This window comes from Pan paniscus, chromosome 14 (genome assembly GCF_029289425.2).
Source record: "Pan paniscus chromosome 14, NHGRI_mPanPan1-v2.0_pri, whole genome shotgun sequence".
Classification (NCBI taxonomy): Eukaryota; Metazoa; Chordata; class Mammalia; order Primates; family Hominidae; genus Pan; species Pan paniscus.
The window spans coordinates 50,651,499-51,137,742 of record NC_073263.2 but is presented as its reverse complement, the minus strand read 5'-3'; the positions used below and the strand labels follow the sequence as shown (position 1 = coordinate 51,137,742).

The 486,244-nt window shown below is 41.0% G+C and overlaps 8 protein-coding genes and 1 non-coding gene across 43 annotated transcripts; 4 read left to right on the top strand and 5 right to left on the bottom strand.

Annotated features, from left to right (window-relative positions):
* The first annotated feature begins 7,384 nt into the window (after window positions 1-7,384).
* On the top strand, window positions 7,385-63,516 carry EBPL (EBP like). Of its 2 annotated transcripts, XM_003809815.5 has the most exons (7): window positions 7,410-7,814; window positions 29,245-29,314; window positions 35,725-35,863; window positions 37,720-40,445; window positions 59,013-59,068; window positions 61,859-61,987; window positions 62,297-63,516. In XM_003809815.5, the coding sequence occupies exons 1-4, from the start codon at window positions 7,644-7,646 to the stop codon at window positions 37,958-37,960; spliced, it is 621 nt and encodes a 206-aa protein (XP_003809863.4). In that variant the 5' UTR covers window positions 7,410-7,643; the 3' UTR covers window positions 37,961-40,445; window positions 59,013-59,068; window positions 61,859-61,987; window positions 62,297-63,516. The 2 variants fall into 2 exon arrangements, with proteins under 2 accessions (XP_063452035.1, XP_003809863.4); XM_063595965.1 differs by lacking the exons at window positions 29,245-29,314; window positions 35,725-35,863; window positions 59,013-59,068; window positions 61,859-61,987; window positions 62,297-63,516 and having other exon boundaries at window positions 7,385-7,814; window positions 37,720-40,999.
* A 3,198-nt stretch (window positions 63,517-66,714) lies between these two features.
* Window positions 66,715-70,672, bottom strand: ARL11 (ADP ribosylation factor like GTPase 11). Of its 2 annotated transcripts, XM_008962104.5 has the most exons (3): window positions 70,402-70,538; window positions 68,928-68,993; window positions 66,715-68,597 (listed from the first exon to the last, which is right to left on the bottom strand). In XM_008962104.5, the coding sequence occupies exon 3, from the start codon at window positions 68,577-68,579 to the stop codon at window positions 67,989-67,991; it is 591 nt and encodes a 196-aa protein (XP_008960352.2). In that variant the 5' UTR covers window positions 68,580-68,597; window positions 68,928-68,993; window positions 70,402-70,538; the 3' UTR covers window positions 66,715-67,988. The 2 variants fall into 2 exon arrangements, with proteins under 2 accessions (XP_008960352.2, XP_003809864.3); XM_003809816.5 differs by lacking the exon at window positions 68,928-68,993 and having other exon boundaries at window positions 70,402-70,672.
* A 38,698-nt stretch (window positions 70,673-109,370) lies between these two features.
* Window positions 109,371-164,845, top strand: RCBTB1 (RCC1 and BTB domain containing protein 1). Of its 5 annotated transcripts, XM_034936726.3 has the most exons (14): window positions 109,371-109,394; window positions 110,163-110,805; window positions 116,033-116,112; window positions 129,302-129,468; window positions 129,854-130,004; window positions 136,696-136,862; window positions 141,109-141,267; window positions 144,498-144,605; window positions 145,313-145,455; window positions 147,162-147,352; window positions 151,921-152,047; window positions 154,954-155,105; window positions 155,779-155,909; window positions 162,525-164,845. In XM_034936726.3, exons 4-14 carry the CDS (start codon window positions 129,343-129,345, stop codon window positions 162,663-162,665), a joined length of 1,596 nt encoding a protein of 531 aa, XP_034792617.1. In that variant the 5' UTR covers window positions 109,371-109,394; window positions 110,163-110,805; window positions 116,033-116,112; window positions 129,302-129,342; the 3' UTR covers window positions 162,666-164,845. The 5 variants fall into 5 exon arrangements, with proteins under 5 accessions (XP_034792617.1, XP_054952761.1, XP_003809865.1 ...); XM_055096786.2 differs by lacking the exon at window positions 109,371-109,394 and having other exon boundaries at window positions 110,607-110,805; window positions 129,299-129,468; XM_003809817.5 differs by lacking the exons at window positions 109,371-109,394; window positions 110,163-110,805 and adding an exon at window positions 110,987-111,165.
* Window positions 164,846-167,825: 2,980 nt separating this feature from the next.
* Window positions 167,826-202,553, bottom strand: PHF11 (PHD finger protein 11). Of its 7 annotated transcripts, none has more exons than XM_063595963.1 (11): window positions 201,099-201,556; window positions 200,483-200,644; window positions 191,453-191,563; window positions 183,342-183,449; window positions 178,385-178,518; window positions 175,874-175,920; window positions 174,703-174,767; window positions 173,571-173,637; window positions 172,597-172,728; window positions 170,359-170,430; window positions 167,826-168,288 (listed from the first exon to the last, which is right to left on the bottom strand). In XM_063595963.1, the coding sequence occupies exons 2-11, from the start codon at window positions 200,492-200,494 to the stop codon at window positions 168,134-168,136; spliced, it is 903 nt and encodes a 300-aa protein (XP_063452033.1). In that variant the 5' UTR covers window positions 200,495-200,644; window positions 201,099-201,556; the 3' UTR covers window positions 167,826-168,133. The 7 variants fall into 7 exon arrangements, with proteins under 7 accessions (XP_063452033.1, XP_063452032.1, XP_003809870.1 ...); XM_063595962.1 differs by having other exon boundaries at window positions 201,217-201,556; XM_003809822.6 differs by lacking the exons at window positions 200,483-200,644; window positions 201,099-201,556 and adding an exon at window positions 201,596-202,553 and having other exon boundaries at window positions 191,453-191,574.
* A 153-nt stretch (window positions 202,554-202,706) lies between these two features.
* On the bottom strand, window positions 202,707-253,668 carry SETDB2 (SET domain bifurcated histone lysine methyltransferase 2). 7 transcript variants are annotated; one of them, XM_055096772.2, is made up of 15 exons: window positions 253,494-253,561; window positions 245,735-246,091; window positions 237,409-237,534; window positions 236,478-236,543; window positions 233,589-233,624; window positions 229,687-229,783; window positions 220,627-221,190; window positions 217,333-217,449; window positions 216,555-216,724; window positions 214,713-214,938; window positions 214,111-214,210; window positions 211,969-212,062; window positions 209,066-209,406; window positions 206,800-206,888; window positions 202,707-205,974 (listed from the first exon to the last, which is right to left on the bottom strand). In XM_055096772.2, exons 2-15 carry the CDS (start codon window positions 245,748-245,750, stop codon window positions 205,857-205,859), a joined length of 2,160 nt encoding a protein of 719 aa, XP_054952747.1. In that variant the 5' UTR covers window positions 245,751-246,091; window positions 253,494-253,561; the 3' UTR covers window positions 202,707-205,856. The 7 variants fall into 7 exon arrangements, with proteins under 7 accessions (XP_054952747.1, XP_054952748.1, XP_003809866.1 ...); XM_055096773.2 differs by having other exon boundaries at window positions 253,377-253,515; XM_003809818.6 differs by lacking the exon at window positions 253,494-253,561 and adding an exon at window positions 252,771-253,482.
* CAB39L (calcium binding protein 39 like) lies at window positions 253,505-391,456 on the top strand. 17 transcript variants are annotated; one of them, XR_008620632.2, is made up of 14 exons: window positions 253,505-253,642; window positions 267,884-268,021; window positions 268,717-268,789; window positions 300,522-300,715; window positions 300,840-300,977; window positions 319,165-319,306; window positions 322,525-322,689; window positions 339,871-339,989; window positions 348,783-348,951; window positions 356,105-356,164; window positions 360,598-360,663; window positions 368,251-368,394; window positions 389,124-389,400; window positions 389,568-391,456. XR_008620632.2 is itself a non-coding variant. In XM_055096779.2 (13 exons), exons 6-13 carry the CDS (start codon window positions 319,196-319,198, stop codon window positions 389,301-389,303), a joined length of 1,014 nt encoding a protein of 337 aa, XP_054952754.1. In that variant the 5' UTR covers window positions 253,505-253,642; window positions 267,884-268,021; window positions 268,717-268,789; window positions 300,522-300,715; window positions 300,840-300,977; window positions 319,165-319,195; the 3' UTR covers window positions 389,304-391,456. The 17 variants fall into 17 exon arrangements, 11 of the variants coding, with proteins under 11 accessions (XP_054952754.1, XP_008960365.1, XP_054952757.1 ...); XR_008620631.2 differs by lacking the exon at window positions 300,840-300,977 and having other exon boundaries at window positions 268,714-268,789; XR_008620628.2 differs by having other exon boundaries at window positions 268,714-268,789; window positions 300,522-300,977.
* Window positions 256,731-256,840, top strand: LOC112436973 (U6 spliceosomal RNA). The gene has a single exon (XR_003025636.1). It is a non-coding gene; the product is annotated as a U6 spliceosomal RNA (small nuclear RNA).
* An 11,667-nt stretch (window positions 391,457-403,123) lies between the features above and the next one.
* On the bottom strand, window positions 403,124-451,332 carry CDADC1 (cytidine and dCMP deaminase domain containing 1). Its single transcript, XM_003809824.5, has 10 exons — window positions 451,195-451,332; window positions 450,349-450,443; window positions 443,405-443,479; window positions 439,814-439,991; window positions 431,278-431,847; window positions 425,069-425,118; window positions 420,938-421,107; window positions 418,760-418,949; window positions 413,182-413,242; window positions 403,124-407,793 (listed from the first exon to the last, which is right to left on the bottom strand). The coding sequence occupies exons 1-10, from the start codon at window positions 451,274-451,276 to the stop codon at window positions 407,720-407,722; spliced, it is 1,545 nt and encodes a 514-aa protein (XP_003809872.1). The 5' UTR covers window positions 451,277-451,332; the 3' UTR covers window positions 403,124-407,719.
* A 25,438-nt stretch (window positions 451,333-476,770) lies between these two features.
* Window positions 476,771-479,978, bottom strand: MLNR (motilin receptor). The gene is made up of 2 exons (XM_003809831.5): window positions 479,040-479,978; window positions 476,771-478,239 (listed from the first exon to the last, which is right to left on the bottom strand). Exons 1-2 carry the CDS (start codon window positions 479,938-479,940, stop codon window positions 477,902-477,904), a joined length of 1,239 nt encoding a protein of 412 aa, XP_003809879.2. The 5' UTR covers window positions 479,941-479,978; the 3' UTR covers window positions 476,771-477,901.
* Between the last annotated feature and the right edge of the window lie 6,266 nt (window positions 479,979-486,244).

Below are 486,244 nucleotides of genomic sequence, written 5' to 3'. Positions count from 1 at the left end.
TTATCTGCAGGCAGGGCGCCAAACAAGAAAAATGAGGCAGCTCACACTTAAGACCCAACTTCCCTCATGGCTTTACAAGCAAGGGTTTTTAAAGGCAGGGGTGAATTTCAGGAAAGCATAAATTACAGGCAGAATTGTACATCAATACACAATGGTTTGGCCTAGAAAGGTGGGCTGTCTTGAAGCCGAGGGTGGGAGGGGGTGACTTATAGGTCATAGGTGAATTCACAGATTTTCTTATTTGCAGTTGATTAAGGAATCAAAGCTTTGTCAAAAAACTTGGGGTCAGCAGAAAAGAATGCTAAGTCTGCCCCATGGGCGTGACTTCCTATAGGCCCCTCAGGAAGACATTTAGAACAAAGAATGGCAGTCAGAGCTCAGTCCTCAGTTCCCCCTTCCCTGGCCAGTGGACCATTTGGTGGGGGTCCAGGTGTCTGAAGAACAACTCAGGGACATATGTTAAGATGTTATCTTTAGTTTCTATAAGGAACCAAACATCCTGTGACTTCCTTGGCTGTTGTTTTAAGCTACTATTACTCTCTTGCTTATCAAGTTGCTTATTTATTCATAGGGCTAGCTAGGTGCCTGGAATTTCCCTTGAAGGAACTCAAAATTTTCCTTTATTTCCATGCTTGGGGGGGCACCTGGCAGGCCCTTAAGAGGGGTTCCTGTTCCATCTCAACTCTAACAAACCAGGATGATCGATAATAATGCTAGATTTGAGACTATTCTGTGACAAGTAAGAATTGCCAAAATCTATATTAGTTTCCTAAGCTGCCATTACAAAGTACCACAAACCAGGTGGTTTCAGACAATAGAAATATATTGTCATCCACTTCTGGAGACCAGAAGTCTGAAATCAAGGTGATGACTGAGCCATGCTCTGTCTGGGGACTTTGATGGGGATGATCCTTCCTTGCCTCTTCCTAGCTTCTGGTGGTTTCTGGCAATCCTTGGCATTCCTTGGCTTGTAGCTGCATCACTCCAGTCTCTGCCTCCGTCATCACATGGCATTCTCCCTATGTGTCTCAGGTTTAAATACTATAACTTAGAAAAAGTCCATTTATTTGAGATGATGGTATGATTGTGACTTTGATGAAACAAAAACTCAAACTTTAAGACCTGGCTACCCCTTGAAAACATGTAACTATGGAAAATAGTAATCAGAGCAAACCTAAAAGTTTTAACCTGTTAGGTAAAGGTTATGGCACTAAATGAAATCTTGCATTAACTAAAAGAACAAAGGAGCAGCCAAACTTTTGAGTATAGAAATGTTTACTTTTGTATAACGCCACTGCAAATTACTTTTAAAAGAAGTTGGTGTATAAGTAAATGTGATAGTACTCATACAATCTTGCCATCATTTCTTTCAGAAGGGTCATCCTGAAGGGCGTGGTTGGTGGCAGACACCTGTAGCTCCAGCTACTTGGGAGGCTGAGTCAGGAGGATCACTTGAGCCCAGGAGTTTGGGAGCAGCCTGGGCAACATAGCAAGACCCCATCTTTAAAAAAATTATATTTTTATATGAAAAGAAAATTTTTTAAGAAGCGTCATTCCTCCTTTTCAGGGGATTAGTTAATGCAGATAAGTAAACAAGAGCACCTGACATTCATGAATGTCCGTTGTCTTACAGTGATGGTTAATTTTTTAAACCCTAGTTAAACTGGGAAAGTTTACTTAACTCTTTTTGGGGGACAGGAAATACAATTTCTGTATATGAAGCTGTGAGTATAAATGTTGTTTAGATGGCTAAAAAACAGTGATAGAATGATTCTCCAAAAGTGCTATATACAATGTGTGGGAAAAGGGATGTGGGAATGCAACCTAATGCCACTGTTTGCCCATAAAATCCCTCAACTAACTTAGGCCTAAATTGTTTTTTTGTTTTTTGAGATGGAGTTTCGCTCTTTAGCCCAGGTTGGAGTGCAGTGGCATGACCCACTGCAACCTCTGCCTTCCAGTTTCAAGCGATTTTCCTGCCTCAGCCTCCCGAGTAGCTAGGATTACAGGCGCCTGCCACCACACCTAATTTTTGTATTTTTAGTAGAGACAAGTTTCACTATGTTGGCCAGGCTGGTCTCAAACTCTTGACCTCAAGTGATCCGCCTGCCTCGGCCTCCCAAAATGCTAGGATTACAGGCGGGAGCCACAGCGCCTGGCCTAAATTGGGGTTTTTTAAACCCTGCACTATTGACATTTTTGGCTGGATAATTCTTTGTTGTGTGTCATCTGCCCTGTGCAATGTAGGATGTTTAGTAGTATCCCTGGGCTCTACTCACTAGATAGCAGTAGCACCTCTCTCCTCTCCCCAAGTTAAGACAACCAAAAATGTCTCCAGACATTGCCAAACATCTGGGGGCCCAAAACCATCCCTGATTGTAAACCACTGTCCTAAATCAATTCCTATAGAAAACTCCACTCAAATGAGACAGCCTAAATCATGACTTTTTTGTTGTATGAACAGTCCCAGGCTTTCCTCAGATGCATAAGATGAAAAAAGGAGACACAAATGTGCCTTTTCTTCATTCTGAGTTTTAGGAAAAATTGAAGGCAGGCCTAACCTAATTTCCCAAATCATCTGTAGGAAACTCCAGGTAGTACTGAACATCTATTTCAAGGGACTTGGGATAAAGAAATAGAAATATGGAGCAACTAGTTACCTCTTAAATTTATCCTGTGGCTAAAAAACAGGGTTGTAAAACAATCAAATGTGTTAATTGCCCAAATCTCAACACCCTATGGCAGTGTTTTTCAAACACTTCTAGTTGAAAATCTTTAAGTTATCTAGGGAAAATTGGAGTTGTACTAGAAAATCATAGCATAGTTTGAAGATCACTTGAAGCATTGTTGAGAGATTGGCCCCATCAGAAAACTTACAATCATCTATTAAATTATTAAAAACAGAAACTATGGCCGAGCCATGCCATAAAGAAAGTATTCTCTGCAGGGAATTTCTTCTACAGCATCCCCCTTCCCTACCCTAGCAAATTGCCATACACCTTGAGGAATTCCCTTAAACTGTGGTACCCAAAGATGCATGGGGCCTTGTGCCAAATAGTGTGAGAAACCATAAGATAAGGAACACTTTCGTGGGACAGCAACTTTACTAGGTGGTAAGTAAAAGTTTTATTGGTAATACAAGCCAAAGTGTTATAAAGTATACATTTTACATATTTTAAACATAAAATCTGATTTTTGAGGCAGGGTATTTTATGGAAACATTCCTGCCAGGAGTAAGTTAGAAGAGCTTGAGAAACAAGGTACTCATTTTGAGGGAGCTTGTATTTATTGGCTAGCTTTGCTTGCTACAAGATCCTTTCTTAACCTGGGTGCAGTGGCCCACACCTGTAATGCCAGCACTTTGGGAGGCCAAGGTCAGTGGATCACTTGAGTCCAGGAGTTTGACACCAGCCTGGACAATATAGTGAGACTTCATCTCTACAAAAAAAATAAATAAATAAAATAGCTGGGCCTGGCGGTACATGCCTGTAGTCCCAGCTACTTTGGAGGCTGAGGCTGCCATACACTGGACCCGAGATCGTGCCACTGCACTTCAGCCTGGGCCACAGAGTTGAGACCCTGTCTCAGAAAGAAACTTAAATTTCCATCATTGTAAATTAACTGTTTTTGATTGGGAGTAGACTTTGTTATTTCCAGATAGCAGAGGAGACTCATCCATTTTTTAAATCAGCTTTCTTTTATTCGAACACCCCTTGCATTTCATCCATTCTCATTATAAAGTCATTGCTGGACCTGGTTCCTGTCAGCGTGATGTACTCCAAGGATTCCAACAATAAGGAGTGTGGTGTGACTGGTTTCTGAGTACTTTGGAATGAATGGGAACATTCCATTATCTGGACTTTTGATTCTATTAATGTGGGGGGATTCTTTCAGTTATTTTACCAGCTTCATCATAATTAGATTTGTGATCAACTCACACCCTCTTTATCATCAGCTCTCTTTAACCCAAATCGTTGGGCATCTACCCTTTTCAACTCTAAACATAAGAATAAATTTCATATTTACTTCAGCCTAGTTTTTCTCATGAGATCACATTCTACATATGTATCCTTTTGATGTCTTCAGTCTTATATAAATAAGAATTCTGACAGCCTTTAGAAACATTTGAATACTGAATACTCTGTCCCGTGCCAGGTACTGTGCTATGGCACAGGATACTTGTAAAAATAACAGGAATTAAAAAAAAGACAAGTTTTGACAAATGTTAGAAAAAAAGAGGTATACAATGATACACATAGTAGAGGAAATTGGCTACTGAGAAAGGTGATAACCAGGCTAATGTTGAGCCCTTAAAAAGTGCCAGCCAAAATTTCACTGATCGTGGTGAAAAGGCAGGAGTTTATTGGGCAGATTGACTGGAAAAGCTTTCCAGCAGTGGGAAGAGTCTGTACAAAGCCTTGTGGGAAGCACCATGGGGCATTTGAGGAAGTGAAAGAAAGCAGGTATAGCTAGATGAAAGATTATAATGGAGAGGAGGATTAATAGGGGAATGGGAAAGGGCTAAAGAGATAGGGAGGGGCCAGACCCCACAGTCTAGTAAGTCATAAAAAGGATTTTGGTATTCTATATGGAAGATCATCATTAAGCAAGAGGGATAATAGATTAATAAAGACCACTAGTTGGTAAGGCTAAGGACAGAAAATGTCCTTTGGATTTAGTGATGTAGAGGTCGCTGGTCACATTAGTGAGTGAAGCACAGACGAGATGGTGAACAGGTCCATGAAATGCATGGAATCAAGAAATACTTGGCTGCTGAGGAGGAGTTGGTGATGCCTTAGATGCCAAGTTTGGGGAGAGAGAAGTATCGGGGATGATTTCTAGGTTTCCGGGTTGTAGTAACTGATGAGTGGAAGTAACATGAGATAGGAAGGAGAATCAGACATTGGGGTGGAAAGTGATGAGCTCAGTTTGGGTTATATTGAGACATCCAAGTGACTGTCAAGTAGGGCAGTTGGAAATACTGATCTGGAGTCCAGAGAATAGGACCAGGCTAGAGATTTGAGTTCTCTGCGGGTTTTGCTGGTCATTAAAGCAGAGGGTAAGGATGAGACTGCCTGGATCTGGGGTCTGGAGTGAGAACAGGGCCGAGGACTGGGTTGTGGAGCTGCAGCATTCACTAGGCATTTGTAGTGGAAGATGCACTTGCAAAGGAAACAGAATGGCTAAGGAGGCTGTATTCTCAGAAAACCAAAGGAAAAATATTTCAGTGCTGGGATGCTGCTGAGAAGTAAACTACACACTAAGAAAACGAACTGCTCTTGGGGTTCAGTGATGTGGAGGCCAGTAGTCACCTTAGTGAGAGCTATATCAGTGTGATAAGGCAGGAACCAGAGTAGAAAGGACTGAGGAGCAGGGTCAAGACATGAAGACAGGGGATCTGATCAGTTTTTTCATTAAGTTTCTATTTTGCTCTGAAGGGGAGGTGGGCAGAATGGTCCCTAAAGGATGATAAGTTAGTTACAGGACAGGATCCAGAGCATAGGTGGCTAGATTGGCCATACTCAGTCGCCAGTTATTTAACTGAGCAGCTAATATATGCCAAACTCTGTAATAGGTGCCAGGGATACAGCAATAAAAAAGCTAGCCACAACCCCTGGCCTTGAAGACTTACATTATAGTGGCAGGAGATTAGCAATAAGTGTGTAAACAAGGATCATTCTATCTGGTGTTAACTGCTATAAAAAATGGTATAGGAAGTGACTAGGGGAAAAATTTCTTGTGTTCAGTGCCAGCATTTTTTTTTATAATTGTAAAATACACATAAAATTTGCCATCTTAACCATTTTTAAGTGTGCAGCTCAGTAAAGTATGTTCACGTTGTTGTGCAACCAATCTCCAGAACATCATCTTGCAAATCAAACTATCCGAATAAATAACACTCCACTTTTCCCCGCGCCCCCCCGCCCCCACTCCCGCCCCACCCCGCCCCTGGTAACCATCATTCTATTTTGTTTCTGCAAATTGATTATTTTAGATATTTCCTGTAAGTGGAATCATAAGTATGTTTTTGTGACTAGCTTATTTCACCGACCTCATAGGGTTGTTGTGAAGTTAAATAATGTAGGTTTGTTCCCGGACCAAACTGGGGGTTGGGCAGCCCAATAACGAGGTGCAGATGAACTGGGGAAGAAGAGTTTTTATTTCTGCAACCGGTTACAGGGAGAAGGTCTGGAAATTATTGCCAGACCAACTCATAATTACAAAGTTTTTCCAGAGCCTATATACCTTCTAAGCTATATGTCTACGTGTAAGAGTGCATTCATCTAAAGACGTAAGTGATTAACAACTTCTAGTCCTGAAGACCTTCCTCTGGAGCCTCAGTAAATTTACTTCATCTAAATAGGTCTGGGTGCTGGGATGATTACCCTTATTTTGTCTCCTGCTAAATCATGGAGGCTTGTGGAATTCCTCCAGACTCCCAATAAACTTGTTTTTGGAGGCCTGGGGAGTTTCTTCAGACCCCCAGTAAAACTTGTTTAATCCTAAACGGGTCCTGTTAAAAATTCCTTAGTTATCTTGTCATGCTTCAAGGCCCAAGAAAGGCCTAAGAAAACTCCTGGTGGGCTTTTGTTACATTCCAGACTTTGGTATATGGGCACTGACTCTTTCAGCTTTTAATTTTTTTGTTTTTTGTTTTTTGAGACGGAGTCTCGCTCTGTTGCCCAGGCTGGAGTGCAGTGGCACGATCTCGGCTCACTGCAAGCTCCGCCTCCCGGGTTCACGCCATTCTCCTGCCTCAGCCTCCCGAGTAGCTGGGACTACAGGCGCCCGTCACCACGCCCGGCTAATTTTTTGTATTTTTAGTAGAGACGTGGTTTCGCCGTGTTAGCCAGGATGGTCTCGATCTCCTGACCTCGTGATCCGCCCGCCTCAGCCTCCCAAAGTGCTGGGATTACAGGCGTGAGCCACCGCGCCCGGCCTCAGCTTTTAATATTTAATTTAACCACTCAGTGCTGGAACAGTTGTGATGGAGGCCTGCGATAGTGAAACCTGGCCTGCCGCAGGTTAAACGCATCTATCGCCAAGCCAATAGGACTTACCGCTCCTCTCACCCACCCTTCTACTTTTCTGGATTTTTAAGAAATGGAAAGATTGTCAGAGTAGGCCATAAAGGCTTTAAGCCGGCTGGTGGCTGAAAACTCCCTTGGCCCCCAACCTCCCTGGTAAGGCTTGCTGCAGCCTAATTAAAACCTTTTGCCCCTAAAATTCTGCCCCGGTCTACTGGCAAAATTTCCACTACCTAGGCTTCACTTTGTGGCTTAAAGTTTGAGCCTTGTTAAAAGTAAAACAACATCAAAAGGTGTGGCCCTATTACCAATCCTTTGGGCTCGGTTTGGGAACAGGTTTGGTCGAGGCGGTTGCGCAAGTTGGTGAGCACGTTCCTTCTACGGAACCTCCATGCGCGGCACCTGGCAAAACCACCGGACTCAGCAGGCTGGCCAGGGTGCGAGGCGGGCAGGGAATCCTCGCTCTGGCCCCGACCCGGCCGGGGAGCCCCGTCCCTCCCCGGACCGCCTTGGCCATCCGGCTCCGCCCCTTCCCGGCCAGCCCCGCCCCGTCGTTTCTCTCCCTGCTTTCCTCTGCCGCATGGTCCTGGGCCGTTGGCGTCGGAAGCCTGAAGCATGGGCGCTGAGTGGGAGCTGGGGGCCGAGGCTGGCGGTTCGCTGCTGCTGTGCGCCGCGCTGCTGGCGGCGGGCTGCGCCCTGGGCCTGCGCCTGGGCCGCAGGCGGGGGGCGGCGGACCGCGGGGCGCTCATCTGGCTCTGCTACGACGCGCTGGTGCACTTCGCGCTGGTAAGTGCCATCGCCTAGACCCTTCACTCCCCATCCCAGAGAGTGGGAGCGGGGGCGGCAAGGCGGGGTGAGGGGGTCCTGCGGCTTTTTGCAGCGAGCTGGCCGCCCCTCCCCCTGCTGCAGGAAGTCTGTTAGCTGAGAGGCGCCTGGAGGCCGCGGCGGCCAGAGTTCTGATTCCCAGGTCTGTGAACAGAGCGCCGCTTACCTTGTGCTGCCGATTCCTCCACCAAACTTTAAAAAAATTCTGTACGTGCTATGTTAGTTTAGAAGATACCTCAGCTTCCTCGGCTTTGTAACCTGCACGTAACTGTTGAACTGGACATAATTGAGAGTAGAATTGAGGTCATTTTTAAATGCCCCACAGGGGGCAAGGAGAGATGCTTGCTCCGGAGGCAGCAAGGCTATTGTCGCAAAACCCGAAGCCTTTGCCAAGACAAACGAAACACCCGTGTCTAATGTGTGCCAGGCGCATTACTGAGTTTAAAATTTCAGATCTTTACAGCATCCATAAATTAGTTATTATTGTTCCCCATTTTACAGAGGTGAAGGTAGGCGCTGCAAAATTAGGTGACTTTCCAGTGCCACACAGCTGGCATGATTCTGAGGCAGTCTAGTCTGGCTCCCAAGTTTGCACTTTGTGTATCAGTCGAGGTCTTAGGAAATATGTGTCCTTAGAGATTCAACCCATTTTATAAAATAGCCAGGAAGGTTGTGTTTAAGGCATTTATATTGAAATGCCCCGCCCCCCACCACACACGCGCAGGCACACACACACACTTTTAAGTTTTTTTTAAACTATGCCCAAGTATCAGTTTTTTTTTTTTTTTTTTTTGTAAAGTTGACCTTGTTTAACTCTAGACACACCTGTGGCTAATGTGAAGCCAAAGTCAGTAGTATTGAGAAAGCAAGCCGAGTTTTGGGTAATCATCGAGTTCTGTAAATGTTTACGGGTTGGCTTTGTGCCCATGACTGATGTTGCTGGAATTCTTTTTATTCTGATAATCAGCATGTAGAGATAAGGGACGGTGAATGTTTCTCTCAACTCCTTTATTTATAGAATTCTTTTTTTTTTTTTTTTTTTTTGTCTTTTTGTTTTTTTGTTCTTGAGACAGAGTCTAACTGTTGCCCAGGCTGGAGTGTAGTGGCACTATCTCGGCTCACTGCAACCTCCGCCCCCTGGGTTAAAGCGATTCTCCTGCCTCAGCCTCCCGAGTAGCTGGGATTACGGGCGCCCGTCACCACGCCCAGCTAATTTTTGTGTTTTTAGTAGAGATGAGGTTTCACTATGTTGGCCAGACTGGTCTCAAACCCCTAACATCAGATGATCTGCCCGCCTTGGCCTCCCAAAGTGCTGGGTTGACAGGTGTGAGCCACCGCCACCGCCACCAGCCGAGAATTGATTTTTAAGCTATCACTTGAACACAAGATTTCCCACAGAACAGGGGAGATAAAGCAGATTGCTAGGCCCGGTTAGAAAAAATGTATAACAAAATGTATAACATAACAAAAATGTTGCTAGGCCCAGTGAGAGAAAACTGTGTAACATATTGGCCGGGTATAACTGTATATAGCATATCAGAATGTATATGTATAAAAATGTATAACATATCGGACACAGTGGCTCATGCCTGTAATCCCAGCATTTTGGGAGGCGGAGGCGGGTGGATCACGAGGTCAGGAGTTCAAGACCAGCCTGGCCAACATGGTGAAACCCCGTCTGTACTAAATATACAAAAATTAGCCAGGTGTGGTGACGGTGCCCGTAATCTCAGCTACCCGGGCGGCTGAGGCAGGAGAATTGCTTGAACCTGGAAGGTGGAGGTTGTAGTGAGCCATGATCAAGCCACTGCACTCCAGCCTGGGCAACAGAGCAAGACTCTATCTTGGGAAAAAAAAGAAAAATGTTTAACATATCTTAGACAAACAAAAAGCTGTAAAAATACTTAAACTATATGCGTGTGTTCACCACTTGGTTTAAGACTGTTTACTTTTCAAGCTCAGGTTGTTACAGGTAACACGACACACACCTCCTTTTGTGCCATTACCTACCCCAGCTGCAAAGTAGTCCACTGTGTGAATACCCCATACTTTAGTTCTCCAAGTCTAAGACCCACATTTTTTCACATATTAGAAGAATCAACTACATCATGTAACTACTGTAGGCCATTTGATTGATATTTTAATGTCTCTAAATTGGGATGTATCTTACATTTGATGAATACGATCACTTAACCAGCCCATATTAGTGGACACATTTTTCTGTCATTACAAACAATGCATCTACCAACGTCTTTGTACATGTGTCTCAGAGATCAGTGGGGAGAGCACTTGAATTAAGCAGTTGAGGCTGCAAGAAAATACATGCCCATGTTGTCTTTGCTTGGGAGTTTATTGCAAGAATACCCAGAAGTGTGGGACAAGCCAAGACTAAGATGTAGAGCTTAGGGGAGAACCAAAATTAAAACTCACTTGTTCACTAGAAGATGAGTTGCCTCTCCTTAACCCGACACTTCTTTTTTTTTTTTTTTGAGACGGAGTCTCGCTCTATTACCCAGACTGCAGTGCAGTGGCGCGATCTCGGCTCACTGCAAGCTCCGCCTCTCGGATTCACGCCATTCTCCTGCCTCAGCCTCCTGAGTAGCTGGGACTACAGGCACCCGCCACCACGCCCGGCTAATTTTTTGTATTTTTAGTAGAGACGGGGTTTCACCATATTAGCCAGGATGGTCTCAATCTCCTGACCTCGTGATCTACCTGCCTCGGCCTCCCAAAGTGCTGGGATTACAGGCGTGAGCCACTGTGCCTGGCCACCCCCTGACACTTCTTAAAGAGAGGAGCTCTGTAGGTTTTTTGGCTGCCATCAAATTGAAAGCTATCCTGTTGGACAGTTTCAAGCCAAGCATTCCCAGGGGCAGTTCATTTCCCAGATGTCCAACCAGAGTGCAGTCACCTTGGGCCCCAGCACTGGTCATCAGTTCAGCTCGTTATGACTACAGCAGAGGGCAGGCTGACTTCCCATCAGCCTACCTGGAAGGAGCCATGGCAACATACTAGAAGAAGGAAATGGTGGGGTCACCATTCTGAGGTCGCTGTGGGCAGCCTAGGCACTGGTGCTTCATGGATAAAATTTTATCTCTTCTGCAATCTAAGTATAGCATTCAGGCATGGCCAGAAACATGAGGCAAGATATGAATGCCTGTGTATGGAACACATCCTGTAGTCCAGATTGACAGGAGCACAGGGTTTACAGAAGAAGTGGGAGGACCAGCTGGAAAGGTGACAGATAAGAATTGTATTCTGTAGTGGGAAGCCACTGAAGGATTTCAAGCAGGGAAGTCACGTGGCCAAAGCAGATCTTCATAAAGATAATTTAGTGGTGATGTGTTAAGTCAGAAACTCTAGCGTCCGAGATTTTACCCAACTTAGAAGTTAACAAGGTAGTCCAGTTTGATTCCCCAAGGCCCAAACCCCACAGGACAACATAATGAAGGCCAGATGTTACTGCCTGTACATGCAGTGGGATGCGTTACAAGAAAGGAACTCCAGAACTACGCGTCCATCTTATTGTGAGCTGGTGGTGGCCTGTCCATACTTCTCTCTGGAGAGACCTTATCTTAGGAATGTAAACCTCTGAGGAGGAGAAGGTGAGGTCTTGATCTTTACCACCCTAGAACCTCTCTGGAGGGAGCTGTCTCCCAGGTTTACTACTCTGGAAAGGCTCATTATAGAAACATTCTTAAAATTGATATAAATGTCTTTGCTCAGAGACCCAGACAGTGCAGGATGTGAGATATTCATGGAGAATTGTCTCTCAACATGGTGCAGGTTGGATTGGAAAGGATGGAGTTGAGGGGCAAGAAGAGCAACAAAAAGCAACTGCTGTAGTGTGGGGAGTCATTTAAAAAAAAGAGAGAGGCAAGCCGAGGTGGTGTTGGAACTTAAAATGGGAAGGAAAGCTAACTGTAAGAGACTTTCCAGGGGAGAATGTGGTAAGTCAAAGTGGCCACTTGTAGATTGGGGGTGGACATGATCTTGGGGCTTAGGGCTTGAGCAACATGGGTAATGGTGATCATGTTAACTAAGACAGCAAAATCTGGCTTTAGAACTATGAGTCAGGGGTCCTAGTGTGCAGTTAAGAGAGAATAGTGCTGGGCAGTGGCTCACACCTGTAATAAGCACTTTGGGAGGCCGAGGCAGGATTGCTTGAGGCTAGGAGTTGCGAGACCAGCCTTGCTAACATAGTGAGGCCTTGCTAACATAGTGAAGCCTCATCTCTACGAAAAATTAGCTGGGTGTGGTGCTGCATGCCTGTGATCCCAGCTACTCAGAAGGCTGAAGTGGGAGGATCACTTGAACCCAGGAGATTGAGGCTGCAGTGAGATATGATTACGCCACTGCACTCCAGCCTAGGTGACAGAGTGAGACCCCATCTCAAAAAGAAGAGAGAGAGAATGGCCAGAAGGCAATTGAAAAATGTGAATTGAGTTGGAGAGACAGAGTCAGGGCAGAAGAGAGAGTGCTGGGAATTCTTTTCTGAGTTGGGAGAGATAGCACGAAGCCCCAGGTATGACTGCTTTTGCTGAGCTAGAGAGAACAGAAGGGTAAAAGAGCTGAGGAATAAGAGCAGGATCTTTTAAAATATCTATCCTAGGAGAGAGTGGGCAAGACCACGAACCAGGAGAGTGCTGGGGTCCTGGGATCCACAGAATGGAATTTCAAGAACACTGATAAATTGCTGTAGCACCATTAAAAAAAAAAAAAAGAAAATAAAAGGTGAGGCACCTGGCAACCAGGAAGTCAATGGTGAGAGTGGGATTGATGGGAGGGAGGCTCCAGAAGCCAAAGGCTTATAGGCCAGGTAGAGGAGAAGCTGGGCAGTAGATGAAAGCCCTGCAGGAGGTTTGGTGGTGGGAGTAGGAAGAGCAGGAGGGTAGCTCCAGAGGCACCTCGGGGCAGGCTGGGGGCTCTTGGTTCTTTTGAAGATGAAGGTCTGGGCGAGAGGATGGCCGAAGAAGGGTAAAAGTGCAGACGCGGCAGGCAGCTCTCGCTGTCTGATGTGTGCTTGGCCATGGAGGTTGACCTGTTTCCTAATAAACCTCTGCCTGGTTGTTGCTTCCACACTTTTGTCATGGTGTAGTCTGCTTAGCCTTGTCCTGCAGGGTGAAGCACAGCTGTCACAGAAAACCTGGGCCTTGGCTGGCTCTCCATGCATCCCACCTAACACCTGTGAATGGTTTTTCGTTGAGAAATCTTGAGGCCCAGTGGCTGTGCCACGCCCTCTCTGAAGCTGGGCATTACCCTTCTCCAGTTCACATCACCGTGTGTTCCTCACTGCCCACTGCCACAATTCCAGTCTCTAATTCTTGTCCCTTTTTTTTTTTCTCTCTCTCTCGCCCAGGCTGGAGTGCAGTAGCGTGATCTTGGCTCACTGCAACCTCTGCCTCCCAGATTCAAGCAATTCTTCTGCTTCAGCCTCCCGAGTAGCTGGTACTACAGGCACGTGCCACCATGCCCAGCTAATTTTTGTATTTTTAGTAGAGACATGGTTTCACCATGTTGGTCAGGCTGGTTTCGAACTCCTGACCTCATGATCCGCCTGTCTCAGCCTCCCAAAGTGCTGAGATTACAGGCGTGAGCTACCATGACCAGCTGCCTTCAGTTTTCTTGAAGGAGGACTGCTTTGCTGTTTTGGTGCTAGGCTTTGGGACGAGATTCTGGGGCGTAGATCTTGGGATCCTCCTTCTATAGCCTGTTTTTCAATGGGGATGTTTGTCTTTTCCTTAATGATCTATAAAAGGTGTTCATATATTAGTACAAACAATTTCACCCACACTTTATTACGCTTTTGGGGAGAAAGGGCAAGAAAGTGTTGTCAGCCCCATTTATTGACTAATCCATTCTTTCCCCACTTATTTGAGATGCCAGCTTTATCATATACTAAAGTATTTTATATGTATGGATATGTTTGGGGATTTTTGAATTTAGTTCTGTTTCAGGAATCTTTTGGTTCCAGTTCTAGCCACTGTTTTAATAATTTCAGCACTATAATGTAGTTCAATATCTGATAAAGCAAACTTCTCCCCACTATTCTTTTTCAAACACTTTAAAATTATGATCTGTCCTTCCAGATGTACTTTTAAATTCACTTTGCTGACCAGGTGCGTACAAAAATTAGCCAGGCGTGGTAGCATGCACCTGCAGTCCCAGCTATTCAGGAGGCTGAGGCAGGAGAATCGTTTGAGCCCCGGAGGCAGAGTTTGCAGTGAGCTGAGATCACGCCACTGCACTCCAGCCTGGGCGACAGAGCAAGATCCTGTCTCAAAAATAAAAAATAATTTCACTTTGCCAAGTTCTAATACTCGGTATTTTGATTGTGGTTTTCTTAACTTTATAGATTAGTTTGAGATTAAATGATATCTTTATGATACAGTCTGCCTTCTAAGAACTGGGTAGGTCTCAATTTGTTTAAATCTTCTGTTATAGTCTCTTAAAGTTTATTTCAAAACATTTTATATTTTCATTGCTACTGTATTTCTCCTTTGTATTTTGTTTAATTTAATTTTATTTTTTGAGACAGTCTCACTCTGTTCGCCCAGGCTGGAGTGCAGTGGCGCGATCTCAGCTCGCCGCAGCCTCTGCCTCCTGGGTTCAAGCAGTTCTCCTGCCTCAGCCTCCCAAATAGCTGGGATGACAGGCACGTGCCACCGTGCTCAGCTATTTTTAGTGTGTGTTTCTAGTAGAGATGGGGTTTTACCATGTTGCCCAGGCTGGTCTCAAACTCCTGGCCTCAAGTGATCCAGCTGCCTCGGCCTCCCGGAGTGCTGGGATTACAGGCATGAGCCACTACGCCTGGCCTCTCTCCTTTGTATTTGGACTGATTATTGTTATTATAGTGAAAGCTGTTGAGATATACCTATATTTGTATGGTTACCAGCCACTTTTCTAAATTCCCCTTTTCCTCTCTCCAGCTTTATTGTTATAATTTATGTATAATAAAACCCATTCTGTGTACAGTTTGGTGAATTTGGGTGATTGTGTAGAGTTGTGTAACCACCCTTGCAATCGTAGTACAGAACGTTTCCATCACGCTTCTAGTAAAAGTTTTCTCATGTCCCTTTGAAGATGATCCCAGTGCCCATCACCAGCCCCAACAAATACCCGTCTGCCTTCTGTCTTTAAAGTTTTGCTGTCCTATAATTTCATAAAAATGAAATCATACATACATAGTCTTCATTTAATGTAAATTGCTGAGTAGTATTCCAGTCATGGATGTATTTCAATTCATTTATCCATTTATCAGTTAATGAACAAATGGGTTATTCCTAGTTTTTTACTATTACAAATAATGCTGCTAATAGATATCTGCATCCAAGTCTGTGTGGGCATATTTTTCTTTCTCCTAGGCCAAGGCCTTGGAGTGGGATTCTTTCAGTTTAGTAGAAACTGCCATCCTGCTTTCCACGGTGGCCATACTGTTGTGCATTCCCACTAGCATTGTGTGCGAGTTCCTGTTGCCCCACAGCCTCACCAAAACTTAGCATTTTTGTGTTTTTTACTTTTGTTTTTAGTCATTCTGATAGATGTATATGACTAAAACTTGTCACCCTCATACATGCCACAGGTTGCATTTTCAAATGCAGTACCAGACCGGGTGCAGTGGCTCAGGCTTGTTTTTTGTTTTTGTTTTTGTTTTTTGTTTGTTTGTTTGTTTTTGAGACAGAGTCTCGCTCTCTGGTCCAGGCTGGAGTGCAGTGGCGCGATCGGCTCACTGCAAGCTCCGCCTCCCGGGTTCACACCATTCTCCTGCCTCAGCCTCCCAAGTAGCTGGGACTATACAAGTGCCTGCCACCATGCCCAGCTAATTTTTTTTGTATTTTTAGTAGAGACGAGGTTTCACCGTGTTAGCCAGGGATGGTCTCCATCTCCTGACCTCATGATCTGCCCGCCTCGGCCTCCCAAGGTGCTGGGATTACAAGCGTGAGCTCAGGCTTGTAATCTCAGCACTTTGGGAGGCTGAGGCGGGCGGATCACCTGAGGTTGGGAGTTCGAGACCAGCCTGGCCAACATGATGAAACCCCATCTCTACTAAAAATACAAAAAATTAGCCAGGCGTGGCAGTGCACACCTGTAATCCCAGCTACTTGGGAGGCTGAGGCGTGAGAATAGCTTGAACCTGGGAGGTGGAGGTTGCAGTGAGCCAAGATGGCGCCACTGCACTCCAGCCTGGGTGACAGAGGGAGACTCTAGCTCAATAAATTAATGGATGAATGAATGAAAGAATGAATGCAGTATCAGTTCCTAAACACGGTTCTAGGTGGAGTCTGACCATCATTCAAGGAGCCTGGGGCGGTGGGGGAAGGTGGAAAGAGCAAGGGCCTTTGGGATGCAGCAGATGCACCCTTGAATGCCAGCTTTCCCAATGACCAGCTCAGAAACTTGGGCATGCCCCTTTCCCCTGCAAATCCTTTCTATAATGAGGAGGAAAAGAAGGAAGGAAATTTTCTTAGTTTTCTTACCTGTGAAGTATGGAAATAATGTTTTCTTCAAACGGCTGTGAGAATTAAATAAAGCCTTATAACTTAGCGCAGTGCTTCTCAAGCTTGGCCATGCACACAAATCATCCAGGGATCATCCAAGATTCTGTATTGGTAACCAGCTCCCAAGTGAGTGCCAGGCTGTGGTTCATGAACCGTGTTTGAATGGCAAAGATGTAAGGCACCTGGCAGTTGCCAGAGTTCAGTAAATGTAATTCTCTTCTCCTCTGTCCTCTTAGTGTGAATCCTCCTTGCCATATTCCATACCCGGATTAGCATTTGTCATCCCATCCCTGTATACTAAAGTGACGATGTATATGTCCAATTAAGATGAGCCTTGGAAGGTTTCCTTTCACATCTTTAATCTGAGAAGTAACAACCTTCTGGCAGAGAAGGGTATATTCTTAAAAAGGGAGAAATATGATTCAAGTCCTAAATCAAACAGTATACTGCCATGTTGTAGGAACCATAGAACTCGTGTGACTGTTTGATCCTGGTAGTTCTGAAAGAGACCAGTGTGGTCTCCTGTGAATGTTAGGTGACAACTGGCTGCTGGGCAGGTTCAATCAAGTGGAAATCATCGTCTCATTAAGCGGGCAGCAGCTGGGCAGCAGACATTTATGGAGTCATTAAAGCCTTGTCACCAAAGGACAGTAGGAGGCTGCCGCAGCTGATCCCTCCAGAAACAATGATGTATGCTGTTGTCAAGACGTGCAAAAATCCAGTCTGATGAGGCTGAGGTTTTGTGAGTCAGATTTGCAAATGCTAATAAATGTTGACAGGATTTATGTACCGATTCTATTCCTGCTCCACTTCATTCTCCCACTCTTGAAAGTGAATGTTGCCATGTTTTCTCTAGGTCTTCATTCAAACATACAACAAAAAAACAGATACATTCAAATATAAACTCAGCCTCAGTATGTGTTCTTTTTATTTCTGTAAGGACTTTTTCTGCTAAATTTTTCTTTAAGGATTAAAATGAGTAAATTGAGCATGCTCTTTAAATTGGATATTTAATTATCAATGGAAATAGCTGGCATAACTTAATCATTTGTTTGATCTGAGCTTTGACTTATAGCTGTCTTTAAGTCTATAAAATATGTTGTTAAAACCCTTATATGCCTGGGCTGGGTGTGGTGGCTCACGCCTGTAATCCCTGCATTTTGGGAGGCTGAGGTGAGCAGATCACCTGAGGTCAGGAGTTCAAGACCAGCCTGGCCAACATGGTGAAAACCTGTCTCTACTAAAAATACCAAAATTAGCCAGGCGTGGTGGCGTGTGCCTGTAATCTCAGCTACTCGGGAGGCTGAGGCAGAAGAATTGCTTGAACCTGGGAGGCAGAGGTTGTTGTGAGCCGAGATCGCACCACTGCATTCCAGCCTGAGCGACAGAGCGAGACCATCTTAAAAAAAGAAAAAAAATTGCATGCCTGGGACATCTTAAGAGAAAAATGAGACTGGCCTTTCTTTATTTGCTATAATACATTTTAATTTTTAAGCTGATTTTGTTAGCAGCTCAATTAAATATAGTTCAGTTATGTTTTATAACATATGTCCAGTAGGAACTTTACTGTATTTTTTAAACCAAATTTTTTGATATACAGAACTTAAATAAGTATTATGAAATTTTCCTCATCACCCTCTGGGTTAATAATAGAAAAATTCATAGCAGGGAGAAAATATTTTAAATATTTATAACTGCTTATTAATATAAACCTGAAAAATTCTTGAAGGCTACCATGGAACTTAACAGTGGTCATCTCTGGGAAACGTGATTGGGAGTCAGGAGGGAGAGAGGCTTTTATCCTTTGCTTTGTACCTTTTTATAATTTTTTTTTAACTTTAACATGTGTCACATATATTTTTTTGTTTGTTTTGTATTTTGTTTTGTTTTGTTTTGTTTTTTGAGACGGAATCTCGCTCTGTCACCAGGCTGGAGTGCAATGGCACAATCTTGGCACACTGCAACCTCCGCCTCCCTGGTTCAAGCAATTCTCCTGCCTCAGCCTCCTGAGTAGCTGGGACTACAGTCGCGTGCCACCACGCGCAGCTAATTTTTGTATTTTTAGTAGAGTGGGGGTTTCACCATGATGGCCAGGATGGTCTCGATCTCCTGACATTGTGATCTGTCCACCTCGGCCTCCCAAAGTGCTGGGATTACAGGCATAAGCCTATGTATCTTTTTAAAATTAAGTTTTACAGTGAACAATTTCAAACATTCACAAATGTAGAGAGACTAGTACAGTATCAGTGAGCAGATTCAGCATTTTCAAGTTTTGCTGCACTTGCCCATCTGTCACTTTTTCTTCTGTTTTTGTCCTTCTCTCCCTCCCTTTTTCATTGTTACTGCTGAAGTACTGGAAAGTGATCTGGACCTCATGTCACTTTACGTTTATGTACTGAGTAAGTCTGTCTCTAAAAAGTCAGGTCTTCTTCAGGGACAGGTGCCTGCCTTTCCTGTTATCATAGAAATGACAGTACAGGAGTCCTCGAAGACCTCATCATGTCCAGTCAGGGATCTACCCTGGTGGTCGCTGTGAGCTTGACTTCCCTGTGGCTCGTGGGTCTTGGCAGGTGTAGAACTCATGGCCCATGCCCACTGGAAGTGCTGGCGCTGAAGCAGGCCCCTCCCACCAACCTGGCCCTCTGCTGACAGACACTACCTGGGCCTCCGCTTAGGGTCCTCACCATCCTCTCAGTAAGCAACATGCATCTTCCAAGTGCTGTGCTCAAGGCTGGAAATTGGTGAGCGACTCTGTCAAAAGGTGGAGATGCAGATCCAGCCTGCCTCTCCTTATTACTTATTCATTCACTAGACATATATTGACTAATATATATATAGCTTGACTCTATTTTTTTCTTGGTTAGGAAATTTAAGCCCGGAGAGGTGAAAGTAGCCATGAATGTCAGAAATACGATCTCGGCCAGGCATGGTGGCTCACACCTGTAATCCTAGCACTTTGGGAAGCTGAGGGAGGAGGCGCTTGAGCCGAGGAGTTCTAGACCAACCTCAACCACATAACGAGACCCCGTCTCTACAATTAAAAAAAGAAAAATCAGCCTGGCATGATGGTGCACACCTATGGTCCCAGCTACTTTGGAGGCTGAGACAGGAGGATTGCTTGAACCCAGGAGTCTGAGAGGCTGCAGTGAGCCGTGATAACACCACTGGATTCCAGCCTGCGTGACAGAACAAGAAAAAAAGAAAGAAATATAATCTGTTGTACTTGCTTTTGCTCAAGCTTAACCATATCACGCCTGACACCTAGTGGAGCCCTGCCTTCCCAATTACAGCAACATCCTGCATGTGGCCCTTTGCTGTTGACCAGGCACCTTTCATCTGATCCTTAGATCCTCAGTGCTTGTTGAGCTCAAACATGAATCTTAGTTCCAGATGGCTGGATCTCTATCATACGTTGTGGTTAAAGACTTTGGAGCTGATAACCTTCCATGTTTATTTGGTTATTTAACATAAACTTCATGCCCCAGAGTCTAAAAACAATTTTAAGGGAGAAGAAAGAAAGCACTGTACAGTTCATTTAATATAAAGCATGAATTCACAGGAGGAACTATAACTGTCTCCATTCTCTACAATTCCACAGATAATTTTGGTGCCTGGCAAATAGTAAGTAGTGTTTTCAGTGGCTTTGATCTTCGGTCTTTGTGTGGTTAGAGCAGATTTTATTCAAAAGCCCCTGAATAGTCTTTTTTTTTTTTTTTTTTTTTTTTTTTTCAGACGGAGTCTCACTCTGTCACCCAGGCACAGACACACACGATCTTGACTCACTGCAACCTCTGCCTGCCAGGTTCAGGCGATTCTTGTGCCTCAGCCTCCTGAGTAGCTGGGAATACAGGCGCGTGCCACCCATGCCTGACTAATTTTTATTTTTTTGTATTTTTTAATATTAAGAGGTGACAACGTGCTAACAGGCCTCGCTCGCTCTCGGTGCCTCCTCAGCCTCGGCATCCACTCTGGCCATGCTTGAGGAGCCCTTCAGCCCGCGGCTGCACTGTGGGAGCCCCTTTCTGGGCTGGCCGCGGCCAGAGCAGCTCCCTTTGCTTGTGGAGAGGTGTGGAGGGAGAGGCGCCCGCGAGAACCCGGGCTGCGCACGGCGCTCCCGGGCAGAGTTCCGGGTAGGCGCGGGCTTGGTGGGTGCTGCCGGCCCCAGTTAAGAAGGGGCTTAGCACCCGGGCCAGCAGCTGTGGAGGGTGAGCTGGGTTCCCCATCACTGCTGGCCTGTCTGCGCTGCGCTCGAATTCTCGCCGGGCCTGAGCCGCTTCCCCACGGGGCAGGGCTCGGAACTTGCAGCCCGCCATGCCCGAGCTGGCACCACCCCCGCTCCTGAAGGGCGCTGCCCCCTGCTCCGCAGCGACCTGTCCGATTGACCGCCCAAGGGCTGAGGAGTGCCGGCGCGCGGTGCAGGACTGGCGGGTAGCTCTGCCCGCGGCCCTGGTGCGGGATCCACTAGGGGACGCCAGCTGGGCTTCTGAGTCCAGTGGGGACTTGGAGAACTGTTGTGTCTAGCTAAAGGATTGTAAATGTACTAATCAGCATTCTGTGTCTAGCTCAAGGTTCGTAAACGCACCAAACAGCACCCTGTCAAAACGGACCAATCAGCTCTCTGTAAAATGGACCAATCAGCAGGATGTGGGTGGGGTCAGAGAAGGGAATAAAAGCAGGCTGCCCGAGCCAGCCCCGGCAACCGGCTCGGGTCCCCTTCCACGCTGTGGAGTCTTTGTTCTTTAGCTCTTTGCAATAAATTTTGCTGCTGCTCAGTCTTTGGGTCCGCATTGCCTTTGTGAGCTGTAACACTGCGAAGGTCTGCAGCTTCACTCCTGAGGCCAGTGAGACCACGAACCCACCAGAAGGAACAAACTTCTGACACACCATCTTTAAGAACTGACACTCACCGCGAGGGTCCACGGCTTCATTCTTGAAGTCGTTGAGACCAAGAACCCACCAATTCCAGACACAATATTTGTATTTTGTGTTTTTAGTAGAGAAGGAGTTTCACTGTTGGCCAGGCTGATCTTGAACTCCTGACCTCAGGTGATCTGCTTGCCTCAGCCTCCCAAAGTGCTGGGATTACAGGCGTGAGCCATCACGTCCAGCCCTTACAATCTTTAAAACCATAATAGCAGGTCTCATTCTGAAGCTGGGGCCTCTGCCTCCCACACCTAGTTTGTTTGTTTTTGCATGGCGTCTTTATTGATGAGAATCAGCTGTGGATGGTGCAGCCTAAAGTGGTGGGCCTGTGTTTGCTGATTTATATTTGTGAGTTCTGTTAGGGTAAGAGCCAGCCAGTCTCAGAATCACAGACTGTTCAGAGATGTCACCTGGAACTCTTGATATTGGCAGGCTCACCTCCTTTTCACCATGTGCTTTTTCTGACTTTCATCTGAATGACCTTCCTGGGGTGGGATGCAGCAGGATTGACGTGGGCTGCAGTGGGAGTGGACAAGTGTGATGATACAGGGAAGGGATACCAGCTCTTAGCATTGTTTCAGGGAAGAATCAGGGAGTTGCTACTGGTGTATTACCTACTTCATGAAGAAAAGACAAGTGTTTGTTGGTCTATTTGGCTTCCTTTTTACATAAAACACAAGGGCAGTGTCCTCATGTAGAACCACTGCCCCTTCCCAGAAAAGGATGACCTGCTATTTAGACAGTGCCAGTGCACACTGACCCACCAGACCTGCCCATGTCTGCAGTGGTCCTATTTTTTAAATCACACGAGAGCATTTTTTTAATATACTGAATGTTTCAACAAAGGACTTTTGCAAGTCACACCTCTGGACCCATGTCATCTCTGCTATCACTAAAAAAAAATTAGGAAGGACTAAGGAATTAGGTGGCCCGGCTAATACCACATGATTCAGGGATAGCTGTGGAAAGTCTGGAGAATCAGCCTGGGATTATCTATAAAATCTCACTGTATGTGTATTTGGTGTTTATTGCATGTAATCAACCTTGCCCCGCCCTTAAGGAGCTTTAATAGTAGGGAAAGCAGAGAGGGAAACAAATCATTGTCATGCAGTCTGGTGAGTGATAAGACTCTGTCCAGGCCTAGAGGTGGCACCGAGGAAGGAAGGATTCACCGGGGTTTCTTTCTTATTTATTTATTTATTTATTTAATTTTTTTTGAGACATAGTCTTGCTCTGTCGCCCAGGCTGGAGTGCAGTGGTATGATCTGGGCTCACTGGAAGCTCCGCCTCCCGGGTTCACACCATTCTCCGGCCTCAGCCTCCCCAGCAGCTGGGACTACAGGTGCCCGCCACCACGCCCGGCTAATTTTTTTGTATTTTTAGTAGAGACGGGGTTTCGCCATGTTAACCAGGATGGTCTCGATCTCCTGACCTTGTGGTCCGTCCGCCTCAGCCTCCCAAAGTGCTGGGATTACAGGCGTGAGCCACCGCACCCAGCCTCACTAGGGTTTTAAAGACCGAAGAGGAGGTTACCAGGCAGCAGGGGAGGGGGGACTCAAGATTCACTGCAGACCCCTTGCCCTCATGATGAGTGGGCAGATCTTGTTCTCAGATTCTTATGAAAATGGCCCCTGCTCTGCTTTACCAAATGCTTTGAGAATTATTGGTTCATCTTGCCCATGGGGCAGTCTAGCCCAGTGGTTTCAAATTCCAAGTGATGATATCTCCATTATAAAACTTGCATTCTTAACAATTAAAAAAAACCTCAAAGGTAGGCAAAGGATTTGAATAGAAATTCCTCCAAAGAGCTCAATATGTACATGAAAATATGTTCAGCATCACTAGTCAGTCATTAGGGGAAATGCAAATCAAAACCACAGTGAGATACTCCTTCACACCCGTTAGGATGAGTACTATTAAAAAAAAAAAAAAACAATAACAACAAAGGAAAATAACAAGTGTTGGCCAAGAATGTGGAGAAGTTTTAACTGTGGTGCACTGTTGGTGGGAATGCAAAATGGTGCCAGCGCTGCAGAAAGCAGTGTGGGAACTCCTCAGAAAGCTAAACATTTACCTTAAGATCCAGCAATTCCACTTCTACATATACACCCAAAGGAATTGAAACCAGGCACTCCAACAGATCCTTGCAAACCAGTGTTCATAGCAGCAGACTTATGAGCCACAATAACCCCAAAATGGAAACAACATAAATGTCCACCAGCAAATGAATAAACAAAATGCAGTGCCTGCATACAGTGGAATATTATTCAGCCTTAAAAAGAAACGAAATTCTGACACATGCTACAACATGGATGAACCTAGAAGACACTATCCTAAGTGAAATAACCCAGACATGAAAGGACAAATACAGTCATCACTGCATAAGGACATTTCAGTCAATAAGGGACTGAATATACCATGGTTGTCCCATAAGATTATGATGGAGCTGAAAAATTCCTATTGTCTAGAGACATCATAGCTGTCATAATGTTGTAGTGCAGTGCATTACCTTTTCTGTGTTTAGATGCACAAATACCATTGTGTTATAATTTCCTACAGTATTCAGTACAGTAATGCCGTACAGGTTTGTAACGCAGGAGCAAAAGGCTATCCATATAGCCTACGTGTGAGGTAAGTGTTACACAACCTAGGTTTGTGTGAATACACTCTATGATGTCCACACAATGACAAAACTGTCTAATGATGCATTTCTCAGAGCATATCACCGTTGTGAGGCTTAGCATGACTGGTCTCATGTCACTTACACGAGGTACCTAAAATAGATTCATAGATGCACAAAATAGAGTGCTGGGTGTTGGGCTGAGAGAGGGAAGAAATGGAGAATTAGTGTTTAGTGGGCACATTGTTTTAGTTTTAGAAGATGAAGAGTTCTGGAAATGGATGGTGGTGATGGTTGCACACATTGTTAATGTACCCAGTACCCCTGAGCACTACTGTTTGTGCCACAGGGCTGAGCAGGGCAAAAGCTGGACCCACGGGCCTCACACCATCCTCTGGGCTCCATCCCTGTCCTCCTACCTCTCAGCCTGCCTCCCTCTGAAATTTTTCCTCACTGTCTCAGCTACAGCTCCCTCATCTTCCTCCATCCTTTATTGAATTGGAAGTCATTGTTATCCAACTAGACAATAAGCTCTCTGAGGCCAGAGCCTGGCCTATTCTAAATTTTTTTTTTTTAAGTCCCGACAGTTGCCAAAAAAAAAAAAAAGCCCATTCACTTAGTCATGGTACTCTTTCTCCCATGTCTTTCTCTGTTTCTTTAATTAACTTTTTATTTTGAGGTAATTGTAGATTCACATACAGTTGTAAGAAATAATACAGAGGTCCCTTGTTTACTTCTCCCAGGTTTCCACGATGCTAACATTTTGGTGGGTTTTTAAAAAATTATTTTCAGCCAGGTGCAGTGGCTCACACTTGTAATCCCAGCACTTTGGGAGGCCAAGGCAAGTGGATCACCTGAGGTCAGGAGTTCAAGACCAGCCTGGCCAACATGGCGAAACCCCATCTCTACTAAAAATACAAAAAATTAGCCAGGCATGGTGGCGGGCACCTGTAACCCCCAGCTACTTGGGAGGCTGAGGCAGGAGAATTGCTTGAACCCAGGAGGCGGAGGTTGAATGAGCCAAGGTCGCACCACTGCACTCCTGCCTGGGGAGCAAGACTCTGTCTAAAAAAAGAAAAAGTTATTTTCTATTTTGATAATTTTGGTACCAAAAATTTTGTAAAACTATAGTATAATATAACCATCATATGGACATTGATACAGTCCACTGATCTTTTTCAGACTGTCAGTTTCTTTGTGTGGTGTGTGTGTGTGTGTGTGTGTGTGTGTGTGTGTGTGTGTATTAAGTTCCATATAATTGTATCAACTGGGTAGATTCACATATCGACCACAACAGTCCAGGTATTGAATAGTTCCAGCACTAACAAGGATCCCTAGTGTTTTCCTTTTATAACTACACATGCCCCCACCCCACACCTCCATCCCTTAACCCCTGGCAACCACTAACAATGTCCTCCATTTCTAAAATCTATCATTTCAGAAAAATGTTATATAAATGTAACCACAGGGTCAGCCATGGTGGCTCAAGCCTGTAATCCCAGCACTTGGGGAGGCTGAGGCGGGTGGATCGCTTGAGGTCAGGAGTTCAAGACCAGCCTGGCCAACATGGTGAAACCCCATCTCTACTAAAAATACAAAAATTAGGTGGGCGTGGTGGTGCATTCCTGTAATCCCAGCTACTTGGGAGGCTAAGGCAAGAGAATCCCTTAACATGGGAGGTGGAGGTTGCAGTGAGCCAAGATCGAGCCACTGCACTCCTGCCTGGGCAACAGAGCGAAACTGTGTCTCAAAAAATAAATACAGAAATAAAAATAAATGTAACCATTATGTAATCTTTTGGGATTGGCTTTTTGAAGGACATCAGTTTTTAGTTACCACAAATAAAACTGCTATGAACATTCGTGTAGTTGTTTTTGTATAAACATAAGTTTTTATTTTTCTGGGAGAAATACTCAACTGTGGAATTGCTGGGTCGTATGGTCATCGCATATTTAGTTTTAGAAGAAACTGCCAAACTCTGGTTTTTTTTAGTGGCTGTATCGCTTCTATCCCTTCAGAAATCTGTGTTTGTTTCAGTTTTTCCACATCCTCACCAGTATTCAATGTTGCCACTATTTTTTTTATGTTGCCACTATTTTTTATTTTAGCCTTTCTTTTCCTTTCCTTTCCTTTTCTTTCTTTTTGAGACACAGTTTCACTCTGTCGCCAAGGTTGGAGTGCAGTGGCACAATCACGGCTCACTGCAACCTCTGCCTCCCGGTTCAAGCGATTCTCCTGCCTCAGCCTCCTAAGTAGCTGGGGCTACAGGCACACACCACCACACCCGGCTAATTGTTTTGTATTATTAGTAGAGGTGGGGTTTCACCATGTTGGCCAGGCTGGTCTCAAACTCCTGACCTCGTGATTCGCCCGCCCAGGCCTCCCAAAGTGCTGGGATTACAGGCGTGAACCACCACACCCAACCTTATTTTAGCCATTCTGATAGTTTATACAGTCATACCTCACTGTGGCTTGAAGATGTGTTTCCTTGGTGGCTAATGAGGTTGAACATCTTTCCATGTGCTTATTTGCCATCTTTATGTACTTTCCGGTGAGATGTCTATTCATTTCTTTTGCCCATTTTCTAACCAGATTATTATTATTATTGTTATTATTATTTTTAACTGTCTTGTTTTCTATTATCCCTTTTATTTCTTACTCTTTTAGGAAACGCTTATTAGCATGTACTATGTGTTAGCCATTTGCAATACAGAGATAAAAGACAAAGAATTGGCCCTCAGAGAACTGGCAGTTTTGGGAAGAGACAAGTGAGCAAGTTTCTGTGTAGGAGGGCACTGACCTCCCAGCAGGAGAATAGTAAAATCTTGCTTCCTGGAGGAGGTGACACCTGATCAGCGTTTGAAGGCATGAATATTCGTTACACTTGATATGTATTATACTATCTTTACATTTAGGACATTAATACAGTAAGAGATAGGGCAGTCTAAAAGCCTCTTCAGGGCATCCTTCTTTATAAGTAATTTGTTGTATGAACTTAATTCAAGGTTAGCAAACACGGAACACAAATGTCATGTTTCTTGGGGATTCTAAGGTAGAGATGACAGTATTCCAGATCCCAATGATGTGTGATCCAATGGGAGCTGGGGGTCCATAGCGAGCAGATAGCTGCTGGTTACAGAAACAAACTTAGTCACATGGGATATTTAGGAGAGTGAGATATTAATTCTCACTAGGAGGTCAAAGAAGGTTTCTTGAAGAAGGGGATTAGGGCTGGGATTTGAAAAATGAGTAGAGCTTCAACAAGTAGATGTAAAAGGAAACGGATTTGTTATAGACTCATAGGTTCCTGCATGTTACTGATTTCCAGTTCCCCATCTTGCTCTTACCCAGAGTTGCTTCTGTGGAAAGGTCTGCAACCTGGTGTCAGACTCCACATCTTACTAATGGGTCCAGTGAAAGAGGTCGCCAGTGGAGGTTGCATTTCGTTTTAGGATGAGATTTACAATCTATAGGAAGGAAGTCCTTCATCTTACAGATAGATGGCCTGAGGCCTAGAGAGGGTCAAATCCAGTCCAGCCCCATTGCCCCACTGGCCAGCCCAGTGGATGTGCTTTGTGTAGAAAGTTCTCAGGCCAGAGCAAGGAAGTGGTATGGATTTCACCCTATGGCTCTGCTAAAAATAAAAAATTGGCTGGTAAAAATAAAGTGTTGCAAAGTAAGTGGACTGGGGAGTACTTATTTGTTAAAAACACAGCTATTTGTCTCATATGATTTTTTAAATGTCCTTTAAGGGATATGATTTTTGGAGCCTGGCATGGTGACTCACACCTGTAATCCCAGCACTTTGGGAGGCCGAGGTGGGGAAATCACTTGAGGCCAGGAGTTTGAGACCAGGCTGGCCCACATGGTGAAATCCTGTCTCTACTAAAAATAACAAAAATTAGCTGAGTGTGGTGTCACACGCCTGTGGTCCCAGCTACTTGAGAGGCTGAGGCACTGGAATTGCTTGAACCCGGGAGGCGTAGGTTGCAGTGAGCTGAGGTTGCACCACCACACTCCAGCCTATCTTCAGCTTCAGAGTGAGACTATCTCAGAAAAAGAAAACAAAGGATATTTCATTTGCAGCATTATCCTTAAATGACACAGGAGTCAGGATACGGGATCCCTAAGGAAAGAAATTGTGGCCCATTACAGTGAACGCTGTTTCCATAATCACAACATTGTAAATGCTGTTAATTGGCTTTTCAGCTTTTAGAATCCAGTTACAGGGAAAACAAATATGTTTAGAGAACAAGAAAGGACATGTAATCAGTCTCAACAATGCACAAGCAAACTGGACAGAAATTGAGAGTTGGGAAAAGGGTGCGGGGAGCCTGGTAGAGGCTGTCATACTCTTTCGTGGTTTAGAAGCCCAGAGACTGCACAACATTGATGAGTGAGTGAGCTGAGGTTTTCAGTTTTTTTACTTAAGTTACAAATTTGGGTAAGTAATAGAATAATATATCAGAAACTCGAAGGACTGGAAACGGGAGGGGAAGGAGTATCAATCAAACAATAGCTTTTCCTGCTAGTAGTCAAAGGAAATAGCAGTGTAAGTATATTATGAAATCACCGCGGGAACTGCAAAGAGATGTGATTGAGAGTGGTGACCTCTGGGGTGGCAGGACCCAGTTTTAATGTCATACAAATGATTGTTTAAAAGGAATGAGAAAAAAGTTTTATTGACCAGCAGCAAAATTTGTTCGAAGGAGCAACATGACAATTACATATCCCAGTGGCTTCTAGCTGTTTAGTTTTAGAAATCTTAGGCAAAGAAGCACTTCAGTGATGGGAAAATACTAACTGTAATTGCAGATATTTTATTACCTGAATGTTAAATGTAGCCTGTAACTGTTTTAAATCTTCCTAAACTTGCCCTTATATAGGAGAAGGGGGGAGGATTGCTCAATGCTGGTATAAACTTGATTGCCTTTCTCTTTAAGATCTTAAGATTTTTTTGAGTTAAAAAAAAGTGAACTTCTGTGGGGTTCTCCGCAAAGACTTAAGATCCCTGGAATAATCTAGAGCTTACTCTATTTAATACAGTAGTTAAACTCTTATGCAAAAATTTCACTTTTTCCACGTAAGAACACATCTCTGCTTTTACAGTGCCAATCATTGAAAAACAACATTAATTGTACATTAGGGTGAGACATACCCATTTCCAAGGTCCAGGTAACCAGGTCCCAAGATTGTATCCCACAAGGTTGTGTGGATGTTTCCAGGCTGTGGCCAGGATGTGAGCCATGGAGAAGGGTGGGGGATGGAGCCAGGCAATGCCATGTGTCTACGGTGCCATCCTGTGGTTGTGATGCTGTATTAGAGCATGTCTTCATTTTCTCCTCTCTAGGAAGGCCCTTTTGTCTACTTGTCTTTAGTAGGAAACGTTGCAAATTCCGATGGCTTGATTGCTTCTTTATGTAAGTAATTAAAAACGTTTGCGTTTGAAATGTTGGAGGAGGTTTATTGCAAGTGTGACTGTCAAACGCCTCTATTATATACTGTATGATTTCATTTATATGAAATGTCCAGAATAGGTGAGTCTGTAGAGATACTGTAGATTACTGGTTGCCTGGGAATGAGGGTAGGGGTGGGGGTGTTGGGGGGAAATGAGGAGTGACTGCTAATGGGCACGGATTTCTTTTTGGGGTAATGAAATGTTCTAAAATTAGATTGTGGTGATTCAAACCTGTGATTCTACTAAAACCAATTATTTAAATAGGTAGATTGTGTGGCATGTGAATTACATCTTAATAAAGCTATTATGTTAAACAATATTTGAGCCTGGGCAACATAGCAAGACCCTATCTTTAAAAAAAGTTTTTTAAATGAGCCAGGTGTGGTGGTGCACACCTGTAGTCCCAGCTACTCAGGAGGCTGAGGCGGGAGAATCTTTTGAGCCCAGGAGTTCAAGGCTGCATTGAGTCACAGTTGCACCACTGCACTCCAGCCCGGGCGACAGAGCAAGAGTCCATCTCTAAAAAACAATACATAAAATAAAAAATGTTGGTAGTGAGTGGCCGGGCGTGGTGGCTCACGCCTGTAATCCCAGCACTTTGGGAGGCTGAGGCAGGTAGATCACGAGGTCAGGAGATGGAGACTATCCTGGCTAACACGGTGAAACCCTGTCTGTGCTAAAAATATAAAAAATTAGCTGGGCGTGGTGGCGGGCCCCTGTAGTCCCAGGTACTTGGGAGGCTGAGGCAAGAGAATGGCGTGAACCCAGGAGGTGGAGCTTGCAGTGAGCCGAGATCACGCCACTGCACTCCAGTCTGGGTGACAGAGCAAGACTCCCTCTCAAAAAAAAAAAAAAAAAAATGTTGGTAGTGAGTGCAGATGGAAGAGCTTGTGGGGTTTAAACTGGGTGGTTTTCCCATACTTTTAATATCAACTTTCTTTTTATTGTACATATATATTTGTGGTCTTGTAGATCCTTTCCAAAAGTCTTCATGCTCATTGTCAGTCAATATTCAATTAGCATTGATATTCTACCATGTACTGTGTCAATACCAACAGGTATTTTTTTTTTACCACTTTATAAAACTGCCTTTCTCAGGATAACTGCTTTCAGGTTTTGCTTCTGAAACTTTGCATCATTTATCTCATTTCTTTTTTTTCTTTTTTTTTTGAGGCGAGTCTCGCTCTGTCCCCCAGGCTGGAGCACAGTGGCACCATCTCGGCTCACTGCAAGCTCCGCCTCCCAGGTTCACGCCATTCTCCTGCCTCAGCCTCCTGAGTAGCTGGGACTACAGGCGCCCACCACCAGGCCTAGCTAATTTTTTTGTATTTTTAGTAGAAACGGGGTTTCACCATGTTAGCCAGGATGGTCTCGATCTCCTGACCTCGTGATCTGCCCACCTCGGCCTCCCAAAGTGCTGGGGTTATAGGCGTGAGCCACCGCGCCTGGCCCATATATCTCATTTCTTTTGTGACTCTAAAATCATCTCCAGCTAGGATCTGTGTGGGGGACTCCTGTTTACCACTAGTGTTAGGAAACATCTAGAGAATTGAGTAGGCTCATTAGTACTTCCCAAAGGAAAAGGTGTCATCTTTGATGCCTCAAGTCCTAGCCAAGGAGTTTGAGCCCCCTTGACCAGAGTAGAGCCACTTCAGATCCAGGGCTCAGCTGAATGCAGCTATGCACTTTTGATTGGCTGCATTAAACTCTGCCTGGGGATTGCTGGTGAAGCCCAGAGGCTGACGGACCCCAGCCTGAGTCATGGCTCCTCCCTGCTGAGTGTCCTCTTCTCCCCTTTGCCAGATGCCGTGCTGACACCTCCTCCCCTGGCTGCCCTGCCTGGCATGAGAGAAAGCAAACAGCCCAGATTTGGCTCAATCCCATGAAATGCAAATGTCTAACACAGGCTTTCTCTATCATCTTCACGTTTATATTATGCACCTTAAAGAAGTGAAAACTAGCTGGGTGCAGTGGCACGAGCCTGGAGCCCCAGCTACTTGGGAGGCTGAGGCAGGAGGATTATTTGAGCCCAGGAGTTTGAATTTAGCCAGGGCAACACAGTAAGACCGTATTTCTAAAAACCAAAACGCAGTAAAAACTCATTTAATGAAGGTGTCCTTTATTTTCATGAAAGTAAAAATCCAGTAGATAATGTAAAGCAAGTAGTACTTCCCAGACTCCAAAGTGCCCCAGATCACCTTGGAATCTTACTCAAATGCAGATTCTGATACCGTGTGTCTAGGGCAGGACCTTCTGATGATGACCTGTGTTCTGACCTTGGCTTCACTGGGATGCAGGGCCAGCCATAAACCTCATGAATACTCAGCGTCTCCTGGTCTCCACTGTCTGGTTGAGGACACAACAATGGCTCTGGTTGAGGAAATCTACCCTGACCCTTAGTTTGCATCTTTTCCTTGTAAACCTCACCTAAGCCCAGTTATCAGTCACAGAATCAATGGAAATGATCACATCGTCAGGCTTTTTAATGCTCCTGTTTGCCTTTTTATTGTTTCAGTGTTTAATAAGCAAAGAGATGGTTAAAGTTTAGCAGTAGAGGAGATGCCAGAGGGACTGCCAGAGGGAGATGCCACAGGGAGATGCGCTGGGACTGGTGGATTCCAGGGCCCCTTATTATCCGTCCCCTACCTTCCTCTCACGCATTAACCTTCCCCCACCATCAGCTCTGCTAAACTGTCTGTAGATTCATACACGCTACATCTCAGCTCCAGGCCTTTGCACATGCTCCTCCCTGAAACACCCTTATTTTCCACTCAGATTTGGAGTCACCTCTTGTGGTATAAGGCCTGAAATTAGGATTCAGTATTATGTCTGCCTTTTTTTTTTTTTTTTTTTTTTTAACAGAGTCTCGCTCTGTCTCCCAGGCTGGAGTGCAGTGGCGCAATGTCGGTTCACTGCAACCTCTGCCTCCCAGTTCAAGTGATGCTCTTGCCTCAGCCTCCCAAGTAGCTGGAACTACAGGTGTGCACCACCATGCCCGGCTAATTTTTGTATTTTTAATAGAGACAGGGTTTCACCATGTTAGCCAAGCTGGTCTCAAACTCCTGACCTCAACTGATCCACCCGCCTCGGCCTCTCAAAATGCTGGGATTACAGGTGTGAGCCACCCTCCCTGGCCAGGATTCAGTATTATGTCTGCTTTGATACCTGGTAAGATCCAGGGGGGCCTCAGATGGCCAAACTGCAAGTCTCCCCCACTCTGCTTCCACATATAAGGTTCCCTAACCAGATAGCTCTCCCTATCAAGGGGAGCAGGCACAGATTTGGAGGGGACAAATGCTTGTCCCCTCAGTAGCAGGCTTCAGTTCCCACCAGTCTGCCCGTGGAATTATCCAGACAAGCCAATCACATCCTCTGTCGGGAACCAGGGCTCATCCCACCCCCTCCTCTTGTTACTGCAAAGCCTGCCTGCGTGGCCCCTGCCCGAACACTGTTCCCAGGTGCAACCCCTATGTGGCCCTGCATGGCAAGATGTCCTCCTTTCCCGGGCCACAAGTGTATGCAACTAATAAACCTCCTCCATCTCATCTGCCCAGTGTTGGGTCTTGTGTGTTCAGCCATCACCATAGCCCTCAGGCAGAAGTCCATCCCTCACCAACAGGGAAGAGAGGCAGTGATCAAAACACCTCCTCCAGGAAGTCTTCCCTGAAGTTCGTAGTCTGGCTTCAGTGCCACTTCTTCCCTGCCCTCATATTCGCTAACCGCCACTTACTGCCTGGTTTTCAGCCTCACTAGAATGTGGGCCACTAAGGGCCAACATGGTCCTACTTGCAGCTGCATTATCAGGGCCTACCATAACACCTTCCAAATGCTTAAAAAAAAAAAAAAAAAAAAAGACTTGTTGAAGGCTGGACACGGTGGCCCACGCCTGTAATCCCAGCATTTGGGGAAGCCAAAACAGATGGATCACTTGAGGTTAAGTTTGAGACCAGCCTCGCCAACATTGTGAAACCCTGTCTCTACCAAAAATACAAAAATTAGGCCAGGTGCAGTGACTCAAGCCTGTAATCCCAGCACTTTAGGAGGCCAAAGCAGGTGGATCACCTGAGATCAGGAGTTCAAGACCAGCCTGACCAACATGGTGAAACCCCATCTCTATTAAAAATACAAAATTAGCCGGGCATGGTGGTGAGTGCCTATAATCCTAGCTACTTGGGAGGCTGAGGCAGGAGAATTGCTTGAACACGGGAGGCGGAGGTTGCAGTGAGCCAAGATCTGGCCATTGCACTCCAGCCTGGGTGACAAAGTGAGACTCCGTCTCAGTCAATCAGTATTAGCTGGGTGTGGTGGTGGGTGCCTGTAGTCCCAGCTATTTGGGAGGCTGAGGCTGGAGAATCACTTGAACCTGGGAGGCAGAGGTTGCAGTGAGCCGAGATCATGCCATTGCACTCCAGGCTGGGTAACAGTGAGACTCCTTCTCAAAAAAAAAAAAAGACTTGGTCAATATCTCTTTTTGTTCCTAAAGAACTAACATTTTACTTAGGTGATATTTTATTAGATTTTAGGTGCACTAACTGGTACATTTCATCTATTGTATGTATATTTAAATTTAGAGGAGAAACATTTCAATATGACATTGTTTTCCAGTTAGTTATTAGAGGGCACAGGAGACTGCAGACAGTCAGCTAAGGACAGGCTGATGACTCTCGGTGGCCTCTCACAGAACATTCCCTCAGCATGTGCCTTGTGTGTTATCCCAGTAAATAGCTAATCCTCTTATTGTCCTTTCTCTTAGGACAGCCTTTTGTTAGAAACCTTTGTCCCAGTCCCTGAGGGATCCTTCCTCTGGTCTTTATGAGACAAGAGCTGTGTGCTGCTCAGTAGCAGATCACAGGCTCCTCTGTGGACTTCACACCTTTTCTGAATAATGCGAGGCAGTATTAAAGGGGGAGACGAGGTGTGATCACTTCCATTTTTTCACTGTAATCATTTGAGATCTTAGGACCAGCATGTATTACTTTTACAAATTAAGAAAGTAATTAAATAATTTTTAATGGCCTCCATAATACCTGGCCATCATTCCAGCCCTGAAAAGACTTTCTGAGTCATGGTGTTCCCGAGAAGAAACCACTCTGATAATGGGTCTGGATGGAACTCTGAGAGCACACTGGCTCCCCAAGCAGCACAGCTGAGACTGTGTGAGAGCCATTGTGAGTTCCCTGTCCCTGTGGGCGGAGATGCCCCTCTGCCCACTCCGATTCATTCTGCAGTCTGGGCTCTCTCCTCCCCTCCCTGCCCACTGTCCCTTCAGCACCTAGTTTCTCTTCTGTTATTAATAAACGTGTTGTTGTATCGAGATAGAGTCTAGCTCTTGTTGCCCAGGCTGGAGTGCAGTGGTGCGATCTCGGTTCACTGCAACCTCCGCCTCCTGGGTTCAAGCGATTCTCTTGCCTCAGCCTCCCAAGTAGCTGAGATTACAGGCATGCGCCACCACGCCCAGCTACTTTTTGTATTTTCAGTAGAGACACGGTTTCGCCATGTTGGCTGAGCTGGTCCCAAACTCCTGACTTCAAGTGATCCGCCCACCTTGGCCTCCCAAAGTGCTGGGATTACAGGCGTGAGCCACCGTGCCTGGCCAAGAAACAAGTTTTTGGTTGTTCTTTTTTTTTTTTTTTTTTTTTTTTTGAGACGGAGTCTCGCTCTGTCGCCCAGGCTGGAGTGCAGTGGCGCAATCTCGGCTCACTGCAAGCTCTGCCTCCTGGGTTCATGCCGTTCTCCTGCCTCAGCTGGGACTGCAGGTGCCCGCCACCATGCCTGGCTAATTTTTTGTATTTTTAGTAGAGACAGGGTTTCACCATGTTGGCCAGGATGGTCTCGATCTCCTGACCTCGTGATCTGCCTGCCTTGGCCTCCCAAAGTGTTGGGATTACAGGCATGAGCCACCGTGCCTGGCCATAAACGTGTTTTTTATAAACATGTCCTTCATAACAAATTTCCCACATCTCCATTATACTTACAGAATTTATATGGAAATTTTGAAGTAAGGAATTACAATGTATTTACCAAGATCATGACTGGAGATTGTCTTTGCAAAATCTGACCATGTTGAATTCTTTTAAAATTCTGCTACTTATGTTGAAGAGGGTGGGGCTGAGGAGGGCGTGTATGTGAAAGCATGCTGGAAACTGAATAATTGAACACCTGTAAACCTGCTGCTGTTCTCAGTGCTTGTGTCAGGTGGTAAACGCATTTTGGTCCCAGGGCTTCTCCTGCCTTCCACTAAGGCATCGTGAAGAATGCAGAGAGAGTGGCGATTACTCATTTTATCTCCACCTTAAAGGAAAGAAAGGTCATTTCCATGAACTGTCATAAAAATTGTTGCCATTTGAGTAACAACATGGATTTTGTCTTTAGGGAAAGAATATGGCAAAGCTGATGCAAGATGGGTTTATTTTGATCCAACCATTGTGTCTGTGGAAATTCTGACCGTCGCCCTGGATGGGTCTCTGGCATTGTTCCTCATTTATGCCATAGTCAAAGAAAAATATTACCGGTAGGTGCCCTTCTTCTGTCCTGCTGGAAGGAGGGGAGACATTACATGTCCCAACACTTAGGTGACCTTTGGAGTAGGTTGTGACCACATATATTTGTTAGATAAAAGGTGGAAGAATAGAGGCTGGGTGCGGTGGCTCCCACCTGTAATCCCAGCACTTTGGGAGGCTGAGGCGGGAGGATCACCTGATCCCAGGAGTTTGAGACCAGCCTAGGCAATACAATGAGACCCTGTCTCTACAAGGAATAAAAAAATTTAAAAATTAGGCGTGGTGGCACACGCCTGTAGTCCCAGATACTTAAGAGGCAGAGGTGGGAGGATCACTTGGGCTTAGGAGGTCAAGGCTGCAGTAAGCCATGATCACGCCACTGCACTCCAACCTGGGTGACATAGACCCTGTCTCCAAAAAAAAAAAGCAGAAGAGAAATGAAAATTATTTTATGTGAGATAAGGGTGATGGTGCTACTAGGATCATTTCAGACTTTTCAGAATCAAAAATATGAGAAATATTATTTTAATAACAACCTAGACTCTGTAGAGGCAAGAATGGTGCTAACGCTCTTGGATGATTTGCCACCAATACTTTGGAGAATAAAACCATAATACATCCATCCTTTTCCCCCCAAATCATTCAAGAAAACTCCTGTCCCACTTGACAAAAAGTAAATTATCTTATATAATTTGGAGTCAGACTTGCAAGATAAATAGGAAATCTTCTCAGAAGCAGATTGTGAAGGATATGGGGCAGGTGGAGTGCAGAGAGACCAGGTGCGGTGGCTCATGCCTATAATCCCAGCACTTTGGGAGGCCGAGGCAGGTGGATCACGAGATCAGAAGTTCAGGACCAGCTGGGCCAACATGGTGAAACCCCGTCTCTACTCAAAATACAAAAATTAGCTAGCCAGGCATGGTGGCGGGTGCCTGTAAGTCCCAGCTATCGGGAGGCTGAGGCAGGAGAATTGCTTGAACCTGGGAGGTGGAGGTTGCAGTGAGCCACGTTCGTGCCACCGCACTCCAGCCTGGGTGACAGAGCGAGACTCTGTCTCAAAAAAAAAAAAAAAAATGAAAAAATTATCCATCCTATCAGACTCTGAGAGACTATAAACTCTCCTCCCTTCCTTCCTTTTCTTTCCTTAGGGACAGAGTGGCCTGGAGTGAATAGATTGCTATCCTGAGATGAATCCCTAAAACAATTTCAAGTAGGCACAGCTGCATTCCATTTTCCACCATCTTGTAATGAAGAAGTCTTATTTAAAGCTTCCTTCCCCACCCAATTTTAGAGAGATAGTTGGCAATAAAAATTAAATTTTTCCATGGTACCTTGACATATTTTTCACTCCATGACGCTGGTTGCAAACTTACTACATGTGCCCATGTGTTTATTATTTTAAACATTTGTGATATTTGCATTATTGAGCCTTTTACTTGCCCATTGCTTGGCCCTTTATCCTCATATCTCATTTAGTCTGCACTACACTGTTTGAGGAAGGGGTTATTACTCACTCTCCCCTTTTATAATGGCTCATGGTGAGATTCAGAGTCAGGCCTCTCTGTGTTAAGTCAGGTGTGATCTCACCAGATTTCCCTAAGAATGGGTCAGGATCCCTGAGGGTCCTTACTTAACTCTGAGAATAATCTAGAAAGGGCAGTGTTGCTCCTCGAAGGAAAGAATGAGCCTTCATTAATTAGATTGACTTGCCCCCATCAAAATAGCACCACCCAACATCTGAGGCCCAACTTAGGGAGGTTTTCATAGCGAAGACTGTTGATGCCGCCATTACAGACAAGATGTCATGACTCTGATGCCAAACTGTGCCAAGCTGGTGGTTCATCCCGGGCTTCTTTCTCTCCAACAGGCATTTCCTGCAGATCACCCTGTGTGTGTGCGAGCTGTATGGCTGCTGGATGACCTTCCTCCCAGAGTGGCTCACCAGAAGCCCCAACCTCAACACCAGCAACTGGCTGTACTGTTGGCTTTACCTGTTTTTTTTTAACGGTGTGTGGGTTCTGATCCCAGGACTGCTACTGTGGCAGTCATGGGTAGAACTCAAGAAAATGCATCAGAAAGAAACCAGTTCAGTGAAGAAGTTTCAGTGAACTTTCAAAACCATAAACACCATTATCTAACTTCATGAGCCAGAATGAATCAAATCTTTTTGTTTGGCCAAAATGTAATACATTCCAGTCTACACTTTGTTTTTGTATTGTTGCTCGTGAACAACCTGTTTCAAATTGGTTTTAAGGCGACCAGTTTTCGTTGTGTTGTTGTTCAATTAAATGGTGATATAGGGAAAAGAGAACAAATTTGAATTTTATTATTAATAAAAACATTTTATTAATAATAAAATGTTTAATTATACATTTTATGGCTGGCATTAATTGTTCCACATTAGTAAAACCAATTATCTTAGAATACTGCAGTGTTCTATTAATTTTTTATTCCAAAGGAAATGTTCTTGCCTCATCTTTTAATCTTCTCACCAGTCTTTTTTGGTTACCAATGTGAAACCAGAAATGAATTGAAAGCTTCTGTTTTTATATTTATACTATTTAAAGTTTGTGAACCCAAATAGGAGCTGGTGAGTGAGCTGACTCCTCCTGAGTAAATGGGTAAACACTGGGGCCCCATGCAGAGAGATGATTGATTTATATTTGTCCTTTTTCAAGGAGGAAGATTGGAGATGCCTTGCAGAAATACATAATACATTATGATGAAAAGTAAATCAGGAAATAGGAACACAGGGAGAGTGAGAGAGAAATAAGATGAGCATGAAATAAATATGCAAAATGCATGCCCTAACCTTCTACAGAATTGAGAGAAGGAAAGCACCAATTTGGCACTTACCCTCAGCACCAAGAGGGACTCGTGATTACATTGCGTTTCAGAAAACACTCGTCTGGGAGATGAATTAGCAGTTCTGTGGTGGCTGGGGAGCAGGTACTTACATTAACTTGTTCAGCGCTTGCCTTTCTTACTAGACTCTTGAGCTCACAGATCTGATCTCTGCCTTGCCCAGCACATAGACCAGGCCCTTGGTATGTTGTGGCGGATGCTGTAGCTCTGATAGCTCAGTCTGTGTTCCACTCTCCTTCTAGGTTGGCTTCCTACCCTGCAGAGGCTGCAGGCCCTGGTCCCAGATGCCAAATTGGTTTTACCTTTCAGAAGTACTTGAGAGATTTGGAGGGTGAAAATATAGAGGCCATTTTCTACTGTTTCTCTCTCTCTCTCTCTCTCTCTCTCTGTCTCCTGTCTTCTTCCCTCCCTCTATCTCTGTCTCTCTCCCTCTTTTCTGTTTTGTGCAGACAAGTAAGGTCATGGAAATGTGAGAGTTTGGCATTACTATACCAAGTGTCCAACTCCCTGGGTATCAAGAGGCAGTCATGGCTGGAGCAGCAGGTCTGTGGTCTGAGTAGCCCCAGTGGTGGCCTCACTGGTAGTGCTGCCCTTGGGGGTGGTCCATTCTGTGGTCATCCCGTAGTCACCCCCAGAGCTTAGCCAAGCATCTATATCCTGTAACCCAGCAGTTTGACTCCTAGGTATGTACCTCACAGAAATGCTTAATATATGCACCAGAATGGCAGCATTATTCATAATAATCCCAAATTGGAAACAATCTAAATGAATAAGTTATACGTAAATGGATTACTGTACAGCAATGAAAACCAACAACCAGCTAGGCATGATGGCTCATGCCTGTAATCCCAATACTTTGGGAGGCCAAGGCGGGAGGATCACTTGAGCCCAGGAGTTCAAGACTAGCCTTGAGCAGCATAGTGAGACCCTCACTCCACAAATGAAAAAAAAAAAAATAGCTAGGTTTGGTGGCGCCTCTAGTCCCAGCTACTCAGGACGCTGAGTGGGGAGGATTGCCTGAGCCTGGGAAGTCAAGGCTGCAGTGAGCCGTGATTACCCCACTGCACTCCAGCCTGGGCGACAGAGCAAGATCCTGTCTCAAAAAATGAACAACCTTCTGCTACTCATAACAACATGGAGAAATTTTGCAGACATAATGAGGAGCAAAAGGAGCCAGACCAGAAGAATACATGTTCGGTGATCCTATTGATGTAAAGTTTAAAAATATAAAACTAATCGATGGTGTTAGAAATCAGGATGGCCAGGCACAATGGCTCACACTTGTAATCCCAGCACTTTGGGAGGTTGAGGAGGGAGGATTGCTTGAGTCCAGGAGTTCAAGGCCAGCCTGGGCAATATAGTGAGACCTTTCTGTATAAAAAACCAAAAATTAAAAATGAAAAATCAAGAAATCCGGATGGAAATTGCCTTTGGGGGACAAGATGGGTGCAGTGATGGGGAGAAGTCATAGGGGCTTCTGGTAATGTCCTATTTTTTTCATTTGGGGTAGTTATAATTTGTGATATTTGGCTGTACATTTATAAATTATGTACTTTTCTGTATATATGTTATACTTTTTTATTTATATTGAGACAGGGTTTCACTCTATCACTGGAGTGCAGTGGCAAGATCATGGCTCACTGCAGCCTCAACCTCTCAGGCTCAAGCTCTCCTCCCACCTCAGCCTCTCAAGCAGCTGGGACTATAGGCATGTGCTACCACGCCCAGGTAATTTAAATTTTTAATAGAAACAAGGTATCACTATGTTGCTCAAGGTGTGTTTTATTTTTGTTCATAATATCATTTTATTTGGTAATTTATTCAGTCAGATTTCCTGGTTCATTATCAGTAGTTATTCTTTACTTCCCCATGGGCCAAACTCAGGCTGATGTGTTTTAACCATAGTCAGAAACCTTTGTAAGGAAGTGAATTTTACATCACCTAATGTGGTTCTGTGTCCCCACCCAGATCCCATGTTGAATTGTAATTCCCAGTGTTGGAAGAGGGGCCTGGTGGGAGGTGATTAGATCATGGGGGTGGTTTCTCATGGTTTAGCACCATCCCCCTAATGCTGTCCCATGATAGAGCTCTCACGAGATCTGTTGTAAAGTGTGTAGCAATGTCCCTTTCGCGCTCTCTTCCTCTTGCTCCGGCCATGTAGGAAGTGCCGGCTTCACCTTGCCTTCCGCCATGATTGTAAGTTTCCTGAGGCTTCCCCTAGCCATGCCTCCTATACAGCCTGCAGAACCCTGAGCCAATTAAACCTCTTTTCTTATAAATTACCCAGTCTCGGGTAGTTACTTGTAGCAATGTGACAGTGGACTAATACATCATCCATGCACAACTTTTCATGATTATAACAACTGCATTAAGAAAAACACCTTCATATTTATTTAATTTGTGCACATTTATGGGATACATGAGAAAATTTGCTGCATGTATGTAATGCGTAGTGATCATATCCTCCATTTCTTAAAATTTTATTTATTTTTTTAAATTTCTGGTATGAAGACGTGAAAAATGTCTCCAGTGGTCCTCATGAAGACCCATTGCTGTGTCCTTGACAGCAAATTCAGGACAACTCGGGCTGTTTCTAACAGCCTCCCTGGCGTGGGCCAACAGCCCGCCAGCAGGAGCGTCTGCGCAGGCCTTCCCATGAGGGATTACCCAGCGTGGTTCCAGGGCTTTGCTCTCTGCTGATCTGGCTCAATCCAAGGGTAAACAGAGTAGAGCAAAATGGATGGGCTGCCAATCCTGCCGGCAGTACTGCAAGCATGATTTCTCTCCATTGAGTTTTTGCTGAGTATCAAATGGGAGAGAAATGGGGATTATACTCTGACAGGAACTTGGAGTACAGACCCACTCTACTGCCAAGTAAGGACACGTCTAAATGCCTTCACAGTGAAGTGAGCTGGGAGGAGGGTTGGTGTCCCCGTGTAGCAGTTAAGGAGCCACAGGCACTGTGAGTAGAATCCCGTCACACCCTGACAAGGAGGTGGGAGCAAGCAGACTGAGGGAATGCTGTAGTTCATTGATCCAAGGTGGTACTTTCCCCCACATTTTAACATTTTTAAAATTAGGATGCATTTTGCAGTTTATATGTCATAATTTAGTTGGCAGTGGTTCTTTTTTTTTTTTTTTTTTTCTTTTGAGACAGGGTCTCGCTCTGTTGCCCAGGCTTGAGGGCAGTGGCTTGATCTTGGCTCACTGGAGTGCTGTGGCCTGATCTTGGCTTACTGCAATCTTTGCCTCCCAGGCTCAAGTGATCCTCCCTCCTCAGCCTCCAGAGTTGCTGGGACCACAGGTATGCACCACTATGCCCAGCTAATTTTTGTCATTTTGGGTTTTTGTTTGTTTGTTTGTTTGTTTTGAAGAGACAGGGTTTTGCCATGTTGCCCAGGCTGGTCTTGAACTCCTGGGCAAGCAATCTGCCTGCCTCAGCCTCCCAAAGTGTGGGATTACAGGTGTGAGCCACCACACCCTACCAGTTTTTTCTGTCCAAAGTACAGTACATCTTACGCTTGACGGCCTCTTAGATTCAATGAACAAGGCACTGCCTCAATATTGCTTCCCTCTTCAAGCCTCAATATCTCCAACTACTTGATAAACAGTTGGAATTTATTTTCCTTCTTTTTTTTTTCTTTTGAGACAGGGTCTCTCTCTGTCACCTCAGGCTGGAGTGCAGTGGCACAATCACAACTCATTGCAGCTTCGACTTCCAGGCTCAAGCAATCCTCCCACCTCAGCTTCCCAAGTAGCTGGAACCACAGGCACAGCCACCACACCTGGCTTTTTTTTTTTTTTTTTTGGTAGAAATGGGGTCTAATTTTGCCCAAGCTGGTCTCAAACTTGTGGGTTCTGGCAGTCTTCCCGCTTTGGCCTCCCAAAGTGCTGGAATTACAGGCATGAGCCACTGCACCTGGTAGAGTTTATTTTAAAAGTCTACATTTTGCCTTCGACATTTAGAGATCTGTTACTCTGGTACCTTCTATCCTCTGCCCATCACATTTGTTGCCAGGGAGCCAGCCATAGAAGGCATGCTTTCATGAATATATAAAATGATTCGCAATGGGTTTTGAATAGCTTATATCGTAGGGAGTGATTCATGCAAAGAATCCATCCTTCCTGCTGTGGTTTGAATGTGTCTCCCAAAAAAGATGTATCGGACACTTAATCCCTGGTGCAACAGTGTTGAGAGGTAGGACCTTTAAGAGGTGATTAGGTCATGAGGGCTGTGCTCTCATGAATGGATTAATGCCATTATTGCTGAGTGGGTTAGTTATCACAGCAGAGCAACTTCCTGATAAAAGGATGAGTTTGGCTCCCTCTTTCTGTCTCTCTTTCAGTCTCTCTCGCTCTCTCTCTCATGCTTGTGCCCTTTTGCCTTTCCACCCTTCTGCCATGAGATGACAGCAGAACTCCCTCACCAGACAGAGTCCCTCAATCTTGAACTTCCAGCCTTGAGAACCATGAGCCAGATAAATCTATGTTTTATAAATTATCCAGACCCAGGTTTTCTGTTACAGCAGCACAAAATGGACTAAGATACCTCCCCAGTGTTGTTTATACTGTAAATTTCCTTTGCAAACTCTTCCTTTCTAGAAAATATTGGGGCAAAAGTCCGCATAACCTATTTAAAAGTGTTTAAATGGTGATGTTTGCTTGTATTTAATTATGCGAGCTCTATAATTCCTGAAGTATTTATACTGGAGCTTCAAGAAAAGTCTATAGATTCCAATATGGAAATTGTAAAAGAAAACCTTCTCAAAGTTTTGATGGAAATCAAAATGAAAAAGTTTGGAGAAGAATCATTTGTTTTTCATTATTTTAAAATTATTAAAATCGATGTGCTGTTTTTCTTGTTTGTTATGAACACTTGAGTTTGACTCTAAAGAGAAGTTATTTATAAAGAGAATAATTGGGCAAAGCCTTGCATGAGAAAAGGTTAACTGTTATTATCCTTAATTGTTATTAAATGCCCTCTGTTCAGGAGCAGTGGTTCACACCTGTTATCCCAGCACTTTGGGAGGCCAAGGCAGGAGGATCACATGAGGCTGGAAGTTCAAGACCAGCCTGGGCAACACAGTGGGACCCCATTGCTACAAAAACTAAAAATAAATAATTTTTAAAATAAAAATAAATAAATGCCCTCAAGGTTACAGGCAGCTGCTGGCGGGCCTAAGGTGTGAGCCAACCTTCTCCACCCACTCCCCTTTTGAGGGCTCTCCACCTTCTCTCTTCCCTTTCTACTGCCTCAAGTGCCACCTTGAGATCTGCAGACCCCAGACCTAACAAAATCCACTTCTTACCAGTGTAGGAAACAAATCACACCCATTCACTAACATCAAGGAGTTAGTAACGGATAATGATTTGATGTATTACCCTTCCTGCATGTATTTGCATTAAAAAAAATTATTACGCAAATTGACATGTTCATTGCTGAAAAATGAAAAATTCAGATAAGCAAAAAATAATAATGATTACCTCCAGTATCATCAGACAGAACTACAGTTACCTGTTACAAAGTTAGTTTCTTTTTTTTCTTTTGCTTTTTTTTTTTTTTTTTTGAGACAGGGTCTCACTCTGTCACCCAGGCTGGAGTGCAGTGGCATGGTATCGGCTCACTGCCACCTCAACCTCCTGGGCTTAAGAGACCCTCCCACCTCAGCCTCCCAAGTACCTGGGACGACAGGCAAGCACCATCAAGCCCGGCTAATTTTTGTATTTTTTTATATAGACAGGGCTTCATCATGTTGCCCAAGCTGGTCTCAAACCCCTGGGTTCAAGCAATAGGCCTCCCAAAGTGCTGGGATGACAGGTGTGAGCCACTGCTCCTAGCCATTGTTTCTATTTTTCAAACTTTTTTCTGTGCATATATTAACATTTTGGGGAGACTCCTGAAGAAAGACTTTCTCCCCCTTCCTTCTTCCCCTCTCTCTTCCTTGCCCTAAACTTATCGTTCAGGAAGCAGCAGTTCTACGTGTACACACAAAACCAGCTGTGAAGAGTATTACAGAAAAGGCCCCATTCTTGAGAATTTCATGTGCTTACAGAGGTTTATAGATAGCAGTGATCATTTGTTTTTGGAAACAAAATGTTTCTTTAGATGCTGATGATGATACAGATCAAGTTGACATCTTAAAATATCTGACTGGCCACCTCCCAACTCTTAAAAAGAGATCAAGTATTTTGATCATGCTACAGCATTAGGTCATAGGGGTGTAATCCCTTGTCTTCCAGAAGCCTTCCGTGGGTCCCCGAGGAGTTGGGAGGGAGGCATTCTGAATTCTCAGTCTTTGTCTATGTTACTGAAGTGGCCCTGGGTGGCATTCCATTGGAATTTTTGTACATTCACCTTCCCAGCTCCACAGGAACCTCTCAAAGTCACACTTAGAATCCTAGAATCTTACATTACTTAAAGGGGCTTTGGAGAGGTCCAGTTTATAGACATAGAAAGTGAGGCACATGGGTCAGATTACCTCCCCAAGGTCACATAGCTTTTTTTTTGAGACAGGATCTCACTATGTTGCCCAGGCTGAAGGGCAGTGGTGCAATCACAGCTCACTGCAGCCTCAATCCCAGGCTCAAGGGATCCTCCCACCACAGCCTCCTGAGTAGTTGAGACATATGCCACCATATCTGGCTAATTTTTTAATTTTATGTAGAGATGGGGTCTCCCTATGTTGTGTAAGCTGGTCTCAAACTCCTAGACTCAAGCGATCCACCCACCTTAGCCTCCCAAATTTTTGGATTTTTTAATGCTCTAAAACAATCAACGTAAACACATTTCTGATCATTTGGGTCTATTCATTATACTTGAGTGGCCACTGAATTTTATTCTTCACTTTTTTTGTCTATGAATGGTCCTGTTTGTATTTTTCACTGGTTGGACCAAGTCACTTACAATGCAGTGCTTTTTCTAGAGAGAGAGGTAACAAAACAAAGGAGACTCTCAGGGGTCGCTGCTTTTTCACATTTGAGCAACACTACACTACAACACATTGCTTCGTGTTCCCCACTATGGTGTGTTTGTTGATGATGCATTTTAATAATAAGTAAATTAGAAATTCTGCCTTTGCCTCTCATTTCTGATACATGGTATTGTGCTGAGAGTGAAGATGAACAGATCTTTGGCATTTTGTGGTTACCTTTTGGGAGTTGGACTGATTTCAGTCCCTGGGGGTAGGATCTAATTGCTAAGAACTGGAAGCAGGAAACCGATTTCACAGGTTTGCCCCTGAGCGCCCCTGGTTTGAACAGTCTCCATACATTCAGTCCCTGTCCTGACATCTGATCACCAATATCTATGCTCCCTTTAACACTGACATCTGGTGGCCCTGGAGTAGTAGGACAGTAGTTGGGCGGCTCAGCTGTGGTTTTGATGAGATGACCTTATTCTATATAATAAAGCAGGTGGCTGTCACGGCACAGGGGCCACCGCCCTTTCCCCAGGACCCCCTCCAGTGACTCACTCCCTTCCACTTACCCCACACCCACTTAGCACTTCTGGCCCCAGAAGCCTCCAAGCAGGTCCTGTGTCCTCTGAACACACTCCCTCGCTCCCCTGCCCCGCCCTCCCCCACCCCCAGCAGCAGGCAGGCTCTTGATGGTGGCCTGGGTGGGAGGAAGGGAACTGACCCCTTGGGTCTGTGTCCGCTGCCATGTTGGCCCGGATTCTGGTGCTAGATGGCCAATGATTTATTGCCTCCCAGGGCAGCAGGTGGCTGGGGTATTTTTAGTGTCTAAAGCCTTTAGGGGAAGGGTTGGGAGGGGGTGGGGGCAGCCATGAGGTCTGAGAGAGTTCACTCTTCCAAGATTTCAGTTCAAAGCCTCTAGACGGTGCGTCTCCACCCTTACCTCCTTCATGCCTTCCAGCTCTGGGTAAAGGGGTACCCACTTTCAAAATCACACTTCTGTCTTCTTGCGTCTACGTGCCTTTTTCTAGTCAGCTCATAAACACGCGCTAGAGAGGGTGATCCCTTTGGGATGCCAAATTGTTGGGTATCTAGGAAAAGGACTGGCTGTGATTGGCACCCCATGTGTGTATTCACTCCACTCCAAAGCACTTTTCTGCTCATTGCATTATCTGATCCTCGCTATAATCTCATGAACCCCATGGACAGGGATTATCGAAGAGCCTGGCAACAACAAAAGGTGAGCGGCCTGCCCAGTGCCATGGGGAACAGTGGCAGCCAGGCCACCTGCGAAGGGTGGGGGGGGGGGAGCCCAGAGCCCAGGCTGTGCCACCAGGAAGTGCTGAGTTACAACTGCCCCTTGCCAGGGGGAGACTTGACAAGATATGTAACTGCCCTCATCCTCAGCCTCCGCACCCCAAAAACTGCGACTCCTAGTGCTTAGCACTTAACGTTGTGAGGACGAGCATGTAGTAAACACTCAATATAACTGTTCTTGTCTATTCCAGCTCACACATTTAGTGGCTTTGCATCTGTCCATGGTACAGGCCCTGAATATAGGACAGTCTCAGAACTGTAAAACATGCCAGGGTGCTCAGGACTAGAGCAGAACAACTGGCCGAAACCTGCGGCTCCTGAGCTGGGCACATCACAGAGAATAAAATATAAAAATGTAAAAGCCGTGCATCCAGAAGCTTCGTCAATCAGACAGCCTGAGACTGGATTTGCGTTCCTTTCACTCTGGAATGACTTGGTGGTGTTAAGTCTGTGATGCCTTGGCCTTAGCAACCCTGTGTTTTCTTTCTTTCTGTCTGTCTGTCTGTCTGTCTGTCTTTCTTTTTTGAGATGGAATCTCCCTGTGTCACCCAGGCTGGAGTACAGTGGCGCAACCTCGGCTCACTGCAATCCCCACCTCCCGGGTTCAAGTGATTCTCCTGCCTCAGCCTCCCGAGTAGCTGGGATTATAGGTGCACGCCATGATGCCTGGCTAATTTTTGTATTTTTAGTAGAGATGGGGTTTCACCATGTTGGCCAGGCTGGTCTTGGACTCCCGATATCAGGTGATCCACCCATCTCAGCCTCCCAAAGTGTTGGGATTACAGGCGTGAGCCACCATGCCCGGCCCCCTGGCTTCCTTTCTAAGGATACATTCTGCCTGTGCTTCAGAGAAGAGGGGTTTTCATCAGCTCCTGGATGGAATGGTGTCGGCACCAGGGAACCCCCACTAGAGACCTGGAGAAATCAGGGAAATGAAATGACTGAGCCCTCTGTAGCAGGTGAGTGGGGACAGGCTGTGATTGTAAGTTGTCAGCTTCTGCATTTGCCCCAAACAAGCTGGGCCAGAACCCCTGGGGTTCACCTTCCCACAGCAGCTGCCTCTACCATTTCCAGAGCCTGACCAAGGAATGTGACTCAGGGTGCTGGGCTGATGGAGAAGGGCTGCTGTAGGTTTGATCTTGGCTTTGCCTGGGCCTGTCAGCATGCTACAGGTCTGGGGGCCACTGAGTCCCGCCCCTGCTGGGTGCCTCTGTACCTTATAACTGGGCCTCTGCCTACATTTCTGTCTTGTTAACACTTCAGTTTTTCATGAGAGCAGAGCCTGTCTCAAACCTCAGTTCATTTGCCTGTTGGCCCCGAAACCCTAATTAGACCTAGCCAGTGGAAAGGGGTTGGCAGTGGTGGTAAAGATGTGAAGATACAAGGAACCAGGTGCTTTTCCTGTTAGTGCCAGCCCTGACTGACGCCGACCCCTACTCTGGAAAGGGTTGTCAGTAGTTCTCTAGTCCAGTGTTAAGTTCTGCATAGAAAGGGTTCCATGGTCATGATCAAACACTCTGTCACCATCTCCCCCACATGCCATGCCTTAGAGATTGGATATTCCCATAATCATATGAAGGGTTTTGAGATGTCCTGCACTGGAGAAACTTGTTTAGTGTCATTGAATCCAGCATTTCTCAAGCATGTTGGACCAAGGAACCCTCTTTTCAGGTCAGTTCTTTACATCCTTCAGAAGTAGTGTTTCACAGAACCTACCTTGAAAACAAGGCCCAAACCAGGCCACAGCCACCTCGTGACAGCTATCAGCTGCTTTGACTTGTGGCTGCACTCCACCCTAGATGGCATCTCCTTAGATACTGAACCCTGCTGAAATAGAACCTGAGGTCATTGCATCATGAGCCAGCACAGCCTGGCCCATCTTCCTAGCCCTAATCCCACTCAGCCTTGGCTTCCTTCCACTAGCCACCAGTTTGCCTAGGACAGCAGAAGAGAGGATTCCCCTGTGTGTTCACGTCTGCCACACCACCCTCACTATTCCCACCCAGATAATGATACCTAAAAGGTGCAGCTTGCCTTGGGGCTGGGAGCCCATTGGACAGAGATTTTCTTGCTTCTCACCTTTGAAAACAAGAATTTAATTCTTATCCCTATACTCCACTCACACACATATTTCCCTTCTTCCCTCCTCCCAATATAAATATTTAGTTAAATGAGTATTTGGTATTTACATTATCGTGACTATGGAAAAATTATCCACAAGTGAGTCATTTAGGATACTATGATTACTTTTCTTTTCCGGACAACATTTTGTTTTCCCAAGAGCTGATCATTGTCTTTTTTTTTTTTTCTGTTTGCTTAGTTTTCTGCATACTTATCAATAATTCAATCCCACACTCTGCCAAAAAGGAAAACTTCCCCGATATAATCAAATAGTTAGGTAAACTGTTGGTGGTGATTGGTTGGTTGGCAACATCCTTCCTCTAGGAACAATTAGTCCCCTTGCTCCCATCTATACTGGTTGTTCTGGAAGCCTCTGCTTAGCCATAGTTCTGGAAATTCCTTTGCTTCCCTCTAGTGTTGAATTCCACGTTGCCTAGATGCCATGTCTGCATCTTGGTTCATTCTTTTAAGGGAGCAAAACTATAGTCACTTCCTAACAGAAAGTGAATGAGCCCTTGCATGTCCGAGAAATGTCATTATGCTATGCTCACAATTGATTTATAGTTTAGGTATAAAATTCTAGGTTGGAAATAATTCCTCCTCTGAATTTTTACTTTCTATTTTTAAATAATTTTGGACTTACAGAAAAGCTGCAAAGACACTGCAGAGTTCTATGTAATGTCTTTATGCAGCTCACATAGCCATAGTACAATGATCAAAACTAAGAAAATAACTTTGGTACACTACTACTTACTAAACTACAGACTTCAGATATAACCAGTGTTTCCAATGTCGTTTGATTTTCCCATGATCCAATCTGAGATTCCACTTTGCTTTGGTTGCTAAGTCTTCTCAGTCTCTTCTGTCCTAGGCAGTCTTTCTTTGTCTTTCATGACTTTGACAGTTTTGAAAAAGACTGGTCAGTTATTTTTTTGGAATGTCCCTCAATTTGGATTTGTTTGATGTTTTCCTCATGATTAGACAGTTATGGGTTTGGAGCAAGAATACCATGGAGGTAACGTGCCCTTCTCAGTACATCGTGTTGGGTGCTTGATGTTGATCAGACTTATTACTGGTGATGCTAACCTTGATCATGTGGTGAAAGTGGTTTCTGCTAGTTTCTCCATCATAAAGTTTTTTCCTTTTGCAGATAATAAATATATTAGTGGACATACTTTGAGACTATGTAAATATCCTATTAATCCTCAAACTTTTACCAACTAATTATAGCATTCATTGATGAATCTTGCCTGCAACAATTATTACTGTAGTGTTCTAATAGTGATTTTCTTTTTTCCTCATTTCTTTTACATTTATTAATTGGAATTCTCTTGTAGGGTAGAGCTATTTCTTCTCCATTTATTTAGTCATTCAATTATTTATTTTTATTGGCACTGACTCATATTTATTTTATCCTATGGGTCACTGGACAATTTTGTTGTTCAAATTGCCCTCGGAAATTAGAAGGCTTTGCTCCATTATCATTTATTTATTTATTTATTTATTTTTATTTTTTATTTTTTATTTTTTGAGACAGAGTCTCGCTCTGTCGCCCAGGCTGGAGTGCAGTGGTGCAATCTCGGCTCACTGCAAGCTCCACCTCCCAGGTTCACGCCATTCTCCTGACTCAGCCTCCAGAGTAGCTGGGACTACAGGCACCCGCCACCACGCCCGGCTACTTTTTTGTATTTTTAGTAGGGACGGGGTTTCACTGTGTTAGCCAGGATGGTCTCGATCTCCTGACCTCATGATCCGCCCGCCTTGGCCTCCCAAAGTGCTGGGATTACAGGCGTGAGCCACTGCACTCGGCCCCATTTATTTATTGTTTTAGAGATAGGGTCTCACTCTGTCACCCAGTTTGGAGTGCAGTGGCACCATCATAGTTCACTGCAGCCTCAAACTCCTGAGCTCAAGCCATCCTCCTGCCTCAGCCTCCCAAGTAGCTGTGACTACGTAGGTGCATGAAACCAGGCCTGGCTAATTATTTTATTTTTTGTAGAGACAAGGTCTCACTTTGTTGCCCAAGTTGGTCCCAAACTCCTGGCCTCGAGTGTTCCTTCTGCCTCAGCCTCCCAAAGTGCTGTGATTACAGGTGTGAGCCATGGCACCTGGCTCCATTATCCTCTTTTTTTTTTTTTTTTGAGGCGGAGTCTTGCTCTGTTGCCCAGCCTGGAGTGCAATGGTGCAATCTCAGCTCACTGCGACCTCTGCCTCTTGGGTTCAAGCCGATTCTCCTGCCTCAGCCTCCCAAGTAGCTGGGATTACAAGCATGTGCCACCACACCTGGCTGATTTTTGTATTTTGGGTAAGAATGGGGTTTTACCATGTTGGCCAGGCTAGTCTCCATCTCCTGACCTCAGGTGATCCACCTACCTCGGCCTCCCAAAGTGCTGGAATTACAGGCATGAGCCACTGCGCCCGGCCCTGGCTCCATTATCCTTTAGATTTTAGTGTGGCTATTAAAAAGTTTAATGCCATTCTGATTCCTGATCTTTTGTATGTGAACTGTTTTCCTCTTTTATGATGTTCAGAAAGTTCACAATATTGTGCTTTTGTGTTTGTTTTTTAAAAGGTATTTTTTAAATTGTATGTAATTTTATATTTAAATATACCGTATATTCAAGTACACAAAATAATATTTTGATATACTTATCTTGATGTATATAGTGAACTGATTACTAGAGTCACGCAAATTAACATACCCATCATCTCATATACTATAGTTTCATTCTTTCTTTATTTCTTCCTCTTTTTTTTTTTTTTTTTTTTTTGTGAGACAGAGTCTCACTCTGTCACCCAGGCTGGAGTGCAGTGGCATGAACATGGCTGGCTCACTGCAGCCTCCACCTCCTAGCCTCCTGAATTGCTGGGACTACAAGCACAAGCCACCATGCCCAGCTAATTTTGCTTTTTTATTTTTGGTAGAAATGGGGTCTCACTATGTTGCCCAGGCTAGTCTCAAACTCCTAGGATCAAGTGATCCGCTCCCTGCCAGCTTCCCAAAGTGCTGGAATTACAGGCATGAGCCACAGCACCTGGCCTGTTCTTGCTTTATTTCTCTGATAATTCACGCTCTCTACTTTTTCTCTTTTGTCTTTCTGGAACTGCCATGATTCTGATGCTAAACTTTTGGACTAATTGTTTAGTTTTCCTGTGTTTTCAGTTTCTATTTTTCTTTCTTTTCTTTTTCTTTTTTTTTTTTTTAGATGGTGTTTTGCTCTTTCACCCAGGCTAGAGTGCAGTGGCACAATCTCGGCTCACTGCAACCTCCGCCTTCCAGTTTCAAGCAATTCTCATGCCTCAGCCTCCCAAGTAGCTGGGATTACAGGCTCGTGCCACCACACCCAGCTAATTTTTGTATTTTTAGTAGAGATGAGGTTTCACCATGTTGGCCAGGCTGGTCTTGAACTCCTGACCTCATGATCCGCTTGCCTTGGCCTCCCAAAATGCTGGGATTACAGGTGTGAGCCACTGCACCTGGCCTCAGTTTCTATTTTTCATCTTTTTGTTCTACTTTATAAGAAATTTTTGTTTGTACTTTACCTTCCAGTTTTGCAGTGGATTTTTCAGTGTGGAGCCCAAGAGCACTATCTTCTTTTTGAAATTTTTTTTTGGCCAGGTGCAGTGGCTCATACCTGTAATTCCAGCACTTTGGGAGACTGAGGTGGGAGAATCACTTGAGGCCAGGAATTCAAGACCAACCTGGGCAACACAGCGAGAGCCCATCTCTACAAAAAAAATTTTTTTTAATTAGCTGGGTGTGGTGATGCACACCTGTAGTTCCAGCTACTTGGGAGGCCGAGGCAGGAGGATTGCTTGAGCCCAGGCACTTAAGGCTGCAGTGAGCCATGATCATGCCACTGCACTCCCCTGGGTGACAGAGCAAGACCTTGTCTCAAAATAAATAAATAAATATTTTTTTCATAGCAATCTTGTCAATTATGAATGTAATATATATTCTCACTTTTAAGGCTATTTATTGTTTAGGGGAAGTTTTCTTTTGCTTCCTGCGATGGTCTCTCTTTCCTCTGAGTCAGCTTTTTCCTGTTTGTTTCTGTCTCCCTCTTTCATGTTGAAAGCTTTTTCCTGTTTGTTTCTGTCTCCCTCTTTCATGTTGAAAGCTTTTTCCTGTTTGTTTCTGTCTCCCTCTTTCATGTTGAAAGCTTTTTCTCCGTTTCCTGTCATCCTTTATTGTCCATATCTGAGTAAGGCATTGCGCAGGATATTCACACTGTGCCCGGGTGTGTTACCCGAAGGTCATTGGCGAAGGGAAACGTGTGCCTTTACAGTGGAAAGATCCAGCAGTCACTGCCTCCACCAAGTGATCAAACTTCACTTCACTGCTAGTGACCTATGCAGACGCTGTCTCCAGATACGATGTGACATGAAGGATAGAACTTCAGCTCTGTGTCAGCCGGGCGCAGTGGCTCATGCCTGTAATCCCAGCACTTTGGGAGGCTGAGGCAGGCAGATCACAAGGTCAGGAGATCGAGACCATCCTGGCTAACACGGTGAAACCCCGCCTCTACTAAAAATACAAAAAATTAACCAGGCGTGGTGGCACGCGCCTGTAGTCCCAGCTACTTGGGAGGCTGAGGCAGAAGAATTGCTTGAACCCGGGAGGCGGAGCTTGCAGTGAGCTGAGATAGCACCACTGCACTCCAGCCTAGGTGACAGAGGGAGACTCCATCTCAAAAAAAAAAGAAAACAAAAACTTGAGCTCTGTGTCTTGTCAAAGGTGTCTGATCTGAATCTAGTCAAGCCTTTAGATCTCACTTCCAGTTTATGGGATTTACAAGATATAGAGGTACAAGTTAAATGACGGTACAAGGAAACAATCAGACAAATCAGATATGAGATGCTCCTTCCACTAAATGGCCTGGCCTACTCAAAAAGTCAGCATTGTGGGGAAAACAAGAGGTTGGGAATATTCTAGTAAGGAGAATAAAGAGACATAAGAGCCAAATGCAATGTGTGCACATGGAAAAGACATTCTAGGGCCAATGCAGGAGGCTAGAATATGGATTCAACATGAGACAACATTAGAAAATTGTTTAAATTTTCTTAGGTGTGTCATGGATTTAGTTATGTGTGATAATGTCCTTATTCTTTGAAGATAGATACTGAAATATGTACGGGAAAATATTATTATGGCTGCAGCTCATTTTCAAATGGTTCAGAAAAACAATATACACAGCTGCGCGTGGTGGCTCATGCCTATAATCCCAGCACTTTGAGAGACCAAGGCAGGTGAATCACCTGAGGTTGGGAGTTCGAGACTAGCCTGGCCAACATGGCAAAACCCCATCTCTACCAAAAATACAAAAATCAGCCGGGCCTGGTAGTGCATGCCTGTAATCCCAGCTACTCAGGAGGCTGAGGCAGGAGAATCACTTGAACCCAGGAGGTGCAGGTTGTGGTGACTCGAGATTGTGCCACTGCTCTCCAGCCTGGGCAACAGAGTGAGACTATGTCTCAAAAAAAAAAAAAAAAAAGGAAAAGAAAAACAACATACACAACACACACATATCTAAAGATAAATATGGTAAGGTGCTAACAACTGCAGAACAGAGGGAGTGGGCACATTGTACTGTTTGTGTTGTTTTTCTGTATGTTTACATTTTTCCATAATAAAAATGTAGGAAAAAAGGGGGAGGTAACAAAAAGCTGATAGAAGGTTGTGTGAGCCCCGTGTATGTGGCCAGGACTCGTCAGTTGGTGAACCAGCAATTCCAGCAGGGACCTTCGGATGCTAGTGCCGTCAGTCTTCTCCCCAGCCAATCAGCACTCCTGGAGAGGAGCTCCCAGCCCCTGCCTGGGGTGTGTGGGCCTCACTGCCAACACATGGGAGCTGAATTCAGATTTTCACTGAATTCTCTTGTTTTCTTTCTTTTTTTTTTTTAGACAGTATCTGGCTCTGTCACCTAGGCTGGAGTGCAGTGGCGTGATCTCGGCTCACTGCAGCCTCAACCTCCCAGGCTCAAGTGATCCTCCCTACCTAAGCCCCAGCCCCAAGTAGCTGGGACCACAGGTGCCCGCCACCACACTCAGCCAATTTTATTTTTTTTTTAGAGACAGGGTCTCCCTATGTTGCCAGACTGGTCACAAACTCCGGGCTCAAATGATTCTCCCGCCTCAGCCTCCCAAAGTGCTGGGATTACAGGCATGAGCCACCACGTCCGGCCTAAATTCTCTTGTTTTAATAGGTGTCTCACCCCATCCTCAACTGGGGGAAGCCTCCTAAAGAAACCCACAGCCTTCTGCCCGGGAGCAGAGGGCAGCTGCCTGCCTAATAAAATGGGAAGGATTCCGAGGGTCTCTTTTCCTCCAGACTTTCCCCCAGTCCTGTTTCCAGGCCCACTTCGGTGCTCCTGATCTGCCAGCCTGAGGTCTCCTGGGGTTTGGTGCCTAAGGGCTTGCTCATGACTGTGAGGCTGTGTCAAGCGTGGTCTCTAGAGCCGAACCTCGGAGAGGTTCAGATTCTGCTGTGTAACCTGGGGCAAATTAAACCTTTCTGTGCCTAGTCTCCAATATTAGGGTACAAATCCTGCTAGCATTTTTGGGGGATCGCAAAAGTGAATATACCTTCAACCCTTAGACCAGTGGCTGGCACGGAGTAAATCCTTGAGGCTACACAGACACACACACCCCAACCCCCAGCAGATGTAGGTTTCTGATTTCTCTGGTCTGTGCGGTCACTTCCCATTTTCTGTAATTATATTGCTATCTCCAGTCTGGTACTCTTTCTTCTGCTTTGCCTTTGTAGGTTTTGGCTTTTTTTTTTTTTTTAATCCCTTTCTCTCTCTGGTGAGACATACATATACATACAGTTATATATACAGTTAAACATACATATACATTCACAACATTAAGCCACAAGTCTCAATGACTCTCTTTTTCTTCCTTTCTTTTTCTTTCTTTCTTCTTTTTCCTCTTTCTCTCTTCTTTCTTTTTTTTTTTTTTTTTTTTTTTGAGATGAAGTCTCGCCCTGTCGCCCAGGATGGAGTGCAGTAGCGCGAGCTTGGCTCACCACAACCTCCGCCTCCCGGGTTCAGGCCATTCTCTGGCCTCAGCTTCCCAAGTAAGTGGAATTATAGGCATCTGCCACCACGCCCAGCTAATTTCATTTTTTTAGTAGACACAGGGTTTCGCCATGTAGACCAGGCTGGTCTCGAATTCCTGACTGCAGGTGATCCACCTGCCTCGGCCTCCCAAAGTGCTGGGATTGCAGACATGAGCCACCACGTCCGGCCAGCTCCCTCCCTCCCTCCCTTCCTTCCTTCCTTCCTTCCTTCTTTCCTCCCTTCCTTCCATTCTCTCTTTCTTTCTTTCTCTTTTTCTTTCCTTTTCTTGCTTTCTCTATTTCTTTCTTTCTTCTTTCTCTCTCCTTCTTTCCTTCCTCACTCTCTCCTTCCCTCTTTCTCTTTCCCTCCCTCCCTTCCTTCCTTCCTGCCTTCCCTCCTTCCCTCCTCTCCTCTCTTCTCCTTCTCCTTCTCCTTCCTAAAGATCTGCTTTAGGTAATGTATTCCTGAACTCACAGGGCACTGATGACCAAGCCTGGGGAGTGAATGTCCATACTTCTGAGTCCTGTCCGGAACCAGCCCCTAATGTTATCTAGAAAATGCATCAGAAGTGCCGTAAGCTGAGCCTGCTGCTTAGTGTTCCCTGAGCTCCTTCCCAAAACCTCTTGAGTCATCACTGACTGAGGGGAAGGAAGGGTGTGGGGTGGGGCCACCCCAAAGCTTGTGTAAGAACCTTGTGACCTACAGCTGTGGGGGAACAAAACAACCCTCAGGCTTCTGCCCCAACTTCACAGGGTTCTTGGTTCCTAGGGCTCATCCAGTTGTCCTAGGGAACATAATCCTATCTTTAAAATGGTAGAAGCGGTACCTTTGCAGATGACTTGCTTGAAGAGTTTTAAACCCTGGCTTAAAAGAATGGATTCCCTCCCCCACTAGGGTTAGGCCCATGGAATTTTGCAATCATACTTTCTCAGCCTGGGTCATGATGCTGTCCTTCTGCATTTGGAGAAGCCTCACTCGAAGTGAGGATACAACTGAGGAAAATGTGGCTTTTCCAGTGAAAGGCTGAAGCAACCCTCTGGCTGGTTGTGCCTTGGACCTCAGCATTCTCTGAATGACAATAAAGAGTTTGTGCTGCCTTTTTTCCATTTGCCATTCCCCACCCCATCCCAGATCCATTCTCCAAACTTGTCCGCCCTGTTTTACACTCTAGGAGGCTAATCTCTAATGGAGACTTGGCCGAAATCTCAGGGTCAGAGGAAGGAGAAGCCAGATTATTATTCCTTCCCTAGCCTAAAGGGGTGCTCCTGGGCCAGCTATAATATTTAGTTCTGTGGCTCCACAGCTGGAGGCCACCCTTCCAAGTGCCTGGAAAAGGTGGCAGCCCCCTACCCAGGAGGTCCTGCCTGTGTGGATGATAATACCTATTTGGTCCAAATTCATAATGGCCTTAGGCAAAGCTGTGAAGGTCCCACCCTTTCTCTTTTTGGCAGCGTCAGTCCATCATTCTTTCAGGCTCTTCTCAACATTTAGCTTTGCTGCCTCACAAACGCTGTCCTGAAAAGGGCTGGATAATTCATTCTCATTAAAAGGTAAATGACCATCCCTGCTGTCCTTCTTCTAGGGATGTTTTCTTTGAAAAGCTGAAGTCCAAGGAATGAAGCACTCATTGTAGAGTTTCAAAGAGGACCTGAGTGTGGGATTCAATTTCCAGTCTTCTGAAATCCTTCCTGTCTTTTCAACTTACCAGCCTTTGCTGGAGGAGGGTGCATTCGAAGTGCGTGGAGAGGCTCATGCTGGGCTTTCCAGTACTCAGACTGCAAGAGCTTTGGTCTAAGGAGGGGGAGAGGAGAAGTCCTGGGATAGAAGTGTTCATTGTGGTAGAGAGGAGGCTGGGAGCTAAATGTCCAGCAGCCTCCAGAATGCTTAAGAACAACAGTCTTAGGCCCTGCACTTCCTTCGGCCCCCACCCCCACACTTTCCATCAGCCAAGGGACCCTCCTTCCCCCAAAACAAGTCTCGTTCTGGAGAGTTCCAAGGATGGTGGAAGGGAACATCAAGAAGAGCCTAGGCCCTAAGAACTCTATGCTTCATTTACATTTTAACATCCATCAGTGGGACTTAATATTAATAGCTCTCCCTTATTGAAAGTTCGGCTGTAAGTTAAGGGCAGGGACTGGGTTTATATCTCCTTCATCTGTGTATCTCTTAAACATAGCTCAGTGATTTGCTCAAGAAACACAAGTCAAGGCCTGGCACAGTGGCTCATGCCTGTAATCCTAGCACTTTGGGAGGCCGATGCAGGAGGATCACTTGAGCCCAGGAGGTGGAGACCAACCTGGGCAAGATGGTGAGACCCCCATTTCTATTTTTTAAAAATCTTAATTATCCAGGCATGGTGGCCCATACCTGTTGTCCCAGCTACTCAGGAGGCTGAGGCCAGAGGATCCCTTGGGCCCAAGAGTTTGAGAATACAGTGAACTGTGATCACACCACTGCACTCCAACCAGGACAACAGAGCAAGACCCCCATCTCTAAAAATATATAATACAATTAAAAATAAAGAAATACAAGTTGACTAGATGAACACAGGAGCTCACTTAATTCTCACAAGAACCTTGTCAGGTACTTCCTAGCATCATTTCCGTTCTGCGGATGAGGTAGTTATGGCTTAGAAGGGTTAAATAATTGGCCCAAGGGTACCCTATTGGTGAGGGGTAGGGCTGGTGTTCTAGTCAGTTCTGACTGACTTCAAGCCCAGACTCTAAGGCAAGACACTCAACTGCATTTAGACAATGCCAGTTTGGACAAAGGGTGGTCTTGCATCTCCCTTTTTGTAGCAATTCTCTCACAGAAGTATTTTTATAACTCTGAGAAATCTTTATATACATTTCTTTATATCCTTTATATTTTCTCTCCAGGTTAAGCCAGCACTTAACACCACATGAAATTGAAGTTCACGGAATTCAAAGACGAGGTAAAATAAAAATTGCAAGAGATGTAGTGTGTGATGTTTCTAATCCAGAGATTATTTATAATTAGGCTGCCTCCTTTTATTTGAAGGATTGGAAGTGCTTTTATGAGAACCAGTTTGTTTAGGTTTGCAATTTCATGCTTGAAGGAACCTGCAAAAATATCAGTGTGCCCCAGATCAGGGGCAAGCAGGAGGACTCATTGTCAGGTTCTAGCTCGAGATCTAAGGCAGAATAATGCCATTTCTCAAGGAGAATTTAAAAATACTTATCATCTATAGCTACATAGCCAAGTTTCCTGGGGGTGAATGTCTCAGAGGAGTGGAAATCAAGACAATTAAGTGAAAATAAAAGGCTTTTTTCTTTTCTAAAATTGTTTTGTGGCCAGGCATGGTGGCTCACCCCTGTAATCCCAGCACTTTGGGAGGCCAAGGCAGGAGGATCACTTGAGCCCAGGAGTTCAAAAGCAGCCTGGGCAAAAAGCAAGAACTTGTCTCTAATAAAAACATTTTTTTTCTAAGATGGAGTTCTGTTCTTGTTGCCCAGGCTAGAGTGCAATGGCACTATCTCGGCTCACCACAACCTCCACCTCCCAGGTTCAAACAATTCTCCTACCTCAGCCTCCCGAGTAGCTAGGATTACAGGCATGCACCACCATGCCCAGCTAATATTTTTTTTTTCTTTAGTAGAGACGAGGTGTCTCCATGTTGATCAGGCTGGTCTCAAACTCCCGACCTCAGGTGATCCTCCCACCTTGGCCTCCCAAAGTGCTAGGATTACATGCGTGAGCCACCAGGCCCGGTGATCTGCCTGCCTCAGCCTCCCAAAGTGCTGGGATTACATGCGGGAGCCACCACGCCTGGCCTTCTAATAAAAATTTTTAAAAAATAACCAGACATGGGGGGCATGCCTGTAGTCCCAGCCAGTCAGAAGGCTGACATGGGAAGATCACTGGTGCCCACGAAGTTGAGGCTGCAGTGAGCCATGATTGTGCCACTGCACTCCAGCCTGGGTGACAGAGTGAGAACCCGTCTCTAAAAATAAATAAATAAATAAATAGATACTTGTTTTGTTTTTCCTGAGCTGCTGCTCTTATGAGCCATGTGGGAAGGAAACTCCAGGTCACCCTTCACACACTGTAAAAGACTTTCCTTAGTGAGTTCAGGAACAGTCACAGGTGTTCATACTCTTGCCCATGGGGAGGGCCGCAAGTCATGTTGAACTGTGTTCATCATTTCCTAACTAAGCGCCCTCCAAAAACCGCCTTGACTTTTCCCTTGCTCACTAGGATGCCTTTGAGTTGAGCAGTTGATCTGACTGATCCTGGGTGTGGCTGAAAGCTCACAGAGTCAGGGGACGATGGGCCTGTGGAGAAAATATTATTAAAAGTAAACCTCTGCCAACCCAGGAAATCTCTCCACAAAGGGAGTGGAGAAAGAAAACTGTTTCATTAGTGAATAAGCATTCAACTAAAATGTAATGCACATCCCACACAATCCCCTAAGAGACTACAAAGACAGAAAGAGACCTCACCCTTTTATAGAGTCATGCAGAGGTGACCTATTCCAGACAGGTTCTCCACATAGACAATAGCTAGTCAGTCCTCAAGTAAGAGGACTTGACAGCCCCATTTGTTGCACAGAGTTTACCACAGATTCACCTGGTAACTGATGTCACCATCTATGTTAGCTAATTGGCTTTATCCAAAGGAAAAACAAACCTCTCATAGCTTTAGGACAGGAGGTAGTTTTGCAACTTAGAGCGAGGCACCTGCCAGGTCAGGCTCCTACCCTCCCATTGAAACTCTTGATGATTACGTTTCAAAAGGTTGGTTCCTTGGTCCTTGAAAAAGATATTTCTAAGTCCTAAAGCTGCCAAGAGGCTTATTTAGCTTCTTAAATTTATTATTTATTATTATTTTAAAGCACAGGGCCCCTGTTGCTGCCCAGCTGGAGTGCAGTGACGCAATCATGGCTCACTGTAACTTTGAACTCCTGGCCTCAAACAGTCCTCCTACCCCAGCCTCCAAAAGCGCTGGGGATAACAAGCGTGAGCCCCCTCACCTGGCCCTTATTTAGCTTTTTAAAAGATTTACATACATCTCAAAGAGACAGAGGAAAGAACTTAAAAGTTGAAGTTTCCTAAAGTAAAATCTCTAAGAAAAGGGAGGGAGGTGAAGTCTCTTCCCTTATTTTCCACAAGGAGAATTAAAACTCTTATTTTTTTAGTTGATACATAATAGATGTATATACTTTTGAAGTATATGTAATAATTTGGTAACATTAATATAATCAAATCAGGGCAACTGGAATATCCATCACCTTAAACACTTATCCTTTCTTTATGCTAGGAACATTCAAATTATTCTCTTGTAGCTTTTTTGAAACGCATATTAGATTAATGTTAATTATAGTCACCCTACTGATCTATCAAACAGGCCTCTTCTTTCAATGTGAATTTGCAGACTAGGCGCAGTGGCTCATGCCTGTTATCCCCACACTTTGGGAGGCCAGGGCAGGAGGATTCGTTGAGGCCAAGAGTCTGAGACCAGCCTGGGCAACATGGCAAAACCATGTCTCTACAAAAGATTAAAAATGAGCCGAGTGGGGTGGCTACTCCACGTAGTCTCAGTTACTCAGGAGGCTCAGGTGGGAGGATCATTTGAGCCCAGGAGGTGAATGCTGCAGTGAGCCGAGATCGCACCACTGCACTCCAGCCTGAGTGACAGAGAGAGACCCTGTCTCAAAAAAAAATTTAAAAAAAAATTTTTTTTTTAATTGTATTTGCTCTTACAGGCCCAAGAGGCAGCAGCAAAGGTCAGCATCTCCACCACCCCATCAGGTCTTGCCCATGTTGACCCAGGTGCTGGGACAGGAGGCACACACTGAACTTACTGCTCCCGTTGACTTCTCATCTGGTTCCAGGTCTCCACTTTCCACCCTTTTCCTCCATAGACTAAAAGCTAAGTCATTCTGGGTGTGACGTGTGTCTAGAAAGAGTGTGTCTGGCTTCTTGTTTTTACCACAAAGTGTGCCTGAGATATAGGTCTGTGCCGCCATTTTGGCTCTCAAGCCAGGGAACCTCTTGGTGTTCTCATTTTGGAATTTTATTCTGGACAGTTCGGAGGACCCAGGGACTCCTTACTGTGATACCCGATTCTCTGGCTTTAATCAATTATTCATTATTCACTCAGGTACTTAATGAACAACTCTCAATATCTAATTTTGTTCCAGGCTTTGAAGAGGGTCAGAAGGATGGAAGACTTGGCCCCTCCTCTCTAGGAGTGTACACCATGCCTGAGGAGACCACATATCAACATGGAACAGCCCCGGTTAGGGCACAAGGGCGCTGGAGCCTGGACAGTCATGCCATGGGAGCTCAGTGGGAGGCTGGACTTAGGCTGAGGTGTGTGGGGAGAGCTTCCTGGACAGCTGGGATCTAAGGATGCTTAAATCATGGACAGGAAAGCAGCTGCAGCCTAACGAAGAGCAAGGGTGTTAGGAGGCTTCCCTAAAGTTCTGTGACCCTGTAGAACTGTTGCCACTGCTATGGTCACTACTGCAACTATAAGCACTGCACCTGGCATGGGAGCTTGATGGGCCAGAGCACATGCAAAGAGGGCATCGGAAATCCCAGAAGGGTATGTGGGACCTTGTACCCTGTGGGATTCCCATGCTTACTTCAGGCAAACAGTAAGCCAGTAAGTGGATGGCTGGCAGAGCTTCCCCCAGACTCTGAGGCTCTCAAACCCATCTTTCGTGCAGAGAGAATTGTGTGGTTATCATCCCCAGAACTCACCTGCTGAGTAATTCGATGCGAGTGATTTGATGTTCAGTCCCTCCTAGCAGGAGGCAGACCAGCAGGGAGTTACAGTTAACACTAACTGGGCATGGCTATTGAGGCAGGAGAGTAGGGTCTGGAGGCAGGGAACCTAAGGCTGATTCGCACCGAATTCCTAGAACTGAATCAAAAAGAAAAGCCCACCTCTCCACACCCAAATAACAAAAGGATCAGAGGCTACTCCCTTTGCAACACCCCAACTTCCCCGGCATTGCAGATGAAAACTGAAAGTACCTCTGATTGGTCCCCTCCTGCAACCAGTCAGGCTGGTCACAGGCCAAGTCTTCATTTGCAGAGGAGTATAACTTGGTAAGTTCACTTCAGCCTCTGATTGGTCACTTTCTGCAATCAATCAGACATTTGCATAGGGTGTAACTTTGTATCTTCACTTCAGCCTCTGATTAGTTGCTTTCTGCAATCAATCAGACTGATCGTGGGCCACTATTTCATTTACATAGGGTGTAAACCAAGTAACCAATGGAAAACCTCTAGAGGGTATTTAAACCCCAGAAAATTCTGTAACCAAAGCTCTTGAGCTGCTTGCTCGAGCCCACTCCCACTCTGTGTAGCGTACTTTTGTTTCAATAAATCTGTGCTTTTCTTTTGTTGCTTTGTTTGTGCTTTTTGTCCAATTCTTTGTTCAAAATGCAAAGAACCTAGACAGTTATGACTTTTTGTTTTCATTGTCCTTTTTCCAAAATTGTATCTGAGGGGAGACTTCCTGGGCTCTGTTAAGATCAAGCACATCTGCCTTCAGGGATGATGGGCTTGAGGCAAATACTCAAAGCCACCTGAGGGTCCTCTTGTCCACTGTGTCTATTCCATCAAGGAGCACACATTTGGAGCTGGGGAAGAGCATGGTCCATCTTGGTGTCAGAGAGGAGGCTTCTGTCCTGGCTGAACCAGAGGGATTGCCAAGAGAACAGGAAAAATCGAGCCTATGGCATGAAAGGGCAGCTGTGGTGAACTGTTTGCGCAGACCAATGTGTCAGTAGTGTCTACCTGGGTCAAAAGACACCTCTGGTCTTTCTTTAACCTGTCTCCTTGCCTTCAGGATGCTACCTCTACCCAAATGCTGCTGCCCAGGATATCTTCCTAAGAACAGATCTAATCATGTCACCATCCTGCCAGCACCCCGGGAAGGCTCAGGGTCACATATCAAAACCAGTTCAGGACGTCTAGCATTATGGCAGATGGCCTTCCCATGGAAAAAAACATAGAAATGTTGGGTAAACGATAACAAAAAAAGTTTTTTTTAATGCGTGCTGTCTTTAAACAAAATAAAAGGAAATCCTCACGTGGTAGAAATGGAAGAGAGAACCCACAGCCAAAGCAGTAAGTATAAGCTGGAAACCTAGAGCCCATGGAAATTGTAGAGGAGCCAAATTTAGGCTCTAGAGACTGGGCTGAAATTAAAACCTGTGTGAGAATAGGACATGTGGCCTTAGGCTTGCTTGGAGGAGAGAAAATGGTTTTTTTATTTGTTTGTTTGTTTGTTTTAAGACGGAGTCTCGCACTGTTGCCCAGGCTGGAGTGCAGTGGTGCAATCTTGGCTCACTGCAACCTCCGCCTCCCAAGTTCAAGCAATTCTCCTGCTTCAGCCTCCCGAGTAGCTGAGATTACAGGCGCCCGCCACCAGTCCTGGCTAATTTTTTTGTATTTTTAGTAGAGACAGGGTTTCACTATGCTGGTCAGGCTGGTCTCGATCTCCTGACCTCATGATCCGCCCGCCTCGGCCTCCCAAAGTGCTGGGATTACAGGCATGAGCCACTGCACCCAGGTAGAAAATGTTAATCTGAGCTCAGCAAAAAAGAAGAGCATCAGAGAGATGACCCCTCCTTAAAAGAGGGTTCAAAAAATGCTGCCCACCAGCTCAGGGAAGTTTGAGGAGGCAGGCTGTCTGTCTTACAACATAAAGGCAAGGAAAAAAAGTCACCTGTCACATATGGAATCCCTAGGGCCTGTGCATTGAATGGGTACACAGTTCAGATGTATACTACCTCTGAGGTCCAGTAGCCCCAGGCAGAGAAACTGACATAATATTTGGTCTAAAATAATTGAAATCCCCAGGATCCTAGTAGATACCACTCTGTAGAAATGTTGTTACAGACCAGGGCACATGGGAGTCACACAGGATAAACAACTCCTACTGCAGATGAGCTCACAATCAAAAGTGACAAATCATGCAAGGAAATGAGCCTCCGTGAGTGAAAGCCAACAAATATATCCGGCAGGGTTGTTGGGAGTACAGATAATGAAACAATCTGAAAGCAGCTATAACCAAACATGTACCCACCCTTCAAAAGCTGAACCCAGCTGTTCCAGCCCCGTCCCATCCTGGTTCTTCAGCACTCACCTTCTCCAGTTCATGGCATTCCAGTCCTTCTGTCATGTGGACTCAAAATCTTGAGCCCTCTTCAAATTCTTCCTCTCTCAACTGTTTTTCTTAATAATAGCTCTCAATTTTCTCATCTCTCTTCCACTCCCTCCTTTGCTGTGTGATGGTCATCTAGCCGGTTTCCTGCCTTCCCAGCTCCAAGGTTCCCTTTTCTCTTTATTTCACCTCCACACTACCACAAAATTATCCTCCTAAATGGCAAGTCCCATGATTTTTCTTCCTTGACCCAAACCCCTGATTATTGAAATTCAAACAACCTTGCCCAAATTGGACCTAAACTCCCATTCCAGTTTTGTTTTCTATCGTGATGTCAACTTCACCCACCCCTCATCCCAAGCCTCTGTTGCAAGTACACTGACTTATCTTTCTTACACCTCCCTTCATGCTTCCAAGCAGTCTCTTCCCTCTTATTAGAAGGCTCTCCCCATCATGTCTCCTGGCTGAAAGCCTACCTAGCTTAAACCTTCTAGAAGCATGATGTTGTAGAAAAATGCAGCATTAGCCCTAAACAGATCTGATTTCAAATTCCAGATACGTTACTTTATAACTCTGTGCCTCAAGCAACAAGAGGTCACACCTTCTCTGAGCCTCAGTTTGTAGTTTTATAAAATGGGAATATATATATTTTGCAGAGTTGTGAGAATTAGAGACAGTCTATGTAAAACACCAAGACCACAGCGCTTGGTCCAAGTAAGTGCTCAATAAACAGAATAAACAGTTGCTGAACTGAGTCTCTCTCCTCACATTTTTATGGGAGTAATGTCTTTACTGTCTCACCTTCCATGAGGCCTGAGGCCTTATCTCATTCATCTTTGCATCCCTAGTGTCTAACACAGCGTCTTGAAACATGTTGACTGACAAGTACTGGAAATAACCAAGCATGCCTAACCTGGTGTTAGAAGAGGGGCCTGGCAGATCTCAGATTTTAGGAGGGTACTGATGGCCAATTTATACTGCATTACTCCAGAGAGAGAGAGAACCAGTCCAGGATAAGAAAGAATATCTAACATTCAGAGCTGTTTAACATGAGAACAGGTGCTAAATATAGGCCACTTGCCATTAAAAAACTCAGATTACAGAAAGTGTTCTGGGGTTGGATGAGGGATACAACAACCACATCAGTGATTGTTAACTTTTGGGAGTCACAGATGTCTTTGAAAATCTGGTAAAAAGTTCTGGATCTCCTTCCCCGGAAAAATGGTCCAAAGTGTAACATTTTGCAAATAATTTCAGGTGCTTCATGGATGCTAGGTAATGATCACCTGATGAACCTTCTAGGATGCTATGGTCAACCGTCCTTTTCCCTGTCAATCATGAGACAGAAGGCATTCATCACTGTCATCTGTATCTTCAGAATTCACAACTCCCACCTAAAGCACATGATTCATATTCGAAAGCTCAGTGTTTTTGCCACAAACTAAATGCTCTGTTTTTTTTGTTAAATTAATGAATAAATAAAATATTTTATTGATCTGATCTTTAAGGAAAGATATGTGCTACAAGAAGGAGAAAAGAGAAGGAAAAAAAAGAAAATGAGTTTTTGAAAAAGATCAACACAAGATGTCATAAAATCGGGAGAGGCTAATTAGCATCAGAAAAAAAACAAGGATAAATTTTGGATGGTGTGAACTTCCAGCCTCTTGCCCAGGGGTGAGCGTCCCAGGGCAGGGAACGTCTAACCTGCAGACCCCTGCTGTTGTATGGGCCCTGCCTAGCTTGCCTTCTGAGTGACAGTGGCACATCCCCAGGGGCCACTGGGGAAAATCACTCATAAGGATCACTCATAAGTGATCCATTGTGACATGTCCAGATGATATTTGAATTTGACTTTTTTTTTTCTTTTTGGAGACACAGCCTGTCTTTTTCACCCAGGCTGGAGTGCAGCAGCACAATCTCGGCTCACCGCAACCTCCACTTCCTGGGTTCAAGCGATTCTTCTGCCTCAACCTCCTGAGTAGCTGGGACTGCAGGCATGCACCACCATGCCTAATTTTTGTATTTTCAGTAGAGATGGGGTTTCACCATGTTGGCCAGGCTGGTCTTGAACTCCTAGCCTCAAGTAATCTGCCCTCCTCCGCCACCCAAAGTGCTGGGATTACAGGCATGAGCCACTGCACCTGGCCTCAAATTTGATTTTAAAACCTCTTTCCCTATTTGAGAATTTAGGTCTCTATTATTATGCAACCGGTGGCTACTCTATTATGACATATTGCTTCATTAACACTTGGTAACAAGCTATTAAATGAAGTATGTTGAGATTTTTTTCTTAGAGTATCATCATTATTATTATTATTATTATTATTATTATTATTATTATTATTGAGATAGAGTCTCACTCTGTTGCCCAGACTGGAGTGCAGTGGCGTGATCTTGGCTCATTGCAACCTCTACCTACTGGGCTCAAGCGATTCTCCTGCCTCAGCCTCCCAAGTAGCTGGGACTACAGGCACATGCCACCATGCCCGGCCAATTTTTTGATTATTAGTAGAAATGGGGTGTTGTGATGTTGCTATCCAACTCCTGGGCTCAAGGGATTCCCCCACCGTGGTCTCCCACAGTGCTGGGATTACAGGCATGAGCCACCGGGCCAAGCCAGCATTTCTTGTTTGATAGACTGAGTGTAAATTTCTCAAGGATCAGCTGGTTCTTCTAGTTTGTATGAGCAAAGATATGCTGCTCTGTCTGGATCAAGATCTCTTGCTGTCTCCGCGCTCAGCCCCATGGGCTCTCACCTGCAGACACATGCAGCTGCGAGATTTCAGGAGGCTCCACAGGCTCTGCAGGGCCTCGGGCAGCCCCTCCCCAGTGAGGGCACTGCAGCCCCGGAGCTCCCAGCAGTGGTCCTGGAATCTCTCTAGACTCAGCCTGTTTCTGATCTTAAGCAGCGGAAGTGCATCAGGTGCCTCCTGCTTGTTGGCCAGCACCAAGAAGGGGACGCCAGCCATGTTGGGGTCGTTCAGGACTTCTGTGAGCTCAGCCGCCGACTCGGGTAAGCGGGCCTCATCTGTGCTGTCCAGCACGTACACGAGGATATCTGTGCCTTCCAGATAGTCCTTCCAGCTGGCTCTGAGCGGTGCCTGCCCCCCAACGTCCCAGAGAGTCAGTGACACGTGCCCAGGAGCTTTCAGAGGCACCACGTTGAAACCAACAGTGGGCAGTGTCTCCACCAGCTGGTGGCCCTTCAGCTTGTAAAGCAGCGTGGTCTTGCCCGCCGAGTCCAGGCCCATCATCACCACCTGGGCTTCCGCCTTGTGACCTCTGGAATTCACAGAACCCATGGTGGCCACTGCTGAATCCTAGGGGAGAAAGGCCAGGGCACACATCAGCTACTGTCTTCTGAAGGAAGACAAATCCATCCTGGTGCAGTGGCTCACACCTGTAATCCCAGCACTGTGGGAGGCCAAGGCAGGAGGATCACTTGAGCCCAGGAGTTTCAAACCAGCCGAGGCAACAAAGCAAGGACCCGCCTTCTCTACAAAAATTGAAATTAAAAATGGAGCACAAATCTGTGCAGGCAAACAACAGAAGAGCTTTTCCAAAACAGGAAAAGTCTTCACAGGGTCAGATTTTAAACAGATGCCTGGGCTTTGAAGGAAGTGAGGGTGTGTGAGTCACCATCAGCTAACCTGTCTCTGGGTCAGATAAGAGTGGTCCCTGAGCAGAGAAGATCAGGGGCCTCCTGGAAGACATTCCTGAGGAGTTAAAGCAAAGAGGCAAAATGAGGTTCCAGTCAGACAGACCTGGTTCAGTAGAAATTACAGAACGATGTCTTCAATTCTTGCTGGTCTGTGGCTTCTAACCTGTTCTCCTCCTATAAGCCTAAATGCTGAAATGGAAGCTAAGCTGGGTTCCATGCACAGAGTGAGAAGGATGGTTCAGCTCACGGTGACCTCTCTTTAGAGCTTCCCAAGGACCAGTACTATGTCTTGGAAACACAGTGAGGTGTCACTTAATGACAGGGACACATTCTGAGAAATGCTTCATTAGGCAATTTCATCATTTTACAAAATCATAGATTGTAATTACACAAACGTGGATGGTCTAGTCTACTGCACACCTAGGCTATATGGTATGGCCCATTGCTCCTGGGCTACACACCGGTACAGCATTCCTGTAATGGGTACTGTAGGCTATTGTAACACAGTGCTAAGTATTCGTGTATCTAAACATAGAAAAGGTAGTGGTTGCGCCACAACACTAAGCTGAAAAATATGAATTTTTCAGCTCTGTTATAATCTTATGGGACCACCGTTGTATACGTGGTCTGTCATTGACTGAAATGTCTTCATGCAGTGCCTGACTGGGGCTATTAATAAATACTGTTTACTGGGGGCAAATTTATGAGTCAGAGCAAAGCAGTTTCCTCCACTGTCTTACCAAGGTCAATGACTTCTACAACACTCCACATGTGCTTTTTTGTTTGTTTTTGGTTTTTTTTGTTTTGTTTTTTTTCGAGACAGGGTCTCACTCTGTCGCCCAGGCTGGACTGCAGTGGCATGATCACAGCTCACTGCAGCCTCGACTTCCCAGGCTCAAGCCATCCTCCCACCTCAGCCTCCCCAGTAGCTGGGACTATAGGCATGTGCCATCACACATTTTTGTTGTTGTTTTGAGACAGGGTCTCACTCTGTCACCCAGACTGGAGTGCAGTGGTGCAATCTTGGCTCATCACAACCTCTGCCTCCCTGCAACCTCCGCCTCCTAGGTTCAAGGGATTCTCCTGCCTCAGCCTCCCAAGTACCTGGGATTACAGCTACTACTACCACCCAGCTACTTTTTGTATTTATATTAGAGACGAGGTTTCACCATGTTGGCCTGGCTGGTATTGAACTCCTGACCTCAAATTATCCACCTGCCCGGCCTCCCAAAGTGCTGGGATTACAGGCGTGAGCCACTGTGCCCGGCCACATATGTTTTTAAAGAATCCCAAATTTTAAGACATAAGACCTGTTCCCAACTTAGACGATGCCTGCGTGGAACAGAGAAGAGATATCTCAACTTCCGGGAATGGGGGTGGGGGGATATGAGCTGCCTCTGGAAGGAGGTAAGCCTCTACTCATCCCTACTCCCAAGGGTAGAAAAGTAAAAAGTTAAAATTACCTCTGTGTTACTATTAGACTGCAGCTGTGAGATCCTCCGTGGCTCTCCTCCCCTATGGAGCTGCTTTCTGCTGGCCAGGCATGACCCAAGAGCGAGATGGGAAGGAAGCAGAGCAGCCGTTGCTGCTTCTCTTTTTTCTGCTTCCTTTTCCCAGGTGGCTGGGGGGCGGGGCGGTGTCACGGCCCCTCCCTCAGCACTAGGGCGCCTCAGAGCAGTCATCCTGCTGGGCTTGCCACAGAGAGGTCCCCGGCTCTGCAGGTCCTGGCAGAGCAAGGCCCAGTGACAGCTCCATTTTTTAGCAACTCAGACTTGGGTGCCTGAAGGAGGGAGCACGAGCTCGGAGCTGTGTCCAAGCGCAGCTGCCTTCTCTCTTCCCTCAGAATCCTCTGAGCTCCTCGCAGAGAATTCTGACCTCTTCCTTTCAGTACAAGCCTCAAGGTTTTTCTGGTGGCTAGAGATTCTCTGATTTGCTTGGAATCACACATGGCTGTTTGTTGTTGTTGTTGTTGTTGTTGTTGTTTTGTTTTGTTTTCTATTTGAGACCGAGTCTTGCTCTGTCGCCCAGGCTGGACAGCAGCCTCCGCCTCCAGGGCTCAAGTGATCCTCCCTCCTCAACCTCCTAAGCAAGTGGGGTTACAGGCAGGTGCCACCATGCCCAGCTGATTTTTGTATTTTTCGTAAAGACAGGTTTCGCCATGATGGCCAGGCTGCACATGTGTTCTTTTAAAAGCTGCCTATGGCCAGGCGTGGTGGCTCAGGCCTGTAATCCCAACACTTTGGGGGGCTGAGGTGGGTGGATCACGAGGTCAGGAGTTCGAGACCAGCCTGACCAACATGGTGAAACCCCGTCTCTACTAAAAATACAAAAATTAGCTGGGCGTGATGGCACCTACCTGTAGTCCCAGCTATTTGGGAGGCTGAGGCAGGAGAATGGTGTGAACCCGGGAGGCGGAGGTTGCAGTGAGCCCAGATCACACCACTGCACTCCAGCCTTGGTGACAGAGCGAGACTCTGCCTCAAAACAAAAACAAAAACAAAAAACAAAAAAAGCTGTCTACATATGATGAAAACATTCTTTAAAAGGTATGTATGATGCAGATCAACCTTTAAAATTGTGTTAATGTAGTGATTAAAGTTACCATTCAATTTTTTCTTGAATGGTGTCACTGTGTTTTTCCCAGTAAAAATGACACCTCTAGAAAATGTAATTTTTAAAAAATTGGCTAGTCGCCGGGCATGGTGGCTCATGCCTGTAATCCCAGCACTTTGGGAGGCCAAGGCAGGAGGATCGCTCAAGCTCAGGAGTTCAAGACCAGCCTGGCCAATATGGCAAAACCGTGTCTCTACAAAAAATAATAAATTAACCAGGCATGGTGATGTGTGCCTGTAGTTCCAGGTACTTGGGAGGTTGAGGCCCAAGAACTGCATGAGCCCAGGAGGTGGAGGCTGCAGTGAGCTGAGATCACAGCACTGCACTCCAGCCTAGAAGACAGAGTGAGACTCTGTCTGTCTCTCTCCTATTTTTTTTTTTAATTGAGATGGAGTCTCACTCTGGCGCCCAGGCTGGAGTGCAATGGCAGTCTCGGCTCACTGCAACCTCCGCCTCCTAGGTTCAAGCAATTCTCCCACCTCAGCCTCCCAAGTACCTGGGATTACAGGCACGTGCTACCATGCCTGGCTAATTTTTTTATTTTCAGTAGAGACAGGGTTTTGCCATGTTGGCCAGGCTGGTCTCCAGCTTCTAATCTCGAGTGATCTGCCCGCCTCGGCCTCCCAAAGAGCTGGGATTACAGGTGTGAGCCACTGCACCCAGCCGAGACTCTGTCTCAAAAAAAAAAGAAAAAAAGAAAAAAAATTGACTAGTCAGAAACCACTGATTCAGTAGGTATTGAATTTGGATCTGGAGTCACAGTGATTTAGCTCTTATAACCAGTAATCTTTGTGCTGTTTTCTGCTTTCCCATGCATTATTTCATTAAAATGTCAAGACTCAAGTTGGATGTTATGACTCTTCCATTTTACAAGCAAAGAAGCAGGCTCGGTTGGAAGGCCGAGGCGGGCAGATCACAAGGTCAAGAGATCGAGACCATCCTGGCCAACATGGTGAAACCCCGTCTCTACTAAAAATACAAAAATTAGCTGGGCATGGTGGCGCACACTTGTAGTCCCAGCTACTCGGGTGGCTGAGGCAGGAGAATCGCTTGAACCCGGAAGGCGGAGGTTGCAGTGAGCTGAGATCGCGCCACTGCACTCCAGCCTGGTGACAGAGCAAGACTCTGTCTCAAAAAAAAAAAAAAAAAAAAAAAAGAAGCAGGCTGGGACAGGGTGAATCATTGACTCATGATCTTGCTGCGTTTTATAATTCATCTCTTTCTCTTTTACCATGTCATGCTACTCACACAGAAAGTGCCTTGTAAATGGCAAACACCAGATTGTTGTTGTCATTGTTTTTGTTAAGCTACTGTATTTTAGCAGGAAGAACTGATTAGGAAAAGTCAGAAACTCAAAGTGTGTTATGTGCACCACCGTGTGAGGGTATTGATGCTGCTCTTGGTTTGCTCTTTTCAGTGCCTGTGGTCGGTGATCATCCTTTTTCAAGGCCAGGGGGTGTGTGGGGAGGAGACAGAAACAGATAGAGTGCTCCTGGGGGTGGAATTATCCCAGGGAAGTCTCAGAGCAATAAAGAATCGTCTGGTGGAGGGCTTGTCATTCTCGCCCACACTGCAGCGGGATCGGCTCACGCTGGGACTAAGTCCTGTCCAGGCCCAGCTGCTGAGTCAGCAGGAATCCTGCAAGGGCCCAATTTGCAGGAAGATTGGGGCCGGACGAGGATGACAGCAGGCCAAGGTTGAGGGGCTCCTGGGGGTGGGGGAGCTGGGGTGCTGCTCTGACCCAGTTCCCAGAGCAACACCAGGGCTAGGTTTGGGCCCCATGGAGGCAGGGAGGGAGCAGAAGCTGTAGAAGCATTAGCACAGTGGCTTGGAGGCATCATGCCAGGCTGCCTGGGTGACCTATGCCCTGGGTGACACACAGAGAGAAGGGACACTCCCCTTGGCCTCTAGCCTGGAGCTTGGGGCCACATGGCCAGGCTGCAGGCTGCCTCTGGAGGTAGCTGCGTGGCACTGACCACAGAATCTGAGACAGGCACCGCCATCAAGGGGCCGGCTGGCAGTCAGGGGTGGATCTGTGAGCACTGCTGGGGGGCACAGGCTCCCCCAGACATCAAGGAGCCTTGCCTGAGGGCCAAAGTCTTGTGTTTGCTGGGAAACCATGATTACTTTGTGACCCCAGTTCTGCCCAAAGGCCCTTGTGGCCTGAGTTTCTCTGTACACCCCCGACCCTGACCCCTTCAGCTCAACCAGCAGGGAAGCTTTTCATTAGACACCCCAACGTGGGGAGGCTCATGAGGGCTACTGCCCCGGGAGGCTGCGCAGAGCAGAAGGTAACAGTGTGGCTTTGATTTGGGTCCACCTGGGGGCACACTTGGCCTCCACTGCTTATTTGCTGTGAACCTCAACCTGAATTTCTCTGCACCTCAGTTTCCTTCTCTATAAAATGGGGTTGATGACGATAATAATGGTACCTAACTTGAAGGGTTATTGGAAGGATTAAATAAGTGAAGACACATCAAGTACTTAGCCCAAAGCCTGGCGTCTAGTCCCAGACTAGTTCTGTTAGAGAAGGACAGGAGAGCCCTCAAACGTAGTGGTGTGGCTGGAGAAAGTGACGCTGGTGAATGTGCAAGCCCCAGCACCTTTGTGTGTCTGTGACTGCAGCTTCCAGACCTGGAATAAGGAAAAGGGGCTACACGGGGCTCACTGATACCAGGAGAGACAAAGGTCTTAGGCCCCATCTCTACTGCCCTAAGAGTGTGAGTTTAGAAATGTCCTCCTGCCAACTCTCATACAGGTGGTCAGGCCTGGAGGAGCACGGCACGCCCATTGCACTCACCAAAAAACAACTTGTAAGCCAGGATGCTTCTTCTGATGTTTCTTATGGGATCTGTTTGACCCAAGAGCTGGGGCGGTTTTCTGTGCAGCACAGCTAAGGGAAGGCAGGGGGCCAGGGGCACGCAGAGGACGCACACAGGGACTGAAGGAGTCAACTGTAGGGACGACATCCAAATGGGTTGCTGGAAGACCATGGAAAGTTGGTGGTTTTTAAGGGGTTGTTTATCATGCAACAGAGCCTCGTGGTCACTTTTCTGCTCTCTACAGATAGGTCCAAAGGAGGAGAGTGCTAGAACAAGAGCTTTATTCTCCTGGAAAGTGCTAGAGAAACATGGACGGAGTCTCTTGTCCAGCCCTCCTTTCCCTGGGCTCCATAACGGCCCCCACCTTTTTATCTTGTTGTGACCTCCTCTTGCTCTGGTCTCTCACTTTCTCAACTTGCAATATGCAAATTAATAACTTTTTTCCAGGGACTGCCTCTTTTAAAAATCAAATTCTATTTCTTTCTATTTTCAAGCCATCCATACAAAATTCTGAAGGTACAAAAGAGTAGAGCATCAAGGACGTTCTCCTTTCACCGCAGTGCTCCAGCCATGCCAGACCCTCCCTGGGAAACAGCTCACACCATTGGTTTCTTAGACATTTTCCCAGAGATATTCTATGCACATATAAGCAAGTAGGGTGCATTGGGGTTTTGTTCATGGTTTTCCTTTTTTTTTTCCCTCAATAATCACTTACTTTGAGGAATGCAATTTCTTGTATAAATCTCTCAATCAGAAGTTCTCAGCCATGAGCTGTGTTGAGGATCAGTGGGAGACAAAGGGGAGGAGAGACAGCCAGGAACCCTAGGAACCATCCACCTTTCCTACCCACCACCAAGTCCCCAGTGAGTGATGTATAAGATGGGGCTGGGTGGGGTACAAGTTACCTTTGTGGGTACTGTGGTGAGAACCAATGCTCCAATCATGCTGAAGGTTGAATGAAATTCTCCGAGAAATTTCCTCCCTCTATGACCATCATGTATTAGGCAACCCATGGGGCCCTAAGCTATATATCTGAATTTGGGGTGGTTGCTACAGGTGTAACATGTGTATCAGTGACTGTTTACAGGTACTTATGCCCATGATTCAGCTTTCCCCAGATGTGGAGAAAAGTGGACAGAGAGTACAAGGTCTACTCATATACAGGAAAGAGTAGTTCTCAATGACCACTCTTGGAGAGTTTGATTAGAGCATGTGCCTGACATTCAGTGAGTGGGGACTAGAGATGCTAGACATCCTATAACACCCAAGAATATTTTGTGCAAGAAAAAAATGTTTCTTAAATTTGTATTTCACTTTTGAATGTCCCAAACATTTATGTAGTAGTTTAAAGAAAAAAAACACCATTTAAAAACTATCTGGGCTGGGCGCGGTGGCTCAAGCCTATAATCCCAGCACTTTGGGAGGCCAAGGCAGGCGGATCACGTGGTCAGGAGTTCAAGACCAGCCTGGCCAATATAGTGAAACCCCGTCTCTACTAAAAATACAAAAATTAGCCGGGCATAGTGGAGCGTGCCTGTAGTCCCAGCTACTTGGGAGGCTGAGGCAGGAGATTCACTTGAACCTGGGAGGCAGAGGTTGTGGTGAGCCAAGATTGTGCCACTGCACTCCAGGCTGGGAAACAGAGGGAGACTCTGTCTCAAAAATAAAATAAAATAAAATAAAATAAAATAAAATAAAATAAAAACTATCTGATCCTAGAACCTAATTTTGTTTTATATGTAAACGCAGACTATTTTCATGTGGTTTTCATATACACTACACTTTCCAGAAACACAACTACTGTGTGCATTGAGGAAAGTTTGCACTTTGTTTTGTTTGGAGCTTTTCCAAGAGCTGCCCATTATTTTGGAAAATCACATCACTGACAGCAGCGCTTTGAATAACAGCGTGGCATTTAAGTTGCTGATAAGACGCACCAAAACGGCGATCCACTGCCGTGGTGCTCATGTGGATTCTATATTTAGATGCAAGAACGTGACAACTTCATTAATGTGATTGTCCTGAGCACTTATGTATGGGAACATATATTATTTTATTTCAAATTACCTTCCGTTGGGCAGAGTGGCTCACATCTGTAATTGAAGCACTCTGGGAGGCTGAGGCAGGAGGATCACTTGCCCCGCCCAGCCCCATACCGGACATCACTCATTGGGGACTTGCTGGTGGGTAGGGAAGGTGGGTAGTGCCAAGGGCTCCTCACTGTCTCTCCTCCCTTTCATCTCCCACTGATCCTCAACAAGGAGTTCAAGACCAGCCTGGGCAACATAGCAAGACCCAGTCTCTACAAAAAAGTTAAAAATTAGCTAGGCATAGTGGTGCACACCTGTAGTCCCAGCTACTCAGAAGGCTGAGGCAGGAGGATCATTTGAGCCCAGGAGTTCGAGGCTGCACCACTTGCACCACTGCACTTCAGCCTGGGCTATAGAGCAAGACTCTGTCTCTAAAAATAAATAAATAAATAAATAAATAAATAAATAAATAAATAAATACCTTCATTTATTTCTTACATTATAGTTACAGCATTATACTGATTGTTTTTCAAGATTGTGTGGCTAGGTAGATGCTATTGTGTATTATTTTCATTTCTAGACTTTACAAATGAATATTGTAAAATATTTGTTACATTAAAAAAGAGGCCACTTGCTCTGTTTCAGGGCTTATCAGTAGAGGAGGACATAGCTGGGTAGAGGAAACTGAAGAGAAGGGACCAGAAGTGGTGGTGCCAGGTGGGATGACCAAGAAAGACCTTAAATCAGCAGTCATCCATGGTGACAGCCAGAGGGGCCAGCATCTTGCCTCTGAATCAGTGAGCTCCGTTGCTTCGTGGTACATGTGGTCTCCTTCCTAGATGGCATCTGCTTCCGCCTGTGAACTATGGTCTGCCCTGGAGCCCAACACTGCCTTGCCAACGTGGGCAGTGGTTGCATAGGGGGCAAAGGAGCTTGCATGAAAAAGTGTGAGTCCACCACCAGAAAGTACTCCAAATTCATAATAGGGTTGGGATTTTTATGGGTGAAGATCTTAATTAGTTATAGGACACAGTAGATAATGATTGCAAACACATTTTATTTATATCTATAACACATAGATATATTTATTAACTCTATTTTTTTTTTTTTTTTGAGACAGAGTCTCGCTCTGTTGCCCAGGCTGGAGTGCAGTGGCGTGATCTCGGCTCACTGCAAGCTCCACCTCCCGGGTTCACACCATTCTCCTGCCTCAGCCTCCCCAGCAGCTGGGACTACAGGTGCCCGCCACCGCGCCTGGCTAATTTTTGTATTTTTAGTAGAGACGGGGTTTCACCGTGTTAGCCAGAATGGTCTCGATCTCCTGACCTAGTGATCCACCCGCCTCGGCCTCCCAAAGTGGTGGGATTAAAGGCGTGAGCCACCGCGCCCAGCCAACTCCATTTTTATATGTTTTTTAAAATATACATTTTGGCCAGGCACGGTGGTTCATGCCTGTAATCTCAGCACTTTGGGAGGCCAGGGCAGGAGGATTGCTTGAGCCCAGGAGTTCAAGATCAGCTTGGGCAACATAGAGAGAACCCATGTCTACAACTATATAATTTAAAAATTAGTCGGGTGTGATGGCATGCAGCTGTAGTCCCAGCTACTCAGGAGGCTGAGGCAGGAGGATTACCTGCACCTGGGAGGTTGAGGCTGCAGTAAGCCATGATTGCGCCACTGCACTCCAGCCTAGATGACGGAGCAAGACCCTGTCTCAAAAAATAAATATAATATAATATAATATAGTATAATATAATATAATATAATAATTTGTGATTTCTGTGTGTCCTTCCATGCTTTTCCTAGGTATTTGGTTTCAGTGGAATATTGCTGATCTGTAACCCTCCACAGAACTCCCTAGAACAGAAATCTGTCTGCCTCTGCTTTCCTAGGACGCTGACCACAAATAAAGCTTTCATGATAGAGAATGAATCCATAGGAAACATCCTGCAAGAAATATTTATTCAGCAAATGGCATGTGGAAGCTGTTTCCCTGTGTTCCTAAGTCCCAGACTGCGAGCACCAGTCGCCTCCCTCGCGGTGTCTGGACAGCGGGATGTCTTCCAGGTTCGTCTCCTCACTGTTGGCGCCGGGTCCTGGGTGTGGGCCTCCTGCCACGGACTCCTCCTCGGGGTGCAGCCACAGTGGGGATCCTTTGCATCTTTGCCGCCCCCAACGCCTCTGCACTTGGCTGCCTGGACTATTTTGGCCCCACCCAGCAGCCTTAGTGGAGAGAAAACAACGCACCTGCGTGCCACACGATGAGCACCGTTAGCTTCTCTCCTCTTTGTTCCGTTTTCTGGCCAGTTTCTTCAACAACCCGCAGCCCCCTTATTTCCTGTGTTCGCTGCACTTATTTAACAATCAGTGTGCCAAGTATAGCCCGCTTTAATTATAGCTGTGCTCCACGTGGTTGTAAGCAGAGCACACATACACTTTTGTATTCTGATTTTGTTTTCATTTAATTTATATTAAGAATTACATTGCCTTATTCCTACATAGTTTCTTTTTTTTTTTTTTTTTTTTTGAGACGGAGTCTCGCTGTGTTGTCCAGGCTGGAGTGCAGTGGCGCAATCTAGGCTCACTGCAAACACTGCCTCCCGGGTTCATGCCATTCTCCTGCCTCAGCCTCCCGAGTCGCTGGGACTACAGCTACCATGCCTGGCTAATTTTTTGTATTTTTTTAGTAGAGACAGGGTTTCACCGTGTTAGCCAGGATGGTCTCGATCTCCTGACCTCGTGATCCGCCCGCCTCGGCCTCCCAAAGTGCTGGGATTACAGGCGTGAGCCACCGCGCCGGGCCACCCCTACATAGTTTCTAATAAACATTACTGTGTTGGCTTCATAATTATATTATATCAAGGGGATATATTATTATTTACGTCTAAAGGCTGCAAAAAAATCTGAATTAAAGATTTGGTGAGTAAAATTTCTCTCTTCATTTGGATTATTTCTATGGGCTAGATTGCCAGAGTTGGGACTTCTGGGACATAAGAAATGAACACTTGGCCGGGCGCGGTGGCTCATGCTTGTAATCCCAGCACTTTGGGAGGCTGAGGCGGGCGGATCACGAGGTCAGGAGTTCAAGACCAGCCTAGCCAACATGGTGAAACCCCGTCTCTACTAAAAATACAAAAAATTAGCTAGGTGCAGTGGCAGGCACCTGTAATCCCAGTTACTGAGGAGGTTGAGGCAGGAGAATTGCTTGAACCCGGGAGGGGGAGGTTGCAGTGAGCTGAGATCATGCCACTGCATTCCAGCCTGGGCAACAGAGAGAGACTCCGTCCCAAAAAAATAAATAAATAAAAAATAAAGAACACTTTGTGGCTTGCTAAGATTATTCAATATGTTATTATGATTTTACATGCTTGCTTTTCATTTTTATTGTTTTCCTTTACAGACTGGACTCCCTACCTCCCCGGCCCAAAGCTCCCAGGCCCAAAGCTCCCATGCCTGATCTCCTCAGCACTTGGAGAAGAGGTGGCAGCGGGGCAAACTGTCTCCAGACCACCACTGTAGGGAGAAGCAACCCGATGCCATGACACTGGCGGAGTGGAGAAAACATTCCCACCACTGAGGATTTTGCTATGAGGGTTATCATGATTATGATATGACTAGCTACAATTTACTGAGTTCCTTTATGTTAGGCATTGTATTATACCATTTCCTCCTACGACCTGCTGGGTAAGTAGTGTTATCGCCATTTTCTAAAGGAAAAAACTGAGGCTCAGAGAGGTAACTATGCTTTCAGCTGCAAGTTATAAAACACCCACTGCAAGTGGCTGAAACAGTGAGATTGTCTTATTCTCTCTCATGACAATACATCTGGAAGGAGGTCATTCCAGGTCAGTTTCGCAGCTCAAGTGTCATCAAAGAGCCGGTCTCTTTCCATGTTTCTGCTTCGGCACTGTCAACTTAGGTGTGATGACTCCCCAGCAATGTTGTGCAGCAACATCAAATATCTTATTCTCACAAAACTGAATTGAAAGGCAGGAAGAGGCCAGGTGCAGTGGCTCAGGCCTGTAATCCCAACACTTTGGGAGGCCAAAGTGGGTGGATCACTTGAGGTCAGGAGTTCGAGACCAGCCTGGCCAACATGGTGAAACCACGTCTCTAGTGAAAATACAAAAAAATCAACTGGCCATGGTGGTATACACCGGTAATCCCAGCTACTTGGGAGGCTAAGGCAGGAGAATTACTTGAACCCGGGAGGCAGAGGTTGCAGTAAGCCAAGATTGCACCATTGCTCTCCAGCCTGGGCAACAAAAGCAAAACTCCATCTCAAAGAAAAAAAAAAGGCAGGAAGAAAGGGAAAGGTGTAAGTGTTTTTGGCTGCTTGTGTGCATGTGTGTGCATTTGTGTAATAAAAAATGAAATGTTTTCCTAAAGCCTACCAGCCAATTTCTCCATACATCTTCCTGACCAGGAGAATAAAATTACTTGGCTTGGCCAGGCTGGGTCTACCTTCTCTGAGCGCATCGCCCCCACCCCGTCTGCCCCCACTCCATGCTATCTGAATAAAATTATGCTACTTGTAGCAAGAAGAAAGTGGGAAAGGTGTTGGGTGAGCGAAAACGTCTGTCACACTTCCTTCCCAGACATTCCATAGCAGAAGATTATCTTTTCAGAAGACAATGCTGTCTTCCAAGATCTTTGTCTCAGTATCTGTTAACAGTATGTGTGTGCGTCTCTGTGTGTGCACATGCGTGTGGTTGTGTCTTGGGTGCTCATAGTTTTGTTACTGGTGTAGCATATTCAAGTCAGAAATTAAGAAATCAGAAGGAATGCTGCAGTAGTCATTCTCGGCTGCTATCTTGCACATGGGACAGGGCAAGACAGTGTGAGGCTCCACATAAATTAGGAAGAATGCAGGCTGAAGATTTAGATCTGGATTCTAGCCCCCAGCTCTGCTACTTTCCATCTGTGTTGCCTGGGTTAAGTTATTTAATCTTTATGTTATTATTAATTAGATACAGGGTCGGGCTCTGTTGCCCAGGCTGGAGTACAGTGGTGCAATCATAGCTCACTGCAGGCTCAAATTCCTGGGCTCAAACAGTCCTCCTGCCTCAGCCTCCCAAGTAGCTAGGGCTAGGGCTACAGGCACATGCCACCACACCTCGCTAATTTAAATATTTTTTTTGTAGAGATTGGGGGGGTCTGTCTGTTTTGCTCAGGCTGGTCTTGAACTCCTGGCTTCAAACAATCCTCCTGCCTTGGCCTCCCAGAGGGCTGGGATTACAGACATTTGCCACTGTGCTTGGCCATTACTTAGACTTTCTAAGCCTCAATTTTCTAATCTGTAAAGCAAGAAGTTTGCACTAGGTAATGTCTAAAGCTCTAATATTCTATAATATATATATATTTTTGAGATGGAGTCTCACTCTGTCACCCAGGCTGGAGTGCAGTGGCATGATCTCAGCTCACTGCAGCCTCTGCCTCCCAAACTCAGTCTCCTGCCTCCCAAGCTCAGCCTCCTGCTTCAGCCTCCCGGGTAGCTGGAACTATAGGCATGCACCACCACGCCCAGCTAATTTTTGTATTTTTAGTAGAGATAGTGTTTCACCATGTTGGCCAGGCCGGTCTCGAACTCCTGGCCTCAAGTGATCTGCCTGCCAGCCTCTCAAAGGGTTGGGATTACAGGCATGAGTGCCCAGCCAGTCTATCACATTATTAAACCCAAAAAACCCTGCTCAAATGCATCTGCATGTCATATGAATGAGGGAGGTCAACATTTTTTCTTGTATAAGAGGAATAAAACATACTATAACAATTAGATACAGAATGTAATGTAAGCAGATTATGGGCTCTTTTGAAATGTCTTTATTTTCATTACAAACTGTACTTTGAATGATTATGCGTTAAGTGGCTTGTGTTTTACATTTACAGCACAGCTCATCTTTCAGAATTTTCCTGCTATTTCTGTTTTCTATTTTATTGGCAATGCGTTTCTTTATAACTGAGTGAAGAATGTGGCAAGGCTGGGGAAAATGTTTCTGCCTGTCTCTTTTTGCTCTCTCTCCCCCTCTGAACAGAAATAGTATCGTGGCAGTGCATCTCTTTGTCTCTTAGGAAAAAAAAAAAGCCAGGAAAAGGAAATAACAGTGGGTGATCTACTTTCCGAACAGCGTGAGAAAGATCCAGAGAATGTTAGTTTTGCACTGAAGCCGCTTCAACTTCTACTTTTCCAATATTACAGGAAGTTTCCTAGCATTGAGAGGAAAAAGAAACAGTGGCCAGATACTTTCTCCTAAAAATATACAGGAAGGACAATGTGGAGGCCAAGACTAATCTGGGTGATGAGCTCCAGGCCTGCCTCAAAACAGGAGCTGATGGGAGTGAGTTTCTGATCTTCTTCCAAGGTTGTTTCAATATCCAAAGTAGGTCCTCCATGGCAGCTGCTATTCAATCAGCCACATTTCCTGAACTGGATATTTTTAGTTGGCAGGAAAAAGAAAAACAAACCAAAAAAACCTAACTTGATTAGGAAGGAGGTTGGAAGGTCACTTCATAGTTAGAAACTAAGATTAGTGCTTGTGACTTGGCTGTATTTCCCAGATGACTTACCATTACCCTGTGCATCAATGAGCAAAGTATTTATTTTGCATGAAGGGGAAGGGAGAAACTTCATCAGCACAGGATCCAGGCCCTACAGCCACAACCAGCTAAGGATTCTCCCTTCAACCCACAAGACGTATTCTGATTTGCTCACTCATGAGACTGGAGCTGTGTCTTGAAGTAGATCGCGCACAGTAGTTCATTCCCAAGGCCATATTCCTGCTGGACGACAGAGCTGGGCCTGCACTAAAGGTCTGTCAATATTGCCCCAATATGCTGAGGCCTATCCTTCCTAAGATATGGCTTTGTCCACGGTCCTTCCCAGAAGGGGCTCTTGTAAGGCTCCCAAGGGAGTGAAATTCAGACTCTGACCCAGAGACTCTCTTCAACTCATCATCTTCTCCTGGGAGTCTTCATCCAATAGTAGCAATGTCATTCTTCCCTTCTAGAAAGAGTTGTGCTGGCTGGGTGTGGTGGCTCACACCTGTAATCGCAGCACTTTAGGAGGCCAAGGTGGGCGGATCACTTGAGGTCAGGTGTCCGAGACCAGCCTGGGCAACATAGTGAAACACCAACTGTACTAAAAATACAAAAATTAGTTGGGCGTGGTGGCAGGCGCCTGTAATCCCAGCTACTCAGGAGGCTGAGGTAGGAGAATCACTTGAACCCGGGAGGCGGGGGTTGCAGTGACCTGAGATCGTGCCACTGTACTCCAGCCTAGGCAACAGAGCAAGACTACATCTCAAAATAAATAAATAAATAAATAAATAAATAAATAAATAAAAATAGAGTTGTGCTTGCTTCTTTCTTAGCTTTTGTATTGATCCCTTTTCACATATATAAAAGTAGTTGTTGGCAAAATGATGTAATATTTAGAAGTGAAAAGAAAAAAACTAAGCTGGTTGGTGTGGTGACTTATGTCTATAGTCTCAGCACTTTGGGAGACTGAGGCAGGAGGATCGCTTAAGGCCAGAAGTTTGAGACCAATCCTGGTGACTTAGCAAGACTCTGTGTCTATTTATTAAAAAAACAAAAACAACAAAACTAGTCTGAGGCAAGGCACTTAATCTTATGTAGCCTCAGTTTCCACATCTATAAATGGGGACAAAAAAATTACCTCTCAGAGGTGTTGGGAGGAGTAAATAAATTAATGTAGATATAATGTATAATGTGCTTAATCAGTAATAGCTTTTTTGCTCTGTCACCCAGGCTGGTGTACAGTGGCATGATCAAGCTCACTGCAACCTCTGCCTCCTGGGTTCAAGCAATTCTCCTGCCTCAGCGTCCTGAGTAGCTGGGACTACAGGTATGCTCCACCACACGGGGCTAATTTTTGTATTTTTAGTACAGTTGGGGTTTCACCATGTTGCCCAGGCTGGTCTCGAACTTCTGACCTCAGGTGATCCACCATCCTCGGCCTCCCAAAGTGCTGGGATTATAGATGTGAGCCATCACACCTGGCCTCCACTCCATTTTTAATGTTCTCTTTTTCTGGAACTCCTATTATTTGATTGTTGCATTCTGCTTAGTCTCTAATTTTAAAAATATTTTCTTTCCTTTCTTACACCTTTGCCTTTTCACTCTACTTTCTGGATTTCTTCAACATTATCTTCCGATCCTTCCATCACAATATTTACTTCTGCTGTTATATTTTAAATGTCCAAGGGCTCATTTTTGTTCTCCTGGGTTCAAGTGATTTTCCGGCCTCAGCCTCCTGAGTAGCTGGGATTATAGGCACGTGCTACCACATCTGGCTAATTTTTGCATTTTTGGTAGAGACAGTGTTTCACTGTGTTGGCCAGGCTGGTCTCGAACTCTTAACCTCGTGATCTGCCCACCTCGGCCTCCCAAAGTGCTGGGATTACAAGCGCGAGCCACTGCACTTGGCATATTCAGCTTTAAAAAAGAAGAAAACCCAGGGCTGGGCGTGGTGGCTTATGCTTGTAATCCCAGCACTTTGGGAGGCCGAGGCTGGTGGATCACCTGAGGTCAGGAGTTCGAGACCAGCCTAATATGGTGAAACCCAGTCTCTCCTAAAAGCACAAAAATTAGCCAGGCGTGGTGGCGCATGCCTATAATCCCAGCTACTTGGGAGGCTGAGACACTCCAGCTTGGGTGACAGAGCAAGACTCCATCTAAAAAAAAAAAAAAAAAAGAAGGAAACCCTATCATTTGTGATAACATGAATGGACTTGGAAGACATTATACTAAGTGAAGTAAGTCTGTCACGGAAGAACAAATACTACATCATTCCCCTTATGTGAGACATCGAAAATAGTTGAAGGTGTAGAAGTAGACAACAGAATGGTGGTTACCAGAGGATCGGGGGAGAGGGACATGGGAAGTACTTTAAAAGTATAAAGTTGCATTTATTCAAGCTGAGTAAGTCCACATATCTGCTGTACACATATTGCCTATAGTTAACAATAAGATACTGCATACTTAGGATTGTGTTAAAAGGGTGGATCTCAAATTTAGTGTTCTTACCACAGAAAAACAAAAAACATAAACAAAGGGACACAAGGAAACTTTTGGAGGTGATGAAGTGATGGATATATTTATTACCTGGATTGTGGTTATGGTAACATGAGTGGATATATATGTCCAAACTCACCAAATTGTATACATGAATCATGTACAGTTTATACCTCAGTAAAGCTGGAGAAAAGCTGACAAGGAGGATATTATAGAAAACTTTATGCCGATATAACAAACAACTTAGATGAATTTAATAAGCATTATTTATTAAATGAGCTATCTTTTTTTCTGGCTTGAAGTATCGCTGTTATTGTACACTAAATTCATATATTTATATGTATGTGTGGGTTTGGATGTTTCTGCCTTCTATATTCCATTCCACAATTCTATTTGTGGATCTTTTGCTAATATCACATTAGTTTAATGAATATCTTTAATGTTATTGTATTTGATAGGAAAAGTCTCCTGCCCTCTACATTTTACCTACAAAATCTTGTGGTCATTTTAATGTACTTTTTTTTTTTTTTTTTTGAGACAGTCTCACTCTGTTGCCCAGGCTGGAGTGCAGTGGCACAATCTCGGCTCACTGCAAGCTCCACCTCCCGGGTTCAAGTGATTCTCCTGCCTTAGCCTCCCTAGTAGCTGGGATTACAGGTGCACGCCATCACACTGAGCTAATTTTTGTATTTTTAGTAGAGATGGAGTTTTGCCGTGTTGGCCAGGCTGGTCTCAAGCTCCTGACCTTAGATGATCCTCCACCTTGGCCTCCCAAAGTGCTGGGATTACAGGCGTGAGCCACCACACCCAGTCTGTACTCTCTTTTTCATATGAACATTAAGATCATGTTTTCAAATGTCATTAAACACTTTGGTGGAAAAATAATGTTGGAATTCTAATTGGGGTAGCTTTTAATAGATTGATTTGTGGAGAATTGACATCATTACACAATTGAGACTTCTCATCTAGAAATATGTGTTGCCTTTCCATTTATGCAAGTCTTCCTTTGTATTCTTCATGGAACTTTCAGCTATTATACTTTTCAGCTTGAGAATTTCTACTTGATTCATTTTTAGAATTTTCATTTCTCTATTAATATTTCCTACATGTTCACTCAGTAATGCCATACTTTCCTTATGTTCTTTAAACATGTGCCTTACTAACTCTTGAACATATTTACAATAGCTGCTCTGAAGTCTTTGTCTGTTGAATCCAACATTTGAGCCCACTATGATTCAGTTGCTATGGACTGATTTTGTTTTTCCTGAGAGTAGTAACACTTTCCTGATTCTTTGCATGTCTAGTAATTTTTGGTTTAAAACTGGACATTGTAGGCTGGGTGCAGTGGCTCATGCCTGTAATCCCAGCACTTTGGGAAGGCCGAGGCGGGTGAATCATGAGGTCAGGAGATCAAGACCATCCTGGCTAACATGGTAAAACCCTGTCTCTACTAAAAAAATACAAAAAATTAGCCGGGCACCTGTAGTCCCAGCTACCTGGGAGACTGAGGCAGGAGAATGCCGTGAACCCAGGAGGCGGAGCTTGCAGTGAGCCAAGATCACGCCACTGCACACCAGCCTGGGCGACAGAACGAGACTCCGTCTCAAAAAAAAAAAAACAAAAAAACAAAAAACAAAAAACACTGGACATTGTAGTAATGTTATACCCACTCAAGATTCTGTTTTGTTCTTCTGAGGGTTGTTGCCATATTGTTCTAGTAGGCAGTTAACCTGCCTGCATTTAAACTGAAAAATCTGTCCCCAGCAATTTATAGTAGTTGATGTATTGTTCTGCACAGTTTTCTCAGGATCCAGTTGCTTCTTTTTTGGCCTAGTGCCTGGGAGTCTTTCCTGAGCCTGTGTAGTTTAGGGTCAGCCACAGATTTGGAAAGAATTTATATTCAGGTTTTGAAGCTTACCTACTGTACAGCTCCCTTGCTTTCTTCCTAAATATCCAGTTGCTCTGCCAGCCCCAAGTTCTGCCCAATGGCACCTCAAGCCAATAAGGTTTTTGCTTTCTGCAAGACCTGAGCTTTGTGCATGTTAAGTCAACAGTGCAGCAAACTCACAAACCTCACCAGGAGCAGTTCTGTCTCACAGGGGTAGATGCCTCTCTAGTCTCTGCTTGCTTTTTCACTGGGCTGCCTGGGGTCTCTTGTGTGTCTCAGCAGTTTAGCAGGCAGGCAGGGATTTGAGCGGAGCTTATACTCAGCTTTTCAATTCAGTCCTTCTGTGGCTCTGGCTCTCATTTTTACAGGATTTCCCCCTTGAATATCCAGTTGTCTGCTGCCTTAAACTTTATTATCTGACACCTCAAGCTGGTATGGCTGTGGTTTTCTGCCACTAGAGCTGGAGGGTGTTGGGGAGTGACCCCCTGCTTAGGGGTCACAAACTCTTAGTTTTTACCTGATGCAGTATCCGTCATTCAAGAGTAAACCCTTCTCAAGAGTCATCTAACAAAAACACCAACAAATAGTTGTTTTTAATAAATTTGTCCAGTTTTTTATAATCATTATCTATGGAAGAAATTGCCCAATGTCTTCTATGATACTGTTCCTAGAAATTCTGCCCTTTAGTGAACTTTAGACATTTTCTCCATATAGCCTTTATGTATTTTTAAACTTTATTACTAAGTATTTTAGGGTTTTTACTGTTATTGGTAATGGCGCTTTTGTCTAAATACATTTTCTAATTAGTTATTAATTTTTATATGTCTTTCTTATATTAAATTAAACTTATACTGAACTCTTCTTTGTTCTAATTTTTTTTTAGTGGATTCTCTTGACTTGTCTATGGAGACAATCATTGTCTGCAAACGATGGTCGTGTTTAATTCCTTCCAACATTAGGCCTCCCATTTCATTTACTTATTGGTCCATAAGTTCTAGTTGAATATTAAATAACAGCAGTGACAGAGGGCATACTTTCCTAATCCTTGTCTGTTTTTGTTACTATTGCTGTGAAGCAAATTACCTCAAAACTTAGTGGCTTAAAACAATTATTTTGTTTTGCTTATGATTTTGAGGGTCAGGATTTCAAGAAGGGCTAGATCACATTGTTCTCACTTAGGGTATCTCAAGCAGCTGCAGTCAGATGTCAGCTGGGGATGAAGTCACCTGACGGTTCACCTAGGCTGGATGTCCAGAATGGCTCACTCACATGGCTGACAGTTGATGCTGCTGTCAGCTGGGGGCTCAGTGAGACTATCAACTGGAGTGCTTACAGATGGCCTCTACATGTTAGTTGGCCTCTTTCCAACATGGCATTCTCAGGGTAGTCAGACCACTTATGTGAAGGCTCAGGGATCTGAGACCAAGTGTTCCAGTGAACAAGTAGGAAGCTGTGTCACCTTTTCTGACCCAGCCTGAGAAGCCACACTTCTCAGTGTGTACCACTTATTCTGCATTTTATTGGTTGCAAGCAAATCGTTAAGTCTACCCGAATTCAAAGGGAGGGTACAAAGATGCCACCTCTCAATGGGTGGGGTGCCAAAGAATTTGTGACCATATTTTGTAAAAATCCATACATCACTTCAGTGGTGATGTTTCTAATGTTTTACCATTAAATGTAATATTTTCTCTAGGTTCTTGACAGATATCCTTTATAAGTTTGAGGACCCCTTAAATTCAATTATGAGCACATACAAAGAAACAGCAGTTGCCATTTGTTTTTCTTCATATACAAAGGAATATAATTCATGGAGAAGACTTGGGGAAAATTTATATTGTAAGATTTGTGAAATCTGGCTACATAGGTAAAGGTTAGTATACAATAGCAAATAATATTTAAGGATGTTATATTTTAGTCTGGAATATTTTAGAACATAAGTGGGATATTATTTTTTATCAATTGTAATTCAGTTAATATTTAGCAATAACTTGGCCAGGCACAGTGACTCACACCTGTAGTCCCAGCACTCTGGGAAGCCAAGACAGGAGAATTGCTTGAAGCCAGGAGTTTGAGACCAGCCTGGGCAACATAGTGAGATCCTGTCTCTACAAAAACAATTTTTTTTTTAATTAGTCAGGCATGGTGGCACACACCTGTAGTCCCAGGTAGGCTGTAGTCTCAGCTAGGCTGAGGTGGGAGGATCACTTGAGCCCAGGAGGTAGAGGCCACCATGAGCTATGATCATGCGAGCAAGACCTTGCCTCTTAAAAAAAAAAAAAGCAATATCCATCACATATTGCAAAGAGATGATTAGAGAAAAGAATGTAAGAAATTTCTTACAGAAACAATACATTTATTTTATATGGAAAGGAGCCATTTTTACTTTAAATAGGGAATCTAGACAATATTCATCTAAATAGCACATTTAATTTCGCTAAAACCTCAGATCCCACTATAGAATCCTGCTGAGCTAGTTTAGATTAGACCATATGGTGAGCTCTTTAAGAAAAAGGAAGTGATCTCTTTCCTAAGCCCACACATACTACTTCAATGATAAGGAAGGCTGATTTGTAACACATAGGCCAAAGAGAAGAAGGAACAAGAACCAGAGATGTGTCCCAGTCTCTAGAGCTGGGCTGAGTCAGGCCATCTGCACCTGACCTTTCTAGAACAAGGAGTGATGAGGCTTCTAGGGAAGCTATCACTGGGCCCATCATATCTGGTTACATGGTGATCAGAATGGAGATGATAAATGCTCTAAATGGAAGGCACAGCATGTCCTAAAAGATGAAAGGTTTACATAATATAGGCTTATTCATATACTTTTGGCCCCTGGGAACCACAGCCTTGGGACATATATACCCATGCTTGCAAAAATATAGAAGCTGGGGAGGTGAGAAGGTAGTGAAAAAGCTGGAGTGTGAAGAAGTTTGGGTTTCCATAGACACCCCCTCTTTTCAAACCTTTTTTCAATTTAACCACAGTCACTGGATTAAATGAATCAATTTAGTTAGGTGGAAATAACAAGTTTATATATCAGTGTAAAAAAGGAACATAAAGAAAAGGATGATGTGGGGGTTTTTTTTCACCCTCAAGTAAATACAATTTTTCCCTTTTAATTGCTTTCTACAGTGAAATCAGGTGAGTTATAGTTGACATTTTACATGTAATAGATATTTCAGAGTTTGCAGTGGTAGAAAAAGAAAGAAGTAGTAACAGGACCAAAGAAAAAAAGGAACATTTAATAACTGTATCAGAATATGAGTACTGCTGCCTCCACCCACCAATCATTAGAAGCAAGTGTTAGAAGCAGCAGCTATACCAAGGCCAGGCACAGTGGCTTATGCCTGTAATCCCAGCTCTTTGGGAGGCTGAGGTGGGCAGATCTCTTGAGGCCAAGAGTTCGACACCAACCTGGCCAACATGGTAAAACCCCTCTATTAAAAATACAAAATTAGCCAGGCGTGGTGGCACGCACCTGTAATCTCAGCTACTCGGGAGGGTGAGGCAGGAGAATTGCTTGAACCTGGGAGGTGGTCAGGAGGCTGAGGTGGGAGAATTGCTTGAACCCAGGAGGTGGAGGTTGCAGTGAGCTGAGATTGCACCACTGCACTCCTGGCTGGGCAACAGAGTGAGACTTCGTCTTAAAAAATAAATGAATAAATACATAAAAATAGACGCAGCAGCAATACCAGACTTCCTCTTAGCCACCTGCTAGACCTATAGTCTTGCAAACAACTTCCGATGTCATTCCTGTCTTGATAAATGTAGAGAGAGTTCTGGGAAACGTCAGCCTGGCATGCTAGAACATAGTGAGCTTATACGGTGTTAAAACTCTAGGAAACTGTTAAGTTCTGACTCTCCTTCCATGAGGGTTTTTCATCCATTTTTGGCAGTCCTTCACACTACCTGTTTCCATTCCAAGGAATTCTGCCTCTTATTTTTTTATTTTTTATAGCGACAAGGTCTCACCCTGTTGCCCAGGCTGGTCTCAAATTCCTGGGCTCAAGCAATCCTCCCACCTCACCTTCCCAAAGCACTGTGATTACAGGCATGACCCACCACACCTGGCCGGAATTCTGCCTTCTAATCTGGCTCATTGACCAACTTTTGAGTGAACTGAGATAAATCCTACAAATTGCTGAGTTTGTTTCCATGTTTGTGACGCACTGAAGTAGTCCTCTTGTGAATGTGCCTGGATCATATTATAAATGTTGTGGTCACTCCTGTAGCCAGTTTGGAAATATTGCAATAATTTCAGAATTGAAGAAATGTATCTTGAAATTAAAAACTACTTAAACTTATAGAATACACCTGGGTATTAATTTCTTATTAGACAGCATTAAATCTAGATTGGTTAGTAAGTGAACCAGAGGCAACAAAGTAAATGAGAATGAACCTTTAACTGATGCTAGGTTTGGGCCCGCGCCACATGGTGGCAGGCTTGCTCTGTGAAGTACTTCCTCTTCAGGACCAACAAACAATAGTGTTCCTAAACGCCATAAAGCTTTCCTCCAAGCCGTGACTCAGGGACCAAGGCTCCTTTCATTCTGTGGCCCCGCCATCTTCAACAAGCGGTTTCCAGGGTCTTTGCAGAAGGAGAAAGAACAAGAAGGACCACCGTGGGAGATCTGTGTGTGATCCCAGGAAAACAAACTTCATCAAGAAACAAGTTTCTGCTTTTCTTTTCTTTTCTTTTTTTTTCTTTTTTTTTTTTGACAGAGTCTCTGTAGCCCAGGCTGGAGTGCAGTGGTGCGATATCGGCTCACTACAACCTCCATCTCCTGGGCTCAAGCAATTCTCGTGCCTCAGCCTCCCGAGCAGCTGGGATTACAGGCATGCACCACCAAACCCAGCTAATTTTTGTATTTTAACTAGAGATGGGTTTTCGCCATGTTAGCCAGGCTGGTCTCGAACTCCTGACTTCAGGCGATCTGCCCTCCTCAGCCTCCCAAAATGCTGGGATTACAGGTGTGAGCCACTGCGCCCTTCAAGAAACAAGTTTTAATGCTAGTATTTAACTACATTAAATCACATTAAACTACATGGTTTAGGAAATTAATTTTTAGAAAGAATAACATAAGTTATTAAGTTGTGAAGATTGTATTTTCTTTTTTTTATTTTTATTTTTGAGACAGAGTCTTGCTCTGTCCCCCAGGCTGGAGTGCAGTGGTGTGATCTCGGCTCACTGAAGCCTCTACCTCCTGGTTTCAAGTGATTTTCCTGTCTCAGCCTCCCGAGTAGCTGGTATTACAGGAGCCCACCACCACGCCTGGCTAATTTTTTTTTTTTTGAGACGGAGTTTCACTCTTGTTGCCCAGGCTGGAGTGCAATGGCATGATCTTGGCTCACTGCAACCTCCGCCTCCCAGGTTCAAGTGATTCTCCTGCCTCAGCCTCCCAAGTAGCCGGGATTACAGGCATGTGCCACCACACCTGGCTAATTTTTTTTTTGTATTTTTAGTAGAGACGGGGTTTCTCCATGTTGGCCAGGCCGGTCTTGAACTCCTGACCTCAGGTGATCCACCCGCCTTGACCTTCCAAAGTGCTGGGATTACAGGTGTGAGCCACCGTGCCTGGCCTAATTTTTGTATTTTTAGTAGAGACGGGGTTTCACCATATTGGCCAGGCTGGTCTTGAACTCCTGACCTCAAGTGGTCCGCCCACCTCGGCCTCTCAAAGTGCTGGGATTACAGGCCCACTGCGCTCGGCCAAGATTGCGTTCTCTTTAAAATATGTTACTTTACATCATATGGTACATAGGCAGCAATGATTTAACCTTCAGTAGAACATTCCGCCTCTAAATCTCAGTATCATCTTCTCCAAAATGATGGGTTTGTATTTACTTAAAGTTCCATAATTATCATACCCCTCTTACAACTAAAAAAGGCTTAAATATTCTTCTTCAGTAAAAGGAATATCAGTCATGTTACAGTAGCTTTTTAAAGAATATGGTTTCTGGAGTTGGACTGCCTAGGTTTGAGTTTGAGTTCTGCCATTTATTAACTGTGAGGTATTAGGTATGGTACTCAGCCTATCAAAATTTCAGTTTCTTTCCAGGCATGGTGGCTCACACCTGTAATCTCAGCACTTTGGGAGACCCAGGTGGGCAGATGGTTTGAGCTTAGGAGTTAGAGACCAGCCTATGCAACATGGTGAAACTCCGTCTTTACAAAAAATAAAAAAATTAGCTAGGCACAGTGGCATGCACTTATAGTCCTAGCTACCAGGGAAGCTGAGATAGGAGGATTGCTGAAGCCTGGGAGGTCAAGGCTGCAGTGAGCCATGAGCAAGACCCTGTCTCAAAAAAAAGAAAAAACAAACAAAAAAAATGCAAAACAAAAAAAACGAGACTTGATTAGTCCACATTATATACATGTAACTAAATTTCACATGTACCCCATAAATTTGTACACGTAAAAAAGATTTCAATTTCCTCATCCATAAAGTGGGATAAGTTACTGCACATATCTTATAGAGTTGTTAGGATTAAATGGGAAAAACGTATGTATGGCAGAGACTGGCCAACTGTTTACTAAACTGTTTCTTTTTCTTCCTGAGCAAACAGTTAAACCACATTTTCCATCTTCACTTAAGTTAGCTGTGGCCATGCAACTGAGTCCTGATCAGTGGAATGTGAAAGTGTTAGCAGCAGTGAATCTGTACAGGTCTGCAGCAGCCTCAATTCTTGCCACCTCAGAAGAAAGAACTTGACTGAGGGGCATAAGGCAGAGGGAGAGACTGAGGCAAGTTTTAGAGCAGGAGTGAAAGTCTTTAAAAAGTTTTAGAGCAGGAATTTTTAAAAAGTACACTTGGAAGAGGGCCAAGCAGGTAACGTGAAAGATTCAAGTGTACAGTTTGACCTTTGACTCGGGGCTTTATACACTGGCATGCTTCCAGCGGGTAACATCTCTTCTCCCAGTTCTTCGTTTGGGGTGGGCTGTCTGCATTCGCACCGGCCTGCCAGCACTTGGGAGGAGCCGCATGTGCAGTGTGTTTACTGAAGCTGTGCACATGCTCACTTGAGGCGTTTTTCCCTTACCTGTTGAGTGTTCTAGAGGAAGGTCATATACTGGTTAAACTCTGCCATTTTGCCTTAGTTTTCATGCTTGAGCCCACTCACCCAACTCCTGAGATCTTACCAGGAAGCTGCTGATCACCAGTTTCGGGTGTTTTCTATTTATTGAGAGCCTGCCTTTCTCTGGCGCTGGCTGCAACCAATTATTATTTTAGAGAGACAGTTAACAACCGCCTGACCATTACCTGATGGTTTCCTGACATTCCTGGTTGTGGTAGGGGGGTGCTTTCCTGCCCTGCTCATGTCTGCCTACTACCTACTGTAACAAAAGGAAGAGAAGCGTGCTATTTCCAGGCTAAGCTCACACGCAGCTCTCCCACGGTGGTCCTCCTTGTTCTTTCCCCTTCTGCAAAGACCCTGGAAACCACTTGTTGAAGATGGCAGGGCCACAAAATGAAAGGAGCCTTGGTCCGAGAGTCATGGTTTGGAGGAAAGCTTTATGCCTTTAGGAATACTATTAATAGCATTTCTCTCAGTATTGCAAACCAGAAGCCTACAGCCCTGAACTTAAAACACAAGCAATATAATGGTGATCTTGTCTGCAGGATTTTTTTAAGCTAGAGAAAGTCTAGGAAACAAAGTTGCATGTAGAAGCAGTAAAACTGTAAGCTATTCATATATGTAACTCACAGAAAGTCAACATCTTGTATTTATATTTGCTACATTTTTTGTAAATTTTAATGGCATATACAAGAAGGGAAATGAGATAAAATACTGAAGTTGGTGTCATATTGAAAACAGTATTTTCAATTATTTCATCCTTGTGTTTACTTCAGTCCATATTATGATTCATTAAATGATTTCTCTCAGTATTTCACATAATGATTACCCCCCCCTTTTTTTTTAACTCTAATCCCATGACAGATTAGGATATGTCCTTTTTTTTTTTTTTTTTTTTTTAAATTAAAGACTGGGTCTGCTACATTGCCCAGGCTGGAGTACAGCAGCTATTCACAGCCACCATGATAGTGCACTACAGCCCGAATTCCTGGACTCAAGTGAAGCCTCAGCCTCCTGAGTAGCTCGGGCTGAAACTGCCTTTGCAAAATTACAACAGTAAAAGAAATCTGACATGGCTGACTCCATCTTGCTTCCAGTCTCACAGGCTGGCTGTCTTCACTCATTCCTGGATGTGGGCCAAGGTAACTTTGGGGCAAATTTAGTTTATAGTTTAAACCATAATAGCCCTCCCCCAAAACTAAACTGCCCTTGTAAACCTAATGGAAGGTCAAGTTAGGAGGATGGGAGGGGCCTGGATTCTATTAAGATACAGGCTTAGCTAAAATATTACCAACCATTATTGTGGAGGCCACAAGATTAGCAACTTCCTCAATTATTCTTGCAGATAACATCACTATTGTAGAACCTAAGACTGGCCTTTTGAGATGTCTTTTCAGGTTTTTGCCTTTTTTTTTTTTTTTTTTTTTTTTTTGAAACGAAGTCTCGCTTTGTCGCCCAGGCTGGAGTGCAGTGGCATGATTTCAGCTCACTGCAAGCTCCGCCTCCTGGGTTCACGCCATTCTCCTGTCTCAGCCTCCTGAGCAGCTGGGTCTACAGGTGCACGTCGCCATGCCCGGCTAATTTTTTTTTTTTTTCAGTAGAAACGGGGTTTCACCATGTTGGCCAGGATGGTCACGATCTCCTGACCTTGTGATCCACCCACATCGGCCTCCCAAAGTGCTGGGATTACAGGCATGAGTGACCTCGCCCGGCCTGGGTTTTTGCATTTCTGATGAACAATGGGTCCACCTGGACTCATCAACCAGTCCTGTGGGCCCCACCTAGAAACCAATTCAGCTCAGGACAGCTTTGACTCCCTATGATTTCATCTCTGATCCAACCAATCAGCACTCCCGACTCACTGGCCCTGTACCCACCAAACTGTCTTTAAAAAACCCTAGTCTCTAAATCTTTGAAGAGACTGATTTGAGTAATAATAAAACTCTGGTCTCCTGTCAGCCAGCTCTGTGTGAGTTAAACTCTGTATCATGACTCCCCTGTCTGGATAAATCAGCTCTATCTGGGCAGCGAGGAAAACGAACCCACTGGGCAGTTACAAGACTACAGAAATGTGCCACCACACCCAGCTACCCTTCTTTTTTGAAAATATCTTCTGTCTTGGCTCTAACACCTTTTGCTGTTTTAGTGCTTTATGCTTATGCCAGTCCCCAGTTTTCTCTAACGAAATTCTACCTCTCTTAAAGCTCAAATTTCATGTATTGAGTCAAAGCCTTCCAAGATATGTAAGGGTTATACCAATTGCAGCCTTTTACTATTTGCTGTCTTCTATCCCAGGTTTTATTTCCAGGTGAGTTTATACAGCTTGCGTCTGCCAAATCAGATTTTAAGCTCCTTCATGGGAGGGACTGTCCTGTTTTCTTTGTATTGCTCAGAGAAAAGAGTAAAGTTTTGTGCAAATAGCTGTTGATGACTGACTCATTCATTGAAAAGCCAAGTTTATGAGATTTCTGCAAACATTTTAATGTCTGTCTTTCATGGAGTTTTATAAGAATAAAGTGCAATAGCTCTCATAAAGCTTCCTTCACAGATGAAAAATAACTTGTATTTGTGGGACAATTATGGCAGAGGTGGTATTTTATAGCCAGTGGTTTGGGTTAGAGGAGTTTTACAAAAAATAAATTAGTAGGCCGGGTGCGGTGGCTCACACCTGTAATCCCAGCACTTTGGGAGTCCGAGGCGGGCAGATCACGAGGTCAGGAGATCAAGACCATCCTGGCTAACATGGTGAACCCCCGTCTCTACTAAAAGTACAAAAAATTAGCCGGGCATGGTGGCGGGCGCCTGTAGTTCCAGCTACTCGGGAGGCTGAGGCAGGAGAATGGTGTGAACCCGGGAGGCGGAGCTTGCAGTGAGCCGAGATTGTGCCACTGCACTCCAGCCTGGGCGACAGAGCAAGACTCCGTCTTAAAAAAAAAATTAGTGCCTTTTCTCATATTGAAATGAGGACTATTTTATATGTACTAACAACTAAACTTGTTTTGCTTTTTTGGGGGAGGGGGTCTTTCATCCTAACTATTCACTTCTTTTCTTTCTTTTTGCATATTTGCTTAACATAGTTACTTTAAAAATATTAAAATTTATAGCTGAGACCCAGTAAGGTGGCTCACATCTGTAGTCCTAGCACTTTGGGAGGCCAAGGCAGAAGGATTGCTTGAGGCCAGCAGTTCAAGACCAGCCTGGTGAACATAGTGAGACCCCGTCATCTCCACACACAAAAAAATAAAAAATTCGTGAAGCATTCCATATTTTTTTTCTGAGATTAAAAAAAACTAAAAAGTTATAGCTGAAAAAGTTTAAATTGTATACCTTACATCATAAAGATCTTAGACTGTTTTAACTGTGAATCTTGCCTCTCACCTTTCACTTGATTGCTAGGTACTAGTCTAGTTCCACTCTGTGCTTATCCTCTAAAAATCAGTCATTTCTTTGCTCATCATGAAGCCTCACATACTGATCCTTTCTGCTGGATTTATTTTTCCTCTTTCTAAACTACATCCTGGCCAGGCGCGGTGGCTCATGCCTATAATCCTAGCACTTTGGGAGGCCGAGGCGGGCAGATCACTTGAGGTCAGGAGTTCGAGACCAGCCTGGCCAACATGGTGAAACCCCGTCCCTACTAAAAATACGAAAAAATTAGCCAGGCATGGTGGTGCATACCTAGTCGCAGCTACTCTGGAGGCTGAGGCAGAAGAATTGCTTGAACCCAGGAGGCGGAGTTTGCAGTAAGCCAAGGCTGCACCACTGCACTTCAGCCTGGGTGACAGAGCAAGACTCTGTCTCAAAATAAATAAATAAACTACATCTTTCAGGACTTCTTCCAGCAAGGGTCTGTGAGTGGGAAATTCTCTTAGTCTTGGTTTGATAATGTCTTTATTTTATCCTCACTTTTGAATACCAGTTTAACTAGACAGGAAATTCTAAACCGACAGAAATTTTCCCCTTCATTTTGAAGATACTGCATTATCCTCTGTGCATTATCTACTGTTTGAAATAAGAAACCAGCTTTCGGTCTCTTGTTGTTTCTTTATAGATAACGTGACTTTCGGGGCTATCCTGAACATCTGTAGCACCCAGTGCAAAATTACAAATGGGGGATACCATATGTCTAAAAGTTTTTAAGTCAGAAATCAAGCGAATAACTTGTTAAATAAAATATGTTCTATCCTCCTTTTTTTTTTTTTTTTTTTTTAAGACACAGTCTCATTCTGTCATCCATCAGGTTGGAGTGCAGTGGCACAATCACAGTTCACTGCAGCCTCAACTTCCCAGGCTCAAGCAATCCTCTTGCCTCAGCCTCCTGAGTAGCTGGGACTACAGGCATGCACCACTACACCTGGCTAATTATTTTTTTTATTCTCTTAGAGATGGGGGTCTCGCTATGTAACTCAGGCTGGTCTTAAACTCCTGGGCTCAAATGATCCTCCAGCCTCAGCCTCCCAAAGCATCGGAATTACATGTGTGAGTTACCACACCCAGCCTATCCTCCTATCTTGACAGATACAGCTTTTTAGTGACTTGGATGGCCATACCTTGAATTTAGAAATCCTAAGGGTTCCATATTGGAACTTGGCAGTGTAGGGAGTGATTACTGAAGGGGTGGGTTGCCCCTCCACACCTGTGGGTGTTTCTCGTAAGGTGGAACGAGAGACTTGGAAAAGAAAAGGACACAAATTATAGAGAAAGAAATAAGGGGACCCGGGTGACCAGCGTTCAGCATATGGAGGATCCCGCCAGCCTCTGAGTTCCCTTAGTATTTGTTGATCATTCGTGGGTGTTTCTCCGAGAGGGGGATATGTCAGGGTCACAAGACAATTGTGGGGAGAGGGTCAGCAGACAAACACGTAAACAAAGGTCTTTGCATCATAGACAATGTAAAGGATTAAGTGCTGTGCTTTTAGATGTGCATCCACATAACATCTCAATGCTTTACAAAGCAGTGTTGCTGCCCGCATGTCCCACCTCCAGCCCTAAGGCGGTTTTTCCCTCTCTCAGTAGATGGAACGTACAATCGGGTTTTATACCGAGACATTCCATTGCCCAGGGACAGGCAGGAGACAGATGCCTTCCTCTTGTCTCAACAGCAAGAGGCATGCCTTCCTCGTATACTAATCCTCCTCAGCACAGACCCTTTACGGGTGTCGGGCTCGGGGACGGTCAGGTCTTTCCCTTCCCACGAGGCCATATTTCAGACTATCACATGGGGAGAAACCTTGGACAATACCTGGCTTTCCTAGGCAGAGGTCCCTGTGGCCTTCCGCAGTGTTCGTGTCCCTGGGTACTTGAGATTAGGGAGTGGTGATGACTCTTAACGAGCATGCTGCCTTCAAGCATCTGTTTAACAAAGCACATCTTGCACCGCCCTTAATCCATTTAACTCTGAGTTTGACACAGCACATGTTTCAGAGAGCACGGGGTTGGGAGTAAGGTCATAGATTAACAGAATCTCAAGGCAGAAGAATTTGTCTTAGTACAGAATGAAATGGAGTCTCCTATGTCTACTTCTTTCTACACAGACACAGTAACAATCTGATCTCTCTTGCTTTTCCCCACAATTACCACCCTGGCCCCTTTCCCCTCACCTCATCCCCCTCCATTCCAATCTTGGCTTCATCTGGCACTGCAAGGGGCTTCACCCACATGCTTGTGGATACTTCTCTTCCAAACTCTGTCCACATTCCCCACAAACAGACAGGCCACCCCATGGCTCTAGGTGTGTGGAGTCTGCTGTTGAGGAGAAGGACCTAGGGAAGAGGCCCATGCAAATCTTGGAAGTGGGTTGGAGTTGTCTGGGCATGGAATTCCAAGGTCTTGGGCATTTGGACTATGGTTTAGTGCAAAGGGACAGACTTTGGGTGGGCATCTTTCCTTGATACTGCAATAACATTTTTATTTTATTTTAATTTCTATTTCTTTTTTGAGATGGAGTCCTGCTCTGTCGCCCAGGCTGGAGTGCAGTGGCACAATCTTGGCTCACTGCAACCTCCACCTCCTGGATTCAAGTGAGCCTCCTGCCTCAGCCTCCTGAATAGCTGGGACTATAGGCACACACAACCACGCCTGGCTGATTTTTGTATTTTTAGTAGAGACAGGGTTTCACCATATTGGCCAGGATGGTCTCGATCTCCTGACCTCGTGATCCACCCACCTTGGCCTCCCAAAGTGCTGGGATTACAGGTGTGAACCACCACACCCCACCCTGCAAATAACCTTCTTAATGGTTCCCCCCATCCAATCTGTTTTCCACACTGTATCCAGACAGAATTTTTTAAAAATGTAAATCATAGCATGTTACTCTCTTGTCTTAAAACCCTTTGAAGGCTTTCCATTGCATTTGAAATAAAATCCTTTAGGCTATGCATGGTGGCTCACATCTGTAATCCTAGCACTTTGGGAGGCCAGGGTGGATGGATTGCTTGAGCCCAGAAGTTTGAGACCAACCTGGACAATATGGTGAAACCGTCTCTACAAAAAAACTAGTGGGGCATGGTGGCATATGCCTGTAGTCCCAGTTACTTGGGAGGCTGAGGTGGGAGATCGCCTGAACCTGGGGAGGTCAAAGCAGCAGTGAGATGTGATCACACCACTGGAGTGCAGTTGCGTGATCTTGGCTCACTCCAACCTCCACCTCCCAGGTTCAGGCGATTCTCGTGCCTCAGATTTCTGAGTAGCTGGAATTACAGGCATGCACCACCATGCCCGACTAATTTTTATATTTTTAGTAGAGACAGGGTTTTGCCATGTTGGTCTCAAACTCCTGACCTCAGGTGATCTACTGGCCTTGGCCTCCCAAGGCGCTGGGATTACAGGTGTGAGCCACCGTGCCTGGCCACAGAAAAACTTTTAAAAAGATTACAAAGCTCTGGGTGGTACTTAAACATGCCTGACTCTTTGCGATCGGCTTTTATCAGAACTGTTTCTCTTTCTGGGACACACTCTCCTACCTGCTTTTCACATGGCTGGCATCTATCTGTTTATAGTTCTTGGCTTAAGTGTCACCTCTTCCAGGTACACCTCCCTGTTATCTGCTATCATTGCATCTTGTTCATTTCCTTCAGTGTACAAATCACAAATCTCCTTTGCTTGTTTGCTGTCTTCTGCAAACTGTAATCTACACTGGAGAGACTGTCACAGATAAGATGTTCCCCAGAAGCCAACTGCGAGATGGAGATTAGCACATAGGAAGTTTACGAGGGGGCACTCTAATCAACACCCATTGAACAACAGGAAATAGGATTGGGCATCACTCAGTCGCCGTACACTAGCTGTTTGGCACAGGCCTTACGCTGAGGCAGCTCTCTTCAGCTAAAGCCATCCCCAGAGGGATGACAGCTATAACCCAGGCAAGGCAGTCCACAGCACGTGATAGCATAGGGATATTTGTCCCCACCCAAATCTCAGGTTGAAATGTAATCCCCAATGTTGGAAGGTGGAGCCTGGTGAGAGGTGTTGGGATCACAGGGGAGGGTGCGGTGGGTCCTTCATGAATGGCTTGCGCCATCCTCTTGGTGATAAGTGAGCTCTTGCTCTGAGTTCACATGAGATCTGGCAGTTTTAAAAGTGTGTGGCATCTACCCCATTCCCTTCACTTGCTCCTGCTTTCACCATGTGACTTGCCTGTTTCTCCTTCACCTTCCACCATAACGGAAAAACAGCGCTATGCTTCCTGTAAAGCCTGCAGAACCGTGAACCAACAAAACCTCTTTTCTTTATAAATTACCCAGTCTCAGATATTTCTTTATAGCAATGTGAGAACAGCCTAATACAGCAAGTGTCACTCAGATCTACTTTCTTTACAAGAATTCTGGGAGTGGCTCCTTTGGGACACTGGTGGGCCTCTCTTCCTGGGGATGACTTGTAAAAGGAGGGTTGGTAGGATGAACTACAGCCTCCCTGCAGCTGCAGCTGGTCTTGAGGCTATAGCTGATATTCATCCCCCCACCCCTTTGCTGTGAATTCTAGATTCTCCTCACCATCGACAAGTCCCTGTGAAGGTTTAGGTGACTTTTCTAGTGAGGTGACTCAGACTCTCAAAACTGAGGCATTCTGTCCCATTTGCCGTACCTTCTCAGGGTGTAGCTGCTGCACTTGTCCATTTGCCATCAAAATTGGCCAAGCTGGTACTAACAGATGTCCAAGTCAATGATCTGGGTATCAAACATATGCCTACTGCCTCCATTGTGTAACAACAGCTGGACTGCCTCTTGATGATAAGAGTCAATCACCCCAACCGGGATCCTTTCCTTGCCTGCTGGCCCTTGGCATGAAAGGCCCAAAGTGCCTGCATGATGAGGTAGCTTAAAGTTCAATGAAGACTCTTGCTGTGTTCCCTGGTGGAAATGTTTCCCTGTTGGAAACCAAGACCTTCGACCCTGTGGGCTACATTTGTGAGGATGAAAACATAAATTCTTTAAGTGGGTCACTGGGACTGATAGCAAGTGGGGACACTGCTGCTCCCACACCATGGATTCATCTCCCAGGTATTCTCTTGGGGATACAGCACTATATAATGGTGACTGACTTCAGGCATTACTGCATCCTGGAGGGTAGTGCTTTTTAAAAAAAAATTTTTTTTTTAATTTTAAGTTCTGGAATACATGTGCAGAATGTGCAGGTTTGTGACATAGGTAAACATGTGCCATGGTGGTTTGCTGCACTCATCAACCTGTCATCTAGGTTTTAAGCCCCACATGTATTAGGTATTTGTCCTAATGCTCTCCCTCCCCTTGCCCCTCACCCCCCGACAGGCCCTGGTGTGTGATGTTCCCCTCCCTGTGTCCATGTGTTCTCATTGTTCGACTCCCACTTATGAGTGAGAACTGTGATATTTGGTTTTCTGTTCCTGTGCTAGTTTGCTGAGAATGATGGCTTCCAGTTTCATCCATGACCCTGCAAAGGACATGATCCCATGCTTTTTTATGGCTGCATAGTATTCCATGGTGTGTATGTGCCACATTTTCTTTATCCAGCCTATCATTGATGGACATTTGGGTTGGTTCCAAGTCCTTGCTATTGTAAATAGTGCTGCAGTAAACAGGTGTGCATGTGTCTTTACAGTAGAATGATTTATAATCTTTTGGGTATATACCCAGTAATGGGATTGCTGGGTCAAATGGTATTTCTGGTTCTAGATCTTTGAGGAATCACCACACTGTCTTCCACAGTGGTCGAACTAATTTACACTCCCACCAACAGTGTAAAAGCATTCCAAGCTTTATCCTCACAGGGTATCATTTCCAAGCTGGCACTTTAGCCAAGCTTTCAACAGGCTGTTCCATTGCTTATTAGGCCAGTAGCTTGGGTGGTGTGCCATATGATAGGTCCAGTGGATTCCATGGTCATGTGACCACTGCTATATGTCCTTTGTTGTAAAGCTGGTCCCTTGGTCTGCTGCAATGATATGTGGAATGCCACCTTGGTGGATCAAATACAGCTAAGCCCTTGGATGGTCATGTTTGACGAGACTGCAGGCAGGAAAGGCAAACCCATACACAGAATACCTGCCTATTCCTGTGAAAATGAATGGCTGCTCCTTTCATTATGGAAAGAGTTCAATAGGGTCAACTTGCCATCAAGTGGCTGGTTGGTATCTTCAAGGGATATTGTTGTAGTGAGTTTCAGCAACAGTTTCTGTTGGTGTCAGGGTGATTATTTGGCTGTGACAGTAGCTAGATTAACAATGGTAAGTGGGACATCATGCAGTTGGGCCCATGGATAGCCTCCTTTGCTTCCATGTCTCCTCTATGAATCCATTGTGCCAGGACTAGGGTGGCTGATGAAAAAGCTGGCTGACATCAACTGGCTGAGTCATTCCACTTGGTTATTTAATGCCTTTTCAATGGTAGATGCTCTTGGGACCTGTGGAGGAAAAGGATGGAAGCAAAACTGGCAGAAAGAGAAAGTGGGCTGCAGTGTAGTCACAACCAGCCCTCAGCCAACCCCGTGGGGAGTTCTAAAGCTGGGATGACTCTTCAGACATGTTCCCTGAGGAGGTGAAAGGGACAGGTATTTTTTTCTTTTCTTTTTTTTTTTTTTTTTGAGATGGAATCTTGCTCTGTGGCCCAGGCTGGAGTGCAGTGGTGCAGTCTTGGCTCACTGCAACCTCTGCCTCCTGGGTTCAAGCGATTCTCCTGCCTCAGCCTCCCAAGTAGCTGGGATTACAGGCACCAGCCACCACACCCAGCTAATTTTTCATATTTTTAGTAGAGATGGGGTTTCACCATGTTGGCCAGGCTGGTCTCGAACTCTTGGCCTCAAGTGATCACCAGCTTCGGCCTCCCAAAGTGCTGGGATTACAGGCATGAACCACCGTGGATCAGGTCTTAACATTCCGACACTGACTAGTCATTTGTTGCAGGCTGCCCCTAGAAGGTGACTGGACCTTGAATAAGGCAGCTTTCTTTAGCAAGACAGTCACTGAAGAAGGCTGTCAGCATACAAGCTTCCCAAAAGCTGGGGGAATAAATCCTTCAGTCTTAAAGGAGAGATTGGGTAATGCAGCATAACATTTATAAAAGAAAACATTACTGTTTTAATCACCAAGGTACACCCAGACCTTATTACAGTGCCTAGCACATGGCAGGCATTCAAAAGATCTTTATGAATAAATAAATTACTGAAATATCCTGCTTTCTTAGTTTGAAATATAAAGGGCACATCTCATCCCACCTTACAACATTTTGCTATGAAAATTTCAAAGTTTAGCCGGATGTGGTGGCTCTCATCTGTAATCCCAGCACTTTGGGAGGTCAAAGTGGGTGGATCTCACATGGTGAAACCCCATCTCTACTAAAAATACAAAAATTAGCCAGACGTGATGGTGCACACCTGTAATCCTAGCTACTGGGGAGGCTGAGGCACGAGAGTCACTTGAACCTCAGAGGTGGAGGTTGCAGTGAGCTGAGATCACGCCACTGCAGTCCAACCTGGGCAAGAGAGCGAGACGCCATATCAAAAAAAAAAAAAAAGAAAGAAAATTTCAAAGTTTAAATAAGAGTATAAAGAATAGCTCCTCGATTTAACAATTGCAAACATTTTGCCATATTTTCTCTTTCTTTATGGACATGGATATATACAGTATTAATTTTTTGTGTGAACCATTTGCAGACCTCATTACACTCTGTCCTTAATTATTCTGGTACACATCTCATAAAAATAGGGACATTCTTTCTTTGGTTTTTTTGTTTGTTTGTTTGTTTTTTTGAGACAAGGTCTTGCTCTGTTGCCCAGACTGGAGTGCAGCGGTGCAATCATAGCTCACTGCAGCCTTGACCTCCTGGACTCAAGCAATCCTCCCACCACAGCTTCCCGAGTAGCTGGGATCACAGCTGTGTGCCATCTTGCCTGGCTAATTTTTGGTAGAGATAGGGTTTCGTCATGTTGCCCAGGCTAGTCTCAGACTCCTGGGCTCAAGCAATCCTCCCGCCTTAGCCTCCCAAAGGGCTGGGATTACAGGCATAAGCCACCATGCCCAGCCAGGATATTCTTAATATTACTATTACCACATCTAAAAAACCCAGTAATCTCCTAATACTATCTAATATCCAGTCCATATTAAATTTCTGATTCTTTACAAAATATTATTTATAGCTTAAAAAAATTGGAACCAAGGGGCTGGGCGTGGTGACTCACACCTGTAATCCCAACCTTTTAGGAGGCCAAGGCCAGAGGATCTTTTGAGCCCAGGAGTTTGAGGCTGCAGTGGGCTGTGATGGTGCCACTGCACTCCAGGCTGGGTGACAGAGTGAGACCCCCATCTCTTAAAAAATAAAATTGGAACCAGGATTCTACCTAAGGTTCATGCACTGCATTTGAATTTCATGTTTCTTTAGTCTCTTTTAATCTAGAACAGTCCCCCTCTTTTTTTTAACCCCCTAATTTTTCAATTTTAATTTTTTTTTGATATGGAGTTTTGCTCATGTTGCCCAGGGTTGAGTGCAATGGCGCGATCTCAGCTCACTGCAACCTTCGCCTCTGGGTTCAAGTGTTTCTCCTGACCGAGCCTCCCAAGTAGCTGGGATTACAGGTGCCTGCCACCCACGCTGGGCTAACGTTTTAAAACATTTTTAGTAGAGATGGAGTTTCACCATGTTGGCCAGCCTAGTTTCGAACTCCTGACCTCAAGTGATCTGCCTGCCTTGGCCTCCCAAAGTGTTATGATTACAGGTGTGAGCCACCGTGCCTGGCCTTCCCCCTAAATTTAACTTTTTGAGGAAACCAAGGCTAGAAAGGTTCTTGTCCGCCATTATGTATTTCTCTGATTGTTTCCTCATAAAGTCACTGAGTTTGTCCCAGGTAACTTCACCTTTAATATTCCAAATGAGTGAGTCAAGCCCCATCTGAGAATATTCTTATTACCTCCATCATCATCCCAGGGTCACTCTAAGAAGTCTTCAAGATGCATGTTAACATTCAGAGGACCAGTCCTGCTTCATAGTCAATTGCAGTCAGAACTTCTATGTCTCAGAAGACTAGAGACTGCGTATCTCCCACCAGAAGTTGGTGACCTCCTAATAAGCCATGGTGCTACCACAGCTAAATGCAGGTGGAACAAGGACCACTGCTAATGAATAAAAAATAAACATTTCACCATCAGCTGACATGGACAGGGAAGAAATTCCATAATTAAGAAGCTCTCTTGGGCTGGGTACAGTGGCTCACACCTGTAATCCCAGCACTTTGGGATGCTGAGGTGGGAGGATCTGTTGGGTTCAGGAGTTCAAGACCAGCCTGGACAAAATAGTGAGATCCTGTGTCTACAAACAATAAACAGAAGTAGCCAGGTGTGGTGGTATGCATCTGTAGTCCTAGCTACTCGGGAGGCTGAGGTGGGAAGGTGGCTTAAGTCCAGGAGGTGGAGACTGCAGTGAGCTGAGATCATGACACTGCACTCCAGCCTGGGTGACAGGGCGAGACCCTGTGTCAAAAAATAAAAAAGCTATTTTGCCTGCCAAAGGACAAAGAAGCAATTTTATTCATTTTTTATTTTTATTTTATTTTTGAGATGGACTCTTACTCTGTTGCCCAGGCTGGAGTGCAGTGGCATGATCTCGACTCACTGCAATCTCTGCTTCCAGGGTTCAAGTGATTCTCCCACCTCAGCCTCCTGAGTAGCTGGGATTACAGGTGCCCACCACCACACCCAGCTAACTTTCATATTTTTAGTAGAGACAGGGTTTCACCAGGTTGGCCAGGCTGGTTTCAAACTCCTGACCTCAAGTGATCTACCTGCCTTGGCCTCCCAAAGTGCTGGGATTACAGGCGTGAGCCACCATGTCCGGACAAACCTTATGATATTTTATTAGGTTCTTGACAGGTACTTTTCCCAACGTAATCATGTGTTAGCATTAAGTGGAGTGGTTCTCCCTTTTCACATGCTGGAGGTTAAGCCCAGTTTCTGTCTTAAAGTACTACCTGTTAATTGAATTATTTTGCTCTATAGGAAAGGTTTGGAGTGCTCTAAAATAATCTTCTTTGGGGCCAGGCATGGTGGCTCACACCTGTAATCTTGGCACTTTGAGAGACTGAGGTAGGCAAACTGCTTGAGCTCAGGAGTTCGAGACCAGGCTGGCCAACATGGCAAACCCCGTCTCCGCAGAAAATATAAATTAGCCCAGCCTGATGGCCCTCACCTGTGGTCCTAGCTACTCAGGAGGCTGAGGTGCTGAGGTGGGAAGATCACTTGAGCCCATGGAGGTTGAAGCTGCAGTGAGTTATGATCATGCCACTGCAGTACAGCTTGAGCAACAGAGCAAGACACTGTCTCAAAAAATAAAAAAAATCATCTTCTTTGGAACAAGTAATTTTGGTATTTTTACATAATAATCATAGAAAGCTTTTGAGGCTGGAAAAAAAGGTAAAAAATCACCTCGCGTTAGTCCAAGCCAGTTTTATTCTTATTTATTTATAGGGACAGCGTCTTGCTATGTTGTCCAGGCTGGTCTTGAACTCCTGGGCTCAAGCAATCCACCTACCTTGGCCTCCCAAAGCATTGGGATTATAGGCGTGAGCCACTGTGCCTGGCCTAGGCCAATTTTAGATGCAGAGCCTATGATGTGCCTGATAGAAAGTTATTCAATACAATAAATAACACCAATACCAGTAAATATGTCATTCTTTCAAGTATATTAAAATTAACCTAATTTGGTTTCCTTTATCCTAGATGTGAATGAAGTCATCAAGGCATCAATATAGGGTTACTTGTTTTTGTTTTTTTGAGACAGAGTCTCACTCTGTCACCCAGGCTGGAATGCAGTGATGCGATCTTGGCTCACTACAACCTCTGCCTCCTGGGTTCAAGTGATTTTTGTGCCTCAGCCTCTCAAGTAGCTGGGATTACAGGCACATGCCACCACAGCTGGCTAATTTTTGTATTTCTAGTAGAGACAGGGTTTTCCAAAGTTGGCCAGGCTGGTCTTGAACTCTTGACCTCAAGTGATTTGCCTGCCTTGGCCTGGGATTACAGGTGTGAGCCACTGCACCTACCTGTTTGTTTTTTCCTAAACAAATAGTACTGTTTCATGTGTCACTACTTTTGAACACATTGCTCTCTCCTGGAATGTCTTTTTCTTTCTTCTTATCTACTTCCTGTCCAACTGACCTTCTCACAAAGTTTCTCCCTGACTCCCTGATTTGTGGTCCCTGGTTTGTGTTCACTTAGCACCTTGTATCATAATACTTTTCACCCTGTACTGGAATAATGAACCAGACTACACATTCCTTATCAGCAACCATGTCTCATTCAGCTTTTAATCCTCCAAGATGCTCCAAGTATGGCATCTGACACATAAGCAGTGAGGGCTCAGGACATATTTGATTACTCACACCCCATGCCCTCGTTTTTCTCTCAGACATGTTTACACAAGTTCTTTTGATCGGGTTGCAACCAAAAGAAACTGATTTTAATTTCTCTGAGCAAAACAGGCCTCTTCTAGTAAATTCACTCAACTGCCACTACTTTGGGCAAGCCACTTCATTCAGTGAGTATTAAGGGTCTATCACATACCAGGCGCTGTTCTAAACCCAGAAGAATCCTGTTTCAAAGAGTTTATAATCTAAGGGAGAAGACAGCAATAGACAATTCACCTTTTACAGCAAATGTGCAGTCTATTTCTGGGCAGTGTGAGGTGTATCAGAATATATATAGTATTCTGGAAATCAGGGAAGAAGTTGCAGCTGACACTGTCTCGATGAACTTCAGTTGCTAAAAAATCAGGGAAGAGGATGCTGGGAAGACAAGAGTAGGCGGTATTTGACCTGGATTTTGAAAGATGAGTAGGAAACTGATGTGTACTTTGGAGGCTGTTGAAGAAAACCAGAGCCAAACAGTAGTTGAAGTGGTAAAAACATTTTATTCAGGAACTAGTGCAACAGGAGCGAGACCTCAGAATAGATACAGAACTAAGCTCAATTCTCTTATTGCATTAGTTTCTTAATACCTTTTTTTTTTTTTTAATCATTGGCCCTGGTTTTCTTTAAGTGGGGGAGGTGGTGATTCAGGACATTTCAGATACAGACAAAAGAATGAACAAAGCAAAAAGGAGTAAAGAAACTTAGAGAAAAAGTAAATAATCCAAAGAAAGTTGAGTAGTCAAGGAAAACAAATTATTTGTAGCCAGAGCCTCGAGTAATGTTGGGGAAGTGGCAAGAGATGAGGGACGGTAGGACTTTTTTAATAATTCAAGTTACCAAAAGTGAAGTTATCTGGTGATATTTAGAAAATGAAATGTTTTTCTGTTTATTCCTAGGAGCTCAAATGGGAAAGGTAAGTGAAAAAGTGGCTGGAATGCTATGCCAACAAGTTTGGATTTTATCCTGCAGCGCCAACTGGGAGTTCTCCGAGAGCTGTATGGTATTTTACAAAGGGACTGTAGTCTTTATAGGTGATAGGCTGGAGCAGCTCGTAGCAGTCCCTCTCCTGGCCTCAGTTTACTCGCTGGTAACACGAATCCGGTTGGACCAGATGCCCTCTTAGGTCCGGTCTAACCTCTATGGCATGCTTCCGAGGTACCTCTGCCTCTCTCCAATACCAGGACCTGTGCCTCATCTCGTCCTTCCTTCATACCTTTGTCCAGCTGCCACCTTCCCTAGTCCCTGGCCTGCCTCAGGTACTTTCTATCAGGAAGTGAGGGGCGGGGAGGGAGGGAGGCGCGTCTCCAGTAAAAACAAACTAGTCCCAGCTCCGCCGCCTTTCCTCCCAGGCAGCACCACCTGGGTGGTGCCCCGGGGCCAGACGCGCTCTAGAGTGGGCAGGGAGCCAAGTTTCTCGGTCGCTTTTCCGTCCTAGGTCTCTGCGGTGGTAGGCCGACCCTACCCACAGCCAAGCCATCTCGGGGAGCAGAGCAGGAGCCCGTGCCTCGCGCGTTCCTGGTTCCTCAGACACAAAAGCCTGTAAGTCCCGGCAGCAGCCACCGGATTTCATGGGGACATTCCAGTGGCAGGGCCTCGGGGCGGGCCTCAGACGGCCAATAGGCTTCTAAAGAAGTCGGGTTCTAGGGCCCGAAGAGCAGGGTTTCGGCCGGGGCCGGGGCCGGGGCGGTGCGGGATGCTCGGCTGGGTAGCGTCCCGGGCGCGCGCTGCACCGGGTCACGTGAGGCGGCCGGGGCCACGTGACCCGGCGGGCCCGGCGCCCTGGCGCTCCTCCTCTTCGCTGCCTGTGGGCACCGCCGCTCGCTCGCACTTCTGCGCCCATCGGAGCTTCGGAGATCCCTGCGGTCCCGCGGGACGGCGCGGCAGCAGCTAACCTCGCAGGTAGCGTGTGGGCGCGGGGTCGAGCTCGCGGAGGCCTCTTCCCCCTCGGCCCTGCCCCTGCTTCCCTTCCCCGCAGGCCGGGCCGGGTGTGCCCCGTTACTCCTGTACCTCCCGCCTCCCTCGCTCGGGCTCCCGGGCAGTCCCTGCGGGCGCTGCGTCCGGGGCGAGGGATGGGGTCCCCGGCCCGGCCCCGCCAGCACCTCAGCTAATGTGCTCTCCTGCGAGGAGGAGGGAAGGATGGGGAGAGGCGAGGGAAAGTTTTCCCTGCCTCCCTCTCTTTTTTGAGGTGCACGGACTCGATTTTGCTCGTAGCTGAAGTCTGACTGCTGTGGGTGCCGTTTTACTGAGAGATCTCCCCTCCGACTCTTCCTGCTCTCTCTCCTTCCCAAGATCTTAGCATCTCTCCTTCGTCTCCTGAGAGTAGTGCTGTCACAAACCGTATTCTTTATCGTTTCCCTTTCCGACACAGAATCCACAAAGGCAGGGATTTTGTTAGTGAGGACCTTTATCCAGGCGTGCGGTGAACTCTAAATAAGTGACGTTTCCCTTGTCTGCCTCTGATAAAGTACCTACCTGCTCGGTTTAAGATGACTATCGAGCACGCTGTGTTCTGCTCGCATAAGTGGCCTTTTGTTTTTATTTATTTGCATGTAAGACACTTTCAAGCCATCTGCGGAACTCTGCAGCTGGGGATTACAATTTTATAAAGCAGTCTTGTAATAATGCTTTTAGAAAACCAGATTCATGATCTTCCTTGCTTTTGCCCTATTCTTTTTTTGGGAGGACTAAAAGCCCTTAGAGGACAAAAACTGAGTTTCTGAAACTGGTGTGTATTGTGGGCTAATAACATTAAAACATCAAAGTATATAATGCCGGAAGGAATGGAAAAATGATTGAATCCTGAGGGCAGTTTATAGGTGCTTTAAACTTTAGAGTACTCATTTCAAGTGAGCACTGGGTGAATTTCACCCGTTTAAACTGCTTTCAGGGTCGAGGATGTAACTGTATATTTGGATTCTATTAATATAACAGTTCATCTGTGGGATGGACTTTAATCCATTTAATCCATTGTGTGAATATCAGTCTATTTATTAATACTCTAGACGGGTCCTTTTTCTTCTACCCGCTAGTCTGTTTCTCTTGAAGAGGAAGCATATTCATCTTTAAAGAGAATTTTTGCAAGTGATTTTTTTAAGTGTGTGATCCAAATGATAAAGTTCTGTGAACTTCAGAAAACAAGTAGCCATAAAAACCCAAAGCTGTCAAGCTTGTAGCTTTTAAAAAATTATTTGAAAATTTTAAAGCGTGCCCGTATGCTGCAGCAAGAACTTGGCTCCACCTAATACACGGGAGCTGGGAAGTCTGAAAGAGTACCCTCCTTTTCCTGGGAGTCATTGTGGGGTAGATGAAACTGTGAAGGAAAGTGAGGACCTTTATTATGATGATGATATTCCTTCTGTGTGTACTACATTAAACAGTAAGTCATGCATAGGAAAGGAGGCTGGGGCCTCACAGAGTCTAGAATCTAGGCAGGGCATTCGGACACATTTCAAAATATTCTCTGGTTTTACAAAAAGTTAAAAATGTTACATATTGGCCAGGCGCAGTGGCTTACATCTGTAATCCCAGCATTTTGGGAGATTGAGGCGACAGATTACACGAGGCCAGGAGTTCAAGACCAGCTTGGCCAACATGGTGAAACCCCGTTTCTACTAAAAATACAAAAAATTAGCTGGGCGTGGTGGTGTGCGCCTGTAGTCCCAGCTACTCAGGAGGCTGAGGTACGAGAATTACCTGACCTGGGGAGGCAGAGGTTGCAGTGAGCCGAGATTGTGCCACTGCACTCCAGCCTGGGCGACACAGTGAGACTCCATCTCAAAAAAAAAAAGTACATGTTGTGTACGTGCTGAAGAATGCACAAGAGGGGTATGATGAGTGTTGTCTGAATTTAGCCAGAATAGACTTAGTAGAGGAGATCAGTTAATGAAATAATTATATAAGTCAACTGTGTGTTAGATCACATTTAAAACACACACACACACACACACACACACACACACACACACACACAAAAGCACACTTCTTTCCTGGGGTAGAAAAGCTCACAGAGGAGACCAGATGGGTACCTCTAAAGACTTACGGTCTCCAGCTTTCTCTGGGCTTGGTCTTACCATCCTGCTAGGTTTCTCTGCTCAGTGCTCTTTCCCATCCTCCCTGGTGACTGCTTCAGACTTCACCATTTTACCCCCAATTGCTCCACTCCACTTTTTTTTTTTTTGAGACAGGGTCTCACTATGTCACCCAGTCTGGAGTACAGTGTGCCATGTGATCATAGCTCACTGCAGCCTCAAACTCCCAGGCTCAAGTGATCCTCCCCACTCCCAAGTAGCTGGGACCACAGGTGCGCACCACCACATTCGACTAATTTTTTTATTTTTTGTAGAGACAGGGTCTCCCTATGTTGCCCAGGCTGGTCTTGAACACCTAGCCTCAAGCAGTCCTCCCGCCTTGGCCTCCCAAAATGTTGGGATTACAGGCGTGAGCAACCACACCCGGCCTCCACTCCACTGTTTATTGCTACCTCCCCTCTTACTCTTAGCAAAAAGCCTAACTCTTTCTTCATAGGGAAAAATAGGTGACCTCAGAAGAGAATGGTCTCCAAATGCCAATCAAAACCACGAGATACCACCTCCCATCCACTAGGATGGGTATAATACAAAAGACAGTAAATACTGGAGAAAGCAGCACTGTTGTACATTGCCGGTGGGCATGTAAAATGGAGACTCAGCGGGGAGAGAGAATGAGAATGAGAGAATGAGTATGTCTCCAGCATCTGGATTCCTAACCTTTAAACTGGCTTTCATTCACATTCACCCTTTCCTCCTCCTCTTGTGGAAGGAAGAAAAGGAAGACTTGCTCCTTTCTACAGTTTCTCTTGCATTTATTTATTTATTTATTTATTTAGAGACAGAATTTTGCTTTTGTTGCCCGGGCTGGAGTGCAGTGGTGTGATCTTGGCTCACTGCAACCTCCGTCTCCCGAGTTCAAGCGATTCTCCTGCCTCAGGGTCCTGAGTAGCTGCGATTACAGGCACCCACCACTATGCCCAGCTAATTTTTGTATTTTTAATAGAGATGGGGTTTCACCATGTTGGCCAGGCCGGTCTCGAACTCCTGACATCAGATGATCCACCTGCCTCGGCCTCCCAAAGTGCTGGGATTACAGGCATGAGCCACTGCGCCCGGCGCTTCTGTTGCACTTCTGCTTCAGATCCCATTCCCTGCTACTTTCTTAAGGCCCATTGAGTTGTTATATCCTCTCCTCTTTGATGTTTCTACTGGCTCCTTCCCATTAACTCAAACATGTTCAAGCCTCTAACAATGTTTACATTAAAAAGGTTAACAGAAAACGTCCTGCAACTCCATCACATTCTGTGATTACTATGCGATTTCTCATTTTTCCTTCAGAGTGAAATTTCTTGAGCAAGTTGTTTATACTCATGGTTTCCTTTTCTTCACCTTTCACATATACCTCAACCTGCTGCAACCTGGCCTCTTCCACCCACAACCTCAGTGAAACTGTTCTTGTTAAGGTCACTGATAATTCTCCTTGTTAAATCCAATGGAAGTTTCTCCACCCTTCCCTCGTTTGGTGTCTCAGCAGCATTCGACACTAGCATGCCTCTTGCCTGTGATGCTCAAGTCCCCAGATCTCTGTGACACTCTGTCTCCTGGTTTTCCTCTTGGTCTACCTCTTCCTTCACAGTCCCTTCTAGGGGGTACTCCCTGTCCCTTTCCCGTTGGAGTTTCTTAGAGTTCTTCTTAAGGTACTCTGCTCTCCTTATTCCACTTGCTTTTTTCCTGGGTGATTTCATGCCAGATTTCCAAATCTCCAATCCAGACCTTTCTTGAGCTTCAGATTTCTAAATCCATCTGTTGGGACTTGTCCGCTTTAATATCCCACAGGTACCTGGCACAAATGTCCATAGTAGGACTCATCACCCCTGAGGCCTGCTGTGCTTTCTGCTGTAGTGAGTGGCAGCACAGTTCTCTCTCACTCAAGCTCAGCGTCTGCCTGTGATCTTCGGCTCTGCCTTTCTGCTTATCCAGTGCTCCTTGTCCCATTCAGCCAGTTGCAGAATCTTCTTGATTTTCCTTCTTGTTCAGTTTTCTCCATTTCCCTGGCGTGGGCTTCAATCCCTTCTTTTCTGGCTTACCATAGCCATCTGGACTTCCTCTAAGCACTCCTTTGTCGTCTCATGTCTCTGTGGTCAGCCAAAGTAATCTTTCATAGACCTACATCTGTTTATGCCACTTCCCTGCTTAAGACCCTTCAGGGATTACCTGGTGCTCTTAGGATAAAGCCTGAGTTGTTTGGCTGCAGCCATGCTGACTTTCTTTCAGTTCCTCCACCAGAGCCTTACCTGGCATGAGTGCTCACTGTTGCAGGCGCCTGCTTCTCTTTAGGTAGCTGAAGCATACTTCCCAATTCTGTTGCCTCCACAGCATCTGACCAGCCACACTGTTGTGAGCATCTGTTTATGTGTCTAGATCCCCCCACCCCATGTAATTTCTGTTGGTGTTGGCTCTGTGTCCTGTTTACCTAAGAAAATTTATTGAATTAATAGTGTATGGTTCTGCCAGTCCATTGCTGGAATTTCAGTTTGGCTTTAGGTCATTGCAGGGTACAGTTGATACTTTTCATACAACTGGGGACTAATAGATGAAATCACTTTTGGAATATCCACATGAGAAAGATTCATGAAACCATATTTAGATTTGAATTTGACCCACCAATTCCAACCTTGAATTCATTTGGAAAATAAAATGAAGTATTATGTTTTATCCATTTCTTTTTTCTTTTTCAGACAGGATCTTGCTCTCTTGCCCAGACTGGAATACAGTGGTGTGAACACGGCTCACTGCAGCCTCAACCTCCTGGACTCAGGTGATCCTCCTACCTCAGCCTCTTGAGTAGCTGGGACTAACTACAGGCGCACACCATTATGACTGGCTAATCTTTTTATTTTTAAGGAAATGGAGTCTCGCCATGTTGCCCAGGCTGGTCTTGAAGTCCTGGGTTCAAGTGATCCTCCTGCCTTCGCCTCCCAAAATGCTGGGATTACAGGTGTGAGCCACTTCACCCAGCCATCTATCCATTTCTTTAAACTTTGACCCATCATTGGTTTTTTTGTTCTGTTTTGTGACACCTGTTTGTTTGGTTTAACAAAGAACAAACTTACAGAAAAAACGTTATTTCTAATCATCGATATTTCTTTTCTGGTTTCCTTTTGAAAACAACAGTATCCTATAAAAGCAATACTTTTATAAGATCTCAGTCAGCTGCACAACCCTAGATATGTTATTTTTTTCACTGCTAATGCTATTGCCACTTGGTTCGTTTGCTTTTCGAGCACATGGCTCAGGTTAGAAGTGAGACGAGATGAAATGAATGGGATGAAAGCAGCCCCTTGGATGATGGGACTAAAGAAATGCTTACAGAGGCCATTATTGCAAATTGTGCTTCAAGTCAAATAACTTATTAGTGGTTGGGAAATGACAGTTGTAGGAACTTACATTTTCCTCTAAAATTAGTGATGAATTTGAACAAAACTTATGAAACAAAGGGTAGGCACAATCAGTTAGAGAATTCTAAAACACTAGTCATACTGTTCTCTAAATGAAGATGGGGGTATTATCTTCACTCACCTGTACAGGTGGCTTCAGCTTGAAGGATGACAAACTACTTTGGGAGAAGGCTACATTCTCAGACTCCTTAGTCAGGCATTCAGGGCATTCTTCCTTTCCCTTTCATTCTTTTTTTTTTTTTTCTGAGACAAGTCTCGCTCTGTCACCCAAGCTGGAGTGCAGTGGCACCATCTCGGTTCACTGCAAGCTGTGCCTCCCGGGCTCACGCCATTCTCCTGCCTCAGCCTCCGGAGTAGCTGGGACTACAGGCGCCCACCACCAGGCCCGGCTAATTTTTTAGTATTTTTAGTAGAGACGGGGTTTCGCTGTGTTAGCCAGGATGGTCTTGATCTCCTGACCTTGTGATCCGCCTGCCTCGGCCTCCCAAAGTGCTGGGATTACAGGTGTGAGCCACCACGCCCGGCTTCCCTTTCATTCTTGTAGTACTGTGTGTTTGCAGAAGAGAGAAGTGGATGACAGCTGTTCTAGCAGCTGGGGCAATAACATATTAGTGTCTCAGCACATCTTCGAAACTTTGCCTGTGATTTGCAGCCCTTATACCATAGAGTGGGTGAAATGGTTTTAAGTTTTATTTTTATTTAAAAATGTTTGAGGCTGATTCTTAGAGGCTTATCTGGACCTGGGAAATACATTTGGTATCTCAATGAGACTGAGCATTTGCTCAGTCACAAAAAGCCCATCAGAATTATATGTAAGAAATTGGTAAGAGTAACATTTGGCTGTTTGTACCTTGAGAGGGTTTTTGAATTGCTTTTGCTGTAGCATAGATGGAAGACATAAGTTGTAATGTTGTATACCAAAGTTTACCCCAAACCATAGAGCTCTCTTATTTGAATGTTTTTCTGGAATTAAATGGATTCAGAAATAAAGATTGTCATACCCTTCAATCTTTTGTGCTCAAATGGGAACATTTATTGCTAAAAAAGGAAGAAGGCTATGAAGAACACTTGTTCTTCTAGGAAACTGGATGATCTTCACTGAGGAAGGGCTCACATTTTATCATCTGCTGGAATATGGAGAATTTGGTTTCTGGGATTTCGTGTAATTGTTTTCTGTTATATACAATTTTTATATAGTTGTCACTAGTTTGCACATAATTATTTCCCATTTGACATATTAACATGTCACATGGACCATATACTTGCATGGTACATTCGTTTCCTTGAATTATTCCAGTTGTATTTGCATTCTAGTTTTCCACTTACTTAGGATCTGACTTTCCATTAGACCTTCAGTTCCTCAGAGGCAGAGACCATGATTGTATTCTTTATGATGTCCCTGGCATTCTTGGTATCTGGGGTCATTGCAGAAGAAGAATTAATGTATGCTATTAAAGTCAGCTCTCTGTATCCATGGATTCCACATCTGTGGATTCAACCAACCTCAAATTGCAAATATTAAAAATTGCATTTGTATTGAACATGTAGAGTATTTTTTTCTTGTCATTATTCCCCAAGCAATAAGCGTTAACAACTATTTACCAAGCATTTACATTGTATTAGGTATTATAAGTAATCTGGAGATTATTTAAAGTATATGGGAGGATGTGTGTAGGTTATGTGCAAATACTATGCCATTTTCTATCAGGGACTTGAGCATCTGTGGATTTTAGTATCTGCAGGAGGTCCTGGAACCGGTCCCCCATGGATACTGAGGGACAACTGGATTTTGTTCACATTAGCATACAATAGTACTTTTTTCCAAGGCCCTTTAGATTTTATCACTAGCTCATTAACTATAAATAAATTTTTTTCGTAAGACAGCTTAGCAACTTAAACCAATAAGTAAAATCATCACCCATTCAGTTTACAAAAATAGAGAAACCTCTATTAGGAATTTTCAGTGTATGTGTAAATGCTTTAATTCAAAGTTTTTGCAATTAAAAATATCATTTTGCATATTAGAAGTTGCTGTTTTGAGTAGTTTAAAGCTTGCTGTAGCTTGTATGCTGAAGAATGTTTAGGCTACTTAAAATGATTGTTCCAACATTCAGAGCCCTTCCAGTTTCCTCTGGCTATCAGCTTCCATAATAAAGAATGACACAAACTCATTTCATCCTTCTAAAATGACACCAGAAGCGTCAGAATCTTGGTGCTAGCCAATGCTGAAGGATTGCTTACTCTTTTCCCACTCTTTTCCTTAGCTCTAAGGTCAGTAGAAGCCAGATCTAAAGGTAGAATACCCTATTGGTGGCATTTAAAAGCCAGTACATACAGCAATTTAAACTAGCCCAAACAAATACATTCTGGTTAGTTGAGGTCTGTGTGGAAGCCATGTGCTTACAGATCAACCCTAAATTTCCACTGTTGTTTAATATTGAGAACATTATTTCATCAAAACCAGCTTTCCTGTACCATTTCTTTCCATTTCCTGTTGTTTTTAAAATCTCCATAAGCATGTTGAAATATATTTTTGCTAGATCAGTAAAATAAACTAAAATAAAATTAACCTTTCCTTAATATTTGTTCCTTGGGGAAAGTAAAATAAATGTGCTCTTAGGGGAATTAAAAGATTAGTTGCTACATTACTCCTTCAGCCTTCCAGTTCTAAATGTAGATTTCTAAAATTGGAAGGCCTGTGTTTGTCCTGACTGAATTTGCTTTCAGAGTATAAAGTAAAATAACCTTTTCTTCCTCATGCCACAAGTTCTCTGAGGGACAGTGCCAATAGCTAGGATAAGCCATCCCAGGGAATGGGATATTGATCTGTAGGACTAATGGACGTAGGATAAGTGCAGTGAGGATACAGGATGTATTTTCAAGTGCCAGAGAAAATACGAAGAGCCAAGTGGGTTGGCATATTATCTTTAAGGACATTACACTCTTTCTACCTCTGCTTGCATTTTTGCGTTCCTCTTTTCTTTCCTTGCACCCTTGTTTTATCTTTATACAGTAAAAAAAGAAAAGTCATTGATTCACCTAATAATAACTCATAATGAGTGGTAATTCAGGCTGCAACACATTAGTATTGTTTTTCAGAAAGTATTTCCTAAATAAAATATGGAAGGCTTGCAAAAAAATTACTATCTTAGTGAGGTACTTCAGAAGTAACTATTTAAAGATGACTGACATTCTAATTACAGCTCATCATTTTTATAATTATCAAGATGACAAGCCCTGGAAGGACCTGTCATCTTAGCAATTTGTTTGGTCTGGTTTAAATTGCCGTATGCACTGGAAAATTCTAAGAAGGCTATATTTCTTTTATAAATGCTCCGTTGAGAATTTCCCTAATCTGAACTTATATTCTCAAGACATGATTAAAACAGTATGATTTTACTTTTCCAAACACATTTTTTAGGACTGAAACCTTTCTATATTTAATTTTAAAAATGTATCTTTGAGTTTATTAATGCAGTCTTGATAAAAGCCCACAGGATGATTATTTGATTTTAAAAAATTGGGGTAAAAGGTATATAGTGTAAAATTGACCATTTTAATGATTTTTAATTACACATTTTAGTCACATTATGTACATTCACATTGTTGTACAATCATCACCACCATCAATCTCTAGACTACTTAAAAAAAAATCATCTCAACTTTTTTTTTTTTTTTTTTTGCGATGCCTGTCGCCCAGGCTGGAGTGCAGTGGTGCGATCTTGGCTCACTGCAAGCTCCGCCTCCCAGGTTCATGCCATTCTCCTTCCTCAGCCTCCTGAGTAGCTGGGACTACTGGTGCCCGCCACCACACCCGGCTAATTTTTTCATATTTTTAGTAGAGACGAGGTTTCACCGTGTTAGCCAGGATGGTCTCGATCTCTGACCTTGTGATCTGTTCGTCTTGGCCTCCCAGAATGCTGGGATTACAGGCGTGAGCCACCATACCCGACCCAATTTCAACTTTTATTTTAGATTCAGGGAGTACATATGCAGGTTTGTTACATGGGTATAGTGTGTGATGCTGAGCTTTGGAGTACGAATAATTCCATCACCCAGGTAGTGAGCATAGTATCCAATAGGTAGTTTTTTAGCCTGTGTACCCCTCCCTCCCTGCCCCTGTAGTAGTCTCCAGTGTCTATTGTTCCTGTCTTTATATCCACGTGTACCCTATATTTAGTTCCCATTTCTAAGTGACAACATGTGGTATTTGGTTTTCTGTTCCTGTGTTAATTCACATAGGATAATGGCCTCTAGCTGCATCCATGATTTTGTTCTTTTTTATGGCCGTGTAGTATTCCATGGTGTATATATACCACATTTTCTTTTTCCAATCTACTGTCGACGGGCACCTAGGTTGATTCCATGTCTTTGCTATTGTGAATAGTGCTGTGATGAACATACAGGTGCATTTTTTTTTTTTTTTTTTGGTAGAACAATTTATTTTCCTTTGGATGTATACCCAGTCTTGGGATTCCTGGGTTGAATGGTAGTTCTGTTTTAAGTTCTTTGAGAAATCTCCAAACTGCTTTCCACAGTGGCTGAACTAATTTACATTCCCACTAACAGTGTATAGTGTTGCCTCTGCTGTACAGCCTCGCCAACATCTTTTGTTTTTGACTTTTTGATAATGGCCATTCTGACTGGTGTGAGATAGTATCTCATTGTGGTTTTGATTTGGATTTCTCTGATGATTAGTGATGTTGAATATTTTTTCATATATTTGTTGCCTAGAACTTTTTCATCACCCCAAAGTGAAACTCTGTACCCATTAAACAGTAACTCCCCATTCCTACCTCCCCCCAGCTCCTGGCACCCACAATTCTACTTTGTCTCCATGAATTTGACTGTTCTAGGTACCTCATGTAAGTGGAATCATGCAATATTTGTCTAACTTATTAGCATAATGTCTTCAGGGTTCATCCCTGTTGTTGTATGTATCAGAATTTCCTCCTAAGGGTGAATAATATTCTATCGTATGTGTAGACCACATTTTGTTTATCCATTCATCTGTTCATGGATATTTGGATTATTTTCACATTTTGGCTATTGTGAATAATGCTGCTTTGACCGTTGGTATACAACTATCTGTTCAAGTCTCTGCTTTCAGTTCTTTGGGCTATATGCTAGAAATGGAGTTTATCTAGATAATATAATTCTAATTTTTTTTTTTTTTTTTTGAGGAATCACCATCTGGTTTTCTATAGCAGCTGTATCATCTTACATTTCTACCATCTACATTTAATTTTATATTAATAATTCATTTTTCCAGATTTTGCCTGAAACATTCTGCCACTCTACGTTATGAATCTAAAGCAAGAATACATCTTAAAACTTCTAACAGCCTAGGGGTAAAACATAATTCAAATAATTGAACTTTTATTTTCATTGGAAATATTTGTTCATTTTATTGGTCACAAAGTGTTTGTTATAGAAATTTGGGACTGGCCGAGCATGGTGGCTCACGCCTCTAATCCCAGCACTTTGGGAGGCTGAGGTGGGCAGACCACCTGAGGTCAGGAGTTTGAGACCAGCCTGGCTAACATGGTGAAACCCCGTCTCTACTAAAAATACAAAAATTAGCCAGGCGTGGTGGTGCACACCTGTAATCCCAGCCACTCAGGAGGCTGAGGCACAAGAATTGCTTGAACTGGGGAGGTGGAGGTTGCAGTGAGCCAAGATGGTGCCAGTGTACTCCAGACTGGGCAACAGAGCGAGACTCTGTCCACCCCCCACCCCCAAAAAAAGAAATTTGGGACTATATTTTAAAAATACAAAGAAGGCCAGGTGTGGTGGCTCACGCCTGTAATCCCAGCACTTTGGGAGGCCGAGGTGGGTGGATCACTTGAGGTCAGGAGTTTGAGACCAGCCTGGCCAACATGGTGAAACCCCTTCTCTACTAAAAATACAAAGATTAGCTAGGCATGGTGGTGTACACCTGTAATTCCAGCTACTCGGGAGGCTGAGGCACAAGAATTGCTTGAACTGATGAGGGGGAGTTTGCAGTGAGCCAAGATGGTGCCAGTGTACTCCAGACTGGACAACAGAGCGAGGCTCTGTCTCAAAAAAAAAAAGAAAGAAATTTGGGACTATATTTTAAAAATGCAAAGAAGGCCAGGTGCGGTGGCTCACGCCTGTAATCCCAGCACTTTGGGAGGCCGAGGTAGGTGGATCACTTGAGGTCGGGAGTTTGAGACCAGCCTGGCCAACATGGTGAAACCCCGTCTCTACTAAAAAAATACAAAATTAGCCGGGCGTGATGGTGGGCGCCTGTAATCCCAGCTACTTGGGAGGCTGAGGCAGGAGAATTGCTTGAACCCAGGAGGCGGAGATTGCAGTGAGCCAAGATCGTGCCACAGCACTCCAGCTTGGGCAACAAGAGCGAAGCTCCATCTCAAAAAAAAAAAAAAAAGATGAGGAATTGTATCTAATTTCTAAAGGGGAAGTGAGGTAGGAGACTGATAGGACTTGTTTTCTGGCCACAACCCTGCTGACGAAAACAAACAAACGAACAAACTAAAGAAGTGGGGATGGCAGGCCAAAAAATAGAATAAAAATACAAAGAAAGAAAATGATGCCACCTATAATCTCTCCATTGAGATATATTTTGGTGTATACATTTCTGTATATATTATACTTTAGAAAAATTGTAATCATACAGGACATATTGTTTTATAACATAGCTAAGCTAACTAAGTCTTACAGGATACATTTATTTTTGTGGTTTTGTTTTGAATTTGGGATGTGCACATAGTTTAGCTGTATGACGTGTTTGGGTGGCAGCTTCTGTTGGGATGTTTCCTTGGGGGGTGCTTATAATTTGGACAAAGCATAGCACCATGGGAAGGAAGAGAGTTGGGCTACCTTGCTCAGGGTACTTACCAAGGTACTTGACTGTCAGGGAAGGCCTGGGCTGAATAGGCCAGTTGAAGGTTCTTTCCATTAGCAGTGCCTCCTTCATACAGGAATAGAACACAAATAGAATCACTTCATATCTTCCTATTTGAAGCATCTAAATTATTGTGCAACCCTCTGGAGTGATTATTATTATTACTATTATTTTGAGACAGAGTCTCACTCTTATCACTGAGGACAGTTGCATAGTCTTGGCTCACTGCAACCTCTGCCTCCTGGGCTCAGATGATCCTCCCACCTCAGCCTCCTGAGTAGCTGAGATTACCAGCGTGCACCACCACACCCGGGGTAATTTTTGTATTTTTAGTGGAGACAGGGTTTTGCCATGTTGGCCAGTCTGGTCTCAAACTCCTGACCTCAACTGATCTGCCTGCCTCAGCCTCCCAAAAGTGCTGGGATTACAGGTGTCAGCCACCGTGCCCAGCCTGGAATGATTATTTAAATGAAATTTAGTTGAACTACATTTATATTCCTTTGAAATGAAATCCATAGTTAGAATAAGTCTGTTAATACTTTTCTTTCATGTTTAGGCAAATTTAGTAGATGTCATGATATCAGAGCTGTCCTAAATAATGTTGCTGTTCCTTGCAATGGATCCTGCATTTTTTTTTTTTTTTCTGAGACAGAGTCTCTGCTCTGTCGCCTAGGCTGGAGTGCAGTGGCATGATCTTGGCTCACTGCAACCTCCACCTCCCAGGTTCAAACGATCCTTCCACCTCAGCCTCCCAAGTAGCTGGGACACCAGGTGCATGCCACGACTCCTGGATAATTTCTGTATTTTTTGTAGAGGCAGGGTTTCACCATGTCATCTAGGCTGGTCTCAAACTTCTGGACTCAAGTGATCTGCCTGCCTCTACCTCCCAAAGTGCTGGAATTACAAGTATGAGCCACTGCACCTGGCAGATCCTGTATTTTTGAGTCATTGTTAACCGCACAGTTCTTAAGTCTGACATAGATTTTATCACAGATGAAATACTCATTAATTTTTAGATTGCACCTGCTTTAGTTTATTGGATTGATAGTGTATACACATTAATTCTTCTTAAGGTTGATATAATTATGATCCTTAATGTGGTTTTCTTAATAGTAGTAAAAGGTGCCACTGCCTCCAGGAAAATGGAATAATTAAAGACCTCACCACAATAGTCAAATTATAATGAGGATGGTGGTAATTTTGAGTAAATTAGAAAGTTTTGGTGGTATTTACAGTTACGCTCTGCTGCCTTAGGAGGGAAATGCCACGCGCCCAAGTTAAGGACCCTGTTCTGTTGTTCTGCCTGGCACATAGCCCCACAAAACCTCTCAGGGAACCTTGTCTGAATTCCAAGGATGCCAGTTCATGTTCTCAGCTGCCCAGGTTGAGCATGGTCTAATGAAGACACACTTTGTGCCTTAGCAGTCTCCAGCCCAAGGATGCACCTTGTATGTTGTGAGCTCCGAGGACAGAGGTCACATGTGTTCTCTAGGCCTGCCTCTCAATGGTTGATGCAAAAGTGCAGGAATAAATGACATTCATGAGGTTTAACCAGGCAAATCTAGGCAGAAGCATTTTGCGGAATGCTTTTTATTGGGAGAGTGGATACTTCTTTTTTTTTTGAGATGGAATTTCGCTCTTCTTGCCCAGGCTGGAGTGCAGTGGTGCAATCTCGGTTCACTGCAACCTCCACCTCCCAGGTTCAAGCGATTCTCCTGCCTCAGCCTCTTGAGTAGCTGGGATTACAGGCATGTGCCACCATGCTTGGTTAATTTTGTATTTTTAGTAGAGACAGGGTTTCTCCATGTTGGTCAGGCTGGTCTCGAACTCCCCACCTCAGGTGGTCCGCCTGCCTCGGCCTCTCAAAGTGCTGGGATTACAGGTGTGAGCTACCCCGCCCGGCCTGGATACTTTTTATATTGGAAACAGTTTAAAGACAGATGCTGCTGTATATTTACAAGGCAAGATAAAGTCAGAAAGAAGTGATGTTGAGGAAGTTCAGCCCTTCAAGGGCCAGGACTGATATTCTCCATAAGAAAAACTAGAGGGGTCTGCTGTGTGACCTTGGCATCATTTCACCTTTGAGCCGCAGTCCTCATCTGTCAGAAATGGTTTACAGTCTCCTCCTCACAAGAGTATTACGAAGATTAAATGAAATAATGTATGGAAGCTACCTAATTAACAGTGTCTACGACAAGGCAGGTTCAGGATAGTTATTCGTTTCTTCTTTCCTGCTGTTAGCTTTGCTTGATTATCTTGGTAGGGATAATTACTTGCTTGGCCAATATTACTGCCTCTGTTGTTCTTATCCGTTCAAGAAATCCCCCAGCTTCTTCATTATATCTTGAATATAAAATGACAAATTTCTAGGTTTGGGGGAAACCCAGGCTCAAAACAGCAAACAGCTGTCATACTGATTGATTTTAAAAGCAAACCTGGGACACAGGCCTCAGCACTCTGTTGTTACCACTCTACCAAGCCTGTTGGGGATGCCTTTTTCTTTTATGATGGGTATGGACATGTAAGATACATGACCTGTTTCTTGAATTGACTCTTAAATGACAAGTCTTTGGAGAAATACCTTGTAAAATAAAGCTTCATGTGATTTAGCAGTGGGTGAAGTCAGTGCGTATAATAATGCCCCATCATTATGAAGGTTAGCTTGATCTTGCAGTAGATTACCAAACCCTTAGGGCAGAGTTGCCCATATTTGTTTAATGATTTTAGAATAATTGTGCTGCTGTCAGGAAGTTGTGTGGTTTTGAATGTCTTACCTTTTGTGTTGTAATTTTAAAGGTGGTGAGTCATATTTTTGGCTAATTCTGTGTCATGTAAAATTAAACATTTTGAAGACTAACTCGATATGGTTCATAATTCCAGGAAAACCTGCTTCTGGATTTTCTTGAAATTTACTTACCTGCTTGTATGGCTTTATATGGCTTGACTTCTTATGACTCCTTTCTCCATCTGTTTTGTAAGAGGCACAAGAGGTCGTTTGAGGGGCATCTTGTTCCTTTTTGTTTATTTTATTAATCTTTTTGAGACAGGGTCTCCCTCTGTCACCCAGGCTAGAGTGCAGCGTTGTGATCTCAGCTCAACTGCAGCCTTGACTTCCTGGGCTCAAGCAATCCTCTCACCTCAGCCTCCTGAGTAACTAAGACAGCAGGCATGCGCCACCATGCCTGGCTAATAATTTTTCTTTTTCTTTCTTTCTTTTTTTTTTTTTTTTTTGAGACAGGGTCTCTCACTCTGCCACCCAGACAAGGAGTGCAGTGATGCAGTCTCGGCTCACAGCAGCCTCTGCCTCCCGGGCTCAAGTGATTCTCCTGCCTCAGCCTCCCAAGTAGCTGGGATTACAGGCATGCGCCACTACCGCCAGGCTAATTTTTTTTGTATTTTCAGTAAAGATGGAGTTTCACTATGTTTGCCAGGCTGGTCACGAACTCTCGACCTCAAGTCATCTACCCACCTTGGTCTCCCAAAGTGCTGGGATTACAGGAGTGAGCTACCGCACCCGGCCTTTTTTTTTTTTTTTTTTTTTTTTGTATTTTTTGTAGAAATGGGGTTTCGCCATGTTGCCCAGGCTGGTCTCAAACTGCTGGGCTCAAGCAGTCCTTCCAGCTTGGGCTCCCATAGCGCTAGGATTACAGGCGTGAGCTACTGCGCCCAGCCTTTATTTTTAAACTTTTAAAAGCATTTAAGATCATCTTACCATACAAAGAATACTTATAAATCAAGAACAAGAAAAAGAACAATGATCCAGTAGAAAAAGATAGGCACTTTGCACAAAAGGCTGACAGTGGGCTCTTAAAATGTGAGTGAGAGGTGAAGAGTTCAGACTCAGGCTTCAGGTTGCCTGGGTGCAGATCCCGACTCTGCCACTTACAAGTTTGAGCAGATTCTTAAAATCTCTTTTTCTCCATTTCCATATTGGTAAAGTGAGGATTAAATGAATGAATAAATATAAATTTTCTAAAAATAGTGGTTGGCACATTAGTGCCCAGTAAGTTAGTTGTTATTGTTGCAATTATTCTGATCATTATTTTTTGTTTTCAAGACAGAGTCTCACTCTGTCGCCAGGCTGGAGTTCAGTGGCACAATCTCAGTTCACTGCAACCTCCGCCTCCCGGGTTCAAGTGATTCTCCTGCCTCAGCCTCCTGAGTAGCTGGGACTGCAGGCACACACCACCATGCCCAGCTAATTTTTGTATTTTTAGTAGAGATAAGGTTTCACCATGTTGGTCAGGATGGTCTCGATCTCTTGACCTCGTGATCTGCCCACCTTGGCCTCCCAAAGTGCTGGGATTACAGGTGTGAGCCACCACCCCCCCCGGCCTGATTATTTTTTTAAGTGACATCCAACTCCACTCATCACAGGGAAGTGCCAGTTTAAACAAAACTGAAATACCGTGAGAGTACGCTGTGTGGGAAGGGTGTGTGTAAACAGGTGCCATCCTACATCCATGGTGATTTTATATATGGCCACTACTTCAATAGAAGACTGTTTGAAATATTAATAGCTAGTAACAGTAAAATAGCTATTAGACTTTGACCTAGCAATTTTCATTTTTAGGAATTTATTTTAGAAATTTCTGTATAAAACAAGACATGTCAATACAATAATGTGCAGGCAACAATTGCACTATTGTTCTAGCAAAAGACTGGAATTGACTTAAATGTCTCTCAGTAGAAAATAAGGTAAATTGCTAAATCGATGTAATGGAATGCTATAGTACCATTGGAAAGAAATGTAGCAGGTCTATGTGTGCTAATATAGAATGATTTCCCCGATGTACTGTTAAGTAGGGAAAAAAAACTTCCATTTGTGCTTTTGTTTTTAAAGATACACATACACCTATGCATACATGTAGTGCTTCCATGAGCACTGTTTCCGGAAGGAATTACAGATCACTGGGAACAGTGGTGGCCTTTGAGGAGAGGGTCAGGGAGGGATGATAAGGAGACTTTCTTTCTTATCCCCTTTTGTCCATTTGAAACCAAAGTTTTTTTCCCATTTTCATGTATTACTCCCCTGTCAAATCTTTTACTTGTCCTCACCCATACCTCCCCCTCTACCTGCACACACATTTGTCAAGACATTCAAATGTTATTCCAGTAGTCTGGCTATGCAGTGACAATGAATAGCCTGATTTGATGGCGTTTAATGCTCATTGAATTTGTGGTATGATACCTGGGGCTGAAGCTGATCCTTGTCATCCGAGTTGGTGCTGGTGGGAAGAATATCTCTGGTGGGTGGGGACAAGGCTTTGGCTAAGCATGCTCCAGCTGCAGGCGCCCTCTGTGTGTGCTGTTGGAGGTGCTAGAGCCAGAACTTGGTCTTGACCTGCTGCTTTGGCTGTTTTTAGAGGTCTAAGAAGAGGGTGAGTTGGAAGCACATGTGGAACAGATAAGCACTGACTAGGAAGTGGGCAAGACAAACAGCTAGTTCTTGCACGTTATTCTCTTGTAGGAAAGGCCGGGGTTTGAAGGTGGAGGAGGGATTGCACACATGGCTGGGGGAAAGTGAGTGATCCATGTAACCAAAGGTAGTTCATTTATTCTAGAATCAGCTTTTGTTAGTATTTATTAACAGGTCTTTTTTTGGAAAGTTAGCTCAGTGACTATTTAATTTTTTTCTGGAATCCTTTCTGTTCCAGCAGAGATGTCGGCTTATTTATAGGAATTGCTTGAAGCCAGAGTCATGGTGGATGTTGGAAAGTGGCCCATCTTCACTCTACTCTCCCCTCAAGAGATCGCGTCTATTCGGAAGGCATGTGTCTTCGGCACCTCAGCCAGTGAAGCACTGTACGTTACTGACAATGATGAGGTAAGAGTCTCTTAAAACCTAGTTTCGTTTTAGGACTTATTTGGCAATTGGTCTTCAAAGTGTCCAGTTCAAAGATGGAGAAAAGGCAGGGTATAAATAAAGAGATCCTGAAGTTCAGGAAGACTATGGCTTTGATAGTTTCTCTTTTTTCAGTTTCTTGATTTAATACCCGTCTACTCCATAGCACTCTGAGTTTCATAATATAGACAAACATTCTGAAACGTAAGCAATGTCCACAGAGGTTGAATTTTTCTTAACAACCATATCAGTCTCTTTTCACCTCCTGAGCTCTGTAGTTGAAATGTCTTATTTTCAGAGGAGAGAAGGGAGCTTTTAATACAGCTTTCGGTCAAAAGACTCAGAAAAAAAACTATCTATTTTCTAGGTCTTTGTATTTGGACTGAACTATAGTAACTGTCTAGGAACTGGAGATAACCAGAGTACACTTGTACCCAAAAAGCTAGAAGGCTTATGTGGAAAGAAGATTAAAAGCCTCAGTTACGGGAGTGGACCACATGTTCTTCTCAGCACCGAAGGTAAGGAGGGAACCCATCTAACTTTTCAGTTTGTAAGAAATTGACCGGTTAATTCTAAGCTTAGGGGAGATAGGGCTATACCAGATAACTGATTTTGGATTGTTTGCTTCTTAATTTCTGAGAGGAAGTACATAAAGCAGGTGAAAGTTAAACACTCTGGAAAAGCTATAGGATGTCTTGCAAATTAGGCAAACTTCTGAGGTTTTCGACTGCTTCCATAAAGCTGTGGAAGATGAGATATAGCAAATGAATGGTCCTTCCAGCCTAATTTTTCAGTGGATTTGTGGTCGCAATGCAACTTTTATTTATTTATTTATTTATTTATTTATTTTTTTATTGCTCATTCTTGGGTGTTTCTCGCATAGGGGGATTTGGCAGGGTCACAGGACAATAGTGGAGGGAAGGTCAGCAGATAAACAAGTGAACAAAGGTCTCTGGTTTTCCTAGGCAGAGGACCCTGCGGCCTTCCGCAGTGTTTGTGTCCCTGGGTACTTGAGATTAGGGAGTGTTGATGACTCTTAACGAGTATGCTGCCTTCAAGCATCTGTTTAACAAAGCACATCTTGCAATGCCCTTAATCCATTTAACCCTGAGTGGACACAGCACGTTTCAGAGAGCACCGGGTTGGGGGTAAGGTCATAGATCAACAGCATCCCAAGGCAGAAGAATTTTTCTTAGTAGTGAACAAAATGGAGTCTCCTATGTCTACTTCTTTCTCCACAGACACAGCAACAATCTGATTTCTCTATCTTTTCCCCACATTTCCCCCTTTTCTATTCGACAAAACCGCCATCGTCATCATGGCCCGTTCTCGATGAGCTGTTGGGTACACCTCCCAGACGGGGTGGCAGCCGGGCAGAGGGGCTCCTCACTTCCCAGAAGGGGCGGCCGGGCATAGGTGCCCCCCCCCAACCTCCCGGACCGGGCGGCGGCCGGGCGGGGGCTGCCCCCCACCTCCCAGACGGGGCGGCTGCCGGGCGGAGGGGCTCCTCACTTCTCAGACGGGGCGGCTGCCGGGCGGAGGGGCTCCTCACTTCTCAGACGGGGCGGCTGCTGGGCGGAGGGGCTCCTCATCTCCCAGATGGGGTCGCAGCTGGGCAGAGGCGCTCCTCATCCCAGACGGGGCGGTGGGGCAGAGGCGCTCCCCACATCTCAGACGATGGGTGGCCGGGCAGAGACGCTCCTCGCTTCCTAGACGGGATGGCGTCTGGGAAGAGGCGCTCCTCACTTCCCAGATTGGGCAGCCGGGCAGAGGGGCTCCTCACATCCCAGACGATGGGTGGCCAGGCAGAGACGCTCCTCACTTCCCAGACAGGGTGGCGGCCGGGCAGAGGCTGCAATCTGGGCACTTTGGGAGGCCAAGGCAGGTGGCTGGGAGGTGGAGGTTGTAGCTAGCCGAGATCACGCCACTGCACTCCAGCCTGGGCAACATTGAGCACTGAGTGAACGAGACTCCGTCTGCAATCCCGGCACCTCGGGAGGCCGAGGCTGGCAGATCACTCGTGGTTAGGAGCTGGAGACCAGCCCGGCCAACACAGCGAAACCCCGTCTCCACCAAAAAAATACGAAAACCAGTCAGGCGTGGCGGCGCCCGCCTGCAATCACAGGCACTAGGCAGGCTGAGGCAGGAGAATCAGGCAGGGAGGTTGCAGTGAGCCGAGATGGCAGCAGTACAGTCCAGCTTCGGCTCGGCATCAGAGGGAGACCGTGGAAAGAGAGGGAGAGGGAGACCGTGGGGAGAGGGAGACCGTGGGGAGAGGGAGAGGGAGCGGGAGCGGGAGAGGGAGCGGGACAGGTCCAATCCTATTCCTTAATAGCTCACTGGTCTTTGTTCTGCAATGCAACTTTCAGGGTTCCTTTGGTATGTTTTTCTTTTCTTTCTTTCTTTTTTTTTTTGAGACGGAGTCTCTCTCTGTCGCCCAGGCTGGAGTGCAGTGGTGCAATCTCGGCTCACTGCATGCTCCACCTCCTGGGTTCACGCCATTCTCCTGCCTCAGCCTCCCGAGTAGCTGGGACTACAGGCGCCCGCCACCATGCCTGGCTAACTTTTTGTATTTTTAGTAGAGATGGGGTTTCACTGTGTTAGCCAGGATGATCTCGATCTCCTGACCTCGTGATCCGCCCGCCTCAGCCTCCCAAAGTGCTGGGATTACAGGCGTGAGCCACCGTGCCCGGCATTTTTTGTTTTTTTTTTTTTTAGAAGGAGTCTCGCTCTGTCTCCAGGCTGGAGTGCAGTGGCATGATCTCGGCCCACTCAACCTCCATCTCCTGGGTTCAAGCGATTCTTCTGCCTCAACCTCCCGAGTAGCTGAGACCACAGATGCGTACCACCACGCCCCGGCTAATTTTTGTACTTTTAGTAGAGGCTGGGTTTCATCATATTGGCCAGGTTGGTCTCGAACTCCTGACCTCGTGATCCGCCCACCTTGGCTTCCCAAAGTGCTGGGATTACAGGCATGAGCCACTGTGCCCGGCCAGTACATTTTTCTAAACACAGATGCTACCTGGCTTTCTTTTCTTTGTGCATTGCTTGCATCTTGAATCGGGAAATCTTCGTCTGTTCTCTGGCATTCATGTAGTTGCCATATTGAAAGAACCGGGGATGCAGGTTGATAGGTTCTTGTCCTTTTTTACTCTGCCTCTTCAAGATCACTAAGGGAGAGTGGACATTTTGTATGTGCGTGTAATCGATCTGTACTGTGGGCACCCAACACTCTCTGAAAATTCATTATCTATTTAAATGCTTCCTTTTATACTTTAGATACGTTAACTCTTGCTCTCTTTCTCTGAGGTCCTCAGCTTTTTGTTGGATAATTGTCTAGGGTGGCATTTGGGAGATGATTTGCATCCCGGCCTTTCTTTGTCTAGACTGAGGAATCACAGCTTCCTAGAATGCTGTCACAGGTTTTAGTATCTAGCCTTCTAAGTGCCTGTAACTCCTAACTGAATCTACTTCAAGTTCTCTGCATCTTTCTCAAGAGAGCTGTGAAATCCAAATCTGAGCATCATCATGTGGTATGAGTATAACTGGAGTTGAGCATAATGAGGTGATTATCTCACTTTTGCCTTGCGTAATCATGCCTTCTGGCATCACACTGGTTCTTTCTTTCCTTTTTTTTCTTTTGAGACAGAGTCTCGCTCTATCGCCTAGGCTGGAGTGCAGTGGCACGATCTCAGCTCACTGTAACATCAGCCTCCTGGGTTCAAGCAATTCTCATGCCTCAGCCTCCCAAGTACAATTAGAGGCGTGTGCTACCATGCCTGGCTAATTTTTGTGTTTTTAGTAAAGACAGGGTTTCTCCATGTTGACCAGGCTGATCTTGAACTCCCGACCTCAGGTGATCCACCCATCTCAGCCTCCCAAAGTGCTGGGATTATAAGCGTAAGCCACTGTGCCTGGCCTTTTTTTTTTTTTTTTTTTTTTTTGAGGCAGGATCTCTCTCTGTCACCCAGGCAGGAGTACAGTGGAGTGATTATGGCTCATTGCAACCTTGACCTCCTGGGCTCAAGCGATCTTCCCACCTCATTTTTAAATTTTTTTGTAGAGACGAGGTCTCACTGTGTTGCCTAGTTGCCTAGGCTGGTCTCAAACTCCTGGGCTCAAGTGATCCTTGTGGCTCGGCCTCCCAAAGTGTTGGGATTACAGGTGTGAGCCACTATGCCCGGCAACTTTTGCTATTTTGTATGTGACTGTTTTTTCCTCTTTGGAAGCTTCAAGGATCTTTTTTTTATTTTTATTTTTATTTTTTTAAGTATTGTGACATAATCACGATTCTGTACTCTGGTGTAATTTTTAATTTATTGTATTGGTCATTTCTGGAAATTTCTTCTTGTAATATTTCATGAATAGTTTCCCTTGTTGGCTGTGTGTGGTGGCTCATGCCTGTAATCCCAGCACTTTGGGAAGCCAAGGCAGGACGTTTGCTCCAGGCCGGGAGTTCAAGACCAGCCTGGTCAACATAGCGAGGCCATGTCTCTTAAAAAAAAAAAAAAAAAAATGCTGGGGATGGTGGCACGCACCTGTAGTCTCAGCTACTCAGGAGGCTGAGGCAGGAGGATCAGTTGAGCCCAGGAGTTTGAGGTTGCAGTGAGCTATGATTGCGCCACTGCACTCCAGCCTTTGTGACAGAGTGAGGGTCAGAGTGAGACCCCATCTAAAAAAAAGAAAAATTTTCTTCTTTGTTTTCTCCTTAATGGAATTTTTCTTAGAAAGTTAGAGATTCTGGAGTGATCTTCCTAATTTTTTTTTTTTTTTTTTTTTTTTGAGACAGGGTCTCTCTGTCCAGGCTAGAGTGCGGTGGTGCAATCTTGGCTCACTGCAGCCTCACTGTGTGAGCAGGTGGTTCACACCTGTAACCTCCTGGGCTCAAGCAATCCTCCCACCTCAGCTTCCAAAAGTGCTGGGATTACAGGTGTGAGCCACCATGCCTGGCCTGATCTTCATGATTTTTAAAAAATGTTCTCTCCCATCTGTGTTCTGGGAAATTTCTTCAACTTTATCTTACAACGCTTATGTCAAATTTTTAACATTCCCATTGTTTTATTTCCAAGTGTTCTTTCTTGATCTTTAAATGTTTCTTTCCAGAACTTGTTGCTATTGTTTCATGGATTCAGCATCTTCTATTTGAGATTATTTAGAATTACAGGTTATTTTAAAATTAACCTTTTTTTTTTTTCTTTGAGATAGAGTCCTTTTTGCCCAGGCTGGAGTGCAAGGCACAATCTCAGCTCACTGCAACCTCCGCCTCCTGGGTTCAAGCAATTCTTGTGCCTCAGCCTCCTGAGTAGCTGGGATTACAGGTGCGCGCTACCATGCCTGGCTGATTTTTGTATTTTTTTTTTTTTTTTAGTAGATATGGGGTTTCACTATGTTGGCCAGTCTGGTCTTGAACTCCTGACCTCAAGCAATCCACTTGCCTCGGCCTCCCAAAGTGCTGGGATTACAGGCAAGCCCAGCCTCATAGAAACTTGTTATAGGTTTTAGTAACTGGCAGAATTAGCTACCTTCTTGCTTTTTTTTTTGGTAGGGTTTTCCTATTTATTCTTGTTTGTTCATTCTTCCCATTAAACTTTCTAATCAATTTGTCTACCTCCAGAAAGTAACTTTAAGCTTTTATTGCTATTTAAACTTTATAAGTTTATGTAGGAAAAACTAGAATCTTTATGATACTGAATTTTTCCATCCAAGAACAAGGTATGCATTTCTCTATTTAAGTCTATTTTTCTGTTTTCAGGGGTTAAAACACTCATTAGTTTGGACATTTCTTTCACCTGCCGTAACTTTTAACACAATATCATGGATCATACTTTTTGTGTTTTATACTCTTTCTTTCAGTCTTAAGCCTCATCTTTCTCAGGATGAAATTTCCCATTTATGGTTTCTGTCATAATTTCTGTAGGAGGGAACGGCTCTTGTGAGCCACATGTCACCTGGAAGAGGACTCTGAGTTTGTGTGGGCTGTCTTCGTTCTACAGTAGATAAGTAGAAGTCTGTTTCCCCTGGTTGCCTGGGGACTGCTGTGAGTGACCAGCAGCCTAACTGTAATACTTGGATTTCTGCTGTTGCCCTTGAGTGTTGTTGCCAGGCAGACTGTCCTTAATAGGTCGGGATGTTTTATTACCATGGGAAAGATAAGAGGAGAATGTGTAACTCTGGGAGACCTGCCCTTGGCACTCGGGGGTGCTGTGGAAAGAAATGCCTGAAATGATGGTACTTCAAGAGATAACACAAGAAAAGTCGTCTTCATCAGAATCTCAGAAAAGATAGTCATTATAAAAAAAATTCAGACAGAGGAGCTTCCGGGTTGGTGACCACATCAAGGTGCTGGGAGGGGGTGGCATGCCAGGGAGGGCATGGGAGCTCCGTGCACCCCTCAGCCCCGCATACCTTACCCTGTGTGTCTCCCCCATTTGGCTGTTCCTGAGTTGAATCTGTTAGAATAAGCTGATTATGCTTTCCAGAGATAGTCACAGCAGTGTGAGTGACAATGCCTCCAGGTGTTGGCTAGTCCTCAGCTCTCAAGTCATCCCCAGTCTTTTAATCTTGCTGAGATCACACACACTGTGAAGCAAAGACAAGCCATCTTCATTGTCCCCTGTCCAAATTCCTGACACAGAATAAATGAGCGTAAAAAAATGGTTGCTTTATGTAAAAAAAAAAAAATTCAGCCAGATTTCATGCCACTAAAATAAAATAGTCTGCTTCAAAGAAGCCCTGGGACTTTTGTTTCCTTTGTAAACAGTCTATCTCTTTCCCCTGTACTTGGTGAGCGAGTAGCCACACACCCCCTGTGGGTTCCCCGTGACTTGGTATTTGGTTAAGCAATGGTAAACATTAACATCGAGCTTTCTTATCATCTGCCTTTTTCTTGGCATCTGACACAGAAACTATTGAGATGAATCAAAGTTTTTAGAAAGCCTAATTCTTGCATACGTAAACTTTGCTTTTGATCACAAAACTGATCTTTCTATGTTATTACCAAGTTTTTTCTTTAAAGATTTTGCATCTGTCTATCCCGTTCTGTCACCCATCTCTCTCTCCTTTACTCCGTCCGTGGTTACTTAATAGAGAGGAGTGGGCAATGGGAGAGAAATGAAGGCTGGAGAAGGAGCTGTACGAAGTTCTGGGGAAGAAAGTACAGGGTTACTATTTCTTTTTGGAGCTGATTTTTTGTGTGCTTTGTGTGCACAGATGGAGTGGTTTATGCCTGGGGCCACAATGGATATAGCCAGCTTGGGAATGGGACGACCAACCAAGGCATTGCTCCCGTCCAGGTCTGTACCAATCTCTTGATCAAGCAAGTGGTGGAAGTGGCTTGTGGCTCACATCATTCAATGGCTCTGGCAGCTGATGGAGAGGTAAGTATGCTGCTTTTATTCTTTATTCTTTTTTTTTTTTCATCATAGTAAATACACTTAACATAAAATTTACCAGCTTCACCAGTTTTAAGTGTATAGTTCAGTGGTGTTAAGTATGTTCACCTTGTCATACAACCGTCACCAGCATGCACCCACAGAACTGTTTCATCCTGCAAAACTGAAACGCTGTACCTGGTAAACATTCACTCCCATTCTGTCCTCCCCCAGCCCCTGACAACAACTTTCTTTTTTTTTGAGATGGAGTCTCGCTCTGTCGCCCAGGCTGGAGTACAGTGGCACGATCTCTGCTCACTGCAAGCTCCGCCTCCCGGGTTTACGCCATTTTCCTGCCTCAGCCTCCCAAGTAGCTGGGACTACAGGTGCCCACCACCACACCCGCCTAATTTTTTGTATTTTTAGTAGAGACAGGGTTTCACCGTGTTAGCCAGGATGATCTCGATCTCCTGACCTCGTGATCTGCCCGCCTTGGCCTCCAAAAGTGCTGGGATTACAGGCGTGAGCCACCGTGCCCAGCCAACAACTTTCTACTCTGTTTCTTTGAGTTTGATTACTCTAGGTACCTCACATAAGTGGAATCATACAATGTTTGTCCTTTTGTAACTGGTTTATCTCACTTAGCATAATATCCTCAAGGTTCATCCACTTTGTACCATATGATAGGATTCTCTTCATTCCTTTTCAGGGCTGAATAATATTCCATTGGATACATATAGTAAGTGCCCACATAATGTCATTGATAGATTCTTGGAAACTACAACTTTAAGCAAAAAGACATGTAATGAAACCAGTTTTACCATTGGCTAATTGATAAAAACAAGAGTTAAGTTCCTATGGTATATTTCTGGTCACAAAGACATCACCAAACTTCTGAAGACCCAAACCACTTCTTAAACATTTAAATAAATGCAAACTAATACATATATTTAACAAAGATTAATAAAAGCAATAAGAGAATTATTTACCCAATTTATGGTGAATCACTGAGTTGGGGTGATCATAGTGGTGGTGGGTTAAGTCAAGGAATAAATGTTTGCAAAGCAAAAATTACAAGGGGCACCTCCTGCTGCCACACAGTTCAAAAGCAAACAATCACAAATGTGACAGCTCACTGAGGGTGTTTGACTGTGTTGTTTATTGTTATGCATTTGTATGGTTATTGTCTACTTTGTGAATTTTTTTTTTTTTTTTTTTTTTTTGGAGACGGAGTTTCACCCTTCTTGCCCAGGCTGGAGTGCAATGGTACAATCTCGGCCCACTGCAACCTCTGCCTCCTGGGTACAAGTGATTCTCCTGCCTCAGCCTCCTGAGTAGCTGGGATTACAGGCGCCTGCCACCATGCCTGGCTAATTTTTTTGTATTTTTAGTAGAGACGGGGTTTCACCATGTTGGCCAGGCTGGTCTCGAACTCCTGACCTCAGGTGATCCTCCCGCCTCGGCCTCCCAAAGTGCTGGGAATACAGGCATAGCCACCACGACAAGCCTACTTTGTGAATTTTTATTTTCTAATAATTTGTATTCATTTATTCATTCATTCATTTTCCAACCCGTTTGTTCCAGTTCAGGGTTGCATGTGGCCACAGCCTCTTCTGGCAGCGCAGGACACCAGGTGGGAAGCAGCCCTGGACAGGATACAGGGTGCACTCATGTATACCCCCACACTCACTCTCACTAGAATCATTGAGACATGTATACAGCTTAGACACAAACTAGTCTGCACAGCTTTGGGGTGTGGGAGGAAATCAGAGTACCCAGAGAAAACCCACACAGACATGGGACATGCAGGCTCCACAGACAGTGGCCCTGGCCGGGAATTGACATTTTTTCTCATTAGTGTTATAACAAAATGATATTGAATGAAATGACGTTTTTCAAGGACCTGCTGTAAGCCACACTTTGTTTGTCTATTCATCTGTTCATGGATGTTTGGATTGTTTCCACTTTTGGCTATTGTGAAAATCCTCTGATTTTAATGACCATATTTGTACTTGATGTGGTGTGAATATTGTAGCCCTGTGCATGTAGCTAAAAACCTTGTGGGAGTGCACTCTCTCTCTAGCATAACGTGTATTGTATAATCAAGATTACACTTTTGATGGCAGTAGAATTCATTCTTTTTTTAAAAAAATTTTTTTTTGTAGAGACAAGAATCTGGCTATGTTGCCCAGGCTGGTCTTGAACTCCCGGGCTCAAGCGATCCTCCTGTCTTGGCCTCCCAAAATGCTGGGATTATAGGTGTGAGCTACCGCACCCAACCTAGAGTTCATTTTTTAAGGCAGCTGAGTCCTATGCTCTTTGCTAAGACTATAGCTCAGATGTGTGACAGTGTTCTGTACTTTTTTTTTTTAGTGACCCCATCCTTAAGGTCTATTTTATTTTTCAGTATATGTAATGAGTTTGGAAAAAATAACTTTACTATCCTCCTAGTAGGTACTGTAACACCTGTTCAGCCCCCAAGTTGCGCTTATCTTAAAGGTCACTCATCCTATTGATTCTGTCTTCTAATCTTTTGTACCATCTCCATTTCCTCTCCATTTCCTTTGCCTTTTTGTTCCTCCATTTTGTTCCTCTCCATTTCCATTGCCTTTGGTCAAGTCTTGTCATTTCCTGCCTAGACTACTGCCATAGTCCCTTCTATTCCGTATCTTTTAAGTTGATCCGTCTGTCCAGTCTTGCTTTGCTGTCCTCTCTGGTTTCTAACACAGATTAGATCATACTGTTCCTCTCTTTGAAGTCCCTCAGTGATGTTACAGAGATTTTATTAAGTAGGACAACTTATAAGTGAACAAACCCAAAATCTCAGGGAGACCAAGATTTCATGACTGGGATGTGCTGGAGCCAGGCATAGCACACAGGCCTCATGCCCCAGATCCACTGTTTCCTAGTCCATTTCTTGGTTAGTGGAACTACAGCCCCAGTTTTTAAACAAGAGTCAGCAGCACTGCAAGGGAATGTGCTGTATTTGAGAAGTACCAGAAGAATGATTGCTGAAATTAGCTCAAACTTGCTAATTTATGCAGGCTGGGTTCCTGATTTATTTTAATCTTAAGCATATGGTACTTTGAATAATTATACTGAATATTAATATTTGCATAATTAAACTAGATATTTATGTGAATATACTTTGAGGAGGTGTTGCAGGTTATTTGTTTTGTACCTGTGAAATGAACCTGTAACACATATACCAGAGGGCTCTACTGTTGTTGCCTTGGCCAGCATCAGACAAGAATCATGGAAGCCACACTCAGTATATACGTGGACCACCTCCTGCAGCCACGTGAAGCAGGGTGGGGAGCGGGGGCTTAGACATTTTCCTAATGTTGGAGGAAATTATTTCCTCTGCTGCCAACACCTCCCTCCCTAATTCATCTCTCTGTTTATAGTCTTGTTTAGAATGGTTTCCATGAGGCTGGGCACGGTGGCTCACGCCTGTAATCCCAGCACTTTGGGAGGCCGAGATGGGTGGACCACATGGTCAGGAGATCGAGACCATCCTGGCTAACACGGTGAAACCCCATCTCTACTAAAAATACAAAAAATTAGCCGGGCATGGTGGCGGGCGCCTGTCGTCCCAGCTACTTGGGAGGCTGAGGTAGGAGAATGGCATGAACCCGGGAGGCGGGGCTGGCAGTGAGCTGAGATCGCGCCACGGCACTCCAGCCTGGGGGACAGAGCGAAACTCTATCTCAAAAAAAAAAAAAAAAACCAAAGCAAAACAAAAAGAATGGTTTCCATGGAAAACAATGAATATTTATGCCCAAAGAGTTGAGCAAATGTTTTACATCACTAATACTTATGTGGCATATACCGCATTTCCTATTGATGCCACATTCGTATGTGTGTATGTGTAGTTGTGTGTGTATACACACACACACAAATTATAGAGGGAATGTAGCATGGTGGTCAAGAGCATAGCTAGACTGCTTGGGGTTAAATTCTCTTAGCGCTACTTACCAGCTTTGGTACCTCAAGCAAGTCACTTAACCTCTCGTGTTTCAGTTTCCGTGTATAAAATGGAGATGTATAAAGTGGGTACTACCTACTCTAGGGTCACTTTGCAGGATTACTAGGCAGGTTAAATAGGTTAATGTGTGTAAAGCATATAGAACCGTTTAGCACATCTTAAGTACTCATTAAGTAGGTTGATTTTAATTTTTATGATTATTTGTGTTGGGGTGGAATTTTCACCCTGACTATTCTTTCCTTTTCCTTTTTCTTTCTCTTGTAGGTGTTTGCTTGGGGTTATAACAACTGTGGCCAAGTGGGATCAGGTTCTACAGCAAATCAACCAACTCCTCGAAAAGTTACAAACTGTTTACATATTAAGAGGGTAGTTGGCATTGCCTGTGGTCAGACTTCATCCATGGCTGTTCTGGACAATGGCGAGGTGAGGTGTCTCCACTCCCATTTCCCTTTCTACCTCCTTTTTCAATTACACGTCAGTTTCTTCACAAGGTGAATGTATCAGATGGAAGAAGGAAGAGTGCTTTGTTTTGGTAGCTCCATTGAAAGTTAACTGATTACTGACTGAGGAGCTGGAGGTTTTTTGCTCCTCAGTATGACTTTTCTAAATTCCAGGATTTACCTGAAAGTAAAGATTCTATATGTCTAAGTTGTATTTTTTGCAAGATCCAAAGAGCCTAATGCCTATAGCTATTTGTTCGTGATATTTAATGTAATAGATTAAAGAATTTAATCCTACCTTTCTCTTCCAATGAAAAAATGTCAACTGTACATTTTAAAATTAACTGATGAAGTCCTTGTAGAACTACCTACCTATATCTTGAATGTTCACAGGAGGAAACAACTTACAAAAGCAGATTTTTTGTGGGGTCCTGACTGTTGTTAGCTACTTTTAACAACTCTCCATTTAGTTACCCCCTACTGTGGTCACTTTTGAGCTGATGGTTATTTCTATGAAATTAGTCTCTGGATACAGCTTCCACTTAAATAGGCCTTTTACTACCTATGCATATTTTAGTGCATGAAAATTATACAAAGATATTACCCTGGACACAGATGTTTTGGCATCATGCATTGGTGTGCTAGGGCAGTGGTCCCCAACCCTTTTGGCACCAGGGACTGGTTTCATGGAAGACAGTTTTTCCACAGATGGCGGTGTTGGGGGCATGGTTTTGGGATGAAACTGTTCCACCTCAGATCATCAAGCATGAGTTAGATTCTCATATGGAGTGCACAGCCTAGATGCCTTGTTGTGCAGTTCACAATGGGGTTCGTGCTCCTATGAGAATCTAATGCTGCCATTGATCTGACAGGAGGTGGAGCTCAGGCAGTAATACTCCCTTGCCCGCCGCTCACCTCCTGCTGTGTGGCCCGGTTCCTAACAGGGCACGGACTGGTACCGGCCTGCGGCTCATGAGCTGGGGACTGGGGACCCCTGCGCTAGGGTGCTTTAGAGTTTATGCATAGACCTCATGTTAACTTATTTTTTTAAAAATCAATCTCAGTATCATGAAGATGACTTCAGAATTCCTTGGGATGGCCGTTGAATATCCTCCATTCCAGTATTCTTCTCTTATTTTTAAAAATAAGTTTAATTTTTAGGTTATTATTATATGGTTATTTTAACAAAGTAAAGGAAGACAAGTGAAACAGATAAAATAAAAAGTGAATACCTTTTCCCAATCTTGTTAATAGTTTCATGCATATCTTTTTGGACTTTTCCCTTAAACAATTATATATGGGTAAGTATAATTATCTTTTTTTAAAAAAATGGGATGATTATACCTACTGCAGCTTTTCTCTGCTATTCTTCAGCCTGCTTCCCGCTCCCCTGTATAGCATCCTGTGTTTATCTGTGTCTATGATCAGACCATTTATGCGGCTTTCCATCATTATGGCTGCTGACTTTGGCTTCTGCGAATGACCCACATACAGAGCTCTACTGATGAACATGTCAGTTTTCTAATTTTTTGCTGTTATAGACAGAGCTGTGGTGATTTTCTGTGTTACTCTGTGTATGTGTATCTTTGTACACTTATACAAGTATTTCTATAGAATAAATTCCCAAAGAATTTCTGGGTCAAGAAGTATGCCATAGAAAATATTGATAGCCATTGCCAAATTTCTCTCCAGAAAGTTCATGTCTGTTACACTTCTGGCACTGGGTGAAAGTGCCTTTAACCATCTCTCCCCAGGCCCTTAAAGTCCATTCCCCCTTTCCCCTCCATCATGTTACCCTGAAAAGCCCCAGTCTATGTCTGCTGCCCTACATTGCTGTGGGGCTCGATGCCACCACAAATCTTGGGTTTGTAATTTGAGCAAGGCCTTTATTTGTTCCTGGTCAGTACTTTTTCCTATGGCTATTTGGAACCTTTAACACTCCTGTCAAACCTATGCCTAGCTCTGTTACTTTCAGCAGACGGGCCTCCTCTCACTCTGTATCCAAGGGACTGTCACGTTCTGGGAAGTCTTCTATTTTTAATCCTCTTTCCCCTGCTTTCCCTCTCATGATCCCGCTGTCACTCCTTAGTTTAGAGCCTCATCAGAGCTCACCTATTTGCTAACGAGAGAAGAAATGACCTCCTAAAAGTTCTTCCTGCCTCTAGCCTTATATGCTCCATCATCTTTCATACTGTGGCCAGCATTATCTTTCAAAAATACAAATTAAATTAATACTTTAATGAGAAATTTATAGATGTATTGCACTTTCCCTGGTATGTTTTTTGTCACTTTCCCTCTGAGCTCTTGCCTTTCCTTCTAGTCTTTTTGTTGTTGTTGTTGCCAGGCTGGAGTACAGTAGCACGATCTTGGCTCACTGCAACCTCTGCCTCCCAGGTTCAAGTGATTCTCCTGTCTCAGCCTCCTGAGTAGCTGGGGTTACAGGCACGCGCCACCATGCCCAGCTAATTTTTGTATTTTTAGTAGAGATGGGGTTTCACTGTGTTGGCCAGGATGGTCTCGATCTCCTGACCTTGTGATCCGCCCACGCTGGCCTTCCAAAGTGCTGGGATTACAGGCGTGAGCTACCCCACCCAGCCTTCTTCTAGTCTTTCTACTACCACTACTGCAGATGTGTCCAGGCAAGCCCACCTACTTATCTTCTAAACTAGCTTCTAACACAGTCAATACCTTCTGCTTGGAATGTTTTTGCTCTCCTTCATCCTTCAGCTCTGCTCCAATCTCCACTTTTTGAAAAGTCTTCCTTAATCTTTCTTCCTAGAGCTAAAACCTTCCTCCTTGCTGTTCTGCAGTGCCTTGATTGATACCTATTGTAGCACTTGCTACCCATCAGCAAAAAATTTGCATGTATCTATTTCGCCTGTTAAACCGTGACCAAAAACTAGTACCTTTCAGAGTGTTCTGACATACAGTAGGTACTTAATAATTGTTAGTGAGGCTCAACTTCCTCATGTATTAAACAGGAAAGAGTGACTTGCCCCAGACTATCTAACTAGTAAGTCATGGAGTAGAAACTGATGCCAATTCTGTCATCCCCTTCTCCAAAATAGCTTCTGTTTGGAGATCAGTTGCAGGAGCATAGAGTAGAATATAGGTGTTGGAAGTATCTGATTTGTTTAGATGGGCTGGTTTTTTGTCTCTTCCTTCTTACCAGCAGTTTAAAAATCTCACTCTCTCCCTTCTGTCCTCTCTAAGGTATATGGCTGGGGTTACAATGGCAATGGTCAGCTGGGCTTGGGAAACAATGGCAACCAGCTGACCCCTGTGAGAGTGGCAGCTTTGCACAGCGTGTGTGTGAACCAGGTACGTGTGGTGCACTCTCAGTTAGTGGCTTCCCATCTACCTTCCTTGCTCTAACTTGGAGAAATATTGGAGGTTTACTCTTCAGTCAGTCTTTTCTGGCAATACTCTGTGCCTTCATCTTCCATATTTAATATTATATCTTCCCTAATTTCCCACAAGGAGAAGCAAGACTATGGTGCTGGCAAAACAGGCTCGACAAGTTAAAAAAAAAAAAACAATGGAAAAATTCAGTAGCCTAAGGTTTAGTCTTTTCTAATGCTTTTTTTTTTTTTTTTTGAGACAGAGTCTTGCTGTGTCTCCCAGGCTGGAGTGCAGTGGCGCCATCTTGGCTCACTGCAAGCTCTGCCTCCCGGGTTCACGCCATTCTCCAGCCTCAGCCTCCCGAGTAGCTGGGACTACAGGTGGCCGCCGCCACACCCGGCTAATTTTTTGTATTTTTAGCAGAGACGGGGTTTCACCGTGTTAGCCAGGATGGTCTCAATCTCCTGACCTTGTGATCTGCCTGCCTCGGCCTCCCAAAGCGCTGGGATTACAGGCATGAGCCACCACGCCCCGCCTTCTAATGCTTTTTTAATGTTCCAGCAAATGTCAGTCCACCCCTGATGATGATTTGGCATTCTGCAGAAGCTGGCTGTAGCCTTTAAGTAGATGTTCTGCCTGCCCTTCCTGTTTTCCTGCTAATGGTAACCATTTCAATTTACTTGCAGATTGTCTGCGGCTACGCACATACTCTAGCACTAACAGATGAGGGCTTGCTCTATGCCTGGGGAGCTAACACATATGGGCAGCTGGGAACTGGCAATAAAAATAACCTGCTAAGCCCAGCACACATCATGGTGGAGAAAGAAAGGTAACTTGGCTGTGCCACGTCTTGGGACTGTGTGTGCGATGTGGCCTTGGGGCTGTGTGTGGCAGAGCTGCGGTGTTTGGCTTTGTGATTCTTCTGTTTATTAACATTCTCATTTTGGACAAAAGAGATAACCTTCCCTTCTCCCTTCCCCCTTCCCCCTTCCTCCTTCTCCCTCCCTGCTTCCCCCTTCCCCCTTCTCCCTCCCCCCTCCCCTTCCCTTCCCTTCACTTCCCTTTTTTGAGACAGAGTCTCTGTCACCCAGACTGGAGTGCAATGGCACGATCTCGGCTCACTGCAACCTCCACCTCCTGGGTTCAAGTGATTCTTCTGCCTCAGCCTCCTGAGTAGCTGGGATTACAGGTGTGTACCACCATGCCCAGCTAATTTTTGTATTTTTTAGTAGAGACAGGGTTTTGCCATGTTGGCCAGGCTGGTCTTGAACTCCTGGCCTCAAGTGATTTACCCACCTCGGCCTCCCAAAGTGCTGGGATTATAGGCATGAGCCCCACCGTGCCTGGCCTATGCAAAAGTGTTTTGAGTAGTAGCCAGAATGAACATGAGGTTGATATGATTCTTATGTAGCTCTCTGAAATAACCACCTGTGATTGATAGGTATGAATACATCTTGGTATAATTACTGCAGTCTTGCTGTTGCCCTTTTAGTATGGAAGACAAGTAAGGTCTATGGCCATGTTGATGTTTATGGTGTAATATAAACTTTTACTTTGAGCCAAGTAAAACAACTTTTAAATAAATCTGCTCTTGAAAGGACATTATCTGTTTAAATATTGATTTGATATAATGTGTGTTACTGGAATAGATGCTCGATGTTGTTCAGCCTAATTGTAAGGTCTTACCTCCTATGTCCTGGAGTGCTGACTTCTGATTATGAGACCTTACCCAAGAAGCATACTACTGAGAAATATAGTAAGTTTGGCTTGTTTTCCTTTTGGATTGGAACGTTCAGAGTCCGTGACCCCCCAGCCAATGCTTATCAGCCCAATGAGTGTTCTGAGCTCTGGTAGGAGATGAGAGAAAAAGTTATATTTATAAAGAAATGGGCCAGGCACGATGGCTTATACCTGTAATCCCCAGCACTTTGGGAGGTGAAGGCAGAGGATCACTTGAGCCCAGGAGTTGGTGACCGGCGCTGGCAATATAGCGAGACTCTGTCTCTATAAAAAATACAAAACTTAGCCGGGTATGGTGGTGCAGCTGTGGTCTGGGAAGCTGAGGTGGAAGGATTGCTTGAGCCTGGGAGGTCGAGGCTGCAGTGAGCCATGGTCATGCCACTGCGCTCTAGCCTGGGTGATGGAGTGAGATCCTGTCTCAAAAAAGAAAAAAAAAAAGAGAAAAAAAAAGAAATGGTATTTAAGCCATCACATTTGTTAGGGCATTTTCTCAGTGTCCACTTTCCTCATTTGCTTGGATTTGCTGGTCTGTTTTCCAAGTTTTCCTCGGCGGTCTGTGTGATCTATCCTAACTCACAGTGAGCTGAGGATGAGAAGTGGGCATTTGGGAAAAGAGAACAGTGCTCTTGCCCTGATCTATTGCTTTTGTTGCTGTGACTTGGCAGCTAGTGTCCCTGGAACTTGGACTCTTGTTTTCTGAGGTATTGCAAGCATGAACTTTTAAATTGCCTTGTGTGGTGTGCTGTGGGCTTCTGTGATCATGAAGTAACATGCATTTTTCTTAAAACTTTTCAGGGTGGTAGAGATTGCAGCCTGTCACTCTGCCCACACGTCTGCAGCCAAGACGCAGGGTGGGCACGTGTACATGTGGGGCCAGTGCCGGGGTCAGTCCGTGATCCTCCCGCACCTCACCCACTTCTCCTGCACCGACGACGTGTTTGCCTGCTTTGCCACGCCCGCCGTCTCGTGGCGCCTCCTGTCTGTGGGTAAGAAAGTGCAGGGCCACCTCCACCCAGGAAGAATGGTACTACCAACTGACCAGTTTTCCTATGTCTTTGCTGGTTTTGGGATCTCTCAGAATGTTTTATTCTCTATTAGCTTTCATACCTTCCTTCAAAATAGATGTGCATAATCAAATGTATTTCATATATTATAAAATATTACCATGAACTTTAAATTTTCTCTCATAAGTGCTTTCATTTCAATCGATATCAAATTCGCATAACATGCAAGTAACCATTGTAAAGGGTACAGTTTAGTTGCGTTTAGAACATTCATAATGTTGTACATCCACCTTTTTTTTTTTTTTATTGAGACAGAATCTCACTCTGTCGCCCAGGCTGGAGTGCAGTGGCGCAATCTCGGCTCACTGCAACCTCCACCTCCCGAGTTCAAGCGATTTTCCTGCCTCAGCCTGCCAAGTAGCTAAGACTACAGGCACCAGCCACCACACCCAGCTAATTTTTGTATTTTTAGTAGAGGTGGGGTTTCACCATGTTGGCCAGGCTGTTCTTGAACTCCTGACCTCAGGTGATCCACCTGCCACTGTGCCTGGCCTACATCCACCCTTTATGTCAAATTCTAAAATGTTTTAATCACCCCAGAAGAAAGCCCTTATACGTTAATTAGTCACACTCCATTCTCCTCTCCCCCCAACCCCTAGCAACCACTAGTTTGCTTTTTGTTTCTATGGATTTGCCGACTCTGGAGAGTTCATATAAGCGGAAGCATACAATATGTGACCCATGTGTCTGGCTTCTTTTACTTAATGTTTTTGAGGCCCATTGACGTAATATGTCTCTGTATTTCATTCCCTTTTATGACTGAATAATATTCCATTATATATATACACCATATTTTGTCACTTAACTGTTGATGGACATGTGGGTTGTTCCCACCTTTGACTCTTGTGGGTAGTGCTGTAATGACTGTTCTTTTATAAGTTTTTGGGTAGCCTGTTCTTAAGCACTTCTCTTATACTAGATTTCTTACAGAACTTGATATAATACCAATCAAAAATGAACTTTCTTTTCTTTTTTTTTTTTTTTTTTGAGACGGAGTCTCACTCTGTTGCCCAGGCTGGGGTGCAATGGCGCGATCTCGGCTCACTGCAACCTCCGCCTCCCAGGTTTAAGTTCTCCTGCCTTAGCCTCCTGAGTAGCTGGGATTACAGGCGCGTGCCACCACGCCTGGCTAATTTTTTTATATTTTTAGTAGAGACAGAGTTTCACAATGTTGATCAGGCTGGTCGGGAACTCCTGACCTCGTGATCCGCCCGCCTCAGCCTCCCAAAGTGCTGGGATTACAGGCGTGAGCCACTGCGCCTGGTCCAAAAATGAACTTTCAAAAAAGTGAAGAACCGGCTGGGTGTGGTGGCTCACACCTGTAATCTCAGCACTTTGGGAGGTCAAGGTGGGTGGACTGCTTGAGCTCAGGAGTTTTAGACCAGCCTGGGCAACATGGCGAAACCCCATCTCTACAAAAAATAACCAGGAGTGGTGGTGCCTGCCTGTAGTACCAGCTACTCAGGAGGCTGAGATGGAGAATTGCTTGAGCCTGGGAGGTCAAGGCTGCAGTGAACTGTGGTCGCACCACTGCACTCCAGCCTGGGTGACACAGCGAGACCCTGTCTCAATAAAAAAGGCAAACAACTTGTGGTTTTTAAGGTGACACATTAACCCCGTCTTCTTTCTTTCTATCTTTGTCTTTCAACTGATTTCAAATTCTTTCATTTCAGAAGGGCATCAAAACAGAGGTATTATAAAGGGTAGTGGAATTTGGGGTGATATTTGGTTACATAATCTGTACCTTTTCTGAATATTGTCTTCTTTAAGAGTCCATTATTGGCTGAAAAAGCTAGGCTGTCTTAAAACTGAGTAGCCATTTACAAGGTGACTTTAATCTTTTTATTTTATTTCTTGTTTATGTTTGCCTTTTTGCTAGCATATTTCTTTTAAGTTGTTCTTTTATTTATAAGCAGAGGGAATAAGTGGGTCATGATGCTCTGTGCTTGAAAATTAATGTAGTTCTTGGCAGTTAAGGTGTTTGGGTTGTTCAGCAATTGATATTGAAGGTTAGTTTTCTAAAACGTCATGCTTAGGTGTGTCAGACAGGTGGAGTTGTCCCAATTAGGTGACCAGTCATGGGCATGGAGGCAAGGATGCTTAGGAAGAGTTAAGCTTGCCTTAAAGTGAAACCAATTGAATACTCCCTTTCACTTTATTTTTGCCATGTTATTTAGGTGTAATACAGTATTTTTTTTTTTTGCAGTGAGTATTGTGATTGGAAAATAATTGGTTCACTGAATGGGACTATTTGGCCAGAATTGCACATGTATGGCATACCCAGCTGAAGCACTTCTGTACACATCTTCAGATTTGTATATACTACTTAACTTGGACTTGTTATAAAAGGCTTCCCCCAGTTCTTATATCTTAAAATGGCACAGGCATTCTTTTCAGAACAAATGTCCTAACAATTTAAATATTAAGTTTGGAAAAAATATGGTCATTGACTATATCCTCCTAGATCAGGGGTCCCCAAAACCCAGGCCATATGCCTGTACTGGTCCGTGGCGCACGGCAGGAGGTGAGTGGCAGTGAGCGAAGCTTCATCTGTATTTACAGCTGCTCCCCATCACTCACATTACTGCCTGAGCTCCACCTCCCATCAGATCAGCAGCGGTATTAGATTCTCATAGAAGCATAAGCCCTATTGTGAACTGCACATGCGAGGGATACAGGTTGCGAGCTCCTTATGAGAATCTAATGCCTAGATGATCTGTCACTGTCTCCCATCACCCCCCGATGGGGCCGTCCAGTTGTAGGAAAACAATCTCAGGACTCCCACTGATTGTACATTATGGTGAGTTGTGTAATTATTTCATTACATATTACAGTGTAACAATAATAAAAATTAAGTGCACAATAAACATAATGTGCTTGAATCATCCCCAAACCATCCTCCTCCCCGCCTCGGTCCGTGGAAAAATTGTCTTCCACAAAACTGGTCCCTGGTACCAAAAAGGTTGGGGACTGCTGTCCTAGATAACTTCTTTCCCTTCCACCCACTGAAAGTCAAAAGTGTTTTTTCCCTCTCACTTTGTGATCTCATCTGAGTGTTAGAAGGAAAGTCACATGGTGAATTCACCCCTTTGAGGAGGATTTCTCCTCTGAAAGGATGTACTATACTTGTTGCCAGGAGCAAAGAGGAGAAAGAGTCATTTCAGCCTAAGACGATGCCGAAGTTGAAGCACTGATGAGAAGTGGGTTTTTTTTGGATGGGTGGGGATAGCAATCTAGACTCCTGGACTCTTGTTCCATCTTAGTCATTTGTATTCTTTTACCCACCAGTGATCCAGGTTGCAAGGTCAGGGGAAGCCTGACTTTTGAGAGGTTTTCTACCTTTCCTCTGTAGCCAGGAGAGCTCTGCATTGCATGGGGCGGAGGGAGGGCTGTCAGTTAAGGTCACAGGGCTTAGGTGAAAGGTAATGCCTCGGGAGAGTCTGATGATAAAGCTTGCGGATAAGCTCATTTGTTGTTTCAGCCTAGGTTTTAGCTGTTGTCCCTCCTCTAGGAGTTGCTCTGGTAACAGCAGGCTACCAAGGGAAAATGGTTCATCCCAGGCTTGGAAGCCGAGGTCTTTGATTAAGACACTGATTATTAACTCAGCTGTGGGCAGTTGAAACCTGCTTCGTGTATCCATAGCAGCTTGATTCGATGCCTGGTCAGGATCTCTGGAATTTAAAAAAATTTCCCCATTAGCCTTTTTCTACTTCTTTTCTTCTTTCATACATATAAAACACAAGAAAGCATTCCGGGAATTTGTACAAGTGCCTTTACTTTTCCTTGTAGTAACACAGTTCTACTTAACATATAACCACAACAGCAATTCTTCTTATCAGGTAAGGTGATCCTGTGTTCTTATAAAACTGTTCCCTTCATGTAGGTGTTGTTTCTAAGTGAATTTGCTCTGTGTTTAGACAGTGAGTAAGGATTATGCATATAGTGATTTTTAGGGTTAACAGAGATGTTTAGATTCCAGATACTTAGGAAAGAGTTTCTCTGCTTGAGAACATGACCGCTTAGCATTACCATTTAAATGGTAAGTTTGTTTCTTGCACCTCCTTGAGTTGGGTATGCTGACCCCTTGAAAGTACCCCAAAGCAGAAAAAAGATATTCTTAGTGTTTCAGTCAAGGGAAACAAATTCTTAGTCTTAGAAGAGAACCACTCGTTTTGAGAGGGGGTTATTATATTATCATGAAGTACCTATAATTTTTTTCTTTAAAAATATACATTTCTAATGTATAACTAGGCATATAAGATGGTATTTAGCCTTTCTAAATACCATCTTTTGGTGGTTTTCTTTGGTAGTTTATAGATGCAGGATACTTACTTTAATACCGTAGAATTGATTTGTCAAACAAGGTATGAACTCTTGAAAAAAAAACAAGTGGAATTATCCATCACGGTCATGATGATCTTTTTGAAGTCTTTTGAATCTTCAATCTGTTCCTTGAACTTGCCATATTAATATATGTTTGTTGCCTTCAGAGCATGAAGACTTTTTAACAGTTGCAGAGTCACTGAAGAAAGAATTTGATAGTCCAGAAACTGCTGATCTGAAGTTTCGAATTGATGGAAAATATATTCATGTCCATAAAGCTGTTTTGAAAATCAGGTATTTTTGCATGAGCTCAGAGACATCAATAACTTGACTTTATTTTTGCCATTTCTATTTCTTTGTTATTCCACAAAATGAGTACTGATAAAAAATAGCCTTGGTAGTAGAGAGAAATGTCACTACTTAATATTTTTGCAGATAGTATCAGTCCATTTCATGTCAAAGAATTTTTTGTGTACACTCATGGAGCGTTTTAAAAAAAGTGTAATGTAGGAATTTAAGTATTTGTCTATATTGGTTTTTTGTTTGTTTGTTTGTTTCTTTGAGACAGAGTTTCACTCTTGTTGCTCAGGCTGGAGTGCAGTGGCACGATCTCAGCTCACCGCAACCTCTGCCTCCCGGGTTTAAGTGATTCTCCTGCCTCAGCCTCCTGAGTAGCTGGGATTACAGGCAGGCGCCACCATGCCTGGCTAATTTTGTATTTATAATAGAGATGGGGTTTCTCCATGTTGGTCAGGTTGGTCTTGAACTCCCGATCTCAGGTGATCTGCCCGCCTCAGCCTCCCAAAGTGCTGGCATTACAGATGTGAGCTACCACACCCAGCTTATATTGTTTTTTAAATTAAGAATCTTGTGAATACTCATTTCCATCAGAAAATTTATTTACGTGGTTAAAGAAAATACAAAAGGTTGTTATTGAAAAGTGTATATGCCCTCTTTTAATTATAGATTAAGCAGAAAACTCTCATAGGAATGCTGTGCTTCTGTTTCTAGGGGACATGCAATTACCAATCGAAGAATGTTCTGGGCTGAGCATGGTGGCTCATGCCTGTAATCCTAGGACTTTGGGAGGCCAAGGCGGGAATATCACTTGATCCTAGGAGTCTGAGACCAGCCTAGGCAATATAGCGAGACACTGTCTCTACAAAAAATAGAAAAAATTAGCCAGGTGTGGTGGTGCGTTCCTGTAGTTCCAGCTGCTCCGGAGGCTGAGGTGGAAGGGTTGCTTGAGCCCAGTAGATCAAGGCTGTGGTGAGCTGTGATCATCCGGGGAGACAGAGTGAGATCTTATCTCAAAAATGAAAAAAAAAAAGTTTTTTAGATATAGTTCCTTGTATAAATGTGAGGGAACTATGCGTTTATTAGTAACTGTTTGCCACAAAGGTTGCCATCGCAGAAAAAGGCACATAAGCTAAGACCATTAAAGTGGCCATTTACAAGTCTTTTTGGAAATTTAGGTAAAAACCTATTGGCAAAGAAATACATTTGAAAGGAACAGAAAAGCCCTATGTCATTCCTTACCTAAGGGAGTAAATATCTGAACCACAGTATTAATTGAAAAGATGAACTGGAACTGTTTCTGTCTGTGCACCTGTGGTCAACCAGTCTATTCCTTTCATGTACAGTTTTCTGACCATGAAATCCATGATTCTTTCTTAGACAACTATTTCTTTTTTATTTCTCAGGTAGAGTAATTTTTTATGTAAGTGAAACTATTTTTTTAGTATTCTGAATGGATTTTTTTTCTTTTTTTTTTGAGACAGAGTCTCATTCTGTCACCCAGGCTAGAGTGCAGTGGCGTAATACTAGCTCACTGCAACCTCCGCCTCCTGTGTTCAAGTGATCTTCCAGCTTCAGCCTCCCAAGTAGCTGGGATTACAATCGTGCACTACCATGCCTGGCTAATTTTTGTATTTTAAGTAGAGACGAAGTTTCGCCATGTTGGCCAGGCCGGTCTCGAACTCCTGACCTCAGGTGATTGAGGCTGACCTGCCTCGGCCTCCCAAAGTGCTGGAATTACAGGCTTGAGCCACTGCACCTCAAAATACTTTTTCTCTTTGTGCCATATCTCACTTTAAAATAATTTAAAAATATGATTTTTAGAAAGCTACAACTATGTTATACATAAGAAAATCCAATATTCAGAAATCAGTTTCTTGTGCAGGTGGCTTTGTACATGTAAATACAGTGTAGGAGCTGCTCAGGTTTTCTTGAAATATCTGACTATCCTAGTGGATGTGAGTGTTTTATAAATAAGCTTGTAGCAGGCCTGGGAAGGGGAACAGGCAATGCAAAAAAAAAAAAGGAGTGATGGCTGTTTTGACGATAAGTCAGAAAAGAAGAAAAATTGTCGGATAATCAGACAATAATCAGCTTGATGTAATCCAGTTAACATATAAAACAGTTTTAAGAATATACTTATTATGTAAAACAAAAAACAAATGAATCATTTTAATGTTGATATGTAGTCAAAAGTTTTGAACTCTTGTTTCTGAATTTCTTTCACTTTATTGTTTAAAATGCATTTCTGTACATCATTTTAAAAAAAACAAAGGAGCAAAAAAATCTTGGGGACCATCAAATGGAAACAGTAGTGGAAGTGCTAGGTACTTCCAGGCTCTATGTATACCTATTAGTATTTAATAGGAGTTACAAAAAATGAAAGTGAGTGTATGTAAAAGGCATGTACAAAAACCACTTGCATGTGGAATGTTTTTTGGGTGCTAACTAAAGGTCTGTGATCCTGGTGTGTGCAGACCCAGATAGTAGTTAATATACTTCCTTTTTTTTTTTTTTGAGACGGAGTTTTGCTCTTGTTGCCAGGCTAGAGTGCAGAAGCGCAATCTCGGCTCGCCACAACCTCCACCTCCCGGGTTCAAGCGATTCTCCTGCCTCAGCCTCCTGAGTAGCTGGGATTATAGGCATGCACCACCATGCCCAGCTAATTTTGTATTTTTAGTAGAGACGGGGTTTATCCATGTTGGTCAGGCTGGTCTCGAACTCCTGACCTCAGGTGATCTACCCGCTTGGCCTCCCAAAGTGCTGGGATTACAGGCATGAGCCACTACGCCCGGCCCAAGGATACTTCTGTTTATCTGATTTTATCAACTTAATTAGGTAATTTTTTTTTCTTTTTTAAAAATTGCTACTGAACAAATAAGACTTTTGCTTTGCTGTTTTAGGTGTGAGCATTTTCGATCCATGTTCCAGTCGTATTGGAATGAAGACATGAAGGAAGTGATAGAAATCGATCAGTTTTCCTACCCAGTGTATCGTGCCTTTCTCCAGTACCTCTACACAGACACAGTCGACCTGCCGCCAGAAGATGCTATAGGTACTGTGGTAGCATTGGGATGGACAAGCCACATGGTGGAGAATATATCCCCTCATATTCTTAGTCCTGAAATGTAAAAAGCTTCAGGTGTATTGGCTTTAATTTGGTGCTTAAAAAAGATTTGAAGTAAATATCTTTAAAAATAGTATTGTGTAGTTATTATGGTTAATAGTTTTGGACCTAGTGTATGACCATAGGCTTTTTTGTTCTAATGTTACTGAAGGACTTTTTTTTTTTTTTTTAATTTATTTTTAAGTTCTGGGGTACATGTGCAGGATGTGTAGGCTTGTTACATAGGTAAACGTGTGCCATGGTGGTTTGCTGTACCTGTCAACCCATCACCTAGGTATTAAGCTATGGGCTTATTTTAATTTTCTAGTAGTGAAGTATAAGTTGCTAATGCATTTAGCGTTTTAGAAACAAAATGAGGATTGAAATTGCATTTTTTGCTCTTTCTTTGCACGATTGAAGAAATTGTATAAAGTAAATATAGGAGAGGTGTGGAAGTGGAGGAGGCAGACAGTAAAAAAGAGAATTTATTTACTCAAATTCAGAATCTTATCCACTAAGAAACTTCTAATTTACCTGTACACCTCTGTTCACCAAAACAAAATCTCTGTGTATTGGAAATTATTATACATTTGATTAAACCTTGCACATATCTTACTTTTAGGTCTTCTGGATTTGGCGACATCTTACTGTGAAAACAGACTGAAAAAACTTTGTCAGCACATTATCAAGAGAGGAATTACTGTGGAGAATGCCTTTTCGCTGTTCTCTGCTGCAGTCAGATATGATGCAGAGGTAACTTAAACAACAAACAGAAACCAGACCACCCTTAACTCCCTTTGTGCTCGTCTCCCCGGCTTCTTGCGTGAGGCATGGAAAACGATGAGTCACTCCACTTCTGTTTAGGGAATCAGTGAACCCATTGAAAACTGAAATCTGCCCTTGCTTCTTAATTCCCTGTTCATTGTTTCAAAAGTCGTTGTTCCTCTACTTTCATTTCTAAGTAAGACAGGAATCGAACCAAGGTCCTAGCAGCTGTGCTGCAGGTTGGAACATAAGGTGCCACACCTAATTGGACTAACAAACAGCATATTTTAGTTTCAAGTCTTTCTTAATGTCAGCATATGTGTTTATTTCAAGACTTACCTTGCTGTCTTTCCACCTCTGCCCTGTCATAAGCTGGCGATGTGTATGATTTGTATCTGTGTACGCTCTGCAATTCTATTAGTGTCTAATTACAGCTCACAGTTATTTACCTGTTAAGAACTTGCTGTGGACTCCTTTTGTTTTTGCACTGGGTTGAGTTCTTAATCTGGGATTCACAGATCTGTTGAGCCTGTGAATTAATGGGCTTTTGGGAGTCTGAAAGTTTGTGTGCATTTTTTTTGAAGAACCAAAGCATCAGACTGTAAGCTCCTCGTGAGCAGGAACTGTCTCATTCATCTGTATACCCTATAGTGCCTGGCACATATTAGGCACCTGATAAATGTTGAACTGGATGAAGATAGTACCTTAAAGGAAGCATTAAGGATGATCAGTGAGCTGAAGGCGGGTATGGTTGGTTTCACAGATTCAGAGAGAATAAAAGGTAGAGAGCAATAGCCTTGGAGTTTCAAAATATCTAGCTAAGTTGTGCATGTAGAATGTTACAATTAGCCTATCCTTGCAGATACTTTGTCATTTGACAAAGCAGAATATCTGGTATCAAGGAGTTTATCAAACACCTGCAAAGATCTGCAGCTGTGTCCTTTGAGGTATAAGAGGACACACTTCATCACACATAGGGATCAAAGTTGACCACGGTGTTTTCAAAATGTATCTTATTTTTGTTTGAGGCTGTATTCTGATTATAAATATTTGATAAGGTCAAATGTAGCTGACTTTGTCTGCAGCCCGACAACAGATGGAATGATGATCAAAGTAAATCACTTCTAATAGAAAATGGGGTATGATTTTTTTCCTATCCTTCCTGTGACACCCTGAACCTCTTTATTAGAAAAGCTGTTTCTTTAGATTTTATTTCCACCCGGTGATATAATTTTAAATTGGGTTAGTGCCTTTTCTGTCCATTTGGTGACGGATGTTAGAATCATCTCTGGGCCTCTCCACGCTCCTCCTCCTTGTTAACGAGTTCCATACTCAGGATCAGACCTTACTGACTAACACCAGTGAGAACAACCTGGGCAGAGGCAGATGTCTCGGCTCAAGTTGCTGGAAACTTCTTCCTCACTTTTAGCTAAGATCTGTCCTAGGAAGTTTACAGAAAAAGCCTCTGCTGCAGCTTCCTGTGCCAGCAGGTCATTTCCTTTACTAGTTTTCATTTTTCTCATATTAAGTATAAACACGATAAAAACTTCCTTTAGAAAGACTCCAAATACGTGTGATTCCCCAGAGTCTGTCACAGCGTGGGCATGGAGCTGGCGCTCAAAAATGCATGTTGAATTAAATAAATGAGTGAAAACATTTGAAATACCTCACCATGAAGGTGTGCTTAAAAAAAAAAAAATGGCCAGGCTTGGAGATCACGCCTGTAATCCCAGCACTTTGGGTGGCCAAGGTGGGCCACTTGAGATCAGGAGTTTGAGACCAGCCTGGCCAACATGGTGAAACCCTGTCTCTACTAAAAATACAAAAATTAGCTGGGTGTGGTGGTGCGTACCTGTAATCCCAGCTATTCGGGAGGCTGAGGCAGGAGAATTGCTTGAATCTGGGAGGGAGAAGTTGCACCACTGCACTCCAGCCTGGGCAACAGAGCAAGACTCTGTCTCAAAAAAAAAAAAAAAGTTAAAAAAAAAACTTAAAATTCTACAAATATTACACATTCAACGTAGAAAAATTAGAGAATAGAAAGAAGACAAAAAGAAAGACCTCTTTATTTCTAGGGCATATATATATATGTGTGTGTGTGTATATATATTCATAATTTGTATGTATTTTTTTTTTCCTGGTGATACAGGGTCTTGTTCTGTTGCCCAGGCTGAAGCACAGTGGTGTGATCACAGCTCACTGTAGCCTCAACTTCCTGGGCTCAAGTAGTCCTCCTTCCTTCCCAGTCCAGGAACTGGGACTACGGATGTGTGCCACCACACCCAGCTAATTTCTTATTTTTTATTTGTTGTAGAGACAGGGTTTCATTATGTTGCCCAGGCTGGTCTTGAACTTCTGGGCTCAAGTGTCCCTCCCACCTCAGCCTTCCAAAGTGCTGGGATTATAGGCATGAGCCACTGCGCCAGGCCTCTTTCTAGGGTATATTTCTTAGGTTACAATACAAGTTACGTAATTGACTAATGTGCTTTTACATTTTATTTCCTGAATGCTACAAGATACAGTGAGTACATGAATGAAGTTCTGGAGTACAAAATTAAAATCCATAGCTGGGCACAGTGGCTCATGCCTGTATTCTAGCTACTCAGGATGCTGAAGTGGGAGGATTGCTTGAGGCTAGGAGTTTGAGACCAGCCTGGACAACATAGTGAGACTGCCATCTCTTAAAAAGAAAGCTCTCTTACTGTGTTTATTAGTTGATTGGAGGCTACTGATGAGTCAGGTTAGAAATTGACTGCAAAAACTATTATTTTTAGACCTCAACTTGGGGATGCTAGATGACTTTGCCTTCGTGCTGTGGGCCAAAATGCTAGGAAGATGGAGACTACCTGCTTCCAATGTTTCTTCTCTTTCTACGAAAGTACCTGAGGTTCCTCCATGCCCCGTTTTGACAAGATAGCTTTGAAGCAAATGTACACACATTAAAGCAACAAAAATGTATGGACTCAGTAGTTACAGGGAGTTTCAAAAGTAAGTTGATGATTGTGGATCCCTTGCTATGAACGTGTTATGAAACTGTCCACAAGTTTTATTAAGAAGGACTTGACAAACGAGCACCCAGATATTCCTTTGGTACAGACCTGAATAAATATTGACATCAGGGAGAAAATGTGGATAAAACATTGTTTCAAGATAGATCAGTTGCACACTGCAAACTGATTCTTTTCAGGAAATTTTTTATTTTTATGTGTATTTGAACGTTAAGAGAAACAGTTGGGAAGTATTATTTGTTTAACCAGAGTAGAGAACTTTCCAGAAATCCTGTGTGCTAAGCAACTTATATCTTACGATCTTGCTTTTGGAGGGAAGCGATAAACGTGAGCCCAGGAATCTAATTCTGAAGTTGGTCTGGGGTATGAGTATTGGACAGCTTGGTGTTAAGGCTTGGTGGCCAGCGTTTTTTTCTTCTTTTGGTGGGCCAAATGAAAAGTCTTTGATCAGCAGTAGGCTGACAAATGTTTTTTGCGTAATGGGATAAATTATGTTTTCTCCATATGGTAGAATGTTTAAGTACATTTTGAGAACAAAACAAAACTTCTTTGATTTGGAATATTTTGTACTTGATGTGCTATAACATGAATTATAGACTGACAGTTTTGGGGTTTTGTCTTGCAGTTACTTTAACAACAGGTTGGACAGAGTTAGGTGTGGTTCGTGATCTTGTGTCATCTGGAATGTGTCTTGTGGGGAGCTGTGATGCCGAGGCACCTGCTCACCCTGGTTAGGTGGTCTTCAAATTATTAACATTCAACTAGTTTAGCTTTGGAGTTTTAGGACAGGGTAAGAACTCCCTTAGAGGCGGCATTAGCATTTTTTAAAATGAGGATATTAAGACCATCAATGCTCTGTGTTTTGTTTTTGTTACTAAAGAAAATTTGTGGAAAGGAAAAACAGCTTATTTTTAGAGTATATATATTGAATTGGAATAGTTTCAATGTTGAAAGATTTGGAATGATTTATAAATTACTTCAGAAGAGCAGTTTTTATTTTTGTCTTCTTTGCTAATGACAATAAATCTGGTATTTTATCTCATTTGCCTTAGAACACTTTATAATTGTTCTGCCACATAACGTCATGAACAGAGTTTAGTTTCTAATACCAAGAAGACTGTATTAGACCCTTCTGTTTTTATACTCTCCACTTCCCTATTCCATGGGCTATAAGAGGACTTCCATTCTGTCGGGAACTTTGTTCATCTCCTGGTCACATGATCCTTCTGGTCCTCCTTGGAACTGTTTTATTTAAAGCCCAGTTAGAAGTAAGAAGTCAACTATAACCAGCCCTGTTATAGTTGACTTCTCACTTGGACAGGAGTTGCATTTTCTTGCCTGTTATTGAAGATTTGATCCTTTGCAGAATGAAAGGAACAGATTATGTAGATTCTTATAATACTAAAGAGAGGTCAAGTCGGAAGGGCATTTGTCTAACTCGCTCATCAAAGGCAAACCAACCCTGGGCACTGGTTGCTAAGTGGTTCAGCTTGACTGTGCCACTCTCTGGTGAACTTGCAAATTCAAACGTCCCTCACCACATGCGTTCAGGGCTTCCTTCTACATAGATCTGCCTCAACCAAGGTTTAATTAGTTACTTACACAACCCAGATTTAGATTGTTTTCAGAATTCTCTAGTTTGGCTTTTAATGTTTGGAACTTTTGAATATTTATTGCATACCCATATACCTCAGTAGTTCAAACTAATTGGAGGGGAAGAGAAGGCAGTTTGATAGAACCATTTTCATGAGTGTATAAAGTGAATTGTGATTAGCGGCACCATTTTTATACCTATATTGTGTATAAAAGTTCTTTTTTTTTTTTTTTTTTTTGAGATGGAGTTTCACTCCTGTCTCCCAGGCTGGAGTGCAGTGGCGTGATCTCGGCTCACTGCAACCTCCGCCTCCTGGGTTCAAGCGATTCTCCTGCCTCAGCCTCCTGAGTAGCTGGGATTACAGGTGCTTGCCACCACACCTGGCTAATGTTTGTATTTTTAGTAGAGACGGTGTTTCACCGTGTTGGTCAAGCTGGTCTCAAACTCCTGACCTCGTGATCTGCCCGCCTCAGCCTCCCAAAGTGCTGAGATTACAGGCGTGAGCCACCGCGCCTGGCCTGTGGTTTATCTCTTAATGGTTGTGTGACTGGATGGGTTTCTGGAGTTTACTCTAGGGCATCTTTTAGCCAGGGACAGGAGGACCCTTAGAACAAGGAAATCATTGTTTGCAGAGGTCTGTGCTGAGAGCAGAAAAGGGGTCTCTCCATGTTTGTGTGGGCCCCTTCCACTCTGTCTAACATTCCCACCTCGTGGTAGCTGGAAATGTGCGGTCAAAACCTGCAGTTGAAATGTTGAGCTTCTGGTTCGATAGAACCCAGAGTGCTGACCTTCAATGTACCAGCTAACCAAGTTATAATAAAGTCAAGCTATTTGTGATAAGAGCTTTTAGTGTGATTTCCTTTTATATATTGAGTCTTTGTATGCATTCCAGGTGCCTAATCGATTTAATAAATATATATTCCAACATCCTAAGGGACAGACTATATTAAAGTTTGGCAGGGGATGAAAGGGTGGATTAGCATAGGCAGGGATTGATTTTGAAATGGTTCTGGTTTACCCCTTGTGGATGTTACTCCCCTGAATGTTGGTAGTTGGTGACTTCTGTTTGACTGAAAACTAACCTGTGTAAATATACTTCTGTGGGGGTGACGTTCTGAGATATTAGTGTGGTGGAAGTTGTAGTGTTATTATTCTTTATGGCTTTAAAAATAAAGTCATTATTAGGAGAGCATAAAAGTGAATTTAAGGTGAATTTTTTGGGATTTTCTTTCAGAGCCTCTGCTCTGTCACCCAGGCTAGAGTGCAGTGGCGCGATCTCGGCTCACCGCAACCTCTGCCTCCCAGGCTCAAACGATTCTCCTGTCTCAGTCTCCTGAGTAGCTGGGATTACAGGCATCCACCACCACGCCCGGCTAATTTTTGTAGTTTTACTAGAGACGGGGTTTCCCTATGTTGGCCAGGCTGGTCTCGAACTCCTGACCTCAAGTGATCTGCCCGCCTCGGCCTCCCAAAGTGCTGGGATTACAGGCGTGAGCCACCGTGCCCGGCTGGGATTTTCTTTTTAATGTGCCACTTTAGGTTGACCATATCTCTTCATTACCTTTCTGTTTCTTAAACTAACCCACATCTTAATTCTTTTCTCTGATGTCTTGAACGTGACAAAACACATTCTGCAGACTAAAGTGGCATTCTGCCTTTTACAACAATGTCTTTGAGCATAACTAGATTATGTGATAATCGTGCAGGAAATTCTTTCCCTTGTAGATCTAGCGTGTGTGTGTGTGTGTGTATGCGCGCGTGTGTTTTGAAGGGTCGTACTTTGAGTTAGAGGACCATTGCTTTTACTGCGTTGAATAAATAGTATGTGTTTTTCTCACACCTACCTGTGGTCACCTTTTTGCCTAGTTTTAGGTATCTGGCCTCTCAAATATCTTTTCTGGGGGAGGGTGAGAGATTTGGGGTGAAGGGCTCAGAGAGAAGTAATTCAATCAAAGTTGCCTAAAAAAGCCATTTTTGTTTTTATTTTTGTTGTGTGTCCAGGATTTAGAAGAATTCTGCTTTAAGTTTTGCATCAATCATTTGACAGAAGTTACACAGACTGCAGCATTTTGGCAAATGGATGGCCCTCTGCTAAAGGAATTCATTGCTAAAGCCAGTAAATGTGGAGCCTTTAAGAACTGAAGCGCGAGGCTGCGGGTTCTGTGTGAGTGCTCTGGGGCACTGTTGAGGATGTGTCCAGTTTGCGCTCTACGGGTGATGTAATTCTGCAGGTAAAAGACCATCAGGTTGTTTTTTTCCACATCTGGGACACAGTTGTTTGTGTAGGAACATAACAAGGGTGTACGGCTTTTCTTGAGCCCATTTTAAACAACCCTTGTTTCCAGATAAGTGTATTTTAAATGTGACCTTTCTTAAATTTGGGCTGGAACATGTAAAAGGGTGAAAGTTTAGTCGTTTTTGGTCTTGTTTTCATTTTTGATTAGAGGAACTTCTGAACTTGGAAAGGGGAAGTTGGCAGCAACTCTCCTGGGCCACGTATCAACAATCTTCTGACAGCAGGAGCAGTGATAGTTGGGGAATTGTGAGATGAATGGAGAGGCCCCATCGTGAATTAAAGATGCTGACCTGGGGATTGTTAAGTGCTGCCTTAGTTGCTAGTTTAGTAGCCTTACTGTGAAGGAATAATTAAGATTGTTTCAGACTTTTGTTTGTGTGCTTGCGTTGATGACTTTTTTAACTTCAAGATAAATCAAAGTAATAAGTTTAACGTATGTTAAACCTGTTGAAATGATAATTATGTAAAGATAAATTTTCTAGGTTAGTCAAGATTTCTCTTAAGATTTAAGTGCATAAAGAATAGTAATTTAGAAGTATCCGTGAAAAGTTGATAATGAAAGAAATTTGATGAAGGTGAATATTTTATAAATTAGAATCTCCACTACTTATCCAATGGTGTTTTATTTCATTAAGGTAGAACTTGAGAACTCAAGTTTAAATTGTCCCCCACCACCTTCTTCTATAAATGCAAATTTAAGAGGAAAATAATGACATGTATAGTATACTCTTGCCTTCCTAAATTATGACTGCTGAATCATCATATCTACTATATATGACTGGAAGAAGTGGTTCTTCAAGTCAACCCTCTTACAGGACTTAGTGGAATTTGCTTTATCTACTTTAGGCCAAATCCATCACACATTGGCTTATTTGAAACTTTATCATCTTTCACTTTTGGTTTTCCTCTGTTTTTAAACATCTTAGGTATAACAGCACAATTTCACCTTGAAAAAGCACCAAAATTATGGTGTTCCTGAAAAGATCCTATTAAAAGACAGTAGTTTATTTGAACTGGTTATGGAAGGTGACTTTGGGATGTAAGAGTGTTCAACTGTGAGTTTCATCATGTGTGTCCGTTGAGCTTGCTTTTAAGAGCAATGTTTTGCTTTGCTCTCTGGTCCATGAACTCATTTCCATTTGAGTGAGCTCCCTTAGTGAATTTTGTCTCCTGCTTGGAAAGTCTCTCTTCTGAACCTGGAGCCTGAATACATTTTCAGAGCCAAATTACTAGTGGGTGAAGACATGCTACAACTACTATTTTTAGCAATGTTTTTAAATTTGTGTCTATTGGGGTGGGAAGGGGAGTGAGGCCCTAAAGATAGGAATTCACTGATAGCTGAAATAGATACAAGCCTAGGAGCCCCAGCCACCTTTTCTTGACCATATCACAAGTGATTGAAGCCCAGTGAATTAGTCGGTTAGAATTCGTTCTACAACATGATAGAACTTTTCTTACTAGCTTCAGAAATGCACATTGATTTGTGCTATGATGGGTGGTGTTTGTAACAATCACTGTTCTATAGGCTTATGATCTGAGCAAAATGTGAACTTCAGTATGTTTACTATTGCTCTTACTTGAAAACTTTTTTTCAAAAAAAGCACAAATTAAAGTAGTAAATTCATATCCATAGATAGTTCATTCATTCAACAAATATTTACCAAGTTCCTAATATAAGTGAAGGACCACCTCTCATATTAGATTACTAAGTCATTTGTATGAGTATGTGTGGCAGTGAAGAGAACAGGTCTTTCAAAAAGCATTTGATTATCTTTATTTTTTTTAAATACACTCTCTTATTTTTCTACTTTTTTTTTTGTTAATCATAGCAGGATATGACAACTCTTATTTGAATTGATTTTTTCATCTAATGTAATAATGGAAGCCAAAGTATTCATATTTCTTAAGATAGCCCTAAATGTACTCTTGAACTTCTTACTGGAACAATGTTTGATACTCTAATATGGAAGCTGTATTTATGTAATATTTAGAACGACATGTTAATAAACAAAGTAACATTAAAACAGGCACGTAGAGTTGTTTTTTTCCTTCAAAATCAGTAGTCTGCAGCCTTAAAAAGGAAAGAAATTCTGACACATGGTGCACAGAGGTGAACTTGAGGATATTATGCTGGGTGAAATAAGCCACTCACAGACAAATACTATGTGATGCCATTTGTGTGATATACTTAGTCAAATTCATAGAGACATAGTAGAATGGTCATTGCCAGGGTCTGAGGGGAGAGGAGAATGGGGAACTTGTTTAATGGATACAGAGTTTCAGTTTTCCAAGATGAAGAGTCCTTTAGGTCAGGGGTCCCCAACCCTCGGGCCACAGACCCATATTCATCCCTGGCATGTTAGGAAGAGGTCGCACAGCGGGAGGTGAGAGGCGGATGAGTGAGCATTACTGCCTGAGTTCTGCCTCCTGTCAGATCAGTGGCAACATTAGAACATTAGATTCTCATAGGAGTGCAAACCCTACAGTGAACTGAGTATGCAAGGGATCTAGGTTGTGTGCTCCATATGAGAATCTAATGACTGGTGATCTGAGGTGGACCAATTTCATCCCAAAACCATCCTCCCCACCCCCGACCAACCGCCCCATCCCCATGGTCCGTGGAAAAATTGTCTTCCACGAAACCAGTCCCTGGTGCCAAAAAGGTTGGGGACTGCTGCTTTAGGTGCATGGTGGTGATGGTTGCACAAAAATGAATGTTTAATGCCATTGAACCATACATTTAAAAATGATTGGGATGGCAAATTTTAGGTTATATATATATTTTACCATAATAAAAACAATCAGTGGTGCGATTCTTAATATGGGTATCAGGCTAAAAATAGGTACCAGCATGAACATGTCAACTGCTTGATTCTCAACTATACACAAACAAACATCATAGAAATCTTTGGATTTTATTCCTGCTGAAGGGTAGTACAGTTGAACTGGCACAGTAGAAAAATGTGTCTATACCTTTGGGGGTACTTGAAGGGAAAGGCATATTCCCTATCCTCAAAGAACATATGAATTATTAGGAGAGAGGGAGATAGGTTTAGGAATTAACAACACAATGAGATACTTATAAAGAGCTTTTCATAACAGTCAGTGAGAGAAAACCAAATAGGATGATGTGGTTTGGCTCTGTGTCCCCACCCAACTTATCTTGAATTGTAATCCTCAGTTGTTGAGGGAGAGACCTGTTGGGAGGTGATTGGATTATGGGGGCGGTTTCCCCATGCTGTTCTCATGCTATTGAGGGAGTTCTTACGAGATCTGATGGTTTTATAAATGGCAGTTCCCCCTGGGCTTTGCGTGCTCTCACTTACTTGCCACCACGTAAGACGGGCCTCTTCCCTTTCCGCCACAATTGTAAGTTTCTTGAGACCTCCCCAGCCATGCGGAACTGAGTCCATTAAACCTGTTTCCTTTATAAATTACCCAGTCTCTGGTATTTCTTCATACCAGTGTGAGAACGGACTAATACAGTTAATAGGGTTAACATGACAAGCAGTTAGTTGTTCTGAAGATAACGCTTGTGTTGGATAGGGGAAAATATAAAGTGTCCTTTTAGCTCATCTCCAAAACAAAAAGAGGCACAAGCAAAGGCTTAGAGATGGGGGCTAATGAGCCTTCCAGAACTTATCATAATTAAGTTTGGTTAGAATGGAGAAAATAAGACAGAAATGTTAGCAAGGGGAGTGTGTGCGTGCATGGGTGTGTTTTAACATTTATTTCCCACAGTGCCAGACATTGTGCTCTCTGCTTCACATTTTACTTACTGTCCATATTTTGTCCCATAAGGTAGGCAGCAGCATTCTCAGATTAAATAATCGGATTCAAGTTTTTCAGTAGTGACATAGCTGAAGTTCATACTCGGCTCCGCCTTATGAACCCATACTCGGGTTTGCCCAGTAGCCAGCCTCATGGCCACCAAATACATGGTGCTCCATGGTGCGCAGTTACATGCTGTGTGAGTCACAGGTTAAACGTGAAAGTAAAGTGGGGGACAAAGGTTTTTTTTTTTTTAAAATAAAGATCATGACATCAGAATGATTAGTCAGATAAACTTTGCTAAGATGGCTGGGCGTGGTGGCTCACGCCTGTAATCCCAGCACTTTGGGAGGCCGAGGCAGGCAGATCACGAGGTCAAGAGATCGAGACCATCCTGGCCAACATGGTGAAACCCCATCTCTACTAAAAATACAAAAATTAGCTGGGCGTGGTGGTGCGCACCTGTAGTCCCAGCTACTTGGGAGGCTGAGGCAGGAGAATCGCTTGAACCTAGGAGGCAGAGGTTGCAGTGAGCCGAGATCACACCACTGCACTCCAGCCTGGCAACAAAGTGAGACTCCGTCTTAAACAAAACAAAACAACAACCAAAAACTTTGCTAAGACTTAATATCAGGATAGGAAGCTGAAGCTACAGTAATCAATAATCATCTAGACTAGTGGAAATCTATTCAGAGGGTGTTGGATGGGGTCTTCACTTCTGTAGGTTTTAAAGTGCCCCACATGATTCTGATGTGCGGCCGGATTTGAAATCCACTGGTTTAGATTTTGTCCCTAAGATATAAGAACTTAGGCTAGGGCTGCCATTACAACTGGAATGGACTGTTCTTTTTCATCTCCTGCAAATATTTTTCCAGTACTTATTACATGTCAGACCATGCTGGAGACTCAGTTAAAACCCATTTTGAGACGCAGCATTATTGAAAATCAGAGTACCATGGTAAAAAATGAGAACTGTGAATGTTAAGTTTTCAGGGGTCAGACGTGATAGTGTGGGCATAAAAACCAGAATCGTATATTAGATTGAGAAAAATGTAACTGTCAATTTTTTTTTCATTCTTGCATACTCCCGATAATGTTCTTATTCAGAGTCCAATTTAAAATTTAGGTGTTTGTTTTGAAGATGATGAATCTCCACGTGGTAACTGTGGCGGAAAAGAGACTTTTCAAAAGCAGACTTTGTGACACGAAAACAGGCAAATTTGGTACAAGTAAAGTAGTATAATCCAAATTTATTATATCTAAGAGGGTATCATGGGCTGTAAGTAGAATCAAAGGTTAAGAACATTTTATGCACTTATTCCACAAACATTTACTGAGCATACTAGGTGCTGGGAATGTGACAGCAAAAAACACAAGAGTGTGCAAAGAGTGATCAAAATGTCAACCAGTAAGAACAGGGAAGAGCTGCTGAGGCCAAGAGGAGACGACTAGTTCTAAAGATGTGTGGATTTCACAGCCTGGTCTGTGGTTTTGAGCCTGATTGCAATTTGACATGACTCTTGGCTTAGGAAACGGTAATTCCCTAATAAGACAGGGATGATATTGATGTAGAACTTGACATAAGATCTCTATTTTCTTGAAAAGAGCACAAGGTTTGTTTTAAGTCCTGAAGTAGCTCAATCTCTTCCTTCAACTGCTGCCACCTTTGTTGAGATGCATGAATTTTTTTCTCTATTGCTATGAAAAGAAGAAATAAAATTATTTCAGCTTATTCAGTAGTTTTATTAGAAATAATGTACCATTTCTAGCCCCTTTCACTTGCAGGTACAGATACACAATCCTCGTGCCTCTGGTGAAAAGCATCCAGAGCCTTATGGGCAGGAGCTGGTTTCTTTATGCCTTCACTTCCTCCTTCTAATTCAGGACAGAATTCTAATATTTATCATACACAAAGCTGTTCAGTAAACCCTTAAGATTTTGTGCACATTTATAGCAGAACAAGTCCCTTTGTATATCTTTGAGAACTTGAAAACAGTGACTGTATAACCTTCATGCTATACTATATCCATTTATTGAGAGATGATAATTGGAGAATGTGGCTAGAATACCAAGGTTAAGGACAAATCCTTCCTAAAAATGTGTCCAATTTTTAATGTTACATAAAAGCTTTTGGTTTCATTTAGAAATAGGAAGGCTTTTAATTGTGGAAACTTAGAAAAGCTTAGGAGGAAGATACTTTGGCTTTATAAATAACAAATAGTAGTCAATGGCAATGTAATTTTTAAAAGCCTCAAAATCGAACAGTTAAAACACACACATATACAACCTTTATTCAGAATAACTGCATACGTATAGTTAACTTAAAATATGAGTAAGGCTAAATTAAGCAAGTTTTTATCAACCAGGGTAGTGAAACCCAACTTAAGCCTTTTAAGTTGAATCTCATGCAGTTCTAAGTAGTGGCACCCCCGCCATACTACGTTATAATATATGTACTCCCACCTAATCCATCCAAGTAGTGATGTGTGACATGTTCCCTTACATGAAAGAAAAACACACATGGAAGTCCCCTACAAAATAACTCTTTTTAGAAAAAGATTTTTAAGGCTGCTTTAAAAAAATATGGATACTGCTATATATTAGCAGACATCCTCAAAAGACTATTAAGACAGACACTCTTTTTGGTAGATTTTTCAAAGTATTTTTCCTGCTGGTTATAAATGTAGTAAAAAATTCAAATAGAAATGTATAATATAGAAGCCAAAATGAGAAAGGTTGTGTATGTTGAGACAGGGATATGAACTAATGATTTCTTCACAGGGAAATCTTATTGTCTTCCTACCATATGCTGGAGAGACAGATACATCTGTGGAAATGCAGAGTGTGGAGGGCACTCACTCTGTTGTACAACTTCAGGGGGAGCCATCCACCAATGCTGTATGACTCTGTGCCCGGCCTGCCCAGCCGTGTGTGGCAGCCTTGATAGAGAAGTCAGACCAGACTCATAAACAAGTGGAGGTGTAGCCTGTCTTGAGGGCATCTTAATGCTGAAAGGAGGACTCACTCAATAAATGGTTGGTATTTAATAGGAAGGTTAAATCTCCCTCCTCCAAACCAAACGAGATTTTCTACTGCAAACATTTCTTGGCTATTCTTACTTGCTCATTTTTTGTTTGTTTGTTTTTGTTTTTTTTTTTTTCTGATGAACTTTAAATCAGTCGTAACCCTCCCTGATAAGAAATTAAATTAGATTTGAGGATTAATAGTGGGAGAATTAAAATTTTGACCTATCTCACCAAGTGAGAGGGAGGCAAGCAGAGGGATGGTTTATCATAGCCTCGCCACCCAAGAGCAGAGAAGCTGCAGGAAGCTTTACCAGCTCCTGCCTAGGCCACACACAGGCCAAAATATGCTCCAATTTTTGAATCAATTTTTTGTTGTCTCTACTTTTTTAATGAGTTTTTCTCATTATAAAAGTATTTGTGTGTATATAGAAAATCTGGAAAATATAGCAGTAAAAGAACAGACAAAAATCACTATATTCCAACTACCTACAACCAACTACTGTCTCCACCAGGTGCAGCTTTTGTCTGTGCACATGTACCTCGATATTTTTTTCCTGTGTGTGTGTGGGGGAGGTGGGGGTGGGGTGGGCGGGGTCATACTGTTTTTGTAATTGGCTTTTCTCATTTAAGAAAACAATGAACATTCTTCTAAAATATTTTTATCACCTGTATAGTATATTGTTTCAATATCGTGATAAATATTTCTCAACTGTGCTGCTCAGATGTTATATAACTCATATACCTGCTTGAAAATTTACAAATGTGTCTTCGAACAATCTACAGTCAAAAAGTGCACTCCCGATTTCTTCATAGTCTGGAGGGAGAGAAACATTTTCAATATTAAACAGTTTGTATAGGCAGAAACTCCTCCATTTATATATGTAATCCAAAACAGGGGAAAGGAAAGACAGCAGTCATGTGCCATGGAACTTGAATGTTAGATGGCAGCAGCAGCAGCAGCACTACAGGGAAGCTGTCAGAAATGTAATTCTTGGCATTTCTCTTTTTTTCTTTTCTTTTCTTTTTTTTTGAGACAGAATCTCACCCTGTTGCCCAGACTGGAGTGCAGTGGTGCGCTCTTGGCTCACTGCAACCTCTGCCTCCTGGGTTCAAGCGATTCTCATGTCTCAGCCTCCCAAGTAGTTGGGATTGCAGGCGCGCACCGCCACGCCCGGCTAATTTTTGTATTTTTAGTAGAGACAGGGTTTTGCCATGTTGGCCAGGCTGGTCTCGAACTGCTGACCTCAGATGATCCACTCACCTCGGGCTCCCAAAGTGCTGGGATTACAGGCGTGAGCCACCGCGCCTGGCCCCCAATTCTTGGTATTTGTACTGAATCAGAATCTCTGTGGGATAGGCCCAGCTATCTGTGTCCTCACCAGCCCTACAGGTGGTTCTCAGGCACACTGTTTGGGAAGTGCTTGGTCTAGAGGAAATAAATGAATAAAATAGTATAATAAATGAGCTTTTGGAAATGCTTACTATTTATTTCACTTTTTGGTTTTGCCCTATAGAAAATAATCCCATTCAAATAAACATTTTTTATATTGTTGCCTACAATATAAGCTGTCCAGCTTGTCCTTGTAAAATAACTATATTTATAATAGAGGTTTTAAACTCATGGGATATAAGTTATAAGAAAGCTAAGTAAGGCTGGGCACAGTGACTCACACCTGTAATCCCCGCAATTTGGGAGGCCAAGGCGGGCAGATCACATGAGATCAGGAGTTCAAGACTAGCCTGGCCAACATGGTGAAACTCCATCTCTACTAAAAATACAAAAATTAGCCGAGTATGGTGGCACATGTCTGTAATCTTAGCTACTCTGGAGACTAAGGCAAGAGAATCACTTAAACCCTGGAGGCAGAGGTTGCAATGAGCTGAGATCATGCCACTGCACTTCAGCCTGGGAGAGAGAGCGAGACTCTGCCTCAAAAACAAACAAACAAAAAGCTAAGTAGCTATATACCTGCACATATAAATGGAACTTTGACTTCCCAAAGAGCTCTTAAGAAAGAAACTTCTTTAACAAAGTACATCTTTAAACCAAACATCAGTCAAAACATTAAAATTCCTTCTTCTATACTTTAAAGTTTGAGTTAACCTTATTTAAAAAAGGACACTTGGCTTATTAAGGAATAGAATTTGATTCCAAAATCAAAACTGTAACATAACACTGTTCTCAGAGCTTAGCAACAGGAATGCAGGGCGGTGGCAGGGGAGCATATGTGACCGAATCAATCTCTGAATGGCACATTCTCTTAGTGGCCAACCTGTTAGACACCTCTGGAAAATGTACCACAACTCTCAGGGCATGAGGTTACTTTTGACTAAATTACTGAGTTTGTAAATTACCCACATCCTGTTGATTTATGAAGGATAGTAGATCTGGTCCAATTATTTTATTAAAGAATGAGGTAAAGGGCCAGGCACGGTGGCTCATGCCTGTAATCCAAGCACTTTGGGAGGCCGAGGTGGATGGATCACCTGAGGTCAGGAGTTCAAGACCAGCCTGGCCAACATGGTGAAACCTTGTCTCTACTAAAAATACAGAAAATTAGCCAGGCGTAGTGGCGTGTGCCTGAAATCCCAGCTACTCAGGAGGCTGAGACAGGAAAATCGCTTGAACTCGGGAGGCAGAGGCTGCAGTGAGGCAAGATCTCACCACTGCACTCTAGCCTGGGCAACAAGGGCGAAACTCCGTCTTAAAAAAAAAAAAAGAATGAGGTAAAGGTAAAGAATGACAAGCTGGACAGCTTATATTGTAGGCAACAATATAAAAAATGTTTATTTGAATGGGATTATTTTCTATAGGGCAAAACCAAAAAGTGAAATAAATAGTAAGCATTTCCAAAAGCTCATAGAAGAAAAAAGTAGTATAGGAAGAAAATGGGCCTTTTTTTTTTCTTGGGTTTGTTTTGTTTTAAATCTAGGTCTGGGAGAAGTCTCTATACTTAGAAATATTGCTCTTCATCAGTACCTGATTCTGAAGTAGTCTCATCCATGAGTTTTTCTGGAATTGAATGAACTTTGTCTAATATTTCTTCAAGTAAGTAAGTAAGAAGTCCTGCTTCCTTGCATTTCTTAAGAAAAGGAGCTTTCACAGTTGCATCTAAGAATAAGACAAACATTTGAGAAGGAAATAGTCTTAGGGCAGCTAATCATAAATTACTTTATGCTTATTTCTTCAGACCTTGCCTAGTGGTGGATGCACATACTTAGTAAAATAATACAGCACCTTCACCCTTTTTATTAATTATAATTTTATCATACCTCATTTTTTTGGCCAGCTGAAACAATGAATAAAATGTTACAAAAAGTAAAAATGAAAATTTCTCTGCTTACAATAACTATATGAATTAAGAGGCTTTTTTAAACATATAAAACTGTAATTTTTTAAATTTCAATACCTTTTGGGGAACAGGTGGTTTCAGGTTACATGGATAAGTTCTTCAGTGGTGATTTCTGAGATGTTGGTGCACCTGTCACCTGAGCAGTGTACACTGTACCCGATATGTAGTTGAATTAAGAGGATTTTTAAAAATGACCCTTAAGTCTTTGACATAACAGCCCCTGTCACTTCTTGTCACAGTTTGTATGTGTTGTTAGTGGAATGTCTATTTCTTTAAAGAACAGAGAACTACAGTTACAGGGGTCACAGTGTGAGGGGTGACACATTGCTGGATTCTGAGCTCAGGCAAGCCTGTCTGTGTCTTTATTAATAGAAGTCTATCTTTTCTTAATACTGAATGCAATGGACCATTCCAACCTAAGTTATCTTGATATGCTGGGATTACAATAGAGTGGACAGTTGCGATAAAGATTTATACTCATTAATTACCACAAGCCTAGAAGAATAAAGATTTAGGCGGGATACCAAGTTTGAAACAGGTGGGTTGACATTTTTATAAGTATTGTAGGCCATATTTGTTACAGACAACACTTAGTGCAAACCTGTGTGTCTGCCATGCTCTTCTTTCACTTGTCTTATGAATGTATTACATTTCATTGTTTCGGGTGGCTAGAAGGAGAGAAAATCAAGATTGCATTACATTGATTTTAATATTGCATAAAATGAAAACCAGTCTTTTGCTGTGCATAACTAAATGATACGCCTACAGTAAAAATCATGCCCTGGCTGGGCGCGGTGTCTCACGCCTGTAATCTCAGCACTTTGGGAGGGCGAGATGGGCAGATCACAAGGTCAGGAGTTCGAGACCAGCCTGGACAACAGGATGAAACCTTGTTGCTACTAAAAATACAAAAATTAGCCAGGCGTGGTGGTGCATGCCTGTAATCCCAGCTACTCAGGAGGCTGGGGCAGGAGAATCACTTGAATCCAGGAGGCAGAGGTTGCAGTGAGCTTAGATCACACCATTGCACTCCATCCTGGGTGACAGAGAGAGACTCTGTCTCAAAAAAAAAAAAAAGCCCCATATTCATATTTAGATGTAAACATCAAATATATTTTTGTTTTGTATTATAAAACATTAAGAGGTGTTTGACAAGCACCCCTTGTATAAACAGGAGGAGGTGAAGGTTGCTGGCTCATATGAATTTAGCTTATATGTGCTGATGTGTAAAAACTCAAATCCCCCAAATATTTTCATACATTTTACACATAATAATCCAGAAGTTTATAAGAGCTACAGATTTGGTCAGGTGTGGGTCATGCAGCTGGGAAATACTTGGCTCCATAAGGATGTTTGACTGCACCCTCTGCCCGTTTTAACTGTAAGCACCTGTGGGGTCAGATGCTCTCACTAGTTTGGTGCCAGGAAATTTATAGGAGCTCGGAGAATGTCACCTCCTGAAGGTTATGTGCTTGGAACTTCCAGCTTCATTTTCATGCTCATCTCATCATGATTCTATCATCTAGGAATTATCTAAGAGCTTCCCGACTATGGGATTCTTCCTAAAAAGGCAACCTCAGGAGCAGCCTTAGCTGAGAACACAAATGAAGAATGTTCTTCAAAGGCTCTCTGTTCGGACGATTTGGAAAGTACCTTTCACCTGACATTCAGACTGGTTTAAATAAGGACTCTGTATGAAGAAATGCAAAGCTATAAAAACTAAGTCAAATTACCTGTACATGATTGCCTGAGAGGGGTTTCTTCCTTCCTCTTTTTCTTTTCACTCCTGAAAATTTAGCTAAAAATATAAACCATTTAAAAATTGGAATCCATAAAGGAAAAGATTACTGTTTGACTACATGAAATATACAACTCATATGCCAAAAGTTTTTACAAAGTCAAAAGATATGGCAAACTTCAACTAAGTGTTTGCAGCACTTATGATAAAGGGTTAATTTTTTAAAAAGATATTATAAGTTTAATGCAAAACAGGTAAATAATTGAGTAGAAAAATTGGCACATGGGGAACTCTCTGGGGAGAGGGTTCATTGAATAGAAAAATGAACAAATTGGGTCATAGGAAAACAAATATAATTGGTGAAAAGATATGGGAATGCACTCAATTTCACTCATAAGAGAAGATATTCAAAGTAAAACAGACTAATAAAGATGAAGATATTTAATAGATGACATTTGCAAGGATTTGGTTAAGTGTGTATTGCTGGTGCTTTTCCCTGTCAATAAACACTGATTTAAAGAAGTATCTGTAATAGCATTTCCTGCTGAGTTAAAAGGGTAATGACTGAAAAATGATTGTAGAGGTGCTATTTGGAGAATGTTATCACCATAAAATGCAGTTGGCATGACGCAGAACGAAGTCTTCCAACGAGGTCCTGACTCCAGTTCACAGTGAACATTGCAGATGTAGTGCTGCTAAGACACTGCTGTTCACTCATGAATGAAAGTATACCCCATGACTCCAGTTAGCCAGGATCCAGTCTGCCTTAATTAGAACTGAAATGCTAACCATGCATCCTTAGGGAATTTTCACTCAGGGAAGGTGCAGCACTTTTAAAATTTTATCTACTGAAAATTCTTATGGAAGAGAAGCAGTCCCAAAAGTCAAGGCTTTTTCCCATGTCTTAGTTTGGTTCTGTGAGCGTAGGGAGAATGAAAGATACCAGGGAATGGTTCAAAGAGAATAGGTCTTGTTCATAAAGAAGAAAAAATTAGTCAGTCATATCACATAGTACACAAAGAAGTTGTCAATTTTCTAGATGTGTAAAATTTTAACTCAAACATTTGTATTTTAATTCAACGAGGCTAGAAAATTAGACTATTCCTTATGTTACATAAATGTTTACCTTTCTTTAAAACCCACAGTGCTAAATTTTAGAAACTTACCACTTTGAGCGATGATCGGGAATTGAGCATGTTGCTGGCAAAGCAGTCTGAAATATTTAATTTCAAAGAATTGTAAAATATTTTTATTTACAGGTTTCAAATATTATGTCTATTTTTGTGATTAAAAACGTACCAACCTACTTTTCATGACAGCGTCACACTAAAGTTTTTTTTTTGAAGCCCTGTGTAAAATTAGTGACCCACACTGAGTGCAGATGGAGACTCAGTTAGATGTCTTTTATGCCCTCAGGGACTTAGGAAGATGATTATGTTCTTTCAAGGAATGAGTACTGATGAAGTATTATGAACAATACTAGTTCATATACAGTGGTCAGTGAGATTTTACTGTATAAAGATACCTAAAGATCCACAATCTAAGACATGCAGATTTCCATCTGACTGTACAAGATTCTGCTGGTTTTCAACAATAAATAGCACAAAATTGCAAGCATTAATTTAAGGAAAAAGTCATTTTCGATGAAAACAGGTATTTGCCCCAGATCTTAGATTTGACCTACAAAGGGCCTAGAACTGATTAGTATCTTCCAAGAGAAAGCAGCAGCATAGCAGGCTATGATGAAGAAATAAAGTGAGGCCGGGCACGGTGGCTCATGCCTGTAATCCCAGCATTTTGGGAGGCCGAGGCGGGCAGATCACGAGGTCAAGAGATGGAGACCCTCCTGGCCAACATGGTGAAACCCCGTCTCTACTAAAAATACAAAAATTAGCTGGGCATGGTGGCACGTGCCTGTAGTCCCAGCTACTCAGGAGGCTGAGGCAGGAGAATCGCTTGAACCCAGGAGGCTGGAAGTTGCAGTGAGCTGAGATCGCACCATTGCAGTCCAGCCTGGGCCACAGAGCAAGACTCTGTCTTAAAACAAAACAAAAAAAAGAAATGAAGTGAATCGTTTTATAGAGCTGCTCAGGCCACTTTCTAACCTTTCCTCCTCCTCGGCACCCAGCTTCATCTCCCTTCCTCTTCAGATGGCGCTGACTCTCAGGAAGCAGTGGCCTCCTTGCCTAGGGGAATACCGTTTCTTCCCATCTTATACCAGTTCCCACCTCCTCCATGCAGTCTTCCCAGCAACACCCAAACAAAGTTAATCTCATCCCACTTTGATTCTGGTATCTCTGAGCACTTTCACTTCCCAAGTACTTAAATTTTTTCAAACATATAAAACAGTGTTCAAAATATCAGGATGAACCCCCATGTCCCCATCCATTCCACAGTGTCAACAATTCTCAACTCAAGGCCAAGCTCCTTTCATGTAACCCCTCCTGCTCTCATTATCCCATGTGCTTCTGTTTGCATTGACCCTTCTTCTGGCCTTGCCACCAGGTGATAACTTCTCTGAGGTTCAATCTATATTTTATTCTTTGTATCTCGTAGCACCTAGCAAGGTGCCTCATGTATGATAGGCATGAAGGTTTAAATTCAGTTTAAAAATGCGTAAAAATTCACCTGTTCCTTGATAAAACAATGCAAGAAGACTATTTTATTGAGTCCCTATTTGTTAGTTCTTCTAATGGGTGTGATCAGTATATTTTTTCAAACTTTAAGCTATAGCAGGGACATTCCTTTTCATTTGATCTTGTGTTTAAGGTCATTGTAAAGGTCATACTAAAACGAGCTCTTTGGTAAGGTAAATAATAAAAATGAAACTCTGAGACTATAACAACCTGTGAGTTTCTTAGTGAATCAAATATAAAAAGAAGTGCAGTACGAAATTTACATATTTACACATTTCATGTCTGATTAGCAACAAAATACTTGCGGAACTTGCTCGAAATCAGATTTAAAATTATTTAGCAAGCTTCTTTCAATGGTAGGCTTGCCCTCTTGTTTTAGAATATATAGTCCCCATACCTGAAGACAACAAGGTGGCAAAGAGCAAGGACTTGGAAGTCCTGCAGCCCAGCTCTGCCACCGACCAGCTGTGTAACCTGGGGACAAGTCACTGAGTGTCTCAAGGCCCCAGTTTCCTCCTCTGGAAAATGGAGATAATAGTATCTACCTCAGTTGACTATTATGAGGATTAAATGAGTTAACATTTGTAAAGCACTTAGAACTATGCCTGGCATAAAGCAAGTGGTTATTAAATAAATAAATAAAATAGTGCCTGGAACACTATGGGAAAATTAGGAATATATGCCCACTGGCAGGAAAAACATCAGCCTCTGAATGGAATTTTTAAAAATCATCTTACGAATGTAACATAGCTCACAAAAATCATATTTAAAAAAACATGCTGTCCTAACATTGATCTCATTATTCAAGATATTGTGACTAAAATAATATATATATATAGATAGATAGATAGATAGATAGATAGATATAGATTTTTCACTGAAATTCAAAATTCACACAACCCCTGTGCATCCCCCAAACTGGCTGTGTTCTCATTTGAAAACCATTTACATAAAACTAGTCCTCAAAGTCTCCTTGTCTTAATCCAACCATTCCTTATCCCAATCCCCCAAATGTGGTTTTAAAAATGTTTTATTAAATACTTATAAATTCCTCGAACTCCGTCAGACTGTGGAACTGCGTCGTCCTTCTTGGCACAGAAAAAGTGGTAATTCTTGTTACAGTTTTTTAAATCACATCCCACGGTGGCTCCTCTTTTATGACAAAATTTGCATTTCTACAGAAGAATAGATTTTACTGAGTAAGTACCTGTTTGTTGTTATTTGTTAAAATTCAAAGATATCATTAAATGTTATTTAAGTTCCAGAAGCCCTGCATTTTATCCTGGGCATCATCAGCAAGATTCCATCCCGTTACAAACATTAGGGTACAGTACTTATATTTGGCTGCTCATTTGGGAATTTCAGCGAAACCTCAGCTAACCGGAATGCTTGGACAGACAGTTTTGTAATGATCTGATTAAAAGCAGAAAAATGCTTTTTGTTTCAAAAAAACAGTCTCTGTCTTTTAAAAAGAATTTTCTAAAAAGCAGAGTGGGCAAACTTGTCCAGCTCCAGGCAAGGGGCCCCACTAGGGGGCCCTTTGAGACAGGCGAGATTGGTCGCTGGCTGTGCCACTGAGAGTGGTGTGATTTCTCTTTCGGACTCAGACCCTGCTGTGGGTGATAATATCTGTCTTACAGAGTTGCCATTGAGGATAATGTGAGATAAAGTAAGGGAATCTAGGTAGTAGGGCCAAAAATTTTAAAAAATTCTACAACTCTATTAACAGTTTTTTCTTGGTTCAATTTATTTGATCCCTGGCTTGTATTTATCTATCTGGTATTTTATATGTGACAGTGGTGTCATGATGGCTAGGCAGTGTGTGGCCACAGCAGCCTAACTGGTTTAGGGGAATCCAGCCAGGACCAAGGCTGATCAGCATGATACTCTGGCTGAATGACGTGGGGGCACAGTGAAATTGCCTTGCAGAACGGGAGGTCACTCACACCATAGCCCAGGGTCGGCACAAGCAAGCATAGAAACAGTTAAAGGAAATTCAAATATAGGCAAGAAATAAGGTTATGATAACGGTGGAAATTCAAATCAGAGCATACAAGAACGATCATTTAATTTGGGAGGAGGGTAACTGGCTATGTATATAGGAAAAAAATAAAGTTAGATCCCTACCTCACAATATACTCCTGAATAAGTTGTACATGGATTAAAGCTCGAACCAGATAACAGTGTTAAACAAAAAACTCTTAAAGATTAGGAAATATAGGAGAAAGAAAGAAAGCGTAGTATGGAGGCAAGGAAGGCTGTCTAAGGCAGGAAGAAAACCCAGAAGCCACAAATGAAAACTCTGACAGGCTGGGCATGGTGGCCCATGCCTGTAATCCTAGTACTTTGGGAGGCTGAGGCAGGAGGATTGCTTGAGCCCAGGAGTTCGAGACCAGCTTGAGCAACACAGTGAGACCTCATCTCTACAAAAAACTTTAAAAATCAGCTGGGCATAGTGGCACACTCCTGTAGTCCCAGCTATTTGGGAGGCTGAAGCCAGAAGATGGCTTGGGGCCAGGAAATCAAGGCTGCGGTAAGCTGTGATTGCACTCCAGCCTGGGCGACAGAGGGATAATCTGTTTCAAAAAAAAACGGACAGAACCTACTATACAAAAATTTTAAATTTCCATTTTATAGTGAGGGCATTCAAAATATTTAAAAGACAAGGAAAAGATTGAAAGAAGAATGTTTGTAGCATACTAGATAAAGTTTTAAGATTCTGATAACCTGCAGAAAAATGGTAACTGGCAAATTACAGAAGAAAAAATACAAATGGCTAATAAACATTTATTCACTTAAAAATACATGAGTATATAGTATTTATTTAGCATGCAGTAGCTATGATGTGGCAGGCATGGTTTTAGAATAAGGGAAAACAGTAGTGGACAAAGCAGAAAAGATGCCTGTCCACGTGAAGCTTACATTCTATTGGAGACAAGGTACAATGATCAAATAAAGCAAAGTTTAAAACGTCTCACAAAGTTATATACACATTATATCGAATTAAAATAGGGTGAAGTGACAGTGTCACTGGGTCCCTACTTCAGACTGGGCAGTTAGTAAAATGGGTCACCTCTAAGGAGGTGATATGGAAGCTGAGATCTGAATAATAGTAAGAGCTCCCAGATGCAAAAAGGAGGAGGAAAGACATTCTAAGCAGAGGGCCTTGGGTCTTGGCCGCAAGAATGAGCTTCCCCATTGGCAAGCTACAGCGAGGACAAGACAGATGGCCAGTGCTGTTGGAGCAGCGAAGTGGGCACAGGGAAGTCTCAGGATGATCAAAGGGGTAAGTAAGGGCTGGATCATGTGGGACTTACATGCTAGAGTAAGGAGTTGGGTTTTATCTTTCTGCACGGGGAACATAAACTGATTAACATTATTGAAAGATCACTCAGGCTGCTGGGCTGCTGCTGGGTGGAGAACTACAGGCTGGGGTAGGGATGGCAGGAGAGACAGTGGGGCGAGTGTCAGTACTCGCTTTAGAGAACAAGATGGGTGACTCCGCTATGGTGGATTACTGATGCTGAGAGAAGTGGGTGGATGAATGCAAGATGCATCTAGGAGTTCGTGCCCATGGGCTTGGTGTTGGGCTGGGAGGTTGACGAGGAAAAGAGAGTCCTTAGACTTCTGGCTTGGGCAAATGGATAATGATAGTGCTGTTTTTATGAGCAGATTTAGATGGAGAATGTGTTTGTGTGTGTGTGTGTGTGTGTGTGTATAGGAGATGGAACTGTACTTTTTTGGCCACTTTTCTCTGAAATGCTATTCGATGTCCATGTGGCTCTGTCAGATTGGTAGTCTGAATCCTAGGGAGGAGCCTGCTTGCTGAGGGCCCCTGCTGCTCACCCTCAAGGTACTTGCCCAGCTTACTGAAAATACCACAGCACTGGCCTGTCCCCACCCTGGGTGTGTGCCATGTATCTGCCCACATAGCCCAAGGGTTCCATAAATGCTGTGAGAGGGTAACTATTACCTCAGGTGACTTTCCTCTCTTCTCTCCTTTATCCTCCACTTCCAACCCATCCCAAAGCCTTCCCAGTAGGGAAGTCTGCATCCCAAGGTCTGCAGAAACCCTCAGGTACCTGCTTTCCCCCAAATATTATGCCTCCAATCAACTGCCCTCATTTCTCAGCCTGGGTCTCTTCATAACTGGATGGCTACTAGAATTTCACAGAGATTTCTTTAACTCTGTGTCTCCCCACTCAAATCCAATTAGTGAAGAGCAAAAAAATATTCCAGTTGAGGTCTGTCTGCTACTTTCTAATCAGTTCACCCATCTCATCACACCCAAAATCCTAGGGATGTGGCATTGTCAGCACTAATGATGTCAGCAGCCAGTCTTGCCAAGTATTAATTAGTAATAGCATAGACATTGAGAGCAGGATCCACACACTCTTTTTTTTTTTTTAATTTGAGACAGAGTCTCACTCTGTTGCCCAGGCTGGAGTACAGTGGTGTGATCACAGCTCACTGCAGCCTCGACTTTCCAGGCTCACCCAATCCTCCTACCTCAGCCTCCCAAGTAGCTGGGACTACAGGTATATGCCACTGTGTCGGGCTAATTTTTTTTCTTTTTTGGTAAAGACAGGGTCCCACTATATTGCCCAGGTTGGTCTCAAATTCCTGGGCTCAAGCAGTCCTCGACTGCCTTGGCTTCCCAAAGTGCTGGGATTAGAGGCATGCAGCACCATGCCCGGGCCACACACAGTCCATTTTTATGGCTTGCTTCAGGACCTACTACAGTATTGTGTACACTGCCTAAGATAGCATAATTTGCAGAATTCCATCTGGACTGTTGCCTTTCACCCTGAACTTTCCATTTCTTCGATTAAAATGGGCATCATTTTACCTATAGCTGGGAGTTTACCTAGAGCAATGTATGTAACACACCTACCACAGGATGCTGCTGATGCTGATGGCTTGCAAAGACTAACTATACGTTTGTCCCCGGTTATTAACCCTGTGGTTGTAGTCAGAATGTGAGGTGCTCACACTTGCTGTCCTGCTTGCTAAGATGTGAAGGGTCCTTGAGAGGATGTCGCTGCAATAAGCCCAGTGGAATGACTTCTCAGCATTTCTTCCTCCTTGAATAGCCCCCTTATGACCCATGGGGAGCTGACCCCTGATTAGTTATGGCCACCCCCAGCAGTTGGTGCAGAAAGAGGGGTGCAACCTAATGAAACTTTCAGAAGGGGACTTATTCCATGTGTATGGATGACCTTTGTCTTTCACTGGGTATGAACAAGAAAGCCTGATGCTTCAGTTGCTGCCTGCGGCCACCCTATGACCACAATGGGACCAGCTGATGTTGGGGACAGGAGGCCAGAGAGGAAGAACCTGGGCCCCTGATGACATTATCAAGCCACTCAATCAACCAACTTGGAAAGCAGGTGTTTTCTCTGATCAAGTGAAAAAGTAAGTATCCTCTTTGTAAAAGTCTGTTTGACTTGAGTTTTCTTCTACTTACAGCAAAAGCATTCTAACTCAGATCACTTTACTGGTGAAGTATATGGTAGTTTATTTTAAAATATTAAATGTTGGCCGGGCGTGGTGGCTCACACCTGTAATCCCAGCACTTTGGGAAGCCAAGGCGGGCAGATCACCTGAGGTCAGGAGTTCGCGACCAGCCTGGCCAACATGGTGAAACCCTGTCTCTACTAAAAATACAAAAATTTGCCGAGCATGGTGGCCCATGCCTGTAATCCTAGCTACTCGGGAGGCTGAGGCAGGAGAATCGCTTGAACCCAGGAGGCAGAGGTTGCAGTGAGCTGAGACCACGTCACTGCACTCTAGCCTGGGCAACAAGAGCAAAACTCCGTCTCAAAAAAAAAAAAAATTAAATGTTAAGTTGAATTGAGGTTTCCAATACAGTTCCTACTTCTTCCAGCTCTCCAAGATGCTTCTCTATCCCTGGTGTATCAGTCAAATAGACTCCTTTGGAATGCATTCCTTGAGGGTCTGTTCATCCAGTATAAGAAATAACATCATTTACACTTACCAACTTCCTTCCTCTCTGGATTTCTTTCTTTACTGATTCCACATCAAAACTTCTATCAGGATTAAGTGGATCCTGATCCTCACATTCCACAAGTCCTGAAGAATACAGCTGCAGATTGGAAAAAAAAATCCAGAGTATGCACAAAGTAATATTGAAAGCTACATGTCAGAAAATCATACCAAAAGTGGAAAATCAAACCAGGAGTGGGAAATGGACTGGGGGTAAAACAGTGGCAACTTTGGGGGTGGATGAGCAGACCATAAGCCATCCCATTTCTCTGGGAATGACCCTGGTTTCCGGGCATGTTTTATACTTTGTAATCCTGACCTCTAATAACTCATTGACCTGGGTGGAACCCTGATGCCAAGCTGGGTCAGTCTGATCCCCTATCCTAAAAGTGTGGAATGGGCTTTGAGCAATAGCTGAAGCCACGTGGTTAGAGCAAGTCAGTCTGCAAAGAAAGAAAAACAAGGGCTAGAAAGAGGACATTCTAGGTTCCCAATGGCTTTCTAGCTGTTTCTTACACCCACCTGCATGCCTGCCTTTAGGAAACATGAAATGCCCCCAAAACCTTATCATAAACCCTCTTTTATGTTTAGGCTGGCTCAAGTCTCTATGTGCTACTTGAAACCAGAAGACTCCAAATCTGAATTGAAGATCAATGTTTCACATATTACACTCAAATAACAAAAGGGCATGAGAAACATAAGAGTAAATTTTGGTGACATTGGCATAGGCGAAGATTTCTTATAAAAATCAGAAAGCATAAAGAAAAAGTAAGTTGGATTCCATCAAAATAAAAATTGTCTTTGAAAGACATTGCTAAGAAAACAAAGAGGCAAGCCAGAGACTGGGAGAAAATATTCACAATACATATCTCTGACAAAAGACTTGTATCCAGATTTTAGAAAACACTTACAACTCAATAATAAGACAATTCAATTAAAAGTGGGCACAAAATTTGAATAGACACTTCATGAAAGAAGGTTTATGAATGGCAAATGAGCACATGAGAAGATGCTCAATATCATTAACCCTTAGGCACATTAAAGCCATAGTGAGATGCAATATATATCTACTAGACTGCCTAAAATAACAAGACCCAGTGTTGATGAGGATGTGGAGCAAATGAAATTCTTACATATTATTGGTAGAAATGTAAAATAATGCAATCACTTTTAAGGTTAAACATACACTAACTTTATGACTCAGTAATTCTACTTCTAGCTATTTACCCAAGACAAACATAACCAAACAAGGAGACTGAGTGCCCCAAATTAAGGGTAAATAAATAAAATTGTCCTTATTTAAAGATGAGGATTGTCCACATACAATATATCCAGGTAAATCTAGAGACTTTTTAGAACTAATAAGACTTTGGTAAGGTTGCTGGATGAGATCAACAAATAAAAATCAATAGTGTTCATATATACTGATAATAGCTCATTTAAAAAGACTTTAGAAAAAAGTAACAAAACAAAACAAAAAACAAGCCCAGAATATGCCTAACCCCAAGTTCTATACCTCTACAGATAAAAATTACTGAATAGCCAGGTGCGGTGGCTCACGCCTGTAATCCCAGCACTTTGGGAGACCAAGGTAGGTGGATCACCTGAGGTCAGGAGTTCGAGACCAGTCAGGCCAACATGGTGAAACCCCATCTCTACTAAAAATACAAAAAATTAGCTGGGCATGGTGGCAGGTGCCTGTAATCCCAGCTACTCGCGAGGCTGAGGCAGGAGAACTGCTTGAACCTGTGAGGCGGAGGGTGCAGTGAGCCGAGATCGCGCCATCACACTCCAGCCTGGGCAAAAAAAGCGAAACTCCGTCTCAAAAAAAAAAAAAAAAAAAAGCCATTGAACAATTTTGAAATTATGAAAGGCCTAAATAAAGACACAGAGACTCATATACAGATGCTTATAGCTGATTTTTATCATAAGAGCTCCAAACTGGAAATAACACATGTCTACCAACAGATGAATGAATAAGCAAATTGTGATATATGCATACCAATTAAGTACTGTGAAGAATGATAAAGGAACAAGATACAGATACATGCAACATGGATGCATCTAAAACAGTATGCTGAGCAAAGGAAGTGACACAAAGGAGGACAACTATAGGATTCCTTTCATATGAAATCTGAGAAAAGATAAGACAAATCTACAGGGACTTGGGGTAGGAAGGAATTGATTGCACAGAACATTGAGGAAACCCTTTGGGGTAATGGAAATGTTTATATCTTGATGGTGGTAGTGGTTGCATGGGTCTCAACATGTCTCAAAACTTTCTGAATTGGACACTTAAAATGGGTACATTTGATTTTATGTAAATTATGCCAATAAAGTTAACTAAAAAATAGTAGCAAATCAACATCAACAGTATATTAGAATAAAAACATCATGATTGGGCTGGGAGCGGTAGCTCACGCCTCCAATCCCAACACTTTGGGAGGCTGAGACAGGAGAATCACTTGAGGCCAGGAGTTCGAGATGAGCCTGAGCAACATAGTGGGACCCCCATTTCTACAAAAAGATAAATAAAAAATTAGCTGGGTATGGCGGTACGTGCCTGTAGTCCAAGCTGAGGTGGGAGAATTGCTTAAGCCCAGGAATTCAAGGCTGCAGTGAGCTATGATTATGCCACTCCATTCCAGCCTGGGGAGACCTTGTCTCAAATAAATAAGTAAAAATAAAACATCACCATTAAATGGTGTTAATCTAAGAATGGTTTCACAGCAGAAAAAATATATAAGTAAAACACACATTACTAACAGAATAAAATGAAAAAACTTAAGACATGATAACCAAATGCAACCCATGAGCTAAAATCTTTTGTTATAAAAAATGTTATTAGGCCAGGTATGGTGGCTCACACCTGTAATTCCAGCATTTGGGAGGCTGAGATGGGAAGATTGCTTGAGCCCAGGGGTTGGACACCAACCTGGGCAACATGGCAAAACCCCATCTCTACAAAAAGTACAAAACATTAGCTGGGCACAGTGGCACATGCCTATAGTCCCAGCTACTCTGGAGGCTGAGGTGGGAGAATCACTTGAGCCCAGGAGGTCAAAGTTGCAGTGAGGCATGATGGTGCCACTGCACTCCAGCCCTGGGCAACAGAGTGAGACCTTGTCTCAAAAAAAAAGCACACACACACACACACACACACACGTTATTAGTACAACAGGTGAAACCTCAGTGGTTTGAGGAATAGACGGTAGTAGTATAACAAAATTTCCTGATTTTGACGTTTATATTGTTATAGTGTGAGAGAACGTCCTTGTGTATTAGTCAGTTCTCACACTGCTAATAAAGACATACGCAAGACTGGGTAATTTATAAAGAAAAAGAGGTTTAATGGACTCACAATTCCACATGGCTGGAGAGGCCTCACAATCACAGAAGAAGGTAAGGGGGAGCAAAGTCATGTTTTACATGGCAGCAGGCAAGAGAGATTTTTGGGGAACTCCTCTTTATAAAACCATCAGATTTCGTGAGATTTATTCACTATCACTATCATGTGAATGGCCTGGGAAAAACCTGCTCCCATGATTCACTTATCTCCACCTGGCTCCACCCTTGACACGTGGGGATTATTACAATTCAAGGTGAGATTTGGGTGGGGACACAGCCAAAGCATATCACCTTATTTGTAGAAAATACATACTAAAGGCTAGGCACAGTGACTCATGCCTGTAATCCCAGAACTTTGGGAGGCTGAGGTGGGTGGATCACGAGGTCAAGAGATCAAGACCATCTTGGCTAACACGTGAAACCCCATCTCTACCACAAATACAAAAAATTAGCTGGGCGTGGTGGCATGTGCCTGTAATCCCAGCTACTCGGGAGGCTGAGGCAGGAGAATCGCTTGAACCTGGGAAGTGGAGGTTGCAGTGAGCCAAGATCACACCATTGCACTCCAGCCTGGGGCGACAGAGCAAGACTCTGTCTCAAAAAAAAAAAAAAAAACATACTAAAGTATTCAGGATAGATTGCATATCATTTAATTTAAAATGGTTCTGACCAAAAAAAGTTCTTTGTACTGTATATGCAACTTTTCCATAAATTTGTAATTTAAAATAAACATCAAATTATGTATATAAAAAAGTGAAATAAAATAAAGCATTTAGCACTGCTTGTGGCCAGAGAGAGAAAAAGAACCCGGATCATTTCAATAGATGCAGAACAAGCATTTCGTAATATTCAATACGCTATAATTTTTAGCAAATTAGAGATAAAGGTAACTTCCTTATTTTAATTAAATGAAATCATTAAGAATGTAAAACATACACAAATTTAATGATAAGATTTTTGGAGCATCCCATTAATATCAGAAGCAAGACAGGGCTTCCAAATTTAATTGCTTGTAATCACCGCTATAATTGAATGTTCTGGAAAAACACAAGAAAAAGAGATTAAGAGTCCCCCGAATTAAAGGTAAGTAAATAAAACTGTTCTTATTTAAAGATGAGGATTGTCCACATACAATATATCCAGGTAAATCTAGAGAAGTTTTAGAACTAATAAGACTTTGGTAAGGTTGCTGGATGAGATCAACAAATAAAAATAAATAGTGTTTATATATACTGATAATAGTTCATTTAAAAAGCTTTTAGAAAAAAGTAACAAAACAAAACAAAACAAAACAAAAAACTTGCCCAGGAATATGCCCAACCCCAAGTTCTATAAGACTACAGATAAAAATTATTTAACAGTTTTGAAATTTATAAAAGACCTAAATAATTGGAGAGACAGACTCTGTTAATGGATGGGAAAAAAAAGACACATTCATATATTATAATATATAATATAGTAATATATTATATATTAATATATGAATATAGTAATATATGAATATAGTAATATATTATATATTAATATATGAATATAGTAATATATGAATATAGTAATATATTATATATTAATATATGAATATAGTAATATATGAATATAGTAATATATTATATATTAATATATGAATATAGTAATATATGAATATAGTAATATATATTAATATATGAATATAGTAATATATGAATATAGTAATATATATTAATATATGAATATAGTAATATATGAATATAGTAATATATTATATATTAATATATGAATATAGTAATATATGAATATAGTAATATATTATATATTAATATATGAATATAGTAATATATTATATATTAATATATGAATATAGTAATATATTATATATTAATATATGAATATAGTAATATACGAATATAGTAATATATTATATATTAATATATGAATATAGTAATATATGAATATAGTAATATATTATATATTAATATATGAATATAGTAATATATGAATATAGTAATATATTATATATTAATATATGAATATAGTAATATATGAATATAGTAATATATTATATATTAATATATGAATATAGTAATATATTATATATTAATATATGAATATAGTAATATATGAATATAGTAATATATTATATATTAATATATGAATATAGTAATATATTATATATTAATATATGAATATAGTAATATATGAATATAGTAATATATTATATAGTAATATATGAATATAGTAATATATTATATAGTAATATATGAATATAGTAATATATGAATATAGTAATATATTATATCTTAATATATGAATATAGTAATATATTATATATTAATATATGAATATAGTAATATATTATATATTAATATATGAATATAGTAATATATTATATATTAATATATGAATATAGTAATATATTATATATTAATATATGAATATAGTAATATATTATATATTAATATATGAATATAGTAATATATTATATATTAATATATGAATATAGTAATATATTATGTATTAATATATGAATACAGTAATATATGAATATAGTAATATATTATATATTAATATATAATATAGTAATATATTATATATTAATATATGAATATAGTAATATATGAATATAGTAATATATTATATATTAATATATGAATATAGTAATATATTATATATTAATATATGAATATAGTAATATATGACTATAGTAATATATTATATATTAATATATAATATAGTAATATATTATATATTAATATATAATATGAATATAGTAATATATTATATATTAATATATGAATATAGTAATATATGAATATAGTAATATATGAATATAGTAATATATTATATATTAATATATGAATATAGTAATATATGAATATAGTAATATATTATATATTAATATATGAATATAGTAATATATGAATATAGTAATATATGATATAGTGATATATGAATATAGTAATATATGAATATAGTAATATATTATATATTAATATATGAATATAGTAATATATATTAATATATGAATATAGTAATATATGAATATAGTAATATATAAAATACATATTATTTATATTTATATAATATATAATTAATATATTAATACATAACACATTAATATATTAATACATACTGCATTAATAATATATTAATACATACTGCATTAATAATATATTAATACATATAATATGCGAATGCATCTTTTTCCCATCCATTAACAGGTTCTGTCTCTCTAATTATTTATATTAATTATTTATAATATATTATAATATATGAATGTGTCTATTTTTTTCCCAAATTCATCTATAAATGCAATGCAATTCCAATCAAAATTCCAAAAGGTATTTTGGTCAAACATGAAAAGCTGATCCACAAATTCAAAGTGCCAAAATAAAAGCCAAGGCTAGTAATAAAGCCATAGTGCAGTCGTCCCTCAGTGTCTGCAGGGGATTGGTTCCAGGAACCCCCGAGGCTACCAAAATCCGTGAATGCTCAGTTCCCTTATTTAAAAAGCATAGCATTTTCGTATAACCTACACACATCCTCCTGTATACAGATGGTCCCCAACTTACAATGGTTCAACTTAACAGTTTTTTCTGACTTTACAATAGTGCATGCATTCAGTAGAAATAGTACTTCAAGTACCCATAAACCATTCTGTTTTTCACTTTCAATACAGTATTCAATAAATTTTATGAGATATTCAAGACTTTGTTATAAAACAGGCATTGCATTAGATGATGTGCCCAACTGTGGGCTAACGTAAGTGTCCTGAACATGTTTAAGGTGAGCTAGACTAAGCTATGATGTTTGGTAAGTTAGGTGTATTAAATGGTACAATCTCTTTGAAGAACAATTTGGCATATTTAGTCAAGTACAAAACACCCCATTCCTGTGCCTAACAATTCTGCTCTTAGCTGTATAGCCTAGACTAGGGAAATTCTCACATGAGAAGGAGACCTAGACAAGAATGTTCATGACGACTTGTTAGTCATAGAAAACAATACTGGAAAAACTAAATGCCCATTCACAGAACAGTTAATGGTAATATAGTCATGAAATCGAACATCATATTTAAAATGAAGGACTTAGAGCTATGTTTACCAACATGGATAAATCTCAGAATTCTGTAGACTTTGATAGAAATTATACCCGGGTAGAAGGTCTATCAGTGTCTGTTATATTTTAAATATTTCATTAAAATATCTATAAAGAAGCTTCTTCAGCACAATTCTTTCTCTTTGTGTATTTAACCACTTATAAATAAAATTACCAGTAATCATAGGTGATAAGTTCTGAAACAGTTCAAAGTCAGAAAAATATGCTCCCCAGGCCCGGGCACGGTGGCTCACACCTGTAATCCCAGCACTTTGGGAGGCCGAGGTGGGCAGATCACGAGGTCAGGAGATCGAGATCATCCTGGCTAACACGGTGAAACCCCATCTCTACTAAAAATACAAAAAAAATTAGCCTGGCATGGTGGCGGGTACCTGTAGTCCCAGCTACTCGGGAGGCTGAGGCAGGAGAATGGCGTGAACCCGGGAAGCGGAGCTTGCAGTGATTCAAGATTGCGCCACCACACTCCAGCCTGGGTGACAGGGTGAAACTCCGTCTCAAAAAAAAAAAAAAAAAAAAAAGAAATGCTCCCCAATCTTCACCTAAAAGCCCAAACCATGGCCAACTTGTTATTCTTTGTATCCAAAGTGTTGTTTATCTATTTTTGTGTGTCCTACACTAAAAGTACTCATGTACTTTGAAGTATGTTTTCAAGTAACTTACCAAACAATTCTCATGAGCAGCTATATTCTCTGATTGTGCAAAGTACAGGACATTATACTCGACATCTTTGGGGCAGAGTGCACATGTCCTTTTTTCCATCTTTTCTGCAACCTGAAAGACACCTATAAGTAATATCCCTGGTGAGAAATGGAAAAGTGGAATTTCTTGGTCTCACTAACTCCTCTTCCAGTCTTCAAGTGGAAGGCAGGGCACTTGTTTTTATGAGATAGTCTTAATTCCCAGAGAGACAAAATATTGGGGACCCAAGTGAAAAGGCTATTTATTTTTTATTTTTTACTATGCTAATAGAAGAAAAGAATTAATGAGTTCACTTCTAAATGCCTAATAATGAGGATAACTTCTTCTTTTTAAAATGTAGAGACAAGAGGCTTGTTCAGTTGACCAGGCTGGAGTGCAGTGGCTCACTGCAGCCTTGAACTCCCAACCTCAAGTGGTCCTCTCAAGTCACTGGGACTATAGGTGCATGCCACCAAAGCCAGCTAATTTTTTTTTTTTTTTTTTTAGAGACCAGGGTCTTGCTACCTTGCCAAGGCTGTTCTCAAGCTCCTGGCCTCAAGTGATCCTTCTGCCTTGGCATTTCCAAAGTGCTGGGATTACAGGCACGAGCTACTGTGCCTGGCCAAAATGAGGAAGACCTTTATTCAAGAAACATAACCAGGAATTTAAATACAGGCAAACCTCTCAAAACACTGCTTTGCCCATAGCAAGCTCTCAATAATAATCATTATCGTCATTACAAATGAAGAAGAAAACAATGGCATATTAAGAAATAGTGCTCTGGTTAATTATCTATTTAAAAAGTTAGAATCCTAATGCCATACTGTATTCAAAAATAAATTCTATGAGAATTAAAGACATAAATGAGCAATGTACTTTAAGTGTGCTTTAATTCAATATCATGATTAGTTAGGAAAGATACATGAAGGTAGGAAGTAGATTTTCTTTTTTTAAGGCAAAGAATGGAAAAAAGGAAAGAAATCTAAGGGAAGAAGAGGTAGGAAGAAAAGGCAAGAGGCAGAGAGAGGGAGAAGAAAGCCAGCTGTTGAGATCTCCACCCATGTGTCAGTAAGAGGCAAGGTTTTTGAACTGGTTATTTGCTATTTGGCCACAAGAATTCGTTTAAGATTTTTTTGCCCATTGCAATGTTCATCCTCTTACTTCCTTTGATTTTCTGTAGTAGAAAACAGCTTTTATTTATAATTTTCAAATTTTAGTTTTGAAAGAAAGATTTATTTTACCATTTAATGGGAAAAGTTTTCAATTTAGATGAGGTTAACTGCTTAAGTGATCCCTAAGTCTCTTCTGTTATCCAAATCTCTTCTCTGTCTCTTTAAGTTAGGTCTTTCATTTCACCAAGTCAGAAGGCTGCATTTGGAGCTAGCGTTTATTTCACATTCTGATCAGTTTCTTCTTTAATTTCTGTTTCTTGGATTTGGGTCCCACCTACCGGGGACACAAATTAACAGTCCCCAGCTTCCCACCAAGCAAGAAAAAAGGGTAAGATAGAGTGAAAACTGCTCAGACGGAATGAGCTAGCTGTTTTTTTCATTCATGTCTAACAACCAAAAATTTGGGAGTATCTTTTTTTTTTAGACAGAGTCTCGCTCTGTCACTCAGGTTGGAGTGCAGTGGCGCAATGATGGCTCACTGCAACCTCTGCCTCCAGGGCTCAAGTGATCCTCCCACCTCAGTCTCCCACCTCAGTAGCTGGGACCACAGATATAGGCCACCATGTCTGGCTAATTTTTGTATTTTTTTTTTTAGAGACGGGGGTCCCATTATGTTGCCCAGGCTGGTCTCAAACTCCTAGGCTCAAGATCAGCCTGCTTGGCCTCCCAAAGTGCTGAGATTACAAGTGTGAGCCACTGCACCCAGCCTGAGAGCATTTCTTGTGTTTGAGTCACTATGTTGTGCACTCTAGACCGATGCTGTCCAACAAGAAACATAAAACAAGACACAAATGTGAGCCACAGATATCACTGAAAACTTTCTAGGAGCCTCATTAAAAAAATCAAAAAGGAGGCTGGGCATAGTGGCTCACGCCTGTAATCCCAGAACTTCGGGAGGCTGAGGTGGGTGGATCACCTGAGGTCAGGAGTTCAAGACCAGCCTGGCCAACATGTCACTACTAAAAATACAAAAAAATTAGCCCAGTATGGTGGCACACACCTGTAATTCCAGCTACTCGGGAGGCTGAGGCACGAGAATTGCTTGCACCCAGGAGGCAGAGGCTGCAGTGAGCTGAAATTGTGCCACTGCACTCCAGCCTGGGCAACAGAGCGAGGCTCTGTCTCAAAAACGACACAAACAAACAAACAAACAAACAAACAAAAAACCCAAAAAAGAAACAGGTGAAGCTAATAATGTGCTTTATGCAACCAAATATGTCAAAGAACTTACATCCTTTCAACATTTAGTCAATATAAAAGTTATTCATTCCTTTGTACAGAGTCTTTGAAGTCCAGTGTGTATTCTGTGCTTATAGCATGTCTCAATAGGACCAGTCACATTGTACGTGCTCAACAGCTATCTGTGGTGAGGGGCTCCTCTAGTGAATAGTAGAGCAGAGGACGTAAAGAAATGTTGTGAGATAGAACTGGTGTCTGCAAGAAGCTTACGAAATAAACAGGGAGACTAAATAGCAGTTAGGAAAATAAAATGGCAGAATTAAGTGTCACAAAGTGCAACTGCCAAGTGAGTGGGAATTCCAATACACGCTAAGGAGGTAGCCGAGGAAGTGCTCCTCGTGGGAAGGAGTATTGTCAAGGGCAGGGGCCTGGAACTGGTACAACCTGGAGAGAAGGGAAAGGTGGGGTGGGTTGGGGTATGGGGTAGGAGGAACACTGTAGAGGGAGGCAGCCATATGGGAAAAGGCCCAGAGATCGGAGCTGAGACAGTAAGGCAGCCAGGCTGAGGAGGAGAGGCTGCACAGGAAGCTGGGAAAGGATTTGAGAAACGTGTTGAAAGGCTGCCAAGGAGGATGTCTGAGCAGGAGAAGCACATGATGACAAAGTTGTTTAAGAAGGTCAATCTTGGTCGGGCACGGTGCTCACGCCTGTAATCCCTGCACTTTGGGAGGCCGAGGTGGGTGGATCACAAGATCAGGAGATCGAGACCATCCTGGCTAACATGGTGAAACCCCATCTCTACTACATTAAAAAAAAAAAAAAATTAGCTAGGCGTGGTGGTGCATGCCTGTTATCCCAGCTACTCGGGAGGCTGAGGCAGGAGAATCCCTTGGACCTGAGAGGCAGAGGTTGCAGTGAGCCAAGAATGCGCCACTGCACTGTGGCCTGGGCAACAAGAGTGAAACTCCGTCTCAAAACAAACAAACAAATAAACGTATTATCAAGGTACAGTTAGGACAGAAGGTTAGATGATGAAGTCAAAGGAAAGAACACGAAATGCAGAGAGAAGTGGATCATAATCTGGACTTACGAATGTAACATGCAGTAAGGTCACAATCCCATTTCTTCTCTAAGGCACTCATGTCCTTAGCCCATTTTTCTGTTGAGTTACTATTTTCTTATTGGTTTATAACGTCAGGGTATTAACCCTTTGTTAGTCATATATGTGGTCTTTTAACTTTGTTTATAATATTCTTTGATATACAGAATATTTAAATGTTTTACTTGATGAAATTACAACAATCATTTATTTTATGATTTCTGCTCTTGGGTGAGATGGACATAGAAAACACTTACCTCTGTTTTCTTCTAGAATTTTAATTTATTTTAATTAATCAATTTATTTATTTTGAGACAGGGTCTTGCCCTGTCACCCAAGCTTGGAGTGCAGTGGCATGATCATGGCTCACTGCAGCCTCAACCTCCCCAGCTCAAGTGATCCTCTCACCTCAGCCTCCAAAGTAGCTGGGATTACAGGTGCATGCAACCACATCTAGCTAATTTTTAAATTTTTGTGTAGAGGAGGGATCTTGCCATGTTGTCCAGGATGGTTTCGAACTCCTAGGCTCAAGTGATCCTCCCTCCTGAGCCTCCCAAAGTGCTGGGATTACAGGCATGAGGCACCATGTCCTGCCTTAATTTATTTTTAGAATTAAAATATTGGCCGGGCGCGGTGGCTCACACCTGTAATCCTAGCACTTTGGGAGGCTGAGGCGGGTGGATCACCTGAGGTCAGGAGTTCGAGACCAGCCTGACCAACATGGTGAAACCCTCTCTACTAAAATTACAAAAATTAGCCGGGCATGGTGGTGGACACCTATAATCCCAGCTACTCGGGAGGCTGAGGCAAGAGAATCGCTTGAACCCGGGAGGAGGAGGTTGCAGTGAGCTGAGATTGCGCCACTGCATGCTAGCCTGGGCGACAAGGGCGAAACTCCTCAAAAAAACAAAACAAAATGAAACAAAAAAAGAAACTATTCATGAACATAGAATAAATTGTTTTGTAATGTATGAGATGGGAATCTAACTTATATTCATAATGGTTAGCCACTAATTTAAAATCTCCTTTTCATATAGTTGGATCTGTTCCTCCTGTGCTTCTGTTTTATTCCATTGAACAATGCTACACTTAAAATTTTCAATGTTTTAGAATATATGTTAATATTTGACAACACAAAGTCCCCTGCCCTAGGATGAAACTGGGGGAAAAACATCCCAATATTCTAATCACCTCAGACCCAAAATCTACTTTGATAGAATACTGTGTTCTTATTAAAGGACACTCAAAACAGACATTAAAATTTGTAAAGTACAGGCTTAAAAAAAGCCAGTGGGGCTGGGCGTAGTGGCTCACACCTATAATCCCAGCACTTTGGGAGGCCGAGGCAGGCGGATCACCTGAGGTCGGGAGTTCAAGAGCAGCCTGACCAACATGGAGAAACCCCGTCTCTACTAAAAATACAAAATTAGCCAGGCGTGGTGGCGCATGCCTGTAATCCCTGCTACTCGGGAGGCTGAGGCAGGAGAATCGCTTGAATCTGGGAGGTGGAGGTTGCGGTGAGCCGAGATCGCACCATTGCACTCCAGCCTAGGCGACGAGAACAAAACTCCATTTCAGAAAAAAAAAAACAAAAAACAAAAAACAAAAGTTGGTGACTCCCAAATTAAAAGCGATACTATCTGACAGGATATGCAGCTGCCTCTTGTTGTATAAGGGCTGAACATTTTTGTACAACATTGCTTGTTTCTGTGCACTGGGCAGAGCTGTCAAGTCACTGATACCTGAGCTGAGCTCCCAAGTACTTGGGTTCCAAGAGTCTTGGCATCTGGGAATACAGAGGTGGTTTGTATTCTCTGACAACGGGGAATACAGAGAAGAACAAGACAGATATGCTGACAACGCTGCTGTGCTAGACCCTGAGTTTGTCTTCAGTGCAGATGGATTAAAAACATGGGGTGGGACCCACAGGTTCTCCCTAGTGGCTTTTTCCTGCTAAATCCCCCCATATCACAGTGTCCTAATGGATTTCGGCTCTTCTAGCTCTTTTAATCTTCTAGACTGGAGGAAGTGTGTAATTCTCTGCAGTTGGGGGAGTCACACTGAGGACTTTTACACAGACAGGCATCTCTCACTATGGGAGTCACACTGAGGACTTTTACACAGACAGGCATCTCTCACTATGGGAGTCACACTGAGGACTTTTACACAGACAGGCATCTCTCACTATCTGAACTCTTGCTATGTGTTATCTGAAACTCATGGACCACATAAATTTGGACAGTTTGGTATCCCTCACCATCTGAACTCAGGAACTGTAAGATTCAGAGAGGGAGGGATACCTAAAGGTGTGTCATGGAGGCTGAGGTCTTTTAGGGAAGAGCCCATTGGTTTTCATCAGTAGCTGGGACCAAGAATAGTCAGCAGGGCTTTCCAGGCTCCTTTCTAGGGGGGTTTAGCAACCCTGAGGACTCACAGAGCCTGACCCGACAAGATTGCAGAATTTTAGAATTCTCACAAATGAAACTGAGAGCCAAGAAAGTTTATACAGAATGAAACCACAGAAAGATCACAAGCCTGGAATATAAGAACTATGACTAATTCAAACAACACAGTGATTCTTAATCTCTCCGGCAATCTGCAGGCCCACTTCAATGTGGAAATGGATTGCCAAGGCTCTAGCTTCTACTCTTAAAGCCCTCCAGCCAAGGGTAATACACCAAGGGCACAGAATCTGGGGTAGCCAGGAAGCATGGTCAAGGAACACATTCTGCCACTAAAGAAATGGGTGAAACAGTTGGAATGGGATTCACTAATCCTATCATTTCATTTAGAATCCCCTTCCAGTATAGATTTGTTCTGGACTGGTAACTAATTTATGGTGCTGGTTTGGAGATTTCCTCCTTTCTTCTCCTTTTATCATTAGTGTTTACTGCAATTTACTATTTTAGTTCTTCCACTGTTTGCTGGATGTGTAGAAGCCAATTTTATCACTGGTCCAGTGAATGCCTACCTGAACTGGATACAGACCAAAACAGTAGACATTACCTAGAGGCTTGGCAAGGAACTTGGTAATGGCCTTGGAGAATGAATGGTTCTATCACATTATCTCAGGATGAAGTGGCTAGATATGACTTTGGCAGAAGTTGAGTGTGACTGAATTTGGTTTTGGTATAGCTAGAATTCATTACTGGGAACAGAATGCATCACTGGGAACATCTTTAGAAGGTATAAATAGGAATAAGGATGTGTGTGTTATAGAGGAGGGACCATGGGGAGTCTAAGGATAGGATATTCAATGGACTCCTTTAGGGTATCTGTTCAGCTCACAATGATGCGTACACAATGACCCCCAGCAGGCATGTTTGTACTTCATTCCTCTAGACATAGCTGATAGTCCCAGAGGACCTGCCCATCTCTCAGATATACAGAATTCAGGATAGAAGATTTCAGTTCAGATTGGACTGGTTTCTTAAAGAAGAAGATGTAAAAACTGAGAGGCTGCAAGGGCAGCCATCTTCTATACCATCACAGGAAAACTGGATCAGAGAAAGAGAAGAACAAAGCAGATACACTGAGAGATGCAGAAATAAGAGATAAAGGAGAGTGTTGTCAAAGTTTATAATGGCTTCTCAGGTCCTAGTCCTCAGCCCTTTCTGTAAGATGCTAAAGCATCCATGCTCTGGGGGTCTGTGAGTCTGGTTTTCCTGCTTACTACTAATAAGCATCCCTCATGCTTAAATTACATCAAATTGTTTTTGTAGTACTTGCAGCCAGTTCGTGCTTATTAACACTGGAAGGACCATGACTTGATCTGTGTGTGTGCACTCACATGTTTATATGTGTGTGTGCCCATGTGTGTTTAAGAGAAAGACAGTGCTGGCAGCGGTGTGGAAGGTGGACTGCCTTACCCTCAGGGTCTTTTACCTAGTCTATTCCAGTGATCTCTTGTCCTTGTCTCTATTTTCCCTGTCATGATCCCACTGCATTCTTTATATTACCATCAGAATGATCTATCTGAAATGTATTACGTTACTGTCAAAATGATCTACCTGAAATGCACTATGCTACTGTCAGAATGATCTACCTGAAATGTACTATGCTACTCTCAGAATGATCTACCTGAAATGTGCTAGGTTACTGTCAGAATGATCTACCTGAAATGTACTAGGTCACTGTCAGAATGATCTAACGGAAATGTACTAGGTTACAGTCAGAATGATCTAACGGAAATGTACTAGGTTACAGTCAGAATGATCTATCTGAAATGTACTAGGTTACTGTCAGAATGATCTACCAGAAATGTACTAGGTTACTGTCAGAATGATCTATCTGAAATGTACTAGGTTACTGTCAGAATGATCTACCGGAAATGTACTAGGTTACTGTCAGAATGATCTACCGGAAATGTACTAGGTTACTGTCAGAATGATTTACCAGAAATGTACTAGGTTACTGTCAGAATGATCTACCGGAAATGTACTATGTTACTGTCAGAATGATCTACCTGAAATGGACATCTGCTCACATTTCCCCATCACCTACAGAAGTCAAGCTCCGTAGTGTTATATACAAGTACATTCATTCCTTCAACAAATATTTAATGAGGACTTACTATTATTTAATATTTAATGAGTACCTACTATGTCCTACTACTACTACTAGGCCAACCAGTCTAGGCACTAAGGATAGAAGAGAGTAAGACAAATTTACATGCCAGTGGCCAGTGGTAGAGACAGGCATTAAACAAGTTTTGTTTTGTTTTCCAGGTAGTGATAAGTGCTGTAGAGAAAGAATAGAGCAGGAGAAGGAGGTAGAGAGTGACAGGAGCAGGGGCAAGGGGTGCTCTTTTAGACAGGATGGGCAGGCAAGGTTGAGGGAAGCTGTATATGAGCAGACACCTGAATATGATGGGGAACTAATATGGGGTAATGTGGCAATGAGCTTTCCTTGCAGAGAATAGCAAATGGAAAGATCCTGAGGCAGGGACAGCTTTGGTGGCTTAGAGGACCTACAAGGTAGCAGGGTAGCAGAGTCATTAAGATGGGTAGGAGTCAAATCAGATAAGGACATGGGGTAAACTGCAGGCCAGGCTCACAGATTGTTCTGAGAGTCATGGGAGACTATTGGTGGGTTTTGAGTAGGATAATCACATTTGCTTTTTGTTTTTCAAAAAGCATTTTGGCCGCTCTGCAGGCCTGCCTGTATTAAAGGCTAGAATAGAAGCCAGGAAAGCAATACTCCAGACAGAAGATCATGATGGCGTAGGCTTGGGTGGCAGTAATGGAAGTGGTGAGAAGCAGTCAGGCTCCAGATACAGTCAGGCTGAACACAGAACTGGCTGGCCTGACTGATGCATTAGAAGGGGTGTCGGGAGGAAAGAGAGGCCCTGAGGAGCCACTAAGGTTTTTGCAAGGAGCACCTGGGCGAATGGAATGGGCTGGTGGTTGAGCAGGTTTGGAGTACCTGAATACAGTGGAGGAAACAAGAATTCTCTTTGGGACATACTCAGTTTGAGATCATTTCAGACATGGAAGAAGTTGGTTATACCAGTCTGGAGTTTGGGGAAGAGGTAAGGATGGAAGCGCATCTCCCGTGACTTACCTTACAGTCCATATGTATACCAATGAATGAAATATCCAACTGATTGGCTTGTGGTTGCCACGTATGATGTTTACGTATGACGTTTTGTGGTTTGGTGCCTTTGTGTCATCCTCTCTGCTGGGAACACCCCTTCAACTTTTCCACATTTGGCTGAGTCTTGCCCTTTAAAGGTAAGCCCAGGAAACATGGAGAAACCCTCTCTACTAAAAATACAAAATTAGCCGGGCGTAGTGGCACATGCCTGTAATCCCATCCACTCGGGAGGCTGAGGCAGGAGAATCGCTTGAACCCGGGAGGCAGAGGTTGCAGTGGGCCGAGATCGCGCCTTTGCACTCCAGCCTGGGCAACAAGAGTGAAACGCCTCTCACAAAAAAAAAAAAAAAAAAGGGTAAGCCCAGCCATCCTCTCCTCAAAAAGCTTTCCCTGAACACTGGGAGTCAGGAGTCTCTCATCTGTACCTCTGTGGTTCTGACCTCCTCATTAAAGTTGCCTAGTAGAGTCTCTAGGGCAGGGTCTGCCTAACTCATCTTTGAATGCTCAGGACCTTGCCCTGAGCCTGGCACACCGTTTGGAGCTATACACACACGCAAGGGCAGGAACACATCAGAAGACCCACCCACTCAAGTAGAGGGCCGGGGAGGACTGGAACGACTGGAGAAGGGGAGACGGGTTCCAGTCACGTCCTCCGTGAACGTGAGACCCAGCTCTTCCCTCAGGGCCGCCCCCTGCCTCACCGCATCAGGGCGCTCCTCCACTGTCCTGGTTTACCGGTGAGCGGAGGGGCGCTAGGAGAGTTGACATCGGTTGTGGTGGAAGCACCGGGCTGTCACCCGCGGGGGAGGTAAACCGAAGCGTGCCCACCACTCGCGCGAAACCATGGGCAGTCAGAGCCACCTGTGGAACTGGCCTGGGCCGCGCCCTGTCCTCTGGCCCCCTCCCCCACCAACAGGCACGCGATTGGTGAGCCAAGTTCGTCCAGCGCCGCCCCGGCGTCTGGGGCCCCGGCCCGGAGTAGGGGCAGGTCGGGCCCCCATGCGGCCACGACCGGAAGGCAGGCCCCTTGACCGGGCCCGTCGCTGCCCAGCCCCGCCCGCCCGTCCCCGCGGTACACACCGGTGGGAAGGAGGAGCGCCTCCTGCGCGGGCTGGGCCTCCGGGCTGCTGGCGCCGAGCACCCTCTCGGGCCGGGGCGGCGACGCCTGGGCCATGACTGTGCTGCAGCTGCGGGTGGCGGCCGGATAGCGAGATCCCGGAAGTGCCCCAGCTGCACTAGGTTTCGTTTTCTTAAATCTGGGCTGTCGCTTTGAGTCACTAGCCGGCCCGGGGAAAGTTGGGTGTGCAGAGGGGTTGTCACACACACTGCTCCAGATTCCAGTCTACTTAATTTGAATAGCTTAAAAAACCCAAACGCCGGGAGCAGTGGCTCACGCCTGTAATCCCGGCACTTTGGGAGGCCGAGGAGGGCGGATCACGAGGTCAGGAGTTCAAGACCAGCCTAACCAACATGCTGAAACCCCGTCTCTACTAAAAATACAAAAATTAGCTGGGCATGGTGGCGCGTGCCTGTAATCCCAGCTACTCCAGACACTGAGGCATGAGAATCGCTTGAACCGGGAGGCGGAGCTTGCAGTGAGCCGAGATCGCGCCACTGCACTCCAGCCTGGGCTACAGAGCGGGACTCCGTCTCAAAACAAACAAACAAACACAAAAAACAAACAAACAAAAAAACCCCAAACGCCAGGCTTCCCTACTCCACCCCCCACAACTCAGCGGGAGAAACAATCACTCTCCTGAGGGTTCCTCCTAAAAACTATCATACTGGCCGGGTGGGCGCGGTGGCTCACGCCTGTAGTTCCAGGACTTTGGGAGGCCGAGGTGGGCGAATCACGAGGTCAGGAGTTCGAGACCAGCCTGGTCAACATGGTGAAACCCCGTCTCTACTAAAAATACAAAAATTAGCCGGGCTTGGTGGCGGGCGCCTGTAATCCCAGCTACTCGGGAGGCTGAGGCAGGAGAATCGCTTGAACCCGGGAGGCGGGGGTTGCAGTGAGCCAAGATTGCGCCACTGCACTCCTGCCTAGGCGCCAGACTAACCAGAGAGAGCCAGACTCCCTCTCAAAAAAAAAAAAAAAAAAAAAAAAAAAAAAAAAAAAAATTATCATACTGAGTTTGGCTTAAATAAGCATATCTTAAAAGGACGCAGAATTAGCCGATCCTAAATCCAGTTGCCAGTAGCAAGCCTTTATTTAGCACCCACAGGGTACAGAGCACCATACAAGATGAGGTTTTCAGTGAATCTAACATAAATGCATATAATTATAGTTAAAAAATAAGTTGTTCTGGAAAAAAGACATATAATAGTTGGTGGTTTGCTGAGGAATTAATCAAAGGAAAACTGGAGGTCTTCCACTTTCAGCAGGTTGTAAAGAGGAAGACTGCCAACTAGGGATAGCAGAAGAGAGAACATTAAGAAGGACAATTTGTATAGTCTTGACAACTATGAAATGAATTGCAGAAGAGTGTGGGGTCTGCAAAACAGGGAAGTGAGCAGACCCTAGCAGCCAATTTTTTTTTTTTTTTTGCCCTCCACGCAGGAGGATGAAAGAGTATTTCTTGCCAGGCCAAAATGAAAGGCCCTTTATAAAGAGACTGACATTAGGGTGTTCCCCAGCAAGATAGCTCAGGTAGGTCATAGTAAAACAAACAGCCCTTTACCACACTCTCAGCTTACAGTAAGCTTTTTGGTGTTCCACACTTAAATATGAGTAGACTACCAAGACCATTAACTCTGAGGAAAGCCTATAATGTGAACAACCAAAACAAACATACAGGGGAAACAAAGAAACAAACCCTGGAGGACACAGATTATGCCAAAAGAATACAGAGATGCATGCATGTATGTGTATGTATATGTGTGTGCATATACATACATAAACACACAAACATCTTCAAGGAGATAAAATACTGCAACCATGAGCCAAAATAGGATGCTATTAAAAAAAAAGAATATTCGGAGAAGGGGAGCGCTTATAAATTAAAAATATGAGACAATATGAGACTAGAAAAATAAAATGCAACAGATGAACTGGAAGATTAAATTGAGAAATGCTCCTAGGAAAAGGTCCTAGCAAGAAGACAGCTGAAAGTTAAGAGAAAAGATAGGAAAATTAGAGATCAAATTCTGGAGGTCTAACATCTGGAAAACAGGAATTCCAGAAACAGAGAAGAGATGGGAAATCATTAGTTTCAGACTGAATGATCCCACCAGGCACCTAGTACAAAGGATGAAAATGGACTCTTAACAGGGACAGAACATTGAGACAAAGATAAACCTATAAGCTTCAAGAGCGATAAAAATGGATTATATATGCAGAAGAGAAGGAACAGAATGGCATTCAATTTCCAGTAGTCACCCTGGAAGCCAGAAGACAGATTTTCAGACTCCACAGCAACAGCACTGAAAGCTAGCAGATGTCTTCAAAACTGGGCATGGAGACCACTAAAGAATCCTGTATCTTGCCAACCAAAACAGCAATCAAGTATAAGGGTAAAATAAAGACACTGTCAAACACACAGAGATTCAAAACATTTACTTTTCATTTTTCCTTTTCAAAAGCTATTGGAAGAGCTTTACCAATATGTGGAAGAGTAAACCAAGGAAAAGAAAAATAATGGGATCTAACTGGAAACAGATCCCACATAAGAGACAAAGTGAATCTCTGGGGTACTGATGGAAGATGATGGCTATGAACCAGTCCAGACTAAAGCAAATCAAGATTTTAGGAGAAATTTCTCCAAGAAGATAAAACTGACAGAATACCTCATATTTCTAAAGGTCAAATGGACTCCACAGGCAGAGCTCAAAGAAATACTGGCTGATCCATAATACTCCCTTTTGCACAAAAATAGTTCCCGTACTCATCAAGCTTTTTTTCCCCACCACTTCATTTTAGTGCATTGCCTGAAATTCCTGCGTCTCTATGGTGAATAAATGGATTTCTCAACTTTCTTCATCTGTAGGTTGCTGGGCTATGGTTTGCTCCTTTTCCTAGCTGTCTGGTTTCCCAGTCTGCTTGGGCTTCCCAGTCCCCTTTTCCACTAGATAGATGATCAGGGCCAAGTAACCTATGGCAAAGTGCTTACTCTTTGCCTTTTTTCTGTAAAAAAAAAAAAGATTTGCAAATCATGCCCAGGAGATACCAAGGGGCTGTTTCAGATTTCATAGTTCAGAATTGTTTTCGTGTGTGTGTGTGTGCTGTGTTGTTTTTTTTGAGACAGAGTCTTGCTCTATTGCCCAGGCTGGAAGTACTGTGGTGAAATCATGTCTCATTGCAGCCTTGACCTTCTGAGCTCAAATGATCCTCCCACCTCACTCCTGAGTAGCTGGGACTACAGGCACATGCCATCATGCCAGGCTAATTTTTGTATTTTTTGTAGAGACAGGGTTTTGACATGTTGCCCAAGCTGGTCTTGAACCCCTAGGCTCAAGTAATCCACCTGCCTCGGCCTCTCAAAGTGTTGGGATTACAGGTTTGAGCCACCATACCTGGACTTCTTGTGTTTTTTAAGTGAAATTTTTGCCCAGTACAATTACTTCTGGCCTAAATAAGCAACGTGTGACTACTTTCTAGGTTTCCTTTTCAATAACTGTGTCTTTATCTAGAACAAAAATATTCAAGTTCCTCCAGGTTTCTATTCCCTCTTCTCCTGTTTTTATTGAAAGAGTAGAGAAAATCTGTGGGAAAGAAGACTCATTTCAAAGAGTTTGTCAGAATCTTACTTACAGAAGAGCTTCTCCCTCTCCCCACTCAAATGGTTGATGGGACAGTGTTTTATCGATCCAGATATTGCTTCTCCAACAAGTGTTAAAATACTTGGGAGTAATATGCATAAAATTAGATCCTCAGGCGCTGTTGCCCACCTTGTAGCTCATAATGGTAAATTATTTGCCAGGAATTAAAAATCAATTTTGTAGGTAAAAATGTGAAATTTAGCTCTTTGGGGGGGCAGGAGCTAAAAGGTAACAGTCACAAAAGCAATTAGAAACAGCTGAGTTCTGTTATGACATTTGTTTCTCTTAATATATGATTTGTAAATAAATTATAAATTGTACAGTGGTATTTCATATAAAATATACACTTCCATCCTACTCATGTAAAGTAGCACAGCAGTGAACAAGATACCCTATGTGTATGAAAATATCCTAATTGTGTTCCTGGAATTTCTAAGTCACACAAATAAAATCTGAAATAAAACATAAACCCCATGACAAAGGAAAACGGAGGGGAATTACCTTGATGGACCTAGACCTTCTTTTGCATGGCTTTAATTTCAGCCTGATAAGCTAATTTCACAAACAGGCGTTAGTTACATATTTATAATATTTTTTTTCTACATTTATTAACCCCACATTGGCAGAAGATTTCCTTCTCAGGCACAGTCCCAGCTTCATAGCCATAATCCCATGTTAGCTCTGTTCTTGCTTTCACATACCTAGAAAGCAGAAATTTGAAAAGAATCATAAAATACCCTAAATAACTACCAATGAACCAAATTACATCAATTTTCATATTAACATTAACCATCCTCAAAAATATGATCTGTTCTCTCACCCAACATCCACCAATTAGGAATGACCTTTTATTAAGAATAACCATTTGAGTTTTATTTCAAATCTACTAAAATGTTAAGTAAGAAGGAACCTATCAGTATGAGGAAGACAGTGTATTTTGCCAACAGTGGGACCCAGTCATGTGTTGAGGCCTGCAGTGTGGAAGTAGCTGGGGAATAGCTCTGAATTAAAGATTATGTAGCACTCTGCATCATTTATCCCGAGTGGAACTGGGTGATACCTGATATCTTCAGCCCTTTCAGGCATTCATTCTAAATGGGAATAAGAGTCAAAATTTCAGGTGTGCAAAATCTTATGGAATAGGAACAGTTTAGGATAATTGAATATTCTACAGTACCAGATATTTGGGGCTATAGTATATATCTTTAAAAAATATTTTTCTATTATAATTATCATTTTTTGAGACAGGGTGCAAACTCTACATCTTGGGCTCAAGTGATCCTCCTACCCCAGCTTCCTGAGTAGCTGGCCACGACACCTGGTGAACTTTTTCTATTTTTTTTTTTAGTAAAGACAGGGTTTCGCCATGTGGCTCTGGCTGGTCTTAAACTCCTGAGCTCAAGCAATCTCCCCACCTTGGCCTCCCAAAGTGCTGGGATTACAGGTATGAACCACAGCACTCAGCCCTCTATTGTTATTTTTAAAGTCACAATTTCAGAATTAAGTAAGCGAAATCAATTTCAAACCTGTTAGTGAAGAATGCCACCAATGGAAAATTCCTGTTGTGTGTTTCTACAAAAACATTCTGTACCGAGAGATTTGGGCAACAACTATGCTGTTAAATAAAAATAAACACAAAGGTTAGAAATAGCATAAAGTCTGATGCCTTGTGCTTTTGCATTAGAAAACCATTCTGTTTTTAATATATCACCCTGATTTTGTTTTTTTGTTAATGTATAAAATATCACAGCTCCTGTTAATAGTGGGAACCCATTCAGAAAAGCCCTGTTCTGACGCTCTTCTATGTTGCTGGCAGAAATGCAAAAATAGGACAAATCCCTATAAAATATGTCAATATTTATCATTATTATAAATGCATTTGTCTTTTGATTCTGCAAGCTCATATCTAGAATTGTATTCCACAGATTTATCTGCATATGTTTCCATGTGTAATTATTCATTGAGCATTGTTTTTAATGCTAAAGGTTTGGAAATAACCCAAATATTTGCCTAAAGCAGATTGGTTAAATAAACTTTGGTACACAATAGAATTCTATGCGGCTATAAACAAAAGCATACAAATAAAAACAATTTGAGAAGCTCTGGGTATTAATATGGAATTGCCACAAGATTTTTTTTTTTTTTTTTGAGACGGAGTCTCACTCTGTCGCGCAGGCTGGAGTGCAGTGGCATGATCCTGGCTCACTGCAACCTCCACCTCCCGGGTTCAAGTGATTCTCATGCCTCAGCCTCCCAAGTAGCTGGGATTATAGACATGTGCCATGACACACGGCTAATTTTTTTTGTATTTTTAGTAGTGATGGGGTTTCGCCACGTTGGCCAGGCTGGTCTCCAACTCCTGACCTCAAGTGATCTGCCTGCCTTGGCTTCCCAAAGTGCTGGGATTACAGGCATGAGTCACACCACGCCTGGCCTAATATATTGTTAATTTGAAAAACAAAGTATAGAACAGTGAATATAATATGCTATGTTTTATGTGAAAAAAAAAAGGGGGGGGGGCGGGAGAAATAAGGCCAGGTGTGGTGCCTCACACCTGTAATCCCAGCACTTTGGGAGGCCGAGGCGGGCAGATCACTTGAGGTCAGGAGTTCAAGACCAGCCTGACCAACATGGTGAAATTGTGTCTCTACTAAAAATGCAAAAATTAGCCAGGCATGGTGGTGCACACCTGTAATCTCAGCTACTCAGGAGGCTGATGAGGAGAATTGCTTGAACCTAGGAGGCGGAGATCGCAGTGGGCCGAGATCACACCACTGCACTCCAGCCTGGTGACAGAGCAAGACTCGGCCTCAAAAAAAAAAAAAAAAAGAATAAAAATGATGACCTACAGAGAGAAGGTGGAGTCGGGGCATGGGAACAGGAGCACAGTACTTCTCAAGGTATGGCTTTTTTTTTTTTTTTAAACAAAAAGTTTTCACAAAGTAAGTTTAATATGAAGATGTACAGAACCTAATTTTTACATCACTGTAACAAACAAGCCTTTTGGAGAGGAGATATTGTAAGCAACAAATTTCTTTGCTGAAGATAGCCATTATGTATCGTCGTTCCGAGGCTTCTAAATAGATACCATTTCCTCATATTAGCACTATTCCAGTATTGCTCTGTTGCCCACTAGCTGCCATCTCCACACATTCATCATGTGATTCATTAACGCCTGTAATCTCAGCTACTCAGGAGGCCGAGGCATGAGAATTGCTTGAACCCCAGAAGCAGAGGTTGCAGTGAGCTGAGATTGTGCTACTGGTGACAAAGTGAGACTCTGTCTCAAAAAAAAACAAAAAATAAAAACCAAAAAACCATTATATTGTGGCAATCTTTCCATATTAATACACCATTAAATCCCTGCAGTATTCTTTGGACATATCTGCCACCATTTAACTTCACTGATAACTTCCTAGCCATACATTTTTTTCAACTCAGGTAAGTGAGCTTATTTAAATCTGATATATTTAAATACTTTTCTTATACACCATTTCTTACAGTTTTTTAAAAGCAAATGTTTACTATGTGCTAGGCACTGTTCTAAGCACTTAATGTTAATTCATTAGATTCTCATAACATCCTGAGACAGTTATCATTTATCCCTGTATTACAGAGGTAGAAAATGAGGTATCAGAGGTCAAGTAAAACATCCAACCGTATACAAGTGGAGGACTGGAATTCTAACCAGATGGTCTGACTTTAGAGTCTGTTTATTTTCCTCATAATTTTGTTAAGTAGCACAGAAAAAAACAGTTGTTCAGAAATAGGAATCTCAGCCCTTATACTCACATTAAGGAAGCGGCCGACATTTCCTTCTTTTGTGGCATCCAATAAAAACACATTCCCTTTATTGAACTTTGTTAGAGAATCAGATGAAGTATTCTTGGTTTCACTTAGCAACTCTTCATCACAAAAGACCTGCTGTCTTTGACATGCTGTAGATCGTCCCTCTTGGGGTTTCTGAATTTGAACCTCAATTGCCTTTTTAATATTCTGATTATCCAATGTGGTCGCCTGGTTACATCTGCTCCTTGGTGGAGTTTCTTCTCTATATTTAGTTATATCTATCACATCTGATTCAATCAGCAGATTATCTTCAAACTCATCAACATGGTTTGAACTTGAGTCCTCTAATAGACATTTTGGAAGGAAACATCAGGAAATATACTTGCTGAGCAATAGTGCTGAAATTAACAACACTAATTAGATGCTAGGTGCTTTAATTATCAATCCTTACAATGTGTTAGGCAGGTAGTATTATTTTAATTGTATAAAGGAAACTTTCTCTGAGGGATTAAGGAATTCATCTGACCCACAATAACGAGAACTGGGGTAACAAACCTAGAAATGTTTGAATCCCAAAGTCTGCCTTCTTTCTACTATGTAACAATGCCTTTTTATGAATCTACATCTTGCTTCTTCATTATTATATTTAATCTCTACTCTTAATAAACCGACTTTCTTCTCTTTAATTCTGGAATCTGCACTTAAGTATATTCTAAACAAATGTAACAGAGTGGGTGTTTTGGAGGCACTCTATGCCTTTATGCTGCCAATAAAAGGCCTAACCCTGACAGAGACACCTTCCACAAGTCCCAGCAGTGACAACTGTATTGCTAGGGGTTTTGCACATATTAGTGTTTGGTGTTTTACTAGATGACCATTCATTAATTACACTTTTGTAAACAATAATCCTTTAAAAGCAGATGCACTGCTTAATCGTTTTTCTTATCCAGTAAGGAAAATAATTTTTTGAGAGTATTCAAGAGTATGAATATGGCTGGGCATGGTGGCTCATGCCTGTAATCCCAGCACTTTGGGAGGCCAAGGCAGGAGGATGCTTGAGGCCAGGAATTCAAGACCAGCCTGGGCAACAAAGTGAGACCCCATCTCTACAAAAAATTAAAAAAAAAAGAAATTAGCCAACAAGGGGGTGTGTGCCTGTAGTCCTGTTTGCTCAGGAGACTGAGGTGGGAGGACTGTTTGAGCCCAGGAATTGGAAGGTACAGTGAGCTATGATCCCACCACTGCACTCCAGCTTGGGTGACAGAATGAGTCACTGTCTCTCTTTAAAAAAAAAAGAAAAGATATGAATGCATGTCAGATGGAGTAAGTATAAATTACTTACTTTAAAAGAGCCACAAAGCTATTTGGACCACCTAATTCAATGGCACAAAGAAATTATACTTGTCTAAAATTGAGGCTCTTGATTTAATCATCACTGTTGTTGCTGGCTGCTGTTCCTATATGTACTTATATTTTAATCATGGGTTACGTGTAAGCCATAATACAACTTTGGATTTTTTTATACAAAAAGTATGTAGCTTTTGACTTTTGGAGTACCCGCTATATATATTGTAGCAGTCAATGAAAAGGGCAAAAGAACCAAAAGCAACGGTATGCACTGTGGCTCACATGCATGATAAAATAAATATAATACACAAAATCCCCTTTCTTGATAGACCTTTTCTATCAAGGAACTACCATGTCTCCTCCAATCTCCATCCTTTAATATTAGGTGGAGAGCTGTGGTTGCAGGGGGGAAGAGACAGCAGTGGCTCACCAATTCTTCATAAATGGATATCTCTCAGCAATGTCTCCTTGTGAAGGACACAGTGAAATGCAAAAGTACCAAAAACAATGTTTGTCCAGTTGTAATATTAACTATGGCAAGGACTAGTAACTCTGAAACACAAGGACTCAGGGTGGTAATATTTTAGCCTTTTGCCAGAGTCATGCTGAGTATGCTCTGCAGCAGTATTGGCTAGGCAATTGCAGGAGAGTGATGTGTGTTTATTTTTAAAGGCATCTACAAAGAGTTTGAAAGTGGCTGCTTTGCACAATGGTTCCAAAGCCACGGACAACACCTGTGCACCACACAGACTCAAGAGTTTTCCAGCCCACCCCTCTTGTCATGCATCAAGTCACTACTGGCAATTAGACCAGAGGTCAGCAAAGTTCTGTAGAAGGCAAAATAGCAAATATTTCAGGCTTTGCTGGCCATGTGGTCTCTGTTGTGATTATTCAACTCTTGCTGTAATGTTGAAGCAGACAATATATAATGTAAATTGGCTGTATTCCAATAAAACTTACATTTTATTTTATTTTTTTTGAGACAGGGTCTTGTTCTATCGCCCAGGCTGCAGTGCAGTGGCACAATCATAGTTCACCGTAACCTCAAACTCCTGACCTCAACAATCCTCCCACCTCAGCCCCCTGAGTAGCTAAGACCTCAGGTGTGCACCACCACACCTGGCTATTTTGTTGTTGTTGAGAAAAGATCTTGCTACATTGCCCAGACTCATAGCCTCAAGCAGCCCTCCTGCCTTGGCCTCCCAAAGTGCTAAGATTACGGGCGTGAGCTACTGCACCTGGCCAAAACTTTATTTCTGGACACTAAAACTGTAATTTCATATAATTTTCAAGTGTCAAAATATTATCACCTTCTGATTTTTTTCAACTATTTAAAAACATAAATATCATTCTTAGCTCACATGCCATACTGAACAGGTAGAGGGCCAGATTTGGCCCACACACAATAGTTTGCTGATCTCTTATGTAGACAACTTGTAACCTTTCTGACAAATGCAGCATGTTTATTATGGAATCTAAGAAAATGAGCTACAGGTATTGAGCAAGAGACAGAGAAACAGGCAGAAGAGGTAGGCATTCACAGAAGAAACAAAGCCTACTTTGTGCTCCCTTGGTTTTAGAGTTCAGATGCTCTCGGGGTGGTTTAAATCCATCATTATCTTCTGGAGTGACAGACTCCGAGGAAACAAATTCCTTAAAAAAACAAGGAAGATGTCTTTACTTTCCAGGTCAGGCAAAAGTATTTAGCAGTTAGGCCTCTTTCATCAACTGTCAATCATCATAGGCTGTATGTACTAGATTCGTTTTGAAAAGCCTCAAAGCTGATATCATAAGGAGTCTTTAGACTAATGGAGTCAACATGTGTCATCCCCTTTGACTCTGTTCTACTTCTAGGTGCTTTATTAAGCCACAGCTATAAAGACTGTCAAGAAATTCTTTGGGAATTAAAATCTTAATGCATCCCTGTCTGTATCCCCTAATTCTAATCATCTCAGTACTGAGAAAGTGTTATTACTAGATTATAAATTTGGCTTCAACTGTAAGTTGTGTAAAGATGAAAAACACTCATTGGCTAGTTTCTACTTCAAAGAAAGGTTAACGAATTTGATAGTGCTTACACATTGTAGACACTGCAGTCACTTTAAGTAGTAATGATAACTTTAAAAGAGGCGTATATACTCAGCACAATGCTTGGCAACCAACTAAGTGTTCAATACACATTGACCATATTATTATTATGAAAGTTCTCAGCATGTGAATGGTCAACATGTATTGAGCACTTAGTTGGATGCTAAGCAAGTTGCTGATGTTTATCTCATTTAATCCTCATAATTCTGAAACATATACTATTACCTTTTTACAGATAAAAGAAATGTATGTATGGAGATACCACCCAGCTAGCACACAGCAGAGCTGGAGGTTACACCTGGGTCTGTGTGACACCATGGCCAATCTTTTCATAATTCTCTGACCCTAAGGAGGTAGCTACTGTACCATTACCAGGCAGAGGGCAAATATTTGCGTAACACCTAAAGCAGAGTTTTTACTTTTCATCAACAAGCCCTAAAGTAAGCTACCATTATGTCTCTCTCTGTTCTCTTTTCTCTTTCTCTGCTTCTACGTTTCAGTCTCTGACTAATCTTTAGTTCACAATGCAAAGGGTACCCTCAGAGGCTACCACATAAAATACTGTTTTCTGGATGATTCTTTCATAAAATTGCATCTCCTCTTTCTCATACATCTTAAAACCTTCGGCCAGGCGCAGTGGCTCACGCCTCTAATCCCAGCACTTTGGGAAGCCAAAGTGGGTGGATCACCTGAGGTCAGGAGTTTGAGACCAGCTGGCCAACATCATGAAACCCCGTCTCTACTAAAAATACAAAAAAGTAGCTGGGCATGGTGGCAGGCACCTGTAATCCCAGCTACTCATGAGGCTGAAGCAGGGGAATCGCTTGAACCCAGGAGGCAGAGGTTGCAATAAGCTGAGATCGTGCCATTGCACTCCAGCCTGGGCAACAAGAGTGAAACTCCATCTCAAAACAAAACAAAACAAAAAACAAAAACCTTGTTCTCCTTCACCTAAATTACTTTGTCCCTTTTCTTATATATCACTATTAACTCCTGAAGACTTTAGCTTCTCCCACAAACTCTCAGAATGGGATACCTCTCGGTCTCAGTGGAGTGCATTGTCAGATCATGACCAGCATTTTCCTCATACAGCCAAGCTGGAAACACGCCAACTGCCGTGGATGATACTAAGTAAACAGAACATGGTCCTAGCATTTCCACCGTCCACCATTCCAAAACAATAAAAGAAATTCTACACACTATAAAGTAACACAAACATTTTGAGCTAAGTAAAGGATAGGAAGGCAATAGTTTACATCTCAGAAGGGCCCCAGCAGCTGGGCGCGGTGGCTCAGGCCTATAATCCCAGAACTTTGGGAGGCTGAGGCACAACAACTGCGAGAGCTCAGGAGTTGGAGACCAGCCTGGGCAATATAGTGAGACCCCATCTCTACTAAATAAGAGCTGGGCATGGTGGTGTGCACCTGTAGTCCCAGCCATTCGGGAGGCTGAGGGAGGAGGATACTCGAGCCCAGGAGACTGTGGCTGCAGTGAGCTGTGACTGTGCCACTACACTCCAGCCTGGGTGACAGAGTGAGACTCTGTGTCAGAAAAAAAAAAAAAAAATTTTTAAAAAGAAAAGAAGGGTCCCATCTACATTTTGCATTTTTTACCATTTTTTTCCCATTGTGTTGAAAAATGGCTGTCTTGGATTCAGGATCTCTAATAACTGAATGATATTGAATTCTTGAAATATTATCATATTTCGTTTCCCTAAAAAGGAAAAAAAAGTTATTCTGTATCACTAAAAATTCTCTTCATTCTCTTTACTGAAGTACAGATAATATCCATTATTACATAAATATCCTTAATTATTATAAATTAACCTAAGTAAGCACATCTATGTTTATTCTTTTCCCTAGAGAAAGGAAATATAATCATAAATAATTTTTGAAGTACGTTTGGAAAAGGAAGAAAGCCTATGAAAACTTTGCAGATAAAATGATAGAAAAATTTAAAAAAACAGCAAAACTTATGACATCCATAAAAAACCTGACTAAAGTCATATAAGGTAAAATTCCAAAACTGGAACACTGAGGATGGTATATTGGCTAGATTTTTACATGTCCTGGATTTCTCAAAGTGTTCGACTTAACAACTTTGAAGCAAAATGATAAATACAAATGAGGAGAAAAGAAAGAGGGGAAGGAAGGAAAAAGAACCAATTGATTGATAATAATTTAGATTTACTCTGGGTTCCTCAGCTGTTACTTACATAGTAAGCTCCTTGGGATTATTACTGAACTTTGGTGGACATTTCTCAGTTTTAGCAGTTCTAGGATGTGTTTCCAATCCTAATGGGAGAACTTCAACTTCACAATCTGAACATGCAACTTCTAATTTCCTCTTTTTTGAAAATATATTTTTCATAGTATTCTCATCTCTCCCATTTTCATCAATACCATAAGATTTTTCAGTGTTAGCTCTGCTTAGTAATCTTCCTAAAAGGAAAATGTTAAAGAGTTTGAACAACACAGAAGATAATTGCTAACGATAAACAGACATCTCTATTTCTACTCCATGACTAAAGAACCCACACATTCTACAATGAAGATAAACACATTAACTCATCCTACAAAACTGTTGCAAGACAAAGACCAATGTGATATTTCTTATCTTCCAGTATATGAAAAAACAGGGTATCTAAAAAAAACCATTTGTCTGTTTTGGTATAATACAAAAGAGAAGAGATTTAGCTAGAATGATACAAAAAGATATGGATGAGAAAGTACTCTAGAAAATTAGAGAGATGACTCTAGTCATAAAATTGTAGCTTTTATGTCTAGTTAAAAAGGCGTTATCATCTGAAACTTAAAATTTTTGACAAAAGTACCTATTTAAATATGTGGTGATATGTTCTTAGTGTTGTCATATTAAGTTCTGCATAACACTAAAATCTTGGTCTAAAGTTCATGCATTTTCTTTCAAGGGATTCAATATTATAGTTGCCAAGTCCAAATTAATAGCAGGATATTCTTACCCATCGTTAGATCGGAGACATATCTTAGTTACATTTTCTAGCAACAACGATAAAACCAATGATACTTCCTGGACACCACCTGGCATTTTACAGGTAGCTTTCATCCAAGAGTTATTTTGAGAAGTATGAGAGATGAACGTCTAGGCAGGCCGTGTAGAATGTGGATCTGTAAATGGGGAGTGGCAGGGATCCATACGTGTGACTACTCTGAACTCTGCAAGCTTCTTCTTGCCCTCCCTGATGTGACCCTGACATTTCTTTTCTAAGCATGTGGTCATGTAAACAGATTAAGCCTGATTTTTCAGATAAGTAATTTTCAGAACCTGGTTGTTCTTTTCCCTGATGCCTAACTGCTAAAACTAAGTCAACAATTCCTTTAGACTGGCTCTAAAGCCGTGTTTCCCAAACTTTCTCCCAGAAGGATGTGCACAGAAAATAAGGGATTTTGCCTGACATGCTGGAGGTAAATGTGTAAGACTACTGAAGACTGATGTGTTTGGCCCTGGGGGCTGTGGCCCTAAAGAATCAGTAATTGCATGACTGTAACACACTGCTCGGGAAGTTTTGCTCTGCAGCATGGACAACTCTCTGCAGTCCCCAAAATAGAGTGAGTTGCCTAAAGTCACTGACTGAATTATAACATGCAGATATTACATAATTAACTTGTTAAATTCTAGTAATAGCTCAAAACATTGAATAAGAAAGTTTTTGACTGGTCATCTTTACCTTGGCAAGCCAGTCATTTAGTTTTTTTTTTTACTTTTAACAAGTTTTATTCCCTTACCCCAAAGTACCTGTAGCCATGCAGACAAAACAAATGTGCCTTGTACGTAACAGGCCCTCACACAAAAACCCAAGTGTCATCTCTGAACCTTTCTTTTCTTGAAGAAAGTACCCCCAAGCATCTCATCTCTTTAGTGCTCAAGTTCCCAGTTTACCTGCCTTTCTCTGATGTTCCTCTTAGATACTGTTACTCTTTACCTTGCTGTAAGCTCTCAACGGCCCTGGCTAGGAAAATGGATATTCAGAAAAGTGGATTCTACTCTAGAATAATTTGAAAATAAACTTTTGCTTTACCTGAATAAATGCAAACAAATGTCCCTCTGTCAATGTCATCTAGACAGCGTACACCCCATCCCTTCTGCTCAGTTTTGAACACCTGTAACCTCACTTGAGGACCATGTTGGACAACTCGGTTTTGACACAATTGTCGATTACATTTGCACAAAAGGCTGCATTCATAAATGCTGTCAACAAAATATGCAAAAGAGAAAATCAGACACCTCAAAAAGCAGTTTATTGACACTTCACTGACACTGATAACTACTGAGGGAAGCAGGCTAAATGTGAAAGCTCTTAGTGGTAGAGTGCCTGGGTTCCCATCACAACTTCCACATTTACTAGCTGTATTATCTTGGATGAGTTATTTAACTTATCTGTGCTTTATCTTTACATTTTTAAAATGGGGATTATATGACAATACCTCCCTCATAGGGCTGCTTTGTGAAGATTGAGTCAGTACCTTGAAAGGTTGAAAATTCCCAATTCTCAAATGAGTTCTAGACAGCATATTTTTAAACGGAGAAATGGCTGCCCAAAGTAGGCTGATACTAGAGGGGTAAGAGCCAGACTCAAAGCAGATGAGTGTTCAAGTACACTCTGCATGACGTATGTGTGGTCTCTGACTACCATTTCCACGAACAATACACAGGATTTTTATTCCTTAATAATTTAGATTTTTGGTATTAGAACCAAATTAAACCAGATTTAACATCTATAAGATTTTGGACCACAATAAAAAGTACCCACCTTCAAAGATATACACACCCTGCAACAAATCCTCAAGGTACCTTACCCAGTAGGAATCTGTCTCTGTAGTCTTTTATATTTATATCCAGTGGTTATTTTGTCACTTGACAAGGGGGAAGTTTTGGCATTCCTTGCTGTCAGTTGAAGACATGCACATTTTGTTCTAAAAGGAAGGCAATGGATGGAGAAAGAATGAAAAAGCGCCAAGTTAAGTCAAGAGACTGTCTTGATAAATGTGTAAATGATGTAATAAAAGATGTAATAGCATTTAGAATAGTTTGGCTCATGAACACTATGAGCTTTTTCCCTAAATAGATCTCTTTGAAAGACAATACCTCCCAAAAGTTTATAAATAATTATAAACTGCACTGCAACTCTATTTGCTCATGAAATACTTAACTATATGAGTTTAGCTTTCCAAAATCAATTCCTTTAATTTCCCTGTTCAGCACAGAAGCTTGTTTGTGAGAATTCTGCTAGTTCTGCTCTTTTACAATGGATAAACTTAAATATGTCAAATTTGTAAGGACATAGTTTTGCAGATGTCTTAAGTTCTCTCTCACTCCAGTGACAGAAACAGACTGGGGAGATTGATGCCGGGTATCTGCCTACTATTATTGAATCCTTTTTTCATACTGTTGCGAGGCAGAAAGCTTGCAACCATAAAACTTCATGTACTTTCCCCTCTATTCAGATGACTAACTAACTTGATAGGGAACCATAATTTGACACAAAGTAAGGAACTTGGGGACTCTAGCTGTGTAACTAGGTAAATGACTGCTGGTGAGCTGGTTAAAATCTCTGGATCTTAGTCTCCTTTGCTGAACAAATGACTTTAAGGTCTTTTCCTCTATGATTCTCTTCTGTATTTTCTGTATTAATTAATACACATCAGAATGGTGGCTGCTGTTTGCAAGAGAAAAGAACAACGACAACAATCAACAAATTCATTAATTTGGATTCTGTTTACAGATATGAAAATCTATTAATTGTTCTTTCCCATGTAATTTTGTGTGCAAAGTTTAAAAAGTACAGAAAAATACAGATAATAATAAACATCCATATTTCCACCATCCAGAATTAGTTGTCAGCATTTTGTCTAGTTCTTTTCCCTGTATATATAATTTAAAATATACACACCACATATACACCACATATACATGGTCTTCTTAAAAAAAGTTAAAAAGTAAAACATAGATATAACTAAACTCTCAAGAGATTTAGTGTGGCATCCTTTATGCTTTTATATACATATGTATCTACAAACAATATATTGTGTATTTTTCATTATAAACAATTTACTATAGGTACTATTCTATAACTTGCTTTTTTTGTTGTTCAATATAATGTTTTTGAGACCCATCCATGCTATATACAAATCTAGTTAATTCCTTTTAACTTTTCTACTGGATTAGGTATTGCTCACTTCATATACAATTAATAGTTTTTCTTTTTCGAGAAGGGGTCTCACTCTGTTGCCCAGGCTGGAGTGCAGTGGCACAATCTTGGCTCACTGCAGCCTCGACCTCCCTGCACTCAGGTGATCCTCCCACCTCAGACTCCCGACTAGCTGGGACTACAAGTGCTTCCCACCACGCCACGCTAACTTTTGTATTTTTGTAGAGATGGGGTTTCGCTAGGTTGCTCAGGCTGGTCTCGAACTCCTGGGCTCAAATGATGTTCCTACCTCAGCTTCCCAAAGTGCTAGGATTACAGGTATGAGCCACTGTGCCCAGCCTCTTGGGACAGTTTAATTATACCTGTTTTAAAATCCCTTTCAATTAGATTCAACATTTACCTCTGATTCCTCAGGTGTTAATTCTCTCTACTTGTCGGGACTCATGCTGCCTTCATGGTCCTAAACATCTTTGTGTGCTGTAAATGTTTGTTTGAAGTCATACCATCTGTGGGGTTTAGTCCTGTGTGCTGCTCTACATTGGGTGCTTTCTCCAACGCTTTGGCTCTGACCCTATTGGTTTTACAGCTGTTAACAAGGTTTTCATTAATACAATTCCAGGCCCTGTGAGATACTGGCCTAGTTCCTAGTCTTGTGCAGGTACCTGTTTCTATTCCTTTGAAGAGCCAAGTCCCCAGGTGAGGTAGTTGGGTTATATTCAGAGGTAATCTTTACAAAATAAAATACATATTTTTAAACAGAATAAAACAGCACAGTGAGAGGTTTCCTCTATTAGAGGCCTCAAGGAACTGAGCCAAACTGAGGTAACAGTAGATATAGCTCTCATTTTACACTCCAATTAACTTAGAGGATGGTAAAAACTATTATTATACTATTTAAATTATTTATCATTCTCTTATTCTTTTTTTGCCAAGTATGGGTAGCTAAATTTGCATTAAATTAAATGTACATATAATGCAACACCACTCTATATCTGTATACCTACGAATGTATGTGTACTACACACCCTTAAAATGTTTTTCAAAGTCTTAATATATTAGAACATGTTTTCATTTTTTCATGGGATGTTAATACTATACTATGATTAAGAAAATACTAGTTATAAGCATCACATTAGCCAGCAAATGATTTTTAAAAGTAAAATGCAACATATAACCCAATGGTTAAGAACATGGGTTCAAATCCTGTCTCTACAATTTGTTCTATGACCTCTCCAAATTGACTTCTCTGAGGCTCAACTTCCTCATGTATAACACTGAGATATTACCTACCTCATGGATTTTTGTGAAGATTAAGAGAATGAATGTAAAGTACTTGTCACAGTGTCTGGCACTGTTAAATATCATTTGTTGTAATGCTATTGATTATCTTTTAATGTATTAGTACTAGATTAAAGGAAATATGCATCCTTGGAAGAAATGTTTCAATTACCATATTTGGCAAATAATTAGAGGTTTTTTTTCCTACTGCTAGTGACAGAGTTCATTTTCCCATTGTAGACTCTTTTATTTTTATTTTTACTTTTTGGAGACAGGGTCTTGCTTTGTTGTCCAGGCCTCTGGTACAGTTTGTGATCACAGCTCACTGCATCCTTGACCTCCTGGGCTCAAGCAGATCTCCCACCCCAGCCTCCAGAGTAGCTGGGACTATAGATGCACACCACCATACCCAGCTAATTTTTAAATTTTTTGTTAAGATGGGGTTTTGCCATGTTGCCCAGGCTGTTCTCAAACTCCTTTGCTCAAGCTGGCCTCCCACCTCGGTCTCCCAAAAGTGCTGGGATTACACACGTGGGCCACCATGCTCAGTCTTACTGTAACTCTTGAACAGGTTTTAGATAGACAAATTAATACATAGCAAGACTTCTTAACAAGTGTCCTTACATTCAGAAGATTTTTTGAAATGCCATGTTTTTCTACTCACATGTCTATGCAGCCCTCAGAGCAGTCACAGGAATCAGTAAACATGCTGGAAAAGTTGGTTAGATTATATGCTCGAGGCCACACAGTCTTTCTGTACTTAAACTGTGGGAGCTTTCTACTGTCAATTTCATTACAGAAAGAAATGGGCACTGATTCCACTCCATTGCTAATATCCACATCAGAAACAACTTCTTTTTGCTTTGGGTAATTCCGAGTCAACTGAACATAGGTATTGAAAGAAAAGTTATCTGTAAATAAAAAGTTACACTCTGTCTCAAGCAGGTAACGAAAAACTTCCTCCACGTTTCGTAGACTCCTTCCACAAGGGGTTTTATAACTCACGTGGAGTGCTGAAGAATGAGAGTTTGTCTTTGCATGTCGTCTTTGGAAGTGACATTTGATTGGCAGCTGCAGAGGGTTTTCTCCCTTCAAGTTCAGTGGCATTTTCATCAGACAAGCACCAGAGCAGTCATGACTTTGATAAGATAAATTTGAAGATGAGTCTTTTTCTCTAAAGTCTACAACTTTATCTTCAAGAGAGAGAATTTCCTTATTTTCTGTTGTTCTGTTAAAATAAATTATTCATTAGTATCTCAAATTTATAGTTCAATTCCTCATTTAAAAAAAACTATGATTATTTCCTACCTTCTTAGACAATATTAAAATAAGCCAGACTCTAAGATAGACATTTTAAGATGTTCTACAGCCATACAAAGATTATATCTATTTTTAAAACCTTTCTCGGAGATGGGGTATTCCTATGTTGCCCAGGCTGGAGTGCAGTGGCCATTCACAGGTGTGATCACAGCACACAGCAGCCTTGAACTCTTGTCCCCAAGTGATCCTCCTGCCTCAGCTTCCCAAATAGCTGGTACAGGCACGCACCAGGTCTGCCTTATACCTAATTTCAGAATATTATAGGAAGTTGTGATTACAGCTGTAACTTTCTGTTAGGTATTTCATAGCACCTAGCAAATTTAGAGTTCATTTAGAGCATGCAATCAATAAAGCACTGAAGAAGGTTACTTCTTCAGGCATGCTGAGATCAAGCTCTTTGCATGCAAAAAAACAAAGGCTGGCTGAAAACTTATTAATTCATCAAGAATCCTTTATACTGTTTGCCTTCAACAATAGTACCAACTGAATTCTTTCCATAATATGTAATCTACCTCACAATCATATTGATACATCTGAAAAAATGGCAAACTGACAGGAGAAAATGGGGTGGTTATTAATAAAAAAAAAAAAAGTCGGCAGGGTGTGATGGCTCACAACTGTAATCCCAGCACTTTGAGAGGCCAAGACGGAAGGACTGCTTGAGCTCAGGAGCTCAAGATCAGCCTGGGCAACATAGTGAAACCTCATCCCTACAAAAAGTAAAAAAAATTAGTAAGGTATGGTGGTGCATGCCTGTAGTTCCAGCTACTTCGGGGGCTGAAGTGGGATGATCGCTTGGACTCGGGAGGTTGAGGCTACAGTGAATCATGATCACACCATTGCACTCCAGCCTGGGTGACAGAGTGAGATCCTGTCTTAAAAAAAAAAAATCCGTGAAAAGCTTCCTTTTGTTTGGAAACCAAGTTTTAAACTTTCACAAATAATCTCAGTTTTGTTTTACATATAATTTTCTATCTTTAGGTGTCTGTTATGTATTATAATACAGGTATTTTAGAGATGCGTTGTATTTGCTCTATGATATGGTTTGGCTGTGTCCCTACCCAAATCTCATCTTGAATTCTGACGTGTCATGGGAGGGACCTGGTGGGAGGTAATTGAATCATGGGGGCAGGTCTTTCCCATGCTGTTCTCGTGATAGTGAATAAGTCTCACGAGATCTGATGGTAACATAAGGGGGAGTTTCCCTGCACAAGCTCTTTGCCTGTCACCATCTATGTAAGATGTGACTTGCTCTTGCTTGCCTTCTGCCATGAGTGTGAGGCCTCCCCAGCCATGTGGAACTGGTAAGTCCATTAAACCTCCCTCTTTTGTAAATTGCCTGGTCTTGGGTATGTCTTTATCAGCAGTGTGAAAACGGACTAATACACTATATAAAGCAGTGCCATCCAAAAAAACTTCCTCCATTGATAGAAATGGTCTATACCTGTGCTGTCCAATATGGTAGCCAGTGGGCACATGTGGTTACTGAGCACTTTTAAATGTAGCTAGCATGACCAAAGAACTGAATTTTTACATTTTATCTAATTTTGATTAATTCAGATTTAAACAGCCACATGCAGCTAGTGGCTACCATACTGGATGTGCAGATATGGAGCTTCCTCATCCTTTCTCCGACTGTATAGTAATCCTTTGCGTAAGTCCACAATTTAATTACCTAGCCTGCAATAATGGACAATTTTCCATAACATGTAGTATAGGCTAGACCACAATAATGGACTAGTTAACTTACACAGTGATCTTTTAGAACGTATACAGTAAACTTATACAGTGATGTTTTAATAAGTAATTTTATTGTAATAATCTTTGCTATAAAATTATGAATCTATTAATAACAATTTCATACACGTAAAGATACTGTTAGATACTGTTGCAGAACATATTCCCAGAAGTGGGAGTGCTAGGTCACAAGGCAAATGGGTTAGTTATTTCATTAATATTGCCAAATTGTTCTCCATAGTGTCAGTTTCTTCAGCAATAAATGAGAGTGCCTGTTTTCAGTTTCATCAATCAGGTGGATCTTGATGCTTTTGGATTTCAGAGTCTAACAGGTAAAAGGATGTACTATAATTTATTTAGAAATCTTTTTTTTTTTTTTGAGAGAGAGTGAGTTTCACTCTATTGCCCAGGCTGGAGTGCTGTGGCATGACCTCAGCTCACTGCAACCTCTGCTTCCCAGCTTCAAGCAATTCTTGTGCCTTAGCCTCCCAAGTAGCTGGGATTACAGGCATGTGCCATCACATCCAGCTAATTTTTGTATTTTTAGTAGAGATAGGGTTTTGCCATGTGGGCCAGGCTGGTCTCAAACTCTTGACCTCAAGTGATCCACCCACCTCAGCCTCCCAAAGTGCTGGGGTTACAGGTGTGAGCCACCATGCCTGGCCCTTGATTTATTTTAGTATCCAATATCTTCCTGTTTTTCAAAGGTGGTACCTGGAACCTACTTGTTCCCTATTATTAGGTGTCAAGTTCCTTCTTACCACTTTTTCTTATAAGGAATTATGTTATAATCTGAACTCTGGATATTCTATTTATTTGTCTATCTGAGATAAAACACCCTATTTTCTTTCATTCAGAATTCACTGTAAGACATTCCTTAGGTTCTCATGGCCTTGTTCTTTGTTTTGATATAGGTTACTCACTCTCAAGTTACTTATACACTTACAGATTTATAGAGATAGTAAACTGTTCTGTTGTCCTTTTCAACTTGACTTAACCAAATAAATATGTTTCAAATTGGATTCTGTAGTATATTATTCTGTAAATGTCATTTGACATTTTGCCTATGAATTTTTTTTTTTTTTTTTTTGGAGACAGGGTCTTACTCTGTCACCCAGGCTGGAGTGCAGTGGTGCAATCTTGGTTCCCCACAACCTCCGCCTCCTGGGCTCATGCAATCCTCCCACCGCAGCCTCTCGAGTAGCTGGGACGACAGGCATGCATCACGAAGCCCAGCTAATTTTTTGCATTTTTGGTAGAGATGGGGTCTCACCATGTTGCCCAGGCTAGCCTCAAACTCCTGAGCTCAAGTGATCTGCCTGCCTTGGCCTACCAAAGTACTAGGATTACAAGCATGAGCCACCGCACCTGGCCTCGGGTATGAATTTTTTGGTTCCTGTTTTGCTCTTTGGAGGAAGGGGAACATTAAATATTAATGTAGATGACTCAATAAATTTTTCTTGGAATATGATGGGATTAATTCAGGATATATGTGAGAGAGAAAGTATCTGGGTTATCCTTAGTTCTTAAATAACAACTAATATTTGAATAGTAGTTTAATGTCCTTTACATAATTTCCTCATATGACACAACAAATACAACTCCAAGTTAGCCACTACTGGAACAATATACAATTAGAACTACTTAGGACTAAAATTTGTAATAGTAAATATGCTGGTAAAACTTGTAATTTGGAATTTACATTTCAAGAAAGCCAAACTAGCTTAAAAGTATTTTCCTTATGACTAATAACTAAAAACTAGGAGATACAAGACTCTAGTTACTGAGCAATTAACACTGAGAAATACATGTTTTACATTTAAGAAGAGTTAGGGAGGAGTGGGAGAAGAAGAGAAAAAAACAGAAGAGGAGGAGAAAAGCATAAAAATAAAACACTAGCGTGAACCTTAGAAAAGATTAATTTCTTATCTGTGCTTCATTTTACTAAAGAGAAGGAAAAAACCCAACTTACAAGTCTTAAGTATAAAGTAACCTAATTTCAACCCAATTTTATGGAGAGGAGGGTTAACTTTATTTAGGTGTGAAGATACATTACTGAAAAAAAAATAGAAATAAACAAAACCAATTCTATGCACAGTATTGTAAACCCAGTCATTAATTAAAAGTGCTAGAGGTAAACACAGGATAAGGAGTAAGTAGTGAGAAGGAGAAGTCCACGGCTGTCTGGATCTGCTTGCCAGCCTCTGGGTAAGGATTTCTCAGTTTGCATATGATTTGACAATTGTTCAGGGTGTTGTTAGTCACTCTGAACATCAAAGAGGAGCATGGCTTAGAGGCTGCCAACTGATTATCTAGCTTTTGGCAAGGCTAAAGTAAGATGTCATTCTATCCTCTATGACCATTAAGGGGGCATATTTTAAAACAAGAATGTATACTGTATTCATCTAAAGACTGCAGTAGGTAAATCTGGTATTTTGCTCAGTCCCTTCTTTAGTCATCCTCTTCTGAAAGGCAGGTATATTAATTTCAGTGTACTCAAAGATGTTGGGTCTTGTATACATACTGCGCTTTTTATACTGTCTCTTTCAATAATTTAAATTAAGATATTAAAAAAAATGGTTGGGTGCGGTGGCTCATGCCTGTAATCCCAGCACTGTGGCAGGCCGAGGTGGGAGGATTCACTGAGCCCAGGAGATCAAGATCAGCCTGGGCAACATGACTAGACCCTGTCTCTATTTAAAAAAAAAAAAAAAAATATATATATATATATATGTATATATGTCACATGAGATAACACTTGCACTAGAAGGTTAGAGTTTAGCTGGAGCAGCTATGTTTGGCCATGTGGGAAGAGAAGAAACCTACTGGTAACAGATAGAAGTAGAGTTGAGACTGTGTCAACCCTGACCTTAGGTATTGACTTTTAAGTTCCTATTCTAGTGTTTACATGGCCTGCTGTGTTACATTTTCTGTTCTTCAAGACCTATTTTATTTATATATGTGTGTATGTATGTGTAGGTATATGTGTGTGCATGTTTTTAAAAATAATCTTTTGGGTTTGTGTGCATGTCATGTAAAAAGCCATAAAAATTTAATGGCTTAAATTTACACCTGTGTCTTTAAGCAGTGGTACAAGCCCAGTGTCACCCAGTATGCTAACCAAAGCTGCACACCTCGTACACTTCTAATAAATTCCGCTACTTAAGCTAGCTTGAATAGGTATGTACTCCTGACAAACCAAAGTTTATACTTGACCAAAAAAAAAAAAAAAAAAAGGGAATTCAGACTTCTAAAATCACAAAAGTAAATATCCTTTTAAAATAATTATCACTGAAGTAATACTTTTGTTTTTACATTTACCTATGTCATAACTCACTTATGTGGAGTAGAAATTCAGTTCAACTCAAGAATAGAATACTGGCTGGGCGTGGTGGCTCATGCCTGTAATCCCAGCACTTTGGGAAGCTGAGGAGGGAGGACTGCTTGAGACTAGGAGTTCACGACCTGCCTGGGCAACATAGTGAGACCACATCGCTACAAAAAAAAAAAAATGTTAAAAATTAGCCAGGTGTGGTGGTATGCACCTGTAGTCCTAGCTACTTGAGAGTCTGAGGAGGAAGGATCGCTTGAGCTTAGGGCGTCAAGCCTACAGTGAGTTGTGGCTATGTGCCACTGCAGTCCACCCAGCGAGACAGTGAGACCCTGCTGTCTCAAAAAAAAAAAAAAAAAAAAAAAAAAGAAAGAAAACAAAAAAACCCCACAAAAAACACCAAAAGCCTGAAGCCTGTGTCCTATTAGACCCAAGATTTCATCCTGGGGTTTGCCATTGATAGTTTGTATAATCTTTTTTTGAAATAGGGTCTCACTCTGTCACCCAAGCTAGAGTGCGGAGGCGTGATCATGGCTTGCTGCAGCCTTGATCTTCCGGACTTAGGTGATACACCTCAGCCTCCCAAGTAGCTGGGACCACAGGCATGTGCCACCAAGCCCGGCTAATTTTTGTTATTTTTTTGTAGAGATGGGGTTTTGCCATGTTGCCCAGGCTAGTCTTGAAATTTTGGGCTCAAGTGATCCTCCCGCCTCAACCTCCCAAAGTGCTGGGATTACAGGTGTGAGCCACCACGCTCAGCCTAATCTTGAGCAGTTTAGCTGGGGCTGAGAATTCCTGGCTTAAGTTATTGAACATTTAGTTTACCAGGCAACCTATGTGACCACTAGGCTGCTAAGAGGGTTTAAGTGCTGAAAGTAAAATAAGCAAATAAACTTCTGGCCTGCAGAGGAAATATAAAAGGAATTATTTAAACATAATTCCAGTCAAGAATGAAATGCTTCCTTGGAATTCTTAATGGCAAAGGAAGAAAATCCTAAGCCTAATAAGACATGTCCCTTCATCTGAAAAGATCTCAGAATGCTCAACTCAAAAGTTAGGTATAATCTCAAAAAAAGCCTCTGAGTGTCAACACAGTACAAGAGAGATGGGAGATTAAGGAAATGAAATTCTGATTATATAATCATAAACAGTCCTAAAGAGATGGGAAAACAGTTAAAGAAACCAACTCAATTTTTCTTGGAAGCTCGGATTTTTAAAAGTATACATACAAAAGAAGACAGCTAATTATGAATACGAAACATTGGTATGAAACTGTAAGAAAAGTATCACAAAGCCTAGTAAGAACCGAGGTTTCCAAAAGTGCTAATAAAATAACAACAACAACAAAAAACAACTAAAGCTATGCTTAGAACAAGAAAATAATCTGTTAGGAGAAAGATATGGTTAACTGATAACAAAGAGAAGGAAGAGTTTCTCAAAAACAATTCTGCCTTTGTCTTTTCCATCTGTAAGTATGGCTCTCAAGTTGGAAACGAGGAAAAAAATAAAAAGAAACTGAAGTCTGTGACAGTTAAAGAGAGGGTACTAGAACTCAAGTTTATTTAAGCATATAGAAGACTCTACAAATTAAATCTCAAGGTCTGGAAAAAAAAAACTTCAAATATAGAAAAATTAAAAATAAAACAATACTGCCCTGATTTTTAAAAAGGGAAGGAGGACAGGCTACAGAAAATATAGAAAGGTTAGCTTAATACCGGTCTCTTAAAAATCTCTAGAAGAAGGCATCAAGTGTGTGACTTCTAAATATTTTGAATTTAAAAGGCCAACCAACAGTAGGTGCTGAGTTAACAAGTAGGTGAGAAAAATCCAAATTAACTGAATTTTCTTTTTTGACAACGTTTTCAATAAGTCTGAATAATGTCTGGCAATGCCACAGAATGCTATGGCAGTGAACCTTGATTTTTCATGACCACTTTGTAAGTGAGAAGTGTAGGCGGGACAACAGTAGAAGTAAATTCACAGTTGCTTAAAGCGTTCTTTCTGAAGCGTAATAAAAAGAATGTCTAGTAGTGAGCCAGCCACAAGGTTTTTATCTTTGGTCATGTCCTGTTCAATATTGTTTTCAGTGACCATAATGAAGATTAGAAAGCTTATTTATTTGTACAAGATGATAAGCTAAAAGGGACAAAAAATATTCCAAAATTCAAAAAGATTCTGATAAGCTGGTATAATGAACTTAAAGCAAAAAATGATACTTCACAGGAATAAACCACTCCTGCATTTAAGTTTAAAATATAATATCTAAATATATAGATAACTGTTTGGTAGAGAGCTTGTTTGGTGGTAATTTACATGAAAATTTAATTTAGATTTAGACTGAGTGAATTTGTTCCTAAAAACTTACAAAATTTTACACTGTATATTCAAAGGTCAGAATTTCTAGAAAAAAAAAATGTTTTGTGAGCCACGGAAATGGCCAATTAAGGAGCTAAACTGTGAACTTAGCTTTCTCTGCGAGCATTTTAAAGTAATTTTATGGGCCTTTTGAGACCCATTCAAACTGCAATGACATCTCTAATATTTGTAAATCCAAATTATATGAAACAGTGTCTATCTACAACTCTCACAGGCATGAAAATCAAAAAAACAATTATATATTTAGTTTTTCTTAGTCAATTTAATATTAAGCTGAAAGAACAAATGAAATTAGGGTAACAAAGAAGTTTCTTTCTAAAGATACTTTTTTGTTTTTTGAAACTATGTTCTCTACTCTAGAGAACTTTCAGAAACTTCCCTGTAATTAGTACTTGAAGGGTTAGGCCCAGGTATTACCTACTAAAAATAAAGACTACGTGTCAGAGTATCAGATTCACTCTTCCGCAATTCTCCTTTATGCCAAAGAATCTTTATGGAAAGTAATGATAAAATGAGAAAGGGAAGGTCAGAAAAATTTAGTCTATTCCCATAAACTTTTAGACACTACTTAAGAGCTGTTACGCATTTTGAAAACTCAACTGATACTGAAAGAAACATTTTGACACTTTTAAATTCTCCAGATAATCTAAGCAGTAAAACAAAAAAACAAAACAAAACAAAAACACACTTCACTACTTGGTAGATTTCAGTGTATTAATAAAATACACAAAGACATCTTAAGCTAAACTTTATAAAAAGACTTGATTAACTAGGAATATTCAATAACCTATTCAGAGACTCATGAAATTCTATCCTACATAAAATACTAAAATATACAACTTTTAAAGCTTTAATGGGAAAATTTTTTTTGTATATTTCATCTATTCTAATGTCAAGTGATTTATAAAGAAGAAATCTGTAGGAACAAAAGCATTAATAACAAAGAATTTATATACATACAGAAATGTACAGTCTTCTGGAAAGGAGTTTTCACATGATGTAGAGGGAAATGCATTGGATTTGTTTTCCTGTTCCTTCTGAGTCACAGGCATATGATCTACACAAAAAAATAATGTGAGCAACAAATATACCAAGTTAAAAACCATTTGCTGTAAGTACCCAAGTAATATGTTCATTGACTAGAGTCTGCCCATATGGATCCCTAAAATTTGCAAACATAGTAAGGTTTCAAGATTGAGGCAAAAGATTAAGTGTCAATATTTTCAAAAATATTAATAAACTAGGATAAAATACTGAGGACAGAAAATATTTTTACTGTAGAAACTCTAGTTTGGCCTGAACTTGATTGGAAGCTTAACCAATCTTTAAGGTGGACATTGAGTATCCCTACTTCTGCATGCATTTTATAGGGAAATCACATAATTCTTAAAGGCTCTATAAAAGTCAGAAAATGAAAAATTTATGTACCTTTTGTTTTCCTATTGCTCTACAACTATTTTAGGGAGGGGATGAAGTATCTGGGTATCTCTTTTGACCTAGTTGTTCACATTTCTTTTATTTGAGACGGAGTCTCATTCACTCTGTCGCCCAGGGTGGAGTGCAGTGGTATGATCTTGGCTCACTGCAACCTCTACCTCCTAGGTTCAAACGATTCTCCTGCCGCAGCCTCTCCAGTAGTTGGGATTACAGGCATGCAAAACCACGCTGGGCTAATTTTTGTAGTTTTAGTAGAGACAGGATTTTATGTTGGCCAGGCTGATCTCGAACTCCTGACCTCAAGTGATCCACGCACCTGGGCCTCCCAAAGGGCTGGGATTACAGGTATGAGCCACCACGCCTGGCCCAGTATATTTATTTTCTAACAAAAATATTATAACTTACTTTCCCCCTCAAAAGAAGTTTAATAAAAGGATATTGTATTTCAAGGTTGCTCCTTGGCTAACTGAAAAACAAATATCTGTCTTTAATTTTCCAAGTAAAGAAAGGTTTAAAATCTGATAGCTGAGCCAAGCACAAGATTCATCCCTGTAATCCCATCACTTTGGAAGGATAAAGTGGGAGGATTACTTGAGGCCAGGAGTTGAAGGCCCCCCTGAGCAACAGAACAAGGCCCTGTCTCTACGACAGAAAAATAAAATAAAATAAAATTAAAAAGTTAGCCAGGCATGGTGGCGCATGCCTGTAGTTCTAGCTATTTAGGAACTGAGGTGGGAGCACTGCTTAAGCCCAGGAACCGTAGGCTGTAGTGAGCTATACTTGCACCACTGCACTCCAGCCTGAGCGACAGAGGAAGACCCTCTCTCTAAAATAAATGAATAAATAAAAGTCTGATAGTTGAAGAGAGCTATGTAAAAAGAAAATAAAAATTTAGGACCTTCCAAATTTATTATGCCAAAGGGAAAAGTTAAGCCCTGAAAGAGGACTCATGTAACATGATTGTTTTTTCTTTGGTGCATGACCATTGCTTTCTGACTTCTGTGTTGAGATGTTACACATTAACTAGACTCCCTATTTTTTTTTTTTTTTAAAGACACAAGGTCTTGCTCTGTCACCCAGGAGTACGTTGATGTGATCATAAGCTCACTGTGACCTTGAACTCCTAGGCTCAAGCTACCCTTCCACTTCAGCCTCCAGAGTAGCTAGAACTACAGGTGTGCAACTCCACACCTGACTGATTTTTAAAATTCTTTTGTAGAGGTAGAATCTCTACCTCAAGCCTGGCTGGTCTTGAACTCCTGGACTCAAGTGATCCTGCCACCTCAGCCTTTCAAGGTTCTGGGATTATAGGCCTGAGACACCACGCCCAGTCAAGACTCCCTATTCTTTATTCAAACCTAGTCTAAATGATATGGAGAAAGAGACCCTTGTGACTGTTACCTGTTTACAACAGAATGTTGGACAACCCACTTAGAGTGTAATCTACAGTAGCCAATCAAATATCTGTATGTTACCCTTTGTACAAAAATGCTGTAATCCTGTTCAACACCTCTGTTTTGCCTATATAAATAATCCTCATTTCTCCCACACCAGAAGCACTTATCACTATTCTTTGGTGTAGCACTGGTCCTCAGATGGCTACCCTTACGCTCTGCACCTGAATAAACTCTCTTTAAATTAGATTCTGGATGGGGCGCAGTGGCTCACACCTGTAATCCTAGCACTTTGGGAGGCCAAGGCGGGTGGATCACCTGAGGTTAGGAGTTCGAGACCATCCTGGCCAACATAGTGAAACCCTGTCTCCACTAAAAACACAAAAATTAGCCAGGTGTGGTGGCAGGTGCCTATAATCCCAGCTACTCGAGAGGCTGAAGCAGGAGAATCGCTTGAACCCGGGAGGCGGAAGTTGCAGTGAGCAAAGATCGTGCCATTGCACTCCAGCCTGGGGGACAAGAGTGAGACTTCGTCTAAAAAAAAAAAAAAATTAGATTCTGACCCTTTTGATTATTTTTGGTTCACAGCTATAACTGATTAGAAATTAATTTTACAAATAGTAAGAGTTTCTGACTTTTCCTCCAGCTAATTTATTTGCATGAGTTATATAAATCTATATTAACAAATATGAACAAAACAAATGTACATAAGCATAGTTGGAAATAGGATTTACTCAAAAACATGGGGATTTAACATTAGTCATTAGAAAAAAGAGGAAAGGGAAATAATTTCTCTCAAGAAAACACTATCCAGTCCTTCATATGGAGACAGAGCAAATACTGAGTTACACAACATCAAGAAAAATAAACATAATTAGCGGTTTGATGACAGCCTGGGGAGTCTAGGTTGGATCCAGGACAGCTTGTTTTGACCTCAACACAAAGTTCTTTTGTTTCTCTCATTCCCAGCCTTCTTTTTAAAATAAATGCTAGCGTGAAACATTTTTTTTTTTTTAGACAGGGTCTCACTCTCTTGCCTAGGCTGGAAGGTTGGAGTACAGTAGTGTGATCCCAGCTCACTGCAGACTCGATTTCCTGGGCTCGAGCGATCCTCCCACTGCAGCCTCTTGAGTACCTGGGACCACAGGCACACACCACCACAGCCAGCTAATTTTTTTTTTAATTATCTGTAGAGATGAGGTCTCATTGTGTTGCCCAGGTTTGTCTCAAACTCCTGGGCTCAAGGGATCCTCCCACCTTAGCCTCCTAAAGTGCTTGGATTACACGCCTGAGCCACTGTATCCAGCCCACATGAAACTTTATTACCAAAGGTTTTCAATCCTTACATTTGCCAACAATGTCAATTACATAACTCTCCCCAACTGTTTACTTAAAAACACTTCACCACTAGCAAATAAATATACTCTTATCTTGATGCATTCGTTACATTTCAGATGGACAAACTACATAAAAATATGAAATTATAATATTCGGCATTTCTATTGATAAAATTATTTCCTTAAAAGACCCCAAACAAAAATCAACTTACTTTTTATGGAAAAAAAGGTTCTTCAGAAAGAAAAGAAATGTTTAGAATTAGTTGTTACCATTTTTCTTGGTAACAAGTGAGGTTAAAAGCCTCTCTCTTGCAAAACTAAATATAATCCCTTAAGGATTGTCCAGATGAGATATAGTAGCATAAAGATTATTTTGAATTGAAGACATCTGAGAATGAACAAATACAGGAAGAAGTTTTCTCTGGAGTTCCCTTATCTGTCTAAAAATAGATCCTCCCAAAAAGAAACTCAATTGTCATAAATCCCCTCCCAGAAGTTTCATCAACCAGGAATGATTTCATCTAATCAGGGAGAGCAGAGGAAGTCAGTACTATACTCAGACAGACACTGTTACAAATCTTCCACTTATTCTCATAGGACCCAATTATCTTTGAAGTCATGTGTTCTTCCAGAAGTGCCCCTCTGCTCCTCCCTTTCACCTATTAGGGTGGTATAATGTGCTCTCAAATCTCACCACTGCTTTGGGCATTCACTTCTTTCTGTGATGCTCCTGTGAGGCAGGGAAATAAAGAAAGAAAAATAAAATTAAAAAGAGAAATAAGCTTTCCTGTATTAGGATGACTTATCCCAGAGGCAGCAACAGGCACAGCCCAGACCCAGAAAAAGTCTTGTTAATACTATCTAAGAAGACAGGACACAAAGGAATGTGCTCTGGGACCTCCCAGCACTCCCTCAACATAGAGAGGAGAAAAACAAATTTTCCTTTCTCTTATGGTATGAGTGTATAGATTCCTGTTCTTTGTAACTAGTAACTTCAAGTATTCTGTTTTATCTAAGCAGTGGTGGAGTGAAGGTCATGAGCCATCTGAGCAGGCCTGAATTATGGCCACCTGGGCACCACAGTGAAGGTAATGGAATAAGCTGTGCTAGGCACTAGAGAAAAACCTAGATAACAGACATCTGGGCTGCATAGCAAACATGTGTAATGCTGAGTTATGAACCTGTCACAATTTGATTAACTGTCTTTGTTCTGCCTCTGTACCCTTACTTTCATGCCACTACGCTTCATGCCACTGTAAGCTTGTTTCAGGCTAGCACACCCCCTTGTGTATAAAAGTCAAGTGCTGTCTTTGTTCTGGGCCCAGTTTTTGGATGTTAAGTCTGCTGGGTCTGAGTGCACTCAATACAGATCCTCCTGTATTCACCTGAAGGTCTCTCTGGTCCTCCTAATTCCCGCAACACTTGAGCATATAAAATTAAAAGTTGGCCAGGCGCAGTGGCTCACACCTGTAATCCCAGCACTTTGGGAGGCTGAGGCAGGCAGTTTGCCTGAGCTCAGGAGTTCGTGACCAGTCTGGGCAACAAGGTGAAGCCCTGTCTCTACTAAAATACAAAAAAAAAATCACCGGGTGTGGCGGCATGCGCCCGTAGTCCCAGCTACTCGGGAGGCTGGGGCAGGAGAATTGCTTGAACCCGGGATGGGGAGGTTGCACTGAGCCAAGATACCACCACTGTACTCCAGCCTGGGAGAGAGAGCAAGATTTCATCTCAAAAAAAAAGAAAAAAAAATTAACACATTTGTTTATGTCTCTTCTCCTGTTAACCTGTCTTCTATCTTTTGTTACAGCCCTCATCCCCCAGCCACTGAGATAAAATTTTTCCTCCCTTACAATTCCGAGTGTTACTGAAGGATACTGTGAAAGGAAGACTGTTTTCTTCAAGAAACTACTCTTCCAAAGCTATACTGTAGCACTGAAATTGAGGATACTTTGAATACCAAATGGTTTACTTAAAATAGACTGGTGATGCTAGACTATATTTTCAGAGATTTAAAAGCCTTACGGCTCCAAATTATAAAAGACAAAAATTATTGACATTTACTGACAACATCTAACAGCATTAATACAAACTTAGTAAATATTGTACTTCCTTAAAACTTCAGCAAACGTGATAGACTAAGATTTATGGAATGGTGATTGATCCTGTTAAAATAACTTCTCAGTTTTTCTTTTTACAGTCTTAGTACATGTAACATCATAAGAAATACATATTTGGTTTCTGCCCTGGCTCCCTAAAACCCTTCTAATTTCAAGTAACAGGTATGAGAGGAGCACCTTCTGTTATAATATTTGTCTTAATCCTCAGTTCCTGACATAAGAACTTCTGAGACCCTTGAAATCTCCAGTAGTGATACAAGTGTCTTTTGTATGCTAATGAGATGACTGTTGAGAGGTGAGCTATCCCTAGACAGCTTCAGAATGGGGGCTGGTTGTCAGAAAGACCAAGGCACTTCTGACAAAGGCATGGTTAATGAGTTCTCACTTTCATCCCTACCCTTTCCACCCCCATATCCAGGGAAGAGAAAGAGGCAGATTAAGCAAATCACCAATGGGCTGATTACTGAATCATGCCTATGTAATGAGACCTCCACAAAGCCCCTGAACAACAGGGTTCAGAGAGCTTTCAGATTGGTGAATGCATCTACATACTGGGAGGGTGGTACACCCCAAAACTCCACAGGGACAGAAGCTCCTGTTCTCAGGCCCTTCCCAACTTTGCCCTTTGTACCTCTTCATCTGGCTATTCATTTATATCCTTTATAATATCCTTTATAATAAACTGGTAATAGTAAATACTTCTGTGAGTTCTATAAGCCATTATAGCAAATCATGGAATCTGAGGAGGGGGTTGTGGGAACCTCTAATTTGTAGCGAAGTCAGTCAGAAGTACAGGAGGCCCAGGGATTGTGACCAGTGTCTGAAGTAGGAGCAAGTTGGTGGGAATGGGCCCTTAATCTGTGGGATCTGTGCTAACTCTGGGTAGTAGTGTCAGAACTGAATTAAATTTTAGAATACAACATCCATTGGTGTCCACAGAATACTGGAGAATTGCATGGCATGGAAAACCCACATTTGGTGTCAGAAGCTTTGTGAGAAGAGAAACAGTTTTTCTTTAGTACATTATCTTTGATCCTTCTAAGCTGATTTAGAGCTTGGAAGACTGATGGCCTAAAAGCAATCTAGAAATAAAAGATTTACCCACCAACTTATCTATACAAGAATATATCTTTCAAGTATTGTTCTTCACAGAAAGCGGATATATAGTGTTTTAAAGTTAGAATTCTATTTGCCCTCTTTATATAAGAAAGTCTTTTTTTCCCCCAAAGACGACACACATTTGTTAATTCTTTCCCTAGGCTGCTTAGTTGGATGTGCATTTACTATCTCTAGATGGGTAGGACTTTTCATTTAACAGAGGAAACTGTGATTTATGTAACTTAGAAATGTGGATGTTAGATTTTATTTTAAATTATCTTTAATTAGCCCAACATATTAAAGCTATCCTGCTTCATGGCAAGAAAATATCAGAGAATACTCTACAATGGGAATAGAGATGTACATACCCTTTATTGATGTTGAACTGTTAATTATAGTTGCTTCATTCACTAGAATCATTGCTTGGATGTATTCTGTTAAAGACAGAAAAACAGCATCACCATTACCTTTATTCATGGTGCCAGCTACTGTGCTAAACAATTTACATATTTTATCTCATTTAATCTTCACTATTCCTCTGAGAGGTTAATAGGACTATCTGCATTAGAGACAAAAGGAACTGAGGCTCAGAGGTTAAGCTATTTATTCCAGGACATTCAGCTAGGAAGTAGTACAATCGGATTAGAATCTAGATTTATCTGACTCATGAACGATTGACAAGGAACATTAAAATGAAAAACAGTGCCAATTTTTTTTTGATAAACACATAATAATAACGTCATAAGAACATCCAGAAAGTATTAAAAATAATCTGGAGAAAAATTTGCTTCAAAACCATATGTCCTGATGGATTGAAGGAGGATTCCATCTTAAGGTCTTACGCTCTACAACCAACCAGGGTCGACAACAAACAAATAGAAAAAATAAAAACTTGGATTACTGAACTAACTGCCTATGTAGAACACAAATTTTGCTTTCAGAAGACTGGTAGAGTAAGTTCTGTTTAAAGCAGGCAAAATAAAGTTATATGTACTTTTACGCATACATATGAAAAAACTAGTTGTCTCTGAATGTGGAATAATTTTTCCTTGTTATATTTTTCTATAAGTGCCAAATGTTATATAATGAGCAGATGTTACTTTTGCAACATTCCCCTAAAAAAAAAGATAAATGAGGGAAAAAAGTAGCTTGAGATAAAAAGAAATTCAGTAGGTATTATTCAAAAGTAATTACATCCATCTACTTTTACAAACAGCAATATTGGAAATAGAATGATACTGTACTGCCAGAGAGAAATATTTAGTATTAAACATATTCAAAGTTTTTATTGCTTCATACCTTTATTGGTGGCAGACCCATCTTTGATCTTTTGTTTCAGTGACTGCAGCACATTTTGTACTTGTTCAAAAATGAAGTCCACTTTTCCATCATCTTCTAGCTCCATCCAGAAAGTTTTTGCATCGCCTAAAATAAAAATAAGTGACTAGCCTAAGAGCTAATAGAAAAATACTATAATTTATCTAAGAACATGTTATAGAACAATCTACTTGGTTTCTAAACAAGATCAAGACTCATCTGGTCTATCATTTTCCTTGAGGAAAATATTTTAGTAATGCTTCCTTACAAAGAGCTAGAAACAATATGATCTAAGTATCTCACCCATTTCTGTTAATTTTTAAAATATATATTGAAAATTTTAGTGACACTTTCTTGACTAGAAAACAGAAGGAAGACTTCACTGGAGAGTGGTTGTGGGGTATATGTATAGATTATACATGCACTTTAAAAAGTCTTAGGGGTATAATCTCCACCGAGTGTGGTTTCAGAATGAGACAACTCAATGGCTGCTGAAATAACTAAATGTCCAACAATACTGCTTTTTAAAAAAGTCTTCTATATGTTTAATTGCATGAAGCAAATTAATGTTTAAAGTTGTACAGAGAAAGTTACATAAATGAGCCAACATTTCTGATGCCCAGTAAGCTAATACTTCAAAATTTTCCTAAAGAAACAATCCTTTCAAAATTGAAAATATAAGAAAAACAATTATAAGTTGTCAAAAGCTAAATCTCACTTCGCGTTTAAAAGTAACAAAAATACCTAAAATGCTAAGCATAATTCATTTATACAATGTTACAATGTATAAAATTATTTAAAATTAACTAATAGGGCCTATAAGCAAAGGAAAGACATTGTAATAATTGCATTTTAGAAAGGTCACTGGAGTAGGCACAGGGAGGATTAATGAGTAGACAGTCCAGATGGCTTACAAAAAATACATTTTCCCTAACACAAATTAAACCCAGAACCTCCAAGTTTGGCAAAGAAGGGAGAACCTGCATAAGGGGCTTAGGTATCAAAGTCTCAATTCCTGCTGGGAAAGTCACCTTTCCCAAAGGGGACTTCTGGCTAATTAGTGCTGCTGCCAACATAGTGGCCTCTGGAGGGGTGTTGTTTTCCTACTAATACTCTGGCCTGATGCATACTATGTAAGACTAAGCTTACTTTTAATTCCCCATAGCACAGCTCAAACAAGATTTCAAGATTTTAAACAAGAGCAATGTGAGCGGACAAAATGGATGAGAACTGGTGCTTAAAAGGCAGGTAGGGGCATGACATCGAAGGCCCTATGTGCCATGCTAAGCAACTTTTATATGGAAAGCTACCCAAGAGGTATAAGGATCTTATGATGTGATTATGTTTTCCAGAAAGATCACTCAGGTAGCAGTGGGAGGAGTCATGAATGATCTCCACTTTTTTGCCTCAGGCAATCATATGGACAATAATGCTATTCATTAAGGTATGAATAAAGGCAGAGGGACAGGTGGCAAATTTAAGTAGTAAGAGGCTCTCCGAACAAACTGGATGCATAGGCTCTAGAGTAAGATCTGGTTCAGAAATACAAATTGGAGTCATTAATGTACAAACACTCGCTGATGCCATAGAGTAGATGTAATTCCATAGGGAGAACATACAGAATAAGAAGGGTCTTATGTAGAACATCAACAATACAAGGAAAAGGAACTATAGAGACTGAGGTGGAAGAGAAACCCAGGAGAGTAGTATCTCAGAAGCCAAGGAAAGAAGAGTGGTGATTAACCACCTAGGCTTTGGAGTTCAAGTGTAGTTGGGTTTGAATACTAGTTCTGACCCATTTATTAACTGTGTGACCACATCTATAAAATGGAAATAACAAACTGCGCACAGTATCTCAGGCCTGTAATCCCAGCACTTTAGGAGACCGAGACAGGAGAATCACTTGAGGCCAAGTTCAAGACCAGCCTGGGTAACATAGCAAGACCTCCTCTCTACAAAAAAATCAGCCAGGCGAGGTGGTACATGCCTGTAGTCCAAGCTACTCAGGAGGCTGAGGCGAGAGGATTGCTTGAGCCCAGGAGTTCGAGGTTGCAGTGAACAAAAGGAATTCATCTTTCATTGTGGAATTTTAGAGAACAATCAGCTTAATGAGGAAAATATTTTGTGAAGCAGGGCTTTCTCAGGGTGCCTGAAATCATTAGGTTTTTCACTGATAATCAACAAAAACCACTTTTAGGCAAAATTATTTTTCAAAGCACTTCATAGATTATTGTTAAGTTTCCCTTCACAGATATGAGTCAATACCTCTTACTAGGGATTTATCTTTATTAGAGGTGGACATTGAGATGTATTTTGAAGTATTTTCAAGTATTTTGGAAGTATTTAAAAATAGCTTTTGGTAACATTAAAGTATTCTGGAATCACATAAAATTTTGTCCTGGACTGAGGAAAAAAAAGCTGTGATGCTGAAAGACAACAATCAAGACTCAATGAATTTTTGGTTTATCATTTAAAATTGTCTTAGAGGCTAGGTGTGGTGTCACCACACCTCATGGGAGGCTGAGGCAGGCAGATCACTTGAGGCCAGGAGTTTGAGACATGCCTGGCCAACACGGTGAAACCCCATCTCTACCAAAAACACAAAAAAGTTAGCTGGGCGTGGTGGCACACGCCTGTGGTCCCAGCTACTCGGGAGGCTGAGGCATGAGAATTGCTTGAACCTAGGAGGCGGAGGTTACAGTGGGTTGAGATTGCGCCACTGCACTCCAGCCTGGGTAACAGAGCGAGACTCTTTCAAAAAAAAAAAAAAAAGTCTTAGAAATGCCAATACATGCTACTAAATTATTCTGGTAGGAAATACTTAAAATGAGTTATTAAAAAAAAAAAGTCTTAGAAATCCCAATACATGCTACTAAATTATTCTGGTAGGAAATATTTAAAATGAGTCATTTAAAAAGTAAACAGAGTAAATGCTCAATCTTGGAACTGATTAATAAAAAACAGAGCGAGACTCTTTCAAAAAAAAAAAAAAAAAGTCTTAGAAATGCCAATACATGCTACTAAATTATTCTGGTAGGAACTACTTAAAATGAGTTATTTAAAAAGTAAACAGAGTAAATGCTCAATCTTGGAAATGATTTTGAAAAAAAAAAAAGGACACTCGTAATATAATTTAAAAACACAAAGCCAATCAAAGAAAATACTGAATCTGCTTCTACAATAAATGAATGTAACTAAGCAATTCATATTTATTTGTTCTGGGTTTTATATAAATATGTTGTTCCTTATGACTTCCTTATTATCTCATATTGCTAGGTTTAATTCTCATTAAAACGGCACTTGTTCCTCATGTCTTCCTTCTTGATCATTTTTCTTTGTCTTCTTGCTATGGAAGCCCTTAACCACAGTAATAAGAAAAGAGGTAACCAAACTTTCTGATAAATGAAACTAATAGATCCAGTTAACAACTTCTGTACACAAGGAGACTAAATGAGTATCACAAGAAACATCTGGGAGACTTTGGTTTCGACTGTAGACATAGTTACTACAATACAAACAACTTTAGTTTCTTGCTCCTGATCTTCACTTCTTTCTGCATTGTATGCATGCTCAGCATTATAACCTAAAACTAAATATTTCGGTATATTTTACTAGAAGATATTTACAAGGAATACTGGAGCAGGCACTTGAATTGAAGATCAATTCAGCATACTAATATTACTGCTATTTGCCCCCAGAAATGAAGAATACCATCTGATAACTTTATTATCTGTTCAAACTCTCTTTTTTATTTAGTCAGTTATGACTATTCATTGCAAGACTATAACCATGAGGCAAGAAGTGTAGCAGCCTTGTAATGAAGGACGCCAAGTACATGGTATAGTTATACTATGTCTACCAATCTCACTTTAGACAGTCTTTGTAAACAGACAATGCTCATGAATAATACTGATCTGAATTCATTTGCTAGCCAAGTATTTATGAAATACTTACCAAATACATTAATAATGACCTCAGTACACAGAAACATATGTAGTAAGGGGCTTTAGGGTATTGGTCTAGAGGAACTCTAAGGTATCTTTGAACCTGTAATTAGCAAAATGTGGTCTGTGGACCCCTAGGACTCCCCAGATCATTTCAGAGAATACACAAGGACAAACTATTTAAAAAATAATATTAGGACATTTGCTGTTTTTATTATATTGACAACTGATAGTACAAAGGCACTGGTGAGTAAAACTGCTAGTGACTTAGCATGAATCAAGTTAGTGGCATCAAACTATCAGTAAGTGATAGTTCACTTACTATTGTGATCTTCACCACCAATTTCATCTAAGTATACCTTTAATGAAACAACATAAGTTATTACAATCATTTGTACAGCCATTATAGTACAATGGCTGTCTCAAGGAAAAATACTAGTGGGATTGTTCAACTTGTAAACTAAACTATCTAGTTTTTTTTTGTTTTTTTTTTTTAAATGAAAACCATTTTTACTTAAAAGAACCACTGATAAAACTGTAGTTTTCCAGACTTGAGTGTTTGGCATATGAGCAAAGTGAGCCTATCACTTGAAGGACAAAACTAACAATATTTGTTGCTAATGACAAAATTCAAGCTACAGAATGAAAATGAGAATTTTGAAAACCTTGTATCTGCCATGGCAAACCTGAAAGTTTCTGAAGAGTTAACCACTTTTAAAATGAGATCAGTAGCTATATTAACAAATGTGATTTTAAAATTATATGATTAAATGTGTCAACATTTGGAAGATCTGCACGATTCACTGAACCAATATTTTACAAGTGGTCAATACATGATGTAAAATCATACATGGTAAAAGATCTACTCAAAGTGCAAGATAGACCAATGGATTTTAATGTAACATTGTAAAAATACTCAATGATATGTCAGACTCCACACTCCAACTAACCTTTAAGGAATGACTACCTGTTGAGTTTTGGAGTCAACAAAGAAAAATATCCACAATTAGATGAAAGGCTATTGAAATACTCTTCCTTCTTCAGCTTCCTGTCTGTGTGAAGCTTGTCTTTTATTCAGTTCAACCAAAGTAATATAACACAGAAGACTGAATGTAGAAGCAGATATAAGAATCTAATAAGCCAGTTATTAAAGATATTTCTAACAAGGTAAGACAATGTTATCCTTCTCACTAATATTTTTGCTTTAGAAAATAGTTTCTATTTATATTTTCAACATGTTGGATTTATTATTTTCTTAAAAATAAGCCAATTAATATTTTTTGAAACTTCTTAGTTTCAATTTCTATTACAGTAAGTATCAACAGATGTTACCCACATAAACAAAAGCTCTTTGCGGTTTTAAATACTCTAAAGAGTATAAAGTCATCCTGAGACCAAAAAAAAATTGAGAACCACTGGCTTAGATCACAGCCTGGTGAAATCAGTACTATGATCTGTATAACAATCCATACATTACAACTATGTCAAAGGCACCGAAACTATTGTGTATGATACTATAATTATAGATGCATGACATTATGCAGTTGTAAAAACCCACAGAATTTAAAGAGTAAACAATGAACTTTAATGTATGCAAATTTTAAAAATCATTTAGGACGTCAGGGATCTCAGTAAGGAATGCAGACTATGAAGAGAATCTAACTGTATTACAAATGTATAAACAACTTCACCAAGGGCTGGGTGGAAAAGGTATTGACCTAAGTAACTTTGGAAATGAGTGGAGTCTGTAAAAATAAAGGCAAAAGTAACTGCACATACTTACTTACTTACTGTACTCTAGTTGATAAAGTATTTTCCTACCTGGGGATGGGTTAAAATTCTATTTTTATTTATTTATTTTTTTTGAGATAGTCTTGCTTTGTCACCCAGGCTGCAATACAGTGGCACGATCTCAGCTCACTGCAACATCTGCCTCCTGGGTTCAAGCAATTATCATGCCTCAGCCTCTGGAATAGCTGGGATTACATATAGGCGTGTGCCACTTTGTATTACTATTATTATTTTTTTTTAAGTAGAGACAGGATTTTGCCATGTTTACCAGGCTGGTCTAACTCCTGGCCTCGGCCTTTCAAAGTGCTGGGATTATAGGTATAAGCCATGGTGCCCAGTCAAGGGTGAACAATTCTGATACTGCTACATATATATACTGGAATTGAACAATTAAGTAAATGGATGGTGGGTGATGGGAACTAAGTTTTTTACTACTGGAGTGGGAGCATACAGTTAAGGTGAGGAGACTAAAATGATCCACGTGGTAATAGATTAGAGTTGGAAACATCAGCGTAATTTCATGGTTAGCTTAAGGCAGATACAAACAGTTACATATAGAAATATTTATAGCCATGAGTTGTGTATATATAAGTTAGTATATATATATATACATACTTCATTGCTTTGCCAGCTGAAAGGGCCTATAAACAAGGACACTCCAGTAACAACAAATACACCTATCATTCAGACCTTGGTTTCTAATACCATTTTCCAATAAAAATATTGACAGGTTATTCAAGAAATGGCTCACTCTAAGATGGGTAAGAAATATACGAGATCAATCTAGAGCAATCTTCGAGTGCCAAAAGGGAAGTGCTATAAAACAAAGACAAATAAAAAATACCTACACTGATGACGGTATATCAAAGGGACACAAGAGCCAACTGAGCAGGACATGGTGGTTCACACCTGTAATCCCAGCGCTTTGGGAGGCTAAGGCGGGTGGATCACTTGAGGTCAGGAGTTTGAGACCAGCCTGGCCAATATGGTGAAACCCCCATCTCTACTAAAAATACAAAAATTAGCTGGGCGTGGTGGCACACACCTGTAATCCCAGCTACTCAGGAGGCTGAGGCAAGAGAATTGCTTGAACCCAGGAGGCAGAGGTTGCAGTGAGCCAAGATTGTGCTGCTGCACATGAACCTGGGCAACAGAGTGAGACGCCATCTTAAAAAAAAAAAGAAAAAAAAGAGCCAACTGAAAGAGCTCCCAATAGCCAAACCCGGGACAATTTGAAAAACAAAATAAATAAAGTAGTACTGGCTTGTAACTCAAAGTATAAAATAAATAGCCATGAGTCCATGCTGATATAAATGATTAACTGAATAAATAAACAGGGAAGAAGAGATAGAGATAAATCTCCCCTGCAGAAATATTCCAAATATAATTAACGTAGATATTCCACATTTAAGGAGGGGGAGCATAAATCCCCACTCCTTAACTGTGGGCTACCTATAGTGATTTATTTCCAAAGAGTATAGCAGGGAATGGGAGAAAAAGAGTAACTTTACAGTGGAGAAATTTGATACCACCACCTACATTAGCCAGCTCAAGCTCCGTTGATCAAGTTCAATATCAACTCTGAGAAATCATGCTGACAGCATGTACCCTTGATATGATGTGATGAAAATGACATTTTACCTCTGAGATCACACTCCCCAAAACCCATCGCTCCAGTCAAATTATGGAAAAACATCAGACAATAATTCCAACAGAGGGGCATCTTGTAAAATATCTGGATACAAAATCCCAAAAAAATAAAAAACAAGAAAATCTCAGAAACTATCACAGCTAGGAGGAGCCTAAGCAGACACGACAAATAAATGTAATGTGGTGTCCTGGATGGGATCTTGGAATGGAAAAAGACATCAGGTAAAAACTAATGTGAATACACTATGGACTTCAGTTAATAATAATGTGCCAATATTGGTTCATTAATTGTAACAAATGTAGCATCCAAATGTAAAATGTTAATCATAGATAAAGCTGAGTACCAGGTTTACTGGAACTCTGCAATCCTCTCAATTTTTCTGTAACACTAAAAGTATTTTGGCCAGGTGCAGTGGCTCACCTATTTTGGCCAGGTGCAAGTGCTGTAATCCTAGCACTTTGGGAGGCCAAGGCGGACAGATCATGAGGTCAGGAGTTTGAGACCAGCCTGACCAACATGGTGAAACCCCATCTCTACTAAAAATACAAAAAATTAGCTGGGCATGGTGGCACATGCCTGTAATCCCAGCTACTCAGGAGGCTGAGGCAGGAGAATCGCTTGATCCCAGGAGGCAGAGGCTGCAGTGAGCCAAGATTGTGCTACTGCACTACAGCCTGGGCGACAGAGAGAGACTCCATCACAAAATAAAGAAAAAAAAAAGGTTTTCAAAAAAGTCAATTTTTTCATAATTAATGATAAAGACGGTCAAAATTGGTGGCTATACAAGAATAAACCCTTAATTCCCTCTAATTCAGAAAAGTTCCTCGCAATGCAAAACCTTGACAATTCCACATCAGCTTACATTGTCTATATACTTTTATACTTTTAGATATAAAGTGTAACAGTGTGTTCTTCAACCTACCATTTTTTTCTCCCATCTTTTGATGTCGCTTATAAATATAAAATGCTTCAAAATTAGGTTTATCAAATCACTTTGATTGCAGAATATCACTGGAATCCAACTGTGGTCTCTATAAAATTTGCAGTCCTCAGACAAAATACATCATTATACCATTCTAAACCTGGTATCCTTTGATACTTGAATTTTCAAATAGAAATTGTGGCTGAAGAAACTTTCAGAAATGAGTGACAGTCCAACCAAAAGACAAGTCCATGAATCTTCTCACGTGAATATTTGTAGTGGTATCAGATCATTAACATTATCTTTTTAAAAATAAAAACCAACTCCATCTTTTGGTCCACAAAGGGATGAAACATTCTGTAAGGAAAACAATAAAGAATAGTGCATATTTGTAAAGGACTATATATATATATATATATATATATATGTATATATAAAGAAATAAGATATTGTTATAACAGCTTGATCTTCTAAAACAGCATGAACCATTACAAAAAAACATGTTATCTGGAAAAAACATGTAAAGTATCAAAATTAGAAATATTAGAGAAGGCCCACCCAATTCTATCACCCATATTTAATATATTTGTATTTACATTACTATCTCCATTTTATAAGTCTTTTATAAAACTTTTAAAAAGGGGATAATACTAACTACCTCACAGGTTGTTCTGAGGACAAGACTTAATTACATATAATGTGCCTGACATATGAAAGATTCAAGGAACACTACCAATTATTGTTATTCTTTCAGAATGTAGTTTTAAAACAAAAATTTGGATTGTAGTATATTTAATTTTTTATAATCTTTCATTAAAAACATTTCCTGCATTTTCCTCCATCACTAATATTTTTGTATAATACAACTGGCTGTATAACATACTTTGGTCAATAACGCATACATTATAGTACATTAAATATTTTAATAATTAAATTTTAATAAAAATATTAATTAATAATATAAACCTCTATATTCCATATTTAGATTGTTTTCCTTTATAGATTAATTTTTAGTATAATAAATAATGCTAAAATAAATATACTTTATACATATCTCTGGCAATTTCCCTAGGATAACATATCTGGAGGTAGAATAATAGGTCAAAAATAGATCAACAATTTTAATTCTCAAGATGTTAGTCAAGATACTGTAAATTCTTCTGCCACTTCCACACCAAACCATGGAAATGTTAGGAGATTTAAAAAATATATATATAGCCATGCTGAAAACAAAAAGGGAACTCTCTAAGGGCCAAGTCTGTAAGGCCCTTCTGGGGAAAGGAAACAGATGGGAAGCTATAGAGATGATGGCAACCACAATCACAACAGCAAAAACGATGGGCAGGAATCCTCTCAGAGGAGATTAATGCACAACTAAGAGTCCTCAAACATCTGAAGAAGGCTACACTATGAAAGAGACTGAGCTAAAGAAGGAAATCTCATCCATGAAATAACATACAATTCTGAAAAAAAGCCAGTTAGCTATCTTGGATATAAAAACAGTTGTTGAAATAAACTCAATAGATGACTGAATGACAGAACAGACTAACATGAAGAGCCAGTTAGTAAGCTGGAAGACTGAGTTGAGTAATTCACCAAGAACACAGAGCAAGGAAACAAGAGGAGGCAAAAAATTGAGAAAATGGAGAGGAGGCAATAATGACCAAGAATTTCTCAGAACTGGAAAGCACATAAGCAAACTGAATCTACTGAGTACCAACCAGGATAAAATTCTTAACACACATCGCTAGACAAACCGTGACTAACTTCAGAATATCAAAAACACAAAGTCTTAGATGTTTCCAGAAAAATGTAGATTATCTAAAAGGAAGGTGTATTAGACTAGTAATGAGATTTCTCATCAGAAATGTCAGATGCAAAATGTTAAAGCAAAGTCAGTATGAACCCAGAACTCTATATCCAGCCAAGCTATCTTTCCATACTAAAGATGAAAAAAAGACATTTACAGACATTCAAAGAGTCACTCAGAGACTGTGAAAGAAATAAGTATCTGATGATGAAAAATGAACCTATAAGAAAGCACTGAGGTATAAGTAGCAATAGTGAGCAAAGAAATGAGTAAAACACATTAATGTTAAATATAAACTGAATTTAATAACAAATGAAAGAAAAATTCTTAAAGATATCATGAGAGATTATGTTCTTTTCTGGAGGAGAGATGGAAGGGATTGTTTCAAGATGAGAGAAAGCAAAGTAGAAGCACGCTAAATTCTTCTTTACAGGGGCCTTATCAAAACTGACTAAATGTACACTTTGTTAAGAAAACATAAATTTAAGAACTGTGAAATGTAAAGTTAATCAACTTAAAAAAAAACTGAATAAAGAAAACTTGGGGCTAACCTCAATTAAAAATAAAAGTGATCCCAGCGCTTTGGGAGGCTGAGATGGGTGGATCACCTGAGGTCAGGAGTTCAAGACCAGCCTGGCCAACATGGCGAAATCCCATCTCTACCAAAAATACAAAAATTAGCTGGGTGTGGTGGTGTGTACCTGTAATCTGGGCTACTTGGGAGGCTGAGGGAGGAAAATTGCTTGAACCTGGGAGGCAGAGGTTGCAGTGAGCCGAGATCACGCCACCGTACTCCAGCCTGGGCAACAGAGCAAGACTCTGTCCCAAAAAACAGGTGGATAAATAAGATATAAAAGATACAAAGAGAAGCTTGTTAAATAATGACAAGAATAAGGCCAAAATATGTCAATAATCACAATAAAGGTGAATTACCTATTAAAGAGCAGACTCTCAGATTGGATGGCAAGCAAAACCTAGATATGATATTTTAAAATAAGAGACCCATTTAAATTACACGAAATGTCACAGCAAGGCTGAAAACGAAGAGACTGGAAAAAGACATCTGCAATTATAAGAAGAAATGTATCAAATAAGAGTTGAATATGAAAATCAATAAAAGACACAAATATTTTATGCTGACAGAACAATTCACCAGATTTAATATTCATGAACCTTTATGTACAAATAACATCACTCTGAAATATATAAAGGAAAATGCACAGATCCACAATTTGGTGATGAAGTAACAAATCTAAGAAACTGAGATAAAGTGGGTAAAAAACCAGAGTATAAAGGATTTAAATGACAAATTAACAAGCTTAATCCAAAAAATGTATAGAACGCTGCACCCAACAGAAAATACTTCTTGTGGGAGGAAAAGCATGAAATTTACAAAAACTATTATGAGACCAAAAGGAATTATCAACAAATTCCAAAAGACTGTTTACACGGAGCATAGTCACTGAATGTAGTAAATCAACCCCCCACCCCATACTACCTGCGGAAATTAAAAAATCAAATTTCCCAAATAATGTATAAGGTTTACAGAAGAAATCAAAGGAGAAATTTAAGAACATTTAGAAATGGTGATTGGTTGAAGTGATACATTTCAAAGCCTGAAGGATTTTGCCAAAGCAGCATGCCAAGAGATATTTAGGCCTTAAATAAATTTTATTAGCAAAATGAAAATATTGACTTAAACATTCAATTAAAGAAGCTGGGAAAAAAGCAACAAAATAAATAATAACAAATGAAGATAGATCTCTAGCTACTGAAGAGATTTTAAACATTTTAAAATTCAGACAGTTTTATGTCAATGAACCTGAGCACAGACAAACTGAACAATTTTCTAGGAAAATATAAATTACCAAATAGGCTCAAAACTCTGAAGATATTACTAGAGATGTGTGCCACACATCCCCACCCCTCACTGCTAGTACACTAGGTCCATTAAGTTTTACAGATGAATTGTACAAAACTTTCAAAGAATAGATAATTTTTATCAAACACAAACCTGTTCTGAAGCAGGAAAAATATGGGAAGCTACTCAACTTTTTCTTAAGCAGTTACTCAATTTTTTTTTATGAGATATGAAATTTTTTTCACTGCTAGTACACTAGGTCCATAAAGTTTTACAGATGAATTGTACAAAACTTTCAGAGAATGGCTAATTTTTATCATATACAAACTGTTCTGAAGCAGGAAAAATATGGGAAGCTACTCAACTTTTTTTTATGAGATTAAGTATAACCTTGACATGCAAGAAAAAAACTCAAGGCCCAAATCACTACTGGGTCTTAGACACAAAAATACTGAATAAAGGTATCCAGCAGTAGAATAAGAATGTATTACCAAAATAGTTTATCCCAAGAATACCTAAAAAGTTTAACATGAAAAGTTTATCAATGTGAATGCCTATATTAACAGGCAAAGGGAGGAAAACTATCACTTCATGCAGAAAAACAAAACAATTCAATATAAAATTATTCCATGGAAGGTGGGGGGCCCCTTAGCAAATTAGGAAAAAAGAGAACTTTCTTATTCTGATCAAGGCTATCTACCAAAACATCCTACTCAATGACAGCAAACATCATACTCAATGATGAAACATTCGGAGAATTTTTATTAGGCACAAGATGAAGACAGTTGCTATCACTGTTTTTATTCAATATTGTACTGGAAGTCTTAGAGAAATTCAGTAAGATAAAAAGAGGCCTAAAGATTGGCAGAGGAAAATCCATCTGTAGAACAAATAAGTTAACAAAAAGTCAAAAGCCAAGCAAGAAGCTAAGAGAAAATGTTTTTAACGTATTTTAACAATAGCAACAAAAAGGAGGCATAATTAACCATACACACCAAAGAGACTTCTAAAAATACAGTATCGAGGACACATAAAGAACTTAAACAGGTTTTTAAAAAACTATAGAAATGCATATAAATTATAGGTTAATAAACATAATAGACACTACAATCTTAGATCACAGAATGAAAATTAAAAGTATAATTTGCAGCCATCACTAGGCAAAAATGAAGAAGATAATATCTCATGTTAGTCTAAACTGTAGAGAAACTTAACTCTCATAAACTACCTGTGGAACATGTAAATTAGTAGAGGTATTTTTGGAGGCAAATTTAGCATGACCTATTAAAACTAAAAATGCTCACAACTTAAAACCAAGCAATTCCACTTTTAGGTATATATCCTCGAGAAATAGCACATGTGCACAAGAAAACACAAAGATTTTCCTTGCAGCATTGTTGTATGGTGAAAAACTGGAAACCTAATGTTCTCAAGAGAATGGCAATAAAATGTGCTATACAGCACACATCAAACAAAATAGGATTTAACAACAAGACCAATAAAAGAGACAAAGAAATGTTTTATATTAACAGATCAATTCAGTCATACACTGGAACACTATGCAGCAGGTAAAAGAAATGATCCATAAATAACATAATGAGCTATAAATAACATGTACAGGCTGCAAAAACAATGTCAAGAAATAAAGCTACAGAATGATGTAGTATGGTATTTTTCCACTAAAAAATTACAAATGTATATATTCACCTATATAGAATATGTAACAGTATTAAAAGGTGTAAGTATTAAAAAACACTTGAAAGCTCTGTACCAAAGTCTCCAGCGGGAGTAGGGAGGGAGAGGAGTGAGGGAACATTCCTTGTACAAAACTTTCAAAGAACGGAGAATTTTTATCATATACGAACTTTCAAGAAGGAAAAATACGGGAAGCTATTCAACTGTTTTTATAAGTATAACCTTGACACGCAAGAAAAAACTCAAGGTCAAAATCTGGATTGTGCTCTTTATCTACAAGGTACCAATTCTGTAAAAGAATGTAAAAGTGTACTTAATTTTTAAAAATTAAGTATATATAAATGTTCAAAAAGGAATTCATTTTAAAGCTTTTTATAGCATATTGTCAAACTCTCTTCCAGAAAGGTTCTACCAATTTATACTTCCACCTAAGCACACTCAGTAATAGTTTTATTTTTTTTTAGACATGAGGTCTATGTTGCCCAGGTTGGTCTTGAACTCTGGGCTCAAGTGATCTGCCAAAGTGCTGGGATTATAGATGTGAGCCACCCACCGCGCACGGCCATAGATTTTTTTTTTTTTTTTTGAGACGGAGTCTCGCTCTGTCACCAGTGCAGTGTGCAGGGTGCAGTGGCGTGATCTCGGCTCACTGCAGCCTCTGCCTCCCGGGTTCAAGCGATTCTCCTGCCTCAGCCTCCCGAGTAGCTGGGATTACAGGGGCCCGCCACCACACGCCCGGCTAATTTTTGTGTTTTTAGTGGAGACGGGGTTTCACCATGTTGGCCAGGCTGGTCTTGAACTCCTGACCTCAAGTGATCCGCCCGCCTCAGCCTCCCAAAATGTGGGGATTACAGGTGTGAGCCACCGCGCCCGGCCCATAGCTTTGTTTTTAAGCAGCTCTCACCAGCGTTCACACCTGAAAATTTGAAAACAACTGAACGTGCACAAGTAAAACATGTTTCCTGGAGAAAATCTGCAAAATACAATAAAGCATAAAGGAGAAAATTTAAACACCATCCCATCATCCAGAGACAACTGGTGTTAATATTTCAGAGAGTAAATGGGCTTAAAAAACTTTTTTCCCCTTCTCACTTTTTCATTTTGGTAGAAAAATAATTAAGCCAGTCTGCTTTGCTTCAATGTATGGTTCCTTTTCGTTTCTAAAAACAGGCTTTAAAAACACGTTTACCATTTCCTCTCCGCTCCTTACGTTTTAATTGTAACGACAGAACCACGGGTTAAGTCACGCTTAAGAACCACGGGTTAGTCACGCTTCTAACTACTTCACGTGTTCTTATTTAATCCCCCTAACAGTCATGTGGGTTAAATTAGCAGCTCGTTTGCTGATGAGGAAGCTAAGGCATGTCATACCGTAAGCGGCAGACACAAAATAAGGAACCAGGCAGCATGGTTTCAGAGCCTATGCTTTGGTTACTCCATTTGACCTCTTCAAATTTACTCCTCTCCTTGGCCTCATGTGTTAGTATTTACAGAGCTCACTGCAGGTTTCCACATGCCAAAGAGCACAGTTAAATTACACATCTTTCCTTACTTAATTACTTATTGGGCTGTGGCTGATAGCGAGTCAGAAGTGTTACTATCTAATCTGAACTCCGTGATCTTGGATGAATGACTGAACTTGCTGTATTTAAGGGCTCGTGTAATCTTACCTGTGAAATGGACTAGTGGTTTAACCTTCAAGTTCTGCTTCTGGGTTTTATACTGCTGTCCATTTCCTGCCGCCCCTTTGACAGCCTCAGGTTCCCAGCAGCTTGGGAATCACCTCTCATTAAGGCTGCACCCTGAGACAGACAGGCTGAAATGGAGGTTGGAAACTCAGTGCGCCCGCGGCCCCTTCTGCAGCCAGGACTGCACTTGGGTGCCAGGAGAAGGGAGGCTGCAAGGGCTGGGGTCCAGCCCCTGCTCGGGCGGCCGAGGGCTCCGCGGCGTTTTCAGCTCCTCCGACCTCCCGGCTAGAGGAACTGTCGGGGGCCAGCCACGGCGGTGCCTTGGTTTCACCTGGCTCCGCTGCGTTTTCTATGCCGCCCGCCTGACCTGAGGAGTGAGCTCCGCCAGCTCCGTTGGCAAGGCTGGGTTCCTCCGCGGGTGGGGCTCTCCTCCGACGCCAAGCCGCCCAAACCTCCCGAGCGCAGGTGCCCTTTGGCCGGGAAGTACTTCACCATTTACTAGCCTTCATCTCAACCACAACAGTCCCGCCCCGCCTCTACCGGGGATGAGGGAAGGCGTAACCTCCGCCGGGGACCAGGCCGACCTACCTAAACCGATCACTACATGGGAGGAGTCGGACGCCGGCCGTCCCACCACCCAGCCAGGAGCCCATTGATTGGTCGCACTCCCTACTGGTTCACGCCTCAGAGACTCGGCTCACTTACCGCTGGCACCGCAGTGGCGCCCGAACGCGCCGCCTCCCGATTGACTGCTAGCGCTCTCGGCTTGTCTCGCGCACTCTAGCTGAGCCAATGGAGTTACTCGTAGTCGAGAGGCCGGCATCACTGGAGTGGTGGCGCAGCTGTTTCCTCCGGTAGGTGTGGGGCTGCCATCTTGTGTGTGGCTGGGACTGGGCTTCTTGGGGGTTGAAAACTTACATAGCACCTGGCCGTAGTGGAGGGGTCCGGAGAGAACATTGGGGTAAAGGAGAGGCCTAAGGGAGGAGACCCAGCGCCTTCCCACTTGCGGAAAGGATGGGTTTCCTGGGCCTGAGTCTCATCCCTGGCTAGAGAGAGCGAGGAATGGTGGTGGTGGTGGTGGTGATGGTTGTGGTAGTGGTAATAGTAGGGATCCCAGGTTTTGGTTTGTTGATCATTGTGGGGGCTGGGCGGGGTCTTTGATGCCTTAACATTGGTTCCGGGGAGCTCTTTTAGTAATCTTTGTCTCGCAAAGATTCTGACCATGAACCCCCTTTGACAAAGGAGGCTAGCTGATGAACTGCCTGATTGAGAAAGGAGCAAAGCTAGTAGTGGAAGGGGAGTGCCTCTCTACTATCCTCAGGTTCAGAAGAGACCTCTTCTTCCGTCCTTTTCGAGGGAGCGGCTGCTAAACAGTTTGCTCTTCGCGGGGGTTACTTTACTAAGGCCATCCTTTGGTAATAGTGGGCGTCAAGTTCTGCGTTTGGGCAAAATTGTACATTAGCGGGCAGCCAAGCATTCCTGCAGCTGTCTTTTTTTTTTTTTTTCTTTATTTTAAGCTAGAAAGTGGTGGTCTTGCAGAAACGGGGCGTGAAGGAAGAATTTTGTCAAATCTTGATTTCCCCGATAATGATATGTTGAAGATTATAAATCTCTGGGTCTGCCATGACATGCTTGGTCACTTCATGGAGCAGGAGGAGGCTTTGTTAGGGAAAGCACCTTAATTTCTGAGCTCTTTTTGGGGTAGGAGGAAGAAGACAGGACTTAACCTTGTTTCCCTCCTCCTTTTTTTTTTTTTTTTTTTAGCATTGTTGTGGATGGCATTGCATTGTCTTTCATTTGAGGGGAAAATGTATTGGATCTGAAGACCAAGCTGATGAAAGGCTAATATTTTGTGGTAGATTTTAGCAGTTTGACTTGCATGAAAAGAAAGCCGATGTATTATTGCCTTCAGCTTAGATTTCAGTTATTCAAGATTAACTGATGAACAACCTAATCAACAATACATGATAAAGACATCTCGCATCAGGAATACCAAAAAACAAAACAAACAGCAAAATAATTGATGTTTGTTTGTTTTTTTTGAGGTGGAGTCTCTTGTCGCCTATGCTGGAGTGCAATGGTGCAATCTCGGCTCACTGCAACTCTGCCTCCCTGGTTCAAGCGATTCTCCTGCCTCAGCCTCCTGAGTAGCTGGGACTACAGACACCGGCCACCACGCCCAGCTAATTTTTGTATTTTTAGTAGAGATGGGGTTTCACCATGTTGGCCAGGCTGGTCTTGAACTCCTGACTTTAGATGATCTGCCCACCTCCACCTCCCAAAGTGCTGGGATTACAGGTGTGAGCCACCGCACTGGGCCTAATTGATGAATTTGAAATTAATTTTGGGCAGGGATCCATGGCTTAATGTCTGTAAATCCCAGTGCTTTAGGAGTCTAAGGAGGGAGAATTCCTTAAGGCCAGGGGTTCGAGACCAGCCTGAAGAACAGCGAGACCCATGTCTCTACAAAAAAAGCCAAAAAATAGTTGGGTGTGGTGGCATGTGCCTGTAGTCCTAGCTACTGAGGAGGCGGAGATGCGAGTTTTAGGCTGCAGGGAGCCAACCACTGCACTCAGCCTGGGCAGTAGAGTGAGATCCCAACTCAAAATAAATATAAAACAAATTTTTAATTCCTTTTTTTATTGCAGAACCTTATAAAACCTAAGTTGCAAGAATTCAGGTATCAATAAAGTGGTGTTGATTTGGTAGCTAAAGTACGTTTAAGGAAAAGTTATCAAGATCAGCTAAAAGATCCTGGGTAAGAAACATCAATAACAGTAGGAGGTCAGTGCTAAATAATAATGCTGTTTAGCATTTAGATACAAATGCTAAGACATTGGTATCTCATTCACGGCATATATTAGATAATATAATTGTTCAATGAGTAAAAGAATCTAGTAATTGGGAGGTATGGATATACCTTTTTTTTTTTTTTTTTTTAGCCTAATTGAAAAATTATTGTTGAATCTGCTTTCTGGAAAACTTGACTTTCAATTTGGATTAAATTTATTATTGTATCCAATTTAAACATACAAATAATGTTAAGGATAGGTTTGTAATCCTTGGCCTTTACAAAAAAATTTTAAAGACAGAAAATTTGGATAACTAAGGTGAGTCCTCAACAATAATGCTCTATTTGCCATTGTTTTCTTGAAGGCACATAAAATCTTTTTTTTTTTTTTTTTCCTGGAGACAGAGTCTCACTCTGTTGTCCAGGCTAGAGTGTGCAGTGGTGCAATCTCAGCTCACTGCAACCTCTGCCTCCCAGGTTCAAGTGATTCTTGTGCCTGTAGCTGGGACCACAGGTGTGCGCCACCACACCCAGCTAATTTTTGTATTTTTGGTATAGACAGGGTTTCACCATGTTGGCCAGGCTGGTCTCAAACTCCTGACCTCAAGTGATCCGCCCGCCTAGGCCTCCCAAAGTGGGTACAGGCATCTTCTATGTAGTTAAAATTTAAAACTTCAAATCCTTACCTTTCTCTTTTGCCCAGCTGGGTAGCTTCAGTCTCCAAAATGCCTTTCCTTTTCATCTTTTTTCTACTCTCACGGCCACTGCCTCAATTTAGCTACGATTTTTCTTTTTTAAAAAAACATTTTAGGCCAGGCATGGTGGCTTACACTTGTAATCCCTGCAGTTTGGAGGCCGAGGCTGGGATTGCTTGGGCCACGGAGATAGAGACCAGCTGGGCACCGTAGTAAAACGCTGTCTCTACCAAAAATACAAAAGGTTAGCCAGGCATGGAGCCATGTGCCTGTAGTCCCAGCTTCTTGGGAGGCTGAGGTGGGAGGATCACCTGAGCCCAGGAGGTTGAGGCTGCAGGGAGATGTGATTGTGCCACTGCACACAGAGCTAGATTCTGTCTCAAAAAAAACAAAAACAAATTTTTAAATAAAAAACATTTTATCATTTCTAGGAGCCAGGAAATTTAAAAAATCTTAGTGCTCCCTTAGCAGCACATACACTAAAACTGGAACTATACGGAGAAGATTAGCATGGATGGCTCCTCCGCAAAGATTACATGCAAATTTGCAAAGCATTCTGTATTTTAAAAACCAAACATTTATATGATATTGTATTATTGACAAAGCCCACACTCCTCAGTTTGGAATTTCTGTTAGTTAAATTACAGGTTTGGCTACTGTGATGGAGAAATTTAAAAATAATTGTGACCTTAATACAACTTTTTCCAATGGAAAAATATGAGCTGATCAGGTGGCTTTCCTACACACCGTTGTCAGGGGCCCATGCCCCTAGCATATTGCTCTGCCATTCTTATCATGAAGCTCTGTCTTGTGGACCAAGATGACTGCTTCACATCCTATTGTTACATACCACATGCTTAAATTGAAGGGTAAAATGTGTTGTGGTAGGGGACATAATATTTGCAAGTGGTAGTAGGAGTAGGATTTTATTTCACTACCTTAATGTTTTAAAGGTCATTTTTACATTGTCACAGGAAAAACTTTTAAGTAACAGTTATATCACTGCTGTTAGGATTTCATGAGCTTTTAATTGTTCTATTAGGTTCCTGACGGTTATATTGGGGAGAGAGTAGGGTAACTTGTGCCTTTCAAATACTGTGTTTGTGGCTTGTGTTGTTACTTGTAGACCTGGGGCCTACTTTGCACTTTGCATTTCTCTCTGTAGAAATGGTTCCCACCGCCAAAAATCACATTTTTTTTTTTTTGAAACGGGGTCTTGCTCTGTTGCCCAGGCTGGAGTGCAACAGTGTGATCACAGCTCACTGCAACCTCCACCTCCTGGGTTCAAGCAATTCTTCTGCCTCGGCTTCCTGAGTAACTGGGTTACAGTCACCCAGCACCATGCCCAGCTAATCTTTGTATTTTTAGTAGAGACGGGTTTCACCATGTTGGCCAGGCTGGTCTTGAACTCCTGGCCTCACGTGATCCATCCACCCAGCCTCCCAAAGTGCTGGGATTACAGGCATGAGCCACTGCGTCCAGACCACATTCTTTTGAACGTAATTGATGCTTAGATCAACAGCTTCCTCCTTTTTGTTTGTTTGTTTGTTTTTGAGACAAAGTTTCCCTGTCACCTAGGCTGGAGTGCAGTGATGCGATCTTGGCTCACTGTAACTTTGACTTCCTGGGCTCAAGCAATCTTCCCACCTCAGCCTCCCTCGTAGCCGGGACCACAGATGTGTGCCACCATGCTCAGCCAATTAAAATAAATTTTTTTTTTTTGTAGAGACAGGGTCTCCCTGTGTTGCCCAGGCTGGTCTTGATCTCTTGGACTCAAGTGATCCTCCCGTCTCCATCTCCCAACGTGCTGGAATTACAGGCACGAGCCACTGCACCCAGCCGCCTCCTTGAAATATAGACAGGTTTCATTCAATCACAGTCTTTTCTTACTCTATACAGTTGACCCTTGAACAGCATGGGTTTGACCTATTTGGGTCCTCTTAATACACAAAATTTTTTCAATAAATATGTTGGAAAAATTTTTTGAAGATTTGTGACAGTTTGAAAAAACTCACAGATGAGCCATGCAGCCTAGAAATTTTGAAAAAATTTTAAAAAAGATATGAATGTGTAAAATATATATAGATATTGGTGTATTTTATTTACTACCATAAAATATACATAAATCTCTTATAAAAAATTAAAATTTACCAAAACTTACACAAATGCAGATTGTACTTGGCGCCATTTATAGTGAAGAGAAATGTAAAGTGTAAGGATGCAGTATTAAACTGTAACTGCGTAAATGACTGCAGTACATAGTAAATAACTGTAGTACTTACTGTATTACCATAATAATTTCGTAGGTCTCTCTGGTTACTATTGTAGTGAAGTGAAGTGCTGTGAGTATCTGCTTAAAAAGCCCTGTGATGCTGATCATCTCCATGTGAACAGTTCATCTCTCCAGTAAATTGTGCATGGCAATGTAAAGTGATCTTGCTGTTCTCACATATTTTTCGTGGTTAGTGCAATACCATAAACCTTGAACACCATGGGACCCATACAAAGTACCTCTAGTGATGTTGGAAGTCCCTGCAAGAAGCAGAGAAAAGTCATGACATTAAAAGAAACAGTTTAAATGCTTCACATGTACTGTAGATTGAGGTCTGAAGCTGCTTTTGCCTGCCATTTCAAGATAAATGAATCTAGCATAAGGATCATTGTAAAAAAAAAAAAAAAGAAAGAAAAGAAATAAGAAAAAAAAGATAATTCGTGAAGCTGTGGTTACACCTGCAGATGTGAAAATGTTCCATATTTTGCAAAATGCAAAATGTGTTAATATTATCAGTAAGGCTTCCAGTTGGCTTCCAGTCAACAGTAGGCTATTAGTTACTGGGGGAGCAGGAGACTGCATGGGGTAGGGAGTGTATGTACCTCTAATCCCCATTGTTGTTCAAGGGTTTGCTCTACTCAAATTCTTAATGTATGCATATTTTATAATGTGAGAAACAAAATAACTCCTTCTTGGGAGGCAGTACTCCTTCTGGAGTCTAACAAAGTGTTTTGTATGCAGTCGACATTTGATAAATGTTTGCTCATTTGAAGTATATTTCAAGTTGAATAAAGAATTGAGTGAGAAGCTGCCAGAGTAGGCCTATTAGGCTTTACATGAAAAGTGTGTAATCTATACTTTTGGACAATGTGCTCATCTCTTACAAATCAACAAATAAAAACATCAATACCCTGATAGAAAATGAACAAACTACATAAATAAGCTCATGATAACAGAACAAGAACAAATGGCTTACATAAAAAACCATTGTAATTAAAGAAATAATGAAATTATTTCGTAAACCTCTATAAAATAATATAGTATGTGATATAGGGAGATAGAAATCCTTAGTCACTGTTTGTACAAAAGTACACTTGTATAACTTTTTCAGAAAGCAATTTGTCAAAATGCATCGAGAAACAAAAGTTCATATACCTTTTGACCTTTTCTAAGAAACTTGTAAGGAAATAGAGATAGAATCAAAGCTTTATAATCACAGTGTGATTTTGTACTTGTGAAAAATTGGAAATCACAAATATCTAATGGTAGAAGAATGGTTTTATAAATTATGACACATCCCATCATTATATTTTTCAGCCTTTTAAAAGGAACGTTTTCAAAGAGTAGTGGCATAGGCTGTTGAATGACATAGGAAAGTGGTTACCATTTTGTGTTAAATGAAAAAAGTATAGAATAGTCATTGGGAAAATGCAAATTAAAACCACCGTCATTGGAAAAACGCAAATTAAAACCACAGTGAGATACTACACAACCTCTTACTCAGAATGTCAAAACAAACAATACATTTCCTGGCAAGGATGCAAAACAAGGAGAAACCTTAGTCTTGCTGGTGAGACTGCAAATAGTACAGCCACCTAGAAGACAATTTGACAGTTTATTATAAAATTAATCATATCCTTATCACATGATCTGGCAAGCCCACTCTAGATTGAAATTTACCACCAAGATAAGAGAGTTCCAGTAGTTTTTCATCCTTGTCAGCACTTGGCATTATCAGTTAAAATATTTAGCCTTTATATGAGGTATGATGGGGTATCTCATTGTGGTTTTAATTTCCCCTTTGATGATTGTATGCTTCTCTGATGAAAAGTGAAATGAAAACCTATATTGGCTGCTCTGCAAATACAGCGATTTTATTTGTAATGGCCAAAACTGGAAACAACCAGATTCCACTAGGAAATAGATTTTTTTAAACTCCAGCATGTCCATACAGTGTAACATAGGAACCTCCTTTTTATTTTCTTTAGAGATGGGATCTCGCTATGTTGCCCAGGCTGGAATACAGTGGCATGATCACAGCTTGCTGCAGCCTTGACCCCCCAGGCTCAAGTGAACCTCCCTCCTCAGCCTCAAGAGTAGCTGGGACTATAGATATGTGCCACCATGCCTGGCTAATTTTTTGGAGAGATGGCATCTTGCTATGTTGCCCAGGCTGGTCTCAAACTCCTGGACTCCAGTGATCCTCCTGCTTTGGCTTCCTGAAGTGCTAGCATTATAGGCATAAGCCACTGTACCTAGCCTGGAACCTCCTTTTAGTATATAGTTATATAAATATATGGGAAAAGGGAATATATATATATATGTGTGTATATATATATGTATGTATATATATATACACTAAATCATTATAAGAAAATCATCAAAATAAGCCATATAACATTGCACGAGATTATGAAAACATACCCCAAAAATGTGGCCACAAAGCAGATGAAAATGACAATCTAAATATTTCAGAGTAAGCTAAGAGAATTTAAGGAAAAGATGAAATCTTTGAAAGAACCACATAAATCAGAAATAAGAGCTCAGACATGAGATACGTAGGAAGTTCTAGCCAGAGCAATCAGGCAAGAGAAACAAAAGGCATCCACATAGGAAAAGAAGTCAGACTATCTCTCTTGGCTGATGATCTGATTGTATACCTAGAAAACCCTAAAGACTCCACCAAAGGCTCTTGGAACTGATAACTTCAGTAAGTTTCAGGATACAAACTGTACAAAAATCAGTAGCGTTTCTATACCAATAATGTTGGAGCAGAGAGCCAAATCCAGAATGCAGTCCTGTTTACGATAGCCATACACACACACACACACACACACACAGCCTAGGAATACCTCTAACCAAGGAAGTGAAAGATCTCTACAAGAACTACAAGACACTGCTGAAAGAAATCATTGATGACACAAACAAATGGAAAAACACTCCATGCTCATGGATTGGAAGAATCAATATCATTAGAATCGCCATACTGCCCAAAACAATCTACACATTCAAGTGCTACTGAATGTGTAGCTTGTTTCAAATTATACTTTGAGGCTACAGTAACCAAAAAAGCATGGTACTGGTGCAAAAACAGACATATAGGCCAATGGAGCAGAATAGAGAACCCAGAAATTAAGCTGTACACCCACAGCCATCTGGTCAACAAAATTGACAAAAAGAAGCAATGGAGAAAGAACTTCCTATTCAATAAATGGTGCTGGGATAACTGGCTAGCCATGTGTGTAAGACTGGGCTTCTACCTTACACCACATACAAAGCTGGACTTCTACCTTACACCACATACAAAAATCAATTCAAGATGGATTAAAGATTTAAATGTAAGAACTCAAACTGTAAGAATCCTAGGAAAAAATCTAGGAAACATTCTGGACATCAGCCTTGGGAAAGAATTTATGACTAAGTCTTCAAAAGCAATTGCAGCAAAAACAAAAGTTGACAAGTAGGACCTAATTAAACTAAAGAGCTTCTGCACAGTAAGAGAAACTATTAACAGAGCAAACAGATAACCTGCAGAATAGGAGAAAATATTTGCAAACTATGCATCTGACAAAGGTCTAATATCCAGAATCTATAAGGAAGTTAATTCAACAAGCAAAAAAAAAAAACCATTAAAAAGTGGTCAAAAGACATCAACAGACACTTCTCAAAAGAACAAGTGGCCAATAAACAGATGAAAAAATGTTCCACATCACTAATCATCAGAGAAATGCAAATCAAAACCATAATGAGACATCATCTCACACCAGTCAGAATGGCTCTTACTAAAAAGTCAAAAAACAACAGATGTGGGCAAGGCTGCAGAGTAAAGGGAGCACTTACACACGGTTGGTGGGAATGTAAATTAGTTCAGCCACTGTGGAAATCAGTTTGAAAGTTTCTCAAAAAACTCAGAACTACCATTTGACCAGCAATCCCATTATTGGGTGTATAGCCAAAAGAAATTGTTCTACCAAAAAGATACATGCAGTCATATGTTCATCATAGTGCTAGTCACAATAGCAAAGATGTGGAATCAACCTATGTGTCCATCAGGGATAGATTGGTTACATATGAACCGTGGAATACTATGCAGGGAAGGAATGCAATAAGGGTTGAAAAACTAACTGTTGAGTACAATGCCCAGTACCTGGATGACAGGATCTGTCATACTCCAGACTTCAGTGTCACACAGTATACCCATGTAACAAATCTGCACATGTACCCCCAAATCTAAAAGAAAACTTGAAATTATAAAAAAGTAAATAAAATTCACCTCTTTCTATGTTTTCAGGGGAAAAAAAGAAATGAGATGGCTAGACCATAGAAGGAGGTGCAATGAGAGCAGACAAAACTCAATAAAAGATTAAGAAAAAGACAGTTTAAAGTGATGATTGCATTAGAAACCAAGAGTGAATATACATCACAGAAAGTACAATAAGAAAAATGGAAAAATGAAGAAAATAAAAAGATTTTTAAAAAGGAGTCAAGAGGTGACAAGACAGGCAAAGAGAGCCAGAATAAATATAAATGGAGTTCCCCAAATGTAAGCCCAAGGATAGTGGTGATGTTTATGTAACACTGAATATACTTAATGCCACTTATTGAATACTTTAAAACAGTAAATTTTATGTTACTTATTTTACTACAGTAAAACAAAGCAAGCAAAAGCAATGGACCAGAACAACTATTAGGACTGTAATTCAAGAACGCTTAACATTAAAGTAGGTTTAAATGTAACATATGTTGAAAGGTATACTGTAAACCTGGAGAAATCAACCCACAACAGTTAACACTGAGATGTGGTCCTGTAAAATTGTTGGATTTTTAAAAATAAACCCTTCTTGCATTGATGGGGGAAATAAAAAGAGCAGGTCACTTGCAAAGAAAATCAGATTGGATTTTTGGTGGCAACATTTTATGTCAGATATTAAGAAAGTATTTATTCAAAGAAATAAAATAATTCCTGTCTCACCAAACTACCCTTCAAGAATTCAGGGCATTGACAAACATTTATAAACATGAAATAATTCAAGGAAAATGGCTATAATTGTTCCCATGAATCCTTCTGAAGCGTATACTAGAGAACAAATTTCAGGCAACCAAGAAATGATTGGAAAATCTTCAACATAAGGTCAGGTGGTGAGCAAATCAAATAAATTTTGTGTGTAGCATCAAGATTAAAAGATGAGGATAATGATGATAGAATAGTATATAAATATTACATGGTCTGACATTGTAGAAATAATATAACCCGCAAAAAAATGGGAGGAAAAGAGGAGGGTGAATGAGAAGTAGAATAAGGTTGTTTGCCTCTTAGGCATTAGCTGGGAGAAAAAAGCCCTTGAAGCTGACAGGTGGAAGCTTAAACATACTCAGAAGTGCAAGATAGAACACTAATAAAAATAATACCAGCTGGACACGGTGGCTGATGCCTGTAATCCCAGCACTTTGCGGGGCTGAGGCAGGAAGATTGCTTGAGCCCAGAAGTTTGAGACCAGCCATCCTGGGCAACATGGCGAAAGCTCGTCTCTTAAAAAAATAAAAAAAATAAAAAAAATAAAAAAATTAACTGGGCGTAGTGGCACACACCTGTAGTCCCAGGTACTTAGGAAGCTGAGAGAGGTCAGAGGATCTTTTGAACGCAGGAGGTCAAGGCTACAGTGAGCTGTGATTGTGCCACTGCACTCCAGCCTGGGCAACAGAGTGAGACCCTGTGTCAAAATAATAATAATATTAAATAATAACCAGCAATTTGCAGGGAAGCTTAAATTTCGCTTCTGAAGGTTTGATAACTGAGTTGGCTGAACTAAACTAACAGTAGGTTAACAAGAGAAAACCCATACAAATTTATTGATATGTAAGCATACATTAATAGCTAGCAAAATGTCTATGGGCATGCAGGGAAATCAACACTGCAGTCTAGCAGAATCCATGGAGAAGTGGCAAGCAAGGTGGAGACTGTAAAAAAAGAGGAGAGGTTGCAGGACCTAGGGGTAGCAGAATACAGATAATTCCCAGAAAGAGAAAGCCCCACCCTGAATAGAGAAGTCAGAAGAGGTGTAAGATCCATTAGACAAAATAAGAGACTTGAAAGAAAATGAGACCAAAGACGCAGTCTCATGAAAGTACTGCTTCTGGGGAAAGGAAAGAGGGTGCCTTGGAAGGGTCACCATCTACCTGGAGGCTTGGTGATAAAGAGAAGAGGTAGTAGCAATTAAGGATCTTGGTGAACCAGAATAGAAAATAGATACTCATTTCTCCCACCCAAAAAGGAGTCATTAATTAAAAACAAACAAACAAAAAAACACTTTATTAGGTACTATTTACTAAGAAATCCAGTTAAGTCATCTAAATTCCTTGCTTCTGCCTATACACAACTATATCTGGTTTAGGAAAAATAAAATACTTCAAGATGAACAGAAGATGGCAGGCAACATCCATATAAAGTTACTTTAGGTGGAAAACAAAATGATAGTCAAAACATTTCAACTGGGCTGGGCACAGTGGCTCACAGCTGTAATCCCAGCCCTTTGAGAGGCCAAGGTGGGTGGATCACTTGAGCCCAGGAGTTCGAGCCCAGCCTGGGCACTATAGTGAGACCTAGTCTCTACAAAAAATAAGGAAAAAAGTTTTTAAAAAATTTTAGCTGATGAAAAGTCTTCCCGAAACATCCAACTATAGCACTAAAGAAAACTACAGCACAGTACTCCTACCAGAATTTAAAATATCCTTAAACTAACATTTGTAGAGATAAAAAGTCTCAAATCCAAATTCAAAAATGCAAAACAAATGAACAAAAAGAGGAAGATATGAAAAGTGAATTTACTGAACTCAGGAAATAAAATGAATCAAAAGAAAAATCAGCTTTTAAAATGAAGTTAAAGCCAGATGCAGTGGTGCATGCCTGTAGTTCCAGCTATTTGAGAGGCTTGAGCCCAGGAGTTTGAGGCCAGCCTGGGCAATATAGAGAGACTCCTGTCTCAAAAAAAAAAAAAAAAAAAAAAAGTCATAAAGAAAGAAATGAAGCTAAATTCCAAGGTACATAAGAAAAGACTGGACTGAATATAAGGAGCATTGAGAAAAGGTATGAAAACAACCAAGAGAATGAAAATTAAATGAAGAAAGGTTAAAAAGTAATAGAAAGTGATTGATATAGAAAAGAAGTAAAAGTAGAGTTCCTAAGAAGAAAAAAACAATAGCAAAGCTAATAGTTAAGTTTCAATCCATGAAAACATTCTGGAAATAAGAGATGACTCCAATCTACAAGTTGAAAAGGCTCATTGTGTACTGGGAAAATTGATCCAGAATGGTCAGTTCCAAGTCATGTCCTAGTAAAACAGTTGGACTTTCAAAATGATGAAGAAAGATTCCTCTGGGCTTCCAGACAGAAAGGAGAGGTTAGCAACAGACTTCTAAACAGCAACATACAAAGCAAAACAGCCATGGAACAACATGTTTAAAGTCTACGAAAGTATAAGCCAAAGATTTTATAACTATGACTCATTCTTAAAGAAAAACCATGATAAATCCTACTATATTAATAAAAAAGTATTTAAATAGTGAAAAATGCCACGAGCAAAGTCAAAAGGCAAGCGACAAAGCGGGGAAAAATATTTGGACTTATATCACAAAGAGCTAACCTCCTGGATGAAAACACCTTCGTAAAATTCCAGGCAAGTAAGACCATCAACCCAGTAGGAAAATGGGCCAAAGATATGAAAAAGAAATGCACATGACAGACATATAAAAGATGTTCCAGACTGGGCGTGGTGGCTCACACCTATAACCCTAGCACTTTGGGAGGCCAAGGCGGGCAGATCACTTGAGGTCAGGAGTTTGAGACCAGCCTGGCCAACATGGTGAAACCCCACCTCTACTAAATATACAAAAATTAGCCGGGCGTAATGGTGAGCACCTATAATCCCAGCTACTGGGGAGGCTGAGGGAGGAGAATTGCTTGAACCTGGGAGGCGGAGGCTGCAGTGAGCCCAGATCATGCCGCTGCACTCCAGCCTGGGCAACACAGCAAGACTTCATCTCAAAAATAAAATAAAAGATGTTCCACCTTCAGTCATACAAAGAAAAATATAAATTAAAGCTATGTTAACGCATTTCTCAACAAAATCCAAAAGTTATACAATAGGCCCTGTAGACTGTGGGGAAATAGGCACTTTGATACATTGCTGGTAAAGATACATAAGCATAAACTGCATGGGAGGGAATAGTCAAAGGGAGGTTAGTCATAGCAGCATATTACTTGCACTTGCAAAAGATTGGAAATAACTAAAATGCCCATTAATAGAGAACTGATTGCATAAACTAAGGTGCATCCAGACAGTACAACAGTCTGCAGGTAGATTGTGCCCCTTCCAAGTCACCGTCTTTCCATAGAGGTCATAAAAAAGAAGGGAGAAAGTCTCTGTATACCAATAGAGAATGATCTGTAGAATACAATAGGAAGTGGAAAAAACAAAGGCATGGAAAAGTATGCAATGTATCTGCAGAAGGAAGGAGCAAGGTAAAGGTGCCAACAACAGAAGAGAGATTTCTCTAAATGGAAGTTGTTTCTATAGTTTTAACCCTAAATCATCATGTATGTCTACATATTCAAAAGTGGGATTAAATAAAAAAGTAGAATGAAAGAAAAATCTGAAAAGGAAATGAAACAAGTTTACACATCTATATCGCATTTTGGTGACATAACCACACACAAAAAGGAACAAATTCTAGTGGCTCTAGAACATAGATTTTGAAATGTACTTTCTTGGTGGGATATATTCAGTAGTAGTAGTATTGATGTACTGCTGTTTTGAAAGCATTAAGTGTTGCAAAATGTTTTTATTTTTTATTTTTTTTAATTTTATTTTTGTAGAGACGAGGTGTCACCATATTGCTCAGGCTGGTCCCAAACTCCCAGGCTTAATCCTCCTGCCTCGGCCTCCCAAAGTGCTGGGATTACAGGCACGAGCCAGTACACCTGGCCTAAAATGTTGATAGTTGTTGGACAAAACCATAAAATTTATCAAGGCTATAATGTAAGAAAATTTAGTCTGGAAATTCGTTTGACTGAGTAAAGTGAAAATGAAGCATAAAATTACACAGGAAAGCTAACATAATAGAGTTTGTGTTATATGGTAGGCACTTTGCTGACACTATATATATATGCTATATCATTTGTTTCTTGCAGCTGTACATTGAGACCCATCTTATTTTCCCACTAGGTTCAGAGAGATTAAAAATTTGCTTCAGATTAGCCAGTTACTAAGTAGAAGATTGAGATTTAAACCCAGATTGATGTGACTCCAAAGCCTGTGCTGTTTTTCCTACATTATTGCAGGATATCCATCAAATATTGAGAAGAAAGAATATCAGGAGCAAAGTGTTCTAAGTTGCTGCTCAGAACGTAAAGATGCGAACCCCAAATCAGTGGTTTATTCATTCTTCAAGCAAGAGCAATGCACTAAAGGAGAGAAGTGTAAGTTTTCTCTTATTTCTGATGGGGAAACAAACACACGCATACACACTCTTGTGATGGAGATAGATTTTACAGAAATTGTCGCTGGTGACTGAAATTAGTAAAGGTGTGAACTAAAAGTGGTGGAGTAGAAAAGAAAAAATCTAGCAGGCATGGGTTTTCATGATGTTGTTAAAAGCAAGAAACCCTTCAAAGCTTCCCTTTATGACCCTTCAGTGCTCTTGTATGTTTTGTGCTATGAAACAATAGAAATATGAAAGAGCTAAAATTTTACTGAACATCTAAGGGGAAGAAAGCATCCTTCAGTCAGGAAAGCCTTCCCACAGCCTTTTTGTAAACACCGACCTTTAAGATACTAATTTAAATAAATTGTGTTTCTTCCTTTTGAAGATGGGGGCTGTTGGAGATTTCAGAGGTACTAGAACCCCCTTTACCCAAACTAACGCTTTATGCTTCCACTGGTTTCCCTTGATGATAAATATATTTTTCATTCAGTTCAATACTACTGTTTGAAAGGTCTGCCACTTGAGTTATTGGGATATGAAAATTTACCTGTTTTAATTTGATGTATTAGTATTTGATTATGATGGAAATTTAATTTGTAATTCTGTATACCTGAAAGCAATAAGAAAATATGTTGGATTTACCATAAAGACTTTAAAAATTAATTCTAAAGCTTTTCTTTTTGTCAGAAGCTGTGGTGATCAGTGACTTTGGTGAAAGCTAAGAAGGTTCACACAAATTTGCAAATGATATACAACTTCTAAGGTAAGCTAGTATGATGACTCAATCAAGATTTTAAGTGCTCTTGACAGACGTGTAGACTATACTCAACATACCAAAATAAAATGTATCAGGAATAAATATAATATTGTATTTAAATTTTATAAAGCAGTTGCAGAAATAGTAGACTGATTTGTAGCAATATGATAGACTAGAGAGCCTGAATTCCTCCCTCCACCAAACATGTAAAGTACTAGATTCAGTATAAAAAATATCCTTTAACATGAATGGATGAGCCCATTAAGAAAATAAGGGAAACTTTCTGGGGCTAGAAACAAAACAAGTATAATATATCCTGTGAGATAAGCAGGTGCTGAAGTCATTGAATACTTTGGGGGCATCCATGGATTTCTGTTGGCATTGAAGCTTTGTGTAAGGAGCAGGATGAGGACTAGAGAAAAAGATCCCTGGGTCCCATATAAAGGTAAGAAGCCTGATCAGAGACCATCTTGCAAAGATATTCAGTTCTGGGTAGACTTAAAATCTTCCCTAATAATTCTTGGTTATCAGCTTACATTCACTTGAATTTGGGGCCTTAATTTACACAATTTTTATAGTTTCTAAAACTCCGCAAGTGGAGGATTTTAATTTAAATTGGACCTCAGTCTGTAATACTCTCAGGTACCTTGTAAGAACAATAAAAAAATCCTCCATGGAGGAATGTACGATCAATGCATTCATCAAATAATTGTAGTTAAAATTCTAACAAATAAGCTCATACACATTTTTTAAAATTACAAAATGTAACAAGGGAGAAAACATCAAAACACCAAGAGCAAGAGTCAGCAGAAACAGCAAACAACTGAAAGAGATCTATAGAGATTTTGATTATTAGAAATATACATTACATGAAATAAATATGTTTATGGCCAGTTGCAGTAGCTCACACTTATAATCTCAGCACTTTGGGAGACTGAGGCAAGAGGATCGCTTGAGCCCGGGAGTTCAAGACCAGCCTGGGCAATACAGTGAAACCGTGTCTCTACAATAAATAGAATTAGCTGGGTATGGTGGTGCGTACCTCAGGAGGCTGAGGTGGGAGGTTTGCTGGAGCCTGGGGGTCAACGCTGCAGTGAGCCATGGTCACACCACTGCACTCCAGCCTGGGCAACAGATCGAGAGCTTGTATGTATGTCTAAATATGTACATATGTACATAGTTTAATATGTTCAATAAATAAAATAGGGATTATAAAATAAATAAAGAGTAAGGGGCTATAAAGTGACCAGGTACCTTAAAAAAAGAATTGGCAAGAAATAAATACTCGTTTTTTTGTTGTGCTTTTACTCAGCTTAGTTATTTTGAGATTTATCTGTATTGTCTGTAATGTATATTAAGTTTATTCCTTTTTATTGCCAAGTAGTATGTCACTTTATGAATATACCACAATTTGTTTATCTATGCTGTGTAGATGGAGATTAATTTTTTCTAATTTTTAGCTAATACAGATAAAGATACTATGAATATTCATGTATAAGTTTTTATATGGACATATGCATTTTTTTCTTTTGAGTGAATTCCTAGGAATGGAATGGTAGGTAGATTTTTTTTATTTTTTGTTTTTTATTTTATTTTTTATTTTTTATTTTTTTTAAGACAGAGTCTCACTCTGTTGTCCAGGCTGGAGTGCAGTGGTACAATCTTGGCTCACTGCAACCTCCACCTCCCAGGTTCAAGCAATTCTCCTGCCTCAGCCTCATAAGTAGCTGGGATTACAGGAGTGTGCCACCAAGCCCAGGTAATTTTTAAATTTTTAGTAGCAACGGGGTTTCACCATGGTGGCCAGGCTGGTCTGGAACTCCTGACCTCAAGTGATCCACCCGCCTTGACCTCCCAAAGTGCTGGGATTACAGACGTGAGCCACCACGCCCAGCCTTTTTTTATTTTTTAAGAAGCCACTAAAACCGTTTTCCAAAGTAGTTATTAACAGGTAATTGAATAACACAATTGTGGTATATCTATACAATGGAATACTCCTCAGCAATATTTGTAACAAAGTGGATGAACCCCTGAACAATTATGCTATGTGAAAGAAGCCAGACAAAAAAGAATATATTACACTTCTTAAAAGTTCTGAAAAATATAAGTGCTGTATTGCAATGGAAGCATATCAAATGCAGAGGAGACAACAAGGAAAGGGAGGAAAGGAATTCAAAGGGACAGGAAAGATTTAGGAGGTTCACTATCTTGATGTGATGATGGTTTCACAGGTAAATACACATATGTCCAAACTTTTTGAGTTGTACGCTTTAAATATGTGCAGCTTATTGTTAATTATTTCTTAACAGAACACTTTTTAAAGAAACAAAGCCAGAAAATAGAAACAGTGAATAGAGGAACATGTCTTGATAATAATTCATGTGAAAGGCTTGCAGATTGAGTTTCTATTTGGATTATATGACTATTAAGCCTTTCAGTGCAATTCTATGAAAATAGGAAGAGAACAGGTATGACACTTGCGGTATTAACAGGAATTACGAATTAGGATTCGAAGATTTGATAACATCAGCAAAGATAGCCTTAGGCAGCCATGTCAATACCAGTCTCACCTCCAGATCAGAAACATCCAGACCCTGAGACCAGACAACTCACCTAGAGTGTACTTGAGAAAAAGTTTAATCTCTAGGATAAAATAAGAAATAACTAAAATCATTAACTTCCTAAATAAAGGAGAGTGGGAGTACCACATAACAAGCACAGGAAGCTAAAAAACTCTTGAAAATGATTGGTGAAAAAAGAAATGTACAGTTAGTAGGAAGAATTAATTGAAAAAGGGGAAAAACCCAGTAACTTTTTTCCCTGCCCTATACGCCAGTGGCTGACCAGTGCCCCTTCTGAATGACCCATTTGTCTTCTAAAATAGATAATGTTAGAGCACTTTCAATTAGGTTATAGCCACCTTGTATGGGTCTGGGAGCTGTTTTGTCTCTTTTAGGTAATGTTTACGTATGCCTTACTGATTTCCTATGGCAAATTTTATAGTTAAATTCACAGCATTTATATTATTTCTAGTAGTTCCACATTATTTGGGTTATCTTAATCCGCCCAACTATCTATAGCAGTTAGCAGCATGCAAAAGGGCATCTTTAGTTAAGTGCAATTTTTGAATTGTGCAACTAAATTTAAATTGAATATCATAGATCAAAATAAACCTCAGGCTGATTAAAAGGAGAATAAGTATTATAGCTGGTAGCATGTTTATCAACTTTTTGGACAGCTAGTAACTTTTCCATTTTGGAGTGAAAAAACAAAACAAAACACTGAAGAGCATTTTATAGAATAGAATTATTATATAACTTTTTTTGTACAAATGAATGTTGGTTAAACCAAAATAAAAAAGGTAACATTAGAAGAAATATTTGAACCAAATAACAAAGCATGTTTATGAGAAATAACTTATTAAATTTTATAAGAAAAATCTCAAGACTATAGTAAATGAAATACAGATATGAATTTATAGTTCTCATAAGAACAAAGTGAAAAACACAAAAAGGAGTGTTCAATCCCACAAGTAATCAAATAAATGCAAATTAAAACTATAAGAGAACATTTTATCTCATTCTAAATAAGCAAGAATTCAACGAGGTACTTGGGGATGGTGAGGTTTTGGTGAACCTCATGGTATACTCATGCTGGTAGCATCTTAGTTAACTAAACTATATTAAATTGCTTTTAGAAATCAGCATATAGCGAGGTTCTAAAAAATGTATGTATGTTTTGACCCAGTCAACCAATTTGTGGTATTTTTTCCTAATAAAATAAACTAAGTAAGGAGGGAAAAATAATGCATGAAAATATTTTGATAGGATTGACCATGAGAGTGACAAATGGGAAATAACCTAATGTCAGTGATGGAGGGTTAAGCAAATTACTGTAGTATTAGTGTTGTCAAAAATGATAATTTTTTGCTGGGTGCAGTGACTCATGCCTGTAATTTCAGCTATTTGAGAGGCTGAGGCAGGAGGACCGCTTGAGGTCAGGAATTCAAGAGCAGCTTGGGCAACATAGTAAGACCTCATCTCTAAAAAAATTTTAAAAATTAGCCAGTATGGTGGCATGCCTGTAGGGCCAGCTACTAGGAAGGCTGAAGCAGGAGCATCACTCTAGTCTGGGAGTTGAAGGCTGCAGTGAGCTATGGTCATACCATTGATTCATGTTTCTTACCTGTAAAGTGGGGCTAACATAATAATATTTGCTTTAGTTTTCTTTCAAGGCTATTGTAAAGAATACATATGAACAGTCTGGATATTATAAAATGCTATATAATTATAGTGAGGAATATTAATTTAGCATTTTTTGTTTACATTTGTATCAACTTAAAAACAAGTTTTCAGACATCTTTGAGGTAAACCATTTAATTTCTGGAATTTGGAAATATATATTCAAAATATGTGATTGTAATCATTGACTTGTTTATTTTTGCTATGCTTTCTACTTAACTTTTGTGGTAGACCGTTGATTGTCTATGCAAAAGTCATACCAACCTCCTACTTTCCTGCTTTCTTTTTATGATTGAGGCAAAAAATGCCACATACTTATTTTTCTAGGCTCCTTGGCACTTAGTGGGTAACTGTTTTATTCTCTTCAGGCCAAAGAGATATAGAAGTTTATTGGAGAGCTCCCTGAACAATATTTTCCCCCTAAGAAAAGAGAAGTTATGTGAAGAAGTTCCCCCTTTCCCTCCCTGTTTCTTTCCTTCCTTATTTGGGTGTTGTAAATGAGACTCTGCCTGGAATTGCCAAGCCACTGCAGCAGCCAGCCTCCAAGATGGCCCCCACCACCTGCTGGTATTTGTGCCCTGTGGATTCATTCTTCTTCCATACTGTGCCAAGACTGGTCTGTGTGACCAATAAAAAACAGCAGAATGTTAATTTTAAGATTAGATTATTAAAGACATTGCGGTTTCCATCTTTATCACGCTTTTGCTGATCACTTGCTCTGGGAGAAGCTAGTCAAGTGAGCATCCCTATGGAGAGGCCCAAACAGCAAAGAACCAAAGCCTCTAGCCAGTAGCCAGTAGTCCTTCCAGCTCCAGTCAAACTTCATGATGATTGCATTCCTGCCTGAGGCTGACATTTGAGTCAGAACCATTTAGCTAACTACTCCTGGATTCCTGACTCTCGGAAACTATGTGAAATAATAGATCTTAAGCTATGTGTTTTAAGCTTACAAGTTTTGGATAATTGTTACACAGTAGACAACTAATTTGATACTGGCACTAGAGGTTGATTGATGCAGTAGACTGATTGTGTCCCCACAAAATTCCTATGTTGAAACTTAATCCCTAATGAGATGGTATTTGGACATGGGGCCTTTAGGAGGTGATTAAGTCATTAGGGTGTAGCTGTCATGAATAAGATTAGTGTCCTTGTAAGAGTCCTGAGAGAGCTTGTTTTGCCTTCCACTATGTGAGGATACAGCGAAAATATGGCCATCTGTGAACCAGGAAGTGGGCCCTCACTGGACACTGAATCTGCTGGCACCTTCATCTTGGGCTTCCCAACCTCCTGAACTGTGAGAAATAAATTTATATTGTTTATAAGCCACCCATCTATGTTATTCTGATATAGCAGTTCAAATGAACTAAGATAAGTGATGTCAACAATTTTTTTTTGAGCTAGGGTCTTGCTCTGTTGCCCAGGCTGGAGTGCAGTGATGCTATCACAGCTCACTGCAGACTTGACCTCCTGGGCTAAAGCAGTCTTCCCATATCAGTCTCCCAAGTAGCTGGGATTACAAGTGTGCACCACCACGCCCAGCTAATTCTTTTATTTCTTGTAGAGATATGGTCTTACTGTGTTGCCCAGGGTGGTCTCAAACTCCTAGGCTTAAGTGATCCTCCTGCTTGGCCTCCCAAAGTGCTGGGATTGCTTTGGGAACAATCCCATATGAGCCATGGTGCCCAGCAACAAATATTTTAAGTGGGCATGGCTTTGGAACTTCGTAGTGGATGAAAGGTAAATGGACATTGAAGACACTGTCAGTGTGAATCTAAAGTATCTTGGAGAAACTGTAGACTCATGTTTTTTGGTGAGGTTGCCAGGAAGGGCTTAAAGGAAAATGGGAGAATCTTGTTAGAAACTGGAGGAAAGGGGATCCTTCTAATATAGTAGCATAAGCTTTATAATGCAACACTGTCACCTGTAGTAATGTAGAAACTAGAATGCACATAATGAACTGAGTACTGTAGCTAAGAAGATTTCCAACTAGACTTGAAGGTGCCACCTGGTTTGTGCCTAAAGAGTGACAGGAGCAAGTATGCTAAAGAAAGGATTGATAAACCTGAAGGAGCTGAGACTTGATGGTTTTGACCATGTCAGCCTCTCCAAAAAGCCTCTCCAAATGATGCTAAATTAAGAAATGGCTTCTTCTAAGTGAAAGGGAGAAATAATAATTTTCCTCAACCTTCATAAGTTCGTAGTTGGGACAGACTCCTGCAGCAAAAAACAGATCAACAAGAGAGAAATAAGCACGTATAGTAATGCTGCAGTGCAGTTCACATGAGAGAAAAGTAACTCAAGAGTGGCTTAGAGTGGTTTAGAATCCCAGCTCATAGAAAATCTTCAATAAAGAGCAATAAATTGGCTGGGCGCGGTGGCTCACTCCTGTAATCCCACCACTTTGGGAGGCCGAGGCAGGCAGATCACGAGGTCAGGGGATCGAGACCATCCTGGCTAACACGGTGAAACCCCATCTCTACTAAAAATATAAAAATTAGCCGGGCGTGGTGGCAGGCGCCTGTAGTCCCAGCTACTCAGGATGCTGAGGCAGGAGAATGGCTTGAACCCGGGAGGCGGAGCTTGCAGTGAGCTGAGATCATGCCACGGCACTCCAGCCTGGACGACACAGCGAGACTCCATCTCAAAAAAAAAAAAATATTTTAAAGAAGCATATTTTAGGGTGAAATATTCTGGTTTCCTTCTTGAACAAGGATCAGATAGATCCAAGGCATTGTCAGGAAAACTAAGGACAAAGTTGAGAGTGTGGCTGTAAAATCCTTTGTTAAAATTTAAGAAAGATCTAAGTTTCTGCCTCAGAGTACTTTTCAGTCACATAAAAGGGCCTCTAAAGAAAGACTAATGGTGTGACTGACCAATCCATTCAATCAAACAATAGCGCGTCCAAGAAACTTAAGGGGATGGTCCTTATCCTGCAGCCATTTCAGCAGAATCTCAAGGTAGAGGAGGGCTTATCTGAAAAAGATTTGTGCGTGTGGCTTTTGTTTAATGCAAAGAACCCCAGTGAGATTCCTAGGACCCCCACAAAGCTTTAAGAGGAATGTATTTTAAGGATCACTACTAGTTTGGATTAAAGGGGTCAGAGAGTACAAAATGAAAAGATGCCTTTGGACCCCCAAACTTCTACAAGTAGGAAGCATGATGAGAAAACTGCTTAGCAGAAAGCAAGTGCTACCTTTCATTAAAAAGAGTGTCTCAGAGGGCTGAACCTGGAAGATGGATCCCAGAGCCATGGAGAATCATTTCCCGATGGAAATAGGACTGAGTCTTAACGAATTTCCAGATCTCCAACATTTCCCTCTGTATTTTAGTAACCTGATTCTATGTACTTTGCATTTCCCTCCTTTTTTGAAAAGGATTGTCTGTAATGACTATCTCGACCTCACTAAAAATTGTGTGGGTCAGTGAATTAACTTGCCTCTTTAGCTCAGGGGTTGGCAAACCTTTTCTGTAAAAAGCCAAATAGTGAATATTTTTAGCTTTGTGCCTGTTTTTGCATAGTTTACCAAATAATTTTGCTACCAGAGCTATGCATTTTGCTATGTCTTGATTCATTTATTGTATTCCTACTTGGAAATTATTCCCTTGACAATGCACAACTGAACTTTTATACTCATCTCTATATACGTGTGTGTAGACATATGTATTTTTCTACATATGCCTATATTTTTGTATATGGATATTTTGGGTAGCAAGCTTTGTAATGATTTCTCCTAGTCTGTTACATTTATTCCTATAATTTTTGTTTTATTGATTGCATAAAAAGTTTTTATTTTTCATGTAAAAATAAAAGTTTTCAATATTCAAATTGTCTTTTTCTTCAGGACTCAAATTTTTCTTCTAAGGTAAAGTAAAAAAATGTTCTCCTGTTTAGTTATTTTTTGACTTTTCTTAGGTTTACTTTTTTAACCTCCTGAAATGTATTACCATGTGCATTGTGAAATATTAATTCAGATTCATTCTTTTCTAAACTGACATCCTATTTCATTATTTATTTAATTGGAATTGCTTTGTGCTTGTTACATTTTAAATTAGTTTTACTACTGAAAAATTTTTGGCCGTGTTTTCTGCTTAATGCATTCTTGTGGATTTTGTCAATCGTAGCTTTATAATGGTGTAATTCTGGTGAAATGAACTCAGTACCATTAACTTAAAAATATATAATTTGATATTCCCATCCTCTCATTATAAAATATACATTAAACTTATTTAGAAATTCCTGTCAGGAGCAAATCTCCATAAACTTATTTATTCCTTTATTAATCAATAATATATTCATGTATTCCTTTATTTTCCATCATTGGAATTTTGTGACTTTTAAAAACTAAATTAGTATTCTGAGAAGTTAATTCTCAAGTTTTAAAATAAGTTTTATTTCTTAAAACCATTCTAGATTTACAGAAAAATTGCGAAGATGGTGCAGAGGGTTCCCATATATCCTACAACCAGTTTAACTGTTACATATTAACATGTTACAATTAATGAATGAATACTGATACATTTTTACATTATCATTAATGAGAGTCCATACTTTATTCGAATTGTCTTGGTTTTTACCTAATGAGCCTTTTCTGTTCCAGGATGCCACGTTACATGTAGTCATCATGTCTCCTTAGGCTCCTTTTGGCTGTGACAGTTTTTCAGACGTTCCTTGTTTTTTATGACCTTCACAGTGTTCAGAAGTGTTGGTTAAGTGCTTTGTAAAAGTGTTCCTCAATTTGAACTTGTCTGATGTTTTTCTCTTTATTAGACTGGGGTTACGAGTTTTGAGGAAGATCGCAGAAGCGCAGTGCCATTTTCATCACATACTGTCAATGTGACTTATCACTGTTGATGTTGACCTTGATCACTAGGGTGAGGTAGTGTTGGTGAGGTTTCTCCACAGTTAGGTTTCCATTACCCCTCTTTTCATGCTGCTCTCTGGAAAGAAGTCGCGATCTATAACTTACACTCAGGGAGTGGGGAGTTATGTTCCACCTGCTAATTACTTGGAATTCTTCTGCACAGGAGATTGTCTCTTCTCTCCCGTTTATTTATTATTCAATTGCTTATGTCAGTATGGACTTGTTATTCTATTTTTAGTGATTTTTATTGTTAATAGAGTGAAGTTGCTCCCTTTTTCTTTCCTGTCACCAAAGAATAAGAATGCCATTGAAGTTATAACTTAGAAATTTGCCGAACAGATTTTTCTGTGTTTGTCATTTTAGTTAAATTCCTTAACTTTTCTAGGTCTACAATTACTTTTTGTTCTGTTTCACCTTATAGATGATGAGCTCTTTAGCAGTTAATGCTTATTTATGTTTGTGTTCTCCATGTGTTGTACCTGGCATATAGTTCTTGTTCAATAAATGTTGAATAAATGCATTAATAAGGTTGTCGTGTATGGGAAGAGAGTTGCTTACTTGTTTTTATTTTCTGGTTTTTATGAACTTTTACCTTTACAGCAACTTAGGGTCTGACTTCCCTTTCTCTCCTACTAATTTTTACTCTTTTTTAAAAAAATGATTTTATTTTATTTTTTGTAGGGATGGGAGTGTTGCTCTGTTGCCCAGGCTGCTCTGGAACTCCTGGCCTCAAGTGATCCTCCCACCTTGGCCTCCCAAAGTGTTGGGATTATAGATGTGAGCCACTGTCCCTGGCCTCTAATTCTTACTCTTAATTCAGAATTAGGTACAGCTGTTCTGCTTGCTTCACTAGAGTTAGGCTTCCAGTAGCTGACCTTTATTATTATATTTTGTGATCTGCACAGGCATCATCTCTTTAAGGCAGTGGTTCTCAAAATGTGGTCATTGGACCAGCAGAATCAACATCCCCTGGGGACTTGTTTGATATGCCAATTTTCACCTGCCCTAGATTTAGTTAATCTGAAATTCTGCGGAAAGGACCCAGTAATCTGTTTCACCTGCCGTCCAGGTGATCCTGATGATACTAATGATAGAGCATCAATGATCTATGGTATAGTCCTTCATGAGTAGCACAGCTGTTTCTTCCTCTTTTTATCCTCACCCAAGCTGTATCACATTTCTGCATTAGGTCTGTGGATTTTGTTTTTTCCTAGTTTTTATGTATAACTTGGAAAAAATTCTGTACACTGAGAATGTAAAAATAACATTTTCTAGTGTTCTTAAAAAGGACTTAGTATCATCTCATTCATAAATTATTTTGGTGAGTCTTTCCAGTATATTTTTTAATACTTAAAGATTGACTTTTAAAATGCTTTTGGTCTTCTCTTGTAAGAATTGCATGGTAACTAATATTAGAGAATAATAAATTTGAGAAGTGCAAGGAATTCATTCCAGTTGCTTCTAATCAACGGTAAGTTTAAGAAATAAAAAAGTAAGGGAAGCCGGGTGCATTTATAGTCCCAGCTATTCAGGAGGCTGAGGTGGGAGGATCACTGAACCTAGGAGTTTGAGACCAGCCTGGGTGACATAGTGAGACTCATCCCTCAAAAAAAAAAAAAAATTAAGGGAGAAATACACTTTAAAATTATATTTATTTATTTATTTATTTTGAGACAGAGTCTCGCTCTGTCTCCCAGGCTGGAGTGCAGTGGCACAATCTCGGCTCACTGTAACCTCCACCTCCCAGTTCAAGCCATTCTTCTGCCTCAGCCTCCCCAGTAGCTGGGAAGACAGGCTAATGCCATTATGCCCAACTAACTTTTTGTATTTTTAGTAGAAATAAGGTTTTGCCATGTTGGCCAGGCTGGTCTTGAACTCCTAGCCTCAAGTGATCCACTCACCTGGGCCTCCCAAAGTGCTGGGATTATAGGTGTGAGCCACCACGCCCGGCCAGAAATAAATTTTTAAATGCCGACTTTTCCTTGGGCTAAAATTCCTTGGAAATACTTAACTCTTTCCTTTATCACAAAGTTTATAATTTATAAATTAGTAAAGGCTTTTACTGTATAAGTGCAGTGTCAGTGGAGTGTTAATCTGAAGGGCCAGAAGATTTTGAGAGGAAAAGAAAATTGTTGCACAGTCAAGCTGTTTCATCTCAGTGTTGACATCTTTTGATTGTCTTTAATCATTCAGTTTGAGATCTTTATTGGTTCTTGGTATAATAAGTTATCCCTCTCTCCCCGCCCCCATCAAACAAATGGTATATCTCTTTGTGATTAAATAAGTGATTTTTGACTGAAACTTGGACATTTGTGTATTATTATTATTTTTTGTGTGTATTATGTTATAAGACTCTGGGTCTTAAATCTGTGTTTTAGCAGGCACCCTCCAACACTACTGCTGGGGGTAGACAGGGTTGCCTCATTACCACCAGATGGGCTTGGTTCTCTCCTTGTTCTCAGTTGACCGCCTAGGGGAGGGGGTTTGCTTGTTACTGCTGGGTAGAGGAGGAGGTTCAGGCTCTCCACTAGGCCTCCACTGGTACCCCTCTCATTAGGAGGTAGAGGAGTGCCTTATTACTGCTCTCTGATGGACCTCCACTGACACCATGTGGAGGGGAGGCCTTGGTACTGCTAAGTGGTGGTGAAAGTCCAGCACTCAACAAGTCTCCTCTGGCACCACTCCTGCAGTGGGGGGAGGAGCACCTTGTGACTGATGCGTGGGCTGCAAGTCCAGGCTCCTAAAGTGGTCTCCACTAGCGCAGATGGGAAGGGGGATATTAGATCATGCTCAAGGGGGATGAATGTCCCAACTTTCCCCTTGTTCCCCATTTAGGGAAAGAGCTTGGGGTGCCTCCTCTTACAGCCAGACAGGGATGGAAGTCTAGGCTTTCCACTTGGTTTTTGCTGGTGGGGGTCGGGTGGAGTTTCACTTTTTTCTGTGGTGTTTGTCTGGAGTTATTTATTGCCTTTAAGTTTTCTGTCTTGCTGCCCCTTTCATGTTCCTTTGGCTAGAGAAAGCAGTCTTTTTCCAGGGGCGGGCAGAGAGGGGAGGCAGTTTCTTTGCACTTGGTGTTCCTGGGTTGCTGGCTTCACCAGTATCCAGAGTGGGATATAGAAAGCAAAAATAAGAAAATTCAGGATATCATTACCATGTTTTCTCCTGGGTCCTGAGGTCCCTAGCCAGTTTGTCATCTCTCCACCTTTCAGAATCCTTTTGGTTTTAGTTGAAATATAATGTACAGATATTTTGCTCACTAGTTCAGATCTTATTCTTTGCCCTTAGATATGATGATTATTTTTTTCTTCATGCAGATGTGTTCTTCGCTTGCTAAATTTATTTCTAAGTCCCTTAGAATTTACTGTTATATTAAATGTAATAATTTTTTTTCTGCTTTGTAGTTCTACTTACTGATTCTTGACCTTACATGCAGCTATCTTTCAAATTCTCGTAATTCCAACAGTAATACTGATGCTTAGCATTTCTAATAAAGTTAGAATAATGGGTGTTCTAGAATTCTAGGATACATTAATTCTATCTCAATAAAGCAAACACATTTTATATAATAAACATAATGTACATGGCTTTTGGTTTTACTTAGAAGAATAAAGGAAAATATGTCTACCCAGAAGCCCCTACTTGCATTTTATTGTCCAGGACTAAGTCACACTGACTCCTTTAGCTGACATTCCAGCTACTTGGGAAGCTGAGGCGACAGCCTGGAAAATTGAGCTTTTATACTGTTTGGCAAAGTGATGAAATAAACAGCGTTTTGTTAGGGAAGAAGTGGAGAACAGATATTGGAAGGCAATTAGCTGTCTCTAATACATTGATAAAATATATAACTATAACTGCAAAATGCTAATAAACCAGCAGAGGAGTAGATTTGGGAAACATAAGATGAAAAAGTCAACAAGGTGAGGATAAATGAAGTTGTATCATTAAAGTATATTTATGCATTATTTTTCAGAACTGAATTTACTTACATAGAGAAATATGGCAAGACAAATCTATATGTTAGCCTACTTGTCAGTTCATTGGGGCCTCCTTTTTTTCTTGACAGTGCTGTAGAAATATTAATAAAATCTTGTACATTAAAGAATATTAAAATAATTGTCCTTTCACAGATATCTAAATGGATATCTGCAACTTCCTTAAAGTTGTCATCCTCTAATCTAAAGTTAATGCATTTAATATTTCTTATTTTATGATGGCTGTGATTGAATAATGTGTTTAAAACCTGGACAAATTGAAACATAGAATGAATTTAATTAATCCTATTTACTGTTTATTGATTCTTTTGACTTAAGTACTGGGATTGCTGATCTTGGCCCTGGATTTTAGAGATAGCTTGCTCTTTTGCAACTGTGGCATTCTTCTATATGATATGGAATAAAAGAAGGAAAAAAAGTAGTTTGAGCTCTTTGTTCAGATTTGGCAGGGTGGGGAGGGGAAGGTCATAAAATCCCGGTTAAAGTTTTCTAGATCCACCATCTCTTGCAAAGTATGAACCAAATAGATTAAAATAATAAAGTTTGGGGTTTTGTTGTTGTTGTTTTGCCAATTGACAGTACAGAAGCTGAATTTGAAAACTGTGATTCAAGCACTGGAGATTTTACATTTTGAATTTCATTTCTTCTTCTTCCTATTTTTTGAGACAGAATTTATTTTCTCTCTGTTGCCCAGGCTGCAGTGCAGTGGTATGATCTTGACTCACTGCAGCCTTGACCTCCTGGGCTCAAGCAGTCCTCCCACCTCAGTCCTCTGAGTAGCTGGGACTACAGGCGTATGCCACCACATGTGGCTAATTTTTGTATTTTTTTGAGAGACAGGGTTTTGCCATGTTGCTCAGGCTGGAATTTCATATTTTTTAGTGGAATAGAACTTTATGATTCAAAGGAGGAAAATAAACTTTTGAAGAACTTTTGAAAGACTTGATATTTATCGAATAGTTCTTTGAAAATATTTTGATGACTAAGGGTGGTTCACGCCTGTAATCCCAGCACTTTGGGAGGCCGAGGCGGGTGGATCACTTGAGGTCAGGAGTTCGAGACCAGCCTGGCTAACATGGTGAAACTGCGTCTCTACTAAAAATACAAAAATTAGCCAGGCATGGTGGCATGCACCTGTAATCACAGCTACTCAGGAAGATGAGGCAAGAGAATCACTTGAACCTGGGAGGGAGAGGTGGCAGTGAGCGGAGATCGCACCACTGCACCCAGCATGGGCAACAGAGTGAGACTCCATCTCAAAAAACAAAATATTTTGATGAATAAAATGTAAATTAATTGAAAACATAAGGTTCTCTTCAAATATACATGAGGTGAAAGAGTAAAAAGCACATGGCAAAATGATGCTTTTAAAATATGTTTGCTTGGCTGGGCATGGTGGCTCATGTCTGTAATCCCAGCACTTTAGGAGGTCTAGGTGGGTAGATCACTTGAGGTCAGGAGTTTGAGACCAGCCTGGCCAACATGGTGAAACCCCGGGCTGTACTAAAACTACAATTAGCCGGGCATGGTTGCACATGCCTGTAATCCCAGCTACTCAGGAGGCAGAAGAATCGCTTGAACCTAGGAGGGGAAGGTTGCAGTGAGCTGAGATCATGCCACTGCACTTTAGCCTGGGTGACAAGAGCGAGACTGTGTCTCAAAAAAATAAATAAACAAAATATGTTTGCTTTATTGAGATAGAATTAATGTATCCTAGAATTCTAGAACACCCATTGAAGTGTACAAGTCAGTAGTTTTTAGTATGTTCACAGAGTTGTGTAACTATCCTCACAATTATTTTAGAACCCTTTCATCTTCCTGCAAAGCAGCTCTGTAACCCTTAGCAGTCACTTCCCCTTTCCTCTCAACCCTCCTAACTCTAGACAACTATGAACCTATTTTATGTCTCTGGATTTGCCTATTCTGGACATTTTATATGAATGGAATCATACAATATGTGACCTTTTGAGACTGGCTTCTTAGCGTAGTGTTTTCACCCATATTGTATTATGTATCAGGACTTCATTCCTTTTTTTGCCAAATAATGTTCCATTTTATGAATGTACCACATTTATCCATTCAGCAGTTAATGGACATTTTTTTTTTCTACTTTTGGGGTATTATGGATAATGCTGCTTTGAACATTCATGTATAAGTTTTTGTATGGGTGTATGTTTTCATTTCTCTTGGATATAAACCTAGGAGTAGGATTGCTGGGTCATACGGTGGCTGTGTTTAATTTCTGAGGAACTATTGACCTGCTTCTAAAGCAGCTGCTCCATTTTACATTTTTACCAGCAATGTTTGAGAGTTCCAGTTTCTCTACATTTTTGCCAGTGCTTAGTATGTCTTTTTCATTATAGCCATCCCTAGTGGGTATTCTCACTTTCTGAATATTTAGCATAATGACTTGCAGGGTTTTTTTTAACTCAAATTTTAATTTCTGGATTGAAAACATGGGATAAGAATTCTGCCTGCAAGCACTGCTGAAAACTTCTTGGGGAAAACATAAGAGGCTATTACAGTTTTATTTCAGTCTTTCCCCTGATAGAATATACCCATCCTCTTAAGCTCCCTAAGGTGTATTTTATTGTTATTTTCTCTTTCCTTTCCCTGAAGGTTTTTGCTTCTGTTATTTGCTTCTGTTATTTTGCTTCTGTTATTTGCTTCTGCCAGGTGCCTGAGTCCAATTTAGATAATATTTTTAATATCGTTAACATATTATTCTATTGTTTATTTACATTACAGGACATGTTGGCTTCACTGTAGAAGGAAAATGTAATTTCTATCTGGTACAGTAGTGTTAAATAGTTAAGTTGCGTATGTTAGTCATATTTGCGGGAATTAGTTGGGGTTTTTGGATGGCCTGGCAATGCATGATTGTTTTCCTCATTTAAAATAGGCAGACTGCAAGTAGGCAGATGATACAAATAAGAGTAAAGGAAGTGTGCTGAAATTGAATTGCAGCATTGGTTACACAACTCTCCTCAATCCCCTAAAATCATTGGCTGGTATACTCAAACAATGAAATTTTGTGGTATGTAAATGATATCTCAATAAGGCTATTTTAAAAATTGGAATATAAAGTGCCCACTATCTCAAAATTAACTATTCAACACTAATCAGGAATGGATTACTATCCAACCATTATCTTAATCAGGAGTGGATTGGGTTCAGATAAGAGCCAGTGAGATTTTAGATGCCAACATAAACTGGGAGATCTAATTCAAATATCTATTTAGGCATCAAAGAGAAACACCAAATTACTATAGACTAACATTTGCTTGGTTCTATGTAGAAGATTTTGAGATTATCAGTTTTCTTTTTCTGCTTCTAACAAGAGCATCAGGATATGTAGGACCTCTTGACCTTCTTTTACATCTTACCTAATTCTCAGTGTGTGTTTTTCCTCCTCAGTAGGCACATTAATAATAATAATCTTAGCTAATATTTATACAGTGCTCACTGTGTACCAGGCACTGTTCTGAGTACTTTGTACATTAATTCATTTAATCCTTATAATAATCCTATGACATAGGTACATTATTTCCATTTTACATATGAGGAAATAGGGGCCCAGAGAGGTTAAGTAATTTGTCCAGGCACCTTGTAAGTTGCAGAGGCAGTACGTGAAGTCAGGTAGGAGGCTCCAGAGCCAGTTTTCTTCATGACTGGATACTCCGTTACATAGTGCCTACAGGTCCAGGGGAAGAAAGCACTGTCTCCTTGTCAGCATTGTTCAAACTGTGGCTTTCCACTCACTAGTAGGTCATAAAATCAGTTTGCTGAGCTGTAATCCACAGTTTAAAAATATTAAATTGAATAGCATAGACAATATCAGACTGCATCAGATGTGGTAAGAGCAGTTGTTTTGTGAAACTTTTGCTTTACTTGCACGCATGTTAGCTTGTTACTGGGGTTTTTGTGTTAGCCATATTTTTTATTGTGGGTCAGGGGCAAGGTTTGAAAGCACATTCTGTAGAAGGGCAATAGTTCTTCTATTTGGAATCATAGGCCACTGGCTCTGCTTTTTCTAAAGCCAGTAACAGTGACATGTTCTGTCCTCACTACAACCCAGTTTAGATGCACCTCCCCATCCATGAACAGTGAGACAGTTGGGGTAAAAGCAAGACTTCCCAAAAGATGTGGTTCAGCATAAATGCTCTTTGCTTATTAGGAAAGTCAGTAGTAAAGTTGAACATGTCAGAGTAAGCCTGAGTGAGCTTCTTTCTGAGAGAAAGCATTATTTGCTTTGTAGGACAAAAAACACAATGAAAACCAAAAAACTCCAGTTCTGTCTTTATGAGCTTCCCCACTCATCATCTAAAAGTCAGCACTTCCTCTCTGTTTTTCCTTATAATTAGAGACAAAAGGCATAGTAGAAAACAGGAAAGTAATTTATAATTTTTAAAAAATTAGTTGGAGATTTATTAACAAATATTTGTTGAGTGCCTACCATGTACAAAGCATTATTTTAGGTGCTGAGGATGAAGCAGTGAGCAAAACACACCAACATCCTGCCCTCACTAAGCTCACGTTCTAGTGTCACGACAGTTGTTCTGTATGAGGTCCAAATCAGCACCCTTCCTGTGCCCTTAAAACTTTACTCAACATGGGGTTATAATGGAAACTCAGAAGTCTATAGGCTTCACCAGTAGCATAGTGTAGAGTGTATAGATCATAAATATATCAGAGCCCACATTTTTAATTTTATTTTAATTTAATTTTTTTTTTTCCAAGACAGAGTCTTGCTCTGTCACCCAGACTGGAGTGCAGTGGCACGATCTTGGCTCACTGCAGCCTCTGCCTCCCAGATTCAAGTGATTCTCCTGCCTCAGCCTCCTGAGTAGCTGGGATTACAGGTGTGTACCACCACACCCCGCTAATTTTTGTATTTTTTTTTTAGTAGAGAAGGGGTTTCACCATATTGGCCAGGCTGGTCTTGAACTCCTGACCTCATGATCCACCCACCTCAGCTTCCCAAAGTGCTGGGATTACAGGTGTGAGCCACCGCGCCTGGCCACATTTTTTATTTTTTATTTTTATTTTTAAAATTTCTAGAGACAGGGTCTCACTGTGTTGCCCAGACTGGAGTGCAGTGGCATGATCTTGGCTAACTGCAGCCTCGACTTCCCAGGCTTCAGTGATTCTCCCACCTCAGCGTCCCAAGTAGCTAGGACCACAGGCACGCACCACCACACCCAGCTAACTTTTTGTATTTTTAGTAGAGATGGGATTTCACCATGTTGGCCAGGCTGGTCTCGAACGCCTGACCTCAAGTGATCCACCTCCACCTCGGCCTCCCAAAGTGCTGGGATTAAAGGCGTGAGCCACCGTGCCCAGCAAGCCTACATTTTTTTTAAATGCCTACTTAATGGCGAAAAAAAGCTGCTCCTTTTTTAAAACAAATTTTCCACTTATAAATGCTATTGTAGAAAATTTGATTGTTACAGAAAATTATAAAGAAGAAAAAAGTAATCTGTAATCTTACTACCCAGAGAAAATTACTGTTAAAATTTTGTTGTATTTCCTTCTAGTCTTTTATCTATATAAAATTATGCATGTCTCTGTATACACACACATAGTTGTATATATATAATATTTATGATTTTAAAATGAATTTGAAGTATTAGTCCTATTTCTTGATTTTTATTTAACATATTTTATTATGTGACTATATATGGCACTTAAAATATTTTTATATGTCTATAATATTCTAAGATGGTAGCATAACATAATTTATTCAACTGTTTCCCTTTTGTAGATACTCTTGGCTTTCCTTTGTAAATAACATTGCAATAACATCATTTAACATCTAGCCATCTCTATTTTCTCAGGATAGCTTTTTGTTAGTAGAATTGATATGTTAAAAAGCATGAATATTCTGGTAAATTGTTTTCTAGAAAGGTTCCTGGGGATTTTGTTCTACTCAGCGGTATACAAGATTCTGTCTCACTACATTCTTCTAGTTCTTATTTAATTTTAAGAACTGTTGCTGCCTCTATTTCTTGAAAAGAATGATTCATTTTTTATAACATTATGCTTCTTTTTACTAAGGCAAATCTTTCATCTGCAGTTTTGACTCTATCCCAATGGAGAAATTGTTAATCTTTTAGTAAGCATCAAGAATTGTATAGAAAATGCAGAATTTGTTTGGAAGAAAAGCATGGATAATTCATTTGTGATGAATGTTGACTCCACAAAGGGTTTGTTCAAGTATTTGGAGACGGTTGTTAAATTGCCTTTTAAGGAGGTATGTCCTTGCCGTTGGAAGAGTCTCTGTTTTGTTGCAGTTTAGGATGAGTTAGGAATACATATTTGGAACTAGAAGAGATAGAGTTTAAATTTTCTGTTTAAAAAAGGGAAGAAAAACTTGAAAGGCACAGGGAAAATCCAGCAGGAAAGGAATAGGAACTCTGGAGAAATGCTGTGTTGTGTATTGTGACACTTCACTGTGACCTCACATATAAAAACTTACAAAAGCCAGGAAATACTTGGTGTATCTGGATTTCTTGTAGAAGCCAGTTAAAAGGGTTAGTATTGGTTGAAATGGGACCAAAACGTGTTGGGCCAAGTGTACAGGGAATAGCTTTTTACCTCTCTCCAGGCTTCTTCCTTTGACAACAAATATATGCGCCCTCCCTGTCCACCACTCCACCTCAAAAACTTCCCTATGTATTTCCCTTTTAACCACAATTTTCTTTTCTCCCATTTCCCTACCTCTCTTTCTGTCCCTTTTCTACTTTCATTCCAGTCTTTGCATTTTTGCTAAAAAATTTTCCTATGCTGGGATATTGTTCCTTTTTCTATCTCACTATATGCAAATCCTAGTACTTTTTCAAAGTGCATCTAAATTCCCATTTCTTAGGTATTTGCTAACAAATCCTCAGGAAATATGTTGTTTTAGAAGAATTTATAAAGTCTATGATTTTTGTACAATTTAAAAAGTCCCATTTCTTTCACTTACTCCTTTTCTTTCCTCACTTAGGTAATCTCTATATTTTACCTTATGATAAAATATGGTAAAATATACCTTGGTCCCTTGCATATTTCTTCTTCCTTTTGTATTTTCTTCAAAACTTTGTATTCAGGTGTAATGATTTTATATAGATAGCTAAGGTTTTTTGTTTTGTTTTGTTTTGTTTTCACAAAAGTTGTACAAGCTCCTTGAAGACAGATCTTTTATCACAGACCTCTTTTGAATTCCTTAGAGAACCTAGTATCACACTAGGCTTCTGAAAACACCAATCAAGAGTTGCTTAATGCAGGGGTCCCTTACCCCTGGGCTGCAGACCTGTACCTGTCCATGGCCTGTTAGGAACCGGGCAGCACAGTAGGAGGTGAGTGGCTGGCTGGCAAGCATTACCACCTGAATTCCGCCTCCTGTTAGATCAGTGGCAGAATTAGAGTCTCATAGACAGCACAAACCCTGCTGTGAACTGTGCATGTGAGGGATCTAGGTTGCAGGCTCCTTATGAGACTCTAATGCCTGATGACCTGAGATGCAACAGTTTCATCCCGAAACCATCCCCTGCTTCCCAACCTCCAGGTCCGTGGAAGAATGGCTTTCCACAAAACCATCCTCTGGTGCCAAAAAGTTGGGGACTGCTGGCTTAACGTAATTGAGTAATAGTGGAGAATTAGTGAGATTTAGCCTTCAAACACATTGGGTATCCAATGCATATCCAAAGGCCATAATGTGCAGTTAATTTGAAAATGAGTTGCATGTGTAAATTTGCAGAATTATTGATAACATTGTATTGAAAACAATGACAGATTTTGCATGTTTATCAACTGTGAGAAACCAAAATATTTAAAATGAAAAAAATGCTTATTGTTAGGTTGGTGCAAAAGTAATTGTGGTTTTTGCCATTTTTTTTAAATGGCAAAGGTAAATTTTATTTATCTGTATTATTAGAATAATACAAATAATCACTTTATGGCTTTTTTCCAAGGAGAATTAACATTGTGTTTTTAAATTCTGATTTGTTTATGTTATCAGTGACTAATTTTAAAATAGATTATAAGATAGCAAAACAAAAACAAAAAACAACACCCTCACCTACCTGTATGTCTATATATAGAGAAGTGGTTAAACAAACTGTAGTACAGCGATATTAAGGAACACCAATTTGTGCTGAACCCCTATCAACTCCAGTGGGGATGGCACCAGGTTCTAGAGGCCAAAGAGACCCAGAGCCAGCAAAGGAGACAGAGGGTTTTGGGGGGAGTTTACATACAGGGAAGAGAGTCCAGTGGCAGCAGGCTAGGCAAGAGAACCAACTGCTTCCAACAGTCATGCAGTTTACATAGCATTTTCACTTAATACCTTCTCCCTAACAACCTCCACCTGGTAACCTTCATTTAACCCAAAACAAAGGACCTCGATCCCCTCTACGCCCTGTGTTCCATGAGCCAGGCTGGGGGCTCGAATGTTCCTCATAGATAAGGAATGGGTCTCCAGCCTATCCCAGATTCCTTAGCTCGAAACTGTGAACCACATTCAGGGTCATCCTCGGGATATACTTAAGTCGAGTTTTCAGTGCCAAGTGCATCTACTGTGCAACCATGCAACACTTTTAAAAGAATGAAATAGAGCTACCAAATGTAGAGAAATCCAAGATCTACTATAAAGAGATAAAATAAATTATAATGCAGTATCTATAGTATTATCTCATTTAAAAAATTATCTTGGTGTGTATTCAAACAAATACATACATCTACGTATGCCTGGAAAAAGGGTCTGGAAGGATAGCACTTTGAATAGTGCTTAACGTTGGGGAGGGGAATTAGAGAAGAGGGAGGCGGGGGATTTTCTTTTTTTTTTTTTTTTTCTCAAGAGAGTCTCTCTCTGTTGCCCAGGCTGGAGTGCAGTGGCGTTATCTCGGCTCACTGCAACCTCCGCCTCCAAGGCTCAAGAGATTCTCCTACCTCAGCCTCCTAAGTAGCTGGGATTACAGGCACACACCACCATGCCCAGCTGATATTTTGTATTTTTGGTAGAGACGAGGTCTCACTATGTTGCCCAGGCTGGTCTCAAACTCCTGGACTCAAGCAATCTACCAGCCTCAGCCTCCCAAAGTGCTGGGATTACAGACACAAGTCACCGCACCGGGCTGGGATTTTAAAACAATAGGGAAGCATAGAAAATAAAAAATACTTTTTTAATGGACATTTAATTTAAAATTAAAAGGTAAAAAGACATTTTTAGAACGAGTACAGCTAGAACAGTGCACTGGTTTGTATTTTATTTGTAAAACAAGATGCCATTCTGTGGTTATAGTTATTAAAACTAATTTTTCTGTGATTAATTGTTATTAAAGGATTATAATCATTTCTCCTATACTAGATCATGTTTTATAAGTCTTCAGATTTGTGGTAAAATATGTTTTATAAATGGAATCCACTATAATTACTGGATGAATTCCATAGAGATTTTTCCATTCAGTAAATTACCTGAATATGTTATATTGCAAATGCTATGTGTTTGTTTGCCATAAATGGCTTTGACTTTGAAAATTGTCATGTGAAGTACTTTCATTATTAAAAAGCATTATAACCCTGTAGAAAGAGATACTTTGAGACTAGTTTCTCTTGACATTTTAAACCAAGTTATTTATAACTCAAGGTTTTCTGTCCCTTCACTCAGCCTGCTTCTTTCTTTGTCCTTTCTTTCTGTGTTCTCTTTAGATCCTGTTTTTCTTCTTGGCTTCAGAGCACCAGCTTACAAGTTGTACTTTTAAAGATTTATAACAGTAATAATATGATTCTCCAACATAAAATTTTTGTATAATTCTGGTTTCAATAATTTGTAGAAAAGTGAAAATTTGTAAAAACTTGGAAAATTGGAGTATGACACACCTCATAAAAAGAGAATGTACATCAGTTCTCAACAGGGTGGGAATTGTTCTTTTACTAAAAGGTATCTTGTGTTCTTAACTGACTTGAGCAAGAACTTTTCATAAGAGTACCTGTTGTGGAGAAAACAGAACATGGATCCAGCAAAGAAGGACAGGGAAATATGAGAATTATTAGTATCACCATCTGCCTGTGGTTATGGCACTAAGCCCATTTTGTTGTTATGATACTAGCTGTATATCGAATCTTGGGGCTCCAAGATCTGTTTCTTAACCTCATCCTTTGTTATTCCTTAAATTGGGCAGTTGGTGGAAAAGCATAGCATGTACTTAGCGTTGTTATATTGTTTACATATAAGTGGAATTGTGTGGATATAAGCGGAACTTTAACTGTTAAACTTAGGATTTGGTGTACATGAATCACACCTTTTAGCTTTTCTTCTTACTGTATTTATGTGGATTTTTTTTTTTTTTAAATAGAGAGAGGGTCTCCCTATGTTGCCCAGGCTGGTCTTGAACTCCTGGACTCAAGGGATCCTCCTACTTCCTGCCAAACTGCTTAGGATTACAGGCATGAGCCACTGCGCCCAGCCACATGTGGGTTTTCTGGTAAGACCAATTTTCACTCTGCTCAAACACATATTCTTTTACTCCAGCTTTGTTCTCTTCAGATGATGGTGAGTCCTGCTTTTCTGAGAAAATTGAAGTAAACATGTGCTTCCTAACTTCATTCCTCTTTCCCTGGGCAGTCTCTACTAATGCTTTCTCCTCCTTCTCATTTTAGAAAAATATATATTATTCCACTTATGTTCTTGATCCCTCCCATTGTGGGCTCAAAGATCATGCCCCATTAATTATCCCTTTCTCATCTTCTACCTTCCTCCTGTCTGTCCCATTCAATCTACCAAGAGTTGAAAGGTTTTTTTTTTTTTTTTAAAGCAAACAAAAACCTCTTTTATTAAGCCCTTCAAGCTGTCCTTCTAGTCTTTATATCCAACACTTGGAAACAGTAATATACGTTCATTTCTCTATTACCTCATCCCTAACCTCTTATAATCCTAATCCTATTGTTGTGTCAGGTACTACTAAGTCTCCAATCTCCCATAAAGTGTTCTAGGCATGGCATGGCAGAGTTGGGTTATGCATGCTGCCTGAATCAGAGCCAGTGTTACCAGTTTCCCGGAAGGGCTGGCCTGGAGTCCTCTGCCTGCCTCATGCTTTGCTGTACTGCTGTATGCTCTGATGGTCCGTGCCTGTCTTTTGTCTCGCTGACTACCAGCCTATGTCTTTAGCAATTTAGGGAATATGAATTCTTAAAAGTCCCTTTCTCTGGGCCAAGTGGTTCTCTAAAGGCCCCTTTCCCACTAATACCTTTGCTTTGTAAGAATTGAAAGTGGGACTTAGAAATTAGACTACAGGGTTAGGTAGTAAGTACTTTTAAATGCTTCTTTTTCTTGAAGGTCTGGTTTTTTTTGGTCACACGATAGCATACTTTTCAGTTTCTCCTCTCCCTCTCTAACCACTGTTTATTTAGTTGCCTTTTTTTGTGGGGGAGGGGACAGGGTCTCACTCTGTTGCCCAGGCTGGAGTGCGGTGGTGCAATCTCGGCTCACTGCAACCTCTGCCTCCAGGGCTCAAATGATCCTCCCACCTCAATCCCTTGAGTAGCTGGGACCACAAGAGTGTACCACCACACCCAACTAATTTTTGTATGTATTTTTTTGGTAGAGATGGGGGTCTTGCCATGTTGTCCAGGCTGGTCTTGAACTTCTGGGCTTAAGTGATCTGCCTCCCAGAGTGCTGAGATTACAGGGGTGAGCCACTACGCCCAGCCAGTTGCCCTTTTTCTACCAACACCTGTAGATGTTTCTTGAAGTTTTGTCCTTGGCTCTCTTTTTGGTCTCTCTCATACTGCAGTGGCAGGATGGATGACCCCCAGATATATTGCTCCGGTCTGTTTTCTCTCCAAGTTCTAGTTCTGTATGTTCAGCTGCCTGTGGGCATTTATATCCAGAAGCCTTGCTGGCATCTCGGACTTGTTATATATCAACTAACTGGCTATTTCATAAAATTTATTTTTCTTCCTGTGGTTCCTATATGTTTTAAAGGTATAACCTGCTTACTGTCACACAGGCATGGGAATGCCTTGTGATCTTGACTCGTCTCTCAATTACTATCCATATTTTTTCAGTTGCCAAACCTATTCTCTATTATACTCTTGTAGTCCTTTTATTCCCACTGTCTGGTTACCCTCACTGTCATCCTAGACTACTGAGTTACCTTTAATTTCATCACCTACTGTTTCTTTGCCCTTTGATTCTTCTGCCAAATTCACATTCATTACAGAAAGTTCTGATCATGGCCTGTTTTGTCCGCAAATTATTTAGCTCTTTTGTCTAGCACTCCGTCTCTCCATAATCTGACCGCAACCTGGATTTCTAGTTTTTTATACTATTATCATTCACATAGCATTTGCTTCTGGCATACTAAATTTTTGTTTCTTACTTCTATTTTTTTTTTTTTTGAGACGGGGTCTTGCTATGTTGCTCAGGCTGGTCTTGAACTCCTGGGCTCAAGCAATCCACCTGCCTCAGCCTCCCATAAGGGCTGGGAATACAGACATGAGCCACTGGGCCTTGGCCTTAATACATTTTTCTTACAACTGTTACATATTTAAATAAAAACAAATATGTTAATTAAATATAAATAACTCTAAAACCAATAAAGTAAAATTAATATTATTTAATTCAAAATATAGCACTAAATTGTGGAGGTGGCACTTAATCATATAATTATGTATTTTGTGTATTGAGTATTTTACATGTTAGATAGAGTCTTGATTTTTTTGGGGGGGGATCATGACAAACCAGGTTTTGTGCCATTGTTTTTATTGTTGACAATGAACTCTTTTTTAACCACTAATGTTTTAATTTAATGGACTGATCAATTCAATAATGTGCCTTAAACATTCATTAGCTAGTTATAGCACTTATTGCTAGTGAATTGTTATAGTACGAGTATGCCAAGATGGATTCAAAGCCTTACAACACTCAATAATGTAAATATGACTGCTGAGGTGGAGGAGGTAACTTGGAATTCTGTATAGTTAAGCTACCAAAGCTACCACATTTAAGTGATAAATAATTTTCCTACCTTTTTTTTGTATTCAAATAACTGTAGAATCATTGCATATTTAGCATGCCATGATGCCATTTGACTGTAACTTGATCTATATACATCATTTACATTTTTTCTTCTCCTGTGATTTTCTTAGTAGTTGAGACAACTCCATTGAACTACACCATTTATAGGTTGTTAAAGTCTCTACTTAAAGAAATTGAAATCTTGTTTTATGAAATTTCTTTCAATTGTGAATAACAATGTAAAATAGTTTTGTTTTTATAACAGGTAAAATAATTAAATTTTAACATTAGGACTCACTACTGACAGTTATATGCTGACCAATTCATTAGTTAACGGCAAAGAATTCTTTAAACTTCATTCAGTGATTTTATTTTTAGTAATTTTGGTACTGTTATTTTGAATCTATATTAGACATCATTATGTTACTGTGTTATTAGAACAAAGATTTGTGGTATAAGTGAAGGTGAATATAAGAGCAAAGAAGTAGAGTTAAAATTCTGTAATGATAGATTAGAATTAAAAGCATCAAAACGAACTATTTTTTCGGAGTGACTTTTTTTTCAATTAAGGTGTTGTCTTTTTAATTTTCAAAATTTTAATTTTTAGGGTACATAGTAGGTGTATATATTTATAGGTTACATGAGATATTTTGATATAGGCATGCAATGTGTAATAATCACCTCAGGGTAAATAGGGTATCCAATCATCTCAACTATTCGTCAATCTTTTGTGTTAAGAACATTCCAGGCTGGGTGCAGTGGATCACACCTGTAATCCCAGTGCTTTGGGAGGCCGAGGTAGGTGGATCAAGAGGTCAGGAGATCGAGACCATCCTGGCTAACACGGTGAAACCCTGTCTCTACTGAAAATACAAAAAAAAAAAAAAAAAATTAGCTGAGCGTGGTGGCGGGCACCTGTAGTCTCAGCTACTTGGGAAGCTGAGGCAGGAGAATGGCGTGAACCCGGGAGGTGGAGCTTGCAGTGAGCCAAGATCACGCCACTGCACTCCAGCCTGGGTGACAGAGCAAGACTCCATCTCAAAAAAAAAAAAAAAAAAAAAAGAACATTCCAATTGTATTCCCTCAGTTATTCTAAAATGTACAACAAATTATTGCTAACTGTAGTCATCCTGTTGTGCTATCAAATACTAGATCTTATTCATTGTATTAAACTATATTTTTGTACTCATCCCATTAGTGGATTAACTATCCCCTTTGCCCTGCTTCCTGCCACCATCATTCTCCTCTCTATCTCTGTGAGTTCAATTGTTTAAATTTTTAACTCCCACAAATGAATGAGAACATGTGAAGTTTGTCTTTCTGTGCCTGGCTTATTTCACTTAACATAATGTCCTCCAGTTCTATCCATGTTGTTTCAAATGACAGGATCTCATTCTTTTTTATAGCTGAATATTATTCCATTGAGTATATGTCCCTCCCTCCTCCCTCCCTCCCTCCCTCCCTCTGTCCCTCCCTCCCTCCCTCCCTCCCTCCCTCCCTTCCTTTCTTCCTTCCTCTCTCTCTCTCTTTCTTTCTTTCTTTCAACAGGGTCTTGCTCTGTCACCCAGGCTGGAGTGCAGTGGTTCAATCATGTGCCAGCAATTCTGGCTAATTTTGATTTTTTGTAGAGATGAGGTCTTGCTATGTTATTCAGGCTGGTCTTGAACTTCTCTGCTCAAGCAATCCTCCTGTCTCAGCCTCCCAAAGTGCCGGGATTACAGGTGTGAGCTACCGTGCCTGGCCCAGATGACCAGATGATTCTTGTTGTACCTTAATATCCTTTTCTTTCAGACTGAAGAACTCCCTTTAGCATTTCTTGTAGGACAGGTCTGGGTTGATGAAATCCCTCAGCTTTTGTTTGTCTGGGAATGTCTTTATTTCTCCTTCATGTTTGAAGGATATTTTCACTGGACATAATATTTCAGGATAAAAGGTTTTTTTCTTTCAGACCTTCAAATATGTCTTACTGCTCTTTCCTGGCCTGTGATGTTTCCACTGAGAAATCTGTTGCCAGATGTGTTGGGGCTCCTTTATATGTTATTCTTTTCTTTTCTCTTGCTGCTTTTAGGATCTTTCTTTATCCTTGACCTTTCATTGTTTGAGTATTAGATGTTCTGAGGTAGTTTTTTGGAGGTAAAATCTGCTTAGTGTTCTATAACCTTCTCATAGTTGAATATTGATATCTTTCTCTACGTTTGGGAAGTTCTCTGCTATCTCTTTGAATAAACTCTCTACCCCGATCTCTCTCTCTACCTCCTCTTTAAGGCCAATGACTCTTAGATTTGCCATTTTGAGGCTATTTTCTAGATCCTGTAGGCGTGCTACATTATTTTTTTTCTTTTTTCTTTTGACTGCTCTGTGTATTTCAGATAGTCTGTCTTCAAGCTCACTAATTCTTTCTGCTGCTTGATCAATTCTGCTTTTGAGAAACTCTGATGCATTTTTCAGTTTGTCAATTAAATTTTTCAGCTCCAGAATTTCTGCTTGATTCTTAATTATTTCAGTCTCTTTGTTATATTATCTGATAAGATTCTGAATTCCTTCTGTGTATTATCCTGGATTTCTTTGAGCTTCCTCAAAACAGCTATTTTGAATTCTCTTAAAGGTTGCATATCTCTGTCATTCCAGAATTGGTCACTGGTTCCTTATTTAGTTGGTTTGGTGAGGTCATAATTTCCTGGATGGTCTTGATGCTTCTGGATGTTTGTCATTGTCTGGGCATTGAAGAGTTAGGTATTTATTCTAATCTTCACACTCCGAGCTTCTTTGTACTTGTCTTTTTTTTTTTTTTTTCCAGACCTCTCAAGGATGAATGTATCTGTCCTTCTTGAGAAGGCTTTCCAGATATTCAAAGGGAATTGAGTGCTGTGATCTAAGTCTTTGGTCACTGCAGCCAAATTTGCATTAGGCGATATTCAAAGCCCAGTAATGTTGTGACTTGCAGACTTGAGGAGATACCGCCTTGGTGGTCTTGGGTAAGATCCAGGAGAATTCCCTGGATTACCAGACAGTCTCGTGTTCTCTTCCCTTACTGAGTCTTTCTCTGTCTCTCCTTGCTGAGCTGCCTACAGTTCGGGGAGGGATGGTGCAAGCCCTCTTGTGACCACCACTGCTAGGACTATACTGGGTCAATGCTGGGTCACACCTGAAGCCAGCACAGTACTGGGTTATGCCCAAGGCCTGTAACAACTATTTCTTGGCTACTGCTGATGTTTATTCAAGGTCCAAAGACTAAATATAGTATATATAGTATACATTAGGTTCTTTTAAGATTCCCCATAGTTCAGGGATTCTCTGTTCATTTTTATTTTTTTAAACTTTTTTTCTCTCAATGCTTTATTTTGATAAGTTCTGTCACTGTGTCTCCAAGTTTACTAATCATTTCTTCTGCAGTGTGCAGTCTGCTATTCATCTCATTTGGTGTAATTTTCATTCCAGAGTTTATAGGGTTTTTTTGTTGTTGTTGTTTAAAGATCTTAGTTGGCCTTATTTGTGATTCTAGAGTTAGGCAACACTTCATTCCATGAAACAGAATAAATGTTTTCTCAGAAATTGTAATTTTAATTCTTAGAAATCTGATGTAGATCTTTTTTATATCTGCCATGTCTCTCCTTAACATTCTTATCTTTCTAATACCTTCTTGAAACCTATGGAAGATATTTTTAATAGTTTTAATGTCTTTGTATACTAATTCTATTATTTGTGTCATTTCTGAGTCTTTTTCTAATGATTGATTTTCTCCTTATGCGTTATGTTTTCCTGCTTCTTTGCATGCCTGGTGATTTTTGACTGGATGTCAGATATTGTGAATTTTATGTTATTGTGTGCTAGATTTTAAAAAATTTATATAAATATTTTAAAATTTTACTCTGGGTTGCAGTTATTTGGAAGTAATTTGATCCTTTCAGGGCTTACTTTTAATCTCTATTAGGAGGGACCAGAACAACCTTTAATCTAAAACTAATTTGGTTCTGCTACTGAGGTAATATCCTTCTGAATACTCAACCCGGTTTCCTGTATATTATGAGATTTCTGCACTCTTGCTGTTGGAAAATGGAATGGTATTTAATAGGAATTAAATATACAAACAATCCTAAATAATCTTAGTAATCATATGTTTTAAAGTCCTTGACTTGACTTTGTGCCTTTGAATCCACTATAGATTGATATACAGTCTCCCAGTTTTAAATTAACCTTGCAGTTATCCTAAGAACCACTTTTATAAATTCTGAATTTCTTTAATTATACTACAACTCTCGGAGTATAACCTAAGGTACTAGACACTTCATACCCTCAGTGATTTAGAATTATTTCCATTTAACATCTCTTTAAAAAGGGAAATAAAACTCTAAAAATTATAAAACTACTAATTGAAAGAAAAATTGGCAGACTAATCTCTAGTCATCTTTGATACCTATTTAATAGGTGCTAAGAAATAACCAAATAACTGTATAATATAGTTAAATTTTAATTCTACTTTAAATAAACGAGATCAAAACACCTATATTTTAAGGCCAACTTTTACTGACTTATTTTTCTTAAGGGATATAAACAACTGTTTATAGATGTTTACCTTTCACCTTACTTAAGCTTATATTCTTAGAGAGATTTTAATTCTGCAGAGAATAAGAATGTGTTACTTAATAATAGGTCTAATAACTACTCTGTTCCTTCTGTACTTGGGAGATCCGTCAGTAGAAGGGCCCAAGACTTTTGACTGGGGACATAGTGGGAGATGGAGAACCTAAAAGTGTTCTGGGCTAAGGAACTGGAACAGAACTCCAAAGCAGGATCTGACTAGCATTCATACAGAGCCAGCACATATTCCAAGCTGCATACATTGCCTCCTAATTCCAAAGAATCCTACAAATGCCATCTAAACCTGCCAACCACGAGCCCACTCAGCTTTCCACCTAATTCCTCATCCCCAAACCTTACAGAGAGTTTCGTAATTTTAAGATACTTTACTCTATAATTGTATGTGTATAATCACTTTAATAATTTTTTGTAGCCTTTAGCCTTTGTAATTCTTATAAGAGGTGTTATGCATTCTGACTGGTAATGTTTAGGGGGAAAAAAAACCTTCTTTCCAACAGCAATAATTACATTTGGTTTGCACATACATGATTAAGCTGCTCTTTTGTTTTTGGTGTCAATATTTTTCCATGTTCTTTATAATTTTCTCTTTTATAACTGTAAATTTTGGTCCAAGTTTCAAAATATACCATATTAAGAAATACATTTTTTTCATAAAATTGCACAGTTTAAATGATAAGTACTCTAAAACCTTCCTTGCTTTTTAAATGTTAAGATTAAGTTTCTAATACAAGTACTTGTGTGTTTACTTGCTCCACTTTCTTATGGTTGGGAATAGCATCTTCCTTGAGGAGCTAGCATATTAGCAGGTGAATCTGTTATTGTTACTATCAACATGACTTTTTAAAAAATAACCTTTATTTACATTTTTAAACAAGGTGGTCCAGCCAGTTTAATCAGTTGACAAAACCCCGTGCATGAACAAGTATAAGACTTAAGACAGAAAAAAGTGATGAGAAAAAATTTTGTTTATCTCTAGACATTTTTCTTTTTTGGCCCAAGAATTTATTTTGCCTCAGCTTTACACGCATTCTTGTGACGTTACAGGACTGAGGAGGGAGGAAGTAAAAGAGGGAGCTGTGACTGTGGTACGTATCTGAAGCAAGTGTTAGAGAGGGAGTGGAGAACGCATAAGCAAGCTGGTTTGACCAGAAACAGAACTGCCTGTGACAGATTAAGAGACAAGCAAGGCTTGGAATCTGAGAGCAAGCAAAGAGAGTGGAAATTTACAGCTGCCCTATGTGAGTGTTCAAGTGATCATTTTCTGGTAACGTTTTCCAGTGGTAACTGTTACTCTTCAAAAAGAGGGACAGAAAGTCAAGACCTAATTGTGGAAACTCTTTTCTCTGCCACGCTTGGTAATAGGAGGCAACCTCTATTAAATGGACGATAAAGGCTACTTCATCTAAAGTGCTTTGAGCTCAAGAAAGAGCTGTCTTCAGCACCTAACCATGTGTCTACGTTTTGTTGCTTAGAAAAGCCTAGGCATTTCTGTAACATTTGGTGAGTATCAACAAGGTTATCTATACTGGTTTATAGAAATGGAAGGAATATGGTAAACTTTAGTTTTAATTGAGGTTCTGCAGTTATTACTTATATATGCATTATAAACCATGCTGTTACCTTGTTTCTTTGTGCATAATGAATTGCTGTTACTAGGAGAGGTTTAAAAAAACTACAAAACAATACTTCTCTGTTGCCTAAGGCACTTGAACCATTACCAACTATTCTGTGTTCATGGAATATCTTATTTTGGAAATGGGTTTTTATTTACAAAGAGTTTCCAAAAATAAAATAGTGGCAGTACAGTATACCTTTTTTCATGTTTCTCTTTCAACTGCATGAAAATTAGAAAGTTATCTCTTTCTGTCTATTGTTAGTAAATTTTAAATTATCACTGTTTTGTATTATAAATTACAGCATTCTCTCATAATGTAAATAAAAATGTTGATACTGTTACTTCAAAGGATATATAATTTAAATGTTGACTGCTTCTGTTAGACCCAATAAGTGACACCTGATTTTTCCTACTTTATGTAAAATGAATGAATGCATTTGGGTTTCTAAGTAAGGAATAAAGCAGTTATTTTGTTCTTACAGTTTATACCAAGCTTTCCTCTCATATAATCTTATTCTGTTGAAGAGCTAATATAACCTGGTGTGTGTGTGTGTGTGTGTGTGTGTGTGTGTATGTGTGTGTGTTTGTGTTTGTATAAGCAATAGAGCAAAGAAAAATAAACTCTTAAAAATATCTATTCACATTCCAATAAAACTTTTTTTGGATAATCTTAAAATAGGAGAGTGTATGCTAATTATATATATCTTTTTAAAGGCATGGATGGAGGCATGTAATCATTGTTCTGTAGGAGGAAGAAAGTGTATGTTGTTAACTGTGAAATTGAGTCACTGCATGAGGATTCACCACTCTAAGCAGAGTTTCTAATCTACCCTCTGCTAGCCTCAAAAAATATATATGTCTTTAGTTATTGATTCAAGTGAATCCTTTAAGGCAAAACAACTGAAATGAAAACTTCTGCAGAGTATCAGTAAACACATTAGAAGGGCTTGTACCCTAGATAGACCATAAAATGGCTGTAATTTCTCTAACATTTCCTCTACGTGTACAGAAGCCTGTAAAACAGGTTTTGTTTTGTGGGATTTTGCAGGTTTTAATTTTTTTTTTAGACTGTTGACCTATGTATAAGAAGCAGCTCAACTGGTCTGTGGGAACCTTTTCTGGGCTAGTTAGTATCTTGCACTTAAAAGTAAACATCATAGAGATAATATCACAAACTTACTTTTACTTCTTTATAGATTTTCCCATGCTCAGTCCTTCTTAGACTGGTGGAAAATTATTTGCATACAGCTTCACACTCTTCAGAATAATTTTTTATTTTAAACTAATCATTCACTGTGTTACCTTAGTGATGGTACCATTTCCCAGGCCCATAGGAATGTAAATATAGAAATAAAGAATAATGCATTCCCAATTTACAAACACTTTGTATTTCAGAAGTTTACTTGTGAATGGGTTGTTGGAAATTTAGAACCCATTTTCCCTGGGAAAGTTTATCAAGTGACTGTTGGGCGTTTATTATAGTCTAAGAATGTATTTTACCCATGCTGTAGAAAAACCATTGCTACCTTGAAAAATATAAGAAAGTCAATTCCAATGACGAAACTAAATATAAAATAATTATGTTGGATAAGATATTATTTTTATTCTAAATATGAATGCTTAAAGAAAAGCAAGTTTAATAGGTGGATAGGTATTTGGAAGGATGCTTATGGGTTTTCTGGGTGCTTTCATGAGCTTTCAAAGTTGATTGCACTGTTTTTGAGATCTAATCTGACATTGAAATCAGTGATTTCTCTTTTCCTTGCTACAAGAATATTTCTGGCCATTGAGTTTGTACTTAGCCATTCCTAAGGGTCTAGCCCAGTGTGTGGCACATAGTAGGTACCTGATAATAGTTATTGCATGAGGACTAAACTGTTTCTTTGGTTCACAAAAATTGAAATGAGTTATTTTCCAAGATATCCAATAAAGGAAAGAGGCTTAGGGGCACACGTTTTTCCTTATGAGAAAGAGATGGCCTGAAAAGAATTGATTGAATTGTGAGATGTGAACAAAGCAAAAGTAAGATAGAATAGGTCTAACTCTGAAGAGAACAAGAAAAGACCATGGTATAACTTGGTTGCTGCCTTGAATGAGTAGGAATGGTGCTGAGGGGAGGCAATTTACAAGGTTAGGTATCTTGAGTACATGGGACATTCTAAAGTCAGGTGTCAACTTTAACTCAGAAGGATTATGTATTTGTAAATGTTTACTAGGACCCATATGAAGAAATGTGACTTATTTGGAAAACTTGTCTTGGGTCTATCCAAATTAACTTTACTGGTCCTGAAAGTCTCTGTGAATTGCCAGTATATGAAATTTAAAAGTCAGTAATGCAATATGCATATGTAATGAAATAATAATGAAATAATATAGTAGATGCAGGTTTCGGTTATCTTGGATGATTTGTAATGGCGTAAAAACTCTTGCATTTGATCAAGAAATACTTTCTTTAGTCTATTGTAAATCTTATGTAAAAAGTAATGATTTTGAGTGGTCCTAAATGGTATATAATAGGTTCTTAACAAGTATTTACTGAATGGATACAAGTAGATTTGGACAATTTTCCATTTCTGGGATATATATATGACTGTGTTTACATGCACATATATATTCATAATGTGGCTTAAAGATTATATTTAGCTGATAGTCACATAACAAAGAAAAATCTATTAAAACTATATTAGCATGTCTATTAATTATAGTCAAAGTTGGTATTTCACTAATTAATTAGTTTAAACAGAGATCTTTACTGCTTATAAGTGAGATAACATACTTTGCAGTTTTGTGACTTAAATGTCTCAAACTTCTAGCAGAAACTCATATAGTCCCTTCCAACTTTGGAAGGATGAAAGATTATATCAAATTACTCAGCCAGAAAAACCGAATCAACTTTGAACAGCTTGGGGATAACAGATAACTTTAGCAAAATCACTTTCATCTCTATTCTCTCATGTTAATGTTTTTATAGATTGACAGGTCATAGACAGGCACAGGGCTTACTGAAGCTATGAAATAGTTGTATTTCACACTATTTGTATAAACCATGTCTTAATATCAATAACAGTAACTGACCAAAATTTGTTATGTGTAATATGTATGTGCTTACAAGAAAGAATGAAAACTGAATTATGAGTCTCCCTTGATAATTCTGTTTTTTAAAGAGTAACCATTTGTTAATTTCTGTAAGATCTAATGCTTTAATGATAGTTACCAGTTTTTGAGAATACTGACTTTGGTTCAGATCTCTGCTATAAGTTGAGATTGTAAAATTCTAATATAAAATTTTCAATCATTGACAATTATTAATAGCTAATAAAGGTAGAAAATTTTAGCTCTGACAAATGACTGGAGCTGTCAACAGAAACATCAGTGTGAACGTAATGAATAAAGTTACTAGTTTTTTTTTCTGGAACTACAATAGCCTAGTAGGATCCTTAGATAATAAATGTAGTAGTAGTTGTATATATTCCTAACTTTATATGTTAATTATTTTTAAAAATGTATTTCAGTGTTACTGTACATTAGAAATAAAGAGTAATTAACAAGGGACATGAGTTTCTCTTATAAAAGAGTTTTTCTTCTGATGTAAGTCTGACTGAGGCTTCCAGATGAATGGGACTCATAAAAAGCTCCTCACAACTTTTCCATTTCTGTGTAAATTGCCCATTTTTAGAAAGTGCCTCTCCCTCAAATTTGGTTAATAAAACTTATAAAAACAAGTTATTCTTAGTCATTTTTAACTGAAAAAAGGATTATCAGTGAAAGTTGTTATTTATACTTTATTGTTTCACTCATATCTATAGATTTTCAAGTACAAAATTCAGTTGTGGTGCTTTGTAATTACATTTAGGATGCGTATTTTAAAATGGAAAAATTGAAGCATAGAAGATACTGATTGGAAGATTCTTTGACATATATAATATGGTTCATAATGGTATGGTATTATTACATATATAATGATATGCTTTGTAACTTAACCATCTCTGTGAAGGCAATTCTAAATTATGTTTTTTGGGGGAGAGTCTTCTTGGATACAGTAGCAAATACAGTAGAACTTTAAGGTGCACTTTTTTGTTTTAAGATTTTCATATAATCAAATGCACCCATTTTAGGAGAATGGTTCAATTAGTATTGACATATGTATGTACTCATGTAACCTCCATCCCATTTAATTTTAAAAAATGAATCTTACAGGCACAATTTTTTTGCCATGTACCTTTGATTTCATTTCTTTCTATCTGTGAATCCTATTTGGAATACAGGTAAAGGAATAGCATCCCTGAACTTTTCTGATTTTTTTTTGTTTTTTTGAGATGGAGTCTCGCTATATCACCCAGGCTGGAGTGCAGTGGTGCGATCTTGGCTCACTGCAACCTCCGCCTTCTGGGTTCAAGTGATTCTCCTGCCTCACCCTCCTGAGTAGCTGGGATTACAGGCGCCTGCCACCACACCCGGCTAATTTTTGTATTTTAGTAGAGACGAGGTTTCACCATGTTGGCTAGGCTGGTCTCAATCTCCTGACCTCATGTGATCCACCCACCTTAGCCCTGCAAAGTGCTGGGATTCCAGGTGTGAGCCACCGCGCCTGGCCCTGAAATTTTTTTTTATGTGGTAGTAGGTTTATTTTAATTTTTTTAGTTTAACAGAAGGTGCCTGTGCCTTAAGTTAAATTAACAAGCTCTTAAGAAATCATTTTGGAAATGTTCCTGTCTAACTCATTGTTGATTGTAAAATAAACTTATGTGAGGAAAAGAAGGTTCATTTTTTAGTTGTCTTTCTTAAAATGAGTTAGCTGTTTGGTTATACCTCTGGAAATGTTGAGACATCTCTTTTGGCTTCAGATATAAATTTCCCACTCCCTTCAGTTTTCCTGGGAAAACTTTGACATTCAAAACGTTATTTTTTTAAGTTTTTTTTTTTTTTTTTTTGAGACAGAGTCTCACTGTGTTGCCCAGGCTGGAGTGCAGTGGCACAAACATGGCTCACTGCAGCCTTGACCTCCCGAAGTGTTAGGATTACAGGTGTGAGCTACCGCACCTGGCCTCAAATTATTATTGAATAGCATAGTTGGAGATTAGATATTAGACATTTTTCCCTTTGAAATATTTTAAGTGGGATAACAACAAGGGCATTTAATGCTCCAAGTGGCTATTCCCCTCTTCCCCTAGGTCCTTTCCTACCCCCCCCCGCCCCCTGCCAACTCTCCTTTCCATTTATGTCACTGAACATATTCAGATGACTCAATTGGGTGGTTGATTTTGGGCCATCTTCAATGGTGCTCACACACAAGTTGGAATATGAAATATTTTACTGTGTATTAGGAAAGAGAATGCTGCCAAAATCTACTACAAAATCTACAGGGTGTGAGTTCCCTGGGAGCAGAGTTGGATGATCTTTTTTGGCTTTCTCTCCAGAATCTGAGCCAAGTACTACTCTTTATGAAACTTTATAGCCAAAGAAATCATGTTTGAATAATGCTTTGAAAAGACATGACAGGCCAGGCGTGGTGGCTCATGCCTGTAATCCCAGCACTTTGAGAGGCTGAGGCAGGCAGATCACAAGGTCAGGAGTTCCAGACCAGCCTGGCCAACATGGTAAAACCCCGTCTCTACTAAAATACAAAAATAGTCGAACGTGGTGGTGAGTGCCTGTAATCCCAGCTACTCGGGAGGCTGAGGCAGGAGAATCGCTTGAACCCGGGGGGCGGAGGTTGCAGTGAGCCGAGATCATGCCATTTCACTCCAGCCTAGGCAATAGAGTGAGACTCCGTCTCAGAAAAAAAAAAAAAAAAAGAAAAGAAAAGACATGACAATCAGATATTCCCAGTTTGAACTTAAAAAAAAAAGGATATTTGTTTATTCATTCAAAATACCATTTAAGAGAGGCATTTCTACTATAAAAGCATTTGCATGATCTATTATACAAGCTTCGGAAAAAACAGAACATTTGAAGAAAGAAGGAAATTAAGCATCCACAAGCAAACTACATTACTCGGAGGCAATCACTGTTAACATTTCAAAATTATTTTTTCTATACATAGGTTTTGTGTGTTTGTGTTTTTGTTTGCTTTACATAGTTGTAGTTATGCTCTGTAATTTGGGATGTTGTTTTTAACATTAACATTTCCATTCTATTTCACATTCTTTGGAAATATTTTCCTAGACATATTTCATCAAATTTAATAAGTCTCTGGTTTTAAGACATATGGTTACTTTATGTACAACCGAGAAAGAAAAGAACCTGCCTGTTAGTGTAAGGCACCAACAATTGTAAGACACACCTAAGCTTTGAAAATGTTAAAATGTAAAATAATTGTAAAAAGTTTAAAAGTTTAAAAAATCTGTGACATATGCTAATGTTCCATCAACTGGGTATATCACAATTTAATTATTTCCCTCTGTTAGATTAGATATTTCTCAGTTTTTTATGATAAAAAATTGCAGTAAACATTTTTGCATATAAAGATAATCCTTTATTTTAGTTTATTTTCCTAGGACAGATTACCAGAAATGGAATTAGTATAAAGCCAGAGGTTGTGAACATTTTAAGGTTCTAGATTCATATTTGTCAAATTATTGTCTAATTTATATCTGCACCAGTAAGAAATGAGAGCCTGTTGCAAAATACCATCAATAGAATTGAGTTTGTCAAAACAACAAAAAACTTAGTAACATAATGGACAAAATAGTCTTTCACTTTGAGTTTGCATTTTTTTTTATTATAGAGAATGGTTAAACATTTACTAATATGTTCATTAACTGTAATTCCTCATTTATGGTTTTCACTTATCTGTATGTTTCCTTAATGATTTTTTTAATTGTCTTAAAGAGATCTTTTGTGATGATATTAGCCCTCCATCTTTCAGATTCATATCACAGAATTCTCTAGTTTGTTGTTTGCCTATAATTTTTTTTATTATTTATCTATAGAAATTCAAATTTTTGTGTTTGTGGCATATTTGTATTAACTTTGATTTGTTGGTCTTTTTCTTTGAAATTTATTTTATCACTTATAAAATTACGGAAACTATTTCACATCCAGAAATTTGAAAGTCACTTATATTAACATCTATATCTGGGCTGTATTGTTCATTGATGTGTTTGTTTCTTGTGCTATTACTGTGTTACAGTACTTTATAACACTTTTCATTTCATTTCTTCCTAATTTTCCTTTTTAAAATTTGTTATTCTTGCTTATTTAGTATTCTTGACTAAATTTAGATACCAAAAGAATTTTTTTGGACATTTGATTGGAACTGTATCAAACTGTGGACTTTAAGAATAACTGACATTTAAATAATATTTATTCTGTCTATTCAAGAACAAAATAGAGTGTTTTTTTAACCTCAAATCTTTCCTATCTTAATTATATAGGTTTTCTCCACAGTCTCTTTATTATTTCAGAAAAAAGAAATGTGCTCATTATAAATAATGCAGAAAAATGCCTACATGAAGAAAGTTAAACCATCACAAATCTCATAATTTAGATAATATCATTAAGATTAGCTAAGCCACATTCTAGAATCATTCTGTGACTATAACATTAAAAGGATGGCTAACTGAAGGGATGAATAGATAAATAGACACATGCATCTATAAGTACATCTTCTATTTCTCTGTTTTATTTGTTAGTTTTCTATTTCAGGAAGAGTAATTATCCTATTTTCGAAATTAAGGTTTTGTAGTTTTTTAAAATACAGATCTGGTATAGATTTTGTACATATTTAGTTGGCAGTATGAACAAAATATGCTTTTCATTATGTTTTCTGACTGGCAATTTCTTATATGTGAAAGCTGTATGTATATTTATCATGTATTTGACTACTTCACCTAATTTCTACTAATTTCAGTTGTTCATATCTTTAGGTATATAATCATATTGTCTGTTAATTACAATTTTGTCACATCCTTCCCAAATTTTGTAGCATTTATTTATGTTTTATATTTTAGTGCATTGATCACAACATATGGTAATGATAGCGTGATTGTGATGACCTTTGTTTTATACCTCCTTTTAGTAATTATGCCTCCATTAACCATTTTTTTGTAAATTGAGCTAAGATTTGTATCTCTCTTGGTTTTAATTTTATGAGATAACTTTTTCAGATGCCACTGAGATAATTTTTATTTGACTTATTGATATAATTTATTATATTCATCAATTTTTTATTATTAAAAGCCTGACTTGGTATTTTGTTTTGTAAACACAGCTTTTGATTTTTATTGGCCAGAATTTTACTTAGGGTCTATATTGAACGTATTTAAAGTGAAAATAATTTAGATCACTTTCCCAGTAGCTCCTGTTCTCATTTCTGTCAATAGCTATCTTTTATCTCTTTCCCTACCAGACTCCTCTGTTTTTTGTTTTGTTTTGTTTTTGTTTTTTTTGAGACAGAGTCTTGCTCTGTCGCCCAGGCTGGAGTACAGTGGTACAATCTCGGCTCACTGCAACCTCTGCCTCCCGGATTCCAGTGATTCTCCTGCCTCAGCCTCCCGAGTAGCTGGGATTGCAGGCATGCACCACCATGCCCAGCTAATTTTTTTTTTGTATTTTTAGTAGAGATGGGGTTTCACCATGTTGGCCAGGCTGGTCTCAAACTCCTGACCTTGTGATCTGCCCACCTCGGCCTCCCAGAGTGCTGGGATTACAGGCGTGAACCACCGCGCCTGACCCAGACTCCTCTGTTTTCTTTCAAGCAATGACTTCCTTGTTCTACCTAGAGAATATTAAGGTCACCAAATTAAAACTATTTAATATAGCCTTTATTGTACCTGATATACATATGAAATAGTATTAAATTTGCAAGGGTAATTGACTTTATATGTATGATTATGTCTATTACATACACTGTATATGTAGTATAATAACCTCTATATATTCTCTTCATGACAACTAAATACATATATTAAATGCTTTGTGTGTGTGTGTGTATAATTTCTCATGAACTCTGCATTTCTTATATTCATGTTGTAATACTGCTTGATATATATTTATGCATCCTTTTATTCTGAACATTTTTGTGTCGTTTTGTTTCTATTATGGCTCTTGCAGAATTTAGAGCAGAATGTGTGTGTGTGTGTGTGTGTGTGTGTGTGTGTGTGAACCCAATTTGAGAGTTTGAGAGTCTTGGTTTTTTAGTAGTAGAATTTAACACATTTGTATGTATTGTAATTATTGGTTGCTCTTATTCCTTCTATATTGTTTTATATTCTCTGTTTACTATTTGTTTATACTTTCCTTTTCATTCCTGATTCTTGCTGATTTGGTCAAATTATTTTTGTTCCTGTTTTCCCCCTTCTGGTGGTTGCATCCTACTTCCATTATTCTAATATTCATCATTAAATGTTTAATAAACAATTCAAGAAACAGGTTTATCTTAATTTGTGTATGATGTGATTATAGAAAACCCAGAGACTTAAATTAGTTTGGCATGACAAACCCATATAAATTTTATTATGATTTAATCATTATTTCTATCCTTTTCCTTGAACAAAGTCTATAAAAGAATTTTAGTTGTATTTTTCCAGATGGTTGGATTTTTTAAAAAACATTTTGCCTCTATCAAAATACTTCAGGAATACATTTTTAGCAGTCATATTAAGCATCGCAGACACATTATCAACCTTTACTTAGATTTAGCCATATATTTTATTGGTTTCTTTGCTCAACTGCTTACTTTTCAACTGTTTTCTCATTTTTCTGTTTCTCCTCCATCTTCCTTTCTCTTCCCCCTACTCCTTCACCATCTTTGTCCTTAGGTAATTTTAGTTTGCCCTCGCATCTGCATAATTGGTAAAGTATAGAATTCTAGGTGAAAAATCTTTTTCCCTAGAAACTATGTAAACAGTGTTTCACTGCCTTCTGTCATTTGGTGTGAAGTTACTAATCCTGATTCCACTCTGACAGTCTGGTTCTTAGGTGCCACTCTAGATTTTTCCCCTTTATGGAAGTTGTGGGATTTCACTTTAGAGTTCAGAAATTTCACAGTGTATCTTGGAATAGGCCTTTTTGCATTCCCTCTGTGTAATAACCATTAGTTTACTTAAATCTGAAGACATGTTCAGCTCTAGGAATTTTGCTTCCTTTTTATTTGTTGATGTATTTGTTACTCTCTCATCAGTTATCTCTGTTTTTTTCTTTTCCTTTAAGCATTTATATTCAATCAATATTGGCTCTCCAGCTCTACCCTGCATATTTCCAACTTTTCTGTGAAGTAGTTCTTTGCTTTTCTTTGTATTTTACTCTTCATTCCAGATTTCCATGGCTTGGTCTTTAAATTGTGGATTTGTTTTTCAATTCTATACCCTTCTACCAATCAGCTATTCTATTGCATTGCATGTTCTTAGTTCCAAGAACGTTTTCTCATTCATTGTTTACTTCTTTTTCATAGCAGCCTGTTCTTATTTTATGGATGTGATAGCATAGCATATCTTTTGGGTATATAAATATAATTTTTACCATCCCCCCCAGGGTTTGCTCTATTTATTTTTACATTTCTCTTTTATATTCTTGATTTTCATCAAACACCTCACGATTCTTGCACGTGATTTATATTTATTAGCTAGGGACTGTACTAGTTGGTATTGGCAGCTGATATGACTTTCTTCAGCCACCTTAAAGAACTGGGCAAAGTAGCTGGGCACAGTGGCTAACGCCTATTATCCCAGGACTTTGTAAGGCTGAGGTGGGAGGATCACTTACGGTCAGGAGTTCGAGGCTGCAGTAAGCTGTGACTGCCACTGCACTCCAGCCTAGGTGACAGAGCAAGAACTTGTCTCTAAAATTTTTTAAAAATATGAAATGGGCAAAGTATAGAATTAGGAAATGTACAGAATAAGAAAGTTAAAAAGCTAGTATGGGTCAGGTGTGGTGGCTCACACCTGTAACCCCAACACTTTGGGAGGCCAAGGTGAGAGGATCATTTAAACTCAGGAGTTTGAGACCAGCCTGGGCAACATACAGAGACCATGTCTCTACATAAAATTAAAATTAGCCAGGAGTTCGAGGCCAGCCTGGGTAACATGGCAAACCCCGTCTCTACTAAAAATACAAAAATTAACCGGACATGGTGGCACATGCCTGTGGTCCCAGCTACTTGGGAGGCTGAGGTGGGAAGATTGCTTGAACCCAACAGGTCAAGACTGCAGCAAGCGGTTATTACACAACTGCACTCCAACCATAATGGGACAACCTTTTACAGCGGTCATACTGGCGAAATTTTTAAATTCTGACAGGTCCAAATGTTAGGAAGGATGGGCGATAACTGCAACTCACACTACACAGCTGTGAAAGTATAAACTGGAATAAAAACTTGAGAAAGCAATTTGGCTATATCAAATGAAGATATAGCCATTTTCTCTTTTGTCTCTGCTTTGAATCTATTTTAAAGCAGTGTTTTGTTTTTTGAGACAGAGTCTTCTTTTGTCACCCAGGCTGGAGTGCAGTGGCACATCTTGGCTCACTGAAACCTCTGCCCCCTGGGTTCAAGCGATTCTCATGCCTCAGCCTCTTGAGTAGCTGGGAGTATAGGTGCCTGCCACCACACCCAGCTAATTTTTGTATTTTTTGTGGAGACGGGGTTTCCCCATGTTGGCCATGCTGGTCTCAAACTCGTGGACTCAAGTGATCCACCCATCTTGGCCTCCCAAAGTGTTGGGATTACAGGACTGAGCCACCGCACCCAGCCTGTACTACATTTTTTATCTATTTATCTTTTGATGGACACTTAGGTTGGTTCCATGTCTTGGCTATTGTAAATAAGGTTGCAATGAATACGGAAGTGCAGATATTTCCTTGACATACTGATTTCAGTTCCTTTGGATATATACCCAGAAGTGGGATTACTGGATCATGTGGTAGTTCCATTTTTATTTTTTGCATATCATCCACACCGTTTCTTATAGTGGCTGTTCTAATTCACCTTCCCACCAACAAGGTACAAGAGTTCCCTTTTCTCAGCATTCTCATCAACACTTTTCTTTCTTCTTTTTTATTTTGATTGGCTGTGTCACAGTCTATTTACTAGCTAGTTGCTGCATCCAGGACAGAGAATACTGTGGCCAAAGCTGGGTCATGTTCCCCCACTTTTGTTGGGGTGAGGTGATGTGGGAAGTAGGGCAGACACATCTATCACCAGAAGAAACCCGGACCAAATAGCTACCAGAGGTTTTTTTCCTTTTCTTTTACTTCTCTGATTGAGTTATTTCTACTTCTATCATTATTTCCATCCATCTTTTCTTGGAGATTTTTGGGGCAGTTTCCTTTTTAACTTCTTTAGTTGAATCCTTATTTATTTTTATTCCTATATGAATGAGTTATAATTGTAGATTCTCACCCTCCCACATGTTCTGCCAACAATATACAGGCTCCTTTTCAAGAACTATTTCTGATTTTTTAGCATTAATTTTGTTGAGCTCTTTGTGGGCCTCATTCCATCTCATCTTTTTGTTCCATTTTTAGTAAATATACACTATCTGTTCACACATAAATGGTATATTGGCTAAGGATTTAATTATGGTGTTATAGACTTTACTTATCAGAACTCTAGGTTTTCTCCATGGCCTTGGGGCATTTGGTTCATGGAAGTCCAAAACCAACCTGATTTTTATGCTTTCGTTTGTTTTTTTAAGGTCATTTTGTTGGAATGTGATCTGAGAAGGAAATGTTTATTTTAAAAGCTGCAAGACACTGAATGTTGGGTCTTATCATGAATCTCAACTAGAAAAATCTTTCGAATGATCAAGTTTAGATTGTTTTTCTGTTTACGCTGTTATATCTTTGATTCTGTTCCAGTTTTAATGCCTTTGCTGTTTTTGGCTTCCTATCCTCCCCCCTCCATTGTTGTAACACCTGTTTGTTAGGGGATAACACTCCATTTTCTTCATATTGCTATAAAATACCTATATAGATATAAAGATATGTATCCATACACACTCTATATCTTTTCTTCATCATTTTAGTTTTTTCGACCTTTTCTCGCCTTCTGGGAAAATTTTGCACGTGTCTGTGTCTCTCACTACATCGTGAGCCCTTTGAGGCTTCTTTGTTTTGTATTTCCTTGTTCAGTGCCTAGTACATTATAAGCGCTCAGTAAATACTTTTCGAATGAATACATGCAGACTAACTAATTTTGTACCTTGAAGTTGCCCCAGATCCATTTTCTGTATTGTTATTCTGCTCTATGCAGTTTGGGATTCCCAGTCTGCATCTTGGGCATGTGTGTATTTATATGTGCATATATGTATGTATTTTCAGTCTTTTACCTTGGCTAGCTCTTTTTTTTTGTCTAAAAGAGCTTTTTGTCTCCTTTTCTTCTTTTCTTAAATTTATATCTGTTCTAGCTTTATAGAGAATTAATTTCAGAAGCAACCTTTCTTGCCCAAGTCTGCAGGGCATTTATTTCCTTTTATTGTGTTCCTTTAATAATAATAAACAACCTATTTGTTGTTTATTCTGCTTACTGACTCCTGGAAGAGGAAAAGTATAACAGGGCCATTGTCAGTCCACTAACATTTCTGTGCTGCATGGCCTGCTGTCAGCATTAATGCTGAGGGCAGGTTGATGTGCATGGTCTCAACACCGTTTTCAATGCCTAGGAGGCATTTATCTAGTGTCAGTCTTCTGGACTAACATGCGTCTTTTCCTGTCCCCACTGCCTGCTTTGCTGAAACAGAATGTATGTTCTTAAAACTCTGAGGTAGACTTTATGGAAAAATTACTTTCCTGCCACCTTATCCCCACAAGGCACCATTGTCAGGCCTCTCCATTCCTTTTGTTCCCAGCTTAAGCACTTTATTTTTGGCTTTATCTTTATCATGATAGGATACTGGGGTTTAAAGACTCAGAATGGGTGTGGGACAGTGGTGAATAACCTAGAGCCCTGATGCTCAATCTTACTCTAAGAACAACTTCGTTTTACAGATAGAACAAATGACACCTAGAAGGGGGTGATTAACTTCTTTTGAATCATACAGCAGATCAGTTACAATCAACTAGAGGGAGTTTACGTGTCTTGTGTTTGTGTAGAAGGTTTGAGTGCTACTTGGTTCATTGCTTAAATGACGACCAGTGGGCTAAATGATGTGATTGGAGTAGATGTATATATAGTGACCAGCATGGTCGCCCAGAGTGTGAGAAAGGCAGCCTCGAGTTTCCAGGTGATGGAGGAGGTGTTTAGTCTTGGAGTGGGGGAGGTATTTAGTCTGGGAGTGGGGGAGGTGTTTAGTCTGGGAATGGAGTGGGGCTGGCCATGGTCTGAGAAGAACTGGGAGAGGCAGGAGAGTTCTGCCTTAATTTGCAGGGGGTCTGGGTGCTGGAACTCAAGCATAGTTTAAGAGCATGAGCTTTGATTTCCTTCAAAATATGGATCCCAAAATAGAAGAATAATGATAAGATGAAATTTTAAAACATTGTTAAACTAATCATATTATACTTATTACAATAAGTAGGTATAGTAAAATATGAAAATAATTTTTAAAGGAGATTGTATTGAGGCAGTATACTGTGTGTTATTTCCCCATTATATAACCCCATTGCCCCTAAAATGTTTGCTTTTTCCACTTAATAATAGGCTCCAAAGAACAGGGATTGTGTTTTTCTTGTTTGTGGCTCTATCCCTAGTATTTAGCAAAGTGCCTGTGCTCAGTAATTACTCAGATTATTTATTCAATGAATAAATGAACAAACCCACCATCAGTTGAAAAGGGGAGATAGTGAATCAGAAAATGCTTATCACCAGATTGACATGGAAACCCTGAAAACGTTTTGAATTTAAGTAAATTAGCATTAGCTTGTTACAGTGAGAACCAAGCAAAGTAATAATGGACAAAAAATCATATCATATCTATGATACCATGTTATAATTTGTACTCTGTTTTGATGTCAGGGAGTATTTAAAATTCCTACAGTTATATATCTTTCCCTTAGTGCTATAGAACTACAGGGAGAAAGACAGCAATTACAGGCATACCTTATTTTATTGTGTTTCACCTTTGTTGTGCTTTGAAGACACCGTGTTTTTGAAAAATTGAAGGTTTATGGCAACCCTGCATTGAGGAAGTCTATTGGCGCCATTTTTTTTCAACAGCATGTGCTCACTTTGTATCTCTTGATACATTTTGTTAATTCTCACAATATTTCAAACTTTTTCATTGTTAGTACATATGTTGTGGTGATCTGTGATCAGTGATCTCTGATGTTACTATTGTAATTGTTTTGGGACACCACAGACTGTGCCCATAATTGATAAACGTTGCATGTGTTCTGAATGCCCCATTGACTGGCCGTTCCCCTGTCTCACTTTCCTCAGGCCTCCCTGTTCCCTAAGATACAACAATACTGAAATTAGGCTGGCTCACAACCCTATAAGTGGCCTCTATGTGTTCATGGAAAAGGAAGAGTCACATATCTCTCACTTTAAATCAAAAGATGGAAAAATGATTAGTCTTAGTGAGGAAGGCATATCCAGAGCTGAGGTAGGCTGAAAGCTAGGCCTTTTGCATCAGTAAGTTAGCCAAGCTGTGGATGCAAAGGAAAAGTTCTTGAAGAAAATGAAAAGTGCTACTCCAGTGAAAACACAAATAATAAGAAAACAAAACAGCTAATTGTTAATACGAAGAAAGTTTCAGTGGTCTGGATAGAAGATCAAACCAGACACACATTCCCTTTAGCCTAGTCCAGAGCAAGTCCCCAACTTTCTTCAGTTCTGTGAAGGCTGAGAGAGGTAAGGAAGATGCAGAAGAAAAGTCTGGAGCTAAAAGAGATTGCTCCATGAGGTTTAAAGAAAGAAGCCATCTCCAGAACATAAAAGTGCAGGGGAAAAAGCAGCAAGTGCTATTTATAGAAGCTGCAGCAAGTTATCCAGAAGATCTAGCTGAGATCATTGGTGAGGGTGGCCACACAAAACAACAGATTTGCAGTGTAGATGGAACACCCTCGTATTGGAAGAAGATGCCATCTAGGATTTTCATAGCTAGAAAGGAGGAGTCAGTGCCTGGCTTTAAAGGACAAGCTGACTCTCTAGTTAGGAGCTAATGCAGCTGGTAACTTGAAATAGAAGCTAATACTCATTTCCCATTCCAAAAACCCTAGGTTCTTAAGAATTATGCTAAATCTATTTGGCCTGTGCTCCATAAATGGAACAACAAAGCCTGACGACAGCATGGTTTACTGAATATTTTAAGCCTTCTGTTGAGACCCACTGCTCAGAATAAAAGATTCCTTTGAAAATATTACTGCTCATTGACAATGTACCTCATCATCCAGGAGCTCTGATGGAGGTTTACAAGGAGGTTAATGTTGTTTTCATGGCTGTTAACATCCATTCTGCAGCCCATGGACAAAGGAGTAATTTTGACTTTCCAGACTTGTTAAAGAAATACATTTCATATGTTCATATTGCTCTAATAAAAGTTAAAAAAACAAACAAAAGAAATACATTTCATAAGATGCAAGCTGCCATAGATAGTGATTCCTCTAATGGATCTGGGCAAACTTAATAGAAAAACCTGCTGTAAAAGATTCATCATTCTAGATGCCATTAAGAACATTTGTGATTCATGGGAGGAGGTCAAAATATCAACATTTTCAGGAGTTCAGAAGAAGTTGGTTCTAACTCTCATGGGTAACTTTGAGGGGTTCAAGACTTCAGTGGAGGAAGTAACTGCCAATATGGTGGAAATAACAAGGAAACAAGAATTAAGAATAGAGCCTGAAGATGTGACTGAATTGCTGCAATCTCACGATAAAACTTGAACAGGTGAGGAATGTTGCTTCTATGGATGAGCAAAGAAAGTGGTTTCTTAAGATGGAATCTACTCCTGCTGAAGATGAAATGACAACAAAGGATTTAGAATATTACATAAATTTAGCTGATAAAGCAGTGGCAGGTTTCGAGAGGACTGACTTCAATTTTGAAAGCAGTTCTACTGTGAGTAAAATGCTAACAAACTGCATCACATGCTATAGAGAAATCTTCCATGAAAGGAAGAGTCAACGTAGCAAACTTTATTGTCTTCTTTTAAGAAATCGCCACAGCTACTCCATCCTTCAGCAGCCAACACACCTGATCAGTCAGCAGCCATCAACATTAATGCAAGACTCTCCAACCAGCAAAAAGATTAGGACTCACTGAAGGGTCAGGCAATAAATATTTTTATAAATTAAGTTATACATATTGTTTTCATTTTGTTTTTGTTTTATTATACTTTAAGTTTTAGGGTACATGTGCACAATGTGCAAGTTAGTTACATATGTATACATGTGCCATGTTGGTGTGCTGCACCCATCAATTTAGATATAATACTATTGCACACTTAATAGACTGCAGTATAGCGTAAATATAACTTTTATATGTACTAGGAAAAACCAAATACATTTTATGACTCGCTTTATTGAGAAATTTGCTTTATTGCAATGGTCTGGAACTGAACCTACAGTATCTCCTAGGTATGTCTATACATGAATGCATTTGGCTTCTTTTTAAAATTCTACTTTAATGCAAAATATTTGATCATTGATTATTATGCATTCAGAGAATAAGTTAATATTTTTTAAAATAATGGAAAAAAGTATAATTGACTCAAAGAGCCAGAAATGTCTAGGACATTTAAGATAGAATCATATCTAAACTACTGTGCCTTTCTCTTTTGTGAAATAGTTCATTAACTATGTCATGGAACTTCTTGTAATAATAGCAGCTAAGCATTATAGAATACATATAGCTAAACATTATAGAATATATTTATTATTATTATCACTTTCTTTGGTCCAAATATCTAGTTTTGCATATCAACTTGGACTCTAAAATTATTTCTTGTATAATCCTTATGTTTCTATTGCAGGAAAGATTTTAAACTTTGTATAAAAACTTTCAAGCAAAACTTTAAAAATATCTTTTTAAAAATATATGTATTTAAATTTGGCATAAAACTTGAAACTCATTTTAATTTGATCACTTTTAATGTTTCACATTACTGAATTCATGTTATTGAAAACTTATAAGACATTGGTATAAAAATTTAAGCATATTAAGAGTTAAAGTTATAATTTTGTTGGCTTATTTGTTTTTAGCATTCCATATTGGAAGAAGAGATTTCTACACATGAAAAAAATGCCTTTGTTTAGTAAATCACACAAAAATCCAGCAGAAATTGTGAAAATCCTGAAAGACAATTTGGCCATTTTGGAAAAGCAAGACAAAAAGACAGACAAGGTAAGAGCTAAAACAGTAACATTATGATTAAAGTACATGCATTGCAATGCCAAAAACCAATGTAAAAGCTTAATGAAGAATTCAAAATATGGTCTGTGATGTGCACATAGACCCTCTATAAATAGATTTAAGTTGATTTCAGGTTTTATGCAACTGATTATTATTTAGTCTGTTGTGATGAACTTTAGGTTCACTCTCTAGAGACTGTGACCACACCAGATCCCTCTAGACTACACAGCTTAAAGATCTAAAAGGTTATACTGGTGTGTAATGTTACATTTACATGAAAGGTAAAAAGTTTTTATTTAAAGATTGACTGATAGTTTCTGTTACAGTGAATCTCATTTTCATACGGTTTTAAGGTCTTATTAAGTGGGGCTTCCTCACAGGAATGCTAGTTATTCCTTCAAAGGGATATTGAATCCTATATATTCGATTTCTCTCTAAAGTTTATGGCAAGATTCAAGATATCTATAAAAGAAATACACGAGTTCATAGTATCCTTCTATTCCAGTAAATGATACAATCTTGAATTCTACAAGGGGTGTAGAAATAGCTTATTCTAATTCTAGTACACTTTGTAATATTGAGCCAAATCTTGGCCCAAATAGAAGAAAAATGGCCTTTTTGCAAGTATAAATCTAAATGGTAGAAGAGAGAAAAAAGAAAAAAAACCTTTTTACACATTTTCATTAGTAACTAGGAAAAGGCCAACTAAAACCACAATAAATTCATATTACACAACTACTGTCTTGGCAAAAATGAAAAGGTGTGATGATGTTAAGTGTTGAGAAGGATGGAGAGCAATGAGGACTTTCATTAACTGTGGATGATGACATATACATTGATGTAACTGCTTTGAAAACCAGTTTATTATCTGTGAAATACGAAGATATGCATGTACTAAAATCCTGCAGTGCCACTCCTAGTTATAAACTCTAGAGGTATTCTTGCACATCTGCACCAGGAAAAATGTACAAGAATGTTCATAGCATTGTTGTTAATAAAAAACCTTTCATGGAAACAACCCAATGTCCTTGAACAGTAGAACCAATAAAAAAGTTGTGGTATAGGCATTAGTGTGGAACATTAGAAAGTGATAAAAATTAAAGAACTTCTGCCTACATGCAACAGTATAGATGCATTTCTTAAAAATAATGTTGAATGAAAGAAGCAAGTCATGAAGGGGTAATGTACTGATCCATAAAGTTGAAAATCAGTGGAACTAAGCTATATTGTTTCAGCCTAAGTTTTCTCATCTATAAAATAGGAATAATAAGAAATGTAAAGACATGTTTGTCACAAGAGATATAAAAATATTTACATCTGAGCTGAAAGGGGCCTTCAGGTGACTCCTGGGTGCTGAAAATGTCCTGTTTCTTGACTGGGTGATGGTCATAAAGATGTTTGCTTTATTATTATTCTTAACTCTCTCTTAAACATACTCTCCATGTATGTTTAAAGCACTCTTCTGTGGATATATCTCACAATTTAAGATGCTTCCGGTCTTTAGTACATTAAGGATTGCTTCAGTCAGGCTATTAAGGATATGAAAAATTACTTTTTAAAAGTACTGTCAGCCAGGCGCAGTGGCTCACGCCTGTAATCCCAGCACTTTGGGAGGCTGAGGTGGGCAGATCACCTAAGGTCAGGAGTTCGAGATCAGCCTGGCCAACATGGTGAAACCCCACCTCTACTAAAAATACAAAAATTAGCCAGGCACGGTGGTGGGTGCCTGTAATCCCAGCTACTAGGGAGGATGAGGCTGGAGAATCGCTTGAACGCAGGAGGCGGAGGTTGCAGTGAGCTGAGATCGTGCTGTTGCACTCCAGCCTGGGTGACAAAAGCAAAACTCCATCTCAAAAATAAATAAATAAATAAAAGTAGTGTCACCCAAGAAGCAGAGCTAGAGAAAAATAAAAATAAATAAATAACAAAAGTTGCATCATGCTACCATGAGTTTTTTTATGTAATTTGCCTTATTCTACTCATTTCCTTCTTCATTTATAATGATTACAATATTATACTTAAAAGTAATGAAAGTATATTTCTTTAAAATATTCAGACAAATTGTTAACTAAATTAGTCTGCTCTCCTTTCCTACCTATATTAATTTTAAAGATTTTTAAATTGAGATATTAAAAATTAACATACCATATAATTCACTATTTAAAGTGTATAATTCATTGGTTTTTAGTACATTCACAGAGTTTTGCAACTCACCGCTATCTAATTCTAGAACATTTTCATCACTCCCAAAAGAAACCCTGGAGCCATTAATAGTCATTACTTATTTCCCTCTCCCCCAGGCCCTAATACCTACTAATAATCTATGTACTTTCTGCCTCTATGGATTTGCCTAGTATTCTTTAAAATATAGTGAGTTTTTTTTTAAGTTTCATAGATAGCAAAAAAGACAGTGATTCTGTGTGAGGAATAAATGGATTGACAAAGAAAGCTTATGAGTTTTGACAATTTACAATCTTATACTTGGACCATTCAAAAATCAGAGGAATAGGGATTTGTTGAAAAACCTTAACACAATGCTTTAAATAAAGATCAGTAGCTACTGATAAGTCTTCAAAATGGAATCAATTTAATTTTCAAGCATAAAGTTAATATTGGATTGCTAGCAAAATTAGACAATGAGTGTGGTTTAAAAGATTATTGGGCCGGATGCAGTGGCTCACGCCTGTAATCCCAGCACTTTAGGAGGCTGAGGTGGGCGAATCACGAGTTCAGGAGATCGAGACCATCTGGCTAACGCAGTGAAACCCTGTCTCTACTAAAAATACAAAAATAAGCCGGGCGTGGTGGCGGGTGCTTGTAGTCCCCGCTACTTGGGAGGCTGAGGCAGGAGAATGGCGTGAACCTGGGAGGCGGAGCTTGCAGTGAGCCAAGATTGTGCCACTGCACTCCAGCCTGGGCAACAGAGCAAGACTCCATCTAAAAAAAAAAAAAAAAAAGATTATTTAATGTATGTTGACTAAGTAGAAATACCAAAGAGCTGTTTTATATAAATAAATTTTATAATACTTATAATATTTTCCAAAATAAAAAAGGCAGTGCTTACTGTTTTTGTTTGTTTGTAACTGTACCATTAATTATAAATAAACAGAGCCCAAGACCAAGAAGTGGTTTTTTGGATTATTTGTTTGTTTGTTTATGGCCTAAAAATTTTTATTCTTTTAACCGTTAGCATACGTTTTGGTCACTAGGCTTCAGAAGAAGTGTCTAAATCACTGCAAGCAATGAAAGAAATTCTGTGTGGTACAAACGAGAAAGAACCCCCGACAGAAGCAGTGGCTCAGCTAGCACAAGAACTCTACAGCAGTGGCCTGCTGGTGACACTGATAGCTGACCTGCAGCTGATAGACTTTGAGGTAAGCCAGCTGTAAAAGGACGTCAGTGGTGCTTTTCAATTTTAATATCTATCTATCTATCTATCTATCTATCTATCTATCTATCTATCTATCACTATTCAACTTTTGCTTTTCATTATTGCTTTCCATGTGTTATTTTTTAAAGTTTTTTCTAAAATGTCTACAATTAATCTATTTTTTACAAAAGCAAAAAGCCAAACTATAGTTAAGTTTTATGCAGCTAGGTAGCAAAGATAACGGTTAATAGAAGTAATAATAAGAAGTAACATTTGTTGAATGCTTGCTATATGCCAGGTACAGTTTCAAGCATTCAACTCGTTGAATTCTTAAAACTACCTTTGTGTTTAATACTGTATTATTAGCCCCATGTTATAGATGAAGAACCTAAAGTTCAAAGATATTAAGTAATTTGCCCAAAGTCACTCACTTACTTCAGAGCTTCAAATTCAGACAGTTCTTTTAATGAACATATTATACCAATGATTTAAGAAATGTGTTAAATGCTAGTAATATGCTTATCTCCTTTTGAAAGGAATTATACCTAATTTACCTAAATTATAAACTGACTAACTAAAACAAAAGCTTAGAAATGTAAGTGGTGAATATGTCTAGTCATTTTATTATCTATTGTGTAACTCAGAGGTGGTGATTTTTCAGTGAGAAATGGATACATAGACAAGTTTGGGCATTGACTGTTGAGGCGACAGAAGTCCTGGTTTGGCTTTGTTGCTTTGTTTCTATCATAATACAAATTTTGTTCATATCAGGTAGGTACTTGGGTCTCCATTCATTCTCAGAGATAGAGGAGATATGCAAAGTGAATAGCTTTTAGTTTTGTTCACTGAATAAGTGGAAGGAAAACTAATGACAGTGATTACTGTGATTAGACCAAGATCAGGTCAGGGCTTTGGGGATCTGTGGAAGTAGTAGCCTACAGCTCTCTGCACAAGTCAGACCAGGGAAGATTTTTAGCAGCCGAAGCAGAGGAGGAGGAGTGCAGAGCCAGGAGGCGTGCAGTCCGGTTGTGGCTAGAAGCAAGACCAAGTGGGGACCCCGAAGGGCCCAGACTTCAGCTCATCCTTTCAGTTACAGCTGTCTTTTTCTTTCTTTCCCTTCCTTATTCTATCTCTTTCTCTGCCTTTGGCATTTTCTGACCCATAATCTTTTTCTTTTTTTTTTTCAATTTTTTTTTTATTATACTTTAAGTTCTAGGGTACATGCGCACAACTTGCAGGTTTGTTACATATGTATACATGTGCCATGTTGGTGTGCTGTACCCATTAACTCGTCATTTACATTAGGTATATCTCCTTATGCTATCCCTCCCCGCTCCCCCGACCCCACAACAGGCCCCGGTGTGTGATTTTCCCCTTCCTGTGTCCCAGTGTTCTCATTGTTCAATTCCCACCTATGAGTGAGAACATGCAGTGTTTGGTTTTTTGTCTTTGTGACAGTTTGCTCAGAATCTTTTTCTTTTTCCTCTTGCTTGGCTTGCTTACTCTCCCTCTCCATCTTAGGTCCCATTTCCTTTTAAAATCAGCTATATGTGAAATTAAAGTATAGTCTTACTGTATGTATATACTTTTCTGTTTCTTTTATTTAGTTTAAAATTAGGTATTATGAACACTTGTAGAAGCTGTGGCATAGTGAAAAACACACTTGACTCGGAATTAGAATTGTTTAGAGTCCCAGCTCTGCTATTTCATGGTCAGTAACTTAACCTCTTTGAGCTTAAGTTTTCTCATCTATAAAATAGGAATAATACGAACTTACTGCATTGTTTTAAATATTAAACTAAATAAAAATATATACATATATATGTTGTGTTATATAGGAACACTAAATATAAGTGCAAACTGTATACAAATGTCAAGTAGTAGTATTTTTTCATTTCCTCTTTTTCTCAAACTCAGGAACTAAAGTTAAGTGTAAGCTGGTTTGTTTTTGTTATAACCCTTGATTTTTTTTGTTATAACCCTTAATTTGTTTTAGATTTAGTTGGTCAGTGACCATAAATAGGAAAATGATTCCCTATTCTTATAGTAGTATAGTTTTATAAATTTTCTGTTGTTTTGCTTGTTTCTCTGAGAACAGCAGCATATTAAGCTACTGTCGTCATTAATTCATAAGTACGCTTGAGTTAGTTTATGAGATTAACCCAATTTGCAGTGGAGTGCTAGAAGGAATATGACTAAGGATGGTTATGTTTTGAGGAATGAGTCAGGGATGAGATGTCGTCAGGTTCAGTGACCTGTAGAAGCTTTGAGCAGCCACAGAACCTCATAGGTTCAAAGTGCTTTCCAAGAATTGGGGAGTTAGGGAGGAGTATACCAAAGAAAAACTTTGGGTGCCTTACAACTTTCTTTGGCATTGGCTCAGATAACAAAAGTGGAATGTAAGAAACAGTTATGCAAGTTCCCCTTCTTTTATGTGGCACATCAAATATAAATTAAAAATTTTGAGAAGAAGTTCATTTAAAAATTATTTTGGAATTAAGACATTTAATTGCCTAAAATAGACTTGTACATTTTTATCAAGTAAACTTTTATTCTCTGGAATCCTTGGAGAAAAGAAGTATCTTTCTGAACATTTGAATTTTCCATATAGCTGAAGATTAAGCCTTCAAATGCAGAGTTAAATTGATTACTCTTGTGGATTACTTTAATTTTTAAAATAAAATGTATTATATACTTGCCTTCCCTCCAGAATAAAATACTAGATATAATATGTTTTTAAACTGATGATTCAAAACTATTATGAAGATTTGTTATTGTGATAATAAGATAGGCAATTCTTAACTTTATTTATTCAATTGACGTGACACATACCTAGAACATAATTATAAGTGAATGTGATACTCCATAGATGCAGCCGTTATCCTTCTCTAGCCTGTAGAAAAATATATACTTCCTGGTTGAATGAATAAATGAATGAATGAAAAGGAGTGAAAGTTTAGTACAGTTCCATTTTAAGCATTCCAACTACATACAGTATTTTCAGGAAGGAGGCAGCCAGCATTCCTAGCATTATTAGCCTACTTATAGAAATGTACTGTGTTATCTCTATGAACTGGAGGCATGGATGATCAGCCTGCAGGCAGCAACTCTCCTTCTCAAGCCTAAAGTATCTATGTAAGCTACTGACAGCTTGATAAAATTCCTTCTGACTTCAGACTTACTCCAACGACACAGAACCCCCACCCCCATGTCTCTTGGTTCATGGCTTGCACTGGGACAGCCACTTCTGTGTTACCTTGAGTACTAGGACTGTGTTTGCCACACCTAGTGGCATGTTAATTTGTGAATTGATTGAATGAATGTAGTAATGAGAATGAGATATCAAAGCAGAGGTAAAAGAATTGGACCAAAAGAAGGTATTGGGACATACCAGTGAGCCATTTTTCTGAAGGAATCAGTAAATTGTTTAGAAGATAATTCAAACTCTTTGGAGTGATGATTATATGATTTCAGTACGTGAATAGCCTCTCCTGGTGCTTCTTTGGATAGCAGAACAGTCATTTGACGTAAAATTTCTGGTATGTTTTGATAACAGAAAGGAAAAATTATTATTTTAAGGATGGACTACAGCTTTTGCCAGATAACCTAGGAGAATGGCACATTCCTTACAGAGAAAAAAAGTGAATTTTTGTTTAGAAGATACCTTGATTGGCTTTTTTGTTAGTTTGAAAGGCTGAAGTCTCTAGGCAATGTCTGTAAGGAAAAGACTGAAAGAAAAAAGCTTAGATTTCCTTGGCAGAGAAAAGTAACAGAAATTTGAGAAATGCCCTCTTTGGCCAAGGTTGATAGGAGTAGGAAATAGAAGAAAGGAGAAAGGTTTGGAGGGAGGGAGAGAGAGGTATCCAGAACCATGACAAAAGGAAGATGTTCATGGGGAAAGATGATCAGGAAGACTGAGGAACCTTTCATAAAAGTGATCTGTAGACTTCAGCTTGAAGGTGTTTCTGCACTGTGCTGTAATTATCCTTTGTTCACCTTAAACCTTTGTAAAGGAACTTTGTACTAATAATACATGTTGAGGCCGGCGCAGTGGCTCATGCCTGTAATCCCAGCACTTTGGGAGGCCGAGGTGGGCGGATCACAAGGTCAGGAGATCGAGACCATCCTAGCTAACACGGTGAAACCTCATCTCTACTAAAAATATAAAAATTAGCTGGGCGTGGTGGCGGGCGCCTGTAGTCCCAGCTACTCTGGAGGGAGGCTGAGGCAGGAGAATGGCGTGAACCCAGGAGGCGGAGCTTGCAGTGAGCCGAGATCGCACCACTGAACTCCAGACTGGGCGACAGAGCGAGACTCCATCTCCAAACAAAACAAAAACAAAAACAAAAACAAAAAACAAGTTGAGTGAAGAAGGGGTGGTTTTCTACACTTGGAGTAAACTGAGTGTTGAAAAAATAAGCAGTTGCAGGAAACAAGGCAATGAATGGGGGTTGAAGGGCGCTGGGAGCAGGGGTTTGGAACCCTGAGCTGACAGCAGTGATGGTGGCTGGCAGCACTGACTTAAACTGGATGGCAGGGACTGACTCAGGAATCTTTGACAAACCTACTTCTCTGTCAGGAATCTAGAGGAAAGTGGCCCACTGGGGTAGGGACAATACTGGAGGATCCGGCTATCATCATGTGAATAATGGCTAGTTAGGAGGTCGGCCTTTGGGTTAAATAAAAATCTCATTATGTAGCTATAAATTTGTATCTAATGCTTTAAGCCTTAAAATTGCAGACAGAAAAGAACCATTTCAGCATACTATTATGAGGTTCAAAAAATGATTTGTGGCTGAGTTTGCAAGGCTTCTGATTTTTATGGGCTCAGGATCAAACTCAGCTGTGTTTTTTGAGGTTTGGCTACTATTCAAGACACAGCTTTAGACTCTTTGATGTTTTGAAACACAACGTGATAAGAGATCAAAGGAGGGAAAATGTATTGCCTATAAGGTCTGATACATTCATTTTAAAGGCAGGTGTGCCTTGCAAAACCAGGGTGGATGCAAAGTGAACTGTTCAGGCTGAATAAGCAGCTCAAAGAAGCAGAAAATTGTCTTCTATGGTAACTTAATCCCTAATGATTATTTCTCGCTACATTAAAAAAAATTAGCAAAACAGGCCCAGTGCAGTGGCTCACGCCTATAATCCCAGCACTTTGGGAGACTGAGGTGGGAGGATTGCTTGAGCCCAGGAGTTTGAGACCCCCCTGGGCAACATGGCAAAACCCTGTCTCTACAAAAAATAAAAAAAATTAGCAGAGTATGCCTGCCTGTGGTCCCAGCTACTCAGGAGGCTAAGGTGGAAGAATCACCTGGGCCCAGGTGGTTGAGGCTACAGTGAGCCAAGATTGTGCTACTGCACTCCAGCCTGGGTAATGGAATGAGACCCTGTCTCAAAAGAAAAAAAAATAGCAAAACAAACACTCCAGGATCAACTTTTCCACTTTTCATTAAGCCATTTTGTAGTCCTACATTTTGTAAATGTTTATCCTCTAATAATCTTTTTCTATTCCCTGGACCTGATTAAAGTGGTCCTTGGCCAGGCGTGGTGGCTTACGTCTGTAATCCCAGCATTTTGGGATACCTAAGTTCAGGAGTTCGAGACCAGCCTCGCCAACGTGGCAAAACCCTATCTGTACTAAAAATACAAAAATTAGCCGTGGCCATGGTGGCATGCACCTGTAATCCTAGCTACTTGGGAGGCTGAGGCAGGAGAATCGCTTGAACCCAGGAGGCGGAGGTTGCAGTGAGCCAAGATCGCACCATTGCACTTCTGCCTGGGCAATAAGAGTGAAACTCCATCTCAAAAAAAAAAAAAGAAAGAAAAAGAAAAAGAAAAAAAATGGCTCTTTACCTTTGGTTTTATTACTGTAAAAATATAACAGAAATCGTAAAGCCTTAAAATACCAGCTTTGACTGTACATTATACATTTAACAATTTGAAATGCTTACTATGCGTGTCAGCCATTGATTTTATTTAATTATGTTTGGTCTTGATTTTATTTGATTGTGTATATATTTTGTGCCCCTCACTGGACAAATTAAAGAATTTACAATCCCAGGTAGGGAAATACTGTGTCATAGAAAATGGCATTTTATGTTATCATTACCCTATTGCCCTAAAGCTTAATGAATATAAGCTTTAGAAGGCCTTTATCCTATAAAGGAATATAATTTATGGGTGATTAAAAATGGCATTTGGCATCAGGCTCTTAATTAGATGTGAAATCTGTTAATTGTTTGTAATAAAATTAAGACAGTGACCATTAGTTTGATCGTACCAGACATTTTAAGGAATGTAATCTGCATAAGGATGAAGACTGCTTGTGCTGTGTATAAAGTGTTGTGTCTGCCCACTCCCTCTGCTTTCTGGGGAATGCTCCCTCCTTCTCCACTCACATGGTTACCATGGGAACAACCATTTTGGGTGATATGACACCCTGGACAACACAAAGCTGAATGACCTGCAAGTGGATATCTGACCAAAAGAGGGCCAGAGGCTTTCTGCAGGAATTCTGGAACTAGAACTGAGACAGAACCCCAGTGTTTAGCCAGGTGCTAAAGATAGTAAATGCAGTTTTTCCATCAGTGGTCATATTTTTCACTATGTGGACTAAAGAAACAGAAGAAGCCAGCCTGCAGCGAAAATAGAATGACAAAGATATTGGGGCAGTGGGGGAGATAATCTCCCATATAAATTCCCACAGATGGATTTCATGTAATATGTAAATTTAATATATTTAAATTTTTTTGAGAGCAACTTTGAGCTAGCTTGTAGTTTCATTCCCTATATCTTTCCCAATATCTATAAATTAGTCCAATTTGAATTTTAGTCCCCAGCAAGATCCCTCACTAATCCATTCAGTGGCTACCCCTCACCCCGTAGACTGTTCTGCCTATCTACTTCTGCTACTGAAATTCAGCACAACCATTTGCTCCCACCCACCTCAACTCCCCCGCAACACACCAGCAAGAATAGAGAAGTCCCTGACTTCACTGGCTATAATTTTCATTTTTAAAAATTATGATATAATTTATAAATAGTAACATTCACCCTTTTTAGTGCACAGTTCTGTAATGAAGAACAGTTCCATCACCCTAAAAAATTCTCCTATGCCGGCTGGGCGCGGTGGCTCACGCCTGTAATCCCAGCACTTTGGGAGGCCGAAGTGGGCAGATCATGAGGTCAGGAGCCCGAGACCATCCTGGCCAACATGGTGAAACCCTGTCTCTACTAAAAATACAAAAATTAGCCGGGTGTGGTGGTGTGCACCTGTAGTCTCAGCTACTCGGGAGGCTGAGGCAGGAGAATCACTTGAACCTGGCAGGTGGAGGTTGCAGTGAGTCGAGATTGTGCCACTGCACTTCAGCCTGGGTGACAGAGCAAGACTTTGTCTCAAAAAAAAAAAATCTCCTTTGCCTCTTTGTAATCATCTCCTTTTCCTGTCCTCAGCCTCTGGCAACCATTAATCAGTTTTCAGTCCTTATATTTTCACCATTGCAAAAACATTGGGTAAACAGAATCATATGTATGTAGCCTTTTGAGCCTGGCTTCTGTCAGCATAACGCATTTGAGATTCATCCATGTCGTTGCCATGTATTAGGAGTCTGTTGCTTTTTATTGCTGAGTAGTAGTCCATTGCATGGATGGACCACAGATCATTTATCCATTCCCCACTCGTGGGATATTTTACATATTTCCAGTTTCTAGCAATTACAAATAAAGCTGCCGTTAACCATTTATGTATAGTATTTAGTGTGAACATAGGTTTTCCTTTCACTTAGATAAATACCTAGGAGTAGGACTGTTGGGGAATGTCAACTTTTTGTTTTGTTTTATTGTTTTAGCCATTCTAATAAGGGTTCGTGATATCTCATTGTGATTTTAATTTGGATTTCTCTAATGACTAATGATGTTGAGCATCTTTTCATGTACATTTTTGCTACCATATCTCTTCTTTTATGAAGTATTTATTCATATCTTTTGCCCCTTTTTAATTTCATTGCTGAATTTTGAGAATTCTTTATATATATATTCTATATAAAAGTCAATGGCTTGTGTTTTAAAGTGCGTGTTTTCTAGTCTCCGCCTTCTTTTCTCATTTCCCTTTTCTCATCTATGCTATCTGTGAGGGATGCTCTTTTTCAGCAATCATTCTGGTTGCTGTGACTGCTGTTCACCACCTCTTTCTTCCCTCCTTTTCTCTTTTCTTATTTGATTTTAGTTAATACTTCCATATATATAATTCATTCATTCAGCAAATAATTGTGGAGCATTTCATGTTAAAGCTGACCTTTTTGAATTTGCCAGCAAACACAAGGGCTTCTTCAGGTTTGGGATCTTATTGGTTACATTATATGTAACCTTAGAATTGCCAGCTAATTTTTGGCATTTTGGGCCATTTCTGGATGTTGCTTCTTTATTATCAAATATATTTTTAGGATTTTTCTGTCTTTTTTTTCTGGCCACTTCTGAGTCCAGGGCTTGAGATCTGGCAGCCTGCCGGTTGCAAAAAACTGGTTTTGAAATAGTTAAGGTTTCACTCCAGTTAGATTTGGCATGACAAATTGATAGCTATAAAGATTAACGTGTAATGTAGAGATCATTATTCACCAGCTTGTACCTGTTTCAGTGTTCTGTAATCCTTTCTGTTCTAATCCTTTCCTCTGTTTTGGGAAGCGGTCCCTGGTAGCAGAACCTGCTTTTGTTATCCACAGGGGGCTTCCTTTGCCTTTGCACACATTTGCTAATGAACTAGAAGAATGTTTTCCTCTATGTAAAAGTTGGATAGAGTTCTGCAGAGCTTCATTTCTACTGGAATGCTGTATGGAATGTTCTTGTGACATTTCACTGGGAAGTATGAAAAACATGTCCCTATGACATTTCAAAGAGGGTTGATATTTATTCTGCAATATTACACTGCAGGGTCTAGAAAGGTTTGAACGAAACAGATGATTTCTTTCATTTTAAAATCAATTTATGCTTACAGCTATATCTTTTTTTATACAGCAAATATAGTCTTTAACATCAGTATAAATAACATTTATGTAATTCAGCCTTTTTTTTTTTTTTTTTGAGACAGGGTCTCATGCTGTCACCCAGGCTAGAGTGCAGTGGCATGATCTCAGCTTATTGCAACCTACACCTTCCACCTACACCTTCCAGGCTCAAGTGATCCTCCCACATAAGCCTCCCAAATAGCTGAGACTATAGGCATGTGCCACTACACCCAGCTAATTTTTGTATTTTTTTGTAGAGATGGGGTTTCACCATGTTGCCCAGACTGGTCTCAAACTCCTGGGTTCAACTGATCCTCCAGGCTTGGCCTCTCAAAGTGCTAGAATTACAGGCATGAGCCACCGTGCCCAGCCTATAAACATTTTTTAGTGTTTTAAAATTATGAGAGCAACTGATTTTGGAGTATTCTTTTAAATTTAAGATTCACCTACTAATTGGTTTTTGTGTGAACATAGTTTTCATTTCTCTGTGATAGATGCCAAGAGCGCAATTGCTGTTATGGTTAGCTGCATGTTTAGCTGTTTCAGGAACTGCTAAAGTGTTTTCCAGATTGGCTATACTGTTTTACATTTCCACTACAATGTATGAGTACAGTTTCTCTTCATTCTTGCCAGCATTTGATGTTGTTGCTATTTTTTATTTTAGCCATTCTGATAGGCATGTAATAATATTTCATTGTGGTTTTGATTTTCATTTCCCTAATGGCTAACAATGTTGAACGTCTTTTATGTGCTTGTTGCCATCTGTATATCCTCTTTGGTAAAATGTGTCTTCATGTCTTTTAGCCATTTTCTCTGTTTTGTTTATTTTTATTTTATTTTTTAAGTAGAGATGGGGTCTTGCTATGTTGCCCAGGCTACTCTCAAACTCCTGGCTCAAGTAATCCTGCTTCAGCTTTCCAAAGTAATTTCTTGCCTGGGATTATAGGCATAAGCCACCCCACCCAGCCTTTTATCAATTTTCTAATTAGATTGTTTGTTTGTTTGAGGCAGGATCTTGGTCTGTTGCCCAGGCTGGAATTCAGTGGCACAATCTCAGCTCCCTCCAGGGCTCAAGCGATTCTTGTGCCTCAGCTTCCCGAGTAGCTGGGATTACAGGCATGCACCACCACGCCCAGCTAATTTTTGTATTTTTAGTAGAGACAAGGTTTCACCACGTTGGTCAGGCTGGTCTCGAACTCCTGACCTCTGATGATCTGCCTGCCTTAGCCTCCTAAAGTGCTGGGGTTACATGTGTGAGCCACCATGCCTGGCAGATTGTTTGTTTTTCATACTATTAAGTTTTTTGGGCTTTGATGGGGGGTTGGGTTTTGGAGGGAGGGTGTTTGGAGAGCGTGGGTTTTTTTTTTTTTTTTTTTTTTTAGACAGAGTTTCACTCTTGTTGCCCAGGCTGGAGTGCAATGGCGCGATCTCAGCTCACTGCAGCCTCTGCCTCCTGGGTTGAAGCGATTCCCCTGCCTCAGCCTCCTGAGTAGCTGGGATTATAGGTGCGTGCCACCAAGCCTAGCTAATTTTTGTATTTTTAGTAGAGACGGGGTTTCACCATCTTGGCCATGCTGATCTCAAACTCCTGACCTCGTGAGAGCATGGGTTTTTATTTATTTCTTTTTTCTCTTTTTTTCTTTTTAATTTTTGTGGGTACATAGTAGGTAGTGTATATGAGATATTTTAGTACAGGCATGTAATGTGTAATAACCACATCATGGAAAATTGGGTATCCATCCTCTCAAGCATTTATCCTTGGTGTTACTAGATCTTATTCATTGTTTCTATTGTTTTTTGTACCCATTAACCATCCCCATCTCACCCTGACACACTCCCCTACTACCCTTCCTAGCCTCTGGTAACCATGCTTCTATTCTTGATTTTCATGAGTTCACTTGTTTTAATTTTTAGATCCCACAAATAACTGAGAACATCTGATGTTTGTCTTTCTGTGCCTGGTTTATTTCACTTAACATAATGGCCTCCAGTTCCATCCATGTTGTTGCAATGACAGAATCTCATTCCTTTTTATGACTGAATAGTACTTTATTGTGTATAGGGTACCACATTTTCTTTATCCGCATTTTCTCATCTGTTTTTGGACATTTAGGTTGTTTCCAAATCTTGGCTATTGTGAACAATACTGCAACATATATGGGAGTGTAGATATCTCTTTGATATACTGATTTCCTTTCTTTTGGGCATATACCTAAGAGTAGGATTGCTAAATCATATGGTATCTCTATTTGTAGTTTTTTGAGGAACCTCCAAATTATTCTCCATAGTAGTTGTACTAATTTACATTCCTACCAACAGCATATGAGGGTTTCCTTTTCCCCACATCCTCACCAGCAATAGTTGTTACCTGACGTTTACATGAAAGGCATTTTAACTGTCGTGAGAGGATATCTCATTGTAGTTTTGATTTGCATTTCTCTGATAATCACTGATGTTGAGCACCTTTTCATAGAAGGCCTGTGTTCTGTAGGTTTTCTCTTCACTTTGTTGATTGTACCCTTCACTGTGCAGAAGCTTTTCAATTTGATGTGGTCCCATTTGTCCATTTTTGCTTTGATTGCCTGTGCTTGTGGGGTTTTGCTCAAGAAGTTTCTGCCCAGACCAATGTCCTGGAGAGTTTCCCCAATATTTTCTTTTAGTAGCTTCATAGTTTCATAGATCTTAGATATAAGTCTTTAATCCATTTTGATTTGATTTCTGTATGTGACAAGAGATAGGGGTCTAATTTCATTCTTCTGCATGTGGATATTCAGTTTTCTCTGCACTATTTGTTGAAGACTGTTTTTTCCCCTCAATGTATGTTCTCAGCACCTTTGTAAAAAATGAGTTCACTGTAGGTGTGTAGATTTGTTTCTGGATTCTTTGTTCTGTTCCATTGGTCTGTGTGTCTATTTTTATGCCAGTATCATGCTGTTTTGGTTACTATATAGCTCTGTAGTATAATTCAAAGTCAAGTCATGTGATTTCTTCAGTTTTGTTCTTTTTGCTCATGATGGTTTTGGCTATTCTGGGTTTTTTGTGGTTCCATGTAAATTTTAGGATGGTTTTTTCTATTTCGATGAAGAATGTCATTGGTATTTTGATAGGGATTGCATTGAACCTGTAGATTATGTTGGGTAGTATGAACATTTTAACAATATTGTTTCTTTCAATCCATGGACACGGAATATCTTTCCTTTTTTGCATGTCCTCTTTAATTTCTTTCATCCATTTTTTTTATAGTTTTCATTATGGAGATTTTTTTACTTCTTTGGTTAAGTTAATTTCTAGGTATTTAATTTTATTTGTTGCTATTATAAATGGGATTTCTTTTTCGATTTCTTCTTCTGATTGTTCACTGTTAGCATATAGAAATGCTACTGATTTTTGTATGTTGATTTTTGTATCCTGCAACTTTATTGAATTTGTTCATCAATTCTAATAGTTTTTTTGTGGAGTCTTTAGTTTTTTCCAAATATAAGGTTTTATCATCTGCAAACAAGGATAATTTGACTTCTTCCCTACCAATTTGGATGCCCTTCATTTCATTCTCTTGTTTGATTGCTCTGGCTAAGACTTCCAATATTATGTTGAATAACAGTGGTAAAAGTTGTCATGTTCCAAATCTAAGATCTGCTACTGTTGTATTGGGATCTGTCTCTCACTTTAGCTCTAATAATATTTGCCCTTCATTTCATTCTCTTGTTTGATTGCTCTAGCTAAGACTTCCAATATTATGTTGAGTAACAGTGGTAAAAGTTATCATGTCCCAGGTCTAAGATCTGCTATTGTTGTATTGGGATGTCTCTCTCACTTTAGCTCTAATAATATTTGCTTTTCATATCTGGGTGCTCTAGTGTTTGGTGCATATATATTTACAATTGTTAAATCCTCTTGCTGAACTGACTCCTTTATTATTATATAATGACTTTCTTTGTCTCCTCTTACAGTTTTTGTCTTGAAATCTGTTTTGTCTGATGTAAGTATAGCTACTCCTGCTTGGTTTTGTTTGTTTGTTTTCATTAGCATGGAATATCTTTTTCCATGTCTTTATTTTCAGTCCATGTGTATCTTCATAGGTGAGATGTGTTTCTTGTAGGCAGCAGATCATTTGGGTCTTGTTTTTTTTCATCCATTCATCCATTCTATGTCTTTTTTCTTTTTCTTTTCTTTTCTTTTTTTTTTTTTTTTGAGACAGGGTCTCACTCTGTCATCCAGGCTGGAGTGTAGTAGCACAGTCACAGCTCACTGAACCATTGACCTCCTGAGTTCAGGTGATCCTTACACCTCAGCCTCCCAAGTAGCCACTTTATGTCTTTTGATTGCAGACTTTAGTCCATTTACATACAATGTTATTATTGACAAGTGGGGGCTTACTCCTGCCATTTTGTTATTTGTTTTCTGGTTGTTTTTTAGTCATCTCTTCCTTCTTCTCTTCCTTTCTATCTTCCTTTTAATGAATGTGATTTTCTCTGGCACTATGCTTTAATTTCTTGTTTTTTATTTTTTTGTGTATCCATTGTATTTTTATATTTGAGGTTACCATGAGGCATGCATATACCATCTTATAGCCCATTGTTTTAAATTGATGACAACTTAATACTAATTACATAAAGAAATGCACAGAAAGAAAACTAATAAGAACTCTACACCTTAACTTCCTCCCCCTGCTTTTTAACTTTTTGTTGTTTCTCTTTATGTCTTATTGTACTGTTTATATCTTGAAAAGTTGTTATTATTTTTGGTTGGTTCATCATTTAGTCTTTCTCCTTAAGACAGGAGTAGTTTACACACCACCATTACAGTATTATACTATTCTGTGTTTTTCTATGTGCTTCCTGTTTCCAGTGGATTTTATACCTTAAGATGATTTCTTCTTGCTCATTAACATCCTTTTCTTTCAGGTTGGAGAACTACCCTTAGCATTTCTTGTAGGATGGGTCTAGTATTGATCAAATCCCTGAGCTTTTGTTTGTCTGGGAAAGTCTTTAATTCTCCTTCATGCCTGAAGGGTATTTTTGCCAGATATACTAGGGTAAAAGATTTGTTTCCTTCAGCACATTAAATATGTCATGCCACTCTCTCCTGGCCTGTAAGGTTTCCACTGAAAAGTCTGCTGCCATATGTATTGCAGCTCCATTGTATGTTATTTGTTTCTTTTCACCTGCTGCTTTTGGGATTTTTTTTCTTTGATGTTGGGAGTTTGATTATTAAATGCTTTGAAGTAGTCTTCTTGGGTTTAAATCTGCTTGGTGTTCTATAACCTTCTTATACTTGAATATTCATATCTTTCTCTAGGTTTGGGAAGTTCTCGGATATTATCTCTTAGAGTAAGTTTTCTACCCCTATCTCTTTTTCTACCTCCTCTTTAAGGTCAGTAAGTCTTAGACTTGCCCTTTCTAGACTATTTCCTAGATCTCGTAGGCATTCTTCATTGTTTTTTATTCTTTTTTCTTTTGTCTCCTCTAACTGCATGTTTTCAAATAGCCTGTCTGCAAGCTCACTAATTCTTTCTTCTACTTGATCAGTTCTGTTATTAAGAGGCTCTGATGCATTCTTCAGCATGTCAATTGCATTTTCAACTCTAGAATTTCTACCTGATTATTTTTAATTATTTCAATCTGTATTAAATTTATGATAGAATTCTGAATTCTTTCTCTGTGTTATTTTGAATTTCTTTGATTTTCCTCAAAATAGTGATTTTGAATTCTCTGTCTGAAAGGTCATATATCTCTATTGTCCCAGGATTGGTCCCTGGTGTCTTATTTAGTTCAGTTGTTGAGGTCATGTTTTCTTGGATGGTGTTAGTGCTTGTAGATATTTATCAGTATCTGACAGGACAGTGAGATCTAGGCAATCTCAATAATCCTTAATTTCCTTATTTATAATATGTATATATACATATTTACATTTGTACATTTTATAAAACATATATTATAAATCCTTAATTTCTTTTTTATAATATGTATATTATAAGGTGGTTGTATGCATGCCAGAAAAAAAATAACAAAAAGAATATGAAATTTAAAAAAATAAGGTTGTTGTGAAAATTGGATAATACCTGTAAAGCTCTTAGCATAAGTGCCTGGCACAGAGTAAGCACTCAGTAAGTATTTGCTGCTGTGAAGGTGGAGGTAGAGGTAGTGGGAAAGAGGAGGTACTGATCGATGTGGCAAAGGACATGGTTGTAGTACAGAGAGGGGCACTCATCCCAGGGGAGAAAACTCCTGAACTGAATCTTAAAGAATGACAGAGTTCATGAAAAAAGGAAGAGCATCAACAAAGATATAGAACCATAAAATGTTGTGTATATGTGGTGCAGCAATTTGGTACTAATAGAACTTGATGTAGGAATTGGAAGTGATAGTTAGCTGATGAGACTGGAAAAGTTGGCCGCTGTCAAGTCATTGAAGGGTATTGGACTTTCTCTCTCTCTTTCTTTCTTTCTCTCTTTCTTTCTTTTCTTTCTCTTTCTCTCTCTTTTTTTCTGTCTCTCTCTCTCTCTTTCCTTTCTTTCTGTCTCTTTTTTTTTTTTTTTGAGATGAAGTCTTGCTCCATTGCCTGGGCTGGAGTGCAGTGGCACGATCTCGGTTCACTGCAACCTCTGCCTCCCGGGTTCAAGCAATTCTTCTGCCTCAGCCTCCCAAGTAGCTGGGACTACAGGTGCACGCCACCACAGCCGGTTAATTTTTGTATTTTTACTAGAGATGGGGTTTCACCATATTGGCCAGGCTAGTCTTGAACTACTGACCTCTTGATCTGCCCCACTTGGCCTCCCAAAGTGCTGGGATTACAGGCGTGAGCCACCACGCCTGGCCTTTTTGTATTGGACTTTTTTCTAAGCAAAAGGGAGACGTTGAAGTGTTTAAGGAGAGAGATGGCATGGTCATATTTGCATTTCTAGCTAGCTCACTCTGCAGGGTGAGGATGCTTTGAAGTGGAGACAGTAACTGAAGCAAGCTCTTTCATAGTTTAGTTGAGAGATGAAGGCCAGAACTAGGGCCATACTGATTGAGAATGCAATGTCATTGTATTAGTATGTTCTCACACTGCTATAAGGAAATACTTGAGACTGAGTAATTTAAAAAGGAAAGGGGTTTAATTGAGTCACAGTTCCATATTGCTGGGGAGGCCTCAGGAAACTTAAAATCATGGTGGAAGGGGAAGCAGGCACAGACCTTCACATGGCAGCAGGAGAAGGAAGAGTGAATGAGCAAAGGGGAAAGAGTCCCATATAAAACCATCAGATCATGTGAGAACTGATTCACTATCACGAGAACAGCATGAGGGAAACCACCCCCATGATCCAATCACCTCGCACCAGGTCCTGCCCTCCACACATAGGGATTATAGGGATTACAATTCGTAATGAGATTTGGGTGAGGACACAGAGCCAAACCATATCAGTCATTCTTGTACTTATTTTTCATATAGTAAACTCAGGTCCAGTCCAAGATTTCTTTTGGAAAACCAGGCTAGACAGGTTGTAAGGTGTATGAGAGTGCAGGTCTTGTCCATGAGGACTCTAAGAAGCCCTATCCATGATTGCATATCTGGTTCCTCTGTCTCACTGATTCGGTGATCTCTTCTATTCCTCTAGGCTAGATGTGATTTGTTATGATCACCTAGATCAAATATTTCCAGCTAATGGAAAACCCACTTTATTTTTTAAGTCAAGGCACTAGGGTGAAGAACAGTGAATAAAGTGATAACGTGAAAGCAAAAAATTCTAGAAAGTAGATCTAAGAAAAAGGAATTTGGTTCTAACCTACATTTTACTAAAATCTTATTTTCTTCTTCTGTTTTCCTTCCTTATTCATGAAGGTTTAAAAATGATAATCATAATTTTTTTCTTGCATAAAGGTAGACAGTGAAAAAACAAAGAATTCAGTTCTGTCATATTCACTTTATGTCCTTCCATGCTCTATGGGAAATGGATTTCTCGTTGGTCAAATTTCCCCCAGCACACATCCTGTGGCAAGGAGCTGCATCCATTTTGTAGACTATGTTTGCAAGCACAGCTTGTTAGGGGTCTATGGGAAGAGTAAGTTAACGTTTTTTTGCATATTAGAAAGGATGGTACCATTTCTGTCTGTGTGTATATATGTATGTATATATTCCACATACTATACAATTCATCCATTTAGAGTGTACAATTTAATTTCTGTTTGTTTCTTTAACAGGGAAAAAAAGATGTGACCCAGATATTTAACAACATCTTGAGAAGACAGATAGGCACTCGGAGTCCTACTGTGGAGTATATTAGTGCTCATCCTCATATCCTGTTTATGCTCCTCAAAGGGTAGGTACATGGCTTCCTTTCAAGTAGGGCTAAGTTTTTAATAGTTGTTAAAAGTGCATAGCATTAGTCTCATTTGAGATATGATGAGTTCCCTTTTGGAACTGCAGTAAAGGTATTTGTCATGTGTGAGGTCAGCCCTCCAGATCTGTCTCTATGATTACTGCAGCAAAATCCTTTCTTTGCACCTTAATGTTTCTAAATGTTATGCTTCCATTTACTGCCTTCCTTTCCTCCACATTTCTGCTATTTCTGTCTCTTCCTATTACAGTATTGCTTATGCTTCCCTATCTGCCCTATTCCTAGCTGCCCACTTACCCTTTTCCTGCTTGCATGAGATTGAATGCCCTCACCACGCACATAAGCACACACATATATATTCTGGTTCTGGGAAATGAAATACAGGTATGAGAGTTTTTCCAGTAGCTAGCATCTGCCAAGGTGAATGTATATGGGTCTATAGGGAAGCCATAAAACTGAAGTCGAGGTGGGTGATAGAATCCCTGATTATTATTTTTATGTATACTTATTTATAAATGTTTCTTGGGCATTTGGAGGCTACTCTGAATCATAAAGACTGGAGATCTAGGTGTAGCAAAGCTTGAGGACAGCAGACCATCTTCTTCCTCCCCTTGTCTTTCTACTCCACCATCTCAAACCAGGACGTCTCTTTATTTTATTGTATTCCTGTTTTCAATTCTGCTGTTTCATACCTAGTCCATCTCACCTGTGTTCATTTTCTCTCTTGTACATTTTAAATATTTAATTGTATCAAAATAATACATAGTTTAAAAATCAGATATATCAATAAATAGCAGTTCTTTGTCTCTTTTTTCTTTTCTTTCTTTCTTTCTTTTTTTTGAGACAGCGTCTTGCTCTGTTGTCCAGGCTGGAGTGCAGTGATGCGATCTTGGCTCACTGCAACCTCTGCCTCCTGGGTTCAAGCAGTTCTCCTGCCTCAGCCTCCCGGATAGCTGGGATTACAGGTGCCCATCACCACGCATGGCTAATTTTTGTATTTTTAGTAGAGACAGGTTTTCACTATTTGGCCAGGCTGGTCTCGACCTCCTGACCTCAAGTGATCTGCCTGCCTCAGCCTCCCAAAGTGCTGGAATTACAGGCGTGAGCCACTGCGCCTGGCCTCTTTGCCTCTTTCTTCTCCATTTTTCAGTCCTATTACCCAAAGACAACCACTTTTATCTCTTTTATTTGTTCATCATTGTTTTCATCATATATTTACCTCTGTGTTACAAATAATGGGCTTATACTAATTTTTCACTTATCAATTTTAAGCAGTATCTTTGACAAGATAAACTAGATGATAGTCTTTTTACTGCCACCATTATTCTATTTCCTTTCCCTTATCTTCCTAATAAACTTTATCATAATTTTAAATTTTAATAATCACATTTAGATTATTATGATTGCACAGTTATTACTCACTAGTGAGCAAAGTAGTGTACTATGATTACTTTTGTTTTGGGTACAAAATAATTGTTTTACTGGAGAATTGTTTCTTTCAGCTCTGGAAAGGGAAAGATCCTTGTATCATCTATTAGTTAGGGGATGCAAAGCCTCTATAACACATAGACCCCAAAGTGAATTGGCCCCACAACAAGATAAGTATATTTCTCATGTAATAGTGCAGAGCAGATGTTCTAGTTCATCAGGGGGTTCTGTCATCTTCAGCATGTGCTATCTAAGATCACTTTGTTCATTGCCATTTCAGCCCACAGAAAGGTGAAAGTATGTAAGAGATTTTATGTGTTTGGAGAATGACAAGAATTCTGGTGTGACTAGAGTTCTGTGTGAGTCAGAGGGAAGGGTGCCGTATGAAGTTGGAAAGACTGAGACCAGATGATGAAGAGCTTTCCAAGTGCTACTAGGGAGTTTGAATGTCATTCTGTAGGCAACATGGAGTCATCCAGGGACTAGACATGAGGAGTTCTGGTGGCAACATAGAAAATAGCTTGGGGTGGGAGGCTGAGATTCCAGCTTGGAAGAGTCTGGGGAAGAGATTATCATCAGAACTTTAATGGAGATACTGAGAATGAAGAGAATGCATATTTGAAAACATTTCCATTTCTTTCCAATTCAAAAGTAATACGTGGTTATTATTTAAAAACTAAAACATTTTAGAAATGTAGAACAGAAAAAGAAAGTACATCCCATAATCTCTCCAAAAGAAATCATTAGTGACAATTTGGGGACTACACCTCTGGTTTTAATTCTCTATTGCAATGATTATTCTTCTGTTTTTCAACCCAAACTTTTAACTCATTCCTTCACATCCTGTTTTGTATAAACCATTTACTCATTGTTTGCTATGTGCCAGCTATTGTAATGTCTTTACTTATGTTATGTTGTTTACTTTCCAATACTATGAGGACTACATATTATTTTTTTACCATTTTACAGATGAGGAAACTGAAACTCAGAGAGAGTAAGGATATTGCTCAAGGTTATATGGTTAATACATGACAGAGCCTAGTTTTCCATGCAGATCTGACACTAAATCCCATGTTCCTTACCATTACTATACCTTTAAGAAGATTCGAGGACTGTTCAAATGTGAAGGGAGAGGGAATTGTTGATGCTCCTGAGGACAGGGCAGTGGAACAGTTGTACCATAATCAGTTTTACCTGTTACCATTTTCTTTTTTTTTTTTGAGATGGAGTCTCGCTCTGTCGCCCAGGCTGAGTGCAGTGGCGTGATCTCAGCTCACTGCAACCTCTGCCTCCCAGGTTCAAGCGATTCTCCTGCCTCAGCCTCCTGAGTAGCTGGGACTACAGGCCCATGCCACCACGCCTCACTAATTTTTTCTATTTTTAGTAGAGACGAGGTTTCACCATGTTAGCCAGATGGTCTCGTGATCTGCCTGCCTCGGCCTCCCAAAATGCTGGAATTACAGGCATGAGCTACCGCACCCAGCCCCTGTTACCATTTTCTAATTTAGCACTGAATGCTAGAGATTTAGCCCTTCTTAAAAGTCAGGATTTTAACCGAATTATCCTTGTGAAGTCACTTTAAAACCTAGGGCATAACTTGATTGGTACATTTACACATCAAACAATAATATAAATGAGAGTATGATAGTAACATTCTGTATAGAACCTAAGTCTAACCATAAAGAATATAAGACAAAAAGCAATTGATACTTGTGTATCAAAGAGAATTATCTGGATATGTGGTATTAAACATGGTAAAAAGTATTTGGAGCCCAAGTTCTATGAAAAGATTATAAATAAGGACTTACTCACTCTAAATGAATTTGTCTTCTGGCTCAGGCAAATGACATTCCAGGGTACTGAGAGAACTTGAGAATGAGGTCACTGAACAGCTCTCAGTGATCCATAAAGAACTGTGGCCAGTGGACTATGTTCCAGGAGGCTGATGTTAAAATCATAAATTTCTCCCAATTATCCTGTTTTTTTAAGTTTATTATAAAAATTTTAAGCAGTTTCATTTTGGCAGTTATTTTATAGATGGTGCTATGTAGTTCATATTTCATCACATTAGGAGATGTACTTTTAGTAATGCTAAGACTGAGCAATGGGTTCAGATGGTGACAGTCTAATCCACTATAAAGTTTCCCATCAACCTTAAACTTAATTGTTTTACCATCCATTGATGAACATTGCCTGATTCTGTCATTTCGCTAGAGGTGACAAAAAGGTAATTTTGAATTCTGTCATTCCTTTTGTATTTTTTATTGGCTAAAGTAGTTTTATAGAGAATACTGTCATTCACCCACCACAGCTTCAGGTGTTAGAATACTCTGAAGTATAATTCATACCAGAGAGGCAGAATAAATGCTCAATTCTTTTCTTTTAATTATCATTTTAGAGAAAAATAAGATATCCTAGGAACTTTCATCGGTGTCTAATGAGTTATTTCCCTCCCTCCCCCTGCCTTTATATATGTGTGTGTGTATAAATATATATATATATTTATATATGTACAGAGACACACACTCTTCTAGTATCTGATGAACTAATGGATTTAATGTTTTCTATATGTCTTATTTAGTTCTACACATGTTTTTTTAATGCTCAATTGGCCATCTGTGGCCCCTTCTAGGTGATATCTCTTAACATCACTAAAATAGTTTGTGAGAGCTTCTTTGCTTTCTGGTGTAACGAGATACGCCACCCAACTTGTACATTTGCTGACAAAGACCTGAAATTTCTACCAAGGATGTTGGTTCTTTTTAGAGAGGAATGGTTCTTAGAGACTACAATCTGGTTGCTAGGGGTGCTCATTGACATTGGATTGTTATTGCTTCTAGGCCTTTTTGGTGGACAGAACTAACTCATTATTTTATTTATTTATCGAGACAGGGTCTTGCTCTGTTGCCCATACTAGCTGTGATCACAGCTCACTATAGTCTCAACCTGCTAGGCTCAAGTGATCCTCCTGACTCAGCCTCCCAAATAGCCGGGACTACAAGTGCATGCCACCACACTTAGCTAATTAATTTTTTTTTTTTTGTAGAAACAGGGTCCCACTATGTTGCCCAGGCTGGTTTCAAACTCCTGGGCTCAAGCAATCCTCCTGCCTTGGCCTCCCAAAGTGCTGGGATTATAGGCATGAGCCACTATGCCTGGCCTAACTCATTATTTTTAGTCAGCAAATGTTTCTAGATTAGAAACATACGTTCTTGACTATATTGAGGAGGCCAAGTGTTTGTTGAATGGCATTTTACAAAAGCTTTCCAGGTATTTCCTGGCCTTGTTTACTTCCAGCAATAATCACAAAAGTCATTTTCCCCCTTACATAATGTAATCTTTGTTCTTAAATTGAAATATTCTTGCACAAGATCATTCTTCTAACCATTTTCTGTGTAATGATTACTGTAGCTCACTGCCAGCTGAGACCATTGCTCTTACATTTTGGCTTTCATTAAATTTGAGAGAGACTTTTCATTATGTTGTCATTATTTGATGGGCATGCCTAGATAGTGCCTTCTCCACACTGACACAGTTCATTATAGTCCAGACTATATGATCTAAATTACAAATCAAGAGGGAAGATATGATTCAATTCTATCAAATAGTGATTCAGCATTCATCAGATTAACCTTTACTGGGGACCTGCCATGGGTTAGCCATTGTGGAAAATGCAGTAATTAGGCAGGATCCTTGCCATCAGGAAGCTTATCTATGAGTAGAATAGATTAGGTGAGATAAATATTGATTCTTTAACAGACCTAAGGATATTAATGTTAGTGGGATTTGAAACTTAACCTAAGCTTATCTTTAGGAGCACTTCTTTATATAGTAAGCAATAACCTATCAAAAGTCAGTATACTAGAGGGTAGTCAGGTAGAAATGATCTATGTGAATTATAAATCACTTAAAGAGTACTGAGGAGAATTAGAATTCCCTATATATCTCTGTATATCCCTATGTATTTCTGAATTTAAGAAGTTGTAATCTCAGAATGACAGATGTCAAACTGCTGGGATGAAATGACAAGTGTGCTGACCCAGAGGAGTCTTGGTTTTTTAAAAACATTCTTTTGATTCTCAAGAATAAACTGTCAGTGCATCACAGATGGTTTCAATAAGCTTCACGAAATGAAAGGAAAAAGAGAACTAATTATACCCAAAAGTTAGAGTGGAAACTTTTTATAGATGGTCTTAGTTTGGAAATTGAATTAAGAAATGAGAAAATGTTGGCCAGAGATGATGCATATTTTGTATACGTCAGAGTTTGACTCTCATTAGAGTACTCTAGTATTAAGACATTTCTTCAGTTTGAGGTTCATTAAATTCATTATATGCATGCTTCATGAAAAACATTATAATAGGCACTCTTTGGAGACTGGGGTAGGGACAGGAGAAAGTAGCAATAAATGACATAGACACCAAATGGAGATGGGGATGGGGAGGAGAGGAGAAGGTAACAGGATAAGTAAAACATATCCCCAACAATTAAATTGATTGTAATGAAGAAAATAGACCTATAGCAATTTACTGCAGTATAACATAATACAGAATGAAAAAAGTGTTAAAGAGAAATTACAGACAAGCTGTTGTATGAGTGTGAAGGGCAGAAAGAATAATCCTGAATCGTAGTGATTAGGAAAGGCTTCAAGGAGGAGGTGGCATTTGAACTAAGCCTTGAGAGATGAGAAGCATCTGAGTTGTGGGAATGTAAGAAGGGCATTCCAATTGAGGGAATGAGGGGCTCCAGGGAAATAACGAATGTGATGGGAGATGAAACTGAAAAGTTAAGGTTAGGGCCAAATTACAAAAATCCACATATATCTTGCTGATCAATAAGTCTGGATTTTAATTGTCCTTCCTTTAGATTCTTTCTCTAGGCCAACAGCCTTTATTTTATACTCTCTTGAGTACTCTATCAATAAATGACAGTGCTTTTCTCCTTTACATTTCAGAACATATACCCCTCTTTACAACATCTTTATTAAAACCCCACCTGACAACTGTTCCTTGTGAGCCAATAGGCTGAGTTCCAGGTTTTTCTAATAAGAGAAATTGCTAGCACTATAAATTGGCATTCCTTATATTCTACAAAGAATCATGACTATCTGAATGTATCAGCATTTAATGTTACTATGAGTTATTCAGGGGATACTCAACATTTGTGAATATCATTCAGCATAAACAGGACAAAAATGAATAAATACCACCCTGGTATCTTTGTTTGCTGTTTCTTCTACTAATATTTGTAAATTTGATATTGGAAAGTAGTCTATTTCCTCAATTGAATCTTTATTCTTGAATCTGTCTTTCATGAAAATTCTATAATCTTATAAAGAGTAGTACATTACTTATTGTTCAACAAATGTTGTTACTAGTAGTTGATGAGTAATATCTTAAAGTTTTATAGTATCATAAAAGTTCCATAAAAACTAGTATTCAGTTGAAATGGTCAATGATATCTCTTCAAAAATATGGTCAGATTTTATTTTATTTTATTTTTATTTTTGGAGACAGAGTCTCGCTTAACTTTCCAGGGTCAAGCAATCTCCCACCTCAGCCTCCTGAGTAGCTGGGACTACAGGCATGTGCCACCATGTCCAGCTAATTTTTTAAGTTTTTGTAAAGTCAGGGTCTCAGTTAAATTTTTTATTTTTTTATTTTTTGTAAAGTCAGCCGTGTTGCCCAGGCTGGTCTCGAACTCCTGAGCATAAGCAGTCCATCCACCTCAGCCTCCCAAAGTGCTGGGAGTACAGGAGTGAGCAGTCACGCCCCACCAGATTTTTTTTTTTTGGAGGGGGCCTTATATTCTGCTCACTTCCCAGTGTATCACAACTGTATCTTTCTTTGTTCTATTCTTCCTATATTTACCACACAATTGTCAACTGTATTATTTCAATACAGGGCTTGTTGTACTTGGGCTAAGCATTATTCATTTTCTTGAAATCTTATCACACACTGGAATATATCTTAAACTTACTTAGAGACTGAATTTGACTTTGAGAGATTGTTGTTGTATTAGAAATGGAACCAATCTAGTATGCCAGTCCTGAATTGTTTCCCACAGTAGATGTTTCGTTTGTCTAGCATATTTTTTGCTGTGAGCCATGATTCCACTTAGGATTTAAGTGAGTCAATCAGTCCACAGCTATGTATTAGTCACCTGTTGCATGCAAATCATATATTTATATAGGTCTCTCCTATCTTTTTCCTAAAGTCCAGATAAGTGTATCCTACTGCCAAGGAGACATTTCTACTTAGATATCAGCCATCTCAAAACTAATGTGGTCAACCACAAACTCTTAATTTCTTTACTAACTTGTTCCTCTACTAGTTTATTCATCTTAATAAATAGCACCACCATCTACCCAGTGATTCAAGCCAAAAACATAGGAATCATTCGTGAATTCTCAGTTTCCAAATTTATTCCCTCACCCAACTCCAGCTACATCATCAGCAAGTCTTGTTGACTCTTCCTCCGAACAGTATCCACCACCTGCCCAAAGTCCTCTGTTCTGCTCCTGCCACCCCAGGCCAAGCTCCCGTTCCCTCTCCTGGGTTCTGCTCCTGTTCTTATTTGTCTCCTGCTGTTTTACAGACATTCTCAACAAGAAGCCAGAGTGATCTTTTTAAAGCATAAGTTAGTCTTGTCAATTTCTTGCTTTAAACTCTCCAAAGGCTTCCCATTACACTTAAAATAAAACCAACTGCTTACCTTGGCTGACAAAGCTGTATCTGATCTGGGATCTGGCCCCTGCCCTTCTCTCCACCCCTGCCTCATTTCACACCACTCACGGTTCTTCCCCTACAATCGAATCACACAGGCTTTATTCCTCCTTCTCTGTTTCGCCAAACCTGTTCTTGCCATGGAGCCTTTGAACAGTTTTTTCCCTTTGCCTGGAACATTTTGCCCTTTCCTTGAGTCTAAAGTAAAGTAACTTAAGTAGTCACTCACACACACACACACACACACACACACACACACACACACACAATTAAGTAGTCACCTTTATAATGTGGCGTATTTTATTGTCAGCAGTTTTTACGGCCCTTCTTAGTATATGAAATTATCTTTTCATTGTTTACATTCTGCCTCATCCCCCCGACCCCCAGCTGTCACCATGTTCATATTTGAGTATATCTAAGTGTTTCAGAATACACTCAAATTCCAGAATACGTCTGCAATAGTGCCAGGCACATAGTAGATCTTCAGTGGATATTGAATGAATCGTGACAAATGGTATGTATGCTTCCATTAATAGCAGTATTGAAATGGTTCTTTTGATGCCATTAATATTATTTTAATAGGATAACAGAGTTCTCTATTTCTCTCTTGTTTACGCTTTAGATATGAAGCCCCACAGATTGCCTTACGTTGTGGGATTATGCTGAGAGAATGTATTCGACATGAACCACTTGCCAAAATCATCCTCTTTTCTAATCAATTCAGAGATTTCTTTAAGTACGTGGAGTTGTCAACATTTGATATTGCTTCAGATGCCTTTGCTACTTTCAAGGTAATTTTTTTTTCCAACTCAGCTAGGTCAATTTATAGTCACTTGGCCCCTGAAGAGGCAATTTAATTTTAAAAAGCAAGAAATTTTATTTCTTAGGCCTCAGTGTAGCCAACCATGTATGATGTGGATCATAAGAGGAATCTGTAAATAGAATGCAGTCTATGAGGCCAGTCTGTCCTATTGCAGGAAAACAACTCAAAATATTTGTCACAAGCTCAAATGGAGTGAATTCCAGTATATACAGTTACGTGGGAAAGGAATATGTAGTGCTCTGTGTGTGGCATGCTTCATTTATGTTAAAAACAGATTAAAGGGCATAAGCTTCCACTTAAGGTACATATGCACTGAATACCTCTGCAAGGATGCATAGGAAACAGCAACAGTGATTAATTCTGGGGAAAGGAACTAGGTAGTGAAGGGAGATGGAGAATTACATCTTTGAATGTGAAGGACATCATGTTATTTTATGAATTAAATTTTTAAATGTCCACATGGTGAAACAAAATAGTAATAAATTATATTGTTGTTTTTTCATAATCATCTATAGTTTGATCATGTATTATCTACTTTGTCACTATGTAGGAAATCGTAGGATGCAATATATTCACATTGTTAGGTAACCAACTACCGGAGAACTTTTTTATTTTGAAAAATTCAGACTCTACCTCTATACTTATTAAACAATAACTCCCCATTTCCTCCTCCCTCCAGCCCCTGACAACCATTTTACTTTTGGTTTCTGTATTTTATCATCAAAAAATGTTCAGAGAATATATCAGAAAAGAGTGCAGCTAATTTGCAGACAAACATACCAAAACTTAGTCATCTAATGAGTGATGTTACATTCGAGGTTTCTATTGTAGAAAACCAGTTACTTAGGCTTATGATCCTGCTATTATTTAACATATTTTGAAGTTGGTATCAATGTGTATTACATGCTCATTTTTCAATAATGGCAAACTTTTATCATTCAAGGGCAGATAAAAGTTTTGGAAACAAAAGCCTATTTGACATTCCGGTTAGTGTATAAAGTGGGTGATCAAGTTAGCTAGAATTATTTGGGGAGGGATAATAATTATAAGAAAACTAATTTTAAGATATAAATAGAAATAAAATAGATATGATTTTCTTCAATGTCTACCAAATCAGCTCTGAAGCTGTTTGAGAAGAGGAATTCAAAAAATACTATAGGCTGACAATGTAACAGCATCATTGAAAAAAATAGGTTTTCAGGTTTAAAAAGTAGATAAGACTCATTTAAATGTGTATATATATATGTATTCAGATTCATTTCTTCAAAAGCATTTTAGCAATTTAATTGTTCTATTTACATAACTCCAAATTAATTTATACTTTTTTCAGGATATACGTATGTAACTTTTTTTACAAGTTTTACTTAATTGTAATCCATGTATGAATTTTTATTTTTTATATATTATCTTAAATATGTATTTCAATAATATCGATATAGTCCATATACTAATATTAATACATACTCCAATCATATTACTTTATGAACAGTGATTGAAAGTTGCCTATGACTTAGATGGTAAATAGTTCTTTTAAATAGCTCTCCAGAGGTGGAAAAAGGGGAAAGCAGTGGTTTGCTCTGCTGAAAACTACCTATTATCTGCAGACTAGGAAGTTACCCAGCCTGTTCTGAGAAGGTGCCATAAATCTGTTGAAAGGTATATTAGGTCACATGGTGACAGAAAGTGTGAGAGAGTGTCAGAGAGTGGTAAAGGGTGGGAGATGTCAGTGAGGCAGAAGGAAGCTGGGACTTAGGGAGAAGAATGCCTGGTGGAGGGTGAGGGACGGGGCGTGGTCTCCCTGGAGGCAGAGCCTGCAGGCTGGGCCGTCAGAAAGATTTGTTGTGATGGAGAAGACCAAAGAGTGGTGGGTGGTTAAGCGGGAGGCAAGTCCTGGCAGCTGCCTGGGACACGATCTATAAAGGCAACCAGGCCATCTCTGGAAATACAGGATGCAAAGGAAAATTTAATTGACAAGAACTCTGGAGGGAGAATACTGTTTGAGAATGATGGGAATATTTGGAAGCCACTTGGGGTGGGCTGGGGGTGGATTCCAGGGCAGGCTTAAGCAACAGCAGCTGGTTGTTAACAGCTGCCTAGGAGCAGGGTAAGCCCAGTTAACTGCAGCACTTTTTGAGACAAGGTCTCACTCCCTCACCTAGGCTGGAGTGCAGTGGTGCAATCTCAGCTCATTGCAGCCTCAACCTCCCAGGCTCAGGTGATCCTCCCACCTCAGCCTCCCAGGTAGCTGGGACCACGGGCGCATACCACCATACCCGGCTAATTTTTGCATTTTTAGTAGAGAGGGGGTTTTGCCATGTTGGCCAGGCTGGTCTCGAACTCCTGACCTCAAGCCATCCACCTGCCTTGGACCCTGCAAAGTGCCAGGATTACAGGTGTGAGTCACTGCACCCGGCCACTGTGGCACTTTTGTTGTCGTAAGCAGGAGGGTGTGCGGGTTTCGGACAAGCACTGAATTGCCCGAGACATCAGAGGAAAGGAACCGCAATGCGATCATTTCCCCAAAGCCTCAGGCAAAACTGCAACAAACACAAGGCCTCTAGCGTCCGAGTTTGAAGGGAAGGAGTTTGCAGCCTGCTCGGGTGTCCACAGGCCTCCATTCAGCCTGCCAGCGTCCTATGGTCTCCCTGAAGAAAACAGGGAAGAGAGGAGGAGCCCACCGGGGAGGTCTGGGTAGACAGAAAAGGGCAAGGGAAAGAAAGAGAAGGGAAGAAGGGGAGTTAACGAGAGGCGGAGTATGAAGAGTGGGAAGCTTGGAGTAAGGAAACTGAAATCTCGGGAGAACAGCCGAGTGAGGGAAGGAAGGAAGGAAAAGAAGGAGGAAGGGCTTGGGAACAGACTCCTGGAAGTGACTGCTGGGTGAAGGGAGGGGCGGTGAGGGCAGCAGGGCTCCGGGCTCCGAGTGTTGGAAATCCCAGGAGTGGCTGTTTCTCACCCCGGAAGACAAAAATTGTACAGCGGCTAGAGATGATCCCCCCAAAAGGTGGATCTAGAGCTAGTGGTGAGATAGGCCTTGGTTGCATCCAACATGAAGAATGACATTAAATACAAAGGATGATTCCATTTCTTTCTACCAAAATGTCTGTGTCTAAACTACTAAGGAGGTGTTTGCTAATAATAGACACTACAGTCCCATTTTTTTCCCCTTTCCTATCAGATGGCTCTTCGCTGTCATGGAAACAAGTAAATTCATTTTTTAAAAAAACACAAGTAAGCCTTCACATAATTACAAACAGAACAAACGCCAATAGAGGAGGAAAGCAAATACTTAATATGTATTTCTGAAAATTTCCCCAAAGGTTTTTAAACATTTGATAGAATAAAATGTACTTGATAGTAATTTCTTGCTGTCATATATTCAGCCCAATTTAATTTTCAGCAACAATATTGAATGACAAAAATAAATGATGTTTTGATTTGTATTTAAGCCAATTTTCCATTGAATTTAAGTCAATCCTTTAAAATCTAAATAATCATAAAAAGTTTTCTAGTATGCTGTCAGTTTTGGAAACACCAATTTTCTTTATTTTACCAAATGCTTATGGTTAATATAATGTAACAATGACCATAAATCACTTTTTTTTTTAAAGTAGCTGGTTTCAAAGGGTTTTGTTTTGTTGGATGATTGACTTGATTTTGGCATTGGTTTTGGGTTTTTTATAACCTCCTAATCTTTTTGGTTTTGAGCTCTTAAAGGGACTGTTGCTCAGTTTAGTTATTAATATTGTAACATTGTTAGTTTTTTATTTTGGCATAGATTTGTCTACCGAAAGTCTTTTCCCAAAAAGGATTCTGTACAACCATAATCTCTTTCATCCCTCCCTCTAAAAATTCCCATAATAGAAGTGGTTTGAATTCTGTCTTTCTCTGCCACATGATAAGCTGGATGTCCTTGAGCAATTTAGTTAACCTTTGAGTTTTATTTTCCACATCTGAAATGAAGAAAATCATCCCTTTTTCACGGACTTGTGAAGATCAGAAACCGTATTTGCAAAGTGCTCGGTACACTCCCCAGCACAGTCAGCCCTCTAAACGGCAGCTGTCGCTGGCTCCTCAGCCTTTTGTGTCCCTGCAATTAAGTGTCTCTCTCACTTTACCCCAAGTTTCTCTCAAGCAGTATTCATTAAAAATATCGATATCAGATTTTTCCGCATAATATACTATGCAAAACTTAGGCCTCTCAAAACAGAATTGTTAGGAGGTAGGATGAAAGAGTACACTATTTGAATTAAGGTTTTTAAATTCTAAATTCTTTGGAGTTTGAACTTTATTTTCCTTCACAGTTTTCTGTCTTTTCCTTCTTGGGTAGGGTCCTAGCTGTTTTTTTTGTGGTTTTTTTTTTTTTTTCACTCAGTTATGTGATCTATAATGCAGCAATTATATTTGTCTATGTATTATGTGTACATAAGCCTGTGTGTATGTATATGTGGTTTGTACATACATTTATTATGTACATAAATTTGAGGGTATATCCATGTATCAATCCTATTACACACTGGAGTGGAAATGTGGGCGTGAGAGAGGGAATGTGCGCATTGTTTATTGGCTGTATCCATGATATGATATATATATATATATATCTAGCATATATATATCTAGCATATATATCTAGCATATATATAGCATATATATAGCATATATATAGCATATATACATATATAGCATATATATAGCATATATACACATATATAGCATATATATAGCATATATATACACATATATAGCATATATATAGCATATATATACACATATATAGCATATATATATTTATCTAGCATATATATATCTAGCATATATATAGCATATATATAGCATATATATCTAGCATATATCTAGCATATATATCTAGCATATATCTAGCATATATATCTAGCATATATATAGCATATATATCTAGCATATATATAGCATATATATCTAGCATATATATCTAGCATATATATCTAGCATATATATAGCATATATATCTAGCATATATAGCATATATATCTAGCATATATATATATAGCATATATATAGCATATATATATAGCATATATATAGCATATATATATAGCATATATATAGCATATATATATAGCATATATATATAGCATATATATATAGCGCATATATATAGCATATATATAGCATATATATAGCATATATATATAGCATATATATATAGCATATATATAGCATATATATAGCATATATATATAGCATATATATATAGCATATATATATAGCATATATATATAGCATATATATATATCTAGCATATATATATATATATATATAGCATATATATATATGCTGGAGGAATTCTACCCCACCCTATTATGGTTTCCTGATACTGGATTTTTAAGCTGTTTCAAGGTTTTCTTGCCCTTGGAATTTGAAAGTGTTGGTTTTAACCTAACTCCCTCCTGATCCCTTTTTCTTTGGGGTAACACTAATGTATGACACGACCTTTCAAGGCAGCACTGATCTGCAACCTGCTCTTTTTGTTGCCACTGGGGCTGTGTGCGCTGGGCCTGCAGTGTGGGGAACCCAGTCCTCACTTTCAAGGCTGACGATAGTTGAAGCAGGTAGAGAACTCCCACGGGTGCAGCAATCCACAGTGTCTGCTGCAGCCCATAGAGGGGGCTCCCTCTGCCCTGGTTCAGCTCAGAAAATTTCTATTACTGCTCATGGGGTTTCTATGATGTTAGGGGAGGGATGCTTGAAAGCATGACACCAATATTATCCTTTAAAAAAAAGAGTAGGGACCTCAAAGGATCCTGTGGAACTACCTTACTCTTTCAAGAGTCCCCTGATGCAGGAACTAGTTTGAATCAAGACCTTTGACGGGGCGGGAATGGAACCCCTGTAAATGGTTTTCCATTTTAGAACTTCAGTTCCAGAATGGTAATGAATGCTCTGCTCCACTGGGGGGGAAATACACCATGTTTCCACTGATAGGCCCAGTGGTTGATCAAGTTGTGTGATAGCAATAGGGAATTAAGAGCCACTCTTATTATTTTTGAATTTGAAAATTATAGTACACAATGCTTTAAATATTTTACTTTTTAAAAAATTAAAGTAGAAATAAGTGGGTTTTATTATGGTTGTTATCTGCCTTTGTGAAGTTATTTTGTGTACCTTCTATATGCTTTTAGGAAATTTTAATTAAATATGTATTAAAAGAACTTATTTTGGAAAACTTTAAAATTCTTGTTATGTTTTTAATTAAATTTTTCATAGCACCTAGACAGGGCATTTAGCCTCTAAGCATATAAAAGGGATTAAGTGAGGCTTGTTTTCCTACAACATTAAAGTGAGTTAAGGATATAATTTAGGTATGAGTTGAAGAGAGTCAAATGTTTCTTCATGCTTTGTTCAGTTTTCTGCAAGTTTATATCTGCCATAAGATAGGTCTACTCATCTTCAATTTTGAAAGGATGGATTGTGCTACTTAGTAACTTGCACAACACCTCACATCCCATTAACCCAAGAGCAGGAACAATACTGGTTTGACACTGCTAAATGTCAGTCCTATGCTTCCAGTATCCGAAGCGCCCATTTTAAAAGTGGTTAAGGCACTTTGGGAGGCCGAGGTGGGTGGATCACAAAGTCAGGAGATCGAGACCATCCTGGCTAACACGGTGAAACCCCGTCTCTGCTAAAAATACAAAAACAAAAAGCCGGGTGTGGTGGCGGGCGCCTGTAGTCCCAGCTACTCGGGAGGCTGAGGCAGGAGAATCGCTTGAACCTGGGAGGCAGAGCTTGCAGTGAGCTGAGATCATGCCACTGCACTCCAGCCTGGGTGACATAGTGAGACTCCATCTCAAAAAAAAAATTAACTCATCTCAAGTTCCATTTGTTTCACCAGTTAAATTATTTCTATCATAAATCTAACAATATGAATTTGAAACACTAGGTTTAACACCAGAGTTTTTCTTTTCTAACATGAAACAAACTTGTATTTCACATCTTAGGCTAAGCTAGGAATGGAAATAATTTTGTGGCGCAAATGAAAATGTTCTTCTGCAACTTTTATATGTTCTTAAACCTTAGAAAAGAGACATTTGTAATATTAATAGCTATAACAGTTTTGTTTCACTTGGTTTTTCTTTTTCTAGGATTTACTAACCAGACATAAAGTGTTGGTAGCAGACTTCTTAGAACAAAATTACGACACTGTAAGTAGAAATCATTTTTAAAGACTTTCCCACTCTCTCCCTCCCTCTTAGATCTATGAGCAATTGCCCCTGTGAATTAGCCACAAGAGAAATCAGTCGCATTCAACCATACTCCTGATTTGTCCACCTGGAAACCAGGTCATCAGGAAACTTTACGGAAAATTGAGATGGCAGGAGGTCAGGGCTTTCACCTTTTTCACATCTCTTCGTGTTGTGCTCTGAAGCTCAATAAATGACTAGCACCTGCTTGCTTTGATGTTGCAAATCAAAGGAGGCAGTAGGTAACTCCAAAAGGAAGAGAACCCCACCCTCACTAAAGTACATCATTTTACTTGGTTGATAATTAGTCTTACTTAGTAGTAAAAATACCAGAAATATTTTTTATCTTGCAACTCCCTTCCCTGACAGTGAATCCAACTCATCCTTTTGAGATTTGGTTGAAATATGACTCTTTAGAAAGCTTTCCCTAATCCTACCCCTCCCAAAACATGCATCCTTTCTCTCTCTCTCTCTCTCTCTCTCTCTCTCTGTCTCTGTCTCTCTCCCCTCTCCTCTCTCTTCTCCCTCCTCTCCCTCCTCTCCCTCCTCTCCCCTTCTCTCTTTCTTCTCTCTCTCTCTGGCTCCCTCTTATTTTTCACCTTGTATTATTATGGTGTGTCTGTATCTTTCTGGCTGGCCCTTGCACCCCCTAAGAGGCAGGAATCTTATCTGCAGGACACAGGGTTAAGAGCACAGAATGGACTTTAGAGTCTTCGTGCTTGCTTGGCTTCAAGACCTGCCGCCTTAGTGGCCCTGGGCAAGTTACTACACCCACTGCAAAATGAACATAGTAATAATACCTGCATCATAGGGTTGTTGAGGGAATTTGACGGGATTTAAAGTTTTCAGCACAGTACCAGAGTAAGCACTCAGTATTAGTTTTTAATCGTTGTTACTTGTTTTCCTAATACCTAATGCAGTGTCATACATTTGGTGGTGACAGATCCATCCAAAAGCAACTATGCTTTTACTAAATGTGTAAGCAATAGAAGCAGCATTATACAGTAAAATATAGCACAAACCTAGAAGGAAAACTTTGTATGTTTTGTTTTAGTGTTGGTTCAGATGCTCTACCTCAGTGCTGTCCAGTAGAAATATAATGCAAGCCAGAAATGAGAGCCACTGTGTAACTTAAAATTTTCTAGTTAGCCACACAAAGAGGTAAAAAGAAACAGGTGCAATTAATTTTAATAATATACATCTATTTAACCCAACATATGAAAAATGTTATTTTAATGTGCAATCAATATGGAAAATGATCATCGCTTCTCGGTCTTTTGGCTAAGATGAAGTGAAAAATGATCGAGCTATTTTACATCCTTTTTTCATGCTGAGTGTTTGAGATCTGACGTGTATTTTACACTTACAGCACATCTCAGTTTGGACTAGCCATATTTCAAGTGCTCAGTAGCCACGTATGGCTCTATGTTGGACAGCATGCATCTAAACTAGGACTTAGGGAAGGGGAGTCTCTGATCCTCATCCTAGCAACAGCCACAGTTATTTTTTACTGGGATTTTTGGCATTTTTACATGTGTTAATGTTACTACTCTATCTCCATCACCCAGTCTAGTGCCTGACACCTAACAGCAGGAATGTAATCTGCTGTCTTAAAGCAGCACTTAACTATTTGTATTATTGATGCCCAAACCAAGAAGTTCTAAATGTTTATATATATGGTATGATGAGTGGATTTTTTTTGTCTTCATCTATTAAAAGCAAAAAACAATTTCATGTGTATATGATATTTATGGTAGTAATAAGTAAATTAAGGTAAAGTATCTTTATTGATTGAAATCTTTAGTATTGAATTAAATTACATGTGCTTACAAAAAGAAGTACATTTTTGATGATTACTATGACTTTATGCCTTCCCAACAGTATGCAGTATAGTTGGGCACATAATAGGCATATGGACCAGTGGTAGCAAACAAATATTAATAATAGTCCTCAAGGAGTCTCTGAATCACTTATATCCTAGACAAAGGTTGCAACATACTCCTGAATACTGGGAAGGTGTGGCCTACTCTGCCTATCAATAGTATATCTTCACACATTCAAATCACAAATATTTAACTACTTCTCTTTTAATTATAAATAAAATAAATTTTATTTTTGCCAATTGTCCTTCAATTTAAGATTAGGAATTAGCAATATAATTATAAAATCAAAAGTGATTTTTATGTCCTCATGTTATAAAGGAAATAGCCATAGAATCAACTAGAGTATTTGTTTTAAGTGTAAAATGTGAGGGGAGAATGATTTTTTAAATTGATACAAAATAATTATACGTGTTTATGGGGTACATCAGATATGTTGATATATGCATACAATTTGTAATGATCACATCAGGGTAATCAGGATGCCCATCACCGCAAATATTTATCGTTTCTTTGTGTTGGGAACTTTCCAAATCTTCTCTTCTAGCTATTTTGAAATATACAGTAAATTATTAACTATAGTCACCCTACTGTGCTGTTGAATACTAGAACTTATTTCTTCTAACTGTATTTTTATACCTGTTAACCAGCCTCTCTTCATCCTCCCTCCCTCCTACCTTCCCCAGCCTCTGATAACCTCATTCTACTGCAAGGAGAATAATTTTTATTGCTAGAGGCATCCCAAAATGTAAAGACTGAAAGAGGCGGGTGGATCACGAGGTCAGGAGTTCAAGACCAACCTGGCCAAAATGGTGAAACCTTGTCTCTAATAAAAATACAAAAATTAGCCAGATGTGGTGGCGGGTGCCTGTAATCCCATCTACTCGGGAGGCTGAGGCAGAGAATTGCTTGAACCCGTGAGGCGGAGGTTGCAGTGAGCTGAGATCACATCACAGCACTCCAGCCTGGGCATCAGAGCGAGACTTGGTCTCAAAAAAAAAAGAAAAAGAAAATTGTCTATTTTTGAATTTAGGAAATGAACTGTTAATATATAGTTTGGTTGTTCAGTAACTATATATGCTAGATGGAATGTTAAGGAAAGATTCATTAGATGTCACATTTATAAGAAATAAAATTTTTAAAAGGCTAAGATAACGTGGATAAATCTACAATATCAACTAATTACTATTTTTTCCTATAGAATGAATGAGGTAAATGTGTTGTGCAGTAATGCTTTGTGTTCAGGTATAATACATGACAATTTGAGAGACTAATAAATTCATTCTCTTTGACTCCTTATTTACCTAATTTTGTTTTTACATCCATATATCACTTCTTGTGTAATTTAGTAATTTCACAGCTGCTGAAGCTCCTGCATTGGCCTGAATGCGAGCTCTGAGAACTCATGCCCCTTCAAACCTTTCAGACTCTTTTAGCTGATATTTCTTTAGCAGTATACCATGAAACTGGAGCACATGATGCATGACTCTAAAGTAATAAAGCTGGTGGACTCGGGAGTAGGTCATACCACATACATGTATTTGCATTTTATATTTACTATTCAAATTTATCACAAGGCTTGTCTGATGCATTTAATGATCCACAAAATTCTCCTTGTGTTTCAGGATAGAATAAATAAGTCATTCATATTAAAGAGTATAATTACTGTGATTTTAATGTGAGCTACACCTTTGTATTTTTACTTTTCACTTTATTCTCTATCAGTGATTGTCAGCATGCACAGCTTGCCCTCATTACACAGCGGCACACACTCTCCCCTCGCACTTGACTCTCCGAGGGCTAGGAGTTTGTCACCCTCTTCAGTTCCTGATCTCTTGTCCTCCGTCCTGGCTGCGCTCATTCCTCCCACTTCAGTGCTCTATGAGCTGTGTGCCCACACCTGATGGAAGTGAATGCTGAGCCTCCCCAGATGCCAGCACTCTGTGTTAAACTGAAGGGCTAGGCCATGGTTGGTGACCATGTTAGGAAAGAAGACTTCGTGCACCAGTGTCCCCAGCTTCCGGCGAGAGTGAAGTGCTCCAGAGAGACTAGTTGGGCCGTCATGCAACAAAGGTTGCCTCGTTCTTTATCTGTTTATGCAGTGAGTTGAACAGTCTGACTCTTTATGGCTTGCCAAGTGAAGCCTTAAGTGTATTTAATATTTTCCCAAATTGTGGACCCATAGCCACCAGCAAGGCTACTTACATAAAGATTTCTTTAAAATGGCATAAAATGAGTTCTCTTGCAACTTTTACTAGAAGTTTTATTCAAAATGATTTATTGGAAGGACTCAAAATTACTCAGTTTTTATCTAATTTGCAGAACTAAAATAAAATAGGGAAGGATGTCTCTTGTAATTCTTGACCTCCCTGTCCCCCAGTGTCTTCACATGTAAAGAAGGACGGTAAAATGGCCAGAATCTGGGAATTTGCTCCTGAAGAAGAAAGCAAGCCAGCCTAATACAGAGAATCCACTGCTGCTTTTACACTCTAATGTGTATTTTCTTTTCATTAGATTTTTGAAGACTATGAGAAATTGCTTCAGTCTGAGAATTATGTTACTAAGAGACAGTCTTTAAAGGTAATATCAAATTTCTTTAAGTCAGTGTCCCCATGAGTTTATATCTCATTAGCAAATGACGGGTCTATTAGTATATGAGTAAACACAGAAAAATTAAAATATCCTTTTTTAAAATAACTTGAGAAGTATTTACTATATTTTATGTCATGACTGTATTTTATAGCAAAATAATGTAAGTGTCCTGTCTTGCTTTTGGAAGTAACAATATAAGTACATGATAAGTAAAATTTAGAATATTTCTGCTGAGGCCAGGCATCTTGGCTTACGCCTGTAATCCCAGCACTTTGGGAGGCCGAAGTGGGTGGATCACCTGAGGTCAGGAGTTCGAGACCAGCCTGGCCAACATGGCAAAACCCCATCTCTACTAAAAATACAAAAATTAGCTGGGCGTGGTGGTGGGCACCTGTAATCTCAGCTACTCGGGAGGCTGAGGCAGGAGAATTGCTTGAACCTGGGAGGTGGAGGTTGCAGTGAGCCAAGATCGTGCCATTGTACTCCAGCCTGGGCAACAAGAGCGGAACTCCATCTCAAAAAAAAAAAAATAAATAAAGACAAGTAAAATGCAAAAATTAAACCTTCCCTCTAAGTTTTAAGCACAGCAATTGATAAATTCTTACTATCTGTATTTTTGAGTAAAAAATAGCTTTTTACTATCAAATTATGTTTATATAGTTGAAATGTTATGGGGCTTCTGTTTTATGGGAAGCATTTATCTCCTAGATTTGTAACATATTTTCCTAAAGAATTTTTTATGCTATATTTCATCACCAGGTCCCATTCCCTGAGCATTCACGACAGTCAGTGTTTTCCTGCAGGTTGCTTAAAATACTTCCACCACTTAACATGACATGTTCCCATGATATTTATGGAAGAGATTCTGAAATATGAAACATGGTCATTCCCTAAGAATTAGAAGAGAAATGTTTTTTAAAAATCACCTCTAACAAACAGATATGTCAGAAGACTACATGATCGCATATACGAAATTTTGCTTTTCTTTTTTTTTTTCTTTTTTACAGTTTTTTTTTCTTTTATTATTATACTTTAAGTTTTAGGGTACATGTGCACATTGTGCAGGTTAGTTACATATGTATACATGTGCCACGCTGGTGCGCTGCACCCACTAACTCGTCATCTAGCATTAGGTATATCTCCCAATGCTATCCCTCCCCCCTCCCCCCACCCCACAACAGTCCCCAGAGTGTGATGTTCCCCTTCCTGTGTCCATGTGATCTCATTGTTCAATTCCCACCTATGAGTGAGAATATGCGGTGTTTGGTTTTTTGTTCTTGCGATAGTTTACTGAGAATGATGATTTCCAATTTCATCCATGTCCCTACAAAGGACATAAACCCATCATTTTTTATGGCTGCATAGTATTCCATGGTGTATATGTGCCACATTTTCTTAATCCAGTCTATCATTGTTGGACATTTGGGTTGGTTCCAAGTCTTTGCTATTGTGAATAATGCCGCAATAAACATACGTGTGCATGTGTCTTTATAGCAGCATGATTTATAGTCCTTTGGGTATATACCGAAATTTTGCTTTTCTAAAATACTGCCAGGATTACACTGAAACAGAATCTGGCAAGAGATTAAAAGACGATGCAGCTAGCTGGAAATGAAAATAAAGCCAATTCTCAATTACCCGTAAATAGCATAGTTTGATGAATTATTGGAGAAGGAGGTGTGAGGGAGGTAATAAGACATTCCATTTAGTTAACAAATATTTATGTGCTCATTCTCCAGACATATGATGACAGCCAAGAACAGCTCTGGGCCTCACATTCTGTTGTTGGAAAACAGACAATAGACAAATAAACAAATAAATACATAGTTTTCAGATGGTTTTAAGTACTAAAAAGAAGAGTAGGGAAAGGAGACAGCAGCGACTTGGGAGATAGGCGTGTGCGTGTGTGTGTGTGTGTGTGTGTGTGTGTCAGAGCAGCTAGACGATCAGTGAAGTCCTTGATGAGTTGATCTTAAACAGAGGGCTAAATTTATGGAAAATTAAGATGGCTCTGATAAGGGTGTTTTTGTGTGTATGTGTGTGTTGTGTGAAACCAAGTTACATCTGCTACTTGAGGTTATGCACCTATTAACTGGCTGTGGAAATGACAGGGAACCCAACAGAGTAAGACCACATCCATCTATGAGTGGCCCTCTCTCCCACAGTGGAATGGTGCCTGGAAGCAGCCATGTGGCCAGGGGGAGGTGGCAGAGCCCCTGAGGGGAGGGAGATGTGGGCTGGAGTTGTATCTCTGCCCTTCAGATCCCACTCAGAATCCCACAAAAGAATGTTTTCAGCAGATGATAAAACTGACTGTTTTTAGTGCAGCAACTCATATGATGGTCCAGCTTGCTAAACATCACACTTGTATTGTCATTTTTTCCTATTTTTTCTAGGTTTGGGATATAGTGTCACACACTTGTGTTATTTTTACATGTCAAGATGATGGCATTCATGGAACAATGCATTTGCTTCTAAATTTGGAGTATAATTTTAAACTAAGACAATAAAGTCAATCTGTTTTGTATCACATTTTTTGTCAATTTACTTTGCCCACTATCCTGCATCAGCCATGACCTGGTTTCCTTTATATTTGTACCCTCACTGGGTGTTAATGGGGAGGCCATTTTTCAGCCAGCCATCCAGCACTTTTTATTGAGTTTCCCCTTTGTGTAGAAACTCATACCAGGAGACCCATCTAGAAAAAAAGCCCAGTAGTGATGAGACCAAACTGTGTGTGGAACTGACCTTTGGGCAGAGAGTGACTTCAGCGCTATGTTCTCCCATGTCCAGAAAGCTTGCTAAGAGCAGATGAAGATAAGGATGTATTCTCTTCATACAGCTGCATACGTAAAGAACAGAACTCGTTATTTGTAGGGCTCCACAAGGATAGCCAAATGAGGTAAGCTTGTCCATGGTACAACGAGTAGTGGCCCTGGAAGGAAGATGGCAATTGGAGTAGTAAACAGAGGTGACAGTGCTCTGAAGGTCCAGCATATAGGAAGTTGCTCATAAATTCTCCAAATCCTTCCTTTTTTTCAATGGGAGTCTATCAGATACTGGATCAAAATCGAAAGATTTATGTGAACTAAGGTGATTGAACCAAATTTGGAGGAAGAAAGCTGTTTGTATTTCCTACTTATTTGCAGATGCCTTAGCCTACTTACGAGGCATCTTTCCTGTGTTTCATTAATTCACCCAGACATACCATTTGGCTGCTATTCCTTCCTAAAATCTTTACAGTTAGGCATCTCATGGATATCTGATTTATAGCATGGTAAAACCAAGAATTGATGGGACACTGGAAAAAAATGCCTGACAAAATGCAGATAAATTACCTAAGAATGCAGAAAGTATTAAAATGGTTACTGGAGAGTTGGTTTTTTTTAATGTTAGATTATAGGAAGAGATGTTGCCAAAATGGTTTTGCATCACTCTGTTCAAGCAAACAAAAAGGTAGACGACTGTGAAATAAGCTCATATATAAACATAGAGCTCATTAAATATTGTTTACTCTTTTTTTTTTTTTTTTTTTTTTTTTGCTAGAAAAACATTCTGGAAGCTCCACTGATGCAATTTTGGTTTTTCCTTTTGGTAATTAGATCTGTGGTAGCAGTATATTCTATTTTGACACAACTGTGTTTCTATATAAATGGATTCTGTAATACTTTTTACATAGATGTTTCATAATTGCAGGAAACAAGAGAGGTTAGATTATTATATAGCAACTTTGTAAGTAATAAACTGTCTTAAGTACTAGGCTATTTTCTGATTCCAAAGTAGTTGCTACCTGCTGCCTTTTATTAATCATATTCTAAATTTTCCTGCACTGCTTAATTCCTGGTGTCAATAAAAAATAATTAACAGAGAAATTCCTTTCCATCATGTGACAGAGCTTAGGAATTTTTTCCTTATCTTCTGCAGAGGCCTGGCATTTAATTACCAGCAAGAAAGATTATAATTCAAAAGAAGCTTGGTGGAAACTGGGGAATTTTTTGGGCTCTGGTCAATTTCATTAAAACACTTAGGTTTCTAAAAAACTTATTTCCACTTGCTGCATGGCTTAACTATGTACTATGAGGCATACAAAATAAGAAATTTAAAGAAGTAAAATATGTGTGTTTCCCATTTACTTGGTATAGTATTGCTTTATAGTGCTTTGTAATATTCTGGAATGCAGCATTTTGTCATTGTTAATATTAAAATAGATTAACATTTAATGGCTAAAAGATTTAGTGTTGAATTAACACAATTAATTGTTTCAGAAAAATTGTGAAATTCTATTAGCAGAGAATAGATTGGATAGAATTTATATGTAGGTATCCCCAGGTAACAAAAATTGAAGTGACCTAATCTGAACTTAACTCATAAATATAACTTCAACAAATGTTTATTGAGTGTGTGTGTGTGTAAATTTTCAAAAATGAAATTTTCCTTTTGCTGAAGCCTTTTAACATGAGTGTATATGATATATATGTGTCTATTCAGTATTTGATTATTTTTGTATATATCTTTAGAAGATAAGTAAGGCTCTTGACAGGCTTACAACCCAGAAGTTTTTTAGTTTTTGTTTTTTCTTTTTGGAGGGTCTGGAAGCCATACCTTTGAAATATAAGCATCTAGGAAGATAATACTATCCCTCTGTCACAAGGAGAGTTTAACCTAGGTGCCCTTTTCCAATTATTTGCTTGTCAGAGAGATAAGAGAAGTTTTATTATTCAGATAAATAGCTAAAACAAATGGTCACCTTAATTGCTAGGTGCATTAGGGTGAACCATGAAAGAGTGCACAGAAATGGTAGTCAGGTCCTCCCCCAGTGGACAGGTTACCCTTCATCTTGAGGATATATGTATGTAATGGATTGTAGCTTCTTGACTGTAATAAGGGATAGTTTTGTCTGTTTGCAATCTCTTTTTCAGAGATGAGTTACTGTATTGTGCTCTGGATATGTGGGTAGGGCTTTTATTTCCCCAACAATACCCATGCACATCACACAGTTAGGTTGTAAGGGGATTTGAAACACGACCTTATGGAGCTTATTCTTTAAACAGGGTCACAAATAACTCTGCACTACAAGGCAAAGCAAAGTCAGCTGTAGAGAAGAGGAAAGGCTTTCCCGAAGACGATGTCTGAGCTGGTTCTGAGAGGATGGGCCAGGTTTGAATAGGCAGAGAAGAGGTGAAAGTGTTTCTCAAGATTTTGGAGCTGGGGAAGTAAAGCCACAGAGACAGGAGAGTGGGGAAGATGGAGGAAGGGAGCCGAGGAAAGGAAGCAGGAGAAATGATTCCACATCACAGAGGCTGGGAACGGCATCTTAATGAGTTACTTTTTTCTAAATCTGTGGGAATCTAGGAATTTGCTTGTTTATTCGTTCACTTTCTAATCTAAGTGGAATTGGTAACAAATACTAATTTTTGGAAGATTTCTTTGACAAAATGTGCAGAATGGATTGGATTAGGTGAAGACTGAAGGAGAGACCATTTTGCATGCTGTGGCAGTAGGTCAGCTGAAAGGTAGTGAGGGTTTGAATGAGATTACTGGCTGTGAACATTGAATGAAAGGTGTTCAAGAAACACTTAAAAACAGAAAATTGGTAGGTCTTAGATGGAGATTTGATGTGAGGAGCAAGGGAAAGAAAGGAGCTAAGGAAGACTTCAGCTCTCTTCCCAACCGGAGGAGGGCAGCTCCTGGTGCCATTAACAAAGAGAAGAAAGGGAGTTGGTTTTAGAGACGCTAAGTGTGACAGTCCAGCAGTGTTCAAGTGCGACTGCCCAGTGGGCAGTTAGAAATGTGGGTCTAGAGGCCGGGCGTGGTGGCTCACACCTGTAATCCCAGCACTTTGGGAGGCCAAGGCGGATGGATCACCAGGTCAGGAGATCGAGACCATCCTGGCTAACATGGTGAAACCCCGTCTCTACTAAAAATACTAAAAAATTAGCCGGGCATGGTGGCAGGTGGCTGTAGTCTCAGCTACTCGGGAGGCTGAGGCAGGAGAATGGCATGAACCCGGGAGGTGGAGCTTGCAGTGAGCCGAGATCGCGCCACTGCACTCCAGCCTGGGCGACAGAGTGACACTCTGTCTCAAAAAAAAAAAAAAAAAAAAAAGAAAGAAATGTGGGTCTAGAGTTTAGGAAAGAAGCAGAGACTAGAAATGTAGATTTGGGAGACATCTTCCTAGATGTTACAGTTGAACCCATGGGTATAGATGAGACTGTTGGGAGATAAAAGATAGCAGATCCAAGTATACAGCTTGGAAAATTGCTGGATAAGTAGTGCAAAAGGCAAGGGAGCCATTGAAGAGGTAGCAAAGGAACAAGCTGCACGAGGTAGGAAACCAGGAGCAAAGAAAGTTTCCAGAAGGTGTTAGGTTAACGTTAGAAGCTGCAGAAAGATGAAGGAGGTTGCAGATTAACAGTTTGACTACGTGGTTGCTATTCCATGTGTATGAGAATAACTAGTGACCAGCCAACATCCAACAGGGGTCATCCTTTTTTCAGGTTTAACACACGTTATTTTCATGCATTAAAATAACCTCAGGTTGTATACTTCTTTCATGTTAAATACACAAAAGATACATCACAGGCAAGGTGGTGGTTTACTGGCAGCCAGATGCTTGCACACATCTGGGACTCCTTTGATAGACAGTTGGCCCTCAGTTTGATGTGCGCTTTTCTTCCCATCCAGGATTTCTGTAACCATGTAACGATGTGTTACTCCCCTGAGGCCTTCAGAAAAAGTCCAGTAAATAGGACAATTGAAAACTAAACATATCTTCTATATAAAGTTATATTACAGTATGTTTCAGCCCCCTGGCTGCTGAAGCTTTAGGAATTGCTACAGCAGCCAGGGGGCTATAATTCTGTTCTCCAGAATTATGGTGAGAAGAAAAAGTTTCTAAGATAGAGCAACAATACATTCAGCCATGTTGCTAGAGGTTCTTCAACTATTCTTACTTTGGGTATTTTTATTTTGTTTTAGGGTAATGCTGTATTTGGGGAACTATCAATTTGTCACCAAAAAATGTTTTGCTTTGCTTTTTAATAAAAACTTGCTGCACTTACTAAATTTGATACAGATTTGGGGTCAATTTTTTTTCTGACTTTATATCAGGTTTTATAATAAAAGTCAGGGGAAATGTAAGAGTCATTTAACAAACTGTCTTAATAGTGAACTCCTAGCATACATTTATGCAGGTAAAGAAGGTATCATTATGGTACCAATTTTGTTATTCCTTCTACCTGAATGCCTATGAAGCAATACATTAGTGTGAAGCAAGATAATTAAAGTAAGTATTAAAAACCATAAATTTATTTCTGCCTAGCTCTAGGTGAGCTGCAGCAAAGACCAACTAAAAAAAGGTACTAAGCACTGACATCAGCAAAGCAGTGTGAAAAAATTGCTCAATAACCATTGCTTTTATGCCTGTGCTTTGAGATGCACTTAAGGACACTCTAATTTTTTTCAGGACACCATTCTCACTCACATTTATATTTTGTTTTTCAGTGAGAAGACGTGAGCTATATTTTGAATCAGGTGGCTCTGAGATTACAGCTTTGGTTTTGTGTTTTCCTCTAGCTGCTAGGGGAGCTGATCCTGGACCGTCACAACTTTGCCATCATGACAAAGTATATCAGCAAGCCGGAGAACCTGAAACTCATGATGAACCTCCTTCGGGATAAAAGTCCCAACATCCAGTTTGAAGCCTTTCATGTTTTTAAGGTAAGAAGTACAAGCTCTGGAAACAATGTTGTAGGCAATTTTTTTTCCAGTTCCAAATGGCAAACTCCCTGCTCTTTACTTTCCTTCATACTTGAAAGAAAATGAAATAGGCAGTCTTTGTGTTTTGCATGATTTAGATGAAATTTCAGAGTTATCTTAATGAATGCCCATTCATAAAGGTTTGCTGACTAATCCATACATCTAAATACTTTTATTTTTTCATGGAGAAAATGCATGATACTCTTTCCCAAAACTTCTAAAACAATCAGTGATTGAGCTAGATCCCAAACCCTGAGTGTCGGCCTTGAATGCTTTGCTTCCTACCAGCACTATCTCTTCGAACTTTAAATGACACCCTGAAGACACAGCCAGGTACTACTCACATTATTAATATTATTATTTTTTTACAATGTATTTTGTTATGATAGAAAAGTAATCCCTTTAGACAATAGTGGTTTTTTTTGTTTTTTGTTTTGAGATGGAGTCTCACTCTGTCGCCCAGGCTGGAGTGCAGTGGTACGATCTCGGCTCACTGCAACCTCTGCCTCCCAGGTTAAAGCGATTCTCCTCCCTCAACCTCCTGAGTAGCTGGGACTGCAGGTGTGTGCCACCACTCCTGGCTAATTTTTTTTTATTTTTAGTAAAAGCGATTTTCACCGTGTTAGCCAGGGTGGTCTTGATCTCCCGACCTCGTGATCCACCCTCCTCGGCCTCCCAAAGAGCTGGGATTACAGGCATGAGCCACTGCGCCTGGCCATACAATAGATTTTTTTAACAGGTAGGGTAGGTGGGAGAATTCTATTTGTAATTCTGTATTCCCGGCCTAACTATTGTAAATAGTTTAGTACATTTTATTTTTCAGTGCACACATTCCAGAGTTTTTTCTACAGCTGTATTCACAGTGTACCAACAACTGATATCCTAATTTTATTACTTAATGCTATACCATAAGTAACCATTTTCATTATTGCTATAAATAGTTTTTAGAGCCAGTATATTTCTCACCATCATAGTGTATCATTGGGTATATTTCTTCTAGTTTAATAGTCCTATGTCATTGATATTTAGGTTACTTTCATTTTTTCCTACTCTAAGTAATGCTACAATGTGCATTTTATGCATCCAGCTAATTTTTTTAATATTTAAGATTCTTATCTTATGACAGATACCTAGAGTGGAAATAAGCATTCAGAGAGTTCCAGATTTTTTTGGTTCTTTTTTCTAATAAATAAAAAATAAATAATAAATTTCTAATAAATAAAAAAATAAATATTTTTCTAAATAAAAAATAAATTTTATTTATTTTTTAAATTCAGAGACAGGGTCTCGCTCTGTTGCCCAGGCTAGAGTGCAGTGGTGTGATCATGGCTTACTGCAGCCTCAAATTCCTAGGCTCAAGCGATTCTCCCACCTCAGCCTCCCAAGTAGCTGGGACTATAGACACGTGCCACCTCGCCCACCTAAGTTTTTTATTTTTTGAAGAAACAGGGTCTTGCTGTGTTGCCCAGGCTGGTCTCAAAATCTTAGGCTCAAGTGATCTTCCTGCCTCAGCCTCTAAGTGCTGGGATTGTAAATGAACACAAGTCGGATTGCTCACCACACGCAGAGTCCAGGTTAACAAGAGGCAGGTCTGGTAAAAAGAAAGTTACTTTATTAGCCAAAAGTAATAATAGGAAAGTGGCCAGATTCCCATCCAACGCAACTACTTTGAATTTTAGGGGCAAGGCAAGGTTTTAAAAAGAGAAAACATGATATGGAAGGCATGTAAAAATTATGCTGAGTACAGTGTCTGTATTGCTTGTTCTGGTAGCTGTCTTGGGTCCCAGTCCAGGTGGAAAGCAGGCTGGCATCGTCTCAACGATGGCTGGGTTGTTGACTAGCCACCTTGAGGTTATCTCTGGAATTTTGCAGCTGGGTCTCCAAGCTTGGTCTGTCTGACTCAAGATTCACGTTTAGCCCCTGGAACTTCTAAGTAGACAGATAATTAGATACCAGCATGCAGTTAGATAAATGTGAAGGGAGTATAGACAGTGAGAAAGGGGTGGGTCGTGGAGTCTATTTTAAGACTAAGGGAAAACACTTCTGCAGTTTGCTTCAAGGTTACATTTTTAAACCCAAGAGAAAGGGGAAAAATGTTTTAAATGCATTTTGAAGTTAAGCTGCCTAGTTACAGGATTATAGGTGTGAACCATGGCACCTGATCTCAGTTTTTATAAAGAATGTTTAGTGATAGAATTTGTAAGTCCATAAATGGGAGGCATGGCAGTTTATAAGGTAATTGTTGCTTTGAAAAGTAAGACATTTTTAGTTGATCTTTCAGCCACCAGATATTTATTACATCATTATATATATATATATATATATTTTTTTTTTTTTTTAATTGAAGAGATATGTAGGACAAGGTATGGGGAAAGGGGCATGGAGCTTCCATGCCTTCCCTGAGCAGCCACCCTTCAGGAGTCTCCATGTGTTCGGCTCTCTGGAAGCTCCAGCCCAGATATTTATTGTCCAGAAGCCCATTAGAGCAGTTAAAATCCTCAACTAATTTATAAATTTTATTCAGTTCCATTCAAAATCCCAACTGGACTTTCCCTGGAACTTGGCAAGCTGATTCTAAAATTTGTGTGGTAGAGCAATAGCCTAGGATTATCTATGGCGATTTTGAAGAAGGAAGTAATCTTCTCTACCAGATATTAAGACTTGTTATGGATTTAGAGTAAATGAAAACAGCATTGTATTGCCTTAGAAGCTGATAAATAGAACAGCAGAACAGAGTAGAGGGCCCAGAAATAAACCTATATAAATCCAAAACTTGATATTTGATCATGGAGGGATTATAAACCAGTGAAGAAAGGGTTAAATATTCAATAAATGTTTCTTGGATAATGGGTTGTCTGTGTAGAGAATCTTACCCTGCAGTATACACAGAAATAAGTTCTAGATAAAGATCTGCACTAGAAAAGCAATTTTTTTTAACTTTTAGAAGAGAAAATAAGAGGCTGTCTATATAATATTGGGGTAGGAGGAATTCCTTTAAAAAGAAATAAAAAGTCACAAAACATAATAGAAATTTTTCTTGAGACAGGGTCTCACTATGTTGCCCAGGCTGGAGTGCAGTAGTGTGATCATGGCTTACTACAGCCCTGACCTCTCGGCCTCAAGCAGTTCTCCTGCCTCAGCCTCCTGAGTAGCTGGGACTATAGGCCTGCCCTTACCATGCCCAACTAATTCTATTTTTATTATTTGTAGTGATGAGGTCTTGCTGTTTTACCTAGGCTGGTCCCAAACTCCTGGGCTCAAGTGATCCTCCTGCCTTGGCCTCCCTAGTGCTGGGATTATAGGTATGAACCACCATACCCAGCCATAATAGAAAATATTTAAAAATGTGACCACACTAAAATTTTAAACTTCTGTTCAAAAAAGAAATCATAAACTGAAAAGACAGGATAGAATGTGACATATATAACTGACAAGTCTTTAAGAAAAAGACAAATAACAGAAAAATAGGCAAAAGATACAAGTTGGTAGTTTACAGATGAGGAAACCTGATTGGCCAATAAATAGGTGTTCTTCTTACTTGTAATTGTGGAAATGGCCATTAAAATATCAATGAGATACCACTTTATGTTCTTCATATTGGCGAAAATGTCCAACCATATCAGATTTTTGTAGGATTGGACAGCAGTGGGAACTGTCATACACTGTGTAAATTGGTATAATCACTTTGGAGAACAGTTTAGCAAAATAAACTCTTGAAGCTGTGGATACCCTTCAACTCTGAAATCCATTTCTAAGCAGTTTCTTAGAGATACTCTTAGATGTGTGCATAAGGGGTTATGTACAGTAAATCCTCTCTTAAAGTCGTTGATAGGTGCTTGGAAGCAGACTTTAAACAAAACCATGTACATTACAGCAAGTCCTCAAATAACCATGTTTTGTTGTAAATTTGATGGAAAAATTGTTTGCCTTATCTGTTGTTTTGCTTAAAGTTACAATTTCTAAGAAGTTATCCACCTTAAATAAGTACTTACTGTGCAAAGATGTTCATTGCAGCATTGTTTAAAATGGGAAAAGCCATACATGGGCACCAATGGGAGACTGGGAAAATAAATTGTGCTACACAAATACAATAGCACATAATAATGGGTTAAAATAAATAGAGCTATGTGGATCACTTTGCCTAATCTTAGAAACATTTTGTTGAGTGGAATGACCAAATATTTAAATATGTCATTTATTTAAAGTTTGAAAACATGCAAAAGAACACTAAGTGTGGATTCATATATATGCAGTTAGAGTCCAAAAACATGCATGGAAGCCGGGCATGGTGGCTCATGCCCATAATCCCAGAACTTTGGGAGGCGGAGGTGGGTGGATCACTTGAGGCCAGGAGTTTGAGACCAGCCTGGCCAACATGGCAAAACCCAGTCCCTACTAAAAACACAAAAATTAGCCAGGTGTGGTGGTGCATGCCTGTAGTCCCAGATACTCAGTGGGCTAGGGCAGGATTGTCACTTGAACCTGGGAAGCAGAGGTTGCAGTAAGCCGATATTGTGCCACTGCACTCCAGCCTGGGTGACTGAGCGAGACTCTGTCTCAAAAAAACAAACAAAATTGCAAAATGCATGGGAATGCCAAATGCCAAATTCAGGATAGTGGTCATCTCAGGAGAAGAAGTAGGGAAGAGAATAAGCGATATCATACAGGAGTGTCCAATAGCCTTCAACTATATCTGTAATATTTTATTAAAAAAAAATCTGAAGGCAAGTATGGCAAAAGATATTAGATTTTGATAGAGCCAATGGTGGGAATATGAAGTCTGATATGTTACTCTTGTACTCTTCCATGTGTTAGAATTATTTCATAAAAAGTTTCAAAAAAAAGAATGAAACAAAAATAGAGTGCTGTAGGCCTGGAAAATGCCTACACATTATAAAATGGTAGGCCCTCTCAAGACCCTTGGACCGAAGGAATTGTAGAAGGCTGTGTATCATATCATTCAGCTCCCACAGAACTTTAAATGAGAATAAACTTCATATAATTTTGTTCAAAAATGCAGTATTATATATAGAAGGAAACAGTGGGTTGCAAAATAAAAATAACCTATTTCCATCCTCTGAGAAGATCAGAATTTGGGTCACCTAATCATTGGACAGGGTAGGTACATTTAAAAATAGTTGACCACTTGTTTACTTGTATGTGTGTAACTTGGCCTGCCCCGTACCCCGGCTATGTTCCTTCCACTGAAGTATGAACTACATTGTTTACTTGCCAAAAATATTTTTTTATTTAGAAAAAAGTAACAGCTAAGTCCTAGGATTGTTTTCACATCATTTAATTAATAGGTTTTTTTCCCCAGAGCACCTTCCGTAGGGTGCAAAGAATGTGGAACCCAGTCCTGAAAATGTCTTTGCTGGATTGTTCATGGCTGATTCTCATTAGCTTGCTAATAGGCTCAGCACGTGCTTCCTACTATTGGTGAGCAGGATAGTGTGGTGGGAAAGCCCCGATGGAGGTCAAGAGAGCAAGGTCTTTGTTCTGTCTCAGTTGCCAGCAGCCACTTTGGGCAAATCCACCTGGATGCATTTTTTTCACTTGCAAAATGAAAGTGCTGAAGTGTAATTCTAAGATACTAGGTCAGGAGACTTTTGTCTCTGGTCCTGACTCTCCCAGAGATGTGTCCAGTATAGATTGAGGGATGCATTATGAGATGATCTTCTCCCTTTCCTTTCCCTGTTAACCTTGATAGCAAAGGGCCGTGTTGCCCCTTCCCACCAAACCATGTAAGGTGTAAGAAAATGGTCTGTGTCGTTTGCTCGCTCAGAGCTGCTGGAACTCAGGCATGGCCAGTGCCAAATATGGCACTAGTCTGTCACTCAGATCCTAGCATTTGGCTATAATAGCTATTCCCTTCAAAACAAGAAGTTCTGTCCCCAGCTTATTCCAGAATATAAAAGTCGGCTTGACAGTTCAGCCAAAAAAGTATGTAGAACAAGAATGAGAATAGTTTCCGTGTGGTCTTACTGAAAATAAGCAAAATTACAGATGAATTTAGTGAAGGACTAACCATGAATTACTCACTTCCTTAAGGACCCACTTTTTTATATTATTTATTTATTTATTTTTTTGAGATGGAATTTCACTCTTGTTGCCCAGGCTGGAGTGCAATGGCATGATCTCGGCTCACCGCACCCTCCACCTCCCAGGTTCAAGTGATTCTCCTGTCTTAGCCTCCCGAGTAGCTGGTATTACAGGCATGTGCCACCACACCCAGCTAATTTTTGTATTTTTAGTACAGACGAGGTTTTGCCATGTTGGCCCGGCTGGTCTCAAACTCCCGACCTCAGGTGATCTGCCCGTCTCAGCCTCCCAAAGTGCTGGGATTACAGGCGTGAGCCACCACTCCCGGCCTAAGGACCCACTTTCTAGCACACCAAACTACTATGGTCATGGTGTACCAGATCTAACTGTACTCATGGAGAAAGCAATTGAGACCAAGTGAATTTAGGAATTGGCTATGAACTAGTTTAATAATGATAATTTCCCCTAAAATTGTAACAGCATATTGAAAAGCGTACCAACTTCTGACTTAATGTCGCACCAACTGCTTTTAAATGGTGTCGAACATTCAGCTTTATCGTGTCCTCATTTGATCTTATTTTACCCTTTTGCATATTTAACAAAGAAGCCAAGGAGAAAATGTGGAAAGTCATAATTAAGGCCTCACTTCTCCTTTCTATTTTTAAAAAGACTTTCTTTAAAAATTCATAAAACAATCAACTCTATGTTTCTTTATAGAAAGGTTTGCAATGGGTATTTCTGGCAAACTTTAGCAACATCATCAAACAAGTATATAAATATGTTACTTACGGCTCTGTTTGATAATCCTGCTACTGAATGTTTATAATGTTGTTACCTACTTTACAAAATATTTTTGTAGTAGTATATAAAGAAAATGCAGCCTATACTTAATGTTTGTGAATATTACCTAGCATAAAAAAATTTAAGTTGCTTTTCCATGTAATTCTGGGATACATGTCTAGTTTCCTATGTAACTTCCACAATTATATGAAATCTGTAGATCCCAAAGATTTGATTTCCAAAATACCAAAGCAATTGCATTAACAATAATGTTAGTAACATTTTAACATTTTGTAGCATACAGAGCACTTTCCCTGACAAAATTCCATGTGATCCTCACCCCATCTGTGAAGTCAGGCAGATGTGGTGTCCGTTTCATTGGCGAGGAAACTGTCTGAGAGATTAAGTGACAAGCCTGAGCTCTCACAGACAAGGCCATCTTCTGCTTCCAAATCCCATGTTCTTTCTTCTACATAGCCCCACTTATATGTGGGGAACTGAGGCTGGTAAATTCGAAATGGCAAAGTGCCTCTTTGCCAGACCTTTGTATTTCGTAGAAGCTCTTTGCGAGCAGGAATTTTCCTCTGATTTGTTCTTTCTCTGCTCTATCTCCTAACAGCTAGAAGGGTTTTTGGCACATAGTGGCTATTTAAATATTTAATTAATGTCTGAGTAAGTAAATTAATACGTATGTTCTTTTTTTAGAATTATTTTTATTTTTATTTATTTATTTTTTATTTGAGACAGAGTCTCGCTCTGTCACCCAGGCTGGAGTGCAGTGGTGTGATCTCGGCTCACTGCAACCTTTGCCTCCCAGGTTCAAGTGATTCTCCTGCCTCAGCCTCCCAAGTAGCTGGGATTACAGGCACCCACCACCACACCTGGCTAATTTTTTTTTGTATTTTTAGTAGAGATGGGGTTTCACCAAGTTGGCCAACCTGGTCTCAAACTCCTCACCTCAAGTGATCTGCCTCCCTCGGCCTCCCAAAGTGCTGGGATTACAGACATGAGCCACCGCACCCAGCCAATATGTATGTTCTTAAAGGAAGGAAACTGAGAGCCTCTGCACCAGATAAGGATTGCCAGATAAAATACAAGATGCCCCATTCAATTTGAATTTGAGATGGCCAAAGTATAGCACTGCACAGAACATACTAACATTAAAAAAATTACTGATTGTTCATCTGAAACAGAATTTAATGGGGCATCCTCTCTTTCTGTTTACTAAATCTGGTAATGCTAACCTGGAGGGACTCATTTCAGTTTTCAAATATTGGGACAAGAACAGAGTCCTGGGTAGTAATATAGTGCCTTTTAAAAAAATCTTTCTGACAAAATGTTTGACAAGCATCGTCATGTTAAATAGAACTATTCTGACTTGTGAATATATTTAGATCCTTCCTTCCTGGCATGTTCCATTCAGAAAGCGAGAATGTGTAGGTCTGGAATCTATGTTTTGTGCAGGCGGCTTCCCCTGGGAAGTCCTGGTCCACGTTTCCATCTGAGGCTTGGAGAATGAGGTCAGCAGCGTGTGTGCTCATCACATTCGCCAGATCTTCCGATGGAGCTGAAGGCCTCCGGGAAGAATAAGGATTCTGAATGGCTGTAGTATTTGTCCATTGTAGATGAAACCAGGAATAAGTGGCTAAAAGCTCAGTGATGAAAAGTACAGTATCACAGACCTGGGAAGGAAATAAAATCATTGAGAAAGTGATGGCACAAAGAGCAGAAAAGTCCAGGGTGAGCAAGTGATAGCAGAGTGAAGGCCCCTGATGCACAAAGCCAGTGTTCTCTTCAGCTCGAGTCAGATTTCACCGGGATGAAGTTTATATTGACAGCTCTGGGAATCTTGAGGTTGGCCATGTCATCAGGTAAATGACTTCTCCTTAAGGATCCTAGGAAAGGAGACTGCACAGTTCCTCTGAGGTGCTTACCTGGAGGAGGGTATAGAGAATACAGAGAGGCTCAGCAGAGAGAAGCCACAGAGATGATTGAGCTATTTGGAAAACAAGACCTATGTGGAAAGATTTAAAAACACTTATGCACCAAAAAAGAAGACTGACAGAGAAATTTAACAGTGGTACTTGAGGGCAGAGCACATGTTTCATAGAATATCATAATGCAAGCCAACAGCAGCTATCTCAGTAGGCTGCGGAGAGTGACTATAAATAAAACCAATTTTCTGAGAACGGGAGTTGTAGACACTGGAATAGGTCATTGAGGATGGTTATAGAATCACCTTTTCAGGGGATCTAATAGGAATCAATTCTTGTTTGCCGAGAATTACCAGTGGGTTGTGTCTGAAGTGGAAGGATGAATTAGCTAAGTTCCTGCGGTCCCTCCCAGTTACAAGAGTCTCTTCTTTCTACAATTGACTGTGATAAAGTATATTAGAAGTATGAATTCCTCTTTTTACAGTATTACTAGAGGAAATACTAGTATACTCATTCTTTGGATGGAAGATAAAATATTTTACCCAAAATAGTTAAAATGAGCTATTGGGTTTAAATATGAATCTTAATAACTTGCATCTGCATAACAGTAAATATTTGGGAAAGCGATTACTGCTGTATGTGACACTGCAGTGATTTCACGCTGAAGGAAGTAGCAACTGTAATGAGCAGTTGCTGCGAGCCAGAAACTCTGCTAAACACTTTACAAGGACATACTCATTGAATACCTTCAAAACCCAATCCAATTTTGGCCACAAAAAGGATGTGGCATTCGTAACATGCTACAACATGGATTAACCTTAAAAACATTGTGCTACGTGAAAGAAGCTAGTCATAGAAACCACGTATTTTATGATTCCATTTATATGAATGTCTAGAATACGGCAAAGCTCCAGGGGCAGAAAGTAGATTAGTGTTGCCTAGAGCTGGGAGCATGTTGGGGTGCGGAGGGGGCGGGCGACTGCTAATGGGTATAGGGTTTCTTTTTGGGATGATAAAAATGTTCTAAAATCGATTCTGGTGATGATTGCACAACTATGTGAATATACTGTAAAACATTAAAAAGTATACTTTAAATGAGTCAACTATATGGTCTGAATTTTAATAAAGCTGTTTTTAAGAAAAACTTTTTTAAAACTCCGTGAGATATAGGTAATCACTATGCTATATTCCTTTTACAAAACTGCCTACAGGCTTGAATTGTTCAGTTCAAATCAACGTGTTCTGTTACTCTAAGGAAGTGTCCAGACATCCACCTTGCATTTAGCTGTCTAAAGGCAACATTAAAATGCTGAAAAAACTTTGGAAAGAAGGCGTTCCCATTTCTTTGATCCACTAGTTTACTTAACAGTTTTAAAGATGAGAAACGTGATTATAGCTTGACCCCAAGCCCCTTTTCCCCTCCTTGCCCCTACCTTTAGATAAGTAGTTAAGAACATTTGAACGAAATAGTCGGTCACTGCCACACATGGAGAGGGCGAAGCTGGCAGCCACACTGTCGTGTAGTCACTAGCGGAAGCACCCAGCACAGCCCGGAAGGCGCACGCTGCACATACAGCCTAGTGGTCAGGGATGCTGCTTTAACTTCTCTCAGCCTCACCTGGAGATTGGGGAAAAATTGTATCTTCCTCCCAGAGCCGTTGTCAAGATAAAAGAATACAATTCGTATGAACTGTTTAGCACAATGCCCAGTGCATAGCAAGGATGCAGCAGACGATATCTATCTTTTTGAAATGGCGATCATCGCATGTAATGTAAGAAGAATCTACAAGCATTAAAAAACATATTATTAAGGAAAAAGTAGGTTACAAAGTACTATGTACAGAATGCAAGCCCAGTTTTGTTTAAAATATTTCTACAAATAGCGACGTGCACAAGAAAAAAATGCTGCACATACATACACCAGATATTCACAGGGGTTACCTCTGGGTGGAGGAATTATGTCAGTGATTTTTTTACTTTCTTCTTTGTGCTTTTCTTTATTTCACTAGTTTTCCACATGTATCACTTGTGTAATCAGAGTGATGGTAAGAATGGTGGCAGTGAGGAGGAGGATTTCAGGAGATTCTAGAGGTTTTTAGAGCATCCTGTACTTTCAGGCTGCTGGCCTCCACCACCCTCACTTCCTTCCTGGGGCTTTTCTTCCTCCCTTGATGTGCAGTGGGGTCCAGTCTAATTCTGTCGTGGGCCCAGTGATGCTTATAGACACCCAACCAGCTTGCAGATTTAACAATCAAGTCCTTTCTTAAACAGGAAAAAGTTAATTGTCTCTGATCAGTACTAGCAAGTATTGTGTCAAAATATTCTAAATTATTACTCAGATGTGTAGTCATATGAATAAGGACATGGTTGCCTTATTTGACACTTCGATGGGGTGGGATTTTGCTTGGAGTAGCTTCCACGTAACCGTAACAGGAGCATATACAGAGCATTCCAGGCTTGCAGCACGCATCAAAGGCAGTGAGTTCAGCAACGCAGAAGACTAACCTCCCCATACCTTGTCTGGCTCAATCCCTGTTGGCAAAATAGAATTTGAATGAAATTAATGGATATGTGTGTAAGATGTAGATATTTTATTTTCCATGAAATGCATTCAGTTTTAAAATGGAGAGTGCAATATTTTCAGTCTTCTAAACTAAAAATATTTGAGTTGTGGTCATGATATTTGCCTTCCTCTCACCACGCCTGAGAACTCCACAAATCCCATCTCTCAGGCATGTTATGTAAACTGAGGGATACAGGCAATAAGGCGGCATTCTAAAAGGAGAAGTCCTGGGTAGTTTCATTTGTTTGGGGGTGGTTTGAAAATTACATTTTTTAAAAAACGGGGACAACAAAGACAACCAAAAAAATTTCTACCCTGGACATAATATTCAAAAGACTTGCTTCCATATACCTTGAATTAGAAGTGTGTTTCTTATCATCAGTGCGTTAATCTCAGGCCTTGACCAGTGTGCTGGCTGCCCCAAGGGAATCATGCACTATTGCATTAGCTGACTCCAGTCAGCAACTACTTTTAGAGGCGGCAGAGTTCAGAAGCCATAAAAAATAAAAACAAGAAAAAATTTAAAACCTGGGCACAAACTTAGCATTTTCCTTAGGTTTATGGTACAGTGAATTAATTCAGTGGAATTGAACCAGTGATGCCTGTCTGCAAATTCCAGTACATTTTACATTTATTTTGGTTTGCAATATCAGTTTGTCTATTATTTTGGTTTGCAACATCAGTTTGTCTATTATAGTTAATCTTTTTTTTTTTTTTTTTTTTTTTTTTTTTTTAGAAAGAAAGACTGTCATGAGTTATTTATGTGGTCACCACAAAATGCCAGGCAATTTTTAGCTAAAACTTCACAGCAACTCCCTTGTAAACAAATGGTAACCAGAGCAGCCACACATTTCTGATAGGTATTACATAAACATCAGGCAGTTTGTATAAACAGGCCTGGAGTCCCTTTTTTTTTTTTTAATATAAGTAACAATTTTAGTTTATTATGGTAAAATTCACATAACATAAAATTCAGCATTAACCATTTTAAAGTGTACAATTCAGTAACAGTTAGTGTATTTATGATGTTGTACAACTGTCACCAATATCTAGTTCCAGAACATTTCATCATCCCAAAAGGAAACCCTGTACTCAGTAAGCAGTCATTCCCCATTGCCCCTCACCTCCATCCGCTGGCGATCATTAGTCTGCTTTCTGGCTCCATGGATCTGCCTATTCCAGATATTTTATATAAATAGAATCATACAGTGTGTGGCCTTTTGTGTGGTGTTTTGTTCATACACTGTTTTCAAGGTTCATCCATGTTGTAGCATGATCCATCAGCACGTCATTCTTTTTTTATTTTGTTTTAATTTTTTTGAGACAGGGTCTCGCTGTGTCACCAGGCTGGAGTACAGTGGCACGATCTCGGCTCACTGCAACCTCTATCTCCCAGGTTCAAGGGATTCTTCTGCCTCAGCCTCCCGAGTAGCTGGGATTACAGGCATCCGCCACCACACCCAGCCAATTTTTGTATTTTTAGTAGAGACAAGGTTTCACTATGTTGGCTAGGCTGGTCATGAACTCCTGACCTCAAGTGATCCACCTGCCTTGGCCTCTGGGATTACAGGTGTAAGCCACTGCACCCGGCCCAGTACTTCATTCTTTTAAATGGCCAAATAATATTCCATTGCATGGGTATACCACAAATTTGTTTATCCATTCATCAGTTAATGGACATTTGGGTTGTTTGCACCTTTTGGCTATTGTAAATAGTGCTGCTATGAACACTACTACACAAGTTTTTGTTTGAACAATGTATTCCATTTTTAGGAAAGGAGTTGCTCGGTAATATGGTAATTCATTGTTGAACTTACTGAGGAACAGCCAATTTTCCACAGAGGCTGTGTCGTTTTATATTCCCACCAGCAACAATTTCTTTTCTTTCTTTCTTTCTTTCTTTCTTTCTTTCTTTCTTTCTTTTTTTTTTTTTTTGACACAGTCTTGCTCTGTTACCCGGGCTGGAATGCAGTGGTGTGATCACAGCTCACTGCAGCCTCAACTTCTCGGGCTCAAGCAATCCTGCTGCATCAGCCTCCTGAGCAGCTGGAACTACAATGTGCACCACAATGCCCAACTAATATTTTAATTTTTTGTGGAGGCAGGGTCTTGCTGTGTTGCTCAGGCTGGTCTTGAACTTGAACTCCTGGGCTCAAGTGATCCTCCCACCTTAGCCTCCCCAAGTGTTGGGATTACAGGCATAAGCCATCATTCCTGGCCCAGGGTTTTAATTTATCTCCCTCCATCTTTGCAACACTTGTTACTGTCAGAGTTTTTTGTTTTTGTTTTTTTGTTTTGTTTTGTTTTTGCAGTCATCCTAGTGGGTGCGAAGTGGTATCTCATTGTGATTTTGACTTGCATTTCCATAATGACTAGTGATTTTGAGGATTTTAAAAATGTGCTTATTGGCCATTTGTATATCTTTTTTGGAGAAATGTCTGTTCAAGTTCTTTTCCCCTTTTTGGAATGGGTTTTCTGTTGTTGTTGTTAAGTTGTAAGAGTTCTTTATATATCCTGGATACAAGACACTGATCAGATATATGATTTGCAAATATTTTCTCCCATTCTGTGTGTTTTTTTCACTCTCTTGATAGTATCCTTTGATATACAAAAGTTTTCAATTTGGTTCAGTTTACCTGTTTTTTCTTTCATTGCTTGTATTTTTGGTGTCATATCTAAGAAACCATTGCCAAATCCAACATTATGAAAATTTCCCCTGTATTTTCCTGTGAAAATTTTAGCTCTTATATTTAGGTCTTTGATTGGTTTTACTTTTTATTTAGAGTAAGATAAGGGCTCAGCTTCGTCTTTTGCATGTGAATATCCAAATGTCCTATATTGAGTGTTTTTTGTTTGTTTGTTTGTTTTTTGAGACAGCATCTCACTCTGTTGCCCAGGTGGGAGTGCGGTGGCACCATCACAGCTCACCGCATCCTCAACCTCCCAGGCTCAATTGATCCTCCCACCTCAGCTTCCCGAGTAGCTGGGACTACAGGTGTGCACTATGGCACCTGGCTAATTTTTATATTTTTTGTAGAGAGGGGGTTTCGCCATGTTGCCCAGGCTGGTCTTGAATATCTGGGCTCAAGCGATTCGCCCACCTCGGCCTCCCAAAGTGCTGGGTTTAGAGGTGTGAGCCACTGCACCCAGCCTCCGTGTTGAGTGTTTTTATCATGAAAAAGTGTTGGATTTTATCAAACTCTTTTTCTGTATCAATTGAGAAGATCATGTGGTTTCCCTATATTCTGCTAATGCGGTACACTTGTGTTAGTTTTCTAGGCTGCCATAACAAAGTACCACAGACCGAATGGCTTAAAACAACAGAAAACACAGTTCTGGAGGCCAGAAGTCCAAAATCAAGGTGTTGGCAGCATTGACTTCTTTTGGAGACTCTCAGGGAGAATCTTCCTTGCTTCTCTCCCAGCTTCTGGTGGTTGCCAGAGGTCCTTGGTGCTCCTTGGCTTATAGAAGCATCTCTGTTTCCATCTTCACATGGCGTTCTCCTCTATATCCCTAAGCGTCTCTGTGTCCAGAGTTCACCAGTCATTGGAGTAAAGCCACCCTAAGCCAGTATTGACCTCATCTTATCTTGAGTACATCTGTAAAGGAAGTCTGTGTTTCCAAATAAAATCACGCTCACAGATACTGAGAATTAGGACTTGAACATATCTTTTTGGGGAACACAGTTTAACCCAGTATATGTGATGTGTTACATTGATTGATTTGCTTATGTTGAACCACCCTTGTATTTCTGGGGGAATAAATCCCACTTGGTCATGGTATAGAATCCTTTTGATATAGTGCTGGACTTGGTTTTCTAGTATTTTGTTGAGGATTTTTTGCATTTTTATTCATAGAGAATACTGGTATGTAGTTTTTTTGTGTTGTTTTTCTCTGGCTTTGGTATTTGGGTAATACTGGCCTCATATCATAAGTTAGGAAGTGTTCCCATTTCTTACAGTTTTCAGAAGAATTTGAGAGAGATTTGTGTTAATTCTTCTTTAAATGTTAGGTAGAATTTACTAGTGAAGCCATCTGGTCCTGGTCTCTTTTTTGTTGGAAGTTACTGATTTGATCTCTTGTCAGAGGTCTGCAGATTCTCTGTTTCTTCTTGAGTCAGTTGGGTAGTCTGCATGTTTCTAGGAATTTGGCCATGTCATCATCTAGGTTATCTAATTTTTTAGTATATAATTGTTCATAGCATCTCTCATAATCCCCTTTTATTTCTATAAGGCCATTAGTAATGTTTAGCATTTGAGTCTTCTTTCTTTTCTTAGTCAATCTAGCTAAAGGTTTATCAATTTTATTAATTTTTTTCAAAGAACCAACTTTTGGGTTCATTGATTCTGTCATTTTCCTGTTCTCTGTTTTGTTTATCTCTGCTCTAAGTTTTATTATTTCCTTCCTTATGTTGCTTTGGTTTAGTTTGTTCTTCTCTTCCTAGTTCCTTAAGCTATAAAACTAGGTTACTAATCTGAGATCTTTCTTTTCTTTTCTTTTCTTTTTTTTGAGATGGAGACTTGCTCTGTTGCCCAGGCTGGAGTGCCATGGCACGATCTTGGCTCACTGCAACCTCCGCCTTCTGGGTTCAAGCCATTCTCCTGCCTCAGCCTCCTGAATAGCTGGGCTTACAGGCGCACACCACCATGCCCGGCTAATTTTTGTATTTTTAGTAGACAGAGGGTTTCACCATGTTGGTCAGGCTGGTCTCAAACTCCTGACTTCATGATCCGCCCGCCTTGGCCTCCCACGCTGCTGGATTACAGACGTGAGCCACCGCACCCAGTCCAGATCTTTCTTTTTTAATGTAGGCATTTATAGCTATAAATTTCCCCCTGGGCACTGCTTTTGGTGCATCTTATGAGTTTTGATATATTTTGTTTTTGTTTTCATTTGTCTCAAAGTGTTTTCTAATTTTCTTTGTGATTTCTATTTCCCATTGGTTGTTTCAGAGGAGCCTAGGATACTTTATAACCCAGAAGGTCAAAGGTCAGTTCCTCCTTGTCACCCCATGGCTGTAGACCCACCAAGCAGAAGCTTAAGAAACCCTTTTCCTTCTCTGTTATGGGTCCCCTGGCCTGGCTGAGCGGTGGGCTCACTGTAAGTAAGCCATGTGGGCTGCCAAGAGACTGTCTTATCATGAGCCACTCATGACCACAGGGACGTGCAGTGTTCCCAGAGAGGGTTCTGTATTCCTTAGCGCTTGCTGTGTGAGTGAGTCCATGACCTTTGATGGAAAGAACAGAAACATGAAGAATTTATATATCATATTTATGAACAATTTCAGAACTAAATTGGCCAAATGAACTGAGTATCAGATTTGTGGGCTTTGATTTCTAGTTCTGAACCTCACCTGGTAAAATGTCACATTTCATCAGTTCTCAGAACAAGCATCCTGGGATTAATCTCAGCTTCAGCCCTTGCTAGTTCCGTGAGCCTGGCAAAAGCAATTTTGCAACAATGTATGTGTTCTACTCCATGCATTTGAATGGTGCGTGCTGTGTGCCATGTACCATTTGAATGCATGGAGTAGAATACATATACTGTTCTCATTAAGCCTCACAGTTACCTAATGGCACTCAGGTACTGTTATCATCCCCATTTTTCAGATGAAGAAACTGAGGTACAGAGAGGTAAACAAGTTTTGTGAAATCATAAAGCTAATAAGAGGTGGTGCTAGGATTTGGGCCCAGGCTGTGTGCTTCTGAATCTGCGCTGTTAACCATACTACTATGCGGTCAAGTTTATTAATATGACTCAGCCTGTTTCCTTATTAACAGATGAGGATAACAGCTCTTATACTTCAGGGCTGTTGTGAGGGTTAAGTGTTCGATGAGTGTGAAACACTTAGCCCCATGAATGAAGACAACCAGCTGGGAGGGCTATGAACTGGCTGCCCACGGTCGTGTGTACAGTTGACCAGAATTAGGGTGATGGGGCAGTGACGAGGCCTTGAATTCAGTTCAGGCACTTTGCCTCCAGCAAGCACGACTCCCCACGTACAGTGACAACAGAAGGCTTTCAGGAGACTTACTTGTGCTGAAGCTGCTGATGTTCTCCAGCACATTCTCCCCACCCAGACAGGCAGAGGTCCTTTTATTTCTAGATAACAAAACTTTGCTGGTGGACACACTGCTAACATGTAGGAGAGGTGGAATTTGAACCCAGGTTCCAGAGCCGGCGCCGCCTTAGCTCCCACGTTCCCTTACTCATTCTTACTGTTGCTCCCACGTCCTGTCCCGCCCACCTCAGAGCCTGCAGTGGGACAATTCAGTATTCCTGGAATGCTGCTTTTCTTACCACCACGTGTAAACATTCTCTGCCTGACTCATGGACTAGCTCTCATGCCGCCCACACCATGAGCCTTCCTGTTCCAAACCCGGAAATGTAATGTCATCGCCACCTCCTGGGATGGGAGCCTCTGCAGTCTTGTATTCCCCACATTGGTACTCAACATCCTAGGGTAGTTTTCTCCTTCCCCACACTTGCTAGGGTGGAGGAACCTTAAAGGCTTCGCCATGAAACCCCCACTGCTCCATAACTAAGCCCTTTCGTAGTGTGTTCCCTGTAGAGTTGGGCACTGCACAGCTATGGGACAGGGATGGGTGGGCAGAGGGGGTGCCAGGCAGAGGCAGGAGGCCAGACCATCACACCAGAGAGCTCTGTAGGGCTCAGAGACACTTTGATTTGCATTCTGGTCATTTGGTCATGTATGTAGCAGTAACTAAGGAGTGTGTCTTTTACAAAATAGTGCACCAGTCAGTATCAGATCGTGGTTTCCACCAGGAGTTCACATAAGAATCTCTGTGGAACTTCATAGAAATACAGAATGCTAGACATTCATCACAGACCTGCTGAGTTGATGTATCTGGGAGGTAGGACCTGGGCAGTTGTAATTTTTTTTTTTTTTTTTTTGAGACGGAGTCTCACTCTGTTGCCCAGGCTGGAGTGCAGTGGCGCGATCTCAGCTCACTGCAAGCTCTGCCTCCTGGGTTCACGCCATTCTCCTGCCACAGCCTCCCGAGTAGCTGGGACTACAGGCGCCCGCCACCACGCCCGGCTAATTTTTTGTATTTTTAGTAGAGATGGGATTTCACCGTGTTAGCTAGGATGGTCTCGATCTCCTGACCTCATGATCCGCCCACCTCGGCCTCCCAAAGTACTAGGATTACAGGCATGAGCCACCGCGCCTGGCCCGGCAGTTGTAATTTTTAAAGCTTCACATATGTAACAAACAGTGACATTGGTGACCTCCAGGGAGGGAAGGTGAGAGGAGGACTATTCACGTTTGTCCTTTTTGAATTTTGAACTAGGTGATGATATTATGTGTTCAAAAAATAAATTATGTTTAAAAATCATAAGCTCACTCATACTATATGTTGTTTATGTTTAAATATCTATGTAATAGGAGGATAAGGATTAAAATGTGCCCAGAGATGGTGGCACACTGCTGGAGGTGGGAGGGGAAAGGTGGAAGGTGAGGGTTTGGTTCCATTTGTAATGTTTTATTTGTTTAAAAAGAGACTCTTGAGGCACAATGGTAAAATCTATTCAATTTGTGAGGTAAGTATACTGGATTTGTTATGCTATTTTCTGTTTGAAAGATTTTATAGTTAAGAACAAATATTTAAAAGTAAAACAAAGTCAAATATGAAATATTCATAGATAGCTCCCACGTGCTCCTAGCTAGTGACTTAGGAGAGTGATAGGAAAGGTGAAGTGCAGGCCTGTGGCGCTTAACAGCAGGGAGTCGTTCTGAGAAACATGCTCACTAGGCGATGTCCTTTGTGTGGGAACATCACAGAGTGCATTTACACAGACCTAGGTGGTGGAGCCTGCCACACACCTAGGCTATATAGTGTGGGCTATTGCACCTAGAGCACAAACCTGTGCAGCATGTTACCATACTGAATACTGCAGGCAATTATAACCCAATGGTATTTGGGTATCTAAACATAGAAAAGATAACAGTAACAATATGGCATAAAAGAGAAAAAATGGTACACCTGTATAGGGAACTTACCATAAATGGAGCTTACAGGACTGGCAGTTGCTCTGGGGGAGTCAGGGATTGAATGGTGAGTGAATGCGAAGGCCTAGGACATTACCGTACACTACTGTAGACTTCATAAACACTGCTTAGACTACACTAAATTGATATAAAAAATTTTTTTTCATGCTTTAATAATAAGTTAACCTTAGGGCCAGGCATGGTGGCTCATGCCTGTAATCCCACAGCTTTAGGAGGCCAAGGTGGAAGGATTGTTTGAGACCAGGAATTCGAGACCAGCCTTGGCAGTCATAGTCAGACCTGTCTCTATGAAAAACTTTTTAAATTAGCCAGGTGCAGTGGCATGCACTTGTAGTCCTAGCTACTGGGGAAGCTGAGGCGGGAGGATCGCTTGAGCCCAGGAGTTCCAGTCTGCAGTGAGCTATGATGGTGCCACTGCACGTCAGCCTGGGCAACAGAGCGAGACCCTGTCTCAAAAATAAATAAATAAATACATAAAAATAACCTTAGCTTACTGTAACTTTTTACTTTTATAAAAAGTTTATTTTTTAATTTTTTAAAAACTTTTTTACTCTTTTGCAATAACACAGCTTAAAACAAACACATTATGCAGCTGTACAAAAACATTTTCTTTCTTTATATCCTTATTCTATAAGCTTTTTCTATGCTTAAAGTTTTTTATTTTTTACTTTTTAAACTTCTTTGTTAAAAACTAAGACATAAACACTCACATTAGCCTCGGCCTACACAGGGTCAGGATCATCAGTATCACTGCTTCCACCTCCACATCTTGTCCCCCTGGAAAGTCTGCAGGGGCCATAACACCCATGGAGCTGTCACCTCCTACGATAACAGTGCCTTCTTCTGGATACCTCCTGAGGGACCTGCCTGAGGCTGTTTTACAGTTAACTTTTTGTTTACTAAGTAGAAGGCATATACTCTAAAATAATGATTAGACGTATAGTATAGTAAATACGTAAACCAGTACCATCGTCGTTGATTATCAAGTATTACGCACTGTGCATAATTGTATGGGCTTGAATTTTATGCAACTGGCCGGGCAGTAGGTTTGTTTACACCAGCATCACCACAGACACATGAGTAAATGCACTGACCTACGATATCACAAGGCAATGGGAATTTTTCAGCTCCATTATGGTGCTATGGGATTACAGTCGTATACATGGTCTGTTGTTGACTGAAACGTCGTTATGTGATGTGTGACTGTATTGATCACCCTCACTGAGAATTAGAGTCAGGGGCTTCTATGCATTAATAATATCAGTCACGCATGAAACGCGAGTAGCGTGGGTGAGGTCCCTGGCTTGCACTCCTAAGTATTTGTTTCTTTTTGTTTCAGGTGTTTGTGGCCAGTCCTCACAAAACACAGCCTATTGTGGAGATCCTGTTAAAAAATCAGCCCAAACTCATTGAGTTTCTGAGCAGCTTCCAAAAAGAAAGGACGGATGATGAGCAGTTCGCTGACGAGAAGAACTACTTGATTAAACAGATCCGAGACTTGAAGAAAACGGCCCCTTGAAGAGCTCCCCGGCCCCTGTCACAGTCAGTCGTCTCATTTGTCCAATTTGTACAGTGTGTCATTTCAGAAAGTCATCATTCTTGGGAAGACTTTGGAGGTGCCTATTTTTTTCTGTTGTAATTGTTCTGGGTAGATGGAGTATAAACATTTGAATGGAAAAAAATTAACCTAGAATAATATATTCATTTTAGTCAAGTCTGTGATTATTTATGTGAAATCAGAACCATTGTATCAGATGTTGATAAAAGCAATTTTAACTTGCAGATGTGAGCCCCTGGGCACCATGAGCCGCTAAATGGGAGCTCAACTGACAGGCATCACCAAGTCTTCAAGGAGGACTGAGTTCTCAGGGGAGAACTGGGAATGGGGCCAGGGTGCAAAAATGCTTTGCCCATCTGTAGGTAGACACACAGATCGCTCAGGGCACTGAGAGATCCCAGAAGGTAACGTTAATGTTTTCAGTCATTGTGTGTCCTTTGTTGCTGCCAATGTCTTTGGACTGTAATCAGTGCATCCACACCTCCCAGGATCCAGTGCTCCCTCTCAGCTCAGTCTCCCCTCTCTCCCTGTCCTGCATTCCATCCCAGCTCCTCAGCATGGCCTCAGTGGGCGCGCCCATGCCTCCCGCAGTCCAGGTGAGTAGGGGAGCAACTGAGCAGGAAGAGGATGGATCAAGAAGGGTCACGGGGAATAGGGGACCCACAGGGTGTGACCTGCTTGCTAGAGAACTGTGAACATGTGGCTCTGGATAGAGTCACTGCTGTTCCATATTAACTTCCAGAGGGTGAGTGAGGGACAGAATATTTCCTTCATAATGGTCATGGGTGAATGCTTTCTGCTGTGTCTTTAAGAGTAGGAATCAGCATAGTGGGATGCCCAGCAGGCACAAACCATGGGTCCAGGGAGTCTCAGTGGGGAACTTCTATCAGTATCAATAACCATTGGAAGGAGAAATGATTCATGTGTGAAAAAATTCTCAGATCCATCAATAAATTTTTTTCAGAGCCATTGTATCAGATGTTGATAAAAGCAATGTTTTTTTCTAATAAGCTGTCATTCTATAATTGCCCGTCACAGTCTTTAGTGAACACATAGAATTTTGGTCCTGAATAGTCTCTTGTGACTAGGATGATTGAGGTGTTAATTCCTCTTCCTTATAAAAAGGCTTGGAATCAAAAATATTTTAAAAGGCCGTGGTTTCGTTTCAGACATCAAGCATCTAAAACGGGATTTTAAAGCGATATTTTACAAGAATGAAAGGCACAATTGTTGATCTGTATTTTTTACACTTCAGTTTCTAAATCATGAATCGTTGCCTTCCACAGGAACCCTCCCTTATACATTACTTGAGTGTCGTGTAGTTTTTCTTCAGCCAGGTATTTCTCTGCCTAGAGAGGGGAAGAGAAATGTGTTCTCCAGGACTGATCCCCTTTGTAGATTTTGTACCTGAAGAGTTAACCTGGCAGGGCACCACCCTTGGCTAGGCCCAGTTGTGTGTTTCTTTCTTGCCTGGCATGGACCCTGAGGCAGGTGATGTGGGGCCTGGCGCACCTCCCCGCTTTGGCAGCTGTGGCCTCCCTGGCCAGTGCCCTTGCAGGAGGCCGGCCGGCAGCCTGATGACCCGCACTCTTTAGTCACTGACGTCAGATTATTTTTATAACATTCCCTGACAGTTCAGAGTCCCTTTGAATTGCACTTTTCTGGTTTCGCTTATTTAATTAAAAGAGATGAGTGTAAGTATAAAAAATGAAGGTGAAATAACCATTGGAATTGTATTTGGTTACTTAATACTGTTCCACAACATCTTGGGACGTCTGTTTTCCTTTGGAGAGTGAGGCCTTGTTATTATTCTTTTCTGATAAAGAAAACATTTTATTTCCTTTGGGCTTGCATTAGCTCTTTCCTAGCAACCCATTATCCCAGCTCAGTACCTTTCAAACAGAAAACTAGAGTCTGGGGCTTTGTTGTGATCTGAATTTGTAAGTTATTAATGTGAAAGGGGGAGCAGGAAGCTCCCCCTTTGCACAAAGGGGGATTTGTTTGCACAAAGTTCACTGTAAATACTGTGAGAATTGAATTCTGAAAAGGTCATATTTAGTGATTTCAAAAGCACACATTTAAATGAAGACTGACTAAATAAAAGGTACCACACACTTCTTGGTTGGTTTCATTCCATTGCATGTTGTGTGGCTGTGTTTGTTCTTGCCACCGTTCCAGGCAGGGAAAGCCTTATGCTGCCCCAGGGCCCCAGCACACCTTCCTGTATGCCCCACCAACCAGTGACCCTGCACCCGTCCCATCGTCCAAGCGACACTAACCACCATTTACTAGGCAGCGCCTACTGAACACTAAATCTACACATCCCACTGTTGATGCCTCCCCATACCCGGGAGTCTTTCCCATTTTATAATTGAGGACACCGAGGTTCTGAGTGGTTGAAAGATCCTGGACCTAGTGTGGGATACCCTAGATACAAGCCCACAGTGGCCCGAGGCCAAATTCCTGTTCTCTCTCTTGCCTTCATTATCAAGGCTGTGAACTAGGGATGGTCCAGGGCATCAGAAACCATGTGGAACTCTCCCCCACTGCTGCCTGGGAGGTTCCCCAGCTGGGAGCGTCCTAGCGTTAGGCCAGCAGGGACTGAGATCATAATGTTCTTGGACCAGGCTCTTGGCCAGAGCCAGGCATCTGCCCAGAAGTTAGGATTGCTCCTGGAGAAAACACTCAGGAGCACCCTCCCCTTGGAAATGTCCCAGACCCTCAGCCTCATAGGCGGACCTCCTTTGATGGCTCTGGGGGAGCAATGTGGCTGTCCAAGGAGGGGCTGTGAGCTTTCCACAACCCCCCTCACCAGCCAGACTGGTTTGTCTGCATTTCCCATGAGACACAGCTGCTGTGAGCCATAGCACAGTCTAGAAATTATATAAGACTGAAAGTGATTGTAACAATGTGAAGGAAAATGAAACTCAAAGATTCCTGGAATCATTTTTAATGTCAAAAGATAGTTGTTTCAAAACAGATTTACAAATCTTGCTGGCCTGTTATATTAGAGGACATTACGATTTTATGTCTTTTACTTGTTTTGCCATTTTATCCAAAATAATATTATACATGTGGCATGAATGAACACCATCTCTTCATGAGTGTTCTTTCGGAAAGGTTTTGGATATTGTATTGGGGGCTCACAGTTAGATAAAGGTCTGAAACATATACTATTGGGAGACCCTGAAAAGCTAGACTTAGTCTACCTAAAAAGATTGAAAAGATTGAAGATGGATGTAAACAAGGTGTGATTTTGTTTTTGAAACATGGAAACTGCTGTTATGTAGCTGCCATAATAAGCAGAGAAAAGCTGAGTGTTCGGTCTGGTCTGCACTAAGCCTGCACAGACATCTCACTCGAGTCTCCACCTGATGGAGGGAAACTTGGACCACAGAGAGGGTGAGTAACTCCCTCCAGATCAGACAGCTGGCCACAGAGCCAGGATTTAGGGCCAGGGCTGACCCCAAGGTCCATGTCTTTGGAAACCAGGCTGCGAATTCAGGCCCCTCGGCCTATTCTTCAGCTCTCCGTCCCGGGACAGATAACTTCATCTCCTCCCGGCCCCCACGGAAAAAGGAATTCTGGATACCAGTGCTAAAGGATAACTCAGCGGAAAGATTTCGAAAGCTAGATTCATTCAAGGAGGTAGGTAACTTCACTTCACTTGGTTGTCTGATGTTTGGAAGATCTAATTAGACCTCTGTATAGCATAGGGACATTCAGTCTTGAACCTCTCCAGTATTTTGAGCAGTCCTTCAACTTGACATAGGCATTAATTTCAGATTGCAGCGGTGGCAGTGGCTTATGCCTCTAATCCCAGCACTTTGGGAGGTGGAGATGGGGGTGGGCTGGGGATGGGGGGGCGGGTATGGCAGAGTGGGGGATCAGGATTGCTTGAGCCCAGGAGTTTGAGACAAGCCTAGGCAACGTAGTGAGACTTCATCTGTACAAAATAAAATTAAATAATAAAGTGTTAAAAAATTTTTTTCAGATTGCAATTCTGCACCTGTTTTGTTTTCTTGGCTTTCTTTTTCAGTTGGACATAACATTAGCTTAGATTTCCTGACAGGAGTGAGTGCCACTCAGCCAGCCATTCCACCATTTCCCAGTGGCCCCAGCACCATGGGGCTACAGAGGCTGAAGTTCATGGTGGATGCACATCCAATACCTGCCAGGGTCCCCGCCTTCCCTCATCACTTCCTCCTCATGGAGGAGCATGTGCAGTTACAATACCCTAAAATAAAGTCGCCATCAAAACACACAAAAAGCCGCAACCCCTTTACCATCAACCAATGTAACACAGATGCAATTTAATCACTCCACTGAGAGCCATCTGTGTTACTTTAAAATACTGTGATCATAGGGTCCCTTTGGAGAATATGTTGCAATATACATTAATAATTTATCCTTTAGGGAAGGTTGGAAAAAATAAGATCACTTTTAGTTTTAGTTCTGATATTTAAAGCTGTAAAGCAAAAATATGTATTCAACTACTCATTTATTTGTTCATTTAACATCTGTTGAATTCATTCTCCTTGCTGGTTAGGGATGGATCCTGGGACAGGACACCGAGTGACACACCAGGGTTACTGTAGGCCTCCTGTGATGGTGGAGCTCGTGGGGCAGGGGAATCAGAGGCCTTTGTAAGTCCGTCCCCTGCAGCTGGCACTGGGGCCGAGTCAGCAGAGAAGGGAGGATAGACAGGAGGTGAGGAGCCCGGCGGGAAGGGCAGATCCCACTGCCGACCCCGAGGACATGGCGGACCTACAGAAGGGCAGGCACCCTTCAGTGCAGAGCCCCCCACACTGGGCCCACAGTGGTGAAGCTGAAGGGGGAGGTGCAGGGAATGGGGAACCCTGACAACAAGGGGAGCCAGAGGTCTCTGACAACGCCAGCCAGCTGCGACCACACCGGGCCCGCCCCAGTTCACCTCCCCTCACAGCTGACACGATGTGCTCTTGGGACCAACTCTAATTCATCACCTGCCAGAGAGGGAATTGTGGAAACACGCTCATGCTTAGCAAAACAGACATTGCAGATGCCGCCAGATGTGTTCTGCCCTGGGGAGATGCTGACATACACCCTGCTACCATCCTTTCCCATCTCGGAGATGTCAGGTCCCTTTTTCCTTTGAAATGTCATCTACTCATGAGAGGTTTGTGTGGATTAACTAGAACCACCTGGACTTTGGGATAGGCCACACCTGGACTGAAATCCTGGCTCCACGGCTAGCTGTTCCCTCTTGAGAATCACCGAGCTTCCAGGAAACAGGCCAAAAGAGGACCTGCCTCACAGGATTGTTGTGGGAACCAACGAGGTAAAGTAGGTGACGTGCCGGGCTCAGATTCGGCGCCCACATTAGCCCCGTCACCAGAGCGAGAGATTCCCACTGCAGGGAGGGCCGTGGGCACGAAGCATGGCTGGAAAATGACGAGGCGCGTGCGCTTTGTCCGGGGCATGTGGGGATGTGAGAGGGCCGGGAGGGAGCCTTAAATACCCAGCTAAGGGTCTGACGCCATCATTAAGGCGGCTGGCCTTTATTCAGGAAGTGACCTGAACACCTGTGTGTCTGGTGGGGGAGAGCTCTGGAGCCGGCCCTGGAGGGGGAACAATGAGGGAGGGTGGGATGATGAGCGCCAGCTGGTAACAGCGAGCGCGAACTCGGTGCTGCTGTCAGTCCCCCTCCAGATGCTTTAGAGTATTAACGTCAGTCTTCAGAACCACCTTATGAGGCGCGTACTGTGATTATCCTGTCAACCTAAATAACCAGAGAGTGGTTCTCAAAGAAAGTGATGTTTACTCAGGAATAGGGCACTGCCAGGGAGTATGCCTGCCAGAGTAAAAAGCACGTGTGCCTTCAGGGAGATGAAGGAAGGCAAAGGTGAAGGAAAGTGAGGACTGTATTGTTGCTTTGAAGTAATGATCCTTGGCTGCAAGGGTTAATTGCAAGAGGGACACCAGTCCAAGGCTGGACAGGTAGTTACTGGGCAGGTGTCCTCCTAGAAGCATTTTTTGTGCAAGGTTGCAGTTTTCATAGTCTGCCGTGGTAGTTTTTGTTATTAGGCATTTATGCATGCGAATATTTCTCTTCATGGCCTTCCCTTGGCTCTATTTGTCAGGATTTGTTTTTAACAAAAGTGGCTCCATTCTGATTATGACATCTTTCACAATCCCAATATTACAGGCATGGAAACAGGGACTGAGAGGGTTGCTCGCCCAATTATACAGTGAGCAGATGGTGGTGCAGGATTCAAACCCAGAGCCCAGAGGCAGCAGCCATAGAACTTGGGAGATACTTAGGATTTACTATTGACCAGGCATAGCTGAACCATTTCTGGAGGACATGGGCCTGTGGCGTGGGTGACCTGAGTAGAAGGGGATGTGCTCAGCCAAGACAGGGAGCCCGGGACGGGGGGCAGAGGCACACGAGTGTCCTGTGCCTGGAGATGTGGCGTGGAGATGTCCAGGCAGCCGTTGGACAAATGAGTCTGGGGCTCAAGAAAGACGTGGGCCAGAGGCACCGATTTGGGGTCACTGAGATTTAGGGAGCAGCTGAGGTCTGGGTGAAGAGCGAGCGATCCATTCCTTGCTGCAATTCAAACCTCCGGACCCACCCAACTTTTCACCTGCCTCCATTTGTATTTTAACCTTATCTGTAACCCACATCCCACCTCAACCCGAGGTGTGGGAGTGGCTGGGCAGCAGGGGGACCCCACGGTTCCCATGTCCTTTCTCCATGGCAGTGTCCATGCTCAGTCTAGGTCTCCACCTGGCCTGGGGGCACGCAATATCATCCCAAAATTTGTATTTGATCCAGTTAGTTCTGAGGGCCAATTAGTCATTCAGAGGCTTGTAACCCTGTTATCCCAGAGACCAGGCTGACAGTGTTTTTATAAAGTGCCATCAGGACAAAGGGTGGTTGAACTCCAGGCCAGGGCCTAGCTGTGTCACCCCAGCCCCGCCCTGGGGAAGTCTTGACCAGGACCCCAGCATCAGGGACAGATGATGCTTATATAATCACAGGACTCTTGGGGAAAACGGGCAAGGCCCTAGGTGCAGACTGGTTCTTCTGCAGGGGAAAAAGCCTCTGCCCTTTTCCCTGGGAACCGAGCATGACATTCCCATGGCTGTGACCTGCTGGCCTGGATGAATGAGGCTCTGTGCTACCAAGGGTGTGGGAGGAAGGAAGAGGGCGTGCCTGCAGCTGCCTGGTGGCATCTGGCAGCACCAGGCATGTCCTTCACCTTGACCAGGGACCATTTCCAAGCCGGGTGGCTTCGTTCAGTTGTCAATGTGCTATGCCCATCAGAATCAAGATGTGTCACGTGACCTGCCGCCAGGGAACAGGCACCCAGATAAGAAGGCCAGGGCAGGGCGGGCATGACAGTTTCCCTCGCACCTTCAATTCCCTTCTTGGGTCTTGGCTCTTCTTTCTAATGTCTTCACAAGTTTTCAGGTAGTTCCTGCACAAGACGTGTGTCACCCGTCAAAAAAGCACCATTTATCCCTCAGCTGCCCCTCCAGCCCCTTTTCTGTCTCTCTGCCCTCCTTCAGGGCAAAACTTCTCCAATTTCTCCACGAATGGGCTACACCTCCTCACCTGTGATGTACCTCACAACCCACCCATCTCTGGCTTCCCCACCTCCCTGGAAGATGCTCTTCCCAGGGCTATCCAGGGCCTCAGAGCCGCCAGATCCAGTAGCGATTTCCTGTGCTCATCTGACCCCTCAGCAGCAGGTGACAGAGCTTGTGGCCTCTTCTCCAGGCCCTCTCCTCTCCTGTTGCCCAGGCAACCACACCCTCCTGTGCTCTCTCAGCTCAGCCTCCTCCACCTCAGAGCCGAGCACCGAGCACCGTTGTGCCTGGACTCAGTCTCCTGCGCATCTCCTCTCCATCTCCCTGTCTTCCTGCAAGGCTTCAGGTCTGTGGTCTGTGCGTGCCCCACCGTGGCTCCCACCTCTGTGGCTCCGGGCCGACTTCGGCAATCTCCAAGCTCATGCATGCACTCACCTGCTGGCTGGATGCCTCTCAGGCTCTGCCCTCATTCTGCTCAGTTCACTTACATTCCTCTGTCCCCTCCTTTATTCCCTTCAGATGTCACCTTAGACCTTTATCATTTCTCATTCTGAACCAACCAGCAGCCATCCAATTCCCTTCTTCCTCCCTCCATTCCACACGGATGCTGGAGTGACTGCTTTAAGATGCAAATAGGGGCTGGGCGCAGTGACTCGTGCCTGTAATCCCAGCATTTTGGGAGGCTGAGGTGGGAGGATCGCTTGAGCCTGGGAGTTTGAAACCAGCCTGGAAACTGTCTCTACAAAAATAAAAATAAAAAATTAGCCAGGTGTGTTGGTGCACACCTGTAATCCCAGCTACTCAGGAATCTGAGGCAGGAGGATCACTTGAGTCCAAAAGGTGAAGGCTGCAGTAAGCCGTGATCATGTCACTGCTCCGCAGCCTGGGTGACAGAGAGAGACCCTGTCTCAAAAAAAAAAAAAAAAAAAAGCAAATATGATCGTGTGGCCTCTGCTTAAAGTCCTTCTATGGCTCCCTATTGCTCCCCAGAAGTGTTCCTAAGGCCCTTCGTGGTCTCTGCCAACCCCCTACTCCTCCCTCTCCTTGCCCACGAATGCTACAACCATCTGCTGCTCCCCAGTGTGCTACACTCTCCTCTGTGCCCCCGCCCTGGAAACTCCAAACCCCATAGAACCCAACAGTGCTCACATTTCCTAGTTTCACTTCTAAGCAGCACCTGCATCAATTTCTGGGACATGCAGCCCTCTAGTGGCTAAAACAAGTAACAGTCTTTACTGTGTTCCTGCTGGGCCCTTTCTATTCAACATTATCGATGACTTGGATGGGACACAAGTAACACATTGATCAAATGCCTGAGTGACCCTGGTCTCTGAGAGCGACGCCTAATTAGTGTCTGAAACAAAATTAGCAAGCGGTAGGACAAGCTGCAGTGTTGGGTGCAATCTGACCATGCCTAGATTTAATAAGGATAAATGTGAAGTCCCACACTAAGGTCTGCAAACAAAACTCCAGCTCTGCAGGTAGAAGCATGGGTGCCCAGACAGGGGGTTCTGGTGACCCTAATGCCCTGTTGGGCCGCATCGCTTCTTGCCTGGACTCCTGCAACACCTCTCTGGTGGGAACCCTGGCCACTCTCCCCTACGCCAGTCTTTCCTCACGTGCTGGTGATCATTGCTGTGAATCAGGCCCCCAGGGGAGTGGTCTAGGGGCGTGCACACACAGCTGCACCTGGGAAGAGACGCAGGCTGGGAACAGTTGTCAGCACTTTGGTGGTCCTCGAGGTCCTGGGAAAGGATGGGGGCCCTGGAGAGGAAGCAAAGAGGTGAGAGGGCCCAGGAAGAGCCGTGGGAGGAGAGGAGAGAGATAAGAAACACAAGAACAGGTCGAGGCCGACAAGAGGTAAGCGTTTTGAAGCCAAAAAAGGAGAGGTTCAGGACGAGTTGATGCTGCACACTGAAGGCCCAGGGCCCAAGCAGGGTTAGGCCACTAGGAGTTGGGGAGCACCTTCCCACGGGGAGGGGGAGCAGAAAGGCAGCAGTGGTTTGTGGAATAAACAGGAGGAGGATGTTGAGAAAGCTAGCACAGGCTTCCAAGTAATGAAGGGAAAGGAACCCCATGGGGAAAGGTAAGCTTTTTGAAAGTTGGAGAAATGTATTGCTTAGCAACTGCAGCATAACCAGCCCCCTGAAACGCAATAACTTAAATAAAACCAATGTTTTCTTCCTAAGTCTGTGGGGTGGCTGGGAGTCACCTAATCTCGGCTGGGCTAGCTGGGGTGGCTCTGCTCTGGATGTTTGGTGATGGCAGAAACGCAAAGTGGAAACACACAGGCTTCTTGAGCCTAATGTCGAAACTCACACGAGGACATTTCCATCTTATTCTATTGAAAACAAAGTCAGGCAAGGGGAAACAAGTTCCACCTGCTGATGGAACTGGCAAAACATGTGAAAGGGAAGGGTGAAAAATTGGGGCCACTGATGCCTTCCAGCACAGGAGACATGCGGAGTTGTAATGGGAAGAACGAAGACATCAGAGGGAGAGGCTGGACAAAACGAATTGCATATTGTGCCGGGCGCGGTGGCTCACGCCTGTAATTCCAGCACTCTGGGAGGCCGAGGTGGGCACACTGCTTGAGTTCAGGAGTTTGAGACCAACCTGGGCAACATGGCAAAACTCCATCTCTACAAAAAATACAAAAATTAGCGAGGTGTGGTGGTGTGCCCCTATAGTCCCAGCTACTCGGGAGGCTGAGTTGAGAGTATCACCTGAGCCCAAGAAGTCGAGGCTACAGTGAGTCGGGATCACACCACTGCACTCCAGCCTGGGCAATGGGAGTGACATTCTGTCTCAAAAAGAAAAGAAAAAAAAATGAAGTGCATATTGGGAAAATTATGAAAGGCATTGAATTTGGAGCAGATTCATGTTCTGGCTCTGCCAATCGTTAGCAGTGTAGCCTTGGGTAAGTCGTTTAACCTGAGACTCCATTTCATTATCCGTACAGTGGAAATGCTAATCCCTGCTTCACAGTGTGAACATTTAATGAGGTGAAGTAAAAAATGCTTCACTGTAAAATGCAAACCTAGCTACAATGACACAGTAAGTTTCCAGGAGAGGTGGGAGGCTGTCACAGGACAGCAGGAACACAATGGCTACTTTCAAGTACTCCAGGGCATTCCTGTAGGGGTGGAGACACAAAGAGGCCTGTGTTATAGACAAGGTCTGAGGGGGTGATGGGGGAAGAGTTTACTCCATAAAAATAACATGTTAATAATGAGGACAGGCCAATGTGGCTTCAGGAGGTGGTGACTTCTTCATCGCTGGGGATGCTGGAGCAGAGCCCGGCTGATCTGTCCCTTTAGGGGAGTGTTGAAGAGGAGATGCAACCGCTGACCAGTGGTTGGATCGATCAGCTGTGCTCAAGCAAGGGCAGCCCACTATCCCAACATGTGGGGGGCCTTCTGTTGTTGTAGAAATTTCTGAGTGATTGAAATGGCATTTGGTGGATGTGTGCCAGGGCTGCTAAACCTCTGGCAGTGGTCATGCCAGTCGTAATCAATGGCAATGCCAGTGGTGCTCTGTGCATAAACACTGGACTATGTGAATTCAGAGCTCCAATCTTGAGAGTCCAAATAAACGCATGATTTATTTTCAGCAAGTGTAACCAGCAAGCCCCCACTTTTTTGCCAACGCCTCACTGTGATAATGGAAAAAGTATTTGACTTCAGAAAAGTCTTAGCTATGATTAAACAAGCAAAGTCACAACAGCAAAACAGTGTAATCCATTTAAATAGTAAGGCTATATGCAGAGGGTATTAAAGTCACAAATACACATGACCATTATGTAAATGGCTATGATAAGACTGTCAGAAGCATAAATCATTGATTATTCTCCCAGATACATAACGAGAGCAAACTACTCTGCTTGGAGACATCACAAATAAACAGTACACATTTAATGAACTTGTTTGCTTGCTACTTAGGACCAAAAAAGGGGTCTCTGGAGATCTCTGTTTTCTTCAAAAACACTGGCCAGGCAGTTTGAACAAATACCTTCCTTTTTTACATCAGCATTCACATTTTCTTGATTTGGGGGCTTGGATCATAGTAGGAGATTCAGTAAATATTTGCTGTTGTTGCTGCTGCTGTTGTCTTTCTCACTGATGCATTTTTACAAGAAATGCATGTGGCCCTTTTCTCATTGAGGCATTTTTACAAGAAATGGATGTCGCCCTGTCCTCCCTCTCACCTTATGCAGAACCTGTGTCATCAAAAGGCAGGGGGAGTGGCTGGCTGCAGAAGGGCTAGAAAGCGGTTCACCCTTCCTGCAGGTGTCTTCTTAAAAGGAATTCTCAGAATTGCCTGCAGGGTCCCTGATGGCATCTGATTCTGGCCCATCCCCAGGGAACAGGGAGGCGGGAAGCACCAAGGTTTATCACTTTGGCATCAACCTCAGCCAAGAAAGGTGAAACCTCCCTGGCCCATATTCATCTTAAAATGTGAGCCTTCCATTCATCAATGAGGGGATGGTCTGGGCATTATTAGACTAGCTATCATGGTGGCTTTCCCTAGCATGTTGAAGATGAATCTTTAAACTTTCAGGAATACCCACGTTTGTGCAGCAAAACAGTTACCCAGAACCTCTCAGACTTGCCAACTAAAATCTGGGTTTGTGGATTTGGACAACTGCAACTTCTTAGGAAACATCATGAGGGCTTCAATTTGAAGGTTCTCAGTACCGTGTGTAGTGACTGTTAGCACTGCCCTAAGTGTGAGGGAGGTGAAAAGTTCCATAAGGAGTAATGGTCTTGGGGACAGAACTCTGCTCAGGGGCCAGGACATGGGGCTCAATTCCCAGTGGCATTCCCTTCAGTGATCTGCTCTGTCCCTGCAGTGAACGTTACTTTTGTGTTCCCCTGTGAACTATACCTCCTGGCTTCATGTCCTGTGCAGGCCCCTCCACATGGACTCTGGGTGTGGCCACGAAACTGGCCTTGGCCAGTGATCCATGAGCCAGCATGATGCAAGGGGGACACGCTGGGCCCATCGTTGTGGAGCATTCACTTTCAGAGCCCTTGCCACCTCATAGAGGTCTGGCCACCCTGCTGGAGAGCCCTGGCCAGCTGCCAGCTATTTCAGCCATCCAAGCTGAGGCACCAGAAACCTGAAAGAAGCCCCTTGGATGGTCCAGCCTCACTGTCCCTGTGCCGGCTGGGCCCCCCTCTCAACTGACCCACCAGTGGCACACAACCGTCAGTGACCCCAGCCGGTGCCACAGGGAGTAGAGCTGTTCTGCTGAATCTTGCCCAAATTCCTGGCTCACAGAATCATGCAAAATAAAATAGTGGCATGGGCCACTAAGTTTTAGGGGGTAGTCTGTCATGCAGCAATAGATAGCTGTGGAGTGAATGGATAACTGTTGCCCTCTGTGGAATTTGTGCTTTTTCTGCAAAATAAAACACTTTCCACCAATACCGCAACCAGCATAGAAGTTCTTCATCAGATTACACTAAAGCGTGTTCAGCTCAGCAGAAACTGTGTCCTTTCACAAGGCCACCTCTGCATCAAAGAGAACCAGGAATGGTAAAATTCCTGGTCAACAGAAACACTCATATCTGAGAGTAAAGTACTATATGCAGTTTTTTTTCTATTTGAAACAGTGTCTCACTCTGTCACCCAGGCTGGAGTGCAGTGGTGCAAGCATAGCTCACTGCAGCCTTGAACTCCTAGGCTCAAGTGATTCTCCTGCTTCAGCCTCTCTAGCAGCTTGGGACTACAGGTGTGCACCACCACAACTGGCTAATTTTTTAGTTTCTTTTTGGAGAGACAGGGTCTTGCTATGTTTCCCAGGCTGGTCTTGAACTCCTGGCTTGGCCTCTCAAACACTATAAAATCTTAATTACATCAATAGAAGGAATTTCTGGTTACTAAAAATAATACATTTAATGCTTGGTACAGTTTCTCTAAATTCCCCTGCTCTTTATTAAAGCTTATCACATCTATACTTATTTACATACATTTTTTTCCACCCTGACAAGTCACAGAATCTTGAGGTTAAGGGTCATGGTCCAATTTTTTTTTTTTTTTTTTTATATAGTCTTGCTCTTTTGCCCAGGCTGAAGTGCAGTGACACGACATTGGCTCACTGCAACCTCCGCCTCCTGGATTCAAGTGATTCTCATGCCTCAGCCTGCCGAGTAGCTGGGATTACAGGCCCACGCCACCATGCCTGGCTAGTTTCTTTCTTTCTTTCTTTCTTTTTTTTTTTTGTATTTTTAGTAGAGACAGGGTTTTACCATCTTGGCCAGGCTGGTCTCAAACCCCTGACCTCATGATCCACCTGCCTCAGCCTCCCAAAGTGCTGGGATTACTGGTGTGCGCCATCGTGCCCAGCCCTATTTGCATGTTTAATATGATTGTTCTCTCCTTCCAGAGGTTTCCAAAAGATTCCCTGCTTAAGCGTGTAGGATATCTTTAAAAAAACCCAAACCAGTAGAACTTTCTGGGTCCACTAAGTGCAGCCCATGGTGCCATTATAATAGTACCAGATCTCTGTGAAGTGGAAGAACTGAAAAAACATGTGCCTGTATTTGTTGGGAGGCCAGTTCTTTTCTGTGTACCTTTCATTCATTTTCATGAATACTTGATGTATGTCCATCTCCCCAACTAGACGATAAGCTCCACGAGGGCAGGGTTTGTGTCTGGTTTTCCTCACCACTGTAACTGCACTCCTCACAGTGCCTGGCTCATGGTAAGCTAAGCCCTGGCAAATATTTGTTAATGAATTGTAGCATGTTCAAAAATAAACAACCTGGAGAACCTCTGCTGGTTATCACCATGGGTGAAACAAAGTTGGTCAGGAGTTAGGATCTGCCACACAGAAGCCTCCCGGCTCACGAGCTTCCGTTTCTTGCAACTCAACAGCATCATACACCACAGTATTTCAGACTTCTCGCTTAGCTCTTGTTTTTGTTTTTTTCTAACATTGTGAATGTGCGCACACACTACACAAGGTACTTCAAGCTGTTCAAGCCACCCCCAGCCCCTCATGCACATTAGGCAGAGCCAGGCTGTTTCCATTCACTCCACAGGAAGTGAACTCCCCCCAGCCTCCTCCCTCCACCTTTTGTCCTTGGGATACATCCCCGGCCCGGGCCTCTCTGGGTATGGGTGTCAGCACTGGGATGAACTGTGGTTTCTTTCTCGTTCATCCTGGCCTGGACCCCAATTTCTGAGAATCATGGGTGGTGGGAAGTATTCCAGGAAAGTTCTGGCTCATGTCCTTCTGGAAAGACATGTGCTTTCCCTAACAAATCACTTTGTGCTACACTCACCAAAGGAGCTCCTGTCCCAAGATGGGCTCACTTCTTTCTTTCTCCTTCCCAAGTGTTACGTGGGTTTAGATATAGACATTCAGGGGCAATAAGCTCATTTATGTATCATAGTGTCACTAAAGATAGAGTTCATGTTTATAGAGTGTTGGTACCATTCATTGACCCAGAAATAAAGCTAACTTGGCCAGGCACGGTGGCTCATGCCTGTAATCACAGCACTTTGGGAGGCAGAGGCAGGAGGATTGCTTGAGGCCAGGAGTTCAAGACCAGCCTGGGCAACATAGCAAGACCCCTGTCTCTACAAAAAATAAATAAAAAATAAACTAGCCAGGCGTGGTGGCACGTGCCTGTAGTCCCAGCTACTTGGGAGGCTGAGGTGGGGAGGACCACTTGAGCACAGAAAACAATCAAGGCTGCAGTGAGCTATGAAGGCACCACTGCACTCCAGCCTGGGCAACAGAGTGAGACCCTGTCTTGAAAAAGGAAAAAGGAAAGAAAAAGCTTCAGCAGCAATACAATGAAAATACACACACCTGCGTATGTTCTGCATGACTGGGATGAAGGAAGCCAGGCAAATGCTTACACTTAGCTCCCCTCACAGTAGCATATTCTGTGGCCACTTAGGCAGTAAACAAATAGCAGAGCTATTTTTTTTTTTTTTTTTTTTACAAATTATGAACTTACCATCATCCTCCCATTCTTTGAAATTTAGAAAGACATTGTATTTTTTGTTTAAGTGTAAGTTCTGATTTCTCAGGCTAAGGGATGAAGACTGGGAATTTACAGATCTGGGTCAAAAGTGCCCCACAGAGCTTCTCCAAACCCAGGCGGGCTCCTGGGGTGGCTCAGCAGTCTGTCTCCATCACTTTTTCCCAGAAATTTGTCTCATTCCCACTGTTTGCCTGGCAAACCCCTGGATCCCCTCAGGCCCCACCTCATCACCTCTGCCTCTACAGGGTCCTTTCCATGACTCCCCAGAGTGCTAGTAAATCCTCGTGTGCCCCCACTGTTCCTACAGTTACATCCACAATGGCAGTTCTCAGCCTTAAAGGTCACCAGAATCACCCGCAAGGTCATGAAACCCCAGCTTGCTGGGCCCACCCTGAGAGGTTCTAATTCAGTAAGCCTAGGGAGCACCCTAAGAATATGCACTTCTAACAAATAGTCTGCTGGTCCAGAGACATTTTTTTCTTTTCTTTTCTTTTAGACTAAAAGTCTCGCTCTGTTGTCCAGGCTGGAGTGCAGTGGCATGATCTCAGCTCACTGCAACCTCTGCCTCCTGGGTTCATGTGATTCTCCTGCTTCAGTCTCCCAAATAGCTGGGATTACAGGCATGCAATACCATGCCTAGCTTTTTTTTTTTTTTTTTTTGTATTTTTAGTAGAGACGGGGTTTTACCATGTTGACCAGGCTGGTCTTGAACTCCTGACCTCAAGTGATCTACCCCACTCAGCCTCCCAAAGTGCTGGGATTACAGGTGTGAGCCACGGCACCTGGCCTGAGAATCATTTTTCTTAATTACTTGATTCCATGCTTGTATCTTCCACTTGACTGTGAGTGTCTTAAGATCAGGACGCATTTCTCACACATCTCATCCCCGCAGTCTAGCAGTGTTTAGCAGTCATTCAATCAATCAACAAATATTTATGGAATGCCTACTGTGTGCCAGGTACTGTTCTAGACACTGGGGTTCAGCAGTTAAAAAGTACACACAGACACACACACACACACACACACACCTCCCTGCCCTCATAGACTTCACCTTCTGAGGCTACACAGTAAACCATCAATGATTATTTATTGAAATCTGACCAGTTGTACAGAAGAAAAAAAATGGCATTATCATGCCTCTCTTAATAGTACTGTGGAAATGCCTATTTTTCCCTTTCTAATCACAGTTTTTCCCACTTGTATGCTTCTTCCTCTGATATCCCATCCCAACACCCAACAGGCAAATCCACAGACCTGGCAATATGCCAGGATTTTGGGTCTTACAAAATATTTACTGATTGATTTATAAAATGTTTGGTGTACATGACATGTTAGTTAGAAACAACAAATCCAAGAGCTGAAGCATGAGAGTTAATATAATAAAGCAATTTGGGAGGTAAGCAATCTCAGTGTTTTTATACTGATAAGAATATCTTAATTCATGGTTTTCAAACTAGCCTTAGTTACCTCTAAGTGTACATCACCTCCTCTCCTGTCCTATCCCATGCCCTCCATCTGTGTAGTGTTTATGGCAGTTCTTGGCTGCCTTGTATGATGACTCTGAACTCCCCATGGTCCTACACAGGCTGCAGTCACAGCCCTGGCATGGAGCCAATGTTTGGATGGTCGTGCGTGTAATTCTGAGAAACTGGTAGGAAGCCCAGTGAGGCCGTGTGATGTGGTGGAAAGGCAGGGAACAAAAGCAGAGGCAAACCTGACCACCGCAGATCCAGGGAGACATTTCTCATGAAGCACCCCAGGCCACCCCTCTCTAACCTAGGAGAGAACAGAAAATGTACCTTCATTTTTGGAATAATTTTCTGAATGTTTCTCAGCAAATAAAAATGTGAGAAATCACAGACAGCAATCTGGAATAGCTGAAATGACCATACTTTCAAGACTTTCAGTATTTATTCTTGAGGTTGGCAAATGTTTTTAAAAGGCTCTTCCTTTTGAAGATCAAAGCCATGAGACAACCTATGTTAATTATACAGAAGGGAAGACTATATGGGGGAGCAGCATTTATTAATGGAATTCTAGGAAAGCTAGTTTCAATATTCCAGACTCAAATATTTCTTCTCTGTTAACATCATAACCAAATTTGAGGTTCACTGTTAGTGATTTCAAGAGTCAGTGATATCAAGCAGCGACACTGTCTCAGAATAACACTCTCTTCCTATTGCTACCCAAAGTCTGTGATAAACAGGACCACAGAATTAACATTTACAAAATATACTTTAAAAATGGAGACCAAGTCCACTAACTTTATTTTTATGAGTCAATTCTAATTAAGTAAATTCTGATTACTAGAAAGCTTTGGGTATAAATGTGATCTTTTGGTTTGCTATACACTGACTCTTAAAAGATGACACTTATTTCCCTGGAGCAGTTTACTAACTGTCACTCTTGTAATTCAAAAGAATTAATATTTCTCAAAAGGTGTGTGATTCCCTGCAGAGGCACGACCTCTTGTGAAGCAGACCCTTTCAAATTGGCTAATATAAAGTCAAGATAAATAGAAATCAGTCCCTGTTGGTGATTACATTGGTTTAAGTTATTGCTCCCTCATTTCGTGTAATAAAATAACACACTACTACATTATGGAAAACCCACACATAAATCTAAAAGACAAATATTCTTATTAACACCATTTGTATCCTAGAAATAAATTAGCTTCCTTAAAAAATCTTTTCAATTATTCACAAAATCCATCCTTATTTTCTGAATGAACAAGGCTGAATTTTAGAAGTGCAATGAAAAGTTCTTGAGGTTCCCCTGCAGTGTAGACAGGCCTTCTTAGTGGATTCCGAGGCGCAGCTTCTTGTCCTGGTGCTGCTCTTCCTTCTGTGGGACAGGTCTTAACACACCATCTAGCATTGAGAATAACGCTAGGTCAGGACAGCTTCATTTCAAACCCATGACTTGTTTCAGCCTTACACGGTATAAGAGCAAAACAATGCTTAAGTTAAAGGAACTTTCACTTTATTTTATCTTCAAATTCTCAATTGTAAAGAATCCAATCTAGATAACTTACTCTCAGGCAATACAGAATCTGGCTTTTAAAAACTGGATTCACATTGGCCGGGTGCAATGGCTCATGTCTGTAATTTTAACACTTTTGGAGGCTGAGGAGGGAGGATAATTTGATCCCAAGAGTTCAAGACCAGCTTGGGCAGCATAGGGAGACCCCATCTCTACAAAAAAAAATTTTTTTTTTTAAACAGGTGTTGTGGCGCACACCTGTAATCCCAGCTACTCAGGAGCCTGAGGTGGGAGGACTGTTTGAGCCCAGAGAGGCCAAGTCTGCAGTGAGCCATGACTGTGCCACTGCATTCCAGCCTGGGTGACACAGCGAGACCCTGTCTCAAAAAAAAAAAAAAAAAAAACCAAAAACTGAATTCACTCAACAGTGTACGGCAAGTAATTCATAAAACTTTTTGTTTTATGTTTTTGGTGGGGGGAAGTCTTATTACTAGACTGGAGGAAACAAAATGTACCTCCTAAGGGAGAAGGGGACTGTGTGTGGGGTAGGGAGAATCTGGGGACTGGAAGGAAGACGGACTTATCTGACTGGGCAGGCTGGGAAAAGAGTATGGCTTCAACCTCTTCCTGGCTTTTGTGTTTAATAGCTTTATTTGTACAATAAATGATACATGTTTAAAGTATGCAATAAACTAAACATATTTAAAGTGTATAGCTTGATGAATTTTTTTAATTTACTTTTTAATTTGTAATATTTGTAGAGATGGGGTTCTCAGTCTGTTACCCAAACTGGTCTTGAACTCTTGGCCTCAAGCAATCCTCCCACCACAGCCTCCCAAAATGATGGGATCACAGGAGGGAGCCATTTTGCTTAGTCCAGTTTCATGATTTCTGACATAAGTACACATTCATGAAACTATCCCCACAGTCAAGACAATGAACATATCTATCATCTGCAAAAGCTTCTTTCTGCCCCTTTCTTCCCATCTTTTGAGGGATTTCCTGCCCTGAGCCTGTATGTTCTGCCCTGCTGTTTCCTTGTCCTAAGGACACCTGGGCCAGGGCTCAGACTTGCCTTCCAGAGGTAGATCTGGAAAGCCACCCCTCTCTCTTTCTCGTTCTCATCGTATCATGTAATATTTGAAACATTCTCTCTCTATATATATAATGTATTATGTAATATATAATAATATATACATAATACAGATGGGAGTTCTAAAGCTAACAATAAAATGAACACTCATGAACTTACTGCCCCAAAAGAGTTACAGTTTGTTTAAAACTGAATAAAACTACATTATGTGTGTTGGGGGGAGATGGAAAAAAAACAAAACATACTGCCGAATCCAACAACTAGAACATTACCAATTCTCGTGCGCTCCCTCTCTCGTCCCATCCCCTTTCACCCCACTCAGAGGCAACTCCTATCTTGATTTTCGTGTTTATCAATCGATTGCTTCTTAACAATAACTTTACTGTATATACTATATATTAAAGTATATTTTATTTATTTATTTATTTATATATTTTTTGAGACAGGGTCTGTCTCAGTCTGTTACCCAGGCTGGAGTGCAGTGGTGTGATCTCAGCTCACTGCATCCTCAACCTCCCGGGCTCAGGTGATCCTCCTATGTCAGCCTCTGCGGTAGCTGGGACTACAGGCACAGGCCACCATGCCAAACTAATTTTTTGCATCTTTTGTAGAGATGGAGTTTTGCTGTGATGCCCAGGCTGGTCTTGAACTCCTGGGCTCAAGCAATTGGCCCGCTTCAGTCTCCCAATATGCTGGGATTATAGGTGTGAGCACCATGCCTGGCCTACCACATTTAACCAATATATGGTATGTCTTTTTGAACTTTATACAGAAATGGTATCATAATTCTGTAGTTTGCTTTGTTAAATTCAACATTTATATTTCTAAGATTCATCCATGTTGAAGAATGTAGCGCTAGTTCATTTGTTTTCACTGCTATATAGTAGTCCATTGTGGGAATACACCATAATATTTTTATCTAACCACCCAAAACAAACATTTGTGTTATTTCCAGTTTTTGCTTTTAAAAACAATATAGCAACAAATTATTTGTCTCTCTGACTCTTATACAATATGCAAGAGTTTCTCTAGGGCATACACTTATAAAAAATGCTATTTCAGGCCAGGCGTGGTGGCTCATGCCGGTAATCCCAGCACTTTCGGAGGCCAAGGCGGGCAGATCACCTGAGGTCCAGAGTTCGAGACTAGCCTAGCCAACGTGGTGAAACCTCGTCTCTACTAAAAATACAAAATTAGCTGGGCATGGTGGTGCATGCCTGTAATCCCAGATACTTGGGAGGCTGAGGCAGGAGAATCTCTTGAACCTGGGAGGTGGAGGTTGCAGTGAGCCGGGATCACGCCACTGCACTCCAGACTGGGCGACAGAGTGAGACTCCGTCATAAAAAAAAAAAAAAAAGCTACTTCCGTGCAATGTTAATTTGCATTTCTCTGACTACTAATAAGTTTAATTGTCTTTTCATGTGTTGATTGGGTGAACTAAGTTCAGTTCACTCACCTTGCAGCAGACCCAGACCTGCTCTCAGATCCCAGCTTATATGGACATTTGTCCCCAGGATAGCTCTGGCTATTGTGTTCGCTTACTATTGCTCCTCAGATTCTAGCAAAATGCCTTCTTATCTCTATTTTGTTCTTAGGAGAATATTTCTCTTATTTTCTTGAAAGCTCCATGACTCTTTAAAAAGAATGCTTGTTATGGGTTACCTGGGTTCCATTTGTATGGAGTGGAAGGGCACTTGAGAGTTGTCAGTCACACTGCCTGCCTTCCTTCTCTGTTTGTCCCTGCTACTGGCACTGAGAGAGTATCCAGCAGCAAGTCCCCCTCTGAGTTAGACAGACTAATTTACCCAAAGGTCAAGCCCCAGTCTAACAACAAAGCTGGTGTTGTAACTTTCATCTGTTGATTCTGGTGTCTATTTCTCAACTGAATCAAAAATTGGAAAGGAATTACATACTGTATGATTCCATTTATATGAAATGGCCAGAATAGACTAATCCATAAAAACTGAAAGAGTGGTTGCCTAGGGCTAGGGGGAGTGAAGAATGGGGAGTGACTGCAAATGGGCATGAGACTTCTTTCTCAGATAATGAAAATGTTCTGAAATTATGTTGTAGTGATGCCTGTACAACTTCATGAATCTACTAAAGAGCAAATTTATGATAGATGAATTACATATCAGTAAAACTATCATATAATTAAAAAGGAAATGGGGTATTGCTTACTGAGATAAAACACTTGTTCAAAAATGCATAAACATAAACTTAACTGTTCAGTTGAACTGTCACAAAGCAAACATATGTAACCATCATCTGGGTCAATAAATAAAACATTGCCAGCAAACCAGAAGCCTTCCTTTTGTCCCCTCCTTCCAATCTTGGGGCTTTAACCACAGCATGTCTTCCTTTTCCTTAGTAATCTAGGAATAATAAATCCTAGATACAAGCCCTTTGTTGATGATAAGTGGCAAGTATCTTCTCATATTCCATGGCTTGCCTTTGCACTCTTGTAGTGATATCTTTTTTTTTTTTTTAAGGCAGGGTCTCACTCTGTTGCCAAGGTTGGAGTAGAGTGGTACAAGCATGGATCACTGCAGCCTCAACCTCTTCATGCTCAAGAGATCCTTCCACCTCAGCCTCCTGAGTAGCTGGGACCACAGGCATGTGCCACCACAATTGGCTAATTTTTGTATTTTTTGTAGAGAGAGGGTTTTGCCATGTTGCCTAGCCTGGTTTCGAACTCCTGGGCTCAAGCAATTCACCCACCTCAGCCTTCCAAAGCGCTGGGATTACAGGCGTGAGCCACTGCACCTGGCCTAGTAATATATTTTAATGAACAGATATTCTTCATTGTAGCATAGATAAATTAACCTTTTTATGATTCATGCTTTTTGTATCCTTTCCCTAACATAGGAAATTATTCATTGGCCCCTTCAAACACAGTCATTGAGTATACATTATTTAATCAGATGTATAGATAGAGAGACAGACCGACAGATAGATAGATAGATAGATAGATAGATAGATAGATAGATAGATACGGCCTTTTTTGCTAATAAATTTTTATAAAGAAAGATGCAGTGGATATGTACTTTTTTCCAAATTGCAAACAATACATTTTCTATTTGAATCAAATAAAGCTAATTCAGAACACTGAAAATCAATATATTCACAGATAAATTATTCTAAGACCTTTATATTTCTTGATTTTTCAAGGTTAAAAAATTGTTATTATCAAGAAAACTTACAGAAAACTTCCATTTACTTCAAATCCAAATAATTCAATAATATAGTTACTGTTTTATTTTTATTTTTAGAGACAGAGTTTTGCCCTGTCGCCCAGGCTGGAGTGCAGTGGCGCTATCTCGGCTCACTGCAAACTCCACCTCCTGGATTCAAGTGATTCTCCTGCCTCAAACTCCCAAGTAGCTGGGATTACAGGCATGTGCCATGATACCTGGCTATTTTTTGTATTTTTAGTGGAGACGAGGTTTCACCGTGTTGGCCAAGCTGATCTCGAACTCCTGATTTCAACTGATCCCCCTGCCTTGGCCTCCCAAAGTGCTGGGATTATAGGCGTGAGCGACCACGCCTGGCCTGTAGTTACTATTTTAGAATAATATTATATAGCACTCATATCTAAAATTATGTGCCTAAAGAATTGTAAGACTTCTCAAAGATTATATTACATTCAAAATATCTGTAGTAGTATACAAATAATAAAGTTTTAAAGACTAGTAATTCATTATGGTAGCTGTGATGATTCTTAGTTAATCAGATTATTCAAGTTACCAGAACATTTCCAATCTGGGCAAATGTGGCTTTACTCTAGAAGAATGTATATATCCTCATCATTTGGTCCCAATCCATCTGTACTAATTATACATATTTTTCCTTTCTCACTCCCCAATAAGCTTTTGTTTTGTTATAGAAGAGCATTGCTGTTTACTGTTTCATATGCATTTAATTTATAAAGTCAATTTGTGCATAATTATTTGTATTAACCTGTAGATTCTATAGGAGTAATTATTAATCGGCACTTTCCATAGCACCTAGCATATGGTAGACCCACAAATATTTATGAACAAATTGAATGGCAAAAATCTAACCTTCAAAAATAATATGCTCCATCTATTAACACAACAATTTTCATCACCTGATCATTAAAATTCACTGTATATCCTTTCTCCTCAGCAACAAAGTTCACCTCAATACATAAATACTTACTTTCTCTCCTTTCAGGCTCATTTTGTTCAAGACCATAAGCTCCTGATGGATTCAGCTGCCACTGTAAGAGTGCACAAACATTTTACTTGTTTAAAGAGGATTTAATACATAGCATTCCAGCACATTGATTTTAAATATCAAAACAACTTCTTAAAAAGAAGAAAAATGGCTGGGCATAGTGGGTCACACCTGTAATCCCAGCACTTTGGGAGGCCAAGGTAGGTGGATTACCTGAGTTAAGGAGTTTGAGACCAACCTGGCCAACATGGTGAAACTCTGTCTTTAATAAAAATACAAAAATTAGCTGGGCGTGGTGGCACGCGCCTGTAGTCCTAGCTACTTGGGAGGCTGAGGTAAGAGAATTGCTTGAACCTGGGAGGTGGAGGTTGCAGTGAGCTGAGATGGTGACACTGCACTTCAGCCTGGGTGACAGAGCAAGCCTCCATCTTGAAAAAAAATTAAAAAAATAGAAGAAAAAGAAGTTAGCATGTTCAAATTAACAAAGCCCTAATAACGCCACACTGAGTGATCCTGAATGATATAACTTCTGGGATCCGAATCAATACTCTTAGAGAAGTTGAAGATTCTTTACATTCATTTTAATTGGAAGTAAGTGGAAGACCAGAGGATTGGAGTGACTTGTCTCAGGTTACACCCTAACTACAGGGGGCAATAGAATTAGAACCCATGCCCAGTACTATGGAATTAACATCGCATTGCATTCTATTTCCAGGTCCTAGAGAATCTTATAATAGCTAGAAAAGGCCTAGGTATTAAAGAATGAAAATATGACCAAGATAGGCCATGCACAGTGGCTCACGCCTGTAATCCCAGCACTTTGGGAGGCTGAGGCAGGTGGATCACGAGGTCAGATAGAGACCATCCTGGCTAACAAGGTGAAACCCCGTCTCTACTAAAAATACAAAAAAATTAGCTGGGCGTGGTGGCCGGTGCCTGTAGTCCCAGCTACTCGAGAGGCTGAGGCAGGAGAATGGCGAGAACCCGGGAGGTGGAGCTTGCAGTGAGCCGAGATTGCGCCACTGCACTCCAGCCTGGAAGACAGAGCGAGACTCCGTCTTACAAAAAAAAAAAAAAAAAAAAAAGAAAAAAAGAAAAGAAAAAGAAAATATGACCAAGATTACCTTGCCTTTTAATGTTGTTATATCATAAACTATTACCTTCATCATATCATTTTATATCATATCATATATCTCCTCTGATTACTGTATTTCATCTCAACCATTCAGGAATAAATAGGGAAGCCTGAAGATTCTCAGATATTACATAGAATATTGGGGCAGCAGAAAATAAAAATGGAGAGTAATCGGTATCTTATAGCACAGCCCTTCTTTTCTCAGCTGGCTAGAATCTCTATCAGAACCACTAATGACTTAACCAAAAGGCCCTGCTAGGGCACCATCTCAGGACACACAAATATGGATTACCCGGGAGCCTCTTCCATAAGCATCAGTTCACTCATCAGATTAACTAGTTAACATCACGAGCCTTGAGCGGGGATGAGATACAGGACAAACATTTTACCATGTATTAAAAGTCCCTGGAAAGGGAGGACATCTAGAAATGGTTGGCCACTTAAACGAACGGGATGGTTTAGGCTAGCACCAAGAAAGAGAGAAGACTTAGAAAGGGTAGGAAGCTACATGAGAAATTACCAAAAAAATGTTTAAAATGAGGCATTTTTTGAAAGACGTCAAACCACTAAAACCTATTAATTTGGGCAGACAAAGTAAAAACAAGTAATCCTGAATTTATGTTTAAGGACATTCATAAAAAGGCTTCTTATAACTGTAAAAACTTAGAAGCAATCCAGGTGTCCAACAACATGGGAATGGTTAAATAAGTTAGGCCTATGGGTTGGAATATTGTGTTAAATTATTTAAAATATTTTTTAAAGAACTTTTAGTGGCAGAAAATACAGCAACATGTTAATTGTGGTATCTATGAGTTGTGAGATAATACATGTTCTTTTTTATTTTCCTAGTCTTCTACAATGAGCATATACTACTTTCATAATAAAAATAAGTAATATAACCTAATAGAGAAAAATCCACACATATTAAAGAGAAAACAAAGAACTGAGTATGTGGACATGGATATAGATTGATAAAATCTATTCTTGGAAACAGTGTTGCCCAGTCCTAGCCTGGTTTGTGACAACACCACAGAATAGAACTACTTATCTCAAGGTCTATGGTAACTTATCAAAAAGGAAAGCAAAAATCTTTCAAAGTTAATTTCAATTTGCTTTAATCTTAAAAACAAATACCAAATTTATTGACACACACTATTTTTGATAATCTTGGTACTGAAATTCAGATTTAGAACAAATTCTAGTTCATGTTAATTACTTGCATTTACAAAACTAGGTATCTAGCTAACCATCTACATAATATTTGCAGCCAGGCCAGATGAGAAGGATGAGAAGATGGACAGCTCATCTTCATTGGAGGTAGAACAGAGAACAACCATGAACAACAGCCTTTGGAACATGTGCCTGAGTGAGGGTATTTCCGGGAGGGTCTGGCCCAACTGGGTGCTTCCTTTCCCATCTCTGCCCCTGAAGATCCCCTTAGTCTTCCTGCCTCCTTCTGCTTCTCTTGCCCTATCTTAAGTTCTTCTGATCTCTTCATTCTCTTTACAATTGAAAAGCTATTAAAATCTACCAGTAAGCAAGATATTTCAGAATTCTCCATAACCCATCACTCATAGTCCTTAATCTTTATGATTAAGTCACTTAATCTTTATGAGGAGAACTTGAAAAACCTATTTATTCACACTCTTCAGGAGGAATGAAGAGACAGAAAACAAAAACACGGAAGTAGAGATTTCTCTGACTAGTTGGATATAAATTTTTATTGAGTTTTACAAAAAAGGTATCTTTCCCATCTCTGCCTTCTTTCAGTGCCATGTCAACACCCCTCTCATTTAAAAATGTGATAAACTTTAAATAAGACAATTAGAAAAAAATGACAATATTACAAATGGTAAAAACTTATGATACTTCATATACACATGACAGACACTGGATAGTATGTTTCTATATTTAAAATTATATACATATATAATTATATGTTATATGTCCAAGTTAATCATATATATGTATGTTCCAGGTACCCTGGACTCAAACTGATGTATATGGCAGGAATGTAAAGCTGAAATTTATAAACGGTTCTTTTATATCATTTTTCTTCCCACTGCAAATTCTAGTAGTTAAATGTTACATTAACTCATTCAATGCCAGGATTAAATCATTGGATGTCATAGAAACAATGTACGATTCTGGACAGGATCCTTTTGCTATATAAAAGCAGTCCCCAACCTTTGTGGCACCAGGGACCAGGTACCGGTTTCATGGAAGTTTTTCCACAGACCAGATGGTGAGGAGTGGGGGATCATCAGGCTTTAGATTCTCATAAGGAGTGCACAACCTAGATCCCTTGCATGGGCAGTTCACAATAGGGTTCACACTCACATGAGAATCTAATGCCGCTGCTGATCTGACCGGAGGCAGAGCTTAAGCAGTAATGTGAGCAATGGGGAGTGACCATAAATACAGAAGAAGCTTCTTAACTGGTACCCAGGGGTTGGGGAACCCTGCTATATAAGACATTTCTTGGGCAGCTAATGAACCTTGACTGGAATCTGTGGATTAGTGGCAGTAATGTATCAATGTTAATTTCCTGATTTTTATGGTTGTAATTATGTGGTTATTTCTCATTTGAGGAAATAAAGGGTGAGCTGGTATCATGTCAACAACTTCTGGGAAAAAATTTCTTTGTAGTGTTTTTATAACTTTTCTGTATGCTTAAGGTTTTTTCCAAATAAAAAGCTTTTTGAAAACCAAAATAGGCTGAGAACAGTGGCTCATGCTTGTCCCAGCACTTTGGGAGGCTGAGGCAGGCAGATCGCTTGAGCCCAGGAGACAGAGATTGCCAAGATGGCGCCACTGCACTCCAGCCTGGGTGAGATAGTGAGACCCTGTCTCAAAACAAAAACAAAAACAAAAGCAAAAAAAAAAAAAAAAAAAAAAAAACCCACAAAAACCAGAACCCAAATAGTGAAGAGGTATAAAGACTTTTAAAAGTTCTTGAGTTTTCCATGAACTACCTCAGTACATTTTTGGAACTATCAAATAAGAAATTCTTTTTTTCTCGGGCCAGTCGTGGTGGCTCATGCCTGTAATCCAAGCACTTTGGGTGGCCGAGGCCGGTGTATCACCTGAGGTCAGGAGTTCAAGAGCAGCCTGGCCAACATGGTGAAACCCCGTCTCTATTAAAAATACAAAAGATTAGCTGGGCATGGTGGCGTGCGCCTGTAATCCCAGATACTGGGGGGTGGGGGGAGGGGGGCGGGGGTAGCAAGGCAGGAGAATCGCTGGAACCCGGGAGGCTGAGTTTGCAGAGAGCCGAGATCACGCCATTGCACTCCAGCCTGGGCAATGAGTGAAACTCCATCTCAAAATAAATATATAAATAAATAAACAAATATTCTTGTTTTCCTGATTTTTCTCATGAGAAATGTGTGTGTTTGTGTGTGTGCGTGTGTGTGCACCTCCCTTTGTTTGGGGGTGGGGGTGACCTTTAAACTATTGCAGGGGATCCCAAACCTTTGGCAGCAACCAGTGCTGGTCCGTGGCCTGTTAGGAACTGGGCCGCACGGCAGCAAGTGAGTGCAGGCGAGCGAGCCTTACCGCCTGAGCTCCACCTCCTGTCAGATGAGCGGTGGAATTAGATTCTCATAGGAGCAGAACCCTACTGTGAACTGCACACCTGAGGGATCTAGGCTGCGTGCTCCTTATGAGAATCTATTGCCTGATGATCTGAGGTGGAATAGTTTCATCCCAAAACCATCACCCCATCTGTGGAAAAATTGTCTTCCACAAAACCGGTCACTGGTGCCGAAAAGGGTGGGGACTGCTGAAGTATTTTCACCTCTATCCACCTCTCTAAGCCAGAAAGGAGAGGGAAGAGATGGGTCAGAGATTTTTCTTTTATCAGCCACCAGATGGCACCAAAAGATCCACTGGCTCAATTCTCTACAGAGATGTAAATTCATAAGGCAGGAATCCTTAGCTGAACAGTTGCAGTTAGGTAAGGGTTTGCACATATAAATAAACTCAATAATAATAATGATTTGTTGAAACTCGGCCGGGCGCGGTGGCTTACGCCTGTAATCCCAGCACTTTGGGAGACGGAGGCGGGCGGATCACCTGAGCTCAGGAGTTTGAGACCAGCCCGGACAACATGGCGAAACCCCGTCTCTACTAAAAATACAAAAATTAGCCAGGCGTGGTGGCCGGCGCCTGTAATCCCAGCTACTCGGGGGGCTGAGACAGGAGAATCACTTGAACCCAGGAGGCGGAGTTTGCAGTGAGCCGAGATCGAGCCACTGGCACTCCAGCCTAGGCAACAGAGAGAGACTCTGTCTCAAATAATAATAATAATAATAATTTGTTGAAACTCTTTAAAAGGGTGGGAATCACTAACTTACAATATTGCAGCAGGGTACCTAACAACATAATACAAAATACACCTGAAAAAAATGTGTATCTACTTACCGTAAATTTGCTAACACCTTCAAGCTCCCCGAACCTCATGTAAGAGATGTCTGCCTTCTTTTTTCCAACATCTACATCTCCTGCATAGATTTGTTTTATGCCTGCACCTTTAATTAAAGGTACACACTCATCACATGGGCATTTTGTCACAAAAATCATGCTTCTTTCTTCTGGTTTTATTTCTTGACACCTACAAAAAAAATTATAAAATATCAGAAAGGTCGTTTCTGAAAGGGTAAGTTATTTTTTAGAAAAATCTTTAAACACTAAAATTGAGCTGTTTTAAAAACAGATTTATGACATTATTAATAATCATCAAGCCTTAGACTTGCTGAATTACTGAATGTTCAAAGTATGTAAACCCACAAAAGTGTTATGATACAACCTGAACATGACAATTATTATAACTAAAAATAATTTATTGATTCTAAGTAAGAGGTTCAGTTTCAGATTACAAAATAAATGAAATCAGGAAGATACAGACACCAAAGAAAGAGAGAAAAAACCCCCCAATGCTTTCTAAATAAGTACCTGTTTAGAATACTGGAATTAGATTTGAAACTGATACCTTAAGAGCTAATCATGTCTGATTAGACACTAACTCATCTTGTTAGACAAATGACACAGCCCTATCTGGTACCTAGTGGATAGTCAATAAATGTTTACTAAATGAATAATTAAATACTTAAGTTCTGTTTTGACTTATAGTTCCCTTACCCCTTCCCTATCATAGGATAATTTTAAAAAGAAAAGTTTCTATTTGATATATTCACACCTCTGTACAAAATGAAGCAAGTAAATCTGTAATGAAGAGGACAAGGAAAAGAATAGAGGGAATTTTGGGTGAAATTTTGCATGCTGAGGGTAGTTTAGGACTAACGACTGGGGCTGCAAGGACTGACTTCCGGGTTCTGAGGCTTACGTAGCTCTCAGCCAGCCATCTTCAATTCCTCCACCGCCAGCCTTCCATATCCATCTTCCTTGTTGAGACTGTTATTTACGTTCACCTGGACTAGGGCAACAGAATTCTATGCATCTAGTCTGTTCAAACAATACTACCTACATAATCTATAGCGTATGGCTCTGTCAATGCCATTCCATTTCCCCGCTGCCTACCAAATGGAGCATAAACTCAAAGTCCTCTCGAGTCCAGTCCCAGCCTGTCCTTGTGAGCTGCCTTTCCCTTGTGTCCACATTCCAATCTAACTGGAATATTCATGCTCCTAAACACACCACGGATTTTCCTACTTCTAGACCGTTGCTTATGCTAGAAGCAAGAATGGTCTTCCCTTCCCTTCCAATTGCCCCAGTCTAGGAATCCTTTAAAGCTCAGTTCAGATGCCAGTTCTTCCCTAAAGCCTTTCCCTTGCACTCTCCCATTTGTCCATAGCAGCTCCAGAATGTCCGCAGCACTTTACATTTGCCCCTCCCACAGAATCCACAGCACAAGCTGGATGCCGTCTCATATCCCCTACTGCATTAGAAGCTCTCCAAGAACAGGAGACATGTCTTACACAGTTTTTTAATCCCTTAACCTTAATGGTAAAGGCTGAGAAGTGTTTGTGAAAATGATGTAAATTAACAGGTATAATCACTAACAAAAGCTCTTTTGAAGCAATTTGGTTCATTATAAATCCCTATTCTGAATACTGCAGGCCATTGTAACACAATGGTAAGTATTTGTGTATCTGAACATAAAAAAGGTAACGTGTGATGTTACAATGGCTACTTCACTCAGGAATTTTTCAGCTCTGTTATAATCTTATGGGAACACGTTGTGCATGTAGTCCATTGTTGCTCAAAATGTCTTTCTGTGGCGTGTAACTGTATTAATAAATGCGTGCTCCAGATTTAGAAAACAAAGGAGCTCTTAACATCCAGAAATATGAGAGGCTGAGCAAGATCCCAAAGGATAAACTTAAAGCAGTTTCATATTGGAGAGAGGCAAGGGAAAAAAAGACATGCTCAACAAATTGGGAAGACCTGAAGAGGCGATGACCTCAGGTCAGGTCATAGCTTCAGGTCTGGCAGTGAGGACCAAGCTTTACCAAAGTTATACTTCTGAAAGGAAACTTTCTTGGAATTTGAAAAAGGAAATAAATTACAATTATAAGAAAATTAATTTCAACCAACCCTTGCTACATTTTAAAGAAAAGTACACCAAGAAGGATTTCATACCTAAATGTCAAGGCATTCTGTTCCGCATGTATGATGTATCTGAATTTCCTTATTTCTCTGTCTTTCTGCTTGTCATCCATGTGTGGGAAGTCAGCATACTCAGATCCAACAGGAAAAGCATTGTAACCACATCCTACAAAGTACATGGCACCTGTTCCATCACAACTTCTCTACGAGAGTGAGCAAACCAATGGTTAGTTTCAACATTCTGAAAAGACACTTTGCAATGTATTTTTGAAGCTTGCTATCATACTTTGTATAATGAATATTCATTCAATTTTCTACAGTAAACTGAGCTATCAAAAAATATAATACCAGATACTCCTACTGCAGTGTGATCTTGTCAAAGCTAAATTCCAAGAAGGCCAACCACCTCTCTAATCTATAATCTCAAGGAAGTCCTTGTTTTTTGCAATTAATTAAATACTATCTTACTTAACTAACAAATTATTTCACTTGATTCAGATATTACTTCCCAAATAAATTATAGATCCTGGAGAGCAGAAACCATGTTATATATTTCTTTTCTATCCCTTCAACATGTTCGAGTATTCTGTACATAGCAGGTACTCAACAAGTGATTGTTAATTTCTTATGTGCTCTGTGCCATGCTACTGGTTAGCAAGTCAAAAACTTTTAAATACTTTAAACAGAAAATTTCTGTTGGGCTAAAAATGTGCTATTGTGATTTAGTTGGAAAATAAAAAATGCATTTTCATCTTCAGTATTTATTAAGCCTCTATTATATGCATATTATTATAGAACTTCTTACTTCAATGGCTCTTTCTTATTTCTCTTTTAAAGAGAAATAGTAGTTAATATGAATGCTTTATCAATTATTAGAATGAAATATTAGTAATGTGTATGTAATAGTTTTTTGGAATATGCTATAAAACTCATTAAACTTCAATATATTATAATTACTCATGATAATATCAACAGACTCATTACTGTAGCAGCTTCATAAAAATCATGTAATAGTGAGCCAACAAAAGCCTGCAAACAAAATATTATCTCATTAATAAATCTGTTTGAACATTTACTAAATGTCAAACATCATGCTGAGTTATTTATTTATTTATTTATTTAGAGACAGGGTCTCACTCTGTCGCCCAGGTTTGACTTCCTGGGCTCAAGTCATCCTCCCACCTCAGCCTCCCAAGTAGCTGGGACCACAGGCGCATGTCACTATGCCTGGCTAATTTTTTCATTTTTTGTAGCAACTGGGTCTCACCATGATGCCCAGGATTGTCTTGGACTCCTGGGCTCAAGGAATCCTCCCACCCCCACGTCCCAAAGTGCTGGATTACAGGCATGAGCCACTGCACCCAGCCATACTGAGTTTTACATGGATCATTTCATTTGATCAATTCTTGAAACAACCTAAAGAGTGATACTATTAATATTACTGTTTTACAGATAAGGAAACTGAGGACAAGAGTGATTAATTGTCTAGGGTCACAAAATGAGTAAGTAACATAGCCAGAATTCAAGCCCAGATTACTTGACTCTAAGCCATGTGTCTTTCCATTTCACCGTGCTGCCTGCTGGCCTACTCTAGAGATAACTAGAAACTGACATTCTCCACAAAATCATTAACAACCAGATGTTAAGCCAAAAGTCTGCTGAGCATTCATGTACACTCAAATGAGAGTTCCAACCACCAGTTAGACCTATGCTAGGTGCTGGAATACAACTGTAAACAAGACAGAGAGTCCCTATCCTCATGAGCCTTCTAGTCTGGGGAGGGTAAGAAATTGAACAGATAACTTTAACTGTGATGAATGTCACAGACAAGTTGTACAGAGTGCTGAGGAATTTCTGGCAGAGGAGCCTAGTATTCTAGTAGGAGTTAACAGTTGGGGTAGAGGTAAGTAGAGTCAAGAGGTATTCTGAAGGAATCCATTGTGCTAGGTGATTGATTGTATGTGTACAGTAACAGACAAGATGGTGACCACTGATGAGGGCGGAGGTTAGCAGGGAAGATACTGGATGAGTGAACTTGAGGAGTTTGTGAAACATCAAAGCAAATTGTCAGATTACTTTCTGTGAAGTCCCTGAGGCAAAATGTAGGCTCACCTTTCAGTCAGCTATATAGTTACTAAATATCTCTTGATTCTAGCCTCCTAACCCATCCCCACATCTCCAAGTCCTCATCTCTTTTTATTAATCTCCTTATTTTCTGTCTAGCCCTACCTCATTCTATTTATAATGCCAATCTGATCAAATCATTTCCCCACTTAGAACATTCTTGGAATGCACTGTCCAATACAGTCGCCACTAGCCACATGTGGTTAGTCTAGATTGAGAGGTGCTGCAGGTGTAAAATACACATAGAATTTTGAAGATTTAATATTTTTTAAATGCAGAATATTTCATCAATAATTTTTTATTGATTACATGATTAAATATTTTCTTAAAATTAATTTATCTGTTTTCCTTTTAAAAACATGGCTCCAGCTGGGTGCAGTGGTTCACACCTGTAATCCCAGCACTTTGGGAGGCCAAGGCAGGTGGATCACGAAGTCAAGAGATTGAGACCATTCTGGACAACATGGTGAAACCCCATCTCTACTAAAAACACAAAAATTAGCTGGGTGTGGTGGCACACACCTGTAGTCCCAGCTACTGGGGAGGCTGAGACAGGAGAATTGCTTGAACCCAGGAGGCAGAGGTTGCAGTGAGCTCAGACTGCACCACTGCACTCCAGCCTGGCAACAGAGTGAGACTCTCTCTCTCTCTCTCTCTCTCTCTCTCTATATATATATATATGTATGGCTCCTAGAAAATTTAAAATTCAGTTTGAGCCTTGCCTTTTCTCTCTACTGGTTAGTGCTGTGCTATAGTATGTCACTGCCAGGATAAAGTCCAAAATCTTTACATGGAATATAGAGTTCTTCATGGTCCCGTCCACTTTGTTGCTTACTCTATGTGCCAAATCAAATGCGTTTTCCCATATTCTCTCTCTCACCCCAGTCTCTGTGTGTTATTCTCCTGGTCCCATTAACTTGCTCTGTCTGATGATATCCTCCTAATCTTCAAGAATTTTAACATTATTAATATTAATATTAAGAATATTCAGGGCAGGCATGGTGGCTCACACCTGTGATCCCAGCACTTTGGGAGGCAGAAGAAGGTGGACTGCTTGAGGCCAGGAGTTCAAGACCAGCCTGGTCAACATGGCAAAATCCCATCTCTACTAAAAACACAAAAATGAGCCAGGTGTGGTGGTACATGCCTATAGTCCCAGCTTATTCAAGAGGCTGAGGCATGAGAATCACTTGAACCCAGGAGGCAGAGGTTGCAGTGAGCCAAGATTGCACCACTGCACTCCAGCCTGGGTGACAGAGGGGGACTCTGTCTCAAGAAAAAAAAAAAAAAGAATATTCACCAAGAATATTCATGTTATCCCCCTGGTCCTATTGACTTGCTCTGTCTGAAGAAATTATCTTATTCTTCAAGAATATTATATTAGTAACATTAATAATATTCACCAAGAGTATTTACTTATTTTTCCAAGCAAAGGTTCCTCCTCTATGTTCTCATGATATCAGTTATAATTACACTTACATATCAGTTATTTTTTACTTCTACATCTCCATCACTAAACTATGAGGCCATAAAATGTGATCTTTAATCCCCAGCATTCACTGTGGCACAGTGCCTAACCTGTAGAGAGTGTTTAACAAATGTTTGCTGAATGAATGCATCTATCTAGAAAACTGTTGAGGGATGAGCAAATCTTTATAGATCTTCATAAATGCACCATTACAAAAATATTAATATATATATATATTTTTTGAGATGGAGTCTCGCTCTGTCACCCAGGCTGGAGTGCAGTGGCACGATCTCTGCTCACAGCAAGCTCGGCCTCCTGGGTTCACACCATTCTCCTGCCTCAGCCTCCTGAGTAGCTGGGACTACAGGAGCCCGCCACCACGCCCAGCTAATTTTTGTATTTTTTTTTTTTTTAGTAGAGATGGGGTTTCATTGTGTTAGCCAGGATGGTCTCAATCTCCTGACCTTGTGATCTGCCCGCCTTGGCAGTCAATAACCTGTAATGCACCGAAGACTGAACTATGTTTAAACAAAATCCAGGTTAAATATTTAAAGAATTGTTTTCATACTTACAGATTTCCCTTCTGCCCAAATGACTGCCCCAACTCCTGTTTTATGATCCTCTGAAAGATATATGGCATTTAACTCAGTAAAAATTATGATGTTAGTTTTAGAAATATATTTTTCCAAAAGTAATAAAAACTTGTATTGAAACATACTTCATAAATGTAGCAGCAATCCTTGTATCTTCACTAATTACAGAAAAGTATTAAAATAAACACTTTTAAGTATGGAATATGGGAGCTAGGTACCAAATAACTAGAGAGAGTCACTACCAACTCAGTCACACATACGTATGTGGAGGCCACTAAATGGCAGTGTCCACAGTCAGGTCCCTCAAAGCTGTAGCCAGAACTAAGTGCAACTTCATTGATTCTCCATTAACAAGCCGGTTTCTAAACAACTACTTCTGATAGATGATAAAATTTAATAAAGGTTTCAGAACTAATGGATTTTGTGTAATAACTGTTCACAACAACCAAATTTGTCTTTTCCCAGCATTATTTATACTCTAATCATGGAAAATATATCTTATGAAAATGTTCTTGCTAAGAAAAAAGTTCAAACTTCTCATACGAACATAAACAAATCTTTATGGATCTATCTATCTATCTATTGCTAGAAAGTACATGAAGAGAATTCTGATTTAAACAAAATGTTGTCCTTTCTTTGACCTTCAGTTTACCTTGAGGGAAAAAGAATGCAAGTTAATGACATCTTGCCCATTTCTAAATCAAATAGCAGAAGTTATAAACAAACATAAGATTATAATTTCCCTGTAGAACCAAAACCTTTGCAAAAGTAAAGCTGTACTTCTTAAAACCATTAATCTGAAACAGAAAATTAAAAAACAAAATAGAAATTCCACATATTAAGGATTTACTTTTTCCTTCTATACAATGTTGAGTTTCAAATTTCTAAGACAAATTACACTAATTATGAAAACCATAGTATTTATCAAAATCTTAATAAGGGACTAAGGTAGTTAAGTGGCACATTTACACGTAGAAAATAACAATTATCTGTGAACGTACCCTAGGGCATTTTCATTTTGGGGAGGATTAACTGAAACTGTGGTTTCACCCTACAGTTTCCTAAAAGTGAATCCCTCCAATGATAACATTTTTAAATACCTACTTTCCAGTAAAGGTACAAAGAAAATTTGTGCCACAATTGCATTAAAAACTAGAATGAATGTCTTATTAAGAGGTTAACTTTAAAACAGTTATGATACTCTAATAAAATTTCCCATCTCAAATTCAAGCAAACCCTGGTTTTCAAAATTATACCACAAAGCATTTGTATAATTTATGTTAAACATGTTTATTCATGATCTCATTTTTACCCTAAAGGTAAAGCAGATAAAATTTCCATTTCTAGATGCAGAAACAGGCAAAGAAATAGACTAAAACTTAGCCCTCCAGATCCAACCTGCTTGGCCTTTCCTCCACCTTGCACCGTGACATAAAGAATTCCTTGACACAGCCTGGCCAACATGGTGAAACCCCGTCTCTACTAAAAATACAAAAATTAGCCAGGTGTGGTGGTGCATGCCTGTAATCCCAGCTACTTGGGAGGCTGAGGCAGGAGAATTGCTTAAACCTGGGAGGCGGAGGTTGCAGTGAGTTGAGATCGTACCACTTCACTCCAGCCTGGGGGACAGAGCAGAACTCCATCTCAAAAAAAAAAAAAAAGAAAAAGAAATCCTTGACAAAAATTTCCATTTATTGAATGCCTCTTATGTTCCAAGTACTGTGAGAACTGAGGATGCAGTGGTGAGGGAAACTGTAGTCCCTTCCTCATACGACTTACAGTTGGATGGTGAAGGAGAACAGCAACAAGGAAACAAACAGTACTTTATGTGCTGTGCTCTGAAGGAAATGAATGAGGCTGAACAGCAGAGTGCACGAGATGACTTCCTTCTACAGAGTAGAGGGAAAAGGGATTTTGGTGTAAACAAAATTGGGTTCCTTCCTAGACCTTTAGAGTTTAACATGAGTGGGCAAGAATACAAATCAATGGCTTTATGCTCATTTCTAAGGTAAGTGGCAGAAGTTATAAACATAAGATTATATTTGCCTGCAAAACCAAAATCTTTAAAGTTTTATTTAATTTATGCATAAATCTAAAATGAAAAAATAAAAAACCAGAATAAAAATTCTCCATATTAAAAGCCCCCTTTTCTACCATCAACACTGCATATTTTTAATGTTATGTTTCTTAGTCACAGAAGCCACTTTTTCTGTTTCAGCCTGGGGACAGACTAAACCTTGTTAGGAGGAAAAAAAAATGTGATTTTTCCATCAGCATGCAGCTCTACTGCCTAGCTAAGGTTGGTTACATCAAGAGAATATTCTTTACTACTTGTCTTTTAAAATAGGAATAAATTTTCATCCATATAAAACAGATTTGATGTCACTCAGCATCAAGGCTGGTGACAGATGAGGTAATTTCTCAAAAATCTTTTCATGTCTATAATTTTTACAGAAATTGCTCCCTATGATCTGGTCATTCACAGGGTTTTCTCTGTACAACTTTGAAGGAAAGGTCAACTTACAATCATTGAGTCAAATTCCTGGGGCTCTTTGATCACTGAAAATCAGAGGGGAACTTTTTGTGCTAGAACACAGGTGTGGTTATTTTAGCTCCCAATCCTGTGGTCATGTCAGTGTCCAAGGTGCTCCACAGTCCTCTTGCATCAAAATTACTGGATGCTTGTTTTTAAAATTTAAAAAAAAAAAAAGAGGCAACTCCTGGCTTCCATGGAAGTCCCCTAAATCAACCTCTCTGAGAGAGGCAGGCAAGGCTTAGGAATCTGCATTACTCCTGAGCTCCCCCTTGATTCTCAGGCATACTCATATCTGAGAACCACTGAGTTCTGTTTTAAAAGTTAACTTTCTTGATTACTCCAGCCTACTCTCATTATCAGTACTGTGGCCCAGGAGGAAGGCATAATCCTTAGCTTTGGAAAACACCTAATCTGATGAGAAAACAAGACACGAAGAGATCACAACTCAGTACTTAAAGCAGATAGATAAGATGTGATGCCTTCCTCCTGCTCTTTTTTCCCCAAGAGTCTAAACACTTTTTTTTCCACTTTTTTGCTACCTTCGGGTATTCTAGAAACATACTTTTGGAACTCCTGGCCTCAAGCAGTCCTCCTGCCTCAGTCTCCCAGTGCTGGTATTACAGGCGGGAGCCACCGCACCTGGCTAGTAACATACTTTTCATGACATCTCTATGGATCCTCTTTATTCATCATTCAAAAAGCAATTATAAGCAACTACTTTCAATTCACTTTAGAACTCTGTTGTTAGAGGTTTTGGAATTCATTTTAATCATATGTACATTTTTAAATGAAATGGTATCTTCATCTATTAATTAGGGAGAAATGAGGTCATCAAACCAAACTGAATAATGTGAAATTAAAAGCTTAATTGGAAGCGCACTGTATCATAGGGATATCCACCTTACTGAAGTACCCTCAATGTTAAATGAGATACATATATAAATCACCAAGCTCAGTGCTTGACACATAGTAGGTGTTCCATAAACTGTCATTGTTATTATTTATCATTAAGGAAGAATTACAGGTCCAGAGTCCCTGATCTGAAATCTCTTACATCAAGTTTTTTTGAAGTTTGATGCACTTATTTTGCGGCCAAATCTGACCCAAATTGAGTTATTTATAGCCCTCAATTATTCTTAGTGCAAATATTCCTACTTTTTTCACTCTGTATGTATTAATGTGATTACAGGGTACTGTCCCAGATGCCACTGGGAGTCCTATATAACAGTATATGTACCATATTACCTTTTTAAAATCTGGATTGGGCATGATGGCTCATGCCTGTAATCCCAGCACTTTGGGAGTCTGAGGCAGGAAGATTGCTTAAGCCAAGGAGTTCGAGACCAGCTTGGGCAACACAGTGAGACATATCTACAAAAAATTAAAAATTGGCTGGACATGGTGGTGTTTGCCTGTAGTACAAGCTACTCAGGAGGTTGATGTGGGAGGATTGCTTGAGGCTGAGAGGTTGAGGGCTGCAGTGAGCCATGAGTGCCACTGCACTCAGCCTGGGCAACAGAGTAAAACCCTCTCTCAAAAAAAATAAAATAAAACCTGAAAAATTCTGAATTCCTTTACATTTGGCTCCAAAAGTTTTGCATAAGGGATTGTGGACCCTTTATCTTTGGATAAAAAGATTTGTTTTATCCATTCAACGCACATTGTGTTTAGTGCTAAGGAAAAAATGATTAAGACATGGTTTCTTCCCTGGAAGAGTGCACAGTGGAGTAGAGTGAGTGACAGAGGAGTTGCACCCTATTCAGGATTTGAGTTCCATGTAAAAAAAAAAATCACCAACAATTAACCTTGAAAAATCTTTTAAATTGACCATCAAATGTGTAAGCAGGGCTTTATGTACAAAATTCTGCACAATAGTGGATATACTTATAACTATACAGTAGTGTAGAGTATCTAATAAACAATATAAATGCAAATGTATACATACTGCATCTTTAAACACTGGAATCACAGCTGGTATGATAAGGTGTTCTATGAGAAGCAAGAGGTACTAAGATCCAGTAAAACAATAGCAGATTCACATCGCCCTCTTACTCTGGAACACAGGCAGGGTTCTGCTGAATTCTAATTAGTGAAGGATAATTAGTGAATTATAGCTACAACAGCTGTTCCCATTTATGTTTTCTATCTTTTTGAATGGTTTACAGAAAAATTCTTTACAAAGCTGGAGTTGGCAAAGAAACAAATATATAACCCACAATAGAAGATAATTACATGAAACCAGACTTTTACACAATGCAATTGTTTGGGGTCATATAATGTGTGCCTACAGAATCAAAATCTTTAAGAAGAATTGAGCAATTATTAACTCTGCTGAACATTAGAACACCTTGTGGAACTTTTAAAAACATAGAACTTGGCCATATTTTGTTAGGGACTTGGTTTAATAGGTCTGGGTTGGGGTTTGTACTTTTTATAAAAGTAAAAAGTATAGCATCTGTACTTTTTATAAAAGTTTCAATGGCGATTCTATTTGCTGCCAGCTGAGAACCTCCCTTCTGTTGACTACTGCAGACCAGCAGCATCTGTAGAGACCTTTTCTGACGACTTTCTCTTCTTTCTTGGGATAATTTTTAAATCCTACTACAGTACACTCCCCAAACAAATCTTACTCTACTGCTCCTCCTGTCTATGTTTTTTCCCCTTTATCTCAAAGATGCATTTTAAAAAGTGATTATGATTCTACTTTGAGAAATCTTACATCAGGTAAGATGTGATAATATTGTTCCATGTTTGGAAATACATATGCCATCTTTTATCATAACAAAGAAAAATCCCAAGTAATATTTTCCTTTTCCAAATATACAACTTAATACAATACAGTAAAAATGTTTCTCAACTTGCTGATTGAAGACATACCAGCAACTGGAAGAATCTGCAATAATCACCATTCCTTTACCTTGATTCTATTAGTTATTTTGAATTAATGTTATTGTAAATATTTTTTAAAAATTGTTAAATATTCAGTACATCAAAATATTGAAGAGTTAACAAAAATGAATAATTTTGGTTTTCTTTTTCTTTTTTTGGAGATAGAGTTTTGCTGTGTCTCTGGAGCTGGAGTACAGTGGTGCTATTGTAGCTCACTGCAGCCCCAAACTACTGGGCTCAAGCAATCTTCCTGCTTTAGCCTCCCAAGTAGCCGGGACTATAGGCATGCACCACCACAAGCCACCATGCCCAGCTAATTTTTTTGTTAGAGTCGAGGTCTTGCTATGTTGCCCACGCTGGTCTTGAACTCCTGAGCTCAAGCGATCCTCCTGTCTCAGCCTTCTGAAGTGTTGCAATTACAGGCATGAACCACTGCACTGGGCCTCTCCTTTCTCTTCTTGTCCTACCTTTAGTGGAGGGCTCAAGGAACAGTGAAATCATAAAAGCAAGAAGCAGAAAGAAGGGCCTAGATTAATGAGGGCCTGATGTAGAAATGTGGTACTGAATATAAGGCTACAAGGAATCCCAAAACTGCTGGGAGAAAGAGTTGTCTACTCAAGGGTCTCACTAACTTCTCTATATTGTATGAACAGCAAAACTTAAGTAACTATGAGTAAATGAACTCTACCATAAATGAGACGAACACTTCAGAGACAAATACAACCCAACCAATCAGCCCCAATTTACGATCTATGTAACTCACCAGTTCGATATGCCAATAACCTGGCCTGAACCATGCAGTGCCTTGCAATTTCCTGTGGCAAACTTTGATTGTGAATTTCATTAATCTGTTCTGGATTGCTACGGTAAAATCCGAAGTGTTTAAAGTTCGGCACACTGGAAGCTACTGTGGCCAAAAGTAGGATAAGGTCTTTCATGTTTTGCCTTAGATTGCTAAAGTATGGATTTTCACACAGGTTCTCCAAACCTATAGTCATCAGTATTTGCTTATGCATTTCTTCATTTGAAACCAAAAATAACATTTCATATTCTTTTATTCTTTCTTGTTTACATTCATAATAAAAGTCAGTGTTAGCATCCGGCAATGTTTTTGTAATTTTTTGAATAAAGTCACATTTGTAAGAGGTCTCCTCTACAAACTGCACCATATAACACACCAAAGGTTGAAGTAAGACACACACATGGGCCCGACTGTTTGACTTCAATCTTTCCACTGCTTTGGCATCTAACTTTGCATCTTCAGAACTAGAAGCCTCCGTAAGCAAACTTATTTCTGGATCAGCAGGCCAATATGAAATTCGGTTAACTCCAGCTGAAATACAAAATACGAAAGGTAATTATGAGATACATGCTGAATTTAGGGTTTTCATTATAAAATCCACCCTATCATTGCAGTATATCTAGAACCCTCAATATAATAAATGCCTATTACCAAGTCACCTATTATATAGCCTGAGGGTTGGCAAACTACCACCCACAGGCCAAATCCAGTCCACTGCCAGTCTTTGTACAGCTCACAGGTTAAGAATGGGTTTTACATTTTAAAATAGTTGGACAAATCAAAAGAACATTTTGTGACACATCGAACTGTCAGAAATTCAAATTTCAGTATCCATAAATAAATCTTTATTGAAACACAGACACACCCATTCACTTATATAGTCTTTGGGTGCTTTTGTGTGGCTGAGTTGAGTAGCTGTGACAGACACCACATGGCCTGCAAAGTCTAAAATATTTATTATCTGGCCTTTTCAAGAAAAAGTTACCCAGCCTCTCACAGAGCCTCTAGGAATGCATTTGTGGAATTACTGGTGTTGTGAAGTGTGATCCCAAAGCCCAGCGCTAAAACTATATACTCGAAGAGTCCTCCATGGTGCCATGGCTGTTTTTTAAAATCTTACAGGGAACAACTAATATTGCCTAGTTTTCTATCTGGAATAAATACCTCTTCCATGCATTAAAAATGTTCCTGTCCACAGACTGAGAATTCTTCTGAGAATCCATTCTAGGAAAATATTCTAAATACAGAGAAGAAATCTCATGCATGCACATTTAGTGCAGCATTCTTTAAAATAGCAAGCAAAGATGTTAAACAAACAAAAAACCCAAACCCAAAAACCTAAATGACCAAAATAGGGGAATGGTTGAATTAATTATGGTCCTCCTCATAATAAAACAGTTATCAAATATGTCCACAAAGAATTTATAATATGAAAAAATTCTTATGTGATGTTGGGATGGTGTCTGAAGGGCAATATTAACTTTTTAAAGCTCACAAAATTAAAGACAAAACAACAAACTAAATAGATCATTTTTCAATCAGTGTGACAGAGGAAAGGTTAGTAATGTTTAATATACAGAAAATATTTCAATTCATTAGAGCACATATGAATTGACAAGAATAAGGCCTAAAGAGAGACAAAAAGATACGAACAGACAATTTGTAAAAGAGAAAACATAACAGGATAACAAATGTGAAAAAATATTTTAATTTGTATTTGAAATTGAACGATGAGATGCCTTATACATAGTTAAGTACACAAATGTTCGTCAATTAATGAACAGTTTATAACAAAGAGACCCCTTTGCTAGTACTGCATGTAATTTCAGCTAGGAGAGACTTTTTTCTGTGATTGTACCCAGAAGCAAATAGAAAGAGAGCCCACAGAGTGTTCTACCCTTCAAAATAATACATGAACTAAAAAGTCTCAGTTAAACAAATAAACATTCTATCCACTCCCTGGTACTCCTGACTCACTGTGGCTTATGCTGCAAAGCAATTTTGAAGGCCTCAAACCTCATATCAGAGTGTTTCCTCCGGTTGCATTTCACCTTCCCTCTGTTCGAGTTCTCATAATCCATTTCCTAACCAGCAGTGATGGTAAACCTTTCATCTAGGCATCTTAGCTGCTCCCAGTAATCCTGATTCAAGAGGGGAAAAATCCTCTTTAGACAGACATTTGTGTATTAGTGGCAAATGCTAAAGCAGAGTTTCTAAAATTTTTTGATCTCAGGATTCCTTAACACTCTTAAAAATTATTGAGGACCCCAAAGAGCTTTTATTTATGTGGAATATATCTACTGATATTTATTGTACTTGAAAATTAAAACAAAATTTAAAATATTTATTAATTCACTAAAAATAACAATAATCTGTTATACATTAATATAAATAACATTAGCTTTATGAAAAAAACTATTTTCCAAAACAAAAATTTGTAAGAATGAGATTGTTTTAAATTTTTACAAATATCTTTAATATTTGGATTAATAGTAAAAGGAAAAACAATAGTTATCAGCAATATCACTGGAAAATTAAGAAGAGTGGAAGGACAAAACTGAGCAGCAGAATTCGTATAGACATTTAAATTTAAATTCTAAAAGCCCAATTGAGATTTTCAGGGAGGGTTTGTTCTGCCCTTTGGCCTCATGAATGGGTTTCATGAAGGGTTTCATGGATGGGCTTCAGTGGCCTATAAACTCTGTAAATTCTATTCTAATTTTTGCACATTTATTGTGTTCTGGTTAATTCCAGAAAACATTTCTAACATTTTTCTTACATCATATAATCAAAGTACTTAAATAAATTGACAATTATAAAAATAGATCAGTGAAATGCACCTTATACTTTAATAAAAAATGTTTTCAGAAATAGATAAGTGAAAGCTGAGTGTTTCTTTGACAGATTCCCCTGTACTATAGGAGTGATAATTGCAGCTATTGCAATAGTAGTAATTGTTAAATGGATACTAATGAATAGCATAGCATAGTGGGTAAGAGTTTATATAGCACAGGCTCTAGAATCAGATTAAGTAGGTTCAAATACCAGTTCTGCCAGTAACTGGCTTTAGAAACTTGGGCAAGTTAAATAATGTCTCCCAGCCTCAGTTTCCCTATTTGTAAAATGGGGGAAATAATGGTAGCTACCTCATAATTCATTATGAATTCAGTGAGTTAAACTTGAAAAGACTTATTACAGTAGCTGGCACATAAAGATGTGATAGTAGTTTATATGGATGCTATCTCATATTAGCATACATGGAATTAATAGTGTATCACTATACCTTTTTTTTTTTTTTTTAAATAGAGACCAGTCTGTCACCCAAGCTGGAGTGCAGTGGTGACATCATAGCTCACTGTAACTTCTAACTCCCATACTCTACCAATCCTCCTGCCTCAGCCTCCAGATTGGCTGTGATTGCAGGTGTGCACCACCACACCCAGCATTTTTTTTTTTTTTTTTTGTTAGAGATGGGGTCTCGCTATGTTGCCCAGGCTGGTCTTGGGCTCCTGACCTGAGGTGGTCCTCCCACTGGCCTCACAATGTTGGGATTGCAGGTGTGGGCCACTGCACCTGGCCTGTACTATGCTATCAATTCCATATATGGAAAGGTGTTTTCCCTTTCAGAGCTCTTTAAAGCTCTGCAGAAGATTTACATGTGTTTATAGAGCTAAGAGAAATCAGGGCATGGAAATTGAGTGTGTAATAGAAATTAAACTCTTCATGTTATATAATCATGCATAATTTCTATCTTCATTCTCCGAAGTTGCCTAAAGCACCATCACAGTTAGGAAACTTCCATTGTGAATTACGTTATTGCCAAAAGCAAGTACCCAAATAATTGTCTCAAGAGAGGAAGGACAAAACTGTTACAAGCTAAAATATTTGGGGATTTGTGTGACTTGACTAGGGAACCACAGGGTTTTATAATGCCTGATCTAGCCCTGTGCCTAACAGTTTATTTAAATCTTAATGCTAATGTTAATTAGTTCCCAGGTGGTTGACCTTATAAGAAAACACTGTGTGGTATTTTAATGTGGTAAACATGTGAATGAAGGCCTATGGCTCAGTTAATCACTCCCACAACTTTGAGCTGTGGGTTTTACTGGTGGAAGGAACTTTAACAGGTCTTCGCTCTTGTCATTAGATATCAGAGAACTGAAATTGGTTGGAATTGTAAGCAGTGAATAGATGTGTTGTTAGAATGATTCCATCACTTATACATTGTTTAAAATTCTAATAAAGTAACTTGCTTTGTAAAAAAAAAAAAATTTGGCTTAATAGAAGACAACTGGATGCTCAAATTTGCTTCTGTTTTCAATCTGTTGCAATATGTTGTTTTCATTGAAGTATACGAAAATTATCTGGCCTCATATAGATATGTGGTTGAAAAAGGAGTATTTTAACAGCCATTTCAGATACTTGTGAATATTCTTCTTTGGCACTACATAAAAATTTGACAAGGTATAGTTTCTTAAAGGTTAGTTACAATGTAGAATCTGAAACCATATCAATAAACTTTTTGAACTGTTACGTTAAAGTCCGTTGGTCTGTCTTGCACTTAGAATGGCTTTTACTCATGCATGATTTTGTAGCATTGTGCATTGGTCATCCGGAAAACAATGATTTACTGATTTTACAATATTAAAAAAAATCCCGTTCATTAATATCACCACCAATCCCATCAAAAGAGTCTAAGTGGTGAGATGCTGTCAGGCTCATAATAGAGAATATGAGTTTTCCAAAATTCTAATTTTCACTTGATAGCTCAAATTTTATCACTGGCAACAAATACTGTCAGTTGTTTATCTGAAAGTGACAGGTTCACTATATTTTCAAGAAAATATCTGCCAAATATCCAAGTCTAACTAACCATTGTCAGTTCATGATGTTCCATTAAAAAAGTAGATAAGTCAGTCTGCAACTCAAACAATCACATACATGGTTTTCCTTAAAGCCATCTTCATACCTTAGGTCTGTAGCAAAAGCACTTTATACCCACCTCCTGTTTCCTCACACAGAATATTAAAAAGATGCAGACTCAAGTTGGGATTTAATAAAATTGATACTTTTTACTGTTTCATCAAGGACCTTCTTATGTAAAACTGGTTTTCTTTTTTCCCTCTGAGTGCAGTGAAGAGTATGACGACTACCAGGGCAGTTTGGCACCACTGTCTTAATGATATGGAAACAGGCTGGGTGCAGTGGTTCACGCCTGTAATCCCAGCACTTTGGGAGGCTGAGGTGGGCAGATCATGAGTCAGAAGTTCGAGACCAGCCTGACCAACATGGTGAAGCCTCGTCTCTACTAAAAATACAAAAATTAGCCGGGCATGCTGGTGCACGCTTGTAATCCCAGCTACTCAGGAGGCTGAGGCAGGGGAATCGCTTGAACCTGGGAGGCGGGGGTTGCAATAAGCTGAAATTGTGCCACTGCACTCCAGCCTGGGTGACAGAGCGAGACTCTGTCTCAAAAAAAAAAATAAAATAAAAATAAAGATACGGAAACAGTAGTTTTACCTATCATTGTTTTGGTACCATTAGTATGAATGTAGTGTTTTTGTTTTTGCTTTTTGGGACAGGGTCTCACTCTGTGGCCCAGGCTGGAGTGCATTGGTGAGGCACGATCACAGCTCACCACAACCTTTGCATCCTAGGCTCCAGTGGTCCTCCCACCTCAGCCTCCCGAGTAGCTGGGACTACAGGCATGTATCACCACGCCTAGCTAATTTTTCTATTTTTAGTAGATATGGGGTTTCTCCATATTGCCCTGACTGGTCTCAAACTCCTGGGCTCAAGCAATCCACTTGCCTCAGCCTCACAAAATGTTGGGACTACAGGCATGAGCCACCATGCCCAACCTGAAGGTAGTATTATTATGAAAATAACATTGACCTCGTGGACCATCAGGAGTCCACAGACCACACTTGGAGAACCACTGTGCTACAACAATCTTTGCCTTATAACTGAGGTAATAGCAACTCTAACTAAAGTAATCTAGCTATAGCATGGGGTTCAACCATGCCCCCTTCCTAAGATAACTAACTATAATACATAAGCCTAATCTAACATAGCAATTTTGTTTATATATTGTCCAACACCAATACACAAGCATTTCCACTGTAGGTCCTTCCTGACTTTCCATACTTCATTATCTTTTTTGTCAGGATGAAATGTCTTAAGACATCAAGCAGTGATGAGTTACCTGCACTCTCCTATTCTTCCCACTAATTTGTGGCTCCGAGGCTATTAAGACTGCTTTCAGCACAGTTAGCTCAGCACAAAGCACAACTATCTTTTATTCATTTTTCTCCCTTGATCTGGAACAGATCAGCCAACAAATGTTTTGGTTCTTTCACATTCTTTCATTTCTGTATCAATGTCATCATCTGAACCCTATTTGTACATTGCCTAATGCAATAGTCTACTAATCAAGCTCCCAATCTCTAATCTCTCCCTGTTCCAATTCAATAACAGCAATAACAACAAAAATTTCAATCATGTTACATCTTTCTCAAGAATCTTCAAGGTCTCCACATTACCTATAAACAGGAACTGTAGATCAGTTGAACATGAGTGATAAAATGCATGTCCAATCTGCCTGGTTAGTTGGGAAAAGGTGAAAAAAATGCCACCACCACTTTCATACCTATCTTCTCAATGTATTGGTAACTGCAGTTGAGAATATAGAATCCAATCACTACCACAGATACCTACCTGCTCGAAATACTTGTTGCAGGCCGAGAGGTTTCTAGCCACATGATCCATTTCTTCTAGAAGTTCTGCCATTTATAGCTCAAGGCACTGACCTTGACATAGATCTGATCATTACTCTTAAGGCTTTGCTGTAAATAAAAATAGCTCTTTCTCACAACAGGCCTAGGAACTCTGTTTTATAAGATAAAGTCCAAAGGCTCTACAGTTCTTCAAAGTTCTCCACTATCACTATAATTCATCTGCCACTGTTCTCCAAGAATAATTCTCCATTTCAAATACTGACCCTAGAACTTTGCTTCTTACAACTTGATGACTCCATATACACTGTTCCCCCTGACCAGGAATGTGTTCCTCTTCCCCTACCTATGACGTATCAAGATCAAGCTTAAGCCCCAGCCTTTCATAATATGGAAATCTGCAGGGATCACTATTTCTCCTCTGAGACCAAATATCACTTACAACCTGTATCGCTGATTTGGTGCTAGATAATGCATCATATTAAATTGTTATTTTGGCCCCCAAATAACACCTCGAGAGTAAAGATTAGGAACCACATTAGTTTTTTTGTTTTTTGATCTGCCATGATGCCTATGCAACAAGATGCATTATTTTTTAAATGAAAGAATGGTCGGCATATACCTGGGTGCAAAACAGAATCATAAGCACAAAGAGGTTTAGTGAATAGCCTGGTGTGGACGGATGGCTATACATTAAAAATTTGTGTTCCTCCTTCCAATGTGTAGAGTAGTCACTGAAAGACAGCTGCCCAGTGGGAACAACAGTTCCCACAATGGATGAGAACAGAAATGATGTATGTGACTTCCAGGTCAGGGTTTTTAAGAAGCAGGTTCACCCTCTCTACTCATTCTTTCTCAGTCTGCCTCTGGATACAGAGGACTCAAAGCCCTAGAGGTGACAACAGCAATGAGACAGAAGATGCCTAGCCCAGGAATCAACCAAATGGAGAAAGCTGCCTGCTGTTTAGCAACACATGTGCTGTACTATTATACAGGTGATAAATATCTAGTACATTAAGTCACTGAAATTTTGTTTTGTTATAGCAGTTAGCATTAGTCTACTCATACACTGAGGGTCATTTAATAGGTTAGTAGACATGAATGAGACCAGAATCCATGTTTTCTGATGCTTACTCTTATAATGTATCAAACTGTCTTCAGATATATATTTATATATTTTTTATTTTATTTTTTAGAGACAGGGTCTTTCTCTGTCACTCAGGCTGGAGTGCAGTGGAGCAATCATAGCTCACTACAGCCTTGAACTCCCGGGCTTGAGCAATTCTCCTGCCTCAGCCTTCTGAGTAGCTGGGATTACAGGTGCAAGCCATAGCACCTGACTTTCAGATATATATTTCTAAATTATCTCTGTGGTATTTAGCAAATGTGTTCCCACTGACTGCTCTCAGAGAAACGCTCCTTTCTTCGTTTTTTTTTCTGGAGACAAGGTCTTGTTCTGTCACCCAGCTTAGAGTGCAGTGGCGCAATCACGGGTCATTGTATCCTTGACATCCTGGGCTCAAGCAATCCTCCCACCTCATTATCTCAAGTAGTGGGGACTACAGGCATGCATCACCATGCCTAGCTAACTTATTTTTTGTAGTGATGGGGTCTCCCTATGTTGCACAGGCTATTCGTGAACTCCTGGGCTCAGGCGATCCTCCTGCCTTGTCCTCCCAAAGTGCTGGGATGACAGGCATAAACCACCACGCCCATCCCAGATAAATACTCTTAATCCCCAACAAACCCTTTTCTGCACTTACCATTTACAATCATTTTCAAACAAGCAGAACATGGTTTTCTGGAAAAATAAAGATCACAGTTTTTCAGCCTTGACCCATGTTTAATAAGAGCAATCTGCCCGGCATGTAAATCTTCACTAGAACAGTGGAGACCCACAATTTTCATGTTTTTCACCACCACAAGACCAGTTCTCTTTACCTACATTAAGATATAAAATAACAACTTATTAGTTATAACACCTAATAATCATATTATGGATTATACTTGAATTATTAATAAAAATGGAAGTTTTGTTTAATTCTTTATCTAAACAGAGTTTGTACAAAGCACATTTCTCATTAGATCCAAAAAGCTTCTGAAACTTTAGTGTTGACTTTAGGCCAGAAATTTTCTAAACCTAGGCTCTACTAATCAAACAATTAAGCATGTAATTATCATTAATTTGTTCTAGTGAAAGATTAGATACATTATAACCTAGTAAAGGGCAAGAACTAGGTCAATTTGACTTGTTTCTTATAGGATTAAGTGTAGTACCATTTAGTATTAAGCTTCTAGATGGTAATAAAGAATATAAAGCCCTGATTTTACACATGGATAAGTAAAGCCCAGAAAGTTTACATGACTTTCTGAAAGACCCACAGATGGTAAAAGGCAGAACTAAAGCAGAGGTCATCTTAAATTCTAAAATATTTTAGATATTGACCAAAGTAAAGATAATTCTCAATTTCTTTTGAGAAACTACTGGCTGTATCAATTTTTAGCACTATGGCAGTCTAGACTACTATAGTTAGGTCCCACCTCCTACTATAGGTAAGTTATAAAAACAAAAAGAAGGAAGACATACCATCAAGTGTCAAAAAGGATGAGAGAACTTGATGTCAGAGTAGTGAGCTTGAGCTACCTTAGCAATATTCCACAGAGCAGGGACTGGCTGAGCCTGAATTAAGCCCTGCAGACTGGTTACTGACTGGGGTTCTAAGCACTTCCAGTGGATCTCTCTGAGTGAAGGTTTTGTGTTACTATTGAACCTAAAGTTTCTCAACTTAAACAAATACTAATCAAAGCTGGTATAACAATATCAGATAAAACAGACTAAGGTTAAAAAAAAAAGTCAGTTCTGCATAAGGCACAAAACAGTCTATGCTGTTTTCACAGCAAAAGCCTCTGAAGTAAGGAATGTAAACCTGATCCTTGGGCTTGGGACTGACTGTTACATGAGGGGAGCTTGGGCTAAGGAGAGGGTGTCCCTATTCCCCATCCCCTTCCAAAGGGATTTAACCCTATACTTATCCCCCAATACAGCATATCTGAAATCACTTTAAGGATCAGACCAAAGCGATATTAACTAGTCAAGTTTCAGTTTCGGTTTGGAGTATGAATGTTTGAGATTACGGAGAATAATTTGTAAACTATCTAAAAAAGAAGGAACAGAGAAGATTATATGGAATTCCATTTCTGAGTTAACCAACCATCTCCTAAACTAGAAGGACATTTATAAAGGAATACAAAAATCTCTGCTTTACAAAATATATACCTAAGGATGTATGTAAAATATGAAAAACCTATCTATATTGGCTTTTAAAATAAGCTTTAAATTGATCTTGAATTTGTGAACACTTTCCCCTCCCTACCAAAATTTCTTGAGTTTTATGCTCCTCAAATGCGAAGTATATATTATTATTGATTTCTGAATACTTTCAATAAGTTTGTTTATTTATTTATTTGAGACAGAGTCTCACTCTGTCGCCCAGGCTGGACTGATTGATTGATTGATTTGAGACAGTCTCGCTCTGTCGCCCAGGCTGGAGTGCAGTGGCACTATCTCGGCTCACTGCAAGCTCCGCCTCCCGGGTTCATGCCATTCTCCTGCCTCAGCCCCTGGAGTAGCTGAGTAGCTGCCACCACGCCCGGCTAATTTTTTGCATTTTTAGTAGATATGGGGTTTCACCATGTTAGCCAGGATGGTCTCGATCTCTGGATCTCATGATCCGCCCGCCTCGGCCTCCCAAAGTGCTGGGATTACAGGCGTGAGCCACCGTGCCCGGCCAATACGTATCATCTTGGAAAAGAAGTAATGCTGCCTCATCAAAAGATCTTGACAGAGCTCCTATTGTTAAATTCAATCAACGTAACCAGTGGAAGTGGCTGCAAGGGAATGATTTCAGCTTTAGATTTTCCTAGTTAAGCAGACAGAAATAAAGCCAGAACAAAACATAAAAAAAAAAATTGTTCCTATCAAGTGAGAAGCACACTCATCAACTTATTTGTTATTAGAACAATCTTTTGGGTCGAGTTTATCACTTTTTTGTCCAGAGTCCTTTTTACCTCAGAAAATATGTATTTTTTCATTTTGCATCTAGGTAAGGCCAAAATACCAAGTTTGAGACAAAGATTTTTCCATCCCAAACTCAATAAAACAAATAAAAGCTCAAGTTGCATTCCATTTTGGCACTTCCATTTACCACAACTCCCAGAGGACTGAATCTTTTCAGTGAATCACTGCTCTGAATTTGATTTTGCTTCACTTCGCTAACATTTTGGCAAGTCATCTATTTGATCCTAGTCACAGAGTTTTACACTAAAACATGGGCAAAAGGGGACAGTCTGTTTTGTATATGGACTAGTACACTGACTTAAATGGTGATTCACTATTTTTTTTCCCTTGGCCTTTCTTATTATGAAAACATGTAAATATTCTGAGACAAATTATTTCTATATTCCTACTGGGCTCACTCTCAGAATGAATTAGGAAATCTCTAGGAATATACATCGGAATCATCAAGGTAACTCTTCAAAACATACATGCTTAGTCTCCACTCTGTACCCAATGAATCGGAACCTCTGGAAAACTCAAAGGAATAAAGTAACAAGGAAATACTATACAATATTAAAAAGAACAAGGTTCATCTTTCAAGTCTGCACTTACCCTACTTACCAACTATTAAGTTAACCTGTTACTGTTTCATGGATATTAGCAGAAAACATGAAACTTCTGGGTTAGAAACAATGAACTTTATTATTTGCAGCACAGCAGTCAGTATGAGCATCATTTCTGTTTCCTGCCCTCAAGCCCCATGAGGGGTAATACAAATGGGCACAGATGGCTGCCTGGACACAGGGTGGGTAGTGTTATAGGAGAGGAACACTGAGCTTGAGGGTCCTACTGTTTCACAGCAGAAAGTAAGCCAGATTGCTTTTTGTCCTGGAGGGAGATATTACCTCAACCTTCAGGGTTGATCACTGCAAACACAACTCTGAGAAATGACCCAGGTAAAAAGTGGTTAGGGCCTTGCATTCTTGGCATACCCAGCAAGGTGTGTGGGAGTGTGAGAGAACTAAGGGAGAGTATTTCTTAACACATCTATATGAACCCTCAAGAGTTTTTTTTTTTTTTTAAAGCAAGATGTAGGATGTAGCATAGAATAATCCCATCTGTACTTTTTTTTTAAAAAAAGGAGTGACATATAGTCTTGTAAATATACAGACCATTTTTAGAAGAGTATTTTAAAAACTCCCTTGATAGTAGAAATGGAGGCACTTTTATTCTACTTTATACTATTCCTTTTGCTTTGTTATTATGAGCATATATATGTGAAATCATAAAAATTTACCTGTCTTTTGTCAGTAGATACTCTGGTCCTCTCTTCATTATCTCCTAAGGGTCCATGCTTTCCCTCTTCATTTTTCTAATAAAAATCAGATTAAGGAAAAAAAAAAGATTAGCACATAAGACATATGACTAATTCAATATTCCCATATTTAAAGGCTGGCTTCCTTGGCTTTGACCATTTTTTTTTCCATGATGAAACTCTACATTGACTTCCCACTTTGTTCGGATCAAGTTCATACTACTTTACCTAGTAAATAAACCTTTATAATCTATCCCCTATGTACTTTCCCAAAACATAGAAGGATTGGAAATTGTAATGAGAAAATAAAATTCTGAAGTTTATGGTTTCAGAATTGTGGCAGTTTTGAGTAATGGAAAAGTCCAAAGTGTGGCCATGAATGACTAAAGTGGAATAGAGGTAAATTAATTGGAATTGAGAAGATAAGGAACTATGTAGCAAAGGTATTAGATCGGGATTGTGGTAGGCAGGATAATGCCCTGCCAGAGATTTCCTTGTCCCAGTCACTGGAGCCTGTGACTATGTTTTGTTACATGGCAAGGAGGAATCAGTTTGCAGCTGGAACTGAGGCACTAACCACCTACCTTGACATAGGGAGATTATCCTTGATTATCTGATTGGCCCGATGTTTATCACAAGGGTCATTATGAGTAAAAGAGGGGTGTGGGAGAGTCAGTGATGCAACATGAAAGACCTGACTGGCCATTGCTGGCTTTGAAGATGGAAAGGGCCCATGAGCCAAGGAAAACAGACAATCTCCACAGGTAGAAAAGGCAAGGAAAGGTCCTCCCCTAGAGTGTCTGAAGGGAATTTGGCTCTGCCAACACTTTGATTTTAGCCCAGTAAGGCTCATTTCACACCTCTTACCTACAGAACTGTATAATAAATTTGTGTTGTTTTAAGCCACCAACTTTGTGGTCATCTGTTATAGCAGCAATAGAAAACGAATACAGGTATATCCATGAGGAAAAAAGTGAAAACTTGAAGTAGAAAGAAAGTTTTGAGGCAGGGACCAAAGTCCTTCATTTATTAGTTCAACAAATACTTATTGAACCCTTGCTACATGACAGCCTAGTTGCTCAAGATGCAGCTCTCACAGGGCTTATGATTTATGAAAACAGGAAAGTGACTATGAAGTAAGTTGATTAAGACAAAGAAAGTGACACAGAATTCTGTGAGCTCCAAAATAGGTGAGATAGCCAGGGGCAGTGGCTCACACCTGTAATCCCAGCACTTTGGGAGGCTAAGGCAGACAGATCACGAGGTCAAGAGTTCGAGACCAGCCTGGCCAACATAGTGAAACCCTATCTCTACTAAAAATACAAAAATTAGCTGGGCATGGTGGTGCGCACCTGTAGTCCCAGCTACTCGGGAGGCTGAGGCAGGAGAATTGCTTGAACCCGGGAGATGGAGGTTGCAGTGAGCCGAGATCACGCCACTGCACTCCAGCCTGGGCAACACAGCAAGACTCTGTTTCAAAAAAAAAAAAAAAAAAGGGTGGGATAGTTAATACATTGATAAAGTTTTAAAGTAGGAATGGGAAACTTTGTAAATGTTGACCTGCTAGTCTTATGAAACAAGTGCTGGATGCTAGAAAAGAAAGAACCATCAAAAAGAAGTTCATAAGAAAACCCATGTTCTGGGAATGAGGTTTCTGTTCAGACAGAACAGGAAGTAGAGGAAGTGATGGTATCAGTGGAAAAACGGTAAGGATGTGGGTGCTAGTAGTGGTAATAATTATATATATGAGTGATGATAATAACAGTACCTAACATCTACTGCATGTTTATCATGTACCAGGCCCTAAATTATCTCATTTAATCCTTATAACTTTATAAAGTAGCTCCTATTATTCCCATTGTACAAATGAGGAAATTGTGGCTGAGAGAGATTAAATAATTCAACCATGGTCACACAGGTAATTAAGTGGATATGCCAGATCCAGCCCAAGATCCATTGTCTTAACCATTATGCCACATTGCTTCTGTTCTGGAAAAGTACAGTGAGGGCCTTTAGCATAAGGTACCAGAAGACACAATGGAAAGAGTTAGGAGGCTAGGTGCGGTGGCTCATGCCTGTAATCCTACCACTTCGGGAGGTTGAGGCGGGTGGACTGCTTGAGCCCAGGAGTTAGCGACCAGTCTGGGCAACATGGCAAGACCACATCTCTATTAAAATAAATACATAAACAAATAAATAAGGAGATAACAACAACAACAACAACAACAAACACATAGTACCTAACATGTGCCAGGCACTAAGACCTTTACAAATATTAACTCATTCATTTCTCATAAAAGCCTCATGTAGTATATACTAGTAACATTTCATTTTACAGATGAGGAAGCTGACACAGAGAGGTAGAGTTACCCAAAGTTATACAACTAGTAAGAGGCGGAGCCAGAGTCTGAACCCAGGCAGGCTGGCTGTAAAACCACTGGCTACTCTAAATTACTAGACTAAGGTGCTGCTCCAATGTTTATACTAGCATTACAGCATAAGTATTTTCTTATGTTAAGTGAAAAGGGTAGGATCCAGAGTTAAATGATCTCATGTAAGTAAAGAAAGTAAGAGAAAAAAGACTGAGGAACAATTTTTAAAAAGTAATTAGTCTCTAGGAGGTGGAATTATGATAAAATTTTTCTTCTGTCCATTTTAAAAATAACAAACATATATTACTTTGGTAACTCATAAAAATACTTTTAGTAAGACAAATGTTGGTAAAGTATCAAAAGCAGTATTTCCAATATAATTACATGTCTAATTGCATCTTGGTATTTCTGTGATTTACTCTGTACAACAAAAGCAGACTAAAGAATTTAAGTGAAACAATCTTATTACTTTAGCTTAAAGAAGATTTTTTTTCTCTTAATTGGAAAAAGTTTGTACTCAACTCTACGAATACCATGTGCAAATAATACTGGAAAAAATATACTATAGTAAATGGTAAAGAAATATTAGGCACAAAATTGGGCAACATTTTGAGAAATTTAATATTTCCACAAGTATAAACACAATGGCAGCATATACTACATGCATATGAAATTTAGATGTATTCTTACTGTATAATTTAAAATTAATAACTTATCAACCCTGTAACAGTACCAAACTGTCAAATACAAAATTGTGTTCCTGCTATGACTGCAACTACCTGCAAAATTATGTGGATATTAACTAGTACAAAAAGGAAATCCAAGAGAAAAAAATAGTTTTTAAAAATGTTGCAGCTATAAATTCAGTTTCAATGATAATGTTTGTACAATAAATAACACTACAAAAGTGGAGTACAATATGCTCCCTTTCATTCTGTATTCTTCCCCCACACTATCATTGGTCTTGCTTTTTTGCAATGGCCATGATATCAGAAATTATATACTTCTGCTTTATTGACATTAAATATACAAGTAATTGACAACTTACAATCATGTTCTAAATACTTGGTAAATCTCCCTTTTCGGAATTTAAAACACATTTTTCTCATATAAACAATGTTAAAAATGATAGTCAAGTTCCCAAGCTAACATGCAAAAGCCTCTTTCACCCAGATCACTGCCAGAGTAATCCTGAGGCTCTCCCTCCCCAAGTGCCTTGGAGTCCCAAGGCCTGTAGGTAAGAACAGAAGTAAAGGCCTACCCAAGACCATGGTGAGAGGGTTGTAGTCCTAGGACACATGGGTATGGGAGCACAGCTGGAAAGACACCAATGCAGTGAATAGGAGCTGGGCATGCTCCAGGACCAGGAGCTAAGAGTGATAACCTTTCATATAGCCAAGTCAATCCTAGTTCCAGGTTGCCTGGCTTTCTGAAGACATGGATGTTCTTTGTTTTGATGCCTTCTGTACTCATTGCTATGTGTTATAACTTTCCATTTAAAAGCCTTAAATAGACATGCGTATGAGTCAGATTTCTAAATAAGATCCCAAATAAAATATTTGAAACAAAAGACTTATTTATTTTCATTTAGAAAACTTCCATGGTGCCCACCAGATGAAGGAATGAGATGCCAGGAAAACTTAGAGTTGTTGGCTTGGGAGAAAATGACAGTCATAACCTTGATCTTTTGTTAAACATGATATAAAGTTGTATAAAATTTTGTTGCTAATATAGTTTTGAAATTTCCTTGGTAGTATTTTTTTTAACAAAATGCTAACTGAAAGCTTCATCTCAGTTTTCTCAGATCCACAGCTTTCTCTATATAGTATGAGGAAACAGTAGGGTGTGTATTATTTGCAAATAAACTTCAACAATTAGTTGGCCAATCAATTCCTTCCTAATAGAAACATAAATGTCATTTCTCACTAATTAAATATAACTTGTGCCTGTTGAAAAAAAAAACTTAATTTCAGCACAGGATGTGGTGTGTATATAAAAAAACAGAACTAAAACGAGATCACATCTGGATATTTACAAAAAAAAGAACGCCTTTTCAAAATTTGTATTCAATCTCTAATATGTCCAGTTTTTATAAGTTTTTTTTTCTTTTTTTTTTCTTTTTTTTTCTGTCGCCAGGCTGGAGTGCAGTGGCGTGATCTCAGCTCAATGCAATCTCTGCCTCCTGGGTTCAAGCGATTCTCCTGCCTCAGCCTCCTAAGTAGCTGGGACTACAGGCATGCACCACCACGCCCAGCTACTTTTTGTATTTTTGGCAGAGATGGGGTTTCACCATGTTGGCCAAGATGGTCTCGACGATCTCTTGACCTTGTGATCTGCCTGCCTCGGCTCCCAAAGTGCTGGGATTACAGGCATGAGCCACTGCACCCGGCCTAAAAGTCTTAAACCTCTAAATATTTGTTTCTAATCTGGCTCTTCAAAATAAATTTTATCTGAAAACAACACAAAACAAAACAAAAAAACCCACAACACTACATAAAATCCCTAACAGCTTGGAAATCTACTTTCATAAAATAATACTAAGCTATTAACAAGTAGAAGGAATAAAGGAATTTCAAAATTAATGAAGGAAATGAAGAGCTTTCTCAGCCATTAATGACATGTAGAGCCAGATTGGGGGGATGAGGGTGAGAAATATGGAATAATGATGTATAATATTTTAAATAATGTTTTACTATCTATAAAACACTTCACATAGGAATTGGGGGAGGAAACTACACCAAGAGATATCATTTTATTATGAGAAGCGAATATCCTCACATCCTGTTAAAATTCCTCAATGCAATTTCTATATTGATAGGATAAAATCTAAACTCCTTTGCAAGGCATACAATGCTTTTTATGATATGATTCCTGTCTACATTGTCAAGCTCCTTTCCAGTCTCTTCCCTCTACCTAACTTCACTTTCTGGCCTGAGGACCACAAATTCTCTCATTGCTCCAAGCTTTTCCATGTAGAGTTCCTTGGCTTGGGCAAAAGTCCACTAATCCTTCATGTCTCAGTGCAAATACGACCTTCTCTGTGAATCCTTCCTTCACTTCCCCATATAGAGCCTGGCTCCCAGTCTTGCCAACATCTCTGCTTATACTATGTACTCACTCCACCAATTCTGTTTTAATTGTTTAAATGCCTAGTGTTTCTTCTCATTAGAAAATAAAGACCATGTTTTTTCTGCTTTGTGTCTCCAGTGCCAAGCACAAAACCTCATCCACAGTAAAATGAAAAGAGTAGGTGGTCTCCTAAGAGTACTGTGGGAATTTAAGGATTTATAGTCTTTCTTTGGAAAATCTAAAGCAACCTTTCAGCAGAATTATGGGCAAGTTGGAAACCTCAGCGAGTACATGCAGAATATAACTACAACTTTGTAAGAGTAAAAATAAAAAACCTCATGCTTAAGATTGGAAGTACCAAAATATTAACAGTAATGTTGTTAGAGTGGTGAGAAGCCACGTGTAATTTTCTGCCCCACCCCCCTCCTTTTACCTCTGTTTTAAAAAAAGTCTTAAATGCTCAACTTAACCTAATACTATTTTCCAATGGCCGTGGCCCCCTATAAAAATTAATGCCAACACCCTAAGCTTCCAAAATTATCAAACAGAAATGATGAGAACCTAGCGTCATGCCATTCCAAGCATGGAGGAAAATGAGAACCTAGCCCCTTGTTGCCCCAAGGGTAGGAGAAAGAAAAGACACAGGATGTCTATACTTCCAATTCCAATATATTGGCTTTTATGATTATTCTTACTATACATTTCTGATTTTTTTTTTGAGATGGAGTCTTGCTCTGTCACCCAGGCTGGAGTGCAGTGGTGCAATCTCAGCTCACTGTAACCTCCAACGATTCGTTCAAGCGATTCTCATGCCTCAGCCTCCCGCGTAGCTGGGACTACAGGCGGATACCACCACTCCTGGCTAATTTTTGTATGTTTAATAGAGACGGGGTTTCACTATGTTGCCCAGGCTGGTTTTGAACTCCTGACCTCAGGTGATCCACCCACCTCAGCCTCACAAAGTGCTAGGATTACAGGCGTGAGCCACTGCACACAGCCCATTTCTAATCTGTTTTGATCCTGTCTTTCAAGATCCAAAAAGAGACTACTTCCATCCAACATTAATCAATTAGCACTCATATAATGCTAGACCCTAAAGGGTATATGCTAGGTAAAATAAGACATGGTCTCTATCTCCAGGCAATTTATATATTTCTGTGGCAGAGGGGTAAACTACCTAGATAAAACACCAACAGTATATATAATTGGGGGAAATTATGTGGTATAGACAATAATCTTATTAGCCGAACTGACATATGAATACCATTAGTACCTGATAAACATGGTATTCTCAGAAAGTATTTTTAGAATGGAAGATGACTTATTACGGCTGGGAATTATAAAGTGTCATGTTAATCAATAAAGATATTTTTTAAATCTTAAGCCTTGTTAAGTTTGGTTTTAGGTATGACAGAAACTGGAGCAATAAACTCAGATTTTAAACCACTGCTTTTCTAAGGGGAAAAACTATGAAACAAATTATACCTGAGATTTTTGCCGCTGGGCTTCTGCTGGAAAGAGCTCCATCCAGAGGCTGAGCAGAGTGAAAAGGTTGACTTTAGAAAGCCTTGGTATCTGACCTACAAAAGAGACGACAAACACGTTAAACTTTGTTACTAATGGTGAAAAAGGGAGCCAATCTCAATGCCACTTAGGTGCTGCAGCCTAAGCCCAGCTGCTTTCGCAAGAGGCACAGAAAAAGATAGGGGACAAGAGAGTCAGAGGTATCTTAGCAGTAGACGCTTCAGCCTTAGTCGTGGCTACCTCCTTCTTCACTTAAAAAGTTGAGCCTTCTTTCTCCAGCCCTCACCCTGCAGGAAAAAACGGTACAGCTAATACACATAGCTGAGGGGGACAACCCAAAGCAAGCTGTGAAAAGTCTTCCCATCTGACGTCGTCGTGGTGCAAGCTTTTCTTTGGACTGTGATGGGGCGTTGCTAAAAGGAAAGCGATTAGAACACAGCCCGAAAAATGCGCTGACCTTCGACGGTAAAGCAGTCGAAATACAGGAAAGCGTCACGTGCGGTTAATTTGGAAATCAAGGCAAAAGCGCCGTTTGGAAATGTTCAGGCTCTTTGACCTCAGAGGCCCCAGCTCTAGGTCCTGTGAGAAGTAGCTAACAGGGGTAAAAAGCGAGACTTCAAAAGCCAGTGGGACCGAGCCGATTGGTCCTGGCGACCGCGGAGGGGACACGCAGAGGGCGGGCAGGAGACATCCAAAAGCAGCAGGGGAGGCAAAGAGGCTCAGACAAGGAATCTGGAGTTCAATGACGGGAGACGCACAGGGCAGAGCGAAAGGTAGGGTGGCGGGAGCAGGGTCCCGGACACTCACCGGTCATGCTGCCAGTCTGGGTGCTGACTGACCGCCCGGCCCTCGCGCTCTCCAGATTTTGCATCTGCCCAGCTTCTTTCATCCCAAACCTAGCGTCCTCTGCTGCCAAGGAAACTTCTCCCAGTCAGACATGATCTCGGCCCTAGCGCCCCCGCCTCTCGCCTCCTCTCAGCAACTGTAAGGCAACGGCCCATTAGGCGCAGCCAGATGACGCCTCAAGCTTGACCGCCACTTCAGGGCTCCTCGTGTGACGTCATAGAGAGGCGGGGCTTTGGCGCCAGAGGGCTGCCCCTCGGCCGGTGACCGAGTTAAGCACCGAGCTGTAAATCGCTTGAGACCTGTATTTAGTTGTTTTCTTGGTTTTGCCAAGTAAGGTCACTTGAGGATTTCTTGGCTCGAGGTCCCAGGTTGCGCAGACTCTGACTGCATCGAGTTGAGAATTTTGGTCAGAATGTTAAAGTGGAAACCTACCCCAGGCTGTCATGGTCAGTGTTTTAGAGAACTTCCTGGGTTGGGGTGTGGAGCTGGGCGGTCCAGGATGTTCTGTCATCAGAGACTGGCGGGTTCTGGGGAACTTGGTGCCGTGGAACACAGTAGGGACGTTCTGCTTCTCATCAAGAACATGAAGACATTAAGAGGTGGAATTGTAATGGAGAAAAAGGTGAGAGGAGGCAGTAGGAGTTATTTTGTTTTTAATTTCTAATGTCTAGTTTATTTCCACAAAACATCTGTATCATACCAGTTCTTTGAAATTTGTTCAGACTTGTTTTATGACCTAGATCAGCACTGTCCAGTAGGATTTCCTGTAGTATTCTATATCTGCACTGTCCAATATGGTAGCCACCAGCCACACGTGGCTATTGAGCATCTGAAATGTGGCCAGTACAACCAAGGAACTGCATTTTTAACTTCATTTAGTTTTAATTAATTTACATTTTAAGTAGTGACATGTGGCTATTGGCTACTACTGTATTGGACAGCATTACTCTAGACTCTCCTCCTGGAATTCCTATTAGGCATAGGTTAAACCTTCTGAGGTTCTAAATTATTATTTTTAAAATATTGCATCATTTTGTTTCTCTGAGCCACATTCTGGCTAATTTCTTCAGATCTATCTTTCAGCTTGCTATTTATTTCTTTGGCTTGTAGAATTTTTTCTAGTTCGCCTGTTCTGAGGGTAAAGCTCTTCAGGTGATTTGACTATATCCAGAGAACTCCATTCTGCACCTTTCCTGAAGTCTAGACTTTGTTGACAGTGCCTTCATGGCAATTAACACTAAGGTTTAAAGACAGGCCATGGTCTAGGAGAAAATATTTGCAAAGCATGTATCCAACAAAGGACTCATATCCAGAATATATAAAGAACCATATAAACTCAGAGTAAGTAAACAGTCCAGTTAGAAAATGGATCAAAGACTTGAATAGTCATTTCACCAAAGAAGATATACAGATGGCAAATAAACATGTAAAACAGTGTTCAGTGTCATTGGCCATTAGGGAAATGTATATTAAAACCACAATGAGATTCTACTACACACCTATTTAAATGGCTAAAATAACAAGTACTGACAGCACTAAATGCTAGTGAGGATGCAGAGCAACCGGATCTCTCATACATTGCTGGTAGGACTATAAAATGGCATAACCACTCTAGAAAACAGTTTGACAGTTTCTTATAAAGTTGCACATATGCTTATCATATCACCCAGCAATCACACTCCTGGGTATTTATCCTAGACAAACCAAAACTTATGTTCAAACAAAACTCTGTACATGAATGTCATGGTGGCTTTATTTTTAATAGTCAAAAACTGAAAACAGGCCAGGCATGGTGGCTCACACCTGTAATCCCAGCACTTTGGGAGGCCAAGGCGGGCGGATCATGAGGTCAGGAGTTTGAGATCAGCCTGGGCAACATGGCGAAACCCCGTCTCTACTAAAAATACAAAAAATTAGCCAGGCGTGGTGGCATGCACCGGTAGTCCCACCTACTCAGGAGGCTTAGGCAGGAGAATCACTTGAACCCGGGAGGCAGAGATTGCAGTGAGCCAAGATTGCGCCACTGCACTCCAGCCTGGGCGACAGAGTGAGACTCCATCTCAAAAACAAAAAAACAAAAAAACTGTAAACAAGCCAAACAGTCCTTAGTGAATGAATAGAAAGCAAACTGGAGTATATCCATGCCATGGGACACTACTCAGCCATAAAAAGTAATGAGCTATTGATACGTACAACTTGAATGAATCTCAAGGGCATTGTGGTGAGTTTTTAAAAGCCAGTCTTAAAGTGTTGTATACTGTATAATTCCATCTAGATACCATTCTCATAGCCAAAAAAAAATTATAGCATTGAAGAACAAATCCATGATTGCCAAATGTTATGGTTGGGACAAGGGTCTGACTGTTAAGAGGTAACACGACAGAGTTTCTTTGTGTTGACAGTTACTCATATCTATACATGTGATAAAATTCATAGAGCTATACACCAAAAATGCAAACTGGTACATTCAAAACTAGTAAAACACAAATAAGATCTATACCTGTATTAACAGTATTTTACCAGTATCAGTTTCCTGATTTTACCAAAGTGCTGTGAATATCTAAGACATTATTATTGCAGAAGCTGGGTGAAGGGTAACACAGGAACTCTGTATTATTTTTGCAACTTTCTTTAAGTCTTAAACTCTCAAAATAACTATATGTATATATATATACATACACACCTATATATGTTATATGTGTGTTTGTGTGTGTATCTTTAATCCCCAGCAGTCTAGATCTGCCCTGCCCTTCAAACAATCATTAGCTTTATTGCTCATTAACCTCTCTTTGGACTCCTGGTCTCATTCCATTTTCAGTCCTTTAGTATTTCAGAGCAGTTTAAATACTTGGACTATTTCTCTTACTTTCTTGCTAGCTCAGCCATATTTTATCCTGCATTTTTAGGTATTTGTAGCTGAAATATTTTTCAGACTAGGCTAACTTTTCCACAGTATTGGTGGAATAATTGTTCTGCTGCAGAGGAATAAGAGGACTAAAAAGGATTATAAAATGAAATTTTCCCTAAGTGCTGAGAAGTGGACAAGCTCAGAGCAGCTGAGTTCTACAAAGGCCAGTTTAATCAATAAAATGGTTTTTAAATCAATAAACAATTCTATATATCAAGTGGAAGGACCATGGGCTTTGATATGACAGAGACAAGCTGTATTCACACTCTAAGAACAGAAGTTATTTACCAGTTACTGTATCAGTTGGCTTAGACCCGGCTTGCTGTGGGTAACAAATGTGAACCCCCAAAATCTAAGACGGGTCTCAGTTAATTTAGAAAGTTTATTTTGCCAAAGTTAAGGATATGCGCCTGTGACAGCCTCAGGAGGTCTTGACGACATGTGCCCAAGGTGGTCAGAGCACAGCTTGGTTTTGTACATTTTAGGGAGATATGAAACATCCATCAACATATGTAAGATGAACATTGGTTTGGTCTAGAAAGGTGGGACATCTCGAAGTTGGGAGGGGGCTTCCAGGTCTTAGGTAGATAAGAAACAAATGCTAGCATTCGTTTGAGCTTCTGATTACCCTTTCTAAAGGAGGCAATCAGATATACATTTATCTCAGTGAGCAGAGGGATGACTTGAATAGAAGGGAGTCAGGTTTGTCCTAAGCAGTTCCCAGCTTGACTTTTCCCTTTAGCTTAGTGATTTTGGGGCCCCAAGATTCATTTTCCTTTCACACAAATGACCATGAAATCTCAGTGGCTTGCCCCCACAAAGGTTAATTTTTACTCATGTTACATGCTGCTGCTCCTGTGAATTGGCTCTGGGATCCAGGCTAAAGGAGCAGCCTCTGTCCTTTCTTTCTTTTTTCCACCCTCAATTCCCCTGTATGTGACTCACCTTCCTAGCATGCTAGTTGCTTCTTTGGCTTTCCAGCCCCTTCCTCTTCCTCTGCTGTAATAGCCTCTTCTCCCTTGAAGGGGAGGGGAGGGGAGGTTATCAAATGCCTTTTTGACTGACTTACTCAGGGAAGAAGGAAGGGAGGAAGGAATGGGCCAGGGAAAGAAGGAAGGAAAGGATGATGGTAAAACATTTATCACAAATTTTCATGAAGGGCTACATGATCCCAAGTAGTATGGTGCTTGGCAAAGCACAGGTGCTCAATACTGTTGGTTGTCCCTCCCTTTTTCATCTTTCATTTACCTATTCTCTATAGTAGCCTGAATTTTCTTTTACTCTAGGTCCTGTGGATTGGGAATGTTAGTCTTAGCTGTGTGTTTATTAGGACAGAATCCTGTGGGGAAAAGCAAGAGAGATCAGATTGTTACTGTGTCTGTGTAGAAAGAAGTAGACATAGGAGACTCCATTTTGTTCTGTACTAAGAAAAATTCTTCTGCCTTGAGATTCTGTTAATCTATAACCTTACCCCCAACCCCGTGCTCTCTGAAACATGTGCTGTGTCAACTCAGAGTTAAATGGATTAAGGGTGGTGCAAGATGTGCTTTGTTAAACAGATGCTTGAAGGCAGCATGCTCGTTAAGAGTCATCACCACTCCCTAATCTCAAGTACCCAGGGACACAAAAACTGCGGAAGGCCGCAGGGACCTCTGCCTAGGAAAGCCAGGTATTGTCCAAGGTTTCTCCCCATGTGATAGTCTGAAATATGGCCTCGTGGGAAGGGAAAGACCTGACCGTCCCCGAGCCCGACACCCGTAAAGGGTCTGTGCTGAGGAGGATTAGTAAAAGAGGAAGGCATGCCTCTTGCAGTTGAGACAAGAGGAAGGCATCTGTCTCCTGCCTGTCCCTGGGCAATGGAATGTCTCGGTATAAAACCGATTGTACGTTCCATCTACTGAGATAGGGAAAAACCGCCTTAGGGCTGGAGGTGGGACCTGCGGGCAGCAACACTGCTCTGTAAAGCATTGAGATGTTTATGTGGATGCACATCTAAAAGCACAGCACTTAATCCTTTACATTGTCTATGATGCAAAGACCTTTGTTCACGTGTTTGTCTGCTGACCCTCTCCCCACAATTGTCTTGTGACCCTGACACATCCCCCTCTTGGAGAAACACCCACGAATGATCAATAAATACTAAGGGAACTCAGAGGCTGGCGGGATCCTCCATATGGGATCCTCCATATGCTGAACGCTGGTCCCTCGGGTCCCCTTATTTCTTTCTCTATACTTTGTCTCTGTGTCTTTTTCTTTCCTAAGTCTCTCGTTCCACCTTACGAGAAACACCCACAGGTGTGTAGGGGCAACCCACCCCTACAGAATCCTCTCAACAAAGCAAGCTGATGGTCTGTGGAGTTGATCATAGTCACTGAATATGTAGCTGGATCTGCTGATGCTGGTGGTGCTTATGGAATACCTGGCTTGTGGAAGAAAATGTACCTTACACTCAATTTTGCTCTTGTGAGAAGGCACTCCATGACCAGTGCCAGAGACACTGGGTTTTAGCAGATAAAGCATTTACCTATAGGGTCACCAAAGGAGGAGATGGGAGGGAATCTTAAATCCATCTGTCTGAGGAGTTTGGGGCTACAGTCTTTAGGGTTTTGGAGTGGGCCCAAGTGTGGAGAGTGTTCATTGGTCGAAGAGCACAGGGTGAAGTCATGGGATAGGGAGATGAAGAAGCTGTGTTCTTATGCTCATCCCATTCTTCTGTGAGGGTCTCCAAACTGGTCACTGAAATTTGGATCTGAGAACATCTTAAGCAATCCTTAAACAAAAGCCTTATGATTCTGTCAGAGATCATCTCTATAGGAACAACAGGGATGCAAATCAATTTTTAAACAGTCTTATTGAAGTAGGATATTTCCCTGACCGCTTTGCAGGACTCGCAATAGGGGTGCCCCATTTACTCAGCCCACAGCTCTCAACTCCTTGCGGGAGGGAGTGCATAAGCAAATAAGGCAGGAACTGGAGTACACAACCACTGGAATCAGCTGGCCACTTCGTCACCAGCAGGAGTGAACTCCACTCATTCAGACTCACAGCTCTCCACCCCTTATGGGAGGGAGCACACAGGTGAGCAGGTGCAGGAGCCAGGGTGAGCACTTTTGAGCACCAGCAGGAGCAAACTCCATGCATGCCCCCAAGGCAGTATCTGGTGGGGTGCCTGCAACCCCTGAAGCCCCAGAGGGAGTGTTACAGTGGTCTTTTAGCTCTGCCATCTGCAGACAGCTTAAGTGTTAACAGCTCTGCAGAGCCTCCCTCTGCCTTTTCATGTGAGGGAGCTGTCTTCCACCAGTGAGGGCAAAGGGCCAGTGTGACAGCCTTTTGCATCTGCACTTGTGGCTCCTAGGCTCTTGTTTGGCATCCAGGAGAAATGAGTTTGGACGAAGGAATTGAAAGATGGTAAAAACAGGATTTTATCCCTGATAAAAGTGGCCCTCAGCAGGAAGGGGAGCTGAAAAGGGGATGGGGTGGGAAGGTAATCTTCCCCTGAAGTCCGGCTGTCTCTGGCCAGATTCTTCTCTGAAGTTATGCTGTCAAGCTGTCTCTCTGAAGTCAAGCCACTTCTCTCAGACGTTGAGCCATAGTCTCTGATGTCCAGCTGCTTCTCCTTTTTGCTGGCTGAGTCTGGGGTTTTTATAAGCACAGGATAGGGGCAGGGTGGGCCATGGGTGGTTTTGGAAAAGGCAACATTTGAGCGGGAGAACAGGGATGTAAGTTCTCACTTTGGGCTGCAGTCTCAGGCTTTTTGGCTTGAGGATGGGACTTTGCCAGGGACCTGCCCCTGTCTGCCTAGAATTTCTCTGCCTCCTGTCTCCATCATTATAATCTTAATGTCAGAAATCCTATCTTTAGGAAAAATGGGGATGCAAATGGTCAGGATCTAGTGACTTTTGGCAACAAGGAAGTGTGCTGAATTGTGGCCTGATTAGTTCTTTTTTTTTTTTTTTTTTTTTTTAAGACAGAGTCTCATTCTGTTGCCCAGGTAGGCTGGAGTGTAGTGGCACAATACTGGCTCAATGCAACCTCTGCCTCCTAGGTTCAAGTGATTCTCATGCCTCTGCCTCCTGAATAGCAAGGATTACAGACACATGCCACCAAGCCTGGCTAATTTTTGTATTTTTAGTAGAGACCAGGTTTTACCGTGTTGGCCAGGCTGGTCTCGAACTCCTGAACTCAAGCGATCCACCCACCTTGGCCTCCCAAAGTGCTGGGATTACACGTGTGAGCTACCGTGCCTGTCTGATTAGTTCTTTTTTTTTTTTTTTTTTTTTTGGAGATACGGAGTCTTGCTCTGTCGCCCCAGGCTGGAGTGCAGTGGCACGATCTCGGCTCACTGCAACCTCTGCCTCCCAGGTTCAAGCATTTCTCCTGCTTCAGCCTCCCGAGTAGCTGGGGCTACAGGCACATGCTGCCATGCCCAGCTAATTTCTTTTGTATTTTAGTAGAGATGGGGTTTCACCGTGTTGCCTAGGCTGGTCTCGAACTCCTGAGCTCAGGCACTCTGCCGGCCTTGGCCTTCCAAAGTGCTAGGATTACAGGCGTGAGCCACCGCGCCCGGCTGATTCATTCTTAATTATAACTATATTTCTGTCCAGAACCCAGCATGCCATTCTTGTCAACCCTGTGGGGATGGTTTCAATTTGGTCATTTCGGGCAAAAAATGTGATTATCCCCACCACCCTGAGTCTGGAGATTAAGGTTTGCTAAACAATTCTTAGAAGGCCATTCCTGGCAGCACTTCAACCCTGAGGAAGCAAAAAGAAACCTGAAACAAAATCCAGATGCCCTTCAGGAATATGTGCTTTGTTATGGAGGGAAGTGCTGCCAAAGAGAAATGACTTCTCAGATTTTCCATATATTGTCCCAAATAATCTTCTCAGAAAAGTAAACTTGGTGCCATGTAGATTAATGTGCTGCAGAGTAAGAATGTTCAGGCAGCCCTGGAAATGGTGCTCCCCTGAGGTGGGAAGGACTGGCAAGCCCACTTTCTCTTATTCTCCAAAGCTCTCTACCAAAAGCCTGCCTGAGAGGGGGTGGGCAGAGGGGCCTGGGCAGCACAGTCAATGTCCAAGCTCATTTTGGGTCCCTGTTTGTGTGGCACCTCTGGACTGTCAGGTAGGGCCACCTGGGTTCAGATATTTCTGAATCAGCATCCCTATAGAAGTTATCTAATTAGACACATTAGAAATCAACAGAAGGAGAGCTGGGTGCAGTGGCTTGTGCCCATAGTCCCATCCCTCTGGGAGGCCAAAGCCAGAGAATCACTTGAGGCCAGGAGTTCAAGACCAGCCTGGGCAACATAGGGAGACTCCATCTCTACAAAACACGTTTTAAAATTAGCCAGTTGTGGTAATGTGCACCTGTAGCCACAGCCACTCCAGAGGCTAAGGTGAGAGGATCGCTTGAGCCCAAGAGTTTGAGGCTGCAGTGAGCTATGATTGCACCACTGTATGCCAGCCTGGGCAACAGAGTGAGACAGCATCTCTAAACAAAAATAAAAAAAGAAATCAACAGAAGACACTAGAGGGAGGGGTAGGGATGAGAGGATGGATAGGAGAGGGAGTAGGGAGGAAACTAACACTGATGGAATATCTGCTATGATCAGACACCCTATGTAACGATAATGACAATAGTAATAATAGTATCTTACATTATTGAGCCTTTACAGTGTTCCAGGCTCTGTTCTAGGTACTTTATGTTTATTATCTCATTTGCTCCTTCCAGCAACCTTGTGATGTGGGCAATATTATTTAGCTCCACTTATAGGAACCAAGACATTCGGTAACTTGCCCCAATAGACATAGCTTGAAAGGGGTGGGGGCAGGATATAAATGGACATTATGACTTCATTTACTACCCACAACAACCCTATGAAATAGATTTTTATCATCTCCATTATGCAGGTGAGGAAACTAAGGCCCTCAGACCAGCAACATCGCCATCACGTGGGAGCTTGTGAGAAAAGCAGAATCTTGGGCTGCACTTCAGACTTTGTGAGTCAGAATCTGTACATCCACCACTGGGCTAGGCCAGTGGGCTCCAGCGATTCTCCAACTGGAGTATGCATAAGAGTCCCTCAGAGACTATGTTAAAACCCAGATTTCTGGGTCCCAGCCTTAGAGATTCTGAATCAGTGGTTTTTAGCTAAAGTATTTTGGCCCTCTGTAGAATTGCTTTTACCAAAAGCAACTGATACCAAGTACTTTTTGGTATCGTATCATCTGCTGATGTTAACTGATGCTACAAGCAAAATTTTCATACCAGATTCGAGCAAGTGTCAAAGTTTTATTTGGCCCGGAGGTTACAAACTTTTTTGGAAAGGCCCAGATAGCAAATATTTTAGGTTTTTCAGACCATTTAGTCTGTGTCACAACTATTCCATTCTGCTACAAAAGCAGCCATAGATGATATGAAAATGACTGAGTGTGGCCGTTTTCCAATAAAACTCAATTAACTCCCCCTCATTTAACTCCTAAAATGAGTGAACCGTTGGTGGTGGCAATGAGACCTAGTTCAGAGTGTATTTGAGGAACAGGATTTAAATACTTGAAGAGAAAAGGATTCTCTAAAATAGCTAAGTTAGGTACAATATGCCTGGTTAACTTTCTTTAGGGCAATAAAACCATATACTTTTGGGTTAACTTTTTAAAAAAGATTTTATTTTTTTAGAGCAGTTTTAGGTTCACAGCAAAATGGAGTGGAAAATAGAGATTTCCCATATGGCCCCTGCCACACACATGCACAGCCTCCCCAACTATTAACATCCCCCACCAGAGTGGTGCATTTGTTACAGTTGATGAACCTACACTGACATGTCATCATCACCCAAAGTCCACAGTTTACGTTGGAATTCACTCTTGGTGTTGTATATTCTCTGGGTTTGGGCAAATGTGTAGGGACATGTGTCCACCATTGTAGTATATCATACAGAGTAGTTTCACTGCCTTAAAAATCCTCCATGCTTTGCTTTATTCATCCCTGCACCCTAACTCCTGGCAACACTAGTCTTCTTTTTTACTGTCTCCATAGTTTTGCCTTTTCTAGAATGTCATATAGTTGGAATCATTGTATGTAGTTGTGGAGGCTAACGCAACTCCATCTTGGATGCCAATCCGCCCTGTTGACTTCTTGATTAACCTCAATTTAGGGAAGGCTGCTATCTTCCATTTTATCTACTGTTCCTTGTGTAAGAGCTTGTACTTACTGTAAATCCTGCCCTTAGGTCAAAACTCCCTTGACCATAAATTCTGCTCTAGGCAGATTCACATAGCATCTTGCCTTTCCCTATAATTGTCCTACACATTCCTTCCCTATGACATGGAAGCCCTGGGTCTGTGGGGGTCATAGTGTGGGAATCCAACACCTTGTCTGGCAGCTGCCCAGGACATTGCGGCTTCTCTTCCTAAGTCCCTGTTAAATGTTTTTGTTTGTTTGTTTGTTTGTTTTTTCCTGAGAAACCGAATGTGTCAGCCTCTTTCTTGGCCTCTTAGCTTCCGCAGAGTTTAGGGGTAGATTTCCATAGACCTGCCCATTGCAGAACAGTAGTCTTTTCAGACTGGCTTCTCTCTTAGTAATATGCATTATTTAAGTTTCCTCCATATCTTTTCGGGCTTGATAGCTCATTTATTTTTAGTGCCAAATAATATTCCATTGCTTGGTTGTAGCATAGTTATTTATCTATTCACTTACCGAACAACATCTTGGTTGCTTCCAAGTTTGGACAATGATAAAATTAAAAAAAAAAAAAAAAGAAGCTTCTGCAAACACCCATGTGCAGGTTTTTCTGTGGACATATTTTCAACTCCTTTGGGTAAATACCAAGGAGTATGTTTGTTAGATCATATGGTAAGAGTATGTTTAGTTTTGTAAGAAACTGCCAAACTATCTTCCAAAGTGACTGTACCTTTTTTTCCTTTCTAACAGAAATGAATGTATAAACCAAAAATAAAATTCTAAGCCCCCCAACCATCTGATTGGACCCCTCCTCTCGACCAAGGGCATTCCAAAGTTAACCTGAAAAACTAGTTCAGGTCAACTTTCAGGCCATGATGGGAAAGAGGAGCTGGACCTGCCTCATTATGCCCTCCTCCATTTTGGAATTACTGATAGAATAGAGTCTTTAAGTCTGATAAGAAACCTTTACAATCTATTCTCTCTGAAGCCTGCTACCTGGAGGCTTCACCTGCATGATAAAACTTTGGTCTCTACAACTGCCTATCTTAACCCAGACATTCCTTTCTATTGATTCCAGGTCTTTAGATAATAACTCTTTCAAACAATTGCCAGTCAGAAAACCTGTGAATCCACCTATGGCCTGGAAGTCCCCACTTCCGGTTTTCCTGCCTTTCCAGACCTAACCAGTATACATCTTACATGTATTAATTGATGTCTTATATCTCCCTAAATTGTATAAAACCAACTTGTACCCTGACCACCTTGGACACATGTTCTCAGGATCTCCTGAGGGCTGTGTCACGGGTCATTGGTCTCTCATATTTAGCTCAAAGTAAATCTCTTCAAAGATTTTTTAGAATTTAACTCTTTTCATTGACAAATGAGAGCTCTGGTTGCTCCACTTCCTCACCTGCATTTGTTATTGTCAGTGTTCTGGAATTTGGCCATTGTAATAGGTATATAGTGGTATCTTGTTTGGGGTTAATTTACTTATTAAAAAAGGCTATAAAATCCTAACACTTTTTCAGTTTCAGCAAGGTAATCTCTCTTTTTAGGGGCTATGCTTCTATGAATTGTGTGCTATTAATTTAAAAAATGTGACAACAAACTTGCATTCCCCCCGAATATCAAATGAGAGTTCCCTTTAACAATGTCCTGCTTTTATTCAAGCAGTCATGTTATTTTCTAATACTAGAAAATGTGACTGGGCACAATGGCTCACGCCTGTAATCCCACCACTTTGGGAAGCCAAGGCAGGTGGATCACGAAGTCAGGAGTTTGAGACCAGCCTGGCTAACATGGCAAAACCCTATCTCTACTAAATACTAAAATTAGCCAGTGTGGTGGTATCATACACTTGTAATCACAGCTACTTGGGAGACTGAGGCAGGAGAATTGCTTGAACCTAGGAAGTGGAGGTTGCAGTGAGCCGAGATTGTGTCACTGCACTCTAGCCTGGGTGACAGAGCAAGACTCTATCTCAAAAAAAAAAAAAAATGCATAGCAAAAAAATTTAAGTAGTCACTATTTAATCATTTTCCAAATGTGGGACAATTTTTCTCATTGGCTTTATAAGAAAAAGTTCTAGGACATTCATTACTATGCTTGCCTTAAAGATTGTTGTTGAGGACATAGTTTTCTAGCTTTTAAGATGTCATCTTGGAATACTTGAAGGATCGATTCTCCTGTCTCCCATGAATCACGTAAACTTCTTAACCATACACCAGGATATGAATTTTATGTCCTCATTTTCCTCCTGGTATAATCTTATTTTGCCTATCCTAATTTTTTGTTAGTTTCTACTTTCCCCATTTACTTCATGTGTGTTTTATTTTAGATGCTTTTATAAATTGCTTTATATGCTTTTTGGAGCACAAATTTATTTTAATAAAAAGAATGTTCAGATTTGAGGACTCTTTAGTTCAAAGTGCCTTGAGGAAGAAGAGGGAGTTAGTATTTGCATACTTATGCAATAATGCACATATGTCTTATCAACAGCTAAAATGTAATTTATTCACATTTACATAGTCACTCATATGACAAAAGCTGAATGTTGTTAGTTTACCTGTGCATCATATACATTTCACCTGAGTGACCTAAATAATCTGGACAGTTGAAACTGCCTTTGCAAAGATTATGACAGTCAGAAAAATCTAGCATGGCTGACCCCGTCTTGCCTCTAGGTTCACAGGCTGGCTGTCTTCACTCATTCCTGGTCATAGGCCAAGCTAACCATGGGAAGAATTTAGTTTATAGTTTAACTTGAAAGCAGTAGTCTCTCCCTAAAATGACCCTCTCCTTGTCCAGGAACTAAAACTGCCTTTGTAAGTCTAATGAAAGGCCATGAGGTTAGGATTATGGGACGGCCTGAATTCTGCTAAATATGGGCATAGTTTTTATACTCTCTTACTGCCCAGGAGTCATTGCTCCTATAGATAACATCACTATTGTAGAATCTAAGATTGATCTTTTGATATATTTTTCAGACTTTTGCATTCTGGTAACCAACTGATCCTACCCGGACCCATGATGCATAACTCAGCTGGTCCTGTGGCGCACACCCAGAGGCCGACTCAATGCATGAAGACTGTTTTCCACACCCCTATGATTTCATCCCCAACCAAGCAGCAGCATCCATTCCCTAGCCCCCTGCCCACCAAATTATCCATAAAAACTCTGGCTTCTGAGTTCTCAGCAAAACTGATTTTAGTAATAACTCCAGTTCTTCCACTTGGCTGGCCTTAGTTAATTAAACTTATTCTTTACTATAATACCGTGTTCCCAGTGAATTGGTTTTGTCTGTGTAGCAGGCAGGACAACCCATCAGGCAATCACACAGTTACTCTGCAGTGCTTCTTTTTATTTTGCTTTTCAAACAAATTTCAAATATTATTAGATTGAAATAAACTATACAAATAGCTTTTCCTCACAAAAATGCAATATTTTGTGTATTATTCCTAGGTAAACTACAAAACTTTTATTTTTGTAAGTTTTTTTTTTGCAAAAATAAATCAAGATGCTTATGCATATAAATCAAGATGAGGCAATGAAAAAAAACCAAAGAATAACCAAAGAGAGACAAATCAGTTGTCAGTGTCTGTGAACTCATGTTCTGTCTTGCTTGTAAAACAGAGGGTTCATGTGTGGTCTGCTAAAAAGCTGATGGCCCAGTTAGGGTAGAGATACAACAAAGGGGTGCAAGCCCCAGCAACACATGTGGGGCAACAGTGAGGCATCCCTCCATTCAAACTGTAACTGTAACTCCTTCCTTTCTTCCTTCCCTCCCTCCCCCTTCCCCCTCCATCCCTCCCCACTTCCCCCTTCCCTTTCACCTCCCCTCCCCTCCCCTCCACTCCCCTCCCCTCCTTCCTTTCTCTTTCTTTCTTTTTTTTTTAAGAGATGGGGTCCCACTATATTGACCAGGCTGGTCTGTAACTCCGGGCCTCAAGGGATCTTCCCAACTCCACCTCTCAAAGTGCTGGATTACAGCCTGAGCCACTGGACCTGGCTACTGTCCATTCTTTGATGAAGACAAAGTTTACCCTGAAATCCTGTTCAGGTGAGCACACAGTTTCTATCACTTTCTGGTAACTTCCTAAACTATTCCTTATGGAATAGTTTTAATAGTGCACTTAAAACACAATGTATTTGAGTTGGAAGCTTCGTTCTTTTGTATAAATTTTTTTCTCCCTCCCTCACTTCCTCAACATTTATTTCTTCCAAAAGCTGATAACTCAAATCCTGGTCATTAGATTGGTAGATTATAAATGTAATTCCCAAAATGACTTTAATCCCTTCATCACGCCACTGGCGGGCATTGCATAGAAATGAAACTTGACACTTTGAATACCATCTTCTTGGAGACAGAGAAGTTTTCAAAGCATGCAAGTTCAGGCTGTGATTATTCAACATGTAGGACATAGATGGCTAATGGATTTGGTGGGAGGCCTGTAGCCAAATTTACCTTCAGTGACTAAGTGGCCTAATGCAAATCATAGTTTTACTTCCTAATAGTGAAAAACAAAGCATCTTAAAATATTATCTCAGGTATTGTCAGTAATTTCCGAGTTACTTTTGGAGGCTCTGACTCATTTGTATAGAGTTTGCTTTATGTGTCTATCATTAAATGCAAACCATGTTTTGTATTAAGAGTTATGTTAACCAAGTGACATGACCTGACCTCTGGTCAGTGTTTTTTTGGGCATATTTTGTGATGCTTACATCCATCTGTGCTCACTCTCAGTCTCCATCCTGGGAACACAGGACCTGAAATGATATGTAAACATTAAGAAAGAGACATAGATATCAGGCAGATAGCGAGCATCATAAATTGTGAACAGATAGAAGTTCTTTGCCTTTCCGTGTGTATTTCCACTTGATCTTCCAGCAATGGAGCTCCATAGAAGTGCGTCTAGATTGGTGAGTCACTCTGTACATGTCAGCAGTGTGTTACTCTGACATGTTGAGCTGGAGATGTCCTGTGTCTTAGTATAAGTGCTTTGAGGTGCTGATCTGAGAAAATCTAAGTTTCTGAATAATGTGCTCTACCACTGGGACACTGTTTCTAATAATGTCAAAGGCTAGTTGAGATTCTAGGTTATCCTGGTAATCCCTGAAAAACTTCCCAGAAGGTTTCATTTGAACATCATGTTTAGTGGCCACATTAGTGGCTTCCTCAAACCAAAAAGTATAATAAAATTCAATATTTTTTACCACTTCATTTGTGAATGTGATAACTGTAGTTAAGCTGCTGCCTGTCAAGAAGATGCCAGAAGTTTGCCACTGGAATTTTCCCCCCAAAGGCTCTTGTTAAGATAGGGCATTTTTTGAGGCGGGCGGATCATGAGGTCAAGAGATTGAGACCATCCTAGCCAACATGGTGAAACCCAATCTCTACTAAAAATACAAAAATTAGCCAGGCTTGGTGGCAGGTGCCTGTAGTCCCAGCTACTCAGGAGGCTGAAGCAGGAGAATTGCTTGAACCCGGGAGGCAGAGGTTGCAGTGAGCCGAGATCGTGCCACTGCACTCTAGCCTGGTGACAGAGTGAGACTCCATCTCAAAAAAATAAAAAAATAAAAATAGGGCATTTTTAAGAACAAATGAAACCAATGAAATAGAAATCTATTGATGCACAAAAGAGCACAAATGCTCGACAGCTATAAAGCTATTCCATCTAGCGTTTGTGCCATTCCTTATACCGTCCATACAAAAAACAAATGCAAGAGCTCCACTTAAATTTCAAAAGCATCATGCCTATCAGTGGAGGAAGGCCCATTTCCTTCAGTTATTACATCTTTCTTGACTGCTCTAAAGAAAGGGCAGATTTAACACTGTGGAATCCTAAAAGCAGTTGCAATGACCGTTAAGAAAAAGAACAATTTTCTTCAGATGCTTCCAATGCGACAGATGTGCTTACGACAAATCCTGACTTTCCAAGAACAGCAGAGTGCGTAGATACCTTGGGACGATTTCTCTAAAAGCCCAGTAGCCTGGACGTTCATTTTGGAAGGAAACCTGGTGGACACAAATATACCTGACCACACCACTACTCCCTGATCAGCCCCCACCATGTGTGTACGGAAGACACCACACATTTTGGGCAGAAAGACTGATTCTTAAAAATGTACAAGTCAATAGCCAAGATATGGAATCGACCTAGGTGCCCATCAATGGATGAATGTATAGGAAAATGTGGTTTATACATACATAGATACATATATGCATACATTGGAATACTATTCAGCCTTAAAACAGAGGGAAATCCTGCCATTTGCAACAACACAGATGAACTTGAAGGACATTATGTTATGGGAAATAAGCCAGGCACAGAAAGGCAAATACCACATAATCTCACTCATATGTGGAATCTAAAAAAATTGAACTCATAAAAAGCAGAGAGTAAAACAGTTACCAGGAAATGGAAGCAGGGAGAGATTGGGGAGGTGTTGGTCAAAGGATTCAAAATTTCAGTTAGTCAGAGGGAATAAATTCAAGCAATCATGGCTGAGTGTGGTGCCACATGCCTGTAATCCCAGCATTTTGTGAGGCCGAGACAGGAGGATTGCTTGGGTCCAGAATGGGCAACAAAGTGATAACGCTATCTCTACAAAAAAAATTTAAAAATTAGTCAGGTATGGTGGCGCACACCTGTAGTCACAGTTACTCAGGAGGCTGAGGCAGCAGGATCACTTGAGCCCCTGAAGTCGAGGCTGCATTGAGCCATGATCATGCCACTGCACTCCATCCTGGGCGACAGAACAAGACCCTGTGTCAAACAAGAAAAGAAAAGAAAGCAAATCTATTGTACATCATGGTGACTATGGTTAACAAAAATAAATTGTATATCTAAAAATTGCGAAGACACTAGATTTTAAATATTCTTACCAAAAAATATGTGAGGTATCAGATATGCTAATTAGCTTGATTTAGCCATTCCACAATGTATACAACATATATCTATCAAAACATCATGTTGCATACAATAAACATATACAATTTTTATTTGTCAGTTTAAATAATTTCTTTAAAAAGTGCTGAGCATAGTTTGGTGTTGCTGTCGGGGGCTCAGGATCAGTGTGATGGACCTCACCATTGGATGTCCCACTTTTCCTCATTCTTTCCTGTCAGTCTAGTTACCCCATCTCCCAGCATCACTGTTATGTTGCTAATAGCCCTTCCTCTCTTGTGCCATCCTATTGAATGCTTTTAACATGCTATTGGTGGGCACAGCAGATGACCCAACTTGTTAGCAACTGTATTTTAAATGAAAATCAACCTCATGGACTTGAAAGCTTTATAAAAAGCTATTTTAGGTGCAACAAGTCTCGTTTGTTTAATTCTAGTACTTTTTTTTTTTTTTTTTTTGAGGCAGGGTCTTGCTCTCTTACCCAGGCTGGAGTGCAGTGGTACAATCACAGCTCACTGCAGCCTTGACCTCCTGGGCTCAAGTGATCCTCCCACCTCAGCCTCCCGAGTAGCTGGGACTACAGACATGCACCACCACACCTGGATGTTTTTGTAGTTTTTGTAGAGATGAGATTTCGTCATGTTGCCTAGGCTGGTCTTGAACTCCTGGGCTTAAGCGATCCTCCTGTTTCGGCTTCCCAAAGTGTTGGGATTACAGGTGAGAGCTACTGTACCTGGCCTAATTCTAGCAAATTTCTAAAATACACCCAAACCTACAAGGCTGAGGGAAGTGAGGGATTCACAGAATAATTTATGTAGAAGAGATGACAAATAATTTGGTTCTAACCTTCTTACTTTACATGTGAGCAAACTGAGCTCAGAAAGATTTAATGACTCCTCAGATGGAGAGTTATTGTTAATAAACTATGTTCAGCAGAGTTCGCATGGTTTGAGCCGACAATCACTATAACATCTTTTATTTTATTATTATTATTTTTTGAGACAGGGTCTCACTCTGTCACCCAGGCTAGAGTGCAGTGGTGCAAGCATAACTCACTGCAGCCTTGAACTCCTGGGCTCAAGTGATTCTCCTGCCTCAGCCTCTCTAGCAGCTTGGGACTACAGGTGTGCACTCCCACACCTGGCTAATTTTTTAGTTTTTTTTTTTTTGTAGAGACAGGGTCTTGCTATGTTGCCCAGGCTGGTCTTGAACTCCTGGCTTCAAATGGTCCTCCTGCCTTGGCCTCCCAAATACTATAAAATCTTAACTACATCCATGGAAGGAATTTCTGGTTACTAAAAGTAATACATTTAATGCTTGGTACAGTTTCTCTAAGTTCCCTTGCTCTTTATTAAAACTTATTTAATCACATCTATACTTATTTACATACTTTTTTTCCCCCATCCTGGCAAGTCACAGAATCTTGAGGTTAAGGGTCCTGGTCCTATTATTATTATTATTATTTTGAGACAGTCTCACTCTGTTGCCCAGGCTGGAGTGCAATGGCACAATCTCGGCTCACTGCAACCTCCACCTCCTGTGTTCAAGCGATTCTCATGCCTCAGCCTCCCGAGTAGCTGAGATTACAGGGACGTGCCACCACGTCCAGCTAGTTGGTTTTTTTTTTTTGTATTTTTAGTAGAGACAGGGTTTTACCATGTTGGCCAGGCTGTTCTCAAACTCCTGACCTCAAGTGATCCACCCACCTCTGCCTCCCAAAGTGCTGGGATTACAGGCCTATTCATTTTTATATATAGCCCAACAACTTAAACATAAAATATACTTTGTATTTTTTCCTTGTCGAAGGAAATCAAAATGTATATGGAAATTAGTAAAGGAACATTTAAAGAATCCAACTTAGGAACTGCTACTGGGAAATGTGTTTATGAAATGCATTTTTATTTTTATTTATTTTTAGAGGTGGGGTCTTGCTCTGTTGCCTAGGCTGGAGTGCGGTGGCTCGATCATAGCTCACTGCAGGTTTCAACCCCTGGGCTTAAGAGAGTAGTCCCCACCTCAGCCTCTTGTGTAGCTCGGACTATAAGGCTCAATCCACTGCACCTGGCCATTTTCATCTTTATTTAAGAAAGCCAGATGCTTGCATTAGGCACAAGAATCCCGTTTTTAAAAATGCATGCTGGAGGATAACTCAGAATCATATGAATGGGGTTATTATAAATACAAAAAATAACTGAAGACTTTCAGTGAAAGATAGCATCCTTTGGGAGTAAAATGCCAATGATGTCCCTTAAGAAGCTAAGTAATGAAGTGAATATGCCTCTTATGAGTTGTTGGATTTTTAGAAAATAAATGTTCAGTACTTTTGTTTCATGTTTTTAAAAACAAACAAAAAGACCCAACAAGTGATAGTTAATAGGATATGAACTGAGGACAAAAATGCTAGCTCACATTTACTGAGAATTACTGCATTCCAGATGGCATACCAAGTACCTTGTATTATTATATGTTATACGTACATTGCAATAGTTATATAACTAAACACTCCATTATAATGTATTATAATACTGCAATGAACTTAGTTTTTAAGAAATCGATATTTTTCCCTGTCTAAAATGTTGCTATCCTCCATTTACATTTAAGTAGTATTTATCAAATCTATTACTAACCGGCACAATGCTAGTTGCTTTACACAGATTTAAATATTACTTCATTATCCTTTATGGTCTCAGTCATCACACAGTTACATTTTTTTTAGAAGAAGAACCACCCAGCTTGGAGCAGTGGCTCATGCCTAGAATCCCAGCACTTTGGGAGACTGAGGCAGGCGGATTACTTGAGCCCAGGAGTTCAAGACCAGCTTGGGCAACATGGTGAGACTCAGTCTCTACAAAAAATTCAAAAATTAGCTGGGTGTGGTGGTGTGTGCCTATAGTCCAAGCTACTTGGGAGGCTGAGGTGGGAGGATTGCATGAGCCTGGGAGGTGGAGGCTGCAAGTGAGCTCTGATCACGCCACTGCTCTCCAGCCTGGGAGACAGAGTGAGACCCTATCTCAAAAAAGAAGAAAAGAACCACCCCTCATTGTAAATTAATTATTCATTTAACAAAATTTTATTTCATTCAACCCCTTTTGCAGAAAGAGAAAATGAAGCCTTAAAAAAATGCCTAAGTGTACATAAACACCTAGAAACAGGTTAGATACAAACGAAGCTTCTTCAGTTTGACAGATTGTCATGACACATTATATTCCAGGAAGTTCTGAATCAGACACGTTCTTCAGTTTTGTGATTTAAAAAAATCAAAATAATTACTGACTGTGCAGTGCAGATGCCTAACACAGGGGCGGTAGGTGCTTTCCTAACTGGGGTGCTGGGATACAAGCCACAGCAGGAGAGGCTGGCTCTTGGGTGGGGGTACAAGTCAGTACAGTACAGGACTAGCAGCAAAGTTGCTTAATCAGCTGCTGAGCTCCCTGCACAAAGAGGCCCCCAAGGCTGGGACCATCTAACCCACTGTTGCTCAGTGGCCATTTCCTTTCAACTTACCATCTTCCGGCTCCTGCCCCAGCACTCTCTTGAAAGGCACTTTCTAGATTCCTTCCTTTTGCCAGACTCTGTGGTCTTTCCATTGCCAGTATCCTAGGGTTACCAGATTTAAAAATAAAAATAGAGTGCCCATTTAAATGTGGATTTCAGATAAATAATAAATGATTTTAAAATGTAAGTAATAGGTATGCTATATTTTTACAGTGCAGTAGCGTGATCAGAGCTCACTGCAGTCTCAAACTCCTGAGCTCAAGCTATCCTCCCACCTCAGCCTTTCAAGTAACTGGGACAACAGGGGCACACCACCATGCCCAGCTAATGAAGAAATGCATTTTTTTGTGGAAATGAGATCTTGCTATATTGCCAGGCTGGTGTTGAATTATTGGTCTCAAGTAACCCTCCTGCCTCGGCCTCCGAAAGTGCTGGGACTCCCGGTGTTTGCCACCACGCCTGGCCCTTAGTGTGTTATGCTAATAATATTTAAACTTATACATAAAATATATGTTGTTTGTCAGAAATTCAAATTTAGTTTCAGGCTCTGAATTTCGTCTGGCAACCCTACTTCATTCTCTTTGTGCTCCCTGTGGTGCGTGACCCCTTGGCCTCCGACCCTCTGTGAAACGCTCTTCCTTTGGGTTGTATCACATGCATCACATGCTTTTTCTTTTCTGCTCTTCTGCCTGCTTTGGTGACTTCCAGCCAGCGTGGGGATCATTAGAGTGCATCCCTCCGCCTCTGCTTTGATCTTGGTAAGCTTTCTCCTAGTCGGGGCCATCTATTTCTATCACTTAAATCAGTGGTTCTCAAAGTGTGATCCTGGAGTTGCGGCAGCAGCACCACCTGCAAACTACACAGAAATGCAAATTCTCAGACTTACAGAATCAGAACTTCTGGAGTGGGCCCAGAAATCCGTGTTTTAAGAAGCCCTCTAGTGTTTCTGATGCAAGCAAAAGTTTTTGAGGCACTGGATAAGATGATCATTTCCATGCTGTTGCCTCCCAAATCTTTATGGTGAGCCCTGACTTCATACCCAAACTTCTCTCTAGAATTTCAAGGTGGAGTATTTTGGGGAATGTTAATATATGAGAGGAAAAAAAAAGCTGTATGGCCAAAAAGAGTTTATATAATATTGCAACATTTCTTAAAAGTATTTAAGTGGTGAGGCATGGTGGCTCACGCCTATAATCCCAACATTTTGGGAGGCCAAGGAGGGCAGATTGCTTGAGCTTAGGAGTTTGAGAATAGTCTGAGCAACATGGTGAAACCTCGTCTCTACAAAAAAATTAAAAAATTATCTGGGTGTGGTGGTGTGCACCTGTAGTCCCAGCTACTCAGGAGGCTGAGGTGAGAGGATCATCTGAGTCCGGGAGGCTGAGGCTGCAGTGAGCCATGATTGTGCCACTGCACTCCAGCATGGGTGACAGAGTGAGACCCTATATCAAAAAAAAAAAAAAAAAAAAAGAGTATTTGACCATCAGGACCTATTTGCAGGAGCCTGTGGAAAATGCAACAACAGAACTTTTCCAGCTGGATGGCTTCTTTGGAACTACAAAGTAGTCCCCCTTATCCATAGTTTCGCTTTCTGAGGTTTCAGTTACCTGTGGTCAACCATGGTCCAAAACTATTAAATGGAAAATTTCAGAATTAAACAGTTGTTAGGTTTTCAGTCGAGCGTGCCCTGAGTAGTGTGATGAAATCTTATGCCATCCCGCTGTGTTTCACCTGGGACATAAACCAGCAACACCTGGGAATTCAATAGAAATACAGATTCTTGGGCCCCACCCCAGACCTACTAACTCCAAAACCCTCTGGGGGAAGCCCAGCAATCTGTGTCTTAACACGTCCTCCAGGTGATTCTGATGCAGGCTGAAGTTTGAGAACCACTGACCCAGAGAATTAGTGTGGGGAATAAAAAGCCTTTTAACCCTTAGTACACAGGTGTGCACTATTTAAAAAGTGTGTAGTGTTTTCCTAAGGCGGCCGGTCGAGTCCCCTCCTCTGTAGTGTACACCAGAGACATAGTGTACACCAGGGACAGGTTGAGTGACTTCCACAGAGCATTCCTTTGGAGCCTGTGCCCTGTGCGCTCAGAAGAGGAAACGCTGAATTCAAAGGCTCCTCGTAGAAGACTAGGGGCTCTGTAATAGTTAGGGTTTGGAATCCTTAGAAATTGGGCTCATAATTAAATATTGCATCCCATCTATGTTTAAGTAAAGCCACTTTTAAAACACTAAACCTAAGCTGGGCGTGGTGGCTTATGCCTATAATCCCAGTACCCTGGGAGGCTGAGGTGTGAGGATCGATTGAGGCCAGGACTTGGAGACCAGCCTGGGCAACATAATAAAACCCTATCTCTTAAAAAAAAATTTTTTTTTAATTAGCTAGGTGTGAAGATGATGTGTGCCTATAGTCCTAGCTACTTGAGAGGCTGAGGTGGGAGGATTGCTTGAGCCCAGCAAGTTGAGGCTAAAGTGAGCTGTGATCAAGCCACTGCACTCCAGCCTGGGTGACAGAGGAAGACCCTGTCTCTAAAACAAAACAAAACACACTAGACCTGTGCAACCACTAAAATTTGCTTCCATATACTGGCAAATGTCATTATGACATGAGTAGAAAGGGTCAGGAGAGGGCGTGTTTGAATTTTCAACACCATTAGCACATTGCCTGTGTCTCTTTGAGAACCTGGCACAGGGAACTCTTGGATCCCAGTGGATGTTGTGCAATAGCTCTTTGAACATTTCCTTCAGAAGTGGAAATGTCTCACATACAAAAGAGGAGGAACATCCAGACAGATAGTGCAAACCTGATGTTCTGCACTTCCATCTGATCTAAATGGTGAATCCATGTTAGTCTAGATGACACAATACACATTTCAAACAGAGAATGCCATTAGAAAGTTGATTGATTTTTACATCATCACATGGACTAGTTTTTCTAGTGTATTGTATTATACACGTCTGGCACTTAGCAGTTGCTTGGTAAATATTTGCCATGGGAATGAATGAAATACAAACTCTCTTCCAAGGTTGGCAGCTCACCTAACAAAAGTGGTTCTGCCTGCAGAAGGGAGAGGGGGCTCAAAGAGAAGTGGCTGGAATGCCAGCACGGGTCTCTGTTGGGGTGGAGGGAGTGGCTGGCCCATAGCCTCCATGATTACCACCCTGGGTTGGGTGGGTAGGGAGCCCTGGACTGGAAACCAGAGCTCAGTGATTCTCCTGCTCCAGTGATTCGCTGACTTGGCCTCCCTTTTCATAGCCAGTTGTCGGTGTAAGAACAGAGAAAAACTTTAGATCTTAGAACAACTTTTTAAACATTTTCCACCATGACCCACAGTTAGAATATATTTTATTTTGTGAACCGGGAAAGACACCAACCAAAACATAATTGAAACAAAAGTTTCACAGCACAATAGTTACCTTAGTACATGTGATACACAATGGACTCTATTCTTGTCCACACTGTTCCATTAAAGAAAAATATGACACACTTACTGATTTCACAGTCCACTAGTAGGCTGAGACCACACAAGAATCCTGAAGGAAGGGATGGCCTTCAGGCCCTCAGGCTAGGCTAGGCTAGGCTAGGTACCATCTGGGAAGGGAAGGGTGATCCTCCCTATGCCCACACCTGGAAACATGCTTAAGTCCCAGGAAAGTGTCATGTAAATCCTTGTTTTCTAGATTCTGAACGAGAAAGCTCAAAAGAGAGGTCTTTGCTTCTACATTTAGAATATTATACATGAGCCAGGTGTGGTGGCTCATGCCTGTAATCCCAGCACTTTGGGAAGCTGAGGCAGGAGGATTGCTTGAGGCCAGGAGTTTGAGACCAGCCTGGGCAACACAGCAAGACCCCAACTTTACAAAAAACTAAAAAATTAGCCAGGCATGGTGGTGTGTGCCTGTAGTCCTGCCTACTGGGGAGGCTGAGGTGGGAGGATGGTTCGAATCCAGGAATTTAAGGTTACAGTGAGCTATGATTGTGCCACTGCACTCCAGCCTGGGCAACAGGGTGAGATCCTGTCTCTAAAAAAATAAAATAAAATATTATATACATCTTAATAAGGTTCTTTGCTGTGACTTTCCCTAGGGAGGTGGCCACTCCTGACTGCTCCAGAGAGGAGCTCCCATGAGCAGAAGGACTGTGGCAGCTGCTGTACTCAGTGCTACCAAGCAGAGAGTTATGGAGGCTCCAGGCTGGCACCTCCACTGTCAGAACCCCTACATCAGTGCTCCCCAAAGTATTTCTCACTCCATGAGATTTTACTAAGTGTTCTTGGGAGGGAAGATGGGGAGTTGGTTCTGTGATAAAATAAGTCAAGGAAATGTTGGTTGAGACAACTTCTCAGAGCCTCTGACATGCTATATTGTGTTATGTGTGTGAAATGTTTAGGGTGTGGTAGGGGGAACACAATGTGGTATTTTCCTGCCATATTTAACCCAGAACCATTTTTTCCAATAATCCCTGGAAATCTGCAGAACACAGTTTAGGGAATGCTTCTTGAAGTGACTGCAATCTGCTTCTTCCACTAGCTAGGAGAAAAAGCAAACGAGAGACTTCATTCCTGTGCCAATTGTGGACCGGGCTGGGGACTGAGCTAGGGCTTTGGCTAAGAAAATGAGAAAGCAACAGAACTTTGAATGCATGTCGGGCAGACCCTTGTTATTTATGTATTCATCTTTTGTAGTTTTAACTATTCAAAAGAGACTATGGTGGCCTGTGGCGGAAAGTAATTTAGACATTTACCAAAGCCACCCAAACTGTGGGCTGTGAAGCAGAGACATCAAGTCAGTGAATCAACGGAGCTGCCTCTCCAGCCTCCAAGTCTCAATGTGACTTTATGTCTATCTGTCTTTATAACTCTGAAGTTATAGCATTTGTCACTTTACTGGTATTTGTAGATGTGAAGATTCATGAAGGTCTCAGGACAAATTCCTCATACAAATCAAGATCCTATTGTAATTTAGGTTTGAATTTATCAATCTGAAAGCCCCAAAAAAGGTCCCATGTACAACTGTGAAAGCTGTACCCTGCCCACATCTTGGGGGGTGCCATTCATACAGAAGGTGGCATAAGTGAAGCCCTTTGGAGCTGAGTGACAGCAGTAACCCTCTAAAAATATTTGTGTTTTAAACTGTAAAAAACAAAACAAAGTTACAGAGTTGTTGATCAGAATGTCCAGTGAGTTCTCTTTCACTCTTGACTAAATCCATTGGCTGGCGTTTTTCAGTAAGGACAGCATCTTGGCTTGGGATTAGGTGAGCAACTTAAACACTGGATTCAGACTCCAGCTCACCAGCTCCTGTTTGGGCAATCCAAGACTCACTTCCAAAACAGGAATGTTGACAACAGCAGTCACCCCACCAAGCTGAGGTGAGATAAAGCATATTAAATAGCTCTTTACAAACGTCATTTGTAGTCACTGGAGAAAGCCATGTCCTGCTGAGCTCTCTACTCTCAAATGTTGATGCCCAAAGTTTGCCACCCCATGGCCAGTGGCACTGGGAAGGTCCCATGGGCAGTGTCAAGGAGAAGTGGGTTGCAACACAATTGCTTAATACTTCTGAAAGAGGCTATTATTTTGCCTAAACGTTATGATTTGCTGTGATCTGGAGAGAGGTGGGACCCCTGAACACTGGAGTCTACCCAGAATTCCTTTTACTTCTAAAAGTTTTTGCAGCCATACATAGGTATTAAATCATTTCTTGGATCAAAACTATCATTATCCTGGTTCCTTGTAGATGTACTGTTACATTTACATCCAAAACATAAAATACACTCATGATCTCAGAGGTGGCAGTTTTGGGGCAGCATCTTTGTGTATCATTTAACTGTAAAATGAACAATCATCTTTCCAAAGAGTAGGAGAATGAGGACTTCATGAAACCATCACACAAGAGCACACTTTGAGATGTGGGATTTCATGATGGTAAAATCGACCTCCCTTAGGAGGTACGTGGGAAGGAAACTAGAAAGGTTGGCACAGTTACATTTCATACCTTGGTTAAATAAATCATGCGGTCTATTTCTTAACCAACTGGCACAACTGCAACCCTCTTTCCATTCTTCTTAACAGGATCTGTTCCTCACTTTCAGTCTTTATTTCTCTACACACCTGTTTTCCCCAAAGTCTTAGAACTGCAAGAGGAGCCTGGCTTGGCCGTGCTGGTTATCCCATCGTCTTCACGTTAGCGCTTGTCTCGGTGTAGCCCACCGTGTCTCCTCCAGTGTCCCCTGCAACTTCCCCCGCAGTGTCCCTGCTTCTGTGGAAGCCTCTCGGCCTGGACTTCCTTGCGAGCAACAGTTTAAAGGCCGCCGCTCTGTACTTCTTTGAAATGAGGTTGTAGAGGATTGGGTTGATAGATGCGCTCAGATAGAAAAGTTGCAGAGCGACGATGTTAAAGTACTGAGAGAAGTACATCATCCGCGAATCTTCCGTGTTTATGTAAATGATTCTGCCAACGTGGAAGGGCAACCAGCAAATTATAAATGCCAGAACCACCACCACTGCAACATAAGACACAGCACCGGGATTAACAAAAGCATTGGGAAGCAAATAAACCCCCCACCCCGACAAGGAACCATCTGCAATAACAAGTAACAGCAAAATAAATTAGAGAAAACTTCTACCTAGGCAGATCCTCACCCCAGAAAAAATGACCAGGCTGCAGGCTGCATGGATACTTGCTTTAAAACTGCATAGTAGGCTCCCATATGTGTTATCAAGGCTGGACATAAACCAGAAGGAGCAATTTCTCTGAACAAGCCGCCTTGGCAGGCTTCCTTCCACAAACCCACTTCGGAGACAAGTTTTCTGTTCTCTGTTGAAAAGAATTCTACAACAGGTCTGCACAATCTTTACTTTTTGATACGAGCAAGGTTTACTTTAGCCTTCAGCATCACTTAACATTAAATAAAAATTTTAGCTTAATGAAATCTCCCTCGTCTTCTCAAGAGCACTGTGAGGATTCCTCATCTGTGGCATCTAACAGGTGGTTGGATTAAGAATTACCAACTCTCCTTTCTGGTCTCAGAGGCTCTGGAAAAGCACTGCTGGTTACTGAATCGGATCCGGGGATCCCACCCTCAAAGCGCCCTGGGGTCCCCCAGAGCTCCTGGGGGACAGGACATGGTTTTCTCGGGGGATGGGAAGTACCGGCGGGTGGAGGCTGGAATCGAAATAGGAAAGGGAGCTGGAAGCGGCGCCCAGAGCTGGGCGAGCAGGGGAAGGGGACCCAGCGTTTGCGCGGTCCCCGGCGGGGCGGACTGCAGGCAGGCGTCTTTGGAACCACGGCGGCTCCACTTACGCAGGATGCGGACGGTCTGCCGGTGGCCTCTCTCCCGCCCCGAGGCGGCCGGGCCTCGCAGCGGCCGCCGGCTGCTCCACAGCTCCCGCCCGATAAGCCCGTAGAGGATGCTGAAGCACAGAAAGGGCAGGAAGAAGTAGGCGGTGGTGACCCACAGCATGACACGGAGCGCGCCCAGCTGCGCGGGGCTCGGCCGGCATTCGCGGCTGAACAGCGCCGCGGCCTCCGCGGTCTCGGGCCCCGACGGCGGGGACGGCGGTGGCGCCCGCGAGAGCCAGAGAGGCGGCGACGAGGCGAGAGGCGAGGAGGCGATCCGCGCGGTGCCATTGAGGCCCGGGACTACGGAGATGCCGGGGTCCTGCTCGACGCCCACCAGGAACAAGAAGGGACCGGCAGAGAGCAGCGCCACGGCCCAGAGCACAGCGATGAGCGCGCGGACGCGGCGCCGGGTGACCAAGACGCGGGCGCGGAGCGGGCGGCAGATGGCCAGGTAGCGCTCGACGCTGAGCGCGGTCATGTGCAGCACCGTGGCGTAGGTGCAGCCCTCGCCCACGTAGAGGGAGAGGCGGCAGAGCAGCGGCCCGAACACCCAGGGCCGCGAGCGCCAGAGGCGGTACAGGTCGAACGGCAGCCCGAGCAGGATGAGTAGGTCGGACACGGCCATGCTGCCCAGGTACAAGTTGGTGGTGGTCCGCATGTCCCGGTAGCGCCCGATCAGCAGTACGGTCACCACGTTGCCGCTCACCCCGACGACGAACAGGCACAGGCACACGGCGGTCACCGGCACTAGCGCCCCCAGGGGAAAGGGCGAGCAGCGGCGCTCGTCGCAAGGCGGCAGCGCGGCCCACGGCGGCTCCCGCGCCCCCTCGGGGCCGTCGCTGCCGTTCCAGGGGCTGCCCATGGGTGCTCCGCGTGGCCGCCGCGTCCCGGGTCGGGCTGGGAGCCTGGCGCGTGGTCCCTGTCGGTGAGCGCCTCCTTTCCCAGCCCGCACGCTGCGGGCGCGGCAGGTCAGACGGCGGAGCGCTGCGCTGCGCTGCGGGGCGCGGGAAGCGGCTCTGCGGGGTGGGCTCCGAGGCGCTCCCGAGCTAGCTGCGCGCAGTCTCCGCCCACGGCCGCGGCCCGCCCCGGCCCGGCCCTGCTCCCGCGCCCTCTCCCGGGCCCATGCAGTTCCAGGGCGCTTCCCTCTCCACCAACTGGAATACCCGGCGCCCTTAGCGCACGAGCCCTACCCGGTCCGGTGAGCGATGTCTGCACCCTAGACAGCTTTGGTTACAGGACTGAGCACTGTACGGGCGCTTTTGTCAGTCTGGTACACCGGGCACCTTCGAAGGGATCTGGTCTGGTGGCTGGTAGCTGCCCCTTGACGGTGGAGGAGGGCTCATGGTAATCCTCAGGAAGACATAATGCTAAATAATAGGAGGGGAGTCTAGACCAGAATCTAGAGCCTCTCCTGTCTAATCCTGGCTCTACAACCGAGTAACTTCCGTAATCTTGGGCTAGTCCTGGTCTCGCCCAGCCCAGTTCTCCTCTTCTGTAATTTCGCGAGTGGTGGAGGGAGCTGACCATATAATTGACCAAATAATTTCTTTTTTTTCTTTTTTCTTTCTTTCTTTCTTTTTTTCTTCTTGAGACAGGGTCTCACTGTCGTCCAGGCTGGAGTTTAAGTGGCGCGATCACAGCTCACTGCAGCCTCGACCTCCCAGGCTCAAGCAGTCCTCCCACCTCAGCCTCCTGAGTAGCTGGGAGCACAGGAGCGCCCACGCCCCGGCTAAATTTTGTGTTTTTTGTGTAGTCAGGGTTTCGCCATGTTGGCCAACCTGGTCTCGAACTCCTGACCCCAGGTGGTCCACCCGCCTCGACCTCCCAAAGTGCTGGGATTACAGGCGTGAGCCACCGCGCCCGGCAGTGACCAGATAATTTCAAGGATCCGTGAGCATGTTTACTTATTATAAAGAACAAGACAAATATTTACGTGGACACTAGAGTACTTTCGCATGTGATATGTCGTTCTTATGTACAACATGTTTTATAAACTTAAAAAACTAGAGGATTTGTCAACACCGGAAAGAACGAAAATTGGGGAAAGGGGCTAAAACGGATGTTCAGTCTGTTCGGTGTGGTCTTAATAACAATAGCTAACACTTACTGAGAATTTAGATGGATCTGGCCCTGTGCTCTCCATTTAATCCTCATGGCCCGGGGCGCTCCTTTCGCCCATGAACAAAGCGGTCTTGCTTGAGATCAAGCAGGCTGTAAGAGGCGGGACTGGGATATGGGCTCTGGTCGGCCTAATCCCAGAGCTTGCAAGCCTGACGTCCTACTCACTGCCCAGCTCCACCCCCTCAGTGGCTTAAATCCTCAACCTCTTCTCTGGAGTCTCGATTCTGGACCTGACACCTGGCTTTGCCTAGGACAAGCTTCTCCTGCAGTTCTGTCTCACATGCAGACTGTGAGCTTGGAGGAGGGACACCTGTCGCCTCCCTCATCGCTGCTGTTTCCAGCGGTCCTAAAACCGCCCTCCCTAGCGCTTTCCTCCGTGGTCACCCGCAGCCCCTGAGGGCCAGGTGCCTGCGCTCTCTTTCAAGCACTGCATCTGCGGCCGTTCACACCCATGCCGAGTCTTGGAATGCCTTGGCCTCTAGTTTGTTGACCTCCTTTCCACCTATGACCTTGCTCTCCACCCGATCTCAGCCGCGCCTGTCGACGGAACTTACACCTCACGGTTGCCTGCCAGCCTTCCTCCACCTCCACTTCAGTCAGCCCTCTTTCTGACCTCCGCCCGCTCTCTTTTTAGCTCTCTTCCCCTAGCACCTCAGTTCCGGTAATCCTTCAACCCACTGCGACCTCCATCGCTGGCTCCTCCTTCCTTTTCCCGGTCCCTTGCCTGCCCCAGGTCTTCACTTTCTTCCTTTACCCAACGTAAATTCCACGGGCAGTCGCCATCACTCCCACACAGACGCCCTCGACTCCCTTGCTCTTTTCTCCGTTGTCAGCCTCGTCCATCCACCAAGAGCACCACAACCCTGGTGAAGCCGAATTCCCTGCCTACTCCTTGCCTGCTCTCACATGGCGTTGTTTCACTTGAAAGCACAACCTCTAGCGGGGTGCTTCGTTCCCCCGGCCTTCCCAACTCTCACCTGACCTCATTCACTCTCCCACCACCAGGCTGCTGGTTTATACCCCCTCCTCTCTCCTTAGACCCACCACCCACCACCCCCTCCTTTGGGAGGTTTCCTTGCACCCTGTTTCTCTGAAGATAACTACCACACCCCCACCTCTGCTCGTGCTCCCCTGGGACAGTTGGTGGTACTTGCAGCTGAAGTCAGCTCTGCCCCTTAAGTGCTCCTTTCTCCTCCTCCAGACATCACTGCGTCAATTCTCTTTCTCTCTCTCGTCATCAGTTTTTCTCTTCTGGATCATTTTCATGCAAAACTCCTCAAAATAGTTTCTGTACTCACAGTTTCCACTTTTTCTTCCTCCCTGTCTCCTCCCCCTAGGCAGAGAAAATGTAATTTCTTCATTTATAGTTGATTTGATTTTCCCCTGTGCTCTCAACAAGAGAAATGAATGCTCTAGCCTAGGTAAGGCATGATCCAGGCGGATCAGTTAAGCAGCCCCTCTGGGCAGTGTTCCCTTCTCTCAGACATCATGCCTTTCCTCAAGGTGGCCCAGGTGTACGGGGAGAGGGGTCAGTGGCTTAAAGCTAGAGGGAGAGGTCCTTATGAAGCTTCACGCCGGCTCCTGGGGTGTCAGGGGCTGGCATTTGCTAGACTCCAGTTCCATGTACCCTTCCTGCCTGGTCACCAGTGGCTCTGCTAGCCTTGGGCGCAGGGGCCTGTGGCTAGTGAAGAGGTAGCTTCTTTCTTGGACTCAGGTGATGCTATCAGGAGCACTTGACATCTTCCCCATGGCTCTCATGGGCTGCGAATCCCTGAGTCTCTTTGGTTTTTCCCATTTGCTCCTTGGCCTGATGGACTACCCCAGCCTCTGCTGAAGCCTCCCTTATTCCCTTCCCCACCCACCATGGTGGCGCTGAGGCAGGCTCACTGAGTCTGCAGTCAGCATCCTGGCTGTTGTGAATTACTCACCTCCATTCAGGCACTCCCTCTCTATTGTATTTTCTCCATATTGCTTATTATCAACTGACATACTATTTAATTTACCTAGCTATTTGTTTATTATCTATCTCTATCTCCCAACATTATGTGCACCAGAAGGCAGGGCTTTCATCTACTGTGTTCACTGCTGTTTCCTTAGTGCCTGGCACAAAGTGAGAATTTAATAAATATTTGTTAACTTGGAGAATGAATGAGCTTCTGCAGAACCAGGTACCATTGTTTTCTTTACAATTCCTAGCCGTTAAAACAGTGCTCTGATTGTAGTGGGTGCTCAGTAAGTAGTCACTGATACTTCAGCTTAAGACAGAATACTGATATGGAGAGGTGGAGACCCAGCGGGCTTTTTTGATAACATTGCTATGCTGAGGTTCAAACATAACTTGGCCCTTAGGACATATCTGAGCTCTTATTATGAGTTGGCATTCAATGTTTTAGGAAGGAATGGGACCAGATCTGTTTTCTATTTTGTGTTTCTGTAGACATTCACCAGCTTCCTGACTTCATAGTTCATCTAGCGAGAGGAAGAGGAAGTTCTCAGTAGACCGGGAGCATGGGCGTCTGTCTTCTTTACTCTTTGAGTACCTCTCCGCCTGTAACTCATGTGGGGCAAGGGTGGGTCTAGGTTTGGCCCAGCTACGGCCTGCATCCCCAGAGGCAAGAGGTTGATGTCATCAATAGGCTCTTGGCCCCGGGCTGGAGGCCTCACTTGTTGGCTTTTGATGAATATAAAGGGATGGTCTGGATGAATATAAAGCTAATGCTTGCTGTGTGCAAGGCACTGTTCCAAGTACTTTCATATCTGAATGCATTTAATCCTCCACAGCAGTCCAAGGCAGCAGGTTCTTTTAGTATCTCTATGTTAGAGATGAGAAGAGCAAAGCACAGAGAAGTGACCCCAGGTCACTGGGACAGCCAGTAAGGGTGGTGCTGTCCACTTCCAGAGTCCATGGGCATAACTACTGTGCTGGGTGGCCTCTTGCTATACAGACCATAGCACCACCAGCTGCAGAGAATGCTAGGTTATGATCTGGATTCTGCTAGGAAAGTGTCTTCCAGTTTCTTTCTCAGAGACCAGATTTTATGGGCAAATTGAAGAATCTGGAGAGTTGTGAGGAGCATTAAAATACATCCGTAACTTGTACAATAGTTTACTTATGGAAACTTGTAAACACTCCACAGGCTTTACACTCTTTTCCCCACATAAGAGCAAGGCATGAAGTTTGTAGAGATGGGGGTCTCCCTAGATTGCCCAGGCTGCTCTTGAACTCCTGGGCTCAAGTGATCCACCCTCCTCTGCCTCCCAAAGTGCTGGGAATACAGATGTGAGCCACCGAGCCTGGCCATTTCATAATGTTTTGAACCAACCTTTTACAATTGGGAAATTTCAGGTAAAGTTCCAGATTGTCAGCATGATATCTTGGGCCTAGGCAGACCAAATTCTTTAATAGCTCCCAAGGACATCCATAAAATATTGTTGTAAACCAGGCACATGCCGCAGGCTGAGAGGAGTGGTAACATCCAGGGAGGTGTGGGAGTTTGAGAAGGAAGCATTGTCTTGCAAAACCGGAAGCTGTGGCAGCTCTGAGCTCATGTTCCCCAAAGACTGCCACCTGCAGCCTGTAGGCTGGTGCCACTCTGCAGGCACCTCACAGCTGTCACCACACACAGGGCATCTGTGGCTTCACACTCAGCCCCTTCCTCATTCACGTGACCCACTGGGTCCTCTAGACCCCAGGCACCAGGAAATGGTATCTTTAGTAAAATGCAGAGATAGCAAATCTGGCCCTGGAAGGGAGCCCCTGGCAGAGAAGTTCAAGGCCAGCTATTTCCCAATCTCACCGCCAGGACCTGACCACCACATTGACCAGGGGCTCAGTCTTTCCTAGGTTTTCTCTTTACACAGCAGGGACACGGCAGGGCAAATTCAGGCAAGACTTTTGTGGAGTGCAGATTCCTGTTACTCTGTGGCTGTTGCTTTAGCAGTTTTTCTGTTGGTCCCAGTTTCTCCTGAGAGACAGACAGGCTCAGCGTGGCAACAATTACCAAGGGGGATGGTGGAGAGGGAGCAAGCCCTTGGAAGCGTGGGTGGGAAGAGGTTATAGGCCTTACACTACTGCATACGAGCATTCTTACTGTGCAGCTGCTGCCATTGATTAACTGTGAAACTGAAAAGGTAATTTCTTCTTTAAGACCTCTGTGTCATTCTAGAAGGATTAAGAATGAGATAGAGCTGATAACTTGGGTGTGGGCAGGCGAAATTGTTTAATCACACTCAAGGACATCCATAAAATATTCAGTTGTAAGCCAGGCACATGTCACAGGCTGAAAGGAGTGGTAGCATCCTGGGAGGTGTGGGAGTTTGAGAAAAAAGAGACAAGTTGGCCTCTGTCCTTAGCAAAATGAACTTACTGACTACGTCAGTTTTATGGACTTGATGCCCAGGATTCTCTAGTCTTATGTTACCTGTGTATCAGTTTATAGGTTTTATATTCCCTTCTTAAACAATTCAGGTGAAATTCACATAAAATTAACCATTCTGAAGTGACAAACTTACTGGCATTTAGTGCCCTCAGAGTTGTGCAACCACTACCTCTGTCTGGCTCCTAAGCATTTCCATCAACCCAGCACCCACTGGGCAGTTACTCCCCATTTCCTCCTCCCTCCAGCCCTGGCATCCACTAATCTGTTTCTATGGATTTACTCATTCTGGATATTTAATACAAATGGAATTGTATAATATGTGACTTTCTGTGTCTGGCTTCCTTCATTGTAGTGTGTTTTTGAGGTTGGTCCACATGGTAGCTATATTCATTTTTGAACATGTCAGCTTGTCTTAGTTGTGGTAAGTGGCAAAAATGGCGTTTTCATCCTTGGATTAATATTTAAGATGGGCTAGCCTTAAGGATTGAGTGTGGGCTCAAAATGGTAGTAAAAGTATCAGGGGATGAAATTCAAGAGGAAAGAAATTAGGGTTTCTCGTTTAGTCTGTTATGCTTATACCAGATTCTTCTCATCTGATTTCTTTCTGTTCAGTCCTTAGAGGGCTGTGGCTTGTTTTGCATATGAGGAAGTGCTTAGCACATTGCC

What these genes read in the sequence shown, in the direction of transcription:
- ARL11 (XM_003809816.5), bottom strand. Translation starts at nt 70,620, where the DNA reads ATGACTGCTCTGAGGCGCCCTAGTGCTGAGGGAGGGGCCGTGACACCG. An exon ending in AGTCTAATAGTAACACAGAG is followed by an intron (nt 68,598 to 70,401) that starts GTAATTTTAACT and finishes TTTCTCCCCTAG; the next exon opens with GATTCAGCAGTGGCCACCAT.
- SETDB2 (XM_055096772.2), bottom strand. An exon ending in AGTGAATGCCCAAAGCAGTG is followed by an intron (nt 229,784 to 233,588) that starts GTGAGATTTGAG and finishes TTTTTTGTGTAG; the next exon opens with ATCATATGCCTGTGACTCAG. An exon ending in AATCCCAAGGAGCTTACTAT is followed by an intron (nt 214,211 to 214,712) that starts GTAAGTAACAGC and finishes TTTCCTTTTTAG; the next exon opens with GGAAACGAAATATGATAATA.
- CDADC1 (XM_003809824.5), bottom strand. Translation starts at nt 451,276, where the DNA reads ATGAAAGAAGCTGGGCAGATGCAAAATCTGGAGAGCGCGAGGGCCGGG. An exon ending in CCAGACTGGCAGCATGACCG is followed by an intron (nt 450,444 to 451,194) that starts GTGAGTGTCCGG and finishes TCTCTTTTGTAG; the next exon opens with GTCAGATACCAAGGCTTTCT. An exon ending in TTTGAAAATGATTGTAAATG is followed by an intron (nt 431,848 to 439,813) that starts GTAAGTGCAGAA and finishes TTTGTATTTCAG; the next exon opens with CTGGAGTTAACCGAATTTCA.
- MLNR (XM_003809831.5), bottom strand. Translation starts at nt 479,940, where the DNA reads ATGGGCAGCCCCTGGAACGGCAGCGACGGCCCCGAGGGGGCGCGGGAG. An exon ending in GCAGACCGTCCGCATCCTGC is followed by an intron (nt 478,240 to 479,039) that starts GTAAGTGGAGCC and finishes CTTATGTTGCAG; the next exon opens with TGGTGGTGGTTCTGGCATTT.
- PHF11 (XM_003809822.6), bottom strand. Translation starts at nt 201,689, where the DNA reads ATGGCCCAGGCGTCGCCGCCCCGGCCCGAGAGGGTGCTCGGCGCCAGC. An exon ending in TCTCAGGCAATCATGTACAG is followed by an intron (nt 173,638 to 174,702) that starts GTAATTTGACTT and finishes CTCTCCTTCTAG; the next exon opens with CCACCCGAAACAATGAAATG. An exon ending in ATTTGTAAATTTTCAAGCAG is followed by an intron (nt 168,289 to 170,358) that starts GTATATGAGTTA and finishes TTCTTTTCATAG; the next exon opens with CAATAGAGAAAAAAATTCAT.
- RCBTB1 (XM_034936726.3), top strand. Translation starts at nt 129,343, where the DNA reads ATGGTGGATGTTGGAAAGTGGCCCATCTTCACTCTACTCTCCCCTCAA. An exon ending in TGTTCTTCTCAGCACCGAAG is followed by an intron (nt 130,005 to 136,695) that starts GTAAGGAGGGAA and finishes TTGTGTGCACAG; the next exon opens with ATGGAGTGGTTTATGCCTGG. An exon ending in CTGTTCTGGACAATGGCGAG is followed by an intron (nt 141,268 to 144,497) that starts GTGAGGTGTCTC and finishes GTCCTCTCTAAG; the next exon opens with GTATATGGCTGGGGTTACAA.
- CAB39L (XM_014347432.5), top strand. Translation starts at nt 319,196, where the DNA reads ATGAAAAAAATGCCTTTGTTTAGTAAATCACACAAAAATCCAGCAGAA. An exon ending in TGCAGCTGATAGACTTTGAG is followed by an intron (nt 322,690 to 339,870) that starts GTAAGCCAGCTG and finishes TTTCTTTAACAG; the next exon opens with GGAAAAAAAGATGTGACCCA. An exon ending in CTAAGAGACAGTCTTTAAAG is followed by an intron (nt 360,664 to 368,250) that starts GTAATATCAAAT and finishes GTTTTCCTCTAG; the next exon opens with CTGCTAGGGGAGCTGATCCT.
- EBPL (XM_063595965.1), top strand. Translation starts at nt 7,420, where the DNA reads ATGCGCGGCACCTGGCAAAACCACCGGACTCAGCAGGCTGGCCAGGGT. An exon ending in CGCTGGTGCACTTCGCGCTG is followed by an intron (nt 7,815 to 37,719) that starts GTAAGTGCCATC and finishes TCTCTCCAACAG; the next exon opens with GCATTTCCTGCAGATCACCC.